This window comes from Mustelus asterias, chromosome 18, assembly GCF_964213995.1.
Source record: "Mustelus asterias chromosome 18, sMusAst1.hap1.1, whole genome shotgun sequence".
Classification (NCBI taxonomy): domain Eukaryota; kingdom Metazoa; phylum Chordata; class Chondrichthyes; order Carcharhiniformes; family Triakidae; genus Mustelus; species Mustelus asterias.
The window spans coordinates 68,268,998-68,845,713 of NC_135818.1; the positions used below are offsets into that span (position 1 = coordinate 68,268,998).

The window sequence follows — 576,716 nt, forward strand, 5'->3', positions numbered from 1 at the left end:
GGAGATTGCAGGGGCTCTGATCCAAAGTTTCAAATTCCTCTCAGGCCACAGGAGAGGTGCCAGACGACTGGAGAACAGCTAATGTGGCTCTGCTATTTAAGAAGAGTTGTAGAAATAAACCAGGGAACTACAGACCAGTGAGTCTCACATCAGTGGTCGGGAAACTATTAGAGAAACTTCTGAAGGAGAGCATCTATCTCCACTTGGAGAGGCAAAGCTCGATCAGGGATAGCCAGCTTGGCTTCGTCAGAGGGAGGTCATGCTTAACAAATTTGATTGAATTTTTTGAGGCGGTGACCAGGTGTGTAGTCGAGGGTAGTGCAGTCGATGTAGTTTATATGAATTTCAGCAAGGCCTTTGATAAGGTCCCACATGGGAAACTTGTAAAGAAGATAAATTCACACAGAATACAGGGTAATTTGATAAACTAGATTCAAAATTGGCTCGGTTGTAGGAGGCAGAGGGTGATGACAGAAGGCTGCTTTCATGACTGGAAGCCAGTGTCCAATGGTGTACCACAGGGATCCGTGCTGGGCCCCCTATTATTCATCATTTATATAAATGACATTGATGACTATTTGTGGGGGGGGCAGGATTAGTAGGTTTGCGGATGACAAAGATTGGATGGGTCGTTAACAGTGAGGTGGAGTGTCTTGGGCTATAAGAAAATAGAGACGGAATGGGCAGATAAGTGGCAGATGGAATTTAACCCTGAAAAGTGACGTGATACATTTTGGAAGGAGTAATTTGACAAGAAAATATTCAATGAATGGTAGGACACTGGGAAGTTCTGTGGAACAAACGGACCATGGCGTGTTTGTCCAGAGATCTCTGCAAGTGGAAGTGCATGTTATTAGGGTGGTGAAAAAAGCACATGGGACACTTGCTCTTATCAAGCGAGGCATAAATTACAAAAGCAGGGAGGTCGTGTTCGAGTTGTATAGAACTTTGGTGAGGCCTCAACTAGAGTACTGTGTGCAGTTCTGGTCACTACATTATCAGAAAGATGGGATTGGACTGGAGGGGGTGCAGAGGAGATCACCAGGGTGCTGCCTGGGATGGAACATTTAAGTTATGAAGAGAGATTGGATAGGCTTGGGTTGTTTTCATTGGAGCAGAGAAGACTGAGGGGCAATCTGATCGAGGTATACAAGATTATGAGAGACATGGACAGAGTGGATAAGGAGCAGTTGTTCCCCTTAGTTGAAGGGTCAGTCACGAGAGGACATATGTTCAAGGTGAGGGGCAGGAGGTTTAGGGGGGGATGTGAGGAAAAGGTCATTTTCCCAGAGGGTGGTGAGGGTCTGGAATGTGCTGTCTGGGAGGGTGGTAGAGGCGGGTCGTAAAGGCGGGTTGCTTCGCATCCTTTAAATCGGGATGAGCACTTGGCACATCAACATTCAAGGCTATGGGCCAAGTGCTGGCCGATGGGATTAGGTGGGAGCTCAGGTATTTCTAATATGTCAGTGTGAACTCAATGGGCTAAAGGGCCTCTTCTGCGTTGTGAGATTTTATGAATTCCATTTTATACAGGTTCCCTGCTATGATCTTCTCAAAATGAAATTAATGGGTTAAAATGCAAATTCAAAGACTGACACAAGAATCAACAGAACAATTTAATATATATATGAATTAATGTTAAAGCCACTAAGCAGCATTTAAATACCAAAACACGGTCAACATTTGAACAAAAACAATTCTGTTGACTATTATTCATAGAATCATAGAACCTCTACAATGCAGGAGGGGGCCATTCGGCCCATCAAGTCTGCAACGACAACTATTCCACCCAGGCCCTATCCTCCTGACACTAAGGGGCAATTTAACATGGCCAATCAACCTAACCCGCACATCTTTGGATTGTGGGAGAAAACTGGAGCACCCGAAGGAAATCCACGCAGAATGTGCAAACTCCACACAAGACAGTCACCCAAGGCCGGAATTGAACCCGGGTCCCTGGCGTTGTGAGGCAGCAGTGCTAACTATTGTGCCACCGTGCTGCCCAATTATTAACTATACCCGTTAAACTATGAAATGCCTGACCACTAATCTGTTGCCAAAATATAACTTATTGCCTAAACCCCAAGGTTAATTTGGGTGCAAGATCTTTTAATTCTTCCCTGTAATTTACCTAATTAAGCTGTGCATGAAGAGGGCTCTTTAGAAGGCAAGGTGCTGCAATTCAGACCAGAAACACAAAATCGTAAACCACAAATGATCCAATGAGATAGATTCAAATGTTTTTTATAGTACAAGTGTATACATAACCTTGGCTCTCTCAAAACATGTGTACATTTCACATCTTGTCTGGAAGACAAGGGACGTGCAGTACAAGCAAAGCAGCATTGGGAGTACAGTTGTTATTGGAACATTACATTTTTTTAAAAATCAGCTTCCTTCCCGTTTTGAATTATCATTGGCACCAGCTTCTAATGACAGTGATACGTCAATTTGAGGCATTTCTCATTGTCATCAATTAATGTTGAGTTCCATATCAGCAAATTGAAGTGAATGGCAGATAATGCACGTAATGGGCAGCAGATTAAAACCAGTCATTTTGTGAAACTGCCCAAAATAATCTTTGCCTCTTGGTTCTAAAAATGATACTTTAAGTTAGCTGAAGAAAGAATGTCCTTATAAACTTGTATTACCCACTTTATTACATTTTTAGTCTTTGGTTCACATTTCTTGCTATATGTGTGATATGTGATGTACACTATCCTAAAACACTTCTATCAGAAGATGAATCAGTACCAATCTCTTATAGATGCTTTGCATAAAAAAAAGTATGGACCCACACCTCTGATGTTCAGAAATTCTTTATGGACTGTATTCAAATAACATTATCAAAATCTTCACACACGCATGTGCACGCAATCTAAAATTCAACAGAAATAACAGCAAAACTTTGTCTTCAGGGTTAGTTTTTATCCGGAAACCCACTGTGCTACTTCACAGGCGGATAAAGCTTTGGGAAGTAACCCAAACAATTGACCCACCCTGAACAAGCAACAGCTGAGCCAATTCTTATACACAGGATTTTATTAAAAAGGGATCACTTGCGGCACAAAAGCTTAATGGTTAGTTGGCATATAAAGAGACTGATTTTAAAGATACTACTGTTTATTCAAGAGGGCTAACATAAACAGATTAGGAACTTGTCTTCAGTGCTTCACCGCTGTGTTTGTCTCGTCAATTTGAATGTTCTGGTTATAGGAGGTTATGCTAAGCATTATATAAAAGGCCACAACTGAAGATCTGTGGATCACACTTTAGGAAGAATGTCAAGGTATCATAGAATCTCTACAGTGCAGAAAGAGGCCATTCTGCCCATTGAGCTGCACCAACAACAATCCCACCCAAGTCCTAACCCCATAACCTCATGTATTTACCCTGCTAATCTCGCGGGCACTAAGGGGCAATTTACCATGGCTAATCAACCTAACCCGCACATCTTTGGAAGTTTTTTTTCCAGCATTTATCTTGGAGAGGGTGCGGAGATTTGCAAGAATGAGGTCAGGGATTCAGAACTGCAGACTTGAACACAGTATTCAAGTATGGTCTAAGCCCTAGTTATAGGATCACTCCTTGTGCTGACTTCATTTGGGGAATCTATTAAAATCTATTGGGTGCACTTGATTATCACACTCAGTTTATTCAATTAAAATGGTTTGCATGGTGTAGACTCAGTTCCTAACAGATACGGGTCCACGGCAGAAAAGTGCTCCTACAATGGCATTAATTGGCAACTTTCACAGATGTTACACAGCTATGAAGGAATAGAGAATGGTGAAGAGAGCAGAAATTTGCAAAAGGACCGATAGTTTATGCAAGTAGACAAAATGATGATCGGTACAATTTAATGTTACGAATTGAAGTAAACCATGATCGTGACAATGGAAAATAGAAATAAAATCCAAATGGTAAAATGCCGATGGCCGCAGAAATAGATGGATCAAAGGGATTTATGAACACAGGTATAGAAGTCATTAAAGCAGGTTGACAAGCGCAGACACAATGAAAAGGGCCAACAGGATGTCAGGCATTATAAGAGCTATAAGATACTACAGCAATGAAGTATCACTGCGTTCATCAGACTTCCAGTATCTGGAAAAGTGTGGTCAGTTTTAGGCACCCAATTTTACAATCAACTGACTTCGAAAGAAGCACAGCGATGATTCATAGTGAAATCTGGGGTGGGGTGATGTAACCACGGAACTAGACAATGGACAATACTCTCTGGTATTTAGGACATAATCTAATTGAAGAATTTAAAATGCTGAAGAGAACTGGTGGAGTAGAATAGGGGAATTCATAACAAAATATAGGCCCAGAATTTTATGTAACAGGGCATCAGTCTGCATGCAGTGTGAATTAGACTTGATCCTGTACCTTTTGGGTCAAAATCCGTTCACCACAAAGTTGCTAAAAGTGAGAGTTGATCACGGCGACTGCAAGACACTTGGGTATGACTGTTTATTTCCTTCACCAACGAGAACAAAAGATTGAGAAATTAAGTGAGGGTGGACTGAAAATTTCTCATCTCTGCTTTAAACAGAAAACATTAGCTTGGATTTTGCATCGAGAATAACGGTGAGCCTCACCACACTCAGCATCATCATTCCGTAAATCAAACAGTAACATCCAAAGTGTGCACACGCAGAAAGCTGGAAGTTGCTGAGCAAGATGCTCTGTTCCCCTATAGGTGGACCAAAACTGTATCTTGCCCAGAGACTCAGCATCGAAAGCTATGTAGGGATGTGAAGTTGTGCTACTTACCCACCAGCTACCCATTAAAGAGGCAGAAAAAGTTACGGTTGGTGTATTCTGCTGTAATTGAATTTTAATAGTGTGATAAATCTGCCAAACAACCTCTCTGACACAAAGTTTATAAATGTGGAGTCTCATTAATTGGGGGCGGCACGATAGCACAGTGGTTAGCACTGCTGCTTCACAGCTCCAGGCACCTGGGTTCGATTCCCGGCTTGGGTCACTGTCTGTGTGGAGTTTGCACATTCTTCTCGTGTCTGCGTGGGTTTCCTCCGGGTGCTCCGGTTTCCTCCCACAGTCCAAAGATGTGCGGGTTAGGTTGATTGGCCGTGCTAAAATTGCCCCTTAGTGTCTTGAGATGGGTAGGTTAGAGGGATTAGCGGGTAAATAAGTAGGGATATGGGGGTAGGGCCTGGGTGGGATTGTGGTCAGTGCAGACTCGATGGGCCGAATGGCCTCTTTCTACACTGTAGGGTTTCTATGATTTCTATGATTCTTCCATAATTTAGGTCAAAAGAAATCAATGTACTAATTAGCCTCAAACTAAAAGTGCCATGGTTAATACGCCAACATGTTAAGCCAATGCAGTTGAGATAAATACTGATTACCCATCATTACTACACTTGTACACCTTATGCCAACAGGCCAGCTGACAGGGTGAGGGGAACAGAGGAGCATTCTCTCCAGGTTCAGAACTATATGCTTCCTAAGACTCAGCTGTTCAGTTACAGCACTTGTGGATAGAAAATAGCATTAATGTGTTAGTCTCTGATCCTTCAATAACAGGAAAAGCAGTTTAATGTGATTGGAAGAACCAAAGGCGACGCGAGGAAACATTCTGCTTTTTAAAAAGAAAAATAAAGCAAGCTGTGATCTCAAATGCACAGTCTGAAAGGAAGCAGATTCAAAAGTAACATTCAAAAGAGAATTGAATAAATGCTTGAAGAGAAAAATGAAGGCTATGGGAAATGAGCAAAGGGAGGGAATTAACGGTAATGCTCCACCAAGGAACTGGGACAGGCACAATACAGAAGGCTGTATCATTCTATGATTCTATGTAATAGGCAGAATTTTTAAGGCAGATGAAAGAGGCACGGCTGAACCAAAGTGTAGTTTAAAAGGTTAGACAGAAGTGGAAAAGCAGGCAAGAAATGTTGCAAGCCAGACTATCAGTTACTTCATTGGCACAGATGGAAGGTTCAGTCAGGAATGTGAAGCCACAGTTGGACCAGCAAAAGGCAGCAAGAAATTCCAAAAGATCTTTGCTGTTTGATTTATCGTGCAATTTGTCACAGGGTTTTCTGCAACAGATGGATACAAGACATATGTTTTAAAGTTTATTTATTAGTCACAAGTCGGCTTACATTAACACTGCAATGAAGTTACTGTGAAAATCTCCTAGTCGTCACACTCTGGCGCCTTTTTGGGTACACTGAGGGAGAATTTAGCATGGCCAATCCACTTAACCAGCACATCTTTTGGACTGTGGGAGGAAACTGGAGAACCCGGAAGAAACCCATGCAGACACGGGGAAAATGTGCAAACTCCACACAGACAGTGACTCAAGCCAGGAATTGAACCCGGGTCCCTGGTGCTGTGAGGTAGCAGTGCTAACCACCGTGCCACCAGTTGTGGACAAAAACTTGGGAAACAATATCTATACAGAATAAGGCCATCACAAAATCCAAAAAGTGTGAGCGCACCACTAGATATTAATCAATAAAACATTAACATGTTTGGGTTAAGAATGTCTAGTGAACCACTGGATTTGATAACTGTGGATGATTCATAGAAAGCTTCCATAGGCATATTTGAACAAAGTGCAGAAAGATTAGAAAAGATATAACCTGCAAAGCCAAATGATCAAAGCATTCAGTATTTATCTGTAATCATAATCACAAGAAACATAGTTGCAGTTAGTTGTCTGCTTAATGTATTGAATTCCTAACCTACTGATGAAATTAAACATTATGGAAGGATTTACGATCTCCAAAATTATTTTTTTATTCTTTAAAAAAATTGGTGAGAGAAATGTTGTTCAAACATTCCCATCCTAATTGACTTTTTCTTTGGCTTAAATGCTCAAAATAATTAGCCGGTTTGCTGTCAATGAGCATTTAAAAAAAATCTGTATTTCCTGTTACCTTATTTCATTCAGACTTGCACTGCAAAATTGGAATCTAGACAGTGGCCGCACACGCCTAAAGACCGGAAATTCCCGTCGGAGGTCAACGGACCTTTCAATGGTCTGCCAAATTTTCTTTCCCGCCCACTACAATTCACACAGTGGGAAATTTCTGGTCATTATCTCCACAAGACAGAATTGGGCATTTAACCAGCAAAAACATGCACACATGCCAGATGTGCTTATCACATCATTACGTCGCTTCACTTCCTGACACTCGTGTCAAATAAAACACACGCGCTAAGCTCCAAAAATGCAATTTTATTTGATACACAGCAACATGGATACTATTTTAGAGACCAACACATCTTATCTCCAGTGTGCACACGCAAAAAGCATTGCAAAGCACAATTAATCATACTTTACGTCATAAACCTTCTTGACAAAGTGAAACAATTGTTTCTTCCAACATTCTTTACAATCTTAATTTTGTTTTTCAATGAAGCAGAGTTAAAATTGCAATATTTCTTTCTTCAGGCAACTTTTATTACATAGAATTTAAAATCCAAGCTTCAGAAATACAACCAACATAAAAGTATTGCAACTGTTTCAGGAAACACTTGAAACATTGCCGCATCTTTTAAAAATATAAAATAGCCAGAGAATTTTAGTAGTTGCAAGTTATGCTATAGTTTGGTTGCAACACTATTAAAAACACACAAAGTTGCAAAAAGAGGCAAGTTCCGGTTTTCATTTTCGACTCAATGCTTTCCTCTCAAAAGCATCGACTACAACTGAGGTAAAGTTCTACAGGCTTAGTAGTCTCCCTCTTGCTCCATATACAAGCTATTGTTCCCATAGGCCTCAACACTTGACCAGCAACAGGTTGTTCCTCATCAGAGGCCAAGGAGGACTTGAGTGATTTCCCCATGTTACACTAGGTACTACGAGGTCAGTCATTCTACCTGTTGTCAAACCAACTGAGATCAGGTAACTCTTTCCAGTCTATGGATTGGATCTGGCTAAGACATTCTTTTACAGAATTTTCCATGACAAATTTGTGTCTCTTGCTAGAAGTGAAAATACTAAACTTCCTGGTGAGTCAACAGTTAAAGGTAGTGCATGATCTAGCACTTTGCCACAAAGAAGATGATTTTATGTTCCATTTCTGGCCTTTGCCATCCTAATTGAGATGAATCAACTGATCAATGTGCCTGCTGCAGTTAGCCTCAGTGTCCCCAGGCTAGGTGATAGAAGAGAGAAGGAAAAGGTGAAGAAAATAAGCCTCATCCTGACCACTTTCACAGGCTTCTGCTCAAAGATGTGCGATTCCTTCTATGCAGATAATGCAGCTCAGCCATGATTCTACTGTACCACCCTGTTCTCCACATCACACCGCCCCGTCCCAGCCCATATTGACATGCACTGTTTAGACCAGTGTGTGAAGAATACCACTTGCACCATAGTGCAGGAAGGCTGCTGGTTCCTTCAAAACTGTGCTCCAGGTTATGTCAAAATGTTTGGGCAAAGGCAGACTAACAAGGGAATGCAATAAAATGCAGAAATTCTTTCTCAAATTCGCGTTAATTTAAAAAAATGCATTTTACAATTTAAAATCATGTTCTTGGAATATGGGCAACAAAGGTAAAGAAACATTTTTGGGCTGAGGACATTAAGAGTCCAGCATTGGAAGTAGGTTCTCTTCCCCATTGGTCATTAGAGAACCAGTTGAATTTTAATGAAAATCTAGCAATTTTCATGGTCAATTTTTCCTGGTCAAAGCCCACTTATTATTGGAATCTGCCACATCAGGATTGAACCCCCCATTTCTCACTCCAGTACTGTGACCACCAGGCTACAGTAGCTACAGCATTATTCAGAAGGCCTAAATTTGAGGGATGGACAAATAACCACTCTCATCTGCCAGAGGTTAAGACTTTTAAAGCATGCAGAAGAAAGGATAAAAGATTGCAACAGGTTACACTGTTTTATCTTGGTCCATACAAACACATGAACTTCATACAGACATTAACATGTAGTGTAAGCAATGAAAGGTCTCAATAAACAGCAATTTTAACTGTGTTTATATTATACAATCAGGAATACAGCATACAATCAGTAAAATGCACACAGCTAGCATCTACTCTGTTACATTTCCCAGTGAAAATCTCGATATGAAACCACATCTTTTTTTAAACGACAGAGTTGACCTCACATTCAAGTGCAGTTTTCTCTATTTCACCCAACTCCATTTTATACATTTATGTTCCCTGGTATGATCTTCTCAAAAGTGAAGTTAACAGGTTAAATTGCAGATTCAAAGCCTGAAAATAGAATCTGCATGGTTTTGTACTACACATTAAAACAGAATAAGAATTGTGTGTTAGAACAATTGAACAGCATTTAAATACCAAGACCAGGTCAACATCCAAAGCAAAAACAGCTCTGCAAACTTTCAAGCATCAAACAAACCCCACAAAGCTCAAGTGCTTGTTGCATACCATCCCCCTTGACATGTCCAGAGTTTAAAATGTACCTGATTCTGACATAGGCAACAGTTAAGGGATTTATACAAGTATATTTTCAAAAAGTAAACACATCAACATTTGTTTTCTTAGATCCCATCATTGGTTGTACAATTAGATCAGAAAATGCCAAAAACTCAAGATTTTTAATGGGTGCAAAAATCTTTCAACTCTCTCCCGTAATTTACTCAACCATGTTGTGTACGAAGAGGACTTTTCATGAGATAAGGTGCGACAATTGAAGACCACAAACTGAAAATCTTGTAGATTTATACCACAAATGATCCCATAAGTCAACCACAATGCTCTTTGCATCAAGAGTGAACATAATCTTTGCTCTCTCTGAAAACATGTATATTTGTCTTTGTGGTTGAGGTACAAGGGGAATGTAGTACAAGTATATCAGTAATGGGAATACTGTAGATTCATTTTCGTATTAACTTCCTTTCCCCTTTGAATTATCATTGGCACCAGCTTCTAGCGAATTCAACACATCTGCTTGAGGCAGTTCTTGTTCAGTCACACTAGCTATTAATAAAGGAAAAAAAAATGCGGTTTTAAGTATCACAACTTTTATAAGTCAATGAAGGAAGGGTGCCCTCATCTATACCTTGAAAAACCTGATTTTTTAGCTTCATTTTTAGCTTTCCTACGCTACTTGGTGCAGAGGCTGAACGAGGAAAGCAGTGAAGATATCAGAGAAACTTGGGCGGGCAGTAAAGAGAGTGAGGATTTTGAAAAGGAGAGGAGTGGAACAAGATGAGATGCTCAAAAGGAGAAGAAAGTGCCAAGGGAGTAAGGGAACAGACCAACATGTAATTTGCCACCACAATGATCTGGGCATAACAAATGGGCATTGTCCAAGTACCAGTTTCTCTCAGGGATGTTTCTGTGCTGAGCAATTACTTATCCTTGATGATTTCCAATTCTGTCTCAATTCATCATACAGTATCTCCTTAGAATTCATCACCTGCAAGGTGAATTTGCCAACCTGTATTCATGGCTGCCACCTTGACCCTGCCATCTCATGTGGCCTCAACTCTATCATTTTAACCACTGATAAGGCCATATTGATCACCCCCTTGTGCTCCCCAAACACATCCTCATTCCACCTCTGAAACCCACTTCCTTCTGCAACCGTCTCTGGAATAAACATGTCACTTACAGCTGGGCCTCCAGAAAGTTTCATTCTGCACTGGACTGGACTTCCAAAGTCCCAACCATCGAACCTTGGCCCTCCATTTACTACGACACTTCTTGCTCAGTCACAGGTCGGCCTAGCCGCACCCTCATCTCTACCTTCGATAACCTAGTTCTAATTAAAACCGTTACTCTCTCTCACCATGGCCAATTCACCTGGCGTGGCCCTCTTCTCTGTTAGCGTAAGTACAAGGGCATAGCCTTGAAAAGATATGGCATACAAGTGGTTTAACCATTCATGACCAGATCTGGCTGCACCACATAAAACACTATCAAGCCCTGCTCTTGTCTGCCAAACAGCCGGTTATTTCAGAATTAACCTAAAATGCAAAGAGAGCCCCAGTTTCTTTCCTCTACTGCGAACATCTTCTGAAAGACCTTTCTCATCGCCTCCACCCTCACCCAAACAAACACAAAGCACTTGTGGACTTCTTTGTCACTAAGACTGAGACTAACTGATTAGGTACCTTAGCCACCTTTTCATTAGCCCACCTGGCCAAACTTCTTCTAAGATTCAATCCTGTCATAACTCTGAGCTTTCAACTTCCTCCCCATCTCCCCTCATGCCCTCTCTGAGCTCAGGTTGTCCATGAGAACCACATCCTTTTCTCTTGTTAGCTAATATTGTTAACAGTTCATTCTCTTCAGGTACTATCTCCTTCTTCTTCAGTACAGAGAGAGCAGGATGTCTTGGTACATGGTCCTATACAGCTTCAGTAAGACATCCTTGCTCCTGTACTCGAGTCCTCTTGCAGTGAAGGCCAACATACAATTTGCCTTCCTAACGGCTTGCTGCACTGGTTTTCAGTGACTAGTGTAATACGACACCCAGGTCCCTTTGTACAACAACATTTCCCAATCCATCGCTATTTAAATAATACTTTGCCATTCTGTTCTTCCTACTGACATGGATAACTTCACGCTTATCCATGTTATACTGCATCTGCTGTATAATTACCCACTCACTCAACTTATCTAAATCATCTTAAAGCTTTTTTAGATCCTCCTCACCACTCACATTCCCACCTTGTTTTGTGTCTTCAGCAAACTTGGAAACTTGCATTAGACTCTGACATTCAAATCATTGATATGTATTGCGAATAGCTGGGGTCCAAGCATTCAACCCTGCGGTACCCCACTAGTTGCTACCTGCCACATTTGCCATTAAACCTACCTGTGACCAAGTGTTTGGTCCTCCCTTTTAATATCTTGTGGTCCGATGCCAAATTTTAATTTATTCTTCTGTCATGCGTCTTGGGACCCTCTTATGTTAAACACAAGTTATCACTTGTGATATTAGTAGGATATGGTCCATACTAATCACTTATCAACTCCAATTGGTGCCTCACAACAAAACCAAAATTAAAAACCTACATCTTGGCTCCTCAGGAATTCTTGAATCTAAGTTTTGTCTGCAGGACTTTATTAAAAAGGATTACAAGCTTTACAGCATATAACGAAATGTATGTATTTTACATCGTATTGCTTATTCAGTAGGATTAAAATATCAGGAAACATACCCAAATTTGGCTTCGGTGTTGCAGAGTTTTGTTTTTCTGGATGATCCGAAATTTCTGATTGTACACGTTGCTTTCTGCTTGGAACAAAATATATACATTGTATAATAAGCCTAGCAGTACTTGCACGTCCTATATATAGCCAGGCATTCTCTACTGGGTTAAATTACCTGTGAACAGTATTGATTATTGTTTTAACATGTGAGAAGTGATATATACATACAAAATATATATATTATATATATATATGATATATATTTAAAAAAGCACTAAACAAAGTTTTAAATAATTTTAATTCTTAAGGAGTGTCATGATTTATTTGAAGATATTTATCTTTTAACATCTGAACTTGACAAATGTAGGATTTTGGGGGAGATTTGATACTGGAATGTGTTTACTCCTTTTGCATAGGGTTTTTCGTCGACTGGATGCACTAGATTATCAAATTATTTATGGGGCCTGGATTCTATTCAAGTCAAATGACCAATCTGTTGATTTAGATTTTAATGGTATGAAGGGATATGGGGAGGAAGCGGGAATAGGGCATTGAGTTAGGGGATCAGCCGTGATCACATTGAAAGGTGGAGCAGGCTCAAAGGCCTACTCCTAGTTTCTCTGTTTGCCCGTCAGGACCAGTTCCTCACGGATGTGGGTTAACAGCACAAAAACACTCCTAAATTGGCATTCACTGGAAACTTTCATAGATGTTTTGACGCCTTTGACAAGGTCCCGCATGGGAGGTTAGTTAGGAAGGTTCAGTCGCTAGGTATACATGGAGAGGTAGTAAATTGGATTAGACATTGGCTCAATGGAAGAAGCCAGAGAGTGGTAGTGGAGGATTGCTTCTCTGAGTGGAAGCCTGTGACTAGTGGTGTGCCGCAGGGATCAGTGCTGGGTCCATTGTTGTTTGTCATCTATATCAATGATCTGGATGATAATGTGGTAAATTGGATCAGCAAATTTGCTGATGATACAAAGATTGGAGGTGTAGTGGACAGTGAGGAAGGTTTTCAAAGCTTGCAGAGGGAGTTGGACCAGCTAGAAAAATGGGCTGAAAAATGGCAGATGGAGTTTAATGCAGACAAGTGTGAGATATTGCACTTTGGAAGGACAAACAAAAGTAGAACATACAAGGTAAATGGTAGGACACTGAAGAGTGCAGTAGAACAGAGGGATCTGGGAATACAGATACATAATTCCCTAAAAGTGGTGTCACAGGTAGATAGGGTCGTAAAGAGTGCTTTTGGTACATTGGCCTTTATAAATCAAAGTATTGAGTATAAGAGTTGGAATGTTATGGTGAGGTTGTATAAGACATTGGTGAGGCAGAATTTAGAGTATTGCGTGCAGTTTTGGTCACCTAATTACAGGAAAGATATTAATAAGGTTGAAAGAGTGCAAAGAAGGTTTACAAGGATGTTGCCGGGACTTGAGAAACTGAGTTTGAATAGGTTAGGACTTTATTCCCTGGAACGTAGAAGAATGAGGGGAGATTTGACAGAGGTGTATAAAATTATGATGGGTATAGATAGAGTGAACGCAAGCAGGCTTTTTCCACTGAGGCTAGGGGAGAAAAAAACTAGAGGACATGGGTGAAGGGGAAAAAGTTTAAAGGGAATATTAGGAGGGGCTTCTTCACACAGAGAGTGGTGGGAGTGTGGAATGAGCTGCCAGGTGAAGTGGTGAATGCGGGTTCACTTTTAACATTTAAGAAAAACTTGGACAGGTACATGGATGAGAGGGGTGTGGAGGCATATGGTCCAGGTGCAGGTCAGTGGGACTAGGCAGAAAAATGGTTCGGCACAGCCAGGAAGGGCCAAAAGGCCTGTTTCTGAGCTGTAATGTTCTATGGTTCTATGTCACTTCTTTTTGTTACATTTGTTCATGGGATGTGAACATTGCTGGCAAGGCCAGCAAAAGTGGCCTCTCTCTGATTCCCCTCTCAGGTGGTGGTAAGTTGCCTTCTTTCACCAGTATAGCCCATCTTGTGCATGTGTCCACAGTGCAGTTTAGGAGGGAGTCCCTGGATTTTAATTCTGCAAGTGAAGAAGTGGTGATATATTTCCAAGTTGGGATGATGCATGGCACAGAGGGGAACCTGCAGGCTGGCATGTTCCCATGCATCTGCTGCCCTTGTCCTTCGAGGTGATGGAGGTTATGGGTTTGGATGGTACTGTCAAAATAGTCTTAGTGAGTTACTGCAGTGCATTTCGCAGATGATACACAACAGCCACTTTGCACCAAAGATGGAGGGAGTGAAGATCTAAGTTTGTGGATAGCCAAAGCCAACTGCTTTGTGCTGGATGGTGTTGAGCTTCTCAAGTGCAGTTGGGGTTGCACTCATCCAGGCAAGTAGACAGAATTTCATCACACTCCTTGTAAATGGTGGACAACTTTGGGGCGTCTCACCACAGTATTCGCGACATCTAATCTGTTCTTGTAGTCACAATATTTTTATCACTCATCCAGCAAATTTTCTGGTCAATGGTAACGTCCAGGATGTTAATAGTGGGGGATTCAGTGATACTAACGCAGTTGAACAAGAGGAGATGGTGAGATTCTCCCCTGTTGGAGATATTATTGCCCAACACTTGTGACACAAATGTTACCTGCCACATATCAGCCCTAGGCTGAATATTGTCCAGGTCTTGCTGCATGTGAGAAGGAATAAATGGATAAAAAGATTTAGGGATGCAAGTGTCAATAAAGCAGATTGACAAGTGCAAATGTGAAGCAAAGGACCAGGAGGATTCCAGGCCTCATCACAAAACATTTCAAAGTCATGAGATATTATTTCATTGACTTGCCTTCATATGGAATAATGTGGCCAGCTTTTGGCATCTAATCTAGTAATAAACTGACCTTGAAAGGAACCCAGTAATAATTCACAGGATGATACCTGGGGTGAAAGGACTTAACAATCAGAGACTAGATAATGAATAATATTCTTTGGCAAGTTAAAGGGTTATCTATTGAAGAATTTAAAATATTAAAAGGGCATGAGATCTTTAAATTCAAACTAAGCTGACGAAAAGCAAATCCAGGAAACATTTCTTCACACAGAAGAACTGTGTGACTGTGAAAACAAAAAATAAACCACAGATGTAGAATCAATTAAGGATTGAAAATGAATGTAGATAATTAATTTGGAAGGTGATGTATTAAGGAACATGGAGGGCAGGGAATTGGAAATGGAATAGCAGTGTTATCACAGCTAACAAAGGAGTCAGAACAGGCACAATGGCCTAATCTTGATCGTATGTAATTTCACGCAGATGGCTGGAAGAAACTGAACACCATTCAAACTTGTAAAATTATGCCAAAAGCAAAATACTGCAGATGCTGGAAATCTGCAAAAAAAATAGAAAAGGTTGCTGATACTCAGCAGGTCAGGTGGCAGCTGTGAAAAACAAATTCCACAGCTATTGTCTGACCTGCCGAGTATTTCCAGTAATTTCTCTTATCTGTAAAAGTACTGTCTATTCTTTTGAGACGAGGGTTCAGAAATGGCTGAGACCAGAGTAGGGAGAAAAGGAGCAAGCAAGCTACTTTCCACTGCAGCTGATGGTATATGTCCAGTTGTCAAGTGCTCAATGCTGGCACTGATGTCTCAAATAGAATTCCCAGTTCTCACTTCAACATTTCTTGTTTTAATGTGCACAAAAGATAATTGAAATAAATACATCTGTAAAGTCAATATTAAACAAGAATAAAAAAAAGCTTCAGAAAAACTGACGTGTTAATACTGTTAAAGGTGTAAAGAAATTAGGTTCTCAAAGAGGCAAAGTCACACACTTTCTATCATGGGCATTAAACCAAGTTTTGGAGTGGTACAAATCAACGGTCTGCTTGCCTTTCAAAGTACGCTTGTCTGTGTCTTCGTAGTTCCTCTGCTGAAGGAGTTTCGGTATGAATTGTTCTTGAAGATTGTGCAACAGCATTCTGAGATGAAGTCACCTCTGAATTTTCTGGCCCTTGCCCAAAACCTAGAGATTCATTAATAAGATTACATTATTAAAATGAAATCAATTCAAATGCTTAAAATGTTACAGTTCAATTGTGACGTACGAGAATCAACCAAACCTACAAAAGTGTTTAATTTTCTTCCCATTATATGAATTCTGTTCAATGTCATTTAAGCGGTTCTCTACCTCTTTAGGTACTGATGCAACATTGGTAATGGGAAATATCGGCCTGTGCCAATATTTTTGACATTATCATGACACAAGACTGAGTGAGCAGATTGAACTGATCTTTCCCTTTCATGGTTCTTCACATCTAGTCAATGATTGGGAATTTTCCATGTTGGAAATCTTGGTACAAAGCTTACCACTGTATGGCACAACACACTGGTCAACTCATGTACTACAGTACAAGTGCTTTTCAAAGAAGGCTATAGTAATTCGGATTAAGAGCCTCAGTGGTCATACTAGACTCTGGATACTTTTGCATATGATCATCAATGGTTAAAATTATAGCTGAAATGACGCAATTGCTAAAACATTAGAACTCTATACTCAGGATATACGTGATGTTTAGTTACTGCATGAAGTGGCACGGTTCTTATTTTACAGTTTGTTTACAGAGATCATCTTTGCTAGTCTTGAAAATATACATCCACCCTGCCTTTTTACCTTGCCTTCCTAGAGGCAGTAACTGAACCCAGTATTCATGCAAAAGACTGCCAGGAAATGTCAAAACATGGGTGGGGCATCACAGACAAATCCAAATCCCTACCCAACCAATATTCACAAACATGCATTTCCGGAAGTAGTGACTGTAGTACAATTCACATTTGCTTTCCCTCCTTCCTAACTTTAGCAGCAATTAATTACTGCCCTGGCTCACACCAGGTAAGTAAGTGAGTGAGTGAGTGAGACCGGAACCTTCTTGGTCTGTACAGTTCAGTCACAAACTACATCACATTTACCCGATGGACATTCAAGGAATTCAATTTGACAAATTACTACAGTACAATCCACAAAAGGAAAAGGGGTGTCCACTAAGGGTAGAGGAATGTATACATTTTCAAAAATGATTCACATGTACTGTTGTCACTTTTGGAAAATAGGTCCAGTTTTAATTGGGGAAAACCTTAAAACTCAGAGGAGTGCCTGAATAACACCCTTTAAAAGCAAAGTGCACTTACTGCTGTAGAATACAAAAGCCAGTTTTACATGCAATTTAATTTTACACTAATTCCATTAATGGAAATGATTTGCTCTACGTGGAAACCCCAATTTACCTAAAGTTAAACAGTAAACAATTGCAATCTAGTGGATGATTTCCCAATGATAAATAGTTCCAATAAAAAGGCCTCATGTGAAATGTCTCTACGATGATTAATCTGAGATGCATTTCCAACATTTTCTATTTGTATTTCACAATTTCAGCATTTATGTTTGTGTTCCCAATCATTCATATAATTTATGGAATCAGGTCAAGCTAGGCTGTTCTGTACTCATGACAAAGTAATTAAATACCGATAGAAATGTGAAATAAGGCCAGTTAGCCCATCTGAATTAACCCTATTATTCAGAATAATTTTCATCTCCCTTTGGGACCTATTGTTTATGTCATGTCAACCAGCTCACTGAATAACCTCCCTCCTCTGATGACGGTAATCAATCTAGTTAATGTAGCTCATTCCCTGCCAAGTCACTCCACTTCCTAAACTATAAATCTAACCTGTTTTAAATATACCTTTCTTTTGCTAGTTCTGAAACATTTGAATTGAAAACAATGTACAACAGCTGAAGTTCTGTTCCAAAACACTTCATTTTGTAATTGTTTGTATAACATTGATTGTCAAACTTCATTTAAAAACAAACAGACTCCCTGAAATGCATTTGCACAGCAGCATTTTTTTATTCATTCGTGGGACATGGGCATCACTGGCTGGCCAGCATTTATTGCCCATCCCTAGTTGCCCTTGTTTAGAGGACAGTTGAGACTCAATCACGTTGCTATATACAATGGCAAAACTGCCATAAAACTAACTCAGTTTTATAATTGGAAAGTTGGAGCAAAATAAAATTGCAATCTCATCCACGAGGAAACTGAATGGAAATTGCACATCTTCAGGATACTGGTTCCAGTAGCTTGCCCACCTTTCGGTCACAGACCTTGTATGCCGCAGAAGCTCAAATATGGAAAGGGCAGGAAATTAGTGTTAAAAGAGTGACGAAAACCAAAAATTATCAGGCACAAAAATATCTGGAAGTCTGTTTGGCCCATTAAACCTTGTTGCTTTGTTAGTGGGGTAAATGACAGGATCTTGCTGTGATAGCAAACTGAATTGATAAACAGACAGAGACTATAGAAGGACCTTTGTTATTAGAAAGTAACAATGAGATGCTGCTGGGCACAACTGGAGAAAAGGAACTGAGCTACAAATTTCCAGCATTTATATACAATCACACAAAGCTACAATCTTCTTCTTTTGGCTTCTCCCATTTTACTTGGGGTTGCCACAATGCTGGCTGATCACCTTTCCCCTTATAAGGTACAATCAGCAACGCTAACAGTTGGCCTGTCATTTTCTATTGAACGTCATATCCAAGCCGAATGTGTGTGAAGAACGAATACAGATAAAGATGTTTCCTGAGACTATAATCACTGGGCTCCTTTGGCGATGAAGCAAATTTATTCAAAAGGATCCAAGTTAGACCTTCGTACTCTTGTTTGTATTGAGCTGGCCCATCTCAGTCTGGAGAAGGGGACACTTGATACAATTCAACAAATGGCCTGAATGTTTCCCACCAGAAGTAACAGCAGGAGCACGGCAGAAGAGGGCAGAATCGGATTGGCTGGAGAAAATCTGTGACGGAATAGTTTGTGAACAGTCATGGTAAAGGAAACACAAAAATGGGAAAATACTGCACCCAGAAATGCACCAAATCCTTCCAAGGGTGGCAGGGATGGGAATGCCGGTGAGGGGCATAAATATGTCATTCAAAGAGGAACAAATAAATAAATTGCAGTTTCTGCCATTTTGAAGTCAAGCCGTCTGCTTTCCTTTGTCTGGTTTTTCACAACAAAATTCTACCCAGCAGAAACCTAATCTATTCCTTTAGTCATTTTCCAATGGGAGTAAGTTGAGTTCTTTTGGCATCTCTTCACAGCTCAATGATGAAAAGCCAGAACAATTTCTGTTTCTATGACCTTTATCCATTGCCTGTTTTTTTCTGTAACCAAATACTGAGTGTATGGCTTGCCTGAATGTATTGTGCAGGTCAATTAATACTCTCTTTGCCTTACAATTTCCAATAAGATCATAAGAAATAGGAACAGGAATAGGCCAGTCAGCCCTTTGAGCATACGCCGCCACTCAATATGATCACGGATTATCTGATTTTGGCCTGCATAACTCTTGACTCCCTTGTCAATTAAAAATCTATCTAATTTAGCCTCAAATATAGTCAATTACCTGGACCTCACTGCTTTCAGGGGAAGAGAATCCCAAAGTCTAACGACCTTCTAGAATAAAAATTTCTCCACATCTCTTTTTTAAAATGGGAGACTCCTTATTTTGAAACTGTGACTCCTAGTTCTAGATTCACTGACAAGCAGAAACATCCTACCTTTATCCATCTGGTTATGTCCCTCACAATCTTTTGTTTTAATAGGAACACCTTGCATTTTCCTAAACTCCAATGAGTATAGGTTGAACCTTAAATATGCCCAAGTGCACACAGTGCTCCAGGTGCAGTCTAAGGCCTTGAACAACTATTGCAAGACTTCCCTACTCCTGGGCTCCATTCCACTTGCAATAAAGGCCATCTTTCTATTTGCCTAACTACTTGCTGTACCTGTTTTAAAATTAGTGTATGAGATGTGGGTGTTGCTGGCTAGACCAGCATTTATTGCCCTTTAATGTTTGCCACTGATTCTCCATCGTCCTATCTTCTGACCAACTTTCCCAGTCCACTCTAGCTAACTGTCTCCATGCCCTTGTAATAGTCGTTAAATGAGCTTAAGACACAAATCCATGTTTCTCACCATCAAACTGAATGTGAAATTCTATGTTATGATCACTATTTCCTGGAGTATCCTATACTTTGATCATTTACTATGACTATTTCACCTTTACAATGCCCAAATAGCTTGTTAGCCTTCATTCTGTGCTATATCTACTGATAATAAACAGCGTATATTTGCATACTCAACCATGTCAGCATCAATACCATGTTCCCAATGTTCAGTTCCCTCTGCCCCATTACTAAGATGTTACATATCACCCCGAGAACAAATACCCTCTCTGGAATAATTAACTTTGAATTAACTTGGAAATGTAGCCTTCCATTTAGAAAGTACTCTAGAAGAGCATATAAATATTCTGAACAGAAACAGGCTTTACACATTCATTCCTACACGGCTCCTTTCTTTTGCAAGAGTTCAGGAATAACCTCTGCTTAGTACTGGTTGCACTGCAACAATACAATTCTACAGGTCAACCAGAAAAGTACTGCACAGATTAGTAACTGATATTTTAGTCAGAGCACAAACTTGCAAGAGGATGGTTAGGTCACCCGATTTGCATAATGATCATTAATATATTTTCTTTGTTCCCTATTGCCCTGTTTAAACAATTACCTCACCCACAACTTTTACCAAAACCTCCAAAGCTTTCAGTTCAGCCGAGTGACTTCTGAGCAAACTTAACAAATGTTTTCAAAAGACCAAAATAGAGAATAGCAAAACCCTTACGCAATTAGCAATATAATGACCTCAAAAAGTGCTCAATGTGGATGTGGACAACTTTTTTATAAACCCGTTTTCGTTCTTACTTTATACTTCGGATATTTTGGAACCAATGTTTGAGTTTTCCGAAATCATTTGGTATAGTTGCATTGTCTGAACTTTCAAATTTCCATTATAGTATCCCTTATATTTGCTTTAATTAAAATATATTTAAGAGCCAGAAGTGTTGGAACATATTTAGGCTATGGGCTATTGTTTGCACTTTAATCATCATTTAGGAGATAACTCACTTCCTTTAACATACCCTGTTACACCAACTAATAGTGAATCTTCAAATATTCCAATACCTCGTCGACCATTTCATCGCTGACCACTATTTTCTCCACCACCTCAGATGCATCCGCTGTCATTTGTTACTCAATAGGGAATATTAGCAACATCTTCCAGGGAAAACCACTGTGAAAAATAATTTTAGAATTCAACCGTACTATCATAACCCTCTCAGCTGTAAGTATTACTTGAAGTGTCTACAGTATTATAGCCAAAAACAATTCTAAAAATGTTTCTTCACTATTACAGAATGCACCACAACCTTAATTGCAGATTAACCCACAATTGTTTTCCCGGCTTCACAGGTTACTTAAATGGCAATAAGATAATCATCATGACGCAAAGTAATTAAAACAAGCCAGTCATTAGTTACAAAACAAAATAATTTTCAAAGATGTAAAGCATTCAATCTACCTTGCATAAATGGAGAATAATCTGTACTATGAAGAGTCAAAACAACACCTGGTAATTTAAATACCAAGATGATACAAGACATTTTATTCCCTACTATGTTACTCCAAAGGTAACCCTCAGCATAAAACAAGCCTCACTGCAGCACCCACCCACTCACCTTACTACCAAACCTAAAGAACTCTGCCAGTTTATCATCACATCGTAATTGCGTTGTGATCATTTCAACACAAAAATTAAATAGGTAACCAGAGAAAACCAAGCTTATAATGGGCTTATACTATAATCATGAGTCACCAAGAAATCTGTCAACAAAATTAAACTCCCTAGATTTCAATTATAAAAGAAATGTTTTTCTTTTGATTCAAATCGGGAAAAAGAATATGTTAGAAAATAACACTGCCTGTTAATCTGCAGTCCATTTTATGAGCAGCCATTCAATTTCCCATGGCATTGCATTTTGGGTGCCAAATAACATGGTCACACCCATGCTGGCTTCTGCTGTCTTTATGCAGCTGTGTTTCTCACTCTTTTTCATTTCTCTTCTTTATGTTTTTCTCCCCCTTAAATCTTGTTTTTATTTCCCTGATGTTATCTCCTCCGTATTTTTCTTCCTTCCTTTCAGATGGAATGGAGAGAAGGAGAAAGAAAGCCGCTAATGGTTGCAGCAGTGGAGGAATAAAATGTAGCCCCCGGCACTCCCCATTTCCAAGCCATCCCCAAATCACTCATGCCCCTCAAATCTGTCCAACTTTTAAAAATCTGCTTAACTATTTAATCAGATGCCTCAACTCAATTTTAAATGCCATTGTTCTATATGCCTCAATATCTGTACCGTACAAAAAACTATTAGTTTTCAAAATTTCAGTTGACCCAACAACCACAGCCTTTCAGGGGAAAAAAGTGAGTTCCAGATTTTCACTGCCCATTTGGGTGAATAGTCCTGGATGATTTTCCTCCTTAATGGGCTGGCCCTAATTTTAATATGATGCCCTCTTGTTTTGAATTCCCCACCAAAAGAAATGAGGTTTTCTGTAGCTATCCTATTGAATACCTTAATTGTTTTAAACACCTTTTTTAGATTACCCTTCAACCTTCTAAACTCAAGGGGATATAAACTGAATTCTATCAGTTATAACATCATACTTCCCCACAATAAATTCCACCTGCCATTGCTTTGCCTACACAATTAAGCTGTTCTGATTCCATCTACATAACTTCTCAATTTACTGCTTCTGTACCCCCTAACATAGTTTCAGCTGCAACTCTTGTTTCCTTCAGCCAAGTCATTAGCATATATGGTGAAAATGTGTGGTCACATACAGTTCCTTGGAAAACACCATTTGTCATTACCCTGCCAATCAAAGACAAACCCTTTATATCTCTATTTTGTCTCATATCTTCCCAACCAACTACCAACTGTGTCACAACCTGACCTACAACTCTATGCACTTTCATTTTTGTCAATCTGCTTATCAAATACCAAGTATAAACATAAAAAGTCAACATTTCAGATTGTTGATCCTTGTCAGGTCATCCACATGAAACATTCTTGTTTCTCTCTCCACAGATGGTACCTGACGTGCTGAATGTTTCCAGCACTTTCTGTTATTTCAGATTCTCAACATTTTTTTGTACCCTTATCAAAGGCTATCTGGTGGTCCAAACGCATAGCATTCACAGGCTCTTCTCCCCTTTCCACAACGCTTCCTCAAAAAAATTGTAACTGGATAAGCCAAACATAACCTACCCTTCATAAATCCATGCTGACTCTCTGGTCAACTCATACTTGTCCAAATGTTCAGCCATTCTGTCTCTGATGATAAGATTCCAGTAACTTTTCCACAACTGATATTAAATTGATGGGTCTATAGTTACATGGTTTCTCCCTCATACCTAGGAAATTCTGTGGTCTTGAAATGAAAACTTTATGGAACGCATTAAAGGAAAATTCAGTGGGTGCATTTAATCACTCTTGTAAAATATAATTTGATACATTGTTTAAACCCTTATCTTAGACATCAGAAGTGTAATTACCTATCAAAAGATTGAGAAAATGGAGTAATTTGTGAAAACGCATTGATCAGATTGGACAATCACTGCATGATATGCTCCAACTATTTAATAACATCTACTGTGTACCATAAAATCTGGGACTGATAGCATTGAAAAGGCCCATCACATTGCCACATACGGGAGTAATGGGTACGGCAAGCACTTGAAAGTTTTCAGACATAAAGCAGGTCCCATGCACTGAATATACAGTGGAATGCACTATTTTTCCTTTAAAGTTTATGTTCTTCCATGCTGTTGGTTGTTACAAGGTATTTAATAGTGGGCTGGGGTCAGAGTTTGCCTGGTTGTAGGAAAGCACCCATTTTCTGCTTAGCTCTGCATGGCTGCCATCAGTTAGTAAGGACTTCTGAACATATCCTAACACTTTATAACATCATATGCTACAGCTCCAGTACTCCATACTTTGAATATTGAATGGGTCCAGACAGTTGCACATTTAAGTTAAAAGGCTAATTTTTAATCAGTGGTTTAGAAGACAATGCATTCCTGTCAAATTTATGGAGTGAAATTCTGAAAACATTGCAGAATAGAGGTTAATTTTATAATTAACTTACTTTAGTTATAAGGAAAGATGAGAGAAATTAGGGCCTTTATCACTAGAACAGATGAGGCAAATTGGAAATCTGATACATGCGTTCACATTTGAGGGGTTTTGATAAGGGAAAATAACTGAAGAAAGGGAAAGAAAGAACACCAACAAAAAGATAGAGGAAAAAGCTAGAGGCTTCAACTTAATATTGAAAGCTGCTTTACCATGCAAAGCCTTAACAGAAAGAATGCTGGAAAAGAGGTAATCTTTAAAAAGGGAAATGGTTAAATGTGAAAAAAGCTAATTTAAAAGGATATGGGAGAAAGGGGACTAAGTGGATGCCTGTTTAAGAAAGCCAGGGCAGATACGACAGGCAAATAGCATCCTCTGTTTTGCACAATTGTATAATTCTATTGCCCAACTAACAAATTTACTGGAATTCCTGATTTTTAAACTTCTGGCAGTCCAATTATGGAGGCAGGGTTATGTCAAAAGAAAAATTTCACTATGTTACGTTTCAGCACTCAACTAAATGTCAAATCCGATTTGACAATTATATAGATGATTCCTCATAGAACCATTGTGCGATATACCTCATTGATTTCTCTTACTGGATTGATTTCATTGCATTAATCTGGAAAAACCTTTTACGTGGTCATAATTACACTTCAACAGTGTGATTAGATCAAAACTACTTTATTCTACTTTTTAAAGAAACTATAAATATCTGCAGTTAACTAAGATTTTCTAAAACTACAAACAAAGATAAACATAAAAACATAGTTTTCATGTTTTATTTCTGAATCAGTTATAGAACAGAACAGTAATGAAATCTCTCTCCCTTTCGAGACTGTATGTACATACGGTATACAGTACAGCTTTGCTCTCATTCCAGCCATGCAGGGGATGTGATGACTATCACCTTCTTTTGTACATTTCTGTGTCAAAGGATAAAAACTATTTTAATCTACTGCTAGTCCAAATAACACATAGTAACTGTAGAAATATAGCAATATAAAATGTATTCTAACTGAAAATGAAATAAAACAGAACTGTAGCAATTTACTATTTAGCTTGCTTTTCACAGAAAGGGCATCAAATCATTTAGATCAATACGAGATGTTGAAGAGGAACTGAAGCAGATGGAAAAATACAGCAAAACATTAATGCATTGTCACAGTTTTCCCTCTACATTCTTTGGCTGCTGTGAACTGAGTATATCACAGCTAAAACAAAAAAGAGAAAAGGACACCTGTATTTAAAGCAGTTCTCATGATCTCAGGACGTCCTAAAGCACTTTACAAACAATGATGTACTTTTAAAGTGTCGTCACTACGATAATGTAGAAAACACAAAGCCAATTTTGCATATAACCACCTCCCACAAAAAGACAATAAAACAAATGACCAGAGCACCTGTTTCAGGTGATGGTAGAGGGATAAATTTTGGCCAAAACGCTGGGTGAACTCCCCAACTCGTCTCTTGATTTGCAACTTTCTGCGTCGGAAGTGACAGTGCTACTACTGAGCTGAGGGAGACATCTACAAAATGTAGAAACTAACTCTGCAGGCTGAGAATTGACAAAATAGCAGCAAAATGTTTCCTGTTGTGTTGCTAAGTGTCCCCCAACCCCCAATTGCTCTCCACAATCACCCATGTGTACCTTCCCTGGAAAATAAAGCTACCTCATTAGTGCTACTACTGTTGCCAACTATTGCCAGCTATATGACAGTGGCCTGCAGTGATGAGTTTCTCTGTGTACCTCTGGTAAAGTGATTGGCCTCCGCTTCCCCATTATTGGGAAGCGTTGAGATCGGGAATTAACCATGCAGGAATCTGAGATGCAAATCTTTCATTGCCTCATTTCTTTGTGCAATATATTAAGTTTCATGGGCTTGTGCAATGAAGCCACTGTAGATAGGGTGTCCACCATTTGTGCCTTCCTTTACAAATTGACGTAGAATCATACAACCAAAAGAGAAAATGCTGGAAAATCTCAGCAGGTCTGGCAGCATCTGTAAGGAGAGAAAAGAGCTGACGTTTCGAGTCCAGATGACCCTTTGTCAAAGCTGATAAAAGGTCGTCTGGACTCGAAACATCAGCTCTTTTCTCTCCTTACAGATGCTGCCAGACCTGCTGAGATTTTCCAGCATTTTCTCTTTTGGTTTCAGATACCAGCATCTGCAGCAATTTGCATTTTTAAAAACTAGAATCAGAATCATAGAATCCCGACAGTACAGAAGGAGGCCATTCAGCCCATCGGGCCTGCACCAACAATCCCACCCAGACCCTAACACCATAACCCCAAGCATTTACCCTGCTCATCCCTCTGACACTAAGGGGCAATTTTATAGTCTAATGCATTCTACATATTTGTAAATCTTTTCCCAGTTTGCAATATTAATTGCTCCAAACTGAGGCACACTGACATAACTGTGCCTTACCCTGGTCCCAGCTTTTAATAACTTCAATGCCAAGCTGAATGCTATTCCCAATATGAACGAGTGCTTTTAGAGGCACACATTCCTCCCAATGGACAATAATTCTACAGCTATCATTTCATATTAATGCGACAGGTTCTCCTTGTTGGATTGGCAGTATATTTGTACAATTAAAAATTACTTGAGTTGGTATTGAGGTGGGCAAGATCTGAAACAGGCACAAATGTACAGTGTGCATGTGAAAAACAGTGTATGAACAAGAATGCTGACAACAATCCAGATATGTTGAATGGCAGACAGATTAAGTTATTGTAAAGCCTGATTCAACAGTACCGCAAGAGAAATCTGTGTCTTATCTATCAGCTCCAATCGCAAGGTCGCCAGTACTGGAATACTTAATTTGACAAAGGAAACAGTCCAGTTAAGTTGCAGGGAAACCATTACGAGAGCAGGAAGGAATCTAGGGGATGGCATGGCAATTTTCCTGCTCAATTCATGGACCAACTCCAACAGATAAGTGCAGTGGTTTCATGAGCAGAGCAGACATGCATCACATTGCTCCGACTGAGATTTCAGCTTTACATCCAAGTTGAAACAAAGTATAAAGTGAGGAAAGGTTATCCACCCGAAACATTTAATCTTTTTCTCTCTCCAAAGATGCTGCCTGACCTGCTGAGTATTTCCTGTTTTTATTTCAGCTTTCCAGCTTCCGCAGTATTTTGCTTTAATATAATACACATACTCATCATTACAGGCAATGTATTTTCTCAAAGCATCACAAAAAGCTACCATACTTTTTAAACCGAATAATGTTGGTTTAAAGTTTTCTTATTGCAAGATGAATAAGTTATTTTTAGTACGATTAAGTTATCGTTAAGTACTTTTGGTTAAACAGTGGTGAATCAGATTCTAAATGTTCCCTATTATAATTTCAATAATAACAACAGCAGCAAAAATAGCTAACACTGCACAGGCTAAAATCTGTAGGATCTTACTCTGAAAATAAGGATCTGAAATCTAAGCTCCAGATTAACTTGTACTCGGACAAAGGTTCAGTGTTTGTCATTTTAAGGGCAGTTCTTTTAACAGAGCAGCTACTTTCTCAGCAGAGCACCAAGCCTCACCTTGCATGCTGAGGTGAATCGCTCTTCGCAGATCCGCTTCTTCATCTTCTGTCTCCATGTGCTGGCGGCTTAACGTCAACGCCCGCTGCAGATTTTCATCATCTTCATCCAGAGCATTTGTAATTGATTTGGACATATCGATTGCTTGTTCCCAGTCATTGTTCTGTACCCTATAAAACACAATTTTAAAAATACATTAAAGGACAGAATGTGTCAAAATACATTAAAGGAGAGAACCCAAGTTGTTCTTACTTGGGTATTACATTCCAAATACTGTTAATCTGATCGAGGACATTTTTTCTCCCTCATTTAGTCTATTTTTGTACTTAGCTGCTATAAGGCATTTAAAACCACATTTTGTTCCCTGGAACATTTCTGAGCTTATCTGGGGAAATGGGTCCTGTAGTACTTGGGCGTGATGCCCCTCAGGAGTCAGAATTTTACATAGCAAAACAGGCCAAGAAATGATAGGCACCAGGTGTAGGTTGTTTTACAACAGAAAGGAAAAAAAAAGATTTTGAGCAATTTTAGTCCTCAGTACCTCTGACCAAATTCTGTTCGCTGATTTGCCTCCTCGCCAATTAGCTTTGGCCTCTCTCGTTGCACCACTTTCATCCTTTTTAGTAACTCATCAGCTTCGCATTCTGGCAGTTCTCCTCTCACTACAAATATCGAATAACCTGGAGAAATTATGCAATTAATCAACCAACCTGGGCTTGATAAATAGAGGCATAGAGTACAAAAGCCAGGAAGTTAAGTTAAACCAAGATAAAAGCACTAGTTTGGTCTCAGTTGGAGCAGTGTGTAATTCTAAGGTAAAGTTTATTTATTAGTCACAAGTAAGGCTTACATTAACACTGCAATGAAGTTACTGTGAAATTCCCCTAGTCGCCAGTCTGGTGCCTGTTCGGGTCAATGCACCTAACCTTCACGTCTTTCAGACTGTGGGAGGAAACCCATGCAGACACAGGGAGAACATGCAAACTCCACACAGACAGTGACCCAAGCCGGGAATCGAACCCAGGTCCCTGGTGCTGTGAAGCAGCAGTGCTAGCCATTGTGCTACCATGCTGCCTGGACATCAAGCTTCAGAGAAGACAAGGAAGATTTGGAGAGAGTACAGACACATTTGCTAGATTGGTTCTGGAGATGATAGATTAATTGCGTGGAAAGATTGGAGAAGCCGGGGTCGTTCTCCTTGGAGCAGAAAAGGCCAAGAGTAGACCTGGTAGTGTTGATCAAAACCGTGAAGAGCTTGGAAAGAATAAATAAAGAGAAACTGTTTCCAATGGCCAAAGGGTCAATTATGAGAGGACAAAGATTTAAGCTTCGAACTAGTGATGGTACGAGCAAAACAACTTATTTTTAACACAAGTGATCAGGATTTGGAATACACTGCCTGGTAGGTTGGTGGATACAGGTTCAACAGTGGTCTTCAAATGGAAATTGCATGGATCTGAGGAAAGAACATGGGAGTGGAACTAACTGGCTTGCTCGTCAAAAGAGCCGGCTCAGACCCGATCAGTACATGACCTCCTCCTGTGCTATACTATTCTTTCATTTGATGAAATTAAACAAGATATACTTTTTACCACAAACCCTTGGTTACCTACCTTAAATGAGATTATTCTGACTTAAACACAAGCCTCTCCTCAAATAAACAACCAGGTAAAATCAACTGTGACGCTACATTACCAACTGTGACATTGAGCCACCTAAAAGACCTAACTGGTTAAGATCAAGGACCTCCTCCCTTTTGGGCCAGTGGGCTGGATGCTTACAGTACAATGACTAAATGGGCCACATTTGATCAACCAGAATCATGATTAAATACAATGTCCTAAACAACCATATTATTTCTGCTAAAACATGTGCGCATTTGTAGAAAAACTGTCTACAAAATCCAAGCCCCATGCATTAAAAATCCAATTGCCCACCATCCCTAACCTTCCCCCCTCTATCCTGACACTTCAATACAGGAACTCTAACATTAAAAATCAGAGTCCACAGAGTACAAATAATCTATCTCTGTATGTTAGAAATTTGCAATAAACAAAGCAGATGCCACCTCGGCTCACCATTATCTACTCTTGATCATAAGGTTGTGGGTTTGAACCCACATGAGGCTCGGAGATCAGAAGCTCGCAGCAATGCCGTGACATGGAAGTGTTGCACTGGGGGAGGTGCCAATCCATGGGTGGGACAGTAAACTGAGATTTTCCTGCTCAGGGTGACATTTCTGCACTTTTGAGGAAGAATTCTGGCCTCAGGTCGCTGTCTGTGTGGAGTTTGTACATTCTCCCCGTGTCTGCGTGGGTTTCCTCCGGGTGCTCCGGTTTCCTCCCACAGTCCAAAGATGTGCGGGTTAGGTTGATTGGCCATGCTAAATTGACCCTCGTGTTAGTGGGATTAGCCAGGTAAATATGTGGCATTGTGGGAATAGGGCATGGGCGGGATTGTGGTCGGTGCAGACTTGATGGGCCGAATGACGACCTTCTGCACTGTAGAGATTCTCATAGGCACTTGCCACGTTATCTGACCAACATTCCTTCCTCAACCAACACCACTAGCAATGATTAACTGATAATTCAATTTACTAGTTTGTGGAATGTTGCTGACACAGAACAAATGCTGCATGTGCCTCTGCCAAACACTCGCTGACTTTAGGAAATTTGAGATCGAGATTAATTGTAATAGTATTTTCCATGATCCTGCCTGCTCTGTAAATTATAATAAATAAGCAAAAGAAAATGAAAAATGTCATTATGGGCAGCACGGTGGCACTGCTGCCTCACAGCGCCAGGGACCCAGGTTCGATTCCCTGCTTGGGTCATTGTCTGTGTGGAGTTTGCGCGTTCTCCCCATGTCTGCATGGGTTTCCTCCGGGTCCTCCGGTTTTCTCCCACAGTCTGACAGATGTGCCTGTTAGATGCATTGACCAGAACAGGCACCACAGTGTGGCGACTAGGTGAATATCGCAGTAACTTTATTGCAATGTTAATGTAAGCTTGTGACTAATAAATAAACTTTAACTTTTAGATGCACTATTCTAAGGTCAAGACTGGAATATTTTACTGGGACATAGTAGAAGGACCTTTGTCACATACCCAAATAACTGTTCTGGAATTGCTTGATACTGACAGAGTACCTAAAATGGAAAGTTTTCTATATGTTGGCATAAAAATCCTTCATCTCCAAAGCTGGGCAGGTTAGGTGGAGATTGGCCATTCTAAATTGCCCCTTAGTGTCAAGATGTGTAGGTTAAATGGATTAACCATGGGAAATAGGGTGGAGGAGGAGGCGGCCTGGGGAAGATGTTCTATCAGAGAATCGGTGCCGACGTGATGGGCTGAATGGCCTCTTCCACACTGTAGGAATTTTATAATCGCAATGATCACTGAATTCATAGCCAAAGAGCTAGAGCAAAAGTAAAAAAGAATGGATTTTATTCATTGATATTCTAATTTACTTTGTAATGAGACTGTAGAATTATGTTTGATCCCGAGAAGTTGGTTCTTTTTTAAAAAAATGATATAACTCGAGCCAGCAAACTGGGATCTCCACCTTCAAAAGCTCTGATTCAGATTACAATTACAATGTACTCTGCTACTGATGCACGTTCCTGCCTGTTTATTTTTATGGCCAATTTCTTTCCCACCTCACTTCCAAAAGAGTTAACTCCTTGCTGGGTTATGGCTGCACAGCCACAAATCACTGTACAGTAGCTTGCTTAAAGTGGCCAGTCTCTTACATGCAATGCTAAATGGCAAAGTGTTCGCAGGCCATTTGATCGTGAAGGTATCACAGAAGGTTTTACGTTTAGAGTAGGTGACTTCTATAATGCAACTTGAAGAACACTCTTTCCCTCCAGCTTAAGATATCGTACTCTTAAGAATCAAAACATCTATTTGGTGCTGTGTGTGTCCCGAAATGCAAATCTTTCAGTCCTCATTTCCAATGTAAGACCTGTGAGCTACCAATAATCTCCATCAACTCTGAAAGAACACCTGGAGGCTTTATTGTCTATAAAACTGCACCTTAGAATCATCAGAGAACTTTCCCCATTTATCTTACCTAATTAGTTAGGATTTTATTTTTCATTAATAATGAACTAAGTTGTTAGGATATTAATCAAGGGATACCTTCTTGCTGTAACTGAGCCAAGAAGAGGGCGAGGTAAGTGTCGGAGATCAACTCTGGACCCGTCAATAAAGAATTCAGGTTAAACCACTGGACAGAAAAAAGAAAGCACAAGTTATGCATTCCATCTATGAAATGTGCATTGGAAAGATTCATTCTGTGCTGTAGCCATTTTGTGACAACATTCGCATTCACTTGTTTTTCAAGTACATCCGAACTTCTTTGCTTATTCATTATCTCCTGTCAGAAAATATGAGGAAGAGTGTCACCTAGTGGACAAGCTCTGGTTAAACAGCCTGTTGTTATCATTTCCAGGTTTAGGAAAGTTAAAGGAAACCACGACACCACAGCGATCAAGGCCGAGGTTGTTAACTCAGCAGCGGGGACCGAACCGGAAATCTTCCTAATCTGAATGGCGCAAGGGTCCAAAACGCATTAAATCTACCAGCTGAGGTTGTGGAGGCAGGAAATTTAACTTTATCCAGATATTTTAATAGGTCGTGTTTTTTTGCGCAAAACGTCAATTTTTCCAATTCATAAATGTAGCCCTGCAAACATCATGGAACTATAATCACAGTGTAAAGTTAGGCTCTCTTACATTTAATGACTCGTATTTATGAAGCACCTTTAACACAGAAAAACATCCCATGCTGCTTCACAGTGATGCTGGGCCAAAGAAGGATCGACCAAAGGAGCGGTCAATGGAAAATGAAATGGAAACGTTTAGGAAGGGCAGATGACAACATCTCAGCAGCTGAAGGCTTAGTTGTTAATTCTGGGGGGGGAGAAAGGAAGAGAGAGAACGGGTATTAAGCATGGAGAGAGTTGATGGTGTATGGCTGCAGAAACGTGGTGATGGAAGGCCATGAAGGAGCTTAAACAGGAGGATGAGAATTGTGAATTTGAGACAGTCAACACAGGTCAGCAGCAACATGGATAATTGGGTAAGTGAAACTTGGTACAGAATGTCAACTTAAACGTGAATGGGGGGGTGGTTATGATCGGTGTTTGCAGGTGTGGTAAAAAGAGAGGACAATATAGACAGGCTGGTCAGATGGGCAGAAGAGTAGCAAATTAAATTTAACCCTGAAAAGGGTGAGGTGATGCATTTTGGGAGGACTTAACAAGGCAAGGGAATACACAACGCATGGTAGGACATGCGGAAGTACAGAGGGCCAGAGGAACCTTGGGGTCCCTGAAGGCAGCAGGATAGGTAGCTTAGGTGATTAACAAGGTATATGGGATACTTACCTCTATTGGCCAAGGTGTAGAATATAAGAGCAGGGTTGTTATGATGGAGCTGTATAAAATGCTGTTTAGGCCACAGCTAGAGCACTGTGTGCAGTTCTGGTCAATCAGGATGTGATTGCACTGGGAAGGGTTGCAGAGGAGATTCACCAGGATGTTGCCTGGGCTGGAATGTTTCAGCTGTTCAGAGAGGCTGGTTAGGCTGCAATAGTTTTCCTTAGAAAGAAGGCGGGGGGACCAGATTGAGGTGTACACAATTAAGGAACATAAAAAGAGTAGATAGGAAGAAACCTTTTCCCTTAGCAGAGGGGTCAATAACTAGGGGGCACAGATCTAAGTAAGGGGCAGAAGATTTAGAGGGATTTGAGGAAAAGCTTTTTCACCCAGAGGGTCGTGGGAATCTGGAACTCACTGCCTCCAAGAGTGATAGAGGCAGAAACCCTCACAACATTTAAGAAGCATTCAGATGAGTGCTTGAAATACCATAGCATACAAGGCTATGGACCAAGTCTGGTAAATGGGTTTAGAGTAGATTGGTGCTCAAAGGCCAGCACAGACATGATGGACCGAAGGGCATCTTTCTGTGCTGTAAAATTCTATGGCTCTTTGACTCTGACAGGATTGAGGAGGAAATGTTCGGATCAGCTGCAGCTAACCAGGGGAGTATAGGGCTGGAGGTTCTGCTTGATCAGTTAAGCTGCTGACATTGGAAACAGTTTAGTTCAACATTAAACAATGGTCTGGGAGGAAAACAATGGCTTTAGTCACCCCAGTGTTTAGCTGTAGGGAGCCTCAGCTCATTCAAGCCTAGATGTCTGATTTCACTGAGGCAGTGGAGGAGCTGAAACAGGCACTGGAAAGTTACAGCTGGGTGTCATCAACACATACATGGAAGTTAATCCCATGTCAGAAGATGACGTCACCAAGAGACAGTACGCAGACGAGGGAGAGGAAGTGGCCAAGTTCGGACCAAGAGGTCCTGATGCAAAGGCTGGAGGAGAAGCTATTGCTGGGAATGCTCTGGCTACAATAACACAGGTATGAATGGGAGCAAGTAACAGCAGTCCCATTGAGCTGGACAGAGGGATGATGATGATGCAGTCAACAGTACCAAAAGGCTGCCGAGAGGTCGACCAGGGATAATGCACAATGGTCACTGTCAGACAACATGATTTGTGACTTTGGTTAGGGCCATTTTGTTGCTGTGGGAAAAGAAGAATCCCGATCCCAGTCGGAAAAGGCACCAGCGACTGAACCGTAAAAATAATGCAACCAATTGTGTAGCAATAGTTTTAAAATGAGTTCTTGAAAAGCAAACCAAATCTGTTGTGGACTTTCTTTTTCTCTCCAGGTGAAGCTATTTTTAAAAAATGAGAAACGCTGAAACAGAAAAAAAAAATGCAACTAAGGAGCCGTACAGCAAATCTAACAAACTGAATCGGTGGAGTGCAGCAGGGTAATTTTTAAGGTTGAATAGAGAGGTGAAACGACTGTGGGAAATGGGGGAAAGATTTTGCAAATGGAATGCTGCAAGTCTTTTGTGGAGATGAGGTTCAGAATTCCATTGCAGCTCTTTAATGTTAAAGAGTGAACTACCTGATTTCCTAATTTTCGCACTGTAAACCAATGTTCTTTGTAGTTGCATATAAAAGCCCTTTCAATTCTGTGGAAACAACAAACATGTAGAGATAGACCTTAAACCATTTTGCAAGGAATTTGTTGAAAAATAATCAATTTTATTTCCAAAATGCCAACTTCCAAATAAAATGGCTATCACATATTTGTGACTGAGCATAGATTGATAAACTAAATCCAAAATCTGAAAATTAAAACTGAGATCCACAATAAAAAAAATTAATCTTAAAATACTGAGAACACACTGTATTTATATATAATGCGTCTTACACTGGATCAATCCTTAATCGCTGATATTCTGGGCTGTTGAAGAGGGTAATCTCTAAACACCAAACACTCAAGGCAGTACTAATCACCTGTAGAAATAAAATTGCTTTGAAAGCTCTTTGGATTTTACAACAATACAGTAGAACCCACTTAAAATACGTAATTTGAAAAGCAACATCTGGTTTTAACACATGCAAAAGTCTGTGCACTAACTGTAAGACATGCTTCATCAAGGGGCTATTACTTTCATTTTCTTGCAATGTATTACTTCTTCCTTCCCTCAACCAATTAGGAGTTCGTGATGTGGCGGTGCCGGCGTTGGACTGGGGTGGGCACAGTAAGAAGTGTCACAACACCAGGTTAAAGTCCGACAGATTTATTTGGAATCACGAGCTTTCGGAGCGCTGCTCCTTCATCAGGTGATCATCACTCACCTGATGAAGGAGCAGCGCTCCGAAAGTTTGAGATACCAAATAAACCTGCTGGACTTTAACCTGGTGTTGTGAGGCTTCTTTTTAGGAGTTGAGTATTTGCAGTTATTTTCCCAATGGAAATAACCAGGGTGCAATGGATTGTTTCTACTTGGGCTGTAGTTCTTTATATTATCTTGTGCAACTACTCTATTGTATACAGTGTAACGAACAGGGAATTGCATTTTTAAAAACTCAATGTTCGCACAAAACGTTTGTTAACGGTCCCACAAAGTGTCATGTAATTTTCACATCATGTTTACAATACTCGGCAAAATTCCCTTTTGCAAGCTTGCAATAACAAAATCAGAATAAAAGTGGGCCATTCAGTCCCTGAAGCCCGTCTGCTATTCAATCAGATTATGGTTGATCTGACATTCCTTGACACCCTTACTGTGAATCGGTGGCTTGATCATTTCTGTTGATCCAACATTCACACCATTGGTGGGTGTGGTGGGGAGGAGGAAAGAATTCTAGATTGCCTTTAGCCTGTGTGTGAAAAAGTACTTTGTGATTTCACTCCAAAATGGTGTAACTCCTTGTTCTGGATTCCCTCACCCGAGGTAAATGGCTTATGTATCTAACTTACGGAATTATTTTACTATATTTAGGGTGATCTTAAATTGAGTCCTCTTCTCTATCAATTTTTTTCATGTCTTATTGATCAAAGAATATTAACATGGCAAGATCCAACTTAATCCACAAAGAGGAGGAGGGAGCTGGGGAGGGGGAAATTATTCTAAAGATTGGATGCCTTCTGGAGTATTATTTGATTGCTTTAGGAAATCCGGACAGGAATTCCCCAAATTTCCCATTCCTCCATCAATTGTAGTTCCCCGCCCATTCAACATGCTTTGGCAATAGAGGGATTGTTCAGAGCTTTCTATCTTGTACTGAGTTGTCCATGTTAGTAAATTTGCAATGACAAAAGAAACTGATCAGAAAGGGTGAGGGTAGCTTTTGCAATTAGTTTTCAGAATTTTGCACAGGTTATCAACTGACACTGAGAGCTGGCAACTAACCAATTCAGGAATGATTTTCCAGCTGATTTTCCCATCTTTTGGCACTATTCTAAAGCAATATGTCTATAACAGGAAATTCAGTGAAATGAGATGGGGAAGAACAAGCATTTGCTCTATCACTGCACGATGATGATGGTGCTATATTGCCAATATATTGTACTATTCAAACATTCAGCTCCTTCATTAACAATCTAATCTGGCGATTCATCTGGCAAAGAGAATAAACACAAAAATGAACTAAAATTTATTTAGCTTCTGCCTCCATCTTAAGTTATTTTAATTGACAAATTATATAAAATGTTAATGCATAATAGCTAAGGAGATGGAGTGCATTTTTCTGATCATACTTGGTTATGGCCAAGTTTGGCTAATGTCCATTTCTCACTCCCAAAAATATGCATGTACATTAAAGTACATTTGAGAGCAATGCTTTTGCAATTATCAATGGGGCAATCAGGCACATAACTGAAAATGCCAAAACTGCTATTTATTTAATCACTACCTTCAAATATTGCCTCCCCACAGGACAAGTGCATTCTCTTGATTTCCTCAGAAGCTAACATTGTTAATTTGAGAGTTGTTGTGGCGTCGAGGCAACCTTGAAAATTACTGGTAGCCTCTTCATGCCTACCATCATTCGCAATCACATCCAATTTCAGCTGTAGTATTACCCCTCCCCCACCCCCTTCAATTCTCTGATGGTTATCCTCCTTTAGATTAGCCATCAGCTGTGTTAATGGTAGAGGTACTTTGGCACTGATAACTAGGGGCAGGAATTCAAATATCCTGAAAATTCCAATCGTGCACATTTTCCTATACTAAAAACAGTGTATGCTGATGGTATGTAGATGAAATAGTTGCAGAACTGACTTACAAACAACATGGAGAAAATGACTGAGAAAGCCAGATTAGAAATTAAAATGAGAAGTAAAAAGCAAAGGATGACAGTGTAGATGAGCAATGGGAAAAGAACAAATCAAACTATCCAATTAAATGTCGCCTGCTATGTCTACTATGACTTGATTGTCTTATTTAACAACTCCAAGGGTAAAGAAAAAATAATCGGTTCATATCACTTTCGAAGGAGGGGAGAGGGCAAGAAAAAATAAAAAGTTTATTGCTAGATACAATGGATTTATAGGCTTAAATTCAGACACTTACTTGAATTGAAAAGAATCCACTATCATCCATGTTTCCCGAAGGTTGCTACATTGAGAGAAAAAAATTAAAGATGATGGGATAATGTTCATGGTACACAGACAAAGCATCTGAAGGGCTGCATAATTTCAAAGGGCAATTAAAAGCACCGAAACTGGGATGGCATTTTACTGATAAACAGGTTAACATCAAGGTGCTTTTTACATCTATGTGAATTAACTAGAGGGCCGACGAGGTATTTGTTTAATAACTTTCCTTCAACCTGCCACCTCCAACGTTGCAGCACCCCCTCAGTACTGCAGTGAAGTGTCAGCTTACATTATGTGCTCAGGTCTCCAGAGCAGGACGGGAATGCAGGACGTTCTGACTAGAGGGGAGAGTGCTACCACTGAGTCATGGTGTTTGGTCTGTAGACAGCAGCATCACTGAAATTGATATTGCGTTAAATTGCAGTTTTTACCTGTAAAAATATTCTATATTCCTCTGTGGTAGTTCCTCCCTCTGCCATTCTTTCTCGCTCCTCGTCATCCAACTGCTGTGCAATTGTAGAGAGGTCTATAGGGCTAAAGTATTCTCCCTGCAACAAATTGTTGAGGCAATGCTGAGCACAGAGGGATCCTTCTTGCTATGGAATTAAGCAGAGCAAAGCCCATCAGATTTTCATATAAACTGCCTGAGACAGATTTCTTGCTTTGTTGGGTAAATCTGACAATACTGCACAAAAATACTTTCTTTTTAAGCAATAAAAAGTAATCTTCAAGTTTTAATTAAACTCTGCAATGGGATCATGCATATTGTAATTTAGGTTTCTTACCAACAGGGATTCAATTTCAACTTTCATAGAATCCCTACCGTACAGGAGGCGGCTATTCGGCCCATTGAGTCTGCACCAACCACAATCCCACCCAGGCCCTATTTCCGTAACCTCACACATTTACCCTGCTAATCCCGACACTAGGGTCAATTTATCATAACCAATCAACCTAACCCGCACATCTTTGGACTGTGGGAGGAAACCGGAGCACCGGAGGAAACCCATGCAGACACGGGAAGAACGTGCAAACTCCACACAGACAGTCATCCGAGGCTGGAATTGAACCCGGATCCCTGGTGTTGTGAGGCAGTAGTGCTAACCACTATGCCACCCCTCATAGACACGTTTTGTATTTTCAATGGCCTAAGCTTGACTTTCATGTACAAAATGTCTGGAAAAGCAGACCGCAAAATGAACAATGACTTCTTATACTTTTCGGGTATGTGCCAGAAATAATACAGGATACCATCATTGTATGCTCAAATTATATTTAGGGAAACAGTAGCACAATGTTAATGTCACTGGATTAGTAATCCAGAGGTCTGGACTAACGCTCCTGTTGGACTTTAACCTGGTGTTGTGAGACTTCTTACTGTGCTAACGCTCCAGAGACAGGAGTTCAAATCCCACCACAGCAGCTGGTGGAACTAAACTTCAATTAATAACAAACCTGGAATAAAAAGGTTAGTCTTTGTAATGATGGTCACAAAGTTACCGGATTATTTTTTTTAAAACCCATCTGGTTCACCAATTATCTTTAGGGAAGGAAACCTGCCGTCTTTACTTGGGCGAACTTCACGTGTGATTGCAGGCCCACAGCTGATTTTTAACTACTCTCTGAAATGGCCAAACAAGTCTCTCAGTTCTGTCAAACCACTTCAGAGAAGTCAAAAATGCTGGATGGACCACCTGGCACAGGAAATGACAGAAGATGCAACCTGCAATCACCTCCTTGTTAACAGCTAGAAACTTGTACCAAAGATGTGCGGGTTAGGTTGATTGGCCAGGTTAAAAATTGCCCCTTAGAGTCCTGAGATGCGTAAGTTAGAAGGATTAGCGGGTAAATATGTGGGGGTAGGGCCTGGGAGGGATTGTGGTCGGTGCAGACTCGATGGGCCGAATGGCCTCCTTCTGCACTGTAGGGTTTCTATGATGATTAACAGAGCTGTCCCACAGACTAGTAAAGCAAAAGCCTCACACTCATGAACCATACCTTTCAGCTAGTGTCCCAGACACCACCAACACTATCCCTGTGTTGCCCTGACCTACAGGCAGGCCAGACCCACTAGAGGTTTACAGTCAGGAAGGAGTAACCCTGCGAGTCCCAAAGTTGAGTCTAGATCCCATGAAGTCTCATGGTATCAGGTCAAACATCCTGCTAAATACCATTTGCAGTTCTCCTTCAATCAATGAATCACTACTCCTCCATGTGGAACACCACTTGGAAAAAGCACTGAGAGTAGCAAGGCCGCAGAATGTATTCTGGCTGAGCGACTTCATTATCCATCACCAAAAGTGGCTTGGTAGCACCATAAGTGAGAGAACTGGCCAAGCCCTGAAGGACATGTCTGCCATACTGGGCCTGCATCATGTTAGAAAGAAACCATGAGGAAAAATCCTACTTGATCTCACCCAGAGCAATCCACTGTTGCAGATGTACAGCTGTGACTGTACTGGCAAGTGAACACCACACAAAAAGAAATGTAGTGCTGCATCCAGTTCTGGATGCTACACTTTAGGAAAGATGCAAAGACATTAGATAAAATGTAGAAAAGATCCACAAAAATATTTCGGGGGTGAGGAACATAGATAGAGGGGCACAGTGGCAAGTATTGGTGCCTCACACTGCCAGCAACCTGGGCTCAATTCTGGCCTTGGGTCACTGTCTGTGTGGAGTTTGCACGTTCTCCCCGTGTCTGCGTGGGTTTCCTCCCGTTTTCTGCCACAGTCCATATGCAGGTTAGGTGGATCAGCCATGATAAATTGCCCCTTCGTGTCCCATGATGTGTACATTAGGTGGATTAGCCATGGTAAATGCACAGAGTAACGGAGATAGGGCAGGAGGGCCTGGGTAAGATGCTGAGTCAATGCAGATTCAATGGGCTGAATGGCCTTCTTCTGCACTGTAGGAATTCTATGATTCAATGATAGATTGGAGAAATTAGGACTGTTTTCCGTGGAAAGGAGATTGAGGAGATTTGATAGAGATGTTCAAAACCATGAGGACAAAGCAGATAGGGAGAAACTATTGCCACTGGCATAAGGATCGAGAATGAGATGGCACAGATTTAGGATAATTAGCAAAAGAATCGACAAAGCAACTTTTTCATGAAGTGATGGGTAAAGATCTGGAATGCAGGATAATTAAGGAAAGCCAGCACGGATTCATTAACGGAATTCACTAATTTGCTGGAGTGTTTTTGAGGAGGAAACAGAAAAAGTTGATAAGGGCAATGCTGTTGATGCGGTGTACATGGATTTTCAAAAGGCATTTGATACAATGCCATGCCACAGACTTGGAAGCAAAATTCTAGCTCATGGAATAAAAGGGAAAGTCGGCACTTGATATGAAATTGACCGAGTGACAGAAAACAGGAAATAATGATAAATGGTTGTTTTTTTGGATTGGAGGGAGGTTTGTAGTGGAGTTCCCTAGGGATGAGTGTTGGGACCCTTGCTCTTCCTGATTTATATTAGTGACCTAGATTGTGGTGTTCAGGGCATGATTTCAAAACTTGATGATACAAAGATTGCAAACATTGCCAACAGTGTTGAGGATAATCTTGAACTTCAAAAAGATATAGACATGTTGGTGGATTGGGCAGACACGTGGTAATGAAGTTCAATGCAGAGAAGTGTAAGGTGCTTAATTTTGGCAGGAAGAATATCAACAGTACAAAATAAAGGAAGAAACTAAAGGAAGTGGAAGAGACACATCTAGGTATATATGTACGTATGTACAGAAGACATTGAAGATAGCAAGGCTTATTGAAAGAGCAGTTAATAAAGCATATAGTATCTTAGGCTTTATTAATAGGGACATTGGGTACAAGAGTAAGGAGATCACGTTGAACTTGTATAAGGCACTTGTTATGCCTCACCTGGAGAACTGTGTCCAGTTCTGGGTGCCATACTTGAGGAAGGATGTGAAGACATTGGAATGAGTTGGTAAAGGAGATTCACAAGCATGATTCCAGGGATAAAGAACTGTCGCCTATGGGGATTGGAAAGGTTGGGACTGTTTCCCTTGGAGAAAAGACTGAGAGGAGACTTAATAGAGGTATTCAAGGTCCTGAGGGGTATGGATAGGGTGAATAGTGAGAAACTGTTTCCACTCAAGAGAGTATCAAGAACAAGAGGACACATTCAAAATAATGGCCAAGGAGTAAAAGTGATGGGAGGAAACAGAGGGTGGTTTGAGTGTGGAAAGAACTTCTGGACGGTGGTGTAGGCAGGTTCAATTGAGGTATTCAAGAGAATTGGATTGTAATGTGGTAAGAAAGAATGTGCAAAGTTACAGGAATAAGGCATGAGAGGGGGACTAGGTAGAATACTCTTTCAGAGAGTCAGTGCAAACTCAATGGGCCAAATGGCTTCTTTCTGCATTGTAAAGATTCTGTGAAGCCTACTTCACATCACAATGATGTGATTTCCTGAAATATATACAAAATTCACTTTTGAAAGTTATTAAATTTGCTTCCCTTCTACGCAATGCACTCTAAATTTTTACAAACTGCTTCATAAAATAGTCTCTTCACCTCTCCTCTGGATCTTTTGCCATTTATGTTAAATCTGTGCCCCCTGGTTATTGATCCTTCTGTCACCGAAAACAGGTAACCTCGAAAGGAAAGGTTTGTTCATTTAGTGGAATTTCAGTGCTCAATCAAAAAGAAGTGGCCAAAAAAGCATAGCAATTATTTTAAAAGCCTCTTTTTTTTTTTAAACAACCTGTATTTTGAAACAATTTCTTGACGTACAGTAAGAGTTGCATAACTTGTCGGACAAAGTTAAAACCCACATCAAACATATTGTATAGACACAAATCAAAATGTAATTTACAAAATTAGAAACCCAGGTGTGTTAATCTTTCAAAATTTTCATGACTCTGGAAAAGGCCGAGCAGATCAGAAAACCGCAAATGTAACACTTCCAATTAAAGTAGGGAGCAGAAAACTACATGTCAGTTTGCCCAACACCTGTTATTGACAAAAAGCTAAAATCCATTATTAAGAAGGTAGTGGCAGGACAATTAGAAAATCATAATACAACCAGGCAGAGTCAACATGGTTTTGAGAAAGAATTGTGTTAGACAAATTTATTAGAATTCTTTGAGTATGTTGACAAGGTGGATAAAGTCAACCAGTAGGCGTAGTGCATCTGAATTTCCAAAAAACATTTGATAAGTTGCCTCATAAAAAGTTGCTGCATAAAATAGGAGTTTATGGTGTTGGGTTGATGTACTAACATGGACAGAGAATTAGCTAACAGAAAATAGAGTTGGGGAGAATGTGGGGTTATCCACTTGGCAGGAAGAATAGAAAAACAGATTATTTAAATGGAGAAACTTCAAAATGCTGCAGTACAGATGGATCTGGGTGTCCTTGTACATAAATCATGAAATGTTAGCATGCCAGTACAACAAGTAATTAGAAAGACTATTAGTGTTGGCTTTTATTACAAGGGAGATGGAGTATAAAAGTAGAAAAGTGTTGCTACAAGCTGTACATTGCACTGGAGAGACCACACCTAGAGTACAATTTTGGTTTCCTTACTTAATTGCAAGCAGTTCAGAGAAAGTTCACTGAAGATTAGCTAGGTTGATTCCTGGGATGAAGGGGCTTTTTAAAAAAAATCAGGAAAGGTTGTGCCTATACTCATTGGAGTCCAGAAGTAAAGGTGACCTTATTGAAACATCTAAATTAGGAGTGGGTTTGACAGGCTGGATGTTGAGATTTCCTGGAGGAAATCTAGAATTAGGGGCAGTTTAAAAATAAGGGGTCTCTCATTTAAAACTGAGACAAGGAGAATTTTTTTCTCTTGAGTGTTGAGAGTCTTTGGAATTCTCACAGTAGTGGAGGGAGAGTCTTTGATTATATTCAAGGCAGAGTTAAACAGACTTCTGATCCACAAGAGTCAAGGGTTATGAGGGAAAAGCAGGAAAGTGGAGTTAAGGCGACAATCAGATCAGCCATGATCATCTCGAGTGGCAGAGCAGGCTCGAGGAGCTGAAGGCCTACTCTTGCTATTGCTTAAGCACTGATATAGAAATGGATAAAACAGAACTTACTGTATAAACACTAACATGAGTAATGATGTGCATTTGTAGGGGATTTGCCCACAAACTTAACCAGTTTATCTACTGTATTGTTGTGCACAAGAGTCAAAGACTTACACAAGCCTTAATTACCAGATATAATGGCAGATTTAGATGTTTCAAAAAAATCATAACTAGGAATAGTAGGCAATTTAGCACCTTGAGTGTGTTCCTCCACTTAGTATGATCATGGCTGATCTAATTCAGCTTCAGCTCCAATGTCCTGTTTGTTCACCATAACCCTTCAAACCCTAACTAATTAAAAATCTGTCCACCTCTTAAGCGGTTATTGGATAGGCACATGGAGCACACCAGGATGGTAGGGAGTGGGATAGCTTGATCTTGGTTTCAGATGAAGGTCGGCACAACATCGTGGGCCGAAGGGCCTGTTCTGTGCTGTACTGTTCTATGTTCTCTTCCTTAAATTTACTCAATGTCTCAGCATCCACCACCCTCTGGGGTAATGAATTCCACAGACTCACCACCCTTTGAGAGAAGTAATTTCTCCTCATCTCTTGCTTTAAATCTGCCATCCTTTATCCTAAAACTATGGCCTCTTATTCTAGATTCACTTACAAACGCAAACATCCTCGCCACATCTATTTTAACAATCCCCCTTATGATCTTGTACACCTCAATCAGATCTCCTCTCATTCTTCCAAACTCCAGGGAGTGTAGGTCTAAACTGCTCAATCTCTCTTCACAAAACAAACCCCTCATCTCTGGAATCAATCTAATGAACCTCCTCTGAACCACCTCCAATGCAACTACATCTCTCCTCAAGTAAGGGGACCAAAACTGTACACAATATTCCAAGTGCATCTCACTAATGCTTTGTACAGTAGCAGCTACACTTCACTACTTTTGTATTCCATTCTTTCTGCAATTCATACATGAGGACACCCAGATCCCTCTGCACTGAAGCACTCGGAGGTTTCTCTCCGTTTGGATAATAATTTGCCTTTATATCTTTCTTAACAAAAAGCAACAACCACTATAAACTAGTAACTATGACATTTTACATGGAATCAAGTCAAAGTGTTATCTCCAAATGAAATAGTTATATAGAGTAGTTGTAATTCATCCTCCATTTTACATTATCTTATTTTTGCATTTTGATTAAAATTCCAATGTCCACATCTGTATGGGAAACTATACATGCAAGTTTGTCACTGTAATCACACAGTACTTTACTGTAACGAGCATCAATCCTAACTATTCGAAAGTCTATCAAAAAGACAACTGAACTTCCACACTTTAGTACATCAATAATCAACTTCATGAAGTAACACTTTCCTAATAGCAGCAAATTTACCAAGTATTATAGTACAATCACAACAAGACAATTGTGCTTCGATATGGCACAGTAGCACTTTTCCGGCTAAACGTCCAACTTTTCCACGCTCAAATGGTGTCCCGTACGTCGCGTTTGCGAGTCACACAAAATGCAGTAATTAAAGCTGCACTGGACAAAAGCGGCATGCTCCAGAAAAATCCTAGGTGTGTTGGACCAGAAAGGGGAAGTCAGAGACTGTTTTAACCCTGATTTACTCAACCCTTCGACGAACTGAAAAGATCAATTCGGGAGGATTTACGAACATCACCGGCTAACTTTGAGCACTCCTCTGCTGTCTGGTAGAATGTTTGGGGGGGGGGGGGGGGACGGGGGACGTCTGCAGCTTTCTCTTCAGATGTGGGGGCGGGGGACATTAATCGCACCTCGACCGCCAGAGCTGCGACATACCCCCGTGGGCAAACTGAATTCAATGTGATTATTGTGCCGGAGCTGAGCTATGGGCGGGGTGGTGGGGGAGAGGAAATGCAGCTGCCAGGGCTGCGAACCCTGTGGCGCTGGCGGCCAACGGGCTGTGTGTGAAGTACCCCGCCCCGGAAGGTGAAGGAAAGGGGAAAGGAAGGTTTGAAGCAACTCGACATCAGTCGGCACGGGGCCTCTCTCCCGCCGCCACGGCCATTTTAAACCGCAGTCGCCGCTTCCACCTACTTTCTCGTGAAATATCGCCTCCATGATGGATACTGGACCATCATCCTGTGCGCCGTGACCCCCACCGCCGCCGGGGGTCAAAGCCGCGAACCAATCACCGGCCGGGACGCTACACGCATGCGGGCGCCGTGCCGGCGACGTAAACAGTCGGAGCAGCGGGCGGTTGCTCCCTGAGGGACACCGAGTGCCGTCAGAGCGGGAGGGCTGCCCCTCTCTGTGTGGAGACTTATTTACCGTTAACGTTTATGTATGTGTCACAAGTAGGCTTACATTAACACTGCAATGAAGTTAGAACATAGTACAGCACAGAACAGGTCCTTCGGCCCACGATGTTGTGCTGAGCTTTATCTGAAACCAAGATCAAGCTATCCCACTCCCTATCATCCTGGTGTGCTCCATGTGCCTATCCAATAACCACTTAAATGTTCCTAAAGTGTCTGACTCCACTATCACTGCAGGCAGTCCATTCCACACCCCAACCACTCTCTGCGTAAAGAACCTACCTCTGATATCCTTCCTATATCTCCCACCATGAACCCTATAGTTATGCCCCCTTGTAATAGCTCCATCCACCCGAGGAAATAGTCTTTGAACGTTCACTCTATCTATCCCCTTCATCATTTTATAAACGTCTATTAAGTCTCCCCTCAGCCTCCTCCGCTCCAGAGAGAACAGCCCTAGCTCCCTCAACCTTTCCTCATAAGACCTACCCTCCAAACCAGACAGCATCCTGGTAAATCTCCTCTGCACTCTTTCCAGCGCTTCCACATCCTTCTTATAGTGAGGTGACCAGAACTGCACACAATATTCCAAATGTGGTCTCACCAAGGTCCTGTACAGTTGCAGCATAACCCCACGGCTCTTAAACTCCAACCCCCTGTTAATAAAAGCTAACACACTATAGGCCTTCTTCACAGCTCTATCCACTTGAGTGGCAACCTTTAGAGATCTGTGGTTATGGACCCCAAGATCTCTCTGTTCCTCCACAGCCTTCAGAACCCTACCTTGACCCTGTAATCCACATTTAAATTAGTCCTACCAAAATGAATCACCTCACATTTATCAGGGTTAAACTCCATTTGCCATTTTTCAGCCCAGCTTTGCATCCTATCTATGTCTCTTTGCAGCCTACAACAGCCCTCCACCTCATCCACTAATCTTGGTGTCAACAGCAAATTTACTGATATACCCTTCAGCCCCCTCCTCTAAGTCATTAATAAAAATGTTACTGTGAAAATCCCCTCGTGGCCACACTCCGGCCCCTGTTCGGGTACACTGAGGGGGAGAATTTAGCATAGCCCACCCAATTGCACCTAACCCAGCACATCTTTCAGATGGTGGGAGGACGGACACCAGCGCACCCGGAGGAAACCCACACAGAAATGGGTGCCTTGGTCTTTGCTAATTAGCCACCTCCGTGTCTGCGGATCCTATTCAGGATGGCGGGCGGGTTCCTGAGCTTGTGGCCCCCACAGTAATATCCTGCTTGGTGCCCCACCCCACCACAGGAGGTAGACACTGCTCAGGCACCCAGAGGAAACCTACACAAACACTGGGAGAGAACGTACAGACTCAGCATACACAGGACTGGCCCAAGCTGGGAATCGAATCCGTGTCACTGGTGTTGTGAGGCAGCAGTGCTAACCACTTTGCAACTGTGCCACCCTATTTGTGGGGCTCTGGAATTTCCTCAATCCTGTTAACATTGTCACCACAATGCCAATTGTACATTGACTATTCTTTCCACCCCCCAACTCCCCCAGTTCTTTTGCCCAGGCAGGAATGTTCACAAATCCTCCACTTGCAAGCACGGATTTTTCTTTCATTCACGGAATGCTGGTATTCCAACATTTATTGCCCACTCTAATTGCCCCTTGAGAAGGTGGTGGTGACCATAAGAGGTGGTGGTTGGGAGAAATCAGATGGCTGAGAGTGATGAAGGAAGGGGTAGAAATAGGAAGATAAGAGAATTGGAGGGATAAGATGAGAAGAGATGGGGTAGAAGTATAGCCACATTCAGGAGCAGAAATAGGCTATGCAGCCCATCGAGTGTGCTTCGCCATTCAATGAGATCATGACCGGTGGGTTGCCTTCTTGAATTGCTAGTTCCTGTGGTGCAAATGCACCCACAATGCTGTTATAGGAAGAGAATTCCCAGATTTTGACCCCAAAGCAAAAGTCTGCAGACGTTGCTTGCAAATCTGCAAAAAGAATATGCTGGACATACTCACAGCTCAGGCATTATAGATTAGCAAATAGGAGACATGAGTAGAGATAATAGTAATGTCTCATTGTTAGAATGTGGCTATAATTCTACCCCATTTCTTATCTTGCCCCTCCATTTATTTTCCATTTCTACCCCCCTCCATTCCATCACTGTCAACCATCTGATCACTCCCAACTGCTGCTCCTCCCACCCCGCATCTTCCCAATTAAGGGATCTGCTGGGACCTCATCTTTTCAAAAGGGGGCATAAATATTATAGCTATTAGATAGGCAAATCACTTAGGAGGACTTTGTATACAGCTGTCAAATGGAGTGATGGAATCAGATAATACTGATACTGTCAAGGGGAGGCTTTATGCATGAACAATGGAGTGGAGGCTATAGGGGCACAGTGGCAAGATAATTAGAGTGGGAAAAGGCTGGTCTGGAATAGTGGAAGCGGGGGGGGGGGGGGGGGCGGAATTAGATGGATTAGAAGATATCTTGAATCAGTTTCCTACTTCTGATGAATGAGACTTCTAGGTTTTGGCAGCTGCCATCAGAGCATCCATTTAGCTGATACAAGTTGAAGGCAAGTCCAAGTGCCTGATTCTGTTGATTTGCAGGACAGCAACACTTGCCAGGACTTCTGCCTTCACCCTCAGGCCACTGTCGCAGGTGAAACAAAGTTACAATGTTGCAAACCTGCCTCCCACCCATCCCAGATACAGCTAGTATTTACAAGCCAGGAACCCAGAGTATGCCCTACTTAAGTTTATTCCACTTTATTGGTGATGAAGACACTGTCAGACACAGCAATAGAATATTAGAAAGGCACATCTCAGCACCAAGTGGGATGCACATGTCTTGAAAGAGTTAGGTAACTGGCTAATTGCATCTGACTATTTATAATTTCCAACTCAACTGCATTGTTTCTAACTGGATTTCTTAAGGAGGCCTATTTGTGTTTAGCCATTTCTGTATCAAGGTTCAGTGTACACTACTACAATTCTATGAAGCGTTTTTGTATAAATCCATGTACTACCATTACTCATTTAACATGTTACATATTTAAATTTAAAAGTTGAAAGCAAAGATTCAAAGTTAAATACAATGTAAGGTTTATTAAGTCTGACATACAATTTGTGTACATCCAAGTTAATGCAAATACAATGAACTATTTGCCATGCCTTTTAAATTGTGTGTTCCAATGATACAAAGAGGGAACTCTTGGCAAATTTTAGGACTTTAAACCAATTATTTGTTGCATGAAGATAAGCAGATTTTGTGATGGATCAACATTTAATAGAACAAAATGGCATTATTTAAATAAACTTTCACTGGATCCCTCATTGAAAACTCAAAATCAAAACTAAAACTGACATTGGACTTTTTTTTGAAGTGCAAAAACAATTCCTTGTTTTCTCAGCATGGCTTTCAGCTCTTCACTTCCATGTCGCTTCTTCACCTGGTTTCAATTCTCTAAACAGATGAGGTAATTAATTAAAATATAAAACAGTTTGACCAGCTAAATAATATTACATTTTAGTATCACACAATTCACTTTCTAACCCCTCTCCTTTGTTCTTTCTCCACTGTCCTACATTTCTTCCATTTTTAAGTATATATGCCCTTTGAAAGCTACTATTAAATCTGTTTCCACCATCCTTTCAGGCAATGCATTCCAGATCATGACCGTTAAAAAAAAATTCTTATTACCCTCCTGTCCTTTTCACCAATTATCTTAAATTTGTGTCTTCTAGTATTGACCATCCCTATAGCCTTGCTTGCTTCAAGAAGATCAATCTCAGTTTCTCCATTCTTTTTCATATCACTAAATATTCTTATCCATGGAACCATTCAGGTACATTTTCTCTGTACCCCCTCTCCAATATCTTCCTAAAGAGTCTTTGTCAAGCTTAGTGCCCAGAATTGGACAAAATACTTTACTTAAAGTCTAAACAATTGGCCCATCTTTCCTTCAAGCGCACATTATTATATGCAAGAGCATGTTAAGCCAACCATAAACAATGAGAGTGTAGATAAATAACGCGGTGCTGAAAAAATTTCCATGTTTAGAGTAATGAAGTGTACTTTACTTATTTTGTTGAACTTTTCAATCATTCAATGAATAAATTAATTAATAAAGCTCCAGGGACCTGGGTTCGATTCCCGGCTTGGGTCACTGTCTGTGTGGAGTTTGCACATTCTCCTCGTGTCTGTGTGGGTTTCCTCCGTGTGCTCCGGTTTCCTCCCACAGTCCAAAGATGTGCGGGTTAGGTTGATTGGCCATGATAAAAATTGCCCCTTCGAGTCCTGAGATGCGTAGGTTAGAGGGATTAGCGGGTAAATATGTGGGATTATGGGGGTAGGGCTTGGGTGGGATTGTGGTCGGTGCAGACTCGATGGGCCAAATGGCCTCCTTCTGCACTGTAGGGTTTCTATGAATGATATTCATTGATGCAGTTGTGCATTAAAATAATAAATTATCAGGCTTTTGCAGCCACACAAATTAGTCTGTAAAAAAGGCAATATGGAAATCTCATACTCACCGTTTATACAATAAACTTTTGTTTCTGAATGCAGTAAGTTTGCTATCATTTCTTTTATCAAGATAATATCCCAGTACAAAACCCAGAGGGACAAGGATATTGGGCCAATGATCGCGTACAATGCCAACCAGATTCATTGTGCTGAGAGGGAGAAAGAAAAAACAAACAAAAAAAGCTGTTTAATGCACAAATTCCCAATGAAAAGGTGCTGTATTCCTATCTATATAGGCATAGTTACTCATTACTTTGGCCATTTGAAGGTTTTGAAAATTTGGTTTCAAAATTATATCTATGATTTTTTACTCCAAGTAAAGAGATGTGAAAAGAGTCCTCGCTGTGCATTGGTTTGTTAGTTACAAGAACCTGCATGAAGGTGGTACCCTTTCACTTCATTCACAATTAATGCAGAAAATGACTGAACAAAGATGGCAATCTGAATTAAAACAATGCATTTAAGTAAATCACATCACTAGAACTGGATTATTTCTTTACTGTTTTGCAGTTTGTAACTCATTATTACTATAATTTCACATCACTATAATTTCTGTCAAAAATATCTCAAAAGTGTCAAACACAAATTGATGACCTCGAAAGGCAGTGACTTTGGTGGGCAACTGTGGAAATCATTTTCCCTTTAGAAATAATTCACCTATACCAGTGAGATGAATGGCTAATTATAGGGGCAGCACGGTGGCAGAATGGTTAGCACTGCTGCCTCACGACAGGTTCGATTCCCAGCTTGGGTCACTCAAGCTGGGAGTTTGTGTGGAGTTTGCACATTCTCCCCATGTCTGCATGCATTCCCTCCGGGTACTCCAGTTTCATCCCACAGTCCAAAGATGTTCAGGTTAGGTGGATTGGCCATGCTACGTTGCCCCTTAGTGTCAGAGTGAGTGGCTAGGGGAAATGCATGGGGCTATGGGAATGGGGCCTGGGTGGGATTGTGGTTGGTGCAGACTCAATGGGCCGAATGGCCTCCTGCACTTTAGGATTCTATGATTCTTAAGCTGTCCTTTGGTGGGGACCAGTTACAAAAGGAATTTTAGAAGAACTTCTTGGTTTTCTCATCTGAAGATTTTTAATGGGTACTACACACCTCTTGCCACATTGTAAACTCAAACATTAATCTTTAGGAACTTTGGCTACTTGGTGTGGTTTGGCAGTTATATATTTCAACTGGATAGGCTGATGTTGCTGGCAATATTACAATTGCATAATTAACGCATATTCGTTTGCACTTGTATTATCTGCGCAACTAATCACACATTAGATGGCCAATATAGTATAAAATAACAGAAAATGAATTACGAGTTAAGTAACTTCAACAGTAAAATATTAGCATTGTGATAGCTTAGCCATTGCGCTAAATATTTAGCTTGTTCCAATAAATATGCTCCAATGTAAAAAGCTGATTTTCAAAATTAAAACAGGAATTAAATGCCACCATTTAAAAGTAAAACTCTTGAACAGAAGTCAAAGCTAAAAGGCCATTCAATTACAGCTCAAATTCACTACTAGGGATACAATAGAATAACTGAAATACAGAATCCATAAGATCCTCAAGCCTAAGGTAATTAAAGAATCTGAAATGAGAAAATAATTTCAGGTAGTTTTGCAGTAGTCTCATTGAAATATTTGTTTCTCCTTTGTTCGCTTTTCCTTCATTGTGCTGTGAGCTTCTGGTCTCATAAGTATGAATATAAAAAAAGGCCATATGGTCCACCATACCAGGTCTTTTTACAAGAAATGAGATACAGATTATTTCAATAGTTTTAAGGGATTGAGCACAGGGAGACATACTGTAAGATTAAAGAGAATATATTTAAGTAAAGAACTTGCATTTATATGGATCCTTTCATAATCTGAGAAGACCACAAAGCATTTTACAGCTAATGAAGTCCTTAAATATAGTCACTGTTGCATTCTTGGCATTAAAGCAACCAATTAGTAATAATCAAGGGCCCAAGTAATGCACTGAGATATTGGTCAGGTAATCTTATTTTCACTGATGTTGGGTGAATAATAAATATTGGCTAGACAATAAGAGGGCACGGGACATTTCTTCACAAAAATTACTAAAATGTGGAATTTATTTTCAAGGTTAGCAGTTGAGGCAGAAACTGTGCCAACATTCAAAATTCAACAATAATGGAAAAGGCCTATCACACACAGAGATAAACATTGATTATTAGGTTGATGTGTTTGCAAAGGGGGCAGAATTTTAATTCCTATCCATTATCACCTTTACACAGAAATCACTGGTTAAGGGATATACTTCATAGTGGAGAGATGTAGACAGTTGAGGCTATCAAAGGATCCCATTATTTTTATTGAAGAACAGCAGTACCAATTTGGTCCAATAATTTTTAAAGACTGATAGGAGGCACCCCCTTTTTGGTCTTCTACGTCCAAATATTAATGATTTGTTGTATATTTCCTCTAATGTTCCTCTTGAAATATATCAGTTCCCATTTCTCCACATTAAACTCATCCAATATTTATCTGCCTAATCCTTGAGCTTGTGTGCTATCACTCATATTCCTCCTCATATCACAGAATTGTTACCTCACAAAAGGAGTCTGCACCAACTCTCCAAATGAGCATTATGGCTTGGTGCCACTCCCTGCTTTTTACCCATACCCTGCACATGATACTTGAATAGAAACAATCTAATGCCGTCTTGAATGCCTTAATTGAACCTGCTTCCACCACACTTCCAGGCAGTGCATTCCAGGCCCAAACCACTGGTTGCGCTTTTTCTCACATCACATTTGATTCTTTTGAAAATCACTTTAAATCTGTGTCCTCTTGTTCTTGAACCTTTTACGAGCAGGAACAGTTTCTCAAGATCTACGCTGTGCAGCCACCTCATGATTTTGAACATCTTTATCAAATCTCCTCTTAGCATCCTTCTCTCCAAGGAGAACAACCTCTCCAATCTATCCTCAGAACTGAAGATTTTCATCCATGGAACCATTCTTGTGAACCTCTTCTACCCTCTCTCCAATGCATTCACATCCTTCCCACAGTGTGGTGCCCAGAACTGTACACAATATTCCAACTAAGGTCTAATTAGCAGAGTTCAGCATAACCTTCATAACCTCCTCTATGTTCTTCATTTATGCGTTGACTGCACATTTTAAAATTCTCTGTTCATCATTAACCATTAAGTTGATCTTTCTGTACACCCTATCTATAACGGCAACACTATATTCTGCACCCTCTCCTTTCCCTACTTTTTTTAGTTTATGTATTAGTGTCAGAAGTATGCTTACATTAATACTGCAATGAAGTTAGTGAAAATCCCCTAGTTGCCACACTCTGGCACCTGTTTGGGTACACAGAGAGAACTAAGCATGTCCAATGCTGTAGGGATTCCTAACCAGCATGTCTTTCGGACTGTGGGAGGAAACCGGAGGAAATCCATGCAGATACGGGGAGAACGTGCAACTTCGCACAGACAGAGACTCAGGCCGGGAATTGAACCCAGGTCCCTGGAGCTGTGAGGCAGCAGTACTAAACAGTGTGCCACCGTGCACTCTATAAACGGTATCATAGAATCCCTACAATGCAGAAGGAGACCATTCGGCCCATTGAGTCTGCACCAACAACAATCCCGTCCAGGTCCTATCCCTGTAACCCCACGTATTTACCCTGCTAATCCTCCTGACACCAAGGGCAATTTAGCATAGCCAATCAACCTAACCTGCATATCCTTTGGTATGCTTTGTCTGCAATACTTTTCACTGTATATTAGTACATGTGACAATAATAAATCAAATCAAAAATCATCCAAGGTGGCCCTGGTGCGCTTTGGGAAAGGTGTCTCCAAGGCACTGACCTTCGCTGGGTCTGGTTAGGCCGGGGAAGGTGTGACAAGGACACCGGATCCTGGCTTAAACCTGGAGCAGGGAGGTTCAGAGCCCGGGCGGGCCTCACTTAGCCGAGAAGGGCCCAGAGCAGCAAGGGCCTAAGCCCTGGCCCACAGTAAGCACTGACCTGTCTCTCACGGCCTGTGCCTCAGGCTCTCCTTCAGCAGCCGGGCGGGCGGGTCCACTCTCTCCCGGAGGGGGGCGGAGACAGATGGTGGAGTCCGGTTACCTCTGACCCGGTGACGCAGAGGGAAAGATGGCGGCCGCGGGAGCCGGTGAGGGGCTGGTGGTGTGAGGAGAGAGGGAGAGACCAGGCCGGCCCGCCGGGCTGCTGCTGCTGCCTCCGCCTCCACTATTTGAACTCGGTATGTTTCAGAGTCTGAGTGAAAACTGTGTTTAGGAGCGGGATTTAAAAAGTTGGAATAGGCGGTGTTGGAGGTGGGGGAATTAGACACCCCCTCCAGGATCTACCCCGCTTCACTGCCGCCGTTCATTAATAACCCCTTTCCGAAAAGTTTCGAATGAATACACACCGGTTCAACAACAACACCCCCCCTCTAGTCTTCTTCACAATAAACCTCCCAGTCGCCATGTGATTTGCTTCTATGATTATCAGAATAATCATGGAATCCCTACAGTGCAGAAGAAGGCCATTTGGCCCATCCAGTCTGCACCAACTCGCAGGCAGAGTATCTTACCCAGGCCCTGTCCCTGTAACCCCACAACATTTACCATTATTAATTCATCTAAAGAGCGATTTTACCATGGCCAATCCACCTAATTTGCACATCTTTGGAGTGTGGGAGGAAACCGGAGCACCCGGAGGAAACCCACGCAGACACGGGGAGAATGTGCAAACTCCACATAGTCACCCGAGGCCAGAATTGAACCCGGTTCCCTGGCACTGAGGAAGCAGTGCTAAGCACTGTGTGCCACCCATTCATAAAAGTTTGTTATTCCTTTTTGTCATGATTAAAATGAAAACCTTTTCAGTAGAACACAAGAACACCCAGACCAAATTTGTATCATATTCTTGGAAAAAGCAACCAGTATGGGGCAGGATTCCTAATAACTCACCACAAGAGTTGTTAACCGTTGTTAACCGTAGAATTCGAATTTGTCCCTCAAATTGATCTATGTGGTACAATGGGACTTGGTATACAAACTGATTTAAAACTCCTAGCTGTTAGGAGGTTGGAGTGAAATAAAAAGTAAAGAATTGGATTAAAAAAAGAAACTGATAGGGATTTTGCCATAGTGAGCACTTGAGATGCGGATTAGCTTAGTAACAGGGTTAAACTGATGCTTGGTTAAGCAGAGTGGAGATGTGCAGTCTCGTAGTCTCAGGGAAGCCATGATGTGGAGATGCTGGTGTTGGACTGGACTGGACACAGTAAGAAGTCTCACGACACCAGGTTAAAATTCAGCAGGTTTATTTGGAATCACGAGCTTTCGGAGCAGTGCGCCGAAAGCTCATGATTCATCTGATGAAGGAGCAGCGCTCTGAAAGCTCATGATTCCAAATAAATCTGTTAGGCTTTAACCTGGTACTGTGAGACTCCTTACTCTCAAGGAAGCAAGCTGTTTTGCCGAAAAGAAAACAGTAGTATGCCTGCGTCAGATGTCATATACGCTATTCTAAATTAGAAGAAAAGTCTCAAAAGAAGGCACAGGTCCTGTTTGGTAATTGCTGGATTTGACTCAGTGTTAGAACCTATGGGATGTTGTTTTGGGGAAGGTGTATTCACAGAGTTTAGGAAAATAGATACATTTAAATTGGGAGGTAATTTAAGTATATTCTCTGAATAACCATTATTGCTGTTAATTGTAAATGTTGTTCCTTAGTTTATAAAATTATTTTGAATAATTTACAGCAAGATGTTTCTGTACCAGGTTTCATCTTTTTTCTGATTTTTTTCCAAATTGTAAAAATTAATAGTGAAGAAAAGGCATTCCAAGTTTCCTTCCTGGGACTTGGGATGTCTTTGCTTTGAACATCAACCTGATTTATCACATACCCTTAAAGCCAAAGTTGCTGATGATGTAATTGTTTGTCAACCACCAAATCCCATTCTTAGCCTCTGCTGGAAAGAGGAATACAATAATGTGAGAAAACTACTTATCTTTCTGGAAGAAGGGCATTATGTACATATTCAGTAGTCAAATTGGGAGGAGTCACTCATTTGCAGGATTAAGGGTCTTGTTTACTTGTTTATGAGATCGAAATCAAGAGGTGGCCTGGAATGATCAGGACAAGTATGAAAGGGAAGGCGATAGGGGAAAAGACTAAAGAAATACCAGAAGTGTGCCATTTTTCAAAATTATATATAGAGAAAAATAATTCAGACCCAGCATGGATTTCAAAAATGAAAATTGTGCTTGACAAACAGTTCTTTTGAGGTGACAGTACAAATGGGGACAGGCAGTGGATGTGATGTTAAAGATCAAGGGCCACAGAGGATACCTTGGAGGACTGGAGTCCAAATTAGCAAAGTACAGAAATAGAAGGCATAGTAAACCTGAGGACCAAAGAACACTGCAAGGGGAAATTGCTAAGATGGCAGAGCTACAAAACAATGGCAGATGGAATTTGCGGGTGGCGCATTTCATTTGGGCGAAGATTGAGATGTGGAAGATTAGAAAGATTTGTGTGGGTGGGTTTCAGTTAAAAGCAACTCCTCTGTTGGATAAGACTGTAAACATCTAACAGAATATTTGATTTTGTGACAAGTGAGATGTATAACAACCTTGGCAACAAACACAATTGGAGAATTGTGTGCTTCTGTGTGGAAAGTGTGTACAGATTCACTTGAATGCTGCTTGGTATCAGGGAGTAGAAATATAAAGAAAAACATAATAATTGCAACAGATTTATTCAAACGGAGGAGATTGCAGAGTATTTTGATGCAAAAGTTAGAACAGTGAAGGGGTAGTTCAAAAAAGATAGGTGCCAGTGATTCCAGTGATTGAGTAATCCATATAGAGGGGGAATAGATTAATTAAATGTCAGAGATTTATGGAGTCATAGAGGCTTACAGCATGGCAACAAGGTGGGATTAAGATTGCTGGATAAGTACTAACACAGATTGGATGAGCCAATTTCTAAGTGAATCCATGAAAATGGTGACAATCGGAAGATAAAAGCTGCAGGGTTAGAGTTGGGAGTGGGGGGGACTGCATTGATAGTGTAGAAGTCGGCAGGGAGATTGGATAATAAACATGAGGAATTTGGGGATGCATAGTGGCAAGGAAATTTAACATTGCATTGCCAGACAATCTGGTATTTTGACCTTTTTCTGTTATTTATAATATGGAATTTTGAGGAGAAACCTATGGCTTGCAATAGAGGTTTTATTTTATTAAAAAAGTGCTTAATATGCTTAACAAATATGGATCTCTATTGGGGTTTTGCACATTCATTCTGCATAAGATATTCTCCAAAGATGTATGGGTTAGGTGGCTTGGCCATGGTAAATTGCCCTGTAGTGTCAAGGTAACTACATGGGGTTAAGGGGATAGGGCCTGGATGGGATTGTTGTCAGTGCAGACTCGTGGGCTGAAAGGCCTCTTCTGCACTGAAGGGATTCTATGATTCTAAATGATCTGGGCAGAAATTGGGGGAGAAAATCTAAATATGCCGAATGACACCAAAAATGGAGGACGTAGCAAATAGTGAAAATCTGCACAAGGTCATAGGTTAGCAAGATGGATAGATACGGGTAGGTAGATGCATTGTAATGCAGAAAAATCTGAAGCAAAAAAAGTTGGAAGTAGGGAAAATGGAATGGAGATACACTGCAAATGGTAGGATTTGAATCAAGGAATGTCAGAAATTTGTAGTGGATTCACTTGGGTCACTAAAGGTTACAGGCAAGAAGATAGGTTTTTAAAAAATCTAGAAGTACAGAATACAATAATGCATAGCCCTTCATAGAAATCATCGTAGAAACTCTACAGTGCAGAAGGAGGCCATTCGGCCCATCAAGTCTGCACCGACCACAATCCCACCCAGGCCCTACGCCCATATCCCTGCATATTTACCCGCTAATCCCTCTAACCTACACATCTCGGGACACTAAGGGGCAATTTTAGCATGGCCAATCAACCTAACCCGCACATCTTTGGATCTTAACAAATATATCTAAGATGTTCCAATCAAAACCAAAACTTCCTTTAGACAAAACCCTTTTCATAGGTTTAACACAGCAAAGTCTAATGCTCAGTGGAATTGAGTCCTTTGGATGAATGCTGCAGTTCTGTTGATACACTCAGAACAATTTGAAGTCAGAACAGCTTCCCAGAATACCAGAGAGAGAGAGACACTGCTTTCAGTCTGATGTCCACTCCCTTCTAAAACCAAAACCCGCAGCTCAGAACTGAAAATGAAAGCGTGCCTGTCACCTGATCTGCAGACGTTCTTCCTCCTGACAATGTCGGGTCATGAAACTGATTCCCAAAGTAAAAATAAACAAGCCTCATTTAAAACCACTTGAGCAGTAGAGGGCTCCTCGTAGACAGATCGGTAACAATGATATCAGATAAGGCTGTGAGCATGATATATAAAAAACATCCGGTACAATAACATCACAAATGTGAAATCTATATGTTTGTCTGTATATTTATATCAGTAGATCAAGACTTTTCATTACCTCTGCTGAAGCCTGCTTGTTACTTATTTGGTTTCACGAATAGTTCATCCAGTTCTTTGTGCACCCCTGCACTTTGTCGCCCTAGGCGTCCACCTAGTTCCCTAGTGGTTGCACCGGCCCTGGATGCATTTAAGGAGTAGCTAGATGAATATATGAGGGAGAAGAGCATAGAGGGTTACAGTGATGGATTTAAATGAGGAAGGAGGCTTGGGTGGAGTATTAACGCTGGCATGAACTAGTTGGACTGAGTGGTTTGTTTCTGTGCCATATGCTTGGTGTATTCTGATGCAGTTTGTATGCATTGATCTCCAAAGATGGTGACATTTTTATTTCTGTTTAAATTCTGTATAAATTCTATTTGTGCATTGACATCTTTCTCAATTTCGCCAGTGCTGATTGTTTATTTGAAAACCAATGATGACGTCGATCATCAAACTGACCACCATTTCTGGAGTCCAGGAGGAATCTGCCCTCTGCTATATGCTGCAGGTGGATGAATTCCGCTTCCTCCTTGATTGTGGCTGGGATGAAAGCTTCTCCATGGATATAATTGATGCACTGAAAAAGTAAGCAAAATATTCTTTGTGATGCAATTCATAGCCAGGGAGCTGAAAGCACAGCCTACAATGACTAGGTGAAAGAAATCGGGAATGCATAAAAAACATAGTTGGAAGAATGCAAAATTCTTGGAGGATTGTCGGGCCGGAGGAGGTTACACAGATAGGGACAAGTGACCCTCAAGGGAGATTTGGACACAAGGATGAGAATTTTAAAATGGAGGTGTTGCCTGACCAGGTGCCATTGTGGTCTGGTGAACACAGTAGTGATGGGAGAACATACACTCGTCTGTGTTTAAAACAGAGGTAGCAATGGCTTTGATCCTACAGATGTTTCGTCAGAGGAATCTGAGATTAATATATTCTTATTAGATAACTTTATCAGGGAATACAGAAGAAAGGTGGGTAAATGAGTTTGAAGTTCAGATCAACCATGATCTAATTGTTGAAAGATGCTCAAGGGTCTGATTGCCCTATTCAGGCCCCCATCAGATATAGCTGGTAACTTTGTGAATATGGGGGTAATAAAACTCTTTTGGCACCAGAACCAAATGACCATTTTTCACATTCCAGCTGAGTCAGCTGATCTGCATTGATTAGAGAGACTAATCTTCATTGATTAGAGAGGCACCACAGTTGATTTTTCAAACATAGTTTCTTTCAGAGATCATTGAACATTAAAGGGTGGCACAGTGGTTAGGACTACTGCCTCAGTGCCAGGGACCCGGGTTCAATTCCGGTAGCACGGTCTGAATGGAGTTCGCATGTTCTCGTGTCTGTGTGGGTTTCCTCCAGTTCCTCCAATTTCCTCCCACAGCCCAAAGATGTACAGGTTAGGTGGATTGGCCAGGCTAAATTGTCCCTTGTGTAGGTCAGGGGGATTAGTGGGGTAAATATATGGGCTTACGGGGCTAGCACCTGGATGTGATGCTCTGTTGGAGGGTTGCTATAGACTTGATGGGCCGAATGGTCAATGATCAATTAGATGCGAAGATAATTGCTTGTGGCCATCTTACAAAGCTTTGCAATTTTTGTTGCAGATATGTTCATTTGGTTGATGCGATCCTACTTTCTCATCCGGATCCCTTACACCTGGGAGCTCTCCCTTACGCTGTTGGGAGGCTGGGTTTAAACTGTGCAATTTATGCCACAATTCCTGTTTACAAGATGGGGCAGATGTTTATGTATGATCTGTATCAGGTGAGTCAATTGCAGGAAATTTGTAATCTTATTCAGTTCATCAAGAGTCTTGCTGATGTTCACCGAGCTTGTAATATTGGTGGTAACAGCACTCCTGTTGTGATGATAGGAGCTGCCACCTGCAGTCTCTATTAGCCAGCCTAATGTTTGATTGTTTTTGTCTTTAGCAATTTTTAAAAATAATTAAACTCCTAAGCAAGTAAGTTGTAGTTTATTTTCATGATTAAAATGTTAAGCTCATAATTTGACGGTGGAAAATTGTAAATTGATTTAATTTCCTCTTTAAGTCGCGGCACAACACTGAAGAGTTCTCCCTGTTCACTTTGGATGATGTGGATGCAGCATTTGACAAGATTCAGCAACTGAAATATTCCCAGATTGTCAATTTAAAAGGTATGACAGAACATGGATAGGGATCCAGAAGTTTTATTCATTAACATAGATCCATTATATGATGGAAAATTTACATTGGCGCTATGGGTTGATCATAATGTGCTGTAGGAGTTGGATAAATTATGGATTCGTACATCCATGTCCTGTGCCTAAGTAAGTTTACAATCTCAACTGGATTATTTGAAGGTACATCGTACATCTGCTTCACCTGAGAAAGAAATACTTATAATTTATATAGTATTTTTCATGACCTTAGCATGGCCAAAGCACTTTGCACCCAATGAACTACTTTTGAAACACAATCATGTTGTAATGTAGGATATGTGGCAGCTAAATTGTACACAGCAAGGTCCCATGAACAGCACTGAGGTAATGATCAGATAATTTTTTAAAGAGATATTGACCAGGACTAAACTCTTTTTCGAATAGTGCCAAGGGATCTATTGCATCCACCTGAGAGAACAGACTGTGCCTCATTTTAACATTGCATGCAAAATATGGAACCTTCATCATTGCAACACTCATACTGCATGAAGTGAAGATCTAGATTTTGTGTTCAGGTTTCTCGAGTGGGGCTTGAATCTACAATCTCTGACTCAGAGGCAAGAATACTACAATAGCTTCAGCTGACACCTGGGGGTGTGAGGTAAAATCGGTTTTGAGTCTAATCATAACCATGAAAACTAGGAGCGGGAGTAGGCAATTCAGCCCTTGAGCCTGTTCCACCATTTAATATGATCATGGCTGATCTCATTTTGGCCTCAATTCCGCTCACCTGCCCGTTCACTATAGCCCTTCAAACCCTTACTAATTAAAAATTTGTCCAACTCTTCTTTAAATTTACTCAAAGTCCTGGTATCCACCACGCTCTGGGGGGATAATCTAAAAGTAGACAATCTACTTTTTCACAACATCTGTTGTCGAATTACAATGCGATATTGTCATAGACCTGGAACTGGCTTAACTTCTTGGCTGAGGGATTGTAGAACACTAAAGGCTCCTTCTCTTGCTCTCCCTCCATCCCCAAAAAGGTGGAATATAACCAAAAAAAGTAATCTGTGTGATTTCAGATTAGTTAATAAAATTGTCCTTGTTTCACTCGGGCTCAAAACCAGGCGATGAGGACTGATTTCGGGATAGTCTTCCCCACCTGATTTGAGCCTGGGACGTGTTCAGACATGCTGGTGGAGAAGGATTTCCAGAAATCTGAAGTGTCCACCTGAAATGGGCATAAGGCTCAATGCATATCTAAACAAGAATGGAGTGCATCAGCAAATTCTACAGCACTGATTACGTGCAATATCCAGTAGTCCTTATGATGGTATCAAAAATATTTATACTTTGATCTGGAGTCAGGGGAAGCAGGAGTACTGGTTCTACAGTGTTATGGGATGCCTTCAGTTCGCGCTGCATTCCCCTCCTGTTCTTCCCTGGCACTAACATGCGAGTTCCCTTCACTGAGGCAGCTGACCCAACTTGGATCCTGGTAAATGGGCAAGCTGCCTCTGGAAGCATGACAGGCACTGGCAGCTCACAACTATTACCATGAGGTTCAATTTTTGTCACGCCTTAGGCCTCATGGTTTGCATGTACACTGGAGGCACTTCTTTAGCTCTGTACCTGCTAGGTTGTAACAAAATTCTGTTGCAATGAATATTTAAAAATACATTATGTGAGCTAATATCTTTCATACTAATTTTCTTTCCTACCTCTGTCCTGTGCCTAGGTAAAGGGCATGGCCTATCGATAACTCCTTTGCCTGCAGGTCATATGATTGGAGGAACAATTTGGAAGATTGTGAAAGATGGAGAAGAGGAAATTGTGTATGCAGTTGACTTTAACCATAAGCGAGAAATGTGAGTATCATCACTAGCTTCAGCTCAGCTGAGGTATGAGCATTTAATTCTTGCAAAAACCCATTTACAACACCAGGGAGTAAGATCATCAACATCTTCTGAAGAAACACTGACACAGCTGCATGTGAAAGAGTGTACTTTTTTTAACAGTAAACAGTGGTACAGGTACAGATGTGTGATGCAGGTCAGATCACTTCTTCAGGCCCTTACAATCTTGTCATATAGACCCATTTATGTTTTGACTTTTTAAAAAGTTTACATTTTGGTAGCAAGCTGAGAGTTCTGGTGAACAAAAATAATTTGCCCCGAAGGAAGATGCGGTATTTGGCGATCTGCAGTTTAGGGAATGATGTTAAAGCTTACCTACGTCAAAAATCATCAGACACGAGAATTTTTTTTTTGTTTACCTTTTTAACCTGGCCTTTTCCTCCACAAAGTCTGTGCTTTGCAAAAATAGCAATGTCGATGGGCTGCACTGCGTCAATATGCATGGATCTTCTACAGGTCTCCAACACCAAGTCTGAAACATTTGAATTTTGCAGGCATATTGCTAATAAATTCATGGGAAAATATGTACTCGGCGAAACTAGTTTCAAGAGTAATTGCGACGGGCACTAATTGTCTGTTTTATTTTTTAGCCATCTGAATGGGTGTTCACTGGAAATGATTAGCCGACCCTCATTACTCATCACGGACTCTTTCAATGCCACCTATGTTCAACCCCGAAGAAAGCAACGAGATGAACAATTGCTCAGTATGTACTTCCAACAATTGATGGTCTAACTTGGAGGGCTTGCACCAAGCACAGACCAGTACCATTGTCACATTCAGATAACAGCTGCAATGTAGCACAATTTAAATCTTTCTGTGCTTTCAGACACAGGCTGGAGGACGTATAAGGGATAATGTTTAAGGTGTATGTTTTCTACTTGAGCATTCACATCATCATGAAACCTATCGGCTTCCATCAGCATGCTTTATTTTGCTTTATTTTTCTTACTGTAAATTTGAAGATTTTAAACAATGCGGTATATGGTGGGAAATCTAGTTGCCTTTCCCCCTCCAAAGAAACTTAGTAGCTCAGATTTTCCTGTCAAGCTTCAAGGTGAAGACATGACTAATGCCGCCGACTGCATTTTAAGTTGTGTTGTTAGCTTTTCCATCAGCTGAGGCTGGAACTCCCTCTCTCGGCTTCAGCATGGATCGATTAGTGCAGAGCAATGAGGGATGGTTGAAGCAAAGTTATGCCCCTCTGTCGTCATTAACTGATTAACTGAAGGCATGCATTTGAGGCCTGCCTTCAGTTCAGTGTTTCCAATTGCGTTGAAGCTAGTTTTTAATCATATTTTCATTCTTGCTGTGCTCCAACCCCCCCCCCCCCCCCCCCCCGCCCCCCACCACTTCCAACCCCCATCACTCAAACGTCCAATGACACCATAGTCTCTGGTCTGACATTAGTGGGTACCATGATCATATTAGATGGTTGTGCAGGCTCGGAGTGCTGAATGGCCTACTCCTGTTCCTTTTTCTTATGGGCGGAGTCGGGGGTGTGGATATGGTTGGTGAATAGGTACCAGAGAATGGCACTGAGTGGGGGGTAATTAAGCAGGGAATATGCATGGTGAGGTGGCAGGATGTGTGTGAGCTGGAGATGTCAGTTGGGAGGAGAGGTGCTAAAAGGATGAGAGTGCTGGTGGTCAACTGCAAGTACCAGTGGGAGAGGGGATGGTTTGTGAGCTGAGGGTGGAGTGGAGGGAACTATGTGAACCAGGGTGATGATTGGGGGGGAGCTGGTGAGCAACATTGGGGGTAACAGAAAAGCACAGACTTTTCTCATGATTTAGTGGGCGGCACGGTGGCTCAGTGGTTAGCATTGCTGACTCACAGCACCCAGGGACCCGGGTTCAATTCCGACCTTGGGTGACCTTGGACACAGAGAGAAAGTTTTCACGTCCTCCCTGTGTCTGCGTGGGTTTCCTCCGGGTGCTCCGGTTTCTTCCCACAATCCAAAGATGTGCTGGTTAGGTGGATTGGCCATGCTAAATTTACCCTTAGTGTCAGGGGGACTAGCAGGGTAAATGGGGTTAAGAGGATAGGACCTGGGTGGGATTGTGGTTGGTGCAGCTCAAAGGGCCAAGTGGCCTCCTTCTGCGCTGCAGGGATTCTATAATTCTATTCTGTGAAAGGGCTGCTCCTCGCAGGCTGTACACCCGCAATGTCTAAACAAATCACTGTAAAAGAGAGAATAACAAGCAAGACAGAGTGTCAGAGAATGTTGTTGGTCCTGTAAAAAAAGAAAGTATGGAAGCAGAGTCACTTTGACCCTCAGGTGAGTTGAGTAATGAGCACATGAGCCTTATCTGATCATTATTGGGAGCCCCTTCATTGGACATGCATATTTAACAGAAACGTGTCCTATTTATGTTTTATTTCTGCAGGTTATAAGACTTACTGCTGTTTTGCACCAATATAAGCATTATCAGTGTGCATTTTTCTCCATTTGTTTTGCCCTTACAGCCAATGTCTTGGAGACTTTGCGTGGTGACGGCAATGTGCTCATCGCTCTGGACACTGCAGGCAGGGTGCTGGAGTTAGCACAACTCCTGGACCAGATCTGGAGGACCAAGGATGCTGGGCTAAGCGTTTATTCTCTCGCTTTACTCAATAATGTTAGCTATAATGTGGTGGAGTTTTCAAAATCACAGGTTTGTCTGGTAGTTTTTATTTAATTTCTGTTTCTTGCTAACCATTGACGATTTCACAAACTAACGAATCAAAGAAAACCCTTTTGGTTCAACGTGCAGTTTTTGTCCCCTCTTCACAATATTTGAAAATTGTCACGCTTGAATATGAAAGTTGCCATATTTTGAAAGGAAAGTGTATATATAGATCATCAACATTTTTTGATGTAAAATAAAATCTATCTTCCACCAACTTGATCAAAAAACCCAAATTTAGGCTTGGAAATTGAGGAATGAGTTGTTCAGCTGACTTCAGCAGCAAGCCTCTCATCCATTGATTCTGTCTACACTTCCTGCTGCCTCGGCAAAGCAGCCAGCATAATTAAGGACCTCACGCACCCGGACATTCTCTCTTCCACCTTCTTCCTTTGGGAAAAAGATACAAAAGTCTAAGGTCACGTACCGACTGACTCAAGAACAACTTCTTCCCTGCTGCTGTCAGACTTTTGAATGGACCTACCTTGCGTTACGTTGATCTTTCTCTACACCCTAGCTATGACTGTAACACTATGTTCTGCACACTCTCGTTTCCTTCTCTATGAATGGTATGTTTTGTCTGTACAGCACACAAGAAACAATACTTTTCACTGTATGTTAATACGTGTGACAATAATAAATCAAATCAAAGTTTTATTGGTGAATATATCCAACAAAGTAAGCATTACTTTAATACTTTCTAGCTCTAAACACCAAAAGGAGAATTTTGAAAGTCATTGCCTCCTGAGTACTTGGCACTGCTTGATTAGTGTAAAATGTCGAAAACAAACTGCTCTCAATATTCAGTTAGTGTTCGTTGCTGAAGATTAGTGTTTTACAAAAGCAAATAATTTCTTGCCTTCATCCTTTAAGGGCGGCATGGTGGCACAGTGGTTAGCACTGCTGCCTCACAGCACCAGGGACCTGGGTTCGATTCCTGGCTTGTGTCACTGACTATGTGGAGTCTGCACATTCTCCCCGTGTCTGCATGGGTTTCTTCCGGATGCTCCGGTTTCCTCCCACAGTCCAAAAGATGTGCAGGTTAGGGGCATTGGCCATGCTAAATTCTCCCCCAGTGTACCCGAACAGGTGCCAGAATGAGGCGACTCGGGGATTTTCACAGTAACTTCATTGCAGTGTTAATGTAAGCCTACTTGTAACTTATAAACTTAATTCGAATTGCATTTGGATATATAGATGTTTTGCTACAGCATTAGCTTATAAATTGATTTGTTTCCCACTTTTTTACATTTTCCCACAATAACCAGGCTTTTGTTTAAAATTGGACGTTCCTTTGTATTATTTGCATGCCACGACCAGCTTGCTTCAGTTACAAAAATCTAAATTCTAATTGGTGACCTGATTTTGAAAGTTTTTACAAACGTCATGCGATTGCCTTTATCCAGCACTTTGGCTTGTTTGTTTTAGGAAATACTTTGGGAGTATTCTTGATCTACAATCATTCTGTTGTCAAAATATTAATGTCACTTCCCCACAATAGCCAATCCTTTTTACTTAATTTATACTATTAGCAATCCCCCACCTTGTATGAAGTTTTATTGATCTAGAATTGGGACACAGCAATTAAATATTGTCTGTTATTCATTTTAATTTTAGGTGGAATGGATGAGTGACAAGTTAATGAGGTGCTTTGAAGACAAACGAAACAATCCCTTTCAGTTTCGCCACCTTTCTCTGTGCCACAGCCTTTCAGATCTGGCTCGAGTGCCCAGTCCGAAGGTTGTACTGGCCAGTCAGTCTGACATGGAATGTGGATTTTCACGAGACCTTTTCATACAGTGGTGCCAGGACCCAAAGAATTCTGTGATCCTCACTTATAGGACGACACCTGGAACGCTGGCGAGATATCTGATAGACAATCCTATCACCAAAAAAATGGATATAGAGGTAAGGATGCAACTGACAAAGGCAATAGCTTAAAATTGGAGTTCTGGACATGTTGATGAAAAGTTCTCCAGCGCAGTAGAACCGGGATGTAAATGAGGGAAGGCGTTTGCAGCTGATAATGAAATTATGTTGTTCCCGATGTTGGGGAAGTCCAGCACTAGGGATCACAGTCTAAGAATAAGGGGTAAGCCATTCAGGACTTCAGGAGGAAGAAGAACTCCTTAACTCAGACAGTTGTGAATCTGTGGAGTTCTCTACCACAGAAAGCTGTTGGGGCCAGTTCGTTAGATATGTTCAAGAGGAAGTTGGATGTGGCCCTTATGGCTAAAGGGATCAAGGGGTATGGAGAGAAAGCAGGAGTGGGATACTGAAAGTGCATGATCAACCATGATCATATTGAATGGTGGTGCAGGCTCAAAGGGCTGAATGGCCTACTCCTGCACCTATTTTCTATGTTTAGCTTCAAAAAGTGACAAATGGGCATGAATGAATGCCTCTCTGGGCTTGGACAATTCCCTGTCTTAAAGAACAGGAAAGCAATCGGTTCCTGGGCTTCCATCAATGATATGTTGAAGATGTCCCTGAGTAGTTACACCATCAACAAGTGGGGTGCTATGCCTTCTGCTTTTTCTTCCTCCAAGGAAAAATAAATTCCCTGTGCTCTGTGTTGCCTATATAATGGTCCGCCTGCTGGTGGGAATTCAGTGTATGGAGAATTGTACATCCAATGTACACAATGTACATCCCACTGCTCAACATTCTGGAGTACCAGTGCTTTGTGCTGTCCAGTGGTAGAATTTTTCACAGCTCTCGGAAGTCATTCTGTATTAGCTGTACCTTTTATCCATTTTCTATTTTTAAATGTTTAGGTGCAGCTAATATTTCTTGTGGCATCTTAACTATTTGAGCACTTAAAATGGTATTTGATACTGTAAAACAAGAGTTTGGAGTAATATACTCGCATACATGTTTTGTTTTTGAATAATTAAGTGCAACTCTCATTGATAATAAAGAGAGGGAATTGTCCTGTTTTGTGAGGACTCGAATCGAAATTGAATTAATAACTTGGTCCTCAGCATCTGTCTTATTTTCACTGGGGCCCCATTGTATTTTGACTGGCTACATAAATAAATCTCAGATTTTTTACATACAGTAAATCTTGAACTATGTAATAATGTCTCTGTCATCCTGCTCTGTGACGGTCATATTTTCTTTCAACCAATAGATTAGACGTCGTGTAAAATTGGAAGGGAAGGAATTGGAAGAATATCTAGAGAAGGAGAAGCTCAAGAAGGAGGCAGCTAAAAAGCAGGAACAAGAGAAGGAGTAAGTAGAAGTGATGTACAGACTGACAAAAGCTGCGGTTTGGATTTTTAAAATTGCTTTCTGAGGATGTAACATGGACACATTTTATAGCTGGTATGTTGCTGACTTTTCGGCAGTCAGTGACCAGTTCTATAATTGTATCGATCTTTGGCCTTCTGTTAATCCAAAAAATATATAAAATTCTAGCACAAAATGCTGAAACGATTCTCCGTCATTGTTTCAATGCATCACTTGGGAGTTGCGCCTCATCAAAATATATTGAGGAAGATTTTGGTCTGTTTTTGTGGCAATTGATGCTTAGCTAAGATCACAGTACTGCCTTTTATGCTCTGTCCAGCCGTAAACAAAGTAAATGTGGCAGAATTTACATGACTTCAATTCTGTGACTTAATGAATTGCAAGAAAAAAAGTCCACTTCAGATTTCTTTCCTCTGTATGAAATACCAGAAAGTGTTTTCTTAAAAAAAACGCATTAGTGCCAATAGCAAGACAAGGTTGCTTTTAAACCAACTGTTAAAACATTCATGATGTTCGCATGATTCTGTAAATAAAAAAGCTATAAATATATTAAATTATAAGTGGTCGCAATTCCAAAGGTAATGGAAATGTAGATGATGCTATCACTCTAAGGTAACATTGTGATAATTTGAACACAATGAGCTGCTGCCCAAGATTTATTTTTGTATGAACAGTAAAGTAAGAAATACTTTAAAACTGTTTCTTTACATAATACACAGGTTTTTTCAAATTGTATACACACGGGCAGAGGTTTGATAGACTTTTCCCCAGATAATTACATAACATATGACCGTTGAACATTTAAAGTGTTAGTGGAATTCTTTAAATTTCACCCTTTGAACAAAATGCCGTTTGTCATTGTAACAAAATACAGTGTGTCATTGTAATGTTAGTTTAGGCTGTATTCACGACAATCCTTTTCTTTGGAACAAAGTTAATAGCAAAGGCAAAATACTGCAGATGCTGACTGCAAAATGAAAGCAGGAAATACTGGAAATATTCAATAAACCTGAAGCATTAACTCTGTTTTCTTCCTCCTAGAAGCTACCTGACCTGCAGAATAAATTAATTACAGTAAGAAGTTTAACAACACCAGGTTAAAGTCCAACAGGTTTATTTGGTAGCAAAAGCCACACAAGCTTTCGGAGCTCTTAGCCCCTTCTTCAGGTGAGTGGGAATTCTGTTCACAAACAGAGCTTATAAAGAGGATGAGGAGGATCGCAACAGACACCTCCAGACGCTGAAAGATGCCCTCATAAGAACAGGATATGGCGCTAGACTCATTGATCAACAGTTCCAACGCGCCACAGCGAAAAACCGCACCCACCTCCTCAGAAGACAAACACGGGACACAGTGGACAGAGTACCCTTCGTTGTCCAGTACTTCCCCGGAGTGGAGAAGCTACGGCATCTCCTCCGGAGCCTTCAACATGTCATTGATGAAGACGAACATCTCGCCAAGGCCATCCCCACACCCCCACTTCTTGCCTTCAAACAACCGCACAACCTCAAACAGACCATTGTCCGCAGCAAACTACCCAGCCTTCAGGAGAACAGTGACCATGACACCACACAACCCTGCCACAGCAACCTCTGCAAGACGTGCCGGATCATCGACACAGATGCCATCATCTCACGTGAGAACACCATCCACCAGGTACACGGTACATACTCTTGCAATTCGGCCAACGTTGTCTACCTGATACGCTGCAAGAAAGGATGTCCCGAGGCATGGTACATTGGGGAAACTATGCAGACGCTGCGACAACGGATGAATGAACACCGCTCGACAATCACCAGGCAAGACTGTTCTCTTCCTGTTGGGGAGCACTTCAGCGGTCACGGGCATTCGGCCTCTGATATTCGGGTAAGCGTTCTCCAAGGCGGCCTTCGCGACACACGACAGCGCAGAGTCGCTGAGCAGAAACTGATAGCCAAGTTCCGCACACACAAGGACGGCCTCAACCGGGATATTGGGTTCATGTCACACTATTTGTAACTCCCACAGTTGCGTGGACCTGCAGAGTTTCACTGGCTGTCTTGTCTGGAGACAATACACATCTTTTTAGCCTGTCTTGATGCTCTCTCCACTCACATTGTTTCGTCTCTTAAAGACTTGATTAGTTGTAAGTATTTGCATTCCAACCATTATTCATGTAAATTGAGTCTGTGTCTTTATAAGCTCTGTTTGTGAACAGAATTCCCACTCACCTGAAGAAGGGGCTAAGAGCTCCGAAAGCTTGTGTGGCTTTTGCTACCAAATAAACCTGTTGGACTTTAACCTGGTGTTGTTAAACTTCTTACTGTGTTTACCCCAGTCCAACGCCGGCATCTCCACATCATGAATAAATTAATAGCATCCTTGATTGTGTTTTCCTTGCAGGCGAGATGTTGATTCCAGTGATGAGAGTGATATTGAAGAAGACATGGACCAACCACTGGCTGGCAAAACCAAACATGATCTCATGATGAAAAGTGAGAGCAGTCGCAAAGGAAGCTTTTTCAAACAGGCTAAAAAATCCTACCCCATGTTCCCGGCGACAGAAGAGAGAGTGAAGTGGGATGAATATGGAGAAATAATAAGGTACGTCAAATAGGCCTAACCCTAAACAGGCCATTAACTTCACAAAAGACTAATCAAACTTTTGTTCAAAGTTCAGACGCCTCTATTTTACAGTATCTGCCAATAAGTCAAAGTTCAATGAATTTCTTGAGTAAAAAAACTTGTATTTTTGTGATACTAAGGGTGGCACAGTGATTAGCACTGCTGCCTCACAGCACCAGGGACCTGGGTTTGATTCCCGGCTCAAGTCACTGTCTGTGCGAAGTCTGCACATTCTCCCCTTCTCTGTGTGGATTTCCTCCGGGAGCTCCGGTTTCCTCCCACTGTCCGAAAGACATGCTGGTTAGGTGCTTTGGCCATGCTAAATTCTCCCCCAGTGTATCCGAACAGGCATCGGAGTGTGGCGACTAGGGGATTTTCACAGTAACTTTATTGCAGTGTTAATGTAAGCCTACTTGTGACAATAATAAATAAACTTTGAAAAAAAAACCTTTTTTATGTAAAGAAACATCCCGAGGTCCCTTTACAAGAGCAAGTAATTGCTAGAAATCTGAAATTTAAAAAAAAGCTAGAAATATTCAGCAGGGTAGGTAATATCTGTGGAGAGAAAAACAATGTTTCAGGTCAAAAACTTTTCATCAGGACGTTCTGGTTAAAGTATTTTCCAAGTGAAATGTTAACTCTGTTTTTCTTTATAGATAGTGCCTTACTCATCAGTTGGATTTTTACAACAATTCAACAGCTTCCTGGTCACTTTTACCAACACCAGCCTTTTATTTCTGAACCATTAAACTGAATTCAAATTCTCCAACTGCTATGATGGTTATTTGAAATCCTGTTCTCTGGATTATTAAACCAGTAGCATAACCACAGCACCACCCTCCCTGCACTACTCTTACAGTGGGGTGGGGTACACATGTGCAGCCTTAATGGGAAAATGAGGAGAGATGGTTAGAAACTTAATAGGAGAAGATGGGTTTTGAAAAGACTTGTAAAGGAAGAGAATGAATTCTTAGGATCTGGAATGCATTGGCTGAAATGGTGACGGAAACAGATTTGCTAATTTTCCAAAGGGAATTGGGTAAATACTTGAAAGGGAGCGAGTTGCAGGCCGATGGGGAAATGGTGAAGGAATAGGATTATTTGTATGGCTCTTTCAGAGCAGGCAAAGGCACAATGAGTCAAGTGGCCTCTGTCTATGCTGTAACATCTATGACAAAGGTGACAGAGTTTACATAGGAAATTTCACAATGTAAGACTGAGATGGCTGGTAGCTGTTACCTATGTTCGAACAGAGGAAGGAGAATGTATAGGAGGCAGTTTTGGAGTTCAGGGTAAATCGATTCAAAATCTTCTCCGTGGACCTGAGGTGCAAGGGGGACACAATACTTGAGACAAGTGACATAAATATTTATGTATTAGTGTCACAGGTAGGCTTACATTAACACTGCAATGTAGTTACTGTGAAAATCCCCCTAGTCACCACACTCCGGCGCCTGTTCGGGTACACTGAGGGAGAATTTAGCACGGCCAATACACCTAACCAGCACATCCTTCAGACTGTGGGAGGGAACAGGAGCACCCGGAGGAAACCCACGCCAACACGGGGAGAACGTGCAGACTTTGCACAGACAGTGACACAAGCCGGGAATCAAACCCGGGTCCCTGGCATTGTGAGGCAGCAGTGCTAACCACTGTGCCACCGTGCTGCCCTGCAAATATGTGCAAGTGAAGCCATATTATTTGGGAACACAGTGTTAATTGGGAATCTGCTCCCATAAAAACACACGGATTGAAACTGTAGTTGTTAGGTGAGGGGGTGCATGTTTGTAATGTGCATAATTGGCTCCAGTTTTATCCTTCAGCACCTTGCTTTCTGGAGTACAGCAGGAGTTTGCAATCAGTTTGTTGAACGCAGGAAGAAGTTGCATCTTTTGGAGAAAATTGGATAGATATTTGAAGCAATTGAAAATCTCAGAGAGTCTAAGGTCAATGTGAAGAGCTTTAGATGCTCTGGCAAAAGCTCTTACAATCACGATGGGTTGAATGGCCTCCCGCGATATCACCTTCCACTGTTTTCAGGATTGCAAAACACTTTTTACATGGAGACAACGAATTTTAGATGATGGCAATTGCTGTAGAAAAGCTATGGTATCTAATGCATAGTCACAGCAAAAAAAATACTTTCACTGCAAACCTTTTACTGCTTTTCTTTGCCTGTAGTGTTCCTTTGCCAGGTCTGATTACAGTGAAACATTTTGTTAATCTTAACCACATGATGGCACTGTCTCCCAGTTGTACAATATAGCATTACGTTCAGTAATTTACAACTTGCAACATATTTTCGTAAGCATTCTGTTTGTGGTGATGGAATGGTTTAAATTTTTTATTTTATAATTATGCTGAAATTTAAAAAAATAGGTTGAACAGATGAACGTAACCCTCTCATCTGCCAAACTTGTTGAAACCCCCTAGAGTTTTGGCCATAAATAAATTTAAGTGCAAAATCATTATACGAGTAGTGTTATGATAGTTCAATATACTTGTTCTTGTTTGGATGTGTGAAGTACTGAAATTTCTCGGTCAGTTGTACTTTATATTGGGTAATGTGGGTTTTCCACAGAGTGAAACAAGAAATGTAATTTCATAGAATCCCTACAGTGCAGAAGGAGGCCATTCGGCCCATCGAGTCTGCATGACCACAATCCCACCCAGACCGTATTCCCATAACCCCATGTATTTACCCTGCTAATCCCCCTGACACTAAGGGCCGATTTACCGTGGCCAACCAACCTAACCCGCACATCTTTGGATTGTGGGAGGAAACCGGAGCACCCAGAGGAAACCCACGCAGACACGGGGAGAATGTGCAAACTCCACACAGACATGTCCTGAGGCCGGAATTGAACCCGGGTCCCTGGCGCTGTGAGGCCACAGTGACACCCCACTATTTTTATTTACAAGTTTAAAAATAAAATCATCTATATTATTAGTTTCTTTAATACGTGCTCATGCGTGTTACATTCAAACCTTGAACCTCTCCGACTTGGTTTCCATCCCTGCTAAAGCACTGAAACGACCCTAATCTTAAAGTCAGAATTCCATTCTCTGTGATTGTGAATGGATATATTATCCCCCTCCCTCTTTTGCAGAGCCTTTGACGCAGTCAACCACACCAGCCTCCTGCAAATATTTTGATCAAAGATTTTAGTTAATCTTGCTAATATATCATTTTTCCTTTTGTCCATTTTTATTGGCTTATGCTTCTGTGAAATACCTTAGGATGCTTTTGTTATGTTAGAAATGCTATATAAATATAAGTTGTCTGGTTTCAGAGCTGTTTTCTAAAAGACTTGCTTGCAGGGATTTGAAAGAAAAGAGGAAGAGTTGAAAATCCGCAAAGACAACTTAATGAAACCTTTCCCCTTTAGTTTAACGTGCAAATGTTTTCACACAGGAAGCATATTTAATGTCCGTTTGGGTTGTTCGGTGACTGACGGTTCCTGCTTGTAGCCTCATTGGATGTGAATAAGTATTGGTCCAGTGGTCCAAGGTCACCAATCTCTGCAGCTACATTGAACTTTGCCATATTTTCTCATTGTATGTAGACAATTGACTTCTCTTCCTCACAGAGACATCTTTGTAAAAAGATTATTTTAGCATTCTCTTTGACACATGTATAAGGAGATATGAAATCAAGAATTGAACTTTTTCTTTCTGTGCCTCCTTGTTGGTGTTTATTGCTGGTCCTTTGTTTCAGAGCTGAGGATTTCTTAGTTCCGGAACTTCAGGCAGCAGAAGAGGAAAAGAGCAAACTTGATTCTGGTCTGAGTAACGGTGAGGAGCCTATGGATCAGGATTTATCTGATGTTCCAACAAAGTGTATTTCAGCATTAGAAACCATTGAAATCAGGTTAGTAATATCATTTTTTAAAATGTTTAAAGCTGATATGTATATCTATTTATTTTTCTTCCACGACGATGACATGTTCATCAAGTAACTTGTCTTTTTTTTTTACAGAGCCAGAGTGACATATATTGATTACGAAGGACGCTCAGATGGTGACTCTATTAAAAAAATTATTAATCAGATGAAACCTCGGCAGTTGATTATTGTTCATGGACCTCCAGAGTCCAGCCAGGATCTTGCTGAATCATGCAAAGCATTTGGTGGAAAGGACATTAAAGTTTACACACCAAAACTTCAAGAAACAATAGATGCGACCAGTGAGACTCATATCTACCAGGTAGTACAACATGAAAAGTAATGTGGCAATTGCTGGCTATTTAGATTTCTGCCACTAACTTAATTTCAGTTGATATTATAGGCTGATAATGACTCAAAATTGGCACATAAAAGTTAGGTGCTGGGTTCAAACCCAACTCTAGGAGTTTAGTACTTGATAGGCTGAACTGCATGGCAGCATTGAATGATCTCTGCATTACTGAAGGTTCTGTCTTTCAAATGCAACACAAAAGCAAGATCCCATTTGCTGGTATAGGCGGAACTAAAAGAGGAGCAGAGAGTGCTCCCAATGTCCTAATCACCGCGTATCCCTTGACCAACACTGCTACAAAAATGGCTTAATCAACTATTGATTTATTAATGATTTTTGGGCCTGCCTTGTACGTCTAAAGATGTGCGGGTTAGGTTGATTGGCCATGCTAAAATTGCCCCTCAGAGTCCTGAGATGCGTAGGTTAGAGGGATTAGTGGGTAAATGTGTAGGGATGTGGGGGTAGGGCCTGGGTGGGATTGTGGTCGGTGCAGACTCAATGGGCCAGATGGCCTCTTTCTGCACTGTAGGGTTTCTATGATTCTATGAATTGGCTGCTATACTTGTCTGCATAGCAACAATGACAACACTTCAAAGCATTTTTTTTGGCTATTAATTACTTTGGAGTCTTTTGAGGAGGCTAAATGAGAGCCAGTTACTTCCTTCCCTGCAGTATATATATCAAAATTGCAAGTAACAGTACAATTTCTTGAGTTCAGCAGAGTCCAGAACTATCATACACCAAAACTTTTTCAATGTACTATTGATTTAAACATTTGATCTAAAGTATCCAATCCTGGGTGGTTGATTGTATCTTCATACTTTTAGAAAGATAATTTGTATATAAGATTCTCTAACACGATAAAAATGATGAATAATTTGCAGTTTCAAACAATTTGCACAGGCCCTGAATGAACAAGTTTGCAAATTTAACATCCTGTTCCTGCAGTAACCCTAATTTGTTGGAACTCTGCCGGAAGCTCAACATATTTCTGCAAATTAATTTTATGCAAAGTCAAGATTTGATATTTTCCAAAGCAAATTACAGCAACACAAATAATAAGCTGCTTAGCAGTCGAGAAAATTAAATCCTTCAGGTTGTTAGCACTGAACTTAGATTTATTCAGAGATTAAAATTGTGTTAAAGTGAAGGACATTCTATCAATGAGAGCATAAAGTAAGCAACGAAACCATTGAATTGAATTATTGCTTAGCACCTTGATATGAAATAAGAATTTGTTCTAAGTTATCAGAGGAAAGCATTCAACGATACATCAGAAATAAAGAACTAAAACATTTTGAAAATATTTATGAATGTTCTGATTTAAATTCCATAAATGTCATCTTTCAAAAAAGATGTTTTTCAAAAAAATGAAGGTTTTGTATTGTGTATCAGAACATTACAGTTTCCTACACTTGCTAACTCGTAAAACTACTGTCCTTATCTTTGCATAACCAGCAAAGATATATGATGGGCTGAATGGTCTTGTCGTATCATTCTATGATTTCCTAATATTTGGATATTTCATTCTCACAGGTTAGACTAAAGGATTCTTTAGTCAGTTCTCTTCAGTTCTGTAAAGCAAAGGATGCAGAGTTAGCCTGGATTGATGGCGTCTTGGACATGAGGGTGTCAAAGGTTGATACTGGGGTCGTTCTGGAAGAGGGGGAGTTAAGAGAGGATGAAGAAGGGGAAATGCAGGTTGATGCTCCCTCATCTACGCACAGCTCTGATCAAGTTGCAGCTCAGCAAAAAGCGATGAAGAGCCTCTTCGATGATGATGAGAAAGAGACCGGTGAAGATCTTGATGTAATTCCCACCCTGGAACCATTGTCACCAAATGAGGTACGGAAATTAAGTTGAGATAATTTTATTTGTTTATCAAATGTGGGTATTGCTAGAAATGCAATCCTATATTGCTTGTCCCTAGATGCCATTGAGGTGGGGGTGATGAGCTGCTACCTTGACCTGCTTAGTCATGTGGTGAAGGTATTTCCACTGTGTTGTAAAATCAAGAAATTCCAGTACTTTGACCCCGCTGCAATGAGGGAACAGCATTATCTTCCCAAATGAGGATTCCATGTGACCTTGAAGGGAATTTGCAAGGGATGATGCTTCCATGCACCTGCTGCCCTTATCCTTCTAGAGATTGTAGGTTTGAAAGGTGCATGAATAGATCATAAATATTCATTTTCTTGCAGATCAGACCATTATGGGCGGCACAGTGGTTACCACTGCTGCCTCTCAGCTCCAGGGACCCGGGTTCGATTCCCACCTTGGGTCACTGTCTGTGTGGAGTTTGTACATTCTCCCCGTTTCTGCGTGGGTTTCCTCCGGGTGCTCCGGTTTCCCCTCACAGTCCAAAGATGTGCAGGTTAGGTTGATTGGCCATGCTATATTGCCCCATAGTGTCCTGGGATGCTTAGGTTAGAGAGATTAGTGGGGCAAATATGTGGGGTTACGGGGATAGGGCCTGGGTGGGATTGTTGTCGGTACAGACTCGATGTGCTGAATGGCCTCCTTCTGCACTGTAGGGTTTCTATGATAGCCAATATTGATTTGACTTTGCAAGTGCTGGGATTTAGTGAAGTTCTATAATGTTAATGGGTCTTAATGTTTAAAACCAAATTTTGTTATCGTGGAATCCCTACAGTGCAGAAGGAAGCCATTCAGTCCATTGAATCTGCACTGATTCTCTGACCTTATCTAGGCCCTATGTCCCACACTTACCATGGCTAATCCAGTTAACCTACACATTTTGGGACACCAAGGGGCAATTTAGCATGGCCAATCCACCTAACCTGCAGATTTTTGGACTCTGGGAGGAAACTGGAGTACCCGGAGGAAACCCATGCAGACATAGGGAGAATGCACAAACTCCATACAGATTTTCTCCCAAGACCAGAATTGAACCCGGGTCCCTGGTGCTGTGAGGCAGCAGTGCTAGCCATCGTGCCACCCCAATGTATATTCACATTTAAGTAATGTAGTTGCTCCATTATTCATTCAACTTCTGTTTTAAGATATTGCTACAATATTTTTATTCTGGATTGCAAGAAGTGCTCTAGTTTTCTCTTGCACAGACCATGGGGTGGCACGGTGACACAGCGGTTAGCACTGCTGCCTCACAGCTCCAGGAACCCGAGTTCAATTCCGGCCTTGGGTCACTGTCTGTGTGGAGTTTGCACGTTCTCTCTGTGTCTGCATGGGTTTCCCCTGGGTGCTCCAGTTTCTGCCCACAGCCCAAAGATGTGCGAGTTAGGTTGATTGGTCATGCTGAATTGCCCCTTAGCAAAACTTGCAGGGTAAACATGTGGGGTTACGGAGTTAGGGTCTGGGTGGGATTGTTGTCAATGCAGGCTCAATGGGCCGAATGGCCTCTTTCTGCACTGTAGGGATTCTATGATATAGAAATGTCTACCAGCCAATAGATTTCTGGGACAGGTAAACTACATAATGTGGCTAAAGAAGTCTAACTGATTTTAAATCAGATCAAATTTATCCTTTCAGAATACACATGTATAGATCATTAAACTCTGGAAATCTCAGATTTCATTACAGACCAAATATAGGTTTTTCCACACTTGACTGTTTCAAGCAAGTAATTGACACTAATATGCTATGAATTGAAATGAATGGGGCTTTATTTTATTTCCAGCTATGACAAAAATACTTGAGGTGGAAAAAGATCAGATTTGGAAGCGTATTTCAATTGCCTCACTTGAAAGAGGATGACTTGTATTAGTTTAAATGAAGTGGCAAGACATGTTACTTGTAGAAAGACTTTGATGTTGAGGCATCTTGTTAATGACTTATCTATGTTTTCTTTATCCCCTTCAGCGTGTAATTGATTTGAGAGAGTGGGAACAATATATTAAAGCTTATAAACCGAGTCAGTGAAATTTGATAGTTGACGTGACTGGAACACAAATTTAATTAAACTTTATAAACCTACTTAATATTCAGCCTTTGCCCTTGCCAGAAACCATAACTGTTCAAATCTTTTCTGGGGTTGATGAAGGCAAAGTATTAGTTTTGTTTCATTATCCACCTCTTTAAACCACATCTCGTACAGCAATTATTCATTGTTTGTATTTAATTTGCATTTCAAGTACGTTCTTAATTATGGTACTAATTTAATCTTTAACTATAAAATACCAGCAAACTTCTGAATTAATGTAGGGAAAGATACATTTTAATAATAATGGGAATGCATCTAAGCATGATCCATTCAAAAGAGCAATACGTTCCTTGTGTGGTGTCAGTAAATGGTAGATACTGATCCTATCCATGAAAGTGGTTTAGTTTTAGTTCCAGCCATTGGTGTGAAAAATATATTATTTCCAAATTGTTGATTTCACTTTTATTTTTATATACACTGGGAAGCAAAGAATAAATTCTAAATTTCTCAGTTTTTAACAGTAAATGTTGAAAGATGGTTAATAGTGGGAATAAGGTTGATTATTAAAAAATATATTGGTGTTCTAAATAACTGCTGGTCTTGCCAGCAGTACTAATAACATTGCTGGAGTTAATAGAGCTGCAATCATTCATACTACCTAAGGTAGGAAAAATTACTATAGTATGTTGCGAAATTCAGGTTTTTTATTAGGTAATGGCCAGAATTCTCTGCAGGTCTGGTCAGAGAACGCAACCCAATATATCTGATCAGCATTCATTCTTGCAACAAGACCTTGTTTGCACCTTTACTGTCCACTATTTAGTTAAACAATAGTTTGACTTCAGACTATGAAAGCCATTGTTGTGTGACTGGTTACTGTTATCTTGCAGTGGTAGCCATGAGCAGTCTCTTATCTTCATGAAAGGCCGACTGCGAAGCACTCCAGTGAGCTAAGACACAGTTGTAAATCAACAAACTGGTTTATTGTCCATGAATGAACCCAAAACACTTTTTGCAGCCAGAATGGTCTTTTTCCTATTATTATTTCTACCATCAGAATAATAAAATTGTAACTCTACAGTTTTTCTAAATGAAAAATAATTTTCAAGCTAGTTATTCTTAAGTTTGCTGGTCGTGGCTTTCTATGGTAAAGGTTTTATTTAAGAGCTATTAAGATTATTTTAACCTCCTGAATTACCCCCTCATCACCCACCATCTAAATATCAGCAAAGTGATGAAAGAAGTGATAATGAGGCAACAGCAATCAAGCGTCACTTGTCACCGATGATCTGCTTGTTGATGCTCACTGTGGGCTCTGCCAGAAGGTTTTGGCTTCTAACCACATCACAGTCTGGATCCAGACAAGAACTGAATGCTGGAGGAGAAGTAGAGTTTTTTTTTAAGTTTATTAGTGTCACAAGTAGGCTTACATTAACACTGCAATGGAGTTACTGTGAAAATCCCCTAGTCGCCACGCTCCGGCACCTGTTCAGGTACACTGAGGGAGAATTTAGCATGGCCAATGCACCTAACCAGCACGTCTTTCGGACTGTGGGAGGAAACCGGAGCACCCGGAGGAAAGCCACGCAGACAGAGGGAGAACGTGCAGATTCTGCACAGACAATGGCCCAAGCCAATAATCGAACCCTGGTGCTGTGAGGCAGCAATGCTAACCCGTGCCGCCCCGCACTTGACATCAAGGCAACACTTGACTGCTCAAGCACTAGTGAGGTCACTGGGAACTGCAGTGGCTGGTGGCATAATGACACACAGGGAGATCAGCCTGGCTGTTAGAGGCAAATCATTGTGGCCCCAGGGCATCACTGTCAGTGTTCCTGAGGCCAGCATCCTTGGTATAACCACACTCAGCACAATTTTCTTTTGTGTGCCATAAGATCAAGTGATGCTGTTTGCTAATGAGTCTGCTGTTTTCAGTTCCATTCACAATGACAGATAATAGAACAGCCACATCAACCTACAGCAGGATGTGAATAACATGTTAGGCTTGGGCTGAGAAGTGTCCGGTAATATTGAAACTACATAGAAGTCCCACTCTAACCATCTTCAACAATAAAAGACTCGGATCACTCCCCCTCATCTTCAACACCACCCATCAACAATGTCCTGAGGTTTCCATTGTCTTGAAGTTTCGTTGGACCAAGAACATTATCACAATGGCTATGAAGCTCAAAAATGTAATGGAATGCTCACTACTCACCTTGATGGGTATGGTAACACCCAGGCAGCCGAACATCATCTAGGAAAAAGCAATCCCGTTGATTATCCCTGTGTGACTTAATTAATTACGAACCTTGGCTTCTCGGCCTTTTGGCTAAGATCAAGTGTAGTATATAGAGGATGCTGCGCTTGGTTGAGGTCATTAGGTTACATTCAAGCTTCATTTTCATATGAAGCAATTTTTAAAAGCGGCATCTCGGCCTTTTGGCTAAGATGCAAATGAGATCAAGCCTTGGAGGAGGAAACCTCCCCCTCCTCCAATCAGCTTGGCTCATGTAGATCAGGCCCAAGACAGGTGTGAAGGCTCTGTCTTGTCAGCTTGGATCTGAAATGTCTCAACTTGCTGAGACTCTGAATTGGACTTGATTTGATTGAATTGGAATAAAAAAACAGAAAGAAAATTACGAACCTTGGCCACCATCAACGCACTGCAGCTAGAATTCAGATCCTGAAGATATATTGCAACAATTTATTAAACCTACTTCAACAATTCCCATAACCTCCATTGCCTAGAAGGCAAAAAGCAACAATGCCCTGAGGATATCATTGCTTGCAAATTCCCTTTGAAATCACACACGACCCTAACGTGGACACATGCTGCCACTGTCATTATCGTCACAAGGTCAAAATCCTTGATTTCCCTATCTAATGTTTACAATGGAGCAGCATCACAAGGAGGATTGATAATTGCCATTACCTCAAGGCAGCCGAGGAGAGACGATAAATGTGATCCAGCCTGCTTCACCCAGATCCTGAGATTAAATGCAAAAAAGCTAATCAAACCTAACAATCCCGATTGTCCTAAAGTAACTAAATCTCCAAAATAACATCAGAAATCATTGGAAGCAATCAGCAGCTCAGGCAGCATCTGTGCAGAAAGAAGCATAAAGTTAACATTTCAGGTGATGACCTTTCATCTGAACTCTTGGTGTGTCTGGCCTTCAGAGCATTTCACTCTGAAATCATCTGTCACCATGACCTGGAATGTTAGAGATAGTCTTCCTATATTTTTTTTAAAATTAACACTCCAAGTGACTATGCTTTATGCCTGCTGGTTACTGTAAAGCTGTAATATGATGTATTTAATACCTAACTATTGTAAATTGACAAGATTCTGCTCCAGTACTCCCGGTTAAACAGTGGTCAGTGATAATGCTATGGAGAGGCAATTGATACGCTTTCTCTCCATAGAGCCATTATGTCTGTTCCATATTATTAAACCATAGATTTAATTTGAAAAAAAAATAACTATTGTTTCCAGGCATCTATTCTTGAGATGTGTGCGTTGCAAGTTATTTCAGACTGTGCCCTGCAGATCATCACATTTGTTGTACTAACCATGTAAATTTCTCATTTATCGCATTAAGATAACCGTAAAAATGCATTTAGTGATTTAAATTGAATTTTTAATTGAATTTTTTTTTTTAGGTTCCAGGTCATCAAGCAGTCTTCATTAATGAGCCGCGGTTATCTGATTTTAAACAAGTTCTTTTGCGGGAAGGTATTCAAGCAGAATTTGTTGGCGGTGTGCTGGTCTGCAACAATTTGGTGGCTGTTCGAAGAGTGAGTAATTTTAGTTAGAAGTGGTTTATTTCTGCATTAAAAGACCTGCATTAGTTTTCTGACATAAGAATTGATCAGTTTACTCAAATGATGCACATTAGCAGAGAATACTTTCCTTTTGGTTTGCAACAATCTGACACGCCAGGAAGATAGCTTGTGGATTTATCTTTGTAATTCCCTCATTGAACAAAATGAGTTGCAATCAGAAATCTAATTGAAGCATTTTCTATGACTTATTCATGGTCACAATCAGATGTGCAACAAGAGAAGGCAGTGGCTCAGTGGTATTGTCAAAGGGCTGGTAATCCAGAGAGCCAGGGTAATGCTTTGGTGACCCAGGTTCGAATCCCAATATGGCAGGTTTCATTAAAATAAAGTCATGAATGAAAAGTCTGCTGATGACTGAAACCATTGTCGATTGTCATAAAAACCCATCTGGTTCACTAATGTCTTAGGGGAGGAAATCTGCTGTCCTTACCTGGTCTGGCCTACATGTGACTCCAGAACCACAGCAATGTGGTTGACTCTTAAATACCCTCTGAGACGGCCTAGTTCAGTTCAAGGGACAATTAGGGATGGCCAATAAATGCTGGCCCAGCCAATGACGTCCACATCTCTGAACGAACAGAAAAGAAATGAGCATTCGTCTCCAGGAAGATGATCTTGCACGCAAACTCACAGAAACGAATAGAACCTGGTTTTAAAAATAGAAGGTATACTGCTCTCTAGTGATAGACAATGGTTCCAACTACCATTTTCCATTGCTATCCAGTTTTATGTCAAATTTAAAAAGTACAAAACTTAGGAAAGAATATGTTTTTGTGCTCCTGCGCTGCCTTTCAGTTGCAAACTGACACTCATGAAAAATGTATTTTCGATGTGCAGTACAATATAGTATTTTAGACATTGTCGAATAACTTAAAAAGTTATATTTATTCAGTTTACTGATGCAACAAAACTGGAGCACATATATTCTCTTCTTTAATTCTCTGCCTGAAGGCAGGTCCAGCCCACAGCACTGCGATCTCCACCATAGGTAGGACAAGGAGGCAGGGCCAACCAGACTGGGGAACCCCGTGCTGTTGGCATCAACCTGATCCACACAGACCGTGCAGCCATCTGGTCCCCATGGAGCCTGAGTTGCTGTGGCAATATATCCTTTTACATGTCTGGAGCTGTGGGTAGTGATGGGTAGAGACTCCAATTTCTTTCCATCAAACGGCTGACCAAGAATCTCTCCTGCTTTTACCAACGCCATTGGCATGTGATGAAAGATTTACAAGTTGATGCTCAACCATTTTGGCTGCGTTACAAACCCACCTCCTTGGCCACCACATCCTGAAGTGGGATAGGGCGGCACGATGGCACTGCTACCTCACAGCACCAGGGACCCGGGTTCAATTCCCGGCTTGGGTCGCTGTCTGTGTGGACTTTGCTCATTCTCCCCGTGTCTGTGTGGGTTTCCTCCAGGTGCTCCGGTTTCCTCCCACAGTCCGAACGATGTGCAGGTTAGATGCATTGGCCATGCCAAATTGTCCCTCAGTGCACCCGAACAGGCGCCGGAGCGTGGCGACTAGGGGATTTTCACAGTAACTTCATTGCAGTGTTAATGTAAGACTACTTGTGGCTACTAAATAAACTTTAACTTTAATTTTTAACTTGAATCCAAAGCTTCTGGCTCGAAGGCAGGGCACTGCCCACTGTGCCGCAAGACCTCTAATAACTATGTTACATTCCAATATTTATTAGTTTAGAAGATTTAGTAAGCAATCTTTAAATTTTAACTTTGAGTTCAGCATTTATTGCTTTACCCAGCAACTTTGCAGTGAATTTAAATTCCAAATCCTACTACTAACATCACTTCTGAAAATGCAATGATCCTGCCTTTAAATTCATGTTGCTCTTTCTATTCTGTTTCAGACTGAGACAGGGCGCATTGGACTGGAAGGATGTTTGTGCGAAGATTATTATAAAATACGGGACCTTTTATACGAACAGTATGCAATTGTGTGATAACACTTGGAATACTCTTGAAAAACTATAGATTCTACTCTCCAAGCATTGACTGCCCGTGTACTGGAAACCACTTGTGACATGTAAAATATCTGGACAACCTTTTCCAACTAGAGTAACATTTGTTCATAATTTGTTTTTGGTTTCCTCCTTCAAATCTGCTGGAAAAAATTTGAAAAGTCAAATGGCTGTTGTGTATTTTACTTCTGATGACCTGTTCTGTTCACCGTCAGAATGCGTTCTCTCGTCACCAGTTCCCACTCTACATATTTTTCTTTTAGTCATCAACTACAGTACATTTTGCTGGTTCGCAAAGCTACACAAACAAAGACAAGACTTATTTCACCCGGTTACAGTACTGCAACAACAATTAAAGCATCCCAAAGTTCATGTTATTAGGAGGTGAAAAATTAGCTCAATCCATTGTATAGAGAAGAAAAGGAAATGACAGAGCTAAATGGGTGATTTTTCACCTGATAACGAGCTTGAAACAGTTTTAAATGTTTTAAAAGTTTTGATAGTACAAAGTTGTATTTTGGTGCGAGATACTGGTTATTCACTCGCTTTATACATTGTTATAAAGTTATTGAGTTTGGTTATCAGGTTTTAGTAAAGCAATAAATGCTGAACTCAACAGCATTCAGATACTGTTGTGAAGAGGTTTGATAAATAGTTATAACAAGTTTATAAAGGCTAAAGTTGTTATTTTGAGTTTGTGTTTAAAGACTTGGCTTCGAAACCCAAGAAAGTAATTAAATTGTTTATAAAATTCTCCTTTTAAATTTCCTTTTTGCAAATTCATCCCCAGTTCTTATTCAAACTGAGTTTCCTTGCAGGGAAACTCACTAAAGCGATCTGTGAGGTTGAGTATTGGGAGATTTATTTGACTGTAAAAGGTACCACATCTGAACCCTTACTCTATATATAGACATGTGATCTTTCAGTAGATGTCACTTGATAAGAAACAGTACTGAGAGTCCTTGTAGAATTTCCCGTTGGAAGCCAGAGGCACTAAGGTCAATTGTGGTATCCCTACCTATCATGGCTGTGATCATTTGAGATGCAATGGAAGTATTATTTTAAATTTGCATGTAAATATATTGCAGCTGTATCATTGTAGAATAAGCAGAAGGAGCTAAAACATTCTTCTATTCTGTGATCTGATAATTAGTTTTTTGGGAGAAAATCTATGTCATATAAAACATATTGAAACGAGAGCAGTAATCTGGCAAAAGCTACTCATGAACAGTACTCTCCTGCATCGCCGTATTGCCTCCTTAAAAAAAAATAGTTTTGAAGGTCGCCAATCTGAGAGGAGGAAGTACCCATTTTAAGAGTGAGAAACCACTCTTTGCCAATCCCCTGATTGGCAAAGTGTTTGTGCCCCAAGGACCTTGTTTTATTTTCCTTTATACAGCGTTGCGTCACCTTCTGTTCTTGTACTAAAACTGGGAAAATACCAGTTCAACAAAATTTACATGTTTTATTAAGATAAAGGTGCTATATAAACTTTATTTTTTAATTCTGGTACAGCTCACTGGATAAGCAGCCCTTTGCACTGCTCCCACATCTTGTTTTTATTTAAGGTACATTTGGATTAGTAGAATATTGTACCGTAATATTTGAATTTAGTATTTTAGTCCATTTATATTTTCACACACAATTCCTGATACAGGCAAAACAACCCAAATAATAATACCTAAATCAGAATTGTAAATGATTTAAAGATGCTTTAAGTTTGTACGTTCTCTTTAGGGTGGCACAGTGGTTAGCACTGCTGCCCCTCAGCGCCAGGAACCTGGGTTCAATTCCCGGCTTGGGACACTGTCTGTGCGGAGTTTGTACGTTCTCCCTGTGTCTGCGCGGGTTTCCTCCGGGTGCTCCGGTTTCCTCCCACCCTCCAAAGATGTGCGGGTTAGGTAGATTGGCCATGCTAAAATTGCCCCTTAGTGTTGGGGGATTCACAGGTTAAATACGTGGGGTTACAGGGATAGGGCCTGTGTGGGATTGTTGTCAGTGCAGGCTCGATGGGCCGAATGGCCTCCTTCTGCACTGTAGGGATTCTATGATTCTTAAGGATGCTAACCAACATTGTTTCTAATGGAAACTCCTGGGATTAATTAATTGAGTTTTTTTTCCTAACTTTAATAAAATATGTATTAACCGAGATGATATCTCTCAGTTAAAAATCACTGGCGTGATATGTGAGATTTTATGACCTTTAAACAAGAAAGAGAAATGCCACTCACTGGCAAAGTGTTCTGTGGCTGTCTTATTTTCAGATTCTCAATGATTTATACTGCCACTGCTGCTCGGTAACAGTCAGGCTGCATACTGCAATGGGTTAGCTCAGATCAGGATTTCTGACAAGTGGCTATGTTTGAATCATTCATTAGTTCTATGTTTGCAAATGTTGAAGACCTACTGTATAATTTCTGGTATATTGTTTTTTGTTTTAAAATGAAACCCAGTATTGAAAATAAGGCATAAATAAGTCATAAAGGGTTAAAATTTGTTTTCACTGGCAATTAATGGCTCTATGGCAATACATTCGAACAGTTCCGGTGATTGATTCACGTCTATATCATTTTCGAGTCAATTTTTGACTGAGCTACAATATAGGACCTATTACAAATGTGCTTCCAATGGCATTGTGAATTAATGTATCTTTTCTCATGTTAAATTTCATCTGTCTGCTTATATTGTACAGATTCCTTTTGACCTTATAGATACTGGAAGGAAATTTAGTTGATTCAAAATACTACTTTATTCTGATTCAGGGAATGTTGCCTGGAAACTTTATAAAATTGCTTAAATATATATGACAGCCATAGCTGATGTATTCCTTTTAGCTCCTTATCTGCTAAACAGTTGGAAGGCTTTCAGTCACACCGTTAGTCCAAGAAAGGTAAAAGCCCCCTGCAATAACCAACATAAGTCATTCAAAAAAATGTGGCCAATAATTCGGCCTGGATAATTTCTGAGTGCATAGTATTTACAGGATAACTTTACAATCATATACAACACACACATTATTTTTCCTGTGTCACAATGCACAAATTACTTTGCTTAAATTTGCTGGAACCTGCCGCATTACTCCTTTTCAAAAACAAGGGGTGGCATTTGACTTTATGAATGACTTGGATCATAAAAGAACTCATGCAAATTTGCTGATGACACAAAGATAAGCATTATTGTAAGGAGTGGAGATGGAAGCCTAAAATTTTAAGGGAATGAACAAAATTAGCAAATGTAATTCGATGCAAGGTCATCCATTTTGGATCTTTAACGTTCTAAATAATGATAAAGGTCGATACAGCGGAGGCCCAAAGAGACTTGGTGGACCAGATACACATGGATCGGTACAGGAAATAATCAAAATCTGGGCTGTATTCCCTGGAGTTAGGAAGGTGACACCATCGCAATGTCAAGATATTAAAGCCAACAGGGTAGATTGGGAGAAACTTGTTCTGGTCGGTGGCGGGGGGAGACAGCAAAATACAAAATTTAGAGCCAGACTTTTAGGAGTTGAATTGGGAATCACTTCTTCCTCAAAGAATGATACAAGTTTGGAACTATCATTCACAAATTGCCAGGTCTATTGTTAACTTTATAACTGAGGTTGATTTTTTTTTCATTGGTTAGCCCAAGGTGTTAAGGGATATGGGGCAATGGTCCATATGGAGTTAAGTTGCAGATCAGGCATGGTATCTTTGAAAGGCAGGATAAGGTTAAAGAGCTAAATGGCCTACCACTACCCCTCTGTTCCTAAAAGGTTCAGGTTCTATGATCAAGTACTGGTCTCTTCCTTCATTAAGAATGGGAATGGTCATGGAGCCTCTTCCTTTTGTTAGTTTAATTTATCACCACCATTCTCAACTGGATGAAGCAGAACTGCAGAGCTTTGATCCAATACATCGGTTGTAGAATTGCTTTGTTCTGCTGTTTTGCATCCATGTAATCCTGTGTAGTAGTTTCAGGAGATTGGAATGTCATTTTTAGATATGTCAAAAGTTGCTCCTGGCATGCTCTTCAACACTCTTCATTTTTGGTAGCCAAAGGTTTTTAATGGATCTGGGACAACGGCACATGGAGATAGGTTGCAGATCAGCAATGATTTTATTGAATGAGGGATTAAAAGGCCTAATCCTGTTCTATGAACTTCATACTATCCTGCCATTCAAGTAGTGTATTGGAAGAGGTCCCAATACAATTTCATCTCTGGAGAATAGTACGGCTTTGTTCAAACGTCATCTCTTCTATGTGACAGGAAAGAGTGAACAAGCTCTTCACCAATCTAAATGTAAAAGGAGGATGAATGCGTTCAAATGTTGAGCCAGACTTTTAAGGGTTAAAGATCAACTTTAATATTTAAGATGTTACATTAGATTCTGCTTGAAGTTTTGCATGACTGCAAGATATGTAAGAATGCAAGATGATGCATCAAAAATTCTATCTTTAAAAGAACCAAAATGTTGGTCGACACTTTAATAATTGAAAGTAAGTTGCACTCAGCACAATGAAAACATCTAACTACTTCAGTGAAGCTCTAGAGAGTATAATGGAAATAACTTTCCAATCTATGCAGAGGTCCATCCTTGAATGCGTTCAAATGTTGAGGTTTAGATAATTCCACACGCGTGTTTGAATTTTCAGATGGGATTATGTATCAGTTATGGGTTTAGAGGTCTATTTTAACTTGGGGGTGGGAATCTAGAGCAGTGGGTGCCAGAGCGGGAGTGGACCTGTGTAGCCTGCTTGAGTGTGAGGCCCAGAAAACTTGATGACTATCCTGAACCAAGCTCCCTGCTGAAGGCATCAGGGTGTCAATGCAAATGGACAAGTTGTGGAGAGTTGGAAAGGGCCAGGCTGTCTGCTGCCCAGGAACCAGGGAAATGGTCCCCAGCAAGGGAGGTGAGGAAGGAGATGGATTGGGAATTTGCATTTTTCTTTTCGTGGGAGAGGTGTTGGTGGGTAGGGAAGCTTGGTCTACGATATCCTTGGAGGACCGGGGGAAATAGATCCTAGTCCAGGACCACAAGGATTCTGTGTCAAAAATTACGTTGCCAGCCTAGCCCTGGCCTCTTCTGTTCACTCCTATGGATAGCAGGGCTGGCCTTACGATGGTTTTTTGAAGTTAAAATGTAGCACTAACGACTTAGTTGGACTGCAACTTTGAGATTCAACTTATTCCCCTTTGCTTTTTGCACTGCGATCCTCAAGCAATTTCAAAGTTGGTGAGGTAAAACTTCACTGGGTGGGAATGATTTGACCTCAGGCCCATAAGTGGACTCAAATAACTTGGTTAACTCTGTGTGTGAGGTGCTAAAGTCAACGCTAAAGATTGTATCAGGTTTATTATACAGGATATCAGATTATTAGTATAAAATGTAATTATTCTTAAAACATATGACTGCCAAATTTTGGTAACGTCTTAAGTATTGAAGGTATATTTGGAATTTGCTAAGGAAATCGAACATTAAAAGTTGAAAGTATATTGATCCTTAAAAAAACAAATTGTATCAATTTATTTCAGAAAATATTTTAAATATACCTTAGTAAGTGTTACATGCTTGTTAGGAACAGGTAAATTAGTACCTAAGGTTCCCAAAGCTTTCCATTACTTAGGATTATCCTTGCTTCATGTTTTGGCCTACTGTAGATTAATTTACAGAGACTGATTGCCATGACTGGTCAATAACACTATTTTAGTTGTATCATGTGATTGCTGGAATTTTCAGAGGTGAGTGCGATGCACCTTGGTCAGTTATCATCCTATCATCATCATCATGCAAGGTCTGAACCAAGTGTTTCTGGTATGTGAAGTGGGGTGGCACGGTGGCATTGCTACCTCACAGCGCCAGGGACCCGTGTTCAATTCCGGCCTCCGGCCAATGTGTGGAGTTTGCACATTCTCCCCATGCCTGCGTGGGTTTCCTCCGGGTGCTCCGGTTTCCTCCCCTCTCACAGTCCAAAGATGGGCTGGTTAGGTTGATTGGCCATGCTAAATTGACCCCAGTGTCAGGAGATTAGCAGGGTAAATATGTGGGGTTATGGCAATAGGGCCTGGCTGGGATTCTTGTCGATGCAGAGTCGATGGGCTGAATGGCCTCCTTCTGCACTGCAGGGATTCTATGTTTCTAAGTGCACACCATGGAATCAAAATGGAGGGAACTTTTGCAATCACTACAGCACTTCAATGAAAAATATTGATTTAAAGCTGGTCTCCGAGCCAGCCTGATGGAAAATTGCAGCTCGGGTGCAGTTGAGTGACTAATTCATCTAACGAGGGGGGCAAACAGAGTTTATCATTTTGATTGCTATTCCTTGACCCCTGTTGAAAATGCTATGGGTTTGGCTGTGATGTGCTCACAATGACTACTGGGATTCAGGATGAGATTTTGTAGCTCATTCAAAAAGCCATCCATTTGAACGGAGTTAAAATTGGGCCCTCAGTGATCAAGCTAATTGAAAGGAGGATCCGGCAGGATGTTATTTGTGTCTGTGGATAAGTATAGGGAAAATGGGAGAGTAGGGAAGAAAGCATTCACTTCTTCATTCCGGTGGCACAGTGGTTAGCACTGCTGCCTCACAGCACCAGGGACCCAGGTTCAATTCCCGGCTTGGATCACTGTCTGGGCGGAGCCTGTACGTTCTACCCGTGTCTGCGTGGGTTTCCTCCAAGTGCTTTGGTTTTCTCCCATAGTCTGAAAGACGTGCTGGTTAGGTGCATTGGCCATGCTAAATTCTCCCTCAGTGTACCCGAACAGGCGCAGGAGTGTGGCGACTAGGGGATTTTCACAGCAACTTCATTGCAGTGTTAATGTAAGCCTACTTATGACATTAATAAATAAACTTTAAACTTAAACTGGTACTTTTAATTGGGTATGATTTTGCCCTCTGAAATTAGTTTCATGATTCCAAGTGGTGCTTATGGAGAGTGTGGATGAAGGCGAGAGTAATTTAATATCTACATTTCCTCGGACTAAATGCCAGTCTTGAAGGTTAAGTGATTCTACAGTTTATTAGGCAGAACAAAGCAAAACTGAGTCATTTGGATTAAACGATGTGAAGCATTGCATTGCACCTAGATGTGCAAAAGATGGCAGTATTTCACCTTCATTTTTCAAACCTGTGCAGTGCACGCACATTATTTCCTGTTAATTAGATAAATCTATAAATAGCTCAGTGCCGTTCAATTGGTATATGTCTAATGATTTGCCTATCTCTTCTGATAATGATTCAATATTATCCAGTGAATTGATATCCCCTCCCCTTCACAGTTTACTTGGGATTTCTCCAAAGGGAGGAGGAAATTAATATTGAGAATCTTAACAGATTAAAGCGAAACACTTAAACCAGTTTTCTGTTCTTTCCCATACAGTTGAAAACTGCCCCATAAACAACAGTTTTCTGCTAAACATGGCCTGGTAGTTTCACGTGAATTGTTCTAAAACTCAACCCACAGCTAAAAGGTGATTTCAGAGTTATAATCTAATACAAAATTAATGAAGAATTTTCAAAAAGCGTTTCACAAAGTACCACATCGCAGGCTTGTTAGCGAAATTAAAGTGCACTGGATTAAAGGGACAGTTACATTGAAGCTACAAAATTGGTTAAGGGATGGAAAGCAGGGGGATTAGCAGGGTAAATATGAGGGGTTACAGGAATTAGGCCTGGGTGGGATTGTGGTCGGTGCGGTCCCGATGGGCCAAATGGCCTCCTTCTGCACTGTCGGGATTCTATGATTCAGTGAATCCTGATGAACAGTTGTTCAGGCTGGAGGGAGGCGTTTGGCAAACCTTTCTCAGGGGTCTGTATTAAGACCACCTCTCTTTATACATATCAGCGGTCTAGACCTGGTTATACAGGGCATTATTTCAAAGTTTGGGGATGATATAAAACTTGAAAATGCCGTCAACAATGAGGACGATACTTTTCAAGAGGACATCAGACTGGTAAAATAGGCGGACGTGGTGGAAGAAATTAGCACGGAAGTGTGAAAGCTTGCAGTTTAGTAGGTATAATGAGAAAGAATATGAACTAAGATGCTCCTTAAAACCCAACTCACACCAAGCTTTAGGTCATTTGCATTAATATTTCCTTGTGTGCCTCAGTGCTGCATTATGCTCTTATAATATACCATGGTACATTTTACTACATGTATAGTGTTATATAATGCAAGTTGCTATTGTAGTGGTGTACATACATAAATCGTTGAAAGTAGCATGGCAAGCTGTGAAAGCTGTTATAAAAGCATGCAGGATCCTTATTATTTTTTAAACAAGATGCAAAGGAACTTTTAACTCCCCAAATTCAGTGGGTTTCAGTCAGGTTTGATGTGAAAATTTTTATAATTCTCCAAGTTGACCCACCCTACATGCTTCCAGTTTTAACGGTGGTGGGATGAAAGGCAGATAGTCAACTTGATCCAGAGAAATAGATTAGCCATAGTCTGAGGCCAAGTGTCTCAAATTTAATGTATCTTCCAGGATAAACCCTGTTCAAAGAGATTTGAGAAACACGACAGCTAAAGAGAGTTAAGGTTTGCTTCATGGAATAGGTAACTGCCCTTCCTACAGCAACTTGTATTGACATAGCGCTGTTAACATGGTAAAATATTCTAAGGTATTTCGTTGGTGCATTATAACACAGCACTTCAAGGCATATTAGGAAATATTAACACAGTTATAACTTCATAGTGTGCAACACCTCCCACCAAGTCCCACTTTCAAAACCTACCCCAGTCTAAACTGTACAAGGATGCAGAAGAGATTTGCCAGTAGGTAACCAGGGATGAGGGACTTCAGTTATGGGGAGAGACTGAAGAAGCTAGGTTGCTCTGCTCAGAGTGAAGAAGGCTAAGCGAAGATTTGATAGTGTTGTCCAATTATACCTTTTTTCCAGATAATCTTTTGCCATGATATTGCTAATTACCCCTGCTTCATTGCACTCATTTACTAGATCGCAAACAGTTTTATCCCTAACTTGTTCCACAATATATTCCAGAAAACTGTCAGCAAGCATTCCACAAACACATTATCAAACACCTGTACAAATTTGATTGGTTCAGTTTCTATGAGGATTGAAGTCCCCCACAATTATTACATTCCCTTTGTGGCAAGCTTCAATTATTTCTGGCTTAACGTTTAGTCCAATGGCACAACTCCTTGTCGGGGCTGACCAACCATTCCCACCAGCATTTCTGTCCCTTGTTATTCTTAATTCCACCAATACTGATTCCACTTCCTAATCTTCTGAGCCAAGTTCCTTTCGTACTATTGCTCTTGTGTCATCTTTCATTATCCGAGCTACTCTTTTACCATTCTGTCTTTTTGAAATGCCTGGAATATTTATTCTCCAAACTTGGTCACCTTGTAACTATGTCTCTGTAATGTCAATTAGATCAAACCCATGTACCTCTATTTGTGCTGTTAGTTTGTCGACCTTGACTGCCTTGTACATTCAATAATTATTTTAGCCACTATTCTTTATTAGTTGATGCACTATTATCGTTAAACTCTCTGTTCCTTCCTGTCTCACTCTGCTTGTCTTTACCCAAATCGTGACACTGCTTTATTGTCTTAGATTGTCAATTTCCTTTCACCTGCGCTCTCCCCCTGTACTCCGCTCCCTTTTCCTGAAATCCTGGGATGCTGATCCTAGCCCAGTTTGAGTCCATCCCAACAGAACAGCTCCCTCTTTCCCCAGTGCTGGTGACAGTGTCCCATGAATTCTTCCTACGCAATGGGTGGCATTGTGGTTAGCACTGCTGCCTCACAGCACCAGGGACCCAGGTTCAATTCCAGTGTAGGATGACTGTATGGAATGTGCACGTTCTCCCCGTGTCTGTGTGAGTTTCCTCTGGGTGCTCTGGTTTCATCCCACAGTCCAAAAATGTGCAGGTTAGGTGGATTGGTCATGCTAAATTGTCCCTTAGTGTCCCAAGATGTGTAGGTTATGTGGATTGGTCATGGTAAATTGCTCCTCAGTGTCCCAAGATGTGTAGGTTATGTGGATTGGTCATGGTAAATTGCTCCTCAGTGTCCCAAGATGTAGAGGGTAGGGGGATTAGCAGGATAAATACATAGGGTTGCGGGGATAGGGCCTGAGTGGGATGCTCTGTCGAAGAGTTGGTGCAGACTCGGTTGGCCAAATGGCCGCCTTCTGCACTGTAGGGTTTCTATGATTCTATGCCAATTGGCAAGGGATATAAAAGGTGATGAGAAGTTGCTGAGTGTTGGTACAGAGATAGGGAGAGGCTGAAACCACAATGGAATTTAAACATGAGGATGCATCGTTTGAATTGAAATCTTTGATGGACTGGGGGTTAACGTTGGTCAGTTTGTCTCATTGCCACCATGCCCCTTAACTATAAGTTGGTGTTCCTCCCTCATGGTACTCCACAGCTGCAGCTTGCTTCTTATCTTGACAATATCTCGCAACGTGTCAGCTTCTGCACGTTCCCTGATTACCAGCTCTTGTCCTCTCTTCGCTGTGTCCTCTGATCAGAAACTCATGTTTTAATCAGCATTCTGCTTCACAATTCCAGCTGATCTCCTGATGCATTTTATCCTTAGTGAGTTTATACCCCTTGTTCTTGGCCACATGCTGTCTTCACAATGTCAGATGTTCAGCAACTCCTAGCCAATTCCACTGTGTTCCCAGTTTATGTTCTGCGCCCAGGATGCATGCTCCTAACTGAAACTGTGTTGTTCATTCATCAAAAATCTGCACTTTATCAGTGATAAATCAGTCCCCCCGCCGCACCCTCCCCCGCCCCCATCGGACTCACCTGATGAAGGGGCAGCGCTCCAAAAGCTAGTGGCTTGTGCTACCAAATAAATCTGTTGGACTTTAACCTCATGTTGTGAGACTTCTTACTGTGTTCTGCCAATCAACCAATCCTCTATCCATGCCAGGATCTTACCCTTCACACTGTGGGCACTTAACTTATTTATTATTTAAGTTAACTTTATTTATTGTTACATAGAACGGACCGGACATTGCACTGGTGCCACCATACACAGTAAGGTGAAGTACATTGACATCCACAAGGACAAGTTTGGATCTCCTAAAGGTTTTTCTTTCAAAAGATAGTTAGATTACTCCATTGTTGGAGAGCACAGTGTCAGTTTTTCAAGTGTAAGGTGAGTGCATTAGTAGAGCTATAAATACTTGATTCCAGTGTGCAATGCTTAATAGAGTTTATACAAAAAAAATAGTTGGAGGTTTCTTCCAGGAATGGCTATTAATAACTACAACCAGATTCTACCAGAAATGAGTCAAACCACGGAGATGGTGCAAATACAACTAATTCAGCAATCTCCATTTTTTTTAATGCCAGGAGTGACATGATTAGAACTTGCTTCTGGTGCAGTGTGAGCAGATTCATTTAGACTTTTATGATCTGTAATATCTACAATGTAGAGGAACCATGCACTACCCACAGGCTGTACCAGTGTAACAGGACTCAGCACTCTTAATGCATACCTTTGGGAAAAAGTGTCCACTTCACTAAGCACAAAAATTCTTCATTGTAAAAAACACTTTGAAAAAAGAAATTGAATCAACTTCAGTCTCACAATTGTTTAACTTTGGAAAGCGAGTATTTGATGCTTCCTTGGCAGGTAATGACAATCCCGTATGGCCTTGTGTGATGTTGTAGCTGACTCCACTTACCTTGCCTGACATGGTAGGATCACTGAACTTCTTCCTACACTGAAAAGTAGTTGGAGGTTCCCTGGAGCCACTGCATGCAATTTTCAATGGGGCATCCCCCTACCAACAATATGGTGAGGCAGAACTGTCTGACAATATGAGAAGTGACCCCAGGGTATCTTCTAAGGTCAATGGGACTTACATTGTTCAGGTGAGCGGCAGAAATCGAAAATGCTTCTGATTGCCTATTTTCCATTGGGAACAGTATTCTGCGACTCGCTTTAAATACCCTTCACCAGACATTATTTTCAAGTGACAATAATCACCTGCCACAAAGAATGTCCAAAAGGTTTGTTTGAGGTCCTAAAGCTCCGAGATCTGCTCGTACAGATGTGGAAGAATTCCTGCTGGAGGTTCAAGAAGAAGGTTCCAATTGGCACTGTGAGATGCATGGCCCCAACAAAGGCAGCTTAGGATGAGTGGATAGAGGTTGCCAGGACCGGCCTTGTGAACATCTTAAACTCTATACTGCTTTTCAGTGCAGGAAGAAGTGGTCCTACTATGTCAGGCAAGGCAAGCGGAGTCACCTACAACAGCAGACAAGAACGTACAGAATAGTCATTACCTCCCAGAAAGCATTCAAATACTTCCTTTCCAAAGTTAAACAATTGTGAGACTGTAGTTGATTAGAATAAAGGTCTAGTGGTAGTTCCTACCAGAGTGAGAATTCACTTGCATTATGTAATACAAACAAGCAGTGTACTGATTGTGTGACTGTTCCTCGAGGTGTACATTGGGTTATTGATAAATGGAGCATGTATGACTTGATGAGTCCCATCAATGGACCTTGGTTAATTCTTGGTAAAATTCACATTGATATTGATTGTCTCCGATGTTTTTTCTGGTGAACAATTTCTCTCGGATTTGCTCCAAAGGAGGATACCCTTCTTTGGATGTGTGATACATCCTCAAGTACCCAGGTGGAGGCAGTTGATAGTTAACCTTCCACATAGGTTAAAGATCACCTTTTCTGGCCTTTTGAAGGTTGCCAAGGTCAGAGCAATCATATCTTGCTTACTTTAAGGATGTGGTCTCACAACAAAGACCAGCAAAATCTTACCACTGTACTGCTGCGATTTCTCCATGGGTAAATGAGAATTTAGCCATGGGAACAAGGCCTGTTTATTGATGTATTGTTCCATGAGCAATACGATGTATACCCTCTGTTCCCCAGAATGGACTATTCCAATATTCTTCTGTCAGCCGCTCAGTGTCCACCCTTCATAAGCTTGTGATCATCCAAACGTCTAGAGCACGTATCCTAATTCGACCCAAGTCCCAGTCCCCCATCTTCTCTGTGCTCACTGGCTAATAGTTGTTCCCGATTTGGCTGACTACCTCGATCACCTTGATGTTGAAATGTTCATCCATGTTTTCAAATTGCTTCCTTACCACTAAACCCTCCATCTCTACTGTACCCTGCCTGCACTCCTCCAATCCTGGATCTCTTGTGCGTCCTCTATTTTAATTGGTGGCTGTACCTCCAGTTGCCACGGCCCTAAGGTCTGGAACTGCCCTCCAAATCTCCCCATGAGTCTACCTCCCTTACCTCCTTTAAAACGCTCCTTAAAGACTGTGTTAGCTCCCCCTTATTTGGCGTGTAGTCAAATTTTCATGGATGACGCTCTTGTGAAGTGCTTCAAGATGTTTTATGCTAAAGGTGCTGCATGAATGCAAGTTGTTGTTGCTCAAAAAGATCCAATATGAAAGGTAAGTCTATCATCACCTTGACAACAGCCAGCAGAGCTTGCCTGAAGGTTTAACTTAAGAACTTGGCATTTTTCCATAATGTTTTCCTTAAAGTGTATGGGATAAATGCAAATCTCAGCAACTATTTCTAGTTATTCTCGGGGAATTTCACAGTAACTTCATTGTAATGGTAATGTAAGCCTTACTTGTGACTAATAAATAACCTTTAGCTTTAGTTAAGTGTGCCTTGGTCTGTATGTATGGGTAGCTAGGTTAAGGATGAAAACCTCTGCTATAAATGCAGCTCCTCTTCACTGCAGGAGAATATAAATATGATAGGGACAAAAACGTAGAGGGGACATGTGGAGTAAGGAGTTAACATCAGATGATACTGATGTAATAATCATGCCAGCTCATATGACTGAGAAGTAAGAAAGATCTGGAAGGAGGAGAAACTCCAACCTCATCGAGAGGTCCAAATGTGTAAACACTTGCTGAAAATATGGACTGATCATTTTGAGAAACTACAGACTTCAGCAGCATACTTTGGGAGAATAGATAATCCCCCAAACCTCACCTAGACCTCAACAAAACATAGTGGCAGCAAGTAAAAGATCAGCAAACCATAAAAAGAAGATACAGGGCTGGCAAGGAAAGAGACCCTTTCAGGAAGGACAAATTTTTTTTTAAAAGACTCACTAAGACGTTGGAACATCATGGGAGCAACAGAAGCAAGCTGAAACACGAACCAGGAGACTGGACATCAGTGAGCACAGGCCTGAAGCAGAAAACATCAGCAACAACTCCAGGGGTCAGGAGAAGCATGGAATCCTCATTCCCACTCCCAGACCCATTCCAGAGTTCAGAAGGGTTGCAACAGGCCCAGCACTGGGACAATGGGAGAAAAAATTGTTCGCAATGTACAGAGTTACTTCAAGATTGCACAAAAAAGATTAAAAAGACCAGGTCAGTACACTATTTTATGCAGCAGGATCTATTGCTGATGATGTGATAGCAAAGCAGGGATTGACAAGGCTTTAACTTGGTCTGGAGAAGTCCTGTAAACTTACAACTCTTATTTCAGTGTCCATCAAAATGTAATCATTGAGAGGGCCAAATTTAGGAAAAAAATGCAAAGACTAAGTGGAAGTGTGGATGCCTTCAACAATGATCTTTACAGGTTGAAACTACAGAATCTCAAAGTTTGAGCTCATTTGTGACAGGATTGTGGTCGGAGTCCTATCTGAAGTATTAACAGATTTCTTACAAACAAGTAAGGCTTTAACAGTGGTGAAAGCAGTGCAGGTTGTGGGGCAAGAGGATCTCAGGAAACAGAGTTGGCTGCCTATTCATGGGGAGGAGGGAGATGTCCCTTAGACAATATTGACTGAAACCATTCAGGCCATCAAAGATAAGGCGCCAATGCCTCAGCTCAACAGAGCACGGAAAAACATGCTAACCGCCAATTTGGAAATTGCTTTGGTGTGGTGGGAACAAACTGCACAAGTGGGGATGATGTCCACTGGCAGTGGCGGTGCAGGAAAAAGACCATTTTAAAACTGATTGTCATCTGATGCGCGATTAATTCACTCGGGAGGCTGGATCGTACCCGGGAAATAAAGGCTTTTATTAGCAACAAGAATGGAGCATACTGCTTAACAATACAATCCCAGACTAAAGGGTCACTAGGAAGTGCAGTGACCTTTATACTCCTATAGGAAGGCGGAGCCAAACGGAGTGTACCACCGAACAATGCTAACAGGTGGAACACCCCAACCCTAACCCCAACAGTAACAAGAGTAACATATGTACAAGTACCCATAGTGATAACCATCTATGGTTCAGTACCCATAGTGGTAACCATCTATGGTTCACCACATCATCCAAACCTGCTGACAACCTGTGAACAGAGGGAGGGAATTTTAAAACAGAGCCATATACAAGAAGTGGAAGATCACAACTAAAGGAACTATCTTTCCAGGGGCAGGTTTTAAAAAATTCATTTGTGGGACGTGGGCTTCACTGGCTGGTCAGTATTTATTGTCCATCCCTAGTTGCCCTTGAGAAGTTGGTGGTGAGCTGCCTTCTTGAATCGCTGTAATCCCTCTGCTGTGGATTGACCCATTGAATCAATGCCGTTGGGGAGGGAATTCAGGATTTTGACCCAGCGACTGCAAAGGAACGGCGATATATTTCCAAGTCAGGATGGTGAGTGGCATGGAGGGGAACTTTCAGGTGGTGGTGTTCCCATGTATCCGCTGCCCCTATCCTTCCAGATGGAAGTGGTCATGGGTTTGAAAGGTGCTGTCTAAGGATCTTTGGTGAACTTTGGTAAATGATGCTGAAAGCAAGCCTGACTTTGTTTATCTATTTTGTTATTAGACTTGAAGTGGTTCTGGACCTTGTGGACCTTTCTCTCCCATTGTCCCAGTTTTGGGCCTGTTGCAACCCTTTTGAACTCTGAAATGGTTCTGGGAGTGGTGGTGAGGATCGTTACATGTTTATAGATCTTTAACTTCATTACTTAGTTCAAGTATCGTGTAAGTAACATTGCAATTCAGCCTTCAGCACCTTTCTTGAATAAAATACCATTGTCAGAACATTTTTTTATAGTGTAGTGTGGGTAGTTTCAAAAATTACTTTCTGTTTTTTCTACATTTGATACAGTCTAATGCTTTTAAAGGTGTAATAGGTGTCAAAATATTTTTACGGTGTTAGTAAATATGATACCGTATGTGCCGAGGGGTGGGATTTTCCTTGAATGAAGGCTGGAAAATCCCACCTGAGGTCAATGGGTCTTTACATGGTCCTCCCCGCCCGCGATGATTGCCATGGCGGGTGGGATGGGAAAATTCCACCCTAGGTGTTTGTTGTGCTGTTTTTATCTTTAATTCAAATTTAAAGGTCACAAAAACCCTTTGAAGGAAATCATGTACACATGTCATAGGATATAAAAGATTGAAAGATTTTCTAGCAGAAAAATGTCAGCATTTCTTTAATACCACAGCACGGCACGGCGGCACAGTGGCTAGCACTGCTGCCTCAAGCTCCAGGGGCCCGGGTTCGATTCCCGCCTTGGGTCACTGTCTGTGTGGAGTTTGTACATTCTCCCCGTGTTTGTGTGCGTTTCCTTCGGGTGTTCTGGTTTCCTCCCACAGTCTAAAAATGTGCAGGTTAGGTGGATTGGTCATGCTAAATTGCCCCTTAGTGCCAGGGGAACTAGCTAGGGAGAATGCATGGGGTTATGGGGATAGAGCCTGGGTGGGATTGTGGTCGGAGCAGACTGGATGGGCTGAATTGCCTCCTTCTGCACTGTAGGGATTCTATGATTTTAATCTGATGAGATCTTGTAGTGGTTCACAGAAAAATGCTTAAGACGAGACTGGCAAATATTTGGGCTTTTATTGAATGTGATTCGGAAGAGCGAATCTCAATTATCCACTGATGTTCTTGGACCCAAGCCAACCAAGACAACTGACGGAGAAGAAAACTTTCTGGGTCTGTCATGCAACAACCTCTGAAGAACAGATGCTGTGCACAGGAACTGCAATTCCATGAAGCATTTTGTGACATTTTTTTTAGATTATGAAGCATTATTTATGAATGTAGCTTCATTATGAGTTTATCCTTGTTCTGGAGATGTAAACCATATTTGGCTTTACATGATGAGTCAGCAAGCCCGTGTCCTGCCCTAGGATGTGGTCAGAGAATTTTCTTTCAGTCCTGCATCCTCACGCATTGAATGGTACAATCAATCCCTCCATTACTGGCTGCTATCCATAGTCATAAAGTGCAGGAAAGGCCCTTCAGCCCATTGTGTCTACACCAACAATTACCACCACTAAAGGCGCGTTAATCCCATTTTCCTGCACTTGTTCCATATCCTTGAACCTTGTGATATTTCAAATGCTCATCCAAATATTTTTTCAAGGTTGTAAGGTTTCCGGCCTCCACTACTTTCCCAGGCAGTGTATTCCAGATTCCCACCACCCTCTGAGCGAAATTTCTTTTTTCTCAAATGTCCTCTGAATCCCTTACCCTAAAACTCTGCCCCCTCGTGATTGACCCCTCAACCAAGGGGAACAGCTGCTTCCTATTCACCCTGTTCATACCCCTCATAATCTTATACACCTCAAACATGTCTCCCCTCAGCCTTCTCTACTCTAAGTGATCAGCTGTTTTAGACAAAACCCTCTGCCCATATATTTGCCAGTCTCATCTTGTTAAGCATTTTTCTGTGAACAACTGCAATCCTATTCTGTCAGAAAACTCCTTTTTTGTTGCAAAAATATATTTGTAAAAGCATGTCAAAAATGGCCATCACAAAACACGCAATGATATTCACGTTTTTTACATTTTTTTTATTCATTCGTGGGACATGGGCATCGCTGGCTGGCTGGCATCTATTACCAATCACCAGTTGCCCTTGAACTGAGTGGCTTGGTCAGCCATTTCAGATGGCAGTTGAGAGTCAACCACATTGCTGCGGCTCTGGAGTAATATGTAGGCCAGACCAGGTAAGGACGGCAGATTTCCTTCCCCAAAGGACGTTAGTGAACCAGATGGGTTTTTCCGACAATCAACAATGGTTTCATGCTCATCAGTAGATACCTAATTCCAGATACTTTTTATTGAATTCAAATTCCACATCTGCCATGGCCAGATTCAACCCGGGTCCCCAGAGCATTAGCTGAGTTTCTGGATTAATAGTCTAATGAGAAACAGATCAGAGAAACAGATAAACAACTCTGGGACAGAGCATCAAAAGCACGTAAATTGCAGGGAAGCTTTTAGTCATGAATAAAATAGAAGTATTTTACATGAAAAAACGCAAGCAAACATTTTTTTACTTTTTCAATTATTAAGAAGAGACAAAAAGACAAAACACTTGGCTGTTTGTAAGAACCTCCAGGACAATCTAGAAAGATCATTTTGTAGTTACCACTTCTTTCTTATAATGATCTTTGGAGAAGTGCAGCAAAGTACAGTGGGAGAAAGGAAAATTGAAAAACAGCATGGGTACCAACAATAGCTTTCAAATCGAGAGTTCAAAAAATTGGGGTATAGAAATCAATGTGTAACTTCACAGGGAGGCAGGTTGATAAAGTTTTTTTTTATTATCTCAAAACTGCGACACAGTGGCACAATGGTTAGCACTGCTGCCTCAAAACACCAGAGACCCGGGTTCGATTCCGGCCTTGGGTCACTGTCTGTGTGGAGTTTGCACATTCTCCCCGTGTCTGCAAGGGTTTCCTCCGGGTGCTCCGGTTTCCTCCCACAGTCCGAAAGATGTGCTGGTTAGGTGCATTGGCCGTGCTAAATTCTCCCTCCGTGTACCCGAACAGGGGCCGGAGTGCGGGGGTTTTCATAGTAACTTCATAGCAGTGTTAATGTAAGCCTACTTGTGACACTGATAAATAAATTTTAAACAAATGGCAGAAAGTAAAAAAATTCAATCAGGATAAATAAAACAGATGAGTTAATGGTAAGAGCATTAATAAAGAGTCGCTTCACCAGATTGCAAGGGGATTTGGCAAAGTGAGGGCAGGGGGACAGAGGTGAAAGCCATACTCCTGCTCTTGTTGCTGACACCCTTCCCTCATTTCTCACCACCCTCATCTTGTGACCCGCACTCCACCATCTTACCCCTTGCTTGGGGCCTGGGTCCTTCGATTATCCTCGATCTGGGGATAGGTGCATTTTGTCAGCAGCCTCTCCCACTGGAGCTGCCAACGGCTGCTGGCCTCTGTTATGATCCCAGCTGTTGTTGTTATCGGACATCCCAGAAATGCTTTGTTTACATTCAACTTCAAGGTCTAGTACCCTTAACTAGCCTCCTGATTGACAGGCCCAGGCTATTTCACAGTAGCCTTGTTTGTTTTTGTTTCCCTTCATGACTTATTAAATCTGAAGTGCTTCCTCTTTTCCAGCTGCACTTTTTTTACACAGGCTTGTTCTTTGTTCTGAAGATGTTGGCCAATTTTAATTTTACTTTATGTCTTCTTCAACCTCTCAAGCTGAAATCGCATGCCTGCACTGGAGGTAGCTTTCAGACATAGAAGAGGCTGGCACCACTCCCCTTGCCACCCTGGCACTGACAGCCTATCACTAACACCCTGGCACTGATACTCTGGCACTGACAGTGACACCCTGCCAATGACATGACACTGCCAGAGTATCACTGCCAGGTTGACACTGTCACTGCCAGACTTTCAGTGCCAGGTTGGCAGGAGGCAGTGCCTGGTTGGCACTGCCAAGGGCTAGGGATAAAGAGGGGACCTGAGAGGAGCAGGGCCTTTGGTGACTCCTTATCATACTAAAAATGTAATTTTCTTTGTTCTTTTAGGGGGTTTTAGTTCAGTCGGGCAGCATGGTTGGTGCAGGCTTGGAGGGCCGAAGAGCTTGTTCCTGTGCTATAATTTTCTTTGTTGTTTGTTCCCTTTGTTATCGGCGTGCCTCTCTTGTTGGGGGTCGTGGGGGAGGGGGAGGTGGCTGAAGCCTCTAACCGTCAAAGTGGGAGTAGGTATGGGTTGGGTCACCCTCATACTTGCATGGTGCTGCGGACAGGTGACTCGTACATTTAGTGGCGGAGGTAGCCCCGCTGTGATGATGATTTGGGGTGCGCACTTGGTCTTCAGGGGTCACCATTTCCATGGGTGAGTAGAGGGGGAATGTGGGACCTGCCACTTAACTGTGAGATCGGGGCAGCTTTAAAAAATGGTGCTCTGATCTCTGTGAAGCCGGGTTAGCTGGTGTGATTCCCGTCGGGGAATATTTTCCCAACAAAAGGTAGTTGAATCCCACCTGGCACACTCCAGTTTTCCCACACTGACGGCAGCACTTAGGTTTTATTCTGGAGAATTGCAGCCATTAAGTAGCTTACACCAGGTAACAAAAAGGTTGGAAAGATTTCAGCTCAGACGCCAAGAGAAAAAACTGATCCAAGCTCACGCTATCTCTTTTATCCAAGCATTCCAGTAAAGAGGTACCACTATTTCGGATTGGACTGGTTTAGTCGCCCAGAGGTTTATTCTCTAGTAAAATTCTGAACATTCACTAGAAGTCTTTCCACATTAGGTATCTCCCTCGAGATCCAGAAAACTCATTCTAACTTCACTGTTACTTCAACTTCAGAGCAATACATTTGAGTTCCTTAAACTCATTTCTTCAGCAGTCTGGCATCATTTTCAGCTAGCCAGAGTCTTAGACCTTTCTGTCTTCACCCTATAGCATATCCAACAGAAACTAAAATTGTTTTTCTTGTATTTCCCTGTCTCTGTGTGGATCACTTCTTGGATGTCCTGTTGCTGGGCAACAGCACAGTTTTGTTTCTACATTTTGTGTTTGTTTCAACTTCCCTAAACTGCTAACCCCACCGGTATTCAAGGATCGTAAAACCTCATGAAAATTGCACGCGTATAACCAGGGCCTGGAGACTTCCAGGCTCCATCTCAAAATAAACTCTAAAATGAAAGGTAAAACCTGGGTTTGGTTTCATAAATCATAAATAAAATGACGTAAATAAATGTAAAGGTATATCTTGTTCCTAACACCTACAAATATAAATATACCTTACTTAAAACTAGATCTAGTTCCCAACACTTCTGATTGTCAGTTCGCTGGAAGCAGGATTACCATTCCTGGCATCCTTTGTGTTTATTTATTGAGACTAGGCACGTGAGAACATATATACATGGAGGAACATTTGAAGACACCTGCAGCAGAGTTGTGTGTGCTATGCTCTGCTTGCAGGTCAAAGTGAAACTGAGACCAGATCACATGACATATTTCCCTTCGAGTGATGGCATGCTGCAATCCCTTAAAGGCAGATTACCACATACACAATAACTTAAATTGACTATTTCTACTTCTGTAACATTGCCTAATTCCATCTCTGCTTCAGATCATTTGCTGCTGAACCTTCATCCATAACCTTTGTTACCTCCAGAATTGACTATTCCAATTTGTTTCTGATGGGTCTTCCACATTCTGCGCTCCTTAACTTTGGGGTTATCCAAAATTCATTTGACTGTGTCCTTACTTGCACCAAGTCTCAAGTAAGTAAGTTAAGTTTAAGTTCATTTATTAGTCACAAGTAGGCTTACATTAACACTGCAATGAAGTTATTGTGAAAATCCCCATGTTGCCACCTTCTGGCACCTGTTTGGGTACACTGAGGGAGAATTTAGCACGGCCAATTTACCTAACATGCACATCTTTGGAGCGTGGGAGGAAACCGGAGCACCCGGAGGAAACCCACGCAGACATGGGGAGAACGTGCAAACTCCACACAGACAGTGACCCAAGCTGGGAATTGAAACTGGGTCCCTGGCGTGTGAAGCAGCAGTGCTAACCACTGTGCCGCCTTGCCGCCCCCTTATTTACCTATCACCCACGTGCTTGTTGACCTACATTCGTTTCCGGTTTAACAATGCCTTGGTTTTAAAAATCGTTTTCGAATCCATCTCCGGCCTCACCCCTTCCTATCTCTGTAACCTCCTCCAGCCCTACAATCCTCCAGGATCTCTGGTTTCATGAGCACTTCAATTTTGCGTATCCCATCATTGATGCCGTGTCTGTGGCTAGCAAGATCCTACGTTCCGGAATTCCCTCCATGAACATCTCTATCACTCTTTCTGCAGTCCTTAACACTTCCCTCTTTGATCAGCTGACCTATCACTTCCTTGTGTGGTTTGGGGCGGAATTATACCGGCACATCCGCCCGAGCTTCATACGATCCCACCTGAGGCCAACAGAGAGTGCCATTCTCTGAGCCTCGCCTGCCCCCGGAATCGGGCTGGGCTTGTCTGCAAAATTCCAGCCTTGGTGTCGAATTATAACATTATTGTGAAGTGGATTTTAATGTTTCCTGCCAAGTATGCTATATACATGCAATTTGCTATTATGTTACATTGACATCTTTACAGTTTTTGAATCCAATTTAAAAGGGTGATACAAACCATGGCACCATTCTTTACAGTTGTAGCATAATGGGTTAATGGCTATGGTAATAAGATAGTGATGTAAAAGTAACACCAGCAGTCATGTGCAAGAGATGATGGAACGGCGTGTATGAGAGAGAGACTTACTTACCTAGAAGCTCAGAATGTTTAAAGTTTATTTATTAGTCACAAGTAGGCTTACATCAACACTGCAATGGAGTTACTGTGAAAATCCTCTAGTCATCACACTGCAGCGCCTGTTCGGGTACACTGAGGGAGAATTTAGTACAGCCAATGCACTTAACCAGCACATCTTTCAGACAGTGGGAGGAAACCGGAGCCCCCCAGAGGAAACACGTGCAGACAATGTGCAGACCCCGCACAGACAGTGACCCAAGTCAGGAATCGAACCCGGGTCCCTGGCACTCCGAGGCAGTAGTGCTAACCACTGTGCCACCAGGCTGCTGAGTACTATAATAAAGGAGCTTTCGAACAAACATACCTGAGTTAGACCTAAGACACTCATAAGGAGTTGGAAAGCTTCCCAATCTAGATCAAATCACAACTTACCCAAAGGGAGATCCAAATAGTCTTCATAGTGGAAACCAAACCATAAAGCTACAGTTCGCAGTTAAATCATGTTAAACACAGCCATCACATTGAACTGCACAAAATTAACACTTAAATTCAGCTTTGCATAAGCATTTGGAACTTCAAAGCTGTGCTCAGATTCAATCCTGAAGAAAAATGAACTGCGATTTTTTTTTTCCAGCTATATCTGACATTAGAGCTTTTAAAATAATGACTTCTCATTAAATGGCAAGGCATCTGCGTAGTTCAAGACTCTGGGCCCCGATAAAACAATCAGCGTGATAAGTTCTTCATAAATTGTTGCTTGGCAACTGCTTCCTCAGCTGTGGAAATATGCGATTGGTGCATTGCACAGCCTGCACACTGTACCAATGCCTGCTTACTTTCCTGGTTGGAGTTATGATAGAAAATAGAGGACAGAGGAAAGGGGTAATTATTATTCCGCTGTCAATAATTAAAAGAGCAGCAAAAATCTTCGGGATTCCACTGGTCTCCAGCGTAACTCCGATGGGACATCTGCAGAACCCACCAGAAAATGGCAAAGATTCGATTATAATGAATTCGCTGATTACAAAATAGTGCCCGATTAAAAAATGTTCTCTTTACAAATCAGCACGGAGCTGAATTTTAGCTGCATGATTGCAAATTTTAATGAATATATTTCAGTAATCTAAATGAGTTCAATTGGATAGCCTTAGGTTAGTCAAATTATAGACCTGCATCAAATAATTTATAACATTGTGTAGCAATAAGTTGGACCCTTATACCAAAATTAATTTGACATGGCTTCAAAACCCTTCTACAGAATCCAGGTTGGCACTCCAGTGCAGTACTGGGGAGTGCAGCACTGCTGGAGGTACTGTCTTTTGGATGAAGCTACTCTCTTGGAAGAGATCCCATGGCATTTGAAGAATGAGAGGGGAAGGGAGAGGGGGAAGATCTCCATAGTGTTCTGGCCGGCATTCATCTCTCAATCGACATTGCTGAAACAGATTATCTAGTCATTATCACGTTGCTGGGAGGTCGCTGTGCATGAAGTGACTGCTGTGTTTCTGACATTACACTTCCAATGTACTTCAATGGCTGGGAAAAAAAACTTTGGTCATTAAAGGTGCTATTTAAACACAAGTTTGGGGCGGCATGGTGGCACAGTGGTTAGCACTACTGTCTCATGGCGCCAGGGACCCGGGTTCAATTCCGCCCTCGGGTAACTGTGTGGAGTTTGCACATTCTCCCCGTGTCTGCGTGGGTTTCTTCCGGGTGCTCCGGTTTCCTCCCACACTCCAAAGATGTGCAGGTTGGGTTGATTGGCCATGCTAATTGCCCCTTAGTGTCAGGGGGACTAGCAGGGTAACTGTATGGGTTAAGGGGATAGAGCCTGAGTGGGATTGCAGGCTCGATGGGCCAAATGACCTCTTTCTGCACTGTATGGGTTCTATGATTCTATAAATAATCCCTGCTTTTGACACATTTTTTCTGCTCCTTACTTGGAGCAGACATTTGAAGCAAATCACTGTTGCAAATTGGTAAGATGGCAAAATGGCATTTCATTAATGAATTAGAAAGGGAGGGTGCGCCGCATTAAAGCATTAAAGCAAAAAAAAAACACGATGAGTCAAATGTATTTGGTGCAGTGACATCACAGAAGCTTGATATCAAGCTAGCGATGGAAATGTCAATCCATTTTAGTTTTACAGATGTAGGAGTTTCCTCATCAAAAGATGACGCAACTAAAATCATGCTGGAGCTTTCCGATTGCTTCTTGGAAACTACTTTAGCTTCTGGGAGCCTGTTTGTAACAAGTTGCTTATTCAAGTCAATGTGTGTTTATGTCGATGGGACAGGCGGAAGATAAGTTAAGCAGCTGATGCGGAAAACAATGCAGAGCGCACCATGGTGCCATGAAGAGCCTTGTCCTGATACACGTCGAATACTGTTGAATCAAAGGTTACTCACTGGAAGCACATCTGCTGTTTTAACGGTTAACCTGCCCAATGGGATCTGCATGCCATTCAGTATAAATGATGTATCACACTCTCTGAAGCTGCAGCCCATTTGACTAAACTGCTAAATTAAAATACATTATTGTGCCTTCCTTGTAATGAACAGATAAAGAACGAGTGGGGAACAGTAATTTCTGATCACTGGTTTGATATTCACTCTTTCAGCTCAGCTAATCGCATCCTGGGTGTAATTTATTGAACCGTGTGCCTTGAAGGATGCACCCTGCGTGTTGTTTAACATTGGCGCCGGCAGTGGGAGTTAGGAAGCTTCCTTAAGGATCATTCTGCTGCGGAAATTAATTTTCGATCGGTCCTGCCTCACAACAGAATCTACTACAGTGGGTTTTGTTTGTTTGTTCCTCTGATAATAACTGAGCGCTGCGGAACGCCAGCTCTGTATGCTGTAAAGAAAAGCCCTCATTATTTCAGTGAAATGAATGTACCTGTGCTTTAATTCGAGCAACTATCCTTCAAATCAATCATAACGTTCATCTGTTACTGCGTTACTCTCTCCTTAAATTTAGCACGGATGTGATTGATTAACAGTTATATTTAGGTGAGCGATTACATGGTTGGCTCCTTTTTTCAGGTCAGCATTTCACTTCTGTCTCTTTTAGTATTTCATAAGGAAAATTGCCCGGTAGATTATATTGGTGGGAAATGTCATTCTTTGAATTAAAACCTCAAAGTTGTATTACCATAAACATATTGCAGATCACAATAAAAGCGCTGGAATTCTTTAAATTGCCCTCCCTGCATTCGAAAAGAGAATTTAGTTGCGTGTCGGGCAAAAGAGTGTAAAAATGATTAAATGCACTTACTTTTAATAAATTCTTACCAGTTACCAAAATACGCTAAGTATAGTTTATCATCATGGAATGGAGTAACATTGAATAATTTGATTTGATTTGATTTAAGAACATAAGAACCTAAGAAATAGGAGCAGGAGTAGGCCATCTAGCCCCTCGAGCCTGCCCCGCCATTCAATAAGATCATGGCTGATCTGATAGTGGTTTAGTTCCACTTACCCGCCCGCTCCCCATAACCCTTAATTCCCTTATTGATCAGAAATCTATCCACCTGTGACTTAAACACATTTAACGAGGTAGCCTCCACTGCTTCAATGGGCAGAGAATTCCACAGATTCACTACCCTCTGAGAGAAGAAGTTCCTCCTCAACTCTGTCCTAAACTGACTCCCCCTTATTTTGAGGCTGTGTCCTCTAGTTCTTGTTTCCTTTCTAAGTGGAAAGAATCTCTCTGCCTCTACCCTGTCTAGCCCCTTCATTATCTTATATGTCTCTTTGATTTATTTTTGTCACATGTATTAGTATACAGTGAAAAGTATTGTTTCTTGCGCGCTATACAGACAAAGCAGATCATTCATAGAGAAGGAAAGGAGAGAGTGCAGAAGATCGTGTTACAGTCAGAGCTAGGGTGTAGAGAAAGATCAACTTAGTGTAAGGTAGGTCCATTCGAAAGTCTGATGGCAGCAGGGAAGAAGCTGTTTTTGAGTCGGTTGGTTCGTGACCTCAGACTTTTGTATCTTTTTCCAGATGGAAGAAAGTGGAAGAGAGAATGTCTGGGGTGCATGGGGTCCTTGATTATGCTGGCTGCTTTTCCTAGGCAGAGAGAAGTGTAGACAGAGTCAATGTTTGGGAGGCTGGTTTGCGTGATGGACTGGACTATATTCATGACCCCATAAATCTGAGTACATGTGTTCCTTTCATACTTATTGGTAAACTTAAAGGTGGTTTTGTCATGGAATGTGTTACAGTTCAGGCATTCTCTGTAAACATTGTTTTATTTACGTTCCAGACAACTTGCATACAGATGTTGGCTCCTCCTGGGTATGAATAGCTTACCTTCTGCCTGGATTGGAACACTACTACCTGGAGGTTTCTCTCCAAGCCACTCACCATCCTGACTTGGTAATATATTGCCGTTCCTTCACTGTCACTGGGTCAAAATCCTGGAACTCCCTCCCTAACAGCACTGCGGGTGTATCTACACCACATGGACTGCAGCGGTACAAGAAGGCAGCTCACCACCACCTTCTCAAGGGCGATTAGGGATGGGCAATAAATGCTGGCCTTGCCAGTGAAGCCCACATCCCTTGACTTAATTAAAAATAAATTGATTGAGGTTATCCTTATATCACTGATGAGTATAATTAGAAATAAAGTACCCACTGCTGACCTGTCTTGTGGGGGGGAAATAGCAGGCTGGCAGAAGGCACAGGCGAAAGGTTTCCCGCCTGAGGTTCTGCCCATCCAAGCATGAAATTGCACCTGGGTTTAGTCAGGTGGGTTCCCAGGGGGAATTCTGTCCATTCAATTCGACACTCCCCACCCGCTTGCCTCTGAACCCCCTTGGGGGTGGGGTGGGGGGGGTGGGGGTGGGGGAGTGGGAGGGTGGGGGTGGGGAGCACAAAATTCTGCCCTAGGTGTTATTGTGAGCTATAAATTCATATAGAATCACATAAATCAGCACGATTAGAAGAGCTTACTCATCGGCTTGCATTTTTTTCTATGTATTTGCATCAGGATTATGAGTGCTTCAATTGCAGGGAGCGCTTAAACGATGTCGACTTTGCTACTTGGAAAACGCAAACTAAATAAATGATGGGAAATTATTCTATTCATCCCAGCCGGAGAGATCTCCGAATATAGAACTGCCAATTATGATAATCAACTAGGACGGAACAGAGCATCTGGAGAAAGCAGCAACTTGATTACTAAATATTTCAACCCGCATCTACACTCGACAGATCCAATTATTGCTTTGACGTGATATAATGAGATTACTTGTAGAGATAACTGGTCCTCAGAACCCCATCCCCCCTCCGCTCAACCTCTACGCCCCTGCCAGCTCCATCGCACCATACCACAATAAGCAGGTTGGCACAGCTACTTGTTATCACTAGTTTGTTCAAGATCAGTCACATATTCCGACATATAATTGCAGTCATAAAAATATTGTCAAGTTAAAGTCCAACAGGTTGATTCGGAATCACGAGCTTTCGGAGCGCTTCTCCTTCATCAGGTGAGTGATGAAACAGATACACTCACTCACCTGATGAAGGAGCAGCGCTCCGAAAGCTCATGATTCCAAATAAACCTGTTGGACTTTAACCTGGTGTTATGAGTCTTCTTACTGTGCCCACCCCAGTCCAATGCTGGCATCTCCACCTCATAAAAATATTGTCTTTAAGGTTTCCTGGTTAGCAGTACTGAGGAAGTATGATCATAGAGTCATTTATGGCACAGAAGGAGACCATTCAGCCCATCAAGTCTTAATTTCTTCATCATTTTGGTGAAATCATGAAACTGCGTCGTCTCTGCCCTCTGAGGTGAATAGAAAATATTCCATCTTCGAAGAAGAGCGGCGGAGTTCTTTTCAGGCCCTGGTCAATTTTAATTCCTCAGCCTACATTGCTGTGGAACAGTTTACCATTAACATTAAACATTTACCATTTAACATTTTCATATTACTCTTAATGGGACCGTGCTGTGCACAAACTGGCTGAGGTTACAACCGTGACTACATTTCCAGAAGTCCTTAATTGACTGTGAAGTGCTTTGCAACATTCCGAGATTGTGAAAGGCACTATATAAAAAAGCATGTTCTTTTCTTTTCAGTTGAGAAAAAACAAAGAACAAAGAACAGTACAGCCCTTCGGCCCATCAAGACTGCCCCAATGCACGACACCTTTCTAAACTAAAGACCTTTTGCCACTACGCGGTCTGTATCTCTCTATCCACTGCCTATTCATGTATCTGTCAACATGCCTCTTAAATGTTGCTTTTGTATCTGCTTCTGCCACCTCCTCTGGCAGCTCATTCCAGGCACTTACCACCCTCTGTGTAAAAAACTTGTCCCTCACATCTGCTTTAAACTTTCCCCCTTTTACTTTAAACCTATGTACCCTAGTAATTGACATTTCTACCCTGGGAAAAAGACTCCGACTACCCATTCTATCCATGCCTTTCATAAGTGGGTAAACTTCTATCAGGTCGCACCTCAGCCTCTGACATTCAAGTGAAAACAAATCAAGTTTGTCCGATCTCTCCTCATGGCTAATACCCTCCAAACCAGGCAACATCCTGGTAGACCTTTTCTGTACTCTCTCCAAAGTCTCCATATCCTTCTGGTAATGTGACGACCAGAACAGTGCACAATGTTCCAAATGTGACCTAAGTAAAGTGCTATACAGCTGCGACATGACTTGCCAATTATTACACTCTATGCCCCAACTGATGAAGGCAAGCATGTTATATGCCTTCTTGACAATCTTTTCCACTTGTGTTGCCACTTTCAGGGAACTGGGGACCTGTACGCCTAGATCCCTCTGTACATTAATGCCTCTCAGGGTTCTGCCATTTACTGCATACTTCCCTCTTGCATTAGGCCTTCCAAAATGCATCATCTCGCATTTGTCCGGAATAATTTAAAACATCTGAAACAACCAAAAGATCATCCCCGTGCAGACTTATCTATTCTCTACAGCCCTACCCTTCATTGCCAAAAAGAGCGAGGAAATGTTTGCAGCAACCATTTCAAACACTTAAGCCAAGAGTTTCAGCTTCAGGTACAACTGGCGATTTGGGTACAAATTGCACCTAAAATCACACTGGTTCTAAGTGTTCTTTACTCATTTTCCACAGAAATTCATCTGCATATTGTCAAGCATAATTGGGCAGCATTTTAGAAAGTATACTTTCTGTTAAAAATTGCCTTAAAATATTTCTTGGTATACTTAACCGTGGTAACTTTGTGCAGTTTTGTTAACACAGCTGAATCTACCACAAAAATTAACATTTTATTCAGTGCCTAGTCTAGCACCTGTGAAAATGACTTCAAAAAACCATAGAGAACCATCTGTCAGTGATTTTTTTTAACAGTTGTCAGGTCCTTGGTAAAGTTTTTAAAATGTTCAAAAGCTTTAAAGATGTAACTATTATCATCACGCAAACCAACCTCCCATCCATTGACTATGCCCACATTTCCTGCTGCCTTGGAAAAGCGGCCAGCATAATTAAGGATCCCATGCACACCGGACATTCTCCCTTCCACCTTCTTCCATCGGGAAAAAGATACAAAAGTCTGAGATTACGTACCAACCGACTCAAGAACAGCTTCTTCCCTCCTGCCATCAGACTTTTGAATGGATCTACCGTATATTAAGCTGATCTTTCTCTACACCCTATCTGTGACTGCAACACTACATTCTGCACCCTCTCCTTTCATTCTCCCCTCTGTACTGTATGAACGGTATGTTTTTGTCTGTATACCGTACAAGAAATAATACTTTTCGCTGTATCCCAATACATGTGACAATAATAAATCATATCAAATATTAGTGTTGTTGCATTGAGAAAGAAACGCTTTATTTTAAGAGCCTCCATAAAGGTAGGGACAACTTTGGCGCAACTTGTGGGCCGAAGGGCCTGTTTGTGCTGTAGCTTTTCTATGTTCTATGTTCAATAAAGGCCTGAAACAGGCTCAATTTTTGGAAGCCTGCAGTGGTCTGGGGCATGGTTAATTTAGTGAACTTCTAGTGTGAAGTTTTAAACTAATGCAAAAGATCACAGAAACTCAATTTGCGCTGAAGATCATTTGCAGCAGAAATTCCAGAATCTTTTGTGCTGACTAGACTTACTTCAGGCAAAGTGCATTATGGCAAGTCCTCACTTAAAGTTGCAGTTGCATTCCTGAAAAGTGCAACTTGAAGTGAACCAGCTTGAAGTGAATCACATTTTCCCATTAAAACCAATATAGAAATGTAGTTAGGTTCTGTAGGACATTGCTCATCAGAAAGAAAGCATTAAAACTGTAATAGTTCTGCCAAGGCCAATCTTCCAATCTTCCATCATTAAGAAATTCTTTCATGAATAACCAAAATGCCGCACCTGCAGTTTACAGAAAATAAGTCTATACCCCGGGATCTACAACAACGTAGCAACGGGTTTTAACCTCCCGCTGCTCACTTTCCATTGTGCAATTCTCTGCTCACTCAATAAGTGAGTTTGTACTCCATGAAGCCCACAGAGAGGTTCTTCATGGCCGTCATAAAAAACATTATACTCTGTAAATTGAAATTGGGTGGCATAGTGGCTAGCACTGCTGCCTCACAGCACAGGGACCCGGGTTCGATTCCCAACATGGGTCATTGTTTGTGTGGAGCTTGCACGTTCTCCCTGTGTCTCTGTGGGTTTCCTCCGGGTGCTCCGGTTTCCTCCCACAATCCGAAAGATGCTGGGTTAGGTGCATTGATTTGATTTGATTTGATTTAATTTATTATTGTCACATGTATTAACATACAGTGAAAAGTATTGTTTCTTGTGCGCTATACAGACAAAACATACCGTTCATAGAGAAGGAAATGAGAGAGTGCAGAATGTAGTGTTACAGTCATAGCTAGGGTGTAGAGAAAGATCAACTTAATGCAAGGTAAATCCATTCAGAAGTCTGATGGCAGCAAGGAAGAAGCTGTTCCTGAGTTGGATGGTACGTGACCTCAGACTTTTGTATCTTTTTCCCGACGGAAGAAAGTGGAAGAGAGAATGTCCGGGGTGCGTGGGGTCATTAATTATGCTGGCTGCTTTGCCGAGGCAGCAGGAAGTGTAGACAGAGTCAATGGATGGGAGGCTGGTTTGCGTGATGGATTGGGCTACATTCACGACCTTTTGTAGTTCCTTGCGGTCTTGGGCAGAGCAGGAGCCATACCAAGCTGTGATACAACCAGAAAGAATGCTTTCTATGGTGCATCTGTAAAAATTGGTGAGAGTCGTAGCTGACATGCCAAATTTCCTTGGTCTTCTGAGAAAGTTGGTGGGTTTTCTTAACTATAGTGTCGGCATGGGGGGACCAAGACAGGTTGTTGGGGATCTGGACATCTAAAAACTTGAAGCTCTCGACCCTTTCTACTTCATCATCATTGATGTAGACAGGGGCATGTCCTCCTTTACGCTTCCTGAAGTCGATGACAATCTCCTTCGTTTTGTTGAGATTGAGGGAGAGATTATTGTCGCTGCACCAGTTCACCAGATTCTTTATCTCATTCCTGTACTTTGTCTCGTCATTGTTTGAGATCCGACCCACTATTATTGGCCATGTTAAATTCTCCCTCAGTGTACCCGAACAGGCGCCGGAGTGTGGCGACGAGGGGATTTGTACAGTAACTTCATTGCAGTGTTAATGTAAGTCTACTTGTGACACTAATAAATAAACTTTGAAGAAATACATTTCATTGCTAAATTCCCATATTGGTAAATGAAATAACTTTAAAGTGAATTAAATTAAAAAATATCAATGAAATATGTTTGGTAACTTGCTACTTCATTCTTGCTCACTGCTGATTCTGCTTCCGGAACCTCCCTCTCTCAAATAACTCCTCAGAGGCGGTGTCCCTTCACCAAATTCCCTTTATTTACAAACTCAAATCTACTCCTATAAATGCTTCAGGCACAAAGTCAGAATCTAGAGTGTCAGTAACCCTGACACTCCTCAATATTTATGCAGGTGAGACTCCCTGATTGGACAGATAGTCATTACCTCAATCAGGGAGCTCATACTCCAAGAAGCCAACTTCACGGACCTTGTTGAGGTTTATCATAGAATCCCTACAGTGCAGAAGGAGGCCTTTTGGCCCATCGAGTCTGCACCGACCACAATCCCACCCAGGCCCTATCCCTATAACCCCATGTATTTACCCTGCTAATCCCCCTGACACTAAGGGACAATTTAGCATGGCCAATCAACCTAACCTGCACATCTTTGGAGTGTGGGAGGAAACCAGAGCACCCGACTGAAACACACACAGACACGGGGAGAACACGCAAACTCCACACAGCCAGTAACCCAAGCCGGGAATCGAACCCAGGTCCCTGGGGCTGTGAGGCAGCAGGGCTAACCACTGTGCCACCATGCCATGACACTCTCCTTACACCCTCATCACATATCTCACTCTCTGATCCTCCCATCAAACCTAGACCCTCTGTCCCGCTGCCTCTCCTGTTCCTTAACCCCCATTCTCACTCTGCCGACCTTCCGACTTGCAGCATCCCGCTCCCTGACCTCCTTGCCTACTTGCTATCATTGAACCACCTGCTCCCAAAATATTCCCACTTGCTGCTTCCCTCCCTGAATCCTCAGTGTGAGAAAGGGTTCCCTGGTGATGAGCTGCAAGAGGCAGGAGGAGCAGTTTTGATTGAATTCTGCAAGGTCCCACTCTCCAGCAACATTTCATGCTTACAGAGAACATTTGCTGGAAGCTACTGCTGTCCATTCACTGACCCGTGGCCCCTTCAAAGGTAGATTACACGCTGAAATTGCAGGAGTACAAAATTTAGCTTCAAAATATGGAATACTTTCAAATATTTAATAGAGGTAAGCTCCTTTTCCATTTATCGGCCAGAAGCTCGTATTCACAAGGACACGAATAGTGAGTTCTCTCGGTGTCCAGGCTAATACTCTGAGGAGATATGCAATTCAAATCCCATTATGGCAGCTGGTGGAATTTAAATTCAGCTAATAAATCTGGAATAAAGCTAATCTCAGTAATGGTGACCATGACAGCAATCACTGATTGTCGGAAAAGCCCATCTGGTTCCCTCATGTCCTTTAGGGAAGTTAATCTGCCTTCCTTACCTGGTCTGGCCTGCACGTAACCCCAGATCCACATCAATGTGGCTGACTCTTAACTGCCCCCTGAAATCACCTAGCAATCCATTCAGTTCAAGGGCAAGTAGAATGAATGAATAAAAAAAACTGATTACAGTTGGAATCTCCCCATATAAAATTGAAGCGGCATATTAAAAACAGGAATATCGGAGGGACTTCAAGGTTGCAATCTAATCTTGGGATGAGTGTCGAAATCTTGCTTTGCTTTGTGGTTTATGACTGAACATCTCAATTAGATTATGTCATTGAAAGCTCTCTCAGGTATCCGCTATTCACCATGGAAACATGCCTGTAGTGAGAAAGTCGCATTTTCCAATTCTTCTGCTAATTATTGAAGACAAGCTGTAGTCTGATTATTCCAAAAGTTGAAGAATTCTTGTGTTGTCTGACCTACTGGGCGGAATTTTCACATTTTTTGACTAAGTTTTAATTCTGGCGGGAAAACCGGGGTGAGGCCTTCTGATGGTGTTGGTGGGTCATTGGGGGAACTGCTACCCCAAAGAAGCAGTGCCCAGGATTCCCAAATCTGGGTGTATTGTTGGAAATTTCATCACCTAACTCCTTGAACAATCCTGACTCCATGCTTCCGACATTGGCCGATCTTCCAGGTCTATTGACTTCCCATTCCAATTAGAAAAGAAATGGTTACTTAGCTATCAACTGAATTAATCGACTGTCAGTAAAGCAGCAATTCCCACCCCCCTCCCCCACCTCACCTCCATCTCTGATAATTTGTAACTGATAAATGTAAGTGTTTGAAGTAAAAAGAAAACTAACATTTTGTTAAGCTTGTTGAATTCTCTGACGATTTTTCTGCTGGTTTGCTTGACTCAGTCTCCTGGAGATTAATTTTCAATTTCCAGAGATGCCAGAACTGGATGATGCTGGAAATTTTCACCCAAGCACTGTAAAGATCATAGAATCCATAGAATCCCTACAGTACAGAAGGGGGCCATTTGGCCCATGGAGTCTGTACCGACAACAATCCCATCCAGGCCCTTTTCCCGTAACCCCACACATTTATCCTGCTAATCCCCCTGACACATGTCAATTTGGCATGGTCAATCAACCTAACCTGCACATCTTTGGAGTGTGGGAGGAAACTGGAGCACCCGGAGGAAACCCACACAGACACGGGGAGAACATGCAAACTCCACAGACAGTCACCCGAGGCTGGGATTGAACCCAGGTTCCTGGCGCTGTGAGGCATCAGTGCTGACCCACTATGCCACAGTGCTGGCCTGAAAGATGCACTTTCAGAAATCCCCGCCGGAATTCTCCCATCCCGCTGCTACTGCAATTGTAGAGGGCAGGTTGCAGACAATGTGAAGGTCCATTGACAGTCGGGTGGGAATTTCCGGCTTTTAGACCAGTGCGGCCGGAGGATTCCGCCCGCCATTAGTGAAAACAAAATATATTCATTAATAAGAGTTTTAAAGCACGTGCATGACTGTAGCCAACTCCCAAAATGTTTCTTTGTCTAAGAGGATTTCAACCCCTGGGATAACTCCAAATTCCTAGTCCCAATTGGTTGCACAGGCCATGTGATCTTGCTGTGTTTTCTTTAAAGGATAATCCCCCTTTAATTCCTTCATCCTCAGTCCTGTATACTAACTAAACATTACATACATGAGCCGGACAATTATAAATCAGATCTTTGAGGGATTTTCTGTATTTTGTAGAATGACGCAATTCTGTAGTCTGAGATGCTGCCACAGGTTTGACATTGACAGGAACTACAATAACGGGTGCTCCTTCAGGCCCAGGCAGTTCATTATTCTTTGCTTCCACAGAGACATCAGTCATGTCAATAACAGATCGATCAGGTACTTCAACAGGTTCAAAAACATTTCTTGACGGCAACACTGACTGCTGGAGCATCCCTCTGCTCCTCAAGTGGTCCACATGTTTATGAATGACCTGCCCCTCCACTTGGTGTGAAAGGGGTCCAATCTTAGAGACAATGGGTGGAATTTTCCCATGGGAATCGTAATGGGCGGGACAGGACCATGCAAAGATCTGTTGACCTCGGGCAGGATTTTCCGGTCTTGGGGAGGGAGCAGCCGAAAAGTCCTGCCCAATAATTCCGGGGATCTAACTTGATCCACTACTGAAGTTTCATATTGCATACTTAACATTGTTTTATTTTGTTGCAGTGGTGATGGCCCATTGATAAGAGTTTGAGGCTTGTATGTTTAAAACTTTCATTGGTAGGCTGGTTCCAAATATAGTCTTGCATGGAGCTCTTCCATTGCAGGCTTGCAGCTTACAAAGTTCTATCCTAGACTGTTCCCTGACCATGTGATTACATACATCACTCTGTGGGCCCTGCCTCTCTCCAGTCACATGTTAATCCTTGTTCTGCTGAGTACCTTACATTATAATGCACGCAGGTACATATCATCATAATACAACATAGTCTTATATCTTGACAACTCTTTCACAATCTTGGTCTGTCACGTGTGAAGGAATGGTCATGGTACTCTGTTTCTGGTACTTAGGATGTTTCTTCACTTTACAGCATTTCAATTCAGCATCTTTTTTTGAAAGTTGCCCTCCATCTGGGGTCTGTATCTTGCCATCTTTTTGGGCATCCTCTTCAAAATGATACTACTTATCGTCTATTGCCACCCTCATTCCTCTGACCAAAATGTATCACATCACACTTTTCTGCATTTATTTCCATCTGCCACTTTCCCTCCCATTCCACCGGTCGATGTTCTCTTACAGTCCATTACTATCTTTCCCACTGTTCACTATGGTGGTGATTGACCCTTTAAGGGCAACACAGCAGAGTAAGGGTCACCTGGCCTGGGTGACCAGTCGGGACTGAGTGGGGAATCACCCCAGGGGAGGAGTTCTCTTCGGCAGAGGGATTCCAGAACGCTGCAGCTTTTGTATCTTATTGTTAGTAAAGTCTTTGCTGCTCACCAATTAAGTTTTTGAAAGTGCGTTACGGCAGCTCCCATTCCATGTTTCATTTCATCTGCAAATTTTGGAAATGTGCTTTTTACCTCCAATCCATAACATCAACTCGCATCAAACATGGCAATGGTCTGAGCAGCGAACTTCACGGTGTAACTTCCTTTATCTGAAACACCACTATTACAACTCTTTGCTTTCTGTCCCTTTGCCAGTTTTGTGCCCATGCTTCGACTTATCCTTTTCCCCCACAGACATCAATGTTGCCAGTACGCCTATTCTTGTGGTAGCTCATCAAAGAGCTTTTGAAAGTTGCTGACAAAAATGAAAGCGTGGATATAAAAAGTATCCAGAAAGAATAAAACATCCCAATGCGCTGCACACAAACAGAATTTGACACCCAGCCACATATGGAAATATTACAACAGGTGACCAAAATCTAGGTCAAAGAAGTGGGTTTTTGGAAACGTCTTAAAGGGTGTGAAAGAGCTACAGAAGCAGACGGATGTAGAGAGGGAATTCCAGGGCTTATGACCTGTGTCAGCTGAAGGCACATCCACCAATAGTGGAGGAAAGAGGCTAGAATTGGAACAGTTCTGACATTTCAAAGGGTTGCATGGCTGAGAGAATTGACAGAGTTGACAACGGAGGAACCTGAGTGTGGTGAACCATCGTTGGTTCCCACCAGGTAGTACTGAGCCAGGGTCTGGCCAGTACTATGAGTCTGTATATATGTTACTGTTGGGGTTAGGGTTGGGCTGTTCTACATGTTACTGTTGGGGTTAGGGTTGGGCTGTTCTACCTGTAATATAGTTATTATGGTACATCCCAGTTGGGCTCCGCCTCCTGGGAGAGGTATAAAGGTCACTGCTCTGTCTGGGACCCCTCAGTCTGGGATCGTGTATTATATATGGTAGCTCTATTGTAGTAGTCAATAAAAGCCTTTATTTCCTCGAGCATCTCTAGCCTCGTGAGTTATATCGCGCATCACTGAGCACAAGGATGGACATTTAAAAATGGAGGTGAGCACAGGGACGGGTGAACAGGAGTTGTTGAATGACGGCAGCAGATTTTGGATTGCCCCACGGAGGATTGTGGGTGGCAGTCTGGGAAGGTAAGCGCATGGTCGAGACTGAAGATAACAAAGGTACAGTTGAGGGTTTCAGCAGCATATGAGCTGAGGAAGGGGCAGAGAGTGGCAATGCTATGGAGATCTAAGTAGATGGTCTTGCTAATGGACAGGATATGAGGTTGAAAGCTCAGCTGGGGAGTGAAACAGGACAGGAACATTGCGAACAGTCTGATTTAGCACAGAGAGTGACCAGGGAGGGGGATAGAGAATGAATAGAGAACAAAGTAGAGGGGTCGGGTGCAGGGATCAAAAGCAGTGGCAGGAATTCCCCAGTTCTTCATGCTGGCAGGATCTTACCATAAGACCATAAGATATAGGAGCAGAATTAGACCACTCGGCCCATCGAGTCTGCTCCTCCATTCAATCATGGCTGGTAAGTTTCTCAATCCCATTCTCCCGCCATTTCCCCATAACCTTTGGTCCCCTTACCAATCAAGAACCTATCCAATTCTGTCTTAAATACACTCAACGACCTGGCTTCCGCTGCCTTCTGTGGCAATGAATTCTGCAGGTTCGCCACCCTCTGGCTGAAGAAATTCCTCCTCACCTCAGTTCTAAAGAGTTCTACTAAACCCTTTACTCTGAGGCTGAGAAATCTTCCGTTCCCGCTGATGTGAACAGAGGTTTCAATGGATCACCAGCCCTGCCACAGGGCGGAACCTGCCATGGAGGGGCTGGAACATTCCATCCCGCTTCGATCTTCCCAACATTTAACTGGAGGGAATTTCAGCCTGTCCAGTCCTGGATGTTGGATGAACAGCCCGAAAAACCGGAGACAGTGGAGGTGTAGGTGCTTCTGGCAGAACTCCTGTGTTTGAAAACAATTATTCATTTTCCGCCGCTTATTTATTATTGCCATATATCTAAAATTGTTGCAGTTTTATCCAGCATGACAGCACATGTGCGTTTATTTCCACAGCCCAGCACCGGGGCTATTGTGGACCTGTCATCTTCACAAGACAGCCTAATTACTTTTGTAGTTCACAAGCATATTATTTTTGCAGGGAATCCCCGTTAGTTGTCACTCCTACTGCTGAAATGCAATTTTAATGTTTTCCTAGTGGGCTGCAAATGAAGGAGAACTCAGTTATATGCAAATATATTCAGTTCAGGCAAGCAGAAGGTGGGAATTCAGTGGGGATTTGTTGACTCAGATGCAGCTAGGAATGCTAATGATGTGAAAATATTTCGCCCAGGACACAATGAATTACACATAATTAAGAAAGTTCTGCTAAGTTTGTGGGTCGTCATTAAATCCCTCACTCGCCCCCAAATCCAGTTATTTCATTTAACATCTGCAAAGGACAAATTTATTGCTCAACAGCTCTCACTAAATTACATTTTAATTAACCATCAGCACAGCTTACGAGGCACAACTGAACACTTTGGGATACTGGCAGTATTCAAAACATTCACACTGATGTCATAGAATCCCTCCAGTTGCAGAGGGAGGCCATTCAGCCCATTGAGCCTGCACCGACAACAACCCTGCTAATCCCCCTGACACTAAGGGGCAATTTAGCACAGCCAATCCGCCTACCCTGCATACCTTTGGACAGTGGGAGGAATCCGGAGCAACCGGAGGAAACCCACACAGACACGGGGAGAATGTGCAAATTCCACACAGTCACGTGAGGCCAGAATTCAACCTGGGTCCCTGGCGCTGTGAGGCAGCGGTGCTAACAGCGGTGCCACCGTGCAATATCTACGTGTCTTAGTGATGTCGTGATTAAGCCAAAATACTGCAGATGCTGGAGATTTGAAACAAAAACAGCGTTGGAAAATCTCAGCAGATCTGGCAGAGTCTGTGGAAAGAGAACCAGAGTTAATGTTTCCAGTTCACCAAATTCACCTAAGATCCTTAGGCATCACCTTCCAAACTCACGACCACTTCCATCTAGAAGGACAAGGGCAGCAGATACATGGGAACACCACCACCTGCAAGTTCCCCTCCCAGCCACTCACCATCCTGACTTGGAAATATATCGCCGTTCCTTCACAGTCGCTGGGTCAAAATCCTGGAATTCACCTCCCTAACGGCATTGTGGATCAACCCACAGCACATGGACTGCAGCGATTCAAGGAGGCAGCTCACCACCACCTTCTCAAGGGTAACTGAGGATGGGCAATAAACGCTGGCCAGCCAGCGACACCCATGCCTTACGATTGAATAAAAAAAGTCCAACATGACTCTTCTTCTGAACGTCTTTGATTCCAAAGAAGGGTCATTTTGGTCTCAAAATGTTAACTTCTTTTCTCTCCACAGATGCAGTCAAACTTGCTGAGTTTTTTTCTGCTCTGTCTGCTTTTATTTTGGGGTGTCCAAGGATTATTCTTTTAAAGAGAGGTTGGCAATGGCAGATTTAAAGGAGAGAAGGGCGGGCAATACTCGGGGAAAGGGAACTGTTAATCGTATCAACTAACTTCTGCAAAGCACTTTCTGTTGTTTTACACTAAAGCATCGTAACACAGGTTGCTGCTGCTGTGTGGCATACCCCACGTATTGACAGCACTTGCCAATCTATTTATATATGTGAATATTTATTGCCATGACAATAAAGCCAATTACCTTAGTTTAATAATACCTTGAGCAGATGATTTATGGATTTGTGGCAATCTTGTTTATGATTCTTCTTAAATCACTAAAGTAGCTTTTGTAGAAGAACCAATATCCGTCCCAAGGTAATTGTTTTGCGATACTTTAAATGCACAGCGCTTGAGAAAGTGCAGTTTCAGGCGATATGGTAAATAAACAATTTTAGTCATTTTCCCCATCTGTAATTTATTTTTCTACTCTCCTGTGTCTCTACATTGTGCACCGTGATGTAATCCAGCTGAGTGGTAACTGAATGCTTGTTAACTTTGGAGCCTGCTCCTGATCGCTGTCAAAATTTGTTCTGGTCCCAGAAGCATTGCGCTCCTGAGGCCAGGGCCACTGTACACCTACGGCCAGAGACTCTGTTCACCAGAACAGAGTGGCCAGAGATCTCCTACCTAGCCTGCCTAAACTTCAGGTCTTCCCAAACTGTAGGATTGGCGGGGGATGGGGTGGTGGGGGGGGGGGGGGGGGGGGGGGGGGTGGAAAGGGGTGGAAAGGGGTGGGTGGTAATTCACAAAACAAGATTTTGGTGTTGTGATTTTGGAGCATCCATGGTTGCCGTGGGGCTTGGACTGACTTTTGATTGCCGCAAGGTCTCTTGAAATCCTTGTGTTTTTTTTCCAATTGGTTGGGCTATGCTAACAGATTGCTCTCTCTGCAAAAAAACCGTGAAGCTGAGGTGTTTTTCCTTTCTGCCTTTTCATCAACTCCCTCAGTGCTCAACTCCTGTTCCAATCTGCCTAGCAACTGAAGCCACCCCTACCTCGATAATTGCCTAAAGGTGTGTTTATTTGTGAGTCTAACAAAGTAGGAAATCTTTTTGGGGGAATGTGTCGTAAGACTAATTTTAAGAGCATAAATGTAATCTTGTGTGATTAAGTTTCTTTTTTTTGTAACTGGTGTTTTAATTTAATATTTGAACTCTCCAAAATGGAGACTTATGTCTGGAACTTATGGCTTCTGACTTCAGTACACATGCCTTCTTGTGGTAAAAATATAAAAAAATGAAAAGAGTTGTGATAGCTTGCCAAGTTTTTGGGCGGCATGGCGGCAGAGTTGTTAGCAATGCTGCCTCACAGCACCAAGGACCCGGTTCAATTCCGGCCTCAGGTCACTGTCTGTGTGGAGTTTGCACATTCTCCCCGTGCCTGTGTGAGTTTCCTCTGCGTGCTCCAGTTTCCTCCCACACTCCAAAGATGTGCAGGTTAGGTTGCTTGGCTGTGCTAAATTGTCAGGGGGACAAACAGGGTAAATATGTGGGGTTACTGGGATAGGGCCTGGGTGCGATTGTTGCTGGTGTAGGCTCGATGGACCGAATGGCCTCCTTCTGCACTGTAGTGATTTTATGATTATGGGATTCTATGATTCGCCTTTGTGATTTCACTTGTGCGGCACTTATCACCGGGCAGATCATAACAGTGGCTAAAATAATTCCCTTGGATAACCACAGACTCTAGTTAAATTTTCCTGCCTTGATTAATGTTCCTGAATACCTGATGTCATGCTTTTCTAAGACCATTTAGAATAAATCTTTGTAACGAGAAACCTAAGATCACTGAGAAAGAAAGAAACACGTCTACTTATAAGAGGATATACTGTAACGTTGCTATTCAAAACTTGTGGAAAAAGAAACCACAATATCTTGTTCACAGTTTATGCTGCTAGTTTCTGTAACATGTATGCCAGCTCCTGCTTAAAGCTCTTTCAAATGGGGAATAATTAACTCAAATCTTGAGCTCTGAACATGAAAATTTAGCTAGAGTTTGTGGTTATCTCAGGGAATCATTTCAACTGCTCTTATGATCTGGCAGGTGGTAAGTGCCACACAAATGAAATCCCAAAGGAAAAACTTGGGATGAGATATCACAACTCCTTTCTTTTCACCCTCAAGGTCAATCAAATTCTTGTGAGGTTCAGTTCATAAGGCCATAAGATATTGGAGCAGAATTAGGCCATTCAGCCCATTAAGTTTGCTCCGCCATTTATTCTGAGGCCGTGCCCTGGGATCTTAGTCACTCCTACTAATTGAAACATCTTCCCCACATCCACTCTATCCAGGCCTTTCAGTATTCTGTAAGTTTCAATGAGATTCCCACCTCATCCTTCTAAACTCCATCGAGTACAGACCCAGAGTTCTCAAATGCTCCTCATAAGTCAAGCTTTGCATCCCTAGTTCTAGCTCAGTTGGCTGGATTGCTAGAATGTGATGCAGAATGATGTAGATGTGTGGAATCAATCTCTGTACTTGCTGTGGTAGTTCATGGCCTTGTCTATGCTTGTGGAGTGGTGCCCCTCAAGCTATATATAACCACTTGTCTCTCTAATGGAGAGAGATACCTGTGACCCTCTGTGGACTATGGCTAATTACCAGCACCGTATAACTCGTTGTGTCTGCCGAAGTAAAGCATCATGCCATCTCTTGATTCACTGTTATTTTTAGAAAAACAGTGCGCAGCAAATTGAAACTGTTTTAACAAAGTTAGAATCCATAAATCTTTTGCAAATCCTGTCAGCTCCTCAGAGTGTGATCCAGATGTCAGTCCTAACTGGTTTTGCTCCTATTATAAACTAAAAACGTCAACATCTGGGACTCTCAGTAAATCGTAGTGATATATAATCAAGACTCTGACATTTAAGAAACATTTAATAAGTGTTGCAATGAATACAAATTGAAAGTCCTACTATTATCTATGTCGTTTAACTTCTCATATCTATGTCCATATGTATCAAACTTGTGAAAACAATTCAAAGGGCATTGGGCACAATACAGGCACAAGTTTAAGTTTATCTATTCGTGTCACAAGTAGGCTTACATTAACACTGCAATGAAGTTACTGTGAAAATCCCCTAGTCACCACGCTCCAGCACCTGTTTGGGTACACTGAGGGAGAATTTAGCATGGCCAATGCACCTGACTGGCACGTCTTTCAGACTGTGGGAGGAAACTGGAGCACCCGGAGAAAACCCACGCAGACACGGGGAGAACATGCAGACTCCACACAGACAGTCACCCAAAATCGGGAATCAAACCCGGGTCCCTGGTGCTGTGAAGCAGCAGTGCTATCCACTGTGCTACCGTGCCATCCCACAAAGTGTGCCCAAAATTCCACCAGTTTTGAGGAGCACATTTCCCCACCACCACTGCACCCCACCCCCTCCCCAACCCCATCCCCAAACTGAGTTTCCGCTTAAACTCATTTATCACCAAATAGACCAATGCAATCAGTAGTGTTTTCGGACTTGTTAAAAATATTTGGTTCTTTCACATATTTAAGTGTGGGAATTTGGTCCAGTTGAATTAATACAGCTGAAGATAGGTTTTCACAATAAAAATAAACACTTTTTAATCAGTTTGTGAATAGCCTGATTTTAAAATTCTTCCAAACAACTTTTTAACAACATACAGAACCACTTGCTCGTTATATTGGATTGCAGTACTCGATTTTGTAGAAAAGATATGCTCAAAAGCTTTGAAAATGTAGGTGCCGCGTCTCTAAGGTCTGGAATTCCTTCCCTACCTTCTCTCCCTCTCTTCCTTGCTTTCCTCTTTTAAGACACCTCTTAAAACCTACCTCTATGACCAAGCTTTTGGCCATCTGACCTAATGTCTCCTTATGTGGCTCAGAATGAGACCTCATCTTTAATGTTGCTTTGAAATGTTTTAGGATGTTTCATTGCATTCAGGGTGCTATATAAGTACAGGTTGTATTAGTATTTTGTATCTATGAGAAGCAGCTTAATCTTGAGCACATTTTTGAAGGCCTAGAATCAGTAGAAGCTCCCAGTGATCTTAATTCATCCTGGATGTATGGCCCAGTTTTATGAGTGAGGCCAACTTCTAGTGTGATTTTGTTTGTAATATATATAAATGATCTGGAGGAAAATATGGATGGTCTGATTAGTAAGTTTGCAGAAGACACAAAAATTGACAGAGCTGCAGATAGTGACAAGAATTGTCAAAGGATACAGCAGGATATAGATAGATTGCAGACCTGAGATTGAGAGAAATGGCAGATGGAGTTTAATCCAGACAAATGCGAAGTGATGCATTTTGGAGGATCAAATTCAGGTGTGAATTATGTTGTAAATGGCAGAACCCTTAGGAACATTAACATACAGAGGGATCTGGGCGTGCAGGTCCACAGTTCCCTAAAAATGGCAACACAGGTGATTAAGAAGGCATATAGCATGCTTGCCTTCATTGGCTGGGGCATTGAGTACAAGAGTTGGGAAATCATGTTGCAGCTATGTAAAACTTTGGTTAGGCTGCATTTGGTGAATCGCATGTAGTTCTGGTCACCACACTACCAGAATGATGTGGAAGCTTTGGAGAGAGTGCAAAGAAGGATATTGCCTGGTCTCGAGGGTGTTGGCTATGAGGGGAGGTTGAATAAACTAGGATTGTTTTCACTGGAAAGATGGAGGCTGAGGGGGGCCTGATAGAGTCTACAAAATAATGAGATGCATAGACAGGGTGGATAGTCAGAGGCTTTTTCTCGGGGTGGAAGTGTCGACTACAAGAAGGCACAGGTTTAAGGTGAGAGGGGGAAAGTTGAGGGGAGACGTGCAGGAAAAATTTATTACACAGTGAGTGGTGGGTGCCTGGTACCTGGTGGTATCTGAACAATCCAACCCACCCCGCCACACACTACAGCATTAAACCCCAGGATGCATAATTAATGAGGTCGGGGCCAGAAGATACGGCATGGGTTCCTGTCAATATCAGCAGCAGGAAACATTTCCCATTCCCACCCCCACCATGGGGACCAAGTCCCAGGTGGGAAGGTTCCACCATGATGACAATTGCAATCTGATATGCCATTATTCCTGCCAAAGTTAGAGGAATTCTACCGACTGGAGGCCTGTGACTAGTGGTGTTCCGCAGGGCTCTGTACTGGGACCTCTGCAGTTTGTGATTTATATAAACGATCTGGAAGAAGGTGTAACTGGGGTGATCAGTAAGTTTGCAGACGACACAAAATTGGCTGGACTTGCAGATAGTGAGGAGCATTGTCAGAGGCTACAGATGGATATAGATAGGCTGGAAATTTGGGCAAAGAAATGGCAGATGGAGTTCAATCCAGATAAATGCGAAGTGATGCATTTTGGTAGAGCTAATGTAGGGGGGAGCTATACGATAAATGGCAGAACCATAAAGGGTGTAGATACGCAGAGGGACCTGGGTGTGCAAGTCCACAGATCCTTGAAGGTGTCGTCACAGGTGGAGAAGGTGGTGAAGAAGGCATATGGCATGCTTGCCTTTATAGGACAGGGCATAGAGTATAAAAGTTGGGGTCTGATGTTGCAGATGTATAGAACGTTGGAATACTGTGTCCAGTTCTGGTCGCCACACTACCAGAAGGACGTGGAGGCTTTAGAGAGAGTGCAGAGGAGGTTTACCAGGATGTTGCCTGGTATGGAGGGGCTTAGTTACGAGGAGAGATTGGGTAAACTGGGGTTGTTCTCACTGGAAAGACGGAGGATGAGGGGAGACCTAATAGAGCTGTATAAAATTATGAAAGGCATAGATAGGGTGAACGGTGGGAAGCTTTTTCCCAGGTTGGTGCTGACGTTCATGAGGGGGTCATAGGTTCAAGGTGAGGGGGGGAGGTTTAACACGGATATCAGAAGGACATATTTTACACAGAGGGTGGTGAGAGCCTGGAATGCGCTGCCAGGCAAGGTGGTGGAGGCGGGCACACTGGGAATGTTTAAGACTTATCTAGATAGCCACATGAACGGAGTGGGAATGGAGGGATACAAAAGAATGGTCTAGTTTGGACCAGGGAGCGGCGTGGGCTTGGAGGGCCGAAGGGCCTGTTCCTGTGCTGTATTGTTCTTTGATCTTTGTTCTTTGTTTGCATTGGAGATTTGCAAAAGATTTTTCTTTCATTATTCAAGAGAGTGAAATGAGTTTTGTTACAGAAAAGCAGAATGTTATTTTAACTTCTTAGTGTGTGACATCCCATCAAGCAACACAAACAATTTTGCAATGTCTAAATGTTTGTCTAGTGTTTTGTAGAAGTGATGATGTCCCTTCCAATTCCAATTCTCTTACCACACTGAGTGGTGCACTAAGGCAGACTATTTCCATCGCTAATTTTTCCTGGAACAGATCGCAAGTCTGTCGCCAGAAGCTTTTGGTTGAGGGGGCGCCACTCCACATCAAGCAAGGCTGACCAAGAGTTGGTCCCGCACTTACCGCCAGCCATTGGCATGTTTGGAAGGATTTGACCGTGTTGGCCATCAAGTCTTGGGGTGGGATTTTCCAGCCAGACTTGCCCCAAGACTGGAAAATCCTGTCCGAGGTCAATGGACCTTTGCATGGTCCTATCCTGTCCACTACAATTCCTGTGGCGGGCGGGACGGGAAAATTCCACCCATGGAGTGGGATTCGAACCTGGAATTTCCAGCTCAGAGGCAGGGGCATAACCCACTGCACCAAAAGGCCTCCTGATATCCATTTAATTGTGTACAAGTTAAAACCAATGCAGAAATCTTTTGCTCTTATAAGGTTCAACGTAAAAGATTATTAGCAAAAAATGGATTGGGGATAACATTATTCATTAAGGGATAACCTTATTTATTATGACCTGGGCTAATGTTTGCTTAAGGTGTAAGAGACGGGGTCAGGATAAAGAGAACATTCTCTGATTAGCGGAATATGACAAATGCTTTTCCCAAGGGGATCTCACTTTCCCCGGGGTCTCAGCTTTTCACCATCAATCTTAATGACCTGGGTGAAAAAGCCAAGAAGTGAAATTGGGAATCACTTTTCCACATTACAGAAATCTTGAATTCTCTAATCCAAGAGGATATATGGTTTCTAGCTCAATTGACAGTTTCAGGACTGAGACTGATAGATTAATGTTGAGTAAGACAATAAAGAGATACGGATGGAAGGAATAGTAAATGGAGTTAAGCACAGATTTGAGATGATCTAATTTAATCGTGGGACATGATTACGGGGCTGAATGTCCTGCTCCTTATCCTATATTCTCAGAAAATCAGACTAACTGCTGGTTTAGAACTTGAAGATGCTGCTAATCATGGAACGATTCCTTTCTTTGTGTCTGAGAATAATCTGTCTTCAGAGAGTCATCTGAAACATACTTACCCAATGTATGAATATTTGCATCTTTTTAGTATTTAGATTTTTGAAAGCTCAAGATGTTTCCCCCGCACTCTTGAGTTGATTATTGTGCAGCTGATTGAGTTCTTTCAGTTATTTACAACAGTTTAAGTCACAATATTGAATAAAGATATTTGAAATAAATTAACTTTAGTATACCTGTGGATAGTTGTAAAGTCATCTTGGATAATTGCTATAAAATCTTGAGGGTGGCATGGTGGCACAATGGTTAGCACTGCTGCCTCACAACGAAAGGGACCCGGGTTCAATTCCGGCCTTGGATGACTGTGTGGAGTTTCCACATTCTCTCTGTTTCTGCGTGGGTTTCTTTCGGGTGCTCCTGCTTCTTCCCACACTCCAAAGATGCTTAGGTTGATTGGCCGTGCTAAAATTGCCTCTTATTTTCAGGGGCATTAGCTGGGTAAATATGTGGGGTTACAGGGCTAGGGCCTGGATGGGATTGTGGGATTGTTGTCAGTGCAGGCTCGATGGGCTGAATGACCTCCTTCTGCACTTTAGAATTTCTATGACCTTATCCGACCGATCTCTACCACAACCACTGATTTTATTTAAATTATTCATTCGTGGGACAAGGGTGTCACTGGCTGGCCAGCATTTATTGCCCACTCCTAGTTGCTTGAGGGCAGTTGAGAGTCAACCCCATTGCCATGGCTCTGGAGTCACCTGTAGTCATGATGTGGAGATGCCGGCGTTGGACTGGGGTAAACACAGTAAGAAGTCTCACAACACCAGGTTAAAGTCCAACAGGTTTATTTGGTAGCAAAAGCCACTAGCTTTCGGAGCACTGCTCCTTCGTCAGGTGAGTCAACTGACGAAGGAGCAGCGAGCGCTCTGAAAGCTAGTGGCTTTTGCTGCCAAATAAACCTGTTGGACTTTAACCTGGTGTTGTGAGACTTCTTACTGTGTCACCTGTAGGCCAGACCAGGTAAGGACGGCAGATTTCCTTCCCTAAAGGACATTTGTGAATCAGATGGGTTTTTCTGACAATCGACAATGGTTTCATGGTCATCAGTAGATTCTTAATTCCAGGTTTTTTATTGAATTCAAATTCCACCATCTGCCGTGGATTATTGCTTGTTTTTCTCCATTCCATCGGCAGGAACCAGCCATTGTCATCAAGCCTCTGCTTTCTTTAATTCTCTCCCAGTATCACTCTGGTTCCCTTTTGGCCTTCAAAAATCTTGCAAGAGTTTCTTTCTTCTCTCAGACATTTCAAACCCCTATCTCTTCCCCACTTTCTTATTTTACCGCACTTCATAAATAGATGCTGTTGACTTTTGTATAGACCAAGCTTCGAGGACAAGAATACAAGAGAATTATTAATAAATCCAATCAGATATTCAGGAGAAACCTCTCAACCCAAAAGGTGGTCAGAATGCAGAATGCAGTATCATAAACAGTCATTGAGGTGAATAACGTAGACATATTTAAGGGGAAGCTAAATAAACAACCAGTCCCGCCCCATTTGCCCCCATCTTCATGCTCCCATTAGTTGTAGAATTATAGAATCCCTACAGTGCAGAAAGAAGCCATTCAGCCCATTGAGCCAGCACCGACAACAATCCCACTCAGGCCCTATCCCTGTAACTCCATGTATTTACCCTGCTAATCCCCCAACACCAGGGGCAATTTAGCATGGCCAATCAACATCTTTGGATTGTGGGAGGAAGCTGGAGCACTTGAAGGAAACCCACGTAAACACGAGAAGATCGTATAGACTCCACACAGACAGTCACCCGAGGCCAGAATTGAACCCGGGTCCCTGGTGTTGTGAGGCATCCGTGCTAGCCACTGTGCTACCGTGCCGCCCTGGTGACTTATTAGTGGCCTCCGCCTGCTCGACTGGGAGACAAACTTATCAATAAGATTAACTTCCGAGATGGAGACATTCCAAGCAAAACAATGCACTCTCTGGCGCCACAGCAATTCAGAGAAAGTTACCATGATTTTGAGTACAATTTGCAACCAGATTGTTGCAATATTTACAAGTTATTTCAAAAAATGTTTCCCAAAGATGAATAAACTTGCTGTATTTGTGCCTTGTGACTCTGAATTCTATTGATTAGTTCAATAGTTATTTTAAACTAGTGATTCAAAAGCTTTGCAGTATAAAGTATCTGATATTATTTGCATAAACTCGTATGAGAGTGGTGTTACCTTTCTTAATAAAGAATCATAGACGTCAGCATCGACGTGGCTATATGTATGCTTGATGAAAAATCCAAAATATTTTGGTTACAAACTTGCCCAGTGGAAGATATGGCCAGCTGTATTGATGGTGGAACCGAGAGATAGGTGGTGCGATAAGAGGGAGAATGGGGAACAACCGGCAAAGACATTTTCATGTCTGGCCCAAATTCGAGGCAGGTATTAATTCTGCCAAACCCAGCAAGATGACTTAGAGTCATAGAGATTTACAGCATAGAAACAGGCCCTTCAGCCCAATTTGTCCATGCCACCCACTAAGCTATTCCCACCTGCCCGCATTTGGCCCATATCCCTCATATCCATCTTACCTATGTAACTGTCTAAATGTTTTTTAAAAGACAAAATTGTACCCGCCTCTACTACTATCTCTGGCAGCTCATTCCAGACACTCACCACCCTCTGTATGAAAAAATTGCCCCTCTGGGCCCTTTAGTATCTCTCCCCTCTCACCTTAAACCAATGCCCTCTAGTTTTAGACTCCCCTATCTTCAGGTAAAGATGTTATCTATCTACCTCTCTATGCCCCTCATTATTTTATAGACCTCTATAAGATCACCCCTAAGCTTCCTACGCTCCAGGGAAAAAAGTCCCAGTCTATCCAGCCTCTCCTTATAACTCAAACTATCAAGTCCCGGTAGCATCCTAGTAAGTCTTTTCGGCATTCTTTCTAGTTTAATAATATCCTTTCTATAATAGGGTGACCAGAACTGAACACAGTATTTCAATTGTGGTCTTACCCATGTCTTGTACAATTTCTATGGTAGTCATGATGTGGAGATGCCGGCGTTGGACTGGGGTAAACACAGTAAGAAGTTTAACAACACCAGGTTAAAGTCCAACAGGTTTATTTGGTAGCAAAAGCCACACAAGCTTTCGAGGCTCTGAGCCCCTTCTTCAGGTGAGTGGGAATTCTGTTCACAAACAGAACTTATAAGACACAGACTCAATTTACATGAATAATGGTTGGAATGCGAATACTTACAACTAATCCAGTCTTTAAGAAACAAAACAATGGGAGTGGAGAGAGCATCAAGACAGGCTAAAAAGATGTGTAGTGTCTTGTCTGGAGACAATACACATCTTTTTAGCCTGTCTTGATGCTCTCTCCACTCCCATTGTTTTGTTTCTTAAAGACTGGATTAGTTGTAAGTATTCGCATTCCAACCATTATTCATGTAAATTGAGTCTGTGTCTTATAAGTTCTGTTTGTGAACAGAATTCCCACTCACCTGAAGAAGGGGCTCAGAGCCTCGAAAGCTTGTGTGGCTTTTGCTACCAAATAAACCTGTTGGACTTTAACCTGGTGTTGTTAAACTTCTTACTGTGTTGTACAATTTCAACAAGACGTCCCAACTCCTGTCCTCAATGTTCTAACCAATGAAACCAAGCATGCCGAATGCCTTCTTCACCACTCTGTCGACCTGTGACTCCACTTTCAAGGAGCTATGAACATGTATCCCTAGACCTCTTTGCTCTATAATTCTCCCCAACGCCCGACCATTAACTGAGTAAGTCCTGCCCTGGCTCGATTGACCAAAATGCATCACCTCGCATTTATCTAAATTAAACTCCATCTGCCATTCATTAGCCCACTGGCCCAATTGATCAAGATCCCGTTGCAATCCGAGATAACCTTCTTCACTGTCGACTATGGCACCAATCTTGGTTATCTGCAAGCTTATTCACCACACCTCCTAAATTCTCATCCAAATCATTGTTATAAATGACAAATAACAGTGGACCCAGCACCGATCCTTGAGGCACACTGCTGGTCACAGGCCTCCAGTTTGAAAAACAACCCTCTATAACCACTCTCTGTCTTCTGTTGTCAAGCCAATTTTGTATCCAATTGGCTATCTCACCCTGGATCGGTGAGATTTAACCTTATGCAACAACCTACCAGGTGGTACCTTGTCAAAGGCCTTGCTAAAGTCCATGTAGACAACATGGACTGCACTGCGCTCATCTACCTTCTTGGTTACCCCCTTCAAAAAACACAATCAAATTTGTGGGACATGATTTTCCACTCACAAAGCCATGCTGACTGTTCCTAATCAGTTCTTGTCCCTCTAAATGCCTGTAGATCCTATCTTTCAGAATACCTCCTAACCACGTGCCCACTATAGACGTTAGGCTCACTGGCCTGTAGTTCCCACGTTTTTCCCCGCAGCCTTTCTTAAACAAAGGTACAACATTTGTCACCTTCCAATCTTCAAGCACCTCACCTGACCTTTGAGATATTCACACCAGTGGCGCAGGTAAAAAGGAAATGGATTACCGTTGCAGACGAGATGCTTCAGAGCTATTCTTCTTATGAAAATAATGTGTTTAGGATACACCTACATGCACAGATCAAGAACGACACCAGATCTTCAAACCACCCAGTACATCTTTGAATGTCTTTAAAGACTATCCTCCGATACTTCATTGAGAAATCCGTTCCAATATTAATCACAGATTGTGTGGCAAGCATTTTCCAGGAATCAGGCTTATCTCACCGTCACCAGTTTCGCTATACTCCTTGGCCTTATGTCACGCTTTACCCATACTTCATATTTACACGGGGGTGAATTAAATTACTGTTTTGTTACACCAAGAGTAACCTTCATTTCATAGAATCCCGACAATACAGAAGAGGCCATTCGGCCCATTGAGTCTGCACCAAATCTCTGACAGAGTATCTTACCCACCCTGTCCCCGTAACCCCACAAATTTACCATGGCTAATCCATCTAACCCACACATCTTGGGACACTAAGGGGCAACTTATCATGCCCTGCCCACCTAACCCGCACATCCTTTGGTGTGTGGGAGGAAACCAGAGCACCCGGAGGAAACCCACGCAGACACGGGGAGAATGTGCAAACTCCACACAGACAGTCACCCGAGGCCGGAATTGAACCCAGATCCCTGGAACGGTGGCTAACCACTGTGCCACCGTGCCGTCCCTATCCCCATACATTGCAGTTATTCCCGAAAGCTTCAAGAGTTGAAATTCATGTAGAATTATCACTGGTCAGAAAAGCTCTGGAGGAAAATATCATATTCATTCAACAGGAAAAGGTAATTGAGCATGTCACCAAAAATTCATCTTTCCTTAATAATTCTGAGTTTGAAACATTACCTAGGTGCTTTGCGTTGACATTCTAATTAAATGTCACAATCTAATGATTTGGATAATATATCTCTCAGCTTTGTCATGCTTTTAATTTTTTAGATGTCATGTTTAGGACATCATTTAAGGTACTATCTCCTTTTCTCTCCCCTTCCAACTGCACCTAATTTCCAACACAGTAACTACACTAATTAGATTTGGTGGACTGGGACCATTTGATTCAAAGTTACCTTTCATGTTTGAAGTTAGCATCTCGGTACTTTTCTTGTCAATCTATTTTCTGTACTGCACTTCAGGTAAAGTCAGAAATACAAAGGGGGCCCATTTAGCATCTGACCAGGAAAGATAGTTATTATCTGGATGGGGCCTTGGTGTTTCTGTCATGTTAACCATATCTGCAGCAATCTCGAGACTTCAGGATCATGAAATTCAACAAGTCTTGAGAATGGGTGCAGGGATTGCAATGTGTAATTAACCCAAGCCTGTTCCGTCCATTGCAGGCAGCATGTAAATCTCACACTGTCTGCTATCTATGACTGTAACAAACAACTAGCGCTAAACACTCAACTGAATGGCTGAATGTCTGAACACAGTAAGGAGTCTAACAACACCAGGTTAAAGTCCAACGGGTTTATTTGGCAGCAAACGTCACTAGCTTTCGGAGTGCTGCTCCTTCGTCAGTGGTAGACCTACTCATAAACAGCAAACAGGGCATATAAAGACACAAACGCAATTTACAGAATAATGAATAATGATTGGAATGCGAGTCTTTACAGCTAATCAAGTCTTAAAGGTACAGACAAGTCTGTAAGTACAGTACAGACAATTACCTTTTCCTGTTGAATGAATATGATATTTTCCTCTAGATCTTTTCTGACCTTGTCTGTACCTTTAAGAATTGATTAGCTGTACAGACTCTCATTCCAATCATTATTCATTATTCTGTAAATTGAGTTTGTGTCTTTATATGCCCTGTTTGCTGTTTATGAGCAGATCTCCCACTCACCTGACGAAGGAGCAGCGCTCCAAAAGCTAGTGGCGTTTGCTACCAAATAAACCTGTTGGACTTTAACCTGGTGTTGTTAGACTCCTTACTGTGTTTACCCCAGTCCAACGCCGGCATCTCCACATCATGAACGTCTGAACACAGGGCAGAAAATTACGAGAGTCTAGCACCACTTATCATGAGCTTGCACACCTTAAAACCAGCCTACACCTCCGAAAAGGGAGGTGCATTTTGACTGGAGCAGATGTTGGTCGTAGTTGGGGAAGAGTGTTCTAGCAGGAAGAGCACTGACCATTGGCACAGAGCAGAGAGTGCGTCCTATGATTCTTCAACACAGCAACAGAGACCTCGGTGCAAAGGTGAGGGAGGAGAGATGGGTCCTCTATCCACCTGAAACCAGGAGGCCAATCCAGACAGATACTGCAAGGCACTGGCAGTAGATAACCATCACGGTCAGTGTAGCCCTGAGAACATGGATGCAATGCTACAAAATGTGCAATAATTTCACCCGAGTGGTCAAGGTATGTATTTTCAAATGCCACGTGTGTGCTGAACCCTGCCACAGAGATAAATGGACAGAGGAGGAAGTTCAGGAAATTACTCAGCCCTAGGACTGGATGACAAGGTTGGTTTACAGGGTCCCATGGAGAGTAGGGAACGCCTGGGGGGCATGGAAAGTAGGGGATTGAGATTTTGGGGAGAGACCGGGGATTAGGGACATCCAGCAGGCATCAGATCTTAAAGCCCGAAGTCAGAAAGGGACTTCTGATGGAGACTTCCGCATCTTCCTGCCTGAGGGATTCTCCCATGTCAGTTTAAAAAGTAAGGATGAGCAGGAAATGGCCCTTAAGTGGCTAATTATTGGCCAGTTAAGGGCCCCAAGTGGGGCAAGGCTGGACGGCCTATCCAAGGCCCTTGCCCACCCAGGTGTAATACTGTTGTGAGCATGGCAGGAACCCAGAGGGAATCCCATTTCTTCAACTTCATGCAATCCCCCACCTAAAAGCCCACTGGCGGGGGAGCGTGAAATTCAGGCCCATATGTGTGTAGAAAAACCTATAATTTCTAAGATATTTTAAAGTTTTGTAAAATAAATCTGTTGTAGATTTGGAACTAGCATCATCCCTGCATTCCCATGAGATAAATCAGACATATCAGATACATAGCAACCCAATGAATACATAACATTCCCTAACTTTTAAGTGAAGTCAGCATAGGGTATTTAGGGTAAAAAGTTGCCACACTTGTATAATATCTGACCTTGGATATTCTAGGACAGTGAACTTGAGTTGGAGAGGAAAAATATTTTGATCAATCTTCCCCCATAAGGAAGACTGCAACTCTCTCGCAATGTTAACTCGCAATGTTAACTCTGTGGGCAACACAGTGGTACAGTGGTTAGCACTGCTGCCTCACAGCATTAGGGACCTGGGTTCGACTCCTGGTTTGTGTCACTGTCTGTGTGGAGTCTGCACGTTCTCCCTGTGTCTGCATGGGTTTCCTCCCACAGTCCGAAAGACGTGCTGGTTAGGTGCATTGGCTGTGCTAAATTCTCTCTCAGTGTACCTGAACAGGCGCTGGAGTGTGGCGACTAGGGGATTTTCACAGTAACTTCACCGCAGTGTTAATGTAAGCTTACGTGTGACACCAATAAATCAACTTAAGCTGTTTCTCTCTCTATAGATCATAGAAATCATAGAAACCCTACAGTGCAGAAAGAGGCCATTTGGCCCATCGAGTCTGCACTGACCACAATCCTACCCAAGCCCTACCCCCATATCCCTACATATTTATCCACTAATCCCTCTAACCTACGCATCTCAGGACACTAAGGGCAATTTTAGCATGGCCAATCAACCTAACCCGCACATCTTTGGACTGTGGGAGGAAACCGGAGCACCCAGAGGAAACCCACGCAGACACGAGGAGAATGTGCAAACTCCACACAGACAGTGACCCAAGCCGGGAATCGAACCCAGGTCCCTGGAGCTGTGAAGCAGCAGTGCTAACCACTGTGGTGCCGTGCCGTGCTGCCCTATAGATGTTGCTGAGTTTTTACATCAGTGCCTGCTTTTGTCTCAAAACTGTCTAGCTAGCTCCTCTGTATTTTGGTATCATTGAAATCTAAGAATGTGTTTTCACCAAAGAGCAATTAACTTAAGGCAGAAACATTAACAAGTTAGGTACTGATAAAACCCACATTGAAAACTTTCTGTAGCCATGGCCCTGTTAACATATTTAACACACTATATAGTTCACAGCTTCCATAGCTTTGGACAAATAAAAAGAAAGATCTTGGTTCCACTCTGCTGACTCTGGTTGTTATTCTGCTGACTGCTATCTGACAGACACAATTAACTCAACAGGGCAGAGAAGGCCTTGTACAATTTTATTGAAAGCACACTGTAAGGGAAGCGAAGTAAAATGCTGACTGAAAACACTTTTTTAATCCCATGAAACTTGTTACTATTTGTTTCAAGGTTAAATGTAGACTTTTTAGTCTGTTTTTCTCTCATTGTCAGCAACTTTTTTTCTCCATCGAGCCCAGGAATATAGACTGAAGTAAAATAGGATGTAAAGTCAAATCGCAACTAATTAGATCATTTTTGCATCCCTCTTCTCGTACTTCTGTCCATCACCAATAGTAGCTCGGTAGCACCACTAATGACAGCTGGTCGAGCGCTGAAGGATACATCTGTCAGCCTGGGTCTGCAACAGGTGGTAAGAGGATAAACATGGGGCAAAAATCGACTCGATCTCATCCTCACCCATCTACCTGTCACAGATACAGCTACCCGGTGGCAATAAAGTTAAAGTTAATTTATTCGTCACAGGTAGGCTTACACTAACACTGCAATTAAGTTACTGTGAAAATCCCCTGGTTGCCACACTCCGGCGCCTGTTCGGGTACACTGAGGGAGAATTTAACACGGTCAATGCACCTAACCAGCACATCTTTGGACTGTGGGAGGAAACCGGAGCACCCGGAGGAAAACCGCACAGACACGGGGAGAATGTGCAAACTCCACACAAACAATGACCCAAGCCAGGAATTGAACCCAGGCCCCTGGAGCTGTGAGGCAACAGCCTTAACCACTGTGCCACCGTGCCACCCTAAGAGAGAACACTGTACAGTCCTCATGGGAACAAAGTCCCATCTTCGCACTGAGGGCACCCCTACATCGTGTCGCATGGCACTACCAACACGAGAAGTAGGATTGACTCCAATCTGATCAGATTTGTCAGCTAAAAATTGGTCGCGAGCAGCAGCAGAATTGTACTCCATCACAATCTGTAACATCATGGCCCAGCATATCCCCCACCCGAACATTCTGATCAAGCCAGGGAATCAGTCCTGGTTCAATGAGGAGTATAGGAGAGACTGTGCCAGAAAGCAACATTATGCACACATAAAAATTAGATGCCAACTTGGGTATAGCTATATGTACCTTAAACAGTGGAAACAGTATGATATAGGCAGAGCTATGCAATCCTGCAACCAAACAGATCAGTGCAAAAAAAATCAGAAAATGCTGGAAATACTCAGCTTTTCTTTTGAACATCAGAGGCTGAGGGGTGCCTGATAGAAGTTTACAAACTTATGAGAGGCATGGATAGAATGGAGAGTCGGAATCTTTTTCCCAAGATAAAAATGTCAATTACTAGGGGACATAGGTTTCAAGTAAAAGGGGGAAAGTTTAAAGGAGATATGAGAGACAAATTCTTTACACAGAAACTGGTAAGTGCCTGGAATGCGCTGCCAGAGGAGGTGGCAGAAGCAGATACAATGGCAATGCCCATGAGGCATTTTGACAGATGCATGAATGGGCAGGGATTAGAGGGATATGGGCTGCGTAGAGGCAAAAGATCTTCAGTTTAGAAAGGCGTCATGTGTCAGTGCAGGCTGGTGGGCCGAAGGGGCTGTTCCTGTGCTGTACTGTTCTTTGTTCAACAGGTCGTGCATCATCAGGAGAGCGGAACAAAGTTAACATTTGGGACTGATGATAACCCTTCATCAGAAGTCAGGAAAGATAAAAATGTTGAGTAAATGAAAGGAGGGAAGGAGGAAGAAGATATAAAAGGAAGCTCTGTGATCGGGCGGAGGGCAGGAGATATTAAATGGCGAAAGGCGACACGGTGGCACAGTGGTTAGCACTGCTGCCTCACAGCGCCAGGGACCTGGGTTCGATTCCCGGCTTGGGTCATTGTCTGTGTGGAGTTTGCACATTCTCCCCGTGTCTGTGTGGGTTTCCTCCGGGTGCTCCGGTTTCCTCCCACTGTCCAAAAGATGTGCGGGTTAGGTTGATTGGCCATGATAAATTGCCCCTTAGTGTCAGGGGGATTAACAGGGTAAATGCATGGGGTTGCGGGAGTGGGGGGATTGTGATCAGTGCAGAGTTGATGAGCCGAATGGCCTCCTTCTGCACTGTAGGATTCTATGATTCTATGAAAAGGTTTCATGGAACAAAGGAAGTGGTGATGGGTATAGTTAAAAAAATGTCCAGATGAGGTGTGAATGGCCAGATAACAGCCACCTGAAAACAAAGTGAAGAAATAAAGAAAGAAAAGAGAAAACAAACCAGCAACAAACGTAACAAAATGGAGGTAGAGGTTATGATCTAAAATGGTTGAACTCATTGTTGAGTCAAGAGGGCCAAGTTCATAGAATCTACAGTGCAGAAGGAGGCATTTGGCCCATCGAGCCTGCACTGACAATAATCTCACCCAGGTACTTTCCTATCCTTGTAATCCCACATATTTACCCTCCTGATTCCCCTGACATTAAGGGGCAATTTAGCATGGTCAATCAACCTAACCCGCACATCTTTGGACTGTGGGAGGAAACCAGAGCACCTGGAGGAAACCCACGCAGACACGGGGAAAATGTGCAAACTCCACACAGACAGTGACCCAAGGCCGGAATTGAACCCGAGTCCCTGGCGCTGTGAGGCAGTAGTGCTAACCACTGTGCCATCGTGTCGCCGGTGGCACAGTTGAAAGGTGAGGTGCAGTTCCTCAAGCTTGCATTCAGCTTCATTGGCACACAGGGCAGGCCAAGGTCAGAAAGGTCAAGTGGAAGTAAAGTGGAGAATTGAAATGGGTGAAAATTCAGGGTCAAGATTGCTGACTGAATGGAGGTGTTCCACAAAGCGGTCGCCCACTCTCCCCAATATCCCCAACACGCGCTGTGCCATACAGTTATAAAGAGAAAATGCCGGAAATACTCAGCAGCTCAGGCAGCTTCCATGGAGATAGAAACCGAGTGAATGTTTCAAGCTGAAGGGGTGGCATGGTGGCACAATGGTTAGCACTGCTGCCTCACAGAGCCACGGATATGGGTTCAATTCCGGCCTTGGGTCACTGTTTGTGTAGAGTCTGCACGCTTTCCCTGTGTCTGCGTGGGTTTCCTCCGGGTGCTCCGGTTTCCTCCCACAGTCCAAAGCTGTGCGGGTTAGGTTGATTGGCCATGTTAAATTACCCCTTAGTGTCAGGGGGATTAGCAGGGTAAATATGTGGAGTTACGGGAATAGGGTCTGGGTGGGATTGTGGTCGGTACAGACTCGATGGAACGAATGGCCTCCTACTGCACCGTAGGGATTCTATGATTCTGTGATGACCTTTCAGCAGAATTTACTGAGTGACGATAGTTATGTGAGTCTACCCTTGCTGATAGGGCACTTGTCACACGACCAGTTTTTGGACTGTGCTGTTTGGTCTGGATGTTTGCTCCCGAGTTGGGTACATAAAGCTGAGAAATCTCCTGGCTCACCACACCTGACTCGAGAAAGAGTGTTCCGACTGACAGGATCTTTGTTCAGGGGCAGGGGTAGGGGGGTGTGTGTTCTGCTGCTGCAACACCCCCCCGGATGTAGCGTTCTGGGCTTGCCAAGAGCTGAGGTGGGCTGGTTAAATGGCCTGCCTCGGTTTGCTGGGACTTCAACTTACACACTCGGTATTGTTTGAGTATAATACAGAGTAGCCAATGGGTCTGCAGAGGTGTATGAAATAAGAGCTTTATTGAGACGTAGCTTCCTGTGCTGGCTACATCTTCCATGAGGGAAGTCATGTGATGTGACATCACTTCCTGTGATTATCTGATTTGATTTGATTTATTATTGTCATATGTATTGTGATACAATGAAAAGTATTGTTTCTTGCTCGCTATACAGACAAAGCATACAGTTCATAGAGTACATAGGGGAGAAGGAAAGGAGAGTGTGCAGAATATAGTGCTACAGTCAGAGCAAGGGTGTAGAGAAAGATAAGAGATTTAAAGAGAACATTAGAAAGTTTAAAGGAATTAGCGTTCAGTTTTAAGACCATAAAATGAGAGTAAAAGATAGAATTAGAGGGAATGCTGGGGACAGCTCACAAAAAGTCACTTCGCTCCGACGCCATTTTTTTTCTCTTCCAGTAATACACGTGCTAACCCTCAGACCCCAATGTTTGTTTGTGTGTCATGCAGTCTTGCCGGGGTCCAGTTTCCCTCCTCTCAATCTTCCCTCTGCCTTCCATTGTTCGTCCTCTTCATCCACCTCCTTGCCTCTCTGCCTGCCATTGTGAACCCCTGCCCTTTCCCCACCCCCTCCTCGCACAGCCCTCCTTCCATATTGCACCCCCCCGCCTTGTCTTCACCTGCCCACTCTCCACACCCCCACTCCACACCCTCACATCACAAATCCACCCCCGGTCAAACTTCGGACCTTTGTTCTGGCGGCTGCATGAGTCCAACAGCACAAAGCTGCGGAGATAAAGGCTGCTGTGTGGCACCGGTGCAGGAAAGAGACTGCCTGTACTCCCCAATCCCAGGTGCAGTGTTGTTCCGAGTTGGTGGCTCGGGAGGGCCCATGGGTTCAGCAGCAAGGTGCTGTCCATGGAGATGGGGGCAGGAACTGGTTTGCCCCAGTAGAGAGGTGAACAGCGCATTGGGAGCTATGCAGTCCCAAGGCAGAAAGGCTTTGCATCCTGCACTCACCTCAAAGTCTCTGGTGAACTGAGGGCCACGCCAGCTTTTAGCAGTCTGTTTTGACCCCGACTTGATTTCCCGCAAGATTGAAAGGCCTGAGAGGATTCTGGTGAGAGAACTCTTATGCATCAGAGTTTCCTCTGGCAATTGCTACTTATTTTTTAAATCCATATTTTGAAGGTCTTTACAAAGTTGTTGAGAACAGTTTAGTGTACGTGAGCCCGGGACAATTCACTCCGGGCTTCCAATGAGACTTGGAAGCAGAGCGGACATAACAGAAATTATCTTTAAATTTGTGCGTTTGTGCCACCTGCCAGTGGGAAGATCAACCCGCCATTAACCCGTCACTGGGAGATTGCAGTGGCATTTTACACTGGTGGGTTTCTGACTTTTTGTCTCCTGCCAGAGTCACTGTGCCCACCACGAAATCCACCACAGGCGGGTAGGGAGAATTCTGTCCTTTGACCTTCTGATGGATAATAACTCCCCTAATCTTTCCCACGAAGGGAAACATGCTCTTCTCACCTGTCAAGTTTCTTTAGGATTTCATATGTTTCAATAAGATCGTCCCTTTATTCTTCTAAACTTCCTCATGAAATAACTCCATCATCTCAGTTGTGTGGACCTTCTCTGAACTGCTTCCAACACATAACTAATTCCATAACTAATCTTTCATGCGCTGCCACTATATAATATTCTGTGTATTGATCAACCAATATAGAATATATAATAACTTAGCAGAGGTGTATAAAACAGAGGCTTTATTGGAACACATCTTATACCTCAGGCTGCATCTTCCTCAAGCCTATACAAGAGAGCAAATCATGTAATCACACATCACTTCCTGTGATGGTGTACACAATATCTGTTCAGCATATTGAAGTTAGAAGGAACCCATTATACTACGTATCCCAGTTGTTTTGTAAACATTAAGTCCTCTAGGCCTCACCCCTCACACTCCTAAACACTCCTCATGCCCATACATTCCAACCCATGCCAACTCATCCAACACCCCCCACCTACCACTCTTTGTCCTAATACTTTCCATACTATCTCACCTAATGTCCACCATGGGCAGACCTCAGGAACCATGCTGAGATGAAATCAAATAAATTTCTGAACATCTATTATATACTTTGCTGTACTAAAAGTCTCATGCATAAAAGCCTATTCAATACATTTATATCCACTAAGGAACTTAATCCCTTATTAAAACAGAAATTTGTTTTCATAACCCCACATCAAAGACAACTAATTCTTGAATGATCTATTTGAACTGTCAATCAAATGTGAACTTATATTGCCACCTTGGTAACAATAGATTGCGGAAACCATTCAAGCATTAATAATGTTATACTGATAGCACTTAGGGTGATGCTAACAACAGCTTTTGAACCTGCTAGAACAGGTTTTTTCTGGCGGGCGTTTCCCATCCTGCCCACCATGGGAATTGTAGCAGGTGGAGGCGGACCATGCAAAGGCCCATTGACCTTGGGTGGGATTTTCTGGTCTTGGGGCAAGCACGGCTGGGAAATCCGCCCTTCAACTCAGACACAGACAGGCATATCTACCGTCCTTATTTGCCCTTCACAACCATTTATCTCTGCTCTAAAAATTCATAAATTACAGGCTGTGGGATACGGCCCTCACTACAGCGAAAATAGAGTCTGCTTGAACTTAGCACTAAGTTCACTTAACCCTGCTGAGTTTGAGTTTCCCGTATATGTTTGTCATGTCCAGTCCTCATTCTCTCCCCCTTTCCCACCCCGAGTGAAAATAGGATCTGATGGAAATGGGAATCCATTGTGGATCCAAGTCCATCCAGATCCCGCCAGTCACTTATAAAGATCCCCCGAGTCTCCACGATTACGCAAAAACCCAAGCCATAGTTAAAAATCCCATTTATTAGGCAAAGGCTGACCCGCGTTCTAAATGCAAAGCAAAGGCATGAGTTTAAAGTTTATTTATTAGTGTCACAAGTAGGCTTACATTAACACTGCAATGAAGTTACTGTGAAAATCCCCTAGTCGTCGCACTCCGGCGCCTGTTCGGGTACACTGAGGGAGAATCAAGCTTGGTCAATGCACCTAACCAGCACGTCTTTCAGACTGTGGGAGGAAACCCACACAAACACGGAGAGACTCCACACAGACAGTGAGCCAAGCCAGGAATTGAACCTGGGTCCCTGGCGTTGTGAAGCAGCAGTGCTAACCACTATGCCACCGTGCCACCCTAGTTGAAGCAACAACTGCCAGAACTTGGAACTAATTTCCCCGAGATGGCTTGAAAGGATTGTGACCTGGTCTTGTCAATAATGCAGGAATGAGAAGTAGCTATCATTTCAATGCAGCGAGAAGATTCTGTTCGTTCTTGATCTGACCATTGTTTTCTAACAGTGATTCAAAGGCTTTGATGTGAAAACACCAAGGGGAATATACTTGGAAAATGAAATGATAGAAAATTAAAAACCTCTTGACCTAATCTAGATGTCTGAAATCCAGGAATATATAGTTGGGCAATCCCTAGAATCCCTACAGTTCAGAAGGAGGCCATTCAGCCCATCAAGTCTGCACCAACTCTCTGAGAGCATCTTACCCCAGTCCATCCCCTACCCTATCCCTGTGACCCCATGCATTTATCCTGCTACTCCCTCTAACTTACAAATCTTGGGACACTATGGGGCAATTTAGCATGGCCAATCTACCTAACCTGCACATCTTTGACCTGTGAGAGGAAACTGGAGCACCAGGAGGAAATTCATGCAGACACAGGGAGAATGTGCAAACTCCACACAGACAGTGACCTGAGGCCGGAATTGAACTCGGGTCCCTGGCGCTGTGAGGCAGCAGTGCTAACCACTGTGCTACCGTGCCGCCCCTTACCCTGAAGCAGAAAAGGAGAGGAAATTCTTATCTATATTCTCAGATTAAATCAAAAATAGTAAAGTGAGTACGATTAGGTTTCCTGTGCATTTGTTTAATAAGTGAATCTATTTTTGTCATTGTTAGAATCTATCAGCTTTTGCTGCAAAGTGACTAAGGATGGGCACAATGTTAGCATTGTGACATTCCACTTCAACATCATGTGAGGCAGCACGATGACACAGTGGTTAGAACTGCTGCCTCACAGCACCAGGCACCCGGGTTCAAATCTGGCCTCGGGTGGCTGTCTGTGTGGAGTTTACACGTTTTCCCTGCGTCTGTGTGGGTTTCCTCCGGTTTCCTCCCATACTCCAAAGATGAGCGGGTTGGGTTGATTGGCCATGCTAAATTGACCCTTAATGTCAGGGGGATTCGGACTGTAAATATGTGGGGTTACGGGGATGGGATTGTTGTCGGTGCCTCCTTCTGCACTGTAGATCCTATGTTAACAATAAGTTGTCAGTCAGTTTATCGATGTGGGAATGTATCACGACACAGCTCCACCAACCCCACCCTCCCAACTCGAAGGCACCTCTTGCCCACCCCTCCTCCTCCTTACATTCAGGGGGTGATTTTGATCCCACGTTCGCCGTCAGCATAAACGGCAACGCGAGAGTCGGGAAACAAGATTTTCACCGGAGAGATCTCGTTTCCCAATTTTCCCCATCCCTCACCAGTGACGTAATGAGGTTCCCGCTCTTTAAAGATGGCGCCCTGATCTCTGTGGAGCTGGCCTTGCTGAGCTGCCGCCCCCCCCCGCCCCCCCGCAACACCCCCGAGTGATGGTGCAAACCACGTCCCCAGGTTTTCTGTGCATTGAGTGCCAGAAAATTTGGTCTTGAAAACCCGTCTGTGCATCTGGAGGTAAACACACCGGTTTTCAGTCAGAACCTGACACTTTGACAAACTGTGGTAAAATGATGCCCACAATTTTTAAAAGGGACTACTGGACAGCAATCCATTGTTGGAACACTGGCTGATTCCTTCAACTTTTAGCCATATGGCTATTCTAGCAGATTACTCCTATCTCTGCTCAGATCATCTAACTCAATGCCAGCACATTTACCAGTTGTGCCTTTATTATCATCCTAGCTCTGACGAAGAGTCATCCAGGCTCAAAACATTGGCACTATTCTCTCTCCACAGATGCTATCAGACCTGTTGAGTTTCTCCAGCATTTTCTGTTTTTGTTTCAGATTCCAGCATCTGTAGTATTTTGCATTTATCTTAGTGCCTTTGTCAATAGTATCTTTGAACTTATTTAATGGGCCATTACTTCTAACTAGCAGTGTAAAGTGATGTCCCGTTGGAAATACAAGAGGTTAAAGCACACTTATCTGCTCCGGAAAACTTACTTCAAAACCTCCACTGGCTGGAAGAGTTAGGGGCCTGCGGTGGAAGATTCCCCAAAGGCCCCAGTGCTGTGCAACACCAACAAACTCAGAGAGGACAGGCCCCTCTTTTACTGCATTGGCTGCTGGAAAGTTGGGGGTTTAAAGGGGCCAGTGAAATTGATAGGTCAGAGAGAGGGGAAGTGGATGGGGTTTGACTGATCAGGAGGGTTGTGTAGGCGGGGGAAAGGGAATCGGGTTGGGTTACGGGGGCCAGGTCGGAGTCAAGTGGGGGGGCGGGACGCAGCTGGGAGTGGGACAGGTATGGGGAGCTCAAGTCAGGGGGTGGGGTCAGGCTAAGGGAGGGAGGTCGGTTTGCAGTCAGTGAGGGGGTTGGGTTGGAGTCAGAGGGCATTGGGACGGGTCTGGGGGCTCAGATCAGGGGGACGTTTCAGATTTGGGGGGGGGTCAGGTCGGAGTCAGGGGTGGTCGGGTCGAGGGTGGGTCAGGTCAGGCCGAGAGGGGGGTGGTATCGGGGGTAGGAGATCGGACATCAGTGGGATGAGGATGGTTGGATGTTAGCGGGGGTTGGGATGGGTTAGGGGTTGGGTTGGGGTTTTGATGCCTGGGTGACTTAGAGTTAGAAATCATAGAAAGAAATCATAGAAACCCTACAGTGCAGAAGGAGGCCATTCAGCCCATCAAGTCTGCACCGACCACAATCCCACCCAGGCCCTACCCCCACATATTTACCCGCTAATCCCTCTAACCTACGCATCCCAGGATTCTAAGGGGCAATTTTTAACCTGGCCAATCAACCTAACCTGCACATCTTTGGATGTGGGAGGAAACCGGAGCACCCGGAGGAAACCCACGCAGACACGAGGAGAATGTGCAAACTCCACACAGACAGTGACCCGGGCCAGGAATCGAACCCGGGACCCTGGAGCTGTGAAGCAGCAGCGCTAACCACTGTGCTATCGTGCCGCCCGAGTTGGGCCCTTGGGTTGGGGAGTGGGGAGTCGGAGGTGGTCCTGTGTGGCTGGCAGATGGGGGGGTGGGGGAAATCCCAAGGCAGAGTCAAGGAAGGGCTTGGGAATACCCTGGGGTGAGGGTAATTAGTTAGGGGGTGAGGTGTTTGGAATGTGAGAGGTGTTCTGTGCGTGACTCAGATGGGTGTTTAAAATAGTTATGCTGAAGTTTATTTTATTTCTTCTAACTCTTTCAGTAACACTGGCAGAACCATCTGAAGTTAGCAATTTAAATCACATTTTGATAAATATGCTCTATATTTGTGATAAGAATATTTATGGATTGTGATTGCTTGTGTTCAATGATTTATTGTTCTGTATTTGATTATGTTAGTCTGGTTACTGATCTATGCTCAATGTGCTTGACTGGTTCATTCTGGGCATTGATTCAGAGCTAAAGTAAACAGAAAAACTATACTAGAGTAAGCTACAGCTGAGCAGGAAGCATGAGTGTAGACATTTTGTGATTGCAGAGATATTTTACAGGACGGCAAATGAAACCTGTTGCATACTTAGGAACTAGTGTTATCTCTGAGGTGGATTAAATACAATAAAGCAGCAAAATCTGATTCACAGCAGATTCTGTTCAAATATCAGCAAACCATTGATCTGTTCTCATCCAATTCAATAAAAATGATTATACTTAAGCAATAAGCCAGTTGACAGGACTTATGCATATTGTTCAGTAAATCAGCACTTATTGACCAGTTAGTCAACCTATTAATTTATCAGCACTTTGTAGATTTAAAAAAAAATCCAATAGAAGAGATGGGTGAAATCTTAGAACCAGAGAATCATAGAGTGTAGAAAGAGTGCAGTGCAGAAGGAGGCCATTCAGCCCATCGAGTCTGCACTGACAGCAATCCCACCCAGGCCCTATTCCAGTAACCCTGCACATTTATCCTGCTAATCCCCCTGACACTAAGGGGCAATTTAGCATGGCCAATCAACCTAACTCGCACATCTTTGGAGTGTTGGAGGAAACCAGAGGACCCGGAGGAAACCCACTCAGATATGGGGAGAATGTGCAGACTCTGCACAGACAGTGACCCAAACCAAGGATTGAACCTGGGTCCTTGGTGCTGTGAGGCAGCAGTGCCAACCACTGTGTCACCGTGTCGCCCTTCCATGGCATCTCAATAGATTAACAACACCAGGTTAAAGTCCAACAGGTTTATTTGGTAGCAAAAGCCACACAAGCTTTCGGAGCTCCAAGCCCCTTCTTCAGGTGAGTGGGAATTCTGTTCACAAACAGGGCATATAAAGACACAGACTCAATTTACATGAACAATGGTTGGAATGCGAATACTTACAGCTAATCAAGTCTTTAAGATACATTTGAGTTCAAAACATGGACAAAGAAAATTAATAGAATGTGTGAAACATTTTAGGATATCAGATAATCTCATTGTTTGGTTATTGTCTTGTCTGGAAACAATACACATCTTTTTAGCTTGTCTTGATGCTCTCTCCACTCACGTTGTTTGTATCTTAAAGACTTGATTAGCTGTAAGTATTCGCATTCCAACCATTATTCATGTAAATTGTGTTTGTGTCTTTATATGCTCTGTTTGTGAACAGAATTCCCACTCACCTGAAGAAGGGGCTTGGAGCTCCGAAAGCTTGTGTGGCTTTTGCTACCAAATAAACCTGTTGGACTTTAACCTGGTGTTGTTAAACTTCTTACTGTATTTACCCCAGTCCAACGCCGGCATCTCCACATCTCAATAGATGGCAGGGGAATAGAAATCGACAATGTGTTGACATATGACAAATGATCTGACATACAAAATACTTATTTTTGGGCTGAGGCCCAGGACAGACACTTTGAATTTGAAAGTATTTTTTTTCCTCTCCATATGCTGATATCTCGGTTGGCAGAAGGACCTTGAATGTGTGACCTCCTCCACTGTACTCACTCTGCATTAATCAGTTTGCTGCCAGTTTGTGTCTCTCCTGAGAGTCCAGGCTGCTTATTGTTACGGTGGATTTTCGCGTGTTAGATGTAGAGGGGTGCTGATGAGGGATGATGGCTCGTTTAAGGTCCCATGTGTCAGGTGTCAGCAGGAATGCTTCATTTCGGGAGAATTGCCAGGCAAGTGTCAGGGATGCTCAGCTGAAGCTGTTGGAACTAATTCCATTTAGCACTATGACGATGGTGAGCAATATTTCCCTGGGATTGAAGTTGATATCAAAATAATATAACCAGGCGTACTAATATTATCTGCAAGAATGCATCAAGAATTTCTGTCAGCACTATGTTCTTCACCTGTGCTTAGGAGATTAAATTTTTTAAACAGGACTTGCAGGACTTACCAAGCAGAAAGTCATTTATTTCGACACTGGGTAATGCAGAACTATTGAAGGCGATGAACAGTTGTCATTGTTTAATAATTACGCAATGCAAAATTTCATTTTATATGAATATAAAAATGCATAACCAAACAATTAGACTATTCGATATCCTAAAATGTTTCATGCATTCTATTAATTTTCTTTGTCCATGTTTTGAACTCAAATTAAAGAGCCTCTGTTAAAATGGCGGATGGGGGACTTGGTGAGAGTTTGTGAAGCCATTTGTCTGATGGCTGCTTCCAAATAAATGCTTAAAAGTAATAAAGTGTGTTGCTGTCCCTTAAGGTTGACAAAAGATTCTATATAAGTAAGAGGTTCTTAAATAATTTTCAGCTGTGGGAGGTGGTAGTTTAGTGACCTTGATGCAGGGCAAGATCTGGGGACCTGGGTTCAAATCCCACCATGGTAGATGGTGAGATTCGAATTCAATAAGAATCTGGAATTCAAAACCCATCTGGTTCACTAATGCCCTCAGGGAAGGAAATCTGCCATCTTTACCTGGTCTGGCTACATGTGGCATAGTGGTCAGCACTGTTGCCTCACAATGCCAGGGACCCGGGTTCGATTCTAACCTTGGGTGACTGTGTAGAATTTGTATGTTCTCCCTGTGTCTGTGTGAGTTTCCTCTGGGTGCTCCGGTTTCCTCCCACAGTCCAAAGATGCATGGGTTAAGTAGATTGGCCGTGCTAAATTAGAACATAGGACATAGAACTGCCTCCACCACCAATCCTGGCAGCGCATTCCAACACCTACCACTCTCTGTGTAAAAAAGTGCCCCTCACATCTCCTGTGAACTTTCCCCCTCTCACCTTAAGTGCATGCCCCCAGGTATTGACATTTCAACTCTGGGAAAAAGGTTCTGACTGTCAACCCTATCTGTGCCTCTCATAATTTTATAGACTTCTATTAGAGCCTCCGTCGCTCCAAAGGAAACAACCCTAGTTTGTCCAACCTCTCCTGTCATGAGTCAAGACTCTCTGAATATAAAAAGTCAGAGACTCGTGATAGGGGAGCAGGGATAGCAAGTAAAGATTGTGTTGTATTTGAAAAGAGGGACGTTTTCTTTAGAGACGAGGGATGTTGTGATATGTGCCTGCATGCATTGTAGTGTAAAGGTGCTCAGCAAAGCAAGGGTAGTGGAACTGGGCAATAGTACTACCCACAGTGTGATGCATAGAGTCACATTGTTATAGACTCTACAGGATCAATCCTGAAACAGAACTCTGCAAGCAGCCTATCTGCGCAGAATAGCTCCATGCATGACCATATCATGAATCTATGAATAGTTAAAGACTAGCAATAAAGGGTTCATATTTAAACATACAAATCTCAAGATCTCATCAATGCGACACCGCAGCAGTGGGACGCCAAACAACCCATGCTATGACACTTTCCTTGGCCATCAAATATTGGATGGGACTCAGACCCAGAGCTTCTAAATCGGAGGCAGTGTTGCTACTCACTATGTCAAAAGACTTCCTCAAAGTGAAGTGCAGATATGTTATAATAAAGGTAACATAGTAAACAATTTGCACAGCAAGGTCCCACAAATAGTTAAATGACAAGATAATCTGTTTGAGTTATGCTGGGTAAGGGATAAATATTTGCCAGGACATATAACCCTAACATATATGTGCACAAAGTATTACAAGTGGATGTATTCATATTTTAATTTTTGCATATGCTTTCTTCCTGAAGGCTGTGCTGGGAGATTAAGTTTATTTATTAGTGTCTCAAGTAGTCCTATATTAGCACTGCAATGAAGTTATTGTGAAAATCCCCTAATCGCCACATTCTGGCGCCTGTTCGGGTACACTGAGGGAGCATTTAGCATGGCCAATGCACCTAACCAGCACATCTTTCAGACCATGGGAGGAAACCGGAACACCTGGAGGAAACCCATGCAGACACGGGGAGAATGTGCAAATTCCGCACAGACGGAGACCCAAGCCGGGAATCGAACCCGGGTCCCTGATGCTGTGAGGCAGCAGTGCTAACCACTGTGTCACCATGCTGTCCCAATTAAGATTATCAATTAAGGTTATTGTCTCATTCCAGCATATTAGAGCTGCTATATTCATTTGTTTTAATGTATTGAGCTTTTCAAAAATATTACCAACATTATGGGGCCAGTACATAATTTCCTTAATCAGCCAAGAAATTTAGTGTGAGACATCATAATAATGAGATTCATTTGAACTCCCACCCGTGATTTGGCTCCAAACATCTTTTCTTTGGTTTCATGCTTCAGGTTTTTAGGTGTCCAGGTAACCAACAGCCTGTCCTGGTCCCCCATGCTGACACTATAGTTAAGAAAGCTCACCAACGCCTCTACTTTCTCAGAAGACTAAGGAAATTTGGCATGTCAGTTGCGACTCTCACCAACTTTTACAGATGCACCATAGAAAGCATTCTTTCTGGTTGTATCACAGCTCGGTTTGGCTCCTGCTCTGCCCAAGACTGCAAGAAACTACAAAAGATTGTGAATGTGGCCCAGTCCATCACGGAAACCAGCCTCCCATCCATTGACTCTGTCTACACTTCCCGCTGCCTCAGAAAAGCAGCCAGCATAATCAAGGGCCCCATGCACCCGGGACATTCTCTCGTCCACCTTCTTCCGTCGGGAAAAAGATACAAAAGTCTGAGGTCACCTACCAACCGACTCAGGAACAGCTTCTTCCCTGCTGCCATCAGACTTTTGAATGAACCTACCTCGCATTAAGTTGATCTTTCTCTACACCCTAGCTGTGACTGTAACACTACATTCTGCATTCTCTCGTTTCCTTCTCTGTGAGCGGTATGCTTTGTCTGTACAGCGCGCAAGAAACAATACTTTTCACTGTATGCTAATACATGTGACAATAATAAATCAAATCAAAATCTGTTACATTGAAGCAAAAGCTGCAACTAGCAGTTCTTTTGAGAAAGTATCTTTTCTTTTGAGACTAAATTGGAACATCTGAATTTTTTTCCTAGCAGCATAGATATCATTGAATATAAAGCTGGGGTCAGAATTCTACATCTGCTTGCTTGCTCTGATATTCAGTGAAGCTATTTTCTTTCACACAGAAGTTTCTGGATTACAAATTCTTAGCACTTAATAATCAAGGCTGGGACAACCGCTAGGCAAACTAGATGGTCGCTTACAACAGCACAATCTGGGGTTGGGGTACAGCAAAGCAACAGAATGAGCTATTAATGAAACTATATCAGTAAATAAACAACAGCAATGGGGATGGTAGGTCTGGATTTACTGATATACATCCATATTTACTGACGTATGTACAGATTTCCATCTATTTACATTGCAGACTTTAGCAACATTTCATATTTTATTCCTCATTCTGTTTATGACAGTTTTTCAAATGTGTGCACCTACATGACTATTAGATGCATGTCCACACATTGTGCCTTTTTCAACTAAACAAAGCTTGAGGGACAGCCATTCCCTGGTGCATTCCCCATGGCATGGCAAGTTGACATACCATTTGAATTTGATGAAAAGCTTGGCAGTTAACTGTTCCCTGGTGTTTTCTCCATGGCGATGTCTCTACCAGTCAGTTTGCCAACCGAACAACATTCTTTTCTGATGCAGGATAAATTGTTGTTCCCTTTGTTATAGCATTCTAGAGAACTTTTCTAATAAACACGAAATGAAATGCTTCAAAAGCATTAAGATAAAGCCAAAAGAACTGCGGATGCTGGATTCTGAAACAAAAACAGAAAATGCTGGAAAATCTCAACAGCTCTGACATCATCTGTGGAGAGAGAATAGAGCCAACAGCCGGAATTTTACTGCCTTACCTGCCCCAATTCTGGCTCGCAGAACAGAATTCTCCGTTTGCCTTAGGCAGGATTTTATGAGCCTCGCCTGAGCAAAGTCGTAAAATCCCGCCCGACGTTTTGGGTCTGTCCTCCAGACTTGAAGCGTTGGCTCGATTCTCTCTCCACAGAGGCTGTCAGACCTGCTGAGATTTTCCAGCATTTTCTGTTTCGCTTCAAAACCATGTCTCTGTTCTTTAGCAATACTCAGTAAATAATATCAAAGAACACAATTTAACCTAACCCATTGCATTGTAATGATTATTGGTTGTGTAAATTGTGCATTATATCATCTAATAACTGTTGCAGGATCACATAGCCAGGAATTTTCCCACCGTTCACGCCCACGGAATTTTCCAATCCCGCTGCAGCGAATGGAGGTTTGGCTGGCTGCCAAGTTCTCTGCCTTCGCTGAAGCGGGAGTGTGGCATGAATGGGCGGTAAGATCGCACCCACAGTATTAAATCGTGCAAACCATAAGGCACATCACAACGTGCATTTCTTCCAATACATGTCCTGTGAGGAGTGTAGAACAATGTTAATGTACAATCAGTACCGTAATATTCTCCTTTGTCATGTAAAATAACTCTGCAATTATAAATATTGAATTTACATTCATTTTAATGCACAAAAGTTAATTGTGGTGGTGGGGATTGTTGGGGCTGGGGGATGGGTGGGTTGTCGTGGATATGCAAAGCTGAAGGTTTGCCTTGAGTGTCTAAATAATCTTCCACCGCTGCCGGTAATAATTATCATTTTCTAATCGGCAAAGGATTGTGTGATCATTTTCATCACCATCTTGCGCTAAGATATTCTGGTACCGTGAAATCAGTATAAAAATCAAACGAATTTCCAGTAGAAAATTGTTTGCCATTGAGCTGCCCTTAATAACTACATTACAAATAGTTTAATAATTCATAAACTGCGTGTATAAATTCCTGTAGGCACACTAGTGCCAGAAAATCTATTTCATGTCTTTATAGTCAAGTTCTGATGGAATCTAATTTAATGGCTGATTATTTTCATTGTTCTTTATCTGATCTGTGTTCATGCGTTATGAGGAAGTGTTAAGGGATCCAGGCTTAGTTTATTTTGGAAAAGAGGAGATTTCAAGGTGATGACTGAACTTTTCGAGTTGGTCTCCAATGGATTTGTAGGGTTAAGATCCAGCCTGCTTCCTGACGAGCAGGTTAAGAAGTGGCGGGATAACTGGATGTAGGTCAGGTAACACAAGGAACAAGATGATGCGCGATAAATCACACGGGAGGCTAGATGTACCCGGGAAATAAAGGCTTTTATTACCAACAATAACGGAGCTACTATATACAATATACAATCCCAGACTAAAGGGTCACCAGGCAGAGCAGTGACCTTTATACCTCTCCCGGAAGGCGGAGCCAACTGGAGTGTACCATAGGACTATATTACCAGGTAGAACAGCCCAACCCTAACCCCAACAGTAACATATCTACAGACTCATAGTGTTGGCCAAACCATGGCTCAGCACTCCTGGTGGTAACCAACAATGGTTCACCACACAAGGAAAATGGGAAAGTCGTGCAGAGTAGCGGCTGAACATCTGTATCAACTGACTTTCCCATAGGCATTGATTCCGTAAGTGCCCAAATATCTCAGTTTTAAATATGCTCATTCACTAAACATCCACAGCTTTCTGAGGAAGAGATTTCCAAAGATTCATAACCCTGAAGAAATTTCTCCTCATCGCAGTTCTAAATTTTTGACCCCATAACCTGAGAAGCTAATCCCTGGTTCTGGACTCTCCAGCTAAGGGGACACAATGGGTCAGATTTTCACGGAGTTGGAGAGGCTGTGCAGAACTTAAACATTATGGGATGAATGTGATTCCAGCATTCCCAAACCCCATTGCCGGCAGAGGCGGATTTATAATGAAACACGTCGCGCCAAGGCTCAGGGCCCCAACCAATGGGTGGGTGGCATCGTTTGGTGCCCTGGGCATCCAGTCAGAGCCTGATTACTCTGCATTTGCTGATAGGCTGAGCCTAGCTGTAGGCACTGCAGATCAAAATCAGACTTGGATTGGTGAGTCTGCCAGAGTAGGAAAACATTGGTCCGAACTGTACAAATGGTTAACTTGAGACTTGTGCATGCAGGAATGAAGAGAGGCGACTAGACAAGGAGGGAGAGGCAGAACGTGCTGAGGTTTTACCGTTTTTTGCGAAAAGCGAGTAGATTTGCGACTCGACCCAGGGCAGACCAGCAAAGGCGAGGCGCGATGCCCTGAATCGAACCTCAGCCACAAGGGGATGGCAAGTGGGGCAGGAAGAACCCAAGTGAGTGAGGTGAGCGGGATTGTGAGAACGGGAGAGAGTGAAGGGCAGGTGGAGACTGTGAGGGGATGAGGGGTGAGGGGGAAGAGTGTGAGGATAGGAGAGTGTATGAGGGGGTTAGCCAGAGTTGTACACTTGCAGGAAGGGGCAGTGTGTGAGCGGGGCCTAGGAATGAAGGTGAGCGTGGGGCCCCATGCCTCTGATTTCCGACGTCTCCAATTTTTGCGAGTGTGAGCAGTAAGCTCACATCCTGCATTCCCGACCTGGCTCCATTGCAGGGGTTGGCATCTCCTAGTCCCCAACAACTGCTGTAGAGTCGTGCCAGACTCTGAATGAATTGTTGCTCATGGCTCCTCAAAGGAAATGCAAACTATCGACTGGTTATGGAAACCCTTTGAAAGATAACTTCAAAAGATCTTACCCATGCTTCCCATGCCAACTCATGCCCCCCACTCACCCTCCAATGACTCATCATATCCTGTATACCAACCCATGTGCCTCCACTCACCCCAATGACCCTTCATACCCTCCATGCCAACCTATGAACCCATGCATTCCCAATGATCCTATGACCATCCATGTCAACTCAAAGCACTTCCATGCCCAATCACCCATATACACTTGTTCAGAACCAATCAATGCTAAATGGCATGTATGGAAAAGCTTAAAAAACAGCCATTTACAACTTTCTTAAAAGTAATTGCTCTTAAAAACTATTAAAGCATCGAAAGCAGAAACTATAAGCATTTGTCACCTCCTTGTGTGCAAATAAACAGTTGAGTAATTGCCAAAATAAAAGAAAAAAGCTGTCAATCAAGCAATGTTTTCCCTTGCGTGCACCTGTTTCAACAAACAAGTGGAAGTCTGGGCTCTCGGCCATTGCTCATTATGAGAATAACTGAGAAGTAGGCCTTTTCACCAGCTCACGGTTCCTGTGACCACCTCTGAACTGTGTCTGGGGGTGGCGGACCCGACTCCAGCACGCACCCCCAAATGGAAATCGTGCCATTTGAGGCACTTTCTCCCAAGTTGGGTGTGCTGAACCAGGGCAGTTCCTAACTCCCGCTATCCATCTCCAAGATGAAATTCCTGCCCAACCTCTCAGCATCTACCTTCCTATACATTTTTAATGAGATTACCTCTGATTCTTCTAAACCCAGGGGCTGTAGACTCATTCAGCTCAATTTCTACAGGGCAGTCTTCTCATCCAAGAAATCAATCCAGCAAATCTTTGCTGTACCCTCTCTAAGGCAAGTATATCCTTCCTTAGGTAAGGAGGCCTAAGCTTTGCACAGGACTCCAGGTTTGCTCTTACTCCCCTCCTTATATAAAACAAGACATCCTTACTCTTAGACTGCAGTCTCCCTGCAATTACTAGCATACCAGTGCAGAGGAGATTTACCAGGATGCTGCCTAGTTTGGAGGGTAGGTCTTATGAGGAAAGGTTGAGGGAGCTAGGGCTGTTCTTTCTGGAGCGGAGGAGGCTGAGGGGAGACTTAATAGAGGTTTATAAAATGATGAAGGGGATAGATAGAGTGAACGGTCAAAGACTATTTCCTCGGGTGGATGGAGCTATTACAAGGGGGCATAACTATAGGGTTCATGGTGGGAGATATAGGAAGAATATCAGAGGTAAGTTCTTTACGCAGAGAGTGGTTGGGGTGTGGAATGGACTGCCTGCAGTGATAGTGGAGTCAGACACTTTAGGAACATTTAAGCGGTTATTGGATAGGCACATGGAGCACACCAGGATGATAGGGAGTGGGATAGCTTGATCTTGGTTTCAGATAAAGCTCGGCACAACATCGTGGGCCGAAGGGCCTGTTCTGTTCTGTACTGTTCTATGTTTCTATGTTATACCATTTGCCTTCCTAATTTCTTGCTGTACCTCCATGTTAACGTTCTATGATTCATGTACAAAACTCCCCAAATCTATCTGAATGCCAACATTTATTATTCTCCCACCTTTTCCATTCTTTCTGCCAATGTTTTACACTTGCCAACAGTATATACTCCATCTCTCAGCTCCTTATCCAGACACTTAACCAGTCTAGATCTTTATGCAGCTCATTTTGGGATGAATTTTTCCAGCCCTTTTGCTTGCGGGGGCGGGGGGGGGGGGGGGGGGGGGGGGGGGGGGCGGCGGGGGGGGGGGGGGGGGGTGGGGGGGGGGGGCGGAGGTGGTTTGGAAGCATCAGGGGTCAGGAAAAAAGGGAGAGAGCCATGTTGGGATGGCTTTACCCAACATGAGGTGGGAGGGGGGGATTATTTCCCATGGAAGAGCAGGGACCTGGATCAACAGCCTACAGCACCTCACATGGGTAAGATTGGTATAGAGGGAGATGGGCCAAGCGTGGGCAATTGGGACTAGCTCAATGATAAAAACTGGGTGGCACGGACAAGTTTGGCTGAAGGGCCTGTTTCCATGCTGTAAACCTCTATGACTCTATGACACTGAGGTGTGCAATCATTTGAACCAATTACAAACCAACTTAGGTCCAATTATGCAGCCATGGTATTCGCTGCTGAGGGAATGGCCACCGTTACAACATGGGGGGCTACCTGGCTATGGGACTATTGGAGCTAATTTTCCCAAAGAGGGCACCAAGGCCAGGAAAGGCCACACCCGCAGTCCAAACAATCCACCCAGAGAGTTTTCCCCTCTTCTCGGATGGGTCTAACGGGTTCCTCCATGATGAGTCAACCTTGGGGGCTCCAAACTGTCCCACCAGCACCCACTTGTCCTGGTGAGGCTGCTGAGGCTGTGGAGTTGCCGGCTCTCTGATTGGACCTACAGCACCTATCTTAATAAGAGGGTGGATGTGGAGGCTGCATGTAGGGAGATTGTATCATTGGGTGTGCTGTTGGCCAGCTTAGGACCCACATTTGGTTCCAATGTTGGGGTCTTGAAACCTGTGAGAACATCCAGCCCTTTCTCCCACCGAGCTTTGCATCATCAGCAAACTTGGATACATTGCATATGGAAGCTATATCCACGTCAAATACTCGAGGCCCAAGCATTAATCCTAGTAGTAGACCACGAGTTGCAGCTTTCCTTCCTGAAAAGTGCCAGGTGCATTGCCACAGGCAGTGCTGGGGGCAGTGCCAGGGGCAGTGGTGGGGGCAGTGCCAGGGTACTGCCAGGGCATAACCCTCTGCCCCTGGGGGCTGTCCTCAGCTGTGTACCTCTGGCTGGTTCTGATTGTCAGGTGCACGTCATGGGGGACCTATCATGATTCATGTGAATGGACAATTTTTAACATGGCAGCTTTATTTGGTCTAAAGTCCTGATACGCACAGTTAAATAATTGCAAGTTGGGAATCCGACTTTTAAAGTTGGGATTTCCACGACACCATTGGTGGGGGTTGGGGAAAATCGATCGAGGAAATCCCACCGACTAAAAGCTGTTTTGATATTCCTGCTCATTTCTGCGCCACACCCATCCCATCCCACCCCAACACCCCCATCATTCCCACTCCCTGAAAGCGGGAGTGGAAAATCCTCCCACAGAGTGCTTGTGAAAACTTACGATGAAATTTTATACGTAGCTTTGACTGTGACTCGCAATGCAATAAACCTTCCGATTTACACTTCTTCTGTTGAAAAACGTAAACAAATCACGCACGGAATCTTGTTGGGGCAACAGGGATCTCGGCCCTTGGCCAGAGAGCAGGTGAATCCCGTGCAACTCCTCTTTTCAGGAAGGTTTGTGGTATCCTGTGGCACTCAGGCACTGAGTAAGCCAGCCATATCCTGGGTGAAGCACCCCAGGGGCTGAGGCCCCACCTGCTGATTGCCAACCGGTCAGAGGTCAGCAGCTCTTTTGTACTCAGAAATTCCTCTGGGAGTGGTGATGGCTGCTGCCAGTACTGCACACACCCATGGCCTCTCACTGAGCAGTGGACTTGATATAGATGAGTGATGCCTAGGGGGTTGTGGTGTGGGGGTCATGTGGGAGTGGGATTGTCAGCAAGCCAAGGGGGTTGGCTCTGAACAAGACATTCTCCTTCCTGATGCTGAGTTCCTCAATCAGGCACTGAGTGTCTTTGACTGGTTTATTTGGTAGCAAAAGCCACACAAGCTTTCGAGGCTCTGAGCCCCTTCTTCAGGTGAGTGGGAATTCTGTTCACAAACAGAACTTATAAAGACACAGACTCAATTTACATGAATAACATCTTTTTAGCCTGTCTTGATGCTCTCTCCACTCCCATTGTTTTGTTTCTTAAAGACTGGATTAGTTGTAAGTATTCGCATTCCAACCATTATTCATGTAAATTGAGTCTGTGTCTTTATAAGTTCTGTTTGTGAACAGAATTCCCACTCACCTGAAGAAGGGGCTCAGAGCCTCGAAAGCTTGTGTGGCTTTTGCTACCAAATAAACCTGTTGGACTTTAACCTGGTGTTGTTAAACTTCTTACTGTGTTTACCCCAGTCCAACGCCGGCATCTCCACGTCTTTGATTGGAGCAGAGAAGACTGAGGGGCAACCTGGTGTACAAGATTATGAGGGGCATGGACAGAGTGGATAAGGAGCAGCTGTTCTCCTTAGTTGAAGGGTCAGTCATGAGGGGACAGATGTGAGGAAAAACATTTTTACCCAGAGGGTGATGACGGTCTGGAATGCGCTGCCTGGGAGGGTAGTAGAAGCGGGTTGCCTCACACATCCTTTAAAAAGTATCTGGATGAGCACTTGGCACATCATAACATTCAGGGCTATGGGTCAAGTGCTGGCAGATGGGATTAGGTGGGAGTCCAGGTGTTCCTCATGTGTTGGTGTGGACTCAATGGGCCTCTTCTGTGATGTATGATTCTGTGATTCTTTGACTGGGGGACACCCTCCGGGAGCCAACATGCCAGAGTTTGCTGGTTGTGACCACTACACAGTGAGTAGCCCCCCATCCACAGGGTTTATACCAGCGGTCACAGGATGAGACTCTTAGAGGGCATTAATTGCAAGGGCTTCATTTGGCATTGGGGTGGGAAGGTTGTCCTTGGTCGAAGGGCAGGAATGGATCCCCTACCTGCCACGGCTCCTGCCTTATTAAATACCGCCCCACCAAGATTTTGTCCCACCTTTTAATATATTCTTCCCCAAACTTTCTTCGAGTTTCTCATTCCTTTTAACTGTTCTTTATTCCTTATCCTTTCCCACGCCTCCATGTTTCCCCCATGTCAGGACTGCTGCTTGGTTGATAACCCCGGGACTGTGTTTCCGCAGTGCTGGGAAAGGTTTCTCTCCAGGAGGCTTTCCTTTCCTCTCACAGATAACCCTGATATGATGGCCAAGCTTAGACCATAAGATAAAGGAGTAGAATTAGGCCATTCGGCCCATTGAACCTGCTCTGCCATTCAATCATGGCTGATAAGTTTCTCAACATATTCTCCTGCCTTTTCCCCATAACCTTTGATTCCCTTATCAATCAAAAATCTATCCTTCTCTGTCTTAAATACACTCACTGACCTGGCCTCTATAGCCTTCTTTTGATTTGATTTATTATTGTCAGATAGAATCCCTACGGTGCAGAAGGAGGCCGTTCGGCCCATCGAGTCTGTACCGACCACAATCCCACCCAGGCCCTATCCTCATAACCCCATGCATTTACCCTGCTAGCCCCCCTGACACTAAGTGGCAATTTAGCATGGCCAATCCACCTAACCCGCACATCTTTGGACTGTGGGAGGAAAGCGGAGCACCCGGAGGAAACCCATGCTAGACACGGGGAGAACATGCAAACTCCACACAGAGAGTGACCCGAGCCGGGAATCGAACCCGGGTCCCTGGCGCTGTGAGGCAGCAGTGCTAACCACTGTGCCACTGCGCCGCCCCACATGTATCAGCATGCAGTGAAAAGTATTGTTTCTTGCGTGCTATCCAGTCGAAGTATACCGTACATGGAGTAAAGATAGAATTAAAGGGTATGCTGGGCGCAGCTTGCAAGAAGTCGTCACACTCCAGCGCCATCTTGGATTCATCATCATTCTGTGGCAATGAATTCCACCCCCTGGCTGAAGAAATTCCTCCTCAGCTTGTTCTCCAGGGAAAGCCTCTGGACAAACCTGAGCCCATGCGGTCAACCATTTTGTGCTCTAACATTACATTTTATTTATGAGGTGCTTGTACCTGAACTGCTTAAACCTTCAGCTCCCTCCTTTCGAAATGAGTGGCTTGGGCACCGTAAACAGTGAAAACAAATGTCTCCCCCGACTGCTAAGCTATCCTAAAAATAACATTGCTGTCATTTTCCTGTCAAAGGCCCTGCTGAATGCTTCGAGAGATCTCATTTAAATATCATTACCATTTCATTGTAATAGTTCATATTACATCGATGGGGAAAATACCTTGACCTCTGTCACTTCGTGAAATGCAGGCCACATTATTTGCATACAGCTGCTTTGAAATTCCCAGCCGAGGACTAATATTCTACCTTTGAATCTTTTTAAAACAACTTGTCGTGATTTTATATCAGCCATTACCCGTTCTGTGTAAAAATATTTTTCACTTGACCTCATTATCCTCCTTGCTGCCTTGGGATAGATTTCCATCAGTACTTCACGGGTCTGTAGCCTCACCTGGCTGGGACAAAGGGAATAAGCTCAGTGTTATCTGAGGTTAACTCGGACCTTGGAGAATAGTGTGAAACTGCCAACATCAATTAAACATTTCTCCGGATCTTTATTTCCGTTAATGTAAATCCGTTGGGCCAATATTTGTTTTTATTCATTGGCTGTGGGCGTCGCTGGCTGGGCCAGCATTTACTGCCCATCCTTACCTGCCCTTCAACTGAGTGGCTGTCTAGACCATTTCAGAGGGCATTTCAGAGTCAACCACACTTCTGTGGGTCCAGAGTCACATGTCGGCCAGACCAGGTAAGGACAGCAGATTTCCTTCCCTAAAGGGAACCAGCTTGGTTCTTTACTACAATCAACAGTAGTTTCATGGTCATTGTAATTCTTGTAATTATAATGTAATAAGGAGGGTTGACTTGTAATTCCAGATTTTACTGGATTCATAGAATCATAGAATCCCTACAGTGCAGAAGGAGGCCATTTGGCCCATCGAGTCTGCACCGATCATAATCCCACCCAGGCCCTATTCCCGTAACCCCATGTATTTACCCTACTAATCCCCCTGACACTAAGGGTCAATTTAGCATGGCCAATCAACCTAACCCGCACATCTTTGGAGTGCGAGAGGAAACCCACGCAGACACGGGGAGAACGTGCAAACTCCACACAGACAGTGACCCGATGCCGGATTGAACCCGGGTCCTTGGCGCTGTGAGGCAGCAGTGCTAACCACTGTGCCACCTAAATTTCAATTCAAATTTCACCATCTGCCGTGGTGGATTTTGAACCCGGATCCCGAGAGCATTATCCTAGGTCTCAGGGCTACTAGTCCAGTGACAATACCACTATGCCACCGCCTCCCCATGTAGCATGTATCTTATGCTATTATCCATCATTGATATTACCCCTACGTTTGGCGATATGATCGTCCCACTCAATTTTCCCATTTGTTCTCTGCCTTGGTGATGTTTTATGCCCAAGCAGTACAGGCGAAAATCGATCTCGTCCCGTTATATTTTAAGCTTATGTATCTTAGGCCAACCGATGTGAAAAAGGTTTCCATTTATCAGTCAGCCATTTGGAAATAAACCTTTCGTATTCCGGGCGGAATTTGGTCATTACCTTCTGAATTTCAAAATTACTGATAAGCTCAATAAACCCTGAAATGCCAAAACTCAAGTTTTCTGACAATGACTATTCTATCATATTTTCCTCCAAAAATATGCCCCTGTCTACATCAACGGGGATAAAGTAGAAAGGATCGAGAGCTTCAAGTTTTTAGGTGCCCAGATCACCAACAACCTGTCCTGGTCCCCCCATGCCGACACTATAGTTAAGAAAGCTCACCAACGTCTCTACTTTCTCAGAAGACTAAGAAAATTTGGCATGTCAGCTACGACTCTCACCAACTTTTACAGATGCACAAGAGAAAGCATTTTTTCTGGTTGTATCACAGCTTGGTATGGCTCCTGCTCTGCCTAAGATCGCAAGGAACTACATAAGGTCGTGAATGTAGCCCAATCCATCACGCAAACCAGCCTCCCATCCATTGACTCTGCCTATACTTCCCACTGCCTCGGCAAAGCAGCCAGCATAATTAAAGACCCCACGCACCCCGGACATTCTCTCTTCCACCTTCTTCCGTTGGGAAAAAGATGCAAAAGTCTGAGGTCACGTACCAACCGACTCAAGAACAGCTTCTTCCCTGCTGCTGTCAGACTTTTGAACCTTGCATTAAGTTGATCTTTCTCTACGCCCTAGCTATGACTGTAACACTACATTCTGTACTCTCTCATTTCCTTCTCTATGTACTGTATGCTTTGTCTGTATAGCGCACAAGAAACAATACTTTTCACTGTATGTTAATACATGTGACAATAATAAATCAAATCAAATCAAAATCAAATCAAATCTGACCCTCCTTATTACATTTAAATGCAGGAATTAAACTGACCCTGCAAAGCAGATCAATCTTGTATAGATGTATATGAGAAATGTATCAGAATATGTGTGTGCAATCGGCATGCTCCTCATGTTACTTGGCGTTGTGATACGATGTTATCACTTCAGTCATACCAGTGGGAAAAAGACTACGTGGATGGAAATCAGCATAATGTCGCAATCCTGCACGTGGGCATTGGTCAGTAAAATGTCTCGTGGGCCATACCCAGAATCCTAATGGGCCACATGTGCCCCCCTCCCCTCACCCACCCCCCACTCCCTCCCCAGGCCCCAGGTTGCCCATCACTGTCCCATAGTAACCAAATACCATGATATCAATTACCAGCTAAACATCTCCCAAACATCTAACTAACAACAGAATATGCTGGAGAAAATGGTTCCTGGCCCACAAACAGTGCAAGAAAGGCACTTATCTCTTTGCTCCCGCACGTCCCGACTCCTTTTTGGTTTCTGAGTCCTGGCTTGCAGAAACTAAAGTTAAAATATTGGTTAAAATGGAAGCACGCATGAACTTTTAAGCTTATTTATTAGTGTCACAAGTCGGCTTACATTAACACTGCATTGAAGTTACTGTGAAAATCCCCTAGTCGCCACACTCCAGCGCCTGTTTGGGTACACTGAGGGAGAATTTAGCATGCCCAATGCATCTAACCAACACGTCTTTCAGACTGTGGGAGGAAACTGGAGCACCTGGAGGAAACCCACGCAGACACGGGGAGAACTTGAAGACCCCGCACAGACAGCGACCGAAACCGGGAATTGAACCCGGGTCCCTGGCACGGTGGGGCAGCAGTGTTAACCACTGTGCTACCGTGCTGCCCCTATTTGTATAATAATTTAGTGTCTAACTGTTCTCCTGAGAAAGGATTGGAAGCTCTCCCCTGACCCACCTCCATTAAAACCAGATGTGGATGCGTACGTGGCAAGTTTCTTATTGTTTCTTGTTGTTCTTAAACCCACCGTGCCCTCGAGGTAATTAACCCCAATGTTTTTCACATTTCAAAGTAAGTGACAGGTCAGCCCCCATTCCAAAGTAGAACCTGCATCTGTTGAATCAATTCTGGAATCGTTTGCTCCATCTCGTGCTATTGTTCTCATGCAAATCCTACCTTCATCTATAAATTAATAATGTATATGGATGGGATTTCTTTTTTTATCAATGTCAATTAATTGTTATACTAATTTCCACAATCCAATTTTGCAATGATGTGCCTTTCCAGTAATGTAATGATTTAATTATACTGACAAGACTTGGGTTATGAAATTTTAGCACTTAGCTACATTGTGCATGGGGACCTCTACAATGATGGGTTCAGGGGAGAGGACAGGGATGCTCACAACTATAACTGTGGGATCCAGGGTTACTGGGGGAAGCGAGGAGATTTACCAAAGGGAGGTCTACCTTCACATCATGGGGTTCCAGGATAATCAGAGGGATGTGAATGATGACAGGAAAAGGGTCGAAGCTAGTCTGCACTAACACCAGCTTGATATCCTGAATAAATAATACTGTTTAAAAATGAAACGGGAATAAAATCTCCATGGGTGGTGTCAGTGTGGGAGGGACTTGAGTCAGTGTGGGAGGGTACTGTGTCAGTGTGGGAGGGATTTGAGGCAGTGTGGGAGGGTATGAGGCAGTGTGGGGGTGGTCTGAGGCAGTGTGGGGGCGGTCTGAGGCAGTGTGGGGGGGTCTGAGGCAGTGTGGGAGAGTCTGAGGCAGTGTTGGAGGGGTCTGAGGCAGTGTGGGAGGGGTCTGAGGCAGTGTGGGAGGGGTCTGAGGCAGTGTGGGAGGGTCTGAGGCAGTGTGGGAGGGTCTGAGGCAGTGCGGGAGGGTCTGAGGCAGTGTGGGAGGGTCTGAGGCAGGGTGGGCGGGTCTCAGGCAGTGTGGGAGGGGTCTCAAGCAGTCTGGGAGGGTGTGAGGCAGGGTGGGAGGGGGGCTCTGAGGCAGTGTGGGAGGGGTCTGAGGCAGTGTGGGAGGGGTCTGAGGCAGTGTGGGAGGGGTCTGAGGCAGTGTGGGAGGGTCTGAGGCAGTGTGGGAGGGTCTGAGGCAGTATGGGAGGGTCTGAGGCAGGGTGGGCGGGTCTCAGGCAGTGTGGGAGGGGTCTCAAGCAGTCTGGGAGGGTGTGAGGCAGGGTGGGAGGGGGGGTCTGAGGCAGTGTGGGGTGTCTGAGGCAGTGTGGGGGGTCTGAGGCAGTGTGGGGGGTCTGAGGCAGTTTGGGGGGCGTCTGAGGCAGTGTGGGAGGGGTCTGAGGCAGTGTGTGAGGGGTCTGAGGCAGTGTGGGAGGGTCCGAGGCAGTGTGGGAGGGGTCTGAGGCAGTGTGGGAGGTCTGAGGCAGTGTGCGAGGGTCTGATTGTGGGAGGGTCTGAGGCAGTGTGGGAGGGTCTGATTGTGGGAGGAGTCTGAGGCAGTGTGGGAGGGTTCGAGGCAGTGTGGGAGGTCTGAGGCAGTGTGGGAGGGTCTGATTGTGGGATGAGTCTGAGGCAGTGTGGGAGGGGTCTGAGGCAGTGTGGGAGGGTCCGAGGCAGTGTGGGAGAGTCTGAGGCAGTGTGGGAGGGTCCGAGGCAGTGTGGGAGGCGTCTGAGGCAGTGTGGGAGAGGGGGAGGAGGGGGGGAGGAGGAGGGGAGCGGTGCAGAGGGAATAACAGTACTGGCGGGAGATTGGCATAGGCCTTCTGTTCCGAAAAGGCTATACAACATAAAGGCCTCTGGCGGAAGAAGACAGCAAATCTTGCCACAAGTTTAGCTCAATCAAACCCACCCTAGCAACTGGCTGAAGATTGTTTTGGTGCTGTGAATAATTGTCCCTACCCAAATGAACTTGCGTTGCAATATTCCGACTGACTGAAATCCAGTTGTTTGCTTGTTGAGGAGAATATAATGATGTTTTATAAAGCAGGCCCCATAACACTGTCAAATTAATTCTAAACAAATGGGCCATTGATGAATAGGTCGCGGCAGTGCGGGCATTTTGTTAAGAAGCATCTTCCAACACTTACAAAGTGAACACTTTTTACAAGCTTGGCTTGTCGCATCCTAATGCAGGAGTAACCCGGCGACCTTCAGAGATGACACATTTTATTGATTGTGGTGGCAGCCTTTGTAGCAATTTTATGGCACCATCTTCTTGTTCTGCGCACTGCAAGATATCAGGACGGATCTGACCAGCCACAAAACCGCGACGGCAATTCTGGTGACATTGGTGCAAATTTACAGAAATACATTCTTGAGGACTGCATCAACATTTCTTTCTGAAAAATCCGAATGATGCGTTGTGTCGGGTGCAATTCCGCTTTTCATGAGAGATCGTCCATTTTTCTCCATAATTAAAAACTATTTAAAATTTCAAGGCTGTGCACTCTCCTGTTTCACTTGCAGCTCACAGAATCCCTACAGTGCAGAAGGAGGCCATTCGGCCCATCGAGTCTGCACTGACAACAATCCCACCCAGGCCCTATCTCTGTAACTCCATGTAATTACCCTGCTAGTCCTCCTGGCTCTAAGGGCAATTCAGCATAGAAAATCAAGCTAACCCGCACATCTTTGGACTGTGAGAGCAAACCGGAGCATCCAGAGGAAACCCACGTGGACACGGGGAGAGTGTGCAAACTTCACACAGACAGTGACTCGAATTGTACCCGGGTCCCTGGCACTGTGAGGCAGCAGTGCTAACCTCTGTGCCACCCTCATTCTGTATTGAGAAAAACCAGCATCTCAATTTTATTTCGTGACGATGGATTTCAGGCCCTCTCTCTCTCTCACTTTGTATTTCTCTTTTCTTCTCTGACCTTCAGACTTGTGCCTCAGTTAAAAAGGATAATTTTAAAAAGCAAAGAAGTTAATAGGCTTTGCAAAGACTAAAGTGTGTATAATATGGTTGGCTTTGTTCAAGCCAGCTTCTAAGCTTTACTTGTGCATGCTGCATTTAGTGAAAGGTCTGTATGAAAATGGACTTGGGTTCAGGTGAAAATGAGCTGTCTGGATTTATTCTCTCTGGGGTTGGTTATTTGATTTTCTCCGTTATTAATTTATACTGTTTTCACAGTAATTAGGTTTACAAATAAATGTAAGATGAGAAATTGCTGTTGCCAATATTAATATTGAATATGTCATCCATTCTTCTGTGGCACGGTAGCACAGTGGTTAGCACTGCTGCCTCAGAGCTCCAGGGACCTGGGTTCAATTCCAGCCTTGGATCACTATCTGTGTGGCATCTGCACATTCTCCCTGTGTCTGCGTGCGTTTCCTCTGGGTGCTATTATGTTCCCTTGCCTAGGTTCCTGAATGTAGTTCCAAAGTGTGACTAAGAGCTCGCCCTTTCTTTAATCTCTTGCTCTTCATTGCTCATTTCCGGTTACTCTTACTTCTTAATTCGACATGCGTTCATTCCGCCTGTTGCTTCCTCTGTTATCACTTAATTTTGAACTTCTATTTATCTTGAATCTTGTGCTGAAAGGAAAAGAATTTCTTTTCACTTCCATGTGCAGCTTAACAATCACTCACAACCCCCACAGCAGAGCGAAGTACAAATTGCCTGTTTGATATTTTCATTGTTGCATATCCCTGGTGGATCTTCCATTCTCATCTGATTCATTATCTGCCTCTGGCTCATGTCACTGCTCTGCTATCCAGCTTTTATCCTCCCCCTTCTGTGCAATCTCATTTTCGCTTTTTTTGCTGCTGTGTTTCTTTGATGCTTTTGGTTTCCTACTTATTCCTTTTCAAAAGTATTTTTAAACGGTGAGGAATTCGCATTCGAGGACATAAAAGCCTACTTACTCTACATTGGACAATTGCCGAAGAAACACGTCTTTTTCTTTGGATAATTTTCTGTAGAAGCACTTTAGAATTCGAGATGGAATTTCAGGTTAGAAAGGGTATCCTGTTAGCCTTGCTCAGTGGTACTGGGTTGCTCTGCATTGTAAAGCAATGCATCTTTGTGTGATTAGTCACATGATGTGCCGTAATGTCACCAGAAGCATTCACACGGTTCTACCTTTCCTCCATCTTTTTTTTATTGATTCGTGAGACATGAGCATCGCTGGCTGGCCAGCATTTATTGCACATCCCTAGTTGCCCTTGGCTAGGCCACTTCGGAGGGCAGTTGAGAGTCAACCACATTGCTGTGGCTCTGGGATCACATGTAGGCCAGACTGGGTAAAGACGGCAAATTTGCCTCACCTAAACGACATTAGTGAACCAGATGGGTTTCCAACAATCAACAATGGTTTCATGGTCATCAGTAGATTCTTAATTCCAGATATTTTCTGTTGAATTCAAATTTCACCACAAAGAACAAAGATCAAAGAAAATTACAGCACAGGAACAGGCCCTTCGGCCCATCCAAGCCTGCCCAACTTAACTAAAACCCCCTACCCTTCCGGGGACTATATCCCTCTATTCCCATCTCATTCATGTACTTGTCAAGACGTCCCTTAAAAGTCACTATCGTATCCGCTTCCACTACCTCCCCCGGCAGCGTGTTCCAGGCACCCCCACTCTCTGTGTAAAAAACCTGCCTCGTACATCTCTTTTAAACCTTGCCCCTCGCACCTTAAACCTATGCCCCCTAGTAATTGACTCTTCCACCCTGGGAAAAAGCTTCGGACTATCCACTCTGTCGATACCTCTCATAATCTTGTAGACTTCTATCAGGTCTCCCTTCAACTTCTGTCGCTCCAATGAGAACAAACCAAGTTTCCCCAACCTCTCCTCATAGCTAATGCCCTCCATAACAGGCAACATCCTGGTAAATCTTTTCTGTACCCTCTCCAAAGCCTCCACATCCTTCTGGTAGTGTGGCGACCAGAATTGAACACTATATTCCAGGTGCGGCCTAACTAAGGTTCTATAAAGCTGCAACATGACTTGCCAATTTTTAAACTCAATACCCCGGCCGATGAAGGCAAGCATGCCGTATGCCTTCTTGACTACCTTCTCCACCTGCATTGCCACTTTCAGTGACCTGTGTACCTGTACACCCAGATCCCTTTGCCTATCAATACTCTTAAGGGTTCTGCCATTTCCTGTATATTTCCTATTTGTATTGGACCTTCCAAAATGCATTACCGCACATTTGTCCGGATTAAACTCCATCTGCCATCTCTCCGCCCAAGTCTCCAACCGATCTATATCCTGCTGTTTCCTCTGATGGTCCTCATCACTATCCACAAATCCACCAACCTTTGTGTCGTCCGCGAACTTACTAATCAATCCAGTTACATTTTCCTCTAAATCATTTATATATATTACAAACAGCAAAGGTCCCAACACTGATCCCTGAGGAACACGACTTGTCACAGCCCTCCATTCAGAAACGCACCCTTCCACTGCTACCCTCTGTCTTCTTTGACCGAGCCAGTTTTGTATCCACCTTGCCGACTCACCTCTGACCCCATGCAACTTCATCTTCTGCACCAGTCTGCCATGAGGGACCTTGTCAAAGGCTTTACTGAAGTCCATGTAGACAACATCCACTGCCCTACCCTCATCAATCATCTTCGTCACTTCCTCGAAAAACTCGATCAAGTTTGTGAGACACGACCTCCCCTTCACAAAACCATGTTGCCTCTCACTAATACGTCCACTTATTTCCAAGTGGGAATAAATCCTGTTTAGTAGAATCCTCTCCAATAATTTATCTACCACTGATGTAAGGCTCACCGGCCTGTAATTACTTGGATTATTTTTGCTACCCTTCTTAAACAAAGGAACAACATTGGATATTCTCCAATCCTCTGGGACCTCCCCTGTAGCCAGTGAGGATACAAAGATTTCTCTCAAGGCCCCAGCAATTTCCTCCCTTGTCTCTCTCAGTATTCTGGGGTATATCCCATTAGGCCCTGAAGGCTTGTCTGCATGTTTCTCATGAACCCCAATACCTCCTCCTTTTTGATCTCAACATGATTCAAACTATCTACACACCCTTTCCCAGGTTCATCATCCACCAAGTCCTTCTCTTTGGTGAATACTGACGCAAAGTACACATTTAATACCTCGCCCATTTCCTCTGGCTCCACACATAGATTCCCTCCCTTGTCCTTGAGTGGGCCAACCGTCTCCCTGGCTACCCTCTTGCTCTTTATATATGTATAAAAAGCCTTGGGATTTTCCTTAATCCTGCTGGCCAATGCTTTTTCGTGACCCCTTTTAGCCCTTCTTACTCCTTGCTTAAGTTTCTTTCTACTTTCCTTGTATTCCACACTTGCTTCGTGCGTTCCCAGCCTCCTAGCCTTGACAAATGCTTCCTTTTTCTCTTTGACTAGGCTCACAATATCTCTCGTTATCCAAGGTTCCCAAAACTTGCCATACTTATCCTTCACCCTTACAAGAATGTGCTGGTCCTGAATCCCTATCAACTTACACTTGAAAGCCTCCCACATGCCAGATGTTGATTTGCCCTCAATCTGCATTCTTTAGTTCCTGCCTAATATTGTTGTAATTAGCCTTCCCCCAATTTAGCACCTTAACTTGAGGACTACACTTATCTTTATCCATCAGTACCTTAAAGCTTACTGAATTGTGATCACTGTTCCCGAACTGCTCCCCTACTGAAACATCGACCACCTGGCTGGGCTCATTCCCCAATACCAGGTCCAGTATGGCCCCTTCCCGAGTTGGACTATCTACATACTGTTTCAGGAAGCCCTCCTGGATGCTCCTTACAAACTCTGCCCCATCCACGCCCCTAGCACTAAGTGAGTCCCAGTCAATATAGGGGAAATTAAAATTTCCAACCCTGTTACTTTTACACTTTGCCAAAATCTGCCTACATATCTGTTCCTCAATCTCCCATTGGTAGTTGGGTGGCCTATAGTAAGCCCCCAACATTGTGACTACACCCTTCCTATTCCTGAGCTCTACCCATATTGCCTCGCTGTATGAGCCCTCTGAGGTGTCCTCCCGGAGTACAGCTGTGATATTCTCCTTAACCAGTAGTGCAACTCCCCCACCCCTTTTACATCCCCCTCTATCCTGCCTGAAACATCTGTATCCTGGAATGTTAAGCTGCCAATCCTGTCCTTCCCTTAACCAAATCTCTGTAATGGCAACAACATCATAGTTCCTAGTACTAATCCAAGCTCTTAAATTCATCTGCCTTACCTGTTACACTTCTCGCATTGAAACAAATGCACTTCAGTCCACCAGACCCTCTCTGATTTGCAAACCCACCCTGCCTGCTGTTTCTCTGAGTCTTACTGGCCCTACTCTCTGGTTCCCCTTCAGCTAATTCACCTTTGCTTTGGTTCCCACCCCCCTGCCAAACTAGTTTAAATCCTCCTGTGTGACACATTGATTCTTTTCATAACCTTGCTTCCTTGTGGTCGCCTCTTGGGTCTGATGCGGAGCCTCATTTTGGAGACAATGAGCCTGTGATCTGTCCAACAGTCAGCACCACACATGGCCTTGGTCACTCTGACATCCTGCCTGTCTTTTCTCCAGACAATGACATAATCGATAAGATGCCAATGCTTAGAGCGGGGGTGCATCCAGGAGGTCTTGTTGCGGGTAGGCAGACGGAAGGTTGTGTTGGTGATGAGGAGGTCGTGTGCTGCACAGGTCTTCATTAAGAGTAGGCCGTTACTGCTACACTTGCCTATTCCATGCCTCCCAACGACTCCCGGCCAGATTGCAGAGTCACACCCTACTCTTGCATTGAAGTCGCCAAGCAAGATCCGCTTGTCGGTATTGCTCACTGCTGAGAGTAGGGCGTCTAGTTCTTCGTAGAACTTGTCTTTCATCTCGTCCGGGTTGTTCATTGTGGGGGCATAAGCGCTAATCAGGGTGGCTTGACCTCTGTTCTGTAGCGGAAGCTGTAATGTCATAAGCCGGTCGTTCACACCCTAGGGGAGATGAGCAAGTTTCCGAACAAGGTGACTCCTGACGGCGAATCCAACTCCAGCATCACGATGCTCATCGCTGCCGCGACCGCTCCAGAAAAAAGTGTATCCACCTCCAGTTTCAGTCAGCTGACCTACGTTGGCAAGACGAGTTTCACTCAGGGCTGCAATGTCAATGTTGTATCTTGCAAGCTCTCTGGCAACTAAGGCTGTTCTCTCTGGTCTGTCTGCTGTAGGGTTGTCCAAAAGCGTGCGCACATTCCAAGTGCCAATGGTGAGCGGTGTTACCTTGTGTTTTATTTTGTTGTTCGACTGCAAGATGGGATCCCCGCCAGCCGCGGTAAACTGGCCAGGATGTAGTGAAGCAGGCAATGTTTAGGACACCTTTTCTAGCCCCTTCCTCATTCTACGGAGGTGAGCAGTACGTTCCTGGAGAGGGCTGCTCATTCGCCCAGGTAGACGCCGAGTTTCACTGCTGCTTCGGTCAGCGGAAAACGACCATTAGACCTGAGCCGCCTGTGTCCAGGTCCGTGACTACAGCTCCCAGTGTATCCACACCTGCTGCTTCGTCACTCGCCCATCGCCACAGGACTTCAAAGGTTGAACAGAACAGGTGATGATGGTGTTGAGACTAGCGTGTTGATTTGGATTAAAGTGAGGGAGAGTTGCGCAGCGTCAGCCTCACTCTCTCTTCCCAATTCCCATCTGGATCAAGTGGCAAGACAAAAGTCGAGACGGCTGGAGATGGCACTAGGCGCAGTGGGTGACCAGGACGTCTTCTGTGTCTTGTCCTGCTCTTCGCGTTCCACAATGCTTGCAGAGACCGCTTTCTAGACCATTGGACCTTCCATTGGTCTCGTCCGCTCAATCCGCCGGAGTTAGGGAGTTGTCTATCCCAGCATGTGAAGACAGACATTAATGAAGTACTGTTCCCAAGGAGTGCCAGTGGATAGGAAATCTCTGCATTGGGTTCCCCTGTTACACTCCGTCCCGCACCAACAGTTCCATATGGGTCAGGTGGAGGCTTTCACCCTTTTGCCTTCAGAGAGGATGCCAGCTTCATCTTGGGCCCTTCCTCTGGCCTCCAGCTGGATGTAAGGCAGGAGTGTTCCAGAGGGAACAAGGGATTTTGGCTCCACTGGGCAGCGGGAATGATTGTATTCATTACATAAATCTCAGTTATTCAGCTAAAAAAACCTTAAAATCATATTTTTATATCAGTCAATATATCCATCAGATCTACTTCAAATTCAATCTGCAATGGAACCTGAATATAAAAATCAAAGTACCCAGTTCAGTTAACAATGTGTCAGTTATTTTTTAATGCACAATAGACCATTGTCTCTCAGTAACTTTTTATCAGGTGCTCCAACTCAATCATGAAGGCATGTTTTAGAAATTGTCGAATTGTGAAATGTGGCCCAGAAACATGCACCACGATGTCTGTAATCTTCTATAATTGAAGTTTCACAGGCAGTTAATGCCACTGTGTAAAAAGCACCAACATTTTAAGAAGATTAAAGGAATTAAAATCCGTGACAGACAAACACAGCATTTTGTTCCAATATAAGTTGAGAAAGAAGTAATATTTTTATGAATGGCAAACTGGTCACGAGAAGAAACAATTTAAATCAGTCATTAGCTGTCGCAACCAAGTTAGAAGCTGGTATTAAAATCATTAGTCACGACTGAAATCTATTGCTTTACACTTGGATATTGCTAAGCAACAGTGCAATGTCTACAGAGAGGATTATCAGCTGACAGAAGCGTTGTACAATGTTTCAGCCACAAGTGAATCTGACAAAGTGACCAAAACTGTCCTCTTAAACATCCCTGATTTTAATGGTTCCGCCATTGGTGGCCATGCCTTCAGTTCCCAAAGCCCCAAGCCCTGGAACTCCATTCTTGCCTGTCCTTTCCCCTTTATAAAGCTGCTTGGAACCTCCATCTTTGACTGAGCTTTTGATCATCTGTCCTCAGATCTCCTATGTATAGGGCGGCACAGTGGCACAGTGGTTAGCACTGCTACCTTACAGCAGCAGGGGCTCAGGTTCGATTCCCGGTTTGGGTGACTGTCTGTGCGGAGTCTGCATGTTCTACCTGTGTCTGTGTGGGTTTCCTCCGGGTGCTCCGGTTTCCTCCCACAGTCCAAAAGACATGCTGGTTAGGTGCATTGGCCATGCTAAATTCTCCCGCAGTTAACTCGAACAGGATCCAGAGTGTGGCGACTAGGGGATTTTCACAGTAACTTCATTGCAGTGTAAATTTAAGCCTACTTGTGACACTAATAAATGAACTAAACTTTAAAGAAATACATTTCAGTGCTAAATTTCTATTGGTAAATGAGATAACTTTAAAATAAATTAAATTAAAGTTCCTCGGGACATTCTTTTCAAGTCAGACCATAAGACATAGGAGCGGAAGTCAACCATTCGGCCCATCGAGTCTGCTCTGCCATTCAATGAGTTCAAGGCACCGTATAAATACAATTTGTTATAATTGTTGCTGAGCGGATGAGCCACAGGGGCGAATTTTCCTGTTCCGCCCGCCACGGGAATCGGAGCAGGCGAGGGGCGTACTATAAAAAGGTCTGTTCACATTAGGTGGGATTTTCCGATTTCGGAGCGAGCACAGCTGGAAAATCCCATCCATGGAGGTATTGGGTGGGATTTTCCAACAAATGCTGGAAAATCACAGCAGGTCTGACAGCATCTGTGGAGAGAGAATAGAGCCAATGTTTAGAGTCTGGATGACTCTTTGAACCGGTGAAGGGTCATCCAGACTCGAAGCGTTGGCTCTCTTCTCTCTCCACAGATGCTGCCAGACCTGCTGAGGTTTTCCAACATTTTCTGTTTTTGTTTCAGGTTCCAGCATCCGCAGTGTTTTGCCTTTATCTTGGTGGGTTTTTCTAATCCCGCTGAAGTCAACGCCCCCCCCCCCCACCCCCCCCTTACCCCCGTCGTGATTCACCGGAGGCGGGAAGGGCGAGCCATGCAAATTTCCATTGACTTCGGTGGGGCCGGAAAACCCCACCAACGACCAATAGCGAGCCACCTCTGCTGCAGGAATAACATGATGGCGGGGGGGGGGGGGGGGGGGGGGGAGCGGGTGTGTGCTCGAAAATTCTGGCCATTTTCTCACAGAAAGAGGCCATTCTGCAAGCAGATTTGGGTGATCAGCCTTGATCATAATGAATGGCGGGGCAGGCTCAAAGGGCCGAATGGCCTCCTCCTGCTCCTATTTTCTATGTTTCTATGTTTAGCACCAGTTTAAAATTCTCACTGTGTGTGCCATTTGAACCACACCACAGTACATGTTGCAAGACACTTTCTGATGACTAATTCTAGTAATATTATAGCCTTGCTGCTTCTGAACATGTTTCTGATTTCAGGAGAATCAATGTCTTTGGGATATGACTCTGAATTCCAGTGGAAATTATATCTCTGACTTCATTTAAATGGGTATTTTGAAGTGAACCTTGTGATGTATTTCAGTCATCAGGTTTCTGTTATTTTCTCCTCTTTTGTGGCTCTATGCTGCCATGGACATGTTGATGACAACTCACTCTGCTCCACCTCTTCCTTCACCCCCACCACATTCCTAGTTTCCCCAAATATTTCTGTCCTCTTTCCCCCAGCAGTAGTTGCAATTCTCCCCCCAACCTCTTCCGCATTCATGCAGTGCACAGTGATGTGATTTGATTTATTATTGTCACATGTATTGGGATACAGTGAAAAGTATTCTTCCTTGCGTGCTATACAGACAAAGCATACCGTTCATAGAGTACATATGGGAGAAGGAAAGGAGAGGGTGCAGAATATAGCGTTGCAGTTACTGATAGGATGAAGAGAAAGGTCAGCTTAATATAAGGTAGGTCCACTAAAAAGTCTGATGGCAGCAGGGAAGAAGCTGTTCTTGAGTTGGTCGGTACATGTTTCGTGTCTTTTTCCCGAAGGAAGGGAGTATGTCCGGGGTGCGTGGGGACCTTGATTATGCTGGCTGCTTTTCCAAGACAGCGGGAAGTGTAGACAGGGTCAATGGATGGGAGGTTGGTTTGTGTGATGGACTGGGCTACATTTACAACCCTTTGTAGTTTTTTCTTGAGATGGCACCAGAGCGGGGCAGCTTCTTGCAAGCTGTGCCCAGCACACCTTCTAATTCTATCTTTTACTCTTCTATGCTTTTAAAACGTAATTCTAACCCTTTTAAACTCTCTAACAATGCTCTGATTGAATCTCTTACAGACACCCTAGCTATGACTGTAACACTACATTGTGTGCTCTCTCCTTTCCTTCTCTATGAACGGTATGCTTTGTCTGTATAGCGCGCAAGAAACAATACTTTTCGCTGTATACTAATACATGTGACAATAATCAATCAAATCAAATCAAAAATTTCATGCAGGTTTGGTCAGAGCAGGAGCCATACCAAGCTGTGATACATCCGGAAAGGATGCTTTCTATGGTGCATCTGTAAAAACTGGTGAGAGTCGGAGTGGACATGCTGAATTTCCTTAGCCTCCTGAGAAAAATTTCCTTAACCTTCAGTGTAAATACACCTTTCATATTTGTGCACAGGAAGCAATGAATAAGTGGCGATTCGCTGAGTATTTTGGAAGGCAGGGTGAGGTGTATGACTGCTTCAGTGGCCATAGGTTGCACTATTTCTAATGTCTGTTTCTGTTGGTTTCCACAGCTGAAGCATCACACTGTAAATCTGTTCTGCTCACAAGCCATGGTCACGGCTCCTTTAGAACTGTTATCTTTCTGGTCCTGTGTCAAATTTTGGAAGCTCTTTGTCGGCTTTCCCGAGTTTATTCGAGGTTAATAAACCTGCCATCCTGTGGTGAAACATAGTTGGTTACCACTGTGAGTGCTGAGCCATGGATGGTCAGCACTATGGGGTTTGTAGATATGTTACTGTAATTACTGTTGGTGTTAGGGTTGGGCTGTTCTACCTGTTGATATTGTTCTGTGGTACACTCCAGTTGGCTCCGCCTACCAGGGGAAGTATAAAGGTCACTGCACTGCCTGGTGACCCTTTAGTCTGGGATTGTATTGTATATAGTGTGCTCCATTCTTGTCAGTAATAAAAGCCTTTATTTCCCGGGTACAATCTAGCCTCCCGAGTGATTTAATCGCGCATCACATCCTGAAAACCAAATTGCTGTTTGACTGTGACCTTGGATTCCTGTGTCCCGAATCACATTGGCGCTCACAGCAATGCCAAAACCAAATGAATGCAGAGCAGCAAACTGGTTAGACTAAAGGGCTTCCCTCTACAAACTCTGTGTGGAGTCTGCACCTTCTCCCCGTGTCTGCGTGGGTTTCCTCCGGGTGCTCCGGTTTCCTCCCACACTCCAAAGATGTGCAGATTAGGTTGATTGGCCATGCTAAATTGCCTCTTAGCGCCAGGGGCACTAGCAGGGTAAATAGGTGGGGTTAAGGGGATAAGACCTGGGTGGGATTGTGGTCGGTACAGACGCAATGATTTATAGTTACTTCAAGTTTGAAGTTAGTCACTTTTATTCAGTCCAAAGATGTGCAGGTTAGATGGATTGGTCATGCTAAGTTGCCCCTTAGTGTCAGGGGGAATAGCAAGGTAAATGCATGGGGTTATGGGGATAGAGCCTGGGTGGGATTGTGGTCGGTGCAGACTCGATGGGCTGAATGGCCTCCTTCTGCACTGTAGAGATTCTATGATTCTTATTCCTGTTATATTTTCAGCTTCTCATCAACATTATTTGAACATTGCGTACAGAGACTCTTCCTTTTCATTCAGTGGGGATGGAGATAAGCAGTAGGCGGGCTAAGTGGACAACTCCTACCGTGTCCTGTTACACGTAGGATCAATCTTTTTGAAACTGTTAAAAGCAATATTCCACTGAGCAATAAAGGATAAAAATCAATTTCCTTTAATCTCGACTGCCTGCGAACACACAGGAGCAGGGCAGCGAGGCGTTCCGGCATTATTTGTTTTGATGTTTTGGACGCAGTGCCAAGGGATAAGTGCTTCAATAAATTCTAAACCAATGTGGCTGTTACATCTGTGAAAATTGCATTGTTCACACCGGACCACATCCTTCAGTTTAAAGAAAATAACTCCCTGGTTCAGCCCCGTGTTATAAGATTTGGTTTGGAAAGACAAATTGTCGGAAGTCAATTCCTTATTCATTGTGGTGCGCCTCTACAGCCACTTCATACCTTGCTGATCCCATTTACTCGTCGATGTGGGCCACGTAAATGTCTGCATGGTTTTGAAGCTGGCTTTATAATGAAAAGGACACAGCCTCAGATATTTAGGGAGTGCAAATCGACCCAGCACCATTTCCGCTGCCATGGTGTTTTTCTAATGTGGTCAATGTTTTATTAAAATTTAGTTAGTGCACTGCAAAATTTTGGAAACTCTTTTTTTTTCTAGGGTGAAGAGTTTTTGGCAAAGAATCAATCTTCTGTCTTCAGTTTGGGCTTGTCACTTTGTATGTAGGGACTCAGGAACAGAACGGTTGGTGGCCATTGTTGTGCTTGCTGTTGCACAGCGTGTTTTAACCCTCAATAAGGAACTGCGAGTCGACTTCTTGTTAGTACAGTAATATTTACTCCCACACACAATTACTGTGAATCACCCACACAATCAATATAAGTTATTTTTACAGAATTCTAAAGTTCAAGTTCAATACTAGTTCTTGACTTAACTTTTGCTTGGCTGGAAAGTGCCCAGGAGGATATTGGCCTTTATCCACGTGTTGGTCTCTGTAGTCCGTGGTGTGTAGTCTGGTCCTTCGGTCTGCTCTGATACTCTGGCTCTGGCCTTCCTTCCGTCTTCGGTGTGGTGGCCCTCCTCGTGGTGGCAGTTGCTGGTGGTGGTCACCATTGTTCCGGTCTCTTCTTCGTCGTGTCGTTCGTGAGAGAAAGAGAGAGATCCTTCCTTGGTGTTGCACCTTTTATCTCTCATTGGTTTTGTGCCCTTTTGGGCGATCTCTTGATTATTACCAATAAATCAATCGATTAGGGTTTGATCACCCTCTTCGGTCGAGTCCAATCAGGTGCTGCCACACCAATCTCTGGGAGTGTACCCAATGGCCATGCCTGTAGGTGCTGGAGGCATGTAGGTCACATACCTCCCTCCCAAATAAGGAGCTAAGTGCCCCTGTGAGTGGTAAACAACTCTGTTTGATAAAAAAGTGTCCATTGTCTTTGAGATGGCCTATGTCCTGTGTATTCGGTGTCTGAGTTGCAGCCTATTTTATTTCTAAGCTGCAGCCTGTCTATTTCTGTACTTGGCCAATTATCCCAGCGTGCTTTGTAAGTCGCCATCTTAGGTGGCCAGTTTGGCCACACCATTTAACCCCGAGAGCACATTCTGCCATTCAATGATATCATGGCTGATCTGTACCTCCACTCCATTTAGCTGCTTTGCCCTGACTTCCCTTCAGATATTTTCCAAACAAAACCACTCTTTTCAAATTCTCAACTGACCTCGAGCTTCAGCTGTTTTTTTAACTTCATTTATTAGTGTCACAAGTCGGCTTACATTATAACACTGCGATAAAGTGACTGTGAAAATCCCCTAGTCGCCACACTCCGGTGCCTATTCGGGTACACTGAGGGAGAATTTAGCATGGCCAATGCACCGAACCAACACGTCTTCCGGACTGTGGGAGGAAACCGGAGCACCCTGAGGAAACCCGCGCAGACACGGGGAGAATGTGCAAACTCCACACAGTCACCCAAGCCAGGGATCAAACCAGAGACCCTGGCGTTGTGAAGCAGCAGTGCTAACGACTGTGCCACCGTGCCGCCCAATTTCTGGGACATAGAAGTGTAGATTTGTACCAGATCTCAACCTCCCTAACATCGTTCCTGAATTTCAATTCTATGATTTAAAGTGTTTTGGCAGACATAGCAACAGTGACCTGGGGAAAATCTTTTATAGGCAGCGCTATATTGGAATGCACTGCCTCAGGATGTGGTGGAGGCAGATTCAACTGAAGCCTCCAGAAGAGAAATGGATAATTATCTGAAGTGGAAAAATATTGTAGGGCTATGCAGTAAAGGGCAGGGGTGTGGGGCTAGAACCAGTAGGAGGAGAATGGGCTGAATGGCCTCTTTCCGTGCTGTAACCATTCTATCATCCTATGGGTTCAATGGAATCATAAAACACTGGATTATTTTTCAGTGAACAAGCCTCGGTGGATCTGCATCTTGTACATCAATGAGTTTCTTACCTCAGTAAAAGATAAAAAGATACATCTTTAAAGCAATGAAATAATGAAGCTTCAGACCATGTACATAAAATCTGATTGCTCAGCTGTATACCTGAAGTACATAGATTTTGTGATCCAAGTTATTGCAACTGTGCATTCCATCAATGCCAAATGCTGGGAGAAGTATTCATCTTGTAACTAGTGCTGCATCACAAGGGTAAATGAATGTGCCGCACTGTTTTAGGAAACACTTAAGTATTATTATTCTTATAGCCTGAGGCTGGTGTTGTTAAAAAAATAGAAATACTGATTTCCATGTAGAACATTGTAACTTCTATTGATTATCCTGACAGCCAGCACAACGACCATCCCATCTTTCCTCGTGGATGTTGAAAGTAACGAATCGTGTCTTTTTGGCAAATGTCAAAACTTTGCCTTAGTTCACAATTGCGTTGAATGCTCCATCTGTGGCCAACAAGTCCTGGCGTTGGACTCAAAGTAAGAAGTCTCACAACACCAGGTTAAAGTTCAACAGGTTTATTTGGTAGCAAAAGCCACGAGCTTTCGGAGCGCTGCCCCTTCGTCAGGTGAGTGGGAGTTCTGTTCACAAACAGGGCATATAAAGACACAAACTCAATTTACAAAATAATGATTGGAATGTGAGTCTTTACAGGTAATCAAGTCTTAAAGGTACAGACAATGTGAGTGGAGAGAACGTTAAGCACAGGTTAAAGAGATGTGTATTGTCTCCAGACAGGACAGTTAGTGAGATTTTGCAAGTCGAGGCAAGTCGTGGGGGTTACAGATAGTGCGACATGAACCCAAGATCCTGGTTGAGGCTGTCCTCATATGTGCGGAACTTGGCTATCAGTCTCTGCTCAGCGACTCTGCGTTGTCGTGTGTCGTGAAGGCCGCCTTGGAGAACGCTTACCCGAAGATCAGAGGCCGAATGCCCGTGACAGCTGAAGCGTTCCCCAACAGGAAGAGAACACTCTTGCCTGGTGATTGTCGAGCGGTGTTCATTCATCCGTTGTCGTAGCGTCTGCGTGGTCTCCCCAATGTACCATGCCTCGGGACATCCTTTCCTGCAGCGTAACAGGTAGACAATGTTGGCCGAGTTGTAAGAGTATGTACCGTGTACCTGGTGGATGGTGTTCTTACGTGAGATGATGGCATCTGTGTCGATGATCCGGCACGTCTTGCAGAGGTTGCTGTGGCAGGGTTGTGTGGTGTCGTGGTCACTGTTCTCCTGAAGGCTGGGTAATTTGCTGCGGACAATGGTCTGTTTGAGGTTGTGCGGTTGTTTGAAGGCAAGAAGTTGGACTCAAACCCAGAGCTTCTTGGTCCAGAGGTAGGGATGCTACTACTGTGCCATGAGGCCTCTGGAATAACAATAGTGAGGGGTTTTGATAGTAAGTGAAACTGATGAGCATTTCCTTAGCCACATAAGTGAATCCAGGCTGATAGGAAGCCTCCCTGTTGCCACAGTCAAAGATGTCTCTGAATGGCTGCAGAGTACCCCACGGGGAGGATGAACAGTCAACGGTTGTGGTCCACATTGGTATGAACAACATATGGAGATAATGTGGTCCTTCAATCAAAGTTTAGGGAGCTAGGAAGGAAACTAGCAAGTAGTACTTCAAAGGTTGTAAAGATTACAATCTAAAGATTTGGACAGGTACATGAATGGGAACAGTTTAGAGGGATATGGGCCATACACAAGCAAATGGGATTAGTTCAGATTAGGAAACCTGGTTGGCATGGACAAGTTGGGCCGAAGGGCTTGTTTCCAGTTGTATATCTCTATAACTTTAAGAGCACTGAGTTGACAGTCATGCTGGTATCACAAGTGTCTGACATGAGTTAGCCATTAATAGGGTATTATACTAAACAAAAGCTTCCTTTTACAATTCAATGAATCAATATTTATGACATGGATATAATTCTTCTTCGACTAAAGCGGGACCTCATAAAACCTTTCTGAGCTCTCTTTTTATGCAGTTGATACAGCGATATTGCCTAGAAATTAAATTCTAAAATATGTAGAATAGGGCGGCACGGTGGCACAGCGGTTAGCGCTGCTGCCTCACAGCTGCAGGGACCCAAGTTCAATTCCAGCCTCGGGCCACTGTCTGTGTGGAGTTTGCACATTCTCCCCATGTCTGCGTGGGTTTCCTCCGGGTGCTCCGGTTTCCTCCCACAATCCAAAGATGTGCGGGTTAGGTTGATCGGTCATGCTAAATTGACCCTAGTGTCAGGGGATTAGAAGAATAAATATGTGGGGTTATGGGGATAGGGCCTGGGTGGGATTGTGGTTGTTGCAAACTGGATGGGCCGAATGACCTCCTTCTGCACTGTAGGGATTCTATGTAAATGCTTGACGCATTCATATCAAAATCATACTTTAACGGCATTAACATCTCTGTTAAAACTGGATCGAGGAATTTCCTGCAATTTGTTTAGATGACAATGTTGCTCAGATGATTTCCACGGCATCATTGCCTGTAACTAATCAGTAAAAATTTCAACTAATGGATGCAGCAACAAATTTGAAAGTGTTTTATTTTAGAGTCTAATGTCTTGCCGTGCTGTTATAAAGTTTGGGTGTGTCTAAGGGATTCCCCCCAGTTTCAGCAGTGCTGGTTAGTCCTGTAAGTCATCCCTATGTCTTCATATTCAGGAGCGTTTCCTTACTGTCCAATATCTAAATATACAATAGTGTAACACACGGCAAGGAGGAAGGCAAACACTTCCAGCTCCATGTGAACTGAACTGCATGCCATGGGGTAGAAATGATCTCGCATTGCCAGTGTGAATTAGGCCCAGGGTTCAATCCCTGTGCCAGGACTGATAGGCCGGAAGGCCTGATTGTAATTGGACCTCAGGCCTCACTTACATCAGGCCAATGAGCTGTGAATATCTGTGCATCGCCAAGCAACTTGTCAATGAAGAGGACATCAATGTGTTGCTGTAACGCAGGCAACAGTTCACAGGGTAGGTGACAGGAGGGGGTTGAAATGGCTTACTGTTGGTTGGGGGTGGGGAGCGGTGATATTGGAGGAACACTCCTGCTCCTACTGTCTCCTGAGGAAACATTTATTCTTGTATATTTTTAAAGAGGTTTGGCGACTTTGGTGTGCTGACAAATCCTGTGTGGGCGGCCATATTGTGGGGGAGAAACTGAAAATTGACACCACGCCAAATTGGCTCTTCCGTGGTATCAAAATTCAGTGCAGGCTGTGCTAAAAATTCATTTTCTGAATCGAACCATATTTCACACGTACATCCCAGTAAATACAGTCAATTTTATAAAATATTCATCTTGATTTACAGGATGTCACCCTGAGATATGAATCCTCGTTCTTGCCTCACGCTGAAATGAATGGTCAAAGGAGCTATCTATTCATTAAATTAAGGGCAGCACGGTGGCACAGTGGTTAGCACGGCTGCCTCACAGCTCCAGGGACTTGGGTTTGATTCCGGCCTCGGGTGACTATCTGTGTGGAGTTTGCATGTTCTCCCCGTGTCTGCGTGCGTTTTCTCCAGGTGCTTCGGTTTCCTCCCAAACTCCAAAGATGTACAGTTCAGCTGGATTGGCCATGCTAAATTGCCCCTTAGTGTCAGGGGGACTAGCTAGGGTAAATGCATGGGGATATGGGGATAGGGCCTGTGTGGGATTGTGGTCCGTGCAGACTCAATGGACCGAATGGCTTCCTTCTGCACTGTAGGATTCTATGAATCTAAATCAATGAATCAATCTGATCTAAGGTCAGAGGGACTGTGTGGATATTCCAATGAAACAAAGAGTTCAGGCATCAGGCACTGTTGCCTTCATTCCCATGAAGCAATCTTTCTCCCTGATTCTTCACATCCACCATTTTAACATGCGCAAATGTGTTTAAAAATAGACTGAGCATTGGGTGATCTGATCAGAAAGGCTGGCGGAAGTGCATGATGTGGAGATGCCGTAGAAACTTGATGTCTGTGTCGATATGCGCGATCTTCTTGGAGATCCTCTCCACGTGGAGCCGGCAGTTTGTGGCGTCGATGGTATCTCCACATCTCCACATCATGACTACCATCATGACGGCATCTCCACATCATGGCTACCATCGACGCCGCAAACTGCCGGCTCCAAGTGGAGAGGATCTCCAAGAAGATCGCGCATATCGACACAGACGGAAGTGCATGAAACAGGCAGGAGCTTTCTTTATTAATCTGAAGATGTATGGTGTCAAGTAAACCATTTCTGACACACATAATGTTGATTTATAATTATGCCGATGTGAACTAGCTGTTGAGGGCTGCTGGGCCCTGGGATTTATCCGACCAAGACCGTAAGAGGGTTGTGAATGTAGCCCAATCCATCACGCAGACCAACCTCCCACCTATTCCACCCACGCTTCCTGCTGCCTTGGGAAAGCAGCCAGCACAATCAAGGACCCCACGCACCCCGGACATGCTCTCTTCCCCCTTCTCCCGTCGGGAAAAAGATACAAAACTTTGAGAACACGTACCAACCGACTCAAGGACAGCTTCTTCCCTGCTGCCATCAGACTTTTGAATGGACCTACCTCATATTAAGCTGATCTTTCTCTACACCCTCTCTGTAGCTGCAACACTATATTCTACATGCTCTCTTTTGCTTCTCCCCTATGTACTCTATGAACGGTATGTTTTGTCTGTATAGTGCGCAAGAAACAATACTTTTCACTGTATACCAATACATGTGACAATAATAAATCAAATCAGTTATTTAACAATCACAGTAATTTTACAGTAAGTGCGATTCAGCCAATACGAGTCTGTTTTTCCTTTTTAGGTTCTAATAAACTTTTTTCCATAGTCCCCCATAGGAGCACCAATGGGAATCCCCTTATCTGAGGTTGTTTTTATTCAATCGCATGGCATGGGCATCACTGACAAGGCCAGCATTTGTTGCTCACACCTATTTGTCCTTGAGAAGGTGATGGTGAGCCGCCTTCTTCAATACAACTGCCTTGCTAGGCCACTTCCAAGGGTGGTTTAGAATCAATCACATCGCTGTGGGTCTGGAGTCACATGTAGGGGAGACCAGGTAAGGACGGCAGAATTCCTTCCCGAAAGGGGATAATGGTACCACGCGGGTTCTTGCAAAAGTCCAATGGTCAACTGTTACTGAGAGGAGCGTTTTAGTCCCGATTCAATTTTAACGATTGAATTTAATTTCCCTCGTCACCTTGGTGGCATTTGAACTCACATTTCTAGATTCTTGACTCAGGCCATGGAGATTATTAATGCAGTCACATGACCACTAAGCTGCCACAGCCATCACGTTTAAAAAGAGAGAATGGAGTCATTCCAGACAGTGGGCGGGATTTTCTGGCCGCGTTCGCCCCAAGACCGGGAAATCCCACTTGAGGTCAACAGATCTTTGCATGGTCCATGTCCCACCCGCTACGATTCCCGTGGCAGGCAGGATGGGAAAATTACGCCCAGTTTATCTGAATCATAGAATCCTTACAGTGCAGAAGGAGGCCAATCAGCCCATCGAGTCTGTACCAACTCTCTGACAGACCATCTTATCCAGGCTCACCCCCTCCCTATTCATGTAACCCTGTGCATTTACCCCATTAATCCCCCTAACTTCTACACATCTTGGGACACCGAGGGGCACCTAACCTGCGCATCTTTCAGATTGTGGGAGGAAACTGGAGCGTCCAGAGGAAATCCACACAGACACAGGGAGAACGTGCAGACTCCACACAGACAGTGACCCAAGCTGGGAATTGAACCCGGGCCCCTGGTGTGTGAGGCAGCAGTGCTAACCACTGTGCCACCGTGCCGCCCCTCCTTCCCAGTGAACGCACTTTGTGAATTTGAATTCCACTTTTTTTTACTGTCAGCCCAAATTTATTTGGACATTGTTGAGCGAGCAGCCAGCTAGTAACGCTGGAACTCCTTCAACTTTCCCCTTGGTTTTTATCTGGCAGATGGAACACCGGTTTCCTGTTTTCATTTCCAAAATGGATGCTTCACAAATCTGCAGCAGCCTTGAATTCACCGGGGCGAACTGCAAACTTTCTCTGCTCCGCAGCACATTCCCTTATCTCACAATACCACACCATTTCCTCCCAACTCCAGATCCAAACGTTGTGATTGATTGTAATTAGTTCAATGGCTTAATCACTTTGAACCTGATCTATCAGTCAGATATCATCTTGCACAGAGAAATCATAAAAATCAAATGCATTACTAATGTGATTTGGGAGCAGTTAATTACTTTAATTTTTGAAGTTTAAGCACGCATCAAGAGGTTTATGAGGTGCAAAGAAAGGGAACTTATGGCTTTCCATATTGATAAGATTTAATCAAACTTTGGCAAAAGCATATCAATATGGAATTCATTGTACTTTAACAATTGAAATTGCAGTTTTATTTAATTCATGTAAGTTAGATTTGCTTTAAACTTTTGCATCTTTAGTTTCCATTTGCACTTCGCACTGGATTCGTTCTGGCTCGACAGTGTGTTGCGAATGGTTAAGATCTGACATGCCCTAATGGGGCACATCAACAACACCAACCAGCGAGACAACATCAACAACACCAACCAGCGAGAGAACATCAACAACACCAACCAGCGAGAGAACATCAACAACACCAACCAGCGAGACAACATCAACAACACCAACCAGCGAGTCAACATCAACATCAACCAGCGAGAGAACATCAACAACATCAACCAGCGAGAGAACATCAACAACATCAACCAGCGAGAGAACATCAACAACACCAACCAGCGAGAGAACATCAACAACACCAACCAGCGAGAGAACATCAACACCAACCAGCGAGACAACATCAACAACACCAACCAGCGAGACAACCTCAACAACACCAACCAGCGAGAGAACATCAACAACACCAACCAGCGAGAGAACATCAACAACACCAACCAGCGAGACAACCTCAACAACACCAACCAGCGAGACAACATCAACAACATCAACCAGCGAGACAACCTCAACAACACCAACCAGCGAGACAACATCAACAACACCAACCAGCGAGACAACCTCAACAACACCAACCAGCGAGACAACATCAACAACATCAACCAGCGAGACAACCTCAACAACACCAACCAGCGAGACAACATCAACAACACCAACCAGCGAGACAACCTCAACAACACCAACCAGCGAGACAACATCAACAACATCAACCAGCGAGAGAACATCAACAACACCAACCAGTGAGAGAACATCAACAACACCAACCAGCGAGAGAACATCAACAACACCAACCAGCGAGAGAACATCAACAACACCAACCAGCGAGAGAACATCAACAACACCAACCAGCGAGAGAACATCAACAACACCAACCAGCGAGAGAACATCAACAACACCAACCAGCGAGACAACATCAACAACACCAACCAGCGAGACAACATCAACAGCACCAACCAGCGAGAGAACATCAACAACACCAACCAGCGAGACAACATCAACAACACCAACCAGCGAGAGAACATCAACAACACCAACCAGCGAGAGAACATCAACAACACCAACCAGCGAGAGAACATCAACAACACCAACCAGCGAGAGAACATCAACACCAACCAGCGAGACAACATCAACAACACCAACCAGCGAGAGAACATCAACAACACCAACCAGCGAGAGAACATCAACAACACCAACCAGCGAGAGAACATCAACACCAACCAGCGAGACAACATCAACAACACCAACCAGCGAGAGAACATCAACAACACCAACCAGCGAGACAACATCAACAACACCAACCAGCGAGAGAACATCAACAACACCAACCAGCGAGACAACATCAACAACATCAACCAGCGAGACAACATCAACATCACCAACCAGCGAGAGAACATCAACAACACCAACCAGCGAGAGAACATCAACAACACCAACCAGCGAGAGAACATCAACAACACCAACCAGCGAGAGAACATCAACACCAACCAGCGAGACAACATCAACAACATCAACCAGCGAGAGAACATCAACAACACCAACCAGCGAGAGAACATCAACACCAACCCGCGAGACAACATCAACAACATCAACCAGCGAGAGAACATCAACAACACCAACCAGCGAGAGAACATCAACAACACCAACCAGCGAGAGAACATCAACACCAACCAGCGAGACAACATCAACAACATCAACCAGCGAGAGAACATCAACAACACCAACCAGCGAGACAACATCAACAACACCAACCAGCGAGACAACATCAACATCACCAACCAGCGAGAGAACATCAACAACACCAACCAGCGAGAGAACATCAACAACACCAACCAGCGAGAGAACATCAACATCACCGACAGTGAGCCAATACAGTAAAGTCACCCACATGCGACACATCATGTGTGACATCAAGAATGACTGCTGCAACAGTAGATGCAACATGCAGGACATCATGTGTGCAGTGTGCCAACTCAGCACTGAGAGCGATGGAATGAAAAATCTACTAGAAGGAGGAATCTAACCTTTACCATAGAACAATATTTTGAGTAAAGAAAAGCAAGCTTTAACAGGCTCTCAATGTGTTCAGTTCGTTATAGGAATCAATTGTCAATATGAGGAAAAGGTTAAGGATTGGAACAGCTATATTCTCATAGAGGCATTTTTTAAAAGGTGTATTGTAACAAGCTAGGAACTAACTGTTGTGGGAATGTACATCTGGGTTGTCCCGTTTACTGCTGTACAGAGGCGTGTCAAGAAACAATGTGTCGGTCTATCAGCCACATGAAAGTCTTGGGAAAAATGTTTGATGAATCTCCAATGATTTGAATCTAAAAACATGATGAATTCAGACGTATGGGAACCAGAAGATAGCCTGTCTGTGGGGCAAAGTGTGCTCAAGGAGCAGTTGGATGGGAGGCCTGTCCACTGTCTTCCCCAATGCTGGTAAGACGGTCAAGTGATGGGACTGTTCTGGAGTGTCTCCCCCCGCCCCCTCCTTTCCTTCACGGGGCTGCAGGCTGCCTTTGAGTAGCGACCACCCAACTGGATTTCCCATCCCCCTCAACAGCAATCGGTGCCTGAAAATAGGACAGACCCTCCCTCCTCGGGCGACTGGAGTGGAGGCCCTGCCGACTGTGTGCCCCGTCCGTGCCCGTGCAAGAATTCAACTGCTGTGAATCCTGAATTATGGGCATTGGAGCTTCAATTGGAACTGCAGATGAAGGCTATTTTACTATTAATATTAAACATCGCAGAGAATTGTTCAGTTCTGCATCTCCTATCCATGAACTTTTATTACAAGCCTGTTGTGAGATTGTTTTCTGGTTGGATTAGGATGAGATGAGGTAAATTTGCTTTGACAGCATTGCCTTCACCCTGGTCCAACCCCTGAACCAAAGCTGTATTAAATTATTCCGGTATGTGTGATTGCTTTTTTATTTGCTGCAATTTGTTTTGTGCGTTTGGAAAAAACTGAAACAGATTACCGACATGTAGATGATTGGGTAACTCGGTATTGAAAGTGATGAGTCCTATTTCTGAATTGCACCTGGAACAAATGATTACTACATTTAGACAAAAGTTTATACTCGGGAATTTGTTTCTCATCCCCAACAACTGTGCCCCTACAAGCAGGGATTCAATAAAAGAATAGGAGGCCAAGGCCAAGACATAGAATCATAGAATCGCTACGGTGTAGAAAGAGGCCATTCGGCCCATTGAGCCTGCCCCGATAACAATCCCACCCAGACCCTTATCTCATAAGGTATGTGTTTACGCTGCTAAGCCCCCTGATGCTAAGAGGAAATTTAGCATGGCCAATCAACCCTAATTTAGCATGGCCAATCAATGCACATCTTTGGACTGTGGGAGGAAACCAGAGCACCCGGAGGAAACCCCCACAGACACAGGGAGAATGTGGAGACTCCGCACAGACAGTGACCCAAGCCAGGAATTGAACCCTGGTCCCTGGCGCTGTGAGGCAGCAGTGCTAACCACTGTGCCACTGTGCCGCCCACCATTACGAGCAGATTTTTGTAGGCCAGAAATGATGGTGTGTGACATTAGCATGCAAACATCTAATATCTGTGAGCGACAGTACTAAATATTTTCACTGAGGTATTAACAAATCAAAAAAGAACACTGGCCAGTAGCGTAGGAATGTATTTGGCATTTGTCGGCTAACATCACATGTTGTCATCTCCAGGCTTGTATCACTTATATTTTATGCACAAGCGTGCGAATAAGGAGCCACGTTTTACCATCTGCTCACATCACAGTGACTGTACATCCATACGTATGCACAGAGGGGTGCTGGCTGTCTGTGAGATTTTTAATGCTTTGGAAGGACTGATAAGCCTGTCACTTCTTTTCCATCCTTAAACTGTGTGTTAGTATTCACTTCATTTAAATAAAAATCGGATGAGTGACACCCATTATTTGAGCACAGCAGGAGGCTTTGGACAGCCAAAATGGCGGCCGCAGCAGGTGATGTGAGTTGCGGCAATGCCATAGTTGGTGAGGCCATTGACGCACGTGCCAGGATTATGCAAAGTAGGCAGATCGGGACATCAGTCAGAGCCTGATGTTGGTTCAATGCCAGTTTGGACCTCAGCAGTTCAACTCACACGGTCTCTTGATCACGCATTGCTGAACACGTGTCTTGCAGCAAGAAGAACCCCTCCCTCCCCCCACCAGCACTACTTAACAGGATTATCAACAGGTTCGTGGCTGATTGATTTGTACAAGCTGTTGCTGCTATTGTAAAAGGATTTGGTGCTTTCTAAAGCTCTTAGCATATTGTGGCCAAGATTTGCATCGTATGGATCCAATTTCCCAAAAAAATGGCATTGCAAAAATTGCATGATACAGGCTTACCAGGACCTGATGAGCAGGGTTACTGAAACATTCCTCTTACCTTGTCGCCAGTATAAGTCAGTAGGGATTGAAGGTTCTTTTAGTCCTGACTTCAAGGTTTCCGTACAAACCCAGACATGGGAGCAGTCATAGGAATTCCACTGCAGCATGGCAGGGAAATGAAAGAGGCAACACACAGCAGGACAAGCTGCTGGAAGAGGGAGGAGGAAATGGAGAACTCGCAGCAGGTTGGCCATAGTTGCCCAGGCTGTTTACGGACGAATGTTTCTACCTCAGTGTCAGTGAGGAGTCTATGTTTCAGCAGGGATGTCCTCATGGAAATTTGCCAACTGCTGTGGCCGCAATTACTGGTACAGTACAGAACAAGGATGACTCTGATGAATGGTCATCCAGACTCGAAACATTGGCTCTATTCCCTCTCCACAGATGCTGTCAGACCTGCTGAGATTTTCCAGCATTTTCGGTTTTTGTTTCAGATTCCAGCATCTGCAGTATTTGGCATTTATGACATTGCCAATGGCTGTGAAGGTGAACTTTTATGATTTGGCACCTTCCAGTCTGGATCTGGTGATGTCCGCAACATTTTGCAGTTTACTGTCCACTGTTACACAAAGGGGTTCCGCTCTCCAATCAAAGACAGCTAACTACATTTTATTCTGTCTTGCCAGAAAGCAGCTGGTGGAGTGAGCCCATGGCTTTGCTGGGATTGCGGTCTTCCCATGGGGCAAGGAGATATTGGCTACACGCACGCGTCACATTGTGGCCGCTGCTTGACGATTCTGCGATGCCGCACAATCAAAAGGGATTCCCACATCCAGCTGGCATGTGGCCAGAGGCAGTGAACCATGCAGGTTAATGCCTGGTACCCCAACAGCAGTCCTAATACCTTCTTTCTGAGCAATCCAACGTGCTAGCTGCATATAAGCCCCCACAGCAAATGGAAGGGTGTCTGCTGTGTGACAAGGGCAGTGCACTGGCTACATGGCTGGTGACTTTAGTGTATAACCCATACACATACCCATTTGCAGCATGCATAAGATGCAAAGCACGCTGCCACACAATATGTGCTGCCTAGGCCGCTTGGGACGAGTACCTGCAGTACTAAGCAGATTCCTGGTGCTCTGTTGCATGTGACATAATCTCATCACCAGCGTGAGAAGCAGCAGGAGGAGGAGGGGAAGGATGAAGGGGAAGGCAGGTAGAAACCGAGCCAACACCATTCTGTCCATGAACAAGTTTTAAAAGGTTTAAAGTTTATTTATTATTGTCATTGCAATGCAACTTACCTGAATTCAAACCAAGCATAATTTTGCATTCAACAACAGTCCCTTGCCTTACCTTCAAGGTCAACAGTGGTTTAGAACAAAGAACAAGAAAAGTGTAGCACAGGAACAGGCCCTTCGGCCTTTCAAGCCTGTGCCGATCATGATGTCCTAACTAAATTTTTAAAAACATTTCTGCCCTTGCTTGGTCTGTCCCTCTCTATTCTCTTCCTATTCATGCACCCATCCAGATGCCCCTGAAATGCTGCTAATGTGCCTATTTCCACCACCTCCTCTGGCAGCACATTTCAGGCACTCACCACTCTCGGCATGAAAAACCTCCTCTGCACATCTCCCCTAAACTTTCCCCCTCTCACCTTGAACCCATGCCCACCACCACCCCCCATCCCCACCCCCCTCCCCAGTAATTGACACTTCGACCCTAGGAAAAAGCCTCTGACTATCCACCCTGTCTACGCCTCTCATGATTTTGTCCACCTCTATCAGGTCTCCCCCTCAGCCTCTGTCTTTCCAGTGAAAACAATCCTAGTTTATTCAACCTTTCCTCATAGCCAACACCCTCGAGACCAGGCAACATCCTGGTGAACCTTCTTTGACTCTCTCCAGAGCTTCCACGTCCTTATGGAAATGTGGTGACCAGAACTACATGCACTACTCCAAAGGTGGCCTAAGCAAGGTTTAATATAGCTGCAACATGATTTCCCAACTCTTGTACCCAATACCCTCTTGGCTTCAACACCGAAATAAAAGCCACAACAAAACAAATGGGTGAATTTTACAGGGAGGAATTCGGAAGGTTGGTGGGCACCTTGCCAACTTTCAAATGGGTTGGCCTTGCTCAATAATAAGTTGGGGGTGGCCTTAAAAAGGTGAGAGTGAGTAAACCGATGAAGAAACAGGATTTAAACTTGAAACTGTTTCTGTATATATTTAAGTGGCTGCATGATTGCTTTAAGAGCAGATGACAGGACTTGATCATGAGGTGTTTCACAGGCTTCTGTCTTAGTTTCATTTTCTGTTCTGTGCAGAGAAAGTCTCTTTCAAGAAATCTGTTGTGTGTTACATTGAATCTACATGTGAAAACTACATCTTTTCTTTTATTTTAAAACCCACAATGAGGACATTGCAGAAAGAAATTTGTCAATGAGTCAGGATTTTGTTTACTCGAGAACATGGAGAAAAGATCCGAAGTGAACCACATTGCTATGGCTCTGGAATCACATGCAGGCCAGACCAGGGTAAAAAAAACATTGTGGGTCCTCACACTTCGAATATTAGAAGGTTGGGAAAAATCAACAAGATTAAAGATTGAAGTGCCAGTGAAGGAAGACCAAGTAAGAAAAAGGAAAGGAAAAAAATAAATATCACGTTTCTTACCGGAAAAAATCAGGTAGACTCCTCTGAGCTTCAGGGTCCGCACACATGTTGCAGTGTGTAGCAGCAGAGCAGGAGACTCACTACACAGTTAAGGGGAGGCAATGGCCTAGTTGCATTATGGCTAGATCATTAATCCAGAAAATCAACTAATGCTCTGGGAACCCGGGTTCGAATCCCACCACAGCAGATTGTGGAATTTGAATTCAATAAAAAAATCTGGAATTAAGAATCTACTGATGACCGTGAAACCATTGTCGATTGTCAGAAAAACCCATCTGGTTCACTAATGTCCTTTAGGGAAGGAAATCTGCCGTCTTTACCTGGTCTGGCCGACATGTGATTCCAGAGCTGCAGCAATGTGGTTGACTCTCAACTGCCCACTGGACAAGAGCAACTAGGGATGGGGAATAAATGCTGACCAACCAGCGACGCCCATGTCGATGAATGAATTATAAAAAGTTGTAAAAGGGTGGAAGCTCTCTATGTGGTTTTAAAAGAGGGGGGGGGGAGGTTTCGAAGAAAAGAAGGCTGAGATTCCAGGCATATTTGAAAAAAAAGGAATGCTTTGCTGTTCAGCTGGGGCCATTTGAAACAAAGAATACATCAAGTCAATGGACTCCAGGGTAATAAGGGGGTTACTGGGAAGACAGTGAAAAAAATACTAAGCAATCTTGAGTCGCTAGTGCCTGTTAGAGAAATGACAGGTCAACTAGGATCCATGGAGTTCCTAAACAGAGCCTTTTCAGTACTTTGTATAAGCAAATAAAATTGCAAATGAGTTGCTCATACCAGATTTTCTCAGTACAATAGGAAGTAAAACCTTCAATTTGCTCTGGAACTTGGTTCATCACGCAAAGCCAGGAACCAAAACTTACTTGACAAAGATCCTTGAAGTGCATTACTCTCCAACGCCACTGATCATTGTAGAACAGTTCAGGTTCCTCCGAAGGAACCAAGTGGAAAGGGAAAGCATTGCTCAGTTTATGGCAACCCTCAAAAGGTTGGCACAACCTTGGGAGTTTGGTGAATCATTAGAAGATACTCTTTGAGATCATCGAGTTTGTGGTCTCCAACATGAGGCTATCCAAAGAAGATTGTTTATGCAACATGCTTTGACTTTAGAGACAGCAGTGGACATTGCAGCATTGATGGAGTTGGCTGCTAAAGATCTGGTGCAGGAATGAGGATGCCGGTGTTGGGAACTGTCCATAAGAAGTCAAAACAGCAAAAAACATGTCACAAATACGCCAAAATAGGCCATTCAACAAGAGAATACTGGAGTAAGCTTAGTCAATACAAGAATTATAGCATAATGGGTCACATTGCAAAAGCTTGTTGGGCTAGACCAGCTTCCCCTGTGAAGAATACTCAGAAGAAGATTCTGGGTACCTTGAAGAAGAAGAACAAGTTGCATTCTACAAGAAGAATTTACAACATGGAAGAAAAGAATTATGGCTGTGGCAAAGAGAATGTCCAGAAATATGATGAAGTGCTCCAACTGAAGTCTTATCCATACAGGGTGAATCCCATAGATTCTGGGTGATTTTGAAGTTAAGCGAATAATCCTTTAGGATGGAGGTTGACACCAATGCTGCTCAGGCTTCATACCAACAAAAGCTGAAGCATCTTCCTTTAAAAGCAGCTGATGTGATTTTAAGAATATACATGGAAGAGATTGAAGCAGTTGAGGCTACCTCATTGAATGTTTTCAAGGCAAGGATAGATACATTTTTGAACAGTAAAGGAATTATGGCTTAGGGTGAGCGGGCAGGTAAGTGGAGCTGAGTCTGTGAAAAGATCAACCACGATCTTATTGAATGGCGGAGCAGGCTCGAGGGGCCAGATGGCCTACTCCTACTCCTAGTTCTTATGTTCTTATGTTCTAGATTGTGCTGTTGAAAGGTTACATCACGGTCAACCTGGAGTTGAGCTTTTTGGCATCTTATAGAAACGCTACTCATGCGATTACCCAAAGTTCACCTGGAATAGTACTCTTGAAGAGAAAGCTGAGAACTTCATTTGATTTGTTATTATCTTCAGTAATAGTAGAATGTCAACAACAATCTAAAATTGCAAGATCAGAAGTGAAGGCAAAAAAATGCTCATTTCAACAAGGAAATTGAGTGTTGGCACGTAATTGCGCCACGAGTGAGAAAATAGGTATTAGCCATAGTTTTAGCAAAAACAGATCCAATATCTGACACGGTTCAAACTGAAGGTGAACTAGTTTGGTGACACCATGCTGACTAATTGTTGTCATCTCCAAATTATTTCTCAGAATCATCTCCAGAAGTATCAACTTCTTTCGTCCCTAATGTTGTGAATACTACCACAGAAGACTTAGTTGAATCTGTGTAGCTTGATGATTGTGGCTCAGCTACTATCCCACATGAAAATGATGCAGAATTAGTTCCAAGTATGTGTCTACTAAAGTTGCAAATCAGACTTCTAGGGTTAAGGACATACCAGAACATCGTATCCAACCAAATAGAAGAGACATCCTCCAGATTGACTTTCTTATTGACTGTGTGTAATGATTAATAGTGTATGGTACTGTGTCGAGAGTATTATTGATCCTTTGTATAACGTCATAGTCATTTGTTGCCATGACCACAGATGTAAAGGGGGGAGGGATGTTATGTATTTAAGTGGTTGCATGATTGCTTTCAGAACAGGTCACAATACATGATCATGAGGTCATTCGATGTTTCGCTGGCTTCACTAGTTTCATTTTCTATTCTTTGCAAAGAAAGCCTCTTTCAATAAATCTGTTGTTGTTACTTTGAATCCACACATGAAAACCACGGCCGGATTTTTACTGGCACACCGGCCCCAGAATCGGAAATCTCTGTTGGCCTCGGGCGGGATCTTATGAGCCTCAGGCGGGCGAGGCGGTAAAATTCCGGCACATATCTTTACTTTTTGTTTCAAACCACAACCACTAACAAAGTTAGGACATTACAGTTTCAAAAATGGCAATGAACGGTAATTAATGATTTAAAAAGATATCTTAAATGTCGATTAGTGCCTGGGGGTTGGAAATGGTCTGAAATTGAAACGTCGAGAAACCTATGCAGGATTCATGTCAATAAGAATAGAGTTCAGTTGCAACTGGGGCTCACAAAAGGAAGAGAAAGATTTCTGAGTGCTGCCAGAACTCCGTCAGATGCAACGTGTCTGAGTTAAGCTGAAGTGGCGAATGATCATGCCGCCATTTCAAGTTACTCCGCACTTCCAGCATGATCACTCCCAAGCTGAATCTGTTACTGCAAACACCTGTCATTCCCACCTTCAGCATTAAAAAGCATAACCTTGTATCCAATCACATAAGTAAGTTGGCCACAGATACTTAAAGATCAACATTGAAATTTGCTGATGACACCAAGTTCATGGCGAAGGTGGTGGAAGCGTTTGGTATTTGTGGCAAATTGCAATGAAGCACATGAAAGACGTTTCATTTAAGTTTAAGTTTATTTATTAGTGTCACAAGTAGGCCTACATTAACACTGCAATTAAGTTACTGTGAAAATCACCTAGATGCCACACTCTGGCAGCTGAGGGAGAATTTAGCATGGCCAATGCACCTAACCAGCACGTCTTTCAAACAGTGGGAGGAAACCGGAGCACCCGGAGGAAACCAACGCAGTCACGGGGAGAACATGCAAACATGCACAGGCAGTGACCCAAGCCAGGAATCAAACCGGGTCCCTGGCGCTGTGAGGCAGCAGTGCTAACCACTGTGAATAAGAAGATAAGAACATAAGAAGTAGGAGCAGGAGTAGGCCATCTTGCCCCTCAAGCCCGCTCCGCCATTCAATAAGATCATGGCTGATCTTTTCGTGGACTCAACTCCACTTACCCGCCCACTCACTATAACCCTTAATTCCTTTACTGTTCAAAAATTTATCAATCCTTGCCTTGAAAACATTAAATGAGGTAGCCTCAACTGCTTCACTGGGCAGGGAATTCCACAGATTCACAACCCTTTGGGTGAAGAAGTTCCTCCTCAACTCAGTCATAGAACCATAGAATCATAGAATCCCTACAGTGCAGAAGGAGGCCATTTTGGCCCATCGAGTCTGCACCGACCACAATCCCACCCCATGCCATAACCCCATGTATTTAACCTAACTAGTCCCCCTGACACTAAGGGAAATTTAGCATGGCCAACCAAACAAACTCGCACATCTTTGGACTGTGGGAGGAAACCGGAACACCCAGAGGAAATCCACGCAGACACGGGGAGAATGTGCAAACTCCACACAGACAGTGACCCAAGTCGGGAATTGAACCCAGGTCCCTGGTGCTGTGAGGCAGCAGTGCTAACCACTGTGCCACCGTGCTGCCAAGTCCTAAATCTGCTCCCCCTGATTTTGCGACCAAGTTCTTCTAGTTTCACCTGCCAATGGAAACAACCTCCCTGCTTCTACCTGATCAATTCCCTTCATAATCTTATATGTTTCTACAAGATCCCCCCTCATTCTTCTAAATTCCAATGAGTATAGTCCCAGTCTACTCAGCCGGTCCTCATAAGCCAACCCTCTCAACTCCAGAATCAACCTAGTGAATCTCCTCTGCACCCCCTTCAATGCCAGTATATCCTTTCTCAAGTAAGGAGACCAAAACTGCACACAGTACACCAGGTGTGGCCTCACCAGCACCTTATACAGCTGCAACATAACCTCGTTGTTTTTAAACTCCATCCCTCTAACAATGAAGGACAAAATTCCATTTGCCTTCTTAATTACCTGCTGCACCTGCATACCAACTTTTTGTGAATCATGCACAAGGATCTAGCATCACGGGGAAATAGGAGGCAGAAAAATGTGAAGTAACTCATTTTGGAAATAAGAATGGAGAAAGGAAATAAAGCTGTACTGGTAAGATTTAAAATGGAGTAGAGGCACAAAGGGATGGTGCCATCCAGATACAAGAACATTAAGGGTGTAAGTGGAAAAACAAGCAGAAATCTTGATTCTTGCTTCTAAACACATAGGGGGTGACCTGATGAAAAAAATTCTAAATCCAGAACAAGTGTGAAAAAAGAGCGTTTCAGATCAGTTTTTTTTGGCAATTCCAAATGTCGAATCTTACGCACTTAGTGCATGAAAAAGTGCTGAAAACTGTTTCTTGTCTGCAGCGTGAGGGGGCAGGGCCTATATTGTCAGAAAGCCGGCTGTTGGCAGCAGAGGGTGGGGGACAGGAGAGGGGGGAACGAAAGTGGAGTCCCGACTATTGTCGTTAGTAGACCGATGAATATATATCTTTCATAAAAAGAGATACATGCAAATTCAATTAGCGCTAATCAGACAAATAAACAATACTCAGTCAACAGTACATTTACTGTAATTTACAAACCTTATCATCCTTCTCCAAATGTTAAAGTATGAGTGACACTACCCCTCTCTCGGCTTGCATTAAATCTTGGCCATTGAAACAACTGTCAGTCAGAAGCAGAATTCAAGCATTTTGAATTGTCTCCGTTGTTTGGAATGGAACAGGGCAGTTTGAAATTCATTGGTCTGTTTCAATTCTTTGAGCCTGGGAAACAAATGCCCCTGAATCTCCACAAAGTTCTCTTGATCTCCTACTGTAACTTCAGTGGGAGATCAGCAGAACCCAGGGAAGTGATACACAGAGCCGTTTGCAGCCATGTGTGCTGTTTCTTTAGGGTTTTCACCAATTTCCCCACTGATGTCCTGGCAGAAACCTCCTGTTGAAACTCAGGGCTAACGGTGAAATAACTCCTCAGAGGCCAGTGTCCTTTCACCAGATTCTCTTTAATTACAAACTCAATTCCACTCCTAAGAGAGCGTCAGTACAAAGTCACAATCTGGAGCGTCATTAGCCCTGGTACTCCTCATTATATATATACAGCTGAGGCTCCCTGATTGGGCAGGTAATCATTACCTCAATCATGGAGCTCATACTCCAAGAGACCAATGTCAAGGGCCTCACTGAGGTCATTACAAGTTCTGACAAAGTCGAATGCAAACTATCAAATCCCTTCCACCAGGTCCTCTGGGAATGATTCACATCTCTGATGGGAAAATATTAGCCGGGCTGTTGCTTGGTCCACACCAAGGCCAATAAAAAACTCACTGGGAAGAGGATCTTCTTCTGTCATACATACACATGTCAATGATATTACAAGTTAGCTTAAGCTTTCAAATGTCTTAGTTTTGCGCTCAGGAATGAGAGAATATCCATTTTGTGCATTCTCAGAGAATGGCACTCAAAGTGCGCTCATTGTTACGCTGGCCAGGTTACAGGGAGATAATGGTCTAGTGGTATTATCGCAATATTATTAATCCAGAAACTCGGCAAATGTTCTGGCGCCCCAGGTTCGAATCCCACCACGGCAGATGGTGGAAATTGAATTCAATGATCTGGAATTAAGAACCTACTGATGACCATGAAACCATTGTCGATTGTCGGAAAAACCCACCTGGTTCACTAATGTCCTTTAGTGAAGGAAATCTGCCATCTGACTGGGGGTAGACAATATGACAGTCAGTCCCTCATGGTGTCCAGATGTTGGCCCAGGGAGGTGTCGGTGGCTTTGGGGGCTGCTGTGGTTCTTGGTCTTTGAGACCATCTCTTCAGTGGAGCAGCTCTGTGCTTGATGCTGTGAGACAGCTGTATGTGGCTCGTCCTTGAAGTGAGGAGTGAAGACTCAGTGAGCTCACGACAGAGTGTGTGAATCGGAATGCCAGTATATCCTTTCTCAAGTAAGGAGACCAAAACTGCACACAGTACTCCAAGTGTGGCCTCACCAGCACCTTATACAGCTGCAACATAACCTCGCTGTTTTTAAACTCCATCCCTCTAACAATGAAGGACAAAATTCCATTTGCCTTCTTAATTACCTGCTGCACCTGCATACCAACTTTTTGTGAATCATGCACAAGGATCTAGCATCACGGGGAGATAGGAGGCAGAAAAATGTGAACTCATTTTGGAAATAAGAATGGAGGAAGGAAATAAAGCTGTACTGGGAAGATTTAAAATGGAGTACAGGCACAAAGGGATCTGACTTTTGCCGTGTGCACAGTTAGTGAGGGGAGTAACGGAGGATGTGCATTAAAACCAGCCATTGTGGCTGGCAGGAAAAACACAGTTGACACTTAGGGCCTTGTGGTGGACCTCAGTTGTGCCTTTGTCCTATATGGACCACCGTTGTGTGTGCTTGTCATACCTGGACACATCCCCTTCCAGTTTGGTTCCTCCCCTCGGCACCTAGTATAAAGGTGGCTGTCTCCTCCCCCTTGTTCAGTCCAGGTTGGTTATTTGTTGGGATCTGCTCCTGATTCTGTTGTGAATAAAAGCCTACACTTATATTGGCACACAGGTAGTCTTTCGCCTTATTGATAGCACATCAGGCCTCACTTTGACTCACTCAAAATCGAGTGACTAACACAGAGTTAGACTTGGGCTGTAAATGTTTGTTTTTATTTTTCTCTTTGGTTTTTTTCACTTTTCCAAGCAGATTACATGGCTGTGGGGTTGCTTGGGAAGTTGGTAGGATGGACAGCACAGTTAGCATTGCTGCCTCACAGCGCCAGGGACCCGGAGTTCAATTCCAGCCTTGGGCCACTGTCTGTGTGGAGTTTGCACATTCTCCCCGTGTCTGAGTGGTTTTCCTCCGGGTGCTCCGGTATCCTCCCACAGTCCAAAGATGTGTAGATTAGGGGGATTCATTGGATAAATGGATATGGGGGTTACAGGGATAGGGCAGAGGGTTGGGCCTGGGGAAGGTGCTCTGTCAGAGAGTCGCTCCAGACTCGATTGGCCAAATGGCCTCCTTCTGTACTGTAGGGATTCTTTGATGAGGAGAGTGGGGAAAGATATTTCGCCATCTTGGCATCGGCCTGCTGGACTTTTCTTGCCCACCAATTTTGTATATTCGGAACTTGTCTTAGATTAAAATTCCCAGATCTTTTCTAACAATTCCATTCATGATATTTCAAGCAGACTCTCTATCCCTGTATGTCTTGCCGAAAATCTGAGTGCTTCCCTATTCATCATGCCTATTTGCTCTTGGCTGAACATAGTTCCTTTATATTTAGTAACTTATTCTCAGTGGAAAATGTTGGTCAGGTTTTCCAAATAACACACATTGCGCTGTTGAGGATTAGCTTTGTATAATCTCTAAACGTCATTGAAGACCTGCTCAGCTGTGTTTCCATCCGTGAAAGGATTTTCTCCAAATACATAAACCATATTTCTAGCTAAAGACAGCACGGCTGCGTGTGCAGGGATTTGACTGGATCTGTTTGTCTTCTTCATCTCATATGAAGCAAAAATACTGCAGATGCTGGAAATCCAGACTTAGAGCTGAAAACGCAGGAAACGCTCAGCAGCTTCAGCTAGAATCTGTCGACAGAGGTCGAGAGTTGACCTTTTCAGGAGAATGACCTTTCAGGGTAACCTGAGGATGTTCAAGATGACCAGCTTTCAAGCAAAGAGATGTTATCATAGAATCCCTACAGTGCAGAAGGAGGTTATTTGGCCCATCGAGTCTGCACTGCCCACAATCCCACCCAGGCCCTATTCCCGTAACCTCACACAATACCCCTGCTAATCCCCCTGACACTAGGGTCAATTTAGCATGGCCAATCAACCTAACCTGCACACCTTTGGAGTGTGGGAGGAAACAGGAGCACCCAAAGGAAACTCATGCAGACATGGGGAGAATGTGCAAACTCCACACAGACAGTGACCCAAGGTTGGAATTGAACCCAGGGCCCTGTGAGGCAGCAGTGCTAAACAACTGTGCCACTGTGTCGCCATGCCATGAAAGACTTTCACAATAACGTCATTACCTACTTGTGACACTAGCCGTGCTAACCACAGTGCCACTGTATCGCCATGCCATGAAAGATTTGCACAGTAACCTCATTGCCTACTTGTGACACTAATAAATGAACTTAAACTTAATAAACTTAAGTACAGAGCCAGGATAAAAAGGGTGGGGGGAATCAGGAAGTGATTTAAAGAGTGGGGTCTGTGATACAGCTGAGAACACAGTAAGATGTTTAACAACACCAGGTTAAAGTCCAACAGGTTCATTCGGTAGCAAATGTCACTAGCTTTCGGAGCGCTGCTCCTTCGTCAGGTGGAGTGGAGAAATGTTCACAAACAGGGCATACAGAGACACAAACTCAATTTACAGAATAATGATTGAGTTTGTGTCTCTGTATGCCCTGTTTGTGACCATTTCTCCACTCCACCTGACGAAGGGGCAGCACTCCGAAAGCTAGTGACATTTGCTACCAATTAAACCTGTTGGACTTTAACCTGGTGTTGTTAAACTTCTTACTGTGTTTACCCCAGTCCAACGCTGGCATCTCCACATCATACAGCTGACAGCCAGAATGATTTGGTAACAAGGTAAAAATGGTGATAATGGGATAAGTGTAACAACTATAGGTGTGTCCTAGACTAGATGCAAATATACACAGCAGGGTAGCAGAGTGGGAGGAAAACATGGAAAATCTGACAAGTTTAAAGTTTATTTATTAGTGTCACAAGTAGGCTCACATTAACACTGCAATGAAGTTACGGTGAAAATCCCCTAGTCGCCACACTCCGGCGCCTGTTCAGGTACACTGAAGGAGAATTTAGCATGGTCAATACACCTAACCAGAATGTCTTCCGGGAGGAAACCGGAGCACCCGGAGAGAACCCACGCAGACACAAGGAGAACGTGCAGACTCCACACACACAGTGACCCAAGCCGGGAATTGAACCTGGGTCCCTGGCGCTGTGAGACAGCAGTGCTAACCACTGTGCCATCATGCTGCTCCTATGTTAGAGGGATGTTAGAGATGACCAGCTTTCAAGCAAATACAGAGCCAGGATAAAAAAGATCATCCTGTGCCCCGTGTACCAAAATGGGATCCACACTCCAAGCATCAGCCCACCCACCTTCACTCCCAAAGGTGCACACCTGTTCTGGCACCTTAGACGGACAGGAAAGGGGAATGGTGGTCAAACTCTAAAGTCCCCTGGCCCTATACTTGCTTAAAGACTATTCACCTGTATCTCCTTTCAATTCTGACAAAACGCCATTGACTGAAATGTTAAGATAAAGGCAAAATACTGCAGATGCTGGAATCTGAAGCAAAAACAGAAAATGCTGGGGAAACCCAGCAGGTCTGACAGCATCTGTGGGGAGAGAATCGAGCCAACATTTTACAAAGGGTCTTCCAGACTCAAAACATTGGCTCTATTCTCTCTCCACAGATGCTGTCAGACCTGCTGCAATTTTCCAGCATTTTCTATTTGTGTGACTGAAACGTTAACTCTGTTTCTCTCTCGACAGATGCTGTCTAGTGGTGTTTCCAGCATTTTCTCCCTTGTTCTGCTGCTTATCCCATCAGCAAAAGGATAGGTTCATTGACTTTTTATTGTGACTCAGATAAGATTAAACCTAAAGGAAAATCAACTTGTCAACTCCTTGACATTCCACCTTTTAATTCATAGTCATAGTCAGTGGCTTTATATAACAATTAAGAGGTTTTCAATCTCAAACGTGCTAAGCTGAGGTTGTGAAGCTTCCAGTTTCATCTATGTTCAAATAGTGACATTGGGTAGACCTTTTACTGTCAGAGACTGTCTGATGCCTCCTGCTTCTGATTATAGGGAAGTGCAGACATGTGTATGAATATGGCATTAAGCTAACATAAATCTCTGTTGTACATATATCCTTCCCTAAGCTGCTAGATATATTCTCAATAGCTGATTTACTTACGCAGGGAAAGTAAATCCTCTGTAGGTACAAGCTGTCTGCTAGATTTTAACCAGATGAGCAGAAGATGAAGTCAACGCCAGCAGAAAATGTATTGAATATTGGGGTTGGGCCATGTAAATAAAAAAAAGTGAAGATTGTATTTACAAACAGACCCATTTTTGATAATCCCCTGTGGTCCCAAAGTGCTTCCCAACTCTCCTTTCTTCAGATACCATGCCCTACAAGGGCGTTGATGACGATGGACTTCCCTTGGGTTGGTGGTTTTCCATTGCCTTCTGCAATGTGGCTGACCAGGTATCTCGATTACATTCCCTCAGACATATTGGAAAGGCTCTATAGGCTGATTATCATCCTGTTTGGCCACATTATCAACACATCATTCATAAGAACATAAGAACATAAGAAATAGGAGCAGGAGTAGGCCATCTGGCCCTTCGAGCCTGCCCCGCCATTCAACAAGATCATGGCTGATCTGAAGTGAATCAGTTCCACTTACCCGCCTGCTCCCCATATCCCCTAATTCCCTTATCGATCAGAAAACTATCTACCCGTGATTTAAACATATTCAACGAGGAAGCCTCCACCACTTCAATGGACAGAGAATTCCAGAGATTCACTACCCTCTGAGAGAAGAAGTTCCCCCTCAACTCTGTTCTGAACCGGCCCCCCCTTATTTTGAGGCTGTGCCCTCTAGTTCTGGTTTCCCTTCTAAGTGGAAAGAATCTCTCCACCTCTACCCTATCCAGCCCCTTCATTATCTTATATGTCTCTATAAGATCACCCCTCATCCTTCTAAACTCCAACGAGTACAGACCCAATCTGTTTAATCTCTCCTCATAAGCTGCACCCCTCATCTCCGGTATCAACCTGGTGAACCTTCTCTGCACTCCCTCCAAGGCCAATATATCCTTTCGCAAATAAGGGGACCAAAACTGCACACAGTACTCCAGTTGCGGCCTCACCAGTGCCTTGTACAGTTGCAGCAAGACCTCCCTGCTTTTATATTCTATCCCCCTCGCGATAAAGGCCAACATTCCATTCGCCTTCTTGATCACCTGCTGCACCTGCAGACTGAGTTTTTGCGATTCGTGCACAAGGACCCCCAATGGCCAATGGATTCAACGGCCATCAAGCCCTGAAGTGTGACTTGAACTCAGAATTTCTGGCATTTTGGACACTACCATAAGCCCATAAAATATAGGAACAGAATTAGGCCATTCGGCCCATCGAGTCTGCTCTACCATTCAATTATGGCTGATATGATTCTCATCCCCATTTTCCTGCCTTCTCCCTGTAACCCTTGATCCCCTTATTGATCAAGAACCTATCTATCTCTGTCTTAAAGACACACAATGACTTGGCCTCCACAGCAATGAGTTCCACAAATTCACCACCCTCTGGCTGAAGAAATTCCTCCTCATCTCAATTTTAAAGGAGCGTCCCTCCACTCTGAGATTGTGCCCTCGAGTTCTAGTCTCTCCCACTAGTGGAAACATCCTCTCCACGTCCATTCTATCTAGGCCTCTCAATATTCTGTAAGTTTCAATTAGATCCCCCCTCATCCATCCAAACTGCATTGAGTATAGACCCAGACTCCTCAACTGCTCCTCATATGACGAACTCTTCATTCCTGGGATCATTCTTGTGAACCTTCTCTGGATCCCCTCCGAGGCCAGCACATCCTTCCTTAGGTATGGGGCCCAAAGCTGCTCACAATATTCCAAATGGGGTCTGGCCAGAGTCTTACACAGCCTCAGCTGTACATCACTGCTCTTGTATTCTAGCCCTCTGGAAATGAATGCTAACATTGAATTTGCCTTCCCAATAGCCAACTGAACCTGCATGTTAACCCTAAGAGTCCTGAACCAGGACTCCCAAGTCCCTTTGTGCTTCAGATTTCCGAAGCATTTCGAAAATAGTCTACTCCTCGATCCTTCCGACCAAAGTGCATAACCTCACACTTTCCCACATTATATTTCACCCACTACATCGCAGAACCGCCAACATTTTACACCTATGGGGTGTAAAATTTCCTCTGGGTGCTTCGGTTTCCTCCCACAGTCCAAAGCTGTGCGGGTTAGGTGCTAAATTGTGCTAAATTGCCCCTTAGTGTCAGGGGGACTAGCTAGAGTCAATGCATGGGGTAATGGGGATAGGGCCTGGGCGGGATTGTGGTCGGTGTAGTCTCGGTGGGCCGAATGGTCTTCTTCCGCATTCTGTGATTCTATAAATCTGAAATGTGATCACTGTTGGCATGTCAGGTATGTAGAGGCTAATTTCCATTGAGGTGCTACAAACAGCTGCAGTGTGGTTCTGGGCACCACACTTTAGGTGGACCTTAGGGGAGGTAACAGAGGATAGCGTGGGTGATGGTGAATTTCAGTTATGTTAAGAAGTGGGGAAGGTGGGATTATTCTCTTTGGAGAAGAGCAGGGGGTGCTCTAATCAAGAAATTTAAGATTATAAGAGGTATTCCTCGAGCAAAGAGGGTGGAAGTACTTTTTCTGTCATTATTGGAGGGCTGAAGGGCCTGTTTCCTGTGCTGTACTGTTCTAACCAGAGGTCATTGATGTGAAATAATTGGCAAATGAATCGGAGGAGAAATGAGCAGAAATTTCTTCACACACAGTATTATTAACATCTGGAATGCACAACCTGAGAGGGTGCTGGAATCAGATTCCATAGAAATGTTTAAAGGAGATGCAGTGAAGAGCACTCATTGACAGGACTATGGGGGAAAAAAACTGGGCTGTGGGACTTGATACAATCCCAGCTGATGTTAATACTGGACAGTGAGGTCCCATAGTGAAATGTTGCCAGATAGATCCTAACTTTTTTTTAAACCATAGAGTTAAGTTACTGAACAAATTCACAAGAGTCTGCTGACGAACTTTTAACAAAAAGAATAAAACATTTATTTGAACTATACAGACAAAAAGGTTGGAAAATTTCAATACAAACAAGAAAATTATTCAAATATTCACTGTTCCTTCCCCCCAGCTATCTCTTCACAGACAAATACAAATTCAAAAAGATAGAACAATTTATAGTACATGTCCTCTACTTTAACATTCAAGGTGAGTATGTGATACATGTGGACAAACAGGCAAATTGGTCAGACACACCAGACTGCAAGGTAACTGACAGGTGTGACCCAAGCAGATTCCATGGATTCCTCAAGAACCTACCCACACATTCATCACACTGTGAGCCAACTCATCTCATTGAAATTCCTCTTCCTCATGAGGGTTTCCGATTGCCATGTTCAAAGGACTCATGTTGGAATTCTCTCCAAACGTCGTTCCCATTCAGGTGGCTTTCACAAGGTTACACCTCCTGGGTATCAATCTCGTCTTCTGAGATTCCTGTCCCCTGGATTTTATGAGTATACTCATGCTTCACCTTCCAAGCACACTTTCAGAACCTTGACTGTGCCAAACAGAATGCCACTGCTCCAAAGGGGTACCTTTGGCCCCATGCATGGAGTAAACCACCCTTGGCTGCCCTCTTGTCTCCTCTGGGCTTCCTTCAAGCACAATTTGCTTCAAGTGCGCTCCTTGCAGCTCTGTCTTTAACTTGGAGCCGATCTCTCTGATCCTTGCTTTTCACTTTACTTAAGATTAGTTTCTGATCTCTGCCCTTGTCCCTTACCTGGATCTGTCTTCTGAGACCTGTTTCTGATCCCTGTTCAGGACCTTCTTCTGAGACATCTTTCTATCCCACTCCCTGGTTTGGAAACCTCTTCCTCGTGGTGTGGGTCCCTCACCCTGTCCACTCCCCATGTCCTGTTCCACAGTGATGCTGCAGTTCTGGTCACATGACCTGCAGTTCTGCACCGTTTCCATTCACTGCTTCCTTTGCCGGCCCATTTCCAAACCTGAAGAACAAAGAAATATTAACTGTGCATGTGTGGTCATTTCCCACTGAGCGTATGTGCAGAAGTCTCAAAGCCCACGAGGAACTGTAATTTCCCAAACCGTGACTGCAAATTCAAAACCAGCATTGGATTTTGTTACTGACTAAATTAGTAGTTCTTCCAATGGGCCAGCACAGGTATGACAGGCTGACTGGCCTCTTTCTGTGCTGTAAGATCCATTGGGCAGAATGTAATGGGTGGTGCACTGAAGGGGTCAGTTGGGAACTCACCACCGCTACTGCCGGCTGCACCATGGCTAGGTCATGCCCTGAGGAATGGTAACTGGCTGGAGCAGATCAGCTTCCTCCACCTGGGAAGGAAGTCCCACCTTTGGGAGCTTCTGGCCCTCTGCTGGTCGGCAGGGCGGCTCTCTGTTCCCAGCAGCACCATCAGGCGGCACGGTGGGGTGCGGCACAATGGCACAGTGGTTAGCACTGCTGCCTCACAGGTCCAGGGATCCAGGTTCGATTCCCGGCTTGGGTCACTGACAGTGTGGAGTTTGCACATTCTCCCCGTGTCTGCATGGGTTTCCTCCGGGTGCTCCGGTTTCTTCCCACAGTCCGAAAGACGTACTGGTTAGGTGCACTGGCCATGCTAAATTCTCCCTCAGTGTACCCGAACAGAGGCCAGAGTGTGGCGACAAGGGGATTTTCACAGTAACTTCATTGCAGTGTTAATGTAAGCCTACTTGTGACACTAATAAATAAACTTTAAAAACAGGAGAAGTGGCCATTGCTGAAATTGCATCTAGTAAAGTCAAGAAGAGGCAGGAGTCAGAGGACAGATCAGTCTGGGGATTCAACTCTTGGTGTGCCAGGACAAAAGGCCACGGGGCTGGAGAAGGACAAGGTGCAAAGGCCAGAGTGAGGAGAGAGCGTTTGGCTGGTGGTGAAAAGGGACCCACGACTGCAAAAAGGGGGTTTCTGATTGAGGCATCATCCTTTTCCTGCCTGAGGTTTGACTACCCTGCTGGGTATCCCCACACCCCCGACCACTACCTGCCGGCCATGAAATTGAGTCGGGGCAGAAAGAGGCCATTACTTCAATTATAGTGAATGCCTCAACCAGCACCCGCTGCCACCTGTTAAACTGCGGTGAGGTCTAAGGCAGTTGGATAGGTGGTGCAAACCAGCCCATGGCAAAACACAGAATGCCACCCTAAGATTTTATCATGGAAAAGTTGACCAACTGAAGTGGTGAGATAGGCTTGATAGCTCCTGTATGGCTAACACACACATGGTGGGCTGAATGGCCCTTTCCCCTGTTGTAAATCTATTCATGTTTCACCATCAAAGTCAGTAATATAGCTCATGCAACTAATTTCAGGATGCAGACTTCAGAACTCACCATATACCCTGTGCAGGGATAAAGATCACAGTCATTTTGTCACAGTGTGTTTGTCAATGGCCTGTTGATTGTTAGCAAGGTATTAATAACACCAGATTTCAGTATTAGTGAGGTGTCAATACCAGTAGATATCAGTATTAGTGAGGCATTAATACCAGTAGATATCAGTATTAGTGAGGTATTAATACCAGTAGATATCAGTATTAGTGAGGTATTAATACCAGTAGATATCAGTATTAGTGAGATATTAATACCAATAGATATCAGTATTAGTGAGGTATTAATACCAGTAGATATCAGTATTAGTGAGGTATCAATACCAGTAGATATCAGTATTAGTGAAGTATTAATACCAGTAGATATCAGTATTAGTGAAGTATTAATACCAGTAGATATCAGTATTAGTGAGGTATTAATACCAGTAGATATCAGTATTAGTGAAGTATTAATACCAGTAGATATCAGTATTAGTGAGATATTAATACCAGTAGATATCGGTATTAGTGAGGTATTAATACCAGTAGACATTAGTATCAATGAAGTATTAATACCAGTAGACATCAGTATTAATGAAGTATTAATACCAGTAGATATCAGTATTAGTGAGGTATTAATACCAGTAGATATCAGTATTAGTGAGGTATTAATACCAGTAGATATCAGTATTAGTGAGCTATTGCTACCAGTAGATGTCAATATTAGTGAGATATTAATACCAGTAGATATCAGTATTAGTGAGGTATTAATACCAGTAGATATCAGTATTAGTGAGGTATCAATACTGGTAGATATCAGTATCAGTGAGGTATTAATACCAGTAGATATCAGTATTAGTGAGGTATCAATACTGGCAGATATCAATATTACTGAGGTATCTACAGGTAATCGGTATGTCTGGAGGGAATGCAGCTCAGATGCTGGGAAAGCAGGATAATTACTCATTTTAGTCATGTAGTGTTTTCTTAGGAAAGAGCTAATGGACGTGTGTTTACAAAAAGAAAAGGTCCCCTGGGGTTTTCGATTAAAGAATGGAAGGTGGGTTTAGATTGATAGAGTCATGTGATAATGTGGTTAATGGGAGGAGCTAGGTATGTAGCAGAGAAAACAGCTTTTGAGTTCTGGCTGGGGTTTATTTAGAGTCAGAGGTCTGCAAGCTGCTCTCTGCACAAAATCTCTCTGAGAACTTCAAGACTGACTACACCTCTTATTGCAAGTATATTTATAGTTGCGAACTGTATTTAAAGTGATTTTGCATCTGTAAGAAGAATGCTGCTTATTTGGAACTGAAACAGTGATAAATTGGAAATTAGAGTTGTTTCCTGTCATGTTTAAATATTGTTCAATGGGTAAAAGTTAAGCTGTTTCATTTGTTAGAGTTATAGTTAAACTGTGTTGTTAAATAAAGTTTGTTTTTACTATAAGAGCTCTCTAATTTGTCAGCAGAATTACTCCTGGAGTGAAGCAACTTGTCATCATATTTATGCCAAAATTTAAAAAAAAATGCTGGTGTCCAATCTGGCTTCCGAATGTAATTTGGGATTCTGACCAGGGCCCTAACAGTGAGATATCAGTACCAGTAGATTTCAATATTAGGAAAGTATCCATAACACTAGGTATCAGTATTAGGTAAGTACCAAGACCAGTTGATATCAGCTTCAGGGAGCTGTCAATACCAGTAGATATCATTATTAGTGAGGTACCTGTACCAGTGGGTATCAGTGTTATGGGGTAACAACACCAGTGAGTATCAGCATTAGTGGGTATCTGGGGTTTCTGTACCAATGTCAGTTTTGGAGGGTCTCTGTACCAGTAGGTATCAGTATTGGGGGATATCTGTACCAGTGGATATCAACATTGGGGGATATCTGTACCAGTGGCTATCAGTATTGGGGGATATCTGTACCAGTGGGTATCAGTATTGGGGGGATATCTATACCAGTGGGTATCAGTATTGGGGATATCTGTACCAGTGGATATCAGTATTGGGGGATATCTGTACCAGTGGGTATCAAAGAACAAAGAACAAAGAAAATTACAGCACAGGAACAGGCCCTTTGGCCCTCCAAGCCTGCACCGACCATGCTGCCTGACTTAAGTAAAACCCCCTACGCTTCCGGGGACCATATCCCTCTATTCCCATCTCATTCATGTACTTGTCAAAACGCCCCTTAAGGTCACTACCGTATCCGCTTCCACTACCTCCCCCGGCAACGGGTTCTAGGCACCCACCACTCTCTGTGTAAAAAATCTGCCTCGTACATCTCTTTTAAAACTTTCCCCTCGCACCTTAAACCTATGCCCCCTAGTAATTGACTCTTCCACCCTGGGAAAAAGCTTCTGACTATCCACTCTGTCCATGCCTCTCATAATCTTGTAGACTTCTATCAGGTCTCCCCTCAGCCTCCGTCGCTCCAGTGAGAACAAGCCAAGTTTCTCCAACCTCTCCTCATAGCTAATGCCCTCCATACCAGGCAACATTCTGGTCAATCTTTTCTGTACCCTCTCCAAAGCCTCCACATCCTTCTGGTAGCGTGGCGACCAGAATTGAACACTATATTCCAAGTGCGGCCTCACTAAGGTTCTATAAAGCATCAACATGACTTGCCAATTTTTAAACTCAATACCCCGGCTGATGAAGGCAAGCATGCCGTATGCCTTCTTGACTACTTTCTCCACCTGCATTGCCACTTTCAGTGACCTGTGTACCTGTACACCCAGATCCCTTTGCCTATCAATACTCTTAAGGATTTTGCCATTTACTGTATATTTCCTATCTGTATTAGACCTTCCAAAATGCATTACCTCACATTTGTCCGGATTAAACTCCATCTGCCATCTCTCCGCCCAAGTCTCCAACTGATCTATATCCTGCTGTATCCTCTGATGGTCCTCATCGCTATCCACAAATCCACCAACCTTTGTCATCCGCAAACTTACTAATCAAATCAGTTACATTTTCCTCCAAATCATTTATATATATTACAAACAGCAAAGGTCCCAGCACTGATCGCTGAGGGACACGACTTGTCACAGCCCTCCATTCAGAAACGCACCCTTCCACTGCTACCCTCTGTCTTCTTTGACCGAGCCAGTTTTGTATCCACCTTGCCAGCTCACCTCTGATCCCATGCGACTTCACCTTCTGCACCAGTCTGCCATGTGGGACCTTGTCAAAGGCCTTACTGAAGTCCATGTAGACAACATCCACTGCCCTACCCTCATCAATCATCAGTATTGGGGGGATATCTGTACCAGTGGATATCAGTATTGGGGGGATATCTGTACCAGTGGGTATCAGTATTGAGGGGATATCTATATCAGTGGATATCAGTATTGGGGGATATCTGTACCCGTGGATATCAGTATTGGGGGGTTATCTGTGCCAGTGGATATCAGTATTGGGGGGATATCTGTACCAGTGTGTATCAGTATTGGGGGGATATCTGTACCAGTGTGTGTCAGTATTGGGGGGATATCTGTACCAGTGGGTATCAGTATTGGGGGATATCTGTATCAGTGGGTATCAGTATTGAGGGGATATCTGTACCAGTGTGTGTCAGTATTGGGGGGATATCTGTACCAGTGGGTATCAGTATTGGGGCGATATCTGTACCAGTGTGTGTCAGTATTGGGGGGATATCTGTATCAGTGGGTATCAGTATTGGGGGGATATCCGTATCAGTGGGTATCAGCATTGGCGGATATCTGTACCAGTGGATATCAGGATTGGGGGGGCGGGGTATCTGTACCAGTGGATATCAGTATTGGGGGAGATCTGTACCAGTGGTATCAATATTGGGGCGATATCTGTACCAGTGGGTATCAGTATGGGAGGAGGAGTGGGGGGGGGGGTGGTTGGGGATGCGTGTATCAGTCCTATTGGACGTGGACATTTGGAACGCCTGATGTTCGAAAAGCTTTTCCTATCCAAGTTCTGGGCTAATGATTTGTTCCCTATCTTATGAATTAACGGGGAGTCTCCACTGAATATCCACTGTCATCACCAGTTTAATAAATATATATTTACTGCGGGACGAACATTTCCACCTGATGCCCTGGTCACATAGCAGCAATTCTCCTCCATGTCTTCCCCCATCACCACACACAAATTGCAGAGAGGTTGTATAACCTTTACTCCAGTGGCTGCTGAATCCAGCGTTAAACTAGTTAAAGCTCGGTTAAAGGCGGCTCCTTGGGGTGTAGCTGATTGTCTCCTGGACAGAAGAGGATGGGGGGGGGGGGGGGGGGGCAAGAATCGAGACCTCACTCTCATTACCCACATTACTGGAGAAACCTGTCCCGCTGCACAACTGTGTCCACTGACATCTAAGCATCGGGAATCTCCTGGCAGGTCCGGTTACCTATGCCAGTGTGGAAAGCTAGCATGCAGCAGATCGATCGCTGTGCTTCTGAAAGGCTCTTTATTCTGTGCGTTCACCCATTCATTCCAAATCTAGCTGCCCATTCAATAGTGTGTGCAAGAGAGAGGGAGAGATAGGTAGTGGTGATAGATGGATATGGGGGGGAGGGCGGGAGTTCAAGTTCAGCACTGGACATTCAAATGTGTCCACACAGTCTGCTTAATTCCCGTCCTTGTTCAGGGGCAGAGATGGGGAGGATTAAGCTGCCGCCAGATCAAAGTTGAAGAGAGAGAGGCAATACCGCTTGAGGATCAGACTGGGGAGGAGGGTGCACAAGGGAAGCAGCAGTTGTAACATGCCTGGAGAATAGCACAAGACCTGGGACTGCATCCAACAACAACAAAAAAAGCAACTTCTTGCTTATGTTAAATTTTTAAATCAGGATTTTATTTATCACCTGACTTTATTTTTGTTCTGAGGTTTCCCAGTTGTTCTCTGTTAAGACTGGGAGGGTGATTTATGAATCAGTGTGTGAAAATTCCCCTTTTCTGAAGACAATTACGAGCTCTCGTCATTACCCAAAGCGGCTGGCGTCCTCAAACTGACAGCCTCTCCTCTCTCTCTCGAGTCCCTGAAACCTGCAACTCACATGTGATCTCGACACTGCATCAAAAGCCACGAAATGAGGACTGGCGCCGGAGTTTGAACACACTTGGAGGGAGGGGGGTGGCAACCAGGAAAGAAAAAATATATACAAATAAGGTTTAAAAAAAAAACCCACCCCCTCCCCCCAAAACAAAAAGAAAATCGAGACGATGGACACGAGGACCAAGCGACCGAGAAATACAATCATGTCAACGTTTGCAAAAATGACCAAAGTTCGCAGGAGGAGAGAGATGTTTCTGTATCAGGTTGGCGTCTCCTGCAGCATTCTCTTGCTGGCGTGGTGCTTGTGCAGCCTGCTATCCAGGCTAGGTGAGTGTGAGAGAGAGAGAGAGAGTGTATGAGAGCAGCAACCTTGCCTTTCCAGGAATTGGAACTTTTCTACCCATCACTGTCAAACTGTTTTTGCAAAAGAAAAACAAAAAAAAAATAGAGGGAGGAATGTTATGATGATTTAAGGTGTTTTTAAAAAATAATACAACCCCTCTGATTCGTTTCATATTCAAAAAAAAGTCTGATTTTTTTTTCTGTTGGAGGCTACAGTGATTTCGCTGCAAGTTCACAACTCCCCTTCCTCCCTGAGTAATGAACTTGCTGTGACACGAGTTGGTCCAAAATCGATTGGACTGTAATAGCCCAGAAGTTTGATATTTATGGAGTAAAATTGCCTCTCTGATAAAACATCCCTGGTGTAGCTCCCTTGGGATAAAAAAAAGGTCTGTTCATTTATTTTCCAATGCCAGTCTTTTTTGACCCTTTTAAGGACTTTTTAAATTCCAAACTCGTTTTAACCCTTTCAAGATTTTTTAAAAAGAAGAATGCAAAGTGCAATAAAATGTATTATGTTTACCTGTGCATGTGTAAATACTTTGATGTGCCGTGGTAACATGTGGAAGATTGTTTGCAGTTATTAAGATCTTATGAATTAATTGCAATTTGTTCAGTTCGGAATGATTGCACCTGATATTCGGTTGAAGTTTTGAACGTGTCCCTGGCAGCCTATTGTTCGGGCTTGGTTGGGGTGTCCCGACTGAAATAAGACCAAAGGTTCTGAGTTGCAGTGTTGCGGCTAACAAATGGACGTCTCCCCAACCGCATCAGAGACTAATTCACCCCAATTTGACACTTCCAACAGAGCACGAGAAACACACTGGACACCAAGCCACACTGGACCTAAGGTGGTGGAATCGGAAGCTTATGGTAGCAACAATAGGCAACGACACCCAGGCAAAAAATTGCACCGAGCCAGGTAAGGGAGGACGCCGGAATGCCGAGCACTTGAATTGTTGTTTAATATCCTGATGTTTAATATCTCAGCATCCCCCACCCTTTGGGAAGCGCAGCAGTCATTAAATATTGAACTAGATTGGATGTGGTTCTAATCAAATATACGCTGCTATAGTAACCGGGTTGTATGAAGATGTGCACTGGTGGAACTGTTCTTGTGCTGCTGGGGAGATTCAAGGCAATGATTTACTGCAGGCAAGCAGTTTTTTCCCAGGGGAAGCTATTTCGTACCTTTTCTTTTTACTTCAATCGAATAGGTGTGTGGAACCCACTTTGATCTTGTTTATTACATTGAGACTGTCACTAGTTAAAATTTTGCCTGGAAACGGCTTTATTTCCAAGCAATATCACTCTTTTTTTTAAAAAAAAACTTTTCTATCAATTGTATGTTCAGTTGTAGAAGTTTCAGTTTATGTCCCTTCATCATGTTTTTTTCTGTTCTTTGTATGGTTCCACAATATCACCACCTTCTGTTTCGTAACGTGTTCATCAGGACAGTCTCTTATCACTAGAGTAAACATCACAAGACACTAGGCAGAAAACTGTTCTGAGTGACTGTTCGAGTGATTTTATATTTGGTTTGCTCAGTGGTAATTCGCAACGGAAGGGGACCAGATCCAGGCTGCCTAAGGTGCTGAAAAGGCAAACCATGTGACCTGGACTGTAGGTTGAGTTAGAGAATGCAGATTTAAAATTAACTAGCTTCACGCAAAAGACTGAACAAACTGGGTCTCTTTACACCTGGAAACAGATTAAAAGGTGACCCAATGGAGGTTTTTATGGAGGTGGACTGGCCATGCTAAATTCTCCCTCAGTGTTCCCAAACAGGCGCTGGTGTGTGGCCACTTGGAGATTTTCATAGTAACTTCATTGCAGTGTTAATGTAAGCCTACGTGTGACACTAATAAATAAACTTATAAAAATTTAAGATGAAGAGGGTTGATAGGGTATGCACAAACTTGCGTCATGCAAAAATAAGCAGAATACTGCAGATGCTGGAATCTGAAGCAAGAACAGAGGATGCTGTGAAAACTCAGCAAGTTTGGCAGTATCCGTAAGGAGATTAACTTTACATTATGTTTTAAGTCTCTGACTGTTAGAGTTAAAGATAGGGAGAAATGTGTTAGATATTAAACTGTAGCTGTGAGAGATTGCAACAAAATGTAACAACTTGAAGAACAAAAGACATTACCTGGGAGGGGGAGAGAGGTCAGCATTGAGGGTGGCATTATGGCACGGTGGTTAGCACTGCTGCCTCAAAGCTCCAGGGACCCAGGTTCAATTCTGGCCTTGGGTGACTGTGTGGAGTCTGCACATTTTCCCCGTGTTTGCGTGGGTTTCCTTCGGGTGCTCCGGTTTCCTCCCACACTCCAAAGATGTGTGGGTTAGGTTGATTGGCCATGCTAAATTGTCCTTTAGTGTCGGGAGGATTAGCAGGATAAATACATGGGGTTATGGGGATAGGGCTTGGGTGGGATTGTGGTCAGTGCAGACTTGATGGGCCGAATGTAGATTCTATGATGCAATAAATGTCTTATACTTGTACTGCCTCCATACAAGACCCTTCCCAGACCAGGTCTTGTTCTTAAAGTTGCTACATTTTGTAGCAATCTCTCTCAGCTGCAGTTTAATATCTAACACATTTCTCCTCTCTTTAGCTCTAAAAGGAACCAAATGGGTTCAAAAAATTAACTCTGCTTTCTCTGCTGCCTAATAAGCAGAATACTGCAGGTGCTGGAATCTGAAGCAAGAACAGAGGATGCTGTGAAAACTCAGCAAGTTTGGCAGTATCCGTAAGGCGATTAACTCTACATTATGTTTTAAGTCTCCGACTCGAGTTAGAGTTAAAGAAAGGGAGAAATGTGTTAGATATTAAACCATAACTGTGAGAGATTGCAACAAAATGCAACAACTTTAAGACCAAAAGACAGATTACCTGGTGTGGGAGAGGGAGAGGAGCTTGCATTGAGGGTGGCGTGGTGGCACTGTGGTGCTGCCTAACTTGCTGGGTTTTTCCAGCATCCTCTGTCTGTGTTATGTAAGTTCGTTATTCCACTGCTGTAACAAGGGGAGATGCAAAATCATTAAAACTGCAGCCTCCAAATCACTGGGCGTTACATTGTTTGGGAGTCTAAAATGAGGCACCACATGAACAAATAGTCACTCACTCATACATCTAATACAGAATTCTTTACTCAGTGACGGGAATGCGAAAACCACTACCTCCTGTAATGGCCGTGGTGACTATCATCAATGCATTTAAAGGGAAAGTGAGCTAAACGCATGAGGGAGAAAGGAATGGAAAGATATGTTGAAAAGATGAGAGAGGTTGGGTGGAGCTTGCACTCTGATATAAACCGAATGGGTTGAATGGCTTGTTTCTGTGATGTACAATTCTCTGCAGTAGAATGGTGCAGAGTGGACTCCATTAGAAATGATTGATACTGTAGTAATTAACCCCATCAGCCAGAAGTTGGACTAATATAAGTTGGAAAGAGGATTGGAGGGAAATAAATGTTACACATCAACCTACATGATTAAATGCTGCATTCGGGAAGTGGGGGCAGATTTTTATTGCGGTTACGCATTGGGCCCGATTTTACCATTGCGTTGCGCCCATTTTCGGGCGCGGAAACGTGGTAAAGTCGAGTGTGAGGCCATTAACGCGATCCGCGCCCGCATCCGCGCAGATTGCTACTTTACCGAAACCTGGGAATGGCGGCGATCCGCTTCACGCCCAAAGCGGGCGCAACGTAATGGACCTGCGAAATAAAAGTCTGAATCGGGCACTCCAGCTGCTGAAGAGTGCATTCAGAGCTTCCAACGGCTCCCTGACTCAGATCAGTGGTGGGGGGAAGGAGGGAGATGGGTCAGATCATTCTCTGGTTGGGGGGGAGGGGAGTGAGGCCAGATCGTTGTCTGGTTGGGGGGGCAGGAGGAGGAGGTGGGTCAGATGTATCTCGGGCGGAGGGGGGGGGAGGGGGGGGAAGAGGGCCAATCGTTGTCTGGTGGGGAGCGAGGTGGAGGCGGGTCAGATGTTCCTCTGGAGGGGGTGGGGGGGGGGGGGTAGTGAGGCCAGATCATTTCTGGGGAGGGGAGTGAGGCTACATCGTTGTCTGGGGTTGGGGGTGGGGTCGGGGGTTGAGTGAGGCCAGATCATTCTCTGGGGGTAGGGGGGGGGGAGTGAGGCCAGAACGTTGTCGGCGGGGGGAAGGAGGCCCGATCGCTCACTGGTGGGGAGGGGGGGGGGGGGGTGGCGGGCAGATGGATCTCTGGTGGGGGGGGCAGATGGATCTCTGGTGGGAGGGGGGGCAGATGGATCTCTGGTGGGGGGACAGGGGGATCCACTGCCACTCTGCGGGCGATCGGTGGGGAGGGGGGGCAGAGGTGGCGATCGGTCTGGATAAGGGGGACAGTGATGTGTGTCTGTAGTGGGGTGGTGGATAAGGGGGACAGTGATGTGTGTGGGTAGTGGGGGGTGGATAAGGGGGACAGTGATGTATGTGGGTAGTGGGAGGGGTGGTTAAGGGGGACAGTGATGTGTGTGGGTTTTGGGGGGGTGGGCTTTCATCAATAGAGGAATTGAGTTTAGAAATGGGAGATAATGCTGCAGCTGTATAGGACCCTGGTCAGATCCCACCTGGAGTACTGTGCCCCGTTCTGGTCGCCTCATTACAGAAAGGATGTGGAAGCCATAGAAAGGGTGCAGAGGAGATTTACAAGGATGTTGCCTGGATTGGGTGGCATGCCTTATGAGGATAGGTTGAGAAAGCTAGGTCTTTTCTCCTTGGAGAAGCGAAGGATGAGAGGTGACCTGATAGAGATGTATAAGATGTTGAGAGGTATTGATAGAGTAGATTCTCAGAGGCTTTTACCCAGGGCTGAAATGGTTGCCACAAGAGGTCACAGGTTTAGGGTGCTGGGAGGTAGGTACAGAGGAGATGTTAGGGGTATGTTTTTTGCTCAGAGGGTGGTGGGTAGTGGCCGGTAGTGGTGGTGGAGGTGGATTTGATAGGGTCTTTTAAGAGACATTTGGATAAGTTCATGGAAGTTAGTAAGATAGAGGGTTATAGGTAAGCCTAGTAGGTAGAGACATGTTTGGCGCAACTTGTGGGCCAATGGGCCTGTTTGTGCTGTAGCTTTTCTATGTTCTAGCTTTTCTATGATAAGGGGGACAGTGATGTGTGTGGGTAGTGGCGGGGTGGATAAGGGGGACAGTGATGTGTGTGGGTAGTGGCGGGGTGGATAAGGGGGACAGTGATGTGTGTGAGTAGTGGGGGGGTGGATAAGGGGGACAGTGATGTGTGTGGGTAGTGGGGGGGGCAGGATATAGGGGTCAGTGATGTGTGTGGGTAGTGGGGGGGGGTGGATAAGGGGGACAGTGATGTGTGTGGGTAGTGGGGGGGGGGTGGATAAGGGGGACAGTGATGTGTGTGGGTAGTGGGGGGGGTGGATAAGGGGGACAGTGATGTGTGTGGGTATTGGGGGGGTGGATAAGGGGGACAGTGATGTGTGTGGGTAGTGGGGGGGGTGGACAAGCGGGACAGTGATGTGTGTGGGTAGTGGGGGGGGGGTGGATAAGGGGGACAGTGATGTGTGTGGGTAGTGGGGGGGGGGGTGGATAAGGGGGACAGTGATGTGTGTGGGTAGTGGGGGGGTGGATAAGGGGGACAGTGATGTGTGTGGGTAGTGGGGGGGTGGATAAGGGGGACAGTGATGTGTGTGGGTAGTGGGGCGGGGGGGTGGACAAGCGGGACAGTGATGTGTGTGGGTAGTGGGGGGGTGGATAAGGGGAACAGTGATGTGTGTGGGTAGTGGGGGGGTGGATAAGGGGAACAGTGATGTGTGTGGGTAGTGGGGGGGTGGAAAAGGGGGACAGTGATGTGTGTGGGTAGTGGGGGGGGGGGTGGATAAGGGGGACAGTGATGTGTGTGGGTAGTGGGGGGGTTGATAAGGGGGACAGTGATGTGTGTGGGTAGTGGGGGGGTTGATAAGGGGGACAGTGATGTGTGTGGGTAGTGGGGGGGGGGTGGACAAGCGGGACAGTGATGTGTGTGGGTAGTGGGGGGGTGGATAAGGGGGACAGTGATGTGTGTGGGTAGTGGGGGGGTGGATAAGGGGGACAGTGATGTGTGTGGGTAGTGGGGGGGTGGATAAGGGGGGCAGTGATGTGTGTGGGTAGTGGGGGGGTGGGTAAGGGGGACGGTGATGTGTGTGGGTAGTGGGGGGGTGGATAAGGGGGACGGTGATGTGTGTGGGTAGTGAGGGGGGGTGGATAAGGGGGACAGTGATGTGTGTGGTTGGTGGGGGGGTGGATAAGGGGGACAGTGATGTGTGTGGGTAGTGAGGGGGGGCGGACAAGGGGGACAGTGATGTGTGTGGGTAGTGAGGGGGTGGATAAGGGGTACAGTGATATGTGTGTATGCACCATCGCTCTCACTTTTCACTCCCGGGCCGCTTTCTCCACTTTCTGTAGTCTGGGAGCGATCTGAACCGGCGCACTTTTTCAAATTTTTTCCAACTGCGCATGTGCAGTTCAAAGCTCCGATCGTTTCAGCCGCGCTTAGCCCCACCCACAGCGCGAATGGGACTGGAGATGGCTGAGTGCGTATGGGGGTGCCTGAGAGCAGATTTCTAAATCGGATCTGCATTACGCCCAGATTCAGCACTTCGAATGAAAATGGTAAAATCGGGCCCATTGTGTCACTTGGGTGAAGTGTATAAGGAAATCGCTGGAAATGGATACATGCCCCACTTATTTTTCTGTCATTGGAAATCAGATGGGCTTTGTTACAATTTGTCTCTATGCACGGAATCCAGGTGATACTATATTCCCGGCTTCTGGACCGGGGGAAGCAACTCCTTGTGGTTCCTGCGGGGCTGGGATGTGGTTGGGAACAGCGGTATTGTCTGAGGTCCAATTTGCAATAGTGAAGATAAGCAGATAGGAGGATTACCTTTGGCAATCAAGAAATATATTATGCAGAGATTTTCTTTCAGACTTCTGTGACAGGTGCATCATAAATGATCTATGGAACTTGGGCATTCAATGGTATTTCATGTGTTCATGAATTTTAGCCTGCTTATGACTTCTGCAATTTAATAATCAGAACTAGTTTCTCAGATATTAGAATGAATAATGTGCAACAGCAGAATTCTCACCATATTTTGCTGAACGTTCTTCAGTTTCGGTGGCACGGTGGTTAGCACTGCTGCCTCACAGCGCCAGGGGGCCGGGTTCAGTTCCGACCTCAGATGACTGACTGCATGTGGCGTTTGCAGGTTCTCCTCATGTATGCACGGGTTTCCTCCGGTTTCCTCCCACACTCCAAAGATGGGCATGTTAGGTGGATTGACCTGCTTATTTCCCCTTAATAAATGAGATGGATTAGTCATGGGAAATGTGTAGGGCCAAGGGAGTAAGGTGAGAGAGAGGCCTGGGTATGATGCTCTGTCAAAGAGTTGGTGCAGACTCGATGGGCCAAATGGCCTCTTCTGGACTGTAGGGATTCTATACAGAGGAAGTTGATACAGTGGGAGTGGGAATGGAGGGATACAAAAGAATGGTCTAGTTTGGACCAGGGAGCGGCACGGGCTTGGAGGGCCGAAGGGCCTGTTCCTGTGCTGTATTGTTCTTTGTTCTTTGTTCTAGTATGAATATAAAGATATGGGAGTGCTTTTTTTTATCATAATGCGGACCATGTGCAACTTTAGGAGATCGATGCAGCTCTTTTGAGTCTGATCAGGAGCTGCAGTTATCTTCGAATGACCTCGGATGAAGCATATAACGCAATGAACTAGAAAAGGTTGTGCAACATGTTGGAGCAGGAAAAGTGCCACAAATGTCGGTGAGTTTGAGCATAGATATCTGAAAATCAATGGCCCGCAGTTTGTGATCAGGACTTTGGAATCAAAAGCACCATGTCGAGATTTTGTGGATGATTCCAAATTGTGGGTTGTGTGTGTGTGTGTGTGTGTGTGTGTGTGTGTGTGTGTGTGTGTGTGTGTGTGTGTGTGTGTGTGTGGCGCGGGGGGAGGTTTAGTCAATCAGGAGGACGACTGCAACACATTACAGGAGGACATTAATAAACCTGCGGAATGAGCAAACAATGTTCAACACGGATAAATATGAGGAATTGCATTTTGGTGAGAAGAATAGGGAAGGTGCGAGTCTACGTGGGGTCGAGAATCTCGGAGTATAAATTCACCAATCACTAAACGTGATGCCACAAATTGGCAAGGCCACGAGAACAGCAAACTAGATGCTAGGCTTTATTTCCAGGGAACTGGAATTTAAAAAGGGAAGTTATGATAAACCTGTATCAAACCTTGGTTAAACCACCATGTTTACAGAGAGCATGTGTGGCAAAGGAGGGGGTATAGTGAAGAGCTATTAGGGTAATACCAGAAATTAGTGTGTATACATATCAAGTAGGCTGAATCTCTGTTCCCTTGAAAAAAGAAGGCTGAGGGCGACCTAATGGAGGTCTTTAAAATTATGTGTGGTTTTGACATTTCCACTTCTGTGGAAGAATGTAATTGCAGGAGCCCATATGTAATATAGTCACCAAGAAACTCAATAAGGAATTCAGAAGAAGCTTTCTTACCCAAAGAGTGCTGAGAAGGGTGGCACGGTGGCACAGTGGTTAGCACTGCTGCCTCACAGCGCCAGGGACCCGGGTTTGATTCCCGGCTTGGGTCACAGTTTGCGTGGAGTTTGTACATTCTCCCCGTGTCTGCGTGGGTTTCCTCCGGGTGCTCTGGTTTCCTCCCACAGCCCAAAAATGTGCGGATTAGGTGGATTGACCATGCTAAACTGCCCCTTAGTGTCAGGGGGACTAGCTAGGGTAAATGCATGGGGTTATGGAGATAGGACCGAGGTGGGATTGTGGTCGGTGCAGTCTCGGTGGGCCAAATGGCCTCCTTCTGCACTGTAGGATTGTATGTGGAATTCCCCACCATGGGGAGTAGTTGAAGCAAATATTATAGATGCATTTAAAGAGAAGTTAGACAAAGTTATGAGGGTAGAGGAAATAGAGTGTCATGGTAATAGATTTACTTGGAGAATCTGTGTAAACTAGGTTGTTAATGCTTAAAAACTTATACTTTATTACATTAATAATATAAACTTGTTAAAATTAATTAGTTCAAAAAACTAAAAATAATCCAAGTGAATTAATTATATAAAACTTTAATTAATCAGATATGTAAAACAAGGTTAGATAGGGATGACAGTGCCACATCTGGAGGTGTCATGGAGATCAGGGAAATTCTGGACAACCACAACATCTGCAATTTGGGAAACATCGAGAGCTATTGAGCTGGAGTCCAAAGTACAGACATTTTGGGCGGGATTTTATGGCCTCGCTCGACCTGAGACCGTAAAATCCCGCCCGAGGTCGGCAGACCTTCCCCTCGCCCGCTCCGATTCCTGTGGCGGGCGGGGCGTAGAATTCCACTGTTTGATCCAGGAATCCATCATGTCACTTACATCAGGTAATGGTTTAGATTTAAACAGTGGAGTCTGAGACAAGGATTGTTTACTCTAAGATTGCTAATTAATCCTGTCTCGTTAGGCAGCACTCGATCTAAAATAACCTGCTTCATAGAGTTTTACAGCACAGAAAGAGGCCGTTCAGCCCATCGTGTCTGCGTAGGCCATCAAGCACCCATCTATTCTAATCGCATTTTCCAGCATTTGGTCTGTAGCCTTGTATGCTGTGGCGTTTCGAGTGCTCAACTAAATGATTTTCTAGTTAGTTCGAGAAAACTATTTCAGATAAGTTCCGTGAACTTGTCCTCCAAGCTACTTTGTCAATTTGGAATGCCCAGTTATACAAAATCTCTCTCAATTATTGCATTATCCTTGTTGCCCTTCTAATTTCCTGATGCATACTCTGTCCAGTAGTATGATGACTAGCAGGGATCCTATAAACTACTGCCACCAATGTTTTCTGCACTCATAAGACCATAAGATATAGGAGCTATTTGGCCCATCAAGTCTGTTCCGCCCTTCAATCATGGCTGATAAGTTTCCTATTCTTCTGCCTTTTCCCTGTAACCTTTGATCCCCTTACCAATCAAGAACTTATCTATCTCTGTCTTAAACATACTCAATGACCCGGCCTCCACAGCCCTCTGTGGCAATGAATTCCACAGATTCACCACCCTCTGGCTGAAGAAATTCCACCTCATCTCGGTTCTAAAGAAACGTCCCATTATTCTGAGGCTGTGCACTCGGATCCTAGTCTCATCTACTAATGGAAACATCTTCCCCACATCCACTCTGTTCAGGCCTTTCAGTATCCTGTAAGTTTCAATGAGATTCCTCCTCCTCAACTCCATCGAGTACAGACCCAAAGTCCTCAAATGCTCCTCATACGTCAAGCTTTCCATTCCTGGGATCATTCTAGTGAACCTCCTCTGCACCCTCTCCAGGGCCAGCACATCCTTCCTTAGATACAGGGCCCAAAACTGCTCCAAACGTCACCAGAGCCTTTCACTGTGCCCCAGTAAAGACCTCCTACATGGTGGTGGTGTGCTGCATTCTACACAACCTCACTGTTCAGAGAGGCCAGAAGAGCAGCAAGAGTCCTCACAAGATGGGGAAGGCCTGCAGAAGGTGAGGAGCCAGCAGACGAAAGAGGTCACTTTAAATGGCCTGCAGCGATGGAAGAGTTAGTTACTCAGAAAACCTGTGGACCTCATTCCTCAGTATAGGGCCCCACTGAATTGTGATATCTTTCCCCCACTCCTCTCATCCTGAATGAAGGAACATTCAAACTGTTCAGCAACTCGTGTATGACCGACATACTGACAATGCTGACTCAACTGATGCTGTCAAAACCACACCGCGGAACACTGTGCCAAATGTGATAAAGGTGATTACTTTAATGGCAAACATAACAACTGCTTTCCATTCGATTCATGTGGGAGTGCCAATTCCTGGTGCCTTTTTTCTAAGAAGGTTTCCTCATTCGAACACTTGCACAAGACGCTTCCCGAGTGATGTCAGCAAAACTGGTGGATGGTTGCTCGTGCTGAGACCAGTGGGATGCTTGTGGTCAGTGGCTGTGAGGCGCTCGGGCCTGTGAGGGCGGCTGGCACCTGCATGTCAGCGTGAGGGAACTGGGCCAGAAAGCCACAGGCCTGCAAGGACTAATAATCTGGGAGACAGGAGGCCAAGTTCCACCGTGGCAGCTGGAGAATTTAAATGTCGTTCATTAAATAAGTCTGGAATAAAAAGCTGGTCTTGTTAGTGATGACCATGTGACTGCTGTATTATCATTAAAAACCCATCTGGTTTATTAATGTCCCTTCCGCTGGTGAAGGAAGTCTGGCACCCCCACCTGCTCCGGCCTATATATGATTCCCAGCCCCACAACAAGTTAGTTGACTCTTAACTGCGCTCTGAAATGGTCTAGCAAGCTGCCCAGTTGTCAAGAAAGGCATGTAGGGATGGCTAATAAAATGCTGATCCTCCCAGCATCACCCACATCCAGTGCAAGATTTAAGGGAAGCTTGTTGGCGCTATGGCTGTTATCGATTGAGAGGATGAGACCGGAGACGAGCTGGGGACAGTCTGAGGAAGGTTAGTATACACCACTCCGGTTCTGTTACTGCCATTCCAATGGGTCAGGACCTCATTGCATTTACCAATCTGTGGGAGTGTTGACCTCGGTCAACTTTTTCAGGCTTGACGTCTGTCTCTGCAGGGTGAATGTCGGCCTCTCTAAGGCAGAGAATAGGTTTGAACCCAACTACTGGAGCTACACCAAAGCAAGTGACGCAGACCCCCATTCTGAGGACCTGGCTGCAGGGTCACTAAGTGGCCACACTCTTTGGGACATGCTGCAGAAGGCTGACACTAAGTGAGATGACACCTCACAGGACTCGCACAGCAAGCTTCGACAAACAGCAGTGTAATAATGAACGTAGAATCATAGAATCCTAAATGCAGAAGAAGGCCGCTTGGCCCATCAAGTCTGCACCAACCCTAGAGTTCTCAATCTAGACCCACTCCCCTGCCCTATCCCCACAACCCCACACACTTATCATGGCCAATTCACCTAACTTGCACACCTTTAGACTATGAAAGGAAACCGGAGCACCCGGAGGAAAGCCAACAGGGAGAACATGCAAACTCCACACAGACAGTCACCCGAGGCCGGAATTGAACCTGGGTCCCTGGTGCTGTGGGGCAGCCGTGCTAACCACTGTGCCACCATACCACACAGATAAGCTAATTTTCTAATGCTGATTGAGCATAAGTATAGGCTAGGACACCATGGGTAATTCCCTGTGCTTCTTTGTACCTGGAATCTTTTACATCTGTCTGACAGGGCCTCGATTTAATGTTTAATTTGCAAAATGGTACCTCGTGCAGTGCAACACTCCAGTGGAGTGTCGGTCTAGACTTTTGTGCTCGAGTGTCTGGAGCAAGATTCAAACCCTCAGATGTTTGAGTGTCACCAAATGAGCCATGACTGACACCACGGTGGAACTTTTCCAAGCTGATGGAGGAAGGTTCCAGATTCTACAGGCAGGGAATGGCCCGGAAATTGATGTCCAGTCAGGATCCTGATCTGTTCCTGCCTTTTTTGAGCAGGCATTGAAAGCAAGTGGGGAGCTTCCTTGGTAAGTAGGAAGGAAGCTAAGGAAATTGACTGGTTTGGTTAAGAAGCCAGTTGTTGGCTGTTCGAAGTACTGAATTTCCCAGGAGGATGAGACCAGTTTCCTGACCTCTTAGCGACTGGAGTGCACAGTGGGAGGAGCTCCTTCAGTGAAACTGACAGGCTGGGCAGGCTTTGATCAGTTACACTGAAGAGCTGCAGACATGGCTAGGGCAGAGGCTGCTCTTCCTTCACTGCAGGCAATTGTCAAATATTTGGAAGGCACTTCCTCCCCCTGCCCCACCACCACTCCTCATCTGCACTTCTTGCTGCCAACCTTCACCAGGGCACAGGAGCAGCTTTGCAGCTTAACTTTACACCTCTGCTGAGGCAGGACAGCAAATGCCACACCGCCAGCAGCAACAACACAGAAGCTGTACCACCTACCATCTTCTCAGTCACAGGCTCTTCTGCAGGGCAGAAGGGATGGACATCACGATCTAGCTGGAAGGAGACCAGACCCTCGACACAGGGTCTACAGACAGAAGATGAACTCTCTTTAGTGCTTCAGGAAATTCAGCCTCTCAAGGCTGGTCACTGATAACACCTGCAAACCTTCTGGAACAAGGCATCCTACCTGGTGGAGGAGATGGGCATGCCTTGCCAGTAGCCGGCAAGGCAACTGTCACTCCTGGGCCACACTTCCCCGCAACCCCTACCAGGTCTCTGCCTCTCACCATGTTTTGTTCTTAGTTCTGCAAGGAGCGATAATCAAGAGGTGTGACTCCATGTAATACCTTGCATGGAATCACTGAATCCCTACAGTGCAAAAGGAGGCCATTTGGCCCATCAAGCCTGCACTGACAACAATCCCACCCAAGCCCTATATCTGTAACCTCACATATTTACCCTGCTAATCCCCCTGATACTAAGGGGCAATTTAGCATGGCCAATCCACCTAACCCGCACATCTTTGGAGTGTGCGAGGAAATCGGAGCACCCGGAGGAAACCCACGCAGACATGAGGAGAACGTGCAAACTCCACACGGAGTCTCTCGAGGCCAGAATTGAACCCAGGTCAGTGGAGCTGTGAGACAGCAGTGCTAACCATTGTGCCACCGTGTCGCCAGGAGGGAAAGGCACCAATTGTGGAGGTTGACTGAGGCATGGGCGCGAGAGGGCAATAGGCTGAGGATTAGCGTGGGTGTTTGGCTGTTGAGATGAGGCTTTGAGATGATTGTAGGGAGAGTGGGTGGAGCTGCAACATGTATTGACCTGTGGTGTAATGTGCTGGACAATGCTGGGCAGGTCAGAGCGTGTAACTTGGTAACTAGAAGTTTAATGCCACTCTCCTGTCATGCCCCCCTGAGGTCCTGGCTGCTCAATGCGCTGTCTTGGATTACAGAGCTGTTCCTTTAATCAGAAATCCTCCCTCCCTAATGAGCCAGGAAGCCCAGAGTGCGGGTGATCATTAGTTCACTCTGAGACAGAGTGAGGGCTGGTTATGATCCCTGTGTTGGGTTTCCAAAGTGAAAATGGTCCTGTCATTTTGGCAGCGACTGAGGCGAAATGATTTTGCCTCCTTGGGCTTGAGGTGCTGCTTCCCTGGTGGTGATCAGCTTGGGATGGTATTGGTTGCAGTGTGTGTCCATTAAAGATGTCTTTGTAGTCTTCCATATGTTAACATCAAGTCTTTATTAACTACTTGTAGTCAAATAGAACTATCCAGTAAAGGGTACAGACATGGAACTATCTCTGTCCACACCACACTGACCCTAGGTCTAGGTCATCGCTGTGTGGTTGGTACTGTCCTCAGTCCCACATTAACCCTGTATGTACCAGGCCCTTCTATAGCCAGTGTCTTAAACTTGATAGAGTACCAACAACAACTTGCATGTATTTAACATCTTCAACATAGTTCCAAGAGGTTTGGCACCAACAGACAAAATTTGACAGCGAGCCACTTAAGGAGATATGAGAACAGATGACCAAAAGCTGGTTTAAAGAGGTACATTTTAAGGAGAGGCTAAAAGGAGGAGGCAGCGGTAGAAAAATGGAGAGGTTTTGGGGAGGGAATTCAAGAAGCCGAGGCCAGTGGGATAACTACCATCAATGGTGAAGTGATGAAAATCAGGGTGCCAGGATTTTAAGAGACCTCTGGGTTACAGGGTAGATTATGGAGATGCATTTGTAAATGTATTTATGCAAGAAATAAAATAAAAAATCTGGCAGTTTTCAAATCTTCTTGTCAACATACTCTTTTTCTGCTTGGGTTGCATTTAACTATCTTTGGCGCCTCTTGGGAGGACGAGAGCTTTTTAACAATGTCGCAATCAGTAATAGTGTTGAATAGTACCATATCGCAGGCATTGAGGTTCTGTTGTGGCAACAGTAAAAGGCCACATTTTGTAGTTTGGAATGGGGAGCATACAATTGTTGGAGGATGAGTGGAGCTGGATAATTGATTCAGCTCCGTACCCAATCCTGCACATTAGAAAAATGGTGCTTTAAAAAATATTTTTGGTTTAAAAAAATAAAATTTACATTTGGAGTGGTGTCATGTTTAATGTTGCCACAAATACGGTGGCACAGTGGTTAGCACTGCTGCTGCATAGCGCCAGGCACCTGGGTTCAATTTCGGCCTCGCGTCACTGTCTGCGTGCAGTTTGCAAATTCTTCGCATGTCTGCGTGGGTTTCCTCCGGGTACTCCAGTTTCCTCTCACACTCCAAAGATATGTGAGTTAGGTTGATTGACCACGCTAAATTGTCCCTCCAATGTCAGGGGGGATTAGCTGGTTAAATATGTGCGGTTACAGGGATAGGACCTGGGTGGGATTGTTGTCAGTGCAGGCTCGATGGGCTGAATGGCTGCATTCTGCACTGTAGGAGTTCTGTGAAATAACTGGACTGAAGTAACACTTGTCTTCCTGCAAGTGAGAGACAATTTATCAAAAGATGTGTGGTGGATTGGCCATGCTAAATTGCCCCTTATTTACCCCTCTACTCCACACATTTTTGGACACTATGTGGGGTTACTAGGATAGGGCAGAGGGATGGGCCTGGGAAAGATGCATTGTTGGGGGGGCGATGGGCCAAATTATCCTCTTGCTGCACTGTAGGGATTCTAAGACTGAGGAACAACAGCTGCAACATATCTCTGTAATTAAATTTCATTCTCAGATTGCAAATTCCATGAAGCTCTTCCTATCAAAAATATCATAAATGTTCCTCTTAGTCCCACAGAATCATTTACATTTTTAAATGATTGTCGAAGTTGTTTGCAGTGGTCTCTATGGAATCTTGAGGGAACTTGATCACTTGTATCTAATGGACGGCAATTTCAAAATGATACCACGAGTGTGGGTTGCCAGTTTTTGTCTGACAAATTTTAGCGTGCGCTGGAATAAGAGAATAAATAAACCTTTACACAATTTAGATTAAAGTGTCCTTATGGAGGTTTTTATATGGTTCTTTTATTTATTGCTTTCCATCACTCAAACACACTTTTTGTAGCATAATAACATAGCGTAATTTTCTTTGTGAATGTACTGACATTATTGCATTGCAGGTAATCTGATTTGGTGCAGTTTCTAAGATGTGTAGAATGGGTGGATTTTACGTCTCTTCCCACTGGCAGCATTTTCCGTTCCTGCCGAGGTCAATGGAGTTTTGAACGGCTCGCTGTATTTCACTGCCCCGCCCCCATCCTACGACAGTGTTGTAATATTCCGAGCGGTGTTAACAATAAGCAGTGTTGTTAACTCAGCTTCACAATAGCATGTGATTTTTGATCTAAAGGCTGATGTAAGGGGCCAGGTCTTCTGATCTCCCCCAGGACTACTGGATTGTGCCGTGGGATCTCCTCATAGGCCCCCACGCAAGGACTGCATGGGAAGTACATGGAAAGATTCAATTTCCATTGGGCTGCAACTGGACACTGTGACTGGAACTATCCAAAACTCAGATTTTAAAGTCGGAGATTTTGGATGGTCCCAACTCACCTGGCAGAATAATTCCCCAGGAAAAGTTAGCATGATCCAAACCAGTTCTAACTCCTGGGTAACTATGGCACCGACACTCCATGCAGCTCCCCCCTCAACAAACCCTCCAGACCAACCCAACGGCTTCATCACCCCTGGCTATCTGACTACCCTCCTCGCCCCCTGGCTCCCTCACTGACTATCTGACTACCCGCCCCCACCAACCCCCTTGGCAGTTAGTGGAATTCAAATGAATAAAACTGGTAGTCTCAGTAATGGTGACCATGGAACTTTCATTGATTGCTGTAAAAACTCATCTGGTTCATTCGTGTCCTTTAGGGAAGGAAATCTGCCACCCTTACTTGGTCTGGCATACTTGCAATTCCAAATCCACAGCAATGTAGTTGTCTCTTAACTGCCCTCTGAAATGGCCTATCAAAGCCATTCAGTTCAAGGGCAGTTAGTGATGGGGAACAAATACTGGCCTTGCCAGCGGTGTCCATATCCCATGGAAGAATTTAAAAAAATCTACCTGCAATGTGAAAGTTTGCCAAGCATGTCCTGTCCCCACAAAGCAGAGCAAATGCAATCTGGCCAGTTACGCTACATCAGTCTATGCTCCATCAGCAGCAATATAATGGAAGTTGTTGCCTATAGTATTATTAAGCAGCACTCACTCAGCAATAACCCTGTTCACCAGGGCCACTCTGCTCCACACCTCATTACAGCCTTGATCCAAACACTGACAAAAGAGCTGAATTATTGAGGTGAGGTGAGAGTAACTGCTTTTCACATCAAGGCAGCATTTGGCCAAGTGTGGCATCAAGGAGCCTGAGCAAAACTGGAGTCAAGGGAATCAAGAGGAAAGCGCTCCACAGGTCAGCAGAAACAAAGATGGCTGTGTTTGTTGGAGGTCAATCTTCTCAGCCCCATGGCATTGTCACAGGAATTTTCAGTATGGCATTTTAGACCCAACCATTTTTGGCTGTTTCTTCAATGATCTTTCCTCCATCATGAAGTTAGAAGTGGGGATGTTTGTTGATGATTACACAGTGCTCAATATCATTTGCAACTCCTATACTGAAACAGTCAATTCTCACATGGGCCGAGACCTGGTCAGCATTAGGCTTCGGTTGATAAATGACAAATAACATTTACACCACCCAAGCGTGAGGGACTGAGAGCTCACGCTGTATATTTTGATTAGGTAAGTTCATCATTACTTATAATTAAAAAAAAACTGAACAAGGAATTTGAAAATGGCTGACACTCTGTCGGTCTGTCTGTGACCCCTGAACAAAATAAGCCACTCAGCAGTTTTAGGAAAACTCAAATCTCGTTATCTCTGAGGAGCACTAATGACCCCCTGTGGACTGTATAGCCCAACTTCACAGAGAGCTATTCAAAGGCCATTGGCATTTAATAACCCAGGCTGGCTGGAAGGAGATAGATTGTCTGCTAAGACAAAGGCCCCACAACCTTCCTTTCGACTTATAATGGCTGAGACATTTGCCAGTTGTTGGGAGTCCAGGCAATGGATACACATCCTTTGTCAAAGATGGTGGAGAGGTGGAAGTCATATGGCATGGGGCTCTGGCTTGTGGGACAAATGATATTGCCGTGCTGGCCCAGGTCTACCCTGCTTCTACTGGAATATCTGCACAATGGCCTGCAAGACTGGTTCATCTCTGCATGCCTATCTCATTGTGTGAAGTCAACCCTGTGGAAAGGTGAATTATACAGCATTGGTTTTCAGCCCAGTGGCCTCTGTGAAGGAATACCCCATTGGACTTTGATGCTGGACTCTGGAACTCATATGGACCAATATTTGTAATGTATTACAGTGGTATTTGTATTGTAAAATCTTTTCTCTATCTGTCCCTTTACTGTTTGCGTGTGGAGGCAGCATTGCAACCCTCCTAGAACAAAGAACAGTACAGCACAGGAACAGGCCCTTCGGCCCTCCAAGCCTGCGCCGATCATGTTGTCCTATCTAGACCAATCGGTTATATTTCTCTATCCCCCGTCTGTCCATGTGTCCATCCAGATAAGTCTTTAATATCGTTAACATAGTTGCCTCAACCACCTCACTTGGCAGTGCATTCCAGGCCCCCACTACCCTCTGTGTAAAAAATAAATCCCCCGCCCCCAACCCCATCTTGAACTTGTGCCCCCTTGTAATTGTCATTTCTGCCCTGGGAAAAAGCTTCCAACCGTTCATCCGATCCATACCTCTCATAATTTTATAAACTTCTATCAGGTTGGCCCTTTCCAGTGAGAACAATCTCAGGCAGCTCGGTAGCACAGTGGTTAGCACTGCTGCTTCACAGCGCCAGGGACCTGGGTTTGATTCCTGGCTTGGGTCGCTGTCTGTGTTGAGTTTGTACGTTCTCCCTGTGTCTGTGTGGGTTTCCTCTGGGTGCTCTGGTTTCTTCCCACATTCTGGAAGACGTGCTGGTTAGGTGCATTGACCCAAACAGGCGTTGGACTGTGGCGACTAGGGGAATTTCACAGTAACTTCATTGCAGTGTTAATGCAAGTCTTACTTGTGACTAATAAATAAACTTGAACTTAAGTTTATTCAATCTCTTCTTATAGCTAATACCAGGCAACATCCTGGTTAACCTTTTCTGTACTCTCTCCAAAGCCTCCACGTCCTTCTGTTAGTGTGGTGACCAGAATTGGACACAGTATCCCCCTCTTGTTAGAGTACAAAAACTGTGGGGCTGAGAAATGTGCCACTCCTTATAAAGAGGGAAACAAATTAGAACACCTCTTTGTTCATGGACGGATGGTGAGAGCAGAAATTAGTGCCGTTTATATTAATCCCCCTGCTGTCCGTAACACTAGCAATGACCACCTCCAACGAGACAGAATCTTCCCTTGCCCATCAATGGCTTCGTCATCACTGAGTGTCCCACTATCAACATCCCAGGGGTTACCATTGAGCAGAAACTTTATGGATATTGCGAGTGAGTTCAGGATCCTTTTAGACCTTTAGTGTTATAAACTTCATAATGACTTGCAAACATCTGGAACTCTGCCTTTCACTGGGTTCTGTCACAGTTCTTGATTTTAGGACCATGTTGCATATTAAAATGCAACGTGTATTCTTGAGTTTGACAAAGGGTGCTTAATGGGCTAAACAGAAATTGTTTCCTCAGATATTCAATGATTGAGTAGCTTGCATCTGTATCTCTGTAACCTCCTCCAGCCCAACAATCCACTGGGATTACCTCACTCATCCTCTTGTGCCTCTCGACCTTTCTTTCCTGTTTAAGATGCTCCTTATCTGTTTGGCCAAGCTTTAGATCATTGGTCCTAATTTTGCCACCTCTCAGCCATTGTGTAGGGAAACCCTTTCATTGTTGGATTTAAAAATAAGAGGAGGTGCTCAGGTTCTTAAAAGGCTCAAGAAAATGCTGCAGGAAGGCAGGATACTGTAGGGAGAGGAACTATATCCCTGAACTAGAGAAATGGAGAAGAGTTTCTCGGGTCAAAATTGGTATCCCTTCGGCCTATTCGTTGGGCATAAAATGGATGCCATGCATACCAATTTCTGCAGACAAAGTCTTAAGCCTAAATTATATTGGTAGCATTGCCTATAAAGTTGGGATGGTGGCCATGTTGACTGCAACCTCAAAGCAGGAGTGGATTGAGAAATATTCATAAAAGCCTTTGTTTTAGGGCTAGGAATATAGGAATATGAGTAGATCATATAGCCTGTCAATGAGATTCCATTGTTCAGCCAGCAAATCATTGGTTGATTTGTGAACCAACTCCATAGACTCAACTAATTTTGTAAATCTTGTGACAAAGTGGCCAAAGCATGCACTGGACGCGGTCCTACCAGTTTTATCGCTTCTATGATGTCCTAACCAATGATCTTTAGATGGAGCGCTGGAGGCCACTGAGGAAATGGAACAGCAGGTTTTTATTATTTCTCCAATAGATCCATAACTCCATGGTCCAGCCCTCACAGCACGACTGACGGCTGCGATTTGCACATGCTCCACCTCCAACCTCTCTCTAGCCCCTTTCCCCACCCCCAAACACCACCACATGGTTTTCTCTGCCCTCCCTCTCCAAAGATTTACTTGAAGTCCAAATTCTATCCTCAACATGATGGGGGAATGATTCGTAAATGGTTACTCCTTTGAAATATTAGAACAATCACCAACTCCCTGGAGTCCCTATGGTACCTGTTGGGCTACATAAGGCTGAGCAGGTAGTTTACCTACTGCCACCCGAGTTTTTCACTCTTTTCCTTCCTTAAAGTGCATTTATTTTATAAAAGCTCCATGGAGACCGTGGTAATTGGTCACAGACTGCTATCATACATCACACCGTCGCATATGTTCGCCTTTCAATATCTGGGCATAAGGATAGGAGGACAGAGATTGATTGCGTCTGTCAGATGGAAAGGTTTGTGTCAAGTGTTAAAGAAGCCCGGTCTTTGGGAAAATGCATGTTCGGAAACCTTCTGATTGCCACACACCGACGCAAATATCTGATTGTCACTGAAACATGAAAGGTGCCGCATCCATCATTTGGCATCAGATTTGCCTGAAGCCTCCACCCCAGAAGCAGCTGGCTCTTCATCCTCCCCAGGGACTTGTACTGTGTACTTTTAACTAGGCCACAGTGAACGCACAAATGCATCTTGATTTTCCAGAAACTTCATACAGATTATATAATTTCCCTCATGGAAGAGCTTGGGGTGAGGCTGAAGTACTCTGGCTACTGGAGAGGAGGGGCTAGCGTTCTGTTTTTATTTTGTCACTGCTGTTTCAATTATTCATTTTTTTGAACGATTAAATGAAAATACCCTTTCTGTTTATTTACGGGATGGCAGTACAATGTGACCATGCAACAGTCTGCAGGCTTTTGTACAATTGACACTTATTGAGCAGTTGTCCTTTTTTCCCCGAGTTACAGGACAGATACTCAAAGGCTGAAGCACCTCATTTGGATCTGTGCACATGCTCAGCGCACAAGAAGTGAGGAGGTGTCTGCAAATGTCATTGCTATGGCAACAGAGATCCAAGGGGAACCTGTGCTCCATTTACACCGCTCTGCCTCTGAATTAACTCTGGCATTAAAATGTAACCCTGTCGGGCAGCTCAAGCCAGGCTGCATTCCGAGTCCCACTTTGCTCAGTTTGAGTTGCGTTCCTCCAAAGATGCCTTTATCAATTTAGCTTTAAGCGTAGGTAGTGGCGTAGTGGTATTGTCACTGGACTAGTAATCCAGAGACCCAGGGTAATGCTTTGGGGACCCAGGTTCGAATCCCACCACAGCAGATGGTGAAATTTGGATTCAATAAAAATCTGGAATTAAAAGTCGAAAGATGACCATGAAAATATTGCAAATTATTGTAAATATCCACCTGGTTCAATAATGTCCCTTTAGGGAAGGAAATCTGCTGTCCGTACCCAGTCTGACCTACATCTGACTCCAGAGGCACAGCAATGTGGTTGACTCTCAAATGCCCTCTGAAATGGAGGGCATCAGGGACGGGCAATAAATGCTGGGCCCAGCCAGCGATGCCCACATCCTGTGAATGAATTTTTTAAATTGTAAGGATTGTTAGGAGATGATAGGGGCTGGTGGTGGGATATCTGAGACACGAATGCACAACACCAGCAAAGGGCTAGTAGGTTATCAAAAAATCTCCAGAGCTTGGGTTCAGCAGACATGGGATAAATCTGTCGACACTTCCCGCTGCCTTGGCAAAGTAGCCAGCATAATTAAGGACGCCACGCACCCCGAATATTCTCTCTGCCACCTTCTTCCTTCGGGAAAAAGATACAAAAGTCTGAGGTCACGTACCAGCCGACTCAAGAACAGCTTCTTCCCTGCTGCTGTCAGACTTTTGAATGGACTTACCTTGCATTAAGTTGATCTTTCTCTACACCCTAGCTACGACTGTAATAGAACATCCTGCACTCTCTCGTTTTCTTCTCTATAAATTGTCATTTTTATAAATGACCTGGATGAGGGCGTAGAAGGATGGGTTAGTAAATTTGCGGATGACACTAAAGTCGGTGGAGTTGTGGACAGTACGGAAGGATGTTGCAGGTTACAGAGGGACATAGATAATCTGCAGAGCTGGGCTGAGAGGTGGCAAATGGAGTTTAATGCGGAAAAGTGTGAGGTGATTCACTTTGGAAGGAGTAACAGGATTACAGAGTACTGGGCTGATGGTAAGATACTTGGTAGTGTGGATGAGCAGAGAGATCTCGGTGTCCATGTGCATAGATCTGTGAAAGTTGGCACCCAGGTTGATAGGGTTGTTAAGAAGGCATACGGAGTGTTAGCTTTTATTGGTAGAGGGATTGAGTTTCGGAGCCAGGAGGTCATGATGCAGCTGTACAAAACTCTGGTGCGGCCGCACTTGGAGTATTGCGTACAGTTCTGGTCGCCGCATAATAGGAAGGATGTGAAAGCACTGGAAAGGGTGCAGAGGAGATTTACCAGGATGTTGCCTGGTATGGTGGGAAGGTCTTATGAGGAAAGGCTGAGGGACTTGAGGTTGTTTTCGTTAGAGAGAAGAAGGTTAAGAGGTGACTTAATAGAGGCATACAAGATGATCAGAGGATTAGATAGGGTGGATAGTGAGAGCCTTTTTCTTCGGATGGTGATAGCTAGCATGAGGGGACAATTGAGGGGTGATAGATATAGGACAGATGTCAGAGGTAGGTTCTTTACTCAGAGAGTAATAAGGGCGTGGAATGCCCTGCCTGCAGCAGTAGTGGACTTGCGAACATTAAGGGCATTTAAATGGTTATTGGATAAACATATGGATGATATTGGAATAGTGTAGGTTAGATTGGCTTTAGATTGGTTCCACTGGTCGGCGCCACATCGAGGGCCGAAGGGCCTGTACTGCGCTGTAGTGTTCTATGTTCTACGAACAGTATGTTTTGCCTGTATAGCGCGCAAAAAACAATACTTTTCACTGTATGTTAATACATGTGACAATAATAAATCAAATTAAATCAAATCAAATCATATACGTGGTAAACTCATAAACTATTTTAATATCTGAACTGAACAATTCTAGAGTCCTTCAGACTGATCCAAATTGGCATATTTACAATCTGGATGGCTGGTTCAGATAAATGCAGTTTCAGGTGTGTCTTTAGTGAGCAGGACTTTTGTTTAGGAACAGCCACTGATGAATTGGAATCTGAGGCACACTTTCAGCCCCATGCACACCTGATCATGTGTCTTAGTCAAAGTTGTCCCTACATTTCAGTTGCATCTTCAGTCCTGTGAGCCCACAGCTGCACACCAGGGTTGCATCTTCTTCCATTTACCTGGATCTCAAGAAATAATGGTGTGTTCGAAACAATGACCGATGACACGTGCCTTCCGGGCGCACACTATCATAGACTCTGGGCACCTTTGATGACGTGAGCCTTGAAGATGAGCGTTGACTGCAGAATTGCACAGACAAGAGGTGTGAGTCGGTCTTCAGTTGATGTCCGCACAAGGAACTCAAGCTGGGTCACAGATGTATTTGCTAGACAGATGTTATGTCGTTGTTGACTATATTTTAAGAAGCATATTTACAGAAGTATCTGGTTTATACAAATTTTTGCTGGTTTATATTTTCAGTGTCATACATTCGCTTATATGCCTCAGGAAGAATAGAAAATTATCGTAGCAGGTTTACAACAACTTAACATTCAAAAATTGCTTCCAGAGTAAGGCAGCCGTGCACTTCAGTGCAGATACTGGGGCTTCCCTGATGACTCAGGGAATTCAATGTGTAGCTGAGACATGTAGCCCAAGAAGGCCCAAGGTTCAGTGCTGGCCCTATGACCAAGTGTCCCTGGATTGAACAGGAAATACAGTCAGGAATCCCACGCCTGATTGTTATCTGGTGATTCAATGTGTGTGGACGTCATGAGAAGGCTGGGTCATTTTTTTTTACCATTGAACCCCTACAGTGCAGAAGGAGACCATTTGGCCCATCGAGTCTGCACTCACAACAATCCCACCCAGGCCCTATCCCCATAACCCCACATATTTACCCTGTTAGTTCCCCTGACACTAAGGGTCAATTTAGCATGGCCAATTAACCTGACCCGCACATCTTTGGAGTGTGGGAGGAAACCAGAGCACCCGGCGGAAACCCACGTGGACATGGGGAGAATGAACAAACTCCACATAGACAGTCACCCGAGGCCGGACTTGAACCCGGGTCCCTGGTGTTGTGAGGCAGCAGTGCTAACCACTGTGCCACCCAGCCGCCGATGATGAACCCCGTCCCCCCACAATCCAATAACCGCTGATTATCACGACTCATGCTGCACGATCACCAGCAGCCATACCATTGGGTCCCAGGAAGGAGCTAAAAGCTTCAGTAGAGGAGTGGCAGGAAATATTTTCTGAAGCTGAATAAGAAGGAAAATTCCTTGGAGGAATGCACTCAACAGAACCCAACTAGGAATTTGCTGGTGAATGATTGTAAATATAACGGCCTCATTGTGTGGTTCCACAAGATGTGTCGTAGAGTGCTATCACTTCACAGGCACCACAAGCTACTTGAAGCATTTGTTAATTCTGCCGCACACCGCTCCTCACTAATACAGTGGTAATGAAGTGCCTCGATGACCTGCCACCATTGTACTGCACCAAATGCTACCATGGCAGATGGGTTTTTAAGATTATGGTAATCTGCATCTACACATGTACTGATCAATAATGTTGTTGGTGTGGCAGGGAAATGAGTCTGCACATCTATTTCCCATGCTAGCACAGTGCTCAGTTCATTAACTCTATCCTTATTCAAAATTCTAACCAGCAGTCCGAGGACAATTGGATGGCTGAGACATGTTACCCTCTGAAACCAAAGAGAGCTGCATTCAGTCACATGACAACAGAAACATAAGTTTGAATGTTTCCATTGCTTTTGTTATGCCATATTCATAATGTTGACTTTCTTTGATTTGCTTTAGCCTGAGTACAGATTATTAGTCAAATAATTGTCTCTGGTTTCCATTCCCTGTATCCCTGTTAAGCTTCCATAAGGTAGTGAGCATTTAAACATGCAATGGAACCGTCAACGACAACAAGCAAAGGTGTTTCAATGGCAAGTTATATTTGACAAATATTCAACTGTTTGAAGATGCAACCAATTGGATTGATGAAGGGGATGCAGTAGGTTTTCAGAGTGTTCGATCAGATGTCTCATGGAGGTTTGTTACAAATGTTTAGGTGTCCGGTATAAGAAAAAACACAGCAGCGCGGAGACAAAACAGAAAGATTAGGGTTAAAATGGGTAGTCTCAACTTCTAATAGAATAGAAACCCTACAGTGCAGAAGGAGGCCATTCGGCCCATCGAGTCTGCACTGACCACAATCCCACCCAGGCCTTACCCCCACATATTTACCCGCTAATCCCTCTAACTACACATCTCAGGGACAATTTTTAACCTGGCCAATCAACCTAACCCGCACAGCTTTGGACTGTGGGAGGAAACTGGAGCACCCGGAGGAAACCCACGCAGACACAAGGAGAATGTGCAAACTCCACACAGCCAGTGACCCGAGCCGGGAATCGAACCCGGGACCCTGGAGCTGTGAAGCAGCAGTGCTAACCACTGTGCCACCATGCCGCCCACTTCTGGTGATAGTACAAATGGGACAATGTCAGATTGGCCACCCATTGTACACCTTCCATGATTTTAATTTCCATTCAGTGAATATCATGAGAGGCGATCAAGGGGGGGGCTGATCCAATAACCCCCCCCCCCCTCCGTCTCACAATTGGGGGGCGAAAAATCTAAAATTGCCACTAATGCACATCACTTTGATTGTGGTCGGGCTGGTGTATCCTCCTGGGCTCAGTGTTACTCTGATAATTTCTGTCCTATCCGTGTGTGTATATCCAAGTCGATCTCCTTGAGGGAGCCAAGACCAAGTTTAGTCTTTGAATGCAGTGAAACAATTAAAAAGTAGACCAAAATAAATAAGGAACCAGTACAAAGAACAGATGATTTGAGAGCAGATGGTCTAAGTAGTCAGGTGGAAGAAGCTGTCGGAATGAGGTGATACTGTGGTGTAGTCCACTGGCTTCCCATACCTGGGGCTGAGGAATGAAAGATTGCAAGTTCAGATTGGAATTCCGCACAGGTTGAGGCGCTGGGTTCAGCTGCACCATCTGGAGAAGCCTCCAAAGTGTTTCCACTGAAGGTGAGGGTAAAATCATAGCGTCACAGAGAGGGAGGGGGAAAATACCAAATCAATTCCGAATACTTATGCAGGGTCGCATTTTAAAGAAAAGATAAGAGCTCTGAAAGGAAGCAAGAGAATAGACCTGCAAGCTTCAATTAAAGATGAAAACTAATTGAAGTTGCTTCTTGTACTGCCATGTGCGTGCTGGTTCATTGTAGGCAGCGGAATGTGCATCGAAAACTAATTAGTTTTGGAATTTGCTTGAATGTTGTCATTTAATATCTACCAGACAGGAAGAAAATGCCTTTGGAAATGAGTTGATTTTACCTTTACAGCTTCCTGTGCTGCACAACAGGGATGGTTTGTCAAGCAAGAATCTCTGGGTGATCATGCAGTCGAAGCTAATTTGTCCTTCCAGATTTTCCTTTATTTGCTTAATGCCTTCCAAGTGCTTCAAGCAAAAGCAGATCTGTAATAGCAGCTTGGAATTCCTGGTAAAATGAGATTACCCCATTTATATCTCATTGATACATAACTGCATGTACACAGCCGGAGGTTTCATTTAGATGACAGAGGGACAGTCCATTCAGGCTAATGATGGCTTCAGTCTCATTAGAGGTTACAGTGCTGTAACATATTGGTAAGTTTTAAAGGTGTAATATTTGGCTCTGGATTAGAGTATAAAAGGGCTGATTATGAATCATCCAGGCATTGTACGTTTCTCCCCTTGTGGAATGGAATTGCAGTGCGTGATACTGGCATGATGAACATGTGTCTCGGAAATTGACCTGTCCACTATTTTGAGACCACAGTAATGTGGCTGGCATACATTTCACTCATTTGTTTCTCAAAATTGCAGTCACGGCTAATTAAGTTTATTTATTGGTGTCAGAGGTAGGCTTACATTAACACTGCAATGAAGTTACTATGACAATCCCCCTAGTCGCCGCACTCCAGCGCCTGTTCGGGTATGCTGAGGGAGAATTTAGCATGGCCAATGCACTGAACCTGCACATCTCTCGGACTGTGGGAGGAAACCGGAGCACCCGGAGGAAACCCAGACGGACAGCTTGAGGTTGATTTTCGGAGTCCGGAGGGGAAATTGCGGCAGCAATGTTTCTGAAAGTTTAAAACAGGAGGTTGATAACCACCAAGATCCCAGAAAAGCACAGGAAAAGAAACAGATAAGTCAACAGCTGCTGACAGCTTGAGTGAAAGAACGGTTACTGTCTTAAAGCAGCAGCCAATTTAAAGCAGTAAATACAAACAAGAAGAGATTAGCTTGGGACAGCAAATTGAGACCCCAGCAAAAATATAAAAATAAGTTGTACTTACATTTTAGAGTAGGTGGCAGTCCCAAGGCCGAGCATACAGAGGACAGCTGGAAGGTGGCTGCAGAAAAATGTTTTTCAAAAAAGGCTGGCAGTTAAATCCAGAAACCTGCAGTGCACAGTACAAAAAAGAAAAGAGATCTGCAGAGCTTTTTTCTAAAAGAAAGAGAGCCTACAGAGTTTAAAGGCGGATAGCCCTGCAGTGGCCTTCCTTTTAAAAGGACAAAGTTTGGAATCTCAAAGTAAGACCCCAGAGAGAGGACAAATTGGCTAAAGGCAGCCAGGGCCCCCCGAGGGATGACAACTCCACCGAGGGCAGCCAGGGACCCCTGTGGAACACAACTCCACTGAGGGTAGCCAAGAACCCCCGTGGGAACGCAACTCCACGGAGGGCAACCAGGAATCCCTGAGGGAGGGCAAAGCCACCAAGTGCAGCCAGGGACCCCCGTGGGAACACAACTCCACTGAGGGCAGCCAGGGACTCCCGAGGGAGGGCAACTTGGCCGCGGGCAGCCAGGAACCCTGAGGAAGGGCAACTCCACCGAGGGCAGCCAGGGACTCCCGAGGGAGGGCAAAGCCACCGAGGGCAGCCAGGGACTCCCGAGGGAGGGCAACTTGGCCGAGGGCAGCCAGGAATCCCTGAGGGAGGGCAACTCCACCGAGGGCAGCCAAGGATCCCCGAGGGAGGGCAACGTCACCGCAGGCAGCAAGGGACCCCTGTGGGAACGCAACTCCACTGAGGGCAGCCAGGGACTCCGGAGGGAGGGCAACTTGGCCGAGGGCAGCCAGGGACCCCCGTGGGAATGCAACTCCACCGAGGGCAGCTAACCAGAGAATAATCAGTTGAAAGAACAGTTGATTGTCCTTCAAGGTCAAATACAGAAGGAATGTGTGACCCACAGCAACATGAAGTAAAAACTGTCTTAAACAGCAGGGTAGAAGCACAACAGAAGGCGTGCGAGGTGACGGCTGAATTACAGAAAGGCTCAAGATGACACAAGTGAGCTTTGCAGAGAAAAGGAAACATGTGGACAGATCTGCACCTGCTACGAGAATTCCTCAAGTCGAGGTACATTCCTCTGGAAGATTGTGAAGAGAAGAAAAGTGAGCTTAATATCACTCTGAACAAATTTAAGAGCCAGTTGAGAGAGGAAACTCCAGAATGTTCCACATTCCAGGAGAATGCCGAAAACTCCAGGAAACAGATTGAAGAGATGAAGAAGCATTTGAATGAAAACAAGGCAGAACTGAAGGGATAAGCCGTAAAAATTTCCAAGCTGTGAGTGAATCATAGGATAGCTACAGTGCAGAAGGAGGCCATTCGGCACATCGGCTCTGCACCAACAACAATCTTACGCAAGCCCTATCCCCGTAACCCAACATATTTACCTCGCCAATCCCTCTAAACTACACATCCTGGGACATGAAGGGGCAATTTAGCATGGCCAATCCACCTAACCCGCACATCTTTGGACTGTGGGAGGAAACTGGAGGAAACCTACGCAGACATGGGGAGAACCTGCAAACTCCACACAGACAATGACCCAAGGTGGGAATCGAGCCCAGGTCCCTGGTGCTGTGAGGCAGCAGTGCTAACCACTGTGCCACTGATAACGAAGCTAAGAGTAGCACAATTACAGAACTGTAATAAATTTGGATTTTGGCAGAGGTGACCACAAGGACAGAGTTCTGTTGCAGACACAGGCAGAAATAAGATTGGAAAATGTAAATCCGACACTGAAGCACAAGGAACTAGTGGAAGAGAAAGCTGAGCTGAATGGATAGATTCCTAATGGTGCACAAGGCTTTGAAAATAAAACGGCAAACAAATGTATGGCAAGAATTGTGAAACAAATGGGAACAAAGGTCCCATTTGTGAAATGTACGTGTCCAGTGAGGACATGGCACACATCATGGTAAAGGAAAAGTCAAGTCCACTCTAAGAATGAACGGAGTATGATTCCCTTCGAAAGGAATGGGACAGACCCGCAGTATCTGAAAAAGGAGACAAATTATTAACAAAGAGAAGCAAAGAGTGAATCAAATGGAGATAGCAGAGTACCAAAAACACACCACTGCTACCATTCCTCCAAACGTGACAGATGGAAATGTGAAGGAACTGTCAAGCTTCAAGACAGTCTGACTTTATAAAATCAGTGACTTGAGATGTGGGAGCAAGGATAGCAAGTGAAAAATTGCACTGTAATACACTGTTAGAAGAGAGGAAAGACTACTTTACAGAAGAAAGGGGGATGTTGTATTCTGTGTCTCGTGCTACTGTAATATATAGGTGCTCAACACAGCAAGGGTTAACATTTGCATTTTGAAGAGCACTTCCCACGGTATAATATATAGAGCCACATGGTAAGAGTCTCTGGGGGAGAACAGTGTAGAAAGGGAACTGTGAAGTAAGCAGCCCACTTGCCTGGCAGGAGCAGCGTTATGCATAACCATACCCTGGATCTATGAATAGACTAACAATAAATGGTTCATGTTTAAACATACAAGTTTCACGCTCTCCTCTCTGAGACATCCAAAGAACCCATAAAAAACATACAATGGCAGCAAACAGCACCCATATCGTGACAACAACCACTGTTAAAATTGGCCTCAACCTGCCAGTACATGCCCACAGATACGGATGTTCTCGAAGCATTCCTGAAGAGGTCAAACATTCCCACTGACTCATGGGAATCCCTGGCTTGTGGCCAACCAAAATGGAGAATGTTCATTCAGGAAGATGTCAAACACTTTGGATAAGTCTCGCAGAGGCAAATTGGAAGAATTCAGAGACCTGCCCACAACACAACCACCCGACCCTCCAGGTATAATGTGCCCTGCAGGCGGCAGAGTAAGCAGATTGTGCATTGACCTTATCAGCCTTCTCAGAACCAATTAAACTGGAGTGGAAGCAAGTCACCTTTGATCCTGAGGGACTGCCTAAGAAGAAGAAGCTCATTCATCCAGTGCATCTCATTATGAGCTATACCCTGTCCTAAGTCATTAATAAACGCATTACATGTATTCCTTTGTATATGTGCTATTAATTTATTGAAAGATAAATGTGATAGTCAGGTCCAGGAGAAGACGACCATAAGAAAAGAGCAACAAGCATTAAATTGCTATCTAATGGTAGTCGTGGATAGAGGGTTGCTTAATTAAGACTCAGTGGGATAGTTTAACCTAAATATTCTGCTGGCTTTGCATTTTCTAAACTTTCTATTTTGTGTATATTTCCACAATGCCGCTCAATAGTTATTTTGATTGATTATGTTCAGAGCAAAATGCTGCCCTTTACAAGGCTGCAATGGGAAAGAACAATATTCACTTTCAAATGATTAGCCAAGGGAACCAACGGTCTTTGAATTTTCTTGAAACGTTTTCTTTGTCAAAAACAAATTACTGGTACAATTTTATTTTAAAACCTCCACATTTATCCAGGTCAGGGTACTCTTGATTTTACCATATAAATAATTAAAACCTTTCAGTTATTTGACAAATGTGCTAAATGTAAAATGCATTTTGCCTAAGGCTTTGATGTTTTGAAGGAAAATGAGGTTTTTTTTGGGTAATCCAGGAGGAGGAGGAGTGGGCCTCTAGATCTCGCAAAGGAAACCTTGGACAAAACCTGCTTCCCATCTCATCTCCTCCCTCCAACCAATTACGATGACCTCCTGACTCTGCTTCTCAACTTCATACTTGAGTGTCAAGGATCATTCCATTGGATCCTCAGACATCCTGCAACATGTAGACTAACTATACTCCATTAACGGGATAGCAGGCTCGGGTGGCAGACTGACTGGGGTCTACGCAGGCGAGGTGCATGGGCTCAAACTCTCCTTGGCTCACGTTGTTAAGGGCCAAACTTTACCCATCCACGTGACTTTGAGTTGAAGTTAAAATTGACCTATTAGTGTGGGTGGTTACCTTGATTTCCACCACCGGTAATGTCGCTCTTATTCACTTCAACACCAAGCCACGAGTTCTTTTCTTCATCACCAATGTCATTGTATAACTTCAGAAAGTTACAGAATCATAGAATCCCCACAATACAGAAGGAGGCCATTTGGCCCATCAAGCCTGCACTGACAACAATCCCACCCAGACTCTATCCCCGTAACCCCATGTATTTACACTCCTAATCCCCGTAACACTAAGGAGCAATTTTGCATGGCCAATCAACCTAACCCGCACACCTTTGGATGTGGGAAGTATCTTGGTCTGGCTATCTGGCTAAATGGTAGGCACATTACTGAGCCTCATATCAAACTGGTTACTCCCTTGATGCATTCTTTACCATCTTGATTTCCCACCATGTCCCAGGTGTGGATAATGGACTCCTCCAATTAACCTGTTATGTGCAGATGATGTTGGAGACCATTCCTGGTGCCTAAGCATAAACCTCCGATCTTAACGTTCTGCAAATATCTTTTTTAGCAGCCGGAGTTGTGAAGTATGGACTGCAATGTTGTTCATCTTGACTGTCTGGCCAGTGATGTCTTGCCCATGTTCCACATGTGCTCCTCGTGTTCACCCGTGTCTTGTATGTTACTGAGCACCCTTCGCTCTAGCTGGGTCAGTAATGTGTCTGGGCTAGTGTTCAGGTGCAGAGAGTGACAGATGACATGTGCACTGAAGTATAGGCAGAGCCTGGAAGTGTAAGGGTTTGGTTATGATTCTTTTTTTGGAACACAAGAGGAGGAAGAGAAAGGTTAGACTGTGTTGCCGAGGATGAGGGATCAAGGGATATGGGGGGGAAGGCGGGATCAGGATATTGAATTTGATGATCGGCCATGATCGTAATGAATGGCGGAGCAGGCTCGAAGGGCTGAATGACCTACTTCTGCTTCTATGTTTCGATGCTCTAAGGATCCTTTATGATAGAATCAGTGACAGGAGAGATTCATGATAAAGTTTGCTGATGGGCTGTGCAAGGTATGAAAAGCAAAGAAGCAGATTGTGGTAACAAGCCTGCAGCTGGAACCTGTCTGTCTGGTCCTCATTGCAGGATTCACTCATGCGGTGCTCCAATCCTTGCTTACTGGTAGCAGGGACGTTTGGGCTCTCACTCGGTTGCTGTTCTGAGAACGAGCCTGAGAACAAGAAAGGCAAACTGGGTGAATTAACTCCAGTAACAATGAGATACAGTAAAGCTCAGGAGACTGCTTACAACCAATGATGCAAGTGCTGATGGGTACATGTGACAAACAGTAACTTTCACATAAGCCTATTAGTCGGGGGAATACACACAAGGTTGTGAGGGAAGGAACATTTGGTGAAGGTTGAAAAGTTTATTTATTAGTGCCACAAGTAGGCTGGCATTCATAGAAATCATAGAACTCATAGAAACCCTACAGTACAGAAAGAGGCCATTCGGCCCATCGAGTCTGCACCGACCATAAACCCACCCAGGCCCTCCCCCCATATCCCAACATATTTACCCACTAATCCCTCTAACCTACGCATCGCACGACACTAAGAGCAATTTTTAGCACGGCCAATCAACCTAACCCGTACATCTTTGGACTGTGGGAGAAAACCGGAGCACCCGGAGGAAACCCACGCAGACACGGGGAGAATGTGCAAACTCCACACAGGCACTGTGCTACCGTGCATTCACACTGCAATGAAGTTACTGTGAAAATCCCCTAGTCGCCACACTCCGGCGCCTGTTCGGGTACACTGAGGGAGAATTTAGCATGGCCAATCCACCTAACCAGCACATCTTCGGACTGTGGGAGAAAACCGGAGCACCCGGAGGAAACCCACGCAGACACGGGGAGAATGTGCAAACTCCACACAGGCAGTGACCCAAGCCGGGAATCGAACTCAGGTCCCTGGCGCTGTGAGGCAGCAGTGCTAACCACTGTGCCACCGTGCCACCCTTGCAATGCAGATTCCATGAGCATTAAGATAAATTCTTCGGCTTCTTAATATCGGGAGAGGTGGTTGTAAGTGTCAAATGCAGTTGATTAAGTGCACTCTTGGAAGGGGTGGGGATCTGTGCCCAGCTACCTGGTTTGCGGCAACGTGCCTTTGAACGCTGCCTCGCTCTTTAAGTTGCTGTTGATGTTGAAACCCTGCAGCTGTACATTATTTCCCATCCTCAGACCAGCTTCCAGTGAAAGCTCTTCCCAATTACTAAGACTGCCCACGATACTCTACATACTCAATGGTGGTACCAGTGTGCATGTGGTTGGATGCCAGCTGTCCCACTCTGTCACAATTCCAGCAATGAATGTTCAGCTGAGGAGAATCTGGATTCCTGAATGCATATAGGATCGTGACTGTAATCCGGACAGACACATACAAAACTAAGCCTTGCGAGTTTATGACTAAATCTATTAATTACCCTGCAAGATGAATTCTCAAATTAGTTTAACTCAAACTAAGCATAGAAATGTTACTATTGGCATGCTGCAATGTTGGCTCGATACACTCTGCAGCTTTCCTTGTTTGGCAAAAGGAACATTTCATGTTTTATCTGTGCCAAAGAGTGACATTACTTGGAGCTGTTTTACCTGCATCAGATGCTTAGACCAATTCCATTAGTGTCGATAATCTGGCTAATGACACACAAGGACTTCCTGCACCTTTATATTTTATGGAGGCAATGTTAGCATTTATTTATTCCTACTGCTGATTACAAATAAACTTTTCTGGTTAAGATGATTCTGCTTCATCGTTGAACTGAAAGGCACGTTACTTGCTTGCAGTTGATTTCACGTTCTTTGTGAGTTGAATTCGGAAACAAAAATAAAACCCCAAAGTACAAAGACACATGCAAGTCACGCACTGCCTGTGTGCGTGGTGGAGGCAGGTTCAATCGAGACATTCAAGAGGGAATTGGATTCTTATCTGAAAAGGAAGAATGTGTAGGGCTACTCGGAGAAGACGGGGCAGTGGCACTAGGTGAAGTGCCCCCACGGAGGGCCGTCACAGACATGATGGGCCAAATGGCCTCCTTCTGTGCTGTTAATGATGCTGAGAGTCTGTGAAGCCAAAGGACCAAGGGCACCAGTGACGCAATATCACTCCTTGAATGGATGTTTTCTGATGTCATTAAGTGGAAGCTTGGCTGGATCTACAGCTGTGTTTGGCAAATGCAGACATATGGAGGAAGAACACAGAGGGGAGCCTTAGATGGATAGCTCTTTCATAGAGTTCACAGGGGCGGCACGGTGGCACAGTGGTTAGCACTGCTGCCCTCACAGTGCCAGAGACCCAGGTTCAATTCCCGGCTTGGGTCACCTTCTGTGTGGAGTTTGCACATTCTCCCCACAATCCAAAGATGTGTGGGTTAGGTTGATTGGCCATGCTAAATTGACCATAGTTTTGGGAGGATTAGCAGGATAAAAATGTGGGGTTACGGGGATAGGGTGGAATTGTTGTCAGTGCAGGCCCGATGGGCCAAATAGCCTCCTTCTGTCCTGTAGGGATTCTATGATGAGATAGACCAAATGTCCGCCTTCTGTGCTGCATAATTCAATGACCTAACGTGAGGGGAAGGATGGGCACTTAACTGTTATGTTGTATAACTGAAATGTTGGTCGCCATTGTTCACCTATATATCAATCCTGGCTAAATTTGATTTTTTTTTTCTCTGTCCTGTTCTTTGAACATTGATTATTGTGAAACCTATTATCGTTGATAGACAAGGATTCTCATAGGCTAGTTAGAGAAAGTAGCAGTGAGTGATGATGTGATAAAAGACACCTGTGTACTCTATCTAAGAACTTGTCAGTTAATTGACTTGTCCATCTTCAGTTACCCATCCTCATTTCCCTGTATCAGCCATCATTACTCAAATAGGACAGCAGCAGTTCAGTGCTGTAACTGATGGGAAAACAGGAGCCAATATTAGGGAAAAGAGACCTTTAATGCAGTGTAGATAAACAATAAGTCTCACGTAATGCAGCAATACTTTTAGGTGAATGGTCAGAATTGAAAATTCTTAAGCGATGGCATACGTTCCCTATTTAAAAGTTACAATTTACCTGTATATCAATACCACATTTACCCATTCCAGCTGCTATCACCTGGCTTCCAGTTTAGATAGAGCACAAGACAAACATGTCTTGGCACAGTAGCGCAATGGTTGGCATTGCTGCCTCACTGCGCCAGGGACCCGGGTTTGATTCCCGACTTGGGTCTCTGTCTGTGTGGAGTCTGCACGTTCTCCCTGTGTGTGTGTGTGTGTGTGTGTGTGTGTGTGTGTGTGTGTGTGTGTGTGTGTGTGTGTGCGTTTGCTCCGGTTTCCTCCCACAGTCTGAAAGATGTGCTGGTTAGGTACATTGGCCATGCTAAATTCTCCCTCAGTGTACCCCGAACAGGCGCCGGAGTGTGGCGACTAGGGGATTTTGACAGTAATTTTATTGCAGCATTAATGTAAGCCTACTTGTGACACTAATAAAAAATAAACTTATGAACCTTTTGGTACATTAGCAGTTTAGGTTCATTTTGGGTTGGTAATGAGATACCAGGGGGTAAGCTCTGAGACAGTAATTGAATCATAGAATCCCCACAGTGCAGAAGGAGGCGATTCTGCCCATTGAGCCTGCACTAACCACAATCCCACCCAGGCCCTATCCCTGTAACCCCACATATTTACCCTGCTAATCCCACTGACATTTAGGGTCAATTTAGCATGGCCAATCAACCTAACCCGTGCATCTTTGGAGTGTGGGAGGAAACCAGAGTACTCAGAGGAAACCCACGCAGACACGGGGAGAATGTGCAAAGTCCACACAGACGGTCACCCGAGGCAGGAATCGAACCCGGGCCCCTGGCGCTGTGAGGCAGCAGTGCTAACCACTGTGCCACCATGCCGCCCAATTGCTTATGTTTATTTCACCAAATATCTTTTGAACCCTGAGGTGGGTTTACTGTGTTGCTTCATTCCATGATATTTTGAACTGAAGGATCAGAAATTCTACAGTTGTAATAGGATTGCGCTGGAGTAGAAAGATAGCGCTGCACACCGTGACTGAAGAAATTGGGAAAGAGGCCTGTGAGAGATGTTCTCAGGGTTAGCGAAGAAGCTTTTATTTTTTTCTTGCAGCACATTTTCCTGGAGCCCCTCAGGATATCAGTGTGCTCAAACATGCAGTAAATGCGAGACGCTTGTATGTAAATGAGACGATCTTGTGTAGAATTGCTTGTGGGCAAAGATCAAGGTCACAGCTAGAGGGCTTAGGGTTGTACTCGGCAAGTGTTTTGACAACATGAGCAGGTAGCACTAGCTGAGCAGGGGGCTTGAAATGTTTCCGCATTCTGGTCTCCTCAGCCTGGAATAGTCCGGCACCACTAGCTAGAACAGAATTTTCACATTCCGAAAATAGACATTTCCCCGCAAGCAGAATCGCAGATGTAATGTTCGTTTAATGATCCATGTTACCAAAAGTGCATCAATTATGCTTTCCTTAATGTAGCCAACAGTTATTCTTCAGAACTCCTGACATCATAGTATGCATTAAAATTTGGCTTTACTCTTTAAATTTTGATCTATAACCGGCCTGACATCTTTTGATATTTTTCAGAAAAAATCGGGTTTGTCTCCCACCATATGAGGGACAGAATTTGGGGTGTATATATATGCAAATAACAGGATAGAAAGGGCATTTATGCCAGATTTCCACCTGAATTAACTAAACCTTGTAAAAAAAGGATGCATTGCCCACATTGCTCGTCAAACCAAGGAGCAATAAGATGCATCGACTGTCTGCAAAACTTTAGATGAAATATTAACTTTGGAGTTAGTAGAAAAGTTATTTTCTCAGCTGTGCTGTTAAGAAAAATTTGTGCAAACTACCTTTCAGCACTTTCAGGCAAGGAAATCAATTCCTTTCCATCCTTTCACCATGGAGTTCTTCCCACAAGGTTCCTATTGTGACACTGCTGTGCTTTTAAAAAATGTATTTTTTAAATCATGTTCTCTGCAGTTATAAGCAGTTTTGTTTTTGTTTCATTGTGGCACCGGTTGCTTGATTAGATGTCCTTTTTTGCTGCTTAAGTGATTTAAATGATTTATTTTTAATCTGGGCCTAATGCACTTCTGGGAGTTTACGATCCTTGTTGAAGTGTTGTGGGAGGATTGATTGACAGGTCAGGTGGCACAGTTTTTTTTAAGTTTTACTTTCAGTTTTGGCTACTAGTTAGTTAGAAGAGGCTGTCTTGGTTTACAAGCAGCAGGCAGGCTTTGTCTCGCTCTCTCACGCTCACGCGCTCTCTCGCTCTGTCCCTGATGTTTTGGGAAGCTGTTCTGACTTGAAGCTCATCTGTGTGTGTGTCAAGAAAGCTGTTGAAGCCAACAAAACATAAGTAGAAGAGCTTTCTGTGCTGATTTCAAAAAGGGGGTTTGTTTTTAGGATTTGTTAGGTTGTAGTAGTGCATTTAGTTGTTAAAGGTTTACATATCATGTTTGGTTTTTTTCCTCCTGTTTGTAATTGGTAAAAGCTTTTGCTAATTTTTTTTCTATACATGTTAACTGTATTCCTAAATAAACTTTGTTTGATCAAAGCTCCCTAGTAGGTCGTTTGAATCATACCTGCAGTGAAACATCGTATGCTCACCCCAGCCAAATTTAAAGTGCAAAACTTATGGTCTAGGCTGACTTCATAAAATACTTTGGAGTTTCTAACCTGAATTATAACACTTATTATGATAGAAGCAGATCTAATGCAGAAGGTAGAAGAAATGAGAGATTTGTACAGGAAACAGAGATGCATGAATGATCCTTTTATTGAAAAATGGAGGGAGACCAAGCAGGAAGCTACAGGCTAGCTAGCTGAACATGTTATAAGGAAAATGTTACAAACTATTAAGAAAGACGTAGCAGGCCACTTGGAAACGTTCAAGGTAACCAGGCAGAGTTAACATTGTTTTGAGAGAGGGAAATCATGTTTAACTAATTTATTGGAGTTATTTGAAGAAGTAACATGCTGCGGATAAAGGGGAACCAGTGGATGTACTGTACTTCCAGAAGGCATTTGATAAGGTGCCAGATCGAAGGTTATTTAAAAGAAAAGCTCATGGTGCAGGGGCGTAACATATTGGCATGGATAGAAGGTTAACTGGCTAACAGGAAACAGGGTGGGCATTAAAGGATCTTTTTCTAGTTAGCAAGATGCAACGAGTGGTGTGCCATTGGGATCTGTGTCGAGGCCTTAACTTTTTTGCGATTCATATAAATCACCTGGATGAGGACACCAAAGCTGCTGGGTGGGATTCTCTGGCCACCCCACGATGATTTTCTCCGTGGCGGGAGGTGGTGTGCTGTTGACTGTGGCGAGATCTTATGGTGATGAAAGGCTCTCTTCAAATCTAAAAGCTTTCCTTGGTTTATTCCTTCATTCATTTGTTCTCTCTCTCTCTCTGACACAAATACTCCTTTGAGATATTAGTGCATGCACACATTTTGTGGGCACAGACAGTTTTAATAGGGGCCTTAACTCATTAAATTGGATATTGAACCTCTCTCAAAATAGCAAAGGAATTCCATAGAAATGTACTGAATGGATTGCACATTAATATTGTACAGTATGATTCTGATCCACTGGTACTACTTAACAAACCCCGCACGAATCATTGCTCCAAAATATGAAGAGTAAAAGTGAAGGAATAGAATCACATAAAGCAAAACTGTTCCCAGACCATGTGTAATCCATCACACCATGCATGCACCACACCAAATCCAATCAATCTTCTGAAGTAAAACTACTGCAAACTTTCTGCGTTCGATTTTTTTTCTTCTTGTTAAAGCTGGTAAGATGTGTTGGGTCAAGACACTCTGCCTCATGCCTTTTGGCATTGCTGCTCTGTAGCTGGACACTCGAGATTTCCTCAGAACTCGCTGAAAGGAATTTTCTCACTGGATTTCCCCCCTTCTCCATTGAAGAAAAATCTTCTCTTGTCCTGTAGCTTGCCAGGACCATCCTCAGCCCCGCCTGTGAGAGGATCACCATGGTGGCACGTTGGTTAATTAATCTCATCAGAACGCTGGCAGATGGCAGCTTTTAAATAAAAAATGAAAGCTTTGAACCGCTCCTTAATTTCAAACTGACACGCTGCTTTTAGTCTGGGATGGGAATGTAAGATTCTTTTTATGTGGGGTGCATGTAATGTGGTCGGCTGTTTATATGAATGCGGTGACATTCTGTGTGAAAAGGTCAGTGCTCAGGAAGGAAAGGGAATTATTACTTAGCAGCATGCTTTAAGACCCATCTCTTAATGTACACAATCAACTGCGACAACAGTGCATCGTGAAGTCTGGAGCAAGATTGACACAGATTATCTCCCAGTATAATTGAAGGATCAATCAGCTTTAGATGGTGTTCTCTTTCAAGCTTGCGGTGTGAGCATTTCTGTGAGCTACTCTTGTCTTTAAAGTTACCAGTTACAACATTGAAATCCAAACAAGGCAGCGATAGTGCCACTGTTGCCACTAACAACCCTCTCGGGCTTGGTCCCTCCCCACTAATAGGAGACTATTAGTTGCTGATGGATAACAAGAATCTACCTCTGAAGGCACTGGAGATGGAGAAGGGGAATTTTGATTTAGGCAGGAATACACCTCCCTCATTCGTTCATTGGCAACAAGACAGGAGGCTCAGTCTGGTTTAATGGGCAGTATGGAAGGAGGGGACAGGAGCAGTACCAGGCAAGCCTTAGAATGATGAATTAACTTAAACAAGTGACTACACAGAGCTGCTGGCATGCTAAACACCAAAGGCTACGGAGAAAACTAAATGCCCCCCCCCCCCCAATAGCTAATGCGTCAAAGCAAAGCTCTGTATTCTGTCGAGTGGTGGGGGACATTCCGGCAACTAACAGGAGCTGGAAGCTCCAGGAATATCCCCATCCTCAACTGTGGTGAAACTCAGCTTGCGAGTGCAAGAATCAAGATTGATGTGTATGCAGTACCTTTCGCAGAAGTGCTGGGTGCCTAATCCAAAATAGTCTGCTCCTCAGCTAGTCCCACTCTCACAGAGACCAATATCTATCCAAGTTGATTCATTGCATTAAGAAGTATCTGGATGCACGGGGGACAGCTAAAGCTCTGATAGCCCTGACCACACCCTGGCTGTGGTGATGAAGATTGTGTCCACAGCCAGCTGCTCCCAGAGCAAACCAGTACAGCTGTGAGACTCGTATTTGCCCAACAGTTCGCAGGAGTCTCCAGGTATGTGCTAAGTATAAAAAGGCAGGGTGAAAAAGGCGCTTTCCTATCAATCAGCCTTTGGTCAATCATCAGTTAAGATCTTTTAGGCTTTGACTTTCCACTCACCACCCAACATCTGCAGCTACTGTTTTCCTCAACTGTACCCCCATCTCCATCTTTGATGCCCCTAGTCTCCAACAAAATCATTACTCTCTCTCACCCTGCCCATTCCCAGAGTAAGGCTGCCATCTTCCTCCCTCAAGACCAAGAGATGTGAATGTGAACAGATATGGAGACAACTGGTTTAACCATTCACTGCCATATCTGGCTGGCCCACATAAATCAATGTTGGGCATTATCCTCTTCTCACTACTCTGGGATCATTCCAAAAGGGGAAGTTAACCTTTTATTACTGCAAATCATCATCTGAAAACTCCTTCCCGCGTTCACCACCACCTCCACCCTACTAACAATGGCTGAGGGTCTCATAGATGTCATTGTCACTAAGATCAAGGTCATCTGATCATTTGCCTCTGCTGTTTTCCCGCTCCCACCTTCCAGTAGTCAACCAGCCAAGCTTCCTGAACTCACATCTTCCTCCAGTCTATCTCCCCCCCATTCCCTCCCTGAGCTCATCTTGTCCATGAGACCCGCCCACCCCTGTCCCCTCAAACCTCTTCCCACTAAACTGCTGGCCATCAAATAGTCCTCAACAATTGTTTCTTTTCTTGTGTTGTCCCTTTCTCCATTAATGGGGTTAGCACTGCTGCGTCACAATGCCAGGGACCTGGGTTCGATTCCCGGCTTGGATCACTGTCTGTACGGAGTCTGCTGTTCTCCCTGAGTTTCCTCCGGGTGCTCCAGTTTCCTCCCACAGTACAAAAGACAAGCTAGTTAGCTGCATTGGTCCTGCTAAATTCTCCCTCAGTGTACCCGGACAGGCACCGGAGTGCGGCGACTAGGGCATTTTTACAGTAACTTCATTGCAGTGTTAATGTGAGCCTACCTGTGACACTAATAAATAAGTACTTTATTAGAGTATAAGTAGAAGTGGGGTGTATGGAGAGTAAGGCAACCCTTGACCTCTCCATCTTTGTAGACGAGTGCCACATTACCAACCTCCCCTTCCAGGTGCACGGTCTGTGAATGTGCTGTTGCCTTCGAATTCCTGTGTCCATCTTTCCCAAACTCCATATTTGAATCCCTCCAATCAGGTTTCACCTCTGCCATAGTACAGAAGCCGCTCATATCAAAGTTATAGATGATATCTTATGTGACTGTGACAAAAGTCCTTCATGACCTGTCTTCAACCTTTCTCACAAATGACCACCCCATCAGTGTCTCTCCAGATCATCCACTGCATAGCACTGCACTTGCCTGATTCCATTCTCATCTAGCTCAACATTGCAAGAATACCAATTGCGATGGCTTCTCTTCCCCCGCTGCCGTCCCCCAAGGATCTATCCTATTTCTCACCTACATGTTGCCCCTTGGTAACATTATTTGAAGAAACTGTTTTTAAGTTTTCACACATATGGTGATGTCACCCAGCACCACCTATCCCTCTCCTCAATCTTTGCTAAAGTATCAACATCTAGAACCAAAATTTCCTTCGTCTTAGTATCGGGAAGACTGAAGCTGTTGTCTTTGGTTTCCTAGCTACTGTTGCTATGCTTGGCAACTGTCTGAGGTCTGATCCATATTGTTCACAACATTAGTGTCATATTTGACCGAGATGAGCTTCTGACCAGGCTGGTGGACTAGTGGAAGGTGGGAACGGGAAAACATCAGAGGCAAATGATCAGATGACCACATATTGACACCATCACTCAGACTACCTATTTTCATCTCCTGAACACTGCCTCAGCTTATCTGTTGCTGAACCCTCGTCCATTCCTTTGTTTACCTCCAGTCTTGATTGTCCCAATGCTTTCCGGTTGGCTCCCTACATCCTACCCTCTGTAAACTTGAGATCTTCCAAAACACTTTGTTCATAGAATCGTAGAATCCCTACAGTGCAGAAGAAGGCCATTTGGCCCATCGAGCCTGCACCAACAACAATCCCACCCAGACCCTATTCCCATAATCCCACGTACTTACCCCACTAATCCCTCTGACACTAGGGTCAATTTAGCATGGTCAATCAACCTAACCCACACATCGTAGGAGGAAACCGGAGCACCCAGAGTAAACCCACACAGACACGGGGAGAAAGCCCAAACTCCACACAAACAGTGACCTGAGGCTGGAATCAAACCCAGGTCCCTGGTGCTGTGAGGCAGCAGTGCTAAGCACTGTGCCACCGTGCCACCCATGTCCTTACTCATGTCAAGTCCCATTCACCCATCACCACCTGACACCCAAAAGGACAAATACACAATGGCGGCATCCACCATTGACTTTCTGGGTGCAGAGTGATGGCAGCGGGAGTGCAGCCCATATACAACAATGTCAAAGTCTTTCAGGTGCTTCAACCCCACCTACCCCAGGAATTTGGCATTGTTCCTCAGTGCTACCAACTTTTATCACATACCATTCCAAAGTATGCAGAGATTGCAGAGTCTCTTGGAAAGCTACTGTGCAACGATGGACAACGGGAATGGGAAAACGCACACCAAACAATGTTTGACACGCTAGAGGTGAAGATAACATCTCTGTCAGTCCTCGTGTGTTTCAACCTACATACAGAAACATATGTCACAACAGATGTGCTTGGAAATGCAATTGGAGCTCTCCCTGCACAATACCTCAAAAGAAGCAAATAGCCAATCATTGAAGCATCATGCTCGTTGTTGGGGAAAGTGAATGCACATGCTCGACTGGAGAGTGGGAAGCACGAGCCTGAACCTATGCTTGTGAACATTGACACGTGTATCTCTGGTAATCATCTAGCACTGACTGCATTATTAGCTACGCCAGGATCTAGTCATCACCCTCTATGCATCTGCAGATGGTCACATCATCTTCATCAGCACAACACTGACGTATTTGCAGGTTCATACAACCAAGTAGCTGACACACTTAGCCATTCTACTATGGCAGACAGTTTTAACGATAGGGAAGTAACTGAGAGACTTTTCTTGGAGTTCAGAATGTCCGTTTTCTCCAAGTACAGAAATAGCTTTTGACATAGTGACGTCTCTGATGCTGGTACTGAGATTTCCGAACTTGATGCTGTGTCTCTGTGTGATCACCTCAATGAGGCGTACCATCAACATCTTTATCAGAAAAAGAAAATTATCCTGATAATTGCTCTCCTCAAAATATCCGGTTCTGCATGCCATCAAGTGTCTTGCATTCCACTTTGTGCTGTAACCTAATAGGTAAGCGTTGATACCAAGCAACCACTTGATCTACTTTGGAATCACTTACCTGATGAAGGAGCAGTGCTCCGAAAGTTTGTGATGCCAAATAAACCTGTTGGACTTTAACCTGGTGTTGTACTTACTGTGCTTACCCCAGTTCAACACCAGCATCTTCACATCATGCTTTGGTCCTGATAGCAATGATGCGAGCTTGTGATTTGGCTGTTTGCTGTGAATCTGATGTCCAACTTCAAACTGTGATTCCCTTCCGAGTGTTGGCTTGTTGAAGTACGCTTTGGCTTTCCCTTGTCGCTTTGCGATTCCTTCTTTGATTTGATTTGATCTGATTTATTATTGTCACATGTATTAACATGCAGTGAAAAGTATTGTTTCTTGCACGCTATACAGACAAAACATACCGTTCATAGAGACGGAAAGGAGAGAGTGCAGAATGTAGTGTTACAGTCATGGCTAGGGTGAGGAGAAAGATCAACTTAATGCAAGGTAAGTCCATTCAAAAGTCTGACAGTAGCAGGGAAGAAGCTGTTCTTGAGTCGGTTGGTACGTGACTTCAGACTTTTGTATCTTTTTCCTGACGGAAGAAGGTGGAAGAGAGTATGTCCAGGGTGTGGGGGGTCCTTAATTATGCTGGCTGTGGTCTGCCGAGGCAGCAGGAAGTGTAGACAGTGTCAATGGATGGGAGGCTGGTTTGCGTAATGGACTGGGCTACATTCACGACCCTTTGTAGTTCCTTGCGATCTTGGGCAGAGCAGGAGCCATACCGAGCTGTGATACAACCAGAAAGAATGCTTTCTATGGTGCATCTGTAAAAGCTGGTGAGAGTCATAGCCGACATGCCAAATTTCCTTAGTCTTCTGAAAAAGTAGATTATAGATTATTGATTGTAGATTATATCATAATGTCAGGAGGTGGTGAATTCCATAGCTTGCTAGGAACTCTGTAACTGACTGGAAACAAACTGCAATGCACTGTCTACAGTGAGGATCTCTGACAAACGTATTTTGTGAGCAACTTGCCTCGAATGTGAATGACTTTATTTATTAGTGTCACAAGTAGGCTTACATTAACAATGCAATGAAGTTACTGTGAAATCCCCTTTCGCCACACTTCGGCGCCTGTTCGGGTACACTGAGGGAGAATTTAGCATGGCTAATGCACCTAACCAGCACGTCTTTCAGACAGAAATTGGAGCACCCGGAGGAGACCCACGCAGATACGGGGAGAATGTGCAAACTCCGCGCAGGCAGTGACCCAAGCCAGGAATTGAACCCGGGTCCCTGGTGCTGTGAGGCAGCAGTGCTAACCACTATGCCACCCATAGCTAAGGTTGTGGTATTTGTTGCAATAATTTCCAGCTATGTAGATCATGAATAACAAGGAAAAATCTTTGATTCTTAAGGGCTGATCTCCAGAATTATCTACCGCGGGGATTGTTGTCATGGTTTTTTAGGCATTGCAATCAGTTTTTTGAGGTGGAGGACGAAGTTTGACAGATTTGTTTCATGGAATGTACTTGCTGCACAGTTTCTAGTGAACTCTAATATGTGATGATCTATTGCTGGCCACCAGACTCCTTCACAGGATCATTGTCTCATCTTAATGAAACCTGGATATCTGTCATGAGCAAGATGCAATACATATGGCTTTTGAGTCAACCACTCAAACTCTGTGTGTCATACAATTGTCATCAAACAATGCAAGCTCATTGTGTACTGTGAGTACCGGATCAATTCTTGCCCCAATTTAAGATGCCACTCAATTCTTAGGTACTGGCGTACTTTTTGCATGTACGCTATTGTCACCAGTTCTGCCTTCAACACCTCGTATACATCCAAGAATCTTGTTACGCCTAAAACCCTCGTGATCCGCGTAGTCTGTGTATGTTTGTTGTTTAGGATTTAAGATAAGGCCCTTTAGTTTTATAAGGGGGAAAATATGTTGGGCGGGATATTACAGCCTCGCTCATCCCCAAACCGTAAAATCCCGCCTCAGGTCAACGCACCTTCCCATTGCCCGCCCCGATTCCGATTCCCGTGGTGGGCGGGGCGGTAAAATTCCAGCCATTGCGTTTGATTGTTCAGTTTTTTGTTGTTCGACTGACCGCTCACTGTGCTGTGTTGAGAGTCAAGCCTGGAGCTGAGGCCACAGAGAAACTGGTAATAAGCAGTGAGCTTGTGGCTGCAGACATTGCAATAAAGCTCCTGTTCACACACGCAACCCAGTGAGGATCATCTCTGCTTGTCTCCAATGAATGTAGGAATTGTAATGTAGGAAATTCAGCAGTCAGTTTGTGCACAACAAGCTCCCACACTCAGCAATATGATAATTAACGCATAATATGCCTCAGTTGACATATAGGGAGATGAATGTTGGCCAAGACTCCGGGGTTAAATTCCCAGCTTTGCTTTGTGATTGCACCATGGGCTTTGTATGCCCAGTTCGGAGTGTGCAGGACCTCAGGTTAACAATTTATCCAAAAGTATAGCTTTGACAGTGTAATACCACACCGCAGTGTCAGCCTGCATTTTGAGCTTAGCTCCCTGAAGTGGGACTTAAATCACATGCTTCTGACTCAGAGGCGAGTGTGCTTCCTACACAGCTGACACCATGAGAGACTCGTGCAGAAAGGTCAAAGCTGGGCACTCTGCTTTCTAATTGCCATTACTGTAAAGTTACCGTAGGAACAAGAGGCAGTTTGATCATGCAGGTAATTTGCTTTTCATGCAAAAAACACCATATGGTCTTCCCAAGGCAGTTTATTTGTTACAGAAAGTTGCACACTGTTCTACGCTGGTTGCTTTATGCTGTTTGTACCCGTGTACTTGTATTAAAATAAATAAGCAGAGGGCGAGAGTGCAGGAATAGATAAATCAAATGGTTGGAGATTTTAAAAAGGCCCAAACCATGCCATGCGTCTGCTTAAACTTTTGGAACTGAGAATGAGAGATTTTACCTCAACTGATGCAGAAAGAATGATTACATTTTCCATCCAAACTGTGTTTGACTTCATTTGATTTGATTTATTATTGTCACTGTATTAACATACAGTGAAAAGTATTGTTTCTTGTGCGCTATACAGACAAAGCATACCGTTCATAGAGAACAGTAAGTAGCTTCACAACACCAGGTTAAAGTCCAACAGGTTTATTTGTTAGCATGAGCTTTCAGAGCGCTGCTCCTTCATCAGGTGAGTGTGAGCAGCACTCCGAAAGCTTGTGCTACCAAATAAACCTGTTGGACTTTAACCTGGTGTTGTGAGACTTCTTACTGTGCCCACCCCAGTCCAACGCCGGCATCTCCACATCATGGCTACCATGTTCATAGAGAAGGAAACAAGAGGGTGCAGTATGTAGCGTTACAGTCATAGCTAGGGTGTAGAGAAAGATCAACTTAATGTGAGGTAGGTCCATTCAAAAGTCTGACAGCAGCAGGGAAGAAGCTGTTTTTGAGTTGGTTGGTGACTTCAGACTTTGGTATCTTTTTCCCGACGGAAGAAGGTGAAAGAGAGAATGTCCATGGTGCGTGGAATCCTTAATTATACTGGCTGCTTTGCCGAGGCAGCGGGAAGTGTAGGCAGAGTTAATGGATGGGAGGATCGTTTGTGTGATGGATTGGGCTACATTCACGACCTTTTATAGTTTCTTGCAGTCTTGGACAGAGCAGGAGCCATACCAAACTGTGATACAACCGGAAAGAATGCTTTCTATGGTGCATCTGTAAAAATTGGTGAGAGTTGTAGCTGACATGCCAAATTTCCTTCGTCTCCTGAGAAAGTAGAGGCATTGGTGGGCTTTCTTAACCAACACCTGTCAATTTTTACCTACTCCTGATTGTCTACTATTAGGTGGCACTGGATGAAAGCAATGTTTTCAGGTAACGATGGGTCTTTTAAAAACTATTGAAAGTTATGGGTTTTCAGTGTGGTTCCAAAGTAAGAAGAGGGTTGGTGGGGAAGCAACTTGGCTCTGGGAAAGGAGTCTACAATGTGGCACCCAGGAGGCTGAAGGTATGGCTGCCAGTCTTGTCAGAGAGTGTGGGCATGCACACCTGATTAGAGGTCGTGAAATGGATTTCATAGAATGATAGAATCCCTATCCCTCAGTATAGAAGGAGGCCATTTGGACCATCTGCCCGACTATAATTCCATCCGGGCCTTAGTCCCATAACTCCACACATTTACCCTGCTAATCCCCCTGACACTAGGGTCAATTTAAATGGCCAATCCACCTAACCCACACATCTTTGGACTGTGGGAGAAAACCGGAGCACCCGGAGGAAACCCACACAGACACTGGGAAAAGTGCAAACTCCACACAGACAGTGACCCAAGACCGGAATTGAACCTGGGTCCTTGGCGCTGTGAGACAGCACTGCTAACCACTGTGGCACCGTGCCTCCCTTAGTCAGGTAGCAGGAGATCTCAGAGGTCGGGGAGGTCAAGGCAGTGATGGGATTAAATCTGAGGATAAGAGATTGGAAGTGTTTGGTGAATGGGAGCAGATGGAGGCCAATAAGGACTTCGTGTGGGATAGGATGCAGGAAACAGAAGTTTGGATGAACTGAATATTGCAGAGCATGGAAGAAGGGAGACCAGCCAGGACAGCTTTTGAATAGTTGAGTTGATGTGTTAAAGACAGGAATTGTAGCTTCAGCTGCAAGAGGGGCTTAGGTAGGGGCGGGAGTGATCATTGTTAGAGGCAGAGGGAGACAGTAATTGTGAGTGAGAAGATATAGTGTCAGAACCTCAACCCTGGGTTGAAGAATCTGGTTCAATCTAAGACCAGGGAAAATCAGTAGCGAGGATACAAGATTTGTGGAGATGGTGGCTTTGATCTTCCTGGGAAGAAATGCCAACTCATCCAAAACAGGACTTTGGACAAGCAATCTGCGAGCACAGAACCAGTTCATAGGTCAAGAGAAGCGCACAAGTGTATCCGACAGTGTTCAAGTGTAAGTCGAGCCCATTAATAATGTTGCAACATAGAGGCAAGCAAGAGGAGGAGACCAAGGACTTATTACTAGAGCGATGGTTCAGGCAAAAACCTTCTAATAGTAATATATCTTATATGATCTTATAGAGGTCCATAGAATAATGAGGAGCATAGATCAGTTAGATAGTCAACATCTTTTCCCAAAGGTAGGGGAGTCTAAAACTAGAGGGCATAGGTTTAAGGTGAGAGGGGAGAGATACAAAAGGGTCCAGAGGGGCAATTTTTTCATACAGAGGATAGTGAGTGTCTGGAACGAGCTGCCAGAGGTAGTAGTAGAGGTGGGTATCCATCTTACATGGGTAAGATGGGTATGGACATGGGCCAAATGTGGGCAATTAGGACTAGCTTAGGGGTTTAAAAATAGGTGGCATGGACAAGTTGGGCCAAAGGGCCTGTTTCCATGCTGTAAAACTCTATGACTCTATATCAAGCAGTTCACGTTTTCATAAGCGTGCATGAAACAAAGATAGAAAATTACATCTGCCAGTTGTTAGAACTCCCTGAAGGTGTTTTTATCAAGACACTGAATTTTCCTACCTGATGGGGGAGGTTTGGGGATGATGGTTCCTTTGGGAAAAGCTATCAGCATAGTTATCCTTTCTTTACCCAGTTTCTTCAGCCTTTGTCTGTTATGGAAGCAGGAAGTACACTGGACCTTTGTGAATTAACCTTTAAAATCCCGAACCTGATTTCACACTGAAAACATATCACAGTTTAGACAGAAAGAACCTTCCTAGGTCGGCTAATCAGGAATCGAACGAGGGGGCGCTTGAATGTAAACACAAGGGAATGAATTTCTCCAAATCGGGGTGGAACACGCTGGTTGGCACTGCTGCCTCACGGTGCCAGGGACCCTGGATTCAATTCCTGCCTCGGGTCACTGTCTGTGTGGAGTTTGCACATTCTCCCTGTGTCTGCGTGAGTTTCCTTCGGGTGCTCCGGTTTCCTCCCACACTCCAAAGATGTGCAGGGTCAGGTGGCTTGGCCATGCCAAATTGTCCCTTAGGGTCAGGGGGATTAGGAGGGTAAATACGTGGGGTTACGGGGATAGGGCCCGGGTGGGATTGTTGTCAGTGAAAGCTCAATGGGCCAGATGGCCTCCTTCTGCACTGTAGGGATTCTATGATTCTATGAAGACTTTGGTCAGCTTACAGTTAAACTACTGGGATAAGTCACTCCTTTACTGTTATTAAACGGAATTACAGATTTGGAATGTACAATATCTTGCTGTGTGCTCCCAGGACATATCGGAGGCTGATGCAGCAGAAAAGGGTTGTCCCAGTTTTGTGCAGTTTGGGGTATGTAATTATAGCAGGGTCATCATTCTCTGGCTAGAGCACAGGAAAGATTCACTTGAATGTTACCAGAGCTAACAGATTATATTTATTAGGTCACCAATCAGATGAAATGAAACCCAACTTCCTGGATATTTCTTCAAAACATTGAATTTCTTATGCCTGGAATCATATATTTATTTGAGAAGTAAGGTCTGACCTTTGGGACTTTCTCACTGGGGCAGTGTAGCATGAGGGGAATCTAATCAAAGTTTTCAAAATTACGAAGCATTTTGAGAAGCCAAGAAGCAAAAGATGATCTCCACTGGATTGATTCCAAAGGGGCACAGACACCGGGTTGTCGCGGGAGAAGGCATTTAAAAGGAATATTTTCCTGCAGGATTATTAGAACGCGGCGGTAAAATTCAGCTCTGTACTTGTGGTGCCATTTTGAGTGGGAAAATAGTATTTGTGATTAATTTATTCTGATGAGGCTTGTGCTGGACACCATTTCATAGAATCATCGAATCCTACAGTGCAGAAAGAGGCCATTCAGCCCATCGAGTCTCCACCGACTACAATCCCACCCAGGCCCTATCCCCATAACCCCACCTTTTTACCCTAGCTAGTACCCCGACACTAAGGGACAATTTAGCATGGCCAATCCACCTAACCCGTGCATCTTTGGACTGTGGGAGGAAACCGGAGCACCCGGAGGAAAACCATGCAGAATAAAAGCAAATTACTGCGGATGCTGGAATCTGAAACCAAAAGAGAAAACGCTGGAAAATCTCAGCAGGTCTGGCAGCATCTGTAAGGAGAGAAAAGAGCTGACGTTTCGAGTCCAGATGAACCTTTGTCAAACCCATGCAGGAACTGGGCGAATGTGCAAACTCCACAAAGACAGACAGCCGAGGCCAGACTTGAACCCAGGTCCCTGGCGTTGTGATGCAGCAGTGCTAACCACTGTGCCACTGTGCCGCCCCATTTAGTCTAAGATGTTAGCAGAGGAATTGGGGGCCTGTGTTACATCATATGCAAAGTAAATAAAAGCAAAATAATGCAGATGCTGGAATCTGAAACAAAAACAGAAAATGCTGGAAAATCTCAGCAGGTCGGGCAGCATGCGTAGGGAGAGAAAAGAGAAATTAACATTTCTAGTCTGCGGAATCCATCGTCATAACTAAAGAGAAGTTCTTGGTCTTTAAATCTTGATTTATGAAGAAGGGTCATGGGGACTTGAAACATTAGTTTTCTCTCCCTGAGGAAGCTGCCAGACCGCTTGAGCTTTTCCTAGCTTTCTGTGCAAGGTAAGTAGACTGTGACATCAGTCAGCAAGCTATGCTGATTTGATGGCTTCCATGTCATCCTCAACCTCAATGTTGCAGCATAACCCCACCCAACTGAATTTGTGACGAGCAACGGGTACCCTCGGCCCCCCCCCCCCCCCCACCCCAAACCTCAGCTTGCTTGCCAGGAGTCACCCAGCTAAAGCTACTGTGGAGCTTGCCCTGCAGTGGGTAGAACACTGGCGGAGCTGAGAAGAGGCCCATACGGGGCCATTAATTTGGTACTTTAGAGCCTCAATAAGTTGAAGAGTGAGGAGGTGACCAATGCCTCCCGCTGGCTCCTGGAAAACTTCAGATAGGTTGGGGTGGGCTGCTAGGCCGCAGACAGTCCACCCACTAGATTTTAGGAGGTAGACTGCCTGTGGCCTAGCATAGGGTCGAGGGGTTGGGGGGGGGGGGGGGGGGGGGGGGGGGGGAGGGTGAGAGGTCAGGGGTCGGCTATGTCTGGAGGACAGCCATTTCCATAGGTGGGATGTAAGCAGGAAATTGCTCAGTATCCTGGGAGATTGGGAGCTTGTGCACTGGCACCCTGAACAGTCTTCTGCCAGCCTCTGTGGCAGGATTAGACTCCACCCACCCCTCCCCTACTGGCATGAACCTTCTGTTTTCTCGCCCGTTTCACACTTGGATTCTTTTGTGGGGGAATTCCGCCCAACATCTTTTAAATAGAAAGTATTTGACAAAACGGAATACAAATTAAGGAATTAGCACATGTGCCTCCTTCTATACTATGAGTTTTGGATAGCTTTGACATGATGATTGGTGGCATGGCAGTGTCTCAATGCTCACTCAAACCTTCCCGTACATTTACCCAAGATATTTATGTCAGATAATGCATTGCATTCTTTACAAAGACAGAAGGACAATAACAGCATCTATTTTTCACAATCTGGCTGGTCTCAATTGTATATGATTCAAGGATTCCATTAAAATACCATTTTTGTTTATAGTGCCCAGGGATTTAATCACACACTGCCTGCCGTGTTATTTTTCTCACATTAATCGTGGGGTGAAGGCACGGAATTATTAACAATCTGGCAGAGTCCTTACTTTAATGCCCTCATGGGGGTTACGATGTGATGTATGATACCTGGCAATAAAAGTAACTGTGAGCTTCAACGTCATGGGGAGAAAGTTATTTTCATCCTCAATTGATTTCTAATCCAGGTTCGTAAATATTGAGATCATTACTGTGTTGCATTAAAGTAAATGGCAAATAAAACAAAAGCGAGAAACTAAAGTCTACAGATTGTGTGGATAGTAGAAGACAATAGATTATTAATGATTTCAACCACCTCAGATCTGTTTCATAAGCTTCTTTCATGTTATGGCTGCTTCTGTTATGCAAATTATACTGCGGTACAACACCTTTAGTAAGCGCCACCTTTATACCTACTTGGGAATTCATCTGTTCCAAGAATCAGGAATTCAGTCTTAAAAGAGATGTTTAGGAAGTTGGACCTTATTTCTTCTTTGGAAGGTAGCTTGAAGAATAAAGAATGGATGAACACTCAACTATTCCCTCGCCAATTGTGCAGAGATGCATTCCCTTGGATGAGGGGGAGAGTCACAGAATAGAATCATAGACTCTATGAGTGGCACAGTGGCGCAGTGGTTAGCACTGCTGCCTCACAGCACCAGGGACACAGGTTTGATTCTCGGCTTGGGGTCATTGTCTGTGTGGAGTCTGCACGTTCTCCCCGTGTCTGTGTGGGCTTCCTCCAAGTGCTCCGGTTTCCTCCCACAGTCCGAAAGACCTGTTGGTTAGGTGCATTGGCCATGCTAAATTCTCCCTCAGTGTACCCGAGCAGGCGCCAGAGTGTGGCGACTAGGGGATTTTCACAGTCACTTCATTGCAGTGTTAATGTAAGCCTACTTGTGACACTGATAAATATGAACTTTGAACAGAAATGGAGTCTACACTTAATATGTCAGTCAACATCTGCAGAAAGAACAGACAACTTGCTGAAAGTTTCAACTATAAACTCAAATTTGGAGAGGCACTGTGGCATTGCAAGTCAATGATCTAGTTTAATGAATGAACAATGTTGTGTGATGTGAAGGGGACTTGGGGGGAATTTTCCCGTCCCGCCCGTCAAGGGAACTCTAGCCAGAAAATCCCTCCCTTAGACTAACCTGTGACACTGCAGCTATCACACAGCAGTCTGCTTTCACCCTCATATTGATTAACACTCCTGTTAAAGTAGCAGACACTAGAATGCAATGTTAGAAACATGGCACATTTTACACATGGTAAATTCACACAGCGGCTCTTCAGCAAAGAAAGCATCAAAACACTAAATTTATGGCTTGCTTATTGTCGGGTAAGGTGTTTATATCAAAGGCATTGGTAGGAAGGTTTTATAGACGAAATCCAATTGTTTGCTTGGGAATATTTGTAAATGAGATCCTTCCAGATCAAAGAAGGTACCTGGTAGCAGAGAAAACAATCGCTATGCCCTCTCAAAAGCTGATGCAATTACATCAACAACAACATTAGCTTGCACTCATTTCGTACTTTCAACTCTCAAAATTGCAAGGTGCCTCCAGTATCCCTCCCCCACGCGGATTACCAGTAAAGATGGGACCATCGTCTCTGAGGTAAATTAGCTATGTTAATATTTGTTGCCAGTGAAGTTCTCATTCTGTCACTGTGACAGAGGTAGACGACTCCTCTCACTGTGATCCGCATCCCCCTCATATTTGCATGGGATGCTTTTTATCCATCTGGCTTCCACTGGTGGATTACTGCAAATAGACAGTCTGGCGACCGCTGTGTGGTGTATGAGTGCTGTATGCACCAGTTTCAGACCAAGAGGCATTGTAATTGTGTTTCCTTTGACCTCAAATTTCCCCCTCTCTAGGCAGTGGCAGTGTTGTGGATTAACCCAAATAATGCACGGTGAGTACTCAAATCTTTTAAGTTTTTTATTACCTGCTAGCAAGAAGAACAGACACAATGAACGGTGAATTTCACTATGGTGTTCTGTCGATTCATCCAGATACTTCGCAGTTATAGTTAATTACAGCAAATTAAAAATGAGCAACTTTCTCATCCTTTATTTACATACATAGTCCACCAATCATAGCATAGCTTTTTGCCTTTTCTTATCCAATAGAAGACCGTCTCCTTCATTAGCATATTTATGGCATAATATCTTGTTATTTGGTAATTGTCATGGTAACTTTTTTTTGTTTTCATCCTGTGTCTTAGCCTGGAATGCAGTGTTTATGAAACTGATGCAAGGTTAGGTTAGTCTCTTATCCTGAATACGCAAGCGCTGGCCTCACTGAAGACCTTGTTTTGCTAATAAACATTTTCCATTACTTGACAGAGTTGTTTGTCATAACTTAATTTCCACAATTCTATTTTTTCTCTACCAGCATCTGCAGTTTTTAACTGCTTTTAACTATAATTTCACAACCTCCAGCAACTCCATGCTGTTTTATTTGAAGTGAGCATCTTTAATCTTGCAGAACAAAGTGGCCATAGCTAGAATTACAACTTAATTTGCACAACAGTTTATGTTGGCAGTACTCTGGCACATTGCCCATGTTGCCATTTTCATTTATTGGTCAATTCAGTGAGTGGTGACGACCAAGGATGGCATTGTAATTGAGCCCAGTCTGGGCACCGCCCAGTATCGGCTTGCATTCACATTCCAGCATCGGCAATTGAACGGTAATCAAGAGGAGGATATCCAGCTCAGAGACACTGCAACCCCAATTATAGACCAGTAGCGGTGCACTGGAGCACATCATCTAGCTCAGCACATCCTGTAAATGAGTCTCTGAGCTTTCTGCTTTGTGAGGCTCAGTTGTTTGCACCTTTGTGATCTTATCCATAGCACAACCAAAAAATCTATTTCTTCTACCAACCCGTCTCTGAATCAAACACAAACAGATGTAGGCAGGGCCGGAAGCTAGGACAGGATAGGTTTAATGTTGGATTTGTGATTGCAAACATAAAGTAGCACACCCTTAACATTATAAAGATATTTTTGTTACTTCTATGTTGGTAAATATAACCTGGTGTCGTAGGAACAGAAGTAGGCCATTCGGCCCCTTGAGACTGCTGTGCCATTCCATTAGATCATGGCTGATCTGCAACTCACTTCCATTTTTATGCTTTTTGCTCCACATCCCCTGACATCGTTTGTTTTGCCTGATCTATAGGCCGTGGTCCTGATAGCTTTAGCTGACGTAGGATCCACAGCTTTTTGGGGGAAGAGTTTCAGATTCCCACTACTTCTTGATGTGGAAAAAGCGTTCTTTAAATCAGTTTAGCTCTAATATAAAGATTAACGAATGTATATTTCCTTTGATGGCCTGTTAATGGTGGACACTTTCTGGTACACGTGCTTTCCCCGAATAGAAGAGAGATGACTGAGAGGGAAAAAAATAATCTGCAATTCCATTCCTTCATTCAAAGGGGAAAGATGCCTTTAGTGATGTCTCCGTCTCTTTTAGCTGAGTGATTAAAGTACCTTGACTTTCATTGCAAGGTAAAAGTAGTCTATTCTGGATTTAATTCTCATGGGGTATTAGCTCCTTATTCCAGTGATAAATCATCTGGTGATGACTGCGGGCATTTTCCTCTATCAAAAGTAATCAGAAAATTCAAGTATTCAGATAATTGCCCAAGAAAATTGCAAACCAGAACTGACTGAGGTAAAATTCTTTGTCACAAATCCAGTTAATCAAAATATGGGAGCCCTGATCTTAGGAACAGTATGAGAAAAATAACAGCATTGTAATCTGCTTTGGGAAGACTTACGGTGTAGTCTTTTAGCAAATAAAACTTGCACAATGTTACTGAGAAATAATATGTGAACATGGAGCTGTTTAGAGCTTAAGTCGGTGATTCCTAAGCAAACAAGTAGCATTTAAGAAACCTTATTCTCAGATTGCTGTGTTTATTTATTTGCATTTTAAAAAATTATTCAGGAGATTAATCATGACGGGTTAAAATTATTGGGTGCCGTTACGAGCGAATGCAAGTGCTGCACCCCTTTTGTAAAAGTAAAATACTGCAGATGCTGGAACTCCGAAATTTAACACTGGAAGTACTCAGCAGGTCTGGCAGCAACTGTGGAGAGAGATACAGAGTTGATGTTTCAAGTTGATTGTGACTCTTTTTTTTCAGAACTGAGAGTGTTATGAATGTGATAGAATCATACAGAGCAGAAGAGGCCCTTTGGCCCATTGTGTCTGCACCGACCCGCGAGAAACAGCTGATCTCCCACCTAATCCCATCTACCAGCACTTGGCCCATAGCCTTGAATGTTATGATATGCCAAGTGCTCATCCAGGTAATTTTTAATGGATGAGAGGCAACCCGCCTCCCAGGCAGTGTAGTTCAGACCATCATAACACTCTGGGTAAAAACATTTTTTTCCTCACCCTCACATCCCCCCACTCTCCCCAACACCCCCCATTCCCCCCCCAACCTGTCCCTCACCTTGAACCTATGTCTTGTGAATAGACCCTTCAACTAATGGGAATGGCTGCTCCTTATCCACTCTGTCCATGTCTCTCGTATGCTTGTACACCTCGATCAGGTCACCCTTCAGTCTTTTCTGCTCCAACGAAAACAACCCAAGCCTACCCAACCCCTCTTCAAAGCTATAATGTTCCATCCCAGGCAGAATCCTGGTGAATCTCCTCTGCACCCCCTCCAGTGCAATGAAGAACGTTACTGAGGCGACCAGATAGGTTTCATACTTTTTATTTGCTCTTGCTCAGGATTGGAAAGCTTCCTCAACTTTACTTCCAGGATACATGATCAGTCTGTACCTTCATAGGAGGCGAGCAGGGATCCCTTCATCCCAAAATAACAAAAGTACGAAAGAAAGACCAATTGTTCTAACGGGGAGCTTTCCTCACCCTCAATGTGAACCCACCAACCACCTCCAGACCAACCCACCCACCTACACGCCACCCTGCTGTGGTGCTACTCATCTTATCAATAAATAAAGTGAGGGGTACCAAAAATATACTCCCTTAGTGTGAATGCAAGGATTGCAACATAAAACAAACAGGTAAATACTGCGCAACCCTCATGTCATGCAACCAACTCAGCATGCTCCCCAATAGAAAGAGGGAGACCTGCAACCATCCCCCAAACAATGAAATATTTCCATGTTGCTAGCACTGAAACCCGAAAATTAGATGTTGACACAGGGCCAGAATCAGAATGGGCAGACCCCATTACCCGTCCCATTCCCCTGGTACCCACACATCCAAGAACAAGGTTGATTGCAAATGGCGATGCACATTAAGCTAAGGCCTCCCTTGTTCCATCCTACCAGCATGCCGGTGGATGAATACCCATCAAATAGTAAAAAAGGAACGTTCTTGATTTTTGCAGTGCAACTTGATAATAGGCGACAAAAGTCTTTATGCTCATGTATCATACGCCCTTGTCAGAATAAAATACAATATCACAAAATCAAGATTATAATCACAAGGGATCGTAATTCAGGATTAAGTGATGCCCTGCAGGATAATATAACCATCCACAGGCACAAGCCATTACAGGAATCATAAAATATACAGTGCAGAAGGAGGCCATTCGGCCCATCGAGTCTGCACCGACCACAATCCCACCCAGTCCCTATTCCCGTAACCCCACGTATTTACCCTGCTAATCCCCCTGGTACTAAGGGGCAATTTAGCATGGCCAGTCAATCTAACTCACACATCTTTGGACTGTGCGAGTAAACTGGAGCACCCGGAGGAAACCCACGCAAACCTGGGGCGAACGTGCAAACTCCACACAGACAGTGACCCAAGCCGGGAATTGAACCTGGGTCCCTGGAGCTGTGAGGCAGCAGTGTTAGCCATTGTGCCACCGTGCCGCCCGTATGAGCAACATCTGGGATCAATCCAGAGATTCACTGAAGCCTTTGCACCTCCGCCATGTCACTGCCCCGAAGCCCTGGTAAAGAGAAACTTAGGCCCCAGCAAGTGGCAAAAACCCACCGTGTCTGGCTGTCTCCAGCCCTTCTCGATGAACACTGAGGACAAGATAACTTCTGACCAATGGTCAGAGACTTCAACCGACCCCAGGTATCAAAGACCAGATACAATGTGCTTTATCAAACTCAAAACACCCAGCCTTCAAACCGAGATTGTGAAAGCACGGCAGCCAATTCTTAAATTTAGCCAGGAATTCATCCTCAACAGCCCTCCAGGAAACCAGGGAGGAAACGGATACTCCTTCTCCTGCCCCATCTCCCCAACTCAACCGGGAAGTACGACATACCATGCAGCAGGATTTCCAAGGATTGAGGGTGAGCCCTCACTGAGGAAACTGCCTTCTCGACTGACAGGATTTTCTTCTCGGTTTCATCCATTCTCTTCAGGATATCTCACAATTTATCAATATGAGCATCACTAATCCGTGCCAGGGAGCTGAAACCACCATCTACACCTCAACACAATGGCAGCCATCATCTTGAATCTGATGGCTTCTCCGAAGTGCAGGCCCTCTCACCAGTGAAACTGACACTGGGAACTGGACCCCATCCCGGCCGTCTCTCTGATCGCCTCAATCAATCGATCTAACTTGACTCCTATTCATCAAAATTCAGCCAGAAACTTCCAGGAACATATCATGATTATGCACATTAGGATGAAATAATTCTGGGTTGTGTAGCTACAGAGCCCATGAAAACGCAGCTGCTCCTGGCTTGTGTCACGAGATCCCTCCCCCCACCCTGGGAATCTTTTAATGAACTCTTAAAGCTATTAATCAAAATGTGAACATAAGTGAATAACAGCTTTTGAAACTCAGTCAAGCACTCATAATGAGCTCAGCTATAGTAACACATCCTGGGAAATGTAAACAATGGAGTCTATTGAAACTGAAATACCATGAAGTCTTTTTCCCTGAAGCTACACCAGATGTTCTGTCAAAGCAGTCTGGGAGCAATGGTTGCTTTTCCCCTAAGTTAATGCTGATGAAGATTGGTTTCAATTTTAAAGGGAGGGAATTCAAAAGGCTTCAGTCTAATAGACTAACTATCCCAAGTAGTGTATTCTTTCATTTTGAATGCATTGTAGCACCTTTTCCTTTGGAGAAAGTACTCTAATGCATCTCAACATTTATGTGATGCTGATCAATACAATTTTCGTCTTTGCAAAGCTTGTCAGTGAAAGAATTTCAGGAGCAAATGACAGTTCTGTTTTGGTTCCGCACTTTGGACTGACATCCCCCGTGGCTCATGACTCCTCTGGGAGGCCGTGAACTCCATCCACTTACAGAGAAGTTGTGATTTGAATTGCCAACCTCACAATGGAGCAGCCAAGGACAAAACTGCTGCTGCACTGGTTACGCTGATCCCTTGCTAGTTAGAATTACTGGAAACAGAATGGGAGCAGGAATCCAGAATCACATACTGCTATTTTTAAAGGACGCCCAAGTTGTCCCGATAGCAAAGATCCAGGCCCTTGTTTCTGAAAGAATGAACGATCACTTCCAGAAGCCTGGTAATGGGTGAAAAGCAACAACTATATGTTTCCTCTGGGAGTTTCAGAGTTTTATCAGTCGGGTAATTGGGAAAATTACTGAAGAACAGATGCGCATAAGGCTAGCACAAGAATCAATAGATCCCACCCGACAGAGAGCATTTCATCACCAGAAAAGTCCCACTGCAATGTAACGATAGCAATCAATAGCAACTTAAACTAGGCTGAAGCACATGGAGAAATCCCAAGCCACACAAGTTGCATTGTCGTTGAGAGCAGCAGCTATGGTTTACATCAGAAATTAGGAAATTGATTAATTAATTATTAGAGCAATTAGCAATTAGTTAATTCACCAAGGTTTCCTGGAGTGGGGCTTGTAAGTTTGCAAAGTTTTGCATGGACTCTGATCTCTGACTTCTGCATGGAAATTTGCTGTAGTATTTAAAGGACATTAGAGGTGATGTTCAGAAATGTGAATATTTTAAAGTGCATTAATCAGATATCAGAGGACTTACAGACCCGTCCATTGTATTAAAGAGTGGATAATGTTTGCGGAAATGCACTTTGTAGAACGGGGAATGCCCACTTGTTCTTTGGATCATCTATTCCGATTGATGTTAAAAGTAAATTAAATAAAGACACAGAATCCATTAGTATATCTGGATATTTGTCAAGAGTGCAGATTTATCTTGTAAGGACTAGCCTTCGAGAACCGTGAGAGCATAGCAGCGATCAATGTACTGAGAGTATAGGCGAAAATATAAGTTGATGAGAAATTTTAAGTCTAACACGCAAATAAATATAAAGGTCATCATAAAAGTGAAACTTACTTGTAAGAGAATAGTTCCACTCTCATTTTAAAAGATAAGTAGAAGCAGGGGAAGATCATTTGGCCCAATGGACCTGCGCCACTATTCAACTTCAACTCCACTTTCCCACCTGCACCTCATATCACTTAATGGGTGGCATGGTGGCACAGTGGTTAGCACTGCTGCCTCACAGCTCCAGAGACCCGGGTTCGATTCCCGGCTTGGGTCACTGTCTGTGTGGAGTTTGCACAATCTCCCCGTTTCTGCGTGGGTTTCCTCCGGGTGCTCCGGTTTCCCCCCACACTCCAAAGATGTGCAGGTTAGGTTGAGTGGCCATGCTAAATTGTCCCTTGGTGTAGGTTAGGGGGATTAGAGGGATAATTACGTGGGGTTACGTGAGGCCTGGGTGGGATGCTGTATTGGAGAGTCAATGCGTACTCAATGGGCTGAATGGCCTCCTTCTGCTTTGTAGAGATTCTATGAATTCCCTGACACCAAAAATCTGTCAATCTCAGCCTTAAATACATTAAATGATAGTGTTTCTACAACCCTCTGGGGTAGGGAATTCCAAAAATTCACAGTCCTTTGAGTAAAAAAGTTTCTCCTCACCTCAGTCCTAAGTAATTGGCCCCCTGATCTTGAAACTGTGCCTTCCTTATTCTAGATTCCGAGCCAGGGGAAACAACCTCTCAGTGCATATCCTATCAAGCCCTTCATATCCTTCAATGTTTCAATGGGTTCACCTAATTCTTCTCAACTGCCGAAAATATAGACCCAAATTCCTCAGCCTCTCAAAACAGCACAACCTCCTCATCCTCGGGCCCAATCTGGTGAACCTTCGCTATTCTGCCTCCACTGCAAGTATCTCCTCCCTTAAATATGAAGATCAAATTTGGACAGTGTTCAAGATGTGGCCTCACCAAAACTCCGCACAATTTTAGCAAGACTTCTATGTTCTTGCACTCCAATTCCCAAGTTCACAAAGTGACAGCTCAAGGCCAATTACAGATGGGTAATAAATAATGGCCGAGTCAGCGACGCCCACTTTCCGTAAATAATTTTTTTTAAAAAAGCTACCAAGTTGAAAATGCCCTATTTATCCCTACTCTCTGCTTCCTGACCATTAATCATTTCTCTATCCATGGGAATATATCACCCACAACTCCATGAGCATGTGTATTAACCATTTGTGTGGCACCTTATCAAATGCCTTTTGGAGATCCCTTTATCTACCCGAATTAGAACAGCCTCCACAACCTCTAATGAAGTTGTCAAACAGGATTTCCCTCTCAGGAAACCATGTTGAATTGTTCTAATCATACTAAGTGCATTGCTAAAATTTCCTGATTACTAGATTGCAATACATTCCCAATGTCAGGCTAACTAACCTGTAATTCCCTGTGTTCTCTTTTCCTCCTTTCTTGAATACTGTTGTTATATTTGCTAACTTCCAATCTTCTGGGACCATTCCAGAATCTAAGGAATTTCAGAAAGTCGTAGCAAGCATCTACTATCTCTGTAACTATCTCTTTTAGAACTATAGGATGTAGGCAATCAAGTCCTAGGGATTCAGCAGATTTTAATCCCTTGAGTTCCTCCAGTACTCTATTGACATGGCCAATTCTTTCTCCATTGCTGTTAATTGCCTTAATTTCCTCACTCTTATTAACAACTAGGTTAACCTCTCTTTCTGCTTGGAACCTTTTTAAAAAAAATTTATTAGTCCCAAGTTAGGCTTACATTAACACTGCAATGAAGTTACTGTGAAATTCCCCTAGTCGCCACACTGCGGCGCCTGTTTGGATCAATCCACCTAGCCAGCACGTCTTTCAGACTGTGGGAGGAAACCGGAGCGCCCAGAGGAAACCCACACAGACATGGGGAGAACATGCAAACTCCACACAGACAGTGACCCAAGCCAGGAATCGAACCCGAGTCCCTGGCGCTGTGAGACACCAGTGCTAGCCACTGTGCCCCTGTCTCTTTTATTTTGAAGATAGATACAACTTTGTTCCATGTCTTTGCCATTTCCTCCTGTCTCTGCTTCTAAGTGACCAATATTTACTTTAGCTACTTTCATCCCTTTAATATGCACTTATAAAAGCTCTCGCAATCTGTTTTTATATTTCAGTCCAAAGATGTGCGGGTTAGGTTGATTGGCCATGTTAAATTGCCCCTTAGTGTCCTGGGATGCGTAGGTTAGAGGGATTAGCGGGTAAATATGTGGGGGTCGGGCCTGGGTGGGATTGTGGTCGGTGCAGACTCGATGGGCCGAATGGCCTCCTTCTGCACTGTAGGGTTTCTATGATTTCTATGAGGCTCGTTTATTCATTCTATTTTTCTCAGCTTTTTAGTTGTATTTTGCATGTTTCTACAACACTCCCAATCCTCAGACTTCGTACTAATTTTGCGACATTATAAAGCCTCTTCTTTTAATCAAATACTACCCTTAACCTCCTTGGTAAGCCAGGATGGATATTTCTTGCTGATTTGTTTGTTTTTTCAAGGCAATGTATTTTTGAATTATTTTGGTAAATGTTTCCCACAGCTTATTTACCACTATTTACATACTGTGAAAAACCCTTAGTTGCCACACTCTGGTGCCTGTTCGGGAGAATTTACCATGGCCAATTCACCTAAGCTGCACATCTTTGGACTGTGGGAGGAAACCGGAGCACCCGGAGGAAACCCACGTGGACACGGGGAGGATGTGAAAACTCCACACAGATGGTGACCCAAGCCGGGAATTGAACCCAGGTCCCTGGAGTTGTGAGGTAGCAGTGTTAACCACTGTGCCACCATGCTGCCCCCCCATTTGCTGCAGTAATGGGGGTCATTGTCATTACTCCACTGAAATTGTCAGCAACTTTGAGAGTCTACACCTGTATAGAATAGAGCAGAGAGCCAATAGTTGCTGTCCATGATTCTATGTTTCTTCAAAGGGTGGGCTATTGAGCCATCCCCTGATTGCAGTCGGTGGATAACTCATTGGTTACGATCCCTGTCAGGGCTGATAACATTTTTAAAAAATGAATTCCCATGAAGCCAAGGAAGGAAAACTGATGGACCACATTTCACTTTTTAAAACATTTACTGTAACAAAACATCTAAATTAATATAATTCAAACATTAATTAGCAGATGACGGATATTTTGAATATAAAGGTAATTTTCACTTTAAACATTCGATGCAACAAAAATGCGCCTCATATAATTACAAGAACTTGCATTGACTCCTGCACAAATGTGGGAATAAGTACAATCCCACAGTCTTTCTAACTTGGCCTCTGTTATTAGGGTCACTCGATCCTTTCAGCCCTTGAGCCTCATTCACCAGCAGAGACGTAGAATATTGCATCCAATATCCCCTGACAATCGTCACTGATGTCTACAAAACCCTCTCACTCAGGGATGACAGTCTTGATAGCAGAGAATCCCCAAAGACTCAACTCACCGATCCCTTTAAACAGTCTGATGGGCTCTGGCAGCACTGAGACAGGAGCAGTGGATCTGATAAGAACATAAGAACATAAGAACATAAGAAATAGGAGCAGGAGTAGGCCATCTAGCCCCTCGAGCCTGCCCCGCCATTCAATAAGATCATGGCTGATCTGACGTGGATCAGTACCACTTACCCGCCTGATCCCCATAACCCTTAATTCCCTTACCGATCAGGAATCCATCCATCCGCGCTTTAAACATATTCAGCGAGGTAGCCTCCACCACCTCAGTGGGCAGAGAATTCCAGAGATTCACCACCCTCTGGGAGAAGAAGTTCCTCCTCAACTCTGTCTTAAACCGACCCCCCTTTATTTTGAGGCTGTGTCCTCTAGTTTTAACTTCCTTACTAAGTGGAAAGAATCTCTCCGCCTCCACCCTATCCAGCCCCCGCATTATCTTATAAGTCTCCATAAGATCCCCCCTCATCCTTCTAAACTCCAACGAGTACAAACCCAATCTCCTCAGCCTCTCCTCATAATCCAAACCCCTCATCTCCGGTATCAACCTGGTGAACCTTCTCTGCAGTCCCTCCAATGCCAATATATCCTTCCTCATATAAGGGGACCAATACTGCACACAGTATTCCAGCTGCAGCCTCACCAATGCCCTGTACAGGTGCATCAAGACATCCCTGCTTTTATATTCTATCCCCTTCGCAATATAGGCCAACATCCCATTTGCCTTCTTGATCACCTGTTGTACCTGCAGACTGGGCTTTTGCGTCTCATGCACAAGGACCCCCAGGTCCCTTTGCACGGTGATCCAATCCATAATCCTTTGCTCAACCTGTCTTCAGGTCTCTGCTCTTTGTAACTCGATAATGTGGACGGTAACATGTCTGTGAGAGTAGAGAAGAGACCCTGCTTCAACACCAGGTAGAGTATAATGACTGAGCCCACCTTTCAGTCAGAGGTTTTCTTCAAAGAAGACCATCCAACATTGATACATATTCTGGTGCCTTTCATCTGACTGCATTTTGAAATCACCCCCTGCTGTAAAAGGTGGGCACCTATGGCCCCATTGGTTTGGGATGTCATGAGGCTGTGAATGGTACTATATAAATGCATGTCTTTCTTTGTATGAGTAATTTTTCCCATTCAAGCTTAACTACAGGAGTTTTTTGTCTAACTGCCACCAATTTTCCAAATACTATTACTATTAAAACTGCTGGCTTTTTGCGATGTAACCTAGAATGGCACGGTGGCACAGTGGTTAGCACTGCTGCCTCATAGTGCCAGGGACCTGGGTTTGATTCCCGGCATGGGTCACTGTTGGTGTGGAATTTGCACATTCTCCCTGTGTCCATTTGGTCTTCTTCCGGGTGCTCCGGTTTCCTCCCACAGTCTGAAAGACATGCTGGTTAGGTGCATTGGCCATGCTAAATTTTCCCTCGGTGTACCTGAACAGGTGCCGGAATGTGGCGATTGGGGAATTTTCACAGTAACTTCATTGCAGTGTTAATGTAAGTCTACTTGTGACCAATAAATAAACTTGTAACTTTGCATCACCGGCATAGTTTGAGCATAAAATAATATCTTACTGGGAAATGAAATCATCTTCTCACATAATGGGGAGATAAGTATAATATTTATTTCAATTATGGAACAGGAGCATGAAGAATGAATGTATTTTATGCTGCCAACATCTGTCTCTCCATTAACGGCTTCAAGGATGGATTGTAGATGAATGATTATGGAAGCATTAAGATAACTTGAATATGCAGAAGTTTAATTGCCTCGTTATACTCGGGGAAATTATCAGTTTTAATTTAGAAAGATTCAAGTGTAGGTCTTTCCAGAATAATATCAATCATGGTAAGACATCAAGGGTGGGACTTTCTGGCCGCGCTCGCCCCAAGACCGGAAAATTCTGCCTGAGGTCATAGATTCATAGAATCCCTACAGAAGGAGACCTGCACCAACAGCAGGTTGCATGGCCCATGTCCCGCCCACTACCATTCCTGTGGCGGGCGGGATAGGAAAATTCCACGTCAAGTGTGAGATTTGAACCATTTTGCTGAATCTGTCTGTGCCAGCCTTTAGCCGTCGTGTGAGCAGTTAGTTCTAGTCCTGTTTACTCACCATGTCATCATATTCCTTCAGCCCCTTTTTCTCACCCGCATAGGCAAAGTCAATCATTTCAATCCAGGATCCATATTAACCTGTTTGACTCTCCGAGTTCGCAAACATCTGCAGAGAGATTCAGCTCTGTAGCACTGCCACAGCTGCTGGGCTATGAAAGCCCCAAAGTGTCAGCCAGACAGCTAACCAGGAACTCCTGGTGCGGCCTGTACTGTGCACCGTGCACCATGATTATAAGGATGCTAAGGCGGGCATGCCCTGAGCGCAGTGGAAACATACCAAATGGGCATTGTGATATCAGCGAGCAGCTAATGCCAAGTTGGCCCCTGACCTGCCATTTTGGACCTTGCAGGTAAATTCTAACACCCTCAGCTACATGAGGCGGGTCTCCCCCACCCCATACAGTGTTTTCTAAAAGGATCACAATGAGACTTCCAGGTAAGGTGGTTTTGACTTTTGCAGCAGATTAAGTGCAAGTGTTGTGTTGAACGGAAGAGTTTGGAGAAGTTTCTGGATTAATACGGGAGTGGTGTTGGTCTTCGACAAGGCAGTCAGAAGAGTTGGAAAATGGTTGAAGAGAAATGGGGTCTGCATTTGCAGTCACTTTTCCACTCCCAATGGGACAGAGACACGAGCCGAGGCAGCAGAGAGGGGAAGATGCACAGAAAGGGAAGAGGAAGAGGACTCTCTCTCTCTCGATAGGGACTTCAGAGAGTACAGCATCGGGGGGAGGAAGGCCTTTCTGACACAACTCCCCACAATTTTCCTGGTTCCTCCACTCCCATTACCTGGTAAAATTCTGCCCATCAAGTCTGTACCGACCGCAGTCCCACCCAGGCCCTATCCCTGTAACCCCACATATTTACCCTCCTAATCCCCCTGACACTAGGGGCAATTTAGCATGGCCAATCAACCTTAACCTGCACACCTTTGGACTGTGGGAGGAAACCAGAGCACCTGGAGGAATCTCAGATGGAACTATGAACCTTAAGACTAAATTGCACTCTTTAGCTTTCCGGCAGTATTCTGTATAATGGACAGAAGGTGAAGTTCAACATCTTTGACTTCACAAATTGGATAGGAATGAATCAGCTATGCATTCCATACCTTACCATTTATATCTGTGGAAATGAAACTGGCCAGTGTGTGCAACAGCTAATTGATTCACTCCTATTCCTTTGCACCCATGTGGATGTTGGGTGCCACCTCCATGCTCTTTACAATTCATCATTAGTTAGATCATCATAGAAAACATAGAAACATAGAAAACTACAGCACAAAACAGGACCTTCGGCCCCACAAGTTGTGCCGAACATAGAACATAGAACATCGAACAGTACAGCACAGAACAGGGCCTTCGGCCCACAATGTTGTGCCGAGCTTTATCTGAAACCAAGATCAAGCTATCCCACTCCCTATCATCCTGGTGTGCTCCATGTGCCTATCCAATAACCGCTTAAATGTTCCTAAAGTGTCTGACAGCACTATCACTGCAGGCAGTCCATTCCACACCCCAACCACTCTCTGCGTAAAGAACCTACCTCTGATGTCCTTCCTATATCTCCCACCATGAATCCTATAGTTATGCCCCCTTGTAATAGCTCCATCCACCCGAGGAAATAGTATTTGAACGTTCACTCTATCTATCCCCTTCATCATTTTATAAACCTCTATTAAGTCTCCCCTCAGCTCCAGAGAGAACAGCCCTAGCTCCCTCAACCTTTCCTCATAAGACCTACCCTCCAAACCAGGCAGCATCCTGGTAAATCTCCGCTGCACTCTTTCCAGCGCTTCCACATCCTTCTTATAGTGAGGTGACCAGAACTGCACACAATATTCCAAATGTGGTCTCACCAAGGTCCTGTACAGTTGCAGCATAACCCCACGGCTCTTAAACTCCAACCCCCTGTTAATAAAAGCTAACACACTATAGGCCTTCTTCACAGCTCTATCCACTTGAGTGGCAACCTTTAGAGATCTGTGGATATGGACCCCAAGATCTCTCTGTTCCTCCACAGTCTTCAGAACCCTACCTTTGACCCTGTAATCCACATTTAAATTAGTCCTACCAAAATGAATCACCTCACATTTATCAGGGTTAAACTCCATTTGCCATTTTTCAGCCCAGCTTTGCATCCTATCTGTGTCTCTTTGCAGCCGACAACAGCCCTCCACCTCATCCACTACTCCACCAATCTTGGTGTCATCAGCAAATTTACTGATCCACCCTTCAGCCCCCTCCTCTAAGTCATTAATAAAATTCACAAAGAGCAGAGGACCAAGCACTGATCTCTGTGGCACTCTGCTAGCAACCTGCCTCCAGTCCGAAAATTTTCCATCCACCACCACCCTCTGTCTTCGATCAGATAGCCAATTACCTATCCAATCTGCCAACTTTCCCTCTATTCCACACCTCCTTACTTTCATCATAAGCCGACCATGGGGGACCTTATCAAACGCCTTACTAAAATCCATGTATATGACATCAACTGCCCTACCTTCATCAACACACTTCGTTACCTCCTCAAAAAATTCAATCAAATTTGTGAGGCACGACTTGCCCTTCACGAATCTGTGCTGACTATCCCGGATTAATCCGCATCTTTCTAAATGATCGTAAATCCCATCCCTAAGGACCTTTTCCATCAATTTACCAACCACCGAAGTAAGACTAACCGGTCTATAATTTCCAGGATCATTTCTATTCCCTTTCTTAAACAGAGGAACAACATTCGCCACTCTCCAGTCCTCTGGCACCATCCCCGTGGACAGCGAGGACCCAAAGATCAAAGCCAAAGGCTCTGCAATCTCATCCCTTGCCTCCCAAAGAATCCAAGGATATATTTCATCAGGCCCAGGGAACTTATCGACCTTCAGTTTATTCAAAACTGCCAGGACATCCTCCCTCTGAACCTCTATTTCCTCCAGCCTATTAGCCTGTAACACCTTCTCTTCCTCAAAAACATGGCCCCTCTCCTTGGTGAACACTGAAGAAAAGTATTCATTCATCACCTCGCCTATCTCTACTGACTCCATACACAAGTTCCCACTACTGTCCTTCACCGGCCCTAACCTCACCCTGGTCATTCTTTTATTCCTCACATAAGAGTAAAAAGCCTTGGGGTTTTCCTTGATCCAACCCGCCAAGGACTTCTCGTGTCCCCTCCTAGCTCTCCTAAGCCCCTTTTTCAGCTCGTTCCTTGCTAACTTGTAACCCTCAATCGAGCCATCTGAACCTTGTTTCCTCATCCCTACATAAGCTTCCCTCTTCCTTTTCACAAGACATTCCACCTCTTTCGTGAACCATGGTTCCCTCACTCGGCCATTTCCTCCCTGCCTGACAGGGACATACCTATCAAGGACACCCAGTATTTGTTCCTTGAAAAAGTTCCACTTTTCATTAGTGCCTTTCCCTGACAGTTTCTGTTCCCAACTTATGCCCCCTAATTCTTGCCTAATCGCATCATAATTACCTCTCCCCCAATTGTAAACCTTGCCCTGCCGTACGGCCCTATCCCTCTCCATTGCAATAACAAAAGACACCGAATTGTGGTCACTATCTCCAAAGTGCTCTCCCACAACCAAATCTAACACTTGGCCCGGTTCATTTCCCAGTACCAAATCCAATGTGGCCTCACCTCTTGTCGGCCTATCCACATATTGTGTCAGGGAACCCTCCTGCACACACTGCACAAAAACTGCCCCATCCGAACTATTTGACCTACAAAGGTTCCAATCAATATTTGGAAAGTTAAAGTCCCCCATGACAACTACCCTGTGACCCCCACACATATCCATAATCTGCTTAGCAATTTCTTCCTCCACGTCTCTATTACTATTTGGGGGCCTATAGGAAACTCCTAACAACGTGACCGCTCCTTTCCTATTTCTAACTTCAGCCCATATTACCTCAGTGTGCAGATCCCCCTTGAAGTGCCTTTCCGCCGCCGTTAGACTATCCTTGATTAACAATGCCACTCCTCCACCTCTTTTACCAGCTTCCCTACACTTACTGAAACATCTATACCCCGGAACGTCCAACAACCATTCCTGTCCTTGTTCTACCCACGTCTCCGTAATGGCCACAACATCGTAGTCCCAAGTACCAATCCACGCCCCAAGTTCATCTACTTTGTTGCGGATGCTCCTTGCATTGAAGTAGACACACTTCAACCCACCTTCCTGTCTACCGGTACCCACCCTTGACCTTGATACCTTCCCCAATACCTCACCACCCTCAACACTGACTTCTGGACTACAACTCCTTTTCCCACTCCCCTGACAAATTAGTTTAAACCCCCCTGAAGAGCTGTAGCAAATTTCCCTCCCAGGATATTGGTGCCCCTCTGGTTCAGGTGCACCCCGTCCTGTTTGTACAGGTCCCACCTTCCCCAGAATGTGTTCCAATTATCCACGTATCTGAAACCCTCCCTCCTACACCATCCCTGCAACCACTTGTTTAACTGCACTCTCTCCCTGTTCCTCAACTCGCTATCACGTGGCACCGGTAACGTACCAGAGATGACCACGTGTTTTGTCTTGGCTCTCAGCTTCCAGCCTAGCTCCCGAAATTCCTGTTTTAAATCCTCGTCCCTTCTCTTACCTATGTCGTTGGTACCAATGTGTAGCACGACTTGTGACTGTTCCCCCTCCCCCTTACGAATCCGGAAGACACGGTCCGAGACGTCACGGACCCTGGCATCCGGTAGGCAACATAGCATCCTCGAGTCTCTTTTGCTGCCACAGAACCTCCTATCTATCCCTCTAACTAACGAGTCCCCAATAACTATTGCCCTCCCGCTCTCCCCCTTACCCTCCTGAGCCACAGAGACGGACACAGTGCTGGAGATCCTCTCACTGCGGCTCACCACTGGTATGTCATCCCCCTCAACCGTATCCAAAGCGGAATACTTGTTGCTAAGGGGAACGACCACAGGGGATCCCTGCACTGACTGCTTCCTCCCAGCCCCTCTCACCGTCACCCATCTATTTTCATTCCTCAGAGTAACTGTATCCCTAAAGCTTCTGTCTATGGCCACCTCTGCATCCCTTATGATCCGAAGTTCATCCAACTCCAGCTCCAGTTCCCTAACACAGTTTTGGAGGAGCTGCAGATGGGTGCACTCCCTACAGGTGTAATCAGCAGGGATACTGACGTCGTCCCTCACCTCAAACATACTGCAAGAGGAACATAGCACTGCCTGCACACCCATCCCCTCTCAATACCTTGCCAGTACCAGGTAGAAACAGCAAAAATGAATTAAACTCACCCCTGCTCGCCTTTTCTGCCTAAGCCCTGTGAGCCAAAGCCCTTATAGCTCACACTCTGCTTCCCACACACTCCGCAGCCCACTCCCGACGCTGCCCGCTGTATAGAGTGACTTTTATACTAAAAAACATATCCCTACCTTTTAGGCCTACCTATAACCCTCCATCCTATTAAGTCCCATGTACTCATCCAGGAGTCTCTTAAAAGACCCTATTGAGTTTGCCTCCACCACCACTGACGGCAGCCGATTCCACTCGCCCACCACCCTCTGTGTGAAAAACTTCCCCCTAACATTTCCCTTGTACCTACACCCCAGCACCTTAAACCTGTGTCCTCTCGTAGCAGCCATTTCCACCCTGGGAAAAAGCCTCTGAGAGTCCACCCGATCTATGCCTCTCAACATCTTATATACCTCTATTAGGTCTCCTCTCATCCTACGTCTCTCCAAGGAGAAAAGACCGAGCTCCCTCAGCCTATCCTCATAAGGCATGCCACTCAATCCAGGCAACATCCTTGTAAATCGCCTCTGCACCCTTTCAATCTTTTCTACATCCTTCCTGTAATGAGGCGACCAGAACTGAGCACAGTACTCCAAGTGGGGTCTGACGAGGGTCTTATATAGCTGCATCATTATCCCCGGACTCCTAAATTCAATCCCTCGATTGATAAAGGCCAGCACACCATACGCCTTCTTAACCACCTCCTCCACCTGCGGGGCCGATTTTAGAGTCCTATGGACCCAGACCCCAAGGTCCTTCTGATCCTCTACAGTACTAAGAGCCTTTCCCTTTATATTGTACTCCTTCATCCCATTTGACCTGCCAAAATGGACCACGCTGCATTTATCTGGGTTGAAGTCCATCTGCCACTTCTCCGCCCAGTCTTGCATCCTACTATGTCCCTCTGTAACTTCTGACATCCCTCTGACATCATCTATTATAAAGTTACTGCTCTCTTTTTCTTTGCGAAAACAAACACTCCAACAGTTCAGTATCTGTTACTGTGGGATCTCAGATCATTCTAAACCTCGGTGTCAAGAGCATGTCAAAAAACTGAACAACCTCATCTTTATACCTATCAAGATCAGTTAGGATCAAATGTGCAATTGAAAGTGAAGATAGGAACAGCAGTGAAGGAGTGAACAGAGCTGCAATGCTCAGCTCAATAGAACATTCCCACGGGCCAGAATATGTTTCTGTCCACGCTGACCTGGGAGAGATTTTACACTGGGGTGGGCAGGGCCTCGGAGGGGAAGCCCACCGTTGCCCTAGTTAAAGCCCTGAAGTGGGCATTTAGTGCTCTTTCCCAATTTCTCAATTTATAGGCTGGTGGATGGATGACAGCTCGGAGGGTTGGTGGGGGGAAGGGGGTGGGAACGTATAAGTGAACATAGCAATATCTTGGTTGGTAAGGGGGGAGGGGCCACCTTCATCAGAAGTCCCTCTCGGAATGGGGGTGTCCTCCCTTTAAAGCCCACTGACCACCAGACCTCCCTCACCTCCAAACCCCACCCACCCTCCATGCCCTCCCCCCTCCCCCAACCCAGCCTATCCCCCGAGACCCCTAATGCCCCCTTTGTGAACCTCCAGCATTTCCTACCCACCCTGCCCTGAGACCCCTGCCTATTATCTGTTATCTGGTTCCCGGGATTTGGTGCCAGCAGCTCCATGCAGTGCCCCTTCCGGCCACTGTGGCGCCCTGCTTGGAGAGACCGGGGAGCTGTCTGCCAATCTGATCGGCCAACCGCCCTCCAAGGCAGGGCTTTCTTCCTAGTGAGGAACGGAAGTGCTGCCTTCTGACAATTGGTACTCATTAGAGCAGGGTATGGCATCAGGGCTACTGGAGTCAAACAAACAGAATCCCTACAGTGCAGAAGGAGAGAATTTAGCACCAACTCTCCCAAAGAGTGTACCACCCAGGCCCATACGCTGCACTATCCCTGTAGCCCCACATGTTTACCCCGCTAATCCCCCTAACCTACACATCTCGGGAGGGGCAATTTAGCATGACCAATCTATCTAACCCGCAAATCTTTGGACTCTGGGAAGATTGTACCAGTATCTTTCGGGCAAACAAATCAATGGATTTTCCTTTGAGGACATCTGGATGACCAAATGTGTAATTAAAAACCAAATCAATTACAGGATGTGGATATTGCTGGCTCGGTCAATATTTATTGCCCATCCCTAATTGATCCGAAAAGGTGGTGGGAGCTGCCTTCTTGAACTACTACAGTCCTTGTGGCGTGGGTACACCTACAGTGCTGTTAGATTATAATAATATTTTAAATTGCATCACATATTAAAAAAAGCACACAACGGCACATTGGAGAGTTGAAGGAGCCATTTTTTAAAATTGCCGGTGTTTAAAACTGCAAAATCCATTAACATAACATCCTGTACAAGTACCAGCTAGTAAAATCTTTTCACTGGTGGTCATCATTATATCACATTTTTTAATTTGATGGAAAATTCAGACATACATGTTGCTATGCAACCAGCAAATCCTTCGGCCTTTATACACTGATAAAACTTGTGCAGTTTGAAGTTGAGTGAATAGGTTGCCAAGGTTTGGCAGTTCCTGATTTCTGTATTCCTGGATGGTGATCTTTTTCGAGAGTAAATTTTCTTTTGTTATGTAACATGATGTTCCAGAAAATGAACAGTTATGTAAGGTGATTTTTTTTTAATGTCTAAACGTAGTCACTCTCTATTCTGGTTAAATAGCTGAATATTTCTATAAAATATTGGGAATGGCTGACTTTGTAATATTTTTACCTGTTCTGAGTTCTAGATGTGGACAGTATTGGTCATTGAAACATCATTACATTCATTACAATGTCAAGCTGTCAATTTGTATTCAATATTAGGGATTAAAAGCCTTGGTTATAATGCAATAATATCTGAAAGTTTTTTATCTATCATAAAGATCATGTGAAACATAGGCTTATTTTTCTATGTTGAGGCTAGGGTAGCAATGGTTTGCTATTTATCATGGAGAGTTGATAAGTAATACTTGTAGGTTATCTGAAAGGTAGAAAGTCAGTGTGGCATGGTCACACGGTTAAGTTGCAAACTGGATGAGCTTCTTACAGGATTGGAGTAAATCTCTCTGGGTAAGCTTGCATACTTTAAAAATCACAAACTTCTATCTTTATTTCACAGTCTGTTACACAGTGTGTTACAGACTTCTAATTTGTATTTTGCAAAGTAAAGATTGTTTGTTGTTTTATAATCTAATCCTTGAAAATTTCATAGAATCTCTACAGTGCAGAAGGAAGCCATTTGGCCCATTGAGCCTCCAACAGAGCATCCCACCCAGGTCCTATCCCCTTAGCCCCACGTATTATCCCACTAATCTGCCTAGGGCGGCACGGTAGCACAGTGGTTAGCATTGCTGCTTCACAGCACCAGTGTTCCAGGTTTGATTCCCGACTTGGGTCACTGTCTGTGTGGAGTTTGCAAGTTCTCCCCGTGTCTGCGTGGGTTTCCTCCAGGTGCTCCAGTTTCCTCCCACATTCTGAAAGATGTGCTGGTTAGGTGCATTGACCCGAACAGGCGCTGGACTGTAGTGACTAGGGGGATTTCACAGTAACTTCATTGCAGTGTTAATGTAAGCCTTACTTGTGACCAATAAATAAACTTTAACTTTAACCTATACATCCTGTGACACTAAAGGCCAATTGAGCAATACCAATCCGCCTAACCTGCACATCTTTGGAGCACTCGGAGGAAACCCAGGACCGGAATCGAACCCGGGTCGCTGGCGTTGTGAGGCAGCAGTGCTAACCACTGTGCCACTGTGCCACCCAAAAATGCAATTCCTTATTTTACTTGCAATCTGTTTCATGAAGACAATTTGGGAAAAAAATATCCCTGGCTCTTGTCCGTTTTGTATGTGGAAAGTATTTTATATCTTAGCATCAAATTCTGTTGCGTAAATGTAATAATTCAATCAGAGAAGGGAAACACCATTCAAACTGCCAAACAGAACAGTGGAAGTATTCTGGTCAGGCACTCTGACATCTCCACACCAATGTATCAAAAATAAACCATACAATTAATCAGACAAATTCACATTCTCTAGGATATACTGCATATTATTACATTGTAACCAAGGCCTTTACTCTTGAACTGAGGCCCACAGTAAGGGTTTTTCATAGAATCCCTACAGTGCAGAAAGTGGCCATTCAGCCCATCGAGCCTGCACCGACAACAATCCCACCCAGGCCCTATGTATTTAGCCCCATGTATTTACCTTACTAGTCCCCCTGTCACTAAGGGGAAATTTAACATGACCAATCCACCTAACCTGCATATCTTTGGAGTGGGGGAGGAACCTGGAGCACTCGGAGGAAATCCACACAGACACGGGGAGAAGGTGCACAGGCACCCGAGGCCGAAATTGAACCTGGCTTCCTGACGCTGTGAGGCAGCAGTGCTAACCACTGTGCCACCGTGCCACCCCTGTTGTAAAAGATGAAATGGTAAAACACATAGACAAGATAAATTAGGAAGTACAATTGAGTGATAAACCTGGTTTTTAAGAGGCTAATGGAAGTATGGTAAAGAAAATACTGAAAGTTAGAAGTAGTGCTACAGTTTTGTAAAGTTACAGTAGAAGTGTATGGCCTACTCCTGCTTATAGTTTCTGTAGGAGCTGAGGCCAAAACATGTAATTTCAATAAGAAATTAGATATAGTTCTTGGGGCTAAAGGGATCGAAGGTATATGGGCGTAAGGCCTCATAGACGGAGGGTGAAGGGAAGTCTTTCACAACTAATGAATAATCTCTTAAACTTATTTGCTTAAGGTGGAAACATAATTCAGAAATCACAACATAAAACTCAAAGGCAGGATATTTAATTCTGATGATCAGCCATGATCCCCGCCCCCCCCGCCGCTCAATATCCCTTGATCCCTTAAGCTCCAAGAGCCATATCTAATTTCTCTTGAATTCACACAATGTTTTGGCTTTGCATTGTGGTGTGGAATGTGCCTGGAAGGCTGGCGACAATCGCTCCAGTTTTCTCGCCCTTATGACACTTGAAAGATGTGCGGGTTACATTCATTGGCCATGGAAAATTGCCCTTTAGTGTCAGGGAGACTAGCAGGGTAGATATGTGGGGTTACGGAGATAGGGTCTGGGTGGGATTGTGGTCAATGCAGACTCTATGGGCCAAATGGTTTCCTTCCGCACTGTAGGGATTCTAGTCGTTTTTGGGGAGAATTCCACATATGGTCTCACCAATGACCTATATAACTGTTTTCACACGACATGTACATACTGTAGAGTGTTCTCCATACTACAACTGGGCTATCAGATACAGCTGCCAGATGACTATTAGTTAACAGTGAATCAAATACACACAGGTTCCTGGCTAGACAGAAGAAACAGAATGAGAGAACTTCCATTTACAGAGCACTGCCTCATAGACGGAGGGTGAAGGGAAGTGTTTCACAACTAATGAATAAGCTCTTGAACTTATTTTCTTAAGGTGGAAACATAATTCAGAAATCACAACATAAAACTGAATTTGAAAGCATTGATACTTTTAAGGTGAAAAATTACCTTTGCAGATAATACTCAACATGCCTTGACCTCCCGTTATTCATTATTTTAACTATTTGCAATAAACCAGTCAATGGCTGATTTAAAGTCACAGCTAAAAGAATGTTATGTGAGCATGTTAAGTGCTTGTTCTCTTATTGCACGGTGGAACAGTGGTTAGCACTGCTGCCTCACGGTGTCAGGGAACCGGGTTCAATTCCAGGCTTGGGTCGCTGTCTGTGCGGAGTCTGCACATTCTCCCTGTGTCTGCGTGGGTTTCCTCCGGGTGCTCCAGTTTCCTCCCACACTCCAAAGATGTGCTGCTGAGGTACATTGGCTAACTTCTCCCTCAATGTACCCGAACAGGGGCCAGAGTGTAGCGACTAGGGGATTTTCACAGTAACTTCATTGCAGTGCGAATGTAAGCCTACTTGTGACTAATAAATAAACTTTTATTTTTAGCTTATGATTGTGAGTGGAGATGAATGATTACAATCTAAGATCAGGCTCAGGTGTATGGCAGAAATAGAGCAAACACTGTGATTTCACTCAATGTGAGTGCGAAACAATTTATAACATTTTATTTTCAGGGCTCCACTTTTTTTGTGAGAAGACAGTTTTTGAAGAACCTGTTGGAACGGGTAGGTCCCGATATCTACTTGGTCCAAGGAGAGAATGGTGCAGGGTATAGGAGTGGGTTGGGGAGCCTGGAAGGGGTGGGAATTCGAAGGGGATGATATCTGGGCTTGAAACCTGGAACTATAGGTTTCATGGCAGAAACTAACTGTAGGGCATCTTTTAAATGTTTTCAGCATGTTTTCTTCCTAACAGCCAGTCTGGTTGACACCATGGCTTCTCCTGGCCCACAAGCAGTGCTGTTAATCTGTCTCTCTCATGGATCCTGCCTTCTCACCTCCTTTGACCTGTTGGGATTCTCAAAGCTTGTGAACCCAGTCTCCATTGCTTAAAATTAAAATGCAGCCTACTAAAAAAAATTTTACAGACCAACCCACCTCCTGAGTTTGGTCACCTAGGCTAAGGAAATTCGGCATGTCTGTTACGATTCTCACCAATTTTTACAGATGAACCATAGAAAATATCCTTCCCGGATGTATCACAGTTTGGTATGGCTCCTGCTCTGACCAAGACCGCAAGAAACTACAAAGGGTTGTGAACAGTGTCCAGTCCATCACGAAAACCAGCCTCCCATCCATTGACTCTGTTTACACTTCCCGCTGCCTCGGAAAAGCAGCCAGCATAATCAAGAACCCCATGCATCCTGGACATTCTCTCTTCCACTTTCTTCCATCAGGGAAAAAGGTACAAAAGTCTGAGAATACGTACCAACCGACTCAAGAACAGCTTGCTGCCATCAGACTTTTGAATGGACCTACCATATATTAAGTTGATCTTTCTCTACACCCTAGCAATGACTGTAACACTACATTCTGCGCTCTCTCCTTTCCTTCTCCCTTATGTACTCTATCAACAGTATGTTTCGTCTGTATAGCACGCAAGAAGCAAGACTTTTCACTGCATCCCAATAGATGGGACAAAAATCAAATCGAATCACCCTGAGTGGCCTCCATCAAAACCAGGAATTGGGGTGGGATTTGAAATTTGAAATCAATGATAATTCCTGCTGTGATGTCTGTAAATTGCCAGAATACAGCTCAGATCAACATGGTCTTTTTGCAAGGTGGACTGTCATCAATGTAACTCTGATCTTATTGATGCATTCATGGTTTGGTCCACCTTTTCTCAATGCGGAAAAACAGTTTTCTTTATAAGACTTGTTAAAGTCTATTTATTAGTCACAAGTAAGGCTTACATTAACACTGCAATGACGCTATTGTGAAATTCCCCGAGTCGCCACCTAACCAGCACGTCTTTCAGAATGTGGGAGGAAACCAGAGCACCCAGAGGACACCTGCACAGACACAGGGAGAACATGCAAACTCCACACAGACAGTGGCTCAAGCCAGGAATTGAACCCAGGTCCCTGGTGCTGTGAAGCAGCAGTGCTAACCACTGTTGTTTGGATGCTGAGTTGTTTGATGTTAATGTAAACAGGAGTGAAGGTCCTGGATCAGGACATGGTGTAATGACCTTATCTGAGGATAACAGTGAAAACATTCTGAAAGAGTTAGGGAAGTACCAGGGGATATTCACCCTGCCACTGAGTTCAGCAACTTCAACACAAGGTCTCCTGCAACCTTTTCATTGTCAAATGTGTAATCCCCTCTAATAAAATCTCCAAAGGCAATGCATCTAGAAATTTATTTCCTGGCATGGAGGCAACTCCTCCCAAGTTTGTCACGGTAAAAGTAAAGTTGTCATAGTCCCAGATGACCATAGGATGCTCTCCCTTTGAGGGGGAGAGAGTTGACTGGTGAGCATTACCACACCTCGGGCAAGGTTGAGAAGGTGGGCCCTTCATGAGTAACCTCAGCTGATATGGGAATTGAACCCATGCTGTTGGTGGCACTCTGCATCATTAACCAGTCATCCAGCCAACTGAGCTAACCGACCCCCCCTAATTGACAACAAGGCATATTTAAACACGCAGCGTCCCTGATGACAGGGGATGGCCAGTTAGCTGCAAACTTTGCTTTGTGGCTTCAACACGTGGAAAGTCGCGCGTTGGAGAATCAAGAACGGATCCTACAAGGAACCTAATTAAAATATGTTCCTCATGCTCTTCAATGTTGCTGGCAGCTCAATTTCTTTTACCAATATGGTGGCCAGTGCACTTCCAGCTGGGAATTTGTGCATGCTTCTTCTCTGCCAATTAGAGGGCTTAGTAGGCCTGTCAGTGCCTGTAAAGTTCTTGCTGCGTGGCCAAATTCCTACGAAGTTGTTTCCTACCAACAATTTCTTTTAAATCAAAGGACAGAAGAATGTGGAAACTTTGCTAGCATTCAGTGAATGGAAAACAAAGGCAGCATTGACCTATGACCAAAAGATATCACAGGGAGAATTTTGAACTTTTGACCCTCTAGGACTGGCAATCCTCAGAAGCATGTGGGAAACTCGGAAGTCAGGTATTGCTGCAGTGTTTATGAGGCCACTGTTAATGTCTCCACCTACAGGTCCACCTGATTAACAGGCTTGAGTACCAATTAGGTGGGGAGCGCTGGAGAAGATGCTGTAGGACTAGGCACATCCGAGGGGAGAGAGATAGAAGGTTTGATCCCTTGAGATGGGTAGTGAGATCCTGGTTGGGGTAGTGGGGGGGGGAGAGAAGAGAGTGAGAATCTGATACCTCCATGGACGGAGGGGTGGGGGGGGTGGCGGTGGGTGGTGAGGTGGGGGGGGGGGGGGGGGGGGGGATCGAAGACATCCGGAGGAGGGATTCAGTGGTTTTTGGTGGGGTGTGCGATCAGTTGCTTTGTGGTGGGCACAGTAAGTAGCCTCACAATACCAGGTTAAAGTCCAACAGGTTTATTTGGTAGCACAAGCTTTCAGAGCGTTGCCCCTTCATCGAGTGAGTGATGAAGAGGCAACACTCACCTGATGAAGGGGCAACACTCCTAAAGGCTTGTGCTACCAAATAAACCTGTTGGACTTTAACCTGGTGTTGTGAGACTTCTTACTGTGTTTGCCCCAGTCCAACGCCAGCATCTCCACATCATGGCTTTGTGGTGGGTGGGAAGGGGGCGGGGGGGGGGTGACGGGAGAATCAGAGGTCAGAGGGCGCAGGAGGACCACTGGAGACCCTTGGGATGTGTAGGACAAGAGTGGAATAGAGGTTTTTTTGGAGGTGGGGGGGGGGGGGGGGGGTGCAGATTCAGAGATTAGAGGCTTTGTGAGGAAGGTTGGAGATGTGTGCGGGGTTAGAATTGGAGTCTTCATAAAAGGGTGAGCCTGAGGTAAGAGGCATTGGTGGTTGGGGGGAGATGGGGAGGTCGGGGGGGGGGGGGGGGGAGCGTGGAGGCAGAAGCCTTGAGGAGGTTAAAGATTTCAGGAGGGAGATGGGGAGGGCCAGAGGAGGTCTTTGATGACTGAATGTTGCGAGACAGATAAGCCAGGTGGGTGAAAATTCACTTTGGTCCCAAGTCCAATAATCTTCACCTCCCTGTATCTGCTGTGACTTGGGAAAAACAGGCATCCCAAGTTAACTTTGAAATGGTGCGTGCAAATGTGGCCCACGGCTCATTTATAATATTAAAGTAGCCAACCCACCTTCTGGGAGAGGCTTGGATGTCCTTCCTCATTTGCCTCTTTTAAAACCAGGCGCAGTTTAAGGTCGGGATTCAGATTTTCAACTCTTCGACCTCCCTCCTGTCCCAAACCTGCCTTGTTTTATGAGGTTAAAATACTCCCAGCTTGACTGACGTTATAATAAAACCAGTTGTTTACCTGGTTAGAACAGAATGGTACTGTGTCCAAAAAGAAAAACAAATGTGTGGAAAACTGATGAACCATTTAACTGGAATTGCCTCATATTTTTCCCAGTTGGGATCCCATTGTCGAGCTGTGTGGATGGTTGAAATGTTGTTGCTTTATTTAGAATTCCCTTTCTTCAGTTTATTGATAGATTTGAGGCCAGAGGCTTGCTGACTGTAATAAGGCGTTGTATTGGGCATTCTCTTTGTAATTAACGCATTGTCCTCGGGGTGGGGGAGGGGGTGTGCGATGGTGTTTGGATCCAGTGTGATTGTACCAGGTTAATGAAGCGATAACTAAAATCTTCAGCATTCAGGCTCCCTCCCCGGGTAAAGTTCTAAATCTTTATTATTATTGAGTGCACCCACAGCTAAAGTGTGATTAGGGATGGCTCACCGAGACAGGGGGCAGGGAATTAATTTTGAATATGTGCCCAGCTTCCTCCAGTACAGTAATGCAGTGCATTGGTGGAGGCAACGGTTCGGGTACATATCTTCCAGGGTGGAGAAGGGGATTGTGCCAGACACAAGTAAACACCTTCTGTGGTGTGGTCCCTCTGCGTCCCTCTTAGCTTTGAAGGATCCTCCTACACAATTTTTAATTATTTAGCAAAGAGTAAAATCTGCAAGACAAGGTATAGTTGAAAATTCTACTGCATTGCACACACATACTGTTTTGGTTGATAAGAGGGCTGCTAGAAGAAAGGAGGTATCAGAACAAACAACTGAGTTACAGAGAAAGGTTGAATAGGTTGGGACTTTATTCACTGGAACGTAGAAGAATGAGGGGAGATTTGATAGCGGTGTATAAAATTATGATGGGTATAGATAGAGTGAATGCAAGCAGGCTTTTTCCACTGAGGCTAGGGGGAAAAAAAACTAGAGGAAATGGGTTAAGGGTGAAGGGGGGAAAGTTTAAAGGGAATATTAGCGGGGGGGCTTCTTCACACAGAGAGTGGTGGGAGTGTGGAATGAGCTGCCAGATGAGGTGGTGAATGCGGGCTCACTTTTAGCATTTAAGAAAAACTTGGACAGGTACATGGATGAGAGGGGTGTGGAAGGATATGGTCCAGGTGCAGGTCAGTGGGACTAGGCAGAAAAATGGCTCGGCACAGCCAGGAAGGGCCAAAAGGCCTGTTTCAGTGCTGTACTGTTCTATGGTTCTAATGCAGATGCTGGGAATGTGGGCTGCATTTTTCCATTGCTCTGCAGTGGTCAGGCAGATATTGAGGTATTCAAGTCCAGCATGAGGAGCTCCCACCCTCATTCCCATCGGTCGGCGTTTTGGTCAATGCGGGATAGGGAATTGGTCATGGAGCACTCACTCCCTTGCCGGCTCCATTGTTCAGGCGGGCATTTTAGCCCTGCTGCAATTTTCATGGAGTCAGGCCAGCTTCTGAAGGCAGTTTCGAAGAGGTGTCATAAACCACAGAGGAATCCTAGTATGGAGTCAAGAATAGTTTGACAAGCAAGTTCAAAATGTGTTGATAATTTGATGTGACAGAATGTAATTTTGAATGAAGAGTTAAATGTTTTTTTTTAACACTGATTAATGATTAGGTTTTGTTCTTAAAAGGTAAATGATCAGCTGTGTGACAGTGGAAAAGTGTTCATGTGCATGGCAATACATTATCCATGGAAAGGTGCTTTTCTACATTGAACAGTATTGATGTTCAAATTTGGCCGTGTCATTTGTCCCCTGTGATTTAATCTTCTAACTGAATGACAGCTCAGGCATTTATTCCTTTGCATTTATGCTTGAAAAGATGGCTGAGCTCTTTCAATTACTCCAGAGGTTTTAATATATTCAGCTTTGGAGGTATTGTTTATACAGCTATGCAATGGAATTCTATTGTGAATGCCTGGCTGAGTTCCAACCCCCACTCATGAATTGAACTCAGCAGGTGTTATTGCCACAGCTGTCAAGGGGACTGTGACTTTATTTATCTTGACAGTTTTGTGACCACTTAATGGTATTATTTTTTAGAAGTGGTTTTTGAATATATGTTTTAGTTTGAGCAACTTGACTTCCCAACGTCATTATAGGGCTTGACTTCTGTACAAAGTGGATGGAGGGTGAGTTGGAATGGGAGGATGGAGAAGTGAAGGGGTGGTGAGTAGATATGCCGGGGTGAGAGGGTGAGGTGGGAATGCGGGGATAGTGTTGAGGGATGGCGTGGGGAATGGGAGTGAGGTGCAGGTGAGGGGTATGAGTGTTAAGAGTCCTCATTCATCTACAGAGTTGGGCTGATGTCCCAGCAAATAGTAACTGGCATTCTAATAAGACCGTTTCGGTTTAAACGTGCCTCCATTCTCACCTCCACCCCGTTTCGGGAGGTGGCAGCCCTGACTCCAGCCCATCCCCGGATCTAAGGGAAGAAAATATGGTGTACGGGGCATGGCCATTCGCGAGGTGGCATCGTGACATTGGGAAATAACCCAAGTCCTGACTCCTGCCTTGAAAGGGAAAATTCAGCCCCTAAAACGAAAGCAGAAAATGCTGAAAATAGCCAGCGAGTCAGGTAGCATCTGTGGAGAGAGATCCACAGGTCATTGACCCGAATTCTGTTTTTCTCTGCGTATAATGGGAGATCGGTGCGCCTGTGCAATGGCACCCCTAGAGATCAGCAGCCGGCTTCTCAGCGAGCTGAGACTCCACCCATTCCCCTCCCCACCCCCCACCCCACTACTGGCAAGATTCACATTACAGCCTCTGTATTGCATAGAGTGCCATAAATTACCATTACCTTCCCCGCTGACAAACGGGAGGGAAGGTACACCGGACACGATTCTCCGGTCTCCCGTATGTTTCCCGCTGGTGGTGCGTTGTTTGCTAGCGGTGGGATTCTCTGATCCCGCCACTGTCAATGGGAATTCCCATTGACATCACCCCACGCTGGCAGGAAACCCGTGGGCGGGGGTACGCTGCCGGCGGGACCGGAGAATCCCGCTGGCATGAACGGCCGGAGAATTCCAGCTACCGTTTACTCGCTTGTTCCATACTTGAAAATTTGTTTGGGATAATTCCGCCCGAAGTTTCCAAGGGTATGGATCAAAGGCAAGTTAAATGGATTTGAGCAGCAGATCTTTGATCTGATTGAACGCCCAGTGGGTGCCTACTCCTATTGCTATAAGATCCATCACAAAGTCTACAATTCTCACTCTTTCTTCTGTGAAATGATAGTGGGTCGATATTTGGATCAACTATTTCTCACTCTACAGCTACAGCTTCCCCTAATGCAAAGGAAATAAAGATTTCTGATGCTTTAGAATTGCTTGGACATTTGCGAAGTGATGCATTTTGGAGTCAAATTTAGGTGTGAATTATACTGTGAACGGCAGAACCCTTAGGAACATTAACACACAGAGGGATCTGGGTGTGCAGGCCCACAGTTCCCTAAAGGTGGCAATATAGGTGGCCAAGGTGACTAAGAAAGATGATGGCATGTTTGCCTTCATCAGCCGGGGCATTGAGTACAAGAGTTGGGAAATCATGTTGCAGCTATATAAAACCTTGGTTAAGCCGCATTTGGAGTATTATCTGCAGTTCTGGTCGCCACACTACCAGAAGGACGTGGAAGCTTTGAAGAGAGTGCAAAGAAGGTTCACCAAGATGTTGCCTGGTCTCGAGGGTGTTGGCTGTGAGGAGAGGTTGAATAAACTAGGATTGTTTTCACTGGAAAGAGGGAGGCTGAGGGGGAGACCTGATAGAGGTCTACAAAATTATGAGAGGCATAGACAGGGTGGATAGTCAGAGGCTTTTTCCTAGGGTCGAAGTGTCAGTTACAAGGGGGCACAGGTTCAAGGTGAGATGGGCTCATATGGGGCCGGGCCTGCATTTGCAGTGTAGGCAGGCCCAAGTGAGGTGGGCTAATGAGGAGGGGGCCGGTCTGGTCTCCTGTTTCCTATTCTAGTGCCTCTGGTAGCTGGAGGTCCTTGTACAAGGGCACCTAAAAGGCAAAATGTGATGTCCTGTTCATCAGCCCCATTGACCAAGAATCCTGGGAGCAACCCAAACACACAAATAGAGTGTTATCCCATGGCATCCCAACATCAGGGTGGCACAGTGGTTCACACTACTGCCTCACAGCTCCAAGGACCTGGGTTCGATTCTGGCCTTACGTGACTGTCTTTGCGGAGTTTGAACGTTCTCCCTGTGTCTGCATGGGTTTCCTCTAGGTGCTCCGGTTTCCTCTCACACTCCAAAGATATGCAGGTTAGGTTGATTGGGCATGCTAAATTGCCCCTTTGGATCCCAAGGTTTGTGGGTTAACCATGGGAAATGTGTGGGATAACAGGGATAGAGTGGGGGAGAGGGCATGGGTAAGATACTGTGTCAGAGAGTCGGTGCAGACTCAATGGGCCGAATAGCCTCTTCTGTGCTGTCAGGCTCAAGAATTCTCCGATGTCTTATTTGACTATTATGATGCACCTGTGAAATCTTTCATAATTGAATGAAAAATAGAAGCAATGTGTTATGGGTAGCTGAATTGATGACATCTGTTTTACACTATCACAAGGCAGAACTGTCCTGTGTGAACTTTGACATTTCACATGTGATGCGCGATTAAATCACTCGGGAGGCTCGATCGTACCCGGGAAATAAAGGCTTTTATTACTAACAAGAATGGAGCACACTATGTACAATACAATCCCAGACTAAAGGGTCACCAGGCAGTGCAGTGACCTTTATACTCCTCCAGGTAGGCGGAGCCAACTGGAGTGTACCACAGAACAATATCAACAGGAAGAACAGCCCAACCCTAACCCCAACAGTGACAACAGTAACATATCTACAAGTACCCATAGTGCTGAACAACTATGGTTCAGTACTCATAGTGGTAACCAACTATGGTTCACCACAACATGCTGGTTCATCAGGTTTTAGGCACTTTTGTTATTTAAAAATGCACTCAAACATGACTCCATTCCAAAATGCTTTCCCTGAAGTTTTTTAAAAAAACAGGATACTCAACTTTATACAGGATCTTCCGATAGCACAAAAGAAGTCAGTGAGGCACGTACAGGTTAATCGCACTCTGTACATCCCTTTTTAACTATTCAAATGCACCTGAATACAAAGTTAGATGCAATCGCACAGGCACCTGTGGATTAAGCTCAAAGCCAAGTTCAGATAGGTTCAGGCTTGGCTTGTCAGTCAGTCTTAACCAATAGGTCATCCACACAAGATGAGAATGTTCCGGGCTCCGCAAGATTCTTGGAAAGGCAGACGTGGAAGTAAAGTATGAAGTAAATTGTATCTCAAACTGAGATTGAGGTGGAAATGAAAAGGATCCAAAGCCACCTATAAGAATCATAGAATCCCTACAGTGCAGAAGGAGACCCATTGAGTCTGCACCATCTCTCTGACAGAGCCTTTTGCCCTGTCCCCATAACCACATATATACCCGCTAATCCCCCTAAACTATACATCTTGGGACACTAAGGGGCAACTTGGCATGGGCAATCCACCTAACCCGCACATCTTTGTACTATGGGAGGAAACCGGAGCACCCGGAGGAAACCCAAGCAGACACGGGGAGAAGGTGCAAACTTCACATAGACTGTGACCCGAGGCCAGAATTGAACCCGGGTGGTGTGAGGCAGCAGTGCTAACCACTGTGCCACCGTGCCGCTGATGGAAGTGGAGACTGTCCATGCAGCCTGACTCCAATTTTCTTTATGAACTTGAGGATCTCAACTGCCACAAATGTAATGGTGTTTTGGCCATCTTACTAATACAAGCAAAATATCATCATTCTGCCCTTTGGCTTGGAGCTCCAGTGAACTGCTTGCACCTATTTGGAATTATTTTAGAAATTGTGCAAAGGTGGATCTTAACATGAGTGTAAATCACATCGCTAATGACGAAACCTGTGTATCTGAGGAACAGATAATCATCTGAAATCTGTAATAACCTCCGGCCTTCAGCAGAGACAGTAAAGCTTCGGGGGATATTAGACATACTGTTGATTCGCGAGGTTGTGACCTGACGGAGGATTTGCAGCCCACACTCCTGTTGAGTGTTGTGTAATGCGGGATAAATTACACCCAGGGACACTTATAAGCCAGAAAGGTCATATGCTCATTCACAACGTATTGCATTATTTCAGTGTACTCTGTATTAGAACGGAGGAGTGCAGAGGAGTATTGGAAAGTCATCACAGAAAGGTACATTTTTGTTTGCATGGCAGAGTTTTAAGCACTGTTAATGTACGATGCAATAGGGGCTGGTGAGTACGCTGCCAGAAAACACAGAAGAAATCACGGGTGTTTGAAATGCATGGACGAACAATTTACAATTAACGACCAGCCTCGCAGTAGCTATGCTGCATTCATTATTTCACTCTAATAGTCATCAGTTACCCACCGAGCTCAATAAACCATTTGGAATCCGAACGTCCACGACATGTTCGGGAAGCAGTTTGTAACCTGGCGATATTGTGTGTTAGTGAGTGGGACACACAGGTAGGAATTACCTCTTGGGTATTGTGAAGTGTGCTGTCCCATTCTAATCCAAGCTTTGAGAATTTTCCAAGCAGCCATAACACTCTTTGGCGGAGCCAGTGCTGTGCAAGGCAGCCTTGCAGCCTATCCATAGCTGTTCAATGTAACTGATCATCGCCTTCACAACTTGTCAGCTTCCCCTCCTGCCATGCTCTGACCTTTGCCTCATCACCAGGTTGGGGACACGGCATGAGGATGTTCTATTTTTGGGGAGCGTGGAAGGATTCCACTGGGAAAATCCATTAATGCAAAGTGGTTTTCAGAGCCATAAAGGCCATAGTGACTGTGTGGGGAGGGGCTGTCAAAGCAGGGTGGGCCTCATTAACAAATCTGCCAACCACAGACCCCGTTCAAAGTGTGTCTCGAGTTGTCTTTGGGGCTACAAAGATTGTGCAACTAAGAGATCGCTGGACTGTGAGTTGAGTCACTGTGCTGACTGTTCGTCAGGGTTTCCAGGTTGTAAAGGCAGGAGTGTGAGGTAGCATTGTCCCAAACCTTATTGTTTGTGGCCTGCAGAAACACTATTCACCTTACACCAATTCCCTCTATTCTCCAAGCACCTCACATTCCATTTGCCGACACTCACAGTGGCCCTCAGTCCATTGGTCTCTTGCACCAGTATTTCAGTCACCAGACAGCAATGTCCCTCCCTCATCCGAACGTAAACCCAGGCTGAGGCCCTCGCTCTTGCTGCCCTCTGTTGGGAGTCTGATCTCCTTCCACTTGCATCGCAGTGGCCAGCTAGGGAGGGGAATGTGGCTGCCATGGAAGGCAGCTAGTGCTGCTCTTGCAGTGGGAAGCCCCCTTGCTCCTCGACTCTCAGCAGAGGAGATGGTGCAGTTTCATGAGCTGCTCCCATGCCATGCTGACGGCTGGCAGCAGAGAAATGCATCTGAGGGTGGATGAAGCACTGGTCGGGTAAAGGGCCTGCCAGGCAGTTGGGGCTCACTTGCCAAGCAGCCATAATCCTCTTTGGCGGAACCAGTGCTGTGCAAGGCAGCCTTGCAAGCCTATCCATAGCTGTTCAATGTAACTGATCACAGCCTTCACAACTTGTCAGTTTCCCACCTTGCCATGCTCTGACCTTTGCCTCATCACCAGGTCGGGGACACGGCATGAGGCTGTTCTACTTTTGGGGGCGGGAGGGGAAAGGGATTCCACTGGGAAAATCCATCTTAATTGGCTCTTTAGCAGGTCCATTTGGCTTCCTTAGGAAATGTGGGAGGAGGAAGGAACACATCTGGATATTATCCGTCAGAATTCTATCCCTCACCTACCTCCAGACCCAATTCCACAGGCCTGCGACAATTCTCCCCCCATTCATATAAAAAAAATGCCTGTCCAAATCTGTTTTATATGAAGTTTTATATGGAAGGAAACTGACTCTGTAAGTGCATATGGCTTCAGTTTAAGCAGGCAAGACATCATGATCGGCGCAGGCTTGGAGCGCCGAAGGGCCTGTTCCTGTGCTGTTCTTTGTTCTTTATTAATATGACGCGCGCTTCTGGGATATTTCCATTTTTCCACAATTAAATATTCAACCACCCTCAGCCGCATAAGATTGTGAAAATTTTATGTTCGCTTGCAAAACTTGGCTTCAGATAAATGAGGTGAATAAGAATAACAAATGACTGTAGTTGTCGTTTATGATGGGGGGTCTAAGGCTAACAGCTTATCCTTCCTTGGTGATATAAAAGCCTAATTTGCCTGAGATAGGAAACCTCACCTAAACCTAGCATCTATCCAAACACATGGAGTACATGACCTGTGGCATTGCAGTATGTTACACTCATGAACCGGGCTCCCCCTGCCAGTTCGTATCAGGATAATTACATCAGAAAACAACATGGCTAAGATAGAACTAATTAATTAAGCGGTAGCACAGTGGCACAGTGGTTAGCACTGCTGCCTCAGAACGCCTCGTACCTGGGTTCAATTCTGGCCTTGGGTCACTGTCTGTGTGGAGTTTGCACATTCTCCCCGTGTCTGCGTGGGTTTCCTCCGGGTGTTCCGGTTTCCTCCCACAATCCAAAGATGTATGGGTTAGGTTGATTGGCCATGCTAAATTGACCCTAATGTCAGCGGGATTAGCAGGGTAAATATGTGGGGTAACAGGAATAGAGCTTGGGTGGGATTGTGGTCGGTGTAGACTCAATAGGCTGAATGGCCTCATTCTGCACTGTAGGGATTCTAATTCACTTATAATTAGCAATCTGGAAGTTGCCTTTTAAACCTTCCCACAAGGGCTTTGATTTTATTTTGAGAAACGTCAGTTTTTGCTTGATTTGTGGTATTTATATTCGATGCTGGTATCTGCCAAGTGTTTTTTTTACTATTATTTATATTTGCCGATAAAGCTAGTTGGTTTAGTTTGAAACAAATCAAACACTGCTTTATAGCACCAGTCCACTGTTAATTCAACACAGGCTCTGCTGCAGTCTGAACACTTGTTAATCCACTGGGTTATGCACCAATCTGCAAGGGCAGGTAGCTAAGATCCAGTTTCCAAGAAGCTGTGGATGAAGTCTGATTTAGGAATTACTGCATCTCTTGAGAGGCACTAGAGTTAAAGCATAGAAACATAAATTCTGTAATCATTAATTACAGCATGTTGGGATAATAAAATTCCCAATTCAAGCAAAGTTCTTAAAACAAAATGTGAGACCAACCAAGTCAATGAAGAAGAAATTCTAAAAGAACTGGTGAGAGTCCCATGTGGTGTGCTTTGGGGAAGGCCAGCTGCATTAAGTGCCAGTCAGCCAGAAGTGGACAGTGGCCAGCCTTTCTTGGGATCGAGGACCCCAGGGGCCAAAATGTCAACCCTCCCCCACCCTCCCGAGAACTGCCAGCAGCTAATCATAGGCCAGCAACTGTGTGTTGCAGGTGGTGCCACTGGGAGTGCGGTGGTTACTACCAATAATGCACCCATCAGATGCCCAGGATCACTGAGGGATCCCGTGCCAAAGAGGTGAGAGCGGCCTGGGCATGTGAGGGGCTTGTTAGGGGTGCAGGTGGTGTTCACAGTGGGCATCTCTACTTGGTGGCAGATCCCTTGAAGAGACTCCCACCTACCCGATTAAATCCAATCCTGCCCCACCCCCTGCCAGTGAGAATAGAGATTTGCGCCAGTTCCCCAGGCGCACTCTACACTGCAATCTTCTGAGACTCAGCCACTTTTTGGAAGGCAGTGAGCTTTGCGCCAGTACGGGAGGGGGGTCCTAAAAATGCTGTTAAGCTGGCCTTCACCTTCAGAGCACTCAGATGCCGTTCCGCAAGGATGTCCCGATCTCAGTGCTCTGGGAGAACCCCCCATTCCCCCACGGACATCGCCCCCCCCCCACCATTGGCAGCATGTACCCACCAGCCCCCCCCCCGCCCCCAATGACACGGGTCGCCCGAATCAGGGCCCTCCCAATAGGTCCCCTCACCTCGGAGGCCACACAGAAAGACAGGGAATTCTCGGACCGTTGGGTGTCATGCCCCTGCTCATGTGGTCTCTTTAAAATTCATACATTCATCGCTGGCAAGTCCAGCATTGATTGTCCATCCCTAATTGTCCTAGAGAAGGTGGTGAGTGCGCCTCCGTCTTGAACCACTGTGATCCGCGTGGCGAAGATTCATTCTGAGCTGGTTGGTAGCAAGTTCCAGAATTAGAGGTAGAATCGTACGCGAGATGTAACAGTGACAAGCCCAAAGAGAGCAGAACATAGCGAAAACAAAAATGAGAGCTAAAAATAAATTTTAAATGTTGAGCAACATTTAAAATGACACTACTTAGGACCGCCTGGGAACAATGAAAACCCCATCTGGTGTCTTCCTGGAGCCAAGAGCTACAATTAACGCTAAATGACAAATATCTTCTGATGTCCAATCGCTGAGATGAGACCTTTAATCAATCTTTTCAATTTATTTGAAGTGCTACCTGATGGAATATCTTTAATTCCTGCCCGTCACTTCAATTCAAACACCATGGTCGAGCCACCTGCCTTCTAGCCATATAAATCTACAGCCTGGGGCTGTTTCACAATGTTAGCTCACACGGCCAAAGAAGCACGTGGTCATTCCTCACCACACACCCCCCCCCCCCCCCCCCCCCCTCCGTCACATCTAACTTGTGTGATGGGTCAGGGGTCATCAACCTTGACAACGACAAGTGCCAAATTTTTAAATTTAGTCAAAAATAAAACACCTTAAGAGTCAAAATGCTGTTACTCAAATGCCACCAATATTGAAGGACAAGACACAGACACATTTCAGCAACATTTTTAAAGGTTGTTTCAAAAACATTGTTCATTGAATACATGAATCGTTTCTCATAAATACATTGCTAATAAGAGATTTTTTTGAAAAAAATGAAACAAACCATTTAATTACCATCAAAATGGGTTTGATCGATCAAGGTTGAAAGACACACTCAAAACCACATGTGGCTACGGAGCAGTCCCATGTTGGGTTTTAAAGGTCTTTTCACGGCTCCAGTTATCCTGGGAGCTTCTGCACACAACACAGCTTTAATCTTCCGATAAGGATTTAAATCATTTCCATCAAATATCTTCTGTTTATGACTTGATGACCCTAATTAGTGACATATGATTTACCGTGAAAGTGAGCACACTTTCTCTCCAATTAAACGGTCGTTGTGTCTTAACTGTGGACTTGTGTGCCACATAAGATGACACGCTCCCAATGATTGGATATAAATACTACTCAATATTTAATGGAATTGAAACATAGTAAGTGATGTGCTTCGATTTCATTCATAGAATTCCTACAGTGCAGAAGGAGGCCATTTGGCCCATCGAGATGCACTAATTCTCCAGCAGAGCATTTCCCACTAATCCCCCTAACCTGCACAGTTTGGGACACCAAGGGACAATTTACCATGGACAATGCACCTAATCCATGCATCCTTGGAGTGTGGGAGGAAACCCACACAGATACAGGGAGAATATGCAAACTCCACACAGACAGTCACCCAAGGCTGGAATTGAACCCGGGTCCCTGGCACTGGGAGGCATCAGTGCTAACCACTGTGCCACCATGCCGCCCACTTTCCCCTCTTTTGCCCCAAACATGAACTAAGATTCGCTCGCTCTGTGCCCCCACCTAATGACAATTACAACACACAGCGTCTTTGGACTCTCACTTTGCAATCTGTTAGGTTGTGCAGTCCCCAGTTGGCCACATGCAGAATGTTCAATGGCAGGGTGTTAAGAGAGCTCCAGTTTCCTATCTGTCCACTGGTTCCTGGGACCACACAAATCCTTGACTTTTTCAATGTCTCACTTCAGGTTTTAATTTAATTGTCCAACAACCACACCCATACACCATGTGGAACAGTTATTGGAAAATAATCTTCCATCTCAGTTCATTGAAAGTCAAGATGCTTTCTTCCTCTAACCTTTCCAATTGCCCTTCATTTCTATTATAAGCTTTTTAATAATTATAATCATGAACGTAATGTAATAATTTAAATTGATACTTATATGAATGTGGGGTGAGACTTAAGAAGTTCAAATTATTAATTTCATGACATAATGTGTTCCATTTCTAACAATTTAAGTGCTTTAAAGAAACTGCCCACTCTTCTCGCCGTTACACCGCAGTTTCGAGAAGGTTTACTAGATTAATAGCAGGAATGGGTGGGTTATGTTATGTGGAAAGTTTAGACAGGCTAGGCTCGTATCCACTGAAGTTTAGAAGAGCAAAAGACGACCTGAATAAAACATATAAGATCCTGAGGGGTCTTGACAGAGTGGATGTGGAAAGGATTTTTCCTTTTGTGAGAGAATCTAGAATAAGGGGTCACGGTTTAAAATGAAAGGGTTTCTCATTTAAGACCGAAATTAGGAGAATTTTTTTCTGAGGGTCATGAGTATTTGAAACTCCCTACCTCAAAAGATGGTGACTGCAAAGTCTTTGTATATTTTTAAGGCAAAAGTTATTGGGGGTAGGCAGAAATGCGGAACAGGGAGTGGGGGAGGTTCTTATCAGTTTGTCAGACCGGTTGATCAGAGATTAGGGCACATGTGCAATAGCGCCCTCTAACAGTTAGCAGTTGGCTTCCCAGCGTGGATAGATCCCTCCGGTCCCCCTACTGGCATGAATCACACTTTGCCTCAATGTTTTACCAAGTGTCATAAGATTTGACTTTTACTCTCGCCAAAAAAACAGGTCTGAAATTCTCCTGTTTCCATACTCATTCAGCACTTAGAATATTTTTGATAAGATAGCCCCCTGATCTTATTGAATGGTGGAGCAGGCTTGAGGGGCTGAGTGTTTTTAATTTTTACGTTGGTATATTTAATCATGCAGTCGGACCTGTATTTGAATATATAAACAATCTAACGACTACTTTAAGTATGGGTCCTGCATTGGAATTTTTGGCGACAACAAAAAGGTGATGGTTTCCTATCAGCTTTGGAGGCCATTGCGGGCTTGATAAATGTCTGTGGCATGATTGAGTTTCAAGGCTACAATCCATCACAAGCTCAGCAACAATTGGTGTAAACTCTGCAGCATGTTTAAACAGATTCATGGTTTAGGGAAAGCATCTTTTATTTTTTAGAAACATATTAACGCAGATTATCAAATAAATGAAGATAGCATGCTATAACTGATCAATTAAACTTGCTAATTGCAGGGACGATTGTAAAAATCAAATAGCCAAGTCCCATAATTTTTCAAAGTGTCTAGAGTAATATGTGAGCTAATTATTGACAAAATAAATTGGAGTAAGAAGGGATATAGCAGAGTGCTAAAAATTTAATGAGCAAACGTGGCGAGTTATTGAAAGTGAATTGGATGAATATGTGAAGGGAAAGGAATTGCAGGGTGATGGGGAAAGGACAGATGAGTGGGACCAGTTGGTAATTCTTTCCCAGAGCGGGCACAGGCACAGAGACAAAAACCAGGTGACTACAGGCCAGTTAGCTTGATAACTGTCGTTGGGAAAATGTTAGAACCCAGTGATAGGCAGAATAGTCTCCTCCTGTGTTAATGATCTGTGGTTAGTCAGAGAGTGATGTTCCTTTCTACAGCTGTTTTTCAAAGGTTCCTGAGAATGACATGGTATAAAATTTTACACTTGCACGGTCAGCTTGACATGCGAACCCAGCCAACCATTTAGAAAGCCTAATGAAAAGGAAGGTTTCAAACCTTGGGGAGTGATGGAAGTGAAGTGAGTAATGCTGAAGAGTTTTGTTGTCAGGGGTGCAGTGGAACATGAGCAGGAAGTTTGCGGGGAGTGGGACGAGCGCAGGCGGGGATAAGTGGTGCGAAGCTCGGGCAATATCCTATACAGTGAGTCACCTGGCGATCAAAGATCACCGGGGTCAAACGAGCTGGACACAGCAAAGAAAAATTGGACGGTGTTAGAGAGGCAGTATTGAGGGGTCTCAGCTCATCATGGCCACCATGACTGAAGCATTACACAACTGTTCTCCATAAGTTTGAAACTTGCTGCAACTGCAGCTTAGGAAAGTCCACATAGCAGCATCAAAAAGTATCACCTGATGATGCCTACAGCCTCAATAATTGAGATTGTCATTTCAGATACCATGGATACTGCCATGTATTCGATGACCGACTGCTATTCAGAGGAGGTGGTGGCCCAGTGGTATTATCGCTAGACTATTAATCTAGAAATTCATCTAATGTGATTTGAAAAGGTTAAACTGAATCAAATTCAGCCATTTATTGTGCTATCCCAGCCTGCTGTTTGGAATTAAATGAACTAAATACATTTCAGGAGCAGTATCTTAACAAAACTAATTTGTACCAAGTAGTGTTTAAAAAAAACAATAGTTATCGATCCATTTGGGCAGGTAACAGGAAAGTCTTTTCTGGACATTACAGAATCAAATGCAGTGCTATCATGGTTCAAATCCTATCATGGCAGATGGTGGAATTTGAATTCAATAGAAATGATCTGGAACTAAGAACCTACTGATGACCATGAAACCATTGTCGAAAAAACCCATCTGTTCCATTAATGTCCTTTAGGGAAGGAAATCTGCCGCCCTTACCTGATCTGGCCTACATGCGACTCCAGAGCCTCAGCAATGTGGTTGACTCTCAACTGCTCTCCAAGGGCAACTAGGGATGGACAATAAATACTGGCCAGCCAGCGACACCCGCATCCCACGAATGAATAAAAAAAACACTACTCCAGTGCTTCCCAAATGTTTTTCCACTGTGACCCTATTTTAAAGCTTGGCTGAGTGTCAAATTCTCCATCCTCGCTTGTAGCAATGGCGGGGTGTGAACGGCCAGAAAATTCTGGCCTGGGTCTGTTTAAATAGCAGCGAACGACCAGCGCTCCAAGCCCAAGATCAGGCTTTTAAAAGTTGTCCGCGGAATTATTTTGGAAAAGATTTGCACACACCACAGCTGGATTAACATTTCAACTTCTCGACTGGATAATTCCCTATTAACTGCTTGAAAAGGATTGTCGATGTAGGTGCCCTGCGGTTGACACACATTTTTCCATTGCTAATAACAAAATGGAATTCTCTAATTCGTTAAAACTCTGCATTTGGTCTCGTTTGACCATAAGTTGCAGCAAAGAAGAAACTTCCATTTTCCAAGAAGAGGGAAATAGAACTCCAGTTACTTATTAACCAGTATTAATAATGATATTGATTCCCTTGCTATTTTGGGGCGCTAAGATTTAGAATGAACTAGTTATAGACCTATGATGTATGATTTCTCTGTCACTTTTTAAAGCAATCTTTAATGAGATAACTACTTTTAGTAACCTAATAGGGGAATTATGCTGGGTTTTATATTAGTCTCTGGCCATTTCAATTATAATTGGATTTTAAAGATTGGTTGGATACGTTTCATTTTTAATTTTAAAATTCCAAAAATGTTATTTATCTTCAGCAGTTCCTGACAGCGTCCTAACTCCCAGAGGATTTTAAGTTTGGTTTTCATGACGGTGATATATGGCTTGGTGGTACTTGCAGGTAATTGTATTTAGATTGAATGAATAAATTGGACCAACGTTATCGCACTTCCAACTAACATAAACAGAATCAACATAAATTGTCCCTTTTTTAAAAGAAATTCCTTCATGGGATATGGCCATCGCTGGCTGGATTTATTGCCCATCTCTAATTGCCCTTGAACCATGTCAGAGGGTATTTAAGATTTGGGGTGGCACAGTGGTTAGCACTGCTGCCTCACAGCGCCAGGGACCTGGGTTCGATTCCGGCCTTGGGTAACTGTGTGGAGTTTGCACATTCTCCCTGTGTCTGCATGGGTTTTGCTCCGGGTGCTCTGGTTTCCTCCCACAGTCTAAAGATGTGCCACAGTCATAGCGAGGGTGCAGAGAAAGATCAACTTAGTGCGAGGTAGGTGAATTCAAAAGTCTGACAGCAAGAAGCTGTTCTTGAGTCGGTTGGTATGTGACCTCAGACTTTTGTATCCTTTTCCCAATGGAAGAAGGTGGAAGAGAGAATGTCCGGGGTGCATGGGGTCCTTAATTATGCTGGCCGCTTTTCCGAGGCAGCGTAAGTGTCGGCAGAGTCAATGGATAGGAGGCTGGTTTGCGTGATGGATTGGGCTACATTCACAACCCTTTATAGTTTCTTGTGGTCTTGGACAGAGCAGGAGCCATACCAAGCTGTGATACAACCAGAAAGAGTGCTTTCTATGGTGCATCTGTAAAAGTTGGTGAGAGTCGTAGCTGACATGCCAAATTTCCTTAGTCTTCTGAGAAAGAAGAGGAGTTGGTGGGCTTTCTTAACTATAGTGTCGGCATGGGGGGACCAGGTTAGGTTTTTGGTGATCTGGACACCTAAAAACTTGAAGCTCTCGACCATTTCTACTTCAACGTAGACAGGGGCACATTCTCCACTTTGCTGCCTGAAGTTGATGACTATCTCCTTCATTTTGTTGATATTGAGGGAGAGATTATTGTCACCGCACCAGTTCACCAGATTCTCTATCTCATTCCTGTACTCTTTCTCGTCATTATTTGAGATCTCATTGCATTCTTCATCCAGCTCAATTCCAAAAGTGAGGTGAGAGTGACTCCCTCCACATCAAGGCGGCATTTGCCTGAGTTTGGCATTAAGGAGCCCTTGTAAAATTGAAATCTGTGGAAATCAAGAAGTCGACTCTCCATTGGTTGGAGGAAAATGGTTGGATTGTTGACAGCCCATCATCTCAGTCCCAGGACATCATTTCCAGGAATTCCTCAGGATAGTGTCCTCAGCCCAACTATCGTCAGCTGTTTCATCGATGAACCTCCCTCCATCATAAGGTCAGAACTGGGAGTGTTTGCTGATGATCATAGAATCATAGAATTTCCCACAGTGTAGATGGAGGCCTTTTGGGCCATCGAGTCTGCACTGATTCTCTGAAGCAGCATCTTACCCAGACACGCATGCAGATAGGGGAGAATGTGTGAACTGCATTGATTGTACAATGTTCAGGCACTATTCGCAGCTCCTCAGACACTGTGATATAGGATATGCTTGAAGAGAGACATGTTGCTGAAGCTTCTTGTCTTGTATCCATCAGAATAAGCGCAAGAATACCAAACTTCAAATAAGCAGAGAAATTGATACAATAGGCTTGGGAAGCCTATCGTTCATCGCTGTTTTCTCCATGGCAACACCTTGGCCAATCAGAGATGACTTGCCAACCAATCAAAACTCTTTTCTCCTGCTATACTTCAATTTGTTTTATTGATTAACTTATTAAGTATGAACATTTGGAAGTGTTGTTTATAATGGAGATATTTGTGACAGGACTACCTCTGGGTCATTGCTAGCCGCATGCCCCAGTTTTATGTGGGTAAGGCTAATTGTCCTCAGCTCTCACTTGCCTCCAAGTAGCTGGTCATATAAAAGAGCACACATCCTCACCACAGCTGACAAACGAAACTACGGGCATCATCAGCTTTATTTGGTGTAGATGGATGAAATCTGGAACAATGGAAGAGGCAGATGATCCTAGCAAGAGAACAGTGGTTCTGAAGGCAGATACCAGCAAGATGTATGTCTGGAACGAGCTGCAAGAGGCAGTATAGAAGCGGGTACAATTTTGTCTTTTAAAAAGCATTCGGACAGTTACATGGGTAAGATGGGTATAGAGGGATATGGGCTAAATGCGGGCAATTGGGACTAGCTTAGTGGTAAAAACTGGGCAGCATGGACAAGTTGGGCTGAAGGGCCTGTTTTCATGCTGTAAACCTCTATGACTCCATGATTCTGACATCTGGGGCACTCTCTTGATGATGCAAACTTGTGACAAGTCATCTTGGAAAAGATTGTGACCTTGCGGAGTATCATCCCGGGGTTAGCAATGAAAACGTGGTCACAAAAATGCAGTAGTAGCAAATCGTGCAACGTTACATCCACCCTTCAACATGAGGAAGGACCCTGAAGAAGAGGAGTTTATGATGATTAGATATTGATGGGAGGAACATGGGATATTGGAAAATAGGAAAAGGAGTAGAACATTTAATCTCACCAGCTTGCTCAACTATTCAGTGAGATAATCACTGATCCTTATTCACACTTTTGCTTCGTATCTCTTAATAACTTTGATATATTTTTGGTAACCAATCAATGCATGAAAATCAACAATTTATCCAGCATCAACTGCTGTTTGTGGAATAGTTCCAAATTTCTACTACCCTTTGCATTTTTAAAAATTTATTTGCGTCACAAGTAGGCTTACGCTAACACTGCAATGAAGTTACTGTGAAGATACCCTAGTCGCCACGCTCTGGTGCCTGTTCGGGTACACTGAGGGAGAATTTAGCATGGCCAATGTACCTAAACAGCACATCTTTCAGAATGTGGGAGGAAACCGGAGCACCCAGAGGAAACCCACGCAGACACGGGGAGAACGTGCAAACTCCACACACTGACCCAAGCCGGGATTCGAGCCCAGGTCCACTGTGCCACCATGGTGCCCAAAGGACATGACAAAGGGTGGGATTTTTCTCCCTTTCCGTGACATGTTTCGCGGCCATGGGAGGTGGTGAAATCTTATGGTCGTGTTGTTGCTAACGGGCTTTCCCACTGAATGCATCCCTTGACACTGGGAAACCCATGGCGGGGGTGCACGGCAGCAAGGTTTCGATGAAAGGGTTTCATAATTTCACTCCTGAAAAGTCTGGCTTTAATTCTGAGAATCTACCTCCTGGCCCTGGTCTGGCAGAGATAGTTTCTCCCAGTCTGCTCTCTTGTAAGTTCTTAAAAACTTTAATCGAGTCACACTCCTCCTAACGTTTCAGATCCCAGGAATACAATCCTAGTTTGTTCATAGTTTAACTCTTGGGACCGGATTTTTCAGTTCCAATTCAGGATTGCACGGAGATGGCCAAAGGAAAAGAATGGCGTTCCGTGGATCCAGAAGTCCCAGCCCCAGTTCCGTCTCCATCTGTTTTTAGCGGTGTGGGAAAGTGAACAGATTGCACATCCCACACGCTGCTGATTAGAGGTTGCATTCCATTCTAGAAGTGGGACATTCAGAAATTCTGCATTTTTAGCAAGGCATCCACGCTTTGAAAGCCTATCTAAGTCGCACCTCATAAGTGGAGATGCAAAGCATGGAGTCAGGGAGTGTTGGGACCATTGCTGTATGTTGTACATATTAATAATTTAGACATAAATGTGGGAGGCATGATTGGGAAATTTGCAGATGATGCAGTAATTGGCTGTGTAGTTGATAGGGAAGTGAATTGCTGTCGACTACAGAATGGTATCAGTGGTTTGGTTGAGTGAGCAGAGAAGCGGCAAATGGAATTCCATCAGGAAAAGTGTGAGGTAATGCATTTAGGGAGGGCAAACAAAGCAGGGGAATATTCACTAAAGGGGAAGATGTTGAGAGGGGTTGAGAAAGTGAGGGACTTGGAGTGCATGTCCGCAGGTCCATGAAGGTGGCAGGCCAGGTGGACAAGATAGTCAAGAAAGCAGATGGAAAGCTTTCCTTTTTGGGTGAGGTGTTGAGTCCAAAAGCAAGGATGTAATGATGAAACTGTATAAAACTCTTGTTGGGCTACGGCTGGAATTCTGGGTACACCTCTGGTCACCACATTACAGGAAGGATATAATTGTTCTGGACAGAATACAAAAGAGATTTACAAGAATGTTGTCAGGGCTTGAAAATTGCAGCTATGAGGGGAGATTGGATAGGCTAGGGTTGTCATCCTTAGAACAGCGAATACTAAGGGGTGACCTAATTGAGGTGTACAAAATTATGAGGTGCCTAGATATAATAGACTTGTTTCCCTACTAACTGAGAGGTCAATTACTGAGGAGCATCGATTTAAGATGATTGATAGAAGGATTAGAGGGGACATGAGGAAAAGCCTTTTCACCCAGCGGGTGGTGGGTGTCTGGAATTTGCTGTCTAAGTTGATGGTTGAGGCTGAAATGCTCAACTCATTCAAATGGTACCTGGATCTGCGTCTTCACCCCAAGTCTGGATGTTCTTCAGATCCTGTTGCATTTGAACATGGACTGCTTCAGTACCTGAGGAGTTGCGAATAGTGCTGAACATTATACAATCATCGGCGAACATTCTCGACAGCAAGAGGTTAGGCCAACTGGTGTCTCATTTCCTTGCTTCCCTATCTCAATATTCCATAAATAGTTGAGGGACATTCCAGTCTGAGGGAACGGTTTCCAAATCGAGCAAAGTTTGGAAGAATACAGTTGGAGACATCTGCAAATATTCTCATCCCTGCTTCTTTTAAAACCCTATGATGGAGTCTATCATGTGCCTGAGGAGATTGTCCGATATTAAAGGTTCTACACCAATTCAATTTGCTATAATGACAACAGTGACTATTCTGCAAAGGTGCTTCACTTAGACTGAAGGGATTCGGGACATCCCGAGGTGACAGAAAATGTTATATAATAGTGAGTTGTTTTATTATTATTTAATTCTTGCATGCAGTACACCAGTTAATCACGTCCTCTTTTCAGACTGATACAGCAAATTGCAACAAGGCATCCAATCCAAGCAGATCTCTTAAAGTTTTCAGTTCCTTGAAAGTTTTTGTTCTGTTCGGAGGGCAGACTGAGGATCTTTGCAACATTCAAAGGTAAAAGTCCTCTGCGCTTATCAGCGTAATGTTGAAATTCCATGGGATTCTCCTCTTTCCCCCTCCCCCATTCCTATTTTCCACCAATCCACTCTGATGAGAACAACATTTACAGCAGAATGATTGCCAGTTCCTCGGTAGAAAGTATTGCTGTTAAATATTCTAAGCTTGAAATAATGAATGATTGGAACAAGAGTCATTGGCTGATTAATAGCCAAAACACAACCTCCTGACAGAATTACAGATGCTATGTTGTGTAAATGTGTCACTTGACTTGCTTCACAGATAAGGTTTATTCTCATGCTTAGCAACAAGCTAGTATTTATAAAACAACAATTCATAAAGATTTGTATGTCGTACTCTCATGCTGCACTGAAATCTTGCGTGTTACACTCCAACACCAAATTAAAACCTGAATTTTCATTCAGGGGATATGGGCCAGCATCTATTGCCCATCTGTCCTTGAACTGAGTGGGTTTGCTAGGCTGTATCAGAGGGCATTAGAATTCAACACATTGTTGTCTGTCGCATATGGGCCAGACCTGGTAAGGCGGGCAATTTCCTTCCCTGAATCAGATAGGTTTTTACAACAATGTGGGCAACGTGGGTGGCACAGTGGTTAGCACTGCTGCCTCACAGCGCCAGGGACCCAGGTTCAATTCCCGGCTCGGGTCACTGTCTGTGTGGAGTCTGCACATTCTCCTTGTGTCTGGGTGCTCTGGTTTCCACCCATTGTCCAAAAGACGTGCTGGTTAGGAGTGTTGGCCATGCTAAATTCTCCCTCAGTGTATCCGAACAGGCGCCGGAGTGTGGCGACTCGGGGATTTTCACAGTAACTTCATTGCAGTGTTAACGTAATGTACTTGTGGCACTAATATATAAACTAAAGGAAAATTAAGTGGTTTCATGCTGTCATTAGACTTTTAATTCCACATTTTCTATTAAATTCAAATTTCACTATCTGCTGTGGTGGGATTCGAACCTTGGTCTCCAGAGCATTTCCCCAGTGACAATACCACTGCTCTACCAACTCCCCTCCCCTCAATCTAGAGAATTGCTTTCAATTCATACTTAGAAGATTGGAAATTATAAAATGGAGTCTGGAACTATTTTAGCTAAAATTCTACATTTGGGGTTAAACGATGAATAATATTTTTGCATCTTAACATAACAGTGCAGATTTTGAAAGCAACAAATAATTCAGTCATTAAAATGCTTCGCAGTTTGCAGAGATTATAGTTGTGAGGTAGCATTAATCTAAGTAAAACCTTAATTGTTGCTTATTACTTTTAAAAATCATTCAGGTCATCTGAAATATTGAATTGGCTACCAACGCATAGAAGAGGTAAAATTAACTTTCTGAAAACTTAATTTCAACAACAGTAATTTACAATTACTGTACACAGTGCGTTTAACAAGATAAAACATCCCAAAGCACTTTGCAAAGGCGACATCAATAAAAACATTATTGATACATTTTGACATCAAACCACAGAAGAAGATCATCAGGATAGGTGACTAGCATAGTTATCAAAGATTTAAGGAGCAAATTCAAAGGAGAAAAGAGGGAGAGAAGGAGACAGAGAATGAGAGGAAGTGTTATGGCACAGAGTTTAATTCCCTTTACTTTGCGTCGTAATCTGCTACATTTATTTGGGAAGGTGTTAACTGTTCTTAATTAACATTAAGTTCATTAACATAAAGGCCTGACATTCGCTTTAAGTGAATAATTAACAAGGTAATTTATTTAAACAACCAAGGACTTCAACTAAACAAGTAACATATTAACTAAGGTAGGGTTTGACTGAAATGCTGTTCGAATAATACAAGGAACATTCATTACCAAAACAGTAATAATGGAATTTTAGTCACTCTCAAACCAGGCTTGATGTTTTCTGGAAGCTTTTTGTAGCTGTCCGCTGTCTGTAAGGTCTTTCTGACTCGGTATCCTTCTGTAGATAGCTGGATAATTCTCTTAAGAGATATTTAAACTGGCAGGGGTGAAGAGCTGCTCTAGAGGTGAATGCTGGCTCTTTGACTGGCTGCCCTGGTCTCTGGAGATGTTCTTCCAAGATGTCCTCTCTTGAAAAGGCTGTTGCTTTTGCCTTTATACCTGCCATGACCTCGCAATTTTCTTAGACCACAATTGGTTTGATGCTGTCAACACTATTAAATTCAAATCTGATAGACTCTTAATAGTTGATGGTCCTTTTTAACCTGATAGGTTGGCAGAATGCAAAGCCTGTTACCAAGTCAATCCTGCTGCATGGTCCTTTTGAAACAAATGTTCTGTGTGTACTCTGCATTTTAGCACAGAACTCAAAAACAGCTTTTAAAGGGACCACGCGTGGTTTTCTTATCGTGGAGCATTTGTTTACAATTCTTTTGTACGTTTACAATTCCTTTATATCTTTATAACTATTCTTTACCAACTCAACTTCACAGCAGAAGGGAAACAGAATGGTTTGGGGACGGAAGCCCAGAGCTTGGTGCCAAAACAGCTGAAAGTACGGTCACCAACGGTGGCGCCAGTACAATCAAGGATGCATAAGAGGCCAGAATTGGAAGAGTGCAGTGATCCCGAAAGCTTGTAGGGATGGAGGAAAGCTGTGAAGATAGGGAGGAGCAAAGCAATGGAAGAATTTGAAAAGAAGGATGAGTTTTTAAAGTTGTGGCACTTTCCACCACCAAGGTCAAGATGAATGAAATTTGGCACAAGTTAAGATTTGTGTAGCAGAGTTTGGATGAACACAAATTTATGTAGAGTGGAAGATGCAGCCAGGAGTGCTTTGCAATATTCCCGTCTGGACGTAACTAACGTGTGGCTGAGAGTTTCAGCAGCAGTTGAGCTGAGGCAGGGTTGGAGTTGAGCAATGCTACAGAGTGTTGTAATATGAAGCGCATGTACTTTTGAGGATGTATATCTTAATCTGCTGTCATTCACTGCTATTGAGATATGTAATTATGTATTAGTCCCATGACTTAAACTCAGTCTGCAAGCAGCATTGGTTATGGTCAGTTGTATCTCCTAGATAGTCTCCCAGAACTCTATCTGTACATAATCTCATCTGCAAATAAAGAACCCACAATATTTGTGACTCGTCAGAAACTGAGTAGGCCACGTGGTCCACTGCTTCTGTTTGTTGTGTTCTTGTGACTTTTGGACCTTGCAATGTCTTGATGCTAGGCGGATCGATCAAGTAGATGATCTGTCCAGCTGGGATCAATTCCCCATAATGGATCGAGTAATGCAGAAATCACTTAGATCTTTGACTTGAGCAATGATGTAATCCAGGAGGGAGTCAGTGCTTTAAACGGTGATGCCTCCATATGATTTTGTATTTGTCCTTCAGGCCGAAGAGGGTGTTTGTTATAATGAGGCCACTTTGTCAGCAGGTGGAGACCATTCGCCTTGGCTTTACTCACCCTGTTTCTCCCAATGGTTCTGCTCCAGACATTGGAATCCCTGGCAGTAAAGTTCCCTAGAAGGATGACCCTTTCTTCCTTTGGGATGGCAGTGAGGATTTCATAAAGGACGGCATTGAACTTTTCCTTAGCATCTTCCTCGGAGTCTTGGATCCTGAGGAGCACCTGAAACATGCGTGGAAACGGACACGGTGTGGAGGGTGGGGGGGTGGAAGTTTTGTTTGGCTGCATGTTTTGTGCGTGAATGGTCACAATTTGGATTTTTTTGGAAGAATTTTGATTTTCCTCCACATTCCCGACCCCACTGCATTTTCCTCTGGTCTTTTTTTGTGGGTCAGGGCTGCCTATTGTGCAAAACACATACACTCGTCCTACTGAGGTTGGATTCCCCATTTTAATTGAGGGACGAAAATTGGATTCCTCCCACTCACCGATTTTTGTCTGGTGGCGCAGTGTGAACGCAAACCCTGCAGGGAAAGACAAAGCCCTGTGCAAAATCACACGTCAGTCAGGAGTGCAGTCTGTGAGTGGCCAAACGACACAAACTCGCTAAGTCTGCTCCCGAGAAGAAAATCTAGCCTGGGGAAACTAAGCAACTTGGGCAGTGTGGCTCCTTGCTCAATCGGGATTCCACTGTTGATCGAGAGGACAAAGACTAATCATCTCAGAACTCTTCAATGATGGCCCGAAGTAATTCCGTCTCCTCATTATACACACAATAATTCACACTGATTCAGATGCAGTGGCAATGTCATGTCACAGACAGAAACTGAAGAAGTGATGTTAGCTCTACCCAGCCAGCAGGTATTTTGCGGGTGAGCTGTTTAAAATTGCCTGGGTGAGTTAATCGCTGATGTCCTGCCCCAGATCTTGCAGCCTTTAACTTTAACCTACTCTTCTGAGCAAGCAGCAAGGACACTGACATATGCCTGTAGCGCTTTGCCTTTAATATCAGGATCCGGGGAGGCAGCGGTGCAGTGGTATTTTCACTGGACGAGCAATCCAATAAAAGGCTAGTAAGGCCCAGGGTAAAGCTCGGGCGACCGGGTTTCAAATCCCACCACGGCAGATGGTGAAATTTGAATTCAATAAAAAAATTGGGAATTAAAAGTCCCGTGGTGACCATGAAATCATTGTCGACTGTTGTAAACACCCAACTGGTTCACTGATGCCCTTTAGATAAGGAAATCTGCCACCATTACCCAGTCTGGCCTACATGTGACTCCAGATCCACAGCAATGTGGTTGAATCTTAAAAAGCCTTCTGAAGTGGCCTATCAAGCCACTCAGTTCAAGGCCAATTAGGGATGGACAATTATGGTGGTCCAGCCAGCAACAACCAATGAATTTTTAAAAATGAGGGTGCTCTGACTCAGGCTCTGACTGCTGGTTTAACCCCCAAACTGTGACTCCAGAGGGGTTTAACAGGCCAAATGAAGACAGCAAATTCATGACCAGGGTATGGTAAGTTGTTTTACTTATGGCATTAGGAGGAATAGCAGCGCTTCTCCAGGCTTTGTGAGGTACGTCTAGGTCTCTTCCAGCTAGCTATTTGTTGCAAGACTCTTGCACAGCTTCCACTGTGTGCCTTGCCTTCTTGCTGGTGAACTCTCCCTTTGCTGCGGCCTCGCTGCTACCTGAATGTCCACTCCCAGTCTTTTGTTTGCTGATTGATTTTGAAGAGGAGTTTACATCCATGAGGCGTATTGCTTAAATTGGAACTAATAAAGATAGGCCAGCAGTTAAGAATTGTATATTGTCATGTTTAAGTATTTCAGTTGGTAAAAGTTATGTGGGATTCGGTGGCACAGTAGTTAGCCTGCTGCCTCACAGCGCAAGAGACCCGGGTTCAAACCCGGCCTTTGGTGACTGCCTGTGGAGTTTGCACGTTCTCCCCTGTGTCCACATGGGTTTCCTCTGGGTGTTCTGGTTTCCTCCCACAGTCCAAAGATGGGCAGGATAGATGGATTGCCCATGCTAAATTGCTGCTTAGTGTCCAGAGGTGTGTGGGTTAGAGGGATTAGCGGGGTGAATACGTGGGGTTACAGGGACATGGCCTGGGCAAAATTCTAAAAATGGTGGTTGGGTACAGACTCGATGGGTCAAATGGCCTCCTCCTGCACTGTAGGGATTCTATGAATTTGTTTTTGTTGTAGTTAAACTATATTGTTCAATAAAGTTTGATTTGATAAAAGCTTCCTAGTCGGTCAACAGAATCACACCTGGGGATGCACACCTTACACTCACACTATTGCCAAAATCAAAAACAGTTCTGGTCTAGTCTAACTTCATAATAAACCTTGGAGTTTCTGATATGGACCCTAACAGTATGATACTAATACAAACAGGATAATGCTGAATTAGAAGTGTATTTTATACAAGTTCATTCAAAAAAACCAAAGGATACAGGAGCCACAATTGCTTGTTCCTTTAACTAAGAGGTAGCCTGCACACGTACAGAGATGGTTGCAGGAACTGTTCAGCTGCAGAAAGTACTCAACCACTGGCTGCCTGCCCGCATTAGATGATTAGGTGCAATGCAGACCGTGTGCACAACTCCTCCAATAACCTTTCGTTTGAGGGATGGAAAATAAATCTTTTTTTTTTGACGAAGAATACTTTCATTTATTTAAACAGGATCTGCTTTTGCCTTTTTGGAACTAACCTCCAAATGAAATTACTGCCAACATTCTCCATAACTCTCCGGAGAAGAAATTATGATATCAAATAGAGATTCTATTTCCACCGCATCGACAATAAAGCAATAATATAACATGGTCAAACAGCTCTGACTAATTTCTCACACTACAAAAAATAAACATTAATTTAGTTTAATTTTATTACTTTTTTAGTTGTTTTGACTCAGAATTTACAACGCCTGTTTCAAATGGAATATATCTTGGGCAGTCATATGGTGTGACAAATATTGTCTGATTAGCCCCATATTGTTGATGCAATATTTATAATCCCGATGATAAACTGGAATATAATGAATCATAAAATATCCCTCCCACAGACAACTGTGCCAAACCATTTCTCTAAAACATGGCCAACCATAGCATACATGTTTTGTATATTGTGGTTAATTATGGCAAACCAATTCTCACTAACATCCTATGGACAGGTGCGGCACAGTGGCACAGTGGTTAGCACTGCTGCCTCACAGCGCCAGGGACCCGGGTTCAATTCCCGGCCTTGGGTGACTGTCTGTGTGGAGTTTGCACGTTCTCCCCCGTCTGCGTGAGTTTCCTCCAGGTGCTCCAGTTTCCTCCCACACCCCAAAGATGTGCAGGTTAGCTGGATTAGCTAGGCTGAATTGCCCCTTAGTGCCCAAAGATGTGTAGGTTAGGAGGATTAGTGGGGTAAAGGTGTGGGGTTATGGGGATAGGACCTGGATTGGAATGTTGGTGGAGATTTGATGGGCCGAATGACCTCCTGTAGGGATTCTATACCCTTGCTATATGCTGTAAAATCTGCATCTTTCAAATATAATTGATCTTTTGTTTTAAATTTAGGAGCTGGGGTGAAGAGTCATCATTCGTAGTACGCCAGGCTTGAATGACAAGAGGAGGCCATGTTTGAAGTAGTGGTCAGATGACATAAAGCTCGGGTTTTGTTAGCTTGAAGACTCTTGGGAATTCCGAAGTTTTAAGCTCCTGCAAAAAATAAACAAGGTTCCCGTACAGAACTCAGCAATTAGTTTTGATCTGCACACAGTGGAGATATAGGGAAAACAGGAAAAGCTTACAGAGCCAAGAAGGAAATTAAAAGAGAAATGTTCAGAGGAAGACTAACCATTGAAAAATATTATTGATCGATTTAGCAATGAGGAGGATGTGGAATTCCACTTTTTCTAAGTTTAAAAGTTAAAGTTTATTTATCAGTGTCACAAGTAGGCTTACATTAACACTGCAATGAAGTTACTGTAAAAATCCCCTCATCGCCACATTCCGGCACCTGTTCGGGTACACTGAGGGAGAATTTAGCATGGCCAATGCACCTCACCAGCACGTCTTTCAGACTGTGAGAGGAAACCGGAGCACCCGGAGGAAACCCATGCAGACGCGGGGAGAACGTGCAGACTCCACACAGACAGTGATCCAAGCTGGGAATTGAACCCGGGTCCCTGGTGCTGTGAGGCAGCAGTGCTAACCACTGTGCCACCGTACCGCCCCCAGAATGATGAAGGGCAGCAACAGCTAGAGCACTGGTGCTTCCCTTGCTGGACCTAACATCAAGCTGACACGGAAGTCACGTTGCTACTGCCCGGTGATGGAAGCTGCGCCCACTTTTGAGGTCAGTGTCCACAGTGAGGCCCAAAATATCAGTAGTTACAGGAATAAATAAAAATGGAACCATTTTTCAAATTCATTTTTATGGGACGTGAGTGTTACTGGTTGGGCCAATATTTATTGCTCGTCCCTAACTGCATCCTACTCCAGAAGACATTTGAGAGTCAATTACATTGCTGTGGGTCTGGAATCACATGTTGGCCAGACCAGGTAAAAACGGCAGATTTCCTTCCCTAAACGACATTAGTGAACCAGATGGGTTTTTCTGACAATCGACAATGGTCATCAGTAGACTTTTACTTCTAGATCTTTTCATTGAATTCAAATTTCACCATCTGCCTTGGCAGGATTTGAACCCGGGTTCTCAAATCCTGTTTTAAGTCTCTGGATTATTAGTCCAATGACAATACCACTGTGCCGCCACCACCTCCCCATATAAGGTGTGAGATATATTTTAAAGATTAAAGTATACATCACAAATAGACTTACATTAACACTGCAATGAAGTCACTGTGAAAACCCCCTAGTCGCCACACTCCGGCGCCTGTTCGGGTACACTGAAGGAGAATTTAGCACGGCCAATGCACCTAACCAGCATGTCTTTTGGACTGTGGGAGGAAACCAGAACAGCCGAATGAAACCCACACAGACACGGGGAGAATGTGCAAACTCCACACAGACAGTGACCCAAGCCGGGAATTGAACCTGGCTCCCTGGCGCTGTGAGGCAGCAGTGCTCACCACTGTGCCACCCCAGTTGCATATAGAACAGATGTTTCATTGTTGTCTGTGACATATAGAAAGGCAGTGCTGGCCTTTTACAGCTGGTTTGATTGGTTTTGGTGGTTTTATTGTGAAAAAATTGAAAGGAACATCTTCATTCCCCCTCTATGGGATGTCCCATAGAGGGGGAATGAAAATGTTCTTTTCAGTACGCAGGAGATCAAAAAGTAATTCAGACATTTCATTGCAAGTGGACCCAAGACTTCAGGGCATGTGGTTCATAAGGAGTACAAAGAACAATACAGCACAGGAACAGGCCCTTCGGCCCTCCAAGCCCGCGCCGCTCCCCGGTCCAGGATTGAATCCTGAATCCAGGATCCCCGCCCAATTTTCCAGCCTATCTACATACCAATATCCTATCCACCGAGCTGTCCCTCACAGCTACGATGCTTTGTTCATTACAACCTATTAACTCACCCCCACCCCCCCATTCCAGACCATGTGATCTCCAGGGAGAGGCGAAAACCCAGAGTGAAAAACCCCAGGGCCAATATGGGGAAAAAAAAAGCTGGGAAATTCCTCTCCGACCCCCTGAGGCGATCGAAACGAGTCCAGGAGATCACAATGGCCCTGATCGGAAAATGCTTCCCAACCCGTCATTTCCACTTCCACGAACACCATATGAATTCCCTGCCCCCGAGACAGGTTCCCAACTATCCGCAGTCTCGCTCTGTACTGGCACCAGCAAGATGATCATAGAATGAAGCCTTGAAACGAGAAACAAGGAACAATTAGCCCGCGCCGCTCCCTGGTCCAAACTAGACCACTCTTTTGTATCCCTCCATTCGCACTCCGTTCATATAGCTGTCTAGATAAGTCTTAAACGTTCCCAGTGTGTCCGCCTCCACCACCTTGCCCGGCAACACATTCCAGGCCCCCACGACCCTCTGTGTGAAATATGTCCTTCTGATATCTGTGTTAAACCTCCCCCCCTTCACCTTGAACCTATGACCCCTCGTGAACGTCACCACCGACCCGGGGAAAAGCTTCCCACCGTTCACCCTATCTATGCCTTTCATAATTTTATACACCTCTATTAAGTCTCCCCTCATCCTCCGTCTTTCCAAGGAGAACAACCCCAGTTTCCCCAATCTCTCCTCATAACCAAGCCCCTCCATACCAGGCAACATCCTGGTAAACCTCCTCTGTACTCTCTCCAAAGCCTCCACGTCCTTCTGGTAGTGTGGCGACCAGAACTGGACGCAGTATTCCAAATGCGGCCGAACCAACGTTCTATACATCTGCAACATCAGACCCCAACTTTTATACTCTATGCCCCGTCCTATAAAGGCAAGCATGCCATATGCCTTCTTCACCACCTTCTCCACCTGTGACGTCACCTTCAATGATCTGTGGACTTGCACACCCAGGTCCCTCTGCGTCTCTACACCCTTTATGGTTCTGCCATTTATCGTGTAGCTCCTCCCTACATTATTCCCACCAAAATGCATCACTTCGCATTTATCAGGATTGAACTCCATCTGCCATTTCCTTGCCCAAATTTCCAGCCTATTTATATCCTTCTGTAGCCTCTGACAATGTTCCTCACTATCTGCAAGTCCTTGAGTAGATGAGTATTGAGAATAAACGTTAGCATTCCTGTCAAATATAAAAGGCTTGTTTTGTTAATATTGGATAGAATTTCTGTTTTGTCTAAATCAAATGGAGAAAGGCTGCATGAAGGACTGGGATCGTTTTCACCAACTCCTCACTGAACCTCATGTGTCTTAACGTTCGATAGTATATAAGGGAGTAGTGTTGAGGTGGTGGAATTTTGAACAAGATGAGCAAATCTTACTCGTCCTGCACCCCAATTGGTATTCAGTATGAGTAAATACAAACTCATCATGAACCTAGGTTTAGTTGGCAACTTGTGTGCACACGACTTTACAGATGTAAATGTAATTGTTCCAAATGTCAGTTTATTCTGCAACATTGGTGTACACCTCTACAAGAATTAGAAGAATACCTGAGTTGGTGGCACGGTGGCACAGAGGTTAGCACTGCTGCCTCGCAGCATCAAGGACCCAGGTTCAATTCCAGCCTCGGGTCACTCTCTGTGTGGAGTTTACACATTCTCACCCTGTCTGCGTGGGTTTCCTCCGGGTGCTCCGGCTTCCTCCCACACTCCAAAGATGTGCAGGTTATGTGGATTGGCCACACTAAATTGCCTCTTGGTGTCCAAAGATGTGTAGGTTAAATCGATTAGCCATGGTGAATGTGCAGGGTTGCGGGCTACTCTGTCACAGAGTTAGTACAGACTCAATGGGCTGAATGGCCTCCTGCACTGTAGGATTCTATGTGGTTGTAGTCGAGCTGAAAAAGGCTGCATGAAAGCAAGCACAATTTACTTTGTTTAGGTAAATGCAGCCTTACCTTAACTGCTTGCTTAGGACAGGAAGATTTGCTGATGTGTTGGGTAGATGATGATGACCCACTGACACAAGTCAATTATGTGTTAAAGATTTTGTAATCATGCCAGAAGCTGGTGTCCCTTCACCAGATTCCCTTTTATTTACAATTTCCCTCCACTTCTAAGAGTTTTTCAGGTACAAAGTCAGAATCCGAGTGTCAGTAGACAGGTGAGGCTCCCTGATTGGGCAGGAAATCGTTACCTCAATCAGGGAGCTCATACTCCAAGAGACCCACCTGATGGGCTTTGTTAAAGTCATTACACCGACTCTGTAACCTGTTGGGATGTAGTACTGATAAACAAGTGTTAAGCAGGCGCTGGAGTATGTCTACAGACTGAGCCAAGTTCCATGCCTAAAGTGCAAGACAGAAAGGCCAAGTTCCAATACATGGTGGCAGCGATGGAGTCATCAATGTAAAAGACACGTCGGTGTTATCGAAGGAGTCACAGAGTGAAGAAACTTTCAGAAGCAGCTTGAGAAATTTTGATTGGACTAGAAAAAGGCACACTGGAGAGAGGCACCTAGTGGGCAGTCTGCGCCCTTGCCCTGCCCGTTTGACTGCCTCAAGGATGCACAGACCAGCACTGGGAATTATGGAACCTCCATTTTCTCCGGGACTGAGCAGTGTCTGGTCTTCACGATAAAGAACCAAAGCTTCAAGTTGGTTCCTTTCTTTATGCAGTTGTCTAGAAATCATAGAATCCCTACAGTACAGAAAGAGGCCATTCGGCCCATCGAGTCTGCACCGACCACAATCCCACCCAGGCCCTACCCCCATATATTTACCCACTAATCCCTCTAACCTATGCATCCCAGGACACTAAGGGCAATTTTTTTTTTTTAGCATGGCCAATCAACCTAACCCGCACATCTTTGGACTGTGGGAGGAAACCGGAGCACCCGGAGGAAACCCACGCAGACACGAGGAGAATGTGCAAACTCCACACAGACAGTGACCCAAGCCGGGAATCGAACCCAGGTCCCTGGAGCTGTGAAGCAGCAGTGCTAACCACTGTGCTACCGTGCCGCAGATGACATTCTCTTAAGGCAGGGCGTGCGGCAGTCCACCACGGGATTTGGTCCCATTATTAAAGCCTTTGACACCTGTTTTAATCTGAAGCAAAATTTAGCAATTGAAAGAGCATGTATAAACCAGTGCTCACAATGACCCTGGAGAATCAATTGAATTATTCATAATCAGCCTCTATCGCTGAGCTAGTTCATGCACGTGCAGGGTGCTAAAGGATGAGCTAATCTGTGATCGCAAAATTGTGGATGTTCAGGATGTAAAAACTTTCCAACTTTCTGCAGACTACTTGGTTACTTGAATAGAAACAGTGTGCAGGGGTACAGGGAAAAGACAGGAAAATGGCACGAAGCCATGATGCTTGTGTGGAGAGCCGGTACAGACACGATAAGCCAAATGGCTGCCACCGAGGCTTCATGTGACATTGTAGATTGGGTGGGCCCATGGGCAGAGGCCCCACCCAGACAGAAACCTATCAAACAAACTGAAAGGACAGGGAACTCCACACCGGCAGCCATTTTGAGATGCTTGTGATTGTGGCAAAAACCTGGCATAGACACCAAAGCTGCCCAGCAGGAGGCGGGGAATGTTTCCCGTGTGGACATTGCCAGCATTTCAGCAAATCCAGCAATTTTAATCAAAGTCGCAGAGCTGCAAGTATTTATGAAACATTCCTTCCAAGAAATGGAAAGGCCTATGGCAATTAATTTGCCTTAATCCAGACTACTGGTCAGTTACAGTCGAAGTTCAAGATTCAGATACTTCTTTTAAAATAGTTACTGGAGCGGCTGTTAATATATTAGCAGATTACCTCGACTGACGTCAGTCATCAGGTGTCAAGTTACAGAGTTCAGGCAGCTTACTCCTTCCAACCAAAGACAGGATTATTGCTCCTCTTAGTTATAAGCTGCAGTAGAGATCCTCCCCATGTTCTTCACAATCCTTCTCGAGCAGTGATGTTGGTAAACTTCCAGGAATCCAAGAAAAACCTGTTGATGCTCATTAATTGAATGACTCATTGTCCTTCAATCTTCCAGCTTTTTAGAAGCAGTGGAAAATCCGCCTTCAGAAGCTGAGGAGGTTTATAACTCAGCGGCAAGTTCCTTTCTTTCACAGAGATGCCATCCACTAGAGCCAGGGCAGACAAGCAGGTTCTGGATCTCTCAGCTCTTCATGGCCAGAGGCTGAGGATACAGAAGACACTGCAGCAGATAGTGACCATCCCCATGAAGACCTGCTGGACCTGAATTGACTCTTCCTGGAGAGTGATAAGGAAAAATCCCTTGTGGCACTGAGTGATCTCTTGGTGAGGTCCAAGAGAAGGAGCCATCTTTCCCATTGCTAGATGCACCTTATGAAGTCTCTGTTTTTAACAGAAGCAGCTTTGCTTTAAGCAGCATTCAGATCTGAGTTCCACTGAACCTTCTGATGTATTGTTTACTTTTCCTCTGTTGTTCAGGAAGGGTCTTCCAGAGAGAGTGCTTTACCGGAGCCCAAGTTAGAGTTGATGGAGGGTCACCGTGTTAGAGAGCTGCTATCTTCCCAGGATGAAAGCCAATTGGTACCCAGCCAAATGTTGACTTCTCTTCGGTGCCGCGGATCAGCAGAGAAGTTGAATAGAATTTGAGTTGTGAAAAGGAGTTGGCAGAAATGCAATGTAAATAGTTACAGCCATAGGTTCTCTTCTTTATGACTCTTCTTTAGATGGGATATGTTAATGTATTACGTAGATGATTATGCACCATTGACACATGTCAATCATGTGTAGAGACTCTAAAGAAAGAGGTTAGAATCATGCCTAACAGCTGCATACCTGCTCTGTAACCTGTTTAGATATAGTATGAATGAACTATGTTCAACAGACACCAGAGTATGTCTACAGTCTGTCTAAAAACCAAATCCTATGCCTAAAGTCCAAGATTAGTGTCACAAGTAAGCTTACATTAACACTGCAGTGAAGTTACTGTGAAAATCCCCCAGCCACCACACTCCGGCGCCTGTTTGGGTACACTGAGGGAGAATTTAGCATGGCCAATCTACCTAACCAGCATGTCTTTCGGACTGTGGGAGGAAACCGGAGCACCCAGAGGAAACCCACACAGACTCCGCACAAACAGTGACCCGAGCCAGGAATTGAACCGGGGTCTCTGGCGCTGAGGCAGCAGTCTTACCACTGTGCCACCATGCCGCCCAAGATGGAAGGATCCGATCTCAGAACATGATGGCAGCTCAGAAGAGCTATTTTTATCTCCCTACCGTCTCTCTTAAATATTGGCTTCAGTCTTTTCTGCCAACCCACAACTTTCCTCTCCTCCATTAAGTGAACTCCCAATATCATGCCCAATTTAGGTTGCTTCAGCCCCATGGCTGGAAAATTAGCCCTTATGGACTTCAAGGCTGGTATGCTGTTTGAATAAGTTTTTGACGTGTTCCAATATGATCCATCTTATATGTACAGTACTTTGCTTTTTAAATTTTGTAAGGTTCAGCGAGTTGTCTAAATGGGATATTTCCCCCTGTGTGTTGCCTTTGATGAAATTATAAACAGGCAGCTTCATCCATTCCCTCTTATCAGTTATTCATATCAGTCAGGCCCTGGTTCACATGATGAGTGCAAACATGCCAAGTTCTTAGACTCCAGAACAAGCTGGTGGGTGGGGGCCTTGTCTCACCAGAAAGGTCTTCCTGTTTCTCCACAAAAAGCTTAAGTGAAATATGTTTCCTGTGTTTATTGCTGGCCATAGCTGGAATTCTACACCTCGATTAACAAATGTTCACCTTGGAGTGTGAAAAGAATTTTACAACAGAAGCTCTTTTGAAAGAGAGAAAACACATCTCCTAAAGAGACAATTCCACCTGTTGCTATAGAGGAATCACAAGACCTTGAGACATATGACTACATCGATCACACAGTGCTTCCTAGAATCCCAACAGTGCAGAAGGAGGCCATTCGGCCCATCGAGTCTGCACCAACAACAATCCCACCCAGGCCCTATCCCCGTAACCCCCAATGTATTTACCCCACTAATCCCCCTGACACTAAGGGGCAACTTAGCATAGCCAATCAACCTAACCCGCACGTCTTTCGGACTGTGGGAGGAAACCGGAGCACCCGGAGGAAACCCGTGCAGACTCCGCTCAGACAGTGACCCGAGCCGGGAATCGAACCCGGCTCCCTGGCGCTGTGAGGCAGCAGTGCCAACCATCCTAGACGATATGGGCTAATTTTACCGTCCTGCCCCGACATGGGAATCAGAGCGGGCGAAGGGCGGACCATGGAAAGGTCTGTTGACCTCGGGCGGGACTTTCCGGTTACGGGGCGAACCAGGCCGGAAAATCCCGCCCTACCTTTCTCAGAACTGGAAGCTACTTTTTACATTTTCACCATCTCGTTTAGTAAACTAATTGTGAGGTTTCATCTTGCAAAAGGCAACTAAATGCTCTTTATTAATAATCAAGCACTTTAAATAATAAGACATTAAACTCATGGGTCAACAACTTGCAAGTCATTTTGGCAAAATTGTAAGCAGAAATACACAGTGAAGTGTTTGTTCCCACACTGATGATGTGTTTCTGATCATGCATGTGATTAAAATTTTAAAAATATTAAAGCATCTCATAAAAATTAACATCACAATTGTTCACGTTGTGCTGATGTTGCATTGGTATAATATATACATTCGGATTTAAAAGCTTCCTGATCACAAGCACAAGGAAAAGGAGTAGACTCCTCAACCCCTTGAGCCTGCTCCGCCATTTAATAAGATCAAGGCCGATCTGATACTACCTTTAAATCTGCATCCTGCTGCCCTCTGATGACCTCTCACCCCCTTTACTTACCAAAAATCTATCCACCTCTAAATTTAAAATATACAAAGATTCTGCTTCCACTGCCTTTTCTGGAAGATAGCTCCAAAGATTCACGACCTTCTGTGGGGGAAAGAAATTTCACTTTGTTTCCATTTTAAATGGGTGGTCCCTAATTTTTAAATAGTGCCCCCTCATTGTAGATTCACCCACAAGAGGAAATACCCTTTCCACATCCACCCTGTTAAGATCCCTCAGGATCTTATGTGTTTCAATCAAGTTGCCTCTTACTCTTCTAAACTCCAGCAGATACAAGCTTAGCCTGTCCAAACTTTCCTCATAACAGAACCTGCACATTTGTGGTATTATTTCCTCCGAACTGCTTCCACTGTATTTACATCATTCCTTAAGGAGACCAATACTGTACACAGAATTCCAGATGTGGTCTCAATTAATTTGATTTATTATTGTCCCGTGTATTAGTACACAGTGAAAAGTATTGTTACTTGTGCGCTATACAGACAAAGCATACCGTACATAGGAAGGGAGAGGGTGCAGAATGTAGTGTTACAATCATAGCTAGGATGTAAATTGGGAGATTGTCACTCCCCCATTGCCCTGGACATCGCCTCCCACACGCCCCTGATCGTCTGCCTGAATGCAGCCCCGCCTCCGATCGCGGTCCCCCATTCCCCCCCCCCGCCCGACTTTTCCTCCGATCTTCTCCGCCCCCTATTTTCTATGTTATTCCAAATCACAGTATAATTCAAGTAGTCCATTCTAAACTATTGTATCATAAACCTCCAGTAATTACTTCACAACTGGTGTACGTTCAATGCAGATGCAGGTTTTGAGCCATAAATTTTATGTTTTGGTGCTGCGGGTGCCATTTTGGTTGGAAAAGAACATTTGTGCTTTGTGCACCCATTTTGAGGGATGCTGGATTCCATTTTGCTGAGGGTATCACTCTGAGCATTAGGAGTATGCGTCAAGAGTCTGCAGGGTGGGCAGATTGTGACGCCACTCATGTCTAACGCAGATTTGCCATTTTCAACCCCAATGCTTCAGGTGCCATCCTCTTTTAAACCTTGCTCAGCTGAACGCGTGTGTCCCCAACCCCATCACTGCTATTTAAAGAGAGCACCAGTTGTTTACAGGTTAATCTCTCGATTGCGGCTGTTGCTGGAAGTTGGTGAGGTCTGCAGAGAGTGGCGCAACCCCTGGTGAGAGGCTTGGTTCAACGGTTCTGCTCAGACCACTCACCCTTCCAGTTGTGGTTGCTGTAGTTACCCATTACCCCCTTGATCTGCAGCACGACAGGGAGATTGAGCTGAGACCACACAAGCAGAGCAGGTCAGGGAAGAGCACTCAACAGGCGGCCGCAGGTCCACCTTGGGCCTTGGAGCTGCCTCTCTTTTAAAGCCCAGCTCAGCTTCCCTTCTGCCTGAACCTTTCTGCGATTCATCATTTAGTCACGACTCATTAGCTCCCTGGTTATTATGGGTATTCATCCATTTTGCATGGATGATGATTTTGGAGGAATTTGAATAATAGATCAAGTAGCATGATTAATGAGACCGAAAGAGTCTGTTGTTGGTCAACTCATTATTCACCGGAGATTTTTGTTCACTTTCTAACAAGCAGAGGCTTTGTGTGGATGCCAAATGAACCATATGGGATTTCAGAAACAACAGAAATAAGCTCGATAATTATTATTGCCGCAGTGATATCACTTCAAATGTTCAGCATTAATAAACGAGAGCGTCCACAGCACACCCTGAATTTCTTTGGCTCGAAATCCATTGGATCGTAATCCAGTGGCCAATATTTGACAGTGAGTGATAGCAGGCCAGGGGACACTGATTATCTCATTGTGTGGCGTTCGCACACACACACTGTTGGATAGTTAAACACACTCGCTACTCACTCTACCTCCATAACCAAGTGCTTTTTTAAAAAACATCCATTCAAGGGATGTGGACATCACTGGCAATCATAGAATCTCTACAATGCAGAAGGAGGCCATTTGACCCATCGGGTCTGCACTGACCACAATCCCATCCAGGCCCTATTCCTGTAACACCACATATTTACCCTGCTAATACCCCTGACACTAGGGTCAATTTAGCATGGCCGATCCACCTATCCCACACATCTTTGGATTGTGGGAAGAATCCAGAGCACCCGGAGGAAACCCACGCAGACACGGGGAGAATGTGTAAACTCTGGACTGACAGTGACCCGAGGCCGGAATTGAACCCGGGTCCCTGGCGCTGTGAGGCAGCAGTGCTAACCACTGTGCCACCGTGCCACCTGGCAAGGCCAACATTCCTCACTGTCCTCATGAAGGCGGCAGCAAACCCCCAATTATCTCCCATCTTGTCCCTCAGTTTCATTAAGTCTCAGTCAAACTCCGCACAGTGAATCATCCTTCAGTTCCACATCAGCGCGGTGTGCAAAGACATTTCACGTATGAACTTAATAGCTGCACAAGACACACGTAACCTTTGGATTTTAGGTAGATATAATGTGACCTCAGGAAAATACTTTCTCAGAGTTATTAATTATCCTGCTGCTGTCACCCTGAAATCTGGACTTTGTGGGTGTTGTAAATATTTATCACAATGCACATTGGAATCTTTTCACCTAAGTTCAATTGCGTTTAGTGTATGACTGAGGTTTTGGTAAAAGTATTATTCATTATTGAGCACCATAACCTTTCACATATCCCTACGTGAAGTGTCCTTTCTTTTCCACATGTGAGGCTGAACATTATTAGAGTCATAGAGTCATAGAGGTTTACATCATGGAAACAGGCCCTTCGGCCCAACTTGTCCATGCTGCCCTTTTTTTAAAATCCTAAAGTGAGTCCCAATTGCCCGCATTTGGCCCATATCCCTCTATACCCATCTTATCCATGTAACTGTCTAAAATAGAATAAAATATCATTTCGTCATAGTTTGATATTTATCTGTTTGGAACATTTGCAAACAATCAACTTTACCCAGATACAAAATCCAAAGACCTACTGCAGGAAAGCTCTATGAGCCTGACATGATTTGAACACACAACCTTCTGATCTGGAGTCAGACACGCTACTGTGCACCACAAGCCCACACCTTCTTTACTTCATTCCTCCCCCTCTCACCATGCGTGACGCTGAACGCTGGAAGTTGCTTCCACAGAATGACATCTGAAATATCTCGGGAATGAGTGTGTGAGGTCAGGTGTGTGCGCTCATCCTGATGAACCCATCCATTTAGCTGTGAGGATCAGAGTTTGCTCCTTCGCAGGCTCCCTCTGTGAAATAAGAGAACACAAAATGATGTGTGATTCATGGCGTGGGTTCCTGGAAGTGATTAGCCTTCATCAGAGAGACAGTGTCAAAGGCTGGAAAGCTCTGAAAGCGATGCTCTGGCACACCTCCTGAGTGCTCAGCACTTTCAATAAAAGGAGTAAGTTATCACCAACTGGGCCAAGTCTCTCCCAATTGCCAAGGCAATGCAGGACGTTCATTTTGGCAGGCTTCCAACCAATGCAGGCTGACTAGTAATCAAGCGATGGTCCTGATTAGCCAATTTCTGGGAGGAAGCTGTTAGCATAACTCATAGCTTTGGTTGCATGCTGTCGCGTAACGGATCACACACTCAAGAAATGATGTCCAATAGCATGTTGGGGTTCAGTATCACAATGCGTTTTCTGAATTAATCACACGTTCATTTGGAGAGATGGTACTGTCTAGATGTAGCTTCCTCTGGTAACACTCAAACGCTAACCATCAACAAGTGTTTTTCATCTTAGAGCCGCCTTGCTAAGCTGCCGTCGTTCTGATGTAAACCCGTCTGTGTGAGATGGTGTTTCAGTCTCCTGAAGGATTCCATGGCCCCTGACTTGTTGTTCCGTGGTTGAAAGGACTGCACTATGTGTAGTTGCTAATCACCTCCCACAGTGGCCAAATGGTCCCCAGTCCACTGCACCTCCCAAGGATGACCCCATCATTGGAGTTCAACGTGACTTATGCTTCTTCTATGATTATTGAGATTGTTGACTTTTCGTGACATGTTGAAGAAGACCGTGAAAGTGTTCTGGGTCAGGTTAGAAACTTCAAAGTATTTTATGGAGACTGCCCAAACCATACGTTTTGCATCTTGAATTTGGCTAGGATAAGCATGGTATGTTTCACTTCAGGTATGATTCAACAATCCCACTGGGGAGCTTTTATCAAACAAAGTTTATTGAAGAATAGAGTTAACATGTATGGAAAGAAAATTAGCAATATCTTTTATCAATTACAAACAAAAAAACAATGAAAACAACCACAATAATGTATTAACCCTTAATTGAATATTAAAGCTGTTCCAACAAACCAAAGCCTTTCATAGACAAGGCCTTTTTCACAGGGTTAACACACCTCGGATTAAAATCTCACTTGACTGGAATTGAATCTTTTCAAAACCTGCACTTTCCTTCCAGAAGGCAAAACGTTGCCTTGAGATAACCAGCAGACTTTCCAAATAGAACAGGGAGATAGAGAGAGAGAGACTTCAGCTTCTTTCTTGCCTGATGCCCCTGCTAAAACTCAAAACTAAACTGCAGCCTCAGAATCTCAAAACTGAAACCTTAAGCTCACTGGAAAGAAAAAAATCTGTCTATCTACACATGACCTGTTCTCCTAACAATGCAGGATCATAAAACTAATCCCAGAGTAAACACAAACAACCCCCTTTAAATGATTGAAGTCCCAATAAAAGGACTCATCGTAGTAAGCCCGGCAACAATAATGACATCTCTGAAGCTGTAAACTGCAGAAATCATGTTTTTTTTAAAAAACCTTTCTTAAAAGTACACTCACACCACAAAAGTGTTGTTGTGTCTCTTGCACCCCAGTATAAAGATGGAGGATTATCGGATATGTGCTGCCTCTGCACAACAGATGTGACCCTTGATTTATTTGACCCTACATCCATTCTGACAAGCCTCTGTAAGGATCAACAATTAAGACCATATGCACCACAGTACCTAAACATAATGGCCACTAATATGCATCATTAGTAAAGAAGCTAAGCTTATTCATTGTGTATTAGACCCTTGATTCCAGCACTCAGCTGAGCCATGCCCTCTATGGTTCAAGCAGCACAGTTACAGGGTACCTCTATAATTGGCCATGAGTTGCTGTGCTGAACTCTTCCCACACTCCTTAAAACCCCAATCCCCAACCATTTTTTTTTTCTAGTTTGTTTTTCACACTGTATCCTTGTTAGGTGAGGTTGAAAATTGTGCTTTTGACTTTGCACTGGGAGAACGGCTTCCAATCTCCCCCGATCACTCACCAAGTTTCTCCTGTTGTCCTCCATATTCACCGCCTCCTTAACCCATTCCTCCTGTCACTAGCCTCCCCTTGTTATCTTTGATCCGCATCATTATCCATGTGGGCATTCCTGTTCTCTCCCTGGCCCTTTAGTGTTGACGTCCGTGTGCCCTTTGTCAACCTGACCCTGCCTCCTCTCAAGATGTTGCCCCCTGTCTTTCTGGGACTCCCTGCTTTGAGACCACTCAATACTGCCTATGAATTTTCAGTTACTGAGTTGGAGGTTACAGATGCCTCCCCTGACTACAATCTGTCTCACAATAACATGACTCTAGCTCCCAGGAGCAAATTCTTCAGGTGACTGAGCACACACTGTATACGCTGTGTGCGACATTCATTGCCCAGAGAGCCCCACCCAAGACTGGGACCAAGACACCAGTGCCATTCAGAGCCCTTTAACACAGCCCTCACAGTTCCAGGGCAGTCTCTACAATATACCCCTGACAGCACGCCCTCAACCCCTGGATAGACTCCACAATAAAGTCCTGACAGCACGCCCTCAACCCCTGGACAGACTCCACAATAAAGTCCTGACAGCATGGCCTGAGCCACAGGACAAACTACAGTATACCCTCGACAGTGTGGCCTCAGCCCCAGGACAGTCTGTTTAATATTCCCCCGACACTGGGGCCTCAGCCCCAGGACATTCTGTTTAATATTCCCCAGACACTGGGGCCTCAGCCCCAGGACATTCTGTTTAATATTCCCCCGACAGTGGGGCCTCAGCCCCAGGACAGTCTGTTTAATATTCCCCTGACAGTGTGGCCTCTTCTCCAGATCAGTTATGTCTGCATTATTATATCATTAATCTGTATGCAGTCCTGTGTTTATTTCCCATCTTCTGTGATAGCTTGAACGGCATCCTTTGTATTTTGGAATAAATGATTTGCTGAGATTCAGTGTTGATTGTTAAATCTGGGTGACGAGAGCCATTATCCAGCTGAAAATAAAACTGGAACTAATGGTTCATAAAAATCTCAAACTCCTTATGAAATCTGTAATCCAGCTGAGAGCACAAAAAATATTGGGGAAAAAAAGCCTGCCCTATGACAGTGCAGTAGCAAGAACATTAAAAATAAGTTTCTCATTAAAATGGACCATATGAAAGTATATGTGCTGCTTTGGAGATACGCATTTGATTTATAGAAAACTAAAAGGATCGTAGCAGCATCCGACATAAATGAAAGGCAGACTAATTCGCTCTTTTGAAAGCTTCAATATCTAATTACAATAACTTGGGGAAGATCTCATGAAAGCAATGTTATGGACAAACAAAACACGCACAAAGTCAAGATATTCAAGATCCTCGGTGGGACAAGAGCCCATTCAAGTTCCGTGGAGAAGATGAAAACGCATTTCTGGCCCATTTATTAATTTGTGTTACTTCTCAGTCATGAGATAACTCGAACAAATTTGCTTTGAGAAATCGATTTTTGAAGTGGTGAATGCTGTTTTTTGTTAAGATTCTGACTGAAGGAATTTCGAGTGATTCAAAGCTTTGAGGAATGCAGCTGCATGTCACCAATCCATGCCATGGGGTGAAGATCAACCTTCACATGACACGGCTGACTGATGCACGGACTATCAGTCACCCTCAGGGATTTGCCTGGTTTTCTGGGTTCGTTTCCAGCCTCGTGTCACTGCCTGTGTGAAGTTCACACGTTCTCCCCGTGTCTGCGTGGGCTCCCTCCGGGTGCTCCGGTTTCCTCCCACAGACCAAAGATGTGAAGGTTAGGCAGATTGGCCATTCTAAGTTGCTTCTTAATGTCCAAAGATGTGCGGGTTAGGTGGATTGGCCATGCTACAAAATGCCCCTTAGTATCCAAAGGTGCATAGGTTAGGGGGATTAGCAGTATAAATATATGGGGTTACGAGGATAAAGGGGGCTGGGGGGGAGGTGGGAGGGGGGTGGGGGGTGGGAGAGTTGATGCAGACCTAATGGGCCGAATGGGCTCCTGCACTGTAGGGATTCCATGATTCTGCTACAGCCCAGCCCATGGGCGGCACGGTGGCATAGTGGTTCGCACTGCTGCGCTGCTGCCTCACAGCTCCAGAGACTAGGGGTCAATTCTGGCCTTGGGTAACCGTCTGTGTGAAGTTTGCATGTTCTCCCTGTGTCTGCGTGGGCTCCCTCCGGGTGCTCCGGTTTCCTCCCACAGTCCAAAGATGTGTAGGTTAGGCAGATTGGCCATGCTAAGTTGCTCCTTAGTGTCCAAAGATGTGTAGGTTAGGGGGATTAGCGGGGTAAATGCGTGGGGTTACAGGGATTGGGCGGGGGGATGGACCTAGGTAAGATGCTATGTTGAGGGTCGGTGCAAACTTGATGGGGCAAATGGCCTCCTCCTGCACTGTAGGAATTCTGTGAAAATGAGGACAGACTAGCAGAATATGAGGTGAAGTGTCTTATCAGTGCAGTTTTCAATCTGACTTTGCGTGTACGTTAACACAGAACCATGAGATTAGCAGTATTGGAAAGGTACCTGGAGTAACTATGTTGTAACTATCAGTTTGGAGGGGTGGGGGGGGGGGGGGGGGGGCGGGGAGGGGGCGGGGGGGGGGGGCGGGGAGGGGGGCGGGGGAGGGGGGGGCAGTGATTGACACTTTTAACAACGACCTCATTGTAGCCTATGAGCTGCCTTCTGATGTAACTGGTTGGGATCACGGGAGTTCGTGACACAGATGATTGGATGGTAAGAATTCCCGGTAATTCAACTTAAAGGCAGAACTATTGAAAGATCTTCTGAAATGTGTGTCAGCTGCTATGTGGAAAAGAAATTGTGCTCTTTCAGTTCTGTTCACCAGACCACAGATGTGGTCCCGCTGCCATGTTGTGGATGAATGAAGAGTGGTTACCGTCCTCTCGGTTAAGTAGCCACAAGCTCATGGGACTTGGGAAGAGCACGCAGATGGGAAAAATTGTTATTTTTAACCATCGAGGCTGTTACAAGGATGTTTATCCGGAGTATCTCAAGTGAATGCTGTTATGATCTCGGTACAGACCAGTATCTTTCTTTGAAAATCTGAAACCCCAGTTATATACTAATATTGCACGGTTTATAGAATATTAAAACCTGATCATAGAATCCATACAGCACAGAAGGAGACCATTGAGTCTGCACCGACCCTCCCAACACCCAGATTCTCTCCCTGTAACCCCACACATTTACCCATTTAAACAAAATAATTTTTACTATACAAGAGTCAAACAAAGCAAACACTGAATAATATCTCAGGTACTCTTCTATACTCTAAAACACCAAGTCAATATAAGTTGAATATGAATTAACAGGCCAATTGTGGTTGATTAATTATAAATGACACATTAAATGGCAGATACAACTGAAGTATCTTGTTTGTATGCTGAGAGATCTACACAATTTCTAGATCATCCAACTCAGTCACAAAGTTCTTCAAAACTGTCTTCCTTAAGAAGAATTTCAGTTGCCCTCCTTCAAGGAGCTGGTCTGATCCCCAACTGACTGTAGCGTACAATAAACCTAAGTTCCATTCGTATGTTCTTCACTAACAAAGGCACACATTTGCAAAACCTCCTCATCCAGGTTTTATTCATCTGTGGAACATGGGTGTCGCTGGCTGGCCAGCATTTATTGCCCATCCCTAATTGCCCTTGTTCAGATGGCAATTGAGAATCAACCACTTTGTTGTGGTTCTGGAGTCACATGTAGGCCAGGCTTGGTACGGACGGCAGATGTCTTTCCCTAAAGGATATTAGTGAACCAGATGGGTTTTTTCGACAATCGACAATGGTTTCATGGTTATCAGTGGATTCATAATTCCAGATTTTTTGTTATTGAATTCAATTACCACCATCTACTGTGGCGGGATTTGAACACAGGTCCCAGAACATTACCTGAGTTTCTGGATTAATAGTCTAGCGATAATACCACTGGGCCATTGCCTCCCCTAAACTAGACCAAATCTAGGTCTGGATGGTTGTGGCGAACCATTGTTGGTTCCCACTAGGTAGTGCTGAGCCATGGTCTGGCCAGTACTATGAGTCTGTATATATGTTACTGTTGGGGTTAGGGTTGGGCTGTTCTACCTGTTAATATAGTTGTTATGGTACACCCCAGTCGGCTCCGCCTCCTGGGAGAGGTATAAAGGTCACTGCTCTGCCTGGTGACCCTTTAGTCTGGGATCGTGTACTGTATATGGTAGCTCTGTTATTGTTGGCAATAAAAGCCTTTATTTCCCGAGTACATCACGCCTCTCGTGTGTTATATCGCGCATCAATGGTGTTGATCCGCCAATGTTATCTTTAAGAAACAGGAACAGCAACTGTTCACTTGCTTATTCTCGGCTTCTGCATCTGGCCTCTGTCTTCTTTAACCTGCCTGTACTGCACCACTGAGCTCGTCGACTTCTGCTGAGCTTAGGGGGCTTTGTCTCCTTTGCCGCTGGGCTGAATTTTACAACCTCCACCAGTGAGTTTGCAGGCAGGGTGGGTGCGGCTATGTCTGTAATATTTCCTGCATGTCCTTCCCACCCGTCCCAACTTCTGTCCAATTTTACCCTGGGACAGACGAGATTTAGAACAACCAATTATTGACCTCAGAAGGGCTGTTTCCCGCCAGCTTGAATTTTCATTAAAAAATTAACTTCCATTAAAACTGAAAATGGGTGAGTTTGAGGTGGGTTCAGTTCCTGTTCCAGATACTTTGCATTTTAACCTTTGACATGACCCTAACCCAGCTGCCTTTGGGAGTTAAGATTTGGCGCTAGGTGCTCCACTCTCTATGAAGCTACAAATCCCCACAACCTTCCAAATCAGAGACAAGATTGTTGCCACTGAGTCGGAGGTCCCGACACAACCTCTTATTATATATAACTCTTTATCATGGAAGCTCACATTCCAGCAGCCGGTTCTGTCAAGCTGAAAATTATCATCGAAAGGTTTGCCTCACTCACTTGTTCAAAGGGCTTCAAGCATAAATTAATTATAATATAATCCAGCCACGTAGTGCATGATCACTTACTGGCACTCAGGGTGTGCTGCAGACGAGACTCGTGCCTGTTCCTGCGTACGCACCACTTCAACCTGCAACAGGACGAACACTCTGACTGCATAACAAGATGGGACATCAAGTTGTGGATCAGATTCAGAGTTTAGAAAGGGTCGACTCTTCCTGTGTCAGGGCACCCTGGACATCCTTCGGTTGATGAACATCAAGGGAGTTGAAAAAAGTCCTCCCCTGTCATGGAGCTGGTACCATCAAATTTATTTCTGACACTAAAACAGGAAATGCTAGAAAATCTCAGCAGGTCTGACGGCGTCTGTGGGGAGAGAATGGAGCCAACGTTTCAAATCTAGATGACCCTTCGTCAGAGCAGTTTAATTTTGTCTTACTTGGCTGATTCTCACTCCCACACTGCCTTACAACCATCACAAACAACTATTATATTATAATGCTGGCTTTGTTTAAAACTTCATCGAAAGCCCGCACTAGTTCCTCTTACTATCGCTATCGGTCTTGGAGGACAGGCTGCCAACACTAACAGTGGCCCAGAACAAGATTTTCAAGTTTAAAAGTTTAGTTAATAGTATAGGCATACATTAACACTGCAGTGAAGTTACTGTGAAAATCCCCTGGTCACCACACTCCGGTGCCTGTTTGGTTACATTGAGGGAGAATTTAGCATGGTCAAAATAGAGTCCTACAGTGCAGAAGGAGGCCATTTGGCCCATCAAGTCTGCACCAACCACGATCCCACCCAGGCCCTATTCCCATAACCCCATGCATTTACCCTAGCTAGTCCTCTTGACACTACCTAACCCGCACGTCTTTGGACTGTGGGAGGAAACCGGATCACCCAGAGGAAACCCATGCAAACACGGGGAGAACGTGCAGACTCCACATAGACTCTGACCCAAGCTGGAAATCAAACCCAGGTCCCTGGCATGTGAGGCAGCAATGCTAACCACTATGCCACCGTGCTTCCCCTTTTTTTAAAAACCACTTTGGTCTCTTTTGTCTTTGGTCAATCTCTTTGGTCTTAAATGCTTCAAGCATTAGTAACGTTTGAAGGACTGGATCATGTGGTGGGAAAAGTGGTTCAAGTTCAAATGATCATTGTTCATGCCTGTAAGTGGAATTAGCAGTTTACAATCTCCCTGCAGGTTTAAGTGCCCTATTTTTGTGCATTGTAAAGTGTTTGATGAGCATAACAAAATGTTCTATTTGTCACATAAATTAAGCATTCCTTTCTTTCGTCTGACCTATCTGGGGTTGTTGTTCAGCAATCATCAATCAGAATATCATTAAAATGCTCGAGCCAATTTCACAACATTTTCTGAAAAGAAATAGATTCAACATCAGTGCAACTTTCCAAAGGGAAGTTGATGACTTTGACGTGCTTTTGCTTATTTTTCCAAATCCAGTTTGGAAAAGGAGGCTTGTAGGTCGGCCCCCATAAAGTTCCCACTGCACTTCCAGTAACATTCGGTGATGGCACAATGGGGTTAGCACTGCGGCCTCACAGCACCAGGGACCCGAGTTCAATTCCGGCCTCGGGTGACTGCCTGTGCGGAGTTTGCACATTCTCCCCATGTCTACGTGGGTTTCCTATGGGTGCTCCAGTTTCCTCCCAAAGTCCAAAGATCATAGAATCGTAGAATACCTACAGCGCAGAAGGAGGCCATTCGGCCCATCAAGTCAGCACCGACTACACTCCCACCCAGGCCCTATCCCCATAACCCCATGTATTTACTCATTATGCATTAGATATGCTGGTTAGGTGGATTGGCCATGCTAAATTGCTCCTTAGTGTCAGGGGGACTAGCAAGGTAAATAAGTGAGGTTACTGGGATCGGGCCTGAGTGGGAGCGTTGTCGGCACAGGCTCAATGGGCCGAATGGCCTCCTTCTGCACTGTAATGATTCTGTTTTCTGGCAAGGCAAGGGCAGAAAGTCTGAGGAAATTCAGAGCCAGTGTTGAGATAATGAGTTTGCTGATAATTCTTGGCGAGGGCTTACAAGATGAGTAGTTCTACTTCAGGAGGGCCTTGTTCAGAGCGCGACAACCTTAAAAGTGCATCCCTTTCTCTTGGTAGAGAGTGGCAAAAGGAGAGAGAGAGCAACGCCAAGTACCAGTTTGTTTGACATCCCATTGCCAACCACGCCATGAATGGAGACATAGAGCCACGAGGAGCAGCAAGTCAACATCCTACTGGAAATGTGGAATGCACTAAGACCTATGGCTGTAAGAGTCTCACTGATCCACCTCAATGTAATGCATCTGTGAATAAAAAGGAGCAAAACCAAATGCCATGAGGCATTTTATTCTTTTCAAGAACCTATATTGACCAAAAAAATGGCTACCACCATTATAACATTGTCCAAAGCCAACCAGGTGCTATTGTTGTTGCCTTTCTTTTAACTAATACAACACACTGCAGCCACAATGTACTAGTAGGGGGAGGGAGGGAATGTTTAATGAGGTGTATAGAGGTGCTAATCAAGACAGTTGAGTGAACGGCTTTGTCCTGGATGGTGTGAAGCTTCATGTGTGTTGTTGGCGCTGAACTAATCCAGGCAAGTGGGGAGTATTCCATCACACTCCTGACTTGTGCCTTGTAGATGGTGGACAGCCTTTGGGGATTTAGAATGGAGTCACTTGATGTAAAATATTCAGTCTCTGAATTGCTCTTGTAGCCGAATCCTTGTGTGGCTGGTACACTCAGTTGAGTGAGTTAAGCAGCCAGGATAATTTCACAGATTTAGGACAATGTTCACAAAATCATGTTTCCCAATGAAGCATTTTGTCTGTTGGGAATTCTGGGAAAAATAAACAACAGTGTTTGCCTAAAAATGTTTCTCTGGTTTAACCAAATTAGCAGCGCAATGATTTCAAAATGAAGGAGCAGCGTTAATGTATAAGTGCGTCTCTACTGATATGAAAACAGGTGTGAAATTATTCTAACTATTTCTTAAGTCCTTTTTAAAAACCAGGGACTCATAGAATCCCTACAGTGCAGAAAGAGGCCATTCAGCCCATCAAGCCTGCACCCACAACAATGCCACCAGGCCCTAGCCCTCAAACCCAATGTATTTACCCTACTCATCCCCCTGAAACTAAGGGTCAATTTATCATGGTCATTCCACCTAACCCGCACATCTTTGGACTGTGGGAGGAAACCGGAGCACCCGGATGAAACCCACGCAGACACGGGGAGAATGTGCAAACTCCACACAGACAATGACCCAAGCGAGGAATTGAACCCGGGTCCCTGGCGCTGTGAGGCAACAGCGCTAACCACTGTACCACATGCCGCCCCTGGGGACTCCATCAATAAGTTGGGTATTTAAATTCAATGCACAGTGTTTCTGAGCTGTACGGCAACCGAGAAGGTTTCAGGTGTGACCCCCACCCCTGACCTTGGCTGAGTTAGCGATGGGACATTGGGTTCCAGTCGGATGCATTTGTGGGAATTCCAAGTGAGATGTCATGAGAAGCCAGAAATGAGCTGACTTGTGAGGCCTGCACGGTGCGAAAATCTTACCAAAACCCCTTGCCTGTAACATTCACATAAAGAATGGAGATTTGGATAAGATGTTCAGCATATTTTAGTTAGACCTTGACAGGAATCATTGTCTTCAGGACAGCTGGGAAGAGATCGTGATGGATACATACTTGAATAACTAAAGACCTTACATAATCTAATTATCATCTGTGTCGCTTCTTCTGTACTTTAAAAAAAACACTTTACCCTCCTGAGGGAAAAAAAATAGAGAGGTTATTCACAAACTCAATGGCGTTTTTGTTAAAAGGCTTCCAGAATGCCGCAGAGATTAATCGGACCAGTTCCTAACTTGTGATTTGTTGGGTAATCACAGTCAGAGCAGTAGCTGGGGATTACGATTAGCCTCAGCAGGCTGGATTATGTGGGGAGGGAGATTAAACAGCATTGCCGTTCCTGGTCACTTATGAGTTGTTTTTGCTGGAAAATATGCATGCAAACTAAGAACGGTATCAGGTCAGCTGACCAGTCAGCTTGACGACACCTTCACGTGATGCATCTAGATTTTGACAATATTACGAGGCCTGCCATGTCGGGTTGTTAACTGGGGGAGCTAAAGATGTGTGGCTTTTGACAGCACAAAGGGAACCGTTTCCACATCCTTTATGAAGTAATAAATTAAAAGCCTAAAGCACAAAACATTGCATGCTTAACAAAGTATAATGAGCATACCATTTGGAAAGGGTTTTCTAACTTTGTTGATGTGTTTTCATGATGTGGAGATGTCGGTGTTGGACTGGGGTGGGCACAGTAAGAAGTCTCACAACCACCAGGTTAAAGTTCAATAGGTTTATTTGGTAGCACAAGCTTTTGGAGTGTTACTCCTTCTTCAGGTGAGTGAAGAGTTCTCTTCACTCACCTGAAGAAGAGGCAGCGCTCCGAAAGCTTGTGCTACCAAATAAACATGTTGGACTTTAATCTGGTGGTTGTGAGACTTCTTGATGTGTTTTCAGGCAGACTATTGGAGTCTTACAGAGTCATAGAATAGAGCCATACAGTGCAGAAAAGGCACGCCAATCCCATTTTCCTGCACTTGTCCCATATCCTTGAATATTATGATAGTTCAGGTGCTCATCCAAATATTTTTTAAATGTTGTAAGGTTTCCGGCCTCCACTACCTTCCCAGGCAGTGCATTCCAGATTCCCCCCACCCTCTCAGTGAAAAAGCTTTTCTCAAATCCCCTCCGAATCTCTTGGCCCTTACCCTAAAACTATGCCCCCTCGTGATTGGTCCCTCAACCAAAGAGAACAGCTGCTCCCTAATCACCCTGTCCATACCCCTCATAATCTTATACGCCTCCATCCTGTCCCTGCCTCAGCCGTCTCAAAACGATCCAAGCCTATCTAGTTTCTCCTTATAGCTCAAATACTCCATCCCAGGCAACATCCTGGTGAACCCCCCTCTACCCCCTCTAGTACTGTCACATTATTTGAGAATAGTCTATCTTAGAACTTTGCTCATTCCCCACTGGGAGAATGCATGCGGGAGCAGGAGCCATTACTCCTATAGCACAACTTTTGCAATACTGATCTTCCTTCCTTATATTAGAAGTATTTTAACATTTGGAAGAACAGCTAATGACATAACTGCATTACTGGTGCTACCAGAATATGCCTCTAGTATAGTAACCGGTAAACTTAGTTATGTAGATATTGGAATTTAACAGCAGTGTCTTATCAGAAACAATTCCCTGTATCAAAATGTATGACCTATTTCTTTATTTTGTAGCCTTAAGCACAAGTAGCTTTGTAAAAGTAGGAAAAGAAATCTTGGTTTGCACACACCACTTAGTGCCTCAATTGTAGTTCTGTTTAATTATATCTGCAATATATTAAAGATATTGGGCAGAATTTTCCGCTCGGAAGACTAAGCTGGTGGGAGTATTCACAGACATCTTCAACCTCTCTTTACACCAAGCTGAGGTCCCTTCCTGCTTCAAGACCATCATTCCGGTACCAAAGAAAAGGCAGGCAGCGTGCCTTAATGACCATCCAGTGGATCTTACATCCATCATTATGAAGTGCTTCAAAAGGTTAGTCAATTCCAGCTTCCCAGATTGCTTGGATCCACTACAGTTCACCTATTGCTGTGACAGGTCCACAGCAGATGCCATCTCCCTGGCCCTATACTCAACCCTAGAACACCTCATAGAGTCATAGAGGTTTACAGCATGGAAACAGGCCCTACGGCCCAACATGTCCATGCCGCCCTTTCTTTTTTAAAACCCCTAAGCTAATCCCAATTGCCCGCATTTGGCCCATATCCCTCTATACCCATCGTACCCATGTAACTACCTAAATGCTTTTTAAAAGATAAAATTGTACCCGCCTCTACTACTACCTCTGGCAGCTTGTTCCAGACACTCATTACCCTCTGTGTGAAAAAATTGCCCCTCTGGACACTTTTGTATCTCTCCCCTCTCACCTTAAACCTATGCCTTCTAGTTTTAGACTCCGCTACCTTTGGGAAAAGATATTGACTATCTAGCTGATCTATGCCCCTCATTATTTTATAGACCTCTATAAGATCACCCCTCAGCCTCCTACGCTCCAGAGAAAAAAGTCCCAGTCTACCCAGCCTCTCTTTATAACTCAATCCATCAAGTCTCGGTAGCATCCTAGTAAATCTTTTCTGCACTCTTTCTAGTTTAATAATATCCTTTCTATAATAGGGTGACCAGAACTGCACACAGTATTCCAAGTGTGGCCTTACCAATGTCTTGTACAACTTCAACAAGACGTCCCAACTCCTGTATTCAATGTTCTGACCGATGAAACCAAGCATGCCGAATGCCTTCTTCACCGCTCTGTCCACCTGTGACTCCACTTTCAAGGAGCTATGAACATGTACCCCTAGATCGCTTTGTTCTGTAACTCTCCCTAACGCCCTACCATTAACTGAGTAAGTCCTGCCCTGGTTCAATCTACCAAAATGCATCACCTCGCATTTGTCTAAATTAAACTCCATCTGCCATTTGTCAGCCCACTGGCCCAATTGATCAAGATCCCGCTGCAATATGGAGATAACTTTCTTCACTGTCCACTATGCCACCAATCTTAGTGTCATCTGCAAACTTACTAACCATGCTTCCTATATTCTCATCCAAATCATTAATATAAATGACAAATAACAGCGGACCCAGCACTGATCCCTGAGGCACACCGCTGGTCACAGGCCTCCAGTTTGAAAAACAACCCTCTACAACCACCCTTTTGTATCCATTTAGATACCTCACCCTGGATCCCATAGAACCATAGAAACCATAGAAACCCTACAGTGCAGAAGGAGGCCATTCGGCCCATCGAGTCTGCACCGACCACAATCCCACCCAGGCCCTACCCCCACATATTTACCCGCTAATCCCACTAACCTACGCATCTCAGGACTCTAAGGGGCAATTTTTAACCTGGCCAATCAACCTAACCTGCACATCTTTGGATCCCGTGAGATTTAAACCTTATGCAACAACCTACCTAGATAACAAAGATAATCATTATTGCTACGATCTGGAAGAAGGTGTAACTGGGGTGATCAGTAAGTTTGCGGACGACACGAAAATGGCTGGACTTGCAGATAGTGTGGAACATTGTCAGAGGCTACAGAAGATATAGATAGGCTGGAAATTTGGGCAAAAAAAAAGGCAGATGGAGTTCAATCCAGATAAATGCGAAGTGATTCATTTTGGTAGAACTAACATAGGGGGGAGCTATGAGAGATAAATGGCAGAACCATAAAGGGTGTAGATACGCAGAGGGACCTGGGTGTGCAAGTCCACAGATCCTTGAAGGTGACGTCACAGGTGGAGAAGGTAGTGAATAAGGCATATGGCATGCTTGCCTTTATAGGACGGGGCATAGAGTATAAGCGTTGGGGTCTGATGTTGCAGTTGTATAGAACGTTGGTTCGGCCGCATTTGGAATACTGCGCCCAGTTCTGGTCGCCACACTACCAGAAGGATGTGGCGGCTTTAGAGAGAGTGCAGAGGAGGTTTACCAGGATGTTGCCTGGTATGGAAGGGCTTAGTTATGAGGAGAGATTGGGTAAACTGGGGTTGTTCTCACTGGAAAGACGGAGGATGAGGGGTGACCTAATGGAGGTGTATAAAATTATGAAAGGCATAGATAGGGTGAATGGTGGGAAGCTTTTTCCCAGGTCGGTGGTGACGTTCACGAGGGGTCATAGGTTCAAGGTGAGGAGGGGGGAGGTTTAACACTGATATCAGAAGGACATATTTTACACAGAGGGTGGTGGGGGCCTGGAATGCGCTGCCGGGCAAGGTGGTGGAGGCGGACACACTGAGAATGTTTAAGACTTATCTAGATAGCCACATGAACGCAGTGGATATGGAGGGATACAAAAGAATGGTCTAGTTTGGACCAGGGAGCGGAGTGGGCTTGGAGGGCCGAAGGGCCTGTTCCTGTGCTGTAATGTTCTTTGTTCTTTGAGACTCATCTCCAAATTTTGTGGCCTGGGGCTCGGCTACTCCCTCTGCAACTGGTCTTAACCCACAGACCGCAGTCAGTCAGGATAGACAAAACACTTCCTCCACCATCATCCTCAACACCGGTGCTCCACAAGGCTGTGTCCTCAGCCCCCTACTATACTCCTTATATACCTCTGACTATATGACCAAATTCCCCTCCAACTTGATTTTCAAGTTTGCTGATGACACCACCATTGTGGGTCAGATCTCAAACAATGACGAGACACGGTACAGGAAAGAGATAGAGAATCTGGTCAACTGGTGCGATGACAATAATCTCTCCCTCAATGTCAACAAAACCAAGGAGATTGTCATCGACTTCAAGAAGCGTAAAGGAGAACTTGCCCCTGTCTACATCAATGGGGATGATGTAGAAATGGGTGACAGCTTCAAGTTTTTATGTGTCCAGATCACCAACAACCTGTCCTGGTTCCTCTATGCAGACGCTATAGTTAAGAAAGCCCACCAACACCTTTTCTTTCTCAGAAGACTAAGGAAATTTGGCATGTCCACTACGACTCTCAACAACGTCTACAGATGCACCATAGAAAGCATTCTTTCTGGTTGTATCACAGCTTGGTATGGCTCCTGCTCTGTTCAAGACCGCAATAAAGTACAAAGGGTCGTGAACGAAGCCCAGTCCATCACGCAAACCAGCCTCCCATCCATTGACACTGTCTACGCTTCCCACTACCTCAGAAAAGCAGCCAGCATAATTAAGGACCCCACGCAACCTGGACATTCTCTCTTCCACCTTCTTCCATCAGGAAAAAGATACAGAAGTCTGAGGATAAGTACCGACTGACTCAAGAACAGCTTCTTCCCCTGCTGCCATTAGACTTTTGAATGGACCTACCTCGCATTAAGTTGATCTTTCTCTACACCCCAGCTATGACTGTAACATTGCATTGTGCACTCTCTCCTTTCCTTCTCTATGTACGGTATGCTTTGTCTGTATAGCGTGCAAGAAACAATATGTTTCACTGTATGCTCATTCATGTGACAATAATAAATCAAATAAGTTCATTGTTGGGCAGGAAAGTTGCTGGGAAGGGTGTGTGCTGAACACACTCAGTCATGTTCTGTTCAGCTCAATATTTATGCATCCGTGTGGAGCACGGTGAATTTCTTGGTGGGGGCGGGCAGGAAGTCACCCATCCCACCCCAACATTACCTCTTGGGTTCGAAGGTGCGACCAGACAGCCATTCACTCAGTGCAGGGCAGGAGGTCCGGATTGTGCTTCTTGCACTGTGTCCAAGAGAAGTTTAGCAAATCCTCCCCCAGAGACATTCCTCCAGGCCATCCAGAAAAGGCGAGAGGTCCTGTTTCCTCAGAATGTGAGGGGAAGACCCTCCCATCTTCCTACAGTGGCCTGGGAGCAGGAATCCAAGAAAAGAACTGGATTACAGTGCAGGAAGAGGATGCATGATCTGCCGTATGAACCAAGAAAAATGAACTATATTACACCACATAAAAAAGTTGGAAAGATCTCAATGCAAACACAAAAAGATGCTGCAGGTTCCTCCTATTCCTTTAGCTTATAAAAGCAAATTACTGCTGATGCTGGGATTTGAAACCAAAAGAGAAAATGCTGGAAAATCTCAACAGGTCTGGCAGCAGCTGTAAGGAGACAAAAGAGCTGATGTTTCGAGCCCAGATGACCCTTTGTCAAAGCTCATTGTCATTGTCATTCCCTCTTTTCTCTCTGACACACGAACCTTCTCTCAACTCCTTTCTTTTTCTGTGTCTTTGTCACTGGATCACCGTCGCTAGGTAACAGTAAAGCTTTTTCTACTTTGTTTTTGTTTCCAGAACCATCGAACTCTCAGCCCCTTTCAACTCATCTCTTTAACTTCAAGGACTGTGAGACCTCATTCAAAAATTATATCTGCAAACAAACCCAAAAGGCTCGAAACCTTTTAGTTCCAAACCTAATCAGACTCCCAGGCACCAAGGTTCATCAATAAAACCTAAATCAAACAGAAAATATTTTTACCATTCTCAAAATATATATTCAATTTAAAATTTTACATTGTTCACCATATAACTGTTTGTGAGTCTCTCAGAATCAGAATCATAGAATCCCTACAGTGCAGAAGGAGGCCGTTCGGCCCATCAATCCTGCACCGATAACATTCCCACCCAGGCCCTAACCCCGTAACCCCACGTATCTACCCTAATAGTCCCCCTGATACTAAGGGGCAATTTAACATGGCCAATCAACCTAACCCGCACATCTTTGGACTCATGGGTTCCATTTTTCTGGATCAGTTAAGACTCCAGAATGTTAGCCCCAAATCATGTCCAATCAGGAGCTTCTATTGATTGAGTTCTCCCAAATTATCACCAGAGTGTTTAGTCTATAATGTCACATGTGCAGGATTAGGCAACGCCCATCAGTTGTCAGTGTACTGCTTGGCCAGTGCTCCTGTCAACTAATTCTCACTGCTAACTGTGCTGTGACCTCGGGAGATGTGCTCATCGATTTCATTGTGTGAAGATACTGTGCCTTTAAGAAATGTATTTTGGTCATGTTTCTGTTTTAACAGTCTGTTCTAACCGCTGGGTCTGTATCTGACAGCCCTGTATCGTTACTGCAGCAGCATAATTGCTCTTAATTGCTAGAGTAAGAAGTCTTACAACACCAGGTTAAAGTCCAACAGGTTTATTTGGAATCACGAGCTTTCGGAGCGCTGCTCCTTTAGACTGATGAAGGGGCAGCGCTCTGAAAGCACGTGATTCCAAATAAACCTGTTGAACTTTAACCTGGTGTTGTGAGACTTCTTACTGTGCCCACCCCAGTCCAACACCGGCATCTCCACATCTTAATTGCTCGAATGTTTGTTTTAATCACACAAGTTCAAGATGAAGGGCACGAGGTTTGGAGGGGGATGCGAGGAAAAACTTTTTTTTGCCTAGAGGGTGGTGTCAGTCTGGAATGCGCTGCCTGGGAGGGTGGTAGAGGCAGGTTGCCTCACGTTGTTTAAAAAGGACCTGGATGAGCCCTTGACATGGGATGACATTCAAGGCTATGGGCCAAGCGTTGCTAAATGGGATTAGGTGGGAGGTCAGGTGTCTCACACGTGTCGGTGCAGACCCAATGGACCAAAGGGCCTCTTCTGCATTGTATGATTCTATGAATTTGGACTGTTGTTATTGTTCTCCTGGAGTTTTGCAGAGTAGGACTTGATTGGGTTGATTGACAGTATATCAGGTGACTGGGTGGAGCTAGGCTTACACAGAAATATCAATGGCAATCCGCTGCTTGGGATCTTTGGAGAGAGGTTGTTTTCTCGGTGTCTCTTTCTCTGGAGTTGGAGACTGGAATCTGCCAGGAAATAAGTCTTTTTCTCTGAGATTCTGCTGTTGGGGGTGGATCTTTGTTTGGAGGTGGTTGTATGAGAGTCAGAAGACTGATATCTGCTTGGATCTCTGTCCCGAGGTGTTAAAACGCTGGAAATCTAGCATCCGTGTGAGCATATCTATTTTTGATGCTAACTGGTTCTGAAGAAGGGATTTATGTCTATGGCTGATGCTCAAATTGGATCAATAGAGGTAGCTACTGTTAAGAATTATAACTTGTCATGTTTAAGCACTTAAATTGGTAAAAGCTATGTTAATTCTTTTTGTTATCTTCTAACTGTGTTCTTAAATGAAGTATGTTTTGACACAAGTTTCCTAGTGGGTCACTTGGAGTCATACCTGGAGTGGAATATCTTATCTTCACCCTAATGCCAAAATCATAAGAAGTTAGCATCTAAGCTAACTTCAGAATATACCTTGGAGTTTCTGGCCTTGTCCCTTACCAGTTGCACTTACCGTAGCATTTGCATTATCATCAGTTGTGAGCTGTTAACTCGTGAGGTCTCATGTTAGCTACATGTGTCCCAAGGTTCATTACGAATACCTTTGCAGGGGAGAGACTGCAGTTGGACACTATAGTCAGGACAATCGAGGCTATCAAAGTGTCTGGAGGGAGGTGTGATGGGCATGAACAATGCTGAATGTCTTTCCTTGGTGATTGCTGATTTCAGCGACAATGCAGCTGAACGAGACAATGTTACAACAGGCACATTAGCCTAGGCTGCAAGAGGGACTTGGGGGCTGTGTGTGTGCGTCTGGCTGATGCCATTACCAGACCTCACACGAAGAGTTGTTCTCCATGAATTGAGTAAGTAATTAGCAGGGTTCCCCTTCACTCAGCCCAAAGGAGAGTCATTAACACCTCCCACACACTTTGAGACACTGCCATATATTTTTTCCTGAAGCTCTGTTGAACTGCATCATTACTTTTGAAAGTAGAAGCTAGTTTGTGTTCTGTATGTGAGTGCTTTCAGTGCTTTCCAACTTCCCCCTGTCACCTCCCCCACCCCAAGTTCCTCCCATCCTCCTCCATAGTCGCCACCTCCAAATTCCCCCCCCCCCCCCCCGCCTGTGACCATTCTGCATCCCCCAATACTCTTGACTCCATTATTATTCTTATATATATTCACGTTCTCCCTCCCTTCCCTTTGAAGTTGAATCTGATCACTCCTGTTCTCGAAGCCAACTGCAGGCCCGTTTTCAGAGAGACCCCCCCCGCCGGCCCAACTAACACACACACCGGCCAGAAGACTCGATCTTCTATTATTCCGGATCCAACTTCCTGCCTTGAATGTGACTGTAGCCTCTGTGTCCCAGTACCATCCTTCCAACTCCCAGGACCAAACACTCAATCATGGATCATGCCCTTTGCGCACTGTTCTCTAAGACCATCACTTCCCAGAGAGGTTATCCCCTACCCAAGACTGGGGACCAAGACATTCATGCCATGCCTTCAAGGACAGGCTAACTGCATTCCCCAGACAGCCTCTTAAACACGTCCCCGATGGGCTAGCCTCATTCCCTGAAGAGTCTACTAAAGTCTCCTACCCTTCCCCACTTATCTTCCTCACCCCTAACCCCACTAAGTCCTGCCTCTATCTCACCCTGCCCTGCTGGTCCACCTTGCCCCCCCCCCCCCCTCCCTCCCTCCCCTGGCACCCTGCCTCTGTCTCACCCTTCTCCATTGGTCAACCCCAGCCCCTGGTCCTGCCTCTGTCTTCACCAGTTGCAAATTCCCCTCTAAGCCAAGCACCATCTTGACCTGGAACTATATCGCTATTCCGTCACTATTTGTGGATCAAAATTCCAGAATTCCCATCCTAACAGCACGGTAGGAGTACCTGCATTGATTCAAGTAGGCAGCTCACTGCCACCTTCTCAAGGGCAATTAGGGATGGGCAGCAAATGCTGGCCTACATAGTGATGCCCACATTCCATGAAGGAATTAGAAAAGGAAGATAATGCCATTAACACTTGGGCATTGACTAAAACAGGTGGCCAAGTTCCTGATTTAAGAGGATGAAAGAGAAATTTAACTTGGAACCAAGGTAGAGAGGGGAATCTGAAGAAAAGATAGATTGAAAAACTTTGGTCAGAATTTAATGGAACTTGAGTGGGGGAAAGAGCTTGGCTTTTGAGGGTAGGCCCTCAAAACTGATCAGGATCCGGCCTACCCAGGGGTGGAAATCCCACCTGCCGAGGGCTCCTGGCAGTCCGAGACTGGCAGCTCTCTATGGCCAGAAGCGCCATAATGGATCTTACCTGTCATGCGCTCAGGGAAAAGGCCTGTGATCCCCAAGGGATGTGGGCTGTTGGTGAGTGATGGTGGGATGGGGGATGGGGTTACGTGGAGGTGGTCTTGGGAGAAGAGGCAGGTGTGGTGGTGGCTGGGGAACATGGTCAGAGGAAAGAGCAGGGGTGTGACTTTTAGTGGACAACCCTGCCCGGTGCTGGGGTCGCTTTATCAGGCACTAAGTGCTGACCACCCCACCAAGCCAGTAGGCCCCAGGTAAACCTGTCCAAGTTGGCAGGGCAGCCTCCATGATAAGCCATGTCGCCTGCATTTAATCCCTGAGCCTCCATTAAAGTCTGGTGAGATCAGGGATAATTGGCTTAATAATGAGCCTAATTGACAACCCGCCACGGACAGACAAGCTTCTCCCACGGGCCCCTTCCAAACTCCAACATATTCGCAGGAGATTTTTCCAGCTCCAGGAAGCTGATGCGTGGCATCCGTGATTAAGTGAGCCCGGCCGCCATGTTTCCCATAGCAACGGGCTGCATTATAAATGCTGACCTAGCCAGCAAAGCCCACATCCTTGGAATGAATATAAAAAAAATTAATGCAGCCACTTTTAAATTTTAAATGGAAAAATGCCATGTACTTTCTATTAAAGCTTAATAACTTCAAATGTGGCCTTGATTATATACATGAGGACAGTCATAACAAACAATTAAGTTAATAAAGACATAAGCTACAGTCAGCATGAACCCATCATGCTCTCAATAAAGGTTATTTGCTCTAATTTACTGAAGCTTGTTCTGAAGAGATGTTTCGCTCTCGACATGTTTGATTTTCTGCTTTTGTTTATTTATTTTAGTCCAGTTTTTGTAAGTTGCTGTAGTCTGCACAGTCTCCTCAAGCTGCTCATTTCCCTGAAGAGCGTTTCTGAAGACCCTGTACAACCTTTGACGCGTTGTTGTTCCCATTACAGCTATCCGCGAATTTCCAAGTGATCTTTTTACCAATAAGGAGAGGCGACACGGAGGAGTATTACTTCATATAGCAGGAGTGAGTATACTTACATTTACAAATGTTTCATTGGGAAAATGTCCATAGCATTGGAAAATGCATGTTAGAGCCACAGTCTTTCCTATTTTATTTTATGACAATATACAATTGGGATAAACCACAGAATCCTGACAGTGTAGAAAGAGACCCATTGAGTCTGCACCAACTCTCCAAAAGAGCATCCCACCCAGGGCCTCCCCTCCGCCCTATCCCCATAACCCTTGCATTTACCATGGCTAATCCACCTAACCTACACAACTTTAGACACTAAGGGGCAATTTACCATGGTTAATCCATCTAACCTACACATCTTTAGACACTAAGGGCACGATTTTACCATTTGGAGTCTGAGGGCCGGATCCGGGCGTAATGCAGATCTGAGCCTGGAATCCTCTTTGCAGCGCGCCCATACGCTTTTTGCCGGCTCCAGTCCGATCCGCGCAGTGGGCGGGGCTTAGCGTTGCCGGAACGATCGGAGCTCTGAACTGCACATGCGCAGTTTGAAAAAAAATCTGAAGCAGCGCGCCCGGGCACGAAAGAAAAAAACAGCAGAGAGAGCAGGGGGGGGGGGGGGGGGGGGGGTCTGCCAGGGAGGCCTGCCTCCCAGGGGGGTCTGATCCGGGGGTGGGGGGGGGGCGGTGGTCTTCCAGGGAGGCCTGCCTCCCAGGGGGGTCTGATCCGGGGGTGGGGGGGGGGGGGGCGGTGGTCTTCCAGGGGGGCCTGCCTCCCAGGGGGGTCTGATCCGGGGTGGGAGGGGGGGTCTGCCAGGGTGTTTAGTGGGGGGTCTGCGAAGGATGGTCGAGGAGGATGGGCCTCGGAGGTTCCCCTGCAGAATAGAAATCTGCTTCGGATTTTTATTCTGCAGGTCACTTACAGCGCGGATCTGGAATGGACCAGAAGACGGTAAAGTGGGATTTGGCGGTAGAGTTGGGCGCGCGGTTCATTAAGTCGATTTAAGTGCATGCTAACGCATTTAAATCGTCGGGCCGCCCGATTCGGGCGCGGACCGGACCCGCGCCCGAATCGGGTGTCGGTAAAGCCACGATCTGCTCGGATTCGGGTGCAGATCACGTTAAAGGCCCGACGCCCGACTTTACCGAGGGCCCTAAGTGGCAATTTATCATGACTAATCCACCTAACCTACACATCTTTAGACACTAAATGGCAATTTATCATGGCCAACCCATCTAACCTGCACATCTTTGGAGTGTGGGAGGAAACTGGAGCACCTGGAGGAAATCCACGCACACATGGGGAGAACATGCAAACTCCACACAGACAGTCACCCAAGGCCGGGATTGAACTCGAGTCCCTGGCGCTGTGAGGCAGCAGCACTAACCACTGTGCCGTCGTGCTGTCTTTCAATAATTCTTACCCATCATCAACTCATATATGGGTAAATTGTATTCATTTTGTCCATGATTGACTTTCCACTCATTAATTTTCCAACTCACATTGGTGTGAGGGAGTCATCTCACCACAGGGAACAACTCAGATATTCCACCTTATTTTCTTGTAAGAATTTACCCCTTAGCTTTTAGGTCTGTGTAAATCACAGGAACTAGCAAAACCAAAGTTACCCATGTTATTTGTTGTAGATGATTGAAGCAAGATGAGTCGCTAAATTGAGGAAACTGGTTTAGATGTTGAGTGAGTAACAGGCCCGCCCAGATACGCAGGTACAAACGTGATTGAAAGCTGCAGTTCAGGCACACACACATGCTGCATCATGCAGGAGATATTGTACAGGGGGATAAAGTCTTCAGCCCAGCAGCACTTCCCTCAATCCATGTCAAAAAGCTGCTTTAAATTAAATAATGAACCAACTGACCATCATCTCCATCAACCACCACACTGGCAAGTGATGAGGAAGCAGGTTTAAGCTGTGTCAGGCGCCTTCATAGAATCCCTACAGTGCAGAAGGAGATAATTCGGCCCATCGATCCTGCACCCACAACAATCCCACCCAGTCCCTATTCCCGTAACCCCACCTATCCACCCTGCTAACCCCCTGACACTAGGGTCAATTTAGCATGGCCAATCCACCTTATCCGTACATCTTTGGAGTACGGGAGGAAACCAGAGCACCCAGAGGAAGCCCACGCAGACAACGAACAAAGAATAAAGAAAATTGCAGCACAGAAACAGGCCCTTCGGCCCTCCAAGCCTGCACCGACTATGTTGCCTAACTGAACTAAAACCCCCTACCTTTCTGGGGACTATATCCCTCCATCCCCATCCTATTCATGTATTTGTCAAGACGCCCCTTAAAAGCCACTATCATATCTGCTTCCACTACCTCCCCTGGCAGCGAGTTCCAGGTACCCATTACCCTCTATATAAAAAAACTTGCCTTGTGCAAATCCCTTAAACCTTGCCACTCACACCTTAAACTTATGCCCCCTAGTAATTGACTCTTCCACCCTGGGAAAAAGCTTCTGACTATCCACTCTGTCCATACCCCTCATAATCTTGTAGACTTCTATCAGGTCGCCCCTTAATCTCCATCATTCCAGTGAAAACAAACCAAGTTTCTCCAAAACCTCTTCATAGCTAATGCCCTCCATACCAGGCAACATCCTGGTAAATCTTTTCTGTACCCTCTCCAATGCCTCCACATCCTTCTGGTAGTGTGGTGACCAGAATTGAACACTATATCCCAAGTGCGGCCTAACTAAGGTTCTATAAAGCTGCAACATGACTTGCCAATTTTTAAACTCAATGCCCCTGCCGATGAAGGCAAGCATGCTGTATGCCTTTTTGACTACCTTCTCCACTTGCATTGCCACTTTCAGTGACCTGTGTACCTGTACACCCAGATCCCTCTGCCTATCAATACTCTTAAGGGTTCTGGCATTTACTGTATATTTCCTAGATAGAGGGGGAGAACGTGCAAACTCCACACAGGCAGTCACCCTAGGTCGAAATTGAACCCAGGTCCATGGTGCTGTGAGGCAGCGGTGCTCACCACTGTGCCACCCTAGCATAACAAAGTTCAGGGAATCAAGGAAAGGTCATTTGGCTTCCCTAGCTTAATTCCGTGGAATGTTTAAAAGTATCTTATTAATACCATTTCATAAATTATATGCATCAACATCTTATTTCTAGTCTCAGAAGCTTAAGTTCCTCTAATCTTTCCTCATAACTCATTCTCTTTACATTTAAGATTAGCCTAATTGACCTTTCAAATGCAAGTATAACTCTTCTGTAGTGTGGTGACCATAGCCTAACACTATTCTAAGTGTGGTCTAGGCAGTGCATTATAAAATGTTAGCACAACTTCAGTTAGCAGTATGCTTTCTTTTCTTGTTCTATATCCTGTGAATCTATGATTTTAAAATGTTTTGCCACAATATCTGACTCCTTTATAAATCTTACTGTTCTAAATTTATCCCATTCATTGTAATATGCCATGATTTCTGAGTATGTTGAATTCATTATATCTAGCTTGTGTTAATTTCAATGCATGATATGTGTTTGTATCTTTGCATAACTGATCTAAATGCAAATATTTTGCTATGTCTCCTATGGCTATTGCTCACCTGATCCTTGTGTCATCAGCAAAATTTGACCAGTTTACAATTCTTTTCAGTATCCAGTCTATTTTATGCCAATTAAAAACTATAAAGACCACAGTAGACCATTATGGGATTCCACACAACACTTGCTCCCCAGTCAGACATTAATGTTGGCCAATTACTGTGAGTGGTTTTCCGAGGTAAGAGTGGAGTTGTTGCCAAACCCAAGTATAGCACGGGAAGGAAGTCCTGACTGGAACCCATGAAATGCTCAGGTTCACTGGGTCAGTGTAGTTACTATCAACTCTACAGTTCCCACGCAGGAAAACACAGTGCTGCAGCAAGTTGAGTGACCAGGGCAGGTCAAGTAAGGTAAGAGGAACTTGTCACACCTTCCAAGAATGTTTTGCACTGAGCATTTCTGTCATTCAAAATGCTTAACGTCTCACTGTGTTGAAGAGCCATGAGGTGGAGATGCCGGCGTTGGACTGGGGTGGGCACAGTAAGAAGTCTCACAACACCAGGTTAAAGTCCAACAGGTTTATTTGGAATCACGAGCTTTCGGAGCGCTGGTCACTCACCTGATAAATGTGTTGGACTTTAACCTGGTGTTGTGAGACTTCTTACTGTGTTAAAGAGTTTCTAGAGTTTACTACTAATGTTCTTATGAAGAACCTCGTCAACCTCCTACCTCTACCTGAAATGGTGAGGTGAAGGCCCAATGGTATTATTGCTAGACTATTAATCCAGAAACTCAGCTAATGTTCTGGGGACCTGGGTTCTATCCCACCACGGCAGATGGTGGAACCGATAAAAAGTGTCTGGAATTAAGAATCTATTGATGACTGTGAAACCATTGTCAATTGTCAGGAAAACCCATCTGGTTCACTAATGTCCTTTAGGGAAGGAAATCTGCCGTCCTTATCTGGTCTGGCCTACATGTGACTCCAGAGCCACAGCAATGTGGTTGACTCTCAACTGTCCTTGGGCAACTAGGATGGGCAATAAATGCTGGCCAGCCAGCGACACCCACGTCCCATGAAGGAATAAAAAGAAAATGGTCCTTCACTCATAGCCTTATATGAAATAAAGCTGTTTGTTTCATGCACTTTGTATCACATCCATTATGGCCTGTCCGTTAACCTCACGGTAACCAGAGGACATTCTTTTGATGTGTTTCTTAAAGAAGAGGATAATACAAGAGAGAGGTTGGCCACAGGTGATGACCATAGCTGCTGGCCCCAATCTCAGCCCTCGCCCATTCAACAGACAGGCAGCTTTGGAAATCCTGGGGAAGCAGCTGGGAAAAGAAACATAGAAACCCTACAGTGCAGAAGGAGGCCATTCGGCCCATCGAGTCTGCACCGACCACAATCCCACCCAGGCCCTACCCCCACATATTTACCCGCTAATCCCTCTAACTACGCATCTCAGGGACAATTTTTAACCTGGCCAATCAACCTAACCCGCACATCTTTGGACTGTGGGAGGAAACCGGAGCACCCGGAGGAAACCCACGCAGACACGAGGAGAATGTGCAAACTCCACACAGACAGTGACCCGAGCTGGGAATCGAACCCAGGACCCTGGAGCTGTGAAGCAGCAGTGCTAACCACTGTGCTACCGTGCCGCCCACATGGTGATGGAGATGGAAAAGTTGAATGCCATTTGTGGGTTTATCATGACATTTTCAAGTGATTGTACTTTACATTGTGGAGGCAATATGAATCCACCACATTCAGCAGGATTAGGATGAATCTGCAGTTAAAATAACAATGCTAATACTTATCTTCCAATTTACTGTTCGATTCCTGGCTGTTGTCATCTCAACTGGGGGCCTTTCTTAAGCGTATGCGCTGACTTGGAGATAACCTCAATAATATATGCTAATTGTAGGTATTTAGAGTCATAGAAACATAGAACCCCTACAGTGCAGAAGGAGGCCATTTGGCCCATCGAGTCTGCACCGACAACAATCCCACCCAGGCCCTATCCTCACAACCCCACACATCTACCCCACTATTCCCTCTAACCTACACATCCTGGGACGCTATGGGCAAATTAGCATGGCCAATCAACCTAACCCGCACATCTTTGGAGTCACAGCATCTTAGTGTTTGAACAGACTTCAGAGTGGGAGAGCCACAGTGGACACCCCTCCCCTAAAAAACAGGAAGAAAAGTATGTCCTCCAAAGTAAATCAAATCTTCCTAATGTGGGTCCAGGAGGTTGCAGGATTTCTCCTCTGTGTCCTGCACAAGAAGTATAGGACTCTTTTTTTATTCGTTCATGGAACGTGGGCATCACTGGCTATGCTGGCATTTATTGCCCATCTCTAATTGCCCTTGAAAAGGTGTTGGTGAGCTGCCTTCTTGAACTGCTACAGTCCATGTAGTGTAGGTACACCCACAGTGCTGTTAGAGAGGGAGTTCCAGGATTTTGACCCAGTAACAGTGAAGGAATATGTTTCCCAGTCAGGGTGGCGAGTGACTTGAAGGGAAACCTCTAGGTAAAATGTTCCACTGTGCCTGCTGCCCTTGCTTTTCTAGATGGTAGCAGTCATAGGTTTAAAAGGTGCTGCCTAAGGAGCATTGGTGGGTTCCTGTAGTGCATATTGTAGATGATACACACACGCTCACACACACTCACACACACACGCACACACACGTGCGCACCCACGCACACACACATGCACACACACGCACACATATACACGCACGCATGCAGACATACACGCACACAAGCACGCATGCACGTGCATACACACATGCACACACATGCACACACACACACGTATGCACACACAGATGCACGCACGCACACACATGAACGCAGGCACACACACATTCATGCACACACACACACACGCCGTTTTAGGTTATCATTCAGATTATGGATGCACTAGAGTGGTTATGGATACAGAATTGGTCATTTGTGGAAATGGCATCAAGGAGGTAGTATGAATATATGAGGTTGTGTTCACAAGGGAGCTTTCTGAGCTGATGGCATCTTTGTATGTGGAAGGAGGATATCAATAGGTCTGTTTATGCATTGGCCAGGTGCTGTTCAAGATAAGGCCTCTGTATCAGATTGACGTGAAGCTCTCGCAGCCACCAACACATTTGTCTTCAGCAGCAGTTTCATGGTCACTATTACCGACGCCGGTCATTTTTATCTCCAGATTGATTTTTAAACTGATTTCAAGTTCCGCGACTTGCATCTTGGAATCTGAGCTCAGTTAGTAATGGATGCACGGCAATTCCCCACGTCCTGCCTCTGCCCACTGCAATAATGCCTGAAAATCCCAAAAAATAAGAAAACCCACTCTCCTGAACTCTTACGGGATTGTGTTCTTCTGGAACGGCCCTGCTCCTTGGGATACTTTCCTGTTGTCCTTGGACTGACTGCCTGACATATTTTCAAATATATCTATGTCGAATATGAGAATGCCTTGAAGCCCTTGATGTTAAGACTGGAAGCTTGAACTCAGCTTTGATGCTGCCATCCCCAGACCTTGAGGCCGGTATTTTGTGACCTCGCCCACCCGAGGCCAATGGAGAATGGCATTCTGCGAGTATCGCCCGCCCCAATTCTGGAGCGGGCAAGGAGGTAAAATTCTGGCCTGAGTTTCTGTTTCTTAGATGTCGTTTTGCTTCCTTGGCTGCAAGTCTCACTTAAGTCACCTTATTTTGATTCTCACTGGAACTAGTAATAGTAATTCTGCTGTTCCAGAAGCCTTTCGTTTCATGATGCCTTTGGAGAGCTGTGTCAAGATGCCACTTGCATTCAATTATTCCTTTTTATTTTGGTTTCCATCAACATATCGCATGGGGTCAAAGCACAGAAAAGAACCCTCTTTGTATCATAACCGGTGATTCCTGCTGCAAATAGAACATAGAACAGTACAGCACAGAACAGGCCCTTCGGCCCACGATGTTGTGCCGAGCTTTATCTGAAACCAAGATCAAGCTATCCCACTCCCTATCATCCTGGTGTGCTCCATGTGCCTATCCAATAACCGCTTAAATGTTCCTAAAGTGTCTGACTCCACTATCACTGCAGGCAGTCCATTCCACACCCCAACCACTCTCTGCGTAACGAACCTACCTCTGATATCCTTCCTATATCTCCCACCACGAACCCTATAGTTATGCCCCCTTGTAATAGCTCCATCCACCCGAGGAAATAGTCTTTGAACGTTCACTCGATCTATCCCCTTCATCATTTTATAAACCTCTATTACGTCTCCCCTCAGCCTCCTCCGCTCCAGAGAGAACAGCCCTAGCTCCCTCAACCTTTCCTCATAAGACCTACCCTCCAAACCAGGCAGCATCCTGGTAAATCTCCTCTGCACTCTTTCCAGTGCTTCCACATCCTTCTTATAGTGAGGTGACCAGAACTGCACACGATATTCCAAATGTGGTCTCACCAAGGTCCTGTACAGTTGCAGCATAACCCCACGGCTCTTAAACTCCAACCCCCTGTTAATAAAAGCTAACACACTATAGGCCTTCTTCACAGCTCTATCCACTTGAGTGGCAATCTTTAGAGATCTGTGGATATGGACCCCAAGATCTCTCTGTTCCTCCACAGTCTTCAGAACCCTACCTTTGACCCTGTAATCCACATTTAATTTAGTCCTACCAAAATGAATCACCTCACATTTATCAGGGTTAAACTCCATTTGCCATTTTTCAGCCCAGCTTTGCATCCTATCTATGTCTCTTTGCAGCCTACAACAGCCCTCCACCTCATCCACTACTCCACCAATCTTGGTGTCATCAGCAAATTTACTGATCCACCCTTCAGCCCCCTCCTCTAAGTCATTAATAAAAATCACAAAGAGCAGAGGACCAAGCACTGATCCCTGCGGCACTCCGCTAGCAACCTGCCTCCAATCCGAAAATTTTCCATCGACCACCATCGGCTGTCTTCGATCAGACAGCCAGTTACCTATCCAATCGGCCAACTTTCCCTCTATCCCACACCTCCTCACTTTCATCATAAGCCGACCATGGGGGACCTTATCAAACGCCTTACTAAAATCCATGTATATGACATCAACTGCCCTACCTTCATCAACACACTTCGTTACCTCCTCAAAAAAGTCAATCAAATTTGTGAGGCACGACTTGCCCTTCACGAATCCGGGCTGACTATCCCGGATTAATCCGCATCTTTCTAAATGGTCGTAAATCCCATCCCTAAGGACCTTTTCCATCAATTTATCAACCACCGAAGTAAGACTAACCGGTCTATAATTACCAGGGTCATTTCTATTCCCTTTCTTAAACAGAGGAACAACATTCGCCACTCTCCAGTCCTCTGGCACCATCCCCATGGACAGTGAGGACCCAAAGATCAAAGCCAAAGGCTCTGCAATCTCATCCCTTGCCTCCCAAAGAATCCTAGGATATATTTCATCAGGCCCAGGGACTTATCGACCTTCAGTTTATTCAAAACTCCCAGGACATCCTCCCTCCGAACATCTATTTCCTCCAGCCTATTAGCCTGTAACACCTTCTCTTCCTCAAAAACATGGCCCCTCTCCTTGGTGAACACTGAAGAAAAGTATTCATTCATCACCTCGCCTATCTCTACTGACTCCATACACAAGTTCCCACTACTGTCCTTGACCGGCCCTAACCTCACCCTGGTCATTCTTTTATTCCTCACATAAGAGTAAAAAGCCTTGGGGTTTTCCTTGATCCGACCCGCCAAGGACTTCTCATGTCCCCTCCTAGCTCTCCTAAGCCCCTTTTTCAGCTCGTTCCTTGCTAACTTGTAACCCTCAATGGAGCCATCTGAACCTTGTTTCCTCATCCCTACATAAGCTTCCCTTTTCCTTTTCACAAGACATTCCACCTCTTTCGTGAACCATGGTTCCCTCACTCGGCCATTTCCTCCCTGCCTGACAGGGACATACCTATCAAGGACACCCAGTATTTGTTCCTTGAAAACGTTCCTTGAAAAATGAGCATGAAATACTTCACCATGAGTGACTTGATGGAACTTCTCAATAAAAACTGCAATAAGCTGGCTGATGCCAACGCTCCATTAACAGTTTCTAGATCAGTTAGCCAACAAAATGGTTTAATTTGGAATTATTTGTCTTTCATAGAATCTGCAGTGCAGAAGGAGGCTATTTGGCCCATCGAGTCTGCACCGACCACAATCCCACCCAGGCCCTATCCCCACAACTCCATACATTTACCCTAGCTAGTCCCCCTGACACCAAGGGGCAATTTAGCATGGCTAATCCACCTAAACTGCACATCTTTGGACAATGGGAGGAATCCTACGCAGACACGGGGAGAATGTGCAAACTCCACACCGACAGCGACCCAAGCCGGGAATCGAACCTGGGTCCCTGGGGCTGTGAGGCAGCAGTGCTAAGCACTGTGCCAGTGTGCCGCTGAAGGTGGAAGAGACAATATAAATTGTCTTCAACAACAAAAACAGAAAATGCTAAAAATCTCAGCAGGTCTGACAGCATCTATAAAGAGAGAATACAGCCAATGTTTCAAGTCATGTTTACCCAGACTCGAAGCATTGGCCCTGATCTCTCTTCACAGATGCTGTCAGACTTGCTGAGATTTTCCAGCATTTTCTGTTTTTATTTCTGTATTTTGCCTTTATCTTAAAGTAAATTGTCTTTCTGAGGAACTGGACAATGGTTGCTGTCTTTCATCCCGGGGACCTGAATATGATTCAAGCAGATACTGACAGGGTGAAAATGTTCTTCTTCAGCCTTACTAACACTGTTAGAAGGTAGCAGGTTCGAACTGCACTCCGGACAGTTGAGAGAATCTAGGCTGAAGCTCCATTGCAGTACATGGGATGTGCTGCACTGCCAGAGATGCCATCTTTTATCCCAAATGCAGTCTGCCCTCCCACGGGGGTATAAACGATTTAGTGGCACAGCTTCAAAGAAGATCGAGGGAGCTCTCCCCGTGTCCTGGTGAATATCTATCCCTCAACCAGCATCATAAGCTCATAAGATATAGGAGCAGAATTAGATCATTCAGCCCATCAAGTTTGCTCCGCCATTCAACCATGGCTGATCAGTGAATTAGACTTTCTTTATTCGTTCGTGGGATGTGGGCATTGCTGGCTGAGCCAGCATTCATTGCCCATCTCTGCAGGCATTTAAAAGTCAACCACATTTGGAGTCAGGTGTAGGCCCGACCAGGGAAGGATGACAGATTTCTTTCCCTAAAGTGAACCAGATGGGCTTTTACGAGAATTGACAATGGTTTCATGGTCATCATTGGACTTTTAATTCAAGTTTTGTTATTGAATTCAAATTTCACCATCTGCTGAACCCGGTTCCCCGGGGCATTATCCTGGGTCTCTGGATTACTAGTCCGGTGACAATACACTTCGCCACTGCCTCTCCTTATCTGATCATTGGCCCATTTCTGTATGGGGAAGCTTGTTGTGGAAATTGGCTGTTGCATTTTCTACATTATGAACAAACGAATACACTTCAAAAAAAGCATTTCAGTGGCTGTTAGTGGATATCCTGAGGCTGTAAAAGGCACTTAGAAATGCAAAGCTTTCATTTCCCTCACTAGCCAACTTGAAATGATCTTGGGTGATTTGAAGATGTCTCATAGGGCCCTGCTAGCACCAAATATTGCAGCAGAGCTCGGACTAAAACATTGCCATTCTAATTTGAAACTGACTTCAGCTAGGTGAGGGTGACTGCCCTTGACATCAAGGCACCATTTGGTGGAGTGTGGCATCAAGATGCCCTAGCAACATTGATTGGAATCAAGGAAAAAGCTCTCCATTGGTTGCGGTCATAATGTGGAGATGCCGGCATTGGACTGGGGTAAACACAGTAAGAGTTTTAACAACACCAGGTTAAAGTCCAACAGGTTTATTTGTTAGCAAATGCCATTAGCTTTCGGAGCCCTGCCCCTTCGTCAGATGGAGTGGATATCTGCTCTAGATTTGCTACCAAATAAACCTGTAGGACTTTAACCTGGTGTTGCTAAAACTCTTACTGGGGTCATACCCAGCACAATGGAAGATGGTTGTGCTCCTTAGAAGCTAATCATCTTAGCCCCAGGACATCGTTGCAGGTGTTCCTCAGGGCAGTGTTCTCGGTCCACCCATTTCCAGCTGTTTCATCAATGACCTTCCCTCTATCATAAAAATCATAAGTGGGGATGGTCGCTGATGATTGCGCAATGTTCAGCACCGTTCCCAACGCTTCAGGTACTGAAGCAGTCTGTGTCCACATGCAACAAGACCTGGACCACGTTCAGGTTTGGATTAATAATTGACCACACATGTTCCAGGCATTAATCATCCCCGACAAGACAGAATGAACCACCTTCGCTTGATGTTATTATTTCCCTTGGTGAATCCTGCACTTTCAACAGCCTGGGAGTTACCAATGACCAGAAACTTAACTGGACCAGCCATATAAATACTGTGACTACAAGAGCAGGTCAGAGGCTGAGACTTCTGTGGTAAGTAACTCGCCTCCTGACCCCTCACCAAAGCCTGTTCACAAGACAACAGTCAGGAGTTTAATGGAATATTCTCCACTCGTCTGAATGAGTGTAACTCTAACATTACTCAAGAAGCTCAACTCCATCAAGGGCAAAGTAGCCCATTTGATCAATACTCCATCCACCGCCTTAAACATCCACTCCCTCTATCACTGGCACACAATGAAAGAAGTGTGTATCCTGCAGAAGATTCACCAAGGTTCCATCAACAGAACCTCACCCATAATCTATCCGATCTAGATGGGCAAGGAAGATGCATGGGAACGCCACCATTGGCAAGTTCCCTCCAAACCTCACACTATTCTGATTTGGAGCGATATCTTTCACCCTCTCTGCGTTAAAGACCTGGAACTCCCTTCCTAACTGTGAGGCTGTGGACATATTGATCTCAGATGGAGTGCGGCAGTTCAAGAAGGCAGCTCGCCACCACCTTCTCAAGGACAGTTAGGGATGGGCAATGAACACTGGCCTTGCCAGTGACCCTCACATCCTATGAGTGACTAAAATAAAAAAGACTCCATGCCAGGTGTAGAGCTTCGCAATATTAACCCTCATGTAAGCATGAACTCAGAGTTGAAAACTGCCCCTGGGCAGGTAAGAAATTAAAACTTTACTCCAGCAGTTCCCCGAATTGGCTAACTTGGGAATCAGTAAAGGTTACATTGGTACGATAGCATGCTTTTTTTTCAGAGATTTAGACGACTGAACAATGCCTGTCCAGTGTGGTGTGAGTTTTAATTTGTATCTGGCTGTGCTGGTCCTGACTGAGGAATGTTTGTCACTGACGCTGTGTATCTACAGCGGGGTAAGTGTTACCTTCTCCAGCACTAAAATACCTCAACTTAACCGGAAGAGAAACCTTTCAGGAGTTATTTTCTTGGCCCTTGCACCTGGAAACCGAGATGGCTGCACTGTCGGAGGTGCCATCTTTCATAATGGTTGCAAGCTTCCAGGAGTAAAAATGGAGGTCAGCGTCATAAGGTGTGCGTTCCTTTAATGCTTCCCTAGGTTCCCTGGAGCATTCATTCAGGGGAGTTGGACCATTTTCACATGTAAATCCAAAGAGGTTGTAGACTGATTGGGAAAGCAGGATGGGAGAAAGTGAACGGGACACCAGCACGTCCTCATCTTCGATGGTTTCAACCCTGCTGCAGGCCCTGGTTTCTGCTACGCGGCCATCACTAATATTACAATAGGATGGTGGCAGCCTGCCTCCACTGCCTTTGTAGTGCCTATGTGGAGGGCCTCCTTATCCTGTTGTAATTTTGTTCTTTATTTTGGTTCAGTCGGGCAGCCTGGTCGGTGCAGGCTTGAAAGGCTGAAGGGCCTGTTCCTGTGCTGTAATTTTCTTTGTTCCTCTGATAGAGGACCTCTCCCTCACCCGCCCAGACCCTTGCTGTGTGTTCTCCCTGTACACTCTTCCCCAACCTCCCCAGCTCCTGTTGAGGTCAAAATGCATCTCCCGTTTAGGTGACGCAGGCTAGCATTAAGAGCAGCTACCTTCTCACAATTTTGTGTGCTGCCTTCCTTGCAAGCAACGGCTGTGAGTTAATCGTATGCTGAAGTTCCCACACTTATTTTTGTGTCTTACTGAATTTTGCGGCCTCGTTGCATCATTGGGTAGAATCCCAATAGTGCGGAAGGAGGTCATTCGGCCCATCGAGTCTGCACCGACTGTCCAGAGCATCATGCTCAGGCCCAATCCCCGTAACCCCATATATTTTACCCCATTAATTCCCCAAACCTACACATCCTGGGACACTAAGGGGCAATAGCCGATCAACCGAACCCACACATCTTTGGAGTGTGGGAGGAAACCGGAGGAAATCCACACGGACACGGGGGGGGAATGTGCAAGCTCCACACAGACAGTCACCCAAGGCCGGAATCGAACCCAGATCCCTGGCGTTGTGAAGCAGCAGTGCTAGCCACTGTGCCACCGTGCTGCATGATTTTCAAACGCAGAGGCATCCAGACACTTGCAATGATAACTGCATAGCAACCCTGCCCAATTACTGCTGAGCTGAAATGACACTATTTTCCAGTCCGCCGCATTTTAATTTTGGGAGAAGTGATAAACGAAGTCATTAAAAAAGGACCTTTGTTTAGATTATTCAACTTTTGGTCACATAGTTTAGCTTGTACAAATAAACAGAGCACACGTTGCTGTCACCATAAAACACAGAAAGAAACTAACAGCGGATTACAAGGCCAACCATGTTTGAGTAACTCAGCAGTCTAGTCAAGAAAGGTATGAAATGAAAATGTGCATCTTTTTGGCTGATTGGTATAAATTCCACAAAGCAGTGCTGTCAAAATACCTGGACTACAGCAGGCTATAAAATAAACCAGTTGGCTCATTTTAAGGCCCCAAAGAAATTTATGGATTTATGGGTGGCACAGTGGTTAGCACTGCTGCTTCACAGCTCCAGGGACCTGGGTTCAATTCCCGGCTTGGGTCACCGTCTGTGTGGAGTTTGCACATTCTCCTCGTGTCTGCGTGGGTTTCCTCCGGGTGCTCCGGTTTCCTCCCACAGTCCAAAGATGTGCGGGTTAGGTTGATTGGCCATGCTAAAATTGCCCCTTAGTGTCCTGAGATGCGTAGGTTAGAGGGATTAGTGGGTAAATATGTAAGGATATGGGGGTACGGCCTGGGTGGGATTGTGGTCGGTGCAGACTCGATGGGCCGAATGGCCTCTTTCTGTACTGTAGGGTTGCTATGATTCTATGAGGATAAGGACCACGTGCGGCACGGTGGCACAGTGCTTAACACTGCTGCCTCATAGCGCCAGGGACCTGGGTTCGATTCCCGGCTTGGGTCACTGTCTGTGTGGAATTTGCATGTTCCCCCCGTGTCTGCGTGGGCTTCCTGTGGGTGGTCCAGTTTCCTCCCACAATCTGAAAGACGTGCTGGTTAGATGCACTGGCTGACCTGGGCAGGCGCCAGAGTGTGACGACTAGGGGAATTTCACAGTAACTTCATTGCAATGTTAATATAAGCCTTACTTGTGACAAATAAATAAAAAACTGAAGGAATCAACAATTTTAAGTATCTTCGCAGAATGAAAACTATACTTAATAGGGAAGGCTGTCAATTCTCAAAGACAGCAGCCAGCATCATTCCTCCTCACCAAAAGTAAAATGCTGACAAATGCTAAAGTAGTTTGGCTGCTCTTGGGATTTCTAGCAGAGGCGACTAACCAACTCCTGTGAGACTACCAAAGTTGCTGGTGATGTATCTTGTCTTTGAAAATACTCTAAAGACCATAAGACATAGGAGCAGAATTAGGCCACTCGGCCCATCGAGTCTGCTCCGCCATTCAATCATAGCTGATATTTTTGTCATCCCCATTCCCCTGCCTTTTCCCCATAACCCCTGATCCCCTTATTAATCAAGAACCTATCTATCTCTGTCTTAAAGACACTCAATGACCTGAAAGATAACTGTAAAAATGTTTATAGCATACGCATGCAATGCTATATAAGGGTGTGACATAATATTCTTTGGCTGTCATTATTCGGAATAAATACTTGCTTGTTCACTGAAGAGTACTATTGTAAAAATATCTAGGCCACACAACTCCATGTGGATCCTCCCTGCATCCCACAGTTTTCAGCCGTATGGGTTGTTTCTCTTGGGGTTTTACCAGTCTCCTGTTCAAGTTGCGGCTGGAAACTGGAGAACATTTTCAGACAGTCAGCTCTCTCCAGTTCAGTGACTGTCTGCTGTGAATTGAAATACTTCCTTCATATCTTAAAAGCTGAGTCTTTTCCTTCAATGTGCATCAATCCAGAGGGCGACAATAACAGTCATCACAATGATGAGGTGGGTGGCATTGGGGGCAAACACTCCAACTCCCAGAGGAGATTTTAGGGGTTTTGTAGCTCAGAATGTACAAAACCATGTAGAGGGAATTCTCTGAATTGCAACAAGTTGATCAATTCTATTGGTAACTACCAACCGAAGCAGAAAGGTTTTCATTTAAAGCTTGAAAAACTTTAAAGTTAAAGTTTATTTATTAGTCAAAAGTCGGTTACATTAACACTGCAATGAAGTTACTGTGAGAATCTTCTAGTTGCCACACTCCGGTGCCTGTTCAGGTACACTGAGGGAGAATTTAGCATGGCCAATGGACCTAACCAGCATGTCTTTCGGACAGTGGGAGGAAACCGGAGCACCCGGAGGAAACACATGGGGAGAACGTACAAACTCCACACAGACAGTGACCCAAGCCAGGAATCGAACCTGAGTCCCTGTGAGGCAGCAGTGCTAACCACTGTGCCACCGTGCCGACAATATTAGTGAACCAGATGGGTTTTTACAACAATTAACAACGGTTTCATGGTAATCCGTAGATTCTTAATTCCACTTGTGGAGGCGATGGCTTAGTGGTATTATCGCTAGATTAATAATCCAGAAGCTCAGCTCATGTTCTAGGGACCCGGGTTCGAACCCTGCCGCGGCAGATGGAATGGAATTTGAATTCAATTAATAAAATCTGGAATTAAGAATCTACTGATGACCATGAAACCGTTGTCGATTGTCGTAAAAACCCATCTGGTTCACTAATGTCCTTTAGGGAAGGAAAGCTGCCGTCCTTACCTGGCCTGGCCTATACATGGTTCCAGAGCTACAACTGTGTGGTTGACTCTCAACTGCCCTCCAAGGGATGGGCAATAAGTGCTGGCCCAGTCAGTGGTGCCCATGTCCCACGAGTGAATTAAAAAATAACATAGCATGCAATTAAGTACGCAGCCCATCAATTCTTTCTGCCTTGTTTGATAACTGGCATGGCTCTTAAACCAGTCAACTGGCTGGAATGTTTTCAGAGTAGTATAGTTTGTCATTACAAGTTCTCATCTCAGTTCCCCCCAGCAGATGCCCCCTCCTGTTGCCCGCGTATGAGGATAACATGAATGTTTTGCATGGTGAATGCCACTGACTAGACAATTCTGTCTTCGGGATACAAGGAATTTGCGGGGAGGAGGGAGCGATGAATGTCGGAAAAACGAACATTTTGGGGAACAAATGAGTGACACTTGTTCTTTTCTCTTCACAGGCTGTCTACATGTTTTATGCACTGGCGATAATTTGTGACGATTTCTTTGTTCCAGCTTTAGAAAAAATATGTGAGGTACGTTAAAGGGCATTTATTTGACATTGACAAAAGTGGTGTGTGAAACTTGCAGAAAACATGAAACATTTGTTCAGCAGTAAAATGAACTCAGTTGGAGTGTGTATTTGCCTATTTTACTCAGAATGGGCTGAGTGCAAATAGAATCTGCTTTCGCAGTTCTGATGAGATGTGTGAAGTACAGCTTGATCTCATGGATTTACAGCACACTCTCAATGTTCTAGAGCACTGTGTGAACCTATAGAACTACCAAACCAGTCTGCTCCAAACATAATTGAAGGAAAGACTCAGCCACACCATGGCTTTCCAGCTGTCCCGAAGTAGTGATGAGATCTATGACACACGCCAGGTTTTACCAGAAAATGCTGGAAAATCTCAGCAGGTCTGACGGTATCTGTGGGGAGAGAATAGAGCCAATGTTTCGAGTCTTGCTGACCCTTCATCAGAGCTAAGAGCAAAGAGAATCAGACGAGATTCATACAATGAGGGTGGAGTGGGGGGTGGGGGGGGGGGCTGTAATTGGAAAAAGCCAATGTAAATGATGATGAAGAAGGCTAAGAAAGTTGTTAAAAGTGTCCATCAAGTGATCAGAATATGTGAATGGCAGAACAGAGGTATAGATTGCTAAAGGACACCCCCCCACCCCCCCCCCCCCCCCCCCAAACCCCATTGTATGAATCTCGTCTGATTCTCTTTGCTCTTAGCTCTGATGAAGAGTCAGCCAGACTCGAAACATTGGCTCTATTCTCTCCCCACAGATGCTGTCAGACCGGCTGAGATTTTCCAGCATTTTCTATTTTTGTTTCAGGTTCCAGCACCCACAGTATTTTGCTTTTATCCAGGTTTTACCAGTAAGCCCTAGTCTCACGGACTTTGTTTTGCTAATTTTATGTATCTTCAGAATGTTGCTCTGGCTTCATTTGGTAAGAATCACACTTATTATTAAAAATATTCAGAGGGTGAGGTGTAACTCCAGTATGAATGAGACAGACACTAGGGTGAGGAGTAACTCCAGTATGAATGACACAGACACGAGGGTGAGGTGTAACTCCAGTATTAATTGATTCAGACACTAGAGTGAGGAGTAACTCCAGTATGAATGAGACAGACACTAGAGTGAGGAGTAACTCCAGTATGAATGACACAGACACTAGAGTGAGGTGTAACTCCAGTATGAATGACACAGACACGAGGGTGAGGTGTAACTCCAGTATTAATTGATTCAGACACTAGGGTGAGGTGTAACTCCAGTATGAGTGAGACAGGCTCTAATAATTCAGAGAGTTGAATTAAACACTCATAATCAGAGTGATTGACCTGCAAAGTGTTTAGTGAAACAGAAAATAAAAATACTCATTGAGAAAATGACTTACGTGTTTAGTATTCAAGTTAATGTGACCAGGGACTTCTTGAAAAACGAGTGTGGTTCAAACCATTCTAAAAACGATAGGACTGATAGAATTTGCCTGGAGGTATTTCCAATATCCTGTAAATGGTCTCTTTCCTTTTTTTTGTACAGAGATTACATCTGAGTGAAGATGTAGCTGGTGCCACATTCATGGCAGCTGGAAGTTCGGCACCTGAACTGTTTGCTTCAGTTATTGGTAATGTTGCGCACGCCTCGCAGTTAATGTACCATCTAATATATTATCTTAACGGAGACAAAGTCCCACAGCACTGAGATGGGCCTTTTAAAACAACTGCACCCCCACCCCCCCCACCCCACTGCCCACCGGTTGCCTCCCAGGTCAGCCGGCCTGACACTAGCCCGCCTCTGCCCCCACCATCCCCTTGGCAATGAAGATACCACCTTTTATGGGCACTTTTCTCCTGAGGTGGGCGAGCAGAGGTGGGAATTTTCCCAACTCCCGCACCCTGCCTTGTCGAAATTCCAGGCCGTGACATGGATTCCCCCGAAACTCTGGTTGAATAATGGCCAATTGGCCATTAGACTGCAGGGGTAGCCCTTTGTCCTCTGGGTGGGGGTGGGCGGGTGGGCTCCCACTCACCCCCCCCACCACCACTGCCCTCGGGGGAAGGGGTGACACGGTGGGGTTTAGGGGGTGCAAGGACCACAGTGCCCCATTTAATTTAGTCCTGTTTCTGAGTCCGAATGTTGTGAATCCAAGCCCCATTCTAGTGACTAGTGAATAATCTAGCCGGACACTTCAGTGCCATACTGAAGGAGTGCTGCTTTCCTTTAGATGAGGTGCTAAAACAGGACCGTACCTGCTCATGTCAATAAGATTAAAATTCTCAGGTTATTGGAGTTCTCCTGATATCCTGACCAGTGTCAACCCCTTAATGTTAAAAGTTTATTTATTAGTCACAAGTAAAAGAGTTTCCATTAATATTACTGATCGATTTAGCAATGAGGAGGATGTGGATTCCACTTTTTTTAAGTTTAAAAGTTAAAGTTTATTTATTAGTGTCACAAGTAGCCTTACATTAACACTGCAATGAAATTACTGTGAAATTCCCCCAGTCGCCACACTCCAGCGCCTGATTAGGTCAGTGCACCTAACCAGCACATCTTTCAGACTGTGGGAGGAAACGGGAGCACTCAGAGGAAATCCACACAGACACAGGGAGAATGTGCAAACTCCACACAGACAGTGACCCAAGCTGGGAATTGAACCCAGGTCCCTGGTGCTGTGAGGCAGCAGTGCTAACCACTGTGCCACCGTACCACCCACTCATAAGAACATAAGAAATAGGAGCAGGAGTAGGCCATCTAGCCCCTCGAGCCTGCCCCGCCATTCAATAAGATCATGGCTGATCTGACGTGGATCAGTACCGCTTACCCGCCTGATCCCCATAACCCTTAATTCCCTTACCGCTCAGGAATCCATCCATCCGCGCTTTAAACATATTCAGCGAGGTAGCCTCCACCACCTCAGTGGGCAGAGAATTCCAGAGATTCACCACCCTCTGGGAGAAGAAGTTCCTCCTCAACTCTGTCTTAAACCGACCCCCCTTTATTTTGAGGCTGTGTCCTCTAGTTTTAACTTCCTTACTAAGTGGAAACTTCCTTACTAAGCTGACACCTATAGAAACAGATTATCTAGTCATATATTTCATAGCGGTCTATACAACTAACCTTGCTGTCTGTAAATTACCTATGTGGTTTCCTACATTATAACAGTGAAGTATACTTCTTATCGAGACTTCCCGAAGCCGTGCAAAGAGTTATAAATGCAAGTTAGTTCTTTATTTTGTTTCAGTGAGTTAGAATAAAAAAGGTTCTTCATTGCTAGATTCCTCAACTGGGCCCACTTTTAAATCTGTGTCAGTACATGCGTTTTGAGTGAGTTCAAATTTCGCCTGCAGTTTTCAGTAAATCTCCTGCAGTGAGGCTGCTAAAACATTTGTGGTGGTCTGGTGCACTTACTTAACCCTTCTGTGAAAGCATTACAACAGCTAAATACAGAGCCTTAATAGCTAGTAATGTGTCAATTCATTGCTATTACACGTCTTGAAGCAGCCTTTAACAGCAAGTTAACCATTTTTGGGACATTCCTATTTACTTAACACTAAGAAATTATCACATCTGTCACTATAACAAAATACCATCACGTAACACGATGGCACAGTGGCGAGCACTGCTGCCTCACAGCGCCGAGCACTGCTGCCTCACAGCGCCAGGGACCCGGGTTCAATTCCGGCCTCGGGTGACTGTCTGTGTGGAGTTTGCATATTCTCCCTGTGTCTGCGTGGGTTTACTCCGGTTTTCTCCTAAGATGTGAAGGTTAGGTTGATTAGTCATGCAAAATTGCCCCTTCGTGTCAGGGGATTAACAGGGTAAATATGTGGGGTTACAGGGATAGGGCCTGGGATTGTTGCCGGTGCAGGCTCGATGGGCCAAATGGCCTCTTTCTGCACTGTAGGGATTCTATAATTCTATAAAAAACTTGATTCCATCAGGCCACCCCACAGAACTGATTGCGGGGGGGGGGGATCTTCTTCCTTTGGATCTCCAACCGATGGGCGTGACCCCATCAGCCCAGCAATCACTCAGATCCCCACAGGAGGAGCCGTCGTTTCAAACGTTCTTGTAATGAAAGCCAGGAATGTGGATCCGATATAACACAACTCTTTTACGTTCCTTGCAGGTGTCTTTATCACCCACGGAGATGTCGGGGTTGGAACAATTGTTGGCTCCGCGGTATTTAACATATTATGTATCATCGGTGTGTGTGGAATCTTCGGAGGGCAGGTCAGTCCAACTGAAATACTAAGAAAATAATACAGAACAATAACATTAATTTTCCTGATAATCGATGGGCCACAGTCGCGCTGGGTTCATGTGCGGCGAGGTCTAATGCTACATTCTAATGCTACATTCTCCAGTTGATGAGATCAGTGCAAGGATACTCAATCTGCAAAAGGATAGGCCGGTGTGTGTACTATATCACCAGTGCCTGCCAGATAACCCAGTATGTATCCATCGTAGGGCGGAAGGGGGGGCTGATTCTCCTTCAGCTGTTTCACTCTTTGCCTTAGCAGTCTATCTCATATTTTGGAAACTGTTTCTTTTTGTTTAACCTTTCCTTGCAGCATTGTGCTACCTGGGGTATGGGTGGCACGGGTGGCACAGTGGTTAGCACTGCTGCCTCACAGTGCCAGGGACCCGGGTTCGATTCCCGGCTTGGGTCACTGTCTGTGTGGAGTTTGCACATTCTCCCCGTGTCTGCGTGGGTTTCCTCCGGGTGCTCCGGTTTCCTCCCACTGTCCAAAGATGTGCGGGTTAGGTGGATTGGCCATGTTAAATTGCCCCTTAGTGTCAGGGGGACGAGCTAGGGTAAATGCGTGGGGTTACGGGGATAGGGCCTGGGTGGGATTGCAGTCGGTGCAGACTCGATGGGCTGAATGGCCTCCTTCTGCACTGCAGGGATTGTATGATTCTATGCGGTGGAATGGAAATGGGCAATGTCACAGAGGTAAAGCTGGTGAAGATATGAACCATCATCGCTTCAGAAAGCAAACTAAAGTTTTTCCAGTTTGAAGTATTTGTTAACAATATTAGTGTATACAAAAAAATGAAGCAAAAAGATTATGAGCCAGACTAAATTGGTGCATTAATCAAGCAGATTAAATGGGCAAAACCCACAAGGGATAAATTACCTGATTAAATAACTTGTCCGGAGAATTTGAGATCATATGTTAAAAATACATTCCCTTAATGGGCAAATACCACCTGGCTTTGTATTTGCTCATCTCAGTCAGTCAAATGTGATGTGCATAGCTCTGGCTTCGATATTACTGAGTTCCTTCTTCCCACTTCATCTCTGGGGTGGTTGTCAGTAGTCGGTGCTGGGAAATGGTGCTTCCTAAAATATTTATGCTGCATGGCATGATATTATTCACCTGTAAAGGTCATTTCTGACCAGTTGGATTAAAGTACATGTGTAGTTGATTGCTGAATGGGACACGTTTGTGTGTGAGAGACTGCAAACCGGTCCATTCAATCAACCATCCACTTAAGGTCTGCAAAATTCTATTTTCTGTGTGCAACATTCCGGATAAGTAGCTCATCCAGAGACAAGAAATCCTGTTATCGACACCCTGGAGGCCAGTTGCGTCTCAAAAACCAAATCCTCCTAATTCTTCCCTCACCCCTACACCCCCACCACTCTGAAAGGGAAGGTCTGCTGACATCTGCTGGTTGCTTTTTGATTTGAATACTTTTCATCAGCATGGAAAATTATCTTATTTTCTTTCTTTATACATACAATAAGTCTTCGGAGGCAGAAGTCCCTTCATCAAAATCCCTCAGGGGGAGCCAGAGAAACTGACACTCGTGGTCAAGTACAAGGCAAAGACTCCCTGATTGGCCCATCAATTGGATCCTTAAATCAGGAAGTTCATGCCCCAATAAGCCAACCTCAATGGCTTGACTGAAGTCATTACAACACATTTTTTGTGCCCTCCTCCCTGAGCTACGGATTAAGCTGTGACCACCTTCTTCCAGGCGTTTTGACTGCCTATCTGGTCTTGGTCATGAGGGTATAAGAGCAGCCCAATCTTTGCCACCGCGGAATAGTTTAGCATTAACAGCTGCCACTGACCACATGGTCAGTAAAGTCACCATATGAACATAGTCACAGTGTCAGGCCATTCGGCTCTTTGAGCTTGTTACAGCAATTAGATCATGGCCAATCTGTATCTCAAAGGCATTTGACCACCTTTGTTCCAGACTCCTTGATACCCACACCTAAGAAAATCTAACAATCTCAGTTGACCCGGCAACCACAGAATTGTAGGGAAGACAGCTCCAGATTTCAGCAATGCTTCTTGGGAAGAGGTGGCTCCTGGATTCACTCCTGTGTGACCTAGCTCTAATTTTATTGGAACACAGGGCAGGAATTTCCCCACGGACATCAGGGCCCAAATGTTAGGGTCAAATAGAGGTCACAACCCCTCAATATATGAGGAACAGTGACCCAGCAAAGAATTTCCCCAAATTGCTCAATTAGTGGTCTGAGGACAGGTTCACTGTCTGATTAAAGACCAGAGCAGACAGGTTCACTGTCTGATTAAAGACCAGAGCAGACAGGTTCACTGTCTGGTTAAAGACCAGGGCAGACAGGTTCACCGTCTGATTAAAGACCAGAGCAGACAGGTTCACTGTCTGATTAAAGACCAGAGCAGACAGGTTCACCGTCTGATTAAAGACCAGAGCAGACAGGTTCACCGTCTGATTAAAGACCAGAGCAGACAGGTTCACTGTCTGATTAAAGACCAGAGCAGACAGGTTCACCGTCTGATTAAAGACCAGAGCAGACAGGTTCACCGTCTGATTAAAGACCAGAGCAGACAGGTTCACTGTCTGATTAAAGACCAGAGCAGACAGGTTCACCGTCTGATTAAAGACCAGAGCAGACAGGTTCACTGTCTGATTAAAGACCAGAGCAGACAGGTTCACCGTCTGGTTAAAGACCAGGGCAGACAGGTTCACTGTCTGATTAAAGACCAGAGCAGACAGGTTCACTGTCTGATTAAAGACCAGAGCAGACAGGTTCACTGTCTGATTAAAGACCAGAGCAGACAGGTTCACTGTCTGATTAAAGACCAGAGCAGACAGGTTCACTGTCTGATTAAAGACCAGAGCAGACAGGTTCACTGTCTGATTAAAGACCAGAGCAGACAGGTTCACTGTCTGGTTAAAGACCAGAGCAGACAGGTTCACTGTCTGGTTAAAGACCAGAGCAGACAGGTTCACTGTCTGGTTAAAGACCAGAGCAGACAGGTTCTCGAAGCTGTAAGTCCAATATGAGGCCCACCAGTTGGAAGGAACAACAGTTTTTGGTTCAGGTATAGGAGAGCTGCATCAATTTGTGATCACCTTCCTTCCAATCTTCAGTACATTTTAATTAAAAAATAGACCCAGCCGTCCAGCCACGACTGGTGGGAGAAACCTTCCCAACAAGGCATTGGGGAGGCCTCAAAGCCCCTGCTGTGGGGGACCCAGGGGCCAACTTAAAATTCTAGCCAGCCTCTGATAATGGGCCTTAATTGGCCTTTAGTTCCTGGTAATTGGCTACCCGCTAAAGCACAGTGACTGGCAACACAAGTTTTCATGCCTGCCTGCCTCCATCGTCACCCGTAAGGATGGGTTACACAGTGGCCTGGGAGTGGACCTTGAGCCTGTTCTTGCTCCTGATCCCGGGGATTATGATGCCTTGTTCTGGATTTCCCCACCAGAGGAAATTGATTCTCGTCACCCCATCCAATTGAATTCTTTTATCATTTTAAACAACTCAATTAGATCATCCTTCAGTCTACTGAACTCGAGGGAATACATGCCAGCGTGAGAAATTATAGCCTGAAAATACATCAGATCACCCTGTGATATGTTAACTCTCCAATACATTGTGCCAGGCTCAATGATGATCTATCTCCCTTTGCTGAGCATATAAGGAGCTTGTTTCATTCTGAGTCTGGAAATTATCCAACTTCTACTCAGTATCTTGTTCTCAGCTAGCAGTCGATAGACATAGTAACAACCACTGTGTAGCTAGGTCATATTAACTGGGGGAGGGAATAAAGACGTTTAAATCCAGGCCTGAATTTCCTGTGTAAAACCTGGCACAGTAGAGCCAAAAGAAAGGTCATATTATCAATTTGTTTAAGTTTATTTATCAGTGTCACAAATCGGCTTACATTAACACTGCAATGAAATGACTGTGAAAATCCCCTAGTCGCCACACTCTGGCGCCTGTTCGGGTACACTGAGGGAGAATCTAGCATGGAAAATGCGTCTGACCAGCACGTCTTTCGGACTGTGGGAGGGAATCGGAGCACCCGGGAGAAACCCACGCAGACAAGCCTACTTGTGACACTAATAAATAAACTTTAAAAAAGGTACGATGAGTAAGAATGATCTGCAGCAGCTTTGATGAGGAGTTATAACCGTGGGGGTTTGAATGCTAATCCCTCACATGGGCATTAGCGCGAGGATTGAAATGTCCAGGAGATAGCCAAAGGAACAAAATGTGAGAAGTTCTCATGAGAAATCCCAGCTTCTTTTTCAGCCGCCTCATTTTTGTCTTTTGCAGATTGTGTATCTGACACAGTGGTCCGTGTTCAGGGATTCATTATACTACACCATATCGGTGATTCTACTTATTGTGGTAAGTAATAAAGGGCACCGTGCACAGCGGTAAATGCATGATGTGTCAATGGTTTCGGATAGTCCAGTACTCTCAAGTGGTATATTACTAGTTGCAACTATACATATCTAGGGCTATATTAGCAGGTTCAATTATATCCCATTATAATAACTCTAGGAGTCGGCTATGAAGGAACCATGCTTTTATTGCACAAAATGAAAATAAAACAATAACCACAAGCCTGAATTGAACACCACAGGTCTCAACCAAGACTAAACGGTTAATGGACCCTCTCAGGGTCTTGTTTTATACAGGGCTCGGTATTGGAAATAAGTTGGCTGATTACCAATCCCCAGGGAGCTCGTATTCAACGAACCCAACTGGGAGGTCAATTAGTGATTTCCGCATGCAGATCATGGGGGTTATCACACCCGTCGGGGGGACGGTCTGGACGGGGGGAAATGAGATGGATTTCACCCCCACGCACTTCTGCAAGCATACTATATTGCAGAGAGCAACAAAGGCATTTTGTTGCAGTGTTAGTTGAATGGAAGCTGTGACACTGGAGATGGAAAAGGGGATGGAATAATTTTGTGTGGTCAGTTCTATCTCTGCATAAAGATAGTTAATGAACACTTTTGTTTCCCTGTTGGTTGTAAGCCTGACTCTTGTTTTGGTAATATTTTTGAAGTTTTCTCACCTTTGATCATTTATGCTTTATGTGCAAAGTGCTTGCTAAATTCAGGTTAACGATACTCTCTCGTGAAACTATTCAGACAAGAATAGCTTCTGCCTGCAGCCTCCTGGTTTAGCATTTGTACTGAATATAAGGTAATTGGCATTCATACAAACATATTGTAATGCAAAGTCATTGATAGTCATGGCCCTACGTAATAGTGTAAGAGACATAGCAGTGATTCTTACTGATTACCGTGATACTTTTATTTGATAATATTATTGCAGGTCTCTTTTCCAATTGGTTGTTCAGTTGTATGTCACTAATTCTCCCCCCCGCACCCCCCCACAAAGAATATTCTTCCAGAAACAGTATTGGAGTAGAATTCACGATGGGTGAGATTCTCCAGCCTCCCAGCCGTATGTTTCCCGCTGACAGGAGGTGGCGCGTTGTTTGCCAGCAGCAGGATTTTCCGGTCCCACCACAGTCAATGGGAATTCCCATTGACGTCACCCCATGCCGGCGGGAAACCCCGCGGGCGGGGGTGTGCTGCCGGCAGGACTGGACAATCCCTCCAGCGTGAAAGGCTGGAGAATTCCGACCTCATGATGGCTTTTAAACAGAAAGTGGACATATATTTGGAAGATGAATAATTGAGAACAGTTTGGTGGCAATTAGGGCCCCATGAATGGGAGCTAGAGGATAGATCTTCTGCAGCGCATAGGTGTGATGGGCTGAAAGGCCTCCTTCTATGCTGTTATATCCTAATTTAAAGGTAATCAAACTAATCACTACCAACTTTGCATCTGTGGAACGATTGTAGTCTACACTAAAGCAAAATATTGTGGATGAAGTCAATCTGAGTTCAAACGTAAAATGCTGGAAATACTCAGAAGGTCATTCAGCATCTGTGGAGAGGGAAGCAGAGTTAATGTTTCAGATAGATGCCATAACAAGTTAGGAACAGACCGAGACCAGTTAGACCCTTAACCCTGTTCCACTGTTCAATTGGGAGGCAGTGGCATAGTGGTATTGTCACTGGACTGGTATTCCAGAGGCCCAAGGCGATATTTGGAGACCTGGGTTCGAATGCCACCATGGCAGATGGTGAAGCTTGAATTCAGTAAAATTCTGGAATTGAAAATCTAATGATGACCATGGAACCATTGCCAATTGTCATAAAGAGACGTTGCCACGATTAGTGGGCCTGAGTTATATGGAGTGGTTGGCCAGGCTAGGGCTTTTTTCCTTGGAACGTTGGAGAATGAGGGGTGACCTTATTGAGGTGTATAAAATCATGAGGGGCATAGATAGGATGAACACACATAGTCTTTTTCCCAGGGTAGGGGAATTGAAAACTGGAGGGTTGAAGGGGAAAGATTTAAAAGGGACCTGAGGGACAATTTCTTCATTGCAGAGGATGGTGCGTATATGGAATGAGCTGCCAGAGAAAGTGGTTGAGGCAGGTACAACAGCAACATTTAAAAAGCATTTGGATAAGTGCAGGGGTGGGAAAGGATTAGAGGGATATGGGCCAAACCGGGGGCAATTGGAACCAGCTGTGATGGCACCGTGGTCAGCATGGACTGTTTGGGCCGAAGGGCCTGTTTCCATGCTGTATTGTTCTTTGCCTCTTTGAAAAACCCATGTCCTAAAATTTAGGCAAGGAAGAAAGGGAAGATCTATGCTAAGGTGGAGGAGGATAGGAGTGATTGAAAGACAAAACGGAGACAAAGCAAATGCAGGATAATAATGAGGCAATGAATGAACACAAGGGCTGGAAATGAATGTCCTCAATGGGTGTGGATTTGCAGATGGATGGGCGGAAGGGGAGAATTAGGTAGGTGCAATGGTCATGGCACTGTGCCTACGGCCTACCCATGGCTATTTTAGCAGGAGGGACTGAGGGCAGGAGGGGTGGTGCAACTTGCCCATCAACAAATTGGGGCCCTGAACTGCCTCCACCTGTTGCCGCTGGGAATTTGCCAATGGCACGGGAGGCCAGTGCCAAGTCCCATGACTTTGATGTTGTGCCAAGGAGGTGTGCCTACTATGTGGGCAACCTGTGTTAAACAGAATCCTCTCCCCTCCCCAACCCCTTCCCACCTCACAAGATATCCACCCCCTTCGTTTCCCCCTCCCTACCCGACCATCCCTGGCCATTCACCCTTCTCACTGGGGCCTGCAAAGAACTTCACCCTTACCTTCATCCGGGCTCCAGTGGCTGCAGTCCCAGTGGTGGGCGCCATTTATTTGGCTGGTAGCTTTTGGAAGTGGAAAGTCCTCTTCGATGGGGCAGAACCATAAGGCAGTCGATGGTTGTGAGGTGACCCTACCGGGTGGAGGTGATTCACCCTTGACCTTTTACACTTTGGGCAGGGCCACCATCCCTCACCGAAAATTTAACCCAAAAGATGGGTCTAGAAGGAACTTAAAATGGCGATGAAATATTGTGACAAGCAGCTGGGAGCAGTAAGAATGATGCAAAATGTTTTTTGTAGCTTGATATTCCAGCTTTTATTAATTGAATTAGCGTTCCACCAGCTGAAGGACTGCTGAGGCCGGAGGCTGTCAAGTGCCTAATTGAAAGCTGAGGTGTTTTACCTGGAATTTGTCCAGTTTTGACAAACCAGCTGGTCGGTAGCCTTTCTGGTTTGATGGATGCATAAAGTGGAGCAAATATCTCGAGCAACAATATTCGCGTTCAAATTTTATCAAAAGATCAACATCTATCAGCCTCACAAATCCCCCGTAAGTTAGAAAAGCAATAGGCAGTCCACGGATAGACGATAATAACTCACATCAGGAGGTAAGTGTTTCTGATAGAAATGGCCTGTCAGCATTCTCTGTCTATCCTTGAAATTATAGTTGCTTTGTACTATCTCCTGTAACATGAAAGTGTGTCCCAGTCGCTATAGTGACCAGAGTAAGTGGCTCTGTGTCAAACCGGGATAGCAGCTTCCTGCTTTTCTCACGGGAACTAACATTTTCTGTAATTTGAATTTGAAGGGGGTTTTTTTTCCTCCTCCAGAGTTGTTGATAGAAAATAAATTGTGCTACGGAGAAAGGAATAGATGACAAGAAAATTGCCAATCTTACTCGAAGCAAACTGCTGGTATAATAAATCCAGCGAGGTTGTGAATAATTGGATCAGTAAATCAGTTTCCCAAAATGGATGTTAGGCTGGCTCCCTGCCACTGCCTCAATCGATTTCTTCGGAAAAAATAATACACAGAAAACTCCTTATCCTTAAAGGAATTCCCTCCTTTGGGAGGAACATCAAAGGTCAATTATTGAATGGGGTAAAAACTTGAAGAAAAACTTTTTTTAAAAAGCTGGAAATGCTCAGCTGGTCAGGCAGCGCCTGTGAAGGGAGAAACGGAGTCAACGGCTGGGGGTTTTCTGGTCCCGGTAGGTGTGGCAAGCCAGTCAAAAGCGCATTGGAAATATCTTTGGATACCACATCCACGTGGCCATTCTTGCAGTCTGATTGTTGACTTTGAGTGTTCTTAGGCACGCTAACTGGCGGTTTGTCAGTGGGGAATTTAACCCTGTTCCAAGACAAGAATCACATGCCAGCAGAGCTGTCAGGAAGATGACCAAGAAGAGCCATCCTCTTTGTTTCCCCTCTCTCTGTGACGGGCACCCTGAACAATTGTGCGTTCGCCACCACTGTGAGCGCAGCATGGACAAAATACCAAAACCGAGACTTTTCTTATCAGGGCGGCTGAATCATTAGAATTATAGAATCCCTACAGTGCAGAAGGAGGCCATTCGGCCCTTCGAGCCTGCACCGACAACAATCCCACCCAGGCCCTACCCCTGTAACTCCATGTATTTACCCTTGCTAGTCACCCTAACACCAGGATCAATTTATCATGGCCAATCAACCTAACCCGCACATCTTTGGACTGTGGGAGGAAACCCACGCAGACAAGGGGAGAACGTGCAAACTCCACACAGACGGTGACCCGAGGCTGGAATTGAATCCAGGTGTCTGGCGCTGTGAGGCAGCAGCGCCAACCATTGTGCCACTGTGCCGCCCAAATTGATTCATTGTACAAACTCCTTAAACCACTAGGGAGGCCACTGAGCTAATCCGTTAAGAAGAGAATGAATGTCTGTTCATTTCTAAAAGTAAACGATTGTTTCTTTGCTTCTCTTTGCACCTTCCATTCTCATACCATAGCGTCGGCTACATCCTGGAACTGCCAACCTCCAGTTGAGACCACAGACATATGGCAGCATTGGCACTGAGCTATATTGTTAGAACCATTGATTCATAAGGAAGCGTACAGTTCAGCAGAAAATAGGGGCGATCTGGAGTCCACTCCTGCTGTCCGTCAGAATGCTGGTGGGAGGTGAGGGTTGGGGGAGGGGGGGTGGGGGTGCTCAAGATCCGGAAGTCACGGTTTTTGATGGTGAAGTCGTGATTTCGGATCTTCCCCGCCCCTCACCAGCGATGTCATCGGGTTCACATCCATAATGGGCGTGAACTAGATTCGCATTCATTTAAACATATTTTAATATTATTACCCCCGCCCCCTCGCCAGATATTGAAACCACACCGATGTGATGTCATGTCAGCATGGTTTACAACAGGTTCACCCAGATGTGAACCTGCCGTGGGAATCCCCCTGGGACGGGTCGGAGCAGATGGAGGAGCTGGGGACGCCCAGATGGGGTGCCAGTCAAGTTTGTCAAATTTCTGCAGTGTTGTTGGAGCTGCACTTTTAAAGAAAAGTGGATATTCCATGACACCCTTGATTTGGGTCTTGTTTAACATCCAAGCAGTCTCTAGCTTCACCAGGTTGGCATCACATTTTTAAGTACACCTAGTGTTGCTGAGCTGGGGCACCCTATACACTGCTCAGTGAACCAGAGTTCAAAAGTAATTACTTGTTCTCAAAGCCTGGTGCTTCAGTTGAGTAAATAAAAGTCGCAAATCGTCAAAAGCTAATTCAAATTACCACTAATAACAAATTGGTGGGGAGAAGGACAGGTGTCCTTTGGGGAAGTGATGGCCTAGTGGTATTATCACTAGACTATTAATCCAGAAACTCAGCTAATATTCTGAGGACTCAGGTTCGATGGTGGAATTTGAATTCAATAAAAAATATCTGGAATTAAGAATCTACTGATGACCATGAAATCATTGTCAATTGTCAGAAAAACCTACCTGGTTCACTAATGAACTTTAGGGAAGGAAATCTGCCGTCCTTACCTGGTCTGGCCTACATGTGACTCCAGATCCACAGCAATGTGGTTGACTCTCAACTGTCCTTGGGCAACTAGGGATGGGCGATAAATGCTGGCCTGCCAGCAATGCCCAAGTTCCAGGAGCGAATTAAAAAAAAGGTAACACAGTACATTGAATATCAAAGCCTCAGAAAGAAAGTATAGTTGCTTTTTTATTTTAGTTCAAATCGAGGATCTTAATTCTTCCTGTTCTGTATTTTGTTTTTTTAAGCTAAATAATTCAAAATGTAGAATGAATTCAAAGATAATTGTTAAAATACCAATTAAAATTTCTACTGGCAGACACTATCTAGTTGCCACGTCTTGTTGAATTCTCTCTGCTGTAGTTAACAGCTAATTGTCACTGGATAAGTATGTCTCAATCATTAATTCTTATAAATTTAATAGTAACGTGGAGTACATGGAAACATACATAGAAGATAGGAGCAGGAGGAGGCCATTCAGCCCCTCTAGCCTGCTCCGCCATTCATCACGATCATGGCTGATTGTCCAACTCAATAGCCTAATCTTGCCTTTTCCCCATCATCTTTGATCCTATTCACCCCAGGTGCTCTATCCAGCCGTCTCTTGAATACATTCAGTGTTTTGGCATCAACTACTTTCTGTGGTAATGAATTCCACAGGCTCACCACTCTTTTATAAGTCTCTATGAGGATCCCCCCTCATTCATCTGAACTCCAGCGAAAACAATCCTAACCCAGTCAATCTCTCCTCATACATCAGTCCCGCCATTCCCGGAATCAGCCTGTACACCAACCTTAAGCAGCTTTTAGAAAAAATAGACCTGGAGTTGAACAACAGCCTCCTGAATCTCAAATAGCGCCCTGTGGAAATTTCAGTGGATTAATCACAGCAAGATTTTGATGTTTGCAAACTGCTTTTACATTACGATCATTGTTTCTCACGTTATTGATATCTCTAAAGGAGGTCACTGCTGTAGCTGCACGTCATTCTATCAATTTCCATACCTTTGTCCTTGTTTAGAATGAACTCTCCTACAATAAGATGCTACACACATATTTTTGAACTAAATTAATTATTCAAAATGTCGGATGATTTCAAAGATGATTGTTAAAAATCAAATTTTTTGTTACCAATTTAAATTTCTACTAGAAGACACTATCTAGTTGCTGCGTTTTGTTGAATTCTCTCTGCAGTAGTTAACAGCTAATTGTCACTGGATAAGTATGTCTCAATCATTAATTCTTCATCATTAAATAGTAATGTGAAGTACACCAACCTTAAGCAGCTTTTAGCAATGCTCTCTGGCTGTTTATAGACCAGTGCTGCTTTTCCTTCTGACAGCTTCCTTTGAACGTCTCCGCAATGCTGTTTGGGTTGGCTAGTCGCTTAGGGGGCTGGCGCCTGCACTGGATGGTGAGAGTGTGGCCAAGGGCGAACTATATCACCCAGAATGCACTCGGTCCAAATGAATAGCTGCACCAACTCGGATTCTTGCTCCAGTTCAGTTGGGTCTTGAACGCTGGGACTTTGCTCCAGAGCGGAGCACTCATTGGACATTCCAGATTTCCAGATGACCACTTGAGATGGAGAGTGGATGTGTTGCTGAAAAAGGCAAAGGAAAGAGTCACGAATTGAGCCTGGGCTCCCCAAGGTCAACCCGGTCTTTTTCACCTTGTTCCCCCCACCCCGTCCCGGGCCTGGTTTATGACCCACACCGCCCCATGGATACCCAGTGTTGAGCTGCCGCACTTCTTCTCAGTCGATCACATTTAACACAGTTGTAGCATCTTATAACGTGATGGAGATTATCCGCAGTTCGAAGAAGGGACTGCTGGTTGGGTTCTCTTCAGAGGTGGGTAGTGGGAGACGGGAAAAGTCCTGGCTTGGTCCGGCCTGCCTCAGGAGAAAGTGCACGAATCTACTGATGACCATGAAACCATTGTCCGAAAGAGAAAATGCTGGAAAATCTCAGCAGGTCTGGCAGCATCTGGAGGGAGAGAAAAGAGCTGACATTTTGAGTCCAGATGACCTTTTGTCAAAGTTGACAAAGGGTCATCTGGACTCGAAACGTCAGCTCTTTTCTCTCCCTACGGATGCTGCCACACCTGCTGAGATTTTCCAGCATTTTCTCTTTTGTTTTTAGATTCCAGTATCTGCAGTAATTTGCTTTTATTTATGAAACCATCGTTGATTGTGGGAAAAAACAATTTCGTTCATTAATGTCCTTTAGGGAAGGAAACCTGCTGTCCTTACCCGGTTTGGCCTACATGTGACTCCAGAGCCATAGCAACGTGGTTGACTCTGAAGTGCCCTCTGAAATGGTCTAGCAAGCCACTCAGTTCAAGGGCAACTGGGTATGGGCAATAAATGCTGGCCAACCAGTCCCACAAATGAATTAAAAAAGCAAAGATAAGATTTTCATTCTTTTCATTGGGAAAGGTGTTTTTGGCTTTTCCAGCACCTAGGTTGTTGCATGGTGGTCTATCCAGCCTTATTCTTATTTGACTTTTCTGTAAAGGTTTGCCACAACTAAGTGGCTTGCTGGACCATCTCATAGGACAGATAAGAGCCAACCATCTTGCTGTGGGTCTGGAATCACATGTTGGCCAGACCAAGTAAGCATGACCGATTTCCTTCTCTGAAGGATATTAGTGAATCAGATCGATTTTTACAACAATTGACGGTGGTCATCATCAGTCCAGATTTTTATTGAATTCATATTTCACCATTTGCCATTGTGGGATTCGAACCCTGGACCCAAGAGCATTAACCTGTGCCTTTGAAATACAAGTCCAGTAATGCAAACACACTGTTACCACACTTCAATAATAGTGCAGATGGAATTATATTAGGTTGTTGTCATTAAGATCTGCAGTCCTACCGTGGGCAGAAGGTTCCCATAGGTTGTTTAAAGGTACCTATTTGTTTAGTTAATTCTCAATAACATACTCTTATGCTTTTTGTGGTACGATGTCTTATTTTAATTTTCCTATATGATAAAAATATCAAGTTCGCATTTCGCACAGCTCTGGACGCACCTGGTTTTAAAGCTCATTTTTCAAAATACCCTAATTCCAAATCTACAAGTCTTTGCTACCGGCTTAAACCTGGGTGTTCTTGTATCGAGCTATCAAAAAGGTATCTGGAATCTTAGAGAGTACCTCAAAGACAGGCAGTCAATAAATGCCAAGTTCTTGTAGGGCTGACAGCAAACTTCACATGACACAGGGATGGTTCCAAGTTAATTCATCCCTAAGGGTAAAATGAAAGTAGATGACCAGAATCAGTACCAACGTTGAATGTGCAATGACACTTGTTTTATGGAAACACAGATCATCCCTATAAGGGGTGATAGTTGTACACCATGCAAATGGCTCGATCATTAATGCAGATACAGCTTGTTAATATTCTCATCAAAGTGAGACAATGTTTTTAAATTTCACACAGGGCAGAAAAAACAAGGTTGCCAATAATTTGGACAGATTTTATTGAAGAATTTCAGGTCAATGTATCACGCAAATGGGGCTGTGAAGTAAAAGTGATGTATGAAAATGGGCCATATTTATATGGTCACAAGCTCTGGACTAACAAATCTAGTGTTAAGAAGCTGTGAGATATCTTGTCAAATATTCAGGATTTTAGCTTGTTTTCTGGATTTTCTTTTGTCTTAACGTTCTGGAACGTTTTATCACATTAAAGGCCCGATGTTAATGCGAATTGTTGCTGTGAATTTAAGATGCAATCTGTCTTTAAGCACACATAGCAAGTTCCGGATTTTGGTTCGGCCATTTGGGAAAGCTGTCACACTTTGGGAAAGCGTTTCACTGCAAGCTGCAGGAATACGGACAAGCAGAACTCCAGAATCCAGCAACACTTCTGTCTTGCAGGAATCAGTGGGTAGTTTCAGAGTGGGATCGACAAGAGTTCTGGGAGCAGAATAGCTGGTCAATCCTCAAAAATGAATGAGCAGCAAGGGTGGAAAGAGTTAAATAAATTAAAATTGGAATCAATGTGAATGAAATTTAAATTTTAACATCCTGCACCTACTTACTCTGAGTAAAGGAGCTGCTGTTTTCCAATAGCAATGAAACCTACTGTGGTAACTTAAGCTCATACTTTATCAAACAGTGCTCACATATTATCCACAAGTAGTGGACTAGATCATGTGAAGCGGCACAGTGGCACAGTGGTTAGCACTGCTGCCTCACAACGCCAGGGACCCGGGTTCGATTCTGGCCTCGGGTGACTCTCGGTGTGGAGTTTGCACATTCTCCCCATGTCTGCGTGGGTTTCCTCCAAATGCTTTGGTTTCCTCCCACATTTCAAAAATGTGCGGGTTCGATGGATTGGCCATGCTAAATTGTTCCTTAGTGTCAGGGGGACTAGCTAGGGTAAATAGGTGAGGTTACGGAGATGGGGCCTGGGTGGGATAATTGTTCGATAGACCGAATGGTCTACTTCTGCACTGTAGGGATTCTATGATTCTAAGCCTCCACATCGGAATGAGACGTACAGGCGAGGAACTGCTGCAGAGTCAGTTCTGTCCCCAATGAACATCTTGCCTAGTTTCATAATGAAGAAATGACATAACTCATCACGTTGGCAACTGTCAGGCAGCTCTGTTTAGAGTTGAACCGGTGACCACAATATCGTCAAGTAAATCTCAAGAGTCACAGCCTGGTCACTGCTATTTATGAAATTCAATTTGCAACTCGCATGGTAATTCTGTGACATGAAAAAGAGCCACAAGGTTAGTAGAATTATTTAATTGCTGTCTTTCCTTGCAGTTTATCTATGATGAGAAAATTGAATGGTAAGTAGCACAAACCAATAATAATCCTCAAAAAGTTAGAGCTTGTTAATGTAGATGTACATCATTGGCAGCTGAGCACAATTAAACTACATTAACTGGGGAACTTTGTGCTTTCGTGGTATAATCCAAGTATTTAATTGTTAGAATCCCAGCTCATGAGTGGGATTCTTTGATCTCGTCCATATGCGCCCCGCTGCCAGCAGGAACGAAGAATTTGGCGCTCAGCCAAAACTCCATTCCCTGCAGCGGCACCAGAGAATCCCAGCCACGGACGCAGGCTAGAGGTTTCTGGCAAATATTAAGACTGGACATGTCAAATCCCTGAATGATCCCGGCTTATTAGATCCTAACTGTTTTTTTAATAAAGATACTGAACAAATTCACAGGAGTCTGCATGGTGAATTTTTAATACAAAGAATAAAATGCAAACACAAATAAGAAAAGTGAAGTATATTTACACCAGACAAAAAGGTGGGAGAGATCTCAGCACAAACACCAGACAATGATTCCAATTGTCAGTATCCATTTACCACAGCAGTATCTTTATAGATACATAAACCAGTGAAGAATTACCACGTGCTTGACACATGGCTTCTTGTTTGGGACTGGCACAGTTCATAGAAGAATCATAGAAACCCTACAGTGCAGAAAGAGGCCATTTGGCCCATCAAGTCTGCACCGACCACAATCCCACCCAGGCCCTACCCCCATATCCCACCCACTAATCTGTGCATCTCAGGACACTAAGGGACAATTTTAGCATGGCCAATCAACCTAACCCGCACATCTTTAGACTGTGGGAGGAAACCCGAGCACCCGGAAGAAACCCACACAGACACGGGGAGAATGTGCAAACTCCACACAGACAGTGACCCAAGCCGGGAATTGAACCCAGGTCCCTGGAGCTGTGAAGCAACAGTGCTAACCACTGTGCTACCGTGTCACCCCTATGCAAATGGTTTTACAAATGGTTTTCTTCCAGTTAATTCCTGAGCTTAATTGATTGATTAATTAATTAATTAACTTGATGCTTGTCACCCAACTCGTATTTCTCTCCAAGACACCCAGAAACCACAGGTTAAACTCACTATTTCTTCAACTGCAGAGCAATCAAAGAGTTCTCTCAACTCACTCTTCCACCCCCTGGGCTAAACTGATCACTTTACTGAATCTTATGATTATTGATGGCTGATTATTCAGTTAACTACTCTCTTCTCAGAGAGCCTGTCTTTTCCCTGTCCCACACTGAACAATTCCCCCCCGCCACCCCAACACCTGCCTTTTTCGGTGTCACGAAATCACAGTCACCAGGCAACAGTAAACTTTATTCTACTTCTTTTTTGTTTCCAAAATCACTGAACTTTCAACCCCTTTTAACCCATCTCTTTAATTTCAGGGATTATTGGACCTTATTATAAAAGTAGGCCGGATTCTCCCAAAAAAATTCCAAGTGCCAAATTCACATAACAACTGGAGTAAAATCCCGATTTTTTTTTAGCGGGATTTTCAAAATGAATCTCCCACACTCTGAGCACTGCAGAATGCCTCAGATGAATCACTTCAAAAACCTGTGGGTGGGGCCTATTCCCGCCCGAGAGGCCGGCAGCATAGCGCTGAGCGGGCCACTGCGCATACGCCGATCTGTCATAGCAGAGATCAACGCATGCGCAGTAGCCACTCACTGCTGGCCTCCTGATCGCTGGCCAACCCCACTACCCCACATCGCTGTCCCCCACGGCCCGATCGCTGGCATTACGGACGCCTCCAGCCCACGTCGATGGCCAGCCTCAATCAGCCCTTCCCTCCCTCCCCCACCAATCCCGACTGCAGAGTGGCAGCGGGACACCACACCCCAACCGATTGCCCCCATTAGGCCCTGCCCCCATTAGGTCCCACCTCCTCTGGCCCTGCCCTCTTGGCACTGTCTGCTGCCCAGTGGACAGTGTCAAGGTGCCCCTTTGGGCATTGCCACTTTGCCCCTTGGGCAGTGCCAGGAGACCAGGCCGGCAATGTCCAGGGAGCCCCCGTTACCCCTGATCTCCTAGGGCGCCTCCATGGCCCCCCCTTCACTCCAGCGGGGTCTTGCTGCCAGCTCAACCTTTGTGGGGAGCTGTTGTAAACCCCACTGGAATGAAACACTCCTGGAAAGGGGGGGGTGGGGGTTTAATCACATTTAAACTGTGATTAAATACGGACATCAGCTCTGCACCGATTTCCGGCGTGGAGCTGACGATGCCAGAAATCCGGCGGCCGGAGACTCACTGAGGCCGTGGTGCCCAATGGAGAGCCCGCCGAATGGCCTCTGCTGATGTTTCCTGTCCCACTGCACTGCTCGAGCACTGCAGCGAGCTGGGAGAATCACCCCCCCGCCCCCCTCCCCCAACCCCTGTATTCCGCAAACAAACCCAAAGGACCTGAAACCTTCAGTCACAAGTCTATCCAGACTCTCTGGCACCAAGGTTCATAAACAAAACCAAAATGAAACTGAAACCATTTTTTTCCTTTCTTAACACAAATATATATAGATATATAAATTCAACTTAAAATTATACATTGTTCATAAGATCATATATTACTGAAAAACTATAAATGTGGCTTTAAAGATTCCTATTCTAGAATATGTTGCGTATTATGTTGAGATATATATTTTTGCCACTAAAGTTTAGTTATCTCTTTGTTAAGTGATGTATCCAGATGATATAGTGCTTTTGTTATTATAGTCCATTGTGCATTAGAGCAATTGAACATGAGTGCTTGACCCAGCATGGTTAGCTTTGAACCTTTGGCAGACAAACCAGGCTTCGTCCCAAGCAATGGTCGGATATTTTTCCATGGAGACTCCCTGCTGATTCACCCCAGGTGCTGTGAGGCAGCTCCTATCATCTGGTTGTAGAACAACACCGACAGACAGCTCGAATAGGTCTGACTGCTTCCCTTTCCCGGCAAGGGTTTTCTCAACCGCTTGTGCTCCCTCCCACTGATTACTGTAATGACCTCAACGAGGCCCATCAGGTTGGTCTTGTGGAGTATGAGCTCCCTGATTGCATCAGGTGCCGAGGGGGGCAGGGAAGACAGACGACCTCCTTGCGAACCTGCTCCTCGGCCTGGCAAAGCTTGACATAAGCAGGTCCAGGCAGCGGGCGACAGAGGGGGTCATCCGACCCGACAGTCTGCCCCTCTACCGCGGCTATATTCGCGGCCGGGTGTCCCTGGAGAGGGAGCATGCGGTGTCCGAGGGAACCGTTAACGCCTTCCATGCCCGCTGGGCACCACAGGGACCGGGGTGCATTATTGATCCCTTTAATCACATTTTAATTTGATGTTTTAAGTTTCCTTTCTATTTTGTCTTTTGTTTCAGGCGGTTCCCTTCCTTTTGGGAGCTGCCCATTTTAATTTGTCCCCTCATTAATTTGATTTAGTTTATTTGGGTGGCCAAAAAGATTGGTATTGATTGCCTGCCCAATCTGGGAGCCTCACCTGTATATAAATATGGGAAGGCCAGGTCCACTGGCACTCCAGATTCTGACTTTGTACCTGAAGCACTCTTAGCAGCGGAATGGAATTTGTAAATAAAGGGAATCTGGTGTAGGGGCACCGGCCCCTGAGGAGTTATTTCAGTTACAATCCTCATCCTCAGATTGCTGGTGGGAGAAAGCCAGCAGTGTAACTGCAAAGACAATCTGTCCTGAAAATTGGCCATTCCATGGAAAGGCTGCATATTTTCCCGTAACTGTTGCCGGGAGGATGTTTTTAACTGGTACATTCACTTAAATTGCACTAGCACAATGCTGCCAACTGAGTTAGGAGTTTAAATATACTGTTCGTGCTCTATTACAAACCAGTGACACTCTGCTTCTCTCTTTGAGGTGGGAAGGCCTTCTCCTGATCCTGATGTATGTAGGCTATATCCTTGTGATGAAGTAAGTTTCCTATTTATTCATTTGTGTTAGTCTTGCTCATAAATATGCAAAACGCAACGCCGCCGGAGGTGAATTTGCCTAACTTCAATTGTTCCGATTTATATCTGAAATGAAAAGTCTGAATTTTAATACATTTGGAATGATTCAATGTCACTTTTTTTGGAATTTGCCCCTTTTTTTGGGTCCTTTCCAACTCAGGTAGCCTTCCAGGCTGTCTGCATCAAGTTGGGAACAGAGATGTAGAACTTGCTTTAAATGTAGCAACCCAAATTGATGAGGCCAAAAATAGAAGAAAAATATCACTCAAGTTAGTTTCTCGATGTTTTTTATTCAGTTTGGAATGCAGGTGTCGCTGGCTAGGCCTGCATTTATTGCCCATTGCTAATTTCCTGTGTGACTTCTTGCTTTTACAGCTGCAGTTCTGATAGGGAGGGGGTTCCAGGATTTTGACCCAGTGACAGTGAAGGAAAGGCAATATAGTTCCCAGTCAGGATGGTGTGTTACTAGGAGGGGAACTTACAGGTGGTGGTGTTCTAACCCATCTGCTGCGCTTGTCCTTCTAGCTGATAATGGTCGAGGGTTTGGAAGGTGCTATCAAAGGACAGCTGGCAAGTTGTTCTCCTGCAACTTGTAGATAGTTGAATGTGTGCACAGGTGGTAGAGGAGGGAATTAATGTTTCAGGTGGTGAATGGGGTGCAGATCAAGTGGGCTGGATGGTGTCAGGCTTCATAGAATCTACAGTGCAGAAGGAGGCCTTTTGGCTCATCGAGCCTGCACCGACAATAATCCCAGGTCCTATCCCAGTAACCTCACATATTTACTCTCCCAATTCCCATGACACTAAAGGGCAACTGTGCCACCATGCCGCTTCTTGAGAGTTGTTGGAGCTGTGCTCATCCAAGCAATTGAAGAATATTCCAACACAATCCTGAACTGTGCCTTGTAGTCAGGCTTTTGAAAATCAGAATTCCTAGCCTCCGACCTGCTCTTGGAGCCACAGTATTATTTATATGGCTGAAACCAAAAGAGAAAATGCTGGAAAATCTCAGCAGGTCTGGCAGCATCTGTAAGGAGAGAAAAGAGCTGACGTTTCGAGTCCAGATGACTCTTTGTTAAAGCCGACAAAGGGGGTGCTGTTTGTCGTCTGGCGCACTGAGCTCTACCTCGTAGAGGCTGAGCGCCAACTCTCAGATACTTCCTCCTACCTCCCCCTGGACCATGACCACACCACTGAACATCAAGCCATTATCTCCAACACTGTCATCAACCTCATTTCTTCCGGATGGCTCCCCCCCCCCCCCCCCCCCCCCCCCCCACCACAGCTTCCAATCTCATTGTCTCCCAACCCTAGACAGCCCGCTTCTACCTACTTCCCAAAATCCACAAAAAGGACTGTCCTGGTAGGACCGTTGTGTCAGCATGCTCCTGCCCCACTGAACTTATTTCCTCTTACCTTGACTCCATCCTCACTCCTCTGGTCCATTCCCTCCCCACCTACATCCGGGATTCCTCTGACGCCCTGCGTCATATTGACAGCTTCCAGTTCGTAGGCCCTAACCGCCTCCTATTCACCGTCGATGTTTGAGCTTTGTGACAAAGAGTCACCTGGACTCGAAACGTCAGCTCTTTTCTCTCCTTACAGATGCTGCCAGACCTGCTGAGATTTTCCAGCATTTTCTCTTTTGGTTTCCGATTCCAACATCCGCAGTAATTTGTTTTTATCCTTTATTCATATGCAGTGTAGTTTCTGGTCAATGATAATCCCCCCCCAGGAAGTTGAGTAGTATTCAGCAATGGTCATGCCATTGAATGTCATGGGGTGATGAGTAGATTGTCCTTTGTTGGAGATGGTCTTTGCCCGGCAATTGTGTGGCACAAATGTTACTTGCCACTTAACAGCCCAAGGGATTGCTTAATTCTGCATCCTGCTGCTTCCACTGTCATCTCAGGTCCACTTAGTAATACCCTTGATCAATACTGGAAGGAACTCCTACTGAAGTCAGCTTTTCATATCTCCCCAGACATCACTTCAGAGACAGACAGCCTTGTGCTTTGGGGAAAGCCCGTGTGAAAATCTCATTTGGAACTTAGATGAAAATCTGATGATCTCGGGTGATAACCCATCTCTGCGTCTGTGTAGCTCCCGGCCCTCCTTCTGCCACTTGTAAAGCAGAAGATGAATCATCGGGTTATCTTTTCTCGTGGGTAAACCAATACATAAATCATCCTTTCCGTGAGTGCAGTACCCAATTTAGATTTCACATCTTCCTGTCATCGCTGCCTTTTTATTGTTAAATATAATGAGCACTTTTCATAGGTACAACCAGTTACAGCAGCTTTTCAGTCTTAGTGATTTGCCTGAATGCACGAAGCATTCGGAACAAGGTGAATGAGTTGATGGTGCAAATCAGCACAAGTGGGTACGATCTAGTGGCCATTACAGAAACGTGGCTGAAAGGTGACCAGGACTGGGAGATGAATATCCAGGGGTATCAGGCGTTTAGGAAGAATAGACAGGAAGGAAAAGGTGGTGGGGTCGCGCTATTAATAAGAGATAATATCAGGGTAGTACTGAGGGATGACATAGGCTCTGAGGAACAAAACGTGGAATCATTATGGGTAGAGATGAGGAATAGTAGAGGGAGAAAGACACTAGTAGGTGTGGTATATAGGCCCCCAAATAATAATGTTGAGGTAGGGAGGGCTATAAACAAGCAGATAAGGGATGCGTGTAAAAACGGAACAGCAATAATCATGGGGGACTTCAACATGCACATTGACTGGCAGACTCAAGTCGGTAAGGGTGGAATGGAGGAAGAGTTCTTAGAATGCTGTCGGGATAGTTTCCTTGAACAGCATGTTACGGAACCGACGAGGGAACGAGCTATTTTGGATCTGGTATTGTGTAACGAGGTAGGTAGAATTAAGGATCTTATTGTGAAGGACCCTCTTGGGTCTAGTGACCACAATATGGTCGAATTTCTGATTCAGATGGAAGAGGAGAAAGTTTGGTCCCAAACCAGTGTCCTCTGTTTGAACAGAGGGAAATATGATAGGATGAGGGATGAATTGGCTAAGGTAGACTGGGAGAGCAGGCTGGCAGGTAGGATAGCTGAGGAACAGTGGAGGATTTTTAAGGAGATCCTTTTCAGTTCTCAGCAAAAATATATTCCAGCAAAAAACAAGGATTGTAAGAAAAGGGAGAACCAGCCGTGGATAACGAAGGAAATAAAGGAGAGTATTAAAATAAAAACAGCTGCGTACAGAGTGGCCAAAAATAGTGGAGAAACAAGTGATTGGGAAAAATTTAAGAAACAACAAAGAGAGACTAAGAAAGCGATAAAGAAAGGAAGGATAGACTATGAAGCTAGGCTAGCAATTAATATAAAAAATGATAGTAAAAGTTTTTATAAATATATAAAAAGGAATAGAGTGGCTAGAGTGAATGTTGGACCCTTGGAGGACGAGAGGGGGGAGTTAATAGTGGGAAATGAGGATATGGCTGAGTCTTTAAATAAGTTTTTTGTGTCGGTCTTCACGGTGGAGGACACAAATAGTTTGCCAAATATTAACGATAGAGGGTTGGCAGCAGGAGAAATACTTAATACAATTAATGTTACCAGAGAGGCAGTGCTGGGTAGACTAATGGGACTGAAGGTGGACAAGTCCCCGGGTCCGGATGGAATGCAGGGTATTGAAAGAAATGTCAGAGGTAATAGTGGATGCGTTAGTGATTATTTATCAAAACTCGTTGCATTCTGGGGTAGTGCCGGTTGATTGGAAAACGGCTAATGTTATGCCGCTGTTTAAAAAAGGAAGGAGACAAAAGGCGGGTAACTATAGGCCGGTCAGCTTAACGTCTGTAGTAGGGAAAATGCTGGAATCCATTATTAAAGAGGAGATAGCAGGGCATCTGGATAGAAATGGCTCGATCAATCAGACGCAGCATGGATTCATGAGGGGAAAGTCGTGGTTGACGAACATGTTGGATTTTTATGAAGATGTGACTAGGGCGGTTGATGGAGGAGAACCGGTGGATGCGGTGTTTTTGGATTTCCAAAAGGCGTTTGATAAGGTGCCCCATAAAAGGCTGCTGAAGAAGATTAGGGCACACGGAGTTGGGGGTAGTGTGTTAAAGTGGATTGGGGACTGGCTATCCGACAGGAAGCAAAGAGTCGGAATAAATGGGTGTTTTTCCGGTTGGAGGAAGGTAACTAGTGGCGTGCCGCAGGGATCGGTACTCGGGCCGCAACTGTTTACCATTTATATAGATGATCTGGAGGAGGGGACGGAGTGTAGGGTAACGAAGTTTGCAGACGACACAAAGATAAGTGGAAAAGTGAATCGTGTGGAGGACGGAGAAGATCTGCAGAGAGATTTGGACAGGCTGAGTGAGTGGGCGAGGATATGGCAAATGGAGTATAACGTTGAGAAATGCGAGGTTATACACTTTGGAGGAAATAATAACAAATGGGATTACTATCTCAATGGAAACAAATTAAAACATGCTACCGTGCAAAGGGACCTGGGGGTCCTTGTGCATGAGACGCAAAAGCCCAGTCTGCAGGTACAACAGGTGATCAAGAAGGCAAATGGGATGTTGGCCTATATTGCGAAGGGCATAGAATATAAAAGCAGGGATGTCTTGATGCACCTGTACAGGGCATTGGTGAGGCCGCAGCTGGAATACTGTGTGCAGTATTGGTCCCCTTATACGAGGAAGGATATATTGGCATTGGAGGGAGTGCAGAGAAGGTTCACCAGGTTGATACCGGAGATGAGGGGTTTGGATTATGAGGAGAGGCTGAGGAGATTGGGTTTGTACTCGTTGGAGTTTAGAAGGATGAGGGGGGATCTTATGGAGACTTATAAGATAATGCGGGGGCTGGATAGGGTGGAGGCGGAGAGATTCTTTCCACTTAGTAAGGAAGTTAAAACTAGAGGACACAGCCTCAAAATAAAGGGGGGTCGGTTTAAGACAGAGTTGAAGAGGAACTTCTTCTCCCAGAGGGTGGTGAATCTCTGGAATTCTCTGCCCACTGAGGTGGTGGAGGCTACCTCGCTGAATATGTTTAAAGCGCGGATGGATGGATTCCTGATCGGTAAGGGAATTAAGGGTTATGGGGATCAGGCGGGTAAGTGGTACTGATCTACGTCAGATCAGCCATGATCTTATTGAATGGCGGGGCAGGCTCGAGGGGCTAGATGGCCTACTCCTGCTCCTATTTCTTATGTTCTAAAAGCGAATAGTTGGGGGAGGAGAGAGGTGAGTTTTGACTTTGGGTATGCACAAAGATTATTGGATACCTGTGAGCGATTACAGGGGAGGGTGGATGTACCTTTGGTTCAAATAGCAAACTGAAAGACTTGGCATTATTTTACTTGCTGTCCTGGTGGAATTGTCAATTGGGAGACACCTGCGTCCAGTCTTTCTAAGTGGCGCAGTGGGTTAGCACCGCTGCCTCACAGCGCCAGGGACCCGGGTTCAATTCCAGCCTCGGGTCACTGTCTGTGTGGAGTTTGCACATTCTCCACGTGTCTGCGTGGGTTTCCTCCGGGTGCTCTGGTTTCCTCCCACGCTCTAAAGATGTGCCGGTTAAGTGGATTGGCCACGCTAAATTGCCTCTTAGTGTCCCAAGATGTGTAGGTTAGGGGGATTAGTGGGGTAAATGCTTGGGGTTATGAGGAACAGGTTTGGGTGGGATTTCCCCTTAGTGTCAGGGGTATTACATGGGGTTACAAGGATAGGGTTTGCATGGGATTGTTGCCAGTGCAGACTCAATGGGCTGAATGGCCTCCTTCTGCACTGTAGGGATTCTATGAGGGATTCTATAAAGGGGCTCCAATAACCTCACAGATGGAACATATCCCCTCGTGGTCCAGATCAGCTTCATAGTAATCCACATCTGCCTTTTTCTTAAGCGTATCTTCACACCCACACTTCTTTTACACTTTGGGGAATAGTGCGGGATAGATGGTGGGAGCTGATTATCAGCTTGTTGAACCACGTTGATTGCTCCTTCTGTGGCCAACAAGTCCTGATGTGAGAGCTCAAATCAGTCTGGAAATTGATATTCAGTTCAGGTTCAGCATTATAGATAGGGGATAGATAGGGGATAGATAGAGTGAACGTTCAAAGACTATTTCCTCGGGTGAATGGAGCGGTAACTCGGGGGCATAACTATGGGGTTCATGGTGGGAGATAAAGGAAGGATGTCCGAGGTAGGTACTTTACGCAGAGAGTGGTTGGGGTGTGGAATGGACTGCCTGCAGGGATAGTGGAGTCAGAAACTTTAGGAACATTTAAGAAGCTATTGGATAGGCACATGGAGTACTTCGGGATGATAGGGAGGAAATAGCTTGATCTGGGTTTCAGACAAAGCTCGGCACAACATCGTGGGCCGAAGGGCCTGTTCTGTGCTGTACTGTTCTATGTTCTATGTTCTCTTACCTAATCCACCAGGCTTCTGGTCTCCTCTCCCAATATCACCTTGGCACTCATTGGTCCCTTACTCCTCTGTGATGCAATTTGGGATTCTATTCCTATGTGAAAGGCCCTCAAGGAAGGCTGGCTCTCTTGCTGCTGTTTGTACTCCTAACCAGCAGCGGCCATTTTGGTGTCAGGCGGCTTGGACTGGTTTGAAAATTCATGCGTTGACAGTACTCCGCGTGTAAACTTTATCTCTGCAGCCCCTGGCATGGGGGCAGTGTTCTGGAAGTCGTTCCCCCTCTGTTGGGGGAAGGGAGGTGGGGGGTTTGTGCACGCTGGACTGCCCAGAAAGAAAAAAAACAGTAAAAACTGGGAGATCAGAATACTGGTCCAAACTGCTTTTGGGTGGCAGCCATTTTGGGCACAAGCCCTGTGAGGTGGCCCACTTGAGGTGGGTGTCTGTACAGACAACCCCGTGTCTGCTGGATGCAGCTAAACCAATGCCATCCTGATGTTACACTGGCTGATGTGATGCTGGTGGTCCAATGGTGGACCATTCAAGCCCATTGTATGAATTTGTCTCTCAACAAGGATCAGGCGCTTAGCGACAAGAGAGGCCCACAATTAGTGTCACTTATAAGGATGAGGCAGAGCTGAGAATTGGGAATGGGAGTGAGGCAGAAATATACCAACCTCTTCAATGCACTCAGTGACCTGCCCGATGCCATGAGCTGTATTGTAGAGATCACAGGCTGTGGAGAACCATCTCCTCTGTAGGCCTCGGGAGATGCAGGTATTCTTGTCCTCTGCTAGCTCTGTTCTATGCCTTGCAGCACTCTGTTTAGACAACGTGCCTGTGCTGTGAGGCCTGGAGAAGCACACCTCTTCCCTCTGGCCTCACAACACAAGTGAAAAAAGAAAAATTATAACATTCCAACCTCAAGCTGGGGCGGCCTGGCAGGAAACTCAGTGCCTCTTTGACCCCACTCAGCTTCCTGTACAAATTGGAGCTGACAACAACATTGGGACCTGTGTTAGGATGGACAAGGTGGGCTTTGAGCAGTGATGGGACAGATGTGTGACCTTTAACATCCCAGCTGCCTGCTTTCCACTAGGTGGGTATGATCAAAATAGCCCTGGTATTTTTTATTTTTTGTGGGCCCCACATGGCTGTGTTAAAGGTTTTGCGATTGATCCTTAGATTTTAAAATAAAAATGCCCTGCCATAACCTTTGGGCAAGTATCCCTATAGAGAGGGGTATTTCATACAGTCATGTTCTCATTTAATAAATAATAGGGCGGCACGGTAGCACAGTGGTTAGCTCTGCTGCCTCACAGCGCCAGGGATCCGGGTTCGATTCTGGCCTTGGGTGACTGCCTTTGTGGAGTTTGTACATTCTCCCCATGCCTGTGTGGGTTTCCTCCCACAGTCCGAAAGACGTGCTGGTTAGGTGCAATGCTAAATTGCCCCTTAGTGTCCCAAGATGTGTAGGTTAGGGGGATTAGCGGGGTAAATACGGAGATAAGGCCTGGGTGGGATGCTCTTTCGGAGAGTCGGTGCAGACTGGATGGGCTGAATGGCGACCTCCTGCAATGTAGGAATGCTATTATTCTAAGTGCCCGCAATCTAAGTACTGCAGCTCTCCTTCATGCCGACTTCTCGCTGCCTCCATCTTGACTACTGAAGTGATGGACGTTTTTGACATGCAGCCCCCCTACCCCCAATAAAGACTTAATTCTCAAGCTGAGCCGCTGTCGGGATTCAGCTGTAGGCTTCCACGGTCGGCACAGGGACTCCGACTGAACAGCCTGGCAACCAGTCCTGCCTCATGCCTGAGTTTTGGGTTGTCACTGGGCTGCAATTTTCTGCCACTTCTCACGGTGCAAAATGGGCTGGAAGGATCGAGATGAAGCCTGGGAGTTAAAATATCACAGTCTTCTTTTTGACTGCAGCAGGTGAATTTTGAAATGAGGGCCAGAACCTAATTTTTGGTTGCTTTAAATATTCAAGCCAGGCTCTGGTGGCATCACCACCTCCCTAACTCACCACAGACCACAATTACCCTGCCAAACCCTTCGGGATCCAATTCGTTTGTGCAGGAAAGGAATCTGTTCAAATGGGCCCCAAACAACAGTCAATGAGCTGCCCCTATTTTAAATGGGGGCATTTGCGGTGGCACAGTGGTTAGCATTGCTGCCTCACAGCGCCAGGGACCGGGAATCAATTCCCATCTTGGGTCACTGTCTGTGTGGAGTTTGCACTTTCTCCCCCGTGGCTGCGTGGGTTTCTTCCGGGTGCTCTTGTTTCCTCCCATTGTCCAAAGATGTGCAGGTTAGGTGGATTGGCCATGCTAAATTGTCCCTCAGTGTTCCAAGATGTGTAGGTTAGGGAGATTAGCAGGGTAAATGTATGGGGTTACAGGGATAGGGCCTGAGTGAGATGCTCTGTTGGAGAGTCGATGGGCTGAATTGCCTCCTTCTGCACTGTAGGGATTCTATGAATATGTTTCTATAAATTTGTATTTCTCACCCAGGAACCTACAAATGGACAGTCCCAGCCAGTCCCCAAAATACTACCAAAATTGTTCGAGGGAATGAGATATTCATTGTGCATATTAATACTCACCTCTTTCCAGTTTAAAAAGAGGCATTGATGGGATTGTGGGCTGACGATCCTGCCATCCCTCTCAAGAATAACATCCTGAACTGCCTTGACAAAGGAGAGAAATAAGACGTTTTTAAAATGTTAGGTTTTAGATGCATGTTGGCAGCATACTCGTAAGTTGAAGGGTTTATCCCGGAGGTAATTATATATACCATGAAAAATAGATACTGGAGTGTATGTGCATCAATAATTCTGCTTGCAAGTGGGAATAACTGCAAAAAGTGGTGAGTTGTGCTGTTTTGTTTCATATTTACTTTCAGGTTCAATGCCAAGATACAGAACTGTTTAATGAGCAAGTTGACGAAGAACGTTTCCAATGGCAATGTGATTGGCAATGAAATGGAGGATGGTAATGTTGACTATCCCAATATTTGTGATGACCTGTTACTCCCATTGTTAACTCAAGGTAAGGCTAACCAGACAGAGAATTGGCCACCAAAAACCTTTAAATCCTCACTTAATATATTATTTTACAACATGTCTTTTTAAAACAAATTTATATATAATATGTCCAAACAATTTTAGGCATCTTTGTCAAATTTCATTCATTTTTATTGCAAGGCATTTTAATGATAACATCAATTTTCTTTGCAAGTTCTTCTTTTGAGATTCGAATGTAATACAGTCATAGAGGTTTACAGCATGGAAACAAGCCCTTCGGCCCAACGTGTCCATGCTGCCCCTTTTATTTAACCCCTAAGCTAGTTCCAATTGCCCACGTTTGGCCCATATCCCTCTCTACCCACCTTACCCATGTAACTGTCTAAACGCTTTTTAAAAGACAGAATTGTACCCGCCTCTACTACTACCTCTGGCAGCTTGTTCCAGACACTCACTACCCTCTGTGTGAAAAAATTGCCCCTCTGGACCCTTTTGTGTCTCTTCCCTCTCACCTTAAACCTCTGTCCTCTAGTTTTAGACTCTCCTACCTTTGGGAAAAGATGTTGACTATCTAGCTGACCTTTGCCCCTCATTATTTTATAGGCCTCTATAAGATCACCCCTAAGCCTCCTTCGCTCCAGGGGAAAAAAGTCCCAGCCTGTCCAGCCTCTCCTTATAATTCAAACCATCAAGTCCCGGTAGAATCCTAGTAAATCTTTTCTGCACTCTTTCTAGTTTGATAGAACAAGCGGCCAGTAGGTTAATAACAAACAATTGAATGAAATGCTTCATGTTTTAACATTTGTTTTGTAATACAAGCAGGGGCAGTAGCGTTCCTGAGAGAGATGCTAATGAGAAGTTGAAGGCTTGAGCGACGCTGCTTTTACATTCTGAGGATCTCTTTGGCTGCCTATCCGTTGGTAGATGGCGCCAGTCACCAAGTGATTCCGCCTCTTTCATCTGACTCCTTCCCCTTCTTCTACTGACAGCATGATCTGTTTGCACGCAATGCCGTAACCCAGCTTGAAGCTAGGAGAGATCTTTTACGTCTCGCCCACCTTGTGCTTCCTAATACGCAGGAACTGTCACAGAATGTTGTACAGATGACACGGACCCACTGTGAAATGGGTAGTTTCTTCCCTCCCAACACTCCTGCCAAAGCAAGTTGTTCAAAAAAAAGTAAATTCATTCGTGCTTTTAAAGTTTATTTGTTAGTGTCGCAAGTAGGCTTACATTAACACTGCAATCATAGAATCTACAGTGCAGAAGGAGGCCATTTGGCCCATCGAGCCTGCACCGACAACAATCCCACCCAGGCCCTATCCTCGCAACCCCATATATTTTCCCTCCTAATCCCCCTGACACTAAGGGGCAATTTAGCCTGAGCAGTCAACCTAACCCGCACATCTTTGGAATGAAGTTACTGTGAAAATCCCCTGGTTGCCACACTCCGGCGCCTGTTCGGGTACACTGAGGGAAAATTTAGCATGGCCAGTGCATCTAACCAGCACGTCTTTCAGACTGTGGGAGGAAAGCGGAACACCAGGAGGAAACCCATGCTGACACGGGGAGAATGTGCAGACTCCGCACAGGCAGTGACCCAAGCCGGGAATCGAACCCGTGTCCCTGGCACTGTGAGGCAGCAGTGCCAACCACTGTTCCACCACGCCATCCCTTTAACCTATCTGTGCTCAATTTATAATGAAAGCAAATAAGCACCGTTCTTCAAGATAGCAAATTCCCTTTCAAGATGTGTACAATCATCTGTGGACTTTTTTTAAAGGAAGCTTACCAAGTTGTTAGAGATGTGGCCATTGATACAATGATCTCATCAGATCACTGCGCAAAGCTAGCTGCCAAACTGGCCCCTTAAATGGAAGATATTATCAGACTCCAATCCTGCCCTTGCTGCTGAACACAAAACAGTTTTAAATAACTTTTAAATAATACTGGATATTATCGGATCATTCAGCTGTCGGATTAAAGCACTCAAAATCGGATTGAAATCACTGACTTCCCTTGTACTCTCCACTAGCAATTGGAACTCCATTTAGTGGCTTTCAACGAATAAATATCTAAAGCACTATGCTCCTTAATGCGCTTAAGCCAAATACGGTGGAATTTGAGCGCAGTGCAGCGTACTGCTTCCATTTTCAACGATTCACCCACCTACCGTAGTGTTCACCCTCACCTGAGGTTGATGTACTCAGTTCCTAAACGCCAATTAATATTTTTGAACTGTCCTCCATCTATCTCACTAACTTGTCGCAATTCTGTCTGTTTGGCCTTACTGAGATGCTCAAAAATCTTTTATAATCACCTTGTTAATGCTATTTTATGCATATTTGCTCTTGAATGTTTAATGCCTGCATTCCTTAGTTATTAATAATGGCTGCCATAAATAACGATTAACTGCAATCTCCCTTAATTCATTCAAAAAGGCTCAAGCCCATAATATGGCTTTCTAATGGTGACGGTAGCAATCTGTGAAAGGCTTAGGTTATTTATGTGTTTTGCTGCACAGTCTCTCCTGAGGGTTTATACTTTGCGATCTGCAAACTCAGATCAGTACTTTAGAGCTGCGTCGGGTTTTTGCAGCATTTTTAGGGTCTGATAACTGGCCTATCCATCATTATTTAACTTATTAATGAACTGTACACGGATAAAACAGTGGCACATGGAGATACCAGGCGGGTCTATTCTCACTGAGACACAAACTACACGCTGGAAAGCAGGAAAATATTTAACAATGAGTGATCGGTCTGCAAATTCAGTTCCTTATTTCAAAATATCAATCATGCACTTCGAATTGCCGCTATGTAATATTCTGAAATTACATTTCAGACTGAGGAAATATTAAGGGTAACAGAACACGACAGAAAAATTCCAAGTCATGTGCTTTTAGGCTTCCAGTAACACTGCCAGGAAAGTTAACGTTTGAGCCACAAGCCGGAATTCTAACACCTCACCCGCCATGGAATCGGATTGAGCGAGGGGCGGACAACAGGAATGTCCATTGATCTCGGGGGCGGGGGGGAATTTCCAACCTCACTCGAGTGTGGCTGTAAAATCCCACTCGTAAAATCCCACCCATTCTCTTTTGGTCAGAAGTGTCAGAGATCAAGCATTTGGGGCATTTGTATTTTAGGTCAGGAGTTGAGGTAGTGGTCACACATTTGGGTTCTAACCCCACACCTTGGGCTGAATAGTATGGGGAGAACGTTGAGGATGAGGGGCAAGTGGGATTTTCAGGGAGGAGGTGGGGTAGTGGTATTGTCACTGGACTAGTAATGCAAGGACCCAGGGTAATGCTCTGGGAACCCAGCTTCGAATCCCAACATGGCAGATTTTATTGAATTTGAATTCAATAAAAATCTGGAATTAAAAGTCTAACGATGACCATGCAACCTTTGTCCATTGTCGTAAAAACCCATCTGGTTCATTAATGTCCTTTAGGGAAGGAAATTTGCCACCCTTACCCAGTCTGACCTACATGTGACTCCAGACCCACAGCAATGTGGTTGACTCTTAAATTGCCCTCCAGGATGGTCAAGAAATGCTGGCCCAGCCAGCGATGCCCACATCCCACAAACAAATTTTTTTTTAAAGTCCCACCCTCTGGAGTTGGGCCCTGGAGGGAAGGAAAGCAGGAGCGGGTTTTAAATCTGAAGACGTCTGCTGCGCAATCGGCAATGGGCAGCACCCACCTCTCGAAGGGCAACTCCCCTCTTCTTTCCCACCCTTTGAGCACTTGAGGAAGAAAAGTTGGTTTGCCTACTCCTGCCCCACTGCCCACGCCAAACACAACCAACATGTGCTTCAGTCTGTGGGAGGAAACCGGAGCACCCGGAGGGAACCCACGTAGACACAGGGAGAATGTGCAGACTCCGCACAGTGACCCAAGCCAGGAATCGAACCCAGGAGCCTGGCGCTGTGAGGCAGCAGTGCTGTCCACTGTGCCACCGTGCTGCCTGTGATATACTTCAGGAAGATACACTTCTCTGCGCAGGATTTTGATTTAAACAATATTTTGAAACAGGGACATTTCTCTTGTCTAAATGTGTTTATTGAATAGATATATTTTCAGCATATATTTCCCTTGACTGGAAAGCTTTCTAATCCTACTTCGCAATCCATGTTCATGTAATAACATTCTGAAGTGAAACCTCCGTAGACGTGACCATTTCGAGCCGGGCTTTGGGCTTTCAGAGATTTACTTTCTGTTTATGTACAATGACTAGTTCAATCTGCCAATGGTGTGGACAAGGACATCAGCGCGGCTGAGAAATGCGACAATATTGAAAATGGAAATGTTCCCCTGGATAAAAACACAAAAGAAGACAGCAATGAGAATGAAAATGAGCCTGAGCTCACATCACCATTTTCTCTACCAGGTAAAGAACAACACAACATTCTTCGTACAACAGTTACATATTCCATTTATCGGTGATATTGTCGTTTTTTGTAAGGTACAAACATTATAATTCTTTTGAAATCTGATTGACTGAAGCATGATCACCAAACTTTTGCAGTGTCTGGAAGCAATTATTTTCTGCCCTCTAATGGCCAGCATCAAGTATTATTAGTAGACTGGCCTCAGAGAAAGAAAACCAAGGCCGGGATTCTCCGATCCCGTTCGCCCCGCTGCCAGCGAGAACGGAGAATTTGGCGCTCAGCTCCATTCACCGCTGCGGGACTGGAGCCACAGGCAAGGCCTGAGGCTTCTGGCCCAAGGCTCTGCTACTTCCACTTTTAGAATCGTAGAATCCCTAAAGTGTAGAAGGAGCCATTTGGTCCATCGGGTCTGCACCGACTCTCCAAAAGAACATCATTTTAAAAAGGATTGAATTTTGACAGGATTTGTCCTTTATCATTCACCATGACTTTGTCAGGTGATCTATGGATAGCCTAACCAATGGTGTAGTCCATGTTTATGTAACCTCGCCGGAATTTCTGTGATTTTCCCTCTATTGACTTTTCCATAGATAATCGGGAGAAAGCCAAGTGAAAATTTATGGCAAAATGTTGCTGACTCTAAGCTTCTGCAAGTGTGTAGAGCTGCTACAGGGTGCGCCAACATGATGAGGTGTAAACTATCAGGCTAAATAGAAACTCAGTTATAGTCACATGTTTGGAAAATAATTGCAGATGGGGAAGGTTCTTCGTAGTTCCTCCATCCAGGAGAACCTCTCATTCCTTCTGTTGCTGCTTCTGATTGTTCCTTACTCATTCCAGTAGATTCCAGCTGGAAGTCCATTCGATGTGTTACAAAATTGACAAGCAGGGAAAGATTGCTATGCACTCATGATGGCTAGTTTGGGGATCAGTGCAGTCTAGAATTTATTTGTACCCTTGTCCTACTCTTGAAATTTCATTTCCTTTCAAGTTATAGTCCAAATTTAGCTTTTCCACTGATTGATTATTTCAATAGGATCATTTTTCAGGTGGGTCCTACACAAATAGGCCAGGATTTCACAGCCCCTCCCGCCCAGTGGGATATTACAGTCCGGCCAAATTGAATGGAGATGTGGGTGGCTCGCCGCATCCACCAGGGTGGAGACCCGCTGCAGTGGGACTGTAAAATCCTGGCCAAATGGGCTGAATTTTGGTCTAGGCCAGCTTTTGGCACTGTGTGACTAGCACGTGTCCAAATAGAGAGGCCTCAATGTTGACGAAAATTGGATCCTGGGTCTCGCTAGCAAACTGGGCATGAGCTGCTGCTGCTGCTGCTGCTGCTGGCCGCAAGGATATCAGGCTGCCCTCAACACAGACAGTGGCCCTCAGGCAAGTTGGGAGAGGGAGGTTAGGAAAGTATGAGGGCAGTGGGGGTGGTGGGTGGCTGGTGTTCGAAGTGTGTAGATGACCCCTGTGGAGATGGTGGAGTGATCTTGCTCCTCTTTCTTCGACAGCGGCTGAACAATTCAGAAAAGGGAGGCTCAATATTTTCTTTATTCTTTTGGCAATAAATTTCTTGATGGGCCCTACAGCAGTCACTCAGCCCCAGTTTGCTTTTGTAAGATGCCTAACATCTATTCTGGACGTCCACCTCTGATGCTTGAAAAAGAAAGCCCAGTGAATTTGGCAGTGGGAATAACTTCTGATCAAACTGGGTGCAGACATTTCAGCTGCTAAGTTGGGATCCCTAGTGCCCATTTTGCTCCCAGTAAAATGTTGCAATGCACACTGATTTCTATCTTCATATCTCTGAAGTTAGCCTCAAAACTCTTCCCTTCATTGTCTCCAGTGCTTTAATACTCTGTCAAAAGTGGACATAGTCGATCTGAACAAAGAAGTGAATTTGAAATCATAACTTCTTGTAACATATATTGCACAGTTTTAGCTATGCAGTTCAGGCTGGTTTATTGCTGCCTGCTGTATGTTGGTACACGTGTTAGGCGTTCAGTTTGCATAGGACTCCCAGATCTCTCTCGGCTTCATCATTTGTCACTTTGAAACTATTTACATAGTGTATGTAACGTTCATCTTTCCTTGTGCCAAGATGATGTGCAGCAACTTCCTTGTGAGGATGAAGGCCTGTTGCTTTTGCATCCCTCCTGTCTGCCGAGACTTCCTCTTTATAATGTGACAGATAGTGGGCTCTTGCTTCGGCATCACTGAATATCGTGTAAATGGTAAACTGAGGAGATGTACTTCACATTGAACACATCTAAGAATGTAACATTAGTCACTTCCATTTGACTAAAATTCGAAGCTTCGGGTGGTTCGAATGGTTGACATTGTAAAAAGCATTGAGAAATGTAAATCACTTTATTCCAGCTGAGGTCCAACTAGTGTCTTGTATGTTAAGCATAACCTCCTTCTCCTGTACTCTATGCCCCCACTAATAAATACAATGTGCTTTATTAACTGCTCTCCCCACCTGAATGAATGGAGTGCATTTCCCTTCTGTCCAGTCCAACTTTGTCAGTAGGGTGTTCAGTTCTCTTGACCCCACGCTATCGAATATAATTCTTAAACTCTTCAGTCTTGCTACCTATTCCCCTCCTTCAAAAATTTGTCCCAAATCTATTCCTTGAGCATTCCTCACATCTACTCTCATCACATCTAGGGGCAGTACGGTGGCACAGTGGTTAGCACTGCTGCCTCACAGCGTCAGGGATCCAGGTTCAATTCCGGCCTCGGGCCACTGTCCGTGTGGAGTTTGCACATTCTCCCCATGTCTGCGTGGGTTTCCTCCAGGTGCTCCGGTTTCCTCCCAAAGTCCAAAGATGTGCGCTTAGGTTGATTGGCCATGATAAATTGACCCTAGTGTCAGGGGGATTAGCAGGGTAAATATGTGGGGGTTAGGGGGATAGGGCCTGAGTGGGATTGTGGTTGGTGCAGACTCGATGGGCCAAATGGGATTCTATGATACTCTCCTAACCGTGGCCGGGAAGCATTTTCATCAGTTAAAGTGCTTGGAGATGTATTACCATCTTAATGGTGCTACATGAGTGCTAGTTATTGACTCCACCAAGAAGTTCAAAAGTGACATTGATTTGTCACAAACATTATTCAGTACGTTATTGAAAACGTTTATTCAGACAAAAGCTCTGATTCCTACACTTTGTCATAATCAGTGTAGAGTGTGCGGTATCCTGCGAGATGTCTGATGGGAGTAATTTCAGTTGAAAGTGCCCTTGTTATCACCTTGAAGCGTTTGTAATTCCTAGGTAATTGGACAGGCAGTTTGCCAATTCACTAATGAAAAATATGTGACCTTTGCCTTCCCTGTGCTTTTCCAGCACATCTAGTTGGCAATAGGGCGGAGCTGGGCAAACCATTTAATGAGGCAGTCACTCATCCCCACTCAGTTTAATTTGTAAACAGACATTGTTCTGGGCCCTCACTTCATAAATTAACTCCGATATGCCACATGCAAATTGTTATGGTATGAAGATGTCAGACAATCAAAGGCTTTAAGTATCCATAAATAAGCAAGGCCCCTTAACCAGTTCATTGGAAAGGAGAGCACCATTCACATAAAGTTTCAAATTATTTTAATAGTCCACACAGAGCAAAACTGCTGATCAGTGTTACCAATATAACTCCCTTCCTGACCGAATCAATCATCTTTTATTTTGGATACCTCCACACACTAATGTGTTTTCTCCCTCATTATGGGTGGCACGGTGGCACAGTGGTTAACACGGCTGCCTCACAGCGCCAGAGACTCGGGTTCAGTTCCAGCCTCAGGTGACTGTCTGGAGTTTGCACATTCTCCCCATGTCTATGTGGGTTTCCTCTGGGTGCCCCAGTTTCATCCCACAGTCCAAAGATGTGCGGATTAGGTTGTTTGGCCATGATAAATTGGCCATGGTAAATTGGCTCTTAGTGTCAGGGGGGATTAGCAGGGTAAATACGTGGGGTTGCGGTGATAGGACCTGGGTAGGATTGTTGTCAGTGCAGGCTCGATGGGCCAAATGATCTCCTTCTGCACTATAGGGATTCTATGGTAACCCCCCTTCTACATACTATTCTCTAGACTAGGGAGGGTGGTCATGGTAAAGTATAAAAAGGAATCAATTTTGCTAAATTGGCTGCTACTAAATCTGCTATACCACTTAGTAACTGTACTGTTGGAGATTAACAAAATCAGGCCTATTTGATTCTGTCACTTACCTTTCTCTTTTGGAAAGTGATTGGCCTTCAGACAAACAATAACATGTGATAATGAATAGAAGCATGTCACATCTCCTTTGCAAATCTACATAATGCTTCTATCCAAGAAGTGATGCATATCCTATCTATAACCTGCTCATTATTAACAAAAATATACATTAGTGGCACGGGAGGTGGGTTATGTAGCTATTGAACCGAAACAAAGCATAATATCAAAGAGGGAAAATGCTTGAATGAACTCTGTGGCAATTTCTTCACAGTAACTTACACCTAGTAAGGAATTGCCAGTTTTGCTGTGCTATAATGGTTTTTGCAATTAAATGTTTTACTATAAACCAGTCTCACTACAAGGCTCTATGAGGTGTTATTGTGAGCAAAGTGTTAAGGTCCCCAAAGAAAACAGAAATATACTCTCTTTATAAACATCAAGGAGATCTTGTGATGCAGTGGGTAGCGTCCCTACCTCTGAGTCAGAACCTCTGGGTTCAAGTCCCATCCGATGACTTGATGGCTGAGGAAGGCGTGTTCATAACGCGGTCAAACAGGCTGAGTGTCAACCTGCAAGTTCTTCCAAACATGCCAGTGGTTGACGGTAAGAGTGGGAGAGACTCCTGGTCAGCCATGCTTGGTGTGGAGTGATGCTCCTCAAGCTATAAGCCCCCGGTGACAGACTAGTGACCTGTTCCAGGAATTACTAGCTATGGAAACAGACAGGAAGTCTACCTTAGTGCGCCACTTAGTGCAGGAAGAGAACTGGAATAAATATCAGGATATTTGAGTTGACAATGCCCGTCACCTTTTCCTAGAGTTTCTTAAAATTGTCTATAATTAAGGTAATCAACTGGATTGGTAACTGAAAACCAGTAATTAAAAACATATTTTGTTGGATTTAAAAGAAATGCAAGGGTTAGGTTGATTGGACTAGCTATGTTTGACCCGAGTGTCAGGGGGAACAGTTACGGGAATAGGGCCTGGGTGGGATTGTGTTCGGTATAGACTCGATGGGCTGAATGGCCTCCTTCTGTACTGTAGGGATTATATGATTTTCATTATTTAGAGTCGACCGCACCTGTGTACATGTATTTTCCCTCACATTTCTCATAGAATCATATCTCCATTTTATCTACAGGGGGATACTTGAATAAGATGAAGTGGCTAAGTTCATGGCCTGTACTGTTTGTGCTGTTCTTCACCATCCCCAACTGTGCAAAACCTCGCTGGGAGAATTTCTTCATGCTAACCTTTTTCATGTCCACTGTGTGGATTGCAGTCTTTTCTTACTTCATGGTGTGGATGGTAAGTGAGAAACTAATACACAAGAAAATTGTCACACCATTTAAAAGCACATTGAGCTACCCTGAATTGATGGAACTTGTTCAGTGTGGCACCAGTATTGCTGCAAACTAATTCACACGACCTTCAGCTTGAGTTGCCTGAATTGCTACACAAGATTAAGGGCTCATGGGACTGGCGTGTTATATGAGAATGGATTCAGTATTCAGCGAACAGAGTAAGAATAAAGCGATCATTTTTGGGATGGCAGGCAGTAACAAGTGGAATGCCACAAAAATCAGCACTTTACGATCCATCTCAGTGTCTAAAATGAGGGACCAACTCAAAGGTCTCCAAGTTTGCTGATGATACAAAGCGAGGTGAGGAAGTAAGCGGTGAGGACAGTGAAAAGAATGCATAGGGAAATAGACCGTGTACATGGTTGGGCACAAAGATGGCAAATGGAGTATAATATGGGGAAAAATGAAATTACCTACTTGCTAGGAAGAATGGAAAGGCACAATTTTTTTTAAAAATGAGAGACTAAGAAATGTGCTTCAAAGGGATTTGTGTAGCCTTGTGGCTGAATCGTAGAAAGGTATCACGCGGGTACAACAAAGCAATAAGGAAGGCAAATGGTGAACTCAATTCTCACGAAGATAGAAGGGATCCCTGACTTAGCCAAAATAGCACTGGAGCCCCGCTTCCAGAAGTCCCACCCATTTTCATCAGTTGTGGAATGGGAGCAGGTTATAGTTTGCACACCAGTTGTTCACAGAGGCAGCTGCACACGCAAGAGTGCAGCTGCCTTCAAACAGATGCAATTTTCATTAGTATTTAAACAACACATAAATTGTGGGCTTTGGACATTTGAGTGAAAGATCTAAAGCTGCTGGAGTCATCTGGAGAAGTAGCATACCCTTTTGGAATGGTAATGGATAGGTCCTGGAACCCCTTTGAGAGAGATAAGGTGCCCTTTAGAATTGTTAATAGTAGGCATGAATGTGCATACAAAAATTGAATAAGCTGTCAAGGATTTTAAATCTCCTACCCTTTAAATTAAAAAAAACAGCCTGCTGTGTATACATGCAATTTCACAATCTATCTGTTGACATAAACCTGAGAGTTATCATTATAGCATTAATGCTGCTTGCTCCCATAGTGGGGGAGGGTGAGTCTTGTAAATTCACAGATTAATTGAAAGATCTGAGTGGTTATAGTCTTTGATGTGGGACTATGTATTCAAATGGTCATTTTCACAAGTGATTAAGTTAGTTGAATAAATTTAAATGTATTGAATGGGTTTTTATCAATGAGAATTTTTTTTTAAAGTGGTCATCAATACACACTTAGAACTTTATTGTCATTTTAGCATGGCTCCTGAGATCTGCCCATGGTGGATGCTGGATGAGTTGGCATGGAGACTGGAAGGGCAAAAGGTGGTTGTAAGGGTGTCATAGGCTAGCATGAGTTGGCACGAAATTGGCATGGGGCTATAAAGTTCCTTGGGGTGGATTACGAAACATAGGTTGGCCTATGGGCTATAAAGCGTCATGGCTGAGGGGAGAGGGGCATGAGTTGGCATGGAAGGTATGAGAGACCAAAGGGGTTAGGTTGTGGGGCACAGGTTAGCATGAAGGATTTAACAGGTCATGATGGTGGATTAAGTGGCTTAGGTCAGCATGGCAGGTATGAGGGACCATAGGGGCGGGTACAAGCATGAGGCTCCCCTCAAGTATCAGATACAAAACAGAGAGTGGTTGATCCAATGGAAGAGAGTTGGGTGTGAAATTTGCCTTGGAAGGTGGCATAAAATATGTGAATTGGCAGCTGATCTTGCACCCCACGTAATTTTCTTTTCTAGTCTCCATTTTGTACTGCTGCCCCCTTGACCAACTCTCCACGCTTGGTTAATTATTTATAGCACAAGGATCTCCAACACCGTAAACTTTCAACTGGGTGCAATGTTTTGAAATGGGTTCCACCTTTGCTGTGCGACTCGGGCACGAATGATTTGTCGAGGTGGAACCTATGTGTGATTGTTAATTAACCAGTAGGAAGCTAAGTTTCTCAGCTGTATTTGTAGGACAGAGTTTCAAATGATCTGGGACTCGCACGGGGCAAACCCACAGGCATTTACTTTGCCTCATTTACACTAATGGGGCCAATTGGGGTAACCTCCCACTCATTTGATCTGCATCACTCTGCACAGCCTCCGAACACAAGTGATTGCTCGCTAAAGATTTGTAACATTGAATTACGTGATGTGCTAACATATTTTTTGCAATGGGCATTTTGCATAATTTCTATGAGGTGCAGGGTGTAGAAACATCATTGTCATTCATGTATGCAGAATTAGATATTAATATTATTTTAATTAGATCTGATGTCTTGTTTCCGAAAAGCTGTTATCGTGAATTAAATCTAATAAATACTGAACGTGTTAGATTAAAGATGTGTCAGAAACCAAGGTAAGTTTGTGCAAAGTTGTGTCTAATTTGTATAGTATTTTTCAGTGCTGCTTGCTCAAAAATGAGGGAAACAGTGGGGGGCAATTTTCCTGTCCCACTTTGTGCATGGGGAGGGGACCATGCAAAAATCCATTGACCTTGAGCGGGATTTTCCAGCTTTGGGGCGAGCGCGGCCAGAGTATCCCACTCATAATCATAGAATCCTACAGTGCAGAAGGAGGCCATTTGGCCCATCGAGTCTGCACCGACCATAATCCCATCCAGGCCCTATCCCCATAACCCCATGCATTTACCCTAGCTGGTCCCCTTGACACTACGGGAGAATTTAGCACGGCCAATCCACCTAACCCGCACATCCTTGGACTGTGGGAGCAAAGTGGAGCACCCGGAGGAAACGCACGCAGACACGGGGAGAACGTGCAAACTCCACACAGACAATGACCCAAGCCAGGATTCGAATCCGGGTCCTTGGTGCTGTGAGGCAGCAGTGCTATCCACTGTGCCACCATGCCGCCCAATGTTCCCTTGGCAAAATCTGTATAAAGTCCTTTCTCCTAATGAACTAGACAGTATTGCCAATTGCAAATTTTTCAATATTAATCCAACCAGTACTGAAGCACTGGGAATTTACTCTTGGTTTGAAGCTTTTGATATGTTTTCCCACAGAACATTCTGTTAAATAAATGAAATTGTCGAAAGTGTAGAGCACTTGTGCACTGGGTCAGTATAGTATGGAAATGGAAAGTTCGAAGCTTGTGGTATTTCCAGTGTTTTGCCAAATAATTACTTTGTGAAATGCGTCTTGTTATTCCGTTCTTGCTTGTTGTCCTGACAGCCATTAATACTTTCATTCTTGTCATCAGTTATTCATTTTTATTCAGTTGGCATTAGGAAGTCAGTTAGGCCACATCTGTTTTATTTTAACTTGGCCTTTTTTGGGGGGATTTTCAAATGAATATAAATGAAGTAACATCGACAGTACAGATTGAGGAGCTCAGGTACGTGACGCATTATTAAATTTTTTATTTTTGAAGAAACAGTTTTGGCAAGGCAATTAATAAACAAATTTGGTTCGTGATGTGACTGACAAACGTGGTGTTGTTGCTTCTGCCACTTACTTATTCATATTATTTTTGATGGAAACCAGCACTGAAGACATGTGTTGAATATAATTTTCACTGTAGCACTTGGAACGGTGTGAACCTGTCAAGGGTAGCCAGCACAAATCTGTGGTAATGTGGTTTTTGAAGTTCAATGTACCAAACATTTACCCTTTAAGTGTCCTTTGAAGCAAAATCATTTCGCTTACTGGATCGCGGACAGATTATGGGATTTATTGTACCATTTTAGGGCTTTTAAGCCTCTTTCTTAGCAGAGGGAACAGGCCTGAGATGTGTAATCGTTCTGAGTTGACAACTTACTGATTGGCTGAATATAAATCCATTGCCCGTGATGGGCTGTTCAAACTGTGAGGCCTACTGCACGCTGTTCATTATAGCAAAGCTCAAAGAAATTGTCCATGCAAATGGCTGGCATATTGGATCAAAATGGCTAATCTTCTGGCATTTGATTCTCCAAATGTGATGCAAGCCAACTATTTCGCTTTGTGCTACTAAGCTTAGTGCTGAATTTTACCATAGCAGGGACTGCTGAAACCACAGCTGTCATTGAACAAAATATACGAGACTGAATTATTATGACTGTAAACAAGCCAAATAAATCTTCAGTACCTGAGGAAAACTCCCATTGTTTTGTACTCAGAAACACTTATATGAACGAATGTATCATCTTAAAGGAACATGTGCCTGAATAGGCTCTTGTGCCTCTGGCTTTACCTGTGTATCAAGGCCCGATGGCTGTCCTCCAGTCTGTTGAACTCATTCACATTTGGCTATGACTGAGAGGCAGAATTCACACATGGAATTGAAGACTTGCAATTGTTCGCTTGTTGCCAGAAGTCGAAGTGATTTTATTGCTAACACTGTTTAATAAGACATGCCCACCCATTCAATCTGCTGTATTTACGACGAGCATTCGTAACTTAGATACATATTTGAGTTGATTTATTATTGTTACACGCATTAACATACAGTGAAAAGTATTGTTACTTGCGCACTATACGGACAAAGCATACCGTTCATAGAGAAGAAAAGGAGAGAGTGCAGAATGTAGTGATACAGTCATAGCTAGGGTGTAGAGAAAGATCAACTTAATGCAAGGTAAGTTCGTTCAAAAGCCTGACAGCAGCCGGGAAGAAGTTGTTCTTGAGTTGGTTGGTACGTGACCTTAGACTTTTGTATCTTTTTCCTGACGGAAGAAGGTGGAAGAGAGAATGTCCGGGGTGCATCGGGTCCTTAATTATTTCTGGTTGCTTTGCCGAGGCAGTGGGAAGCGTAGACAGAGCCAATGTATGGGAAGCTGGTTTGCGTGATGGATTGGGCTACATTCACGACCTTTCATAGTTCCTTGCAGAGTTCTTGGGCAGAGCAGGAGCCACACCAAGCTGTGATACAACCAGAAAGAATGCTTTCTATGGTGCATCTGTAAACGTTGGTGAGAGTCATAGCTGACATGCCTAATTTCCTTAGTCTTCTGAGAAAGTAGAGGCGTTGGTGGACTTTCTTAACTATAGTGTCGGCATGGGGGGACCAGGACAGGTTGTTGGTGTAAAACTAGTCGCTAATGTCCATTTGTATAGCTGCCATGAGATGATATGAGTGCAGTAAAGTGACTTTCTTTTGTACAGATCTTACTGTGTTGCATGGTCGTCATACATTTGACTATGTTCGCCTGTTTCCTTTCTGTGTGCAGGTCACTGTAACAGGATATACACTGGGGATTCCGGATATTATCATGGGAATCACATTTCTGGCAGCAGGAACGAGTGTTCCAGATTGCATGGCTAGTTTAATAGTGGCCAGACAAGGTACATAGATATTTGATCATTTTACACTGGCTTATTAATGGTGTTGTGTGCTAACGTAGGCCAGGTTAACTCCGATTTCTCCCAAACATTTTCCAATCTCCTTTACAGACATCCCGACTGTTTGATCAATAGAATTGATTTCTGTTTCAAAGAATCAATGTTAAAGTTAATTGTTCTCATGCATTAGGAATTTTACCTTGCCAGATATCAGTGTCTCAGTAAATTTAATACAGAAAGTTCCTTTAAGATATTCAGAATAGATAATAGGTGAAATTCATCATTTTTCCCATTGTCAGCTGTGTTCAGAGTAGTCAGTATAACTTGACTGGAAATGATGCGCGGGATTTTACAGCCAAGCTCAACCCAAGACCGGAAAATCCCACCTGAGGTCAACGGACCTTCCCAATGGGCGGCACGGTGGCACAGTGGCTAGCACTGCTGCCTCACAGCTCCAGGGACTCGGGTTTGATTCCCAGCTTGGGTCACTGTCTATGTGGAGTTTGCACATTCTCCCCGTGTCTGTGCGGGTTTCCTCCGGGTGTTCCGGTTTCCTCCCACACTCCAAAGATTTGCGGGTTCGGTGGATTGGCCATGCTCAATTGCCCCCCAGTATCCCGAGATGCATAGATTAGAGGGATTAGCGAGGTAAATATGTGGGGTAACAGGGATAGGGCCTAGGAGGGATTGTTGTCGGTACAGACTCAATGGGCCAAATGGCCTCCTTCTGCACTGTACGGTTTCTCTGATTGTCCAACCCTTGCCTGCTCCGTTTCCCAGGCGGAGTGGTAGAATTCCTGCCAATGTGTTAAACTCACTAGCGAAGTAAAACAGACTCCTATGTATGAAATACACTTCTTTAAAATCACCAATGTTTCAGTCCAAAAGGTGGCTATTCAGACAATCGTCCCGCAGAGGGTGCCTACTCCCAATCTGCATCAATCTTCTGCGGTAACTTTGGTAAGGAATTAGCAGACCATCTGGAGAAGTTACGTGGAACTATATAGAATATGTAGCACAGGAACAGGCCATTCAGCCCAACTGGTCTATGCTGGTGTTTTTGCTCCAGATGAACCTCCTCCCATCTTTCTTTATCAGCAGATTGTTGTATCTGTTTCTCCCTCGTGCCTGTACCCAGATTGCTCTTAAGCGTATCCATGCTATTTGCCTCCGCTGCTCCGTGGTCTGAATTTAATGCTCTCCCCACCCAGTGGGTTTGTGAGACCACATCTGGAGTACTGTGAGCAGTTTTGGTGCCCTCACTTAAGGAAAGATATTGTTTTGGAGGCAGTTCAGGGAAGGGTCACTAGGATGATCCCCAGTATGGAGGGATTGTCTAAGGAGGAAAGATTAAACAGGTTGGGACTCTACTCATTGGAATTTAGAAGAATGAGAGGTGATCTCATTGAAATCTCTCGGGTTCGTAAGGGGCTTGACAGCGTAAATGCTGAGAGGATGTCTCCCCTCATGGGAGAGTCTAGGACCAGGGGGCATAGTCTCAGAATAAAGGGATACCAATTTAAGACTGAGATGAGAAAGAATTTCTCCTCTGAAGCTTGAGATTTTGGAACTCCTTGCCACGGAGAGTTATGGGGGCAGAGTCCTTGTGTATATTTAAGGCTGAGATAGATTTTTGATCCGTAAGGGAATTCAGGGTTATTGGGAAAGGGCAGGAAAGTGGATGTGAGGAATGTCGGATCAACCATGATCCTATTGATTGGCAGAGCAGGATCAAGGGGCTGAAGGGCCAATTATTGAACACTTGAGAGCTATTTCTTTCCTAGCCTCAGATTTTAAGCTGGAGGGAGGAGTTGCAGGGTCTGGGCGAAGCCCAAACATAACCAGGTTCTGGCCTCAGGTCGGGAGAGGGCACCTCAATTAGTAGCCCCCTTTTAACATCGGGCACGTCCTGCTTAAGGTCCGGAAACTGAAAACCCCCCCTCCCATCCCAACCTGACCTCTCTACTATGACCCAATCCCCTACTGTCCCCTGCCACATCCCCAACCCCCAAACCCACCCCACCCCCACTTCCCAGCATCTCCTACCCTGTCCACCCTGAGACATCTAATTCTTACCTCTTCCTGGAACCCTGAGACCTCCAAGACCCAGAATACCAGAACTTAAGGCAGGATTTTCCAGCCTTTCCCACTGGCAGGATATTCCGGCCCTTCCGAAGTTGACCCCTCAGAGTGGACTCTGTGTCGGGATGGACGGGCCACACTATGACCCGTAGACTTCGGAACCAGAAGATCTGGCTGTTCGCCAAAGGCTCTCGCACATGTCATGGGCAAACATGGATGTGGAGTGGGGCTGAAAATCCAAGTTTTAGGCTCTGGGGACCACCTGGAGTCCCACTGCTGGTGGGACTGGAGAACTCAGTAAGAAGTCTCACAACACCAGGTTAAAGTCCAACAGGTTTATTTGGTAGCAAAATCCACTTGCTTTCGGAGTGCTGCTCCTTCATCAGGTAAGTGGGAGTTCTGCTACCTGACTTCATACACTTACCTGATGAAGGAGCAGCGCTCCGAAAGCTAGTGGATTTTGCTACCAAATAAACCTGTTGGACCTTAACCTGGTTTTGTGAGACTTCTTACTGTGTTTACCCCAGTTCAACGCCGGCATCTCCACATCAGGACTGGAGAACTGCCAACCAATCAAATTGGTTGTCAGCTCTGAGGTGGGACTGCTCCCCATTGAGGGGCGTAAGTCCCGCCTCCAGCCAATTAACACTCATTGGAGCGTGACGGGGATGTGTTCTCTGCCAACTCTTGGGACGACAGGAAGAGAAACCCTACCATCCTAAAGATTCTGTCCCATGTGGTAGCAGGTTCCACATCTGACCACATTAATAGATGAAGTTGGCCATTTCTCTTGAGAACATCCATTGATTAAAAGTGGGGGAATAAGATAAACTCCAGTAGAAATTCAACACCATCTACTCTAATACTATTTCCCTGCTGTTTCTCAGGCCATTTAATCCAGCCGCTTATGGTAATACATTCCATGTCCCTCTAATCCTTTAAAGAAAATATTCCTTCCAAACTTTCCCTGTAGATTTCAGGTGTAAATTCTAAATTAATGGCCCTTGTTACCAATTCAGCTGCCTGTGGAAATAATTATTGCTGTCTCGATATTTTTCATAACTTTTCAAGGTTCTATTTCCAAGTGTTTGTTGAAGAACACAGTGGAGAGAGAGTAATCTCTAACCTTACCCCTTGTATCGCTGTAGTGATAGGATGCAACAATGGGAGGCAGAGGGAAGACCGAGGGGAGGGAAGCTGGATCACAGTAAGGCTGGAGGAAAAGCTCCCAAACAAAGGAGCAACGGAATACCACATTGTTCACTGGAAGGGGCGGATGCAGACTCCAGATGCATTGGGTAGCAGTCCAAGTGGGGCATGGGCAGGTGATGGGCTCGAGGTAGGGTGTTTGAATTGAGGAACAGACTTCTTCTTGAAGCTGCGAGCCTTTTCCCTCTGGGCTGCTGACATTGTGCACGGTCTGGTGAAGGCAGGTGGGCTGGAGAGAGTGATACGAGTGTGCTAGACTGGTGTTTAAATATGGCCCCAGGACTTTGGAACCCGTCAATTGAGGGCGAGCGGGAGAATCAGCTGTCAGCCCACCAGGAGAGTCAGCGGGAGGCTCACTCGTGCATAATTAAGGAGATTCCAGGCATAGAATCTGGTGCGGGATCCCACCATTCTGGCCAGTGGAACAGTTTCCACCAGAACTGCCCTCTGCCGCCCTTAGTCTCAAAATGGGAGAATTCCACCCTCTGTGTCCTGCACTGAGTTGACTGCCTGTTTAGAGAATACGCCCAAGCAAATCATCTTGTTTAGGATAAGACTCTCTGTATTCCCTTCCCTCCGCCTGGCCTTTCATTCTTCGAAACCAGCTGGGGTTTCCCCAAATTAATGTATTACCAACATCCTACTCAAAATTTAGCCATTGTAATTGAGGGCATGGGAGTCTTAATAAAATCTGCCACCTCAGCATTGTTCTTCTGGAACTTCAGTTATTGGGAAGAATCTCAAAGATGCTGGAGAGTTGAAGAGAGAGAGAGAGAAAGCAGTCACCAGGGAGGCTTAATGAGTTAAAGAATGGTTCTTCCCAAAGGGAGCCATCAGAACTTTGGAACTCGATGACCTTTATCATGGCTGGAGACCTCCCAGCAGCCCAATTCTGGACACTGGTCCCAATGGCGCAACTTTGGGCCATGCTCATGATCAAAATGCACAAAGCCCAAAATTGTTGAGGTTAGGTCAAGCACGGTGCACCTCGCTCAACCCAAACTGAACTCAAACACATATAAACATTGCTGTCACCTCAGTTACCTTCCGAACCAACTATTCCATGGATTCTGGTTACAGCAAAAAAAATCTAATTCTTATGGATTAGTAACACTTTATCAATTGTTGCTTAGACAACCAGATGGATTTTTATCAATGTGTTTTCTTTATATATAGGGATGGGTGATATGGCAGTGTCTAACACAATAGGAAGCAACGTCTTCGATATCCTCGTGGGCCTTGGTCTTCCATGGGGTCTTCAGACAATGGTTGTTAACACTGGTTCTGTTGTAAGTCTATTTTACTTTTCCTGTTGGTTGACTGGGAAATGCTATTTGAACTAATATATCTTTGTTTTTCTCAGGTAGTCCTGTTTGGGGCGGCACAGTAACACAGTGGTTAGCACTGCTGCCTCACAGCACGTTCCCCCCGTGTCAGCGTGGGTTTCCTCCGGATGCTCCCGTTCCCTCCCACACTCTAAAGATGTGCGGGCTAGGTGGATTGGCCATGTTAAATTGCCCCTTGGTGTCAGGGGGGTTAGCAAGATAAATATGTGGGGTTACGGGGATAGGGCCTGGGTGGGATTGTTGTCGGTGCAGGCTGAATGGCCTCTTTCTGCACTGTAGGGATTCTATGATTCTACTGCGCCAGGGACTCAGGTTCACTTCCTGCTTTGGGTTACTGTGCGGAGTCTACATGTTCTCCCCGTATCTGTGTGGGTTTGTTCCGGTGTCTTCCAGCAGTCTGAAAGATGTGCTGGTTAGGTGCATCGGCCATGCTAAATTCTCGCTCAGTGTACCCGAACAGGCAACTAGGGGATTTTCACAGTAACCTCATTGCAGTGTTAATGTAAGCCGACTTGTGACACTAATAAATGAACATTAAACTTGAGAGAACTGAGGGATATGATCACAAGAACGTCTCAATAGGTGAATAGGTTCTATGAATGAATGTTTACAGTCCAATTCTACTATTAAATGCCTGCATTCTCTGCTTGTGCAACTTATAATTAATGACTTTGTTAACTCGATGACAGGGAAGGCGGTTGCATAGTGGTATTGTCACTGGGCTAGTAATGAAGAAACCCAGGGTAATGCTCTGGGGACCTGGGTTCGAATCCCACCATGGCAGGTGGTGAAATTTGAATTCAATTAAAAGAAATCTGGAATTAAAAAATCCAGTGAAGGCCATGAAACCATTGTCGAGTGTCATAAAAATCCATCTGGTTCACCAATGTCCTTTAGGGAAGGAAATCTGCCGTCATTACCTGGTCTGGCCTACATGTGACTCCAGAGCCGCAGCAATATGTTTGACCCTTAAATGCCCTCTGAACAAGGGCAACTAGGGATGGGCAACAAATGCTGTCCTAGCCAGTGACGCCCATATCCCATGAACAAATAAAAAAACAATCCTGCAATCAAAAAGTGATCATTTTGCATTCCCCATTTTGAAAATTAAAATATTTCTGAGAATGAAAACATCATTGAGAATTATTTGATAAAAATCAAAATAACTAGCAAATTCTAACTCTGGGTAAAATCCCAACTGACAATCTAAACCTCTCCAGGAAATTCTTTCCTGAGCAGCTTCAAGTGCTGTTCAAGTGTTTAGAGACAGGAGGTGGGACAGTGGTTAGCACTGCTGCCTCACAGAGCCAGGGATGCAGGTTCAATTCCCGGCTTGGGTCTGTGTGAAGTTTGCACGTTCTCCCTGTGTCTGCGTGGGTTTCCTCTGGGTGCTCTGTGTTTCCTCCAAGCAGGTTAAGGTGGATTGGCCGTGTTGAACTGCCCCTTAGTTTCCCAAGGCGTGTAGGTTAAGTGGATTGGCCATGGTAAATAGTGGGGTTACAGGGATAGGATGGTGGTGGGAGGGCCTGGGTAGTAGGAGAGATGGGCCGAATGGCCTCCTTCTGTATTGTAGCAAATCTGTGCTATTATTAATGCTGCAATTTATCCTTTAAAAGCTGAAGTGTTTCATTTTGTGTTACAGGTGCACATCAACAGCAGGGGTCTGGTTTATTCTGTCATACTTCTTCTAGGATCTGTGGCACTCACAGTAAGTACACTGCTTTCCACACATGCAAATGTTCTCGAACGGTGTGTGTTGTATCTCCAAATCCACAGCATGAAATGAGTAATGGCTGATGTTACATTGGCCTTCTGTCGGCCAATCCTGGAGCAGCTTTTTCACCAGTGAAATTGCTGGTCTCCAACTGGATTATGGGGGAGGTGCCATTGGCAATCTGCTATTCCTTATTTTAGATGTTTTTTGACAGTGATGGCTTTAGAAAAGCTGTGACGTTGTCAGAACTGTAATTGGGACTGTATTCTGTACTGAGTCGTGTAACGAGGAGCTATGTTTACATTATATTTAGCACACATGCTAATAGCTCCGCCATTCCATCGGAACACATGACTGTCTGCCAAACCAATCTCTCTCAGGCAGTTGTGGTGTCTGATAAATCACAATGTAGATGCTTGTCGTCCACCTGGAGTCTTGTAATCTCCTGATATGGGGGGGGGGATGGCATGTGGCACAGTGGTAAGCACTGCTGCCTCACAGCACCAGGGACCTAGGTTCGATTTCTGGCTTAGGTGACTGTGCGGAATCTGTATGTTCTCCCTGTGTCTGCTTCAGGTGCTCCAGTTTCCTCCCACAGTCCGAAAGAGGTGCTAGTTCGATGCATTGGCCGTGCTAAATCTCCCTCAGTGTACCCAAACAGGCGCCAAATTGTGGCGACTAGGGGATTTTCACAGTAACTTCATTGCAGTGTTAATGTCAGCCCACCGGTGACACTGGTTTAAAAATAAAAGCTGCGGATAAAACTCCAGTCCAATGATGGAAACAAAATTGAAAATTTCCCTCTGACCTCCTCACTTGAAACTAGTCCAGGAGGCTCTGATTAATTTGACAGAATCTCTACCTCTTGTATGAGGTGACCTTCGCCCCAGGCAGAAACAGGTCGAGCTTCCTCCTCAAAAAGTAAGCAGATCGGCATTCACCGCATGGCCCGTCAACCTGTTACCCGGCTCCATTCTCTGGGAAAAGAGGAATTGCTGAACTAGTTCTGCCCTTGCATAACTAGCAAGAGTGATCCCTGATCCTCTTTAACCTATCCAGTTGATAAAATTGATCTACAAAGCGGGATTGCCTAACTAGTTCTGTCCTTGCATAACTAGTAAGAGTTATCCAGTTGATAAAATTGATCTACTTAAGTACAACTTGGTCCCTCCATTAAATCTCAATCACATCACTCCAAAGTCTACACTGCTCTCAAGTCGAGAGATCCAACTCATTGGGCCTACCTGGCTATGTTCCTGAGATTTGGTCTAGTAGCTGTTCTCTGCACTCTTTCCAAATGCTTAATATCCCTCAGCATGTGAGAAGTCCAAAATTGGATGCAGTATTTTAAATTAGGCATAAGCAAGCTCATGTGTAAGGATAAAATTGTGTATTTTGTTTTGTATTGAATTGAACAGTTAACGTACCATAGAATATGGTTTTAGGAATAGCTTCACGAGTGTCTATAGTCATGCACCTTTAGAGTTTGATCCACTGAAATATCCAGGTCCCTTTCCTTCACCACTGGCTTCTCCTTGCACAAGGTGTATATTTAACATTGTACATGCCCATGTACAGAGCACTGCACTTTACTAAGGTTTTTTTATTCATTTGAGGGACATGGGCACCACTGGCTGGCCAGCATTTATTGCCCATTCCTAGTTGCCCTTGAACTGAGTGGCTTGCTCGGCCTTTTCAGAGGGCAGTTCTGAGTCAACCACATTGCTGTGGCTCTGGAGTCACATGTATCATAGAATCCCTACAGTGCAGAAGGAGGCCATTCGGCCCATCGAGTCTGCACTGACCATAATCCTACCCAGGCCCTATTCCCATAACCCCACATATTTTCCCTGCTAACCCCCCTGACACTAGGGTCAATTTACCGTGGCCAATCAACCTAACCCGCACATCTTTGGAGTGTGGGAGGAAACCGGAGCACCCAGAGGAAACCCACGCAGACACGGGGAGAATGTACAAACTCCACACAGACAGTGACCCGAGGCCAGAATTGAACCCGGGTCCCTGGCTCTCTGAGGCAGTAGTACTAACCACTGTGCCACCATGTAGGTCAGACCATGTGAGGATGGCAAATTTCCTTCACTAAAGGACGTTAGTGAACCAAATGGATTTCTCCAACAATTGACCATGGCTTCATGGTCATCAGTAGGTTCTTGATTCCATATTTTTTAAAATCAAATTCGAATTCCACCATCTGCCATGGCGGGATTCGAACCCGGGTCCCCAGAACATTAGCTGAGTTTCTGGATTAATAGTCTCGCGATAATACCTAGGCCATCGCCTCCCCATCAGTTGCTAAACATGGGCCCCATGCCGGAACACATCTTGATCTGATTGTCATAGCTAAGCATCCTCAGTGGACCTAACTCTCAAGCACATCTTGTTTTTATTAAGCTGATGGCTGCAGTTGACAATGTGGGAGCTGTGATCATCAGTTTGATGATAGCTTTATTAGGTCGGGAGCTGTATTTATCAATCTAATGACAACTTTCTCGAGTCTGAGAGCTGTATTCATTAGTCTGATGGTGTATTTATTAGTTTGGGAGCTGGATGCATCAGGCTAATGGTTGCTTTCAGCAGTCTGAGAACCGTGTTTATCAATCTGGGACCTGTATTACCCAGATTTCATTCATTCGACTATAGTTTAACAATCTTAAGAACTCGATGATCTATTCTGAGGATTGTTTATCGTTGAATGTTGAATTTAGCAGCTTTGGCAGTCTTGTATATGGAGAGCTCATGTGCCTCTCCTTGGGCATTGTTAACAATTTACAACCCTATGTCTGAAAACAATATCCCATGTCTCTGTTCAACAGGATTTAGGAGACTGGAGGTTTCCTTAAGCTTTACCACTCATATTTACCAGTCTGAACCCTCTGCTTATTATTCCAAAACCTGTGTGCAATTTAATACCTGAACGTGTCAGATCAAATTGGTGCCGTTAGCACACCCCTGGGTGCAAATATGTGCATATAGCATGACTGTCTCTGGAATGTCCAGTCAAATGTGTTCTCACACCCGTTGGGTCACTGTGCATGGGAATCTTTCTCGGCTCCCAGCGAATGCTAAAACTCCAATCTGGGGACAGACTCCTAAATACTCCACTGTTCCACAATGGAGGCCATCAGAGCCACACACAATCCTGTCTTCACCTGATGTCTGCACTCTTTAGAGTTGGAAATGTGTCCATTTATCAGGAATCAGAACCCCTGGCTGGTTCCCCCACTCCACACACCACCACCTCTTCTCCCTTCCCCTCCCCACTCCCACCCCCCCAACAACTTCCTCAGACACAAAATAATTGTTTAGCTTCTCTGCTTTTGCTAATCTTTTATATGCCTAAAGAACCTTTTAAGCTCCACTTTTAGGTCTTTCGTTAGTTTGCATTCATATTCTCTTTGCCCTTTCCTGATCAGTTTTTTTCTTGTCCTTCTTTGCTGGATTTTAAAGTGCTCCCAATCTTACCTTTTTTTCTGACAAACGCGTAAGCCTCTCCCTTTCATTTAATGCAATCTGTAACTTTGTTTGTTAGTCAAGGTTCACTAATCTTTCTTGTTCGGTTTTTGTGTCTGGGAGGAACGTATATTTGTTGTAAACCATGCAATACTTCTTTAAATTCTAGCCATTGCCTGCCTACTGTCAATATTTTTAGTGTATTTCCGAATCTACCATCGTGTCCCTCATACCTGCATAATCTCCTTCATTTAGATTAAAAACGCTATAAAATAGGTTATTAATTAGCCTTTTCTCATTACACTATACTAGATCTCAAATAGTCCAATCCCAAGTTGATGCTTCAATGTGCTGCTCCAGGAACCCATCTCATACACACTCAATATAACTTCTGTGGATTTCCCCTCACATCCCCCTAGATGGTTGTCACACTATGAGCCCAGTGGTCTTACTGAAACTCTAATTTCCACTCAAGTGTTTTCAAACTCCACTCTCAAAGAACACGCCTCAGAATCTTCTCCCAAACAGTGCTTTCTCTCAGATGCCTTCACCAAGGATCCACTTCCAGGATTTCAGTCTTTCCTTTCAGTATTCCTCTTCCCTGGATTTCCATGTGCATTCAAGCTTCCTAACAAAAATTGGTTACCCAGTCACTCCAATAAACACCACTGCTTCACAGGCTGTATTTAGGTGTCACCAACCTTACAATCACTCAGAAATCTGGCTTCTCGCTAACCAACTTCATCAGGTTTGCACTATTTAGCTCTGTCTTTAACTGGGAGCCTCTTTCTGCCCCTTCTTTTAACTTCAGTGAACAGTAACTTGCTCAAATTCCAGTTCATTGACCCTTTGACTTCAGTCCTTCTTAGGAAGAAAAATACAGCTATTCAGCTATAGTGTGCTTTACTCTCACTCTCAAGAAAAGCAGATGAAGACTCTTGGAGTTTCAGACATGAACTATAGTACAGGCTCGCCCCAGCGCTCCAACTAGTGGAACACCATGAAAATGTTCTGATTCAATAATTATTCAGACAATTATAGTTAAGATCCAGTTACAAAATATTAGCATATACCAATCGAAAGATGTGCATTGAAAAAGGAGTTATCTATATCCACACATAACTATTGATTAAGATTACCTCGTGCATAAGGTGCAAATATAATTAACCAATTGCAACATGTGCACGTCGACCTGATTATAATACCCAATCAGTGTAAAGGTTCGTACATGCTATTTAGTCTGATTTATCACTGGCTACAATTGTTTTTTAACAGAACTTGTATATGGCTTGGGGACATCAATTGCATTCCCTGGTCTAGTTTTCTCAGTGCTTAATGAATTCTAAAGTGTTGCCTTCCGAAGTTATCTCGAGATGATTTGGCTGTCAGAATAGGTGGTAGAACAACCCCACATTGTTATTACAGACCTTGAGATCTAACACTCATAAATTGCTGCCTGGGAAATAGCCCTTGGCTAATTGTACCCTTGGGGAACCACCTTGTGGCTAATGGCTTTCCTCTCACAGATTGAACTGAAGATTTCCAAACCTTTTTAGTAAATAGCGGAGATAATGAGCATATACTAGAGTTTTAAACTTATTTTTCCAATATAATGTCCAACACCTGCTTCCTTCCCCTTTCAGTCCTCCTGGGACTCCTCTATTCATTCCCTGGTTTCTCGAGCTATCTGTTCTTCAGCTTCTGGAACTTGCTTTCTGCTCCTTATACCATTGTCCTGTCTGTACTGGCACTTTCTATGACAGCCGCTTTCCTCTAGGTGCCTAGTTTCAACTGCACCACAAGGGTTTATGCTTTTCAGTGTGGGCCCCTGGTTGCTAAGCAACAGCCTAGTCTTGCTTTAAGGCTTGTTTGTTTTCACATCATAAACCATTTAATCACAATTAAACCAAGAACCACAGACATGCAGGCACCTTTATTTAACGTGAAGCTAACTAAAGTTTTAACCCTTATACAGAAACACAAAATTAAACTTACTTAAATCAATACCTTTTTAATACCCACAAAAACAAATATAGATTAGTCAAAACTACCCTTTGTTTCCTGACAAAACTGCTGACTTGATGGCAAGAACCGTAACTCTCACCTCGCCACTTGAGTTCAGCTCGTTGGTCCATGTTTAAACCTGGATGCAGTGAGATCAGGAGACAAGTGACCCATGTGGAACCCAAACTGAGTATTGGTGAGCAGGTTATTGCTGTTTGATAGCACTGACAAAAACACATTCCATCATCTTGGTGATTAACAAGAGTTGACCGATGGAGTAGGAATTGGCTGGGTTGGATTTCTCCTGCCTTTTGTGGGCAGTGTTTCATATGGTTGGGTAGATGCCAGTGTTGTAGCTGCACTGAAACACTTTGGCTAGGGAAGTGGCTTGTTCTGGAGGACAAGTCTTCAGAAATACTGCCAGGATGTTGCCAGGCCCCATAGCTGTATCCAGTGCCTTCAGCCATTTCTTGAAAGCACATGGAGTGAATTGAATTGACTAAAGACTGACATTTCTGATGCTGGTGTCCTTGGGAGAAGACCAAGACCAATCATCCACTCGACATTCCTTTTAAAAATGGTCGTAAATATTTCTAGTTCTGGGTTCCGTCACCATTGATGGTGGGAATATTTGTGGAACTTTCTCCTTTGGTTAATGGTTCAATTGTCCATCACCATTAATGACTAGATTTGACAGGACTGCAGTGCTTTGATCTGATCCATTGGTTATTGGGTCTCTTAACTTTGTCTATTGCTTTGCTTCCACAATTTGGCATACAATTAGTTCTGTGTTGTAGCTTCACCAGCTTGACGCCTCATTCTTAGGCACGCTGGCCAGAATGACAGGATTCTGCACGTGGAACCTTATTCATAATGCACAGGCAAGGATGCCGTCAATTCTCCTGGTGGGGCAGCAGCTGATTCATCCACCCGCCCTCAACTGATGGGTTTGAACGTCCTAACGCCGTGTTTAAACACCAGTCCAGTACACTCATCTCACTCTCTCAACCCACCTGTCTTTCCCCAGACCAAGCAGGGTGCCAGCAACCCAGAGGGAAAAGTTTAGCATCCTCAAGGAAAAGTCTGTCACTTCATTCAAGCATCCTCCCCCTGAGCCCATCATCTGTGAGGTGCCCATGCCCCATCTGGACCTCTACCCACTGCACCTGGAGTCTTCATCCATCCCCTTCAAGTAAACAATCTCTTTGACCCCCTTTATGAGTTTTTGTTGCAGGCTTTTTGGGGTCCAGTTTCCCTCCCCTCAGTCATCCCTCTGCCTTCCATTGTTTGTCTTCTTCATCCAAGATGAGTTGGTTAGTTCATCTAGCATATGGTTCGGGTGCTGAGATACAGCGCAGGGTTCGACCCTCACTCTGGCTGATGTAGCATTGAAGACTGCCTTCTCACCCTGTTCTGTAGTAAATTCCCGACATAAACCAAAAACAGTGTTCACCAAGGAGAGGGGCCATGTTTTTCAGGAAGAGAAGGTGTTACAGGCTAATAGGCTGGAGGAAATAGATGTTCGGAGGGAGGATGTATTGGCAGTTTTGAATAAACTGAAGGTCGATAAGTCCCCTGGGCCTGATGAAATGTATCCTAGGATTCTTTGGGAGGCGAGGGATAAGATTGCAGAGCCTTTGGCTTTGATCTTTGGGTCCTCACTGTCCACGGGGATGGTGCCAGAGGACTGGAGAGTGGCAAATGTTGTTCCTCTGTTTAAGAAAGGGAATAGAAATGACCCTGGTAATTATAGACCGGTTAGTCTGACTTCGGTGGTTGGTAAATTGATGGAAAAGGTCCTTAGGGATGGGATTTACGACCATTTAGAAAGATGCGGATTAATCCGGGATAGTCAGCACGGATTTGTGAAGGGCAAATCGTGCCTCACAAATTTGATAGAATTTTTTGAGGAGGTAACTAGGTGTGTTGATGAAGGTAGGGCGGTTGATGTCATATACATGGATTTTAGTAAGGCGTTTGATAAGGTCCCCCATGGTCGGCTTATGATGAAAGTAAGGAGGTGTGGGATAGAGGGAAAGTTGGCCGATTGGATAGGTAACTGGCTATCTGATCGAAGACAGAGGGTGGTGGTGGATGGAAAATTTTCGGACTGGAGGCAGGTTGCTAGCGGAGTGCCGCAGGGATCGGTGCTTGGTCCTCTGCTCTTTGTGATTTTTATTAATGACTTAGAGGAGGGGGCTGAAGGGTGGATCAGTAAATTTGCTGATGACACCAAGATTGGTGGAGTAGTGGATGAGGTGGAGGGGTGTTGTAGGCTGCAAAGAGACATAGATAGGATGCAAAGCTGGGCTGAAAAATGGCAAATGGAGTTTAACCCTGATAAATGTGAGGTGATTCATTTTGGTAGGACAAATTTAAATGTGGATTACAGGGTCAAAGGTAGGGTTCTGAAGACTGTGGAGGAACAGAGAGATCTTGGGGTCCATATCCACAGATCTCTAAAGGTTGCCACTCAAGTGGATAGAGCTGTGAAGAAGGCATATAGTGTGTTAGCTTTTATTAACAGGGGGTTGGAGTTTAAGAGCCGTGGGGTTATGCTGCAACTGTACAGGACCTTGGTGAGACCGCATTTGGAATATTGCGTGCAGTTCTGGTCACCTCACTATAAGAAGGATGTGGAAGCGCTGGAAAGAGTGCAGAGGAGATTTACCAGGATGCTGCCTGGTTTGGAGTGTCGGTCTTATGAGGAAAGGTTGAGGGAGCTGGGGCTGTTCTCTCTGGAGCGGAGGAGATTGAGGGGAGACTTAATAGAGGTTTATAAAATGATGAAGGGGATAGATCGAGTGAACGTTCAAAGACTATTTCCTCGGGTGGATGGAGCTATTACAAGGGGGCATAACTATAGGGTTCATGGTGGGAGATATAGGAAGGATATCAGAGGTAGGTTCTTCACGCAGAGAGTGGTTGGGGTGTGGAATGGACTGCCTGCAGTGATAGTGGAGTCAGACACTTTAGGAACATTTAAGCGGTTATTGGATAGGCACATGGCGCACACCAGGATGGTAGGGAGTGGGATAGCTTGATCTTGGTTTCAGATGAAGGTCGGCACAACATCGTGGGCCGAAGGGCCTGTTCTGTGCTGTACTGTTCTATGTTCTATGTTCTATAAACCGTGCTTCAGCAACCCTTAAATAATCCAGGTTTGCTACCTGGAGAAGAAGAACATGGTTTTTAACCAGGAACAGGTCTTTCCTCATTTCATACTGTCTGCTAATCTTTGACTCATTGCACAGAAAGTGTTGAGAATCGGCATAGTTTTATATTCTGGATAATATATTCACTAACAACAACAAAAATTAAGGGAGAATAGACTATCTATGATTAGAATCTAATGTGACCAACAATGATAAAGAAAAGTACAGCACAGGAACAGGCCCTTCCATCCTCCAAGCCTGTGACAATCATGATGCCCTAACTAAACTGAAAATAAAACCTGCCGCCTTTGCTCAGTCCCTCTATTCCCTCCCTATTCATGGACCCATCCTGACACCTCTTAAATGTTGCTAATGTGCCTGTTTCCACCACCTCCTCTGGCAGCTCGTTCCAGGCACCTACCACATTCTACAAGAAAAACTTCCCCCGCACATCTCCCTTAAACTTTCCCCCTCTCGCCTTGAACCTGTGCCCCCTTGCAATTGACACTTCCACCCTGGGAAAAAGCCTCTGACTACCCATCTTGTCTATGCCTCTCATAATTTTGTAGACCTCTATCAGGTCTCCCCTCAGCCTCCGTCTTTCCAGTGATAAAATGGCGAATCAAATAATGCTTGTAAATGTTTGCGTTACAAAGCAGGATGGTTTACCATGATGTATTCTGCTTGTGGCCAGAGTATAAGATTTTTAACCCACTGATTGTTGCCTGCTGAGTTGGTCAGAATTATTTTCTGATAATGAAGACCAGCAATCATCTTGAGCATTACTGTGTGGCATTTTACTTTAAAAATGAGGCAATTCTTATATTTTGGGAGTTTGTAAGCAATAGTTACCAATATGGATGTTGGACATGTTCATTGGTGTTAACTTCACACAGGAGGCAACACATTTCGTATTTAATCACAATATTTGCTAGGTTTACCTGTTTTAAGTGTGAAAATTATTTTTAAGGTCACGGTGTAATTAGTTGCTCGAATGGGAAGAATTGACTGATTCTTAGGGTGGGATTTTCCGGCCACGTTCGCCCCTCGACTGGAAAATCCCTCCCGAGGTCAATGGACTTTTGCATGGTCCCGTCCCGCCCGCTGCGATTCCGGTGGGAAGGGAAAATTCCGCCCTTTGATCTTCAAGACTTTCCAGCAAAATATATATCAAAAACTGGCAGCTTCTTATAGATTCATGACAAAGTGACTGGATATGCTCTCTGCTGTGGTAACTGTGTATATGTTTGTGGTTCTAGGTGGCGGGTATCCACGTGAATGGCTGGAAACTGGATACAAAACTGGGTATTTACGTGCTCACGCTCTATGCTATTTTCCTGTGTTTTTCAATAATGATCGAATTCAATGTGTTTACCTTTGTCAACCTGCCAATGTGCCAAGACAGCATTTAAGCATATTGGGCAACCACTGGGGATCGTCGAGCAGAACCCTCCGAGGCTCTTCTCGCATTTCTTTCTTCCACGCATAAAGAATGATTTTTTTTTTTGCGGCTATTTTTTTGAAAGTTTAAAAGAGCTTTTGACACAGAGCCGACTGACTGCTGCATCCAGCGAGGAGCTCTCACTCCCTCCTATGGAGCTTTTAAGAAGAACGCCTGTAAATGTTTTTGACGTCTGGAGAACAGTGTTCGTCTAGATTTCCTTGTTCATTTTATGTGCACACAAGCACAAAATTGTAATGTATTAAACAGCAAGAGAGCTATAAAAAAAAATCACTTTATTTTTCAAGGGACTTCACCACACATGTTTTGCCTGGGAACCAATTTATTGGGCAGCGCTTTCTGACCCAACTTTTATTAGGCCATACTACTTGTGGGAATGTGTCTCTGTTTGTTCAGTAACTTAAAAGAGTATATATTGGAATTGTATGGACTTGAACAAGATTATTTGTATATCTGGTGAAAGTAACTCCAATAATGAATGAAAATGCTAACGTTCTTGTACATTTTATTAGCAAAGTATATATCCTGATTTTACGTTTGAATTTTGATTCATAGTATTTTGATATTATGTTATATATACATATATATACATATAGAGAGAGAGAGAGAACATATTAATGACAGAGTTCCTTTTATGTAAAGAAGAACTTTGTGCACATTTTTAAACATTTAATTCATTTGTTCCAGCTATGATGGACATGGATGAATTCACTCTTGGACTGAATTGTAAAAGTGCAGTATAGTTCCTGCAGCATTTTACGATACTTTGGCAATATAAATATTATTCCTGTATGTTATCCTCACTGCCACGAGTCTCTGAGTAGGACCGTTTGATTTCTTTTTAACAAGTCTTTCATTACAGCCTTGGAAAATTGAAGAAAAGGGATGTTGGCCCTTTTGATTTGTATATTTTCACATTTAGTGGTTGCTTTCTGCACGGAGGGCAATGAGCAGATGAAGCTTTCTTGCGACTGAGGGCAACTACGGTAACTCGACGTCGTTTATCTTTGAAAACGCCTTTGAAGAGATGCTGTTGTTCCTATTGCTAACTTTCGGTCATAGATTTACATTTTTTAACGCGAGACTAGCAATGACTTTTTAACAAAGATCTCTGGACTGCACACTATCGTTTTGCTTTAAGTAAGCTGCAGATTGAATGCCAGTCCTGGAGAATTATAAAACAGACAGACAAATTGAAGCATACACATGGATTTAATTGTTTACTCCATGCATTTCACAGGAATGAATCATGGCGACATTAACAGGATATGTGGTTCTTCAAAGTGAGGGTGTCACGTTCTGCTACACGGTCACCAGTTTGCATTGAAGCTATTTTGTACTATCTGCAAATGCACCCTAACTAGTCCTCCTTTTAAAGAGATTCTGAAGTATATTTCCCTCCCCCACACATAATGGGAGCCGCGTTTATTCCAAACACAACCTAGCTTTCACATTTTTGAGACCACTTTAATGGTATCATGGCAATAAAAAGGCTGTGCTCAAAACTCTGAATGTTTGGACACTGAAGCGGTGGTTCAAACCTTTCAGTTTTGCAGCCTTATTGATTCAAGTCTTCATGATTCCAGTCTGTTTGAGCAGTTCAGTGGTTGTTGAACTGCAGTTACACCTTCTGTCTTCTTTAACAGCTGAAGAGGTATGGGCAAGGAATGCATGCAGTGTGCTGCGGAAAAAACTGCACCGTGCCGCATAAGTTAGTATTTCACATTGTGCAGTTTATAAAGGGTCCTCAGTCCAAATGGACATCTTCAGATAATCAGTTTAACTCTCACCAAATCAATATTTTAGGTGAATTCCACAGCTGCTGTAATACAATGTTTACTTGAAAGAATTGCCATCATAATTAAAATGGTTACCAGTGGGTAAATGCACTGCATGCTTCTGTATGGACCCATACAGACCAGGAAATTCCCAGAATTGAATCCTGGGTTGGATGGTTGATTGCAACTGGGACAGCCACAGTTAGTGGTTCATTCCTCAGCTTTGAAGGGGTAAATCTTTCAGGGTCCCCTCTCCTGACTACTATCCAGCGGACCTTGTCTGGGGTCAGACTAGACCCGTTGATCAGACTTTGATTTGATTTATTATTGTCACATCTATTAGTATACAGTGAAAAGTATTGTTTCTTGCGCGCTGTACAGACAAAGCATACCGTTCATAGAGAAGGAAAGGAGAGAGTGCAGAATGTAGTGTTACAGTCATAGCTAGGGTGTAGAGAAAGATCAACTTAATATAAGGTGGGTCCTTTCAAAAGTCTGATGGCAGCAGGGAAGAAGCTGTGCTTGAGTCAGTTGGTACGTGTCCTCAGACTTTTGTATCTTTTTCCCGACAGAAGAAGGTGGAAGAGAGTATGTCTGGGGTGTATGGGGTTCTTAATTATGCTGGCTGTTTTTCCGAGGCAGCAGGAAGTGTAGACATAGTCAATGGTGGGAGGCTGGTTTGAGTGACGCACTGAGCGTCGTTCATGACCCATTGTAGTTTCTTGTGGTCTTGGACTGGAGGTCTCTTTATGCCCGTGGAACTAAACCTCGGCATGAGAGAGCACCTTCAGGAAAGAAATTCCCGGAAAGGGAAACATCCAGTTTTGAATTTCTTGTAGAAAAAGTAAAATACTGAGGATGCAGGAAATGTGAAATAAAAACAGAAAAGAAACACTGGAAATACTCAGCAGGCCTGGCAGCGTCTGTGGAGAGTGAAAAAGAGTTAATGTTTCAGGTCTGTAACCTTCCCTTGGAACTAGGAACTGTTAGGAATCAATCCAATCACTTTGAAATGACCTCAATGGGGCCCATGAGGTTGGCCTCTTGGAGTATGAGCTCACTGATTGAGGTAATGATTTACTTCCCAATCAGGGAGTCTCACCTGTTTTATAATATATACTGAGGAGTGTCAGGGCTACAGACTGAGTGTCAGAGCTCTGACTTTGTACCTGAAGCACTCTTAGGAGTGGAATTGAGTTTATAATTAGAAGGGATCTTGCTAAAGGTCACCAGCTTCTGAGGGGTTATTTTACACTTCCTCCAAATAAAAGGTATTGCTTTCAGAATCCATGTGAATCCTAGCTATGGCCACCTTTTTGTGGAATTCCAATCCTACTCAGGCTCCTTCCCTCAGAGCTTTTTCTAATGTATTGATAACTGGTCTCCATGGTCTTTTGCCCTCAATTGGAAAATGTAATCAACTTTGCTTTCAATTTCCACCCTTTTCTGACCTTCATGTGTTCCATTTCTGACTCTTCCTTACCCTTCCTTGACCTTTCTGTCTCCATTCCTGGGGTTTGGCCTTCCATTAATATTCACTGGGCTGTTTTTTTATGCTCCCTCTCCCACGGGGTCGGAAGGCCTTTTTTAAATCCAACGGGCAGCCTGTCCACCCACCCTCCCCCTCCCCACAGGAATTATAGTAACAGCATGGGTGGCATTATGGCAGCCATCCAATTGAGGCCCTTGAATACCTTGAGTAATTGATACCCACTGAAGGTCCCAATCGCTTGGAAACCAGAATTTACTAGCACCTGGGTAGGCCTACGCCCAAGTGCCCAGTTCCCGGTGTGAGCTGATGGCGGGCAGGTCGACGGGGTCCATCCTTAAAGGACCTCCTGGTTCGATTGGAGGGCTCCCCAGGATGTTACCCTGCCAAGTTGCCCTCTCCTCATGACTTCTCAAATTACAACCCCTCCCCCCATCCTTTTTATTTTCTGATGTATCTGTATTTTCTAAACACTGACCCAAAAACTCAATCCAACACCACATTCCACTGTCCCAAGGGGCTGGAGAGTGGGCAGCCTCTGGTTGGCCAACAGCTCTCAAAGGTGGGACTTCCTGTTTCTGGGGGTGGAGATCTTACCTCCTGCCTATTAGTGGCCAATTTAAATGGTTGAGGGTTAGTCAGTGTTCCCCTTGGAGAATTCCCTCTGACTTCACAGCCTGGGGCTGGGGAATCCAGCTTCTCATATAATTCACCAAAAGAGAAAATGCCCAAAGGGTCATCTGGACTCGAAAAATCAGCTCTTTTCTCTCCTTACAGTTGCTGCCAGACCTGCTGAGATTTTCCAGCATTTTCTCTTTTGGTTTCAGATTCCAGCAGTAACTTGCTTTTATCTCATATAACTCACTGACTCCCACAACTACCTTCCCCATTCTTCCTCACATCCTGTTTACGGACATTATTCATTCCATTTCCCTCATTTCTGCATCTCCGTCTCGTCTGTTCTAATGATGCAACCTTCTACATTAGTGCTTATGTCTTCCTTTTCCCTCCATCGAGCATTCCCTGTCGTTGACAGAGTCCTCTGGTGTGCCTGTTCCATTTCATCTACTTCTGCTCTCACATCTTCATCTCCCTTTCAGAAGCATGATGGAGTCCCCCTTGTCTTCATCTTCTGCCGTACCAGCCTCCGTATTCACGGATCATCCTCTGCTAGTTCTGCCATCTCCAGCGTCATGCCGCCAACAAGCACATTTTCCCCTCACCTCCACTTTCAGCATTCTGATGGGACTGTTCCCTCTACAAAACTCTGGCCCAGTCCTCAGTCACCCCTCAAAACCCCCTTCCTCCTCATCATCTAAGACCCAAAACACTCCTTCCAGGTGAAGCAGTGATTTATTCAATTTTCCATTCAATTTTTTATGCTATATTTTCTGCGCACAATGAGGTCTCCTCTACACTGGGCAGACCAAATGCCCACTGGGTGACCTTTTTGCAGAAGAATTTTGTTCAGTCCACATTAGTGGCCAATTTAAATGGTTGAGGGTTAGTCAGTGTTCCCCTTGGAGAATTCCAATTAATGACCAGCTGATCTTTTGTCACCTGGTCATTTTAATTCTCCACCTTGTGTCCACTCTGACCTTGCTGCTGCAGTGTTCAAATCAAGCTCAACGTAAGCTCGAGGAACATCACCTCATCTTTTGACTGGGCACTTCAAGAGTGGCACAGTGGTTAGCACTGCTGCCTCACAGCGCCGGGGACCCAGGTTCAATTCTGGCCTCCGGTCTCTGTCTGTGTGGAGTTTGCACGTTCTCCCCGTATCTGTGCTGGTTTCCTCCGGGTGCTCCGGTTTCCTCCCACAATCCAAAGATGTGCGGGTTAGGTTGTCTGGCCATGCTAAATTGAGCCTAGTGTCAGGGGAACTAGGATAAATACGTGGGGTTACGGGGGCTGGGTGGGATTGCTGTCAGTGCAGGCTCGATGGGCCGAAAGGCCTCCTTTTGCACTATAGGGATTCTATATAACTTCTGGTCTCAACACTGAGTTCAACAATTTGATACTGTAACCTCTTCCCCATTTTGATCTCTTTTTCTTTTTTGTGTTCCTCTCTTTTTTTCCTTTTCCTTGCTTTCGGATGGTGACTATTCATCATCCTGCCATTCACACCTCCTCTACACCTCTTGTTTCTATACTTATCCCCTTACCACTCACTTTGGCCTTGCACCATGAACCGTTTTGACATCTCCTGCCCTCCACCCTGCCACAGGCTTTATCTTTTGTCCTTTTTCTCACCATTGCCCCAGCTTCTGCCCCCCCCCCTCCCCTGTAAACATTAAGGAATGTTACCACGGTTCATGCCGGCGGGATTTTTCCAGCCTGCCGCAATGAACGGAGATTTGGCTGGGTGCCAAATTCTCCGACCTCTTTGCGGCGGGAGCGTGGTGCGAATGGCCGGTAAGATCACGCCCTTACTCTCGTTCTCTCTCCGCGCTAGACGTGGTGATTATTTTCAGCATTTTCCGTGTTTTTATTTCAACTTCCAGTGTTATTTTGTGAAAATTGCTGATCAGGATTTACATACGTTGTCAGTCGCTGTCGGGTTTTAAGGAGAGACATTTCAAGTTACAGTTTGCCTGATCATTAGTTGCCGACATAGAGAATGTTCAAGTGATTTATTGAGTTAGTGTACATTCAAATGAGAGTGTTGTCTGGTTTGGCGCTGGGTAATTGAAGAGTAGGATGGTGGCACAGGGCAGGATACGGGGGGGTAAGATATCATTTCAGATCTCATGCCTTCCCTCAGGGCTAATATCTGATCGCAGCCTTGATATTACAGTGAGGTAGTGAGTGCTGTTCAGTGCTCCAACATTAACTGGAGAAGATCAGAGGAAGGAACATCCTAGGTGACTCTAACACTCAGAGCTGGTGAAAGTGGTTGAGTTCTTTGGGACTACCCTGGGAGGAAGGGGAGAAATAGATTAAAGTTAAAAGAACAAAAGTACCAATGAACCTGGGTCTCATTCTTAGAAGCTTATTTTTCGGTCCACCCTTCAACACCCAAACATTCGCCCAAGAGTAGAAATGGGTGAACACAGGATCAGAAATGAAATGACAGGTTTTCTTTTCCGATTCATTCATGGGATGTGAGCGTCACTGTCTAGGCCAGCATTTGTTGCCCAAACCTGAGTGCGCTTGATCTGAGAGACTTGCTAGGCCATTTCAGACGGGACTGCTGTGGGTCTGGAGTCACATGTAGGTCAGACCAATAGGAGCGGCACGGTGGCACCGTGGTTGGCACTGCTTCCTCACAGCGCCAGGGACCCGGCTTCGATTCCCGGCTTGGGTGACTGTCTGTGTGGAGTTTGCACATTCCCCCCCGTGTCTGCGTGGGATTCCTCCAGGTGCTTCAGTTCCCACCCACAGTCCAAATATGTGTGGGTTAGGTTGATTGACCGTGCTAAATTGCTCCTTAGTGTTAGGGGATGTCAGGGAGAATAGTAGGGTAAATATGTGGGGTTACGGGGATGGGGCCTGGGTGGGATTGTTCTTGGTGCAGACTCGATGGCCTCCTTCTTCACTGTAGGGATTCTATGATTCAGACCGGGTAAGGGCAACAGATTCCCTTCCTAAAGGATATTAGATGAACCAGATGGTTTTTTTGTTTACAACAATCGACAATGGATTCCTGGTCGTCATTAGGGATGGGATTTTCCAAGCAGGTTCACACCAAGACCAAAAATTCCCACTCAAGATCAACGGACCTTTAAACAGTCCATCAAATTTTCTGTCCCACCCGGGATGATTCCCGTGGCAGACGGGGCTGGGAAGTTTACCCCTAGATTCCAGATTTTTATTAAATTCAGGTTAATTTCTGCCGTGGTGGGATTCGAACCCAGGGTCCCTAGAGAATTACCCTGGGTCACTGGATTGCTAGTCCAGTGACCACTAGGCCATCACACATTTATAGGCATAGCAGGAAGACAAAGCATCTCAAAGCACAGGACCACAAGTCGGGCATACTCCCTCATGATCTGGTTCAGCTAAATTCTATAGGCCATGAGAGAGCACAAAGTGTTTCCACCTTTAAGACCAATATTGTTCCCAGTGAGAACAAACCCAGACCAAGAATGCTTTTTTTAAAATCAATGCACTAATCCTAACATGCACCTTACAATCACAACAAAAGTCTGGAATGAAAAATTTGGTTCAACAAGTACATTCCATTCCCAGTTACTGTATCGTTAATCTGCCTTGGATACTCCCTATTTTCCATAATCATTGTGCAGTGGATTCCACAAATATTTATGTAATGAAAACAGGATTTTGAAAGCAGAAACATTCTTTGTTCTTGGGATGCCACTGGAAAATCGGTTTGAATTATCCATCACTCAGAATCATAGCAGTGCAGAAGGAAGCCATTTGGCCCATCAGGCCTGCGCCAACAACAATCACACCCAGGCCCTATCCTCGTAACCCCACATATTTGCGCTGCTAGTCCCTCTAACACTAAAGGGCAATTCTAGCATGGCCAATCGATCAAATCTGCACATCTTTGGAGCGTGGGAGGAAACCGGAGCACGCGGAAGAAACCCACGCAGACACAGGGAGAACGCGCAGACAGTGAAGCCGGGAATCGAACCCCGGCCCCTGGCGCTGTGAGGCAGGAGTGCTAACCACTGTGCAGCCTGGTGCCCTTGAGGAATTAAGAGTAAATCACATTGTGAACTGGTATCGCACGTTGGACCTCCCAGGTAGAGATAATCGCCCTGCTTGCCTGAAGTACCTTCGTAAACCAGTTGGGCTTTAGGGGGAGTGCGCAAAGAGCACTAGGAAAATGATGGCACGGCTGAGAATAAGTCACTGAGGGGGTGAGGCAATGTAATCCAGTGAGCGGCAACATTTATATAAATGCTACCGATTGTCTTAATCAGCTTTGCATTGATGTAGTTCAAACTACCTGAATTTATTTTCCAAGCTCACAGATCACCCGGTCGATAATTGTTGAAATCAGTGACATGTTATGGGGACAGCAGGTGAGGGTTGGAATAACATGTCAAGCAAGATAGAAGTCATGCAATAAATTATATTTTTTTCCACAAATGAAGATTCATGGTTATATTATTGGATTTTTTGAGTGTTCTCAAAAATGTGAAGTTTTATAATTAATGGCACATTATAATTAAGGAACCTATTGTAAAATGAGATGATGATTATATTCTTGAAATGGGATCAGGAGTCGAAAGAGAAAATAATATTTTTCTGGCATGTCCGCTTACTGTATTTGCTGTTAATATTTTGACTAAATTCTGTAAAGGAGAGTTTATTAAAAGCTTGTTATATAAGGGTAGTGAGTTTTTATTAGATATTTTTCAACAATTTGGGCGGGATTCTCCAGCCTCTCAGCCCCGTGTTTCCCGCCAGCGGGAGGCGGCGTGTTGTTTGCTAAGCGTCGGATTCTCTGGTCCCGTCGCTGTCGATGGGAATTCCCATTGACGTCACTCCCATGCCAGTGAGAAATCCGTGGATGGGGGGGGGGGGCTGCGCTGCCAGCGGGTCCGGAGAATGCCATCTTGTGTATTCCGCACTGTTGAAGTTTCCAAAGCCAACCTTGCCCAAGTACAAGATATGTACAGAGGAAGGGTTCTGAGATGGCAACTTGCCTTCTCTCAGCAGATGCTGAGTGTCTCCAGAACCTTCTGTTATTTTTTCAGATTTCAATCATCTTGAACATATTTTGTTTCTCATTCACTGTTTGCGTTGTATCGTTTATTCAGGTTAACCACTCCCATTGCCATCTACATATGGCTAACAAAATTCCAGTGTTTCTTGGAAATATCGAGTATTGCTTGAAATTATCCAACTTTTCATTAAAAACTGACTCAAGTGAAATGGAATTCGTGGGCCAGAACTGCAGCCAGCGTGATCCCGGGTTTCACAACAGGAAGAGGTGCACCCACAGGGCCCCTGGCCAATGGTGGGCCACTTCTCACCGCCACAACACACACAGGGGTTGCATGGTAGATCCCGTCCGTACATCTTATAGATCCCACATAATTACTCGTCAAGGACATAGTTGATGTCGTCATCTTAATGAAACCAGTGTTCTCTCTCTACCAGTTGCTCAGCCACAAATGCTGGCTGAAATTTACCAGCCCTTCACACCAGCGGCATCTTCTGGTCACACCGACGCACTGATGAAGGGTGCGAACAACGGGAAATCCCATTGACAGCGGCGGGACCAGAAGATCCCAATGTCGGCTGCCTTCGCCAACGCGAAACATGCCGGTGGGGTGGGGGGGCAGAAGGGTTGAGGGAGGGAGGAGATCTCACCCACTGAGTTTCTTATCTTACACAAAACATTGATATAAGCACTGTATTCATCTGTTCAACACTTGCTATGATCATTTCAAAAACATTTCAACATTTCCCACTCCCTCTGAATCAGTTAGCTGGTCCCTCACAGTAAACTCTGCCACAACCTCATATTAAATCAGATAAATGTCCTGTTCCTCAGACTGGATGTTGATTCGGCTAGCACCCTGTCTCTTAGATTGAATCAGTTATTGTCCTCTCCCTCGCCATAAGCAGGATCAGGCAGTACTCGGTTGCTCAGAAGCTTCAAAAATCGAATTGTGTCGCAGTTCATCGGCATAGACATAGAACAGTACAGCACAGTACAGGCTCTTTGGCCCTCGATGTTGTGCCGAGTTTTGTCCGAAACCAAGATCAAGCTATCCCACTCCCTATCATTCTGGTGTGCTCCATGTGCCTATCCAATAACCGCGTGAAAGTTCCTAAAGTGTCTGACTCCACTATCACAGCAGGCAGTCCATTCCACACCCCAACCACTCTCTGAATAAAGAACCTTCCTCGGACATCCTTCCTATTTCTCCCTCCATGAACCTTATAGTTATGCCCCCTAGTAATAGCTACATCCACCCAAGGAAATAGTCTCTGAACGTCCACTCTATCCCCCTCATCATCTTATAAACCTCTAATAAGTCGCCTCTCATCCTCCTCCGCTCTAAAGAGAAAAGCTCTAGCTCCCTCAACCTTTCCTCATAAGACCTACCCTCCAAACCAGGTAGCATCCTGGTAAATCTCCTCTGCACTCTTTCCAATGCTTCCACATCCTTCTTATAGTGAGGTGACCAGAACTGCACACAATATTCCAAATGTGGTCTCACCAAGGTCCTGTACAGTTGCAGCATAACCCCAAATGACCCCAACAGTTCACAGCAGTTTGTTTAGGCTGGCTCAAAGTGCCGCCTCAGATATAAACAAGTGAAGCTTCAATCTGGGCTCCTCAAGACTATACACTTACAACACTTTAGAACATTTTGAATGAGACCGGCTACTGGACGGCATGGTGACACAGTGGTTAGCACTACTGCCTCACAGTGTCAGGGATCCGGGTTCAATTCCTGGCTTAGGTCATTGTGCGCAGTCTGCACATTCTCCCTATGTCTGCGTGGGTTTCCTCTGGGTGCTCTGGATTCCTCCCACAGTCCAAAAGATGTGCTGGTTAGGTGCATAGGCCATGCTAAATTCTCCCTCAGTGTACCCGAACAGGCACCAGAGTGTTGCGACTAGGAGATTTTCACAGTAATTTAATTGCAGTGTTAATGTAAGCCTACTTGTGATACTAATAAATAAACTTTAAAACCCACAATGGCAGGTCATCCTCAAGGGCGAGTATGTTATGGATGATGCTTTCCTCTGGGCTGAATTAAATCTCTGGTGGCATTGGCTCACAGGAACTAACTCTGATGTACAAGATGAAGGAAATATCCAGTTACATATTACATTTTGGCCTAACCTAAATTGTTTGTGTTATGTGTCATTTGATTTATTTTTGCGTAAGGTATGATGGGATGAAGAGCAATTTCTTTTGTAAGCTTTGACTGTTACGTGTTTGAAATTTTGCATGCACCAAAATTGAACAATAAACACCCAATTACTCACTATCATGTGATAATTATGTCATTGTATTATTGCGCAAGATCGGTTTAATATTTTGGGTCCACACTGTTTTTAAGGCTTTAATTGAAACAATCCTTGTAACTTGGAACCAGCCTTTAACAGAATTTCATATGATGATTATTAGTGACAGTCCAGAGGGAAGATGATTCAGACTAATATTGATGCTGTTGTTGTTATGCAATTACAGTAATACCAAACACTTGCCTCAACAAATGTTCCACTTGGCAATTTTCTATTGAGGAAAAAAAAAATTGGAGACACTAACTTCCCATCATTTTGGAAGCATGAACTAATTGCCTCCACATCCCTTTCATGTGCCATTGATGTGGTGAGTGGTGCATGACTTCTGCCTTTCAAACAAAACAAAAACAGTTTGTTGAATACTTTTTTCCTGCAGTCGATGCCTATTTTAAGTCACGGTTATACAGCTGCTGACGACGCAGATGTTTGAGAACATTTTACAGCCAATGTTTCTTTAGAGGCCAACCTTTCCATCGAGTGAAAAAGATCTCAGCAATATCTAGTTGCTGAAGTCAGTTTGTCTCAGATGGTAACGCTTGTGCGAGACGGTTGTGGGTTCAAGCCTCCGTCGCAGGACTTGAATAGATATCTTGGCTGACGTTCTGATGGAAAGTTTCATAGTCAGAGAGTAGCTTTGTGGATGAGATGTGAGGATGGGGTTTTCCTAGTCCAACAATTGGGTGTGTTGATCCCCTGGGTTCATCAATACATCAAAATCAGGTGAAATCCTTTGTGGCATTCTCACTTGCTCACCTTTCTATGCTTGCGGCACTGATCCAGCAATCTATTTGCGGGATCAGGAAAACCTGCCACATTAAGGCAGATCTGAATAATCCCAGAACATTAGCTGAGGAGCAGGAGGGTGGTATCCCAGCCAGTGGGAGGTGTTGCCAGCCAGCATTGCCCCTCAGCCATAACAGATCCACGAGTCACTCATTCTGCTGTTTGTGAGATCTTGCCACTTTCCTACCAAACAGTAAATGAGTGCATTCATGGGACGTGAAGCACTTTGGGGGGCTCGATGAGGTGCTATACAAATGCAGCTCTTTCTTCAGTTTCATTAAATGTATCTTTCACTCCAGAACTAATCTGAAAGGGTCGATCGATGAATGGAAAAGTGTAGACCTGATCCCAGGACAGGCACACACTATGTAACCCTGGGTAGTGACCAGCTGCTTTCTCTGGATTTGTGTACAGTTTAGAAATAATCTCGAGCTATCGAGTGTCACCTCCTCACACTTTAGATTTCTATCTTAATCTATATATTCTCTTATAAAAATGGCAATATCTTGTGTAAATTGTAAAAGTCATGCAATAAATATTTATTCAAATGCATATCTAGAATAATTATAGAATGAATGCGACCTAATACACTGTGAATGCCACCTGATGTGAGTTCCTGTGTATAAACTGAGATTATATTATATAAAAAGTGTAATTATTTGAATGTATTATCTTGCCCTGACTGATGGGTGTGACAGAATGCCCACACATTATGTTGTGTCCGGAACAACCTTCAAAAAAATCCTTTATCAAGCAAATGTACATTGATATATGAATCTTTAAACAATATTTGACATGTAATGCAATGTGCATCTTTAAATAAAGATTATGAATACAACCGTATATCAAAGCAACTGAACTGTTTCTGTCTAAGAATGTAAGGCACACATAATCCGTTGGTGGATTAATACAGAGCCTTTAATGCAAGGAGGATGGACTATAGAAGTAGGTAGTCTTGCCACCACTGTGGAGGGCATTGATGAGTCTGAACCTAGGATACCGTCCATAGTTTCGGTCACCTTATTTAAAGACAGATATACTTGTATTGGAGGCAGTTCAGAGAAGGCTCATAAGGCTGATTCCTGGGACAAAGGAATTTTTCTTCTGAGAAAAGGTTGAGCCTATACACTCGTTTCGAAGAATAAGAGGTGATCTTATTGAAACGTAAAATTCTGACAAGGTAATTGTTGAGAGGATGTTGGATGTTTACCTCCTGGGGGCAGAGATCGAGAACCGGGGGGCACAATGCAAAAATAAGGGGTTTCCGATGTAAGACTGAGAGGAAGAGGAATATCTTCTCTCAGAAGGTCATCAGTCTCACCAGAGTGGCACGGTGGCACAGTGGTTAGCACTGCTGCCTCACAGCGCTAAAGACCCGGGTTTGATTCCCAGCTTGGGTCACTGTCTGTGCGGAGTCTGCACGTTCTTCCCATGTCTGCGTGGGTTTCCTCCGGATGCTCCGGTTGCCTCCCACAGTCCGAAAGACATGCTAGTTAGGTGCATTGGCCATGCTAAATTCTCCCTCAATGTACCCGAACAGGTGCCGGTGTGCAGTGACTAGGGGACTTTCACAGTAACTTCATTGCAGTGTTAATGTAAGCCTACTTGTGGCACTAATCAATACATTAAACTTAAAACAGAGAGCAGTGGGGGTTGGGTCATGGAATATATTCAAGGCTGCATTCGGCAGGTTTTTAATTGTCAAAGATTTTGGAGACAGGAAAGTGGAGTTAAAGACACAGTCAGGTCAGCCATAATATTACCGAATGATGGAGCAGGCTCAAGGGGCTGAATGGCTAAGGGAAATAGAACTCCATCGATCGGGTCCAGTTTCCACATATTACGGTCCCTTTGAATGGAATATTTACTTTAAACTTTCGAGATTACGTTTTGAAAACATCTGTTTATTGACACGGAATATTTAAGAAATTTATTTCATTTATGTTTTCTTCATTTACAAATGGTGAGCTTATTGGTGATAGGTGCGGAAGCAAACACTTGCAAAGAAATTACAACATGGAAATAGCAGGCAAAGAGAACACCATCACTCGCGAGATTTCCTCCAAGTCGAACATCACCCTCACTGGAAGTACATCGCCATTCCTTCATTGTCCTGGAGCTCTCTAACAGTAAGAAGTTTAACAACACCAGGTTAAAGTCCAACAGGTTTATTTGGTGTGGCTTTTGCTACCAAATAAACCTGTTGGACTTTAACCTGGTGTTGTTAAACTTCTTACTGTGTTTACCCCAGTCCAACGCCGGCATCTCCACATCATCACTACGCTCTCTAACAGCACAGTGGGTGTACCTACACCACAAAGAATACAGCAGTTCTACTTTCTGAAGGGGAGATAGGAATGGGCAACAGATGCTGACCTCGCCTGCAAAGCCCACATTCCTTGAGCAAAAAGAAACAGGTTACTTTGTCAAAACCAGTAACAGCTACCAGCTCCTGTTGGTTATCCCATGATGGCTGGAAAAGCCCAGCCAGCTTTGTGAAGGTGTAACAAAGACCTTGATTCATGAAGCTATTCGCAATGCACCTCAATCCACTCATCTAACGTGGAGTAGACTTTAACTGTCTCTAATAGTAGTGTGACTGTTCCTACTGCATCATCGTGATTGGATCTATTTTTTATTCAATTGTCCCTTCAACAATTTGGTGGCCATCTTATTAAAAGTTTTGAATCAGTACAATGTGCACGGTTATAGTCTAAGAGCCATAACTGTTGAAGTTATTTAGCTCCACAAAAATATATACTACTTAAAATGATACAAGTGCAGTATACATTGAGCTTGATTTGCCATGGAGTGGCAGAATGTAAGTTCACATCAGCCACTGCCCCAGAAGGCAAATTCCTGGGCTCAGTCAGTGGATAAGGGGAGAGGGACTGAGCATCAGCTGCTCTTTCCCAAGACGAGTGGGGAATCTTCATCCTCACTCCCCTCCCCATCTGACAACAGGGACCTGTTTGTCTTTGTGGCTGGGAAACAAAGGCATGTTAATAATTACTTCAAAAATGCTCATTCAATACATATCCTGCAGTGAAATGCAAATGTTTGGATAGCAACTCCGCAATAAAGGGTAGCATTTGCATTTCCAATGTGGAATGAATTTTGAATCATTTTTAAGTTGCTATTCAACCACAATGATAAATACTTTCACTGGCTCGGTCATTATCTGTAAAACTATTGTATATCTGAGAGATTGTTTCAAAACCACATCCCTCCCTCCTAGTACCACCGATGAGAAAACTCAATCTGGCCAGTCCTACCTCTGGGGGTATGAATGAGTTGTCTTGTCCTCAATTTCACACCTCCCCCCTCCCCTCCCCCCACAGTGGAGTCACCCATCATTTAATAAACTAGTTCCCGACTGGCTGACAAAGGAGTACAGTCAGACTTTCCTCATCTCCTCTCATTGGCTGGGATTCCTGAACCGAGGGAATGCCAGTTTCCAAGTGTTATATTTTTAAACTCAGTTGATGTCTTCTTGAAAGGTTTCAGTGAACAGCGTGCCACCGAACATAAGGATGGTTTCCCACCACCCCTTGACCCATCCCCTTTATACCATGACTGGAATTTTCCCATCCCGCCCACCACGGGGATCATAGTGGGCCGGGATGGGGGGTTGGGGAAGGGGGGGATGGACCATGCAAAGGTCCATTGACCTCCATTGAGATTTTCTTGTTTTGGGGCAAGCGCAACTAGAAAATCCCGTCATAGAAGTGGGAGGATTGTGAGTCAGGTTTTAAGTCCACCATTTTCCAGTCCACCATCGACTCATCCAACCTTAGGGTATTAAGATCCCCCTCACTCATGGTATCATATCCATGGCATTGTTTCCATGGTATCATGTCACCTCGTATGATACCATGGAAACAATGATTGTACATCAAACACTCAGAGACATATGATCAACTAATGAGTGTTTATCCCACTTATGGAGACAAGCTTAGAAATACGCTCATTATTCAATTGCGTAGAATCCCTACAGTGCGGAAAGAGGCCATTTGGCCCATCGAGTCTGCATCAATCACAATCCCATCCAGGTCCCATCTCCATAATGCCACTTATTTATCCTGCTAATACCCTTGACACTAAGGGGCAATTTATCATAGCCAATCAACCTAACTTGCACATCTTTGGACTGTGGGAGGAAACCAGAGCATCCGGAGGAAACCCATGCAAATTCCACACAAACAGTGACCCAAGCCGGGAATCGAACCTGGGCCCATGGCGCTGTGAGGCAGCAGTGCTAACCACTGTGCCACCACTTGAGATTGGCCCACTCATTCTTTTAACTTGGAAAATCTTATTACTGTGATTTTGCTGCTAATTTCAAGCCACTTCCTACCTCTGAACGCTGACACTTGCTTTGTGCTCAGCAGGCGGAGCCTGATAGCATTGTTCACAAAATACCCAGTGCAGCCAGCCCTCTCCTCTTAAAGGCAGGCTGTCCCTCGTAAAGGGAAGCTGCACTGAAGACAATTGCTGCAATTTAAATGATGCCAAACTGAACCCCAGGGCAGAGGGAGGCTTCCAGAGTGATGGACATCTACTGAAGACATTATCGGTGGAGGTGGACATCAAGAGAGATACCATGGAAAGCTGGTGGGGCCATAATGACCACTGTCACAAGGGAGTGGAAGCAGTGGGCCAGGAAGACTTTGGGTCCATGACCAGAGTACCAATAAATTTCATAAAATCTATTTAGAAATTAATTTTTATTCACATTGTAGAGTTATTTTTGAGTTTGTAAAAGTGATTAATCTTGGTGCATTTGTGTTCAATATATATTGAATGCAGATTTACAAGAGTAGGAGTCTTTTCAACATTTACATTCTGAAGTCCTGATAACTGTGGCAACTGTATCAGAAGCAGCCTAGTGATCTTACACAGATAAGGTCAGTGAATGCAGCTTCACGTCACATACCTTTCCCGTGCCCACCACACCACCAGTTTCTAATGCTGCTCAATGCACAATACCCCAGTGCTAACCTAGCAGCACTCCTGGTGTTCAGGACTGACGTAAAAGTCAAATACCTCAGCTCACTCAAACACACCCACCCAACGCTGTCAGTCTCACATCTACATCTTGCTGCCTCCCTCCAACTATGGAGCTGTGGCAGGCACATCACCCAAACACTGTGTAATACAACCACTGACAGTCTTCCATCCCTCTTGTAGGGCTAGGCAGCTCACAGCAGAAGGGAGGCGAGCAGAGCCTGCAGCGGGACAAGGATGCCTGCATTTACTGGGCCTTTCAGAGGTGTTGGTTAGCCACATCATAGAGCCACTTGCAACAGAGTCCAACATCACTGAGGGTGATGGCACACTCTCAGCTCCATCCCGACCCAACAGTCACAGTTTTATTTATGGGCAGCACGGTAGCACAGTGGTTAGCGCTGCTGTCTCACAGCGCCAGGGACCCGGATTCAATTCCAGGCTTGGGACACTGTCTGTGTGGAGTCTGCACATTCTCCCCGTGCCTGCGTGGGTTTCCTCCGGGTGCTCTGGTTTCCTCCCACATTCCGAAAGACGTGCTGGTTAGGCGCATTGGCCGTGCTAAATTCTCCCTCAGTGTACCCGTACAGGCACCGGAGTGTGGCAACTCGGGGATTTTCACAGTAACTTCATTGCAGTGTTAATGTAAGCCTACTTGTGACTAATAAATAAACTTTAACTTTACTTTTAACTTTTTTTAGTCTGTCACTATGCATAGAGGCTGAAGTGAATTCTCAGTTACTGCCCAGTGCCTGCCCACAATTTATCATAATCAGTGTATAATTAACAGCCAGCACACCCTCGTCCTTATATCAGATATGATGAGCAGGTTCCTGAGGGTGTGACCATGGACCTTTCAGTTTTCACCCCTCCGCCCACCACCCCCCCACCACCAATTTCCTGCTATGAGACTGAACTGCTGCCTGCCCAGCCTCAGCAGCTCAGAGAACAACAGCCCAGCGCTGACAAAGCGGTTTTCTCATTTGGTGTTAGACTGGCAGCGATGAGCTGAGAAACGGGCACCACAAATACTTAGGCGTCTAGTACAGAGATAGATCCAGCATGTGGTGACAGACTGCCTTCAGTGCAGGCTTACTGAAACACATACTTGTCTCACACAACTGTTGGGCCGCTTTTTGAGCATTCAGCCAGCCAGCAGCAGGGGTCGCCCTCAAGTAAAGGCAACAATCACTTAATCTAGGAGATCGCACAAGGTTTAAATGCCTTGACATAACCGGATGTGGGTTAACATTGAGTCACAGCCCCATGCCAGATAGCAGTGGCGATTCACTCCTTAACTCGCTATATTCCAAAGTGCATAACAACAACTTGCATTTTCCTCACAACACATTTTCTATTGTAATTCCCTGATGCCTTTAACCTAGTTATGCCTTAAGGCAATGCACAAGAGCATCACCAAACAGGATTGGACACTGAGCCACAAAAAAAGCAGATATTGGGTCAGGTGACCCGAAAGCTTGGACAGAGAGGAAGATTATAAAGATCATCGTCAGGGGAAGAGCAGTAGGAAGTTGGAGATGAAAGCGAATTACTGTGGATGCCGGAATCTGAAACAAAAACAGAAAACGCTGGAAAATCTCAGCAGGTCTGACAGCATCTGTGGAGAGAGAACAGAGCTAAGGTTTCGAGTCTGAATGACTCTTGGTCAGAGGAATGTGGAGATGTTTACTGAGAGAATTCCACAGCTAGGGGACTGTGAAAACTGAAGGCATAGCTGGCAACAGTGGATGAGGGATGTGCAAGAGGCCAGATGTGGAGGAGCACTGAGATCTCAGATAGTTTTAGGGCTGGAAGAGTTAGGGAGGGCTGAGGCCATGGAGGGAATTGAAAGCAAGGGCGAGAATAATTGACGATAGTTGCAAGTAAATAGGGTCACAGATACTTGCATGGTTCTATACTTTGGGTTGCGAAGTGCTCTAAGGCAGAGCTGAGGTCATGCAGAGAAAGAGTTAGGGTGAAGAGATGCTGCAATTGGCTATAGCAGCAACAGATTCACATTGGCATTGTGCACCCTCCCCCTCAGCGGACAGTTCTGTAGCTGGGAGGGATTGGAGTGGGTATGGGGCATCTGCCCCTCAGCGGACAGTTCTGTAGCTGGGAGAGATTGGAGAGGGTATGGGACACCTCCCCCTCAGTGGATAGTTCTGTAGCTGGGAGAGATTGGAGTGGGTAGGGGGCATTTCCCTGTCAGCGGACAGTTCTGTAGCTGGGAGAGATTGGAGTGGGTATGGGGCATCTCCCCCTCAGCGGACATTTCTGTAGCTGGGAGAGATTGGAGTGGGTAGGGGGCATCTCCCTGTCAGCGGACAGTTCTGTAGCTGGGAGAGATTGGAGTGGGTAGGGGGCATCTCCCTGTCAGCGGACAGTTCTGTAGCTGTGAGAGATTGGAGTGGGTAGGGGGCATCTCCCTGTCAGCGGACAGTTCTGTAGCTGTGAGAGATTGGAGTGGGTATGGGACACCTCCCCCTCAGTGGATAGTTCTGTAGCTGGGAGAGATTGGAGTGGGTAGGGGGCATCTCCCTGTCAGTGGACAGTTCTGTAGCTGTGAGGGATTGGAGTGGGTATGGGGCATCTCCCCGTCAGCGGACAGTTCTGTAGCTGGGAGAGATTGGAGTGGGTAGGGGGCATCTCCCTGTCAGTGGACAGTTCTGTAGCTGTGAGGGATTGGAGTGGGTATGGGGCATCTCCCCGTCAGCGGACAGTTCTGTAGCTGGGAGAGATTGGAGTGGTAGGGGGCATCTCCCTGTCAGCGGACAGTTCTGTAGCTGGGAGGGATTGGAGTGGGTATGGGGCACCCTCGCTGTTGCGAAGTTGGGTAGAGTAATTGTAGATTGGGAGGTAGAAAGTTAGAATTTGATATTTGTAAAATTATAAGAAGCTGGGGGGGAAGCACTGCGTGGTCCTGTTAAAAGGTGGTGGTTTTCTGTGCTTAGAGATTTAAAATGTAAGTACACAGAGAGCCCAAACTGAAACATTAGTAGCAAAAGGCCAAGCAGCAGTTTTTAACCAAGACAACAGGCTTTTGAATTTAGCCAATCAATTTGAATCAGGCACTTAGATACCATAAACCTATTAGATTTAAATCTGATGGTTTTGACAACCTAGAACCAATCCTATTGTGAGAAATATTGATATGTCATCACGGGTATAAAAGAAGGGGGCAGTGGGGCAAAGAGGGAGAGCAACTGCCGCCTGCCAGAGCTAACAGGTCTCAGCTCTCAAGAGAGACAGAATCACTGGCTCTCATAGCTTCATCTATGTCTTAGAAAAAGCACCATCTAATTAGCAAAGGTACTAAAGGAGAAAGAAGTTCCAGACAGAAGAATCAACAGAGAAGGCCCAGAATATTCTGGAAGACACAAAACCTGGTTGTAATTTAGAGAGTGACTAAATTCTATTTTGTTAATCAGTGGGAATTGTATTTATTTGAACAGCATACCAGTAGAACCTTGTTTTATTTGGGAATAGTTAATAGTTAGAAGGGATTTATTCAGTTTGTTAATAGTTTAGTTAATTTGCTCACTGTTGGTTAGATAAATAAATTGTTATGTGTTGATTTTAGAGAGAGTGTCAGGGATTTATTTTTATTTAGAAGTTGCTGAAGAGCAGGTCGCACCGCATCACACACACTTTTTACGGATTAGTTCTCAGAGAGGGGACCCACCTCCGCTGTCCTCAGCGGACATTTCTGTAGTTGTGAGAGATTGGCTTGGATATGGAACATTCTCACTCCCAGCGGACAGTTCTGTAGCTGTGAGGGTGAGTGTGGGTATGGAACATCCTCACTCTCTGCGGACAGTTCTGTAGCTGTGAGGGTGAGTGTGGGTATGGAACATCCTCACTCTCAACAGACAGTTCTGTAGCTGTGAGGGATTGGAATGGGTTTGGGGCATCCTCCCGCTCTGCAGACAGTTCTGTAACTGTGAAGGATTGGAGTGGGTATGGAACATCCTCATTCTCTGCAGCTAGTTGTGAGGGATTGGAGTGGGTATGGGTGTTGTTGGGGAAAGTTGGTGAAAGACTTATCTAATAAAGAATTGAAACTTTGGATGAGTTATGTCCAGGCAAACGTGTGGTTTGCTTACATGTACATAAAAGGCAAGGACATTAGTCCATATATGGCGCACAGCAATGATCTGATCTTCAATCAAAACTGCTGCAGGTCTTGCATTGCACCAGCCCCACAAAGGAAACCACATGCTCCATATTGAGAAACTCACACTGTACACCATTGTGAAACACCTGCTAGCAGTGCTCTCAGCTCTGTGCGCAATGCAGCCACTACTTGCTGCCTCAATGGCACTGTTCTGAATGCAGAGGTGCTCGAGTCTTCAGATGGCATTCTCCCAGCCCACCCGCAGCGTGTTTGGTGGGGGAAGGATGGGAGAATTCCGGTGGAAGTCGAAAAGCTGGAAACCTGCTGATGTAAAAACGGTCTGACATTCTCCTAATGGTGGGTTAATGGCGGGTCACTTCTGCTGCTGGCTGGTGACACGAATGTCACTTGCATTAAAGTAAAGTTTAAAGTTTATTTATTAGTGTCACAAGTAGGCTTACACTTCCAACCGACTCAAGAACAGCTTCTTCCCTGCTGCCACCAGACTTTTGCATGGACCTACCTCGCATTAAGTTGATCTTTCTCCACACCCTAACTATGACTATAACACTACATTCTGCACTCTCTCCCTTACTTCTCTATGAACGATCTGTATAGTGCGCAAGAAACAATACTTTTCATTATATACTAATACATGTGACAATAATAAATCAAATCAAACATTAACACTGCAATGAAGTTACTGTGAAAATTCCCCAGTCGCCACACTTCGGTGCCTGTTTGGGTACACTGAGGGAGAATTTAGCATGGCCAATGCACATAACCAGCACGTCGTTTAGACTGTGGAAGGAAACTGGAGCATCCAGAGGAAACTCATGGGGAGAACGTGTAGACTCCATACAGTCACCAAAGCTGGGAATGGAACCTGGGTCCCTCGCGCTGTGAGGCAACAGTGTTAACCACTGTGCCACTGTGCCGCATGACATGACTTTGCATACCATGAATGCTGATTAAAACTGCTACGCGCCGGAATCTCGTCAGGCCTTCTGATTTTGCGTCACGCCAGCGGGAAATCACATCGCCATTTAACCGGTTTGAAAAAAGACTGACAGGTAGACCTCAGTTCGATCGAGACATTGAGGTGAATGCAACATACCGAGCCTACCTGCCATTGGCACTGCACTACTCCTGTTGTGCTCAATGCCACTCTGCTGGGCAGCCTGGTTCGTGCCTTCCAGCTCCATGCCGACAGCATGGACTGCGGGACTCACGGACCATCCACTCCAACAGACTGAGGTTCGACTGTGGGTACAGCCCGATGTGAAGAGGGTTACTGATGAGGGCAAGGGGAGTGGCAATATTAAGGGATGGTTGTGCAAGGGCAGAGCGTGAAAGGGCGAGAGGGCGCGATGGTCGGCAGAGGTGCAAGGAGATGGTGAGGACATTGGAAGGCAAAGGAAAGACCGAGGGGAGGGAAGCTGGAGCCTGACAAGACTGCATGAATCGTTCAGAAACAAGGGGGCAAAGGGATAGAAACATAGAAACATAGAAGATAGGAGCAGGAGGAGGCCATTTGGCCCTACGAGCCTGCTCCGCCATTCATTACGATCATGGCTGATATCCAACTCAATAGCCTAATCCTGCTTTCTCTCCATAACCTTTGATCCCATTCGCCCCAAGTGCTATATCTAACCACCTCTTGAATACATTCAATGTTTTTGATGGCATATTGTTTACTGGAAGGGGACACACAAAGTCTCCAGAGACAGTGGGTAGAGGTCCAGGTGTGGCACAGGCACCTCGCCGGTGATGGGATAGGGGGCAGGTTGAATTGAGGAACACACTTCTTCTTGAGGCTGCGAGCCCTTTTCCCTCTGGGTTCCGGTCATCCTGCACAGTCTGGTGACGACAGCTGGGCTGGAGAGAGTGATATGTGCGTGCTGGACTGGTGTTTAAATATGGCGCCGGGACCTTTGAACCTGCCAGCTGCCGCTCCAATCAGCTTCGGAGGGGAACTCGACTGTGCATAATTAATGAGTTTCCAATTGCAGAATCTGGTGCAGGATCCTGCCATTCTGCCCAGTGGGTCAGGCATCGCTGGAGCCCCCCACCACTGGAACTCCAAAAACAAGATGGAGCACCCTTCAGCTCCATCCCCTTGCTGTCTCGATCCAGGCTCGCTCTCCAGCTAAACGTGTCCTTTGCTGTCTTTTCCCCCACTCTCTGCTGGTGATCATTTGTGATGTGAACCCTCCAATCTGGCAGCTCAAACTCCAAATTGACTGCCGGTTCCACCCACCGTGCGGTGAGCAGGTGATGCTGTTGGCTGGTGAGGCTGGTTTGGCTCACTTCCATCTCCAGCAGAGGCCGGCTCTGCAGACGAAGTCACAAACAGAAGAAAGGAACAATGGTTAGCAGCGACTGGGCAGGTTAGAATCATAGAATCACAGAATCTCTACAGTGCAGAAAGAGGCCATTCAGCTTATCGAGCCTGCACCAATAACAGTCCCACCCAGCCCCTATCCCCGTAATCCCATGTATTTATTTACCCTGTTAATCATCCTAGCCTACATATCTTGGGGCACTAAGATATGACTGAGGGGCAATTTAACATGGTCGATCCACCTAACCTGCACATTTTTGCACTGTGGGAGGAAACCGGAGCACCCAGAGGAAACCCACACAGACACGGGGAGAAAGTGTAAACTCCACACAGACAGTCATCCAAGGCTGAATCGAACCCGGATCCCTGGCACTGTGAGGCACCAGTGCTAACCACTGTGCCACCGTGTCGCTTAAGGAACTTCCAACAGGCATCAATCACCGAGTTGTCCATCTCCCTGTCCACCAAGGAGAGTCAGCAGAATGGAGAAAAAGGAAGAGACTCAGCTGCTCCCATCCTCCTGGCTTGAGGGGCCAAATGGCCTACTCCTGCCCCTCATTCATACGTTTGTATGTCCGCTTCTTGTTCCATGGAACTGAGAATTTCAATGGAGACTGTCCATCCTCCTGCATGTGTTATGACTAACAGGGAGAAGGGACGTTAATAATGTGTAGCTCCATCTTTGTAGCTCATGAGTTCCTATGGGGCTTGCTGATGCGTCCGTGACAAGTAGTGCACAGGATGAAGAGGTGTTCCCAAGTAGGAAAGAGTGACAATTGCTGGCAAATGCCAGGATAAATCAGTGCTTTCTTTGTGTAACCAAGTGACAGCAATGTGTATTTGTGAGGGCAACAACAACGAGTGAATGTGTAGCTGAAACATGAAAGAGGGTATGCTTAACTCGCTCATTGAAGTAGAAGCAGATGGAGAGGAGGATGGAATTGCTCTTGGGGGGGTCACGTTGCAAGGTGTTCTTCTTACCTTGACTGAACAGGTCAGGTTATTGAAATTCTTCCAACGTTGCCAGCATGTCCTGTGGAAGAGTCTCACTTGCTCTCTTGCTCTGAGATTATCTTCCAATCTGCTGCTATCCTGATCTTTGGACTTGAGTCATATAGGAGGGGAAGGTGATAACTCTGTAGGCTGACACTTTGCTCTTTCAGCACCTTCTCATCTGACAATCATAGTGCCTTTTAGCTGCACCATATTGGACCTTCAGTTTCACCTTCCATCAAGCAAAGAAAAAATAAAAACAACATCTTTATTTTTGGAGGCTATGGGCGGAATTTCACCGGTTCGCACTGCCCATCGATCTTACTTGAACCCGATTTATTTCAATTTATTTCAATGGCTATTTCTATGGCAGTAGTGAGCCCGGCGCTCAATCGTCCGGGCTCGCTTGCCTTTATGGTCTAACCAGGAGAGGTTCTCTCCAGCGAGGAAAACACCAGCTCCCCATGAAAGGGTACAGTCATGTCAGCCTCGCTGGTAGAACTGGAGGCCATTGAGGCCCCCTGGGGAGGCTGAGGGCAAGGGAGTTGCCTGCCTGACAGTGCCAGCTTGGCACCTTGGCAATGCCCACTGGGCACTTTGGCAATGCCCACCGGGCCTATGGAGGCGGGGTCTGATGAGGGTGTATGGAGCAAGACCTGAAGAGGGTATAGGGACCTGAAAGGGGGCAGGGCCTATGGGGATGGGGCCTGGAGCATCGGGGCCTTGTGGGGCGGGGCCTGGGGCGTGGCCTGGATGGGTGGGGGGCCAGGCCGGGGTGGCCCAAACAGGGAAGGGGGGGGCCGCTGCAAACTCTGCAGTTGCAGTTGGCAGGGGGAGGGTGAGGTGCGGCCTGCTGCCACTCAGCATCCGATCGGGTGTGGGGGTGGGGAAACGCGATCAGTCTGGTGGGGCGGGGGGGGGTGGCTGGGGCTACATTTTTGGATGGTATGGGGCTCGTGACCAGCTGCGAGCCCCCACGATTGCAGGGACCGGAGATTTGATTCAGGCTCGTTTCAGCAGCAGAGGCCTGACAGATCTGTCAGGCCTCTGCTGTTGGAACTGCCCATGTGCAGACACAGAGGTCTGAAAATGCACTATAGCTCCCTCTGCTGCTGGCTGGTGAATTAAGGCATGTCCACTGCCTGTAGTAGCTGGAAACAGTCTAGCCCATTTTTTGTGCAGTATGTGCGCAAGATTGGGCATAAAAACTCACCCAAAAAAATGGATCAGCAACTCTCTAATTTTTACGCGAGCTGGATACTTAGAATCATCCTCGTAAAATTCCCCCCCCCCCCCCCCCACATTTCTCACTTTGAAAACAGTGCTGACTCTCTTCTTGGTGATGCTGGGAACCCCCATTACCACCCCACTGCTCTCCCCCCTTGACCTACCCACCAAAACCATTGCTAACGAGGTGTCCATCCATGTTTGAGAACTCATGGGCCACTTACCCATCCGGGACTAATGAGACTACGAATACCCAAAAGTAAAAGCTACTCACATCATGTAATCAAACATGAGGAATCCACCCTTCCCTTTTTTAAGCTTGTGTATGCATCCCATCACCGCAAAAACAGAACTTTGATTAAAACCAGTGCTTCCTGAAAAAAATAGGTACTGAAATTTTTTTTAACCATCTGCTTTGGGGACTCTATAGGAAGAGGTGGCTGCACTAGAGAGGGTGCAGAGGAGATTCACCAACACGTTAACTGGGCTGGAGTATTTCAGCTATGAAGATACTCTGGCTGGACTGGGGTTGTTTTCCTTAGAGCAGAGAAGGCTAAGGGGGGACCTGATTGTAAAAATTATGAGGGCCATAGGTAGGATAGATAGGAAGGAACTTTTCCCCTTAGTCGAGGGATCAATAACCACGGGGCATAGATTTAAGGTAAGGGGCAGGAGTTTAGAGGGGATTTGAGGTAGACACTTTTCACCCAGAGAGTGGTGGGAATCTGGAACTCACTGCCTGAAAGGGAGGTAGAGGCGGGAAGTCTCACAACATTTAAGAAGCATTTAGATTAAATGTTGTAGCATACAAAGCTACAGACCCAGTGCTGTAAAATGGGATTAGAATAGATAGGTGCTTGATGGCCAGTGCAGACACAGTCAGCTGAAGGGCCTCTTTCCGTGCTGTAAAGCTCTATGACTTTGACAGTTCACTTATCCAGCTTATCAGCAGAAGTTTCCTCAAGGTAGATTTTCACAGTGCCCTGTGAATGTAAAACTGGTTCGATGCTCCGTATACAAACTGCCAGGTTTTCACTTCCATTGACATCAAGTGATTTCCACAATTACTGTCTGATCTGTAACCTGACGTTCCAGGCAACAAGTTGAAAATCTACCCCACTTTTCTCACAGATTCACAAAGCGGCACGGTGACACAGTGGTTAGTACTGTTGTCTCACAGCGCCAGAGATCCGGGTTCAATTCCAGCCTCCAGTAACTGTCTGTGTGGAGTTTGCACGTTCTCCCCGTGTCTGCGTGGGTTTCCTCCGGGTGCTCCGGTTTCCTCCCACACTCCAAAGATGTGCAGGTTAGGTGGATTTGCCATGCTAAATTGCCCCTTAGTGTCCAAAGATGTACAGGTTAGGTGGATTGGCCACACTAAATTGCCCCTTCGTGTCCAAAGATGTGTAGGATTGGGGGATTAGCATGGTAAATACTCCGAGTTTTTGGTGATTGGTTCTGGGTAAGATGATCTGTCAGACAGTCAGTACAGATTTGGTGGGCTGAATGGCCTCCTTCTGCACTGTAGGGATTCTATGATTCTTCATTCTCCACCCGTGCTTATGACACCGGTAGGGAAGGAGTGATCAGTTTGAGAGAGGTTGAAAATCAGAGACAGAAATGTGGATTGAAGTCACAATTCACCATGATCTTAGCTTTTGGACTGAAAGCATAGTTTAATAGCCCGTGATTTCTCATTTGTGACCTGTGCTAATTTTACTCTTGAGAGGAAACAAGGATATTTCTGCAACTTAAATTTGCAGTTACTGTCAAATATCACTTAGAGGTCTGTTGCAAAATATACTTTTTTGAGTATTAATTTAAACATTGCATGTAGTGTATAAAAATAAATCAAAATGGGGTTAGAATTATGGGTGGCACAGTGGCTAGCACTGCTAACCTCACAGTGCCAGGGACCTGGGTTCGATTCCGACCTCAGGTCACTGTCTGTGTGGAGTTTGCACATTCTCCTTGTGTCTGCGTGGGTTTCCACCGGGTGCTCCGATTTCCTCCCACACTCCAAAGATGTGTGGATAAGATGGATTGGCCATGCTAAATTGCCCCTTAGTGTCAGGGGAACCAGCAGGGTAACTACATGGGGAACGTGGATAAGGTGGGATTGTTGTTGATGCAGGCTCAATGGGCCGAATGGCTTCCTTCTGCACTGTAGGGATTCTATGAGAATAGATAGGTGCCTGATGGCCAGCACAGGCACAATGGGCTGAAGGGCCTCTTTCAGTGCTGTATCATAGAAACCCAGTAAGAAGTTTAACAACATCAGGTTAAAGTCCAACAGGTTTACTTGGTAGCAAAAGCCACACAAGCTTTCGGAGCCTTAAGCCCCTTCTTCAGGTGAGTGGGAATTCTGTTCACAAACAGGGCATATAAAGACACAAACACAGTTTACATGAACAATGGTTGGAATGCGAATACTTACAGCTAATCAAGTCTTTAAGATACAAACAATGTGAGTGGAGAGCATCAAGACAGGCTAGAGATGTGTATTGTCTCCAGACAGGACAGCCATGAGACTCTGCAGGTCCAGGCAAGCTGTGGGGATTACAAATAGTGTGACATGAACCCAATATCCCGGTTGAGGCCATCCTCATGTGTGCGGAACTTGGCTATCAGTTTCTGCTCAGCGACTCTGCGCCGTCGTGTGTCGTGAAGGCCGCCTTGGAGACCGCTTACCCGGAGATCAGAGGCCGAATGCCCGTGACCGCTGAAGTGTTCCCCAACAGGGAGAGAACACTCTTGCCTGGTGATTGTCGTTAAAGAAGCCATCCCCTACGGACAAGCCCTCCGTATACACAGGATCTGCTCGGATGAGGAGGATCGCAACAGACACCTCCAGACGCTGAAAGATGCCCTCATAAGAACAGGATATGGCGCTCAACTCATCGATCGACAGTTCCGACGCGCCACAGCGGAAAACCGCACCGACCTCCTCAGAAGACAAACACGGGACACGGTGGACAGAGTACCCTTCGTCGTCCAGTACTTCCCCGGAGCGGAGAAGCTACGGCATCTCCTCCGGAGCCTTCAACATGTCATTGATGAAGACGAACATCTCGCCAAGGCCATCCCCACACCCCCACTTCTTGCCTTCAAACAACCCCACAACCTCAAACAGACCATTGTCCACAGCAAACTACTCAGCCTGCAGGAGAACAGTGACCACAACACCACACAACCCTGCCACAGCAACCTCTGCAAGACGTGCCGGATCATCGACACGGATGCCATCATCTCACGTGAGAACACCATCCACCAGGTACATGGTACATACTCTTGCAACTCAGCTAACGTTGTCTACCTGATACGTTGCAGGAAAGGATGTCCCGAGGCATGGTACATTGGGGAAACCATGCAGACGCTGTGACAACGGGTGAATGAACACCGCTCGACAATCACCAGGCAAGACTGTTCTCTTCCTGTTGGGGAGCACTTCAGCGGTCACGGGCATTCGGCCTCTGATATTCGGGTAAGCGTTCTCCAAGGCGGCCTTCACGACACACGACGGCGCAGAGTCGCTGAGCAGAAACTGATAGCCAAGTTCCGCACACATGAGGATGGCCTCAACCGGGATATTGGGTTCATGTCACACTATTTGTAATCCCCACAGCTTGCCTGGACCTGCAGAGTCTCACTGGCTGTCCTGTCTGGAGACAATACACATCTCTTTAGCCTGTCTTGATGCTCTCTCCACTCACATTGTTTGTATCTTAAAGACTTGATTAGTTGTAAGTATTCACATTCCAACCATTATTCCTGTAAATTGAGTTTGTGCCTTTATATGCCCTGTTTGTGAACAGAATCCCCACTCACCTGAAGAAGGGGCTTAAGGCTCCGAAAGCTTGTGTGGTTTTTGCTACCAAATAAACCTGTTGAGACTTTAACCTGGTGTCGTTAAACTTCTTACTGTGTTTACCCCAGTCCAACGCCGGCATCTCCACATCATAGAAACCCTACAGTGCAGAAGGAGGCCATTTGGCCCATTGGGTCTGCATTGATAACAATCCCACTTAGGTCCTATCCTTGTAACACCACATATTTAGCCCACTAATCCCTCTGATCTATTCATCCCGGGACACTAAGGGGCAATTTAGCATGGCCAATGCTCTTAACCTGAACGTCTTTGGACTGTGGGAGGAAACCGGAGCACCCGGAGGAAACCCACGCAGACACGGGGAGAAGGTGCAAACTCCACACAGACAGTGACCCAAGGCCGGGAATCGAACCCAGGTCCCTGGAGCTGTGAGGCAGCAGTGCTAACCATTGTGCCACCATGCCACCCATAATTATGATGTGGAGATGCTGGCTTTGGACTGGGGTGAACACAGTAAGAAGTCTCACAACACCAGGTTAAAGTCCAACAGGTTTATTTGGTAGCAAAAGCCACACAAGGTTTTGGAGCTCCAAGCCCCTTGAATAATTATTCATGTAAATTGAGCCTGTGTCTTTATATGCCCTGTTTGTGAACAGAATTCCCACTCACCTGAAGAAGGGGCTTGGAGCTCCGAAAGCTTGTGTGGCTTTTGCTACCAAATAAACCTGTTGGACTTTAACCCGGTGTTGTTAAACTTCTTACTGTGTTTACCCATAATTATAACAGTGGGCATTCATTTAATGATTTTAAAATGGGCAGTGATGAAAGGGCTGCACTGTGATCGATTCTTTGGAGAGAAGAAATTTTGAACGGATTCTTCTATCTTTCTCCAAGCTACTACGGTTTAAGAAGGGAGAAAGGGAAGTCCAATTGCAGCATTTGAGGAATTTCGTTTTCTGCTAGCCCTGGAAACATACTGCCTCAAGCTGATTATGTAAAGAGTATCAGATTCCATCACACATCATACCATCGACTCGGGGCAGTTTTGTTTTGAAGTAAACCTCAGATTGCTACTGTCCATCACCTCCTCCCTGCTCACTGTCATTTTGCAGCCAATCGTTTTGTCTTGTTAACATATTTTGCAAACCTTCTGTCTCTAATCGCGGAAACTTTTGTTTGGGTCCCTTCTAGTGAAAGTTGCTGATGCAGCCCCTTTGCAGTGAGTCAAATTAAACCAGTTTCCAAACCCTTTAACAGACTTCCCAGTACCCAGATTTAATTGGTACATGCTGGAGGTTTGGAGACAGTCTGGTTTTATTTAGGGAAAAAGATTGTGTGGAGGGTGGGTGGGGAAAGGGGGGGAGGGGAAGGCTCAACTCACCCTAAAGGACTTTCTCGAGTGTGTGTAATGTCACCAGATTTGTTTGAGCAATGCAGCCATATCTGCAAAAGATACAACACATTTGCTTAGTGTTAACTTGGAGTGCTTTTTTATTTGCTAGATTTGGCACTGAATGTTGCCAGATGAAGTCAGTGCTCCTCCCACTTTCTGTGAACAATTCGGAGTTAGTAATACTGAAAGCTTGACCACTTAGAGCTGCCTCTTCCTGAGATCCCCCGTTAGTTCACAGAACACAGGAAGTCAGAGAGAGAGAACCCACAGCGCACGCCTTCCTGTACACTTCTGTGGCTATTACTGCTTTAAAGACTTAAAAAGTTCAACGCAACGCCATCTTTCTGGCAGAGGGGCAAAGTGCGTTATTCTTTTTCATGAAATGTGGAGTCCTTCTGTGGTCTGGGGACGAGAGTGCTTAAGTCAGCGTGCTTCTTAAATGGGTCTGCACAGCGGAGATGATCTATGATGAAGAGAGCATCTGGACAAGAAGTGGAAACTGGAGACATGCCAGGGTATGTAGTTTAACATATAACAGACCAATTCCTGCTCCGCTTTTTTAAAATAAACTTGCTATCCCGAGAGCTTTCTGCTAATGCATTCCCCATATTCTTGCACAAACTGCAGCTTCGACTTTGCAACTTCACTCTCAAATGATCTCACTGTCAACGCTGTTAGTGTGCCGATGTGGCCAATGCCACAGCCACATTAACTCTGCTTCCTCCACAGAATGCAGCAAACTTACATCCTCTGTCCATTCAGCCCACTCCTAGGTGCCAAAGATGAAAGCGGGCAGCCTGCCCCAGCCGCTGCCCCTTTGCTGCCGTTACCACTGCCAGGGATCAGCATCCTGGATAAACTCATCAGGACTTGCCCAGTGTGGCTTCAGCTCAACATCAAGAAGGAAAAAGTCACGGAAATACTCTGCCGCGAGCCACTAGGGGTAAGTCCATGCCATAAGCTGTTATTTCTGGTCGAATCTGTGGATTGGCAGAGGTAGAGTTTTTGCAATGATTAGGTGCCAGGATTGCAATGACGCAGGGGGAGCCCTGCTGCTAAAACCAAAACATTTCTTTTTCCTCCGATCAGCACAGAAGGTACGAAAGGAAACTGCTCAGATTTCAGCAGCTAACGTTTTAGAGGCATTATAAACTCCTTGCAGATTTAGCAGTGTGCACCTAGTATGGTGGCACAGTGGTTAGCACTGCTGCCTCACAGCGCCAGGGATCAGGGTTCACTGTCTGTGCGGAGTCTGCATGTTCTCCCCGTGTCTGCGTCGGTTTCCGCCGGGTGCTCCGGTTTCCTCCTACAGTCCAAAGATGTGCCGGTTAGGTGCATCGGCCATGCTAAATTCTCCCTTGGTGTACCTGAGCAGGCGCCAGAGTGTGTTGACTAGGGGATTTCCACAGTAACTTCATTGCAAGGGCAGTACGGTTGCACAGTGGTTAGCACTGCTGCCTCACAGCACCAGGGAACCGGGTTCAATTCCGGCCTCAAGTGACTTTCTGTGTGGAGTTTGTACATTCTCCCCGTGTCTGCGTGGGTTTCCTTCGGGTGCTCTGGTTTCCTCCACACTCCAAAAATGTGCAGGTTACGTGGATTGGCCATGGTAAATTGCTCCTTTGTGTCAGGGGGACTAGCTAGGGTAAATGCATGGGGCTATGGGATAGGGTCTGGGTGGGATTGTGGTCGGTGCAGACTTGATGGGCTGAATGGCCTCCTTCTGCACTGTAGAGATTCTATGGTAATGTAAACCTACTTGTGACAATAATAAATAAACCTTAAAAATGTCAGTTTTGAAATCTGACCTCTGTAGATTGGATACGGATGAGGTAGTACAGTGGCCCAGACTGAGTTCTGTCCAAACGATTTAAAAATAATCGTTCTTTGGGAGACTCCTTTTATTTCTTAGACATTTTCTTGTGACATTTGATCCAATTCGGATGTTAATGATAAATGATTCTCTGAAGAGCCTCAATGAGACCTGTGAGTAGGGGTAAAGATCACCATTCATTGCTCTAGTGCTGCAGGGTTAGCCCAGGGGTCGATAGGGATGATCTCAAGAGTTAGTAATTTGCCTTTTGAAAAACTTCCATTCTCTTTTCTCTGTAAGGAATCCATTGCAGACTGCAAAACAGTAAGAATGACCAAATTACATGCACAGTAGGAAAAACGAGTAAAACTTGGGAAATGACTGATGTTGCTAGTTCAAATTGTGTACATTAAGATGGAACTCCAATTTGGATAGAGGCCGTTTTCATGCTTTACTAATGTATTTGCCCCTTGTGCTTATGGTGAACCTTTTTGTGTCAGCTGTGCATGTGTTTTAGCTGAATAAGTAGCACTAGTGGGCAGCTGCATTAATAGCTGATGCGTTGTAAATGGGTGGTACAGTGGCGCAGTGGTTAGCAATGCTGCCTCATAGAACCAGTAACCGGGTTCAATTCTGGCCTCGGGTGACTGTGTGGAGTTTGCACATTCTCCCCATGTCTGCGTGGGTTTCCTCCGGGTTCTCCAGTTCCCTCTCACGCTCCAAAGATGAGCAGGTTAGGTGGATTGGCCACGCTAAATTGCAGCTTCGTGTCCCAGGATGTATAGGTGGGATTAGCCATGGTAAATGTTTGGGGTTACAGGGTTTGTGTCTGGGTGGGGTGCTCTGTTGGAGAGTCTGTGCAGACCTGATGGGCTGAATAGCCTGCTTCTGCTCTGTAGGGATTCTTTATAAAAGGCCCACCATCAGCACTTGTGTCTAACACTGGTGCAACATCAGCGTCAGCACCATTGTCAGTAGTCTTCTTCCCTGAAATCTCTGGCTTTCAGAAGTATCTTCAATGCATGATTTAAGTTAATGGCCTGACAATGGTGCTGCTGTTGCACCCGTGTTAGACACAGGTGCTAATGACATGAGTACCACTCACACTATTCCACTCATGCCATGCTTTGAAAGCATCTACTGACTGTACCCACTCATCTGTGTGAGCATGGGCAGCGTAGGCACCTCTGGCTTCTCTCAGTTCATGCCTTATGTTTCCTGGTCACCATTCTCTAAGTGAGATTAGTCTTAGCACAATGACAGATGGCAATGAAAACTGTAGCTCCATTGATTTGGGAGATGGCTGAGAGTTGAGTGGCAGAACACTTTCAATTTTGGTCCACAATGGTCTATATCTCCATACAATTCAGGAGAGGCAATCACCTCCCTATCATGGCTACCCTTCTGGGGAGTCGGTTAACTCAGTTGTCTGAATGGCTGGTTCGTGATGCAGAGCGAACAGCGTGGCTTCAATTCACGTACTGGCTGAGGTTATTCATGAAGGCTCTGCCTTCTCAACCTTGCCCATCGCCTGAGGTGTAGTGAGCCTCAGGTTTATGCAGCGCCAGTCAATCTATGGTCATCTGGGACTATGGTGACTTTACTTTATTGCTACCTTTTGTCCACCAGTGCTTGGTCTCTCGTCCTCTGATTCCTCGTCTACTTTTATGACAAATGTGTATCTGTGGTAATGATCACTTCAAGCATAGCTTTGCACCTTGAGATAGAGAGTGAACATGTTCTCTTTGCTCTCTGGTGGAGCACTATGAGTAAATAAGCATATTTGCCCATATGGCATTGTATTCTCATTATGAACATAACATGTTCAAGCGTAAGCACCCTGTGTGTCAACACAGTCGTATAACGGGTTGTACAAATCAGAGAATATTGGAAGATGACAACATATACAAGTTCAATATAATCCTCCAGTTTCTATCTGTCTCCCAAACTCTCCCTCCAAGACATATTGGCAGCAGTTTGTTCAGATGGGATCAATGTATCCACATTGAATTGGATTGAATTGATGAAATTGACTTATTATTGTCACATGCATTGATATACAGTGAAAAGTTTCTTGTGAGCTATACTGTTCATAGAGTATATAGGGAAGAAGGAAAGGGGAGGGTGCAGAATATAGTATTACAGTCATAGCTAGGGTGTAGAGAAAGATCAACTTAATATGTGATAGGAGCATTCAAAGGTCTGCCGACTGTTCTTGAGTCAGTTGGCATGTGTCTTCAGACTTTTGTATCTTTTTCCCAACTGAAGAAAGTGGCAGAGAGAATGACCGGGGTGCGTGGGGTCCTTGATTATGCTGGCTGCTTTTCCGAGGCAGCGGGAAGTGTCGACAGAGTCAATGGATGGGAGGCTGGTTTGCATGATGGACAGAGTCCTCCAACTGTATCCTATAATCATTTTTTACTTTTGTCTTTCGGCATAAGAACAGGTGATCTGATCCAGGAGACTTGTTTTCTTTCCTACATTTATTATTCTTCAATGCGATATATGATAATTTGCATAAGCATGTTGTTTTCACTGAAATGTGACATTTGTGTTAAAGTGTTCAGTGCCTGTAAAGCTGTAGTTTTTTTTAAACACCACTATCCGGCACACACATATATATCCAGAGCTTCCTGCTCTAATGCAAGGGTCTAGCACACCTATGTGCTCTTCTCTTAAGTTGCTTTATTTCTTTCATGCTTCCGTTGAGGTCCTTCCGTGGTTGACTCAGTGTTTACCGTCTGCACCATGAACTCCCGTACTCAGCCTGTCCTTTGCAGAATTGAGGGGGAACGCATTCTCCCCTATCCCCCAAATAAATTGGTACACGTTCTTTCAGAAATCGGCCAAATCTACAGAGCCTGGTCAGTAAATTGTGAGTTGGTGACTTCCCATTGGGTCACTTTCTACTTTAAAATGTATACTCCGCAGTTGGATTAATAAGATGCCAGCTGGCTGCCAGAGCATCCTGGAAGCAATATTACTGCAAAAGGATCATGACTGGCTGCCATTCTTAAATCACCTCCCTTCCTGTAATGCACATGCCAGCTGGATTCAGTCGCGGAACTCCTGCCCTCTGAGTCACAGGATCCTGGGTTCAGGTCCAATTCACCCACACACATAACTAAGGCAGGCAGGAAAGTGCAGCACTGAGGGAGTGCTGCACACTCAAAGCTACTGTCTTGGAGGTGAGCCTCACCGGGAATACTGCGTACATTTTTTGGGCCCCCTACCTAAAAAAGGTTATAGTAACATTGGAGGCAGTCCAAAGGAGATTCACCAGGCTAATTCCTGGGACGAGAGGGTTGTCCTATCGAGAGAGACTGAATAGTCTGGGTCTATATTCATTGGAGTTTAGAAGAGTGAGGGGTGACCTTATTGCAACATATAAGATCCCGAGTGGGTTTGACAGGCTATATGGTGAGATGTTTTCACTATTAGGAGAGTCTCGAACAAGGGGACATAGCTCCAAGATAAAGGCCCGGTCATTTAAAACCGAGATGTGTAGAAATTTCTTCTCGCAGAGGGTGGTGAATCTCTGGAATTCTCTGCCCCAAAGGGTGGTGGAGGCTGGAGCATTCGAAGTATTTAAAGTGGAGGTGGCTAAATATTTGATAGATCGAGGAACAGAGGGCTATGGGAAATGACACAGAAAAGGATTTGAGGCTGGCATAGATCAGCCATGATTGCATTGATGGAGGAGCAGGCTTGAAGGGCCTGGTGGTCAACTCTACTTCTATTTCTTGTGTTCGTTTCCACCTGTTCAAGTGAAGGTAAATTGTCTCTCAACACTTTTTAAGAAGTCGAACAAGGAGTTCTCCCATTAACCCCTCATCACCAAAACCCACAAATGAGGTAATATTGGCTGTTCATCTCATTGTTGCACATGGGGGCTTGCTTGTAGCATCACTTAGCTGCTTTATTAGTCAGTAAAAACAACTGACATCCCTCCAAAAGTAATTGATGAATTATAAAGCAATGTAGGATGGGCAAATAATGTGAGAGAGATTATATGAAGAGAGGGGGTGGTGCTGTAGTGGTATTGTCACTGGACAAGTAATCCAGGGTAATACTCCGGGGACCTGGGTTAAAATCCCACCGTGGCAGATGGTGGAACTCGAATTCAACATAAATTTGGAAATCAAAATAGTCTAATGATGTCCGTGAAACCATTCTCAATTTTCATGAAACCCCATCTATTTCACTAATATCCTTTCGTGAAGGAAATCTGCTGTCCTACACGTGACTCCAGACCCACAGGATTATGGTTCACTCAGTTGTATCAAGTTGCTACAATGTCAATAATAAGGAATGAAACCTGATGGACCATTGGCATCAACCTAGGCAGCGGAAACCACAATGGCAAACTCAGCCCTGCCGACCCTGCAAAGTCCTCCTTACGAAGATGTGGGCGCTAAAATAGTGAGAGATGTCTCACAGACTAGTTGGGGTCATATTCAATGGGCGGGGTTTTATGGTCTCGCTTGACGAGATCGGAAATTCCCTCCAAGGTCAATGGACTTTCCCATTGCCCGCCCCTTGCCCGCTCCGATTCCCGTGGTGGGCAGGGTGCTAGAATTCTGGGAAATGTCCCAGACGTAACCAGCACTATTCCTAGGTATGTCCTGTCCGACCGATAGGGAAGGAGTTACCCTGGGAATCCTCAGCATCGACTCCAGACCTGATGGGTGGGATTTTACAGCCTTGCTCGTGCCGAAATCGTAAAACCCTGCCCGAGGTCAACGGACCTCCCCATTGTCCACCCCTCACCCACTCCGATTCCCGTGGAGGGCGGGACGGCAAATTTCCGACCCATAAGTCTTGTGGCATCAGGTCAAACAGGGAAAGGGAACCTCCTGCTGATTACTACGCACCTTCCCTCCACGGCTGATGAATCCTCAATGTTGAACACCACTTTGAGGAAGAACTCACGGTGGCAAGGATGCAGAATGTACTCTTGATGGGGACTTCAGTCACCAGGAATGTCTCAGTAGCCCCAGCACAGACCAAGCTGGCCAGGTCCTAAAGGACATAACTGATAAACTGGGACTGCAGCAGGTGGTGAGGGAACCAATAAGAGGGAGAAACATACTTGATCTTATCCTCGCCAGTGCGCCTGCCGCAGATGCATCCGTTCATAACAGTATCAATAGGAGTGACCACCACACAGTTCTTGTGGAGACAAAGTCCCGTCTTCACATTGAGGATACTTTCCAGTGTGTTGTGGGGCATCACCACCATGCTTAAATGGGATAGATTTCGTACAAATCTAGCATCTCAAAACTGGGCATCCATGAGGCATTGTGGGCCATTAGCAGCAGCAGAATTGTATTCAACAACAACCTGAAAACCCATGGCCCTGCATATCTCCCATTACCAACAAGCCAGGGGATCAACCCTGGTTCAATGAAGCGTGCAGGAGGGCATGCCAGGCGCAACATCAGGCAAAACTAAAAATGAGGTATTAACCTGGTGAAAACTCTCCATTGCTTAGAGTCATACCTAGCACAAAGGAAGATGGTTGTGATTGTTGGAGTTCAATTATTTCAATTCCAGGACATCATTGTAAGAATCCCTCAGGATAGTGTCCTAGGCCCAGCCATCTTCAGCTACTTTATCGATGACCTTCCTTCCATCATAAGGTCAGAAGTGGGGATGTTCACTGATGATTGCACAATGACCATCTCCAACAAGAGGGAATCTAACCATTGCCTCTTGACACTCAATGACATTACCATCACTGAACCCCCACTCTCAACATCCTGGGGGTTACCAATGACCAAACACTGAACTGGACTAGCCATTTAAACACTGTGGCTACAAGAGCACATCAGAGGCTAGGGATCCTGCAGTGTAACTCACCTCCTGACTCCCCAAAGCCTATCCACCATCTACAAGGCACAAGTCAGGAGTGTGGTAGAATACTCTCCCCATTTGCCTGGATGGGCGCAGCACCAACAACACTCAAGAAACTTGACACCATCCAAAAACAAAGCAGCCCACTCCATTGCCACCCCTTCAACAAACATTCACTCTCACCACCAACGACGAACAATGACAGTCGTGTATACCTTCTACAAGATGCACTGCAGGAACTCACCAAGGCTCCTTATATAGCACCTTCCAAACCTACAACTGCTACCACCTAAAAGGACAAGGGCAGCAGATACCTGGGAACACCACCACTTGGAAGATCCCCTCCAAGTCACTCACCATTCTGACTTGGAAATATATCACCATTCCTTCGCTGTCACTGGGTCGAAATCCTGGAACTCCCTCCCTAACAGCACCGTGGGTGCACCGATACCACAGGAACTGCAGTGGTGCAAGAAGGTAGCTCATCATCACCTGCTCAAGGGCAATTAGGGATTGATCAGCAAGGGGATCAAGAGTTACAGGGAAAGGGTAGGAAAGTGGACGTGAGGAATGTCGGATCAGCCATGATCCTATTGAATGGCGGAGCAAGCTCGAGGGACCGAATGGCCTGCTCCTGTTCCGATTTCTTATGGTCTTATGGCAATAAGTGCCGACCGAGCCAGCAACGTCTGCATCCTGTAAATGAATTTTAAAAAGTGAGTGACAAACCTCTTTTTGCCTCAAATGAAATCGCATGTTCAAGAGTCGCACATTTCCAAAACAAAAGCATTTTTTTTTCCTCATTTGCTCGTGGCTCAATATTGACAAGAAAACTAATGCTTTACTTTTTAAAAAATGTTTTATTTTTTTTTAAGTGGAATGACAGCCCACTTCTTCCTACTGCCTGTAGTGTGATGTGACAACTTAAAAATGTAGTACGACCCAGCAGTACAAATGCAGCAAATTATATTTTTAACTAAATTAGGCAGTTACTACAAAACATAATTGGTGAAATAGATTTTGGGGAACTGCTGGATGAGATCCAAAGGTACAGACTTAGTGCACCATTACCTGCGGGGCCTCATGGAGGAAGAAAGCCATTACGGGTAAGCAAGCTGCTACGTTCACATTATAAGTCTTGTAACTAAGTGTTGTCTTCATTAACATGTTAACTAGCACAATACTCACACCCCTTGTGACTGTACAAAGAACATAGCACAAAGCTGCAAAATTCTCAGAAGAACCAGCAATGCCAGTTTGGGATGAATAACGATCTGAAACAGATCACTTTTTTTGTACCACAGATAATGTAATGACATTGCGATGAGTAAGAAGTTTAACAACACCAGGTTAAAGTCTTACTGTGTTTACCCCAGTCCAACGCCGGCATCTCCACATCATGATTGCGATGAGCGCCATTGTTAATTAGGGAACATTCCTCACTCATGTCATGTATATTAAAGTGATGATTTTCACTGAATCACACATTGCACCAAATGAACACAAAAGTGGGACTTTGTGACTGGAAATCTAATTAAAGATAAAGGACTGAAGTGTATAGTTTGTGGTCCCCTTACCTGAAAAAGGATATAGCAACATTGGAGGCAGCCCAAAGGAGATTCACCAGGCTAATTCCTGGGATGAGAGGGTTGTCCTATCGAGAGAGAGACTAAATAGTCTGGGTCTGCATTTCTTGGAGTTTGGAAGAGTGAGGGGTGACCTTATTCAAACATATAAGATATTGAGGGGATTTGATAGGGTAGATGGTGAGATGTTTCACTATTGGGAGAGTCTCGAACAAGGGGACAAAACTACAAGATAAAGGCCCGGTCATTTAAAACTGAGATGTATAGAAATTTCTTCTCGCAGAGGGTGGTGAATCTCTGGAATTCTCTGCCCCAAAGGGTGGTGGAGGCTGGAGCATTCAAAGTATTTAAAATGGAGGTGGATAAATATTTGATAGATTGAGGAATAGAGGGCTTTGGAGAAATGGCACAGGAAAGGAATTGGGGCCGCATAGCCATGCACTTATTGAATGGCAGAGCAGGCTTGAAGGGCCTGGAGGCCTGCTCCTGCTCCTATTTGAGGATTAGATAGGGTGGATAGTGAGAGCCTTTTTCCTCGGATGGTGTTGGTTAGCATGTGGGGACATAGCTTTAAATTGAGGGGTGAGAGATATAGGACAGATGTTAGAGGTAGGTTCTTTACTCAGAGAGTAGTAAGGGCGTGGAATGCCCTGCCTGCAGCAGTGGTGGACTCGTCAACGTTGAGAGCGTTCAAGTGGTTATTGGATAAACATATGGATGATATTGGAATAGTGTAGATTAGAGGGGCTTTAGATTGGTACCACTGGTCGGCGCAACATCGAGGGCCAAAGGGCCTGTACTGCGCTGTAATGTTCTATGTTCTATTTCTTATGTTTTTGTATAAAGCAAATAAAAGGTGCTAGTTTTAGCCCCAGTGACGATTGCTCACATTTATCTACAACTTTTTTTTCATAGAATTCACAGAAACCCTACAGTGCAGAAAGAGGCCATCTGGCCCATCGAGTCTGCACCGACCACAATCCCACCCAGGCCCTACCCCCTTATCCCCACACATTTACCCGCTAATCCCTCTAACCTACGCATCTCAGGACACTAAGGGGCAATTTTAGCATGGCCAATCAACCTATCCCGCACATCTTTGGACTTGCCTGTTCTGGTTGAGATGAGAACAGAAAATGCTGGAAAATCTCAGCAGGTCTGACAGCATCTGAGGGGAGAGAATAGAGCCAACGTTTCAAGTCTGGATGACCCTTCGTCAGAGCTAAGAGCAAAGAGATTCAGCGGAGACTAATACTATTGAGGGAGGGGGGGGTGGTGAAGGGTGTGTAGAATTGGACAAAGGGAATGTAAATGAGGATACAGAAGGCTGAGAAGGTGCTAAGGGATTCCATTAAATGATCTGAATGCGAGAATGGCAGAACAGAGGTACAGATTGTTAAAGGACTGCCTGAGGAATGTGGCAGTTGCACTGAAGGGGGTGGGGGAGGGGGGGGGTGGAGGGGGTGGAAAGAAGGAGAGCTGGAATGGAAAAGTGGAAAAATAGAAGGGAAAAAGAGGGATGATAAAATGGATGAATGAGATGAAATGAAATAAAATAAATGGAAATGGGGTGAAGGTGGAGGGGAGAGTTCATCCTCTGAAGTTGTTGAACTCAATGTTCAGTCCGGAAAGCTGTAAAGTGCCCAATCGGAAGATGAGGTGCTGCGCCTCCAGTTTGCGTTGGGGTTCGCTCGAACATTGCAAAAGGCCAAGGATGGACACATGGACAGGAGAGCAGAGTGGTGAGTTGAAGTGGCAAGCGACAGGAAGGTCTGGGTCCTGCTTGCAGACGGACCGAAGGTGTTCAGCAAAGCGGTCACCCAGGCTGCATTTGGTCTCTCCGATGTAGAGTAGACCGCATTGGGAGCAGCGAATGCAATAGACCAGATTGGAGGAGGTGCACGTGAAGCGCTGCTTCACCTGAAAGGGGTGTTTAGGACCTGGGACAGTCAGCAAGGAGGAGGTAAAGAAGGAGGTGTTACACCTTCTACGATTGCATGGGAAGGTGCCGGGAGAAGGGGGTGAGGTGTTGGGTGTGATGGAGGAGTGGGGCAGGGTGTCCTGGAGAGAGCAGTCCCTGCGGAATGCTGACGACGGGGTGAGGGGAAGATGTGTCGGGTCGTGGCATCATGCAGGAGTTGGCGGAAATGGTGGAGGATGACCCTTTGAATGTGAGGCTGGTGGGGTGAAAAGTAAGGACAAGGGGGACCCTATTCTGGTTCTGAGAGGGAGGGGAAGGGGTGCGAGCAGTAGCCCGGGGAGATGAGTTGGATGCAGTTGAGAGCCCTGTCAACCACAGTGGGTGGAAAACTACGATTGAGGAAGATGGAAGACATATCGGCAGCCCTATTTTGGAAAGTGGCATCATCAAAACATGTGGCGGAGGTGAAGGAAATGAGACTCCATCCTGACTGACTGACTCCATGACTCACTCCATCTCATTCTCTCAGTTCATTCGCTTCCACTGTACAATCTGTACCTCTGTTCTGCCATTCTCGCATTCTGATCACTTAATGGACACTCCTCGCACTTTCTCAGCCTTTTGTATCCTCATTTACATTCCCTTTGTCCAATTCCACACCCCCTCCCCCACCCCAATAATATTGGTCTCTGCTGAATCTCTTTGCTCTTAGCTTTGACGAAGAGTCATCCAGACTCGAAACGTTGGCTCTATTCTCTCTCCACGCGGATGATGTCAGACCTGCTGCGATTTTCCAGCATTTTCTGTTTTTTGTTTCAGATTCCAGCATCCGCAGTATTTTACTTTTATCTGGTTGAGATGAGGTTTGTGATTCCTTAGTTGGGAAGTTTGTTGGTTGAAGTGTCTCAAGCAGGCTGGCTTCGCATTCCCATTCAAATGAGAGGATGATTTGAGGAATGAATCGAGGGCAGTGCAGCAAGAAATCACTGTTCTCCTTCGAATAGTACTATCAGATTCTTTATAATCATCTGAACATGGCTTCAACCTAACCTCGCATGCAAAATCCACAAGGCAATTTTTGGTGTCCTTTATCTATACACATTATGACCCTGTTGATTAATAAATTGTCCTGATAACTGAATGAGGAAGGCAATAAACTATGTGAAGGAGAGGAGTAAGTTTGAAAAGATGCTTAATCACTCATACAGAGAGGTTGCCTATTTATCTGGTCAATGTTGGTTTTTTTATGGCCAACCCCATAGGTAAGCGGAGTCTGCACGTTCTCCCCATGTCTGTGTGGATTTCCTCTGGGTGTTCTGGTTTCCTCCCACAGTCCAAAAGACGTGCAAGTTAGGTGCATTGGCCATGCTAAATTCTCCCTCAGTGTACGTGAACAGGTGCCGAAGTGTGGTGACTAGGGGATTTTTCACAGTATCTTCATTGCAGTGTAAGCCTACTTGCGACACTAATAAATAAAATAAATAGCCAGTGGGAAAGTGCATCAGACCAACATTGGTACTGAACTTTTGTAGAGCACAGGATTGATCCCACATGAGTGCTGTGTATCATTCTGATCTCTGTTCAGCAGTGTGGGCAGTTTGGTACAGGGTAAGGTAACGAATGGAACATTACCAAACCGAAGCCTCGGAGTTGCAATAAGATACTGAGTAAACTGGAAATGCAATTGCTGAAAAAAGCTCAGGTTTCAGCCATCACAGTGTTCAAGACTCTAAGGAGTATAGATAAACTGAACCATAATAAAGTGTAACAAGTGGGAAGGTGGCACCTGTGAGTTTATCCTGTTGTGTTTCATTTGGGATTTAAAAGATTTTTTCATGTCCGATATATTCCAATGTTCATCGAACACTGCGAGTAATGAATGAGAGCTTACAGCGTATTCCCTATGTCAACAAATACCTCAAGCAGCACCTCACGGAAAGCTTAGGCATAGTATAAAGACCCTTTTCAGTGCAATGCAGAAGGCTAAAGGGAAAGTCAATAGAAGGATTCAAAAGTGCAAAAGGTTTTGAGAAAGTAAAGCGAGCCTTTATTTGTGTGAAAAACAGGAAGTACTGGGAATATTCAGCACTCTTTGGACCTGGGAGGAGCACCTTGGCAGCAACATTCACCCCCACAGCACAGCCACCCCTACAGCAGCAGCACCACAGGAACTCAGAAATCCTCTGCCACCACCCCCTTCCCCTTGCCAGTGTCTGCCTGCCCGACCCTGACGCCCCCCAGCCCTCTCATCAATGTACTCTCATCCCGCAGGTACAGTCCTAGAAGTGGGCACCACAGCTAAGGTGCCAGCCATTTGATGTGGGGGATGATTTGGTATGGGCAGCTCTTGGGGCAGACTATTGCCCTTAGTGGTACAGCAGTGTTGGTGGCAGCAAAATGTGGTCTGAGTCCTACCACCCACCGAAGCAGTGTTGCCCTCCCACCCCCACCCCCAGTTTTCAAGCCTAGCAGTGGTTTTTGCAGACAGACTCTCAGTCTGCTGCCTCTGCAGAATTCCAGCCAAAGTTCGGTGACCTTTCATCATTTATTTACACCACAAGTGGGTTGGACCAGATTTCGGATTGGTCCTCCTGGAGAGCAAGGCACAGCCAACGGTTTGTCTGGAATGTGTAATGTGACCCTGCCTGCTGTAGAGTCATTCAGTGTTTGTAATGTGTAATTTGATCCAGTCATTGTCAGACAGTCCAAGAGTATTCAGGGCTCCTAGTGCTGCAGCATTGAACAGTGTGACTGAGGAAGGTGCAAACCAAGTGAGAACAGTGAGATGGCACTTTGTACAAAGTGAGGCAGTAACTAACACGAGTGTCCTGCTCTTTATGGTTGGCCGCAGCTGGTGAAATACCCTAACTAGTGGGTTACTTACTTCTTTGGAGATTTATGTGATTTTTCCCCCTTCTGGAAGTGATAAACCTCTATTCAGAAGGGAAGGACTTTTCATAGAATCCCTGCAGTGCAGAAGGAGGCCATTTGCCCATCAAGTCTGCACTGATTCTGGTGTTGTGAACCTGGTGTTGTTAAAACTCTGATTCCCTCTGACAGAGTATCTTACCCAGGCCTTCTCCCCCACCCTATCCCCACACATTTTTGGACTGTGGGAGCACCCACAAACCGGAACACCCGGAGGAAACCCACGCCATCATTAGGAGAATGTGTCGACTCCACACAGACTGTGACCCGAGGCTGGAATTGAACCCAGATCCCTGGCGCTGTGAGGCAGCAGTGCTAACCACCATGTCGCCCGGAACAATGAGTCAAAGCTACAACTTTGAAACATTTGTTAGAATAGGAAATGGAAAACAAGAAGTGTAAATACTCAATGGGCCCTGGATCTCAGTGTTGCTAATGTAACAGGAACCTTGCAAAGATGTGCAATGAGGCCCCACTTCAGGATTCAGGCTATGGGCTCGCAGCAAAATAACAGGCTTAATTGGGAATGGCAATAAAGTGCTTCATTAGGCTGGCCTTATCTCTTATTCCTGGATCCAGAAGCCTGAATGCTACCTTGACTCACCTGGAACCTCCTGCCTGAGGCCTGTCAAAAATGTTATTCCCAAGCCTGTTAGGCGGCCGCTAATTATCAGGTCACTTGTGGCTCTTGGTTCTTTCTATTTACCGAGCAACGCCTCAGATCCATAATCTGCTTCAGGTTCCAGGCTTGAGAGAATAATGTAACAGAAAGCTGGGCGGGGGCAGGGGGGGGGGGGGGAGGGGGGGTTGGTGGTTATTGAAAAGTGGACGAGGGTTTTGCCAAGTCTCTTTGAACTGTGAGCGGAATATGGGTTTTGTTGCTGGAATAAAACTTGAGGTGGCAGAAAGGTGGGGTGATCCAAGGAAATGAATCTGGTCCATTACTTGTACTGGTTGGGGAATCTGGAATGAAGAGGTATAAATTTAGGTTTAGCAGTAGAAACATAAAGCAGACATTAGAAGAACATCTTTCAATTCAAACAATCTTCGGGTACAACTCTCTAATAACAAGTAACTTTAAGTTGAATCAACCAAAGCGTTAATTTCAATAGATAATTCCAACTGGAGAACTAGCACTGGCACAGATTGGTTGAATAGTCTTGATTAATGTGGAAGTCTCCATGGTTTCATTGGTAGATGCGAAAGGATAGGGTAGATTTTATGGGGAGGGGGTATATTCCTTGCACCATCTCACCCCATCCCCCAGCCGAAAGGTCAGTGTTCAAACCACCTACCAGAAACCCAATTCTATGCGGTGAAATTATGCCGGGTGTAGCCTAAACACTTTGTCAGAATGGGACTTCTAAGGGAAGGAATCCCCACCCAGAGAGTTTGGTCAGCAGACTGCAGCGCCAAGATTGGATAGTAGCCACTGCTGGGACTACAAGCAATCCCATGAAGAAGACTACTGGATCCTTAACTTCAGCTAAATCCAGGGGTTTTGGATGGGCCTGCCTGGCAGACCCAGTGAGGAGAGAAGGGAAAGGGGAGCACTGTTTTAGAGGCCCAGTGGGGAGGACGGGGGCTTAAAGGGAGGGTGAGGGTATAATCTTGGAAGGAGAGGTGGTTGCCTCTTATGGGCAGAGGGGAACCTCAAAGAAGGTATCTGCCTACTCACCCCCCGCTAGAAAACTGCCCACGCAGTGAAGGTTGCCAAGCTGCCTGCCTTGCAGCTTTCATTCTTGCAGCCTTCCCCTGCTGGATATGTTATAGCTGCGGAGGCAGAATGAAGCCCTTAAATGGCCACCTAAGGGCTTCATTAGGCCCAAGAGGAGATGGGATGCCTGACCCCTCACCTGCCCACTGCAATTGAAGAGGGTGGTTGGGAATAAGTGAGAAGATGTTGGCCAGGCCACCCATTTTATTTTACAGGCCTCCCGGCCTTTAAATATGTCATGGGGAGGTGGGCCCATATAACTGGAAATCTTAATCAAATTTTCTGGAGATGAAATTCAGTGGGATAATTGGATGCGGTCACACTCCAGTGTCACCCAACATTTAACATATGAAGGCCTGACATTGTGGTTACAGCCTCTTCCTCTCTGGATATTTGCATGCTGGTGTGCATAGAATGATAAATAAGTACAGAATCATTGAATCCCTCCAGTGCAGAAGGAGAAGCACTCACCTGATGAAGGGGCAGCGCTCCGAAAGCTCGTGCTACCAAATAAACCTGTTGGACTTTAACCTGGTGTTGTGAGACTTCTTACTGTGCAGAAGGAAGCCATTCGACCCATCAAGCCTGCACCGACTACAATCCCACCCAGGCTCTATCCCCATAATCCCACATATTTACCTCGCTAATCCCCCTGACACTGAGGGGTAACTCAGCATGACCAATCCACCTAACCCGCACATCTTTGAACTGTGGGAGGAAACCGGAGCAAACCCACGCAGACATGGGGAGAATGTGCAAATTCCACACAGACAGTGAAACCAAGCCAGGAATTGAACTCGGGTCCCTGGTGCCATGAGGCAGCAGTGCTAACCAACTGTGCCACTGTGCCGCCCAAGTATGTGAATGTGCAAACCATTCTAAGGGATCTGGGTAGGTATCAAAACATGGAAGTAAATATGAAGTGATTCTGCAATCACACTCTTCCAGCAAGGAGTTGAGATCCCAGGGGGCATGATCTGGAAATCAGGGCTAGTTTAGAAGTTTTTGTCTCCAACACATACGCTCTCTGAATACAGCTTCCTTCTGAGAGTGTGGAACTCACCCTATCTCCATTGCATTAGGAGGTAGTATGGGTAAGTGAGATCACAGTGAGACCTTATAGTTTGTAGAGCATGTTAGTATGTGAGCTTTCCATCTGGAGTGGTTTCATTCTCCTGTTGTCTCTGTAGTAGCAGGACTGAATACATTAATTGTGGCCTTCCCATATATCATAACGCACGAAAGCCAAAAGAATGGACTGTGGTAAGAAATATGGAAGGATATTTCTTCTGAAATCGGAACAAGTGAATCAAGAATGACGTATTTTAAGTTTGGTGACTTTTGGAACGGATGAATAACGAGGAAATGGGGGGGGGGGGGAAGTGTAGTAGAACAGAAGTTCCTTTAAGTCTAAATTTAACATTTTTGCATCAGTTTTAATAATAACCAAGTTAAGCACTGCAGAAACCCATGGTGAGCTGCATGGGAATTCAGATCACTGCAAAATTGGTCAAAAACCTTTCTTTAAATGGCACTGGCAACTGACAAAATGTGCACAAGTCTCATTTTAATATTGAAATAAGACTTGCACTCATGTCAGACGTAAACTCTTCAATTTATTTGGCCTGTAGTTTGCACGGCACAAACTCTGATTCGCATTTCGACAACCCCAACGAGCATATAAACAAATTAATTGAGTAGGCCATTCTTTGAGCCTGCTCCGCCATTCAATAAGTTCATGGCTGATCTGATTGTAACCTCAACCCCACATTCTCGCCTACCTCAGATAATCTTTGCTCCCTTGTTAATCAAGAATCTATCTCGCTCTGCCTTAAAAATATTCAAAGGTCCCTGCCTTCCACTTCCTTCCGAGGAACAGAGTTCCCGAGACTCACGACGTCTGGGAGGAGAAAATTCTCTTCATCTCCGTCTTAAATGAACAATCCTTTATTTTTAAACAGTGACCCCCGAGTTCTAGATTCTCCGACAAGAGAAGACATTCCACATCTTCCCTGCCAATACCTCAGAAGATCTTAAAGGTTTCGATCAAGTTGCCTCTTATTCTTCTAAACTCTAGTAGACACAAATCTAACCTCCCCAACCTTTTCTCATAAGACAACCCATTCATTCCTGATGTTAATCTAGTAAACCTCCTCTGAACTGTTTCTAACACATCTTTCCTCAGATAAGGAGACCAGTACTGTACACAATACTCCGGACGCGGTTTCACCAATGCACTGTACAATTGAAGCATAACCTCCCTACTTTTGTAATCAATCCCCTCACAACAAACAATATGATTTATGCACTAGGACACCCAGATCCCTCTGCATCTCACAGCTCTGCAATCTCTCACTATTTTTTAATTCCCCCTGCCAAAATGGACAATTTCAGATTTGCCGACATTATACTCCATTTGCCACATTTTTGCTCACTCACTAAACCTATTTCTGTCCCTTTCTAGCCGCCTTATATCCTCTTCACAATTTTCTTTCCTACCTATATTTATGTTGTCAGCAAATTTATCATCCATTCATCCAAGTCATTTATATAAATTGTAAACATTTGAGGGCCCAGCACTGAATCCTATGGCGCACTACTCAATAGATCCTGCCAACTGGAAAAACACCCATTTATGCCAATTCTCTGTTCCTTGTTCACTAGCCAATCTTCAATCCATGCAAACATGTTACCCTCCACACCATGAACTTTCATTTGCCGCAATAACCTTTGATGTGGCACCTTATCAAATGTCTTCTGGTAATAATCCAAAAATTATTACCATCGCGGTTCTGATTCTTACTTTAGTGCCTAGCTCCTCATGTGGACTATGTAGAACCTCCTTCCATGTCCTGCCTATGGCCTTGGTGTCTACATGGAGCACAACCACTGGATCCCACTGCAAGTTCCTCTCCAGCCCAGAGCAGATGTCCTGAACCCTGGCACCGGGCAGGCAACACAGACACCAGGACTCCCACTCCTTGCTATGGAGAACAGTGTCAATCCCCCAGTGCTACCCATACTACCACAGTGTTCCTTTTTGCTCACCCTCGTGAATGGCTTCCTGTAATGTGGTGCTGTGGTTAGTTTGCTCATCCACCCTGCAGCCCCCACACTCATCCTTTAAGGACCTAAAAGCTTTGAAAATCTGTTGTACTTTGTGGAATCAGAAGGGTACTTCTTCTGGCTTTCACACGATACAATGCGGTCACCTCCTTGCCCCGCCCAACCCCTCCCTGATTTGCCTTTGGGCCTCAATGAAGGCCGAAGTTCCAATGGCCCCCACAGGCAAGCTGCATCAATGTGTCCGATGGGCACCCATTGCTCACCTGATTTATTCTGATGATTTTATTTGATTTATTATTGTCACATGTATTAGTATACAGTGAAAAGTATTGTTCCTTGTGCACTATACAGACAAAGCATACCGTACATAGAGAAGGAAAGGAGAGAGTGGAGAATGTAGTGTTACAGTCATAGCTAGGGTGTAGAGAAAGATCAACTTAGTGCAAGATAGGTTCATTCAAAAGTCTGATGGCAGCAGGGAAGAAGCTGTTCTTGAGTCGGTTGGTATGTGACCTCAGACTTTTGTATTTAACCTTGGAGGATGAATTTAATTTACTCTTTTTGCATTTCAACGTGCCATCATTGCTGGAATTTCACTAGAGTTGGAGATGCTAAGACAGTTATGCCCTTAAATTATGCCAGATGATTGGAATGTGGGAAACCTAACGCACTCCGAGAGAACAGACCTAGGGATAAGTCAAGGTATACTATGCTAAGACTAATACGTTAGAAAACTCTTGGAGAAGCAGCAGTTAATCATGGACTGTCAAGAAGGATTTCTCAAAAGCATGTCGGCAGGATTTTCCAGTCCCGCTGGCAGTGCTCCCCCACCTGCGGGCTTCCCACTGGCGTGGGATTGATGTGAATGGGAATTCCCATTGACAGCGGCAGGACCTAGCAAACAACGCGCCACCTCTGGCTGGCGGGAATCACGCGGCTGGAGAATCTCGGCTGTCATGTTTGACTCACCAGAAATCATTTTTTGAAGGAATGACACAAAGAGTTGATAAAGGAAATATTGAAGAAAATTAATTTGTGGCCCAAGCAGGCTTGCGGCGATGGGGGAACGGGTTTGGGGGAGGGGGGAGTGAATGTGTTTAGGGGGTTAGGGGGTACAGGGTGTTGTGCAGGCTCAGGGAGCAATCACTAAGTGGATATAGGCCCACGGTGTACAAATTATTGGGCCTCTTTATCATCAAACCCGATAGCTCCAAATACCTACAGGGTGCTCCTGGGATGCTTGGCAGAGAAGAGGTCTTGAAGAATCTGCTGCTACATTTTTGTAAGCTCCAGGGGTGCAGTATAAAACATAGTTAAAAGAAAGCAGCTGTTTAGACATATAAATCCTATTGAATAATCTTTTTTTCTCTTTAGGAGCTGTAACGGTGATTCTTTATGTGAAAATAATATGTTGTCCATCACATTGACAGAGAGAGAACCATTCAGGCTACAGCTTTAGCTAATTGGAATTCCTGCTGAAATATCCCAGTATTTAAAAGCGCACGGCATACCCAGAGGTGTGGGTAAAGGTTACCAAATAAAAAAGAACTAGTGGGAATTTTTAAACAGTTAATTTAAAGGATGTGGGCGTCGCTGGCTAGACCAGCATTTATTGCCCACCCGAGTTGGCCTTTTAGAAGGTGGTGGTGAGCTGCTTTCTTGTACCGCTGCAGTTCCTGAGGTGTTGGGACACCCACCGTGCTGTCAGGGAGAGAGTTCCAGGATATTGACCCAGCGACAGTGAAGGGATGGCAATATATTTCCAAGTCAGGATGGCGAGTGACATGGAGGGGAACCTCCAGGTGGGGGTGTTCCAATGCGTCTGTTGCTCATGTCCTTCCAGATGGTAGCGATTGAGGATTTGGAAGGTGCTACCTATGGAACCTTGGTGAGTTCCTGCTCTGCATCTTGTAAGTGGTACACACTGCTGGCACTGTGTGTCAATGGTGGAGGGATTGAATGTTTGTGGAAGGGGTAGCAATCCTGCTTTATCCAGGAAAGTGTCAAGCTTATTGAGTATTGTTGGAGTTGTACTCATTCAGGCAAGTGGAGAGTATTCCATTACACTCCTGAATTCTGCCTTGTAGATGGTGGACGGGATTTGGGGAGTCAGGTGGTGTATTATTTGCTGCAGGATTCCTAGTCTTTGACCTATTCTAGTAGCCACAGTATTTGGGGGGGCTTCTTCACGCAGAGAGTGGTGGGAGTGTGGAATGAGCTGCCGGATAAAGTGGTTTAACATTTAAGAAAAACTTGGACGGGTTCATGGATGAGAGGGGTGTGGAGGGATATGGTCCAAGTGCAGGTCAGTGGGACTAGGCATAAAATGGTTCGGCACAGACAAGAAGGGCCAAAAGGCCTGTTTCTGAGCTGTAATTTTCTATGGTTCTGTGGTTCTATGGTATGGCTGTTCAAGTTAAGCTTCTGGTCAATGGTAACCCCCAGGATTTTGATAGTGGGGGATTGAGCAATGGTAATACCATTGAATATCAAGAGATGATGGTTAGGTCCTCCCTTGTTGGAGATGGTCATTGCCTGGCACTTGTGTGGTGTGAATGTTACAATATGTTAAAGCTAAAAATAATGATACTTGCAACTTTAACCAATGCAATAAAGATTAATGAGGAACAAATTCATCCATCACAAATTATATCTTTGTCCAGCAGTTCCAAAGGGTTACCAAACTCAGATGCATCATCCTTAATTTATCTGCCATTCTTATACCATTACCAACTCAGAAAATGTTAATAGGGAAAAAAGGACATAACGTTCTAAAGAGTTATTTGATTAAACTAATGTCCTTTCACAATAAATAGAGGTGAATAGTTTCTTGAATGGAAAATGGGGCTGAGTCATGATCTCGTTCAAAGCAATTCTCATATAAATAGATTGTTGGTAGAACATAGAACAGTACAGCACAGAACAGGCCCTTCGGCCCACGATGTTGTGCCGAGCTTTATCTGAAACCAAGATCAAGCTATCCCACTCCCTATAGTACAGAACTTGAGCATCGCTGACAAATAAGAGACACGGGGCTAAATTCTCTGGCTTCCCCACGGCGTGTGTTTCGCGGTGGTGGGAGGCAGCTCACTGTTGGCCAATGGCAGGATCTTCTGGTCTTGCCGCTGTCAATGGGATTTCCCATTGAATCCACCCCACACCGCCAGGGATGCCCGCTGTGGTGGTGTGCTGTCAGCAAGACCGGAAACGTTCCCCCCCCCCCGCCGCCGGCATGAACAGCTGAAAGATCTCACCCAAAGATGTTGAAACTTTTTGCCTTGCACGTATCAGGATGTCTTGCAAGAAAACCAATAGTAAAGGGAACAACAATTTCTACCGCATGAAAAGAGAGTGCTGCTTGGTTGGCAAGTGAATTGTGATTGGCAGAGGCATTACACCAGAGGAAAAATTAACTGCCAGGCTCTTGTTCAAAGTCAAACCAGGATGAGAGCAAGGCTTCGCTTGATTCTAATATATTCATCAAGTTGTTTATTATTCCATGTTCTTCAGCAATTTACTCTTGCTCACACACTACTTCCACTACTTCCTGGTTTCTCCACCTAACTCAGTGCTCATGTCACAAACCAAAGATAAACACAACCAGCCAGTTTAATGTAAAACACTGACATGAACTTCAGCATTGAGAATGCTAAATTAGAATATTATCTGAACAGTTACATGTCTGCCCATTATTAAATAAATCCTTATATAACAGCTCTAATTTCCATTTTACCTGACGGGTGAGCTTCTTCTTTTCAAACAATAACTGCCACAAAACTATGAACACCTACCAAATCCAAAGGGGGCAATCACACTGGCTAGGCACGCCAGTCGATCAACGTGGCGAGCCAATAAGATTGTGAGAGAGACGGAATTTCAGGTTCGTACCTTGTTTCTCGCCTCTCGCGATCTTACCGGCCTCGATCTGCCAGCGTAACTGGGTGCGAGGCTGATTATAATAGTCATCACCTCAGTTAAATGTGATTAGTGAGCCTGGGACACGATCGTCTAAGGGAGGGGGCGTGGCCTGTGGGGAGGGGGAGAGGCCTGAAGGGGAGGCAGCATGTGGGGGTTGCGCATCTGTATCGGGGATTGCCAGGACAGCGAGCGACTGGGGGAAGGCTGAATGTGGGCGGCAATCAGCTGGCGGGTGGTAAATGGGGGTGACAATCAGCCAGGGGGGCACGATCGGGGGGAGGGGGATGTGATCAAGGGGCCGCGACTGGTGGGGGGTGCTGTGATCAGGCAGTGGGAGTGCAGTGTCGAGGGGAGTGACAAACTCCCAGTGCATTGTATACTCTTGACACCGTGTACTTGGGTGGGAGATCAGGGTGCATGTGCAATAGCACACTCTAGTAGTCAGCAGCCGGCTTCCAGGCGTGAATAGTCTCCGTCTACTCCCCCTACTGGCGAGAATCACACTTTGCCTCATTTCTCTCTCTGAGTGTCAAAAGATTTGATTTTTTTCTCTCGCCAAAAAAACAGGTCTGAAACTCTCCGTTTTTCAGGCTAGCTTGGCACTTAGAATTTTTTTGGTAATATTCCCCCCAACAGTATCATTTTTGGGGAATCTCTCACAATGCAGAGAATTACCATTGATTATTTTGCCTTTTCTTTTCACTGTAGAACATTGAACTTAAGAAATTAGGCTGCATCTACTCAAAGCACATATTCAAACTATGTTGTGCCATTTTACAGAAAGATCTGTTAAGATATATTGAGTCAGCAAGATAATGTTTCGTCTGACATACTGAAATAGACATGCACAAGGAGATAAGCTGACACTTGCAGACAAACGCAGGATCAAAGAGACACACACAAGCAACATTCTTAGCCGATAAACATGAAGAAAGCAGATAGAACACAAACTCTGGATCAGACATCCACAAGTAGACACGGCCAAGATGTTACAGATTTTAATATGACCGTGAAAAGCTAAGATTTAAAATCTTTAAACAATTTGCATTACATGTCATCTAATAAGTCAAACACAGTACAATTATGTGTCCTGTGCTGGGGTGGTTAATATCTGGCAATGGTCAGATATGGTCAGATATGGTCAGATATGGTCATCTTAAACTGAAAAACATTTCAACCTTAACTTGACTAAACACACACAGAAATATATACAGTAAAAAACAAAAAGCAATGACTAGTGCTTCATCAATTATCCAATTAATGCTTTATAAATGCTATAATAAACATCATTTTACTCCTATTACTGGGATTTACAAGTTTATATTCATGAGGTTTAAAATAGTGAAGGATAGGGAACAATCAAGAACAAAATGATTAACTTTAGAAAGACTAGTTTCAGTGGGAGCAAATTTCGGCCCCATAGCGCTGGTAGTTTTTACAGTCAGGTGGCTCAGATGGGAAACCTGTCAAGGCTGCAATTCAGGCTTTTAAGTGACCACTTAATGGCAACTTAAGGGCCTTTTCTTGTCCAGCCTCGGATGGGAATGGGGGCAGTGCGGGGGAACATTTCAAATGGAAGGCTCTTTCAGACTGCGGTCACCCAATCATCAAGGACCAGCAAGCTCCGACCCCTCCCCCCTGGTCAAAGGTAACCCCCAGGAAGTTGATAGTGAGAGGATTCAGCGATGGTAATGCCATTCATATTGATTGAGGGATAAGTATTGGCCAGGACAAAGGGATAACTCCCCTGCTCTTTTTCCAAATCTTTTACATCCACCTGAGTAGGCAGATGGGGGTCTCAGTTTCATGTCACATCCAAAAGACAGCACCTCTGACAGTGCAGCCCTCCCTCAGTACCACACTGGAATGTCAGTCTTGAATTTTTTGCTCGAGTCCTGGAGTGGAACTCAAACCCTCAACCTTTAGACTCAGAGACAAGATGACAACTGATCCACTGCAGACACACAATGACTCATCAGACTTTGTATCAGAATTGGGTCCACAAACATTCTCATGGCATCGAAGGCCACTCCCACCTTGGAAAGTACAGACTCCGAGCTCTGCACAAAACCCTGCTCCAGATTGGTGCCAGGCTTCTTGACACTGGCTTTCTACAATGCCCTAAGCATTGCATTGTGCATGCCCCTCAGTCTTTTGTTGTACACTGCCCCATCAAAATACTCATCTGAACCCTCTGCGGCAGAAGGCGCCCGTGATCTTGTCCTCTGGGGAGCTGATACCTGCTCGATCCCTGACCATGACTGGTGACTCTAACTGGTGATTCCAGCTCTGCTACCCTCTAAAGAACACAAAGTAAATTAATTGGCAAAAGAAGCAAAAGTGACAGGTGTAAAAGATTTGTTATCAGCGAGTGGTTAGGGTCTGGATTGCACTGCCTGAGAGTATGGTGGAGTCAGCTTCAATTGAAGCATTCGAAAGGGAATTAAGTTATTACCTTAAAAGGAAGAATGTGCAGGGTTACGGGCAGAAGGCAGGGCAATGGTGCTGGGTGAATTGCTCATTCAGAGAGCCGTTGCAGGCACGATGAGTCAAATGATGTCTTCTGTACCATAACAATTCTGTGATTCTGAGTGTCGGTGTCTCATCATTCTGTTTCCTTTTTGGACTTTGCACTCCCACTGTCTGGCCAGGTTGCTGTTCTTGGGTATCTGAAAGGAAGGCACAAGGGTAGGGCCGTGGTGAGGACGGTAGGACAAAGCAAGAGATGCATAATTTCACCATCTGTATCTTGTAAATCAGAAGAGATTGTGGGCCGAGGGGGAATGGGATGTGGGAAGGTGTATTAATTAGGGACACTCCACCATTTTGATATTTTCAGCTCCTACACTGGCCATGGCCTGAGTCATGATTGTTACTATCAGATGTTAATACACAACGGAGGAATAATATGGCAGCTTGCCTATTACCTTCAGCAAGTTTATTCTGGATCCAGCTCGGGAGAGACACAAACTCCTTATGGTTTCCCCATCACAACTGTTCCAATTGTGTCCATTTGACATCACCTGTCTTTAATAATGAAATTAGTTACAATGTAATTGCCAGACTGTGCACTTGCTGATACATTACCACACTAACAATTGATCGCATCAATGACTTCCATCACAGTTTTCTCCACTGGGATAGAAACATGTAGTCGTGTCCGTGCCCCACTCTACATTAGGTGTTACTGCCTCCAATTGTGGGTCACTTTGCCCTGCAAGAGTGAGGGAAGTGTGTCGGTGAGATTCGCGTCACAGACCTGCCTGGCACCATTGAATTTTTTTTAAATTCGTGAGACATGGGTGTCGATGGCTGGCCAGCATTTATTGCCCATCCCTAGTTACCCGAGAGCAGTTGAAAGTCAACCACATTGCTGTGGCTCTGGAGCCACATGTAGGCCAGACCGGGTAAGGACGGCAGATTTCCTTCCCTGAAGGACATTAGTGAACCAGATGGGTTTTCCCAACAATTGGCAATGGTTTCATGGTCATCAGTAGATTCTCAATTCCAGATTTTAAAAAAAATTCAAATTCAACCATCTGCCATGGTGGGATTCGAACCCGGGGTCCCCAGAACATTAGCTGAGTTTCTGAAATAATTGTCCAGCGATAATACCACTCGGCCATCGCCTCCTTGTAGTGTATGTAAGGCATGCGAGGTCCGTGTCCAAGCTTGTCGCAGTGTGCAGGGACGAGGTAAGAGAATGACTGAGGGGTGTGAGTTGTGTTTGATGGAGATTGCTGGTGGGTGGGTGAATGTGGTATGGGGAATGGAGCAATGTGTGAGACTAATGATGTAGTTGGTAGACTATGGCTTGAGATGGTGCATTCACTGACCTTGACCACACATGTAAACATGTATGACACTTTATCAAGGTCCTCTGGAGTAGATTGTCAGCATTAACTATGATGGTTACCTGCTCCAGCTGTTCTTCCTGTAGGCCTTGAGGGCATCCTGGCCCCCTGAGGAAGGGGAAACTCTCTCTCCTCTGTCTCTCCTGCATCAAAATCCACAACACTGGATTGGAAAGCCAAAATGCAGACATAATTGGGCAGGATTTTGCGGCCTCACTCGTCCCGAAACCGTAAAATCCTGCCCCAGGTCAACGGACCTTTCCAGAGTCCACTCCTCGCCCGCTCCGATTCCCGTCGTGGGCAGGACGGTATAATTCCAGCCAATGGCTTGTTGATTTCTGAGTTTAAAGGTGATCTAACCAGGTGGATTGGAATCACATATTAGTAGATAAACAGCAATTGAACAATGGGGCACCTTCAGAGAGGGGATAGTGCAGTTATAGGGATTAGTCTCCTACAAGGGGGCGGGGGAGAGAAGGAAAGATACCCAAAGTTAAAGCTCCCTGGATTGAGTTGCAGAGATTAAACTGAGACAGAAAAAGGAGGCATATGATAACATAAGTGAGAAGCAAGTGGAATACAGTAAGTACAGAGGAGATCTAAAAAAAGGGCAAAGAGATTACAAATATAGATTAATGGTAATTTGAAAGGAAACTCAAAAATCTTCTATAAATATAAATAGTAGATGAGAAGTCAAGGGAAGGGTGGGGCTAATAAGGGAGTATAAAGAAGATATTCTTATGCAATCATGGCTGAGTTAAATGAATAGTTTAGTATTTGACTTCATAAGAGTAAAGGATACTGCCAATGTAGCAGTAAATAAGGAGCAGTGGTGATATCAGGCAGGATAAAAATAGCTAGAGACCTGCTACCTGAAAGGTTGACGGTACTCCCCAAGTTGAAAGGTCACCCAGTCAAGATGGGTTGGGATCTTAGCTTATCGAAGGAAATAGGGGTGGAAACAAAGGAGTCACTGACCACAATCTTTTGATCCTCCTTGGGCATGTGGCTTGGTGGCATTGCAATTAGAGGTTATACCCTGTTTACAAAAGGGAGAGGATAAACCCAGTGATTATAGGCCAGTCAACCTAATGTAGTTCATGGGAAAACACAGTAATCTCAGAAAAAAATAATTGGCACTTGGAAATGTATGGGTTCATAAATGAAAGACAGCACGGATTTGCTAAAGCCAAATTATGTTTGATTAATGATTGAGTTATGGAATATCTACAGTGCAGGAGGACGCCATTCGGCCCATCCAGTCTGCACCGACCACAATCCCACCCAGGCCCTAGCCTTGTGACTCCACATAATCCCCCTGACACTAAGGGGCAATTCCACCCAGACCTGTTTCCCATAACCCCAAGTATTTACCCCACTAACCCCCTAACCTATACAGCTTGGGACACTAAGGGGCAATTTAGCGTGGCCAATCCATCGAACCTGCACATCTCTGGACTGTGGGAGGAAACCAGAGCACCCAGTGGAAACCCACGCAGACAGGGGGAGAACTCCACACAGTCACCTGAGGCCAGAACTGAACCCGGGTCCGTGGCGCTGTGAGGCAGCAGTGCTAACCACTGTGCCACCGTGCCGTTTTTTGATAAAGTAATGGAAATGGTTGATGTGTATATGGACTTTTAAGCAGTACTTGACAAAGTATCTCATAATAGCAAAGTTAAAGTCCAGGGTATTAAAGGAACCACGTGGATCTGAAATTGAATAAGGAAAGCAGACCGACGGCACGGACTGTTGTTTTTCAGACTAATAATGTTTCCTAGGTATTGGGATTACAACCTCTGCCCTTTGATATATTCAAGACTTGAACTTGCGTATATGGGGCATAATTTCAAAATGTGCACACGACAGAAAACTTGGAGCTGTAGCATAATTAAAGAGAATAGTAACAGACTTCGGAAAAAGATAGAGTGACTGGCGAAATGGACGGGTGAAGTTTAACAGAGCCAAGTGCGACGGAATACATTTTGCTGGAAGAATGTGGAGAGGTGATGTGAACTAAATGGTGCAGTTTCAAAAGGAATGCAGCAACAGAGTGGCGTGGGAGTGAACTTAAGCAATTCATTGAAGGTGGTAACACAGCTGAAAAGGCTGTTAAAAAAAAGCTTAAGCCATTCTTGGCTTTCTTAAGATAGTAAGAAGTCTCACAACACCAGGTTAAAGTCCAACAGGTCTATTTGGCAGCACAAGCTTTGGGAGTCTCGCTCCTTCATCGGGTGATTTCTTAAGATAGACATGATGTACATAAGGATTGAAGTTACGTTAAACTTTTATCGAGCTAAAGCCTCAGCTAGAGTATTATGTTCAATTCTGGGCACCACACTTTAGGAAGATGTTAAGGCCTTTGAGATGGTGCCATAGAGATTTACTAGAATCTTAGCAAGGATAAGAGACTTCAGTTATGTAGAATAGAGAATTTAGGAGCGTGTCCTCCTTAGATTGGAGAAGGTTAAGGGGGAAAAGCGTTCAACACCATGAATGTCTTAATAAAGAGAAACTGTTTCCAGGGGCAGAAGGGTCCAGAGGATACATTTTTAAGGTGATTGGCACTGAAAACAGAGGTGACATGAGGAACCATTTTCTTAACACAGGAAGTTGTTACGTTCTGGATTACACTGCCTGAAAGGGTAGTGGGAGGAGATGCAATAATAACTTTCAAAAGGAAATTGTATAAATGTTTGAAGAGATAACAATATACGGGGCTGCAGAGAAAGAGCAGGAGAATGGAACCCATTGGATAATGCTCTATATAACAGGCTGCACGGAAACAAAGGGCTGAATGGGCTTTTTTTATTCTGTATCATTCCACGATTCCATATTTAAACTTGAGACAGTGAGAGCATGAACCCACATTAATATCATTTTAATTAAAATACACTTGTGGGGTGAATTGTATTGGACACCAGATAGCTGAGGTAGCTAGTAAATTAACATTAAACATCAGCCAGAAGAGTTTAAAGTTTGTTAAAAGTTTACTTATTAGTGTTACAAGTAGGCTTACATTATAACCCTGCAATGAAGTCACTGTGAAAATCCCCTAGTTGCCACACTGCTGGAACTTTTCTTCAGGGACTAAGCACTAAGCTGACTTTCTCAGCTAACACAGAGACTCACGGAGACAGTATTCTGGTTAAAGATGTTCCGTTATTTCTCAGGTCTGGTTCAACGCAGCGAGGGACGGTGATTTTGGTGGCGATCCAAAATCACTCTAAAAATACATCGCTCTCAGTATTACAATGAGACAATTTTCAGAAGTCATTTGCCCACCTCTCTGCTCACCCTAGCCCGGTGTGAGCCAATCATTATTAGTATGGATTGTTTACCTTGGCTAATAACATTTACTCCTGGACAGCAAGGGACTGCGCAATTAGTTCATGAACTTTAAGAGTTTCTCGCAGCCTCCTGATACTCTAGACTTTCCCTTATCCTGTATAAAGTATGGTCTATTCATTTGGCCTGTCTGAGAACTCCAGCAGTCCTTAGAAGACCACCGAGAGACGCTGATAAGAATTGATTTTTTCCTTGCACTCAGTAGCTGTATTGTTCCAAAGAATGTGGTTCTTTTTACGTGACTGAGTCCCATCATGCCTTAGAGCATTGTGCTATTGACCAAGGTATATGCTTTTAATACAGAATATTTAGAAATACATGTCTAACTTCTCTAACAGTGGTTATATGTGTCTCTATGCCAATAGTACCTTTGTAAGATATTCTAGGCACTTTGTGACTTCACTCTAAATTAATCTATTCTGATTTGTTAGTTTTTTAGTCCCAAGTTATTCTAAACCCCCTCTTACACACACTCCGGCGCCTGGTCAGGTACACTGAAGGAAAATTTAGCATGGCCAATGCACCTAATTAACACGTCTTTCAGATTGTGGGAGGAAACCAGAGCACCCGGAGGAAACCCACGCAGACACGGGGAAAACGTGCAGACTCCACACAGACAGTGACCCAAGCCGGGAATCGAACCCGGGTCCCTGGCGCTGTGAGGCAGCAGTGCTAACCACTGTGCCACTGTGCTGCCCCAAGTATGAAGTATGGCGAGTAGGCAGATCATTATGTCACTTAGGGTGTAACACTGATTCAACACCAACAGTGCCCTGTTGGAACTCAGAGGTGCACCGTCTTGTATAGATCCTGCCTTAGTGCTATCTTCTAAGTTAAGTGGTGTCAGTGTCTGAGCTCATGGCTGCAAGTGTGAAATCAAATGATGGTATATCCTCATCATCCCCATCTACTTGTCATTCCTCCCCAGCTGGGCCATACCATATTTCCTTGATTATCTTCAAGGAGAAGGATGCAAGGAGAAGGTTCTGGTAGGGGGAGGGGGGAGAAACAGAGGCACATGCTTATACCACCTGCAGCTTGGAAATGAGAAGAGAGTGTGGGATAAAGGGAGTGGAATGTGAGAAGGAGGATGAGGTTTGAGGATATTATCATCTTTGATAGTTCCAGCATTCCCTCTGGCCTTGGCAGCAGCAATGGCCACCCAATAATGGCCAGCATCATCTCTCCAAGATTAGGCTATGGAGGCACATGTATCTCCCTCCAATTACCTTCTGGTTGTATGCCACTTTACCCTGCAAGGAAGAAAGAAGTGTGCCAGTGAATGCCATAATTGTTTGTTGTGGCTAGTAGTTCAGTTGGGTAGAAAATTACATTTGAAGATGCATTCACTGACCTTGACCACTCGTGTGGGGCCATCGAACTTCTTATGGCACTGCATCCAGGTTCTCAGGTTGGACTCCTAGTATTAATACCCATGATCATCTGCTTCCAACCTCTTCTGAGCTGATTTGTGGAGGGTCTCCCACTCCCAACTCTCCCTTTCCACCTCCTCCAGTATGCGAAAGGCTTGAAATCCACATTTCTCTTGTGTTGCGGCGATCTTCAACATTTTCCAGCTCAGATTAACTTCCTGTACAACTGCCAGTGCCTTCTCCAGTCACAATACATCTCCACTTTAGGAGGTGCATCGAGCTCTAAATAGTGCAGACTAACTTTAAATGGTGATCATAATTTTTGGCCCCCATATACCTGCCCAGCCAATCGACAGCAGTTACCAGTGGGTGGATACTGGCATAATTCAACGCAGAATCGCTGAGCAGCAACTGATAGCCAAGTTCCGCACACATGAGGACGGCCTCAACTGGGATCTTGGGTTCATGTCACACTATCTGTAACCCCTACGACTTGCCTGGGCTTGCAAAATGTCACTAACTGTCCTGGCTGGAAACAATACACATCCCTTTAACCTGTGCTTACCCCTCTCTCCACTCACATTGTCTGTACCTTTAAGACTTGATTACCTGTAAAGACTCGCATTCCAACCATTATCTTGTAAATTGAGTTTGTGTCTATATATGCCCTGTTTGTGGACACAACTCTTCACTCACCTGAAGAAGGAGCGAGACTCCGAAAGCTTGTGCTACCAAATAAACCTGTTGGACTTTAACCTGGTGTTGTGAGACTTTTTACTGTGCTTACCCCAGTCCAACGCCAGCATCTCCACATCATAATTCAAATCAGCAACTGCATGGAGTTTGTGAGCTGCTGGCAGTGCTCAGTGGAGACAAAATAGTCGGACAATGAGATCCCTGCTTCCTTTGTGGACCCTATTCAGCTTAGCTCTCTGCTCACTTTTCACGGACCATTTTGCTCTCCCCACTTTGACATAGCTGCGAGGCTCATATCAACAATTGAAGTTGAACGCCCTGTTTCAGTTTGCAGCAAGATAGGTGTTAACTGTGATGGTCACGCTCCAGTTTTAGACCAGAGCTCTTTCAGATGGAACCCATTCATGCACAGCCAACCCACCACTTAACAGATGGAAATTGTTTATTCCTGATTATACCGTACGTCTGACCTTTTTGATGTCAAGATGGCTGCCACCTTGAATCAAGATCTTAGACTTAAATATTGAATGATCAATGACTTGGCCAGGTACTCAAATGGTTACTTTTATGGGGATTCGTTAACCTGTGCAGCCTGATGCATCTCTTTCCTATTTGAGTGCTAAAGAGTCTATTATATCTTAGCCATCTTATTTCCTACAAATTTAATAATACAACTTAGCATACTTAATTCTTATTTACAGAGGTTCATGGTGAGAAAGGATTGTACCCTCCCAAGTATGGTGCTTTCTGTGAATTTCCCCGGGTTGGATGAAGCTCCTCACATCCAGAACTACTCTATAAAGGAGGACAAGTCGAGTGAGTACTTTTTTTTTCTATCTATTCAAGTTGCTTGCTGTGATCATTGCAGACAAGTAGATCTTTCCTTTTATCAAATTTAAAGATCTTGGTCAGTACAGCAGCTAAATAACCACAAACACTTTACACTTCAGCACAGTCAGTGCACTAATTATAGTACACACAAGTAATAGTATTCTGTTATCATCATGAGCTGCATCACCTTTAACTTTGTAACGATAATTTTGCTCTAATCAGAACAAAAATAACTTTATCTTAACCTGCAAAGCCAAACGTCAAACAAAATGACCATGTTTTGTACAGACCGGTGGACTTTCTGTCGCAATACTCACAGTTAGCCAAATGATAGGCTGTTTTATAATGATCAAATTGTAGCACAGGATGCATTTTTCAGGAGATTGGCTCTCAGTCTGGTAATGACAGGTGAACACAGTAAGGAGTCTAACAACACCAGGTTAAAGTCCAACAGGTTTATTTGGTAGCAAACGCCACTAGCTTGACGAAGGAGCAGCGCTCCTAAAGCTAGTGGCGTTTGCTACTAAATAAACCTGTTGGAATTTAACCTGGTGTTGTTAGACTCCTTACTGTGTTTACCCCAGTCCCACGCCGGCATCTCCACATAATGACAGGTGAGCCATTCTGTGGAAAACAAGGAGAGAAATTGTTGGAAAATACAAAAGCTAATGCCTGAGAAAACTGAGTGATGCTGTAGGTCACCATTGGCAATGCGGAAAGCCTATATAGTGCAAGTCATCATGAACACACTGTTCATTTCAACTGATTGTATCGCTGTGGAACCTCCAAATTGTCGCTAGCTGTTCTGTGGAGAATGTCAACTGATCAAATGCACTGTAATGCTGGTGGTCACTGCACATGTTCTATGTTTTGTTTTAAGTTTTATTTATTAGTGTCACAAGTAGGCTTACATCAACACTGCAATGAATTTACTGTGAAAATCCCCTAGTCGCCACTCTCAGGAACCTGTTCAGGTACACTGAGGGAGAATTTAGCACGGCCAATGCACCTAACCAGCACCGTCTTCGGACTGTGGGAGGAAACCAGAGCACCCGGAGGAAACCGACACAGGCATGGGGAGAACGTGCAGACTCTGCACTGACAGTGACCCAAGCCAGGAACTAGGAATCGAACCCGGGTCCCTGGCGCTGTGAGGCCGCAGTGCTAACCACTGCCGTAACTAGTATAAGGGTCTCTGACATAGCATGGGTTAATATGGGACTGAGAAACAGTGCCACCTACAGTTTGATGTCAAGAGACACATGCAGAGACCTGTATCGAAGCAAGCGTGGCGTTATCTCATATCTTGTGCTGTATTCTTCAGATATGTACCTACTTATCTGTTATCATAAAGAATACTTCGTGTTCAACCAATCTCAGGTGCTCTTTGTGAGACCAACTGAACATGTAATATACAACAGTAACAAAAGCGGGTTGCTGCTATCACACTCGTCATGTCCCCCTTTCAGCCTTCTTTCAAGAGGCGGGTGACAAAATTATCCCAGAGGTGCAGTCAATGCAGAGGGAGAGGCAGTATGGACGGGGAACCCAGAAAAACAGATTCTCTGATCACCCCATTGTTTTTAACATCAGGACATCTTTTACATTTTTTTCTCAGAGGTTCCTGCCTGACGCTAGTCTGATTTGAAAGGCCGGCTGCCTGTTTGATGGGAACATTGCGGAGCAGCTGGGAAAGATAGATTGCTACCCTGGTGCTAGTGTTTATTTTCATCTGATCATGAGATGTGGCATCACTGATTATTGCCATTCCTAATTGCCCCTGAGAAAGTGGTGGTGAGCTTGTGTATCTCTGTAGTTACGCCCACAGTGCTGTCAAGTAGGGAATTTCGGGATTTTGACCGAGTAAAGGAACAGTAATATATTTCAAAATCAGGATGGTATGTGACTTGGAGGAGAACTTGCTGGTGGTCATCTTCTTCTGCACCTATTGGCCTTGCCCTTCTCGGTGATATAGGCCACAGACTTAAAGGTTGCTGTTGAAGGAGTTTTTGCGAGTTTCTGGCACACATCTTGTAGATGGTGCATACGACATACATGATACGCCACTGGTGGAAAAATGAATGTTTAAATACTAATCAAACAGGGTGCTTTGTCCTGGAGGATGTTGAGCTTCTTGTGTATTGTTAGGGCTGCACTAATTCTGGAGATAATTTAATGATACACTTAACTAGTGCCTTGTCGATGGTGGGCAGAATCTGGGGAGTCAGGAGATGAGTTGCTCACCATAGAATACCCAATCTCTTGTAGCCACAGCATTTATGTGGCTGGCCCAGTTCAGTTTCGGGTCAATGGTAACCTCCAGCATAATGATAGTGGAGGACTCAGTGTCAATAGTCTGGATAAATGTCAATGGGAAATGTTTATATTCTTTGTCTTGGAGATGTCTTGATCATTGTCTGGCATTTGTGTTACTTGCCACTTATCCATAATGGATTAGTCTGAGACATTCGCCAGGATTTTACCGCCCCGCCAATCACAGGAATCGGAGCAGGCGAGGGATGTACAATGGGTAAGGCCATTGACCTCAGGCGGGATTTTACGGCTTCGGGACGAGCGACGCTGTAAAATCCCACCCATTGATTGTTAAGTAGGATTTAGTGTGTACAGCAGTGGTGGGCAATCTTCAGTCTGGAGGCAACATACAATAAGAAGTCTCACAACACCAGGTTAAAGTCCAACAGGTTTATTTGGTAGCACAAGCTAGCTTTCGGAGCGCTGCCCCTTCATCAGGTGAGTGAGATTTCAGTTCACAAACGGGGCATATAAAGACACAAACTCAATTTACAAAATAATGGTTGGAATGCGAGTCTTATGTGAGTTTGTGTCTTTATATGCCCTGTTTGTGAACTGAAATCCCACTCACCTGATGAAGTAGCAGCGCTCCAAAAGCTAGTGGCTTGTGCTACCAAATAAACCTGTTGGACTTTAACCTGGTGTTGTGAGACTTCTTACAGTGTTTACCCCAGTCCAACGCCAGCATCTCCACATCATGGCAACATACAACCATCTGAGTTCTAAGTGCAGCATTTTGTTGACCGTTGCCCACATGTAGTGTGACCACATTCTGCTGATTTCCATCCACGTATTTTTTTTCCTACCAGTATGACTGAAGTGATACACACATAATGCAAGGGCAAGTGAAGTGAGGTGTGTGCTGCTTGCTCACAACATTGACTATGAGAGCCGCACACTCCCTCTGTGTCCAAAGGGTAAATGTTTATTTTGTTTTTCCCATTTGAAGTTGACGATCGTTCTATTGATGTAGAAATGATTGAGCGCCTTTTTAAATATTCAACGTGTATTAAATGTATTTAATCTTATTCATGGAGTCGTGATTGGTGAACAAGCCCGATTTCAACCTTATGGCCCACTGAGACGAAGGAGGGCCACTCATGCGACCCACTCACTAGCCTAGGTTACCCATCGCTGAAGCACAACAATATTCGGAGGTTGCTTGACTAGTCTATGGGATAACTCTCCCAATGTTGGCACAAGTGTCCAGGTGCCATTGAGGAAGACTTTGCAGTGTCGACTGGGTAGAGTGTGCTTTGGTCTAGGCTGATGCCAGGTGATCCAATTGGTTTTATTCTTATGCTGTTTTTCTACCATGTTTGATACAAATAACTTAGGCCATTTCAGAGGATAGTAAAGAGTCAATCACTTGGTGGGTTAGGAGTCACATGGAGGCCAGACTGGTAAGAATGGCAGATTTTCTTCGAGAAAGGTCATTAGAGAACCAGGCGGGTTTTTACAAAAAAAGTTTCACAGTCGCCATTTATTTAATTATTTTACCCAATTTATTTAATTAATTGAACTTAATTTCTTCAGCTACCCCATTGGGGCTTGACCTCATGGCCAGAGTTTTTCTCAGCAATGGTAGTTCCGCTCGTCAGCTGAAAATTTAGGGATGAACCCACTTACAACAGACTGGGGAGCTACCATCAGATTTTATTGTCATAAGGCAATTAATTGGTTTTTGCCCTCTTTTGTAAAGACGTCCCACCTCCAATGGCTAATGGGCAATCAGGTGGCCGGCAGCTCTGCAGTCTCAGCAGTGCCACTGGGAGCTGTGGCCACTGTTGGAATTGCAGTGGTCCCCAGGGAACAGCAATGGAGGCCAGCAAAGCAGGATAATGGCATGGCTTTGCTGGGGCCAGTCAGGCAGGCCTTGGCAAGGGTGGGAGAGCCGCAGTCAGGAAGCTGGATGAGGTATGAACCTCTGTCTAAATCCTGGCTCGTTCTGGTGACCTGCATAACTCTTAAAATAGTTTACTCCCATGTGTGGCATTCCTGCTGTGGCAATTTCTGTCAGTGGGGTTCTACATTGGGCATGAGGGTCCACCACCACCCCCGAGCCACAGCCAGCCCAACTGGGGTTAAGGGCCTCAATAGTCCCATGGATAAAATCCCAGTGGAAGCAAGTGGGCAAAGGGCACAGTGTCCCCTCCTTTTGCCATCCAACCCGGTTTAACCTCACCCCTCTCAGGGCAGCAAGGTGGCACAGTGGTTAGCACTGCTGCCTCACAGCGCCAGGGTCCCAGGTTTGATTCCCGACTTGGGTCACTGTCTGGAGTTTGCACTTTCTCCCCATGTCTGCACGGGTCTCCTCCGGGTGCTCCGGTTTCCTCCCACAGTCCAAAGATGTGTGGGTTAAGTTGATTGGCCATGATAAATTGCCCCTTAGTGCCAGGAGGACTAGCTAGGGCAAGTGCATGGGGTTATGGGGATAGGGCCTGGGTGGGTTTGTGGTCAGTGCAGACTTGATGGGCTGACTGGCCTCCTTCTGCACTGTAGGATTCTATGATTCTAAGATTGCGATGATGAATCAACTCCATTAACGTTGCAGCATGTTACTGCCCAGATAGTAGGAGGCAAACTAGCTGGAGCTTGATCATTTTCCGTTCAGCAATTTTGAGGTCCCTTTGAAAGAAATCAAAGTCACGGTGAAAATATAATGATGGTGAACGCAGACAGCTTGACTCTGAGTTTTGTTGGCCAAAGCACCAGTTTTTAAATTGGAACCCCCTGGTTCCAGAGGTTTTGTGAAGTCGCCAGATTTATGTCTCTGCAGATCTCTGTGTTTTGGCTGGGCTGGGAGGTTATTTTAACTGCAGTGGAGTCTCTGACAGAGTAGAAGCAGTATTGGCCTCGGAGGGGCTGGAAGCAGGAATGCCACACATGGGAGTAAACTATTCTGAGAGTTATGTAGCCAGGATTTAGACAGAGGTGATGAAACTTAGGGCGGTGCTAAACTTAAGGGAAATTGTATGCTGTAGTTGGCTACAGGTTTCCTTACAGCAAATGACAGCATTCTGCAATTAGCTGCCTGTTATAAACGCCTTCTTTTTTCATTTTTCTGACTTGAACTTTATATCAACATTTCTTCTCATACATTGCGAGGTAGATGTGCCAAGGTACGCATGTGTTACAGAGGAGTGTGTGTGAATCTCAGCACTGAGGCATCATATTCTCCCTGGCGTGTCCTCTTTCATGTTGTCTCTTTATAATCATAAAACCTTATATCTGAGGTGCTTAAAAAGCGACATACATTACCAGGTTTGGCATGACTTATTGACTGTCATAAGAGTGAAGGGGAAGGTAATTTTGATTTTAAAATTTCTCAGCGAGATATCTTCACTGCTTTCTTCCCTCTGCAATGAATGACTTCTCATAAATATCATAGAATAAAATGCATAGAATCACTGCAGTGCAGAAAGAGGCCATTCACCCATCGAGCCTGCATCAACTCTCCAACAGAGCATCTTACTCAGGCTCTCCCCCCACCCTTTCCCCGTAAACGCACACATTTACGCCACTAATCCCCCTAACCTACACATCTTGGGATATTAAGGGGCAATTTAGCATGGCCAATCCTCCTAACCTACACATCTTGGGACACTAACAAGCAATTTAGTGTGGCCAGTCTACCTAATCTGCACATCTTTGGACTGTTGGAGGAAATCAGAGCACCTGGAGGAAACCCAGGGAGAATGTACCAACTCCATACAGACAGTCACCCAAGGCTGGAATCGAACCCGGGTCCCTGGAATTGTGAGGCAGCAGTGCTAACCACTGTGCCATCGTGCTGTGCCTACGTGATCAGCCTACATCTCAATTCATCAAGCTCCCCCTCCTCTGAGTTCACTGCCTCTTATACTGCCTATAAATGAGATCTTGCTAGCCCTGTCGTATCAATCACAGATAAGGCCATCACTGCTCATTTCCTTTTAACATGGGTCACTCATTGGTCACTTCCTTTTAACATTGGTCAACATTGCTTCCTCATCTCAAGCCTTACTTTCTGGGACCAGCCGAAATGAGAAGTTCCCATTCACTTACAACACTTCTGAATTCTCAACTGTCAATCCTGTGGCCCGTCATTCACATCGCTCCTGCAGCTACTGATTTACAGGGCATTGGTGAGGCCACACCTGGAGTACTGTGTGCAGTGTTGGTGTCCTTCTCTGAATGCAGTGAAGGTTTACTAAGATGAATCCTGGGATGGCAGGTCTGTCATATGAGAAGAGACTAAGTCGGTTAGGATTGTGTTCACTGGAGTTTAGGAAAGTGAGAAGGCATCTCATAGGAACTTATAAAATTCTAACAGGGTTAGACAGGGTAGATTCAGAAAGAATGTTCCTGATGGTGGGAGAGTCCAGAACTAGGGGTCATAGTTTGAGGATAAGGGGTAAACCTTTTAGGACTGAGGTGAGGAGAAATTTCTTCACCCAAAGGGTGGTGAATGTGTGGAATTCACTACCACAGAAAGTAGTTGAGGCCAAAACGTTGTGTGATTTGAAGAAGGAATTAGATATAGCTCTTGGGGCTAAAGGGATCCAGGGATATGGGGGAAAGGTGAGATCAGGATATTGAATTTGATGATCAGCCATGATCAAAATGAATGGCAGCGCAGGCTCGAAGGGCCGAATGGTCTACTCCTGCTCCTATTTTCTATGTTTCCATATAGCTGCACCTTCACCTTTGATGCCCTACTCCACAATAAAACCATGACGCTTTTTCACTCTGGCCATTCTCTCAGGTACGGCCCTTATCTCTCCTGCCCTAACTCCAAGGGATGCAGCTTTGAAAGGATATGGTGGGCAACTGGTTAAACCAACCCCCACCAGATCTGACTGAACCACATGAGGCACCATTAGAGTACACTGTGATCTCAACTGCTTCAATGTTTAATTAAGGAGTGGAAACAAAGATCAAAAGAATAGTATAAAATGTCAGAAGCTCTGATTCTCAACTGAGAGAAGTTAGGGAATATTCCTACACCTAGCCTACATGAAAGAGAGCCATGTGCCAAGTTTCATAACACTTCTGTATATGGCTTGGTGTTGTTACTGGAGTTGTGGCTATATGATCAATGGCCCTTTGGATTCATGCCTGTTCTTCGTCACAGTTAAAGGAATAGAAACACATCGAAAGGGGCCTGCGTTATGTAACCTGTGTTTCGTATTTATTATCTGGTCACAGTTGCAGTTGGTTTAACAACTTATCCGAAGTTCAGCACTTTTGACAGTGCAGTGCCATGCTGGGCTGTCAACTAGATTGTTATAGATGTCCAAATCCTGGAGAGGGAACTTGAACCAACAAACAAATGGAGAGACAAGAGTGGTATTGAGTCAAGTTAACAACTTGCTTTGCAGGTAAAATAGTCTTTTATTTTCAACTACAGGCCTGCTCTGTGCCAGCCATTTCTGCAAAGCTTTCTTCGGCAATGATTTTTACCTTTCTTTGACACAAGGTACGTTACAGGGTCACCCTGCTATTGATGGATCACTAGTTTTCTGTCTTTCTGCCCTCGTCGACCACAAGGACAATGTTACCACAGCAAGGGACCAGTCGTCACTGCCAAGTTAACTGCATGCGTTCAACAATCAAACTAAGTAGCTGCGGCATTTCCCGTTTGATTAACAACTAGCAATGCGGACTTAATTCAGCTTCTGTAAACAGGAATTATCTGCTAATTGGTCTTGTTTCTATTATCGCCAAAGGAAAAACAAAAAAGCTACTGTACAAAAAAAAATTGCAAGTCACGAAAGCAAACAGAACAAGATTACAAAAGATTAACTCAGTTTGTTCCTGAAAAATCAAACTTATGCTTATAGTTCAGCTCTCAGTGACCACTGCTGAGTTACCATGACAACAGATACGAATGTTCTGACAGTGTGGAAACCACAGCGCAACCCAGTAAGTAATGAGGGTTCAGGTTATACGGAAGAGAATTGTTCCAAAAGCTGCGTTTTATTGAAAGAAGATTAAGCGCATTAAAAGTTTCTTATTTTTTGTGCTGCACCCTCCACTGATACCGCCAATAGTTTTATTTCTCCTTTCTATTTATCCTTCATCACTTCAATGGGAAATGGCCTTGCGTGAGATGTGTCATTCACCGGGCTGTGTCAGTGTATAGTCTGCAAATTAGCGGCTGAAGGGTGACGTCCAGAAACCACATATCAACACACATCGCTGACGACCGGTTTCGCAGAGACTGAGCTTTATCACCAATTCAGCAAGAACTGACGGTCGAGCGGGTTCTCCTTCTACAATCCCATAGGCCAAATCGTCCACTTAACATTGAGACTGGGAAGACACCAAAGTAGACAGACATTGTCATCAAGTCATGATGGCATTTGCCCTGATTCTCTAGCGGAATGACGCGTGACCTACTGGAGGGGGGGGGGGAACAGTTTGGCATGAAGTGTAGGTCGAGTGCAACATCGGATCTGATTCACGGATCATTCCGGTATTTTGGAGAGTTGGAGACTTTGGGCACTTTTCAAACCTACTTTACCTCAACTGAAATGTATTGTCTAAGATTTTGGCTGGGCTTCACCCATGTTAGGCTGCATGTTGGCTTCCCTAAGCTTTAATTATAGCCATCTGTTTTAAGTTCATTGAAGTTTAAGTTTATTTATTACAAGTAGGCTGATATTAACACTGCAATGAAGTTACTGTGAAAACACATTCTGATTTCTAGCTGGGACTTCCACCATTTTGAGTTGAGCTTTTTCACTGACATCACGAGAGCGTGGAAACGATATTGAAAAACTAATTGGGTGAGATAGAAACATAGACATAGAAACATAGAAGCTAGAAGCAGGAGGAGGCCATTCGGCCCTTCGAGCCTGCTCCACCATTCATTTTGATCATGGCTGATCATCGAATTCAATAACCTGATCCTGTCTTCCCCCATCCCCCTTGATCCCTTCAGCCCCAAACCCTCTAACTTCTTCTGAAAGGGTTACTTAATTGTTGAGAAAGAGGATGCCTCTCATTCTGGGCAATGCCCGGACCAGCGTCCCTAAGGTAGCATGGGTGAAGCTGCAGGCATAATCTAGCAGTTCTAGCAGCCGTTTCTCTCCTTCCAAGTTTGCCCATTCTTCTGTTGCCAGGTTGCACATCCCCTTTAAGAGGCTGCGGTGGGTTGGTCGCCTTCAACGGGCATCAGAGAGGCTCAATATCCTCCCCACCAGCCCCCAGGGTCCACCCACTCCACTCTGAACAGGATTGCAGCCACTGCATAATTAAGATAGTCTGCCTGACAATAATCAGCCGCAGCCAGGCAGGGGCCAAGGAGGGTTCAACCTGGCTGCAATTCAAACTGCAGCAACCAACCTCAAACCAGCATTAGAGCTGCTGTCAAGATCAACTCCACCAATAAATCACTCAGTATATCAAATCCCCATCTCTTAAAGTTTAATTTTGTTGCTTCACAATCATTGTATGTAACTGTTTGGTGCATCTGAGTTATTCCAGTAGCAATGTCTATAAGTAGCGAAAAGTATTATTTGTCAATGTGAAAAATGAAAGCCTTGTTGCTTTTTGTTGCATGATTTCAGCTGAATGACTTTTATTTGCATTCCCAAAATACTGCCGGCATGGTGGCCCAGTGGTTAGCACTGCTGCCTCACAGCACCGGGGACCCAGGTTCGTATTCCTGGCTTTGGTCACTGTCTGTGCAGAGTCTGCACATTCTTCCCGTGTCTGCGTGTGTTTCCCCTGGGCGCTCCGGTTTCCTCCCACAGTCCAAAAAGACATGCTTGTTCGGTGCATTGGCCGTGCTACATTCTCACTCCGTGTACCCGAACAAGCGCTGGAGTGTGGCGACTAGGGGATTTTCTCAGTAACTTCAATGTAAGCCTATTTGTGACACTAATAAATAAACTTTCACATTTTAATTTGATGTTTTAAGTTTCCTTTCCGCTTTGTCATTTGTTTTGGGCGGTTCCCCTCCTTTCAGGAAGCTGCCCCTCTTGAGTTGTCCCTAAGTTCGTTTGATTTTGTTTATTTGATTGGACAACAAAAGATATCCCTGATTAAGGATCCAATTGATGGGCCAATCAGGGAGTCTTTGCCTTGTACTTAACCGGCAGTGTCAGTTCCTCTGACGCCCCCAGAGGTGGACTGCTAACTGCGAGCACTCTGTGTACCGCTGTTAGAGTTTGTAAATAAAGGGATTTTAATGAAGGGACTTCTGCCTCCGAAGACTTATTACAGTTGTTCTCTCAGAGATTAGTCAGTCAACTACTATGGCAGAGTGGGATTTCATGTAACCTCGGGGGGAAGCTTTGTACCATCATCCAGGAGAATTCAGACATGAGTTTGTCACTCTCTTTACACACGGCCAGGTTCACAAGTTTTGGAATTTTTTTTACTCCATCCTTAAAGTTACAAAGCCAATGCTCAGAGTGGATTAGACAGATCCGAATCCATTCCTTGCTTGCTCCAAAAACCAAATTCCATTTGAATCCAATTCGAAGTGCCCACAAGAGAGAGACAAACAAGATCCAAGCTGACGAGATAAGGCATTGCACCCCATCTTGGGCTTGACCTGATGCTTGATCTTAGCCAAAAGGTCGAGAAGCGAGTTCATAAGTTTTGGAATTACACCAAGGCAGCTGAGTGATAGAGCTATGGAGTTGCTGGTTTCCCTGAGGTCGAGTTTGTTGTTGCGCTCTGGACAAGGTACATGGAGTAGATTGAGGTGGAGCAGCTGCATCATTGGCATCCTTGTTACATTGAGGGTACCCGCAGAACGTTACCCTGTATTCAGACTGTGTGATGGACAGATATGCAGCAATGGTCAGAATTATGCAAGTAGTCACAATGATGCCTCCTTCATCCTCTGTCATTGGGCTCTGACTGCTTGAGAGCAGAGAAGCATTCAAATCATTTCCTTGCTCCCTTAGTTAATGAGCCATAGCATAGAGCCTGAACTCAGAGTGGAAGAGGAGAACACTGAAAGCACATTGATGTTGCCTGAACTGTTCAGATAAGAGCTTAGCAGATTCGCTGAACAGTGATAGCTTTCATTGCCTCTCTGAACTTCAGAGTTCGGGAAGGACCGTACCTTAATATGATTGATGAAGATGACCTTACACCAGTGACTCCAGAACATTGAAAGCAGACCACCAGGATGACATACCCTTAGAGGAATCTTCACTAACTGTTGCAAAATCATAGAATCATAGAATCCCAGTGCAGAAGGAGGCTATTTGGCCCATTGAGTCTGCACCAACAACAAGCCCACCCAGGCCCTATCCCTGTAACCCCACATTTTACCCCACTAATCCCTCTACTATACGCATCCTGGGACACCAAGGGGCAAGAGGACAGATCATCTCAGAAGTCTTCTATTTTGTATAACTCAATCTATCTTTGACACTATGGCTTAATCTCCCTCTCCCCAATTTGCAATATAGACATTTACTCAATCCGCTACCTATCCGACAACACTGACAACACAGCAACACTCGTGCTCTCAACATGACCTTGCCAGTCCCATTGAGGTCAATGAACTATTTTTCTACACTGGTCTGGCACCCAAATTGGACTCTAACTCGAATTCCCTCTCCACAGATTCCACTAGACCTGCTGAGTATTTCCAGCACTCTCTGCTCTTATTTTCAGATTTCCAGCATCTGCAGCATTTTGCTTTTGCGGAAAAGTTTCTGTTCCTAGGCAAACAAAATGGGAGGTTTTAAAAATTCATTTACGGGATGTGAGCATTGTTGGCAGGGCCAGCATTTATTGCCCATCCCTAACTGCCCTCCATTTCAGAGGGAATTTGAGAGTTAACCACATTGCTGTGGATCTGGAATCACACACAGGCCAGACTGGGTACGGACAGCAGATTTCCTTCCCTAAAGGGCACTAGTGAACCAAACGGGTTTTTGCAACAACCAACAATGGTTTCATGGCCATCAGTAAACATTATATTTCATGCTTTAGTCAGAATCCACTTGTCCAGAAAGAGAGTCTCTGGAGAAAGTAGTTCTAAAGTTAACTCAACAAAAAGTGCACAGCGCATTGTGCTCAGAGAGTTTTACTCTGGGGCTAACAATGGTGTATGTTTTGGGTATTACAATTCTCAACCTTGTGCACCTGCTCAGTAATTCTTCAGTGACAGGAGCAACATATGATTTTTTGATTTATTAATGTCACATGTATTAGTATACAGGGAAAAGTATTGTTTATTGCGCACTATACAGACAAAGCATACCGTTCATAGAGAAGGAAAGGAGACAGTGCAGAATGTAGTGTTACAATCATAGCTAGGGTGTAGAGAAAGATCAACTTAGTGCGAGGTAGGTTGCTGGATGCTTGAGATCTGCCTGGGACTGGGCTACCCCAGTACCTCCTGTTATTGTTATGCAATGCTGTGGTAGTGACAGACTTTGCCAACTTTCTGGTATCTGGGCCTGTTCCAGCCATGTCCCGGCAGTCCAGAAGCTCCATGGCAGACTACGATTACACTTGGAGCCAGTGGACACAGCATTGAGTGTTGTTTTCATACAGACTTCTCTCCGGTGTGACCAATTGTCAAATGGGCCCCCTCATCAGTGTCGCATTTCCGTCACACATACATATGTCTTTACCATCATATCAGGAAGCCATGGTGCTCTGATATATACTGCTGCTCCATCCTTACACTGCGCAGCTCTGAACAAATGTTAGGAATGCTTTTAGACTTTAGATGCCAGATTTCCCCCTCAATAATAACAAAGTCCTGGCGAATTATGTCGGCAACCCGATCTGAATGAGTCTTTGGTCCAGAAGATTCATTGGGTTGGCTGTGTGTTACTGAGGCAGACAGAAAGTCTACACCCACCTCGTGCCCCCTCCATACCCTATATTCTCATTATCTCCATGTTTACATTGGAAAATCTGCTTTGTAGGCCAGACATATGTCACTTCCTGCCCTGTACTAATCTCAAACCATTTCCCTCCCCTGGTAACTTTTAAAGGAAGTGACACGAGGTTAAACGCCACATCCAAGAAATAATTTAGATAAACAAACTTTTGCATTTTTTTGACTTTTTTTGATTTGATTTATTATTGTCACATGTATTAACATGCAATGAAAAGTATTGTTTCTTGCGCGCTATACAGACAAAACATACCATTCATAGAGAAGGAAACGAGAGAGTGCAGAATGCAGTGTTGCAGTCATAGCTAGGGTGTAGAGAAAGATCAACTTAATGGAAGGTAAATCCATTCAAAAATCTGACAGCGGCAGGGAAGAAGCTGTTCTTGAGTCGGTTCGTACGTGACCTCAGACTTTTGTACCTTTTTCCTGAAGGAAGAAGGTGGAAGAGAGAATGTCCAGGGTGTGTGGGGTCCTTAATTGTGCTGGCTGCTTTGCTGAGGCTGCAGGAAGTGTAGACAGAGTCAATGGATGGGAGGCTGGTTTGCGTGATGGATTAGGCTGCATTCACGATCTTTTGTAGTTCCATGCGCTCTTGCGCAGAGCAGGAGCCATACCGAGCTGTGATACAACCAGAAAGAATGCTTTCTATGGTGCATCTGTAAAAGTTGGTGAGAGTCATAGCTGACATGCCAAATTTCCTTAGTCTTCTTTTTAAGTGTCCTGAAACGGTGAAAGAGCTGAGGAGCTAAAATAGCGATCTTTTAAACCCTGACGAGAGTCGAAGTTTGGTGATGAGCTCTGGACCGCAGTTCCAGTTTATGGGCGACAGACTCTCAAGGAGATTGGTGAATCGAAACTTACAGTCAACTCTGTAATGATTAGCAGAACTAGACCTAGTAAGAGGAAGCTGCTTTGTGTGATGATGAATTGGGAACTTGGTAACGTGGAGAAATGCGTATTCTTTCCAGCTGCCCCCCCCCCCGCAACAAACCTCTCCCTTTTCTTCACGTTTTACATAGGAGGTGCCTCGTGTTGAGTCATGCCCGCTCACAATCACATGAAGGGCACTTGTCCTTTGGTATCTTGCCCAACTGACCATCATTCATGCGTCAGTCTGCAAAGTGAATATCAGCAGATTGTTTGACCACGAGGAACTGCAGATCTGAGCTTGATCCTCTCCTCACCTAACAAAGCACTTCCAGGGTTCACTGTCAGATCAGGAGCAATCGACTTGCGCACCCTGCTCCCTGTGTACCTAGCCGCACAGACTACAGATTAAACCAGAGACATTTGTGACCGATACCATTGGTGACCATGAGGCGGAGATGCCAGCGTTGGACTGGGGTGGGCACAGTAGGAAGTCTCACAACACCAGGTTAAAGTCCAACAGGTTTATTTGGAATCACGAGCTTTCGGAGTGCTGCTCCCTCATCAACTGATACGTTGGATAAAGGTCCAGCGTTTGAGTTTAGAAGTATCTTTATTTCAAATTTCTGGTAATGGGGACCACAAGACATGTTGTTCCATTCTCACAGATTCGCTGTCTCTGTTGCATCTATTCTGACAATACCACGTTCCATACTAGTGCCTCACCTGATGAAGGAGCAGTGCTCTGAAAGCTCATGACTCCAAATAAACCCGTTGGACTTTAACCTGGTGGTGTGAGACTTCTTACTATACCATTGGTGACCATGCGTTTGGCTGCCTGGGCTCTCTGCTCTGGAATTCCCTCCCTAATCCTTTCCACCTCCCTTTGCTCCTTAGTGATACTTGTCAAGACCTACTATTTGACTAATTTTTCGGCCATCTGTCCTAATATTGCCTTATATAGCACGGTGTGAAACGTTGCTTTACAATGCTCCTGTGAATTAAGCACCTTGAAGTATTAAAGGCACTATCTAAATACAAGCTGTTGTTGTTGCATGCTAGCTGAATTTCCTTGCAGAGATCAGCGCCCTGACCCGCTCTACTAAGGCAGAAATGCCCCACCAATGCCCCTGAGGACTTTCACTGGCTAAAAATGATTTTTGTAAAATCAAGTTACTTAGTATTTTGATGATTGTCTCAATGAGGAATACAGGCCTTGAAGTTTTTGCTGCTCTTGCCCCAAATCAGAAAATGTCATCGACTTGGCTTCCAGTTTCCTTCGCTGTCGTATGGTCCATTTCTGACCCTTTCATTTTCATTTCTCAACTTCTGTGTCTCCATTTCTGGGGATAAACTATTGACTAATATCCACTAGAAGCCCTTTGACTCCCTCAGCCAGCTCGACACCACTTCCTTCCACCCTATTCCCTTGAAAAATGATTTGTTATATTATCCCCGTATGATCTAGGAACTAGTTGTACACACATATGTATAAATAAATATCCGGGTGCCACATCACTCACTACTGCACTACAGTCTGTATATCAAATTGGCAATGTATCAGTTTGCAGCACATGCTGTGATCTGGAAAATACATTGGATAAAGATCCAGCGTTTGAGTTTAGAGGTATCTTTATTTCAAATTTCTGGTAATGGGGACCACAAGACATGTTGTTCCATTCTCACAGATTCGCTGTCTCTGTTGCATCTATTCTGACAATGCCATACCAGTGCTTTTGATGTATCTTCCTTTTTCCAAGGGTGAGAATCTCCCTCCATTGTGGTTGACAGGGTCCTCAATGATGTCTGGCCCATGCCCTTCACACCTACCCTCGCCCTCCCCTCTCCCTCCCAGCCCTTTGCCATTCGGAATGGACCATTCCCTCCAGCATATCCTGATCCGCTCCTCAATTCCCCCCCCCCCCCCCCACCAGCCCATGCACTTCCCATGATACCGTCTCATGCAAGCACAGGAGATGCAACACTTGCCTTATTCTTAACTGCTTCTTCCCTCCTTCAGGGTCCCAAATAATCCCTTACAGTTAAACAGGAATTCACATGTACTACTTTCTGTTGGGGGAGAACAAATCAGCCCCCTTAGCTAGGGTACATAAGATGGCACTTAGCATCCATTTTGGGACAAAACAAGGTTAAAGATCTTACAGCTTAAAGGCTGACACCACAGAATGTCCTGTCTGTACATTATGGAGTTTGAGCCAGGGCACCAGCTTAAAGACATTAGCACATACACAAAGACGCATCAACAAGACAATCACAGAATGAGATCCTGATAATTACCAGAAATCAGACAGCAATCAGGATTAGTAAAGAACCAGGGCTCACCCCATCAAGGCACCCCACCGGTCTAGATGTATGCAAATGTATTTCAATGTCTCTCGCTGGTTTCGTGAATGAAGACGGTATTAGGTTATTATGCGGAAATGGGTTTCAAAGTCTTTGCAATTTAAGAAATAATAGTGATTATCTTCGTCTGGGTAACATCCAGCTAAATCAAACTGTGTGGTTGTACTATGTGAATGTATCTTCCAGCAAAGGTAAAAATGTTGAGATCTTTACACTGAGGATATAGATAGGCTGGAAATTTGGGCAAAGAAATGGCAGATGGAGTTCAATCCAGATAAATGCGAAGTGATGCATTTTGGTAGAACTAACGTAGGGGGGAGCTATACGATAAATGGCAGAACCATAAAGGGTGTAGATACGCAGAGGGACCTGGGTATGCAAGTCCACAGATCCTTGAAGGTGACGTCACAGGTGGAGAAGGTAGTAAATAAGGCATATGGCATGCTTGCCTTTATAGGACGGGGCATAGAGTATAAAAGTTGGGGTCTGATGTTGCAGTTGTATAGAACGTTGGTTCGGCCGCATTTGGAATACTGTGTCCAGTTCTGGTTGCCACACTACCAGAAGGACGTGGAGGCTTTAGAGAGAGTGCAGAGGAGGTTTACCAGGATATTGCCTGTTATGGAAGGGCTTAGTTATGAGGAGAGATTGGGTAAACCAGGGTTGTTCTCACTGGAAAGACGAAGGATGAGGGGTGACCTAATAGAGGTGTATAAAATTATGAAAGGCATAGATAGGGTGAACAGTGGGAAGCTTTTTCCCAGATCGGTGGTGACGTTCACGAGGGGTCATAGGTTCAAGGTGATGGGGGGGGGAGGTTTAACACGGATATCAGAAGGACGTATTTTACACAGAGGGTGGTGGGGGCCTGGAATGCGCTGCCGGGCAAGGTGGTGGAGGCGGACACACTGGGAACGTTTAAGACTTATCTAGATAGCCACATGAACGGAGTGGGAATGGAGGGATACAAAAGAATGGTCTAGTTGGGACCAGGGAGCGGTGCGGGCTTGGAGAGCTGTTCCTGTGCTGTATCGTTCTTTGTTCTTTGACTCTTCAGAGAAAGCGCTGGGATTAGGCCAGAAGCTTTCTCTCCACTGGTGTTAAATAAAGCGACTATGGAAGCCAGGTCAGGACTCTTGAGTGTGGAATGATTTCTGAATTCGTCCATGCTAACACTTTTCATTTCACAAACTGTGTTTGTTGTTCAGGATGCGCTCTCCTCTACAATAGGGAGACCAAACGCAGATTGGGAGCTGAATCTTTGATTTGATTTGATTTGATTTATTATTGTCACATGTATTAACATACAGTGAAAAGTATTGTTTCTTGCGCGCTATACAGACAAAACATACCGTTCATAGAGAAGGAAATGAGAGAGTGCAGAATGTAGTGTTCCAGTCATAGCTGGGGTGTAGAGAAAGATCAACTTAATGCGAGGTAGGTCCATTCAAAAGTCTGACAGCAGCAGGGAAGAAGCTGTTCTTGAGTCGGTTGGTATGTGACCTCAGACTTTTGTATCTTTTTCCTGACGGAAGAAGGTGCAAGAGAGAATGTCCGGGGTGCGTGGGGTCCTTAATTATGCTGGCTGCTTTGCTGAGGCAGCAGGAAGTGTAGACAGAGTCAATGGATGGGAGGCTGGTTTGCGTGATGGATTGGGCCATATTCGCGACTTTTTGTAGTTTCTTGCGATCTTGGGCAGAGCAGGAGCCATACCAAGCTGTGATACAACCATAAACAATGCTTTCTATGGTGCATCTATAAAAGTTGGCGAGAGTCATAGCTGACATGCCAAATTTCCTTCGTCTTCTGAGAAAGTAAAGGCGTGAGTGGGCTTTCTTAACTATAGTGTTGGCATGGGGGGACCAGGACAGGTTGTTGGTGATCTGGACACCTAAAAACTTGAAGCTCTACTTCGTCATGTTCTCCTTTACGCTCCCTGAAGTCGATGACAATCTCCTTCATTTTGCTGACATTGAGGGAGAGGTTATTGTTGGCGCACCAGTGAAATCTGTGGAACATCTCCGTTCAGTCTGCAAGTGTGACCCTGAGTTTCCATCACTTTCTCATCCACAAATGAGGCCCTTCTCAGCCTTTCAGATTCAACACCGAGCTCAACAGTGTCAGATATCTTTCTCTCCATGTTTTTAAAATATTGATGCTTGAGAAAGGTCCTGGCGATGAGGAACTGCAGCTACGTCGAAGGATTGGAGGAGTTGGGACTTCATCTTGGAGAAGAGGAGATATAACGGAGGTATTCAAAATCCTGAGGGTGGATAAGGGGAGACCGCTCCCATTAATGGAAGGATCAGGGACCAGAGGGCACGGATTTAACGTCACTGGTGACATGAGGAAAAACATTTTTTCACAGCAGGTGGCTAGGAGTTGGAATGCGCTGCCTGAGAACGTTGCTGAGACAGGGTCAAGTGAAACTTTCAGAAGGGAGCTGAATTACTATCCAAAAAGGAAATACTTGCCGGCTACAGGGAAAAGACAGGCGGGTGACACTCGGTGAATTGCTTCTTCATGGGGCCAGTACTGAGATGATGGGCCGACTGACCTCCTGGATGATCGTTTCACATATTATCATCTATTTGTTGTGTCTTCCGTCTCCCATAAGCTATAAATAATCACACCACGGAATACTGGCGCTCTCCTGAGTTTATTTGTGCTGCTCTCCGTATGACTAGTGAAGTGACAGAATGGTACATTGCTAATAAAGCAGGTGACTCCAGTGCAGTGATCAAGTGTGGCAGCCCCGGACATAAATTCACATAACAATTAGCTCCTAGCTCTTCACAAATAATATTACTAAATAACATCCGTTTATTTTTTTTAAAAAACCATATGTGATGTCCCTAACACAATATAACTGTTCCAAACTTTTTTTCTAAACTTAGAGAAAAAGTTTTATTTATTTATTAGTCACAAGTAAGGCTCACATTAACACTGCAATGAAGTTACTGTGAAAGTCCCCCAGTCGCCGCACTCCAGCGCCTGTTCGGGTCAGTGTACCTAACCAGCACGTCTTTCAGAATGTGGGAGGAAGTCAGAGCACCCGGAGGAAACCCACGCAGACACGGGGAGAACGTGCAAACTCCACAAAGACAGCGACCCAAGCCAGGAATCGAACCCGGGTTCCTGGCGCTGTGAAGCAGCAAGTGCTAACCACCGTGCCAACGTGCTGTGGATTAAAGAGGATTAACAATCAAATGTTATAAATTAACTGAAGGCCTTGAGGGTCTGTTATAGCTTGTTTACTTTTCTCAGAAAGACATTATTCACAATATCACTTAGCTGGTAAGATGCTGTGTCTTCATCTTGTGGATTTGACATTCATTTCTCTCAGTGATGACTTGGCATGCTGCTTGGGTGATGTTGTGTAAGTTGTTCCTGGCATTTCTGGTGTTCTAAGTGTTGCGCATGATGTTTCTGAGCTGTGTCACTTGCTGCTGGTGTTGCTGTTGCACTGCTTGTTAATAATGTTGATGTTGCCTTGCTAGTTAGCGATGTTCCTGGTGATGTCTGTGATCTTTGCTGCTCTTCCAGTTCAGGTATAGGTCGAATGTTAGCTCTGCTCCTGTTCACTCGCTCACCAATGTTGGTCTTGACTTTGGAGACTCAACTTTACCAACAACTTTTGCTGGGTTCCAGATTTTCATAATTGGATGCTGTACCTGTGCAGTTGCCTCTTCAAGGCTCAGGCATGAATTTAGCATGTTTACTTCAGTGACCTCCTTCTAGCACTGTGACAATGAATTGTTGCCTTACTTCCTCCTGGTTACTGGGAAGAACAAGAACAAAGAAAAGTACAGCACAGAAACAGGCCCTTCGCCCCTCCGAGCCTGTGCCAATCATGATGCCCAAACTAAACTAAAATCTTTCTGCCCTTACTCGGTCCATATCCCTCTATTCCCTCCCTATTCATGTACCCATCCAGATGCCTCTCAAATGTTGCTGATGTGCCTGCTTCCACCACCTCCTCTGGCAGCGCGTTCCAAGCACCCACCACTGGGAGGAGAATCGAACTTGGCAGAGTTGTCTCATACTTTCTTCCGTTCAATAGTTCTGCAGGTGATTTCATGTCAGCCTTGAGAGGTATAGATCAGAGTGACAAAAGTAAAAGTTTATTTATTACATTATTACATTAACACTGCAATGAAGTTACTGTGAAATTCCCCCAGTCGCCTGTTCGGGTCAGTGCACCTAACCAGCTCGTTTTTCAGACCGTGGGAGGAAACCGGAGCACCGGGAGGAAACCCGTGCAGGGAGAACGTGCAAACTCCACACAGACAGTGACCCAAGCCGGGAATCAGACCTGGGTCGCTGGCGCTGTGAGGCAGCAGTGCTAACCACTGTGCCAGCATACTGCCCCACAGTAAGGCAAGGTGTGGGTATTGGAAGTAAATTGACTTCCATTGTCACACATTATTCTTTCTCAGCGACCACAGCTCGTGCTGCTAAGATGATTGTTGTAACTCTCAAATCTTTAACCTTCCGATAAAGGGAACTGAGTAGTAGTCTGCAGTTGTGAGATAACATTCTTGATTATGAGTGAAGATATCAGCTTCCCCAGAATGCCACTGTCTGGCTAGTACTTTAGTGGCTATCAGCTCCTCTTTCTGCTGCTTATTTCTGTCCTCCGAACACATTTTTCATGTAAACGCCATTCTTTCAATGTCTTTGACATCTACATCCCTAATTGTGCTGCAGAGTATAGAAGAGCTGCCAGCCTTTGATTGGCCAGCAGCTCTTGGTGGGTGAGACTTCTTGCCTCCAGGGTCCTTGATCCTTGGGAAGACCTGTTATTGGCCTGAGTGACAACGAGATGCAGTCGGCCTTCCTGAAAAGAAGCAAGGTGGTGGCTCTTCAGCCAAGACCTTGGGGCGGCACGGTAGCACAGTGGTTAGCACTGCTGCTTCACAGCTCCAGGGTCCCGGGTTCGATTCCCGGCTCGGGTCACTGTCTGTGTGCAGTTTGCACATTCTCCTCGTGTCTGTGTGGGTTTCCTCTGGGTGCTCCGGTTTCCTCCCACAGTCCAAAGATGTGTGGGTTAGGTTGATTGGCCAGGTTAAAAATTGCCCCTTAGAGTCCTGAGATGCGTAGGTTAGAGGGATTTAGCGGGTAAAATATGTGGGAGTAGGGCCTGGGTGGGATTGTGGTCGGTGCAGACTCGATGGGCCGAATGGCCTCCTTCTGCACTGTAGGGATTCTATTCTATTCTATTCTATTCTACCCCTGTCGCACCCACTTGATTGGGCCTGTCACCTGTCAGGGTATGGATATTTTGGATCTTGTTACTTCTCATTCACCCTGTTGCTCTGTCTCTGATAACTCCTTTATCACCTTCTTTCTTTATTCTGCGCATCTTTTCCCAATGGTTCCACAAGCTTTGCAGTTTAATTCACGTGTGGGACATTTCCTTCTGCCTGTGAACTCATGGGCGGCACGGTGGCACCGTGGTTAGCACTGCTGCCTCACAGCACCAAGGGTTCAATTCCAACCTCGGGTGACTGTTTGTGTGGAATTTGCATATTCCCCCCGTGTCTGCGTGGGTTTTCCCCGGTTTCCTCCCATAGTCCAAAAGATGTGCAGGTTAGGTGGATTGGCCATGCTAAATTGCTCCTTAGTGTCAGGGAGACTAGCGGGGTAAATAAGTGGAGTCACGGGGATAGGGCCTGCGTGGGATTCATGTCGGTGCAGACTTGATGGGCCAAATGGCCTCCTTCTGCACTGTAGGGATTCTATGATTCTATGCAGTGTTCCGCAGCTCCTGCACATCTTCCGCTTTGTCTGCTGTCCATTCATTTGTTGCTGTTGCACTGCAACAACCCCCTGTCTTTCTATTGACTTAATTGTATGCCAATTATTTGGGTAATCAGCTTCTTTATCAGTCTACTCGTGGCGTCATGTGCTGTGGCAGTATTTACCGTCTGCGATGTTATGAGTTTGTCCTTTCCAATCAGCATGTGCAGAACCTCAAATGATCCAACAGCCTTTCATCTGCTCATTGACATTTTCTGGAATTTTTCAATCTTGTTATGAAATTGTCAATGGGCTCACCTGATTCCTGACTCAGGCTTTGAAATTCATATGGATAGATAAGATATAGGAGCAGAAGGAGGCCATTCAGCCCATCAAGCCCCTTCCACCATTCAATGAGATAATCTGATATGATAATCCTCAACTCCACTTCCCTCCCCATCACCTTTGATTCCCTTGCTGATTAAAAATGTCTATCTCAACCTTGAACATACTTAACGACCCAGTCTCTACAGCTCACTCTGGTATAGAATTCCACAGATTCACTACTCCCTGAGAGAAGAAATTCCTCCTCATATCTGCCTTAAATGGGCGACCCCTTACTCTGAGATTATACCCTCTGGTTTTAGACACTCGCAGAAAGGGAAATAGCCTCTCAGCATCTAATCCAAAGATTTGACTTTGGATGAAGATGTGTGGTGAATTTTTCGAAAGAAGTTGCCCTAGTTTCTGCTGTAATTTTCACTCAGTTCCCAGCTATTAAACAACTTGGATTCTTTCTCTCTTGAAAGGGTTAACAAATGATGAAGCTTACCCTTTCCCCTACATAGGTGTCTTTATAGAAAGCTACTCAATGTCAACTCGCACTTTAGTTTAAACTTCTCAGTGTGCCTCTGTGACATTGTCAGCGTCCTAGTTCATGTGTGTTTATTGTGGTGGTGGCCATTCCATCTTTCCCTCTGTTTTTTTTCTCAGTCTCCCTAAGTCAAGTTGATTTTCCAATCTCATTCAGTATTAAATTAATTGAAAATGTTTGGGTTTTTACTCACAGTCAACCATTGTCACTATGTTATGTCTTCTAGTTCCCCGAAGTTCAAAATAATCACAGTTTAAACTCAAAAGGCTGGAGCTGCATGGAGTATATTTCCTGCTGTTCCCCGTGTGCATGGTAGACTGATAGATTGATACACTGGAGCTTGGCACATGACTCCAGTGCAGGAGTGGAATGTGCCATAAAGGCAAAATACTGTGAATGCTGGAATCTGAAACAAAAACAGAAAATGCTGGAAAATCTCAGCAAGTCTGTTAAGATGTCTGAGTAAAATGTAGCATCCCGGCAGTTACCCTAACATAACGATTAGTTCCTAGTTCTTTACAAGCAATATAACACTGTTATAATGAAGCTCTCGATTCTTTTCTTCTTCCCTTTCAGTTATGTACTTGGATGGCTCCTTATTGGTGTTTGAGGACATCTTCAAGTTAGTGGCGTTCTATTGTGTGAGCAGGTAAGTCACTGCTTGACAGATCCACTCAGTTCATGTAACACTGCCCACAATACAGGTTTTTAAACATTTGTTCTGTAGAATCCCAGTACATTTATTGCTATAGTATAACAAAAACTATATGTAGCGTGTTTGATACTATTTTATCAATTGAAAAGAAATCTTCTTCATTTTGCCATCTATTTCTATCCTGCGTTTTTGCAGCTGGGTGGACCCAATTTTTACCCTTTCGTGAATACTCTGAGCCCAGTTCCAACTGAGTGCAAATCTACAGCAGACGCTTTAGTCATAGATGCCGTAGGGATTTTACGTCAATGCCAATGCACTGTTTGAGATTGATTGTAGAACATTTCTGCTATGATTAGTAGGAGCCCTACATCTATGGCAAAGATTCTACTAGAGTGAGGTATTTTATCTGGTTCATATATTGACAATGAATAACTTGTGTTACAGCAGAGACCATGATATATGAGTACGACTGTACCTTTATCACTGAGTTCACCTTTCCAAATGCAGCATAACCCAAACAGAACATAATATTCTCCCTTTGAGGCCACCAGCATTTCAGTGTTGGTATCACTTCTTTAGACGTAGAATCTCAAATTACTGGCATCTTAACCTAAGGAGGTGATTTTGTTAGAAAGGTGTTAACTTTTCCTTGGAATTTATTGTTGCCAATTCCTCTTAAATAGAGGAAGAGTAACGTTGTGGATAGGGATGTGCGATTCCTATAGACGAATTGGAAAAAAAGAAATTCCTTCTCCTCTTAGGTGGTCCATGGCTCACCTGGTGAATTTAAGGGAGGCCAGAGCCTCAAGATCACTGGAGCTTGTCCTCTGCTGGATTGACCGGTTGACTAATACTTGCTGCTGATCAGCTGCCCACTAGTGAAAATCGAGCCCACTGACTCTGTAGCGAATGATTCCTGTTTGCTTTCAAAAACTTTAGCATTGTTTAAACATTCCATTTTAAACTACACCTCGAAATAGTAATTAGCTGTTAAAATGGTTTGAGTGATATTCATAGAAATCATAGAAACACTACAATACAGAGAGAGGCCATTCGGCCCATCGAGTCTGCACCGACCACAATCCCACCCAGGCCCTACCCCCATATCCCTACATATTCTACCCACTAATCCCTCTAATCTACGCATCCCAGGACACTAAGGGGCAATTTTAGCATGGTCAATCAACCTAACCCGCACATCTTTGGACTGTGGGAGGAAACCGGAGCACCCAGAGGAAACCCACGCAGACACGAGGAGAATGGGCAAACTCCACACAGACAGTGACCCAAGCTGGGAATCGAACCCAGGTCCCTGGAGGTGTGAAGCGGCAGTGCTAACCACTGTGCTACCATGCCGATTCTGATGCAAAACTCTCAAAGGATCATTGTCACTCCAATTTAGATAACTAGACCATAAGACGTAGGAGCAGAATTAGGCCACTCAGCCCATCGAGTCTGCTCCGCCATTCAATCATGGCTGATATTTTTCTCATCCCCATTCTCCTGCCTTTTCCCCATAACCCCAATCCCTTATTAATCAAGAACCTATCTATATTCACTGACAATCTCACAATGTCGCTTCCGACTTCATAGGTTGATGAATTATGAACAGACAAAAGAATGGCAGACAAGAAAATTTAGCAGGTCCATCAAGCATGACCCGCGTATTGTCATAGTTAACACCATTGCCCCACTCATTCCCCGCGAACACCAGTGGCCATGTCATCTCCTGCGAGAAGTAAAAAATTACAGGAAAAAAACCCTTGGACTATTTCAGGGGATAATATCTGGAAAATATCTTTCTAATCCCGGGACTTATATAGATTCCAAGGGATCACTGTCACTGGAAGAGAAATCTCCGACACCTGAACTATTTTTTGAATGCTGTGTTCGCCTCAGTTGGGAACACAGGAACAAAAGTAGGTTATTCAGTCCCTTGAGCCTTCACTCACTGAATCATGGCTGATAAGTAACTCTGTCCACCTCTCTTAGCTCCATAACCCTTAATGCCCTTGGCTTACAAAAAGCTATCATTACAGGTTTAAAATGCTTCACTGTACTAGTGTCTGGTGTTTTTTGTTGAAGGGTGTTCCACATCTCTGCCACCTTTTGGATCTAGAAGTGTTTCCTCATTTCTCTTCTGAATGCTCTGGCTCTAATTTTAAGGTTCTGGCCCTTTGACTAACCAGAGTGTTGTATAGCTGCACTAATACTGCCTCCCCTTTACAATCTGGCTCCCGAGTTACAAAGGCTAACATCTCATTCGCCATTCTGATTATGTTTTATATCTGACATTTTAAAGATCTGGACTGCTAAGTCTCTTTGGGCCTCCAGTGTCCCTAACTTTTGACCACTTAAAGAAAGACCAGGTCCATTTTTTTCATCGAAAGTGGTTGAGCTCACATTTACCTGTATTAAATCTATCTGTCTGGATTTTGTCCACTCAGTAATCTACCAAGTCACTTTGTAAGTTTATGTTCGTGTTCACACTTACACAATACGAACAATGGGCCCGATTCTCCCATCGCGACGTGCTAATTTTTTGGCGCGTTGGGTTGGGAGATGCGCGTGTTGGCCATTTGACGGGATTCGCGCATGTGTTCCGGACACATACGCATCTCCCACAGCCGGAGAGCATGCGCGGTCGAAACCACACTGGAAACCGGCGGGGAAGACCAGGTAAGTGATTTTAAACTATTTTTCATGTAATTTAAGTGTCATTATTGGGCCCGGGACTGAATTCTCCGGGCCCGATAGCATCCCCCACCCCGCCAGGGGTATTTCGCTCCGGCGGGGTTTAGAGTAGCCCCCCCCCCACAGGCCTGATTCTCCCAAAAAAATTCTAAGTGCTGAATTTGGGGGAAAATTGGTGTAATTCAAGATTGTATTTTCAGCAGGAGTTCACACTCTAATCTCCCACACTCTGTGCAATACAGAGGTCACAATCGTGAATCTCATTAAAAGCTCGGGGGCGGGGCCTATTCACCCCAGAGTCTGACAGTTCCGGAACTCTGCGCATGGGCAGTAGCTCCGATCTGTTAGACTGCAGTTCGCTGGCCAGCCCGATCGTTGGGCAGTCCGGGACCCCCGAAGTGCTGCCACTCGCGACACCCCCACGGCCCGGTCACCGCACAAGCATTCCCGGGCCAGCCCCAATCCTCGTCCCATTCTGGAGCGCTGTAATCACCCGCCGCCCGACCCCCTGGAGGGCCCTGATTGCCCCCCTCTTCACTCCAGCGGGGTCTCCTGCCAGTTCCCCGAACGTCAGGAACTACCCTGAACTCCACCGGAGTGAAATACTCCTGGCGGGGTGGGAGATGCTATCAGCATGATATCACATTATTTAGTACGGAGTCTCAAGTTCAGAATAAACTAGCACATGAAAACCAATATAAAGGGCAGTCTATTAAGGCACTTAGTCAGTGCTCAGGCTGCAAGGAGAATGGTACTGAAGTCAAGCACTGCTCTCCCTATTAATGTGCGTGTGTACTGCTGGACTCCATTTGAGGGTCAGTACAAAGAAGCAGTGTTCCCTACATATTGAATTTCTGCTGTCAAAGATTTGGTTCCAGGCGCCAACTCTGGTACAGAGCCCCAATGTGAGCCAATTTTAAGTACTGTCGCTTGTATAAATGGGTTAGCAACAGCCTAACAATGAGGTTAGGACATTTATGACCCTGTTGGGTATTGATTCGAAATGGGCAGTCAGAAGCACTTCTCTTTCAAGCAGGTGACCACATCTAATGTACAAGTACAGGTCCTATGATGAATCTAGATATAAGATCCTGAGGGGTCTTGAAAGAGTGGATAAAGAAAGGATGTTTCCTCTTGTGGAAAAATATAGAACTGGAGGTCACTGTTTAATAATAAGAGGTGACCCATTTAAACTGGAGATGAGGTGAAATTTTTACCCTCAGAGGGTCGTGAGTCTTTGGAACTCTCTTCCTGAAAAAGCGATGGATGAAGTCTCACAACACCAGGTTAAAGTCCAACAGATTTATTTGGAATCATGAGCTTTCGGAGCGCTGCTCCTTCATCAGGTGAGTGGAGGTAGGTTCACAAAGATGGCACATATAGGCAAAGACACAATACAAGATAATTACAGATTGGAATGTGAAGAATGATTGGAATGCGAGTTTTTACAGGTACAAACAGTGTGAGTGGACAGAGGGATAATCACAGGTTAAAGAGCTGTGAATTGTCTCAAGCCAGGACAGTTAGTAGGATTTTGCAAACCCAGGCAGTATGGTGGGGGTTACATGTAGTGTGACATGAACCCAAGATCCCATTTGAGGCCGTCCTCATGTGTGCGGAACTTGGCTATCAGTTTCTATTTGGCGATTCTGCGCTGTCATGTTTCTTGAAGGCCGCCTTGGAGAACGCTTACCCGAAGATGGGAGGCTAAATGCCTTTGACTGCTGAAGTGTTCCCCGACTGGAAGGGAACACTCCTGCCTGGCGATTGTTGCATGGCATTTCCACATCATGAAAAGGCAATGGAAAAGCAGTGTCTTTGAATATTTTTAAGGCAGGGGTGAATAGAGTCTTGGTAAGCAAGGGGGGGATAGGTAGATGGGAATGTGGGGTTGAGGTTATTATCAGATCAGCCGTGATCTTATTAACTGGAGGAGCAGGCTCGAGGGGCTGAATGCCTCATTCCTGTTCCTTGTTTGTATGTTCTCGGGCCCTGATTGTAAGCCTGAGGTACAAATGAGTTCCTTGTGCGTGCCCTGCTAATTTTTACTTCCAACAACATAAACATGGGGAAGCAATGGCCTCATGGTATTATCGCTGGACTATTAATCCAGAAACTCAGCTAATGTTCTGGGGACCTGGGTTCGAATCCAGCCATGGCAGATGCTGGAATTTGAATTCAATAAAAAATATCTGGAATTTAGAATCTACTGATGACCATGAAACCCGATTGTCAGAAAAACCCATCTGGCTCACTAATGTCCTTTAGGGAAGGAAATCTGCTGTCATTACCTGGTCTGACCTACATGTGACTTCAGAGCCACAGTAATGTGGTTGACTCTTAACTGCCCTCTGAAATGGCCGTGCAAGCCACTCAGTTCAAAGTGATGGGCAATAAATGCTGGCCAGCCAGCGACACCCATGTCCTACGAATGAATTTTAAAAAATGACATTGAAGGGTTCTCAAAAGAGCAGTGCAAAAAACTTCATATTCTTGCGCCTCCTCTGTCACTTCCCCCACCCCTCCTCCAGTCTCCAGTTATCAATAGGCTCTGCATGGGAGCCAGATGCTTCCCCCACTCCCCTGACCAATTGATGAGTTGCCTCGGCTGCATGAGAGCGAGAGACAGACTTCACCCATGCTGACTGTCTGTTGTGGCCCTGACCAAAAATCAATTCAATGGAATCATGTATGGTTAGACATATAAATAGACCACTCGGTCCATCGAGTGTGTACTGGTGCATTCAACCACATCATCAGCGTGCTCTATCCTTGATCACTTGCTCGCTCCTCTTTTCTAATATTCCTTTTCTAATATTCTTCTTTTTTAATGCAACTATCTCTCCCTTAATTAATATAATTGACATAATCCGGGGAGACAATGGCCTAGTGGTCTTATTGCAAGACTATTAATCCAGAAACTCATCTGATGTTCTGGGGACCCGGGTTCGAATCCCGCCACAGCAGATAGTGGAATTTGAACTCAGTAAAGAATATCTGGAATTAAGAATCTACTGATGACCGTGAAGTCATTGTCGATTGTCAGTAAAACCCATCTGGTTCACTAATGTCCTTTAGGGGAAGGAAATCTGCCTTCCTTACCTGGCCTGGCCTATATGTGACTCCAGATCTACAGCAATGTGGTTGACTCTCAACTGCCCTCAGGCAACTGGGGATGGAATGCTGGCCAGCCAGCGACACCCATGTCCCGTGAACGAATTTAAAAAAAATAATTATGGATTCTGCAGTGAGATAAAAGACAAAAATATTGAGATTGTAAAATTATTTGTTTCACTGTATTTGTATTACAATGAGAACACCTGTTCATTTATTATTATGTCGTGCCATCTCAAGGAATTCAACTTCTGACTGGCAAATGTAAGACTTGATAGTGATAAGTTGTTTCACTTACTTGTTGAAACAATTGTTCTGTAACACAAGTCCAATAGACACCAAAGGGTTAAAAGCATTTTCACTTGTGAAAGGCCAGATGAATCAGCAGTGATAATGCAAAAGCGCCGATGTGTGTTGGAAAACAAGAAATAAGAAACAGCCCCAGCTCTTCATAACATCTCTCCCAAGATGAACTAACAATCATGTTCTGGCAATACACACTGAAACTCTTCTGTTCGAAAACATTTGGGATGCATGTGATAGAATTTGGTGTGAGCCTTCCCACAGTGGTTACCCTTCCCACTGCCTCTCCAGAGACTTGAGCGTATCGGGCAGGCTGATGCTGCAGTACAGTACTGAGGGGCAGCTGCACTGTCAGGGGTGCTGTCTTCAGGCTGAGATGTTAAGCCAATGCTTCATCTACTCTATCAGGTACTGTGAAGGATCCCAGTGGTATCATTCAAAGGAAGCCAGGAGTCCTCCAAGTCAATATTTATCCCTTGGCCACCATCATTAAAACCAAAATTATATTTTCTTATTATTTATTTCATTGTTTGTTCTTAGAACTTTGTGATGTACAAATTGACTGCCATGATTGCCAACAATGCAACAATGGCTACTCTTCATAAGAACTTCACTGACTGCAATACTCTGGATTCTCTTGTAACACATGAAAGGCTCTATGTAAAGAAATAATGTAAAACTCCAATGGCAAAAAGCTTTGGGGAGCGTAGGTACAAAGACACCTACTTTCCAACATGCTCAGGGCTTTGAGGTTTACCACCTGTAATCCGCTTCCCCGCTCCCTATCCCCTCCTCTGCTCCCTATCCCATCTCCCGCTCCCTGTCCCCTCTCCCGCTCCCTATCTCCTTCCCCACTCCCTATCCCCTCTCCCGCTCCCTGTCATCTCTCCCGCTCCCTGTCTCCTCTCCCGCTCCCTATCTCCTTCCCCACTCCCTATCTCCTCTCCCTGTCCCCTCCCCCGCTCCCTATCCCCTCTCCCACTCCCTGTCCCCGCTCCCTGTCCCCTCTCCTGCTCCCTGTCCCCTCCCCCGCTCCCTATCCCCTCTCCCGCTCCCTGTCCCCACCCCCGCTCCCTGTCCCCTCTCCTGCTCTCTTTCCCCTCTCCCACTCCCTGTCTCCTCTCCTGCTCCCTGACCCCTCCCCTGCTCACTGTTCCCTCTCCTGCTCCCTGTCCGCTTCCCCGCTCCCCATCCCCTCTCCCACTCCCCATCCCCTCTCTCGCTCCCTATACCCTCTCTTGCGCCCTGTCCCCTCCCCCACTCCCTGTTTCCTCTCCTGCTCCCTATCCCCACCCCCGCTCCCTATCCTCTCCCCCGCTCCCTATCCTCTCCCCCGCTCCCTATCCCCACTCCCGCTCCCTGTCCGCTTCCCCGCTCCCTATCCCCTCTCCTGCTCCCTCTCTCCTCCCCCGCTCCCTGTCCCCTCTCCCGCTCCCTGTCCCCTCCCCCGCTCCCTGTCCCCTCTCCTGCTCCCTGTCCCCTCTCCCGCTCCCTATCCCCTCCCCCGCTCCCTATCCTCTCCCCCGCTCCCTATCACCTCTCCTGCTCCCTGTTCGCTTCCCCGCTCCCTATCCCCTCTCCTGCTCCCTGTCCCCTCCCCTGCTCCCTGTCCCCTCTCCCGCTCCCTGTCCCCACCCCCGCTCCCTGTCCCCTCTCCCGCTCCCTATCCCCTCTCCCGCTCCCTATCCCCTCCCCCCGCTCCCTATCCTCTCCCCGTCCCCTTCCCTGCTCCCTATCCCTTTCCCCGTTCCCTGTCCCCTCTTCCGCTCCCTATCCCCTCCCCCACTCCCTGTCCCCTCCCTTGCTCCCTATCCCCTCCCCCGCTCCCTGTCCCCTTCCCCGCTCCCTGTACCCTCCCCCGCTCCCTGTCCCCTTCCCTGCTCCCTATCCCCTCCTCCGCTCCCTGTCCCCTTCCCCGCTCCCTTTCACCTTCCCCATTCCCTATCCCATTCTCCTCCTACTTCTCCACTCCCTATCCCCCCCCTCCTGCTCCCTATCCCCTTCTTTGCTCATAAAATAAAATCTTGCAACCGTTCATAGACTTGCCATTCAGCTTTACGATGTGCATTTTTAAGATCTTACTCTGTATCCTTCTCTTTGTGTTTGTAGAGATATTCTACCTTCGACACTGGTTTTGCCCCAAGCAATAACAGAAGCAGCAAACTGTGAAGAACTGGAAGTTGTTTCACAACTGGGAATAGGTATGGACTAAAGGAAAGTTTGGTGAATCCATGTTTGACATCTTGAATAACAATGCTCGCTGACAATTTAAATACAACACCACAATCCACTAACTACCTCATTGATTCCAGTAACACATTCAAGCCATTTCGTCCCCTGTGGCATCATTGGCTCACAGTATGAGCCAACATACTATTTTTCAGAACACGCAGTTAAAAGAAGTTAGAAAAAAATAATATTCAATTTAATTTCTAATCATAGAAAATTTACCATAAGATATAGGAGCAGAATTAGGCCATTCAGCCCATCAAGTCTGCTCCACCATTCAATCATTGCTGATAAGTTTCTAAAGCCCATTCTCCCGCCTTTTCCCCATAACCTTTTATCCCCTTACCAATCAAGAACCTATCCATTTCTCTCTTAAATACACTCAATGACCTGGCCTCCACAGCCTTCTGTGGCAATGAACTCCACAGATTCTCCACCCTCTGGCTGAAGAAATTCATAGAATCATAGAATCCCTACAGTGCAGAAGGAGGCCATTCGGCCCATCAAGTCTGCACCGACCACAATCCCACCCAGGCCCAATCCCATAACTCCATGCAATTACCCTAGCTAGTCCCCCTGATACTAAGGGGCAATTTAGCATGGCCAATCCACCTAACCAGCACATCTTTGGACTGTGGGAGGAAACCGGAGCACCCGGAGGAAACCCACGCAGACACGGAGAGAACATGCAAATTCCACACAGACAGTGACCCGAGCTGGGAATCGAACCCGGGTCCCTGGCGCTGTGAGGCAGCAGTGCTAACCACTGAGCCATCCTGCCGTCCCCCTCCTCATCTCTATTCTAAAGGGGCGTTCCTTTATTCTGAGGCTTTACGGTACACAAGGAGGCCACTTGGCCCATCGTGAATGTGCCTGTCAAAAAAGAAGACACCCAGCCTAATCCTATGTAAGTATTTGACATTAATGCTGAGACTCCTTCAGGTTCCATGAATGCTGCTTTCAAGAACTCCCAAAGACAGATGAGGAGTAAATTTGCGCAATAATTTTGTTATATTTTTATATTATTCCAGTGTGATTCAGCAACTTTGTCACGTGTAGTTATACATTCAAAATGTCACATTACTCACTACTGTGCTTTCGTCAAGTAATAAAACCAAAATACTGCAGATGCTGGAAATCTGAAATAAAAACAGCAGGTCTGGCAACATCTCTGGAGAGAGAAATAGAGTTAACGGGCACCATCATACCCATCGATTGGCATGGTGAGCTGGGAAAATAGTGTGAGAGGCGCAAAGCAAAATATGGGCAGCAGAATAGGGCCGGTAAGATTGGGGGAGGTGAGAAACCAAGTGTGAACTCAATTTTTTGGGCTCTTGTGCAATCTTACCGCTTTGCCTCGCCGAATGACAGGCAGGATGAGGTCGTAAAATCACACCTTTTTTGGGGGGAAAAATTCTGCCCAACGTTTCAGATGTGACCTGACTGGAAATTGCAATCCAACGTAGAGTCATATTGGACTCAAAGTGTTAACTCTGGCCCAGACTTTCACTCCTGGACCAGGAGCACAGAGAAACAGGAGAATTCCCGGCGCTGCTAACCTGACCTTTACAAATGGCCACTCACAATTGGGATTTTCATTCCTGGGGGCAGGCTGGATTAGAAGTCGGGCCTGCCGCCCTCCCACCCCCCGGAACAAATGCCGAGCTGCCAGGTGTGGAGGCAAGCTGATTGGAAGGCCTGTCCCTGTGCCCTGGCATTTCAGTAAGAAGTTTAACAACACCAGGTTAAAGTCCAACAGGTTTATTTGGTAGCAAAAGCCACACAAGCTTTCGGAGCTGCAAGCCCCTTCTTCAGGTGAGTGGGAATTCTGTTCACAAATTCCAAATAAACCTGTTGGACTTTAACCTGGTGTTGTTAAACTTCTTACTGTGTTTACCCCAGTCCAACGCCGGCATCTCCACACCCTGGCATTTCCACATTCTTTAAAATAAGATTAAGCAGCCCTCCAAACTTCACCCCTCAAGTACCCACAAAATGCCCATACCCCAGTCATGTTACCTCATGCACCCCACTCACCACTCCTGGCCCCTCATACGTCCAAGTCTCCCACATCCCCATAGCCCTTTTATAGCCACCATCTCAGCTTAATGCCAGCTCTTAGAAACATGGAAACATAGAAGATAGGAGCAGGAGGAGGCCATTTGGCCCTTTGAGCTACTCCGCCATTCATCACGATCATGGTTGATCGTCCAATTCAATAGCCTAATCCTGCTTTCTCCCCATAACCTTTGATCCCGTTCGCCCCAAGTGCTATCTCTAGCTGCCTCTTGAATACATTCAATGTTTTGGCATCGTTTGGCAGCTCATGCCAACCCATACTACCACCCTTTACCCCCATGCCACCTAACCTAGTATCCTTTGACAGCTTTAACAGTCTTGACAGTTCCTTGACAGCTCTCCTGCTCTTTAACAGTTCCTTAGATGTCTCTCCCTCTCCCAGAGATGCTGCTGAGTTTTCCCAGTACTTTCTGTTTTTATGCTGTACTACACTCTGTGCACCGAATGCACGCGGTGAAATCTGAGAAATACATTTCGATGTAAGCTCCAGTACTTGTGCCTGAAAGACTGATTATTTTAAACTTCGGAACCACAAGACATAACACATTTCTCTGCTCATCCACCATACCTCGGTGGAAGAACTGCAGAAACCCCAGGACAATGCCATCAATGGCACAGATTTGCTGCAATTTACTCTGCCCGGTCCATTAAAGCTCAGGTGGGCAAATGGGAAAAGTACAGAAATTCGCCCCAATACACGTTCAAAATAGGAAACCAATTGTGCAATCAAATTGAGGATTGTTGCAATGTGTACAAATGTAAGAAATAGAATTGCACATTCTGAATCTGCCAGACTCCACGTCCAGAGGGGAGAATTGAGTTCAAAGGTCAGCGGCCCAATTCATTTGATTTGCCACTGACAGGTTGAAAATTAAGACACTGACCTTTGACCTCTGTTCCCAACTCTTCCATTCCCAGTCCCGTCAAGTGCGACTCAACAGTTTCAAAATTCACATGTTGCAAAACCAGCAACGAGATCTGTTATGGTTTTCAAAGATATAAACTGTGAAAAATATAATCATAGAATCCCTTACACTGCAGAAAGAGGCCATTTTTGTCCATGAAGCCTGCACTGACAACAACCCCACCCAGGCCCTATCTCCGTAACCCCACGTATTTACCCGGCTAGTCCCGCTGACACTAAGGGGCAATTGAGCATGGCCAATCAACATAATGAAAAACTTTACATCCATTCATATAAGGATAACTCATTTTACAATTACACATATTCACATTAGTATCTAATCAGTACAAGGTTATATTATGAGTACATGGCTATGGATTGTTATGCAGTGACTTATACGTCTTTGAATGAAACGTCTTATTGCTTATTATGTCCTCTGTTAGATTTCTGGAATTCATACATAAACAAGAGATATCAAGAAGAAACGTTTGCAGTTTTGAAAGATTTGAACGTCATTAATAATCAGACTCATAGCCCTCAGAAGACTCCTGGTCTGCCGGCTGATAAGAAACAATGCTCATGTGAGATTGAGTTTTCGGCAGGAAATGACAAATTGTGGTTTGTCAATCCTGTGTTTATAAAGGAATATTGCAGCACTGCCCCCTCAGCAGAGCAAAACTCAAACTCCACGCATAACATGGATCTGAAAGTGAGGCGGCCTCCCCCGCTCCCTCCCCGACCGAAACCCTCGGAGCTGGTTGCTGCGTTGTCCGACAGCTGCAGAGGTGGGAACCACATGCTGCATGGCGGCGGATTCAAGAAAAACAGTGAGGACATCAACCTCAGAAGGGATCAGGAAATTTTAATCGACTTGTCCGAGGGGAGGAAAGAAATTGAAATCAACACGGGTAACGCGGCGACTCAAAACCGTGACAGATTCCCACCAGTTCCACCGAGGCGCCGTCCACCGGAAAAGCCACCTACAAGCAGCCAGGCTCAGGAGGCAAGGAAAGAACTTGAAGGAGCGGCACAGGGCAATGATACATGGAATGCTAAGCCGCCAGTTGAAGCCTTCATCAAGCCTGTTGTGAATGAACACCAGGATTTGTTGATTGAGAAACCACGGAATATTGATGATGGCCTTAGCAACAGTGCCTCAGACAGGACCAGGGCGGAGCAAACATGTCAGTCTACACCTGTAGCACCTCCAAGAAAAAAAAGATCCAGCCAAATTGCCAAGGAGCAAATCAAACAAGAACACCCTCGCACAGGTCAGCAAAATAAAGCGGCAAAGGTCGATAGGTTAGACACAATAAAGGATCAATCGGAAGATGTCTCTAACACCTCAGTCCAGAGTGAATGTGTGCAATCCTCTAACTTTCTGGATTTGAAAATAGCTGATGGGTCGTTGTACTCTCCCGACGGTAATGTGCTGACTCCTGTTTCAGAAGCCGATTCCTACTCGACCAGCAGCACGGAGGAAGAGCAAGATCCAGTCAACACTCGCTCACGAACCAAGAGACACCGGCACTCAATGATGCTGGACAAGGCCAAAAGCAGATTGTCAATCGTGGCACTGAGCAACGTTCTCAATGCTTTCCGTTCGACAGACAGAAAGATTCAGAAGAAGATAACGGAGCTGGCCCAGGAGAAGGAGTCGTACTTTGGTCGCCTGGTGCAGGATTATAAAGCCTACACATTGGAAGTGATGGGAAACCATACCTCCAGCACGGAAATGCTGCAGGAGATTCGGCAGATGATGACACAGCTCAAAAGCTACTTGTTGCAAAGTACCGAGCTGACCGTAATGGTAGATGCGTCTTATCAATCAGAAGAAAAACTGGGTAAGGGTTGGCTTTTGCCATTTCTAATTTATAGGGCTAGGACCTAAGACTGAGAGAGAGTTTAGAAAAAAATTGTTGCACCTTAATGGGTGAGAGGATTAAATTCTGCGTCACAAACTGTTGTGGAGGCCGAATCCACAAAAGCCTTTGAAAGGGGAATTAGATAGCTGGAGGGATATTAAGGGGTATGGAATGCAGGAGATTGGAATTACAGTAAATGGCTCATCTGGTGAAACACAACAGCACACATATTATGGGCTGGACAACTTGTTTCCTGTTATGTAACAGTCTGTGAATTTATGGCCACTTATTGGAAGAAATTCTTATTCTATTAAAACTCCTAGTTAAAGCATTTGCTTCTGAGGAATTGACTTAGAGTGAAAATAAAACGAATGAATATATTGCCATTTTGGAAGTTACTTACTCAAATTGCAAATGCTTTGCTGTCAACTCTTCTTTGGCTTTCGAGTGTGAAGTCTTTCCACTAATCCTGTCTGGACAAGACATTCCTGCTTAGTCAAAGTAGAAACCTTTCCACATTAAAGATTGAATCAGCCCAATGCTCCTGAGTAACTGGTTTTGGGTGTTTGAAACATCTTTGGGTCCTTTGTGCTTCTCATGAATTTGCTGGGATGACAGATTCAGGCAGGAGCCTTTCTTTTGTACGTAAATGACACCGACACAACTCCTAAATCATTTCTCTGGACAGATGCTAATAAAGGAAGATCACTCAGAGCAGGTGGGCATCAGAGTTGGCAACCAATTCCTTTTAGCTTGGTGTGCTAAGGGACAACCAGCAAGCACTTCAGATCAGCAGTAAACTATGCTTCGCTTTCCTTTAGGCCACCACTGAGGAACAGCAGAGCCATAAGCTATTTAGCTACTATTTCTGATACGGAGACAAAAGTTTCCGAAGCCAGCAGGGCTTGCACAGTTATGACGCTGCTTCGTGATATACCTGCTCCCCATTCGATGGCACAGTGGTTAGCACTGCTGCCTCACAGTGCCAGAGACCTGGGTTCAATTCCGACCTCGGGTGACTGTGTGGAGTTTGCACGATCTCTCCGGGTGCTCCGATTTTCTCCCACAGTCCAAAGATGTGCAGATTAGGTTGATTGGCCATGCTAAATTGCCCCTCTGTGTTAGGGGGATTAGGAAGGTAAACATGTGGGGTTAGGACCTGGGTGGGATTGTTATCGATGCAGGCTCGATGGGACAAATGGCCTCCTTCTGCACCGTAGATTCTATGATTCTACCCAGAGCCAAGCAGTCACTGGGAGAGGAAACCAGATTTTTAAAAAACCCAGGTCAATTGGGCAATAAAATTCTTGGGCAATTCCTCTTCAGTCTTTTCGGTGACCAAAACTAGCCCAGGGAGCCACCCGGACCCTGACTAATGTTTCGGTGTACTTGGATCTTGTATGAGGTGATCTCGGCATCCGTCCAATTCAGTGAATCAGTGTTGAGTTTATGAGCTGGCAAACTATTCCAGGGATTCACTGTTACCTGAAGAACCTCTGAACATCCAATCTAGTTCTAACCTTGCATAATTTGTAAGAGCAACTCCCTGGTCCATTCTAACATATGAAGTTAGAATCATAAAATCCCTACAGTGCAAAAGGAGGCCATTCGGCCCATCAAGTCTGTACTGACAACAATCCCACCCAAGCCCTATTCCCGTAACGCTATGTATTGCTCCTACAAATCCCCCTGACACTAATTTATCATGGCCAATCCACCTAACTCACACATCTTTGGAGTGTGGGAGGAAGCCGGAGCTCGGAGGAAACCCACACAGACACGGGGAGAACGTGTAAACTCCACACAGACAGTCATCCAAGCCGGGGATCGAACCCAGGTCCTTGGCGCTGTGAGGCAGTCGTGCTAACCACTGTGCCACCGTGCCACCCCTTCAAAACTCCAGAGAATAAGGTCCCACCTCTTCAATCTTTCTGAGCATTAATTCCAAACTATTTAAACTAAAAATAATTTATGGGTTTTCAAAAGATCCACGACTGAACTGGCCATGAAAAGGTTTAGAGGGATTATGGGCCAATCGCAGGCAAATAAAACTAGTCCAGTTTAGGAAATCTGGCTGGCATGGACTAGTTGGGCCGAAGGGCCTGTTTCCATGTTGTATATCTCTATGACTCTTTGGGTGGGATTTTACAGACTCACTCGTCCCGAAACCATCCGAGGTCAATGGACTTTTCCATGGTCCACCCCTTGCCCGCTCTGATTCCCGTGGCGGGCGAGGCGATAAAATTCCGGCCTATGACTCTTATCGGGAGCAGGAGAGAATAGATGTGGTTGAAATATAACTCTGTGTAAAATAAATATTGCATGACACAAATGATGTCAATTAAATTATAAATTAATTTTTCAGTGGTCATTTGTTTTGCAATGTGTATTGCTTAACTAACGGAGCAGATTTCTTCTCTCCTTCAGAAGCTGTTGTGGAAGCAGCTTTGTGCAAGTGTGTTCTCAAACCCTTGAAAGACGACATCGACAGCCAACTGAAGGAAATTCATGCCAAAAACGGCAGTCTGAAGCTTTTGACGGAAAACCAACAGATCGTGCAAAACACGACCACCACGGATTTAGGAGTGTCCACCAGCGTGCCAGAGGTCAACCTATTGGAGAAAATACAGCAAAAAATCAGCACTATGCACCAGGCTTATTCACCAGAGAAAAAGGTCACCTATCTCCTCAAGGCCTGCAAGCTGATTTACGATTCGATGGCGGTTGGAAATGCTGGTAATCATTTTTAGAACTCCTCATTTCCATTATGTTTTGTTTCTGTACCTTTGGATTAACGGCACGGTGGTTAACACTGCTGCCTCACAGTGCCGGGGACCAGGGTTCAATTCCGGCCTTGGGTGACAGTGTGGAGTTTGCACGTCCTCCCCGTGTCTGCGTGGCTTTCCTCTGGGTTCTTCCCACATTCCAAAGATGTGTAGGTTAGGTTGATTGGCCGGGCTAAATTGCTCCCTAGTGTTCCAAGATGTGTAGATTGGGGGGATTAGCAGGGTAAATACTTGGGGTTACGGGGATCGGGTGTGGGTAAGATGCTCTGTTGGACGTTTGGTGCAAACTTGATGGGACAAATGGCCCCCTTCTGCACTATAGGAATTCTATGAATAGAAATTCTGCATAGGTGGGGAGGGAGTGGGGCAGTTTTCAACTTCACCGTCTCATGTGGCCAATCAAATTAACTGTCTGTTCGAGGAATCGGCCAATTTTATTTTGTTGACCCAAATGGGAAGAAAATCAGATGAGTTCCCAAATTGGTGCGGGGGGGGACGTGGGCTCTTTGAGAATGGGGATTTGCTTGTCACATTGCTGCTGAGGGTGAAAATGACCCCCTTTATTACTGACTGGTGTTTGTGTCAACCGTCAACACTATGTCCGTCACTCTTAGTGACCCAGTCCAAATCCCAAGATCACAAAACCCCCACAGAATCCACAACTTTCCCTTGACATATCCCAAATTGTACTTGCACCAAATGTCTTGTTCTGTGGGTTTTTGGGTTGAAAAATATAGAATAACAAAAATGTACACATGGCGCTTCTAATATTTGTAATTTAGTCAGACATTTAATAGTTTTTTAAAAATTCTTCCATGGGATATGGGTGGTACCACTGGCAAGGCAAGCATTTGGTGTCCATCCCTAATTGCCCCGAGTCTGGGGCCACTGTGATATAACTTGGAAATAATAAAACTCTACTAATATTCCAACTAACCACTTTGGTCTTAACAGTATTTGCCTCTTTTGTCTTCTGTGAGGGGACCAAACCTCTTGTGGTCAAAGCACCTGACTGACCATCATGTAGCCTAATTGGAAATGTCATTGGCAGTCTGATGTCAGAAGTAGGTGATGCTAGTACGGTAGAAATGGATCACTGAAGTTGCTTTGCATTAAATGTTGGGGCAGATTACGGAGTAAATGATAAACCTGGAGCAAAAATAGAACATGTGGCGCCTCACAACTTTAACCAGAATCTCCCTTTAAAATAAACACCCAAGTCATATGAAAAGAGAAAGAAAACGTATGGAAATAAATCAGAGTATTACTTTGATTTCTACGACGCACTCTGGTCCCTCCAATGCCCACTGACAATGGAACGTGTCGAGTGTATTAGCAGACATTGCGTGCTCCTTATCAAAGGCTACCTGGGTGTGGACATAACTACAGATGAGAGGTAGGCTGCCTCAGCAATCAGCCCCTCAGGCTGTAGCCAGCCTTGACCTGTGAATGGTCACCTTTTTTAAAATATTCATTCGTGGGACATGGATGTCGATGGCTGGTCAGCATTTATTGTCCATACCCAGTTGCCCGAGGGCAGTTAAGAGTCAACCACGTTGCTGTGGCTCTGGAGCCACATATAGGCCAGACCAGGTAAGGATGGCAGATTTCCTTCACCTACAGGACATTAGTGAACCAGATGGGCTTTTTTCGACAATTAACAATCATGGTCATTAGTAAATTCTTAATTCCAGATTTTTTTTATTGAATTCAAATTCCACCATCTGCCATGGCGGGATTTGAACCAGTGTCCCCAGAACATCAGCTGGGTTTCTGGATTAATAGTCTAGCGATGAAGTTTAAAGTTTATTTATTAGTGTCGCAAGTAGGCTTATATTAACACTGCAATGAAATTGCTGTGAAAATCCCCTAGTCGCCACACTTTGGCACCTGTTCGGGTACACTTAACACGTTCCATTGTCAGTGGGCATTGGAGGGACCAGAGTGCATCGTAGAAATCAAAGTAATACTCTGATTTATTTCGATAAGTTTCCTTTCTCTTTTCACATGACTTGAGTGTTTATTTAAAAGGGGGAATCTGGTTCAAGGTGTGAGGCGCCAGATGGTCTATTTTTCCTCCCAAGTTTATCATTTATTCCATAATCTGACCCAACATTTAATGCAAACCAACTTCAGCATGGCCAATGCACCTAACCTGCACATCTTTCAGACTGTGGAGGAAACCAAAGCACCCGGAGGAAATCCACAAGCCACAGGAAGAACGTGCAAACTCTGCACAGACAGTGACCCAAGTGGAGGAAATGAGGAGATAAAAAGTTTACAAAGGGATATTGACAGGCTAGGGGAATGGGCCAGAATCCGGCAAATGGAGTTTAATGTGGATAAATGCGAGGTTATCCATTTTGGCTGGAAAAATGAAACGGCAAATGACTATTTAAATGGGAAACAGATTCAAAAGACGTCTGTGCAGAGGGATCTGGGTGTCCTTGTGCATGAGTCTCAGAAAGTGGGTATGGAGGTGCAGAATGTTATAAGGGAGGCAAATGGAACCTTGGTATGTATTGCAAAGGGTCTGTAGTATAAAAGTAGAGAAGTGTTGTTGCAATTCTATAAGACATTGATGAGACCATACTTGGAGTATTGTGTTCAGTTTTGGTCACTTTGAGGAAGGATGTGGTGGCACTGGAGGTGGTTCAGAAGAGGTTCAGTGGATTGATTCCAGGTTTGAAAGGGCTGTCGTATGAGGAGCGGTTGAGTAGATTGGGCTTGTACTCACTGGAGTACAGAAGAATGGAGGGAGATTTGATTGAGGTATATAAAACACTCAATGGGATTGATAAAGTAAATGTTAACCAAATGTTCCCCCTTCTAGAACAGTCGAGGACAATAGGTCATAGTTCAAGGTTCAAGACAGAGATAAGGAGAAGCTACTTCTCACAGAGGGTTATGAATCTATGGAACTCACTGCCCCAGAGTGCAGTGGACGCAGAATCAATCAATAGATTCAAGAAAGAGATAGATAAATATTTGATCAAAAGCTGGATAAAGGGCTATGGGGAAAAGGCAGGGAAGTGGAGTTAGGATGAAATGGAGATCAGCCATGATCATATAGAATGGCGGAGCAGGCTCGAAGGACGGAATTGCCTACTCTCGCTCCTAATTCCTATGTTCCTATGTAAGCTGGGAATCGAACCCAGGTCCCTGGTGCCCTGAGGCAGCAGTGCTAATCACTGTGCCATCATGCCGCCTAATACCACTAGACCATCGCCTCCTCCTTCACCAAGACCAGTAACAGACCCACAAGAGGTCCTCCAACAGTCCCACCTTCCTCCGCACCAGAGAGGGGAAAAGATCAGGAGGGTGGGCTAAATGTAGCCATGAAGTAAGGAGCAGTTCCTTCAAATAATGCAAGAACTACAGCCTCATATATACATGTAACCTCGGCTTCGAAAGTTACAAGCAGCCTGGGATTCCATGAATATAACCAATTGGACACCACTGCTCCATGTAACACATCCCATGTCAAATCTCCAATGGGGAAACAGATTTCCTGAAGTGTCAATGATCTAAGAATGCAATAGAAAATAAAACGATGTATGTTCCCCTTTTTTCTTCAAGGAGAGCTCTTAAGAGAGCATCATTAACAAGTGTTTGCATTTAACCCAGTGGTAAATTCGATCACAGTTTTGATCTAGACTGAGTGTGATGGTAACACTAGAGCTAACATTACATATGGAAAACAAGAGGAGAAGATGTGATGGCCACATCACCACAGTCAGTGATGTATCAAAAACAGAAGCTGGCCACTAGTGGACTGGCCACAATCCCTTGATTTGCAGAACCACTTCATTAGCATAAAATTCAGTTTCTCTGCCCTCTGTAACAAACCATTTGCAGCATAGCTTCATTGAAAAGGAAATGTCAGTCAAGGCAGTGTAGCTTTTTTTTGTAAACTTTACTGGACAAAACTCACTCGTGTTTTTAAAAAAAATTCTGTGTTTGAAAGATGAAATACATTTTTCTACTTGGGCGGCACGGTGGCACAGTGGTTAGCACTGCTGCCTCACAGCGTCAGGGACCCGGGTTCAATTCCGATCTCGGCTCACTCTCTATGTGCAGTGTGCACGTTCTCCCTGTGTCTGCGTGGGTTTCCTCCAGGTGTCAGGGGGACTAGCAGGGTAAATACGTGGGGTTATGGGGATAGGGCCTGGGTGCAAACTCCATTCTCCAATGGAGTGTGAAGATATATAAAACAAACCTGGAGTCCTCTCACAGGGACAAAGGCCAAAGATGGTACATCAGCAAATACTTTACAGAGGATTGGTGGCACAGTGGTTAGCATCAGGGACCCAGGTTCAATTCCGGCCTTGGATGACTGTCTGTGGAGTTTGCACGTTCTCCCCGTGTCTGCTTGGGTTTCGTCTGGGTGCTCCGGTTTCCTCTCACACTCCAAAGATGTGCGGGTTAGGTGGACTGGCCGTGCTAAATTGACCCCTAGTGTCAGGGGGATTAGCAGGGTAAATGTGTGGGGTTGCAAGGATGGGGCCTGGGTCGGATTGTGGCCGGTGCAGGCTCGATGGGCCGAATGGCCTCCTTCTGCACTATAGGGATTCTATGATTAATGAGATGCAAAGACCTTTCCAAAACAGCTAGCATGTTTATTGTACAGTCTGGGCCTTTGTAATTGTCTCTTACATACCAACAAATGGTGAGCGGTAGGTACTCAATGTAGGTGGATGTCTTTGATGGTCGTGGACAGTTTGACTGGTGGGGACTGTATTGGAGCATAACCAGTGCCTAAACACATGGCGCCATCTGGAGCTTCACACGACGAGAGAATTTAGTCACACATAATACAAGTGTTATTCAAATGCCCAGTAAGAGTGCAGTGATCTTTATTTTGTTACAAAACAGTGACCTCCACTGCTTCCAGAAACAAATGGGTTGAAAGGAGCAGTGAGTGGAAGTAACTGAGGTCAGCGTGTCCAGTTCCACCTGAATGCAGGAGGCAGTCTGCTCACTGAATGCACCAGGCCAACCACCTCGTCCCACACCTCATTCCACACATCACCGTCAACCTGAATCCTTCCTCCTCACACTCTTTCATTTCACACAAAATAACTCACCAAACACATTCCACTCACCATTTCAACTGAGCTTGTCAAGTTTGTTTTAGAACTGAGGTGAGGAGAAATGTCTTCACCCAGAGAGTGGTGAATGTGTGGAATTCACTACCACAGAATGTAGTTGAGGTCAAAACATTGTGTGATTTCAAGAAGAAATTCGATATAGCTCTTGGGGCTAAAGGGATCAAGGGATATGGGAAGGAAGGGGGGATCAGGATATTGAATTCGATGATCAGCCATGATCATAATGGATAGAGGAGCAGGCTCAAAGGGCCGAATGGCCTGCTCCTTCTAGTTTCTACCTCTTGCACATTCTCCACTTTGATTGGGGCAGCACGGTGGCACAGTAGTTAGAACAGCTGCTTCACAGCGCCAGGGACCCGGGTTCGAGTCCCAGCTTGGGTCTCTATGCGGAGTTTGCACGTTCTCCCCGTGTCTGCGTGGGTTTCCTCCGGGTGCCCCGGTTTCCTCCCACAGTCCAAAGATGTGTGGGTTAGGTGGATTGGCCATGCTAAATTGCCCCTTAATGCAACAGCATCCAGGACATCGAACACAAGTGGATTAAAATGCTGCAGGAGTTCACTCAGCTGGAAGCCGGAACATTTCCCCTGGGCATAAAAACATGGGGCCGCTTGTAGGGGATACGTCCGATGTTGAGTCTGAGAGATAATCTGATGCAGTGATTTGAAACCAGCTCTATTTCTGACCGCACAGCAAACACATGGTGCATATTATTGAGCAGGTTTTTCCAAATTTATTCAAGTTAAGAGTTGCTGAGTTCGTGGTCTAACTATCAATGACCATTCAGCTTTGGTGAGGATTAATATTCACTGTGACAAAGCCTAGTGCAATGTGTGGCATAAGGTGCAACCTAACCACATAATGCTGATTAAAGTGGAACAGAAATTAATTTAGGAAGTAGCGCATTACACACTCAGATACATTTCTGAGTCGGCATCAGGAAAGAAAGAACTTCTATTTTAAAACAAAGTAAACGTGAGCAATTTTCTTCCTTTTCAGAGTTTGAATTGGAGCTCCTCAGTAATACTAAAGCAGCTAAAACAAATTCCATTTTAATAATTAACCTGATAAAGCCTAGGTCACTGTCTGTGTGGAGTTTGCACGTTCTCCCCATGAATGCGTGGGTTTCCTCCGGGTGCTCCGGTTTCCTCCCACACTCCAAAGATGTGCAGGTTAGGTTAATTGGCCATGTTAAATTGCCCCTTAGTGTTCCGGGATGCGTAGGTTAGAGGGATTAGTGGGATAAATATGTGAGGTTGCGGGGATAGGACCTGGGTGGGATTGTGGTCGGTGCAGACTCGATGGGCTGAATGGCCCCCTGGTACCAAGTCAAGGGGATCGACAGGCGGCCAGTAATCATAACATCATCAGGCAGGGTGGGCAGTTAATCATGTTGAGGAATTCACACAGACAGTGCATGATACGGACTGATTATCCTTCACTTTTCATTCCATTTTTCAGAGGTGAAATAAATGATGGACATGTGCATATGGGATTCACATAAAATGGAATATCATAAACAACTTAATTTTTGTTTTAAATATGTGGAATTTTTGTTAGCAGGCTGGAGGAATTTGACATTCCAAAATAATCAATGCAGGATCAGAGAGGTTTATCAGTAGCAATTATCATAGAATCCCTACAGTGCAGAAGGAGGCCATTTGGCCCATTGAGTCTGCACCAACTTTCCGACAGAGCATCTTACCCAGGCCCTATTCCCATAACCCCACATATTTACCCCGCTTATCCACCTAACCTACACATCTTGGGACGCTAAGGGGCAATTTGGCACGTCCAATCCACCTAACCTGCACATCCTTAGACTGTGTGAGGAAACCGGAGCACCCGGAGGAAACCCACACAGACACGGAGAGAAGGAGCAAACTCCACGCAGACCAGAATCGAACCTGGATCCTTGGTGCTGTGAGGTACTAACCACTGTGCCACCGTGCTGCCCTAATTAAGGACTTGGTATGCCATTTAAAAATGTAATCAACAAGGTCTACCTTTTACAATGGTTTTTACATTAAGCGTAATCGGGTCAAAAGGTACATTTTCATCAGTTCAGTGATTTCTAATTGATTAAAGCCAAGGGGACAGTTGAGCTGCATACCTGTGGAGGAGCATAGAATTACTGACAGCACATGTGTCGGTCTCAGAAGTTGCTGTTAGTTTTGGAGCCATAATGAAGAAGAACGCTGACAATGTTACTGTCATTACTATAGCAACATCCAGACCAGTATGTCTAGCATTCTTCCTACTCACTGCAGACATCAATCTTCAAGCTGTCATCAGTGTGACAAAGAGGAAAGCAGTTCTTTATGCTTGTTTCCCCTGACCTGCAGCCAGAAAATTCATAAGCAATTGCCAGTTTGTAAATTTCTCTTTGCAACAGCAGTTAGCCATTGTATTGAGGGGAGAGAGCTGTTAACACACAGTTCCATCATATGCACAGAATAATTTATCGTCTGCTGCACAGTACGATGCTTCTGTGCTTGGGTAAGAAGCAGGAAATATCCTCCCATGCTCCATTTGCCCGACAATTAGTGGTCTCTATACGGGTGTATATGGAAGGATATCAGGTAAGGACAGGATCAAAGGGTGGCACGTTGGCACAGTGCTTAGCACTGCTGCCTCACTGCGCCAGGGACCCAGGTTCGATTCCCAGCTCGGGTCACTGTCTGTGTGGAGTTTGCACATTCTCCCCATGTCTGGGTGGGTTTCCTCCAGGTGCTCCAGTTTCTCCCACAGTCCAAAGACGTGTGGGTCAGGTGGATTGGCCATACTAAATTGCCCTTTAGTGTCAGGGGGACTAGCAAGGGTAAATGCATGGGGTTGTGGGGATCAGGCCAGTGTGGGATTGTGGTCGGTGCAGACTCGATGGGCTGAATGGCCTCCTTCTGCACTGTTGAGTTCTATGATTCTAAGTTGGGTTGAGATGTACCCCCACAGTTAAAACACCTACTGCCAAAAAGTCAAAAGTTTATTTCTTAGTTACAAGTAGGCTTACATTCACACTGCGATGAAGGTACTGTAAAAACCCCCTTGTCGCCACACTCCAGAACCTGTTCAGGTACATTGAGGGAAAATTTATCATGGCCAATTCACCTAACCTCTTTGGATTGCGGAAGGCACCAGGGCACCCGGAGGAAACCCACGCAGACATGGGGAGAACGTGCAAACTCCACACAGGCAGTGACCCAAGCTGGGAATCGAACCTGGGTCCCTGGCACTCTGAGGCAGCAGTGCTAAGCACTGTGCCTTGGTCGATACTCGAAGAACTGCAATTTGAAAATAGTTGAAAGAAAGATTGCCCGTGGCATCAAACTCCATCATGTGTCATGGCCTGAGAGACAGGATGTAAGGGAAGGCCATGAAACTTAATGAGCATTACAGTGGCACCTACAAGCCATGAGATATTGTAATATCACAAATTGCCTGGTACATAGTGATCGCGGAATAGCTTCAATTGCCTCAGTGATGGAGTCCTGAATTAGTAACTGGCATTTATGAATAAGACAACAGATGCGGCAGTAATGTTTGAAACCAATTTCATCTTTTGCTGCTTCATTGCATTTTTAATAAACCTATTCAAATGGGAAAAAAACGCAGCGATTCTGATAGAAAGTATAGCGTCACTGATGGCAGGGTTCTGGTGGGAAAAGGCGGCCAGTTTGTTGGGAAATCTAATTTGAGCAGGTTTTCTAACAAGGCAGCACGTTGAAGATTAGTGTCTGGGATAGTTCCCACAGGTCTGTTTTCATGTACAAAAAAATGTGCTCGTAAAATAAATCCCAAAGCAGTGAAATGCTTCAGAAACAGATGAGTTTTTTTTTTCCCCCAGTGATCTTTCACTGCAGGTGTCTGGGGTAACAGCTCTGTGGAAGTAATAGGAGATGCTAATACACTTTCCACTTCTGTTTCTGTTTTAGCAAAACCGCACGGCGCTGATGATTTCCTCCCAGTGTTAATGTATGTGCTGGCAAGGAGCAACCTGACATCCCTGCTTCAGGATGTGGAATATATGATGGAATTACTTGATCCTTCACTGCACTTAGGAGAAGGTATGGCCACTCCCTCCCTGGAGCGCCAAGTGTCAACCGAAGGGGATTAGTAGGAACGCGTGTCACATAAGTAGACTTCATTTTTTTGTAAACCTATTTGCTTTCACTGCACTTTCTCAGTTTTTACCGTGTCACACTAAGAAACTACACGCTTAACATTACATTGATCGTAGAATGGGGCGGCACGGTGGCGCAGTGGTTAGCACCGCTGCCTCACAGCGCCAGGGACCCGGGTTCGATTCCCGGCTTGGGTCACTGTCTGTGTGGAGTCTGCACGTTCTCCCCGTGTCTGCGAGGGTTTCCTCCGGGTGCTCCAGTTTCCTCCAACAGTCCAGAAGACATGCTGGTTAGGTACATTGGCCATGCTAAATTCTTCCTCAGTGTACCCGAACAGGTGCCGGGGTGTGGCGACAAGGGGATTTTCGCAGTAACTTCATTGCAGTGTTAAGCCTACATGTGACTAATAAATAAACTTAACTTTAAGAATGGTTTCAAGGCAGAACGAGGATATTCAGCCCATCAAAGTCTTGCCAGCTCCCTGCAAGAGCAATTTCGCTGGTCCCAAACCCTCTACAAGGTCTTTGGGTGCAGTGTGTAACGTTCCTCCCTCCGAACCAGAGGCTCCAGGTTTGAGTCCCACCTCAGGACTTGATGCCCAAGGAAGGTGTGTTCTTAAAGGGGCCAAACAGTTTGAGTGTCAACCTGCAAATCCTTCCAATTCACATCAATGGCAGGTAGTAGGAGTGGGGAGTGACACCTGATGAGCCATGCATGATGTGGAGTGACGCCTCTCAAGCTATAAGCCTCTGGCAACAGACTAGCAACCTGTTCCAGGAATCACTAGCTACGAAAATAGAGGAAAGTTTGCCTTAGTGCACCACTAGGTGCAGGAAGAGAAACAACAACTCCCTTTCCCCATTGTACTGTAATATTTTTTTCCCTTTGTTTGCTTATCTAGTTCTCTTTTGAAAGGATGATAAATATGCCCCCATCAAGGTCTGAGGCAATGATTCCAAGTCAAAGCCAATAACTGGCATCACAGTGGTTAGCACTGCTGCTTCACAGCGCAGGGGCCCAGGTTCAATTCTGGCCTTGGGTGACTGCGTGGAGTTTGCACGTTCTCCCCATGTCTGCGTGGGTTTCCTCCGGGTGCTCCGGTTTCCTCCGACAGAGCAAAGATGTGCGGGTTAGGTTCATTGGACATGCTAAATTGACCCTAGTGTCGGGGGGATCAACAGGGTAAATGCGCGGGGTTGCGGGAATAAGGCCTGGGTTGAATTGTGGTCGGTACAGACCTGATGGGCTGAATGGCCTCCTTCTGTACTGTAGGGATTCTATTCTATTCTATTCTAACTGCATAGAAACAGTTTGCTCGTGTCGTCTGTGGTTCTGTTGCCGATCACCTTCAGTCTCTGTCCGCTGGAGCCGTGCTCCTAAAGCTTTTCGCAGCCTCTCTAGAGCCTTCACATCCTTCCTAAAGTGTGGTGCCCAGAATTGGATACCATACTCCAGCTGATGCCACACCAGAGATCTTTCACGGTTCATTATAACTTCCATGCTTGCGTCCTTTATGCCTCTATTTATAAAGCCCAGGATTCCACATGCATTTTTAATCTCAACCAGCCCTGCTACGTCCAACGCTGTGTCACATATACCATCCCTCTGTTCCTGCCCCTACTTTAGTATTGTACTGATTATTTTGTATTGCCTCGCCTCATGCTTTCGAGCAAAATGTATCAATTCACACTTTTAGGCGTTAGATTTCATCTGCCACGTGTCTGCCTATTCTGCCAGCTCTCATAGAATCAGTACAGTGCAGAAGTAGACCATTCAGCCCATCGAGTCTGCACCGACCACAATCCCACCCAGGCCCTATCACTGTAACCCCACATGTTTACCCTGCTAATCTCCCTGACACATGGGGCAATTTATCATGGCCTAATCCACCTAACCTGCACATCTTTTGGAGTGCGGGAGGAAACCCACGCAGACACAGGGAGAACGTGCAGACTCTGCACAGCCAGTGACCCAAGCCGGGAATGGAACCCGGGTCCCTGGCACTGCGAGGCAGCAGTGCGAACCACTGTGCCACCCTTTGAAATCTATCACCACTTTCCTCACAGTTCACAATGCTCGCAGGTTTTTCCAATTAGAAGTCCAGAAACATTTGTTTACTTTTATAATATGAAGTCTGGTTTTCACAGTTTAGTTTATTGGCATCCACAATAGAGTAGCAGCCAGCTTAAACTGGTTATTCCATTGGAACTGAGAGCTGTAGGAATGTAAAACTCAAGAGTTTCCAATTGCAGCCTCATATCTTGCATCATCTCAAAGGTCATAATTTATAATATTCAGCTTATAACAGCAGCTAATATTCTTTGCCAAATAAACTGACAACATTTTAATTGAAAGGTTGTTCACTCTGCTTAGTTTATTTGACAATTACAGCAGTGTTTACGCAGTTAGCAATCCTTAAGAGTAGATGGAGGTTATATGTTGGGAACCTTGTGGTACAGCGTGGTTAGAATCATAGAATCCTACAGTGCAGAAGGAGGCCATTCGGCCCATCGAGCCTGCACCGACCACAATCCCACCCAGGCCCTATCCTCATAACTCCATGCGTTTACCCCAGCTAGTCCCCCTGACACTAAGGGATAATTTAGCATGGCCAATCCACCTAACCTGCACATCTTTGGACTGTGAGAGGAAACCGGAGCACCCGGAGGAAACCCATGCAGAAACCCACGTGGAGAAGAACAAAAAGGAGAAAGAAAAAGACTTGCATTTATATAACACTTTTCCCGACCACTGGCCGAAAGCACTTTGCAGTCAATGAAGTACTTCCACGCTATAGTCATTGCTGTAATGTACAAAATGGTAGCAGCCAGTTTGTGTGTAGAAATTTCCGCAATGTGATAATGTCTAGGGCACAGGAGACAACTCACCTCCTCTTCTTTGAAATAATCATAGAATCCTGACAGGATAGAAGGAGGCCATTCGGCCCATCGAGCCTACACCGACTACAATCCCACCCAGCCCCTATCCCCATAACCACATGTATTTACCTTGCTAATCCCCCTAATTACAAATCTTGGGACACTAAGGGGCAATTTAGCATGGCCAATCAATCTAACCCATACATCTTTGGAGTGTGGGAGGAAACCAGAGCACCCGGAGGAAACGCACGCAGACACAGGGAAAATGTGCAAACTCCACATAGACAGTTACCCGATGCCGGAGTTGAACCTGGCACTGCGAGGCAGCAGTGCTAACCACTGTGTCACCGTGCCGTCCCATGGAATGTCGTGGAACCTTTTACATCCACTGGAGCAGGTAGATGGAGGCTTCCGTTTAACATCTCTCCAAAAAACAGCACCCCTGACAGTGCGGGGTGCTCTTTCAGCACTGCGCTGGAGTATCAACCTTGATCTTTACGTTAAATAAAAACAAATTACTGCTGATGCTGGAAACCTGAAAAAAAAAACAGAAAATCTCAGCAGGTCTGACGGCATCTGCGGAGAGAGAAACAGAGTTAAGATTTTAAGTCTGTGTGACTCTGAATACACCTTGAAATCTTCACCCGGTCTCTTTGGAGTCTGGGTGACCCTTTAGATGAAGAGAGGTTTGGAAGTATTGATTTCCAAATGGGACCTGGGAGTCCCTGTTCATGAGCCACTAAAAGTTAGCATGCAGGTGAAGCAAACAATTAGGAAGGCAAATTGTATGTTGACTTTCATCGCAAGGGGACTTGAGTACCGGAGCAAGGATGCTTTGATCCAATTGTTTAGAGCCATGGTGAAACTGTGCCTGGAGTATTGTGTATAGTTTTGGTCTCCTTGCCGAAGGATTTGCTGTATGGGGAGCGCAATGGAGGCTCATCACGCTAATCCCTAGGATGGTGGGATTGTTTTATGAGGCGGGATTGAGGAAACTGGGCCTGCCTTTGCTGGAGTTTCGAAGAACGAGAGTTGATCTAATTGAAACATTACTGAGTATGACAGTATAGATACAGAAAGGATGTTTCATCTGATTGATGAGTCCAGCACCAGGGGACACAGTCTCAGACCAAAGGGCAGGCCATTTAAGACTGGGCTAAGGAGGAATTTCTTCACTCAGAGGGTGGTGAACCTTTGGAATTCTCTACCACAAGGGGCTGGTGGTTCTTGATTAATAAGGGGTTATGAGGAAAAGGCAGGAGAATGGAGATAAGAAAAATATCAGCCATGATTGAATGGCGGAGCAGACTCGATGGGCCGAGTGGCCTAATTCTGCTCCAATGTCTTATGGCTGTGGAGGCTCAATCATTGTGTATGTTCAAGAGAGAAATTGATAGATTTCTGGATATGAATAACATCAAGCGATATGGGGATCATGGAGGAATATGTCTTGGAGGTAGATGGTCAGCCATTTGAATGTAGAGCAGGTTCAATGGGCCAGATGGCCTGCTCCTATTCCTTATGTTCTGTGTAATTCAAGTGTAAGTAAGGGTTCCAGCATGAGTCAGCATGAGAAGAGTTTTAGCAGGGGATGTTGCAAAGTGGAAGTAAGTCGTCCTGATGACGGATAAGCGGTGGCGTTTGAGATTAGTTTGAACAGGGCACTGACGTCATGCACTGTCTGGTTCAGCCTGAGACAGCAGCAGAAGAGGATCGAGTCAGGGGCAAGAACTCAGAGCTTCAGTTAGGGGCTGAATAAGATGGAATCAGAGTCCACTGAAGGAGCAATGACTCCACAATTATATAGTTACTGCACAAAACACAGAATTTCAATAAGATAGAAAGAATGACAGTTTTTGCATTCCTTAGAGCTTTAAATTAACACACACAACCATGACCATAACATAGAATCCCTACAGTGCAGAAGGAGGCCATTCAGCCCATCGAGTCTGCCCCAACCACAATCCCACCCAGCCCCTATCCCCATGCATTTACCCTAGCTAGCCCTGCTGACACTAAGGGGCGATTTAGCATGGCCAATCTACCTAACCCGCACATCTTTGGACTGTGGGAGGAAACCGGAGCACCCGGAGGAAACCCACGCAGACACAGGGAGAACGTGCAAACTCCACACAGACAGTGACCCAAACCAGGAATCGAACCCAGGTCCCTGGCGCTGTGAGGCAGCAGCGCTAAGCACTGTGCCGTCCAACATATCGGTGGTTTGTAAATAATAATCTATGATAGAATAATTAATCCAACAAAGTAGCATTAATAGAATGAACGCACCAGTCGTGTTATTGATTTAGAACGTTAGATGCTTATCATGGCTTTAAATATGAATAATACAAAATACAAGTTACACAATTATTCTGTGCAGCAATAAATCTCCATTAATATGAACAACTAGCAGTGTGAGTTAATGGATTTTACTCTGTTTCAGGATATTATTACTTAACAACTACCTACGGCGCCTTAGAACACATCAAACACTATGACAAACACACCGTCACTCGCCAACTTAGTCATGAGGTCCAGGATTCAATCCACCAATGGCAAAGGAGGCGAACTCTGAACATGAAACAACTGTCCAGGTCATCGATGCAGGTCAGTATCACAATGTGAAACCTGTAATTCCATCAGTAAGAGGAAGGTGTCTAAGATCCTGATGTAATAAGTACAGAATATATTATTATTCTGTAACCACTGGTGGAAGAGCATTTGCCCACCGTGCCCTTATCTGTCTAACCTGAATGAGGATGTTTACCTCAGAGAGAGGGAAAAGGCAGTCAGAGGACAATTCAATTCACCAGTCCCTTCATACATATCCCAGGAGGTAGTTCAAACATAGATAGACCCCTGGAAATAATCATAATTGGCCCAATGCCTGATTTACTATCCTCAGGCACATGAAGATAGGGCAGAATGCCAATAAATCCAGTTGAGCAACATTGATTAACAACTTCTTAATCCATGGTTTGGAGAATTATGAAACCAGTCTCATTGAAATAGTGGGAATACCACCTGTTGAATTCCATCTTTGACTTTAGGAACTTGAGGAGGCAATGGCACAGTGGTATTATCGCTAGACCCATTGATCCAGACACTCAGCTAATGTGCTGGGGACCTGGGTTCAAATCCCACCATGGCAGATGGTGGAATTTGAATTCAATAAAAAACATCTGGAATTAAAACTCTACTGATAACCGTGAAACCATTGTCGGAAAAACCAACCTGGTTCACTAATGTCCATTAGGGAAGGAAATCTGCTGTCCTTACCTGGTCTGGCCTACATGTGACTCTGGACCCACAGCAATGTGGTTGACTCTCAGCTGCCCTCTGAACAAGGCCAACTAGGGATGGGCAATGAATATTGGCCAGCAGTGATGCCCATGAATAAAACAAAGATGTGGCTCTCTGCATTACTTTAGGGATCATGAGTACATTTAGGCAAAGCTGAAAGCTAAAATTTTCTAAAGTTTACTCACCTTCCTCTGGAACTTCAATAAGATGGGGAAGGAACAGGCTGAACTAGAGATAGTCAGCTGAAATAAAAAGACTGTTTGATCTAAGTACTGCAGCTTTTTTTTCAGGTTGTTAAGATCATATATGCTTTTAACCAGGGGCCAACTCAGGACAGGGAGAGACCAAAGAGGGATAGAAAATGTTTTACCAAATGATTCCTTTAATCTTTCTGCAATAACCTCAGTGAAGCCCATGAGGTGGACTTCTTGGAGTATGAGCTCCCTGATTGAGGTAACGATTACCTGTCCAATCAGGGAGTCTCACCTGTATATATATCGAGGAGTGTCAGGGCTACTAACGCACTGGATTCTGACTCTGTACCTGAAGCACTCTTAGGAGTGGAGATAAGTTTGTAAATAAAGGGAATCTGGTGAAGGGACACCGTCCTCTGAGGAGTTAGTTCATCATCCTCACATTCGTTCCCGACAAAGGCATTTTTTTGGTTATCACCCCTGTGTTGTCAAAGGTTTTGCTAAACAAGTAGGGGATTTTAGCTGCATTTCTGAAGCTGAAGTTGAGATGCAGGGGGGTGTCCCATTTTCAGTTGAATCAATGCATGTTTAGGATGGACTAGTTTTCCTTTTGAAGCTTTGGTGTAGCATTGGGATTGCAGAGGTAGATACGGGACCATGGCTGGAATTTTCCGACCCCGCCCGCCGCTGAGATTCTCCAATCCCGCTGCCGCGAACAGAAATTTGGCTGAGTGCCAAATACTCGCTGGTAGTGGGCCATGCGAGGCTGGAGAACTCCAGCCCAATATCTACGGGATAAATGGATGTGAAATGCTCTGATCCTTGAAGATTGTCCTGGCTGGAAAGATTTTTTTAAAAATAGTAACCGCGGTAATCTTCTCTCTGGAGCCTCCTGTTCATTGCGAGGGTCACACTGCTCGGGTTCTTTGACCACCTCTCCACTTGGGCCAGGAAAGTGGTGCGGGATGTCAAGTACACCCCTTCGTGCGCAGTGTAATGCCCAGCTTTGTGAGACCAGCCCGTTCTTCTCTGAGGTGGGGAAACCCCGGATATCCCAGGGCATTGGATGAAATTCCATCATCGCACAATGGTCATCCTCCCTGACATCGGGGAACTGGGCATTCCGTCCAAAAAAGAAAATGTCATTATAATAACTTTAATTGAGGTGGGCCTGTTAGAATATGAACTCCCTGATTAAGGACCAAATTGATGGGCCAATCAGGGAGCCACTTGCTTTGTATTTAATTAGGCGTGTCAGTTCCTCTGGCACTCCGAGTGTAGACTGCTGACTGAAAGCGCTCTGTATGCTGCTGTCAGACTTGTAAATAAAGGGATTTTGGTGAAGGGACGTCTGCCTCCGAGGACTTACTACAGCCACCCCCCCCCCCCCCCCCCCCCCCCGCGCCGTCACCTCCAGGCCTCATAGAGTTAAATAAAGGCAAATCTCAACATGTTGGTTGCCTGAGCGCATCTCGAAGCTATGAGGCAGCAGAGTAATGAAACACTGCTGGAAATGTTGGCAGAATTCAGTTTAATCACATGACAAAAGCTGGACGCCGCCATTCCCCCCCCCCCTCCACATGTCAAATTGTGAGCGCAGATTAAATACACTCAAAGGACTGAGCTCACTTTTGAATCAGAAAATCAAACCAGCTGAGGATATCACGAGGTTTCCTGCGGGAGAAGTAATCATAGCCATGTGGGGGCCTTACCCTATGAAACCAAATATAACCAGACAATTGGAAAGCCTTAATATACAGTGTGCGTTTTTCAGAATGTGCAACAGTGCTTGCGAAATAAATCTCCAGTTTTTATACAAGTTTACTGTACGTTGGGGTTTCTGTGCACAGGGGTTGTAAATGAATATAAATGTAGTTCAGAGTCCAAAGGAAGGAGGGAAAAAAAAGAATGATTTTAAAATTGGACAGAGCTGATGACTCTTCTGAGATAGTATAGCCCTCGGCGTCTCCTGGGGAAAATACTTTGTCAAAGTAATCCTGCACATTTAATAGATGTTGTAACGGAATTGTAAGATGTTAGAGATAAAGCCACGAGACTCCCAAGATTTGGACAGTACAGCCTTGTAGTTCCTTCACATTAACCTCTCAATGACCTAACCCATATTATTAAGTAATAGTCCACCCTGTCCAAGCACAATCCTGACAGCTTTTTTTGAGACATCAAGCACAATGGCTCGACTGAGTGGAACAACTAAATTACTTGTAATTAGCAGAGACAAGTTGGAGAACTCAGTGGTGTTTTGCTTGGACCCACACAGCTCTTTAGATCCACACAGGAAATCCCCTGCGTGGCAATCTTAATGATTGTCTTCAGAATCAGCGCTGACCTCGGCAGGAAGCTTGTACTTTGTTTTAACTTCAGCCCATTTTGAGGTTGGACATGTGCTTACTGCTCCTTGAGTGTCTCATTTCCCCCTCATTTAGGAGTCTTTTGATGATTGGCAAAAGTTCAACTTCAGAAACAACCAGAATAAACTGACAGGGTCAGTAGCTCAAACCCAAGCTCCTGGGCCGGTGGCTGAGCAGTAGCACGTCTGACTCCAGGTTGCGTGTTCAGATCACGTCAAGCTCACGGAGTTCATCTGCAATTGGTTCCTGGATTGGAGCCAGGCTGTAGCCTAGTGGTGTCGGTCACTGAATTGGTCACTGAACCACAAACCCTGAGGGGTTCCAGGGTCAAATCTCACCATGTGGCAGGCAACAAAAGAAAAATCCAAACTATGTTGTGGTCACGTAGATTAATCATTTTGATTTGATTTATTATTGTCACAAGTATTGGCATACAGCGAAAAGTATTGTTCCTTGCGCGCTATACAGACAAAGCATATCATTCATAGAGAAGGAAAGGAGAGAGTGAAGAATGTAGTGTTACATGAGGTGCAGTGGTAAATGATATCCAAAAGACCCTAACGTGAAAATATTTCCAGGGCAAAATGCTAATGTGAGTTTTTTCTGATAAGCAACAAAGACTGCCTACGACACACAAGGATTTGTGGCCAGGTTTGCCTCATCATTGTGTAACTGGTTGCCTCCAGCACATTTTGTTTGAAAGAAGGAATATGTATATGTCATTGGCAGTTCACTCTAAATCAGGAGTATTGGATTTATTTAAGGAACATCTACTGTCTCTGTGTGGGATATTTGAGTGCTTAGAGTTGGACTCAATCCAATAAAACTAGAGATCTTTCCAGTTTTACTGCCTGAGTGGTGACTGTTCCGGCTGCGCCCAGTCTTCCAGTGACGCTGGGACAGTCGCCGCTGACTGAAGATCCCCGCGCCCTGATCTTGGTGCATCCTTCCCACCGAGTCTCCCCGTGCCAGCGGCAGCAGCCATGCTGTAGATCAGCCAATCACTGGGAGCACTGGGGAAGAGGGAGGGGCACAGAGGACACACTCCCTTTACCCCTTTGTTTTTCCACATCAGCTGCTGTATTCAGATAAGCAGATAAACATTTCATAGCTTTTCTATGGCTTAATGAGTGGGTGAGTGCATGAGAGGTGAGTGTGTGAGGGGTGAGTGCGTGAGTGGCAGAGCGGGTGAGTGTGTGAGCAGGTGAGTGTGTGACGGGTGAGTGGGTGAGCGGGTGAGTGCGTGAGTGGGTGAGTGTGTGAGCAGTTCAGTACATGAGCAGGTGAATGGGGAGTGAAGGTGTGTGCAAGTGAGAGGGTGAGCGCTTGAGAGGGTGGACGCATGAATGTGTGAGTGAGTGGGTGCATGAGATGGTGGGTAGGTGAGTGCTGAGCTAGTGCTGGTGGGTGGGCGGTTGAGTGGGCAGTTGTTTGGGTGAGAAGGTGGGTAAGTTAGTGGGTGGGTGGGGGGTGGGCAGTTGGGTCTGGAGGTGAGTAATCAGCGGGTCTGGGGGATGAACAGATGTATTGGGTAGTCGGGGTTAAGGGGGGTAGTCAGGTCGGGGGTGGGGGGTGGTGGTTAGGGCGCGATGTGTGGGTGTGGGCAGATTGAGTTCTGCTGTTAATCACGTAGATTAAACAGTGTAACAATTCCAGGGTAAGAATGACCTGTCCAGCCCAAGTCTGAGACTCGGATCTCAGAGCGGGTTGCAGAGAATGGTCAGTGTAAATCAGCCCAGGGGAAGTTGAAGCTTCCTGAGCAATTATAGTGCATGTGGGCGTGTCAGGACTTCCTCAGGGTCCTAGAGCCCAAAGCGGCCGACGCCTCCACCTTCACTGTTGCTGCCATCAGGAGATCTGGACCCATTGTTTTGGAAATACAAAAGCAAATACAGGGCAGCAGCGGAAAGCTGGAGGAATTGTGGCAGGAGTCTGAGAATAAAATGCAGCGACTGAAGCAATAGCAGTTTGGCACATTTCAGATGGTCAACAATAGACAGGATGTCACGAGGCAGCGAGGCAAGTTAGCTGTTATTCTAACCAGAGAACAGTTATTGTGAATAAAGAAATATCAAACTGTCTTCACGCATGCTGCAATTATTTATATGCAAAGGGTGTTCCATTCCATTGAGAACGGAAATGAGGTGAAACTTTCACTCAGAGGATTGTGAGCCTTTAGAACTCTCCTCCTGGGAAGGCAGTGGAAGCAGAGTCTTTGAATGTTCTTAAGTCAGAGCGAGATAGATTCTTCGTAAACAAAAGGGATGAAAATTTATTGGGAGTAGGGGTGATGCAGATTTGAGGTTACTGTCAGATCAGCCGTTACTGTAATAAATGGCAGGGCAGGCTCGAGGGGCTGAATGGCCACCTCCTGCTCCTTGATGCCTTCTTGGACAGAATCTCGGAAATGCTCGATCCCAGAAACAGCTTTTAAAGCTTTTGCCAAAAGTCTTTCTGTGCAGCAGCCAAGCACTTCTCCTGATGTTGCAGTGTGCAAGATAACAAACACTTGTTCCTCACGTGTCTGACTTCAGATTACATTCGACTGTGTAACCCCTACACCCCTGGGTTTGTAAGGGGAAGAATTCTTCGGAATTCCCACTCCTCCCTGCTGTCTAGGGCTCATTCACTGGTGGTGTAGTGTGCCTGCCTCTGAGCCAGAGGCTCCGGGTTCGAGTCCCATCCCAGGACTCGATGGCCAAGGAAGGCGCGTCCATAACGCGGGTCAAACAGGTTGGCCGGGATTCTCCCAGCCTGCTGTGCTGCTCGAGTAGCACAATGGGCCGGGAGACATCAACGGGGGGTCTAAAGCGGGACTCACGTATGGGCGTCCAGCCGATCGTGAGTGTCCCAGGCTACATGTTTCCCTGTAATCAGTCCCGCATCAGAAATGGGCACGGTGCTGATTACCATATGGACATCGTTATTTCCCTATGATTAGTGAGCCTGGGACAGTGGTCTCCCTGCCCGCTAGTGTCCCCGCCCCCCCCCCCCCCCCCCCCCACACCCCCAACCCGCCGGGAGTGGCTGCCACCAACGAGGTTTACAACTGCTCTCCATCAACAGGGACCAGGTGTGCCTAACCCGCTGGTGAGGACAGAGGCCATTGAGCCCCCCCCCCCCGGGAGGTTGGGGCGCAGGGGGCGTGCCCCTTGGGCAGTGCCATGCTGGCACTACCAGCCTGGCACTGGGCAGTATCAAGGGGGCAGGGCCTATTGGGGGGGGGTGACCGGTGGGGGTGGGGAGTGGGGACTCACTGTGCACGCTGCAATGGAATGGGTGGGAGAGAGAGGGGGGAGGTGATTGGAACTGCACATAGAGTGGGTGAGGTGGGGAGGGAGATCGGGACTGGACATGGGGCGGGGTGGGGGGGTGAGATCGGGACTGCATACGAGGTGGGGTGGGGGAGGGAGATCAGGGCTGGATATGGTGGGGGGAGTCGGGGTTGGCCTTGGAGGGGTGGAGTCGGGTAGGGGGGTGGTTTGGGGAGGCCAGTGATCGGGGGTGTTGGGTAGGCTGGAGATTGGCGGGGTATGAGGTTGGGAAACAATCGGGAGGCCAGTGATTGGGGGGGGGCGGCGCAGTGATGGGGGGGACGCAGTGATGGGGAGGGGGTCGCAGTGATGGGGGGGCGCAGTGATGGGGGTGGGGGGGCGCAGTGATGGGGGTAGGGGGGGTGCAGTGATGGGGGCGCAGTGATGGGGAGGGGGTCGCAGTGATGGGGGGGCCAATGCGAATCGCCAATCTCCCCACTGACAGGTTGGGCGCGTGCGCAGTGGCCCACTCAGCACTCAGCTGCCGGCTTCTCCAGCAGGATGAGACCCCCCCCCCCCCCCCCCCCCCAACTTTCCACTCTGTGATGCACAGAGTGCCGGAGATTCGTTCCACTAAATACGCCCAAAAAACGGGCGGGAAATTTTCCCGCTTTCCCACCTGTTGGGCAGTGAGTTTGTTTTTTTGGGAGAATCCCGGCGGTTGAGTTCGTCAATCTGTAAATCCCTTCCAAACACACCAATGGCTGGCGGTAAAGAGCGGGAGAGACCCCTGGTAGGCTATGGAGTGGCGCCCCTCAAGCTCCCTAAGCGTCTGGCGACAGATTAGCGACCTGTTCCGGGAATGACTCGCTGAGACCAAAGTCTGCCTCAGTAAAGAGAATTGGAACGATTGTAGTCGCAGTCTATGGCTCCCTCTACTGTGGAGATGCCGGCGTTGGACTGGGGTAAACACAGTAAGAAGTTTAACAACACCAGGTTAAAGTCCAACAGGTTTATTTGGTAGCAAAAGCCACACAAGCTTTCGAGGCTCTGAGCCCTCACCTGAAGAAGGGGCTCAGAGCCTCGAAAGCTTGTGTGGCTTTTGCTACCAAATAAACCTGTTGGACTTTAACCTGGTGTTGTTAAACTTCTTACTCCCTCTACTGACCAGGACTGGAGCAGCATGCTGCACGTGCGTCTTCATTCGCCCTGTTCTAATTAATCACTGTTGTGTTTTGTAGGATTTCCTGAGTGTGTCCTTTCTGGAGCCCGGGTCCAACGTCAAGACGTTTGCCGTGCACTCGGAGACCACCGCAGAGAAGCTGTCCAGCCAGTGCGCCGAGAAGTTTGGCATCGCCGAGGGAGAGGACTACTACCTGCACCTGGTGGTGGAAGAAAGGTGCCTGCAGCTGGCTGCCGAGGCAATGCCCCACTGTCTCAAGAACGTCCTCCAGAAGGGCCAGCCGGCGAGAGACTATTATTTCATATACAAGCAGATAGACCAAGCCGAGCAAACAGCAAACCCACCGATAAAGACCCTCCCGCCTTTCTGACTTCCCTTCAACAAAGCGATTGGCTGCAATTTTGTTTCTGGAAATCCAAAGGAAAAAGGCGCATAATGCTTGAAACCCTGGGGGTCGGGAAGCAGTTCAGTCACCACCTGAAAGAGCAATATAAGTTCATGGGCGTAATTTACCCCTCACGCCCGCCACACGAATCGTAGCGGGGGGGGGGGGGGGGGAACGTCGTTTCCTCCGACGGGATTTTCCGGTCTAGGGGCGGGAGGCGGCTGGAAATTCCCGCCCCGTTTTTCCAAACCTGACCCTTCATTACAGCTTCAGTATATTTTTCTCGGTCATTTAGGACGTATTAAATATTCCTGTTTCTCAGTAGCTCGGAATATTTTTAAACTCGAACTATTTATACATTTTATAATGAATGTGAATACAGTCGCGTTCGTCTTTGGGGCTGTAGTTCTTTCCCCATTATCATTATTGTACATGGAAACTCAGCAAAGGGAGTCAAATTGTCCAAGGTAGATGTGACTATATTCGAACACATTAAAGGGATAGTGTGAGAAACGCATTTTAGACTTTGGTTTCAGCGCATTAAGTGTTTTGGTCCAGTCGCAGAAAGTGTCAGCCCGTACTGTAGTGGCTTTCTGTGGGCTTTGTCGATACTCTAGCCCTGTCCTTGTTGGTATAACAGAGAATGGGTGTGTGACCTCCAGGTAGTGACTGACCATCTGATCCCTGGGGAAAGATGTGTGTGGCTGGGTGGTGATGTCTATCAGGCAAGAAAATGGTTTGCGGTCTTGTGTGAGTCATAGCTTAGCGGGAAAGAATTTGCCCCATACAACAAAAACATCAATCTGCATTTGTATGGCACCTCTGGCATAGGATAACATAGTAAGAAGTCTCACAACACCAGGTTAAAGTCCAACAGGTTTATTTGGTAGCAAAAGCCACTAGCTTTCGGAGCCTTAAGCTGCTCCTTCAGGTGAGTGGGAATTCTGTTCACAAACAGGGCATATAAAGACACAAACTCAATTTACAGAATAATGGTTGGAATGCGAATACTTTCAGCTAATCAAGTCTTAAAGGTACAAACAATGTGAGTGGAGAGAGCGTTAAGACAGGTTAAAGAGATGTGTATTGTCTCCAGACAGGACAGACACAGGATAACATGACATTGGGCTTCACAGTCACGTCATCATACAAAGATGAACACTGAGCCAAAGAGTCTTAGAGATCTACAGATCAGAAAAAGGCCCTTCGGCCCATCGAGTCTCCTCCAGTCAAAGACAAAGCACCCAACTACTTTAATCCCGTTTCCCAGTTCTTGGCCCATAGTTTTGTATGCCTTGGCATTGCAGGTGCACATCTAAATACTTTTTAATAAGGTCTCCCTCTCTCTAAATACTTCTTAATGACGGTCTCCGCCTCCACCACCCTTTCACACAGAGGGCGGGATTTTCCGGCCACACTCGCCCCGAAACCAGAAATTCCCACCCAAGGTCAATGGACCTTTCCATGGTCTGCCCCTCGCCGCTCCGATTCCCGGGGCAGGCGGAACGGGAAAATTTGCCCCAGAGAGTTTCACACTCCCATCGCCCTATGGGTGAGAAAGGTTTTCCTCACATCCCCTCTAAATCTGCATTGAATCTATGTCCCCTAGTCATTGATGCCTTCACTAAAGGGAAAAGTCTCTTCCTATCTCCTGTGAGGATATGAAGGCAGGTTGGTCAAAGAGGTTGATTATTCGGAGTGTCTTAAAGGAGACGAAATGAGGAAAGGAATTCTGTGGGGCAGAGGCAGCCACTGGAGAGGTGAAGGGTGCAAGGGATGAGTTGGAGAAACATCGAGTTTTGAAACAATTTTGTGACTGGAGATTTGGGGAGGGGGGCGGGGGGAGCGGAGGGTAGGTGAGGCCACGCAGTGATTTGAACCTGGGTAAGAAACTAGTGGTTAGCACTGTTGCCTCACAGCGTCAGGGTTCGATTCCCGGCTTGGGTCACTGTCTGTGTGGAGTTTGCACGTTCTCCCCCTGTCAGCATGGGTTTCCTCCGGGTGCTCTGGTTTCCTCCCACATTCTGAAAGACGTGCTGGTTAGGGCACATTGACCCGAACAGGCGCCGGACTGTGGCGACTGGGTGAATTTCACAGTAACTTCATTGCAGTGTTAATGTAAGCCTTATTTGTGACTAATAAATAAACTTTACTTTTTTTTACTTTAACTACAAGCTGCGGACAGGACAGGCATGGGGCGATGAGTGATGGGGTTAGGGAATGGGACCACAATGTTGGGGGAATGAATGGGGAATGAAGAAGAAGGCTGTTCTGTGGATTGAGCGAGTCTGGAGGTGACTAAAGCATGGATTGGGGTTTCTGTGGTAGCTATACAGAAACCGGGGTAAAGGTGACCGACCTTATAGAGTGAATGTCGGTGCTTTTCTCATAGGCTGCACTTTTCTATGGCAGTATTATTGAATACTTATGAACAAGAAAATCTACATTTTTGATCCCCAACACAAGGTGGCTATGCATTCTTAACCAAATTATTCATCTGACTTGATCGTTTTGGATTGTAAATATCAGGTCTTTTTATCTGAAAGTAAAATATTATCATGCAACTTTCTGATTTTTTAAAATATTCACGGGATGTAGGTGTCGCTGGCAAGGCCAGCATTTATTGCCCATTGCTAATTGCCCTTGAGAAGGTGTTGGTGAGCTTCCTCCCTGAATCGCTGTAGTCCATGTGGTGTAGGTGCACCCACAGTGCTGTTAGGGAGTTCCAGGATTTTGACCCAGTGACTGCGAAGGAACGGCGATATATTTCCAAGTCAGGATGGTGAGTGGCTTGGAGGGGAATTTTCAGGTGGTGGTGTTCCCATGTATCTGCTGCCCTTGTCCTTCTAGATGGTTGGGTCGTGGGTCTGGAAGGTGCTGTCTAAGGAGGAAGGTACTGTCTCAGGGACCTTGGTGAGTTACAGCAGTACATCTTGTAGATGGTGCACACAGCTGCCACTGTGCGACGGTGGTGGAGGGAGTGAATGTTGGAGGTGATGGATGGGGTAGCAATCAAGTGGGCTTCTTTGTCCTGGGTAGTGTGGAGCTTCTTGAGTGTAGTTGGAGCTGCATATATCCAGACAAGTGGAGAGTATTCCATAACACTCCTGACTTGAGTGGCGTGTACACTGTACATGGTGGGGGAGTGGCATATACAGTGCGCGTGATGTGGTAGTGGGTGTACACTACATGATGGGGAGTGGCATGTATGCTGTATGATGGGGAGTGGCATGTATGCTGTATGATGGGAGAGTGGGTGTACACTGTATGTGATGGGAGAGTGGGTGTACACTGTGATGGGGAGTGAGTACACTGTACATGGTGGGGGAGTGGGTGTACACTATACGTGATGGGGGAGTGGGTGTACACTGTACTTGCTGGGGGAGTGGGTGTACACTACGTGATGGGGGAGTGGGTGTACACTATGTAATGGGGAGTGAGTGTACACTGTACTTGATGGGGGAGTGGGTGTACACTGTACTTGCTGGGGGAGTGGGTGTACACTATACATGGTGGGTGAGTGGGTGTACACTGTATGTGATGGGGGTGTGGGTGTACACTGTACATGGTGGGTGAGTGGGTGTACACTGTACGTGATGGGTGAGTGGGTGTACACTGTACGTGATGGGGGAGTGGGTGTACACTGTACGTGATGGGGGAGTGGGTGTACACTGTACGTGATGGGTGAGTGGGTGTACACTGTACGTGATGGGGGAGTGGGTGTACACTGTACGTGATGGGGGAGTGGGTGTACACTGTACGTGATGGGTGAGTGGGTGTACACTGTACGTGATGGGGGAGTGGGTGTATACTGTACGTGATGGGGGAGTGGGTGTACACTGTACGTGATGGGTGAGTGGGTGTACACTGTACGTGATGGGGGAGTGGGTGTACACTGTACGTGATGGGGGAGTGGGTGTACACTGTACATGATGGGGGAGTGGGTGTACACTGTACGTGATGGGGGAGTGGGTTTACACTGTACGTGATGGGGGAGTGGGTGTACACTGTACGTGATGGGTGAGTGGGTGTACACTGTGCTTGATGGGGGAGTGGGTGTACACTGTACGTGATGGGGGAGTGGGTGTACACTGTACGTGATGGGGGAGTGGGTGTACACTACGTGGTGGGTGAGTGGGTGTACACTGTACGTGATGGAGGTGTGGGTGTACACTGTACATGGTGGGTGAGTGGGTGTACACTGTACGTGATGGGGGAGTGGGTGTACACTACGTGATGGGGGTGTGGGTGTACACTGTGCTTGATGGGGGAGTGGGTGTACACTGTACGTGATGGGGGAGTGGGTGTACACTGTACATGGTGGGTGAGTGGGTGTACACAACGTGATGGGGGAGTGGGTTTACACTGTACGTGATGGGGGAGTGGGTGTACACTGTGCATGATGGGGGAGTGGGTGTACACTGTACGTGATGGGGGAGTGGGTGTACACTGTACGTGATGGGGGAGTGGGTTTACACTGTACGTGATGGGGGAGTGGGTGTACACTGTGCATGATGGGGGAGTGGGTGTACACTGTACGTGATGGGGGAGTGGGTGTACACTGCATGATGGGTGAGTGGGTGTACACTGTACGTGA

At 44.7% G+C, this 576,716-nt stretch overlaps 5 protein-coding genes and 1 pseudogene across 14 annotated transcripts; 4 read left to right on the plus strand and 2 right to left on the minus strand.

Annotated features, from left to right (window-relative positions):
* Nucleotides 1-7,197: 7,197 nt before the first annotated feature.
* atxn3 (ataxin 3) lies at nucleotides 7,198-45,876 on the minus strand. Of its 4 annotated transcripts, XM_078234259.1 has the most exons (11): nucleotides 45,822-45,870; nucleotides 38,152-38,316; nucleotides 37,695-37,739; nucleotides 35,045-35,130; nucleotides 34,736-34,802; nucleotides 31,894-31,981; nucleotides 28,293-28,431; nucleotides 27,752-27,921; nucleotides 15,991-16,123; nucleotides 12,141-12,214; nucleotides 7,198-9,948 (listed from the first exon to the last, which is right to left on the minus strand). In XM_078234259.1, the coding sequence occupies exons 1-11, from the start codon at nucleotides 45,843-45,845 to the stop codon at nucleotides 9,857-9,859; spliced, it is 1,083 nt and encodes a 360-aa protein (XP_078090385.1). In that variant the 5' UTR covers nucleotides 45,846-45,870; the 3' UTR covers nucleotides 7,198-9,856. The 4 variants fall into 4 exon arrangements, with proteins under 4 accessions (XP_078090385.1, XP_078090387.1, XP_078090388.1 ...); XM_078234261.1 differs by lacking the exon at nucleotides 35,045-35,130 and having other exon boundaries at nucleotides 45,822-45,876; XM_078234262.1 differs by lacking the exons at nucleotides 35,045-35,130; nucleotides 45,822-45,870 and adding an exon at nucleotides 43,979-44,056.
* Nucleotides 45,877-49,130: 3,254 nt separating this feature from the next.
* ndufb1 (NADH:ubiquinone oxidoreductase subunit B1) lies at nucleotides 49,131-54,669 on the minus strand. 2 transcript variants are annotated; one of them, XM_078234245.1, is made up of 3 exons: nucleotides 54,578-54,669; nucleotides 50,579-50,719; nucleotides 49,131-49,508 (listed from the first exon to the last, which is right to left on the minus strand). In XM_078234245.1, exons 2-3 carry the CDS (start codon nucleotides 50,713-50,715, stop codon nucleotides 49,472-49,474), a joined length of 174 nt encoding a protein of 57 aa, XP_078090371.1. In that variant the 5' UTR covers nucleotides 50,716-50,719; nucleotides 54,578-54,669; the 3' UTR covers nucleotides 49,131-49,471. The 2 variants fall into 2 exon arrangements, with proteins under 2 accessions (XP_078090371.1, XP_078090372.1); XM_078234246.1 differs by lacking the exon at nucleotides 54,578-54,669 and adding an exon at nucleotides 54,420-54,556.
* A 14-nt stretch (nucleotides 54,670-54,683) lies between these two features.
* cpsf2 (cleavage and polyadenylation specific factor 2) lies at nucleotides 54,684-87,821 on the plus strand. The gene is made up of 15 exons (XM_078234244.1): nucleotides 54,684-54,815; nucleotides 59,490-59,665; nucleotides 60,697-60,856; nucleotides 61,144-61,249; nucleotides 62,976-63,105; nucleotides 63,744-63,859; nucleotides 65,623-65,810; nucleotides 67,440-67,730; nucleotides 68,956-69,056; nucleotides 71,458-71,658; nucleotides 75,398-75,550; nucleotides 75,659-75,884; nucleotides 77,451-77,759; nucleotides 83,482-83,616; nucleotides 85,537-87,821. The coding sequence occupies exons 2-15, from the start codon at nucleotides 59,514-59,516 to the stop codon at nucleotides 85,627-85,629; spliced, it is 2,361 nt and encodes a 786-aa protein (XP_078090370.1). The 5' UTR covers nucleotides 54,684-54,815; nucleotides 59,490-59,513; the 3' UTR covers nucleotides 85,630-87,821.
* On the plus strand, nucleotides 82,128-82,337 carry LOC144507379 (U2 spliceosomal RNA; annotated as a pseudogene).
* Nucleotides 87,822-220,232: 132,411 nt separating the features above from the next.
* On the plus strand, nucleotides 220,233-450,521 carry slc24a4b (solute carrier family 24 member 4b). 5 transcript variants are annotated; one of them, XM_078234253.1, is made up of 16 exons: nucleotides 220,233-220,584; nucleotides 221,408-221,521; nucleotides 364,132-364,208; nucleotides 381,312-381,386; nucleotides 382,906-382,990; nucleotides 385,499-385,602; nucleotides 389,945-390,019; nucleotides 400,685-400,710; nucleotides 404,577-404,630; nucleotides 413,987-414,132; nucleotides 418,349-418,501; nucleotides 423,859-424,025; nucleotides 429,284-429,398; nucleotides 433,863-433,975; nucleotides 435,675-435,740; nucleotides 445,636-450,521. In XM_078234253.1, exons 1-16 carry the CDS (start codon nucleotides 220,425-220,427, stop codon nucleotides 445,786-445,788), a joined length of 1,683 nt encoding a protein of 560 aa, XP_078090379.1. In that variant the 5' UTR covers nucleotides 220,233-220,424; the 3' UTR covers nucleotides 445,789-450,521. The 5 variants fall into 5 exon arrangements, with proteins under 5 accessions (XP_078090379.1, XP_078090380.1, XP_078090381.1 ...); XM_078234254.1 differs by having other exon boundaries at nucleotides 413,987-414,075; XM_078234255.1 differs by lacking the exon at nucleotides 220,233-220,584 and adding an exon at nucleotides 220,954-220,988.
* A 26,403-nt stretch (nucleotides 450,522-476,924) lies between these two features.
* rin3 (Ras and Rab interactor 3) lies at nucleotides 476,925-573,889 on the plus strand. 2 transcript variants are annotated; one of them, XM_078234251.1, is made up of 10 exons: nucleotides 476,925-477,275; nucleotides 477,523-477,703; nucleotides 509,538-509,652; nucleotides 533,271-533,343; nucleotides 541,570-541,661; nucleotides 545,116-546,516; nucleotides 548,965-549,273; nucleotides 558,364-558,495; nucleotides 563,875-564,038; nucleotides 571,793-573,889. In XM_078234251.1, exons 1-10 carry the CDS (start codon nucleotides 477,226-477,228, stop codon nucleotides 572,102-572,104), a joined length of 2,829 nt encoding a protein of 942 aa, XP_078090377.1. In that variant the 5' UTR covers nucleotides 476,925-477,225; the 3' UTR covers nucleotides 572,105-573,889. The 2 variants fall into 2 exon arrangements, with proteins under 2 accessions (XP_078090377.1, XP_078090378.1); XM_078234252.1 differs by having other exon boundaries at nucleotides 477,224-477,275; nucleotides 477,534-477,703.
* Nucleotides 573,890-576,716: the final 2,827 nt, after the last annotated feature.

Excerpts from the sequence above, each read along its gene's own strand:
- cpsf2 (XM_078234244.1), top strand. The coding sequence starts at position 59,514 with ATGATGACGTCGATCATCAAACTGACCACCATTTCTGGAGTCCAGGAG. Across the intron at positions 61,250-62,975 it reads CCAGATTGTCAATTTAAAAG|GTAAAGGGCATGGCCTATCG; the intron begins GTATGACAGAAC and ends TCCTGTGCCTAG. Across the intron at positions 77,760-83,481 it reads AACCATTGTCACCAAATGAG|GTTCCAGGTCATCAAGCAGT; the intron begins GTACGGAAATTA and ends TTTTTTTTTTAG.
- slc24a4b (XM_078234253.1), top strand. The coding sequence starts at position 220,425 with ATGGACACGAGGACCAAGCGACCGAGAAATACAATCATGTCAACGTTT. Across the intron at positions 364,209-381,311 it reads TATTACTTCATATAGCAGGA|GCTGTCTACATGTTTTATGC; the intron begins GTGAGTATACTT and ends TTCTCTTCACAG. Across the intron at positions 429,399-433,862 it reads TTTAATAGTGGCCAGACAAG|GGATGGGTGATATGGCAGTG; the intron begins GTACATAGATAT and ends CTTTATATATAG.
- rin3 (XM_078234251.1), top strand. The coding sequence starts at position 477,226 with ATGATGAAGAGAGCATCTGGACAAGAAGTGGAAACTGGAGACATGCCA. Across the intron at positions 477,704-509,537 it reads TCTGCCGCGAGCCACTAGGG|AGGTTCATGGTGAGAAAGGA; the intron begins GTAAGTCCATGC and ends TCTTATTTACAG. Across the intron at positions 564,039-571,792 it reads TGTCCAGGTCATCGATGCAG|GATTTCCTGAGTGTGTCCTT; the intron begins GTCAGTATCACA and ends TGTGTTTTGTAG.
- ndufb1 (XM_078234245.1), bottom strand. The coding sequence starts at position 50,715 with ATGAATCTGGTTGGCATTGTACGCGATCATTGGCCCAATATCCTTGTC. Across the intron at positions 49,509-50,578 it reads AAAAGTTTATTGTATAAACG|AGAATTGAAACCAGGTGAAG; the intron begins GTGAGTATGAGA and ends TCATCTGTTTAG.
- atxn3 (XM_078234259.1), bottom strand. The coding sequence starts at position 45,845 with ATGGAGGCGATATTTCACGAGAAA. Across the intron at positions 38,317-45,821 it reads AGGCGATATTTCACGAGAAA|CAAGAAGGATCCCTCTGTGC; the intron begins GTAGGTGGAAGC and ends TTAATTCCATAG. Across the intron at positions 12,215-15,990 it reads AGACAAGCGTACTTTGAAAG|AAAGCAACGTGTACAATCAG; the intron begins GCAAGCAGACCG and ends TGTTCCAAGCAG.